General features: G+C 45.3%; 5 protein-coding genes and 1 long non-coding RNA gene across 18 annotated transcripts; 5 read left to right on the forward strand and 1 right to left on the reverse strand.

Moving 5' to 3' along the window:
• The first annotated feature begins 9,302 nt into the window (after positions 1–9,302).
• On the forward strand, positions 9,303–137,207 carry CLIP2 (CAP-Gly domain containing linker protein 2). Of its 2 annotated transcripts, XM_039507617.1 has the most exons (18): positions 9,303–9,364; positions 13,971–14,041; positions 35,635–35,858; positions 69,475–70,013; positions 89,457–89,581; positions 96,597–96,810; positions 97,897–98,094; positions 99,779–99,882; positions 103,511–103,571; positions 116,542–117,486; positions 121,118–121,175; positions 122,701–122,784; positions 123,335–123,491; positions 123,982–124,141; positions 125,979–126,164; positions 126,371–126,477; positions 132,493–132,555; positions 133,873–137,207. In XM_039507617.1, the coding sequence occupies exons 3-18, from the start codon at positions 35,747–35,749 to the stop codon at positions 134,015–134,017; spliced, it is 3,258 nt and encodes a 1,085-aa protein (XP_039363551.1). In that variant the 5' UTR covers positions 9,303–9,364; positions 13,971–14,041; positions 35,635–35,746; the 3' UTR covers positions 134,018–137,207. The 2 variants fall into 2 exon arrangements, with proteins under 2 accessions (XP_039363551.1, XP_039363552.1); XM_039507618.1 differs by lacking the exon at positions 126,371–126,477 and having other exon boundaries at positions 133,873–134,024.
• Positions 137,208–176,164: 38,957 nt separating this feature from the next.
• Positions 176,165–345,018, forward strand: GTF2IRD1 (GTF2I repeat domain containing 1). 8 transcript variants are annotated; one of them, XM_039507606.1, is made up of 28 exons: positions 176,165–176,367; positions 241,391–241,519; positions 249,932–250,073; positions 263,537–263,683; positions 269,552–269,735; positions 271,497–271,807; positions 273,303–273,392; positions 274,421–274,504; positions 275,864–276,047; positions 279,830–279,855; positions 282,819–282,939; positions 290,079–290,116; positions 291,702–291,782; positions 295,622–295,711; positions 297,143–297,196; positions 300,364–300,429; positions 302,964–303,147; positions 305,302–305,360; positions 305,616–305,678; positions 309,051–309,134; positions 310,475–310,658; positions 312,087–312,115; positions 327,399–327,446; positions 332,240–332,317; positions 338,986–339,178; positions 342,486–342,523; positions 343,434–343,570; positions 344,798–345,018. In XM_039507606.1, exons 2-28 carry the CDS (start codon positions 241,397–241,399, stop codon positions 344,864–344,866), a joined length of 2,907 nt encoding a protein of 968 aa, XP_039363540.1. In that variant the 5' UTR covers positions 176,165–176,367; positions 241,391–241,396; the 3' UTR covers positions 344,867–345,018. The 8 variants fall into 8 exon arrangements, with proteins under 8 accessions (XP_039363540.1, XP_039363542.1, XP_039363541.1 ...); XM_039507608.1 differs by lacking the exon at positions 176,165–176,367 and adding an exon at positions 176,515–176,558; XM_039507607.1 differs by lacking the exon at positions 176,165–176,367 and adding an exon at positions 204,657–204,754.
• A 4,121-nt stretch (positions 345,019–349,139) lies between these two features.
• Positions 349,140–365,532, reverse strand: LOC120387302. The gene is made up of 3 exons (XR_005590112.1): positions 365,269–365,532; positions 357,087–357,160; positions 349,140–349,395 (listed from the first exon to the last, which is right to left on the reverse strand). It is a non-coding gene; the product is annotated as an uncharacterized LOC120387302 (long non-coding RNA).
• Positions 365,007–436,691, forward strand: GTF2I (general transcription factor IIi). 5 transcript variants are annotated; one of them, XM_039507797.1, is made up of 36 exons: positions 365,012–365,307; positions 367,909–368,018; positions 380,423–380,526; positions 382,238–382,376; positions 387,314–387,448; positions 388,163–388,346; positions 388,566–388,594; positions 390,493–390,544; positions 391,338–391,381; positions 392,563–392,640; positions 395,304–395,363; positions 396,146–396,202; positions 399,119–399,181; positions 401,034–401,135; positions 405,640–405,705; positions 409,205–409,388; positions 410,639–410,697; positions 412,846–412,917; positions 413,701–413,884; positions 414,227–414,285; positions 417,219–417,290; positions 417,817–418,000; positions 418,487–418,545; positions 419,312–419,395; positions 419,924–420,019; positions 420,861–420,926; positions 421,462–421,645; positions 422,335–422,387; positions 423,699–423,809; positions 424,645–424,728; positions 425,526–425,709; positions 426,826–426,854; positions 430,443–430,544; positions 433,345–433,383; positions 433,962–434,037; positions 435,613–436,691. In XM_039507797.1, the coding sequence occupies exons 3-35, from the start codon at positions 380,428–380,430 to the stop codon at positions 434,018–434,020; spliced, it is 3,072 nt and encodes a 1,023-aa protein (XP_039363731.1). In that variant the 5' UTR covers positions 365,012–365,307; positions 367,909–368,018; positions 380,423–380,427; the 3' UTR covers positions 434,021–434,037; positions 435,613–436,691. The 5 variants fall into 5 exon arrangements, with proteins under 5 accessions (XP_039363734.1, XP_039363732.1, XP_039363733.1 ...); XM_039507798.1 differs by lacking the exon at positions 367,909–368,018 and having other exon boundaries at positions 365,011–365,307; positions 395,307–395,363; XM_039507796.1 differs by lacking the exon at positions 367,909–368,018.
• Positions 436,692–454,497: 17,806 nt separating this feature from the next.
• NCF1 (neutrophil cytosolic factor 1) lies at positions 454,498–476,275 on the forward strand. Its single transcript, XM_039508298.1, has 11 exons — positions 454,498–454,723; positions 456,732–456,812; positions 458,456–458,531; positions 462,902–463,067; positions 464,034–464,089; positions 465,496–465,618; positions 467,738–467,845; positions 468,291–468,408; positions 470,875–470,982; positions 472,912–473,048; positions 475,168–476,275. The coding sequence occupies exons 1-11, from the start codon at positions 454,652–454,654 to the stop codon at positions 475,284–475,286; spliced, it is 1,164 nt and encodes a 387-aa protein (XP_039364232.1). The 5' UTR covers positions 454,498–454,651; the 3' UTR covers positions 475,287–476,275.
• Positions 476,276–478,184: 1,909 nt separating this feature from the next.
• RCC1L (RCC1 like) lies at positions 478,185–525,758 on the forward strand. Its single transcript, XM_039508287.1, is given in 14 exon segments — positions 478,185–478,454; positions 479,176–479,433; positions 481,933–482,062; positions 492,017–492,145; positions 493,042–493,108; positions 495,214–495,265; positions 497,156–497,240; positions 500,650–500,831; positions 504,473–504,557; positions 505,242–505,415; positions 507,055–507,140; positions 525,555–525,579; positions 525,582–525,631; positions 525,633–525,758. Coding segments are annotated over 14 exon segments (1,590 nt in total). The 5' UTR covers positions 478,185–478,313.
• Positions 525,759–538,219: the final 12,461 nt, after the last annotated feature.

Raw genomic sequence — 538,219 nt, forward strand, 5'->3', positions numbered from 1 at the left:
CACGCACTTACGTATTTTGCTGGATTGGGGCTTCAGCTCCCATGGACATCAGAGAGAGCTGAAGGGCCTCAGGACAGGTTAGGACTGGGCACGTGGGAACCATTCTACTGCAGTCTAGTATGTAAACTCCTGCTGCACAAGGGTGACGTGGTAGAAAGTCTGCTGGAGGCAGGGCCGGTTGCCTGGGTGGAAAATGGCTGCAATCTACTTTGGCGCAGTGGCATGGCAAAATTGGGAGATGTTGGCCAGAGACAGGCAGGGCCGGCGCTTCCATTAGGTGACCCTAGGCAGTTGCCTAGGGCACCAGGATTCGGGGGGCTTCCGGTTCCGCTCCCATTGCGCCGCCGAAGAAGGACCTTCTGCCGACGTGCCGCGGAAAACAGCAGCAGGCAGTTGAGCAGCTCAATGACTGCCGCTGTCGCCTGCGGCATTTCGGTGGAGGGTCCTTCTTCGGCGGCGCGACGAGAGCGGAACCGGAAGCTCCCGCGTGCCCCGTGGGGAGCGCACAAAATGCTGCCCCCCGAATTCTGCCTAGGGTGCCAGAAACCCTGGCGCTGCTCCTGGAGACAGGCATAGCCAGGGGATGTGCTGACTCAGCACAGACTCTGGAGGTGAGGTTCCTTTGGAAATTAGGGCTGCCCCATCCAGCAGAAACCCTCAGAGCTGGAGGTGGAAATGCTGCTTCTTTTCCTCTGGAAGTGACCTCCCCCTACAGGAGTGCCGTGGGTGGGAGGCTACTCCATCTCTTTGAGCTAGCCAGGGTGGGCCTAGCCCACCACATGGACGGTCCCTGAGGCAGCATTTCCTCAAGCATTCCATGCCTCCTGGGGTACAAAACCAAAGCAGTGATGCTGGAGGGTGTCATCTCTGACGAAAAGGAGCCTAATTTTTCCTCACCCACCACCCATCCGGACCTGCCTCTGGCTCTGCTGAGGTCATATTCTGTGATGACCATGCAGTTATACTAACAGCCATAAGAGTATCATCATATTTACTGCTATGCAGAGGGGAAGGGAACAGAGTGGTTTTTATTAATCTCCCCTGCAGCCTTGCAGTGCCATTCCCCTAGTTACAGGGATTATCCCCTGCTCAATGTTCACTTTTTGGGAAGTGTTTTTAGAAGATAGCCCTGCATCTACAAGCTCTTTTTTCCCCTCTGGCTCCTCTTCTCTAACTCTATCATTTCAGTCTCCTAAAGCTGCATGAGCTGGGCTTTCTGAATGCATGAGCCATCAGACGTGACCTCCTTCTAGACTATTAAGAGTTGAAGGTCATTGCCATATGTCATTCAAAAGGCAATTTTCACTGGAATTGAAATACAATCTTGGTTTTGTACTATGACCTTGATGTCACAAGCTATTAATGATCTCTTACTACAGCCTCTGGCGGAGAAGGGTTAGAACAAACGAGACATGACAATTTGGTGTTAGATCTTGCTGGCTTTAAAAAAAATATTTACAAGGCATTGTGTGTGGTATAAATGCCTATGTAGGTACAAGGGGTAAATAGATAGATTTCCATAGCAGGACCTAGAGGCAAAGTCCTGGATATCCTGTGAGGACACGTTTCCTTGAGATTTTGAGCCCAATTTTGCAAAACCCAGAAGATTTAGCTAACTTCTCTGCCTCAGTTTCCACATCTGCACAATGAAGCCATTAAATTATATTTATCTGCAGATACATGTGGTAGCATGTGGCTTAATTCATTAATGGTTTTTAAAGTAGTTTGAGATCCTTAAATGAAAAGTAAATGTTACACGTCGTTCATTACATATTTCCTTTCTTCAGTGTATATTTACAGCAATAACCCCTTATTTCTGTTATCTGCATAAAAGCTTCCATATGCACTGCAAAGTCTGTAAGATCCTAGAAACATTAAATTTTTTATATTGGATCAGACCAAACATCCATTTAATCCAATATCCTGACTTTCAGACTGACCAGTACCAGATGCTACACAGGAAAGGACTAGAAACCCTATAAGCAAACAATTACAGAATAATCTGTCCATAGAATTTTCTTTCTGATACCCTCAAGCATGTGGTTTTATATCCCTTTTACAAATTTCTCCTATCTATGTAAATGTCTATTTTTTTTAATTAACTAAGCATTTGCCTTTAATATCTTGTAGCAATGAGTTCCACAGATTATGCGTTGTATATAGATTTCCATTTATCAGTTTTAAATTTCTTTTTTTAAAAAACTCAGTTTTAAACCCTTTCAGTTTTGTTGACCATCTCCTGTTCTCGTATAATGAGAAAGGGTAAACAGGAGCACACAATTTACCTCCTCTGATCCATGCATTATTTTGTATTCATGTGATATGTCCCTTCTAATTCACATTGAGAGAAACTCACCCCAGGCAGAATCCCAGCATGAGGCCCATACACCACTTCCATCCTACTTAAGCCCAGGAGTAACTATGTGTTTGAATGTTTGGGGCCACATTTGCAAAAAGTGATTCAGCTGCAGCAGGCTGCTCTGTCTGGTTCATTCATGCGCGTTGGCACACTTTGCTGCTGATGTCAAGGAAGGGAATACACACATCACCTGCTTTGGTCTTGCTCCAGAAAGTTAAACTGTTTTTAAAACTTCAAGAAGCTAAATGATGGATGGATCTGGTTTTTATTTACTCCCCTTGCAGAATATAACCTACAGTATTTAATGAAATATTAACCATCTGTTTATGTCTGATTTATAGAGCATCCTATTCCAAAGGGATGCTCTTTGCAGTCATACTTCTTGTACCGTACCTAGCAGTAGTAAAAGAGCATGCTGCTCCCGCCAAGCACTGTGTATGTGTAATGTGGAACGGGTGCAGTCTGCTCAGGAGCACAGTACTGGGATCCAGGAACTCCTGGGTTCTAATGCTAGATCTCACTGGCTGTGTGGCTCCATTTCCCCATCTATGACATGAGAACAGTAGTAGATACTTAGAGGTGCTGTGAGGATGAATTGGCTAAAGGGTGCAATAACAATAGCTAGCTCTTACAGCGTTTTTCATCCATAGATCTCACAGCCCTTTAAAACAGAAGTCAGTATCATTAGCCCCATATGGAGAAGTGCCTCACCCCATAGGCCACTCACAGAGCTGGAAATAGAACCCAGGACTCCTGAATACTAGTCTAGTACTCTCTCCATTACGCTACACTGTCTTGCACTGCATGTTGAAGATAAATGCTAAATACTATTAGACTGACACAACTGAAAGGTATCAAGCATGTGCAACACTCAGGGTACATCTATACTACCCGGGTAGCGATCGATCTATCAGGGATCAATTTATTGCGTGTAAAGTAGACGCGATAAATTGATCCCCAATCGCTCTCCTGTCGACTGCTGAACTCCAGCTCGGCGAGAGGCGGAAGCAAAGTCGACGGGGGAGCCGCGGCAATCGACCCCGTGCTGTGAGGACGCGAGGTAAGTCGAACTAAGATACGTCAACTTCAGCTACGCTATTCTCGTAGCTGAAGTTGCATATCTTAGGTCGATTTCCCCCACCCCCCCAGTGTAGACCAGGGCCTGGCGTCAACTGTAGGTACAGTATTCACAATGAGACCTAGCATTATAGTACGTGCCATGAAGCCCCCTAGTGGTGATTCTGTCTAGTATCAGGATATCCATGCAGGCAAGACGTTGTACAGCTAAGCTGGCAGGAGCCTGAAACTGTGAGAGAGTTCCTGGATTTGATATCTGTTATGGCATTTAACTGACAAACTCCACACTACACTGGACTTTCTCCATACTTAACATTCGAAAAGCAAGAAAAACACATGGCAAAATAGTTTGCCTCCTCACCCTGATTGTATCAACATTTTAACCCAAGTGTTTTTTGTCACTGCTTTCCCTTACACATGGTGTTCACGCTCCAGCAATATCCTATGGCAGAATGAGGTCATTCAGGGCCCTTCACTACTCTTCTGTCAAGAGGCATACATCCTTACTCCATAAAGAAATAGTCTCTTTCCTCTGAAAGTATGCACTAATTCTCTAAACCTTTTACTGTTTCTTTAACAAAGGAGAGCAGAGATTAGTGGGTGGTGGAGCCGGCTGATGACAAAAACAGCGTGGTGAGAAAACTGAAATTCCAACAGATGTTGGATATTTCCCCTGTACTAGAAGAGAGCATTGCTGCTGCATATGGCCACTTCTGTTAAAAGAACAAAATACAATTTAATCATTGTCACCAAGAAAAACCCTGAGGCACATTCCTCTTCCCACCATTAGTCTGGAAATAGGATTTGCTCTGGGGTTTCATCTGTCTGTTTATACCCTGCTCATTACTGTGACATCTGAGGGGTTGGGTCAAGGTCTTCGGCTAAAACCAAATACCATATACGTGGTCACCTGTAAACAGGAAAGACAGTGTAGTCTAGTGGTTACAGTTTGGCAAATGGAAATTAAGAGACATCAGGATGTTCTTTGTAGGACTTTGAGCAAGTCTTACCAATTTCTTTGCCAAGTGGGGAATAATGATATGGTCCTACATTTTTAAATGCTTGGCGATACTCTGATGCAAGGTGTTACTCACTAGCCAATTCTTTTTTGGGAGCCCTACTATTTTGGAGTGCTAAGAGGCCAAGAAATCAAGCTGATTGCATGTAATAATTTATAAACAGACACGGTCAAATTTTCTAGGGCATGGCCCCTGCAGTTGTGGCCAGATTTTCAAAAGAGCTGAACACATTGGGTACTGAGCTTTTTTGAAAATATTTGGTCCTTCTTTAGGTGCCTAAATGGGAGCTAAGCTCTTTTGTAAATGCAGTCCCAGCTGTGGATGCTGAGTTCTTCTGAAAATTCTAGCCATGGAAATTGGAGTGAGGGGACATTTTCAGCTTGGCTCTTATCCCCACTCTTTGATTTTCTAAAGCACCCAGTTTATCCAAAGGAAATGGGAGTCTCTTGTCCCCTTGCTCACTATGTCCATAGTTCTAGCGCCAGAAACATCTGGTTCTTCTATTCAGTCTCAGATTAAAAACAGCAGTTGTGTCAAGGCCCATACAACAGGCAAGCAGGCTGCTTTCTTCACACCATATGATAGGGGCCCTGAGCATTACAAACCCCAAACGATAAGGACTGAGAGGTAAGAGACTCTTGTTCCCCGCAACAAAAATAAAACTCCATTGGTGCATAGCTGAGGCAGCAGCAGGAAGGAGTCATCTTATCATGTTCTCTAAAGATAACCCTCCCTATCCATGAGCCTGAACTAATCCTGATTTCCAAAGCAATTCAGAGTTGCCCCATTCATTAATAATACCTTTTTGTAAGGTATAGTGTAGTAGGTAAGAGATTAATCAAAGAATTACCAGGCATAAGGTGAGTGGGGTTGGATGCAGCCTTGTCCAGTGGATAGAGCATAAGACTGGGTATCAGGAGAGCTGGGGCTGGCTTCTCCTGTGTACGTCAGGAATAACTGATTAAATTAAGTGAAATGCACCAGTATGAGGAGGAGACTCGGGCTCTGGTGTTCTAGTCCCCCCTCTGCCACTGACTCATTGTGCAGCCATGGGCAAATCATTTAATTGCTTCCTGCCTCGGTTTCCCCATATGCAAAATGGGGACAATGATACTTTCCCACCTTTGTAATGTGCATTGAGATCTACAATGGGAAAGTCCTCCCCATAAGTGCTCCTTGGTGGTGGTGATTTTTAGCTGAACTGGCACAATCGGCAGCCTCGATTCTCCGAGAAGAGAGTAAGGTCCTGATCTTGCAGTCCTTACTCAGGCAAACCAGCAATATTAGGGCAGCATCAAGAAAAGAAAATGAAAGTGGACATGCTATAAGTTTATGGAGTATTGCTGCTTGGTTACATCCTCCCCTTAATTTTATATTGGGGTTTGTTACCTTCTCTCCCGAGCATAGGAGGTTACATGTATTAGCATCAAGTCTCCATTCAGCCTCTCACTGCTCTGACCCTCCTGAGTCACTTTTCAATTTGGTTCTGCCTTCCCAGGTGTTTGATACTGCTATCTGGATTGCATCTGCACATTCAATGACAGCTGGGAGGAAGGATGGTCTAATAGCTAGAGCACTGGACTGGGACTCAGGAGGCTTGGCTTGTATTCATGGCTCTTCTACTGACCTGGGTTACTTTGGGCTTGGACACGTCACGTCATCTGTCTGTGCCTCAGTTTCTTCATCTGTAAAATGGGGATAATGATACCGACCTCCTTTGTAAAGTGCATTGAGATCCACTGATGAAAAGTGCTAGGTAAGAGCTAGTATTGTTATTATTGGTTCTGCCACGAGCTTTGTGTGTGATCTCGAGCAAGTCACTTAGACTCAGCTCCCAAAATTGGGGTGAGATTTTCTAAAGGGCTCAACATATTGAGTGCTGAGCAGTTTTGAAAATCCGGCCCCAGTGAGAGCTGCTGGGTGCTGAGCACTCTTGCTCCTTTTCAGCGGATAACCACAGTGAACTCTCCAGTTGTTACACTATGGGCAGTTTTATCAGGTTGCTCTTGCATGGAGTCTGTTCAACATTGCCTTACAATCAACAGGGATGTTGCAAGAAGGTTTATTTTAAAAATGTAGAACAACAGGAACCAGGAGTGTTCTAATGAATAAATTATACAGTTGTCTTAAAGTCAAGTAATAGTTAAGATACTCGTTTAACTTGAGCAGGGGTGAACAATAATGGAAAAGCAGCAAGTGAGCTCTTCTCTGTCTTCACAATTCCTCAGAAAATTGCCATGATCCTTCAGCATGTTTCCACCCACTGCCTCTCAGTGATCTTAACGAGTGTGTAGGAATGCACAGCACTGAGCAATGTGGAAAGTTTCCTTCCAGAACCCTGTGCTAATCCTAGTGTAGAGAGCCCCGCAGAAGAGTCTTGGGGCCAGTGGCGGTCCGGGTCTTCGGCAACATTTTGACGACAGGGGGGCCTTTCTGTCGCTCTGCGTCTTCAGCAGCACTGAAGGGCAGGGCCAGCTCTAGTGTTTTTGCCGCCCCAAGCACAGACACACACACACACACACACACACAAAATCCGCGATTGCGGTCAGCAGCAGTTCGGCGGCAGGTCCTTCGCTCCGACAGGGAGTAACGGCCCCACCGCCAAATTACGGCCGGACGGGCCGCCCCCCTCTTCGTTGGCCGCCCCAGGCACCTGCTTGCTAGGCTGGTGCCTGGAGCTGGACCTGCTGAAGGGCCCCCCGCTGCTGAAATGCCACCGAAGACCCAGACCACCACCGGGCCAGGGATCGCGGGACCCCTGCGGGGCCCGGGGCAAATTGCCCCACTGTCCCCCCCTCCTCCCCACCCTGGGCGGCCCTGCCCAATGTGCTGAGCTGTCTTGGAAATGTGGCCATAACTATCGCAGTGGGGGCTGCTGGGTACTAGAGAACTTTTGAAAAGCTGGTTCTTCTTTCGGTGCCAAATGGGAGCTGAACCCTTGAAAATCTGGCCCTACCTGGTCAAAATGCGTTGGAAACTGGTTTAGCTGGAGCTATGTTTAAGTTCTGCTCTTTAACTTTATTCCTGGCCCAGCATGAATCAGGCCTAAAGCAGCTTCCAATCCCAAGAGCAGCAAATCCTTCCAACTCATCTGGAGCCAAAGAATGAAATGCCTCATTTTTTGGAATCATTCTTTTAATTCTACTTTTCCCACCAATGCTGGAATTTGTACTTTGCCTTGCGGTGCAATATACTATTTATAGCTCCAGTGCAATTGTATAGGAAGAGCTTATGCTGTCATTGCTACTGCATCAGTGAGCTGGTGGGAATGAAATAAGTGCACAGAGGAAGCAGACAAAGTTATGCAACATTTCCAAGTATGGTCATTTCATTTTGATATTCTCTAGACAAACAAGTAGTTTTCCACCCCCAACTGCCCAAGTCACAATCACAGGAATATATATTCAGAAACATGAATGTTTAAGATTCACGGGGATCTTTTGGGCTCACTTCAGGAAGAAGAGAAGAGCAACTGGCATTTTTTTCCATACTGATAGCCACGCATGGCTGCTACTTAACATAAATATTCTTTTAAGAGCACTTGTAGTTGCAAACACACAGCCTGTAAGAATTCAAACCTGCCACTCCTCATATTATATCAAATCAGGCCCCTGTGGCCTTCCCTCACTCCAACCAAACATACGTGTGTTCAAGTGGTCTTTAAAAGATCTTGTGCCACATACATCACTCAGAGAGAGAGAGAAAACCAGGGGTAACTCCATTGAAGTCAGGGGAGATGCACCAGTGTAAAAGCTTGGAGGACACCAACAGAGCAGGGAAGAACTTCCAGCATCCCATGTAGCAGGGCAAATCTCCACCCACCAAACTTTTCTCATTTTGGCCTTTGGTAATTGACATCAGCAGAACTAGCCGTCAGAACTAACTTTCGTTCAATGACACTTGGGCTATAGGACCCTAAGGAGAAGAAGAAGGGTAGGACTGTCAGGAGAGAAGTCCCTGGTGGGGAGCAGAGTGCGGCCGAGATGTTGTAGTTACACTGGTGTAAAAGTGAAAGAAAAGAGGAGTGCTTGAAATTGTTTTGGGGTGGGGAAGTCCAATTAGGGTGACCAGATGACAAGAACAAAATATCAGGACACATTGCGGGGGATACCGAAGCAAAAAAAAAAAAAAAGCCAGAGTGCAAAATATCGGGACAAATGGTGTCCCGACCATACATCGGTCAGGACACGGGACAAACAATTAAATATCGGGACAGTCCCGATTTTATCAGGACGTCTGGTCACCCTAAGACCAATAGGGTTAGGGTGGAAATAAGAAAAATAGCAAAGGATTTAAAAACAAAAAGAAAAAAAGAAAATGTTACAATCAAACAAATGCAAAAATAGAAAATAAAAATCAACATAATGGAAAAAGCTGAAAAAGCCCCAGAGACAAGATGATTAGAACGGATTTTGAAGAGTCTTGGGTCGCATCCCTTCCCCCTTTCTTTGTATTCTCCCCAGTTAAGCCCCAGTCCTTCAACTGGATTCATGTGGATGGACCCTGCACAGGGTCCTACTTCAGGCAGTGGGGCTCGGCATGGGCACAGGGGGCTGCTTGCTCAAATCCAATTGCTGGATGAGGGACATGGATTGTGAGCTCTGAGGCTGGGATCCTATGCAGTGTATGTGCTGTACCTAGCCCTGCTTTGGGTGATGTAAAAACAACAATACATATTGAGGAGATTTGAATGAATTAACAAATGTCGGACCTGGTCTAGCAAGAAGTTATTCATAGATCCCCATGTGAAGTGACAGATCCTCCCCTCCCCCCAAGAACACCTTGCACCATCAGGGCCTTAGAAAGAGTAATCCTTTGAAGTAACGACAGATTCATTTTGTTTCAAGACATCTCGTCAGCCCTCCTGGTGATTTGATTGAGGATGCACTGAGCAAAAGAAAAAAAATAGGTAAGAGTTTGCGTCCATTTCATCTCTGCTTCCCCCATTCAGAGATAACATAGATATAGCAATATAGATGTCATGCGTCTGCTCTTTTCTTTTCACTGTGTCTGCGCGCGCGCGCGCTGAATATTCCCTTGGTTTCTATGTTACTTTGTCTGTGTAACATTTCAATCCGTCAGAACCATTAAAAAAAAACCCCAACCCTGAAGATTTGCAGTGATCCCAAAAGCTAATGCAAATCCAGTCACTGGATCAAAATAACGTATCAATCAAGCAGAGAGAGTTTTGACTACCTCTAAAAAGCCACTTTTCAAAACAAAATGTCCATCCCATCACTTAAAGCTCAAGGCAAGTCTATGCTAGGAGGACGGTTAAGGCAAATACAATAGGTTAGAAATGTTCGTTAGAGGCCCTAGTCCTGCCAATATTTATGCATATAATTGCCTCATTGACTCTACTGGCACTTCTCACCTGTGTAAAGTTAAGCAAATGGGTAACTATTTGCAGGACAGGGGTGCTCTGATTCTGATTTGGGGTCTGCTAGTGCAGGCTCCTGTACCTATGCAGAGCCCCACTGAATAGGATTGTCCAGAAAACAACTCTTTTGCAAACAAAAAAAAAAAGTCTGAGGTTTCAAAATTTGTTTTTGTTCCACTATGCAACAAAACTGAGACCTTCCAAAATGTTTTGTGAAAAAGCATGCCTGAGAGACTGGCTCCGCAGCCTGCTGGTTAGGGTGCTCATCTGTCGGAGATGCAGGTGTAAGTCCTGCCTACAAATCAAGCAGAGGAGGGACTTAAACCTAGGTCTCCCAGCTTACCTAACAACTGTGCTATTGGTAAATCTGCATGGGGGGGATTCCAGTCTGTCAGCAGAATTTCCATCCTGGACCTGAGAAACGTAATCAAAACAGATACATTTCTGCAAACCCTCTTGGTTTTGACAAAATGGCATTTTCAATGGAACAAGTGTAGTGGAAAGATTTTTGACCAGCTCTGTGTTGAGGTCAATGGGCCTGATTCTCCTCTCACTTACCCCAGTTTTACACTAATATAGACTATTTATTTTTTATTATTATTGGAGATATACCAATCTCCTAGAACTGGAAGGGACCTTGAAAGTCATCAAGCCCAGCCCCCTGCCTTTGCTAGCAGGACCAATTTTTTCCCCAGATCCCTAAGTGGCCCCCTCAAGGATTGAATTCCCAACCCTGGGTTTAGCAGGTCAATACTCAAACCACTGAGCTATCCCTTCCCCCTAGTGCAAGGGAGAGGAGAATCTTGCCCACTGGGACCCCACAGGTTTTCAGGGATTCCAAGTAGCGGATCCCAATTGTAGGATCAGGGCTCTAAATTGTAAATTCCTTCAAGCAGGGACTGTGTCCTCCTATAAGTGTGTACAGTACCTAACACAACTGGCCTCTCATCCTGCTTGAAGCCACGCTGGTGAAATGCAAATAAGAGTCACTTTTGATAAATGGCTGTTTATGAGAGGAGCTCTCAGGAGTACTGGAAGTTTTGCAGGCGAAAGCAAAGTGCTCTTGTAACTCAAGTCTTCTGCTTGTGAAATGCAAAAACCATTCAGGAACAGACCAGCTCCTGATGCACTTGCCTTTAAAACAGGCTTAGCAGAATTCAGTTTATTTTTAAGCATTTTTTCCTATTTTTATCTACTTAAATGTTCAGAATGGTGGGGGGCAGTGGTCAGACAATAATTATTTAATGACAGTAGATGCTGAGATTCAAAAAGTTAAAGCTTTAAAACGATTAAAAACACAAATTGTCAACATCACTTATCAAAATGCATAAAGTCAGTGGCCTTAAATCAAACTCTAAGTGTTCTCAAGCTGCAGTTTTCGTACTTTGCTTGTCTGCAAATTTTGACTATTCTTGATGGAAAATATTTTTTCTTCAGTTTGTGTGCGCATCATGAAATCAACATTTACTGCTAAAAATCTAATCCTTCCAAGCCTACCTTTAAAGCATTTTAGATTATTACAAGGTCCCAGGACTAATTTAAAATGAAACTGAAGTGAGGAAATGACATTCAACCATTGTGCAGACCACAAACTGTTCTCTGAGAAAATACAACACAAAATTTGCTGACCTTATATGCTGTAATGGAGAGAGGACTGTGAGTGAAATTACATATATGGAAATTTTAGTACCAAGACTGAAATATCACATTAAAATATTTCATAAAATTGTGCAATTGACCTAAAATTTGAATCCAGGGAGGTTACACAGAGATTTATTTAAGCTTCATAATACTAACTAATGCTCATTTTGTAACATCTTATCCGAAAGCACATTAAAAAGAGAGGTGACATTTTCAAAGCTCTTTGTGTGTCTGAATCCCTGAGTAGCTTTGAAAATCTCTTATCTAGCTTGTATAAGGCACTTTTCATCAGTAGATCTCAAAATGTTTTACAAAGTGAGGTTACGTATTATTATCCCTGTTTTATAGATGGGGAAACTGAAGCACAGAGACGACGAGGAGTCCGGTGGCACCTTAAAGACTAACAGATTTATTTGGGCATAAGCTGAAGAAGTTGGTATTTTACCCATGAAAACTTATGCCCAAATAAATCTGTTAGTCTTTAAGGTGCCACCGGACCCCTTGTTGTTTTTGTGGATACAGACTAACACAGCTACCCCTCTGATACTTGAAGCACAGAGAGGTGATGTGACTTGCCTAAGGTCACCCAGCAGGCCAGTGGCAGAGCCAGCAATAGAACCAAGGACTCCAGTTTGTAATCTAGGCCTCTCTCCACCAGGCCACAGTGCCCCCCACTTTGCTGCACCCACCATTGAAATCAGTCATTTGGGGGTGGGGTGGGATATGTAGCAACTTTCTAACATATCATAGGAAAACTGGTCAGACAGAAGTCCCATCTGGCCCAGCCCTGTCTATCATCCAGTGGCCAATGCCCCAGGTGCCTGAGAGGGAGTGAACCTAACAGGCAATGATCAAAATGATCTCTCTGCATCCCATCTCCATCATCCTCAGACAGACAGAGCTAGGGACACATTCTTACCACCTGGCTAATAGCCATTTATGGACTTAGCAGCCACCATGCCACAGTCCATTTTCCTTTTTTTATTTAAACAGTCCTAGCCTCCCTCCCCTCCTCAGGAGAGAGTAAGCCAAGTTGACTGTGCGCCAAGAAGAAAGAACTTCCTTTTATTTGTTTTAAACCTGCTGCCTATTAATTTCATTTGGTGACCCCTAGTTCTTGTATTATGTGAATAAGTAAATAACTTTTCCTTATCCACTTTCTCAACAGAGAAAGAAAGGCCTAGGAGTCAGGGTTCTGAGTTTGAGCAGGTCTTTTCACCTTTTTGTGTTGGTTTCCCCGCCTGTAAAATGGGACATGAGAATAGTTGCCTGCCTCGCAGGGCTTTTTTCAGGCTTAATTCACTGATTTTGGTAAACTCCATTGAGATCCTTGGAGAAAAGGTGCTATGGGAGTGAAGCACCTTGAGATCTCTAATGCTGACTTCTCATCCAAAAGAGCGCACCTCTGGCAGCAAGAGATACCCCACACCTGCAGAAGCACTACTTTCTAGGGACTCGGAGGGCAAAGTGCCATTTCCTGCAGCGCCTACCTCTGCCTTGCAGGTTTTGCCAGCCAAGCAGCAATTCAGCTCAGCTGTGCCTGCTTACAAATCTGAGAGTATCAGCATGGTGATAACATAGCAAAAGGCCCATCTCTTACCAAACTCAATCATCTTTTCCCATCATTCCTGGCTTTTAAACTAAGGACTGAATCATAAGCTGCAGGTGGTACCTTTTTACTGGGCTCCCTAGAAACATTCTAGTTAAGTTCTCCAGAGTCAGATTGTCTTTTTCAAGCCACAAGGTATTTCCTGCTTCCTCCCCCTCCTTTACACAAATAAATAATAATCATCATCATAAGTTAAAAAATACCCAGAACGTTCAATGTAGTTTAGAAAAACCCTCCCTTGAGTTACCTGGAGCAAAACCGAAATGATGAGGAAAGGGGGCTACTTGAAGGTCCTTGAATGATGGGTCTCTTTGAAGAACCAAGCATCTCTGTTGAGTGGGAGGGGAAGTTTCCTCCCCATCCCACCCCTTTTTGGGGGGCAGGGAGGAAAAAGTATTTTAAGATCAGAGCTGGATGAAGCCAGGAGAGTTGGGGGGAATTTGTGGCAGAGGGCTGTGAACTTTTAGGTGAGGCTGGGCGGCCTTCCAAGGGGGTCTGGGACTACTTAGTATTTTTGCGGGGGAGACTGTGAAACTGGATGACTTTGACTGACTTTCAGTTTGATTATTTATTTTTTTTAGGGGAGAAGGGAGGGGGGGTGTTTGAACCTGAAACTCAAGAGGCATAAAGTAGCCCTGAGCAAAGACTTTAAAATGAAACACTGAGGCTTCTGTGGCTCAGTACAGCTGGTTGGCCTACAAGGGAGTTTTAAAAATGACTTCCACTTACTATAGGAGATTTTTTACAGTCTCTCTCTCTCCTGCATGGTAATTAATAAGTGTACAAAGAGCACCTTGCCTTGGGGGATCTCAGAGTGCCTCTTAGGTTCTGATGCATTCAGCCTTGCAACACACCTGTAAGAATTGCCCTTGTCTTTATTGATAGATGGGGAAACGGAGACACTAAGCACCGGAGAAGTGATTTGCCCAAGGCCCCCCAGTGCATCGGTAGCAGAGGTAGGAACAGACTCCTTACCCAAGTCTTCTGATTCCCAGTGTTGTAGCTTGGCCTCCAGCCCTCGTTCCATTAAAAACACGTAGGTTCCTTTAAACAAACCCTCACTGAAACTGACCTGTGGAGATTTCCTCCTTCGCTGCCTGCCAGCATTGTATGGGGATCTACATTTTCCAGCCTCCCGCTTGCTTTTGTTGCTGGGCTCAGGCCTGGGAAACGGGAAGATTAAGGTTTGTGTGCAGCTCTGACAAAAACAGCTGGAATGCCCCTCCCTCCCCTGCTCCTTCCCCTTTTGTTCCAAGCAGGCGGGGAAGGGGGATTCGCAGAGCCCAGCGTTAGAGACACTGACGGAGCCTCTTCAGCAATAGCCATCCCCTTGCTAGGAGCCGAGCCAGCCCCGCGGACTGCAGTGCCTGCTCCCCTCCCCATGGCCTGCTAGGGAGAGGGGGGAGATTCCGCTCTGCAGCCCCTGGGCTTGTCTGGCAGCAGCATCCTCCAGCTCTGGCTGCATCGGTGCCGTCAATTCCCTCCTGCTCCGGCTTCTCTCCCTCGCCTGGATGCAGCCAGCGTTAGCCTGAGGGAGTGGCAGGCTGTATTCCTGAGGGCTGCAGCCTCCGGCTAGGGCTGGGGGGGGGCAAGAGGGGCTTGCAAGCAGCCGGGAGGGCTCCCCCACAGCCCCCCTGCAAGCTGGATGCTAAGGAAGAAGGTAAGAAGGGCCTGGGTTGAGGGAGGGTGAAGAACACAGCAGCAAAGGGGATTTGGGGGGCTCATCATGCAAGCCCATGCTGCTCTAGGAATTATTTGGGGGGCAGTTCTCTGGCCTGTGTTATCCAGGGGCTCCGACTAGATGACCACAATGGTCCCTTCTGGCCTTGGAATCTATGAATCTTGAGCCAGCAACAAAGGAGAGGGGGGAATGGATGAAGCTGGTGCGGTTCCCTGCTGGAAAATGCCAGGGGTGGGGCGCTGAAGTCTGGCATTGCATCTGCTTGCTACAGGATTTGTTCATGGCAAAGCATTGTCCTTGGGCCGGGGAAAGAAAAGGGCACAGTCCTGATGGTAGGCTGGGTTTTGTGCTAGAGATGCTGCTGCCTGCAGCAGTCCCCTTTGGCTTGGCAGTGATTAAATGTGGAAGGCTGCGTGTGGTGGGTAGAGACTGTTAGAGGAGATTTTTGTTTTGAGATGTGCACTCCGTCCCTACCCGCCCCCCCTCCCTGGAACACACCCACCTGAACACAACCAACACTGCAATCCTGGCTTGTAACCCGCACGCCTGGGTGTAGGTTTGACAGTAAGAACATACGCATGCTCACAGAATGGCTCCATCCTCTCCTTTATTCCAAGGAGGGGGAACAAACAGGGACCTGAAACCGGAGAGATGGGAATGACATTGGCCGTCGTCATCTATTGCTTAACTCGGACCAAGTTCTGGTTTCAAACAGGAGCTGGGTTTTTCTTTTGTGTGCCAGCTCTTTGATTGCGTGGCACTCATTGGCTGCCGGGCTGGGCATCGCTGCTGATTTCATGTTGTCTTATCATTTAGAGGTTGGCATTGCTGTGCTCCAGGATCCGTTTTCTTCTTGTCTGTAGCTGGGAAATGCCATTCTAAACAAGGGCAGCCTGGAATGTATTGTTGTATTTCTATAGTGCTGCTGGAGTATGTGGTACTTGGTATAAATAATACGGCATAAAGGTCCCTGCCCCTTGCAGCTTCCGTTCCAAACATGGGAAGGGGCTAATGGTGCATCTGGACAGGCCTCATAAACACGAGTGAGTGAAAGGCAGAGGCGCCCGTTATCTTTAGCTATCTAGGCAGGCTGGTCTGAGCTGTGTTTGGAAATGGCTTGAAGACAAAGCACTATGTCAGTGCTAAGCGCTGTTCGCTGTTCTGCTGATTGTCAGTCTGGTAGGCCTGTGCACCCCAGCTCAGAAATTATTCCTGTTGAGATGAGTGTCAGGTTTCATCAGCCCAGCCTGCATGGTTGGAAAGGAGGGTTTTCTCGGGGGTGACTTGCATTTTAAGGGGGGTTTAGATTTGCGGTGTCTGCCCCTAGCTTTTGCTCTCTTCGCTGCTAGGCGACATTCCTCTTTCCAGCTGCGCTCATGAAGAGCCCCTTCTAATCAGCACGCTTCAGCCTGGCCCTGTCATTGCTGGGGAGGAGCTGCCTGGCCTGTTCGTAAACTTGGGTCTATTATTTGGCAGTTTAAAACAATTGCTGCCTGCTGCTAAGCTGCTTGAATGTAATCCGTTTGTATTAGCCAGGCCTAGCAAGGAGCAGATCTGCAGTCAGACAGCCCTGCTCTCCCCAACCAATGTCACTGGGCCTGGCAGAAACTACTAAGGGTGCAGGACTTCAAATGAGCAGCACGGAGGCAAGCCACAGGTTAAAATGTTAGCAAGAGCCATTATAAAAATGCCAATGACGAGCCGTGTGAGGGGTTTGAGCGATGAGCTTGGAAGGCTGAGGGCTGATGTTTTGGAACTAGTGAAAACCTGTATATTCAAAGGGACACTGTTGTGATAAAAATCATGGCCTGGATTATCTGATGAGGCCAAGATTCAGTTGTCTCCTTATATTCTGCTTGGCTCTATGCTGTCTCCGGGCTGGGGGGCTGTTCTAACCCAGTGGCTCTCAAATTTTCCAGACTACTGTACCCCTGTCAGGAGTCTGATTTTATCTTGCGTACCCCATGTTTCAGCTCACTTAAAAACTACTTGCTTACAAAATCAGACATAAAAATACAGAAGTGTCACAGCACACTAGTACTGAAAATGGCTTATTTTTATGATATAATTATAAAATAAATCAATTGGAATATAAATATTGTGCTTACGTTTCAGCGTATATAGAGCAGTATAAACAACTGATTAGTATGGGATTTTAGTTTGTACTGACTTTGCTAGTGCTTTTTCTGTAGCCTGTTGTAAAACTAGGCAAATATCTAGATGAGTTGATGTACCCCCTGGAAGGCCTCTGCATGCCCCAGGGATACATGTATCCATGATTGAGCACCACTGTTCTAACCTACACCACCTGGCAGTGGTCCTAAATGCGCTGCTTATATATTAAAGCAATGTGTTAGCCCGGGCAGAGAGAGCTAGGCTAGAACGGGGCTTGTTCTTGTTCACCTACTTGTTAGAACTTGGTTTCGCCTCATTCCCAATGGTCAGATAAAAAGTATTTTATGTAAACCCTCTATGCCCTGACTGGTTTCAAAGATGCTGACCACCCAGAGCTCCTGTTGAAGTTTAATGGTGGTTACTGGTAGGGAGAGAGAAATAAATTGGGCTCATGCCCCTTTTTTACTGCTTTGAGTTGGCTTGTGAGTCTGTGGCTTTTATTTCTCCCCCTGGCCCCCACACTTGTTTTTTACATTAGAAATTCAGGTTGTCTTTGTCCTAGAGGACTCTCTGCTTGACAATATTACAGTAGTTCCAAAGACACCAGCCTGGATTGGGGCCCCATTGTACCAGGTAGTACTTCACAAACTCAGAAGAGACCGTCCCTGCTTAGCCAGTGAAATGATGACATTGCATGAATCAGAGAGTGAGCTGTTGGGAGAGGAAGGGAATTGAGTCAGACAAAGCTTTGTGTGTCAGTGCCAACGTAGCTTCATTCATTAACTAATGTTTTGAAGAAAAGATGTCTTGGAAGCTTTCAGCTCCTCTATGGTTTCAGTTGAGGTGTGAGAACTCACAATACACGTGGTCTGAGACAAGTAGTAGTTCTTCCAGCAAAACGAGAGAAGACCAGAGTTGACATTTCTAGTATTTCTGAGGTTAAAAAAACCCAAGCATGGGGGAAAAAACCTCTTTGAGGCCTTATAAACAAAGACTCAAGCTCCCTTTTAAATAGAAAGCATTGTGGGTCACTGTTAGTGTGGGCCTATGATGTAAAAACCTAGCTGTTTCTTCACCAACACATTTGCTCCCTGTTTGTGTTCAGAGCTGTCTCTGCTAACTAGTGACACACACAATTTTTTATTACTGTTTACTCCTCTTAGTCCTGCAGAGCCAACACAGCTCAGAGAGAGTGGTCTGGATTCTATTCTAGATCCCTCCTCATCTCCAGGATTGTTAACTGCTTTATTACTTACAAATTTATTTGGGCATACGCTTTTGTGGGCTAAAACCCACTTCATCGGTTGCATGCAGTGGAAAATACCGTAGGAAGATATCTGTGTGTGTGTGTGTGTGTGTGTGTATATATATACATCTCTCTTCCTACGGTATTTTCCACTGCATGTATCCGATGAAGTGGGTTTTAGCCCACGAAAGCCTATGGCCAAATAAATTTGTTAGTCTCTAAGGTGTCACAAGTACTCGTTCTTTTTGCTGATACAGACTAACACGGCTACCACTCTGAAACCAGCTTTATTACTGTAGTTCCCCAACAACACGTTGTGCTGATCACTGCATAAATTAATAGTGAGAGACACTATCCCAGAGATCTCTCTGGTCCAATTAGACAAGACAGGCAAAGGGTGGGTGAAACAGAAATTAGGTGATTTGCACAAGAAGTCTGCAGCAGATCCAGGAATTGAACCCAGCCCTCCTGAGTCCTATATTAGTGCCTTAGCCACAGAATCATCCTTTCCTTCCTAACATGCATTTTTGTTGCAGAATCTTTATTGCTGACAGTGATGCGTGAGCAGTAAAAAACCCATTTCAGCTCTCAGATCATTGGTTGATTCTCCAGAGCTAGCAGTTGGGGGAAAAAAACATCTTTTTACTTGTAAACTGAATGTGGGTGGTAGGTAGATTGTTAAGAAACAAACACAGAACCCTACCATGTATAGAGTCTGTTTCAACAGTGCACACACACTTTTAACACCGTTATACCTGCTCCTTAGATGGGGGGGCCTTATGCAGTTTCTTTTCATTTTGCTGGGATGATAAAACTACACAGGTCAATTTCATTTGGTTTATAGTCAGTTTCAGCTTCTGGTTTTCATGTTCTAGCACAGTGCTTCCCTCAGTGGAGAGATGACTTCATTCCACATGACTCTTGGAGTCACACCTTATACCAGCACTCATCTCTCGTTTAGTCTTTAAAAAAAAGTTGTTTCTTTTTGTTAAAAAGCCAATAAAAATTACAACATTTTTGCATCAGCCCTATTGCCTTGGAACAAGTCCTAAAGGAACAATATTTTTATTAGCTACTTTCTAAACCGAAAAACAAAATCTGATCCAGCAAATAGCCAGAGTTGGCGCAATTACAGCAGAAGTGAAAGGAACACATTTAAATAAATGTAACCAAGGACTGTCAAATTGCACTCCTGTGGCTTAACATTGTCGACTCCAGCTTGATGACTTCAAATACTATATCAGTTTGGGTGGGTGGGGACTGTCTGGGCTCACAACTCAGAGTGCTTCTCTATGGATGTTTTATTATTTCTATTACAGTAGTAATTAAGTCTCTTGTGCAGTTAGCTGCTGTACAATAGTAAATAAATAATTAATATAATAAAAGAGGCATGACATGCTCAAAGTTATGTAGCAGAGCCAGGAATAAAACTCAGCTCCCCTGAGTCCCACTCAAGTGCCCTATCCCCTGGACCCAGGCTGCCTCTCAGGAAGGAATGACCCATATTAAGGCACAAAAGAGATCTGAGACATTGACATGGCTTAAATTTGTTACTTAATTTTGGGAGAACTAACTCTGACACTGATTCTTGCAGTGGCCTAGAATGAGTCACTTAACCTATGTACCTCAGTTTTCCCATCTGTAAAATGGACTTATTTATCCATTACTCATACAGAGTAAGATTTTTTTTTTTTTCAAAAGCATCAGGGCACCTAACTTCCATTGACTCTCAAAGGGCATTTCAGTAATAATTAACTTATTTATTGTATTAACATTTCACAGTGTTGCAGGGAAGGCTTCATTAAACATTTGTATTGTACTTAGAATACAGGAAGAAGCTATGTACGTGTTACTTGGGGTTTCCCTTTGATTTTTTTTTCCGTCTGTTTTAAATTCTTTTTATCTCATCAGCCCCTTCATACCACTTCCTACCCGTGCCTGGGCTGATGTGCAACTGTAACTTCCCTCCCAACACAGCCCCTGTAAAACCAATTGGCCAAAACGTTGCACCAAGTTTCGGTGCAATTACTGACAATGCCTTTTTCTGGGAGATCCATTTTTTCTGCTGACCCCTGGTTTATTGCATCAGGCTCTGAAGACTTTTGTGTTTGCCAATTAGTGCTGGAAAGTTTTCAATAATTCTTTGAGCCTGGCAGGCGTGAAAAGCAGCTGCCTCTAGAAACAACCCAGACTTTCCCATCACTTGGGAGCTCTCCCATTTCCATTCATGACTTGTTAGCATGTCTCCTGGATGTTGAAGTGCTTCTGAATGTGTAAGTACCCCAGAAAAGGAGGCCTCTATTGGAACAACTTACGAGGCAATTACATCATGGAAAATGTACTTAACGGATTTTTCTTTAGCTTCATTTTGAATATCGAGCATTTTGTATCTGTAAAACACTGGTTTAATGCATGTAGTCACATCTCTCCACACAGGCTTCCCCAAGACTATAATCTGTTTCTTAGTTATATAGCTTCTGTTTAGCTCTACTATAGTAGTTCTATAGAGCTTCCACTTAGCTTAGTTCTATAGCTTCTGGTTAGTTTATAGCTAACAAAGTTACTGCTCTAGCTTGGTGGATAGTGTCAGGCACTGTGTGATCTTGAACAAGTCTCTTAACCTCCTTGGCCTCAGTTTCCACATGGATAAAATAAGGACATCCTTGACTAGAACGAGGATATTTTAGTTAGTGACCAACACAGCAGTCTGTCCTTGAATGGCAGTTTACTGAGGGATAACATGGCATAAATATAATGGTGTCTCAACCTGTGTGTCACAAGGAAAAATTCTGTCCTTTTTTCCTGCTATCCGCTCCTTAGTGGCCAGAGCCTCGCACTATGTGTGGCACCAAATCTAATGATGCTTTTTTGAAGTGCTGCAGAACTTGTCATGTGGTTTGAAGTATCATGGGGAACCAGTGCAAAGGATTCTGGGATGAATCCAAATACAACCACTTAAGAGTGGATGAATGAGGAGGATTGTGAGTTAAAACAGCTATATTTGGGTAGTTTCTTTGCATTTGTGTTTTATTTATTTTAGGAAAAATACTGATCTTTGGCACTGAGAATCTCGGTAACTAGACGAGAAAAGTGGGTGGTTCCATATTTGGAACAGGGCATGGAAATATTACAGATCATACAAATACATGAGGTGCACCAGTTAATACATCAGCTGGTTAAAGTGGCAAAGTCATTAAACTATTGGAACTAGAATGAATATAGATGAATAGCACTATCCTATGTGATCAGAACGGCCTTTCCATAGGACTGCCCGTTAATCAGCTATCTGTCGGCCAATCCTGTACTGAACATACTGCTCAGCCTGGGGAAAGTCTATGCTTAAGTTCAGTAGGACAGCACAGAATGTCATGGAATTTTTTTCCAGCTTTCGTTGAGATCTGCGCGAAAGCTTTCTGAACTTGCTAAAGTCTGTTCTATAGGGGAAGCCCTCTGTAAATGCATCCCAATAAATGGTGCTTGAGATAACAAGGATTCATCTAACCTTCTGCAGATTTTTAGTCTTGAGACCTTTGAGGCATCAGCAAGCACATCTTTCCCCTATGAAAATGAAACTTAATACGTGAGTTCATTGGCTATAAAGCACAGGAGGTGTTAGGGCACTTGAAAAATGCCCTTTTGGGACACCAAATTCTAAAGGGCACTCAGAGGTGATAGGATAGTTCACGTTTATGGAATACTTAGGATCTAATCTCCCTTAGGGTGCCTGAAGTTTATGGCTTGCCTTGGCTAAAAGAAGTCACATCTCCAGTTTAATGCTCTGAGTTTTTCACTGCATAGAACTGTTTACTCTACCAATACAATTGTGTCAGGGGCCCCCCCGTAGCTGTATTTTGTAACCAGGCTATACTGGCACATCTGGACAGCGCCAAGTCTTTGCCTTGGTTACAGAACATGGTTATGATCTTGCCTATAGTACAGGGTGGAACAGTGGGATTTGTAGTGCAGAAAGACCGTTTTTTTTTGGTAAATGACATTTTCCTGCATAATAAACCTGCTATAAGCAGTAAAGCAACTGCCAGGGGTACAGCTATCAAGAGATGACACCCTAATGATCTAAATGAAGCACAGTCCTTTAACGCTCCCATTCTGTCTGGATTCTCAGGTCACTCTGACACTTTCCTGACTCCCTTTACATTTAAATTGTGTTAGATAATGTGAAGTTTTACTTCCACCATGCTCCTTCAAGCAGGATCTGCTCACTGTCTGCCTAGCTCCACAAAACGTTAAGAACCAATATATGGGTGCTTTCCAGTAGCACTGTGGCTTGTAGAAACCGTAAGATTAGAAGTGTGATTAAAAACTGACTGTGCAGCAAAGCTGCTCTTGCAAAAGAGTCCCGTGCTGGTGAAAGATGCCGGATTGATAGCCCCGTCCCAGGAGGTGCACACCCCATGCAGTGCAAGCCCCCCCCAACCCAACCAGCTGGGCCTCAGCCCTGATGCGGAGAGAGCAGAGGGAGGGAGTAGTTCACTTTCCTTGCCTATCTGACTGCTGTGCAGAACAGTGATTTCTGTGCTGTGGATGCCCATCTGCTAGGAACTAGCCCGTGATCTCTGCCTTATATTGCATAAGCCTCTGCGCACCCATCAGATGAGATTCTTGTGGCTCTGTTGCATTAGCACCTAAAGGCCCCACTCTGCTTAAGGCTTCTTTATGGCAGGCACGGCACAAATGCAGAGCAAAGTCAGCCCATGCCCCAAAGATCTTACAGTCTAAAAGTCAAACAGTAAGAGGTGGGTGGAATAAAGAAGCTGGCAGGAGGGTGGGCAGTGTAACAATGATGGTTTGATTTTTAGCGCATGTTAGTTGTAATAAGTCACTTGGTAGCAGTAATTGAAACTTGCCATCTGCTGACTTGGGCAGGATTTGAACTGGTGACTTTTAGGGGGAATGTCCTTCTTCCAGCTCCAAGCCCCTGAGCCATCCAGAGCTTTTCTTCTGAAGAGGCCTTTTGTTCTGGGGCTCTGTAGGCTTAAGTAGGAAACGATATGTGACTAATGTACAATGGGCAAAAAACATTGTTTAAGTTCCTGGCCTTCCTGTCTCCACCATTAGGGGTGGTGGGAATTACATAAATGCGTCCATGTTAACTGTGGTCTGGGGAAATCACGGAGACTCCAGAGAGAGCAGCAGTCAGAGAAGCATGAACCATGGTGGGTGGGTCAGCTCTTTGTGTGGGAAACTTAATGTGCACTGGTGAATCAGCAAAGAGGAGGAGGGGTTCTGGGAACTGGTCTCAGTCACCGCCGAGCTGCCTCACGAATAGTGACAGACAGACAGCAGAATGACTGCAATGGAACAAGAGCAGTGATGAGGCCTCCTCAGTGGCTTAGGGCTTGGTAATAATAGATACTTCACTCTTCCATAGCACCTTCAGTTTGATGATCTCAAACCACATAAGACATCCATGAACATGTATGTATGATAACAGACATCCATGAACTAAGCCTCATGTCGTTCCCCCCCCCGTGAGACTGGTACTCTTATTTTCAGTCTTCATCCGGCACAGCAAGCTGAAATTACTGGCTCAAGTGAAAGTAGAACCCAGTCGTCCTCACTGCCAATACACGCTTCAGTCACAAGACCCATGCTCTAGGGTAGGGGGGCCCAAACGTTTTCCCCCTGTGGCCCACCTGTGCAGCTGTAACAGGCACTGCAGCCCACTGTTAACTCTTCTGGAGGAAAATTATTAATGTTAAGGATTAGAACATATGAACTATAACACTGTAAATAACGTCCCTGCTTTCTTTTCATTGTAACGCTAACAGTCGTAACCAGAGAAATCCCTAGCAACCGGCACTCAAAGAAATGCTTCAAGATCTTTGAAACCCAACAGTTTGACTTGACAGGGGAAGGCCGTTACGCTGGTGGACCACTGGGGACTGTGCCTCGGCCCATCTTAGAGCTACAGCTGTCGGTTTGGGACCCCCTGCTCTAGCGTTTCCTCTCTCTATAGCTCTGGGTTCCACCCTGCATTGGATCAGCTTTTTGCTTTTGGTGGGTCAGGCAGTGAGTCAAGTTAGTTGTTTCCTTACATTGCTTGTGTTAAGGGCACTTGAAGGGCTTGACTATATGGGAGAACGCCCGTGTGTTAACTGATCTGATTTAGCATTCAGTGTTGGGTGACCAGACAGCAAATGTGAAAAATTTGGACGTGTGTGTGTATGTGTGTGTGTCTGTAAAATTGTGTATATAAGACAGACATGCTCAGAATTATGTCTCGGTCGGTCACGGTTCGTCTGATGCAGGGGTTCTCAAATTGGAGTTTGGGACCCCTCAGGGGGTCACGAGGTTATTACATGGGGGGTCTCAAGATTTCAGCCTCCACCCCAAACCCTGCTTTGCATCCAGCATTTATAATGGCATTAAATATATAAAAAAGTGTTTTTAATTTATAAGGGGGAGTTGTACTCAGAGGCTTGCTATGTGAAAGGGGTCACCAGTACAAAAGTCTGAGAACCCCTGGTCTAATGGGATTTCTGTAACAAATGTTACAGCATACACAGTGGTCTGGTGTGAAGATTCACTCTAGGGCTAACCAGGATGGTCCTTGTCTATCATGCTTAGATAACATTGTGTCCGTTATAATGCAATGGCCTTTCCCTGTAGAGACAAGGCAATAGGAGGTTAAAAATACATCAGTAATTGGTTCAAGTGCTTCCAGAAGACTCTGGAATTCAGGGCAGTGAGGGATTCTGAACACAGTAAAGGCACCTGGTTTCTACGCAGTGGCCTGGCAATGTGTCAAGTGAGAACTTGATCCTTTGGGAGCCCCAGGAAATGGAGAAAGTCTGATGCTCCTTTGTGGTGAGGCGAGTTTGAAATGCTGCCATCCCAAACTGTTCTGCTCTGTTAGTATGATACATGGAAACATAGGGGCAAGATTGGCTTGTCTTACTTATGTCAGTAATCCCCTTGACTTCAGTGGAACTACTCTCAGGATTCGACCCTCACGAGGGTGAATTTACCAGACGTATGCAAGGGAGAGCAGGTGAGGCAAGTTACACTTGCTCCCCTTTCTTTCCATACACATACAACTTAATTCCTTAAACTGCTCTTAGAAAGAAGAACCTGTCTGAGCTTTGCTGTCCAATCTCCATCTTGAAGTTGGAGGCATCAAACCTTTCAGCAGTAAGACTTTCAATCTGACCTTTAATATAAACCCACTGGGCTAAATACTTCCTTATCTTGCACCCATCTGTGGGGTCTAAAGTGGGTCAGAATGTAGCCTGCTGTTTTAAAGTGATTCTTTGCTGCCTCTGGGTAAACAGAAGTGTATCCTCCCTCTAAACTTTCTGAATTCCTTATTCTCTTTTGGCCAAATTCTCTGTGGCTTAAACTGCTGCAGCTCTATTGACTTCAAAGGAGCTCTCCTCCTGCCAGGTAAAAGAGGAAAATGAATTCCAGAAAGGAAATGCTCTCATAGAGCCGACGTTTGTTTTAAATGTTCAGAGTCGAGCGAAACTGCAATTCTGTTCATCATCCCCATTGCTGTCATATTTTCCTCTCTTACGTTGCACCTGCCTTTCAATTCCACTCTGCAAAGTGGGACGGGGTTGGGTGCATGGGTGGAAAAAAGACCTTCATTTCATAATCAAAACCCAGGGCAGAGGTTAGACTACCAGCCATGAACAAATCAAGCCACGTGCATGAGCCCAAGATATGACGAATAACTGAGCAAACTTTGATGCTGTGTTAAATGAAACAGTCAAAAGCCAGGAAATTCCCAACGTGAGGTTTTCTACTGGAGGATTTACTCTGCCATGCGGTACACCTTGTGTATGTTATGGCATGTATTTAATTACAGAAAGAGTCAGATCTAAAAGGGTATGCCATGAATGGTAAGTTGCTGAGCTGTATGATGGACTGTATTTATCATACCTCTCTAACTGCCTCCCTGGGACTCTGCCCACTGTTCTGTCTCCTACCGGGCTCTTTCTAAATAGGGCTGGGTGATAAATGGTAAGTATTTTCCATCAAAAATTTGTAAAGAAACAACCCAGCCCCGTTTTATGAAAAACTTGGGCTTGACCATTGATGTCTATGCAAATCTTTCCATTGATTTCAGTAGTCACTGGATCAAGCCTAAGATGTCCTGCACTAATTAAACGAGTAGGACATGCCTTGCCTGCCTGCTGTGGTTGTACCATTGCTCCTCTTGCCCCACAAGGATGCATGGCAGGACCCATGGCATCTTTTGGAGCATTCAGTCCCTTCCTCATGTGGCCTGTTGGTGCCAAATCCCAGCCCCACTCTAGAGACGAGAACCCCACTCCATCCATGGGAGGGTGCCAAGGAGTTGGAGGTCATGCGGTTTCCAGGCCCTTCCCTTGGATTTTCCCCATGGGTGGGGGATGGTTTGGACTTCTACTAGCACTAGGGTGACCAGATAGCACATGTGAAAAATCAGGACAGGGGGTGGGGGATAATAGGAGCCCATATTAAAAAAAAAAAAGCCCCAAATATTGGGACTGTCCCTATAAAATCAGGACATCTGGTCACCCTAACTAGCACAGTCTCATTTGTGTTGTTTACATTACTGCTATCTAAGGGGCTGATCCTTCAGTTTTCAATAAGCATGTTGCCAGCATGGGGAGTACGCATCCCCGTTGACTGCAATGGAGATTTTTGAATCTGTTAACTGCAGGCCCAGGCTCATACTTATTCCCCAGTTAGTTTATGATGAGGAGTCTGAGTCTCCTTAGCCTGTGTTTTTTCTCTTTGGTTTAGTTTCTGTTTTGTGGGTATTTTTAGTACACAGTATTAGGTAATAGTCTCTCATTTTTTCCTTTGATAGTGTTTTCTTTTGTCTCTGTGGATGCCTAGACAGCACAGTGATTAGTGCGGTATAAATGCATAGAAGAACTAAGCAAAAAATGCAAAAAGCCCCTTAAGATACATCTAGGATTTCCTATTGCACTATGCACTAAATATCAGAAAACCTGGATAAAGAAGATGTGGCGAGAGCAGTGTGAAGGCAACAAATCCTTATGACTATATCAAGAAATTTTTGACTCCTAACCAGGGAAAGGGAGAAGCTTGTGTTTGCCAAACGAGTACTGTGTAGTGTAGACAAGCGGTCAGTAACTTTATTAGAGAAGCAAAAAGGTGACTGCATGACCACGTTGGATCAGATGGAACAATTTATGGAATTAAATCTGCAGCAAGATAAAGCTGCTCTCTGTTTTCAGCATCTGCTTTTTCCTTTGATATCAGCAAAGCTGCAATTTGGCTTTATCAAATCATCCTCTTTATTTTGACCGGCTTCATTTCCTGTCCCTCACGAAGGCCTGGACAGTTTGAGCCTCGCCTTCAGAATTACTTCACTCTCAAGGCAAATTCTGCTCTTTGGTACGTATGGTGAGTTCGGATATTCTGAACTGTGCAGGATTCCTGTGGTAACAAAGGCAATTCCCTGCATGTAGGGAGAGTGGGGTTTTTTGTTCTGTTTTGTTAAACTCTGTGCTGTGACGATCTGAGGGCAGAGTTTTCCCCTCTGTTGGCCTATACTCTGTGATTGGGTGGGCAGCAAGATGTGTTTGTGCACCGTAACTGGGAGTCCCATGTTCTTCTGCTTCACGCCACGTTTTCAGCGACTCTCATTCATTGTGTTGCATCAGCAAATAAGACTTTGGGGCAGGGCAAGGATCTCATTCATGCTCCCTTTGGAAATCCATGGGAATTTTGCCATTGACTTAATAGAGTCAGGATATCATGTTCTATTCTATATGCATATACATTGCTCACCCAGGGCCGCCCAGAGGATTCAGGGGGCCTGGGGCAAAGCAATTTCAGAGGCCCCTTCCATTAAAAAAAAAAAAAAGTTGCAATACTATAGAATACTATATTCTCGTGGGAGTCCCTCCGGGGCCCAGGGCAAATTGCCCCACTTCCCTCCTCCCCCAGGTCTTTGCATTTCTCTGAAGCATCTGGCACACTTCTGGGAGCAGTGTAAAGAGTATCAGTGGGAGATTTGCAGTAGGTTATGACTACAGCGTAGGATATGACTTAACTTTTTTATAAAATGAATGATATACCAGTAACCTGTTTAGTTGTTTTATTAGCGAAAAGTAGAGCTGGTTAAAAAAGGGCAGAAAAATTAGCAAAAAAAAAAACCCTTCAAAATTTCAAAAAAATTGGAGTAATTTTCATTCTGCACGGTTGTTAAAAGGAACCATTTTTTCACTTTGAATTTTTGTCATTACCACTTTCATATATGTGATTTTTCAAAAAAAAAAAAATGTTGGTTTCCTTCCCCCCACCCTCCTTTTTCCTCACCCTTTTCCTGGTTACCTAAGGAGGTTGTGGGATTGCCGTCATCGGAGGTTTTTAAGAGCAGGTTGGACAAACACCTGTCAGAGATCTCAGGTGTACTTGGTCCTGCCTTAGTGCAGGGGGCTGGACTAGCTGACATCTTGAGGTCCCTTCCAGCCTTACATTTCTGTGATTCTATGAAAAAATTCCTATTTATAAAGATAAATGTAATTTTTCACCCCAAAATTGTTTAAACCAGCCAACTTAAGTCACATGTTTAAAAAAATTGAGATGCCCCTTCCCACCCCAATAAGATTTTTGGTTTAAAGGGAGCATAGAATAAAAATTACTTAGCTAGTCACTGATGCATTCTTTTTTTTTTTTTAAGTCAAGTTCTATCAGTGCTACATGATAAAGTAATAGCAGAATTAGCAATAAATAACGTCCCTCATGTAAGTCATTCATTCTGCAGAACACACTTAATAAGTGGTGTGACCCAGAGCCTCATAAATCTCTGGATTTCCCTAGCCATGAGAGCTAGGCGTGGTTGGGGCAGCTGCGTGTTGAGCTCTCCTACATCTGGGCAGTCCAAGCCCTAAATATTTACATCCGTTTTTTCCATCCTTTTGAGTAATCCCAAATGCATTCGGTCCACAGGGATTATTCAGTCAGATTTGAAATAAGAAGGAAACCTACCCAAGTCTTCAGGTGCCCTACCAGCATTAACACCATAAAGTCCCAGCAGCATTAAGTTCTCCTCCAGCAGGAACTCAGCCAGCTGCCATCTAAAGAGAGACCTTTTCATCCCTTCTTCATTATAGGACGTATACCCGTAGCCCTCTCCAAAAACTATATCAAACGGGTCTTTTGTAGCATGCCTGGAAGATTACCAACTTCAGCTTACTTCCAACCAAGTGGGGGAACAGCTTTCAGAAATGGCAAAGATGACCGGGAGCAAGGAGCCTGTCCCTCTGTAAACATAAGGGGAGACTTTTCAAAAGCATGTAATTTAGGATCCTAAGTCCCATTAACTTGCACTGAGACTTAGGCTCCTAAGTTATTCCGTCCTCCCAATAGTCCTTGCAGTATTGGATGCCACACTGGAACTTAACATCTGAAAATGGCTTATTTCCATCCTTTTGGGAATAAGTGCTTCAGATCAGATGTTTGCTTTGTGGTTCTTTTCCCCCCTCTCCCTTGGCTGAGAGAGTACGACCCACATGTGCACAAAGAATCTTGCTTCTCTTGGTAGGGTCTCTCCCAAGAACCCATTTGCACATCTATCAGGAAGCAAGGTAGCTTAGCGTGTTATTAATGCCAGGTACACTCCTAGCTGCAGAGGAGAGCACACCGCCAAGTAACGAAACAGGTTCGTTCATGTGACTCTTTCATCCCCTGTAATCCTCTTCAATACAGAGGCAATATTTAGTGGTAAACTTTTCCTTTATTCCTTCTCTTCAAGCTACTCGAAAGCCCATAGAGTTTGTCTGCAGCTGCCGTGACATCTTTGTCCACCTTGTTGCTCTTCTGGGTCTTATGTGCATATTTTAAGTAATGGGATCTTCAATAAATGACTTGATATTAAAGCAGTCCTGGACTACCACTAACCCATGGACCGGAGACACAAGGAGCATAGTGAGCTAGTCCTCGTACCACTGGGACCACCCCACCCAATCACACCTCTCAACTCAGTGCCCTTCCATCTGCAATGGATTAGCAAAACAAAACTTTTTTTTTTTTGCGTCACTTCAAAAAATTACATGGGAAAGGTTTTTTTGTTAACTTTTTCCTCTGTATTGCTGCAGCGGGATTGGGCTAGTGCCTGAGAACTAGAAAGCGAAACAGACGGATTGTTTGCAAAGGCCAAGCTGAACCAAGTGCAAAGGGCAAAAATCAGAGATGGTGTTGATCAGAGCTGATGAATGGGGAGGGGTCATGTGTTCCCCCTCACCCCGATTTCTGCCAGGATTTATATGCTTTGCCCTGAACTCTACTGCAACCCACAAAACCTTTAAATTGTGCTCTCCCTTCCCTCTCCCCTCCCCATCAACAGTTACACGTTGTTTCTGGTGTTGATAACTCTTCATTTCATCTCAGGTCTAGCAATATTTGGTGTTCTACTTAACATGACTCCAGGACCTGGGGTTTTATTAAGTGAGAATCTCAGCTTTCATTTTAAAAACATACATAAGGGGATTTTACACTGGGGAACGTCCTGCAACATGTTTGTTTGCCCAGATGATCTGCCAGCATTTGGAATTTCATTTATCTTTTAGCCATAGTAGATGGGGGGATGCATCTCACAAGCACAAAATGAATTTGCCGTTAGGGTGTCCGGAGTCAAGGTTACTTCATTAGCAAAGCAGCTGTGAATAGAGGAGTGTGTGTGTGTGTTTTGCTTCACAAGCTGCCTCTTTACTGTTAAAAGTGCCAGAGCCTTTGAGCATAATGCAACTGTGTCTCTGCATGGTCACGAGAGCCCTAAAAATGAATGAGAGGCTATTTACTCCCTTGGCTTCCCCCTTAGAGGGTCACATTCTGGTTTCCTGGCATTCCCCGTACATTGTACTTGTGTGTGGAAAGCTGGCGTATTACACATATTTCAACAGCACGAGCTGTTGGGTTTCTAAAGGTTGTTCAGCAGGGAAGAGCTTAAAATGAGAACCAGGATCTGACCCTGTTAATTGTTACTTATACAAGCAGTCCCATTTGAAGTTGTGGTTACTCCCATGAGTCAGTATTTTATAATGTCTGTTTTCTACCACTTCTCAGACAGCACATTGTATTCATAGGCAGCATGTTGCATGGATTGGTCTCTTTTTCCCGTCAGTACTGGTGAGCTGGGACCTTTGGCTACTTTTTCTTTATATATTTTTGCTTTCGGGCCCTGATCCTGCAAACGTGGGCATGCATAGCCATAAGAGGAAAAAATCAGGCTACTTTTGTTTCGTTGCTTAAAGGTGGATTTAGGAATCTAAATTGTAGGCGTCCACACTGATAAATTTTGCCTTTACGTTTTATGGAACGTATGGCCAGTGCTTCGGAGGATATTTTGTTTCCAAATCCCACATGCATCTGTGACGGTTGCTTGCAAACCGAGATCTGTATTCTGTGGCTGACCCGGTCTCTCACTGATGAGCTGAACCGAAGCCTGGGATTGGAATATCCCATTGATTTGAAAGGGGGGTGGGAGGAGAGGTTGGATTCAGGATGTGAATTTTGCACCTCATGCTTACCTTCAATGGGAAGCCAAGCTGGGGCGGGGTCGGATATGGGGGGCAGGGCTTCATGCTTACTGAGGAGAGCAGAGCGGCTCATCAGCAGGGGCTCCTGCAGCAGAACTCGGCCAACAAAGCTGACAAAGGCCATCTAGGCCCTTTTATTTGTTCTCTCACTCCTGCTTTCCCACTCTCGCTTGCTCTCCAATCTTAAACAAACGCTTCCTGTAACAGGGGTGCAAAGTAATAGCAAATCCATCATTGCATCCTCCTTTACTCATGCTGCTTTGATGATTAACTAGGATTCTTCTGAAGCAATTCTGTCCGGGGTTATGTACTCTGGTGCGTTGCTTTTATAGAAAGCTGTTTTCTGTGTCTGCACTTAGCTGGCAGCTATTTCCCTTTTTCCTATGACTGCAAGTGTGCCGAGGTAACGCAGATTCATCTTCTTCTCTTTGGCTGTAAAGAGAGAATATAAAATTTCTGCTGTCAGAAAGGGACTTTCATATCGCGTATTCCGGGGGTGTTTTCTCTTGGCTGTGGGAACACACAGAGCCATTGATTTTAGTCGGAAAGGACCGGGGAAGAATTTAGTTGAGATTTAGAAAATCCCCATGGTCTGCATCATCTCGGAAGAGGAAAAATGAAAGCAAAAGAATCCAAGCTGGCAGGCCTAATGTCTCCCCAGAGGGAGGCGGGGATTTTAAGATGGTTGCACCGGGAGAATGCCAGTCTCCTTCACTTTCATGGGGTTGCGTTGAAAAGCTAAGCGCTGTAACCAGAGCAAATGTGATCGTGTGTGGGAAGGGGGAAAGGAATACGTGAGGCATTTCCAATCTGTTTACATGAGTGGCAGATCTTCAAGGGCTCAGTGCCCATAATTAAAGTCAGATTTTTCAAAAGAGCTCCATTCCCATGTAGGCGCCTCCCTAAAGACCAGATTTTCCAAAGTGCCCGGCACCCAGCAGACTCCCATTGTGACCCTCCTGGCCAGATTCTTAAGAGCTGATCATGCTGATGTCTTTTGAAAACTAGGTGGACTTATTTTGGTATTTTAATGGGAGAGGCGCTCGGTTGAGACTCAGGCCCCAAATGAAACCAGGAATTTCCTTGGTGTTCATTTGCTTGTGAGCATTGATCGAGTGTTTTGAAAGTAAAACCCTCCCAAAATGGGTTTGCACAGAGGTTTCTGCCAGAAGCGCTTGAGCGATCATCTTGAAACCCTTTGGTTTCCCTTCTCCAGTTTTTGTTTTGTTTTTTAAAAACGGTCAATCCCAGCAGGGAGTAGAAACAATATCATGTGACTTATGCGGCCAATTGCACCCCAGGAACACTGAATAGTTAAAGATTTAGTTGACGCAAATAGTTAATGGAAAAACCCATCGGCTGCAATATGCTTGCACGGTATTCTCACCATTGCAAATGATGAATGAATGCATCCAAGTCTGTTCACAGATAATCTGCAAAACAGAAGAGCAGGCTGAACTCAGGGAATAAATTATAAACTTCCTATAATTAGCTTGGCTGTAACTGCAAAACCCTGGATTCTGAGGCTTCCTCTGTTATGAGGCTGATAAAGTGTGAGGCTTCTTTCTTCTGTCTTAAATTATTGTTAAATCTCTCTCTTCCCCCCCTCCTTCACCTACCCACCCTGTGAACCTGGGTCCTGAGGATGGATTTAAACAGCTTTTCTGCTACAATTCATAGCATAAATCCCTCCCAAATGCAACATCAAATCACGTAGATGAAAAATAAGACCAGGGTGATGTGGGTGGAGTGGAGTGCAGTAGAGAATGGGTATAACTAGGAGTAACAGCACTTCATTAATAAAGGAAGCATTTAGGCTGAATATGACAGTGTGAACTATTAGACTGTGGCTTGGTCTCCCAAGAGAAGTGCTGGAAGCTCTGCTTGAAACGAGATTGGATAAAATAATAGGAGGAAAAATACTGTGAGAACAATCGTGCCGTGCCTTTGGAGGAGGAACTAGATGGCCTAATAGGACTCTCCCATCTCTAAATTTCACCTCTGGTGGTTTTCCCCCCATCACTATGAATTCCCCTCTCTCGGTTCCCTAAGCTGATGGCATGTGGACATCTTCCTTGCTGAAACGTACTCCAAGCGTCCTGTGTCGTTATAAGCACTCAGGACTTGGAATTCTCCTTGTTTTTGTGCTTTCCCCTCCCATGTGCCCTTCTTCTCTACACCCACTTGCTGCGGCCTCTGGAGCGTTGCCAGAATTCTCCCTCTTGTTCACCCAGCTTGTGTTCGCGGATTTTGGTGTGGGGGGCTGACACCAGATCAGCTCCTTGACCAGTGCCCTACAGTGACTCGGTGTCAGAACCAGGGCTACACCTTAGAAGATCGTTGTTCCCAGTCTTGTGATAAATCCATGAGCTCTAGCTGCCTCTTTACATTGTGCTTCTCCCCATGTCCTGACAGTGCTGCTATCCTTTTAGTATGGTGCTTCCGGGGCTCTGTGGGAATGCTTAGTACTAAGTGAGAAGAAATGTTCATGCCTTCCATGCCAGCAGCCAGGCTTCTATCCTGTTTCTGATGACGTCCCCAGCAAAACTTCCGTTGTGGAGCAGGATTGGCTCTGGGCAGGTTAATTTTGAATGTTTAGGATTCAGATAAGAGACGGGTAATTTTAGTGAGCTCTTTCGAAACCTGGTTTGGGATATTTGGACCAACGCCCTAGTAGGTTAGAGCAGCATCCAGGGCCCTGCTGTGGTAGGTGCTGTACATATGCAGGGTGAGAGTCAGTGCCTGGCTTGAAGAACTTCCAGGCTAAATAAATGAGGCAGACAAAGGAAGTTTTAGCATCCCCATTTTACAGATGGAGAACTGAGGCACAGAGAGCTTGGCTTGCCTGAGGTCATGCAGGGAGTGTGCTGGAGATGGGACACTGCATGGAGCGGTGCTCTGAGGTGCTACCGAGAACCCCCTTTCTTAGGTGCCTGGCCGGTGTCCCTCACTCGTATGCTTAGGGTTAAACTGGTCATTGGGGTTGGGGAGGAATTCTGCCCCCCCACCTCTGCAGCATGGACCATGGAGCACCTTCTGGGATCATCTGGGCATGTCTCACCTGATCCCTTCCCTGTCCTTCGCATGGGTGGCACCTCATCTCTCCTGTGCTCTGCTTGTGGCATGCAGCAGTTCTGGCTCCCGAGGACTGAAATGCTTCAGTTTAACAAGTCATTGGGTTCAATGTAGGGGCATTGGGGTGACATTTAATGGCCTGTGATATGCAGGAGATCAGACTAGATCAGGGCTTCTCAACCTTTTTCTTACTGAGGTCCCCCTCAGCATGCTATAAAAAGGCCAGGGCCCGGTAGTGGGGACGGGGTGAGGGAGCGCAGGGCTCCGGGCGGGGGGACCCTTGGGCATAGGCATAGTTTTACTTCTATTTTAGGGGGGGGTAAGGGCTGGCAGGGCTTGAGCCAGCTCCGCACAGCAGGGTCCAGGGAGGGAGCACCACCTCCCTCCCGTGACTCACTCAGGAGGCCACCCAGCCTGTCTGGGCTGTGGGAGGATGCAACCAAAAATATAACACAAAGTGGGGGACTCAGTTCAAAAAGTCTGAAAACCGCTCGGGTGCAGGCAGGAGGTGGCTAGGGGCTGCGTGTGGGCTCCCAGCTTCAGTGAGGGGGGTGGAGGGGCTCCCTGTTTCAGCCCTGCACTGCTCCCGGCTGGGGGGGAGCTGCCGGCTTCAGCCCTGCGCTGCTCCTGGCTTCAGCGCTGGGGCTCGGGGCACCGGGTTTCAGCCGCGAAGCTCCGCGGCCCCCCCTGTAAGGGCTCACAGACCCCCAAGGGGCTGCGGAACCCTGGTTGAGAACTACTGGACTAGATGAGCTAATGGTCCCTTCTGGCTTTAAACGCTGTGAATCTGAATGTGTGACAGCGGTGGGAAACGAGCCCAGATCTCCTGGGTCCCAGTCTAGTACCTTATCCGCAAGACCGTCTTTCCTTTCTGAACTGAGTTTGACGTCTGTGTGCTCTTCTTTTCTCCAGGTCTGGGACGATGGAAGAAGGGGTCCGTCATCTAGAAGCCTGACTGGGCGACAGTAGGAAAACCCTCCGAGAGACGGGCAGCTACTAGCTTGAGATACAGAGCGAGACAAACATGCTGAAACCAAGTGGACTTAAAATTCCCGGCAAGGCTGGGAAACACTCCAGCCCCGTGGGACGGGCTTCGGGGACAGCTGCGGCTGCAGCCACTACTGGCTCAAAGGAAGGTGAGACCTGGATTCATCTAGGGCCTGGCCCAAAGCCCTCTGAAGTTACCTGGTGAAAAATGTCTTAAGTCTGGGTTGTCCTGGTTTTAAAACCCTCTGTGCGTGTTGCTTGTGTTGGCATAAATAGGCTCATCATGGCAACTAGGCAAAGCAAGTATATTGGAATGAGAGAGTTGTCACTCTCTAGTGGCTGATCTACAGAGCAGATAGGGACCTGCCATTTCTACTTGCTCTAACGGTTCTCCCTTAGCTTAAGATGCGGGATGTTTGGAGCTGAAGGAACCGGGTTGTAGTCCCAGCTCTGCGTGCATGTGTGACTGATCTAGTAACTGCATCTATCTGCAGCACACAGAATCGTAGAATATTAGGGTTGGAAGAGCCCTCAGGAGGTCATCTAGTCCAACCCCCTGCTCAAAGCAGGATCAACACCAACTAAATCATCCACATGGGTTCATTTAAGTAGACTTTTTTTTCCCCATCTGTACAGGGTGTACAGAACGGAGTCTGAATTTCTTTTTTAATTCAAGTGTTGTACTGTGGTGACAGTCGTGGTGCAATTACAGGGCACTCCAGGGTGTGTGTGTGTGTGTGTGTGTGTGTGTGAGTGAAGAAAAGCTGCCTGGGGAACTGAAAGCATCACTCGTACACATGCACAATAGTCACTGAGGCACAGACTGACAGGAATAATGCGTTGTCATGAGATAATGCAAGAATGATTTTGCAGACTTATGAGAGTGAACCTTTGTGACTGATGGAACTTGGAAGGGGGAGGGAAGTTTTGATTATCCTGAGTCAGTGTAGCAATTTGGGTTAAGTCATTTGCAGGTGACCTTCATGCTATGCATCATCACTCATATCCTGGACTGTGGGCGTGTGATCTTCATACCCTGCATACTGTTTACACATCGGGATGTGTAGGGAATGTGGTTTAGCAATACTAGGGCCAGTGTTCAGTGCAACCCTAAAAATTCGAGGGATTGCAAACTGCCCTTCATTTAGGGCTGCAGTTTCCAGTTTGTGATTTCTCCTGGCTGCTGTGTTTTAATTTTAAGCAACTTTTGGCTAACTTTTTAGGTATAAAAATTGTTTATATGTTTCAAGGGAATTGTTTTAAAATAGAAAGTGGGTCCTTCCCAAATGCTTGTGATCCCGGGAATAAGCCCAGATATGGAGAATCTTTAGGGCCTGCCAGCCCCTCCACTAACTGTTTTCAATACGCAGAGACTTTTTCACTATATATTTCATTAAAAACGTACACTCAAATGTTTGCCCTGGTGGGGACGTTGCTGGTTTTAACCCAAAATCTGCCACCCTCTCATTCCTAACTCAACCTAAGACAGTGTTCGCTAGCTTTGATTAGTTCTGTGTATGGTTCTGTCCCTTTAGAGAACAGCATTTTTTAGGTCCCAATCCCGCAGTGAGTTCAGTATAAGCACAGAAAGGCCCCATGCTCCTATATGACTTTCTTGCAGGATCAGGGCCGCTGTTGACAAAGATCTGCGTTGTCACTGCAAAGCAAGTTAGTCTGGGGTGATGCTTGCACAAAAGAGAGGGAAAGCAGGCAATGATTGCTGCAGTGATAGGACCATAGAAGTGTTGTTTAAAAAAAAAAAAACCCTTGTGGAATTTCAGTGGCAGGGAGGTTGTATCAATGTATATTTGTCTTATCAACTCTTTGCAATGAGAGCAGGGGTTCAGGCCGCTACATCTGCATGCGCTTGCCACACAAAGAGCCCCTCTCTGCTCAGTGACTCTGACTCTGTTGCCATTTCAGTGACACTGATTTGTTCAGGGACCTTTGTAGTGGATATTTCTGTTCCTTCAATGGTGAATAGCACCCCCGTCTGCTCCCGCCAACTGTCCCCTGGGGCAGATTGCAAAAACCTTGGGATTTAACTTGCTTTTCTCTGTGAGTGCAAATCCCAGTCATCTCATCGGACTCTGGACCAAATCAGTAGCTGGCATAAAGTGGCGTTAAAGTCCATGGGGCAACACTGATTTACCCCAGCAGAGGATCTGGCCCTCTGTGTTGTGTTTAAAATTCTACTGAGGGTGATGTAGTGATGAAGACAGATGTGACCATTAGCAGGGCGGTTGTTTAGCTTTAGGACCTGTCTCGCACAGTTCAATGATATTAAAAGCCTCCTGATGTCTAAGTATTAGGGTGAGAACCCAGTTAAAGCAAATGGAGCAAATTCTCCCTGCAATGATTTATTTTCTGCAATATTTTCTCTGCTTTAGGTAGGAGTGATAAATGAATCCAGTTCTGATTCCCTTCTTCTGGTTTAGTCCCATAGACTTCAGCAGGCCTAGCTGTGAAGGTGTCGTTATGCTCAATAGTATCTGAATCTGCCCCTGGAGTACCAGGCAAAATACACCTCCCCTTTGTTCCCCCGGTCTGCGCTGGCATTTGAACAGTGCTGCAGTGACTGAGAGCGAAGTGGGTCAAAGATGCCTCATTAGCTACCAGCACCCGTCTGTCAATGCACTTGATGCTGAGACTATTTTTGAACCTGTAGCAGAGGGCGAATTACAGTTGGTCTGGCTGCAAGAGGAAGGAGGGGAAATATCCATCTTCCATGGACGTGTAGAGAGATCCCTGGCCACTGCTATCCCCTTCAAGATGCCGGTGCAGGGTCTCAACATAGGCAGTCAGCATGTGTGTTGCAGTGCGAAGGGGTTAATAAGCAATGACAACTGGCCTGATGCAGCCATTCAGCTGGCTTTGGTGCTCGTTTACTGCAGCGCTTTTGTGCCTCTGTCTGCCTCAGCCATCCTTCCCCGTGATGAATGTGCCCCCAAAGCAGGCCCAGCACAAGCAGCAGGCAGCCTCATGCTGAGTTTGACCTTTGCCTGCAAAGCTTAAAAAACAAGGTTTGTTGGTCAGAAGACCAAGGTGGAGAGGTGGGGGAATACTCTGACCTGCACTTCTCCCATGGGGTCAGTGGGGCAGTGACTGTCTAGGACTGCACTCGGGGCAGTGGGGCAGAGAGGAAGAAAAGGGTGGCAGGTAGGTGGGGAAGGATCTGGCTGGTGATCTCGGGGATGCAGCAGCCGCAGGCTGTAAACGGCCTCGGGCGTTGTGCTGGTTATCATTTCCCTGCTGCAAGATGGACTGCTGCCTCTTCCCCAGATGTGGGCAGGCAGCATTCAGCTGCGAAGGGCACGCTGTCCTTGGCTTCATGCACCGCATGGTGATCACTAGTGAGCTGATGAAATAGTCGCTTCTCAGAACTGTTCCTCCATGCCTGGTGGGGATGGGACTGAACGGGGCTCTGGAGCCAGCCATGTGCTCACCAGGCAGCTGTAACAGCAGTGATGCAGCTTGTAGCAAGGCTGGGCCTCACACTCCCTATTTCCTCCCCTTGACCCTGTACACAAGCCACCCCTCTGCACTGGCGGTAGGAGCGTGGGACGCTGGGACGCTAGCCATCCCTTTCTCTCACTCCCTGCCTGCCCTGCTCTCCGTTTGCAGGATATTGTGAGACGGCACCCCCACTGCACTCCAGAATCTAGCAGCCAGAACCGCCGCTTGCTGGCAGGGAATGTTGTTTCCTCGGAGGCGCACTCTCCCAGCTCGGGGAGGAGCTGCTGGGATGGACTTGTAGGCACCCACTGACATGGCTGGGGCCCGGGGACAGCAGCTGGGAGAGCTGGTGCTGTGGTACCCACCCCGGTTACTCCAGCAACTAATGGGACTTAAACAAACCTACACCAGGATACAAAATGTTCCCCTCCCTTTCCTGCTGAGATTGGCCTTGCTCTGGTGCCTAGTGGTCAAGTGCCACAAAATCCGCCTCCTCCCCCGTCCATCCAGCTAGCGTTGACTTAAACTTCTGTCAGCCATCTCAGCGGCAGGGCCCGGTCTTGTGTGGGGCATGGCTTGCACTCAACAGCCTGCAGGGGGTCAGGGGCGGAGATGCAGCCTCAGGGAGGCTTGCTGCCTCTGCTCTCTGCGTCTGCCCTGTGTCCTCTGATTTCTGAGCACTTGGCTCTCCAGGGCTCTCAGCTGGTCCCTTTCGCCAGCACTGCCCTCCTTATGCAGTGATAATCCTGTTGGCACATTAATGTGAATGCACAGAAATAACCGTTGCGCCAATGGATAACTAGCAAATAATAGGGCTTGTTTCTTGGTGTCTAATGCCCATAAGTGTAACTGTGCTATTAAATCAAGGCAGGGCTGTTAGTAGGCTCCTCTTGCTGTGGCGTAAGAAGTGAGTGACTGCCAGCCTGGAAGGCCATTAGATATCCTGCTTTGAGCCTAGTGTTTAACACCCTCCAGTGATGTCCCAACCGTTTTCATCTGTCCTCTCCTGTTCGTGGCAGGTCTCAAGACCCTGTAGTGTACAGGATGAAAGAGTGGAGGCAGACAAGTTGTGCGCTGGCAGAAAGTGATGACTTTCCGTTGTCTCTAGAGAGACCCTTCCTCCTTCTCCCCTGTGTCCGCTGTCCACCTGGGGGCTCTCCTTTGGATAGATCTGTCTCCAAGGCCTGGTGTGAGTTGATGGCAGGAGCTGCAGAGAGGAAGCCATTGGTAGTACACACAAGATCCTGTTACGGATCCTGCAAAATACAGGAGCTATGCTGCACATCCTTAAGCACCATCCACCAATACCTTCTCTGTGAATGAGTTATAGACACGGCACGCTCCGAGCATTGTCTTCTGTGCGGTGCTGAGCTCCTGCAACTCCCACTGAAATCAAGGGGAGATGAGGGCTCATGGCTCCCAAAGTCCCATTACTAAGATCTTACCTTAGATCAGTAGGTTTCCAACTGTGGGTCACGACCCAGTACTGAGTCGCAGAATGTAAGGCATTTGGTCGTGGCGGCGCTGCCCGGCTAAGGCAGGCTAGTCCCTACCTGTTCTGACACTGCGCTGCGCCCCGGAAGTGACCAGCAGCAGGTCCGGCTCCTAGGAGGGGGGGAAATGGGATTCTGTGCGCTGCCCTTGCCCCGAACATCGGCTCTGCACTTCCATTGGCTTGTTCCCGACCAATGGGAGCTGGGGAGGGGCGGTGCCTGAGGGCGAGAGCTGCGCAGAGCCCTTGTGCGCCTCTGCCTAGGAGCCAGACCTGCTGCTGGCTGCTTCTGGGGTGCAGCGCGTTCTGTGGTGCCAGGACAGGCAGGAAGCCTGCCTTAGCACCCCTGCTGCGCCGCTGACCAGGAGCTGCCCCAACCCCGCACCCCAGTCCTCTGCCCCAGCCCTGAGCCCCCCCAAACCCAGAGGCCTTTCCTGCACCCCAAACCCCTCATCCATGGCTCCACCCGAGAGCCTGCACCCCCAGCCCAGAACCCTGACCCCCTCCTGCACCCCAGCCCAGAGCCCCCTCCCACACTCTGAACCCCTCATTCCTGGCCCCACCCCGCAGCCCTCACCCCCACACGCCAATCCCCTGCCCAGCCCTGAGCCCCTCCCACACCCCAAACCCCTCATCCCCAGCTCCGTTTGGTCGCAGGCATCAACAATTTTCTTCAACTGGGTTGCCAGAAAAAAAGTTTGAAAACCACTGCCTGAGATGGTTCATACGCGTTACATGCTCTGGCTTTGTGATTCCTGTGGGCATGGAGCATTGGTGTGTCTATAGTCTTGAAGGCTGGGATTTTCAAAGGTTCCTAAGGGATTTAGGTGCCTAAATCTTACTGAAAGCCAATGGAAGGTGGGCACCTAACTCTCTTAGGCTTCTTTGAAACCCACAGCCTTAAAACGTGACCCTCCCTTTGCTACCTTGATAGTCCTCCTCTCCCTCACCAGTCCACCCCAAGCGTTGGAACAATGGGGAGGGTATGAAAAGCCACCACAGAAATGTGGCTGAAAAGCGGTCTGGAAATCCAGCTCTGCATGTTGCTGATACAGCAGGGAGGAGATCACCACTAACATGCTTTCTTGTTTCCCATTGGCTGCCAAAAGGAGAAGGCAAGTGGGCCTGCAGGCAGCTAGGGAGGTCTGTGTGTCTAAAGCTCTAGAGTTAATGTTCAAATTTCTTGTTGCCCATAAAATTTCTGGGTCTTACAAACCTGTCTCTGCCCTAGACAGTCTCCCTTCACTCGAGCGTTCTGGAGCTGCAGGAATGAATGAGCATCCGTGACGAGTGGGGTCCACACAACTTTCACAGCTGGTGGAACAGGTGAAGGCTGCTGCAAATAGAAGTGTTTGCATTTCAGTGTGTTTTTCATTCGCTCAAAAGAGTCTTAAAGGAACTCAGTGAATGAGGAAAGCCTCTCCTTTCATGCAGCAATCTCCTGTCAGCTGGCCCTAGGGTTCATTTACAAGGCGTTTTACGGCCCTTCAATCCTTTTTGGGATTAGAGAACGTTTGGCAAGAAGAAAAAGGGGGAAATGAATATGTTCAGAGCTTTGACAGATGCTGAGAGCTCCAGTGCCTGACAGAGATGGTCCCCAAACCAACCCCTGTGTCCTGAACCGTGGGCATGGTCAGAGTCTGAACCCAGACTAGAGTCACATTTTGCAAATGGGGCCCTGTTTTTTAAGACTATGTAGACACCAAATTCAAGACCCAAACGCCATCATGCTCTGGCATGTCTGCCATCTGGATCCAAATTGTTTGCTTTTGGGGCCCGGCCTTACTGCCAGGAGCCAAGGGGAGGGGTACCTACGCAGCACAGGCAAATTGCCAGAAGCCTGAGAATTGCACCTGATTTGCATACAAACTCACCTACATTATTTTTAAATCAAAAATTAATGCACAGAACCATCATATTTGCTTGTGAGTCTTGATAAGATGTTGCTTGATGGCTCTGCCCACCAGGAATGAAAACAAAATAACCCCAGACCTTCAGGGCCATTAGCGAGGAATAGCCGACTTGGGCTCCAGCCTGCTAGAATAATTAGTCTCTGTGGGCTGTACTGAAAGTTTTATAAAGCAGGGAGACTGTGAGGCTCAAGGATGAGGGTAATGGGATGCAGAGGTGTTTGCTCTGAGCTGAAGGTTCCTAGTGGGCCCAGGACAGTCGTGGCGGAAAGTGGGTCATTACATGGTCAGTGACCTGCATACAATGAGTTGATTGTCACTAAAAGAGTCCCACGGAGACTGTTACCCATCACATCTTGCTAAAAGGGATGCTGGAGGTCAAACAGAAGGTAGGATGGGCTTGATGCAGGAATTGCTAGGTGAGGTTTCTCCAGCCTCCGTTATGCAGTGGGTCAGACCTGATGATCGGGGACGGATAGCTCAGTGGTTTGAGCATTGGCCTGCTAAACCCAGGGTTATGAGTTCAGTCCTTGAGGGGGCCATTAAGGGAACTGGGGTAAAAATCTGTCTGGGGATTGGTCCTGCTTTGAGCAGGGGGTTTGGACTAGGTGACCTCCTGAGGTCCCTTCTACCCCTGATATTCTATGATTCTATCATAACAGTCTCTTCTGGTCTTAACATCTGTGAATCTAGAGAAACTGCCCCCACAGTGGGCACTGCTTGCTCCCTTTATTGGAGCTTTGGGCAGAGAGGCTAAAGACGGACTGAGTCACAGAGACTGAACAACACTGTCCCTCCCTTCAGGTCAGTTTGTGGCTCCTTTGTCCCTGCCCGTGCTGTCTCTCAGACACCTTTGTAAGCAGACTGATCGTGTACTTGTGAGAGGGGAGAGAATAATGTTAGGACTCCCATGGAGAGGGCTGTAGATTAGGACTCTGCAGGCTGCAGTCTGAGCACTTCTGCTATGAACCCTGGCAAAAGTTTCATTTTAAAATTGCATGTCATGAACTTTATAGGATTTGGACAGACCTTAGCCAAGGTCTGAGCTGTCCAAGGGGTGGGGTGGGGGACGAGGTAGCTACGCTGTCTTCTGTTCTCTTTCTACAAGTGCAACTGGCTTCTAATGGATCCTTATAGTTTTATACTCTTATTGATTCCATACTGAGAAGTCTGTAAGTGCATGCATCTGAGTCCCATTAACATTAATGGGTTAGGGCTGCATGCGTGGAGCCAGAAGAGAGTAAACCCATCGCCTGTCTAACTTCTCTGCAGGACTTGTGCTGCACTCCTCTCCGCCTTCATGGGTAATCCTTGTTTCTCTCTATTTATCTGCAGCTGGATTAATAACAAAGTAAAGAACCTGCAAATACTTTGCATGCTCCCTAAAGGTTGTCGGGCATCTGTCAGAGTCCATTCCGGTCATGTAGTAGGGAGAGCGAATTTCTATTGCCTCTAGGTTGATTTTGTGACACGGTGGACAAAGGGAATGCAAGGAATGAAGAATGTGTTCTTGATAGGGAATTATGCTTAAATAATTGGAACCAACAGTATCTGTTCTGGATGTCTCCAAGGTAAGCACTGGCATTTCAACTTGTTTAGCCGCTGGGTCCATTTAGCGTACACTACTTTTTCATTAGACTCTAAGAAATCAGCACAGAGGCTGCCTGATGATGTATCAGTCTAGTAATTCTCTAGGAAGGGGTTCCGAACAAAAACGGAAACTGTTCAACTACTGCCGAATGCAAAACATGGATGCTACGATCCCATTTCTTTTGAAGTTGATTGATTCACACAAGGGGCTAATTCTTGTCCCCACACAGGCTACGTAGCTTCCAGGCCAGTAATGTTAAGTTTGGGTGTTGCACACAGATGAATCTAGAGAAAATAGACCCCCATGCTGAAGCCAGAAGCTGCTATTGTTTCTAGCAAAGGTTTTGTTTTGTTTTTTGTTTTCATTTTGCTTCAGGCCTTCTGGAGCATCCTCTTGTTCTCTGCTAAGGATATTCATTCACACTTGCAGAATGGATTTAGGTTAGAGCTAGTGACCGTTCTTGACAACGTACTGCCAGTGCTTGAGACATTTACTAGATATTTCTTCCTCGGGTCTCTCTTAATGGAAACCACCTCTATGGGCCCGATCCTGCACAGTGCTCAGTATCCTGATGAAATTGGTGGGAGTTGAGGGTGCTATGAAGCATCTCTCAGGCTCAAGCCCCAAATGCTTCTGACACTAATAAGGTATCAACTTGTTTAACGCTGGTTGCACTTAGTCATACACGTCTCCATTCTTTTGTCAAGGAAGGTATTGAATACCGGAATGCCAGGAAGAAAATGTTTCTTACAGTTTGATCCCTGCCTATGCAATTTGATTCGGATGAGTACCACATTACATTAGCTAAACCTAAAGAAAATTGCTTTTAACAGTTACTGCTTCATAAGCCTCTCAATTAAGAGAGAAATATGTAGTGGCCAAATGCATTAAATTATGTTCAAAAGGTATTCCCTAGTAATTCTTCCTTTTTACCTGCTTGTGTCAAACAGTTTAGCAAGTGTGTGTGAACCTACAGAGGAGCAGAAAGAAAACTGCTGAGCAGTATTACACTACAGACAGTGCAGTCCCACCCCGCCAAAAACATAGATCACCCCTAACTATGTACATGATAACCCTGTGCATTCCCATTGGAGCTGGGATGCTCTTCCTCTCAGTCCTCTGTGTCTGGGGATCCGAGTCTCCTGAGCAGCCTTGGGACTGTACTTCGTGGATGGTAAAGGAAGCAATTGTCTGCATGCTTGTAGAGACAGCATAGGCTGGGCATGGATTGATACTGTTCAGATTACATTCCTATTTGGGAGTCCAGTTGTTTGGACGGAGCTACATTTATAATGGCAAAAGGCTTAAAAAGGGGAGCCAGGCAACAAAGGTGGTGGTGGTGGCAGCATCATCACAGGGGGCCGCACAGAGGAGAATAGATCGATTGAAGGTTGTTTTCTTTTAATTGTTATTGTGGATGTGACTAAAATGGTTTGAATGAAGGTCATGTGACCGAGTCTAAATCCAGCCCCTGACTGGGTGTGATGATGCTCTCCAGAGAGTTTTGCATATCTGCCTCTAATCCCGGAAGCCAAATGTTTACTGGCACTATTAAGAACCTTTTTACTACTTGAACAGGACCTTGATTCAGCTCACGCATCCCTGATAAGGGCCTCTCCGTCTATGCTCCTGCTATCTGGAGTGTCTCTTTTTGAAGGGGCAGATAATCCAGGGCTGGATTCCATTTCTAGAAAAGACCTGGTTTGATGCATTCCAAGCAGTACAGAAAGGTATTGAATCAGTCCTGTTTTAGCTAGTTTCACGGGTGATTTCTATAGACAATTGAGAGGCTGATTTAATTGTCTTACTCCTTAGATGCTCATGGAAGGCTCTAATAGAGCTAATCCTTACCATTCAGTGCACTCATTACAGAATTGCACACTCTGAAGGCATATGGAAGTCCTTCTCTCTGTCTGCAGCCTCCTCACAGAACAGCAGGGAAAGAAAATCCTCTTTCCACAGACGTTCAGGTCATGGTGGTTTGGACAGAAAGTGCCAAGTCCTGTTTGCTGGTGTAAGTCTGGAGTAACTGTGTTGCCTTCACTGCCACGCTGGTGTAAATAAGAACAGAATTTAGCCCAGCAGATTCTGTCTCAAACAATTGTGATCCAGTATCAGCCTGAAGTAGGTGAAACTCCTATAACACACCAAGCCAATTATACAAGCTTCTGGTCTACTGCAACCTAGTATTGCCCGACCCAAACACTTGAAAATTATGAGTCAAGCTCCAGAATATCAGATTTTAAAACTCTTCGGGGGGTTTTTTTTGGTCTTCTAATTTCAGATCCTTTAGGTTCACATTTTCAAACTCTTTTCTATAACCAAGAGAGCTAGACACTTAGTGCTTGTCTACATCGGGACACTCAGGAAGATTAATCTGAATTATCTAGAGGTGTTTATTCCAAGTGAATTAAACACATTAAGCCCTTGTGTAGGCACTCTCCTATGGAATTAAAGTGTCCTTAATGTAAATTCAATTAAATAGAATTAGCCAGTCTTATCCCCATTTTACAGATGCAGAAACTGAGAAGATTAATGAAGTTTAAGGCCAGAAAGGATTATCTAGCCTGACCTCCTGCATATCACAGGTCATTAATTTAATCTAGAAACCCTCATTAAATCCAAAGACTTTGGTTAGACCGCAGCATGTAAGTCCTTAGGAGACTAAGCTGTGTGTGACAGAGAGAAAATGGGAGGGACTGTGGTCCAATCAATGCCGGAGACCCCTGCCGGGGCAAGGAATTATCAGGTGAGACATATGGCAACTTGCTTAAGGTCACAAGGTGAGTCAGAGATGCAAACAGAACCCACTAGTCCTGTCTCTCAGTCCCTTGGACCAGGGGCGGCTCTAGGAATTTGGCCGCCCCAAGCACGGCGGCACGCCGCAGGGGGCGCGCTGCCGGTCGCCTGTCCCGCGGCTCCGGGGGACCTCTTGCAGACGTGCCTGTGGAGGGTCCGCTGTCCCGCGGCTCCGGTGGAGCATCCGCAGTCATGCCTGCGGAAGGTCCGCCGGAGCCGCCTGCCGCCCTCCCGGCAAAATGCCGCCCCAAGCGCGCGCTTGGCGTGCTGGGGTCTGGAGCCGGCCCTGCCTTGGACAACCCTTTTTCCACCTTCCTTGTGGTCACAAAACCACCCGCTTCCTTCCTCTGAGGCTGTATCCAAAATGCTTGGTTCCCCTAACCCTAAAATCCTTTGTATCGTTTCAACCAACCCCCCACAGAGACTTTAATCATTTCTTAATGTTTGTAAGATCATTGTGCCATATAGAGATAAAATCTGCCTTTATTATCAGTGTATGTAAATTTGACATCTCTGCATTTAAATAAATACACTCAGCTACAATGAATACTTAATGAAAACTTCAGAAACGGTATATTGCATAATCCTCTATATTCCACAAACCTCTTTACTGCAGTAATGTGCATTTTGGAAGAGCTTTTTGTTTCGCAATCGGAAGGACTAGAAACATGACTTAGACAACATTTTAAAATTTACATTTTGGATTCTGTAGACAATTTCATGACCACAGGAAACTGTGTGACCTCAGAACTGAGAACTGCTGCACAAAACAACAGTGTCTCTCCAAGTCTAGGAACTACTTAAACACAGGTATAAGTATAAAACTAATAGCCTAATTATATTTTGAGGGAGTGGAATGATCGGAGATGAGTTTTGAATACAAACTGCCTACAGTGAGTGAGAGGTTTTTAGAATGGGAGCAAACTGACTGCACAAGGTCAGTCAAGGATAATGAGGTATAAATAAAATATAACCCCCTTCAGGGTCATGCATGCCTGGGAAATTTGCTGTCTCCAGGTTTGGCTTCAATATTCAGTCAGGGGGGATGAGTGGAGGCCCCCAGGAAAATCAGAGTGCCTCTTCTGAAGTCTTTAATTTTGTCTGGAATCTTAGTTTTGTTCTCATTTGCATGTTGGAATGATGCAACATGCTATTTGATGAAGCAGCTGAGACTTAAAGCATTTTGGTGCGGAATACCTGCGGTCGATGTGAATATCTTTGTCCCTGCTGAGGGGGGGTGTGCACGTGTTTTTTAAGGGATTAGGCATCTGTGGCAAATGGGCAATTTGGCATTTTCTGCGAGTCGACTGTGTTTATGCTCAACTCGTTGCCTCTTGAATTGGACACTGAGCCATTTAAACCAGATATTGAGAACAAACTTGATGGCTTAGCAAATTTTAACCCCCACCCCTCCAAATTCCTGTTATTAGATTAACTAAACCAAAACAGAACAACAAAACGGCATTCTAGCCACTGGATCAGTGTGCCGGCAGCTTACTGTGTGTGTTCACTTAAGAAGATGTATAGACCGAGCTAGTTGTACCTAGGTACTTACTTGGAGAAATAAACATCTTACGGCCCAGTGAACTGAAACTACATTTCAGTGCAGTTTGTCCTCAGGGTTGTACGGGAGTTTCTCTGGCTGTTATGGGGCATTGAACTTTTCTTCTCCCATAATTCCACTGGGGTCCCAGAGACATCCCAGCAGGCCTTTTGAAATCTCTTTGTTTCAAGGAATTGGATTGGGAGGTAGGTTACAGCTAGTGTGGCTGTGTGGTGAAGCAGCATGTATGGTATGGAGACCCTGCACTATTGGCATTTATGCTGGTGCTATGCCAGGGGTTCAGTTAACACGGATTCAGCTCTGTGCTGTAGCATAGTGTTGGCTATTTGAAAACAAATCTCTTCGACCGTTCTGATTAGGAGCTGAAAATGCTAATTCCCCCTTTTTAGTTACATTTTGGTCGTCCTACCTTCGATGGGCACGTGTCTCCCCCACTGACATCGGCGAGAATAGAGAGTGTGGAGGGAGGGCTTGAGGTAGCTCCCAGACCATACAGGCCACGTGATTTGCCTTTACTCAGGATGAAAATGACCTTTATTGCCAAGAACAGTAATTTTGAAGGATTCCATGTTACTTAATGGCCTGAAAAGCCCTAGGATTCGTTTCTTGCATTTGCATTCTAAAAGAACCATCCATTTCTCTTTCTAGCTGCAGGAGTTTGCTGTTTTAAAGCCACTTTGGGAAGCCATCGGAGTCTAGTGGTTAGAAGGAGTCAGAATTTGGGGGTTCTGTTCCACTGACTCTCCTTTGTGGGCCCAATACTATTGGGAGCTGGATCAGACCTTTAACATAAATTGAAAGGCTCCCACTGGCTTCAATAGAATCAGACCCTGTTACCGTTTGAGGGAGCTCAGCACCAGACAAGAGACCCTCAGCAGTTTGCAGGATTGGGCCCTGTGTGACAACTGCTCTGTGCCTCGGCTTCCCCTGAAAAGTCTCAGGCATGAGGGTTCATTAATGAGTGTGTAAAGTCCCCCCCACCCCGAATCTTGCATAGTTATTCCTCCTCCCTGTTCGCACATGCGGTGAAATGTCTCTCATCCATTGAGGCTGGGTAAGGAAGGGGTGAGCCGAAGAGGATGGCTCTGTGGTACAGCAAGGGACCTATTGCCGCAATCCTTCGATTGCCGGGCTGTTACAACATATTGTGTCAGTGATGGTGTGATGTGTCGATGCGGAGGCCAGGAGGGGATTCATTTGCGATGCCTTTGGTCAGCCTGTGGGTCTCTGCATTTATTTGCCTGAGGTCGAGTGGTCCAGTCGATAGCACGCTGGACGGGGACTCAGGAGATCTGTACTCTAGCCCTGGCTCTGCTGTTTGACTTCAAGCAAGTTACTCCCCCTCTCTGTGCCTCTGTTTCGCTTCCCACCTTTGTCTGGCTTCTCTCTCTTTAGCTGGGAAGCTTCTGTGGGACAGCACCTGTCTCTTATGTGGCTGTCCAGTGCCTAGCACCTGATCTCAGTTGGGGCCTCTCAACCTTGTTGAATCATGTCCCACCTTAGCATTTTTTTCACTTAGAGCCTCCCCTTACAGCGAGAAACACCCCCTACCACGCGTACATAGGGTGACAACACCATTCATGCAAATTTGGCCCGGCCGTGCCGCCCTGGTGAATTAGAAGGCTTGCCATGCCCCCTGGAAAGCTTGACTTCCCCTCAGCGCCCGAGTTGAGAACCACTGCTCTAGCTGTTACTGTAACACCAGTAATAATCATTCTAACAAACGTAACGGTAGGCTCATTGTTATAAATCGTAACCACACACAAAGGAAAATGTAAAATGTTTGCTCCCTCACAGGATGTCAGAATCCCTCAAACCCCCACATATGTGATCTGCACTAAGAACTCAAATCAGGCGTGTTAGGGGCAGCTGATGTGCACATACTCCCAGGCTTCTGGAGCAAGGTAGGTTACACTAGTCATGCTTAGAGGAATAACACAGCCTCTTCCGTGCTAGAATTCTGTTACCTCGTTTGCAGAGCCACTGCTGTACAAATGACTTGACCTCTCTCTTTAAAACTTAGGTGCAAAAAATGTCAGACAGGCAAGTAAATATCCAATCAGAATAGCCAAATGTGGAATTTCTGAGTCCCCCTAAGGAGCACAAGTTTTTAAAAAAGCCTTGATTGCAGTCAGGGAAAAGTCCCCTGTCCAAGTTCTGCCCTTAATCCCAAACTCCTCCCATAACCCCCTATCAACTGGGTATTTATTCTAAAATGCTCAGTAACAGTGTAATACAGGATTGGCATTTAAATCATATGTTGGCACTTGAACCTTATGATGACACTGGAGATGGCTTAGCAGATTATGCCTCTCAGCTGTTTGTTCCAGCTTGCACCTGCGCGCTCCGGCAGACAGCACTGCTTTGGTGACATTTGGCAGGTTATCATCACAACGGTGAGGGCTAGACATTTAACAGCAGACTGGGTCATTATAACCCTGCCTGCCCTCAGTCTTATCTGTTGACCAACTGCACGTGCTCCTTCCTTTCTGGCAGAGCTTGGAACAAGCCTAGACTTTTCTTCCCAGTCCTGCTGTTGCCTTGCTGTGTTTCCCCCCTGCTGTGTGTGACTTGTTTCTGGCTGGAATGACCACGGTAGAGTCCGCAGGCGGGTTTTTTTAGATCGGTTCATTTTTCACATGGCTTACCCGTAACAAATATCCCTCACGCAAAGCTGGCCTGTTCACATCGATCAGTGAGGCTTCAGCATGGGGGAGGGAGGGTGTGATCATTCAAGCTGTTCTTGTTGAACCAAAACAGCCCGGCTAACATCTGATCCATTCAAAACAGGAGCAGGAGGAGGAAACTTTTGTCTAAGTGGAAAAGGACAAAAATGGATCGAGGAGAAAATCATCTTTTTTTGCTTCCAAGGGGTGAAAGGTTAAGAACGGAGAGTAAAACATAGTTAAATGCTAGCGACTTGTTAGCGTTGGCTATTTTGCTGGTTCAGTATCTTTGGGTAGATCAGTCCAGTGCGTGGGTGGTCAAACACGTGTCCCACTTGTGATATGTCTACACTGCAATAAAAGACCCTGGGCGTGGTCAGGGATGACCATGGAGCGCAGGTTGCAGGGCAGTAAAATTACAGTGTGAATGTTCAGGTTTGGGCTGGAGCTGGGCTCTGAGACTCTACGGGGGTGGGGGTGGGTGTTAGAGTGTGGGCTCTAGCCCAGCCCGAACGGCTACACTGCTATTTTTAGCGCTCTGAGACTTGGTGCAATGGGTTTTTTATTGCAGTGTAGACACATCCTTCGTGCCTGATCCACTTCCCAGTGGGAGCGGGAACAGGCCTTCGTGCAGTATAGCCCCAAACATTTAAAAACCATGAGTCAGGCTCCAAAAAAATCTGGTGATGGGCTCAAAAATTAGGCGATTAAAAAATATCAATACATTTTTAGTTCTTTTTCATTTGCCTTCTGAGCCTTTAGAAGGTACTCGGGGCACATTTTCAAGCTTTTCTTCACACCCATGAGGGCTAGACACTTAATTTATTTATTAAAAAAAAAGAAAAAAAAAGGCAGCAGCAAGCTGAGAGTCTCATGTCATCACATGGTTCCGGGGGCTGGGGCTTTAAAGTGAAACACCAAATATCGTGAAACTGGCAATAAAACTGTAAGACTTGGCAACACTGCTGGTAACCCACCTCGCTTGATAGAGTTACAGCCCAAAGAATCTTTAACTTTCTGAATGTTTCAAAACACATTTTTCTTTACTGCATTTTTTTTCAACATACAAAAACAACAAACAAAAAATGAATGCCACAAGCAGAACATTGAAATGAATACAGAAATCCTGGGGGCAGAGAAATGCAAACATGCAAGTTCCTTGTTTCATAGTTTTACTTTCTCGGTGGGTATTTCTGTTTAAATGTTGACATGGGAAAGGGCCGGTGCGTGGCCGTCAGAACAGTGTTTACAAATGCAATCACGAACCTTAACCTTCCATCCAACGAGTCTTTTTCATTTAAAACCGCCAAGGGATAGAAACGTCACTGAGCCAGCATCAAACCTTGCTCTTACAATTATTTCTTTAAAATATGTGCTCTCCCCCCCATGCGCCTATCTAATACAGCTTTTGAATATGGCGTTTGCTTATTCTTCTCTTCTATGTGCAGGGCAAAATTAGCTTTTTTTAATATTGCAGGCTCTCTTGGGCAGGGATCTTGGGCCAGCTTACAGAGGTATTTAGGTGCCTAGTGGGATTTGCAGCAGCGTCTAAGCAGATTGGGCGCCTATCTCCCAGTTCCTATGACTTCCAAGGGGAGTTAGGCACCTAATCACCTTTTGTGAATCCCATTAAGCTGCTCTCTGCATTGTTAGGTGCCTAAATACCTTTGTAAATCATTTATCCTTGTCTCTAAAGCACTTTGCACACCTTTGGGGCTAATAAACGAGTCAGAATTTTGATTTAAAAGAACATTGGAAGTCTCTTGCCATTTCCTGTCTGTCTTGGTATGTGTCAAGCTGTTTCTTATTGGAATTAGCATCCGTATGGAATTATTCAGGGAGAGCAAAGGGGCCCAGTTCATGTCAGTGGAGACTTTTGCAACATATCGGTGTATTTTTAAATACTGCTTTTGTCCTTGTTTTACAGTAATTGTTTCTGTAGCCATCTCAGTTGGTGAAAAAGCTCACTGAGGTTTCCCTTTATTTAGCCTGTTGATGAGAGCTAACGTGAGTACAAACAGCAGAGTAACCGTGGTAGCCTGGGTGGTGGCAGCAGAGGCACAGCTGAGCACAAATCCCGAAACTTGTGGGTATGTACTTGGCATGGCTCAGCCATGCCCCCATTGCCACTGGCGGTAGCTCGATGAGATCTACTGCCAGTTTAATGTACATGAGCTGGGGAATCACACCCTTAGCTCGTCGTGTAGACACAGCCTTAGTCTCTCTAGGCCTCAGGTCCCCATCTGTAAAATGGGAATAATGGGCACTTGCCTGTCTCAAAGGGGGTTGTGAGGATAAACACGTTAAAGATTATGAGGTGCTCAGATAGTAAGTACAGTGACAGAGACCATATAAGTACCTCAGAACAGATAGAGAAGGAAGCGATTCAACTATGGAGTTGGAATGTGGAGTCTCCAATAACTTTGCATGGTAAATGATGGCCATTTTCTGCCTGTACGTGATCAATGGCTAGGTTGACCAATGACAGTTGTGTTGTGTAAAACTGTTCAGTTTCCTATTTATAAACTTTAATCTTTTAACTTTTAGGGGCCCCCTCCATGCCACTTTCATAGGGAGACCCACAATGACACCTCCTGCACACTTAGGATCCGACCCACAGTTAGAGAAATAGTGATCTAGTGTTCTCCAGCAGGGCTGTGCGCTGGCTGAGTTAACTGAAATGACATACTTCATATTGCACAGCCCTCCCCTTCTGTCCTAGCGTTGTTTGAAGCATGCCATTTGTAGCTCCGGTAAAGAATAGGGGATTCCATCCCCATGGAGCCAATGAGCCGGTATCATTATCATTGCTGTACAAAGCTATTAGCAGCGAACAGATGAGACGTAATGCACTGTGGTATGTCTCGGAAGCTGTTCTGTTTGGTGGTACATTCAGGCAGCTGAACTGCTCACCATGTTTGATGCCTGGATGTATTACGTTTGTTTCCTGGGAGGGCAGTAATGCTAAATGCTGTTTCAGCTGCCTGGCTTTACTGAAACAAAGGACAAAACAGGGCTGTATGGTCTAGTCACCCGGTACGCCCAGCGGGAGGCCTGTAGCCAAATGTCGTCCGAGTCATTTTTTATGTCTTGAATGCCGTGTAATGGGGCTGCAGTGCGCTGTGTGCGTACACACAAAGGGATGGTTTTGATTTGGATGTTGATCTGTAACAATGTCCCAGCCAAGTTCTGGAGATCAGCAGTTTTGGCATCAAATGTAAACACCACTTGGGGCTGAAAATGACCCAATGAGGCCCTACCCTGGATATTGACCCAAATACCGCGGTGCGGGTTTCCAGGCCGCGCGGCTCATTGTGATATTTCATTCTTGGATCTGGCATTGGAGTCACGCCCCTTTTCTAGCGGCTATTTCTGAGCGCACAGGACTTCCCAGTGAAGTGATTTAAAACAGAAGTTCATGCTGGGGATTAGAGTGCAGTGGCCCATCTGAAGTACACCTGGTGCTATTGAGCAGTGTGTAACTCAACCCTGCCTTGTACCAAAGAGAGACAAAACTCAGACTTCCTCGATTTTCTTTGTGTTACAGCAATGACTGTTCTGAACTGTGGAGCGGAGGGATCGTCTTGCAGTCGGCAGCTGGCTGTTTTTTTCAGGAACAGTAACTTGTTTGTCACAACCGTGAAAGTGAATGCAGGAAAGATCACGTTTTGTTTTTTAGAGGGTCTGCTCATGCTGACTTTGTTTATGTTTAAATGACGCTGTAGGAAGACTCAGGAGGGGCACTGGTACCGTATTAATGAAGCAGGACAGATTCTGAGCCCAGCCAGTTCGATAATATAAATACCTATGGTCGTTCTAGTCTGTGGTTCCCTTTTTTCCTTATGGTTGCCTGGGTACCCCTTCTGCCTGTTTGGATTTGGGGTGGACATTGATGCAGCTTCTAGGGCAGATGGTGGTTCTCAAGAAGCACTCAGACTAGAAACAGCACCCTAACCCTCAGCATTCATTGCATATCCCCATGTGTATCGTGAGCCCTTTTTGAGGAGTGGCTTATATTCTGTGCTCACATCAAAGAGTTAGTCCAGCATTTTGCATATTTAATTTTAAAAGATTAGTACAATTTCCATTGTCGTGGGGGGGCTTCAGTGGCAGCGAATGCTGAACCGTGGAACTTCATAGATTTGTGCCAAAACTCTTGTGTGTTTAAATGGATTTCAAGCCATCAGCTTCCCACAGCTGGTAAACGAGTCTGCAGTGACTGGGTGAAAAAATCCACACATGATGCTACTGAATATTGCAGTACTTCCAGGGGTGCACTGGAACACAAAGGTCTAATGAGATATTGCTCACCACTGTTTGCAAGGGCTGGCTCCCTGCTGTTCTGTGATGTAGTTTGGATTCTTGAGAGCTGGATTTAGCTAGCAAACATGCACGTCCATTGACAATACAATTCAGATGTTGGGCTAGGCATCCAAAGGGACGGTGGGCTGGTCTTCACAGTGTTATCTTAAGGTATCATTTGGGTTAGCGCCTCCCATCTAGACACACAATTTCTAACTTGAGTTTAGTGGTGCTTTAAACTTGAGTTAGCTGGTCTGGTGTGGGTTGAAGTCGGAGTGTGGCTGACACTCAAGGTAGTAATGCAGTGTGGATGTGGCTACAGCCATAGGGGCTGGAACTAGGGGTCTCTATTTAAGTGTGTGTGTGAGTGTGTGAGAGAGAGAGACTAAACTGAATGATCTTTTGTGAAGATAAATATGCCACAGTGGTGCTGTTTGATATTCAAGTCTTTCAGTTAACTCTGTCTGTTCAGGAATGACTGCAAAGTTTTCTTCTGTTTGTGTCGGTTTTACACAAGAAAACTAAACTAAACGAGGGCCCAAACGAAAATCACTGATCCAAACCCTTATTGCAAATCCAGATCCAGTTCAGAAGTTTGCAACATGGCTCCTGCTGCGATGCATATAAAACCCAGACGTAATTTGCCTGCTCTGTCTGCTGTAGTGCCCTTATTACTGAACACAAACATTTCCCGTTCAGAAGCTTGTGAGACTGGTGCTCTCGGTGCTCGTATGGCTCAGCTCTCTGGCTGGGAAACCATTTGTAAATGTCTCATTAAAGGCCACTAGTCATCTCTCTTTTGTCAGATCAGCTTAATGAGAGTAGTTGTCTTCATTTCCTTAATACCAGCCATCCTAAACCTTGCTTGCAGTTTATGAAACTCTTGTGGCCTGGAAAATCCCTCAACGTGGACAACTGTGTGTGTGTGTGCGCACTGAGGATTTTTTACTGAACTGATGCAGAAACATGACCTTGTTTGTGTTATGGAACTTTCAGAGCTTTTAAAACTTTAGTGTCATGACAGTTTCAAAAGCAACAAGCACATGGTAGAATTAATCTTTGGATCCTGAGAGTGTGAAATGTATTTTGCACACACAAAAGGGGTCTTTGGTAACTCGATGCACATTTGCTTTACTCAGTTAATGGTTTGGTTTAGTTAAATGGACTTCACAGGATCGGTATCTAACAATTACTGTAAGTGTATCCCCTCCAGTTGTTGTTATGACTCAGATGTCTGTCATGTGGGATCCTGCAGCACTGTGCCCCCTAACTCATTCGTTAACACTGTCCATTATATTCAGAAGTGTTTTCACTGCCATAGCATGGGCTTGGTGTGACCCAGTTTGCATAAATGGAACAAAATCATGAATCTTACCCCAAATTGTAACTCACGGCTTGTCTGTGTGGGGACATTGGCATAGCTATACTGGAATAAACCAGAGGTTCTCAAACTGTGGTCCGCAGACTCCATTCAGGATAGTTCCCCCTAAGGTGTACGCCTGGACGGCCGCACATGAGAAAATGAAGGGCCACCCACCTAATTAGTGGAGCCACACAGGCGTGGCTCCACTAATTAGGTGCCTGGACCCTGGAGAAGACGCACATGTAAGGTGAAGTGGTGGCCTTGGGGTGAAGAGGGGATAGGTGGGAGGGGGCAGTGGGGTGAGGAGAGGGGGTGGGGGGAATTTGGGATGTGCAGGGCTGCGGCGACCAGAGAAAGAGGTGACTTTCCTCAGCTCCAGGGCTGTGGCTGCCAGGGAGAAACGGCCCTCCTTCCCAGTCTCAGCTCTGTGGCGGGGGAGAGACTCCCCTCCTTCCCAGCCCCAGCCCCGGGGGCTGCTGCGGTGGGGGAGAGCGGGCACAACCAATGCATTAGAAAGGTAAGACTAGTGATATTAAAATATGAGTTGGGTGCTTTTATTTAAGTTTTTTTTTACATAGCACTTTTATCCAAAGCGCTTTACAATAGTTAGCTAACGGCACAAGCAACATTTGGAAAGATCGTTAAGTGGTCCGCTGAGACCCTCAGCAATTTTCAAGTGGTCCGCAAAAAAAAAAAAAAAAAAAAAAGTTTGAGAACCACTGGAATAAACTATGCCAGAATAACTTCCCATGTGGACACAATTCTGGAATAAGTTATTTTATTCCTGAATAATTACTCCAAATGCAGTTACTTTTATCCTGCAATTGAGTGTCCACGTGGGAGTTACTCTGGAATAACAATAGTGGAAAATTATTCCACTATAGCTATGCTGGCCAGTTTCTCCTTGTAAACAAGTCCTTAATCTGAGTGTGTCTTGAGGTTTATAAAAATGGAATTAATTTAAATATACTGGCCAAGATTTTCCAAAGTGACCACTGGTGGGTTTTTTAGGGCTTTTTTTTTTTTTTTTTTTTTTTTTTTTTAGCAGGAAAGGATATTTCAGTTTTTAGCTGCTCCACTCGAGACACCCCAAAGGAGCCTAATTTTCAGAAAGCATTGAGCATTGACCCTCGGAAAGTCAATCCCCTTTCCAGCATCTCAAAATCCCTACTTACTCTTGAAAATCATGGGCCTCCCCTAAATGCATTTTAAATCCAAACTAAACCACTGAACCTTTCCATGTGTTCATTATGAAGGGGAAGGCACTTTATAAATGAGTTGGGTTTTTTTGTTTGTTTTTTTTAGTCATCACAGCAAATAATCCTTGTGTAAGAATCAATGAACATGACATCCTGCTGAATAAATCCATTGTGGTGCTGTGAGTTAATAATCCCCAAATGAAAAAGGAGATCTTCCTATGCAGCATCTGCTTGCCACTCACCTTTCTACCTCCCCAGGCTGCCAAAGTCTCTGTATCTGCTTTTGTTCAACAAAATATGCCAAAAATGAAAGCTGCTTGGTATTTAAAAATGTACAGGCCTGAAGCATAAGAAAAATCTGTGCTGTTTCACTATCTATCCACAATCTCTCAATATCTCTTAATCTAATAAGGATGCTGATAAACTAGCCAGCCTAATGTTCTTTAACCACAAATATTAAAGATCTGAAATACTGTGTTAATCTTAGTTTAAAGTAATAGCAAGTACAGTAGCTGGTATTAATTCTTAGATAATCTAATCAGTATTAACGGTGCTCAAAGAAATATTTGGCTAAATCCTTTCTATGGACTAAGGCCACTCAAAACTTCATTTCAGATTCTGTCCCATAGATGGCAATGGCACACATATCCACAGTTTCCGGTTCATTACATGCCTCCCTGGTCAGAAAAACGTATCCCTATGTAACTCCCTGGGGTTCAGATCCCAAAGATACCACATTACTGCTGGTAAAATATGTTTGTCTCTATTGCAGTGGTGTCTGATGTAGCTGGAAGTTGCAGAATAGGCCTAAGGACCATCTAGCATGAGGAAAATGTACATGCTAAGTGTATCCTCATTGGAAGAGATGAAAAAAATGCTGTGATGTATAGCTTCCTGTACATCATGCTTTGTTGAGATCATGCCCACTTTATATTTAAAAGGGCCTGTTTCAGCTGTTGTTTACACACTTTGTTTGCACGTTATCCTGGAGTTATATACAAAGGTGGGTTTATTGTTATTTTTCTTTAGACTGTGATGCTGTTCAGCTTTGCACAGTGCAGAATGGGATTATTGTTATGGAATGAAAGATGGCAGCGATCCAAATCCAAACCATCCCGGCTGTTTGTGAAAGATCAAAACTCCGTCAGATAAATACTTGGTCGGTTTCTGTGCCGTATGCATTTGAGCCTTTGATGAAACGGCTTCTGTCGAGAACATCCTCTGATTGCCGGGCAAACGGACCAAAGGAACAGGCTAATCAAAGCAAACCACGTGGCTTGGCCAAAACTCATTCCATCCCACGCAGCTCCCTCTTCCGCTGGTACCAAGAATGCCCATCTCGCCCGTTGGGTAGTTGGTTTCATATAAGCGAACTTGTGGGTGAGACCTTTCAGAAATGGAGGTCTGTGTTTGCTCTATATGGAGAGCCCATGGTGCTACCCGACTGCCTGTGTAAAGATAGAAATCTGTTTGAGTAGGGAACTAGTAGCATTCAGCTCGTGAGCCAATAGCCAGGGTCAGCACTGGATGAGAATTCTCATTCTTCCTCACTCTCTTTCCTTCACTCCTCCCTCCTATCAGAACACTTGGTAGCCATCCCTCCCTCCCCTGTCCAGAGTAGCTGAAGCCAGTTTGCCTGCTGCATCAAAGCTATAGCCAGAATCTTCTTGACGGTCTCTTCCTCCCAGGATGCGCTTCCAGTCTGTTCAGCCGTACCCTGCAAAGCGCTCCTCCCACTAGCACGTGCATGCCTGACCGACCCCCTTTCCTCCCACCTCATCCGGCAGCTCGAAGGAGACATGCTAAATCTCCATGCAGAAAACAGCTGCTCCATTGCTGCGTTCAAACTGAAATGAATTTGTTCAGGTTCTTTTTTAGTGGCTTGGTTTCATTTGGAGGGAGTTTTTTACCCTTTATTTTTTAGAAACTAAACCTAGCTAAATTTCTAAATGAAATGTTGTTTCAAAACAAAGTCAAAAGTTGTTAGGTCAAAACAAATCATTTTGACTTTTTTGAAAAATTCCTCCCCACCACTGTTTTTTGGTGAAACTGTTCACTGAATTCAACCCAAATTCATTCATAGTTGTGGTTGATCCAAAGCTTCAGTTTTTGGCCAATAAACTATTTCTCCAGACATTTGTACCCAGCTCTGGTAGCATGGATTTTTGAGCAGGGGGTTGGACTAGATGACCTCCTGAGGTCCCTTCCAACCCTGATAGTCTATGATTCTACCTGTGTTGCTGCTATACAGAGGACAAAGATACATCTCTCTCTGTACTGACTGACTCATTGAAGTACAATAGCTGCAGGAATCTCACCAGATAGAAGGCTGCCTCTTCTCTAAAGATCCAGGTAAAGATCCAGGTTCATATCTTGGCTGCTGAGGAGGGACACCCTCAACTCCAGCTTCTTAGATGGGCAACTCCACCTGCAGGTGACATGGGCTGTAGCTGACCATGACGCTGAATGCAGAGTTCACTGCCGTATTGTGGCTGGAGCCATAATTCACCTACAGACCAAAGGGATTCTACGGAGTAATTCTAACACAAGAAATAAGAGCTGACACGCTATAAGACAAACCCCACGTGTATTTGATTCTACGGCTAACGTTACTGTTTGGTATTCCACACACTTAGTGGAGGGAAGGGACCTTCTAAGCATGAAAGCATCTATGTGTTGTCCATCACTAATGAGCAGTGCCAGTTTTTACATGGAACTGGAGCAGAGACAGGGATTTGAAAGGAGGCCAGTGTATGACATCCCAGCTCGTGCCAGCTGACACCAGACAGTAGATCCCATATCATCACTTAGGCATTAACCCAAGCAGAGAGGCAGGCATGCAGAGAGCACTAACGGATGGGAATGTCCCTCAGGCTCTAACATGATGCTTGTGGTAGCTCAGATGTACATTATTCCTCTTCTAAACAGCAGCCCCCTTGGCCAGCATCCGGGCTTTCCAGCTGACACATTCCTCCTTCACTTGGTTTCAGCTGTAACTCATTAGTGCGAAGCTGGAAAAGCACCAATCCATATCCCTGACATTGGGCTGAACAGTGAGAACCGCTGAGCATTGCAGGTGCTCAGCACCCCCAGGATTTACCCCCATGTTTCTAGCCAGGTGAGCGAAGGCTGTGATGGAAGATCATGAGATCTCCTGCATAGGGATGTGAGCTGGAGGAGGAAGGATTTTGGTTTACCCCTCATACAGCGTTGGCTAATTGGCGAGGTTCTTTATAGCAGCCCTGAAGCGATTGTATGTTGGCAACTGCTGGAAGCAGGGCATTGGACTAGATGGACCCTAGCCTAGCCAATCCTAGGCTCTGTTTTGCCATGGGGTGCACGTTGGCAGTTTCCTAGCAGCTGCCCTTCTGCAGCTGTGCAGTATGCTGAGATTTGGATGGAATAACCATGGTACTTAGCCCTCCTACAGAGTCCTCTTCTACTGGAGGACATCCAGTTCCTTTCCAAACACGAATCGAGCCCCACCTGAGGTAGCTGTCGTGACTCCTATTTTATAGTTGGGGATCCTGAGAAATACAAAGGTGATTTGACCGAGGTCACGTGCCGTGAGGAGGAGAATAGATCCTCGTTAAGGTTCCAAGCCCCTGGATGCTAACCATGAGATGCTCTGTTCCTAGTAGATTCCATGGCAATGGAATGGCATCACCACCACAACCTGCCTACCAGGAGCTTTCCCGGAAGGTGGGTGGGTAGCAGGTATGGGAGGAGCTGTGTTGTGTACTGGGTTGAGTCTGAGACATGCTCTTCATCAGGATAAGTTGATATTTTATTTGATAAGCATCTGTCCAATTTACCAAGGGAAAAACAAACAAAACCTCTGGGATTTAAAATAGAGACTGAGGAAAAAAAGCCCTTATTGTGAAGCCTTTCGGTAAATTTAATATGTGCTTTCTCGCGTCACCTCCCTGGGGAGAAAGTGGTATCTATCTCTCTCTATTTTTTTTTAACTAATGAGGTTCCATTTTATCAATTAGCTGGTTTTCTCTAGATCCCCATGGCAACACAGCACTGCTGTTGAATTTCTGCTCCTTCTGGCGACCAGAGTGCCTGGCACATAGCTGGGGAATAATAGGATTAGAGTGGGGTTCTGTAGGGTACAGGAAACGCATGGATAACGTTTACGGTGCACCATTTTCCTGCTCAATTCTTGTTCTATTTTCTCCCCCTGGGAACAAGCTCTCTCTTCCCCCCCTTTGATTTAAATTTTACGATGACAATATCTGGGGAATGTAAAATAGCAGCAGCTCTGATGTGCTGTGAGAAATCAAAGGGCGCCGAGTGAGTAGACATGTGGCTTCCATTTAGTATATGCTACCAAAACCTGCATAATGAGAGGGCCTCAGTCAAGGGTATCCCTGTTAGTCTCCACAATGTGCATCTGTCCTGTACCTGCTGCTCCAACGCTGAGCGCTTTCAGAATGATTCCTTGCTCCTGTAACTACTAGGAAATGTCTTTCGTACCCCTTCCTGCCTGCTGGAATGTCCAAGGGCTGGAAGAGGCACTCTCCCGTATGGAGCAGTATTTGCAATTTAGCAACATGTCTCTCGTTAGCGTTTTAGCGGGAGCCAAACAATTGGGCTAAGGATCTAGTGCATCAAATTAAAACCTTTTAACCTCTTCAATCCTTCCTGGAGTGGAACGTGTTATGCCCTTGAAGTGCTGGCATCTGAAAACAGGGTTGGGGGTACGTGATGTACAGTCCATCACAGGACCCGAATAGGGTGACCAGATAGCAAATGTGAAAAATGGGGACAGGGGGTGGGGGGTAATAGGAGCCTATATAAGAGAGAGACCCCAAAATTGGGACTGTCCCTATAAAATCGGGACATCTGGTCACCCTAGACCCAAATCTTGACTAACATGCCAAGTATGTCAGGCAGCCTCAAAGCAGTTAATTAGCAAGCAAGAATGGCCTAAACGTTTAAGAGGACCCGGACCCCTCAAGAAGAACATCTGGGGCCTGGTGGCTCAGAGCTGGCCATACAATCCACTTGCGTTCCAAACGATACAGGGCAAAAGACCCAGGACACCTTTTTATTTACGGGGAGGGAAATTAGTTAGAGCAGGTCTCCTGGGTTCTGTTCTTGGCTGTGCCACTGACTCTCACAGTGACCCTGGGTCTGTCGCTTAACTTTATAAGTGAACAGTAGTGCAGATGTTGCTGATGGGTTTTCCCCTTGTGAGAGATCTGCCTTCCAAGTGAGCGGAAAGCACCAAATGCTGTCATTTGTTGGCCCCTATCCTTGATTTGGAAAATTCCCCAGTTGTGTTTGGCAGCTGAGAGATCTCTCACATCTCTGCCTCCGACTGCCCTATATTTTATCCCTTTGTTTCTCCCCTCGGTTGCTGGCTTCCTGAGTCTGGTGTTCACTGGCCTCAGTAAAATATAACTAGATGGCAGCAGACAGAGGGGAGGCCCAGCAATGAATGGGCTATTTTAAAGATGCTGCAGGATACTGCAGGTCCCATACCCTGGGAGCTCCATGGGATCTTATCAGAAAGTAGGAGCAGGCAAACCATTATATCTGGTGACTCCAGGCTTAGTGGCAAAGGGCATGGAGCTCCAACGTGATGGTGATCAGTGTCTCAAACTCACCAGACTATCCCATCACAATACCCAGTAGAGGGTAGGGTGACCAGATAGCAAGAGTGAAAAATTGGGGTGGGGGTGGGAGGTAGAAGGTGCCTATATAAGACACAGTCCCAAATATCAGGTTTGCCCCTATAAAATTGGGACATCTAGTCACCCTAGTAGAGGGCAAGCTCAGAGCATGGGAACGATGTTGACTTTCCCTGTGCTCTGAAGACAGGCATCCAGAAGGCTGGCCTTTCGTAGCCAGCCACTTCCCCATACTGCTGGCCCCTTCAGGTCACCTCCACACTGCAGATGGACTGCCAGATATCTCTGGAGTAGTGTCATATAGAACAAGACTATTCAGAGTTACAGTGGAAAATAGTTTTTTTTTAAATGAAATGAGTAGAAACCTTCATGCTTCAAGGGAGTAAGCCAACCTATAACTATTGGGGATCAGGAGGAATCTTTCCTGAGGGCAGTTTATTCTATAATTGCCTACTGCAGGGTTTCCTGCACCTGCCTCTAAAGCATCAATGGCTTGGATACTGGATTAGAGGGACCACTGGGGTCTGGCTGTTCTGATGTTCCTAGAATTGTGCTGATAATTAAGAGTTGAGGCTGTCAAATTTGAAACTGGATGCAGTGTTGTTGTAGCTGTGTTTGGTCCCAGGATGTTAGAGACACGAGGTGGGTGAGGTAATGTCTTTTATTGAGCCAACTTCTGTTGGTGAGAGAGACACGCTTTTGAGCTTACACAGAGCATTTCTTCAGGCCTCAAGAAGTGGTCTGTGTAAGCGTCTCTCTCTCACCAGCAGAAGCTGGTCCAATAAAAGATACGACCTCATCCACCCTGTTTTTTCTAAATTTGAAAGGGCAAAGATTGGGTTTAGCTTGGCTATTGTGAACCTGTGTGCCTCTCCTGTTTAATATTTTACAGAGCCCCAAAGTCTGCTAGGGGCTTTATGGAAATCTTAGAAAGACACAGTCCCTGCTCTGAAGTTTGCCCCTCAAATTGTAGATGACAAACAGTCCGGGGGGAATAGGACGAGGAAGGGCCATCTTTTCATCATGTGATCAGCGTGGTTACTCACTTTATGCTTGCGCTGGTTCAGATAATTATTTTATATACAAATAGTGCAGATGGTGTAATGCGCTCCCTCGGTATAGGCATGGTGGAAAATGAAGATCTGTTTTATGGAACCATTCACCCAGTCCTAACAAATAGTAATAGCCCTAACTGTGAGATTGCTCTGAGTCTGCTTCTTTTCAAACTCTCCTAATTATTTACTGCATTTAGATTATGGTAATTAGATTGTGTGACTGAAATGGCGTAATTACTGTAGTTCTGCTGCCACAATTTTGTTAAGCAGGGATCTAAAACTGAGGCTGAATGAAGTCCTGCTAAGCTCTCCTCTCCTGGTGAGCACAATATCAGCTACAGGAAAGATTCATAGACAAGTCAGTTGGTATGAATGTATGTGGCTGGGAGGAGTTAGTGTGTGCTGGTGTATTAGCAGATGGAATTCCAGAATTTGTTTCCAACTCTGCCATTAATTTGGTGTGTGAGAATTTAGGCAAGTCTGTATTCCATTCAGTGCCTCAGTTTCCCCATCTGTAAAAAGAGGGTAATAATATTTACCTCACAGAGATGCTGTGAGGCTTAATATAAACTGTATTTTGGTCCCTAGTTGAGAAGCCCTGCAGAAGTGTGAAGAGTTCTGTGCTGAAGCTCTTTAAGGATGGACTTGGATGTACCCTGTAATAAAACTGCTTTGATCATCCATGAATCCGGATGCTTCAATAAAGGCTAAGCCAGTGTCTAAGGCCCATGATGCAGCAAAGCACTTAAGAATGTGCTTACTTGCTTTACTGAATCCAGGTCTGAAACAGGAATATAAATTGTGCTTTTAATTTTCACTTTATTACACATCCCTGTCAATATTTCATAAATATAAATAGATACATGTTACTGAGAGCACCCTGGATTACTAAAATTGAAAGAATCTTTATAGCGCAATTTGTTGTTCCTGATTTATACTGTTCGTTTACTTCCACTTGCACTTGTGGACCATAAAACTAAAATAGTTCGTTTTATTTTGGGTTTATAGTCAGTTTTACTTCAAGGTTCTCATGCACAAATCCAGTGCTGATTGTTTGTTTTCCCGCTGGTAAATGTTTGAAGGTAATTAAACAAATAACATCTCCCCCATCCAACCTCCTCTTTGTATTTGAACTATGTAATGAAAAGCCTGAAAATCTTGTTTTGCAAAAAAAAATTAACAGAAAAGCAAGTTCTTGGACATAGGCTACTTGTCTGTATTCCTTTAACATGCTAGCTATTACCAGAATGGGAGAGAGATGGGCTTGAAAGTAGTTTAAGGCATTTATAAAAACTTTTTAAAGAGAAAACTTCTGAGGATGGGCAAATTTCAGAGCAGGGTTGAAAACCAGCATGGAAAACAGCTCAGGAACAGAAGTGTATTCACAGCTTTGAGGCAATGGGCTGAGCTATCATGGTCGTTGTGCTAGACCAGGGGTCGGCAACCTCTGGGACGCAGCTCGCCACGGTAAGCACCCTGGCAGGCCGGGCCAGTTTGTTTACCTGCCGTGTCGGCACAGGTGAGGGATGTGCTGGCTGTGGCTTCCCGCCACCCCCATTGGCCGGGGATGGCAAACTGCGGCCAGTGGGAGCCGCAATCGGCTGAACCTGCTGATGCGGCAGGTAAACAAACTGGCCCGGCCTGCCAGGGTGCTTACCCTGGCGAGCCGCGTGCCAGAGGTTGCTGACCCCTGTGCTAGACATTTATTGCATTCCTTTGTTGGCCCTATCAGGTTCTGGAGAATTTAAGGGCCTAGTTGTCTAAAAACGTAACATGAAGAATAGGGTCCGATTGTATGATACCCCTTCTCATTGGGTAGTTCTGTATTCCATAGACAGTCCCACTGAAATTAATTGGGCTAATCACAGTGTTAAGGGACTGGTTGTCTGAGTAGGGCTATATCTCAGGCTGGCCCAGAGAGTTTACTAAAGTGAGTTGCCTCAATGATCTTGATTGGATTATGTTCAGTAGCAAAATTCTGCAAGATTGGGCTGTAATTTTTTTTTTTTAAGTTTAGATTATCCACGTGTGGCCAGATGCAGTGCTCTCTTCCTGAGTCTGCAGTCAGACTGACACAATAGCTCTCAGAGGCGTGTGAGCTTCATTTACTGCAATGGCTGTCTGGTGGCTCTGAAGCCTGATGATCACTTCAGTATCAGCGCTCAGAACTATTTCCCTGCTGGTTGTTTTAGCAGAAATGTTACATTCTGCAGGGAGTGCATTTAACTCGAGTAGAGCACCTTTGCTGGTTTTGTTTTTACTGCTCAGCTACAGCTCTGGCAAAGCTGGGAGAATCTTGGTTCAGGGGCTTTTTTGTTTTTTGCACTTTCCAGAAGTTGGCACCTGACCTGTCATGCCCATTACTTCTGAAAGAGCTGGGGGGACCGGCAGAGGCTGAGTGCTAGCGAGCAGGGAACCTGAGCAAGGTTTGCAGGTCGCTTCAGGGAAGCGCTCACAAGCCTGAGTGCTTGCTGGAAAGATCTGAGCCTCTTCCGTTAGTGGACGTGGCACAAGGTGAAGAGCAAAGCACTTGTGGGTTCTAATCCTGCCAATGACTCGCTGTGTGATACTGGGCAAGTCGCAGCACAGTGGATTAAATTCAGTATGCATGGTGGGGAGGGATAGCTCAGTGGTTTGAGCATTGGCCTGCTAAACGCAGGGTTGTGAGTTCAATCCTTGAGGGGGCCATTTGGGGAACTGGGGTAAAAATCTGGGGATTGGTCCTGCTTTGAGCAGGGGGTTGGACTAGATACCTCCTGAGGTCCCTTCCAACCCTGATATTCTATGAAGTGGGAACAACTCCTGTTGACTTCAAAGGGAGCCTTACCCATGGATGCCAGGGTGATTTTGTGCTTTGTGCCTCAGATTCCTCTTCAGTAACAATAGGGATGATAACATCTCTCTCTGTCACTGGGTTGATAAGATTTCATTCATATTCCTCAAATGGCAGGCTCTGGGCAGCACTGGGTACAGTCGTGTTATTTGTTGCTGTACAGTTTGCAAACTTGGGCTGGAAACTTCTTGGTAACAGGCTTTCTTGAGCTACTTCTGTTCTCCCGTTCCTAGCTGGGTTGGCAGTGCCGCGAGAGTCTTGTGGAAATCAGTGAGCAGAGAGGCAGCTGCCAAAATGAGGCTTCTTGGAGACTGGAATGAGTTTGCTTTCTTTAGAGTTAACCTTTTTGAAGCCAGAAGCCTAACCGCCAGGTGCTGTATGTGCTGAGTATCTGCTGAGCCTCATTTTGTGGCGCCTGTCATCCTGTCACTTTGCGTTTTGGCTGAAGGTTCAGGCTGGCTTTTATTTCATTGGAAGCACCTTGGCTCATGGCTAACACACGGGTGCACACAGCACGTGGCCAGTGGTAGGTGGCCTGCACTGAAAAGCACAGTCTGAGATCTCAATGTTACTGAGCAGCAAGGTGGTTTGAAAGTCCAATGGGCTAATGGGGGAGGCTGCCTGACTCAGTGTTTCATAGGGCTCGTCTATGTGACGCATTAGTCTGAGCCAGCAGGGTGTAAGTCCTGGTGCGCACTAACGTGTCGTGCACAAAGTGTCCGTGTGGTCCCTGTTGCTACACACGAAAAGGTCCCTAGTGCACGTTAGTATAGTTCCATTTCAAACAGTCCTGCGTTAATGTGCCCTGAGGAACTTTTAGTGTGCACCAGCAGCGTCCTCATGGACACAGTGCTCACTAGAATTTACACCCCTCCCTAGTGCGAGGACTGAGTTAGGCTTTTTGCCTTTTGTTTTCTTATACTGAGACTAGTCCAGTTGGTCCCCTTACTGGCTGCATCTCTTACAAGCTGGATGCAAAGAGCCGCACAAAGGAAGCCATTTGCAGTGCACAACAGCAGCAAGTTTGGCTGGTCCGGCAAAAGCCAGGAGCTATCGAGCGCCATCTGCTAGCGCTTTATCTATTAACTCTTTGCATATAGTGAGCACTGCCCTAACACCACCAGGGAAAACCGATTCCCCATTTTTCATAGAAGCAATTTCCTCCCTGAGGAGAGGTGGAAAATGAGCTACCTTGGGCCTTGTAGGCTCTTTGAGCACCTGCCAAGGTTCCTTCTGCTGCCCTTTATTAACAGGGCCGCCCGGGGGGTGGGGGGGAAGTGGGGCAATTTGCCCCGGGCCCCACAGGGGCCCCCACGAGAGTTTTTCGGGGGGCCCTGGAGCGGGGTCCTTCACTCGCTCTGGGGGCCCCGGAAAACTCTCATGGGGCCTGGGCCCCCGGAGCTTCTTCCACTCCGGGTCTTCGGCAGCAATTCGGCGGCGGGGGGTCTCTGCCGCCGAAGACCCCAGGCCCCCTGAATCCTCTGGGCGGCCCTGTTTATTAATGTTCTTAGTGCTACTTCTGCAAAGCAGCCTACAGGCAGTAACTACCTACCCTAATATCCTTCCAGCACTGCTCTGAGGTTGGTAGTGAGAAGTTTTATTTCTGATTCTCCACCTGTGAATGGGGAAACGGACACAGGTGGGTTCTTAGTAATACGCCCGACGAGGCAGATCCTGGGCTGAAGTTGACTTGTTTATGGACAAGTCCCCTCTTCAGCTGCAGAGGCGGGTCAGTGTTCCAGATGTGTAAGTAACCACTGTGGCTCCGGTCTTTGTCTGTGTCCTGTATAAATAGGTAACCTGAATGATGGTACTGGGTCTTCTAGTTTTAATACACTTTCCTCGTAATCTAGCTTCACATCACACCAAGTCCTGTTTTCCTTCAATTTGCAGGCTCACCTTTGCACAAGCAGGGGCCCACCTCCACTGCCAGCACCGAGAAGCCAGGATCAAAGGTCACTGAGGTGGGCGATGACTTCCTGGGAGACTTCGTGGTGGGCGAACGTGTCTGGGTGAATGGAGTGAAGCCAGGCGTGATCCAGTATCTTGGGGAGACCCAGTTTGCCCCCGGCCAGTGGGCAGGGGTTGTTCTGGATGACCCGGTGGGTAAGAATGACGGCTCCGTTGGTGGCGTACGTTACTTTGAGTGCCAGCCGCTGCAGGGGATTTTTACACGGCCCTCCAAGCTGACCCGCCAGCCCGTGGCGGAGGGCTCGGGCAGCGATGCCCATTCTGTGGAGTCCCTGACAACTCAGAACTTGTCGTTGCACTCAGGGACGGCTACACCGCCTCTCTCCACTCGCATCATCCCCCTGAGGGAGAGCGTCCTGAACAGCACCATGAAAACCGGAAATGAATCTGGATCTAACCTGTCAGACAGCGGGTCGGTGAAAAAGGGCGATAAAGACTTACGGCTTGGAGACCGTGTCCTGGTGAGTCTGTTATCCCTTCAGTGGTCCCACTAGAATGCAGGTCCTGCTGTGAAGTGCTTGCAATCCAGCTAGAGACAAGGGAAGGGAAGGACACAGCAAACAGGTAGTGAGAAACGGAGAACAAGCATTACAAATCCCAGACAATGAGATCACTTGATTTTGCAGGCAGTAGGGGATTTTATAGACATCGCATTATTTTGCACTCCTGGTTTATTCCCACGTGCATGAACAGGGCGAGGGGCAGCCAGCTGCAGGGGGTGGGGTGGAAGATTTGGGAGAGAACAGGATGCTGGCGGGAGGTTGAGGTTGGGTGACGGGAATTGGCGAAAGAAGGAGTGGAGGTGAGGAACAGGAGAGCAAACGAGGGCAGGGCTGCGAAATAGAGAGATGAAGAAGGTTTACTCTTTTCTAATCCAGGTGATACATCGAGAGCTGGTCAGGTTTGTGGTGCCTTGGCTGAATCTGCCCCCAAGGCTACCAGTTGTCTTGTCACATGTGGTCAAAGCTCTCACACAGCATTTGCCAGGAAGCTCTCAGAGCGAACGTTACTCCTTAGTGCCTCATTTTCAGGGTGCTCCACTGGAGAGACCCGGTACCTCTTTTTCAAAGAGGCAGGGGACCCACAGCTCCTGTTGACGTCTGCTTGATTTATGTTGGCTCAGCATGGCTGAAAATAAGGCACCGAGATTTCAGGTTGGACACCTGAAAGCAGTGGCCACTTTTCAAAAGGGTGGCCATCATTTTTGGATGGCCATTCTTGTTTGCTCTCCCCCTGCTCTACAGGTGGTTGTAACAGCCTCATCTGAGCACCTTCCTGCAGCGCGTTAAACAGCGTGACCCAGCATCTGTTACGTGAAGTTTGTCCTTCCCCCATCCTTAGGGTGAGAATTGTGTGTCGACGTAGCGGGTTTACATTTGGGGGATATATATTTTTTTAAGAGTACCGCTGCTCTCTGTTTATGTCTGAGAGGGCAGGTACTCTTGGAGCAAAAGTTGGTGAGGTTTATGACAGTCTTTAGTTCCTGTGGGAATTAATTCCAAAGTCTGGGACCAACCCTGAAGGCAGTACTGACTCCTGCACACACCAGCGTTACTCTGATGGTGGAAAGTTGCCTTTTGCCAGGGCAGTGGAGTTGCTGACCACAGTCCTCGTTCTGGAGCTTTAGGCGTTTTTTTAGGCCCCCTGGTATTGAGCGCCTTGAAGACAAAGTGTTGAGATCCTGAACTTCCAGAATTAGACTCCTCAAACCAAACACAGCTTTAATCACCCTTGCTGAAATTTGACTAGCCCAATGGTAGGTTCCAACAGTCACATAATAAATTGGCAGGATCGCTGGTCACCAGCTACTCCCATAGGCAGGCCAAATGGATTCTCCAGCTAGTTTAGTTTTGTTCTGTATGTCTACAATTGAAAATCCAACATCTTTAAATCTCTTTAAAAAGCTCAGTTGGGCAAAAAGTGGTAGTTGGTCATTCTAGGCTAAACCAGTTGCATCATGGTAATGAGCACTTTGCTTTAATAGATGCCTAAAGGGGGAAAGAATAAAATGAAATCAGCAGTGTTGATTCTAGTGAGTTTGAATGTTATGGTTCATTTTAACTCTGGAGACAGGTCTTACTTGTTTCCTTGGGCAGTGGGGAGGGGAAATAAGCATTTACCATGATGCCAAACATCAGGAAGAATTAGTCAACGGAACACGAAATCTTCTGTGACTGTATCCCCTTGCGACGTGACTAGAATCAAAAGATAAAGGTAATTTTAACAGACAAACATGACAGGTTCCAAAGTGGTTGGGCTGGGTAAGTCCTAGGCAATCTCTGAACCATTTTAAAGTTTCCACTACTGCTTTCGAGCTGTCTGCTTTTTCTACCTTTTGACACCTGGTTGCTATGGTGATGGTTGCACTAGAAAAGCTAGATAGACAGATCTACCTGGGCAATAGTGCAGTAGCAGCCAACGTTTTCAGTGCTCCGCTGAGCTGGTATAGACCATTTCAGGGCGGGTAGGAGGGTGAATCTGGAAAAATTGACATCAGGACTTAGCTAGGAACAATGCTCCCAAGTGCCTAGTGAGTAGGGGCTAAACATCTTTCTAAGCCAGTGTTGATTTCTGACCTGAAAAGGCTTCTCTGCAGAGGAGCTGGGGGAGCGATTCATAGCAAATGATTTATTAGATAAACAGAGCCCTCCTTGCTGTGTGCGAGTTCTCTGCCGGCAGTCATTGTATTTCTTAATTGCTTCGTCATTCACAATGACAAACTGATGCTTTATGCAAACATAGCTCAGCCTATGGGTCGCTTGTGGACCCTCGCCGCAGTATTGGCTGTTCATGTTAAGTGCTCACCTAACTCGTTTGGCATTATTTATGCTTCCCAAGTGGCTGGTTGAAATGTTTATAGATCAGAGAAGAAGCTATGGAGGAAGGAACAGTCCTGCATTGGATTTATACAAAAAGGGGCAGGAGAGACTGGACTGAGTCAATGGGGCTGCCTGAGTCCCCAGTTCAGAACAGCCCTGGTGCACGCGCTTCAGTCCATTCCTATTCCGTACAGCACAGAAGCATGTGCATCTCATTAACTGCATGTGCTTAAGTGCTGTCCTGCATAGGAATGCTTTCCTGAGCAAGGGCCTAAGGCCGGGTCTACTCTAGAAACGTTGCCAGTATTTGTCTGTCGGGGTGTGATTTTGATTTTTTTTTATAAGATGTTTTTACACCAGCAAACACCCTAGTGGGGGTGCAGTTATGCCAGCCTAAAAGTGCTTTTGCCAGCATAGCTTATTTTGCTCTGGGAATCAGTATAAATTCTGTTGACAGAAATACTGGTACAAGCTGCAGTTACGCTAGGTGGGTTTGCTGGCATAGCTATACCAGTATAGCTCCAGCAAACCTTTTCTAGTGTAGTCCTGGCCTAACTCATTTTCAAGCTGGCCATGTGAACACTGGCACAAATACAGTTTTTTGCACAAGTATTCAGAAGACATTAGCTGCCTGATCGTTCTTCTGGGTTGAAAACAATTCCCTTGTAACTGAGTTGCGAATACCACTGAAGTAAATTTGCAGATTTTTATCCAACCAAATCTCTGCCCATACTTCTTGTTTTTTAATACAGCATTCACCTGCCTTTTGTTTCTGCCATTTCTCTTGAAGTTCAGACCTTGCCAGAAAAGCAGGGCCAGTGCAAGGATGTTTTGCGCCCTAGGCGAAACTTCCACCTTGCACCCGTCCCTGAGCCCCCACCCTGAGGCGCCCGCCCCCCCCCGCATCAGCTCCCCCCCCCTCCATCCTGAGGTCTTCCCCCACAGCAGCTCCCCATCCCCCACCCTCCGCCCTGAGGCACCCCCCCCACGCCAGCTCACCCCTGCTCCGCCTATACCCCGAGCACACCGTCGCTGCTTCACTTCTCCTGCCTCCCAGGCTTGTGGCACCAATCAGCTTAGGCGCCGCAAGCCTGGGAGGTGGGAGAAGTGAAGCAGCGATGGCGTGCTTGGGGTGGAGGCGGGGCAGAGGTGAGCTGGTGCTGGGAGTTCCCCTGTGTGCCGCCCCCCTCCCCCCTTACTTGCTGCGGGAGGCCCTCCCCACACTCCCCTGCCGCAGCTCCCTCCGCCTAAATGCTGGCGGCGACCAGGGTGGCCAAAGATCCGGCTGCCGCAGTCGCTGCCAAAGAAAATGCCACCCCCCAAATCCTAGCACCCTAGGCAACCGCCTAGGTCGCCTAAATGGTTGTGCCGGCCCTGCAGAAAAGGCTTCTTTTACCAGTCATCTCAGTTCTCATTCTCTCTCCTGCATCACTATCTTATTTTAACATCATTTGAACATGTTTGAAAAGAATTTCACAATGTCTTTGTATTTGGCTGCTTCAGTATCCCCTTGATTTGCTTTCCCTTGAGTTGATCTCTTTCTGTCTTGTATTTAGTCTCTCAAATACTTGCCATGAAGACCTGGCTGTTGATCCCAAGTGGTTTTGCAATTCATCTTCCCACACTAGTTCTTCTGAGGCCTGCATACTGCCCTGCATCCATATTAACATCAATGGAAGTTCCCTGACACTCATCAAGAGCAAAGTGTGGTCCTTAATCTTATCAATTAGTAACGGAATAGCCTTGGTAAGTCCTAGGCTATGCCCCTGCCCATGTGGGATTGTTGTCTCCCCAGCACCTGCTAGAGAACTGGGAAGTTGCAGAAAGTCCAGGTAAGTGAGTGTATCACAGGCTGTTTGATGAGAGCCTGCCCTTGTAGGAGTTCCCTTCCAGTACTCAGCACGTCCCCCTCATTAGATCAGGACTGACAGTGCAAACTCATCGAGTGTTTTGAGCAGTCCGGAGACGTCCCTGTCTGATGGGTCACTCCGTGTGAAACCACACTGACGTCTTTCCCAGGCTGCAGAAGCGGATGTTCCCCCACCCCCTGAGAGCTTTTGGCAGAATTCTCCCGTACAACTCCGTGTAGTCACAAATCACGATGGCCTGGCCCCTGCTGCCTGGCTTGCCTGCATCAGAGTAGGAGGTGCAATGAGCAGGGTGCATGGCTCTGACTCACTGCTGTCTGCACCCGCTCAATCAACTACTTTGTTTTTTTTTGTTTTGTTTTTTTTAAATACAGGTTGGGGGCTGGCAGTATTTATTTATTTTTGAGAGACTAGAAACTGAATTCCCCAGGACCCTGGTGCTCAGTGCATGTCTGCTCAGACCACCGTGCTGGCAATTTTTTACTCACTGCAGTCAAACTAACACAGCAGTTCCTCCGATGGCAGCATTTGGGAGAGTTCATCCTGACTTGAGAACTACTCTGTTTGTGTTCAGTGGTCCCAGAGAGCAGAAACCTCCCCTAAGCCCCCTCCTAGGGATAACCTCCCGCTTTGGGAAGTCCCCAGCAGGCACGGAGCCAGTGGAGCCAGTTCCTTTGCCTCTCTCCCCGCAGCTCCTGGAGACTGTAGCCTGCTGGTATGTATGAGAGAGCAGCTCCCAGTCCACGCCAAGGCTGGGGTTGGGGCAGAGAATCGAGCTGTAAAAGGCTCCCTGCACATCGAAACGAAAGCCGGGCGCAGCAGAGAATCTGCCCCAAGGATTTTAAAATGTGTTGCAGCCAAATGTTAAGTGACTGTCACTGTAAATATGCTTCCAAAACTAGAAGTAGGCTCAGATACCAGACAACTGCTGGCCTGTCCAGTCACTTTTTTTTTTTCATTTAAAAAGTTCATTATTTAAAATATTTTTAAAAAAAATACTTAACCAGTGAGAAAACAAGATGGTGGGCGCTCGAATCCAAAGCGTGGGAAATGTGACGCTGACGCTGTTGTGGTCCCAGAAGTAAAGTCAAGAGGAAGCTGACTTTTAAAAGCAGCGCAAGAAACGGCATTTAAATCCCGCTAACGTTGTGGCGGAAACCGGCCGCTCAGGAAATTCAGTGTTGCGATTGACTTGCCCTCCTTAATTCACACCACATGTGTCTGCCTCGCCTTTCCTCCCTCCCCCACTTGCGAATGAATGATGCCGTGTGTCTCTGCCTAGTCCTGTGGCAATGGGAGCTGAAGGGAGGGAAACGCTCCCACCTTAGAGGGACACCATGAGGTCGCTGGGTCAGAAAGAAAAGGCTTCTAGACAGTGGCCCATATGGAAAAATTTACCTGCATGAGTTTTATCCTTCTTGATCCTTCCTCCTCTTCCCCCCCCACCCCAAAAACAAACGGTTCCCATTGTGGAACTAAAAAACAAACCAGAGAATTATTTAATTACTTTCAGACCAACAGATCATGTAAGGTGGGTTTAACAAAAACAAACCCTTGATCTACAACAACTGTGGTCTTTCTAAACTCTGGTCCGGACAGACTTTTATTGTTTGGTTACCCTGTCCTCCTCCTTCATGCCAGCCTTGCTTCATTCACCTCTTGTGGCCTACCTGGAAACTCTTTGGCATAGCCTCTGTCATGTACTATACTTGTACAGCACCTAGCACAGTGGGGCCCCTCCTGGTTGAGGCCTTTAGGTGATGATGGAATATAAATGATTAATAACAACTGTATCACCCACCTAGCCCCAAGATCAAGGGAGAAATACTCTGAGATTTTTGGGAAGGGGGTTCAGTGAAGCTATTATCCTAAAAAGCAGAAACTATAGAATAAACATATGCTGTGATTTAGTCTTATGCAGTCTCTGTATTCCAGTGGCTCCTAGAGGTCTGAATGAGGATTGAGCTCCCTGTTGCGCTAGGTGCTGTGTAGACACACAGGCCTAGAAAGAAATGGTTTCTGAAATGCTTGCGGTTTAGGCTGAGATGCAAGAGAGAAATGTCAGGAGGGGAGGGTGAGGATAAACAGAAGTGAGATCGTGGGGTTACATCGTCCAGTGATGTGTCCTTGATTCAGCAGGTATCTCTGCTGTAGCAGAGTGCAAAATGCAACTAATTATGTTTTGTACTGAAATGTGAAAAGGAATCATAATTGGAAGTAAGCATTCTGAATAAACCTGCATGCCTCAACTGCGGTAAGTAAATCTCCGCTCATTCATTCTACAGATTAATGCTACAGAATTTACCTGACTCTATTTCCCGTGTCTGTGCTTTTCTGGAGGATGCTGTGGATCTTGTCATTTGGGAAGTGGCTGGGGGCAGCTGGACTCCATGGAAGGCTTTTCAAGTAGAGGAGAGTGTGTATTTTGTGTAAATGCTCTGTCAACAGAGCCGGGGAAGGTGATATAGGGGCCTCTGTCAGATTGACACCTCGCTGCTGTAAGTTCTAAAACTCTGCATATGCTCCTGGGGTTCTGTTTTTCTCCCTCTGGCTTTTCTTTAACTTCATTGTGAAGCCGTTGTGTCCCAAAGCCATTTTCGCTTTTCAGTGACTTTCTGTTCATCTGTGGCTATATTCGAAAACCCCTTCGGACACACTTCAGCAGCTGGGCAAAGGGCTGGCCTGGAGTTTTACACAAGGAAAATGAGATCATATTTGCCTTTGGCGATTGCAAACCGTGTGTTTCCCGCAGATGTAAGAATGACATTAACGTTCTAAAGCCAACATTGTAGAACTCTCCTGCTGTCGTGCAAATTATTGCTGAGCAGTTAAAACTTACTTTAGCTAGACCAGAGCTTCCCAAATTTATTGTCTGTGGAGCACTCCGGGTTTGCCTACACTGCTGTTAGACACCTGCAGCTGACTTGGGCGAAGGGGCTGTTTAATTGAGGTGTAAATGTTTGGGCTCAGGCTTCAGCCCAAGCTCTGGGACCCCCGCCAGGGTCCTTCAGCTCAAGCTCCAACCCGAGCCCAAATGTCTGCATCACAATTAAACATCCCCTTAGCCTGAGCTCTGTGAGCCTGAGTCAGCTGGTACAGGCCAGCCATGAGTTTTTAATTGCAGTGTAGACATACCGTAACTGGTGGTCATCAGAGAAGAATTGGCTTCTCGCATGGTGCTGGCTCCACCCCATTTTCCAGCTGAGAGAAACAGAACAGACAGGAATGGGGGAGAAGTGAAGAGCTAGTGCAGACAGTGTGATTAACTGGACAAAAACAACTCCTTTAAAAATTGTTAAGAATACATCAAAATACTCTCACTCCCCCATGTATGCAACTGGTGTCGCTGCTGCAGGGAAATGATGTGACTGCAAATGGGAGGGGAGATCTATTAAGATGCAGTCGCTGCTTTGGAAAAGTTTGCCCCCCCCCACCCAGTTTGATGTCCAGGTACAGTGCAATGATGGTGTGGTGATCAAGGCCGTGGACTGGCAGTCAGGAGAATTGCTTCTAGGCCTGGTTCTACCACAAACAACTTTGGTTGCCTTGGGAAAATCACTTAAGCGAACACTTTAAAAAATGGCAGCTGATTTTTGGGTGCCTGACCCAAGACGCCTTGGGCTTGACCCCTTGTAGGAGCTAAGCACTCTCGTCTCTCATTGGCTGCATTTGCAGTTGTGGATGCTCAGTACCCCTGTGTATCAGGTCCACAGTTTCTCAGTTTGGGCCCCCAGAATGAGCAGATCTTTGTCGGATGGGTGAAGCATAACGCATAGTGGATTGTTAGGAGAACATCTCAAGGTCGCCCTTGCTTTTCAAAGAAGTCCTGATTCACCACTGTGTTACATTTGGCTTCAGTGGAGTTACACATGTGTGAAACCAGAGTAATGTAGTGCAGAATTGGGGCCTGTGACATGTGGTCATTAAAGATTTCACAAGAAGTTTTTAGGAGAAAAGAGTTAATTTGGGTGTCTTGGCCACATTTCCACCTTCTTTGTGCCCATGAAGAAAATCTCTTTCAGTGTTTTTCATTTGGAGAAGTTAATTTGGAGGAGTGTGGGGGGATCAAAATGTGTGTTACTTTGCTAACACATGAGGGTGTTCCACCCCAGAAAAGGCTGTTTTTTCAGTCATGGGACAAGTGACTGTTCCCTATGTCTGTCTGTCTAAAAAAAAAAAAGGGGGGGGGGGCGGAAGCGCTCTATAAAGGTATTGTTACCTTTAATCGTAGAATATCAGGGTTGGAAGGGACCTCAGGAGATCATCTAGTCCAACCCCCTGCTCAAAGCAGGACCAATTCCCAACTAAATCATCCCAGCCAGGGCTTTGTCAAGCCTGACCTTAAAAACCTCTAAGGAAGGAGATTCCACCACCCCCCTAAGTAACCCATTCCAGTGCTTCACCACTCTCTGAATGAAAAAGTTTTTCCTAATATCCAACCTAAACCTCCCCCACCCAACCTAAACCTCCCCCACCTAATCTTGCTCTCCAACCCTAACTGGGAGTGTGGTCTTTATTTAGCACTGAAATATGGAACCGTAAATACAGAGCTGGGGTTGTACAAAGCAGCACCTAATGAAAAACTTCTTGACGCTGCAAATAAGCAGATGAGCAACTGATCTTATATATTATATATTATTCTATAGGTCCAAAAATCTCTGCTTTAGCTAGAACTCACTGTAGATGAAAAATGTTAGATAATGTAATCAGCCTTAGTGCCAAGAAGGTGAAAGTATAAAATGAGTGAGAGAGAATAAGCTGAGCTGGATATCTATGCCTGGTGGAAACAGAATCTGGGTGCACCCCTTTCAGAAGGATTTGTAATTAGATTCTTCTCTGCGATGCGCATTGCAAATTATTTCTTTCTGTCTGCTGTATACGCAGCCCCTAGCTCCTGGCCAACTACCGAGGCGTCTCATGAATAAACTAATCAAATTCATTTGATTCATTTTTTTTTTAAGCTATAAACTCAATCTGGCAGCCTGAAGCTGAAATGGGCCGTTTACCACCCAAGTCTAAATAATTTGAATTAATAGCTCACACATAACGAGAACTACAACCTAAACCTCTCCAATTGAGCAGTGAGGTTGCTACTTTCTCTGCAGCCATATGTTGGCCTTGAATTACTTAGCAGCGCCTGAGCCCGTTGGAGTTCAACTTCAGGAAGATGGTAGCAGATATTATTCAATAGCAAATTCCGCCATTCTCTTTCTTAGCCAGTCGGCCAAGTTCATCCAAATGGCCGTGGGCTTACAGGAGGGGAGGTGTTCCAATATAAGGTTTCGCAGGGGGCAGTAAGGAAGTGCCTTTCCTGGGTTTGTGTCAGTCTCGGAAGGGAGACACCTCACGTTCTCTGCTTCCACCGAAGGACTTAGTGCTTTCAGAGAAGACATAAGTAATATTTCATCACCTTCTTGCAAATCAGTCCAGGGGAGAGCTACAATCTGTGTCTTGGCTGGCGAATGTAACAGCGTGGTCGGCTCTAAGACCCTGTATAGAAATGTGGGCAGCTTCTGCTGAGTCACCTTAAAATCCCTGCGGTAAGACTTGAGGTAACGGTTGCATAGCTCCAACCACAGGATAACTGCGTGGGTGCCTCTCGTTGGGACAGAGGAAGTAGGAAAGAAGAGGTGGCCCTGGACTGTAGGGACAGCTGAACTCGGAGAAGTAGCTTAGGTTGAGGTCGGTGTTGATTTTCAGTAGCCAATAAGACCAAACCTCAGGTGGGGGGTGAACTCGGACCCCAACTCAGAGCCTGCGCTCTTGGAGCATGAAGTAGGCACCCAGCCTGCTCAGAGCATGTGATGGTGTGGATGGAAATGCATGTCGGGGAGCCTCTGTAGGAGCCCCCTTGTCTTTAATGGAAACCTATAACCTATAGCCTGCTGTAATGGTTAAAGCGTGGGACATGTAAGGGTTGACAGGACTCGAACCTGGGCCTGCAGGGCTATCAGGCAACGATGCAGATCCCTAACTAGCTGCCAAAACTGCCCTGCTTCGCTGTTCCTGAACTCCCCGTATTGACCTTGGCTCAGACTTAGATTCTGACTCCCAATCAACCCCTGGAACCTTAACATGCACCCAGATACGGTATTGATCCTCAGTCTGATTCCTGACTGTCTCCTTCTCTCACCTTCACCCAGGATCCTGACAGAACAGAGATTCAAGACATCTGCGTTCTGTCCCTGGCTCTGCCACTGATTTATGTGACCTTGGGCAAGTCACTTAGCTGCTCTCTGGCTCAGGCTCCCCATTTTAAAAAGAGGGTGATAATATTGTGAGGCTTAACTCATCCATCTTTGAGGCAAGGAAATCCTGAAGTGGAAGGTACCATGGAAGCACCAAGTGTTATATTATCAATACACTGGCAAAGGGAGTAGGCGCTACGCTGAAGGAGAGAGACCGAGAATATTGCTTCTAATTCTGCATGAATAAAATCCTTTAATCTTTGGTCACCTCAGCCTGACGGATTCACTTGAACCCTGGTGAAAATTATAGTTCCCCGAGGCAGGGTACTCAGCTCAGGGAATGGAGTCGAGTAAACTCCTCTCCATTCCCTCTTCTCTTCCTCCCTCTTTTCTCACACTGTCCAGCCCAAAGCAGACTCCCCCCCCACCCCTCCACACACACGGGGTTTAAAGGAAAACAGCTTGCTAGCCTAGTGTAGACAAGGTGTAACAATTCTGAAAGTCCTTTAGGGTACGTCTACACGGCAGCTGGGAGTGAGCCTCGCAGCCCGGGTTGACAGCCAGGCACTAGCTTCACTCAAGCTAGCATGCTAAAAAGAGCAGTGTGGATGTTATGGCCAGGGGGTCAGGTGGGCTTGTACTCGGGTGGCCAGCCTGTTTAGCATGCTAGCCTGAACAGCGCTCGTGTGTGTGTGTGTCCCTTGTCTGGGCAGTGCACTCCCAGCTGCAGTGTAGACATACCCCTAGAAACAATCTTCTACATGGATGGCCTTGTCTACCCCAGAGCTGTCAAGTTAAGCGTATCCACACCAGCCAACCTGAATCAATATAAGGTTTGGCCTTGTGACCCTATCAGGGTGGCCTGCACTGATTCAAGTGGACTGGTTGTCACCTTGGCCAGCTGTCATCATCTTGAGTTTCCTAGTGGAGATTGTCTCCTTGCTCCCTATGGAAACTTCCTTCCCTCCACCCCAAATGCCCCACAAGTGGTTCCCCTCTTTCTGGCCACGCCCCTGCCCCACTACCATGAAAGATGGTAGAGGGGGCTCTCAGCTGGTGAACTAGTGAGGTTGGTCAGCTGAGGGGACTGTCAGCTCTGACCCCCTGTCAAAGTTGCATAGCTGCCAGAGTTGACTGCACACTAGTTGTGCCAGTCTGTTGTGCCTACGATGGCGTACAAGTGTCTGAATGATAATGAGTTGGATTCAGGGCTTAACCCTATAAATTATCAGATTAACTCCATTGGTGGTTGTCTGGCAGATGATCAGCTGTGGCCGATTTATGTGTGAACAATAGGCATGTTCCACTGAGTGAGAGACACTGACAATTGATGGGCCTTGTCTACACTAGAGACCAAAGTTGCTACAGAACTAGTGGCCTGAAGCCTATATGTTGCATGGCCCAAAACCAAAGCATCTCCAAGCCTTGGCTGGATTATGGAGGTCCCTGCGTAACAGGCAAGGATAGGCAGCTTCTTTGGATGCTGAATGTTGTATGATGGAGAGTTACGGGGTCATGGCTATTGACAGAATCCCAGACAGAAGAGACAGGAAAACCCCAACCCCTTAGGCCTGTTAGTCTAGTGTAGTGGTTCTCAACCAGGAGTCCAGGGCCCCCTGGGGGGCTTTGAGCAGGTTTCAGGGGTCTGCCAAAATAAAGCAGAGAGGAGGGCAGGCGTTAGACTCATCAGGGCCCAGGACAGAAAGCTGAAGTCTGAGCCCTGCCGCCTGGGGCTGAAGCCGAATCCTGGGCAACTTAGCATCGCAGAGCTTCCTGTGGCATGGGACCCTGGGCATGTGCCCTGCTTGCTATGCCCTATGCCGGCCCTGGCTTTTAATCTATTGGATATGCAGAAAAACAGTTGTGGTGGCACAGGTGGGCCATGGAGTTTTTATAGCATGTGAGGTGGCCTCAGAAAGAAAAAAGTTGAGAACTCCTGGTTTAGTGGTCCTTCTGTGGTCCCAAATGGGGCTTTCTTGCTGTTGTCACACAGAAATAAGAGGAAATAACAATCCCAAACCAACCCTCCTGTCCTCATTTCAAATCAACCCTTTGGAGGCCTTCTCTGTGTGCATGCATGCCCTCATAAGCATTCGTTTAGCTGGCATGCTGGCAAATACTAGTGTTCTGCTTGCAATATAGATAATTAAAGAGGAGTTGTGAGTGACCCTCAGCAGATAGGATGGTGTTATTAACATGGACAGCCTTTATAACAGAGGCAGCATCCTTAGGAGAAGCAGTAATTCTAGGGTTTCCTCTTGCATTGGATCCTGAAAAGATTATTTTCTCCTTGTTGCTCGAGAGATGTGTGCAAATGTGTCTTGCATCGGCAGCATTAATGGAACTTGTATCTCTGCAAATCCAGCTGCGCTGGGTAATGGGCGGAGACTCCCAACTGAGGTTTTGGTAAAAACCTTTACAGCTTCATTGGGGACAATCCATTTTCTCTGTCCTGTATTTCTGGTCCTGTCCATTCCTTTGACCCTCACTTCCCTATTGCTTTGGATGGTGACCTGACTTTCAGACGCCACTTGTCTTGATACAAATAACTTTATTTATTTTTTTAAACAAACTGTTCATGGCACCTACATCACCACATAAGAAGAGACCTATATTGCACCTTAAAACCATGCTGCCAGCTACTCTGCAGTGAGTGACTAATTACCGGTACCTTGTGCCAAACTGGGACATAGACAGTCGGGCTCTCGTTTTCCTTTGTGTGTCTGTCTCCCTGTTTTTGAAGATCATGTTTTCTCTCTTTCCCATGGATTCTGTAGCAGCTGGAACAAAACTCCCCAGGCACTGGCCAAAAAAATGCCCTCTGTAATTTAATGCTTGTGTGACACAGTTCCCCACCATGAATGCTTAGCACTGCTGGAGGCTGGGATTTTCAGTACCAAAGTTCAGGCTTCTACCCCTTGAGCTACAGAAGTAACTCTGCTGGCTGTTAATAGTAGTAGAGTCCTTATCCTCTGTGTGGATGAACCGCTAATGGAAGAGGTGTCACACAGTCAGCATGTTACAGTGGTAGTCATGTACTTCATGTACAATGGTAATCATTCCGACTTCAGTCTTCCAAATGACAGCAGTACTCTGCAGCCTTGGAGAGTGCTCAGGATTGGTAGAGTAGATTAAAATGTTTTAATCACGCAGCGCAGTCTCCTTTCGTTGGCTTCCATCAGTGATGGCACTGTCTGTCAGTTTAGAGAGGGGTGCTGAGAGCGGGGCCTGTAGGCATAGGGCGAATGGAGCGGATGCAAGAAGAGAAATGGTGAAGAGGGAAAATCAGAGAAAAGAACAAATGAAGACTAGAGAGGGGAGGCTGGAAACAGGCATGACTCATACTTCTGTAGCTGCCAGGTTGAAACACTGTCTAGTCCTAATCAGCCAAAGTTGTTTAAACAATACGTTAGAAACTCTAATGAGGATGGTGGGATGGTGTCTGAAAGGATAAAGATCATTGACTTTTCAGCCTTTGGATAGTGGTTTGACTCCGTTTTTGTCCTTTACATTATATGTTTTATGCCTTCCTTATTGAAAGTGACACAGTAGGTGTCTTTGGCTTCACACATCTTCCGTTGCTCTGCCATCTCTCGGAATGAGATGCAAGATTGATCTACTCCTCTGGCTTCACTTTGTCACAGGGTTTGAGCTAAATGCTTTCCCCTGAAGTGCTTAGAGAGCGTCAAGGTTGGGGAAAGGGCAGGATTGGGAAGATACTGTTCAGTGAATGACTTTTAAGCAGATCTAGAGGGTGAGTCTGGACTCAAACTTCCCCACAGTTTACAGGTGTTTGGATCAGAGGCAGTTTTGGTTCATCCTGACGATGCCCCTTTCTTGGGTCAGCGTGGGATGGGTTGTGATGGGCGAAACGGTTTGTCCTGGATGTTTTTCCTGAAGCTGAAAGGCCTGGAGAACTAGAACTGGTCTAAAAAAAATTAAAAATCATAGCTGTTTCCATTTTGCAGGGTTCAAATCTGACCCCTCCCTCCCTCTTGTTTGCAAAAAATAATAATTACTAGTGGTTTCTATTGAAACAATAATCCAAGTTTCTCATTTACTAAAAACCCATTTTCTTTTTGGTGATATTTTTGATGATAATTTTTAATGAAAATTTTAAATTGAGATTTTGAAACATGACCGGGTGGGGTGGGGTGGGGTGGTTTTCTTTTTTTGTGGGAAATTTTTCATTTTCTAAAAAGGCCATAATTAATGGTGGTGGTGGTTGTTTTTAAATTTGCAGCAGACTCTATGGGCACAGTTCTTGAGTTGGGGTGGGTGGTAGTGTTTGCTTTGTCTTTGCTTCTTAGAGTAACTTAACTGTGACTTAACTTGGCATACTCTGCTTCTGGCCAGATTGCTACACATCCTCTCATCCTTCTTCTCTAGCCAGTATCCAGTCCATCCAGCTCATCCAGTCTTTCCCATCCATTGTCATGTGTGTGTGTAATGTTTCAATTTCCAATTACAAGTTATTTTACACCTGCAGGAATGAACTATGAACCTTCAGAACAGACACACAGAATGATGGAGATGGAGGGGGAGGGGAAGCTACTTGTTGAATAAATAGATTTACTCTGCAGAGTGATTAGTCCAGCACATTTCACTTAATCTATCTATGGCGCTGGTAGTGCCTGATGCAGGTGCATGCAGCAGCAAGGTGAGGTGAGTGAATAAAAAAATGCTTTGGGAGAGACTGCAACTGCAGGAGTGCATTCTCCAGCTTCTGGTTTCATAAGGAGGAAAATCACAAATGTGGTTTCCTTAGGTTTCATGCCCTTAGTGACCTTGGCAACACCTCCAGCCTCCCTGCGCGTCGTTAGTCTGCTAGTAGTGGGTAGTGGGCAGTGGCGATGCCCAGGCCAGACAGGCTTTTCCCCTTTCCACCTTGTGGGTTACTTTTACTAAATAAAAGCGTGTACTGAGCGAGATGAAGACTTCATGAGCTGAAGTGACTTGCTCATGGATACAGGACAAGCCAGTAGCAGAGGTGGGAAAAGAACTCAGGAATCTTGTATACATCTCTCATGCCCTGTCCATTGGATCTCTCCGGCTGCCTCCATACAATTGCTGCTGCCTTTGGTTTTCCTGGGCAGTGCTACTACTCTCATTCCAAGGTGATAAAGCTGTGAGCTCATTTGAATACTTGATGGAAATGAATGCCTACATTCATGGACTGATGCAACCTGCCAGCTGGCTTTTTAAAAAAAAATACTTATTTTAGCAGCATTAGCAGATTATCAAGGTTGAATAAATCTGCATGTCTGAGTCAGATGAATTTTGTGGGTTCACCACACACACATTCCTGTATGCCTGCCAGGGGATGGGACGTTCAACAATTGGTTCTAATGTTATCATGCAAATATGACAGTCTTGACTACTCATTATTGACTTATAAATGTGTTCCCCAGTCCCTTTGGGGTGGGGGAGTGCTGCTTGTCACAGGACAGTAGGATTGCCAGCCCTCCAGGATTGTCCTGGAGTCTCCAGGAATTAAAGATTAATCTTTAATTAAAGATTGTCATGTGATGAAACCTTCACGACTAGGTCCAACCAAAATTGGCAACCCTATGGGACAGTTGTGTCTACACTTGCTTAGGGGATAAGATAATCCTGAATGATGGTGACATGTTGTATGGAATATATCAGGGTAGCTAAGAGAAGAATTGGAACTTACTTTAGGGGAAAACGTCGTATTGTTGTCACTGTTAAGTGTAGACAAAAATGTTACCGGTTATTGCTCTTCTGGTTAGTGGAGTTGACTTTTTTTTAATAGAAATAGTTATACCAGTAAATGTCCTTATGTGGATACAGTTTTACCGGTATAAGATGTCTTATACCAACAGAGTTATTCCCCTTTCCAAATAGGAATAGCTGTGCTGGTATAAATCACCTTTACACCAATACAACGGTGTCCACACTAGGGGTTGTTCTGCTTTAACCATCTACGTATAGCTAAAGCAGTGTGACTTTCTAGGGTAGACAAGCCAAGAGGAGGAAGAAGACTTTAGTATAGCGCTGTGAGAACCAAGGACTAATCTTTGCCGTTAAGTTGACCAGCTGGTATCCACCCCAGGCCCTCAAAGGTTCTGGGGACCCACATAGCTTGTAGAAAGAAATGTGACTCCGTGTATCTTTATAAACTTAATTAAAACCCATCAACCAAAATAAAAGCAAGGAAACATGTAACCTAAAGTTAAGCTAGTATTAATATTAAACTCCAGTTATGAATACAGCTATTAACTCAAGATCAAATTAACAAATTAGTCTTGACGTTGGATTAGAACAGGGGTAGGCAAGCTATGGCACAGGTGCCGAAGGCGGCATGCGAGCTCATTTTCAGTGGCACTCACGGTGCCTGGGTCCTGGCCACCGGTCCGGGGGGCTCTGCTTTTTATTTAATTTTAAATAAAGCTTCTTAAACATTTTAAAAACCTTATTTACTTTACATACAACAATAGTTTAGTTATATATTATAGACTTATAAAAAGAGATCTTCTAAGGACGTTAAAACGTATTACTGGCACGCAAAACCTTAAATTAGCATGAATGAATGAAGACTCGGCACACTGCTTCTGAAAGGTTGCCAACCCCTGGATTAGAACTAAATCTTTAAATTAATACCCTAAATAATCAATCCTTATAAATTCTAAGATGAAGGTGGATGTCCATTTGATTATAAATACTAACTAAAGAATTCTACTAATGTCAATCAAATATATAGCTTGAATGGTTAAATACATTTAATACTGAAACTGAATTACTATAGTCTGGACCACAAACTCAGAGCCAATTCTAAAGCTTCCTTGTTAGATTTCAGTTCTTGTGTGGTGGCTAACCCTTTCCTCCCCTGTCCCAGCAGAGCTCTAATACAGACTTTAACAGAACCCTCTTGTTAAGAAGTTTGACAACTCTTCTTTACTAGAAATTACAGCATGCAATCTCAAGCTTCTCAAGACGTTTAAACGTAGAATGCACGCTGAATAATTTTATGAGACAATGCTTGGGTCTGTTTAAACCTGGGGAACATGGACCCGGCCACACTTCCACCCCTAAAAATAAAAAGGGTGGGATGTTGTCCAGTGAATAAAAATAGAACATTTGAGATAATAGGGGTGTTGCAAACTTTTCAGCACTTGCAGTCATCTGCTTTCATAGTGTTGCGGCTGAATCTGCAATCAAGTAGCCAGATGATGATGTTCCACTGACGCCGCGCTATGTGTTAGCGGGCCTGCTTCGGGTACAGAGAAAGATTGATCAGAGACCAGAGTGGCCTATTTGCTGATGATGTGACTTTGTCTCTCCAAGGTGATCAGTCTTGGAGATTCTGGAAGGTCAGTCTTCCCTCAGGTGGCTTGTGGACCCAAACGGCGAGGATTCTCGGCCTTCCCCTTGATTTTTTTAGTTTGCAATCTTGACTTTCTCAGCCTTAATGCGCTGCCTTCCAGGATCTTTGGACAAATCAGAGATGAGACCTATCTTGGAGCCTTGTAGCCTCATCCAATCAGATTCAAATTAATTCATCCTTAATTAGTGTCGCTGTGGAAAAATCCTGCTTAAATCAGCAATTCAAAAAATATTCACTATTTTGCCTACCACAGAGCCCATAAGTCTGTAACCTTCCTTCTCCCCCTCAAAAAATCTGCATAATTGAGATCACATTTGAGGAAGCTGGCATTGTCCTTCAGGGGGAAAGGGCTGAGGAGAACTTTATGTCACCAGTTTACAGAAAGTTCAGTATAAAAATAACTAGTTGGAAAAACCCCAGCAACAAAACCAGTCACTTGATGTTCATTTGTCAGCAAAATTTAAAAAATTCTAACTTCTTAGTTTCATCGTGTCCCATTTCTTCTTCTTCTTGGAAACAAGGCAACTGCAGTAACCTTTTTATTTTGGAACTGAGCTATTGGTCAAACAGCTTCCCTGATGAAAAACGCTATCTAAGAGCTAAGTGGTATTATTATTATTTCATTATTACCTTCAGAAAGCTACTTTAAAGCTTTACTCATGAGGAAACCTATTTGCAATATAAAACTTTATCAGGTTTATATGTCCATATCAGCTATTCTCCTCAGAACAGAGATAACTCAGCAAACCTGTTGTAGCTTCTAACGTTAAGAAAGATAGCAGCTGGTGTACTCTTGCTGTTCAATCAAACACACGTTTTTATTAGTAGTATGCAAAACATGGAGAACTTCACACTGTTTCATACGTGGCACGGACTATGCAAGTGGGTAATTGTGCATCCTTTTTTCTTCTGGATTTGGTTTCTTTCTAAGGCCTGATCTAAAGTTTTGCAGGCATAGCTGTGTCAGTTAGGGGTATGATTTATTTTATTTATTTTGCTGAAATACCCAAAGCTCTAGTGTAGATGGTTATACTGGCAAAAAGGTCCTTTTTCTGGGATAGTTTTCATTCAGGGAACTCGTAGAAGCTATACTGGCAGGAGGACTTTTTATGCCAATATAAACTGCACCTCTACTATGAGGGTTTGATGGTACAGTGATCCTGGTACACTTAAAAGTTTTGGGCAAGGCCTAAGAATAAAATATGTGCTGTGATGGACCGGACCAATCGTCCGTCATGCCTGGCATCTTGCCTCTGTTTTGCTCAGTATCTGTCATTTCAGAGGGAGGCTGAAAACCAAAATCAACCACCTGTGATCCAGGCAGCTCGTTGTGTATGAGGGCAGAAAGCCCTTTCATGAAGTCTACTGCAATTAGCTGACCTGCTGAAACATGAGATTTGCTTACCTCTGCCTTAGCATCTTCTTCCCAGCCGACGGGGAGTGAGGAAAATCTTTGTCTGTCCTCAGTTCTCGGAAGAACTCCTTCATTGCTGGAGGATGCCTGGAATGGAGAGTGTCCGAACTGGATCCGTGTGTTCTAACTGTAACACGGCAGGGCTATATTGCAAACCTTTTTTCTTGTGCATCCCATTCCTTATCCTCCCAGTCTCCCCACCCTTTGTGTCCTCGCTCTAGTGCTGGTGCTTCCGCTTCTAACCTCCAGCGTTTTGATAACCAACAGGTTGGCGGGACGAAAACGGGAGTTGTGCGCTATGTGGGCGAGACAGATTTTGCCAAAGGAGAATGGTGTGGAGTGGAACTTGATGAACCTCTAGGGAAGAATGATGGGGCAGTCGCTGGTACAAGGTACTGTATACACGCGCTGTGCCCCAACTTGGGGTCTGAAAGGATGCCCGACACCTACCAATATAATGTGGAGTCCAGAAGCCAGCTGCTTAGGGTGGTCAAAGGAGGCAGAGCTAGAACTTATGCTATGAATGTAAGCAGGGGACATCTAGACTGTGTATTGGGGTTGGGGGGATATTCTGATGGCGAGGTCTTTAGACTGGGAAGTAGTTTCCCCGGGGAAGTGGTGGAAGTCCATCACTGGAATATTTTTAAACTTTTTAAAAGTTTTGAGAGAAAAGTTCGTTTGTTTATTTTAAAGAAGAGATTCGTTGTTGGGGTTTTCCCACGTCTGGTTTCTGTGATTCCGTGACTTTATTAAGACCACTCACCAACAGACATTTCCTTCACAAATCCTTCACTTTCCCTAGTCTATGTATAAGTCACCCTTTCCGCTTTCTACATAGTAAGGACAGAAGATCGTCTCAACATGCTGGGCATCTCTTCTTTCTGGAGGCGAGGCTTTTAATGAGCCCTGAATGAACAGTTAATTAAGTTATTGCTCCAGGCTTGTCGTGATTCTTAAGCATGACATCTGTTTGCAGACTGAACTTACAACCCCTGAATCCATTCAGTGCCTTCTACAGCAGTGTAGCTTTTAGCGGGCATCTGTCTGCTGGTGAAGGGCAAAGCTGTGAAAGTCGAAAAGATCAGTTTGGCATTTGGTAAACATCAGAAAGTTTGGAAGAGCGCACTGCCTATCTCCAACTTCTGGGTCTGCAAAACTGGGCAGGAGAGCTGATGCGACTTCTTGCTGCAAACTGTGACCTCCAACCTCAGATCATGAGTTACCCTGAACTTCAGGGAAGTTTGGTTCTGAGTTCTGGAGCTCATGCTTGACTCGTGTGGAAATACAGTCAGAACAGACTCTCCAGAAGATGCTTCGGAAGGTCCATTAATGGGAATAGTGGTAGGGAACGTTCTCAATCCTTTTAAACCCGATAAAGGTCAGGGCTTGGATCAATGTTTAGGTGGGTTCTCACAGTATCTGAAATGGTTCATTGATCCCTGGTGTTCACTCTCATTTTTCAGGTGTTGTGCAGAGTCCTAGAAATCTTAGCACAGTACTGATCTCTCTATTTACAGCTATAAATAAGTGACCAAAGGCAGTCTGACTCTGGTTAGTAAATAAGGTAAATAGCAACAGTACCATGAAACGTTATTGCTACCTCAGGGCTTCCTCGGGAAACCCAGCTATGGCAGAGGCTAGAGTGTAACTTAAAAAATAGCATGGAACTGCCAATTACTCAGTGGGTCCCAGTTTCTGCAGCACTCATTCATTTCTGCCAGCCTGGGTGCCTGGTGGCCACAAATCTTTCTTTGAAATAGGAATGACTATGTATTGTCCCATGCCAGCATGAAGGCATCACAATAAATCAGCAAATGACTGGAAGCGGAGAGTCCCTGAGGTCCAGTCACGTCCCGAGGCGAAGGAGAGAAAGGAAGGGAGGATGCTGTAGGATGAGCTATGGAATGAATCCATCCAGGTTCCTGCACTCCATCACTCAGTGTTAAAGTAGCTGCAGGTTTTGTCTTCAGAACACCCCAAAGTAACTTGTTTTCTGTGTGGACGTAGAAGGTAAGGGAGGGTGTATTGAGCCTAGGGCTCTGGGATTCTGCTACTGAGATCCAGTACTGCCTCTGCCACCTATCTGTAAGAGAAACTTGGTTCTGCATCCAGCTTCCTGCTCATTGTCAGGTTAGCCTTGCTATCAGCAGGAACTCACCTTTCTGCTTTAAGCCCATCATGCTGGGATCAGGGGTGGTTCAGGTAACGAGGAGGCCCCCGGCAAAGCCAGTCACCGAGGTCTCCTGGCTGCAAGACTTTCTCCTCCGTCGCTTGCCCCAAACCCTGTGCCACGCTGTCAGGTGTGGGGGCAGTCCAGTCCCACAGTGGGGAACAGCTAACAGGAGTGAATTAGGGGGCTGATGGGTGGAGAGTTCAGTTTAAACAGGAGGGAGGGAGGGGGAAATCTGTACTGTGCCATAATATAAGGGCAGGTCTCATGGGACTCACACGAACCACAGAGCTCGTAAGCTCCCCCATACAGCACGGGCACATCAGCAGCAAACCTCCAGCTAACAGTTCAACCGGCACCCATTGGAGTGGGTCTCCCTCCCTCCCTCCCTCCCTCCTGTGTTCTGACTGCAGGCTTGGCAGCGTTATCTCAACTGACCCTTGCAGCCCGAGCCGACCTTCAGCTTTTCTGTATGTCACAGTCCTCGATGGTTGAGCTGTTCAAGCCGCCGGAAGCGGTGAGCTGCTCAGTGAAGCCTTTGGAGGAAAGCCGTCTTGCTAAAACACCCACCTTTCGTTTTGCTGCTGCACCACAAAGGATCCCTTGCACCGGCACTCGGCACCTGCCACGCTCCCTGTCCCCAACGCTGCCCTGGCGTGGCGTCGTTTTTAATGCACCGTGCTTTTCCCAGCAAAATCCCAAAGTCCTGGGGCGGAAGAACGCACGCTTTGGCTTTGCTAACTGTTGCCATCTAGTGACAGAGACTTTCATCCTGGTTTGTTTTTCAGGCCATTGCTGGCTGAATTTCTGTTGGTCTTTGGGTGACATGTTAGCACGGCTGACGCTGCTCATACATGTGACAGCACCATGCTGTTTTCTGGTGGTTTCTGGGCTAGGGTGACCAGATGTCCCGATTTTATAGGGACAGTCCCGATTTTTGGGTCTTTTTCTTATATAGGCTCCTATTACACCCCCCCCCATCCCGATTTTTCACACTTGCTGTCTGGTCACCCTGTTCTGGGCTCGCTCTGGGTCTGTGCATGTCACGAGCGGTCTCCAAAGAAGGCCATTGTCCCTGGGGAGCTGGAGACAGTAGACTGGCAGGGGGTGGAGATGAAGGGGTGGTGCTGCCCTCTTGTGAAATCTGCCACTGCTGGAAGAGCAAAACCTGAGAGAGTGGCACTCTGGGGAGATGGGAAGAGCCAGTGGAAATGCCTGGGGGTGCTGTAGGTGTGCGCAGAGGGTGCTTGGAGCCTAGCGCTTGGCTCTGGCTGCCTCCCCTGAGACACAAACAGTGGTGGCAGCTGTGAAACATTCTGAATGGGGTAATTCTGGCACAGCTCCAAGTGCTGCAGGGTCAGGGATGAAACTCCAGGGCTGTCCCAGGTGGCGTGACGGGCTGGTCCTGGCTAGCCAGGGGGAATGGCAGGGCCGGTGCACCCGGGGGAGCACAGAGTTTAAAGTTGTCATCCCCTGGCGAAGGGCAGTGTCCGTCCCACCCACTGCCCTGCACTGGGGACAAATGCCCACACTGAAAACACCATCCTTGTAGCTGCGCAGGGCTGCTGGGCACGTACCCAGTATTCACAAAGCAATTCCCAGACGGAAGCTGCCGCACGAGGGCCCAGCATGGAGCGTGCAGCACCATGGACGGGCCGAGTATTGCTACGCTGTGCATGCCTCTCTTCTGTCTTGCACCAGTCTTCGCACTGGTGTAACCCCATTGACCTGATGGGAACTGCTTGCGATTTGTACTGGTATATCTGAGAGAAGAATCTGGCCCATTATTTTCCTGCCCGGGAAACAAACTGACAGTCCATTAATTCACCAGCGTTTGTATTTGTCTTTACCTGCTTCTCTTTTCCACCCTCGCTGTTCTGTGACCCTCAGTTACCTTTACTCACACTCTTATTTCAATTAGCAATTTTCATAGTCTCCATTTTCCCCCCTTTTTCCTGGTGCTCTGTCTTTCATTAATGAGGACTAAGAGCCTACTACTGCTGCCAGTGAAGGGAGTTACTCCTTAGGCTCAACTGGCAGAGGTGTTTACTTTGGATGCCGAAGGCCCTAGGTTCAAATCACTTCATCTTTCTGTGCCTTTGTTTCCCCAACTATAAAAGGAGGATTATGTTACTACCTCCTTAGGAAGTTCTCTGATATCTACTGGGGGAAAGTATTATGTAAGAGCTGGGTATTATTTTTACTAATGACCGGTGGAGAAAGACGGTGTTCCAGCTATAACCTCTTACAAGTCAGACATCCTTCAATAGTGACTTGCAGTCACTACCAGTCTGGACCAAAACCAAGCTGGCAGACTAGTGACGGTGGGCTGTGTATTCTGTTACCAGCCCTCCTATGCAAGGCTTATTGTAACAGCGTGACGCTGAGCAGGGCTTTGGCTAGTTTGCAAAAGCCACGTTGCTTTTCCTCCTTGGTTCTCCAATCTGCAACGAGGTCAGCCCCAAGCAGTGATTTTCTCCAAGGCCCAGGGCCTGCATGGCAGCCAGCAGAAGGGACGAGTGGTGGGTTGTTTTTTAAGTTGTTTTTCAAAGATTGGGCTTGAACAGATGCTTGCAAATGAATCATTTTCTCCTCTGGATGGAGACCAGGCTGTTCTGCAGCCTCCCATATGCATGGAATCAGGCTGTGACAGACACACATGCTTCTGCCAACGTTTACAAGCCAGTGCACAAACGGAAGGCGATTTTGGAACGGCTGCTCACATCTGGAGAAAGCCGACAACGTCTGCCAGTAAAGCTAATACTTGGTTAATATTAGTATCCATATTAGTCTTGTGTATTAATTGTTAATCATTATTAATTAGTCACTATTTTATGTACAAGTGGGATAGGTTTTACGCCACCGTTTCCTGCCAGTGGTTCATTTTCAGCATTAGGCGACGTCTCCCAAACCAGACTGTATCGTCTCCCTTGGCTACTACGCTGACACCAGAGGATGTGACACGCAGAGGCTGTCTGGTTTCAATTGCTGAACTGCAGCAGGCCAGTGACAGCTTAACCATGGCTTGAGCAATGTGGGTTTCTGGCACCCGTGTGCAGAATGGGGCCCCCAAGTGAGACGTGCCTTGCAAAAGCCAGCAGCAGGATCAGCCCATGGTCCTGCTTCCAGAGTTGAAGTAACTGCAGAAATGGGATTGCACCTGAACGTGCCCAACCCCTGGTCTCCATTGTGTCTCTTGTTTTGGTATTTTCCTTCTTCATTTATCTGCGTGAAAATCATCTTCTTGTCTTCTTGTTTCCTTTATCTTCTTGCTCTGGCTTCCTTGCCTTCAATCACCCCACGTGGGGAGGCAGTGATGAGACAGACACAGCCCATTCTGCATGGCGTTTTCAATCCTGGTGTTTTGATTGGGAAGTGTACTAGGGTGGTTGCTTCCTGAGCCATCCCTTCTGGCTAGAGTTCCTTAGCAGCAGCCTCCCTCCTGTTCTCCCTCTTCAGGTCCCCCTTACAGAGTCCCCATAGCCCTTCTTGTCAATCCTGCCGTCCTCCACTCGGGGCTGGTTTAATGCCCGCAAACACTCCAACCAGTCAAGCCCATCCTGGGACTCCAAAGGTTGGCACTTCGCTTCCTCCCACCAGATGTACCTCTGCAAAGCTGCCTCACTCGAACCCAGCCAAAGAGCACCTGGAGGGATGCACATGCTCTCCCGGTGTTTATACATGTGGAATCCTGGCACTGCCCTGGCAGACAGAGCTAAGAGTGCGGGAAGCTTTGGATTGTTTTGTGGAGTCATCTCAGTGGATAGAGTTGGGTTCAAAGCAGGGGGCACGGGAAATTATGTTATAGGCCCAGCCCAATATGATCCCATTTGCAGTGAACTGAAAGCAAGTAGTTTTCTGTTCTGGGTTTGGTTCAGTTCTGAATAGGCAGCTGTGAGTCATGTGGAGCAGGGGAAAGGAGAGCCAGTGCCTTTCCCCGAGGACAACGTGGGTAGAGGGGTTTTTTGACACAGACATCTGGGATCCTGCACAAGTCTCTCTGCTCCTGGGTATATACTGGAGGAAAGTCATCTCTATCTCGTTCTTAAAAAAAAAAAAAAAAAGTCATATCTTCTCTCATCTTCTCCTCCTTCTGCCTCCCCATATGGCAAACCTCTGTCATCACCTAACAGTGCTGAACTGGAGTGATGTGCCAGGCAGAAGAGAGAGCTGTGGATGGTGTCACTTAAATCGGCCCACGTTAACCAAGTCCACGTCACTCATCTCTCCTTTCCTCTATTTTTTTTTTAAGGGTACATTGTCTGGTTAAACAGACTAGCAAAACCAAAACGTCTTTACCCGTGTGGCTAATAAAACCCTACATTGCTCAGGGAGGATGATAAAATTCAAAGGCCTCTTTTCATTTGCACTAAAGCTCCTTTTCATGCTCTGGAAGTGCAAAGGGGCTTTAGTGTGGGGTGTGACTTTAATTTACTTTCACCTTACAGCTCCTTTGCACTGTCAAGTTGGTATAAAGGGGCCTCAGTAGAAATGAGAATTTGGCCCCCTCCTGTGGTTTGATGCTTGTTGTTTGTTTTGGGGGTTTTTTCTCACTCACTGAGTGTGCACAGCGAAATCCGACTGGTCAATGTCACTTTCATAGATTTCAAAGCCAGAAGGGTCTGCTATGATTGGCTAGTCTCACCTCCTTCATAAGACAGGCCAGAGACCGTCCCCATAATAATTCCTGTTTGAACTAGAATCATTGCTGCTTAACTTCAAGCTGTGTCAGGGTTACAAACACTCAAGGATGAATGTTGAAAACCAAAACCACAACAACTCTCCACCCTATTTTCACTGACATTAAAAATGTTCTATAGAATATGTAGGTCGCTGCAAATGGGGTTTATGTTTTGCTTTTGGATATATTCACTCCTGTGAAAGCATTTATTTTATTTAAGCAAACCTATATTCTGGGCCTATCCTTCCAGAGAGTGGGCCCTTAACTGCCTCCCCCAAAACACCGGAAAAGGGGAACACTCTAACCTGTTCTAGCATGGAACCACATTAGGCCACAGCGTTGGCGAGGAGACTGTTAAATCCCCTGTAATTCTCGATTCATAGTCTCTGCACTATGATCATCTAATCTGACCTCCTGTATACACAGGCTGTAGAACATTTCCCAGACGTTGGGATCCTTGGTTGGACTCCCAGCTCTGTCTGGGTGTTGCCCAGTGTGGGGGTGGTATAATTGGGGACAATACCCTTTCTGACCTTCTCTCTTTTTCCTGCTCCAGGTATTTTCAATGCCCCCCAAAATTTGGCCTCTTCGCTCCCATTCACAAAGTGATCCGGATTGGGTTCCCGTCCACCAGCCCTGCTAAAGCAAAGAAGAGCAAACGGATGGCCATGGGAGTGTCAGCCTTAACTCACAGCCCCAGTAGCTCGTCCATCAGCTCTGTCAGCTCCGTGGCCTCCTCTGTCGGTGGCAGACCCAGCCGGAGCGGATTGGTGAGAGAACCTTTTCATGCACTGTGCAATTCGGACCTAGATCTCTCCTGCTCTGACTCTGCAAAGTGGTAGGGCTCGTATTGAGCATGTTAGCAGGTGCATTGGTGCAGCTACTATTGCACAGTCAGCCGAGAAATGGGAAGTGCAGGGGAGACGGTGACTAATCTTAGCTTCCCCGCCCCCCCTGGATGGAGCTATAACAGACTCCCTGAGCATTTGTGATCATAAAAGATCCCATGACACTATTTGCAGAGGGAGGAGCACTGACTGTGATGTCATGTCCATGGATAATTATATTCTGCCTTCCTAAAATGCCATCTAGATTGCGATATTTTTCGTTTCCGGTCCTAAATGGTTGCATAGCATTGCCTTGTAGTATTTAACAGCTGCTTCCTTCCAACTTCAGAGGTGGCCACATTTTGTTGTTGTGGGAAAGAATTGCTATGAATCGTGTGCATAATGCTTTGGGGCTCCCTGGAGAAGACAGGCACCATGGGAATGCAAAATATTATTATTCAAAGCTCTAGCTATAGAATATACAGGGCGATCAATGTTGGCCACTATCATCTGGGCTGAAGTAGAGAAGGACAAACAAGTGTCCACCCGGGGGAGTGGATCCAACTTTCCCATACTTGCCGTCCGGCAGAGAACAGCCCTGGCAGCTGAGCTCATTTCGTTTGGGATTTCCTTTGGCGGCTGTCATAAATAAACCGTATTTGGGAAGAGAGAGCAGTTGTTCTTTAAAAGTTCAAATTGTGATTTTCACAGCACCCATCACACCCCTTTAGCCCTTTTCGTGGAGAACTCCCTTCCCATCACTGCCCAGAAGAGCTATCCAGTCTGAGGGAGCTGGTCTGCAATCTCATTCTGACTAGGAACCTCACCCCCACCCCTTCCAACTAGGCCATGAACTCCCAGCTCCAGAGAGCGCAGTGTCTGGGGACTACTGGATCAGTGGATTGAGTTGCACCCTAGCTCCAAAGGGGCACCGTGTGTGTGCAATCGCTCTGTCTGTCTGCTGAACGCTGCCTGCATGGGGGGGAGAGGACAGCGACAGACCCTTCACATCTTAACTCTTCTTTCTAGCTGACGGAAACCTCCTCTCGCTATGCCCGGAAGATCTCCGGCACGACCGCCCTGCAGGAGGCACTGAAGGAAAAGCAGCAGCACATTGAGCAGCTGCTGGCAGAGCGAGATCTGGAGAGAGCGGAGGTTGCCAAGGCCACCAGCCACATCTGTGAGGTGGAAAAGGAAATTGCCATCCTGAAGGCCCAGCATGAGCAGGTAAAGCACGTGGCAAAGGCAGGGCCAAAACCCCTTGCACGATCTCAGATCTTCCTTGCGTCGGGCTCCTCCCTTAGCTTTAAGCTCGTCTGCTGACAGTTGTTCAGGCCAATTGCATATCTGCAGCTCAGCCCACGAAACTGAAGCTCCTACAACTTGCCATTAGACAGAATCTGGATTTGGTGCCGGTGGAAGAGACTGATGTAATCACCTTTCATGCTGATACAACCGTGTCCATTCCAGGAGGTTTCACTGCGTTACCTACATTGGTGTCTAGATTCTTGGTCCCAGCTCTGGCCAGCTTGTGTTGCCTTTGTGCACAAAGCAGCCAGACAGCTGCCTAAGTGGTGCAACCAGGGGTTCTCCCATCACTGATTCTTGCTGCCTGCTCTGCTGTCTCCACATTCAGGGTGGGAAGCGTAGAGAGACGGAGCACATAGTATTCCTGTAAGCGTCTCTCTAATCACTAATGCCTGATCAATAGAGGTGAAGACTGGAGTGGCAGGAGCCCATCTGCTGGTGAAAGGGGAATTCGTTCTCCTTGGGCCATTCGCTCCACGGTCTCGCTGCTGAGGCTGCCAATCAGGGATTGTATTCCAGGGATTCTTGCAGTGCCACTAGGTACTGAACTTAATGAACAGCCCCCGGCTGTGAGTAATGTTTGGTCACTAAGAGCATTGGGGGAAGAGTTAGGAAAATTGTGCAAGGACATTTGCACAAAAGTTAAACATGTTCAGTCCCCTTTTTCACAAACATTTGTGCATATGGTGTTTTGTTCACATTAAATTGGATGTGCTGGAAGTGCATAAACTCTTATTCCCAGGTGGACGGGAGTGTTTACTGTAGTATGGGCACTGGCTATTCAGATTTATAAAACTTCCATTGTCCACTCAGGAAGCAGAAACAATACCATGTGCCATAGCTGTCCAACCACATGCCAGTCAGACAGCCCAGAGAGCTTGAAAACTGTTTGCATAAAGCGTTCATCAAACAATTGCCAGTAACAAATTGAGTCATAAAAATCAGTCTCTTCATAGCGAGCTAAGGAGCAGAAAAAAGAGCTAAAACTGTCAGATAAATCATAGAATCATAGAATATCAGGGTTGGAAGGGACCTCAGGCGGCATCTAGTCCAACCCCCTGCTAAAAGCAGGACCAAACCCAACTAAATCATCCCAGCCAGGGCTTTGTCAAGCCTGACCTTAAAAACCTCTAAGGAAGGAGATTCCATCACCTCCCTAGGTAACCCATTCCAGTGCTTCACCACCCTCCTAGTGAAATAGTGTTTCCTAATATCCAACCTAAACCTCCCCCACTGCAACTTGAGACCATTGCTCCTTGTTCTGTCATCAGGTACCACTGAGAAATTGTTGGCTCAGCTCTCGTTACTGCCAACGTGGGCTCTGTTTAATTTGGTGACCTAGGGCCAGATTTTCAGAAGAGCTATGGGCGGGGTATCACGTGCTCAGAATGGTTAGCTGGAGTCAAGTTTTCAAAAGGGCACAGTACCCGGCAGACTCCTATGTGCTGAGCTCGCTGGAAAATCTGGTCCCTAGAGATGAAAGCCTCCATAGATCATTTACTAACCCCTGAGCTATTTAGTTCCGTCCCCTGTTAAGCTTTTAACAGCTGTGTATTGCAAATGTAACTGGCTGGCGGTGGGGTGGGATTTCCTCTTGTTACAGTATGTCACGGAGGCGGAGGCGAATCTCCAGCGAGCACGGACCCTGGTAGATGGGGTGCAGAAGGAAAAGTTGGAGCTGCTGAACCAACTGGAAGAGGAGAAAAGGTAACGGGGTAAAGGGGGACTGGGGTGGGAATAGGAAATGTGTACAAATAGCAGAGGTAATGTAGCAACATGGTAAGTTGGAGGGAATGGGGAGACAGGCCATGGTATTTCATTGGTGCATTTTCCTTGCCTTAGATGATGATGATGCCTAGCTCTTACATTGTGCTTTTCAGAACGTATCCTGAACTCCGGGAGCTGGTTGGCTCCCTGATTTCAATGCATGTAAAATGCGCTGGGCTTTAGCTCGCATTGGCGTTGGTGTTTGTGTGGGCAGTGAGTCGGTGGTGTGGAGACCTGGGAAACAGATGAACAATGTGAGTGAAGTAGATGGCAATGGAAATCAGTCATGCCCTGCTGTCTGTAGTTAACATATCAAACCTTTCAGGCCTTCTGTCCAAAGAGGATTATCCAATAAGGTGGCTGAAATGCTAAGGTTAATCACAATAGAAAGGTAGTGTTTGGTAGGCTAGAGTTCCCAGCCCCTTTGCCTAGCAATGTTTGGAGGAGGCTTGAAATGGGACCATTACTTGTATCCCCTGTTGCATCCAAAACACCTGTGCTATTTCTCTTCCTGTGTTACGTGTACTCAGCCAAATCAGCTCAACTGCTGCTTTGAATTTAAAGAAATCTGAAGAGGAAAGTAATCTACGAACATCGGCCTGGAAGGGCCCTGCTGGGTCATTGAGTCCAGTCATCCTGTCATACAATCCCATTCATAAATGTATCGAGCTCCATTTTTAAACAGATTGGGTTGTTTCTGCACTACTCCTGTGGGAGGCTGTTCTCGAACCTCACTCCTATGATGGGTACAAACCTCCTCCTAATTCCCAGCCTCCATTTATTCCTGTCCAGATAAAGATATGGGATACTTTGCACTTAGGAGAATGATCGTTCTGGTTCTCGTCCAGAAAGACTAGTGTGATTAGAACCACTTTGTTGCTGTTTAATACAGGTGGTACTTAGGACAAAACACGCTATCAGCCGCCACTCACAGCCATCAGCTCTGAAGTGCCGACATTCCCAAGAATGTTATTCATAATGGTTTGTGCTGGGCACTTCAAAGAACATGTGCTGGGTTCACTGGCTGGACTCCGGGTGCATGGAAAACAGCAGCAAATGGATTATTAACAACACTACACAAAAGGGTGTTGCTCTCCCACCAGCCGGTGAAGTTAGTCAGAGCGTTGCTGCTGCCCGAGCCCTTACGCGGGCAGGGGATGGGTGTCAGAGGTATTAGCCTGAAGGGAAAAAAGCATTTGAGGAGACATTTGGTCCACCAGGTATCTTTGGTGGAAGAGGGACCAATTGAGGGTGAGCTGTCTGAGACCCAGTAAACCTAACAGAACAGTGCACCCCAGCGTAATGAGACTATCCAGTTGAGTGCTGGGTGGACCATGTCTTATGTTCAGTAGGTCAGTACTGGGAACGGGAGTGTCTTCCTCTAGATGGCTGGTGATGAGGCTGTCGGTGGTACTGCACCGAGGTGATGTGCTAAGGAGTGCACAGACAGGCTCCCTTGCAGAGTTAGGTGGAAACGGCAAATCTTCTGGTGCTGCAGGGTTCTGTCAGTGTCTGAGAATTAGCAGCATGTGACTTCTAGTTCCTTAAGCTTCGCAAGAGACAAGGGGTAAGACTCTGCCAATACTTCTAATAGCCACTCGATACTGCAGGGCTTTGAGAGCCGTCTACTGCGGGAAGGGAAGGAGCGACCTGAGCCGGCTGTCCCCTTGGAAGCACAGAGGGATACAGCAGGATGCTGTATTATGTTGCCAGCATCTTTGTCTTCTCCAGTGTGTTTTTGGAGACAAACCATTACAAGATGAAGCCTTTGAGGGCAGTGAGGCTGGATTAGCCTCACAGAGAACAGCCGAAAGGAGAATGAATCACAAATCACTTCTGGATTGTGCCCTGACCATCACCATAGTCATTTATGGCACTGAGTATGCGCCAACTAATGCGTTAAGGTGGTGGGATTGAAGCATTTTAAATAAATCGAGCAGTCAGCAAAGCCTTCCTCTGAAATATCAGGGTTAACATATTTTTTGCAAAAAAAACAGAGAGTCCAGTGTCATCTTAAAGACAAACAGATTTATTTAGGCATAAGCTTTCTGAAGAAGTGAGGTTTTTTTACCCACGAAAGCTTATGCCCAAATAAATCTGTTAGTCTTTAAGGTGCCACCAGACTCCTTGTTGTTTTTTGTGGATACAGACTAACACGGCTGCCCCCTGAGACTTGACATATTTTTTGCATTCTTCTTATTCTGTCATCAGAAAGGAAAGAGAAACACTCCCAGCCTGGGGTCCATCCCAGTGCCATAACTCTAGTTATGGGATCCCAGCTTCCACAAAGACATTTCCTGCCCCACCCTGCTTTGCAAGGTGATAATCTTAAAGGCATCTGTGGGAAGGGAGGGGAAGGCTGAGTTGGAGTTAAACCTTTGTTTACCAAGCACCAGGTACTGTCCCTGTGCCCTGTCACATGTGCCTTCCCCCAAATCTCAGATCCTTCAGACAGCAACTTCCGTGTGCATGTGCTAGCATGTGAGACTTGTGCTGCTGAGAAAGCAGGTCTGCTCTAGTTGGCCAAGTGATCCAAGGGCTCCATTTACAAAAAGTGTTTGCAGATGGAAGTATAAAGACGTTTCCCTGGGCTGTGTGTTTGGTAGTTAAAAGGAAGATAGTGACTCACTCTCCCTTTTTATTTGAAAGATGCCCCGTCTGAAGATGTTCCTTCATGCACAGGACTCCCACTCTTTCCCAGCTCCTTTTCCACACTACAAGAAGCAGGAGATTGTTTAACCCGAGACAGCTGAGTTCTTGCCTAAGCAACAACAGATGCCTCCTCTAATTAGAAGAGGTTTAGACAAGGAAGCTTGTTTTTAAAGTTTGATATATACAGACAGAGCTATTTTTATACAGGATGGAGAATCACTGAGTCCTTACATCTGGTTCCCACGGCAACATCCACTGCACAAGTTTATCAGATTTTTTTAAAACAATAAAAGAACAAAGAAGGTTGAATTTACCAAGAAGATTTAATTGCAATTGTATCATTAGTGGGTTTTATTTTTGGAGTGGAGTTGTGTGTGCATGTGTGAGAGATGCCAGTACAGCATTAGTCTCTTGTGAAGATTTTTTCTGCCAGCCTGGTTCATCATTCCCACCACATGGGGACGTGAAACACTGCCCATAGTCACCCCTGAAGGGAAAAGCCCTGATTGTCTGTGAATATCCAGCCTTGGCACTGCGGTTTCCCAGTGCTTTCCTGCGAAGTGAATAGGTGGCAGAGAAACCTTTCTCAGCCCTATGGTGTCAGTGGATTAAAGTCAAAGCCAGCTCCTCCAGTATCTCCAGTATCCATATGGAGCTGTACAGCAGCCCTGCTCACTGGAGGAGTGTGGTACGGCACATTGCAGAAAGAGGAGTATCTGCTGTGCATGAGTTATGCTAATTAACTGCCTTCCATGGGAAGCGCTTAGATTCTGCTGAGTTGTTTGCGTATATGATTTATCCATATTCCCCTCCTCTTATCCTTTTGTTTTGCAGGGGCCTTTTTTGGCAGCTACTTAGTGATAAAGTTTTAATCCTGGCATTACTGATTTTGGCTTTTCTCCCCCCACCCTCACAGGAAAGTGGAGGACTTGCAGTTCCGAGTGGAGGAAGAATCCATTACCAAGGGAGATCTGGAGGTAATTTGCAGCACGCTCGCTGTAATGTATTGTCTGCAGTTGCTTTTGAAACTTTCCTTTAACAATTTCTGCTGCGTTTTGCCCAGCTCTGTTACCAGGATGTGTTAGTAATTGCTGTGTAGGGCTGATTGATCACTTATTACAGAAAGGCATTGATAGGGAATATTATAGACTGATTTGTGAAAAATTTCCCACAAGGTGTTAGCTGGTGTTAGAGATCCACTTAGGATTAACCACGACCGATTTTTAAACCTGACTTTGTCCTAAGTTATATTAAGCATCCATGTTAATTAAATTGTGTGTGTTAATGCATTCTAACATACCTTTTCCCACTGTTCAACCACTGTCCCTGGCCTATCTCTCATTACTAGCAGCTTCAGTAAGGTATATGATCCATAGCCAGTGGGAGAGCAACTGTATCCTAGCTGTATCTGGGTAGAATGCCACACATTCTGATCTAAGCCTTCATCCTCCAGGACTTCTCAATGGAGTCCTCCTCTCACAAGCACAGACAGTTGTGGTTTGACATTGCAGTGCCCTTTTTTTTGGAAGGCGTAAGGGTCTTTCTGCACAACGGCACTGCAGCCAGCTTTGCACAAAAGCGATCAGCATTGGGGGATGACTCTCTGTCTCAGGTTCCAGTTCAGGCAAGGTTTCCCTTGTAGGAGGAGTAAGGAAGAGTGATCTTTCAGAAAGGCAAGGTTCCTTTCCAAAAAGGCAAAGCAGTGTCCAAAATCTCCCCTTCTCCTTCCCCTTCCCCTTTCCTCTAGAATTAGGCTAGTTAAGTCAGCCAGGCATGTCGAGGGAGCTGCTTCAGCAGTCAGTAGTTCAGCAGTACATTGATACGAGGCCAGAACCTGGCTGAGAAGGCAAATCCTTGAACTAGGAGGCTCCTGGGGTGCGGTGTGTTTTTCTGGACTTTAGAGACACACAATTGCTTTGACCACCCTTAAGAATAAATCTCTGCTTTTTTATTGGGAGGAGAAGGCAGAGCAGCCGAATAGGGGGTTGGAAAGGTGCAAATCAATCCTGTGAGGGGAGCTTTGCTAAAGCTTTTCTAGTGCAGTGAGCTGTGCCTCGGTTCCGGGCTTAAAACCAGCCAGGGGATAATTGCAATGGAACAGGGCTTTTGGAAGGGGTGTTCTTCATTTTCACAAGATGCACAGGGCCAAATGCCTCAGTGATATTTGGTTCCTGGACATTATTACTTGATGTACGGCTGGGTTATTCCGCAGATGAAGCGGTTGTGAGTAAGAAAAATAAAACCGAGCTTGCTGATGGTACAGGATGTGGTTTTTATCTTTTACACACACCTACCCCTGTGTGGAGCTTCCTATCAGTGTCGAGCTTCTCCATCTGTGCCTGGCGGAAATCACCTCTCGCAGCAACAGGGTAATTCATTCGCTACGGTTTACTCAATCTTTGGTCTCTTTCCTGAGAATGACCCCTTGGCATAGGTCTTTACTGTGAAGTTAACTTGGGGTCTTACTCAAGTGTTGCTCCTAACCTTCCACCCCATCGTTTACACATCAGACCCTCTCACCCAGGTTTAGTGCTGTCAGCCAGGCTACCTGGCCCGGCTGGGGCAATAGGCTAAAGCCTGAATGAGGTTTTCTCTCAGGCTGGTAACCCCCCCCCACCCTCTTTGCAGTGAGGATGCAAACTAAACCACTCAAGTGCTGTTCATCCACCACTGCCTTCCCACAGTTTCACCTGAGGGCATGGCTACACTTGCAGATGTAGAGCGCTGTGAGTTAAACACGCCTTCGTACAGCACAGTAGGGAAAGCACTGCAGTCTGTCCACGCTGACAGCTGCAAGCACACTGGCGTGGCCACATTTGCGGCACTTGCAGCGGCATTGGGAGCGGTGCATTATGGGCAGCTATCCCATAGAGCACCTCTTCCTATTCTGACGCTGTGGCTTGTGGGAAGGGGGTGGGGGGTGCGGGGCATTCTGGGTCCTGTCCCAACACCCTGTGATGCATCATTTCGCATCCCAGCAATCCCTGTTCTTCCTCCACATTTGGTGCCATCTTTCAACATTTTTTGGACTGCGCGCTCTGTCTTCCCTTTTGGTCTGTGGGAATGGAGCCTGAAGTGCTGAGGAGTATACTGATGAGTCTCGCCAGCACGTCACATTCGGCAGTTGAAGTTACTCCTTAAGCTACAAACTGACAGTGAGGAGTCTGACGACGTCGACTCGCATAACACATATGACACAAGATTGCTTGTGGCATTTTTCATGGACATGCTCACCACCGTGGAACGCCACTTTTGGGCTCGGGAAACAAGCACTGAGTGGTGGGATCACATCGTCCTGCAAGTCTGGGATGATGAGCAGTGGCTGCAGAACTTTCGAATGACAAAAGCTACTTTTATGGGACTGAGTGTGGAGCTCGCTCCCACCCTGCGGTGCAAGGACACGAGATTGAGAGCTGGAGAAGCAGGTGGCTACTGCAGTCTTGAAGCTGGCAACTCCAGACAGCTACTGATCAGTCGTTAACCAGTTTGGAGTGGGAAAGTCGACCGTTGGAATTGTGTTGATGCAAGTTTGCTGGGCCATTAATCGCATCCTGCTCAGAAGAACCATGACTCTGGGTAATGTGCATGACATTGTGACTGGCTTTGCACAAATGGGTTTCCCTAACTGCGGAGGGGTGATAGATGGGACACACATTCCAATTCTGGCACCGGGCCACCTACCCTCTGAGTACGTTAATCGCAAGAGGCATTTCTCTATGGTTCTCCAGGTGCTTGTGGATAACCGTGGATTAACGCAGACTGGCCCGGAAAGGTGCATGACGCACGCTTCTTTTGGAACACTGGCCTGTTCAGGAAGCTGCAGGCCAGGACTTTCTTCCCAGACCAGAAGATCACTGCAGGGGAAGTTGAAATGCTCATTGTGATCCTTGGAGACCCTGCTTACCCTTTAATGCCGTGGCTCATGAAACCCTACACAGGGAGCCTTGACAGCAGCAAGGAGCGGTTCAACAACAGGCTGAGCCGGTGCAGAATGACTGGAGTGTGCTTTTGGTCATTTAAAGGGCCGCTGGCACTCTCTGTATGGGAAGCTGGACCTGGCTGATGACAACATCCCCGCAGTTATATCTGCGTGCTGTACCCTCCATAACATTTGTGAAGGGAAGGGTGAAAGATTCACTCAGGGATGGAACTCGGAGGTTCAACACCTGGAGGCTGAATTTGCACAGCCAGAGAGCAGGGCTATTAGAGAGGCCCAGCACACGGCTGCAAGGATTAGGCTGCCTTGAGGGAGCAATTTGAGGCTAAAAGCCACCAGTAATGTTTGGTGTCCTGCATGGGAGTGAAGAGCGGTGGTTCCAGTGTTAGTAGGACTCTGTTTGCTACACTGGCTTGCAGTGCCTGTTGCTTTCCTGGGCTAAGGTATCTTACTTAATGCAATAATAAAGAATGTTTTCAAAGCCAAAAAATCCATTTATTTAAAAGAAAATTCATTTATTGAAAAGAAACACAACTGCTTGGGAAACAGAAAGGGCAGGGGGTGGGGTAGGGAACGGTTCAATCACAGGTTTCAGAGTAGCAGCCGTGTTAGTCTGTATCTGCAGAAAGAACAGGAGTACTTGTGGCACCTTAGAGACTAACAAATTTATTTCAGCATGAGCTTTCGTAAGCTACAGCCCACTTCTTCGGATGCATAGACTGGAACACACAGACAGGAGATATTTATACATACAGAGAACATGAAAAGGTGGAAGTATGCATACCAACAGGAAGAGTCTAATCAATTGAGATGAGCTATCATCAGCAGGAGAAAAAAAATTTTTGAAGTGATAATTAAGATGACCCAATCACAGATTTGCATATATCCTGTTCTCATACTCTGCCTCCTGTCTGGAGTGTTGTGCAATGAGTGCTGCACTTCAGGCTAGCTAAAATGCATAGTGATGGGGGTTGAGTGCAGTGGGTAAGGGTCGTAGTTTTCAGGGCTGGGTGGTGAAGCTACAGGTGTTGGAGGCAGCTGGTGGCGATAAGAAACTGGATGTGGGGGAAAGTGGGTTGGAGGTGACATGGGAAAGAGTTTTGGGACAAGGGCTGCAAGAGGGGGCAGGCGCAGAAGTGCTCTGCCTGCATGGCTACAAGCGCCTGGATCGAGTCCGCTTGGCATTCCATGATGCTTAGCAGCCGCTCCTTGCTTTGGTGCTGGCGAGACCCTCCTTTCACTCTCTCGCCACTCCTGCCCTTTTTCATTTTCATTAAGGGACTGCTGCACCATGTTCATTACTTCGTGCACCATGTCGTCTTCTACGTGGCCTCTTCCTAATTCTTTGGTGTCTTTCGGCTGGTGATAACACAGACGGCTGAGATCTCAAAGTTGCATCTGTAAAGGTAAAATGCAACACTTAACAGAGGCAGCATTGTTCACACCAGACAGAGCAATGATTCACCCGTACTTAAAGACAAGCAGCACAGTCTACACAATAGCAGAATTTGCCCCTCCCAGAGTGAGCACGCACAACCCACAGGAGCCCCAAAATGGTGAGTAAGCACAGGGGCCAGGGGGACTGATTGTTTCACAACCGTACTGTCTTCTGGGTTTCTGTGTCTTGGGGAGAGCCAACAGCTGCAGGGGGCCCCTTTACTGAACACTGTCCCCACATTTTCCACAGGAGTTCGTCCTGGAAGATATCTCGCTGCTGAGGGTGACCTGGGAAGCAAAGGAGGGTCTTCTACTACAATGCGGCTTCTGCCCTGGCCCATATGCAGCTTGCTTGTGTGCAGCAATGGTCCCCCTGCCCCTCATGGCACAGTGGCGTGGACATGTTAGCCTGACTGGGACAAGGAGCACAGTAGCTCTCCCAAGGAACCTAAGCAAGCTTATTGGCCAAGTTCTGGCTGAGACCTTTGAAGAGATCACTGAGGCCAATTACTGCAGTGTGAGAGAGCACATCAACGCCCTATTCTGCATCTAGCCATGCATGCAGCCCTAACCCTCCTCGCCGCAAGAGCCTGCACCGAATAACTTTCTTCCCAAAATAACAGCCACTTAACGGGCAACTCCTCTGGTGTTTGTCCTTCCCCAAGCACCGGCCGCTGCGACTGGCTGCCTTCTTCCTGGCTTGAGAACAGCTCCTGGCTGCATGCATCTAGGGATGCCGGGGTGTCTTCCTCCTCAGGACCCTTGCTCCCACTCTCCTCCTCGTCCTCCTGCCTTGTTGAACTGGGCTCTGAAGTGTCCGTGATGGTCTTCGGAGTGGAGGTGGGGTTGCCCCCAAGTATTGCGTGCAGCTCGTTGTAGAAACGGCAGGTCGCGGGGGCAGCACCAGAGCGGCTGTTTGCCTCGCGGGCTCTGCGGTAGGCATTCTGCAGCTCCTTCACTTTAACCCTGCACTGCCATGCGTCCTGGTCTTGGCCCTTTTCCAGCATGTCCCTTGATATGTGCCCAAAGGTATCATAATTCCTATGGCTGGAGTGCAGCTGGGACTGGGCAGCTTCCTCCCCTCAAACACCGATGAGGTGCAGCACTTCGCCATTGCTCCATACTGGGGATCGCCTGGCACGTGGAGCATGGTCACCTGGAAAGATTCGCTGAGAGCACTCCACGCCTTGCTGAGCAAACAGGAAGGGGATTTTCAAAATTCCCAGAGAATGTAAAGGGCGGGTCTGATGGTTGGTCACCTGAGGGCAGGGCAGTAGAGTTCAAAGTGATGACTAGAGTGGCTAGAACAGGCATTGTGGGACATATCTGGAGGCCGATCAGCGCGCATTAACAGACCGGGGCGTGCATACCAGCGCCGCAGCGCTCCAGCCGGGGCATAGCAAGCGTTACGCCTCTCGTGGAGGTGGAATACCAGGAGCGCTCCAGCTGTGGAGTCCGGGCGCTCTACGTGCCTTGCCAGTGTGGACGCATCGTGAGTTAGGGCACCTGAGGGTGCTTTAATGCCCTCTAACTCGCAAGTGTAGCCACGCCCTTAGTTAAGAACTGCAGTGAAGACAGACCCTAAGGGACTGAATGTGATGGTGGCTGAGATTTTCAAAAGCACCTAAATGACTTGACTTTCAATGGGGCTTTTGTTAAATAGGACTTGTGCTCCTTGATCACTGATGGGGCTTTTGAACATTCTAGCCAGAGGGCTTTTTTGTTCTGTGAACATGTGTTCCCTAGTGAAACCCACTAGTTTGTTTCATGTAAAGCTGCCCTAGAGCCATCCAGTGGTTACTACTTTCAGTCACGACCATCCTTGTTCAGCTTTGAACTAGCCAATTGGGGCATATATACACTGCAATTAGACACCCGCGGTTCAGGCTCCTAGGGCTGTTGAATTCCAGTGTAAATGTTCAGGCTGGGGCTGCAGCCCCAGCTCTGGGATCCTCCCACGTTGTAGGGTCCTAGAGTCCTGGCTCCAGCCCAAGTCCGAACGTCTACACTGCAGTTAAACAGCCCCTTAGCTCTGGCCCGGTGAGCCCAGGTCAGCTGGCATGGGCCAGCCTTGGGTTTTTAACGGCAGTGTAAACGCAGCCCTAGAGGCAAAAAAGCCCAGTGACCCATTGTCAGTTGCCCCACCCCAACCTTTCTACATCCTTTCCCCTGCTGACTGTCTTTGGGGAGCTGTGATTGCAACATTTGTCCTTCAGGAAGTTCCAGCTTTCATTCTTCATTAAAAGGCCGTTTCCAGGTCCTTCCACGTTGTACAATTAAGCAACGGGAGGCTACAAGGTTGCAAAATACCATCACCTCCCTGCGGAGCCCAAGAGCATCATCTTAATGGTGTCTTGGTTCTCTGGGCTTGGGGAGGAAGTAACCTGAAATTACTTCTGAACTCAGAGTCTGCGCTGCCCAAGCAGGCTGAAGCACTAGACTCAGTGCCTATGAGGTGCACATAACAGCAGTGTTAGGTTTTTAAATAGAGCCTGACCCACCCCAAATGCTGAGACACTCAGTGATGTAAACGGCGCTGATGGCATCTGCGTAGGCCATTTTATAAAACAGGCTGGTGTGCTCGCAGCCAGCCGCGTTCTAGCTCAGAGGTGACATTTCAGCACATCCCTTTGTGAGAGGATCGCTGCAGCCACATACTGTAGCATCCCTCGCTGCAAACAAGCAAGCACGGCACTTTCCTGAACGTTCATTCAGCTGGACGATCCAGTGACTGGATGTGAGCAAGGTCAGATGCTTTATTTGGGCAGGAAGGGCCTAGCACAAAAAGTGCTTTATCAAGGAGGGTGACAAGACCAAGTGCAGCTCTGTGCAGGTTAGATATGTTTTTTGGCCGCCTGTAGTCTGTGACTGCAATTTTAGCAGCTATAAAAGCTGCAGGGCTGTCTAGCTAGATCTCAGTTATCCTGGGAGGACAGGGACCTCCAGAACAATTTGATTAGATTTTCTCCATTTATATGCTTCTGTAGTGATCCTAGGGATGAGAAGGCTGATGTCATAAGTAACAAACAATAGCAAGAACAGTGTGTGTGGAGTATAGGAGTACTATCAATCAGATTGTCATACGGTGCATGCCAGTTATCCCCACTGAAGAATCGTAGAATAATAGGATTGGAAGGGACCTCGAGAGGTCATCTCGTCCAGTCTCCTGCACTCATGGCAGGACAAAGTGTTATCTAGACCATCCCTTACAGGTGTTTGTCTAACCTGCTCTTAAAAATCTCCAATGATGGAGATTCCACAACCTCCCTGGGCAATTTATTTCAGTGCTTAACCACCCTGACACGTAGGAAGTTTTTCCTAATCTCCAACCTAAGCCACCTTTGCTGCAATTTAAGCCCACTGCCTCTTGTCCTATCCTCAGTGGTTAAGGACCTCTTCCTTGTAACAACCTTTTATGTACTTGAAAACTGTTGTCATGCCCCTCTCAGTCTTCTCTTCTCCAGACTAAACAAACCTAGTTTTTTCAATCTTCCCTCATAGGTCATGTTTTCTAGACTTTTAATCGTTTTTGAAGAGAAGAAAGATGCTCTCAATTGATCATCTTCCCCTTTTGTTCCTCCAGAACTCTTAACCCAGCGTATTTCAGTGGAGTCTAGAGGTCTCTGCCCAAATATTAGTAGGCATAAAGACAGGAGCAAGCCACAAAGCCCATGTTCAGATTTGGAATTCTCTAAAATTTGGAGATATTTGGATCTGTGATTTTAGTTCCCTGATGGATATAGGGAGGAGCTGTGACGTTTCGCTCAAAACATCTCTCAGAATGCAGTGTGACCTAGATCCAGGACCATCTCTAGGCAGTATGATGTTGCTATAGCCTTTAGAAAATGGGAGGCAAATGCAAGAAAGAGCTAAAGCCTATTTATAATAGATGATCTTATAATAGGAAACCTTAAAATCCTTAGGAGACACTGTTGCAATCATCTGCTGGAGTTCATGAGATACCTCATGCATTTTAGTGAGAAATTAGCTATTCATATAGCTCATAATGTGTGGGTAGTAATTAGGGTTAAAATTAGACCTGAGCCATAAAGTTTGGATCTGAATTCCCTCAAATTTTGGGGTTGAGTGGATCTCAGAATTTGGTCTGGTCTAATTAGGGCTGGATGAAAGGGTCTGTATAAAGTAAAAGATGACATGTGAGTTCATCTTAATGTTGGAAAAAAACAAAGACATCGGTCTAGCTGTTACTGTTGTAAATTCATACTAAAGCCATTGAAGTTAATGGAATAATTCAGGATTAACGGCACTTGTAAGTGAAATCAGAACCGGGTCAAGCTCTTAGGAAGAGCATCTGTGAGCTATGTGGAGATTGGGGGAAAAGCCAGTCAACAAGAAGGCAAATTTCCCCCTTTTCCTTTACAAATATCCAGCTCATGTCTGTGCTTCACTAAGGTTCTTTGGCAAGCCTGACAATGCTTGGAGACGTCTTTTAAGAGACATTGTTTGTCTTCTCCACCTGGGGTCAAATAGGTCTGATGAAACTTGAAGTGTCCCAAATATACTCCCCACAGCACACCTTTCAAGATCCATTGGTCCTACACATGCCTATTACAACCTGTGGGGAACCTCATCCAGTGCATTGAATGCCCCAGCAAACTAGACGATTACTACAGTCTCAAATGAACTCACACAGAAAAGTAGTAAGACAAAAACACCCTATCACCTGGGGCGGAACAGTCACTCCATAGCTGACCTCTCAGGCCTCGTCCTTAAGAGAAATGTGCACAACACCTTCAAAAGGTGAGCCTACGAGCTGAAATTCATAACTCTGCTAGACACCAAAAATCATGGACTGAACAGAGACACTGGTTTTGTCTCATTACAACAATCTGTAACCCACCAGCTCTCCTTTGCCCTATGACCGCAGAGGTGCTAATTGCCTGCTTTGTTTTGAACGATTTCTTGCAACGTGTTAACTCCTTATACTTGATAATTGGCTCCACCTTGTATTTAGCTGTGACACTCTGATTACCTTTCCCAGACCTGAAGAAGCGCTCTGTGGAGCTGGAAAGCTTCTCTTTCACCAGCAGAAGTTGGTCCAATAAAAGATATTACCTCACCCACCTTTGTCTTTCTCATATCCCGGGGCTAACATGGCTACGATAATATTGCATGTACCTGGCAGTCTTGATTTTCACCATATTTGATCTGATGTTTAATAATATTTTCCAGACTTTAAAAGAAAATACAGATTGGTGCAAACTTAAACTTTCTCCATTCACAGAAAAGGAGCCAAAGCTCATTCATTCTTTTCCATCTCAGACCAGGTTGTAAAGAAAAAATATGCAAATGAATTCAGGCTTGGGAATGGGGGGGAGGAAATAATGAAGTGGCGCGTGAAGGACAGAAAATTGCCTAGAAAAACTTAAGTAACCGTATAGTCCTTGTCAGGCTGTGATCTTGGTGGATCAACTTTGTATTCAGTAGAAAATAGTTTTGAAAGTTAAAAATGTGGAAGCTGAAGTTTGCATGTTGGTTCCTCCCTCCCCCTTTCTTCACAGGGAATTTACATGATATCGGTGGCCAACCCTGATGTGCTTAAATAATAATTTTGCTACCGATAGAGGAGTGTTCTCTAGTTGTTAGGGCAAGGGACATTGAGTCAAGACTTCTGGGTTATAATCCTGACTCACCCAATGAACTTGGGCAAATAACTTAACCTCTCTGTGCCTCAATTTACCCAAATAAACTGAGGCGGGGGAAGGGGTTGTGAGACTCAAAATTTGAAAATCACTTTGAAATCCTTAGCTATAGATGCTGTACAAATGCAAAGCACTCAGTTATACAATTGTTTTCTACTTAAATTTCCTCCATTGCTTTACATGAGGTATATTTTCTGGTATTGTCACTACACTGCACAGCTTGCAGTCAACTACATCATAGTTCAAATTCTCTCTTTATTGCAAAAGGCGAATGAGAGTCCCAGTAATTTTCAGTGCACTGCAGTGTGCAACTCTGCCAGTAGGCAGCCGCCAACGGGCCGCGTTGCTAAGAGTGAGCACAAGGCCTCTGGTGAATGGTCTTTAATTGGTGCATAGACCTTGTACTGACGCCCGCTGCGCTGGGGTGGATTTCTTCTGTTGTGAAGTGTTCTCACTATCGCCCCCGTTCAAGAAAGCACATAAGCACCTGCTTCAGTCTCCTCGCCTTTAGCGGGACTCAAGCCCCCTTCGTGAATAGGGATGCTTTGCTAAAACGGGCCCGATAAGAGGAGTCCACTGTGTGGCTTAAATAGCCACCATGTAAAATCCCTTAGTAGCCTAGTTCTGTTTGGATGAATTTTCCTGCCCGTTCAGACGTTTATTCTCCTCCCGTTGTGAACTGCCTTTCCTTGTCTTGTACACGGAACATGATGTTGCAGCCTTTTCTCTCTGTTTTCTGCTCTCTCCCCTGTCGTTGTTGTTGTTGTTGTTTTTTCTTCCCTGTGTGTGACCAGACTCAGACGCAGTTGGAGCATGCCCGCATACGGGAGCTCGAGCAGAGCCTGCTGTTTGAGAAGGCACAGGCTGAAAAACTCCTCAGAGAATTAGAGGACACCAGGGTAATCCCAGCCCCACTTGCCCTGCCTGCAGACCCCTGTGCTTGTCAGCTGCATTGATGCCAGCAATGCCTTGTTTTGGATTGTGTTGTTTGGTTTGAGTTTGGGCTTCCATGGTTTTTGTTTCGTTGTTTACTGTATTGGCACTCCCTTTCTGGAAATAGTAGCACCCTATGATTTTGCCTTTGCTTCTTGTGTGGTGGCTCATTTCCTCTGACTTGAGTTTGCTTCTCAACCCCATGACGCCATTCGACATGCGCTCTTCACGACTCACCATTCGATTAACACCGCCAAGTAAATAACAACAATTAAACCTTGCACGGTTCATTTTGCTTCCGGAGGTCCTTTTGAGCTGCAGTAGGAAATAACAGTGTGACAATCAATGTTGCAAACGTCCTTCCTCCTATTGTGGGTGCTGCAATTTGAGATGGAAGATAAGGGTGGAGAGTCTAAATGGAACTGCTCCAAAGTCAGCCTACAGGAGTGGTCACTTGGGTTACTTAGGCTGTCAAGAGGAGCAATACATCAGGGCTTTAAGAGCCTTGTTCGGGGAGGGTGAGGAGAAGGTTTTTCATGAAGGTGTGACGTGGTGGGGAGAGCGGCTGATTTTAAAAAAGACAAGCAGACTGTCAGGACTGCGATGTGGTCAGAGCAGGGCTAGTCGGGCCTAGCGGTCAGAGCCAGAGTCCAAGCCAGGAGTCAGAGCTGGGATCAGGAACCAAGCCAGAGGTCAGAGGAGGAATCAGAAACTGGGGCTCAAGCACGAGTCAGATCCAGTGCAGCTGCCAGTCAGGAGATCTCCCAGTTACTCAGACAACTTCCCTGTGCCACCTTCTGGCTTAAATAGTATGGTCGGGCCAATCGGTGGGGCCAATCATCATCTCCAGTCATGATCCTCGTGGGTGGGGCCTCTGGAAGAGATCAGAGTTCTCCTAGCCCCTCACGTCCAGGAGTTTTGAGTAGGCTGCCTAGTAGCGGCCAGGGTGTGAGGGCTGCGTGGGAGCCTATGGGCCCTTACATTAACTTGTCCGTTGTGAATCTGTAGAGATCACCCAAAAGGCCAGGCTGGAGTCTTCCAAACTGGTGAAAGGGATTTGAGTGCCCAATTTCCATTAAAAATGAGTGGGAGTCAGGCATGCAGATCCCTTAGGCAGCTTTGAAAAATGTCATCCTAAACAAATAAATAGAATGGATCAGTTGTTATGTTTTGGTGCTAAAGGAGTAAATGTTGTAGAATTGTTTTTTACATTTCCTTTTATCAGGTCTGTTGTTCTGTACCCAAAGGTGCCCACGCAACCCAAGACCTCCACCGTGATCAGCAGTCAAATCAGGCCAGAAAGATTAAACTCAGAAAGCTAAGAAGCTACTCAAAACCTGTCATGCAGTGTAACCCATGGCCAGCAGTTTATTATCTTACATCTTCTAGCATTCAACCTTATTTTTACTTTGCTAATAAATTCTAACAAGACTCCATGTGTAAAATTCCTTTTCCTTTTACACCAGGGTAAAGCATAAAGTTGTGAAGGTGCCAGAGGCTCTGAAGAACTGAGCAATAATAGGAAACGTTCATGATGTATACAATCCTGATTTTAATATCTACCATATTCCTGAGTGTACAGTAGTATTTTCTCTGAGTCACCTGGCAAGCAGCCCAGTTCAGAAATATAATGAGATTTCAGGACATTATTTGTAATAAACCCCTGTAACCTTTTAGTAGCTAATACTACAGCAGTTGTTTCAAAGAGACATGTTGTTTCTGATGCAAACCAACGGTTCAAATTGGAAGCATGCATTAAAAATCAGCATAAAGACCTTGATGCAAGAAAGTATTGTTAATTACCCTGGTGCAAAAACTGTAATCGGATTGAGGATGATGTTTTTCTTTTTAAACTTTGGCTAATGTGCTTGGGATTTGATTGTCCCTGGAACACATCTACTAAAGAGAAGCCGACAGCAAGGAAAGGTGAGAACTTACTTTGTGTCTTTCTTTTTTTTTTTTTTTTAATTGTTTTAGTTAACTACGGTAGCAGAGAAGTCTAGAATCCTTCAGCTGGAGGAAGAGCTGAGTGTCCAGCGCAGTGAGGTGGAGGAGCTTAGACAATGCCTAAGAAACTCTCACCAGGCAGAGACCCCTGAGCATAATCTTGGTCTGCAGTCAGAGGCGCTTCGCCTGCGAGACCAGCTGCTGTCTGCCAGCAAGGAGCACCAGAAAGAGAGCAGCCAGCTGAAGGAGAAGTATGAAAAGACCCTGAAGAAGCACCAGCAGGAGATAGAGAAGCTGAAAGCCGTCAATGAAAAATATTCCCAGGAAATCGTTGACCTGAAACACAAAGTTCAACAAGCCACCAATGAGAACATGGGGCTGATGGACAATTGGAAGTCCAAGCTGGACACCTTGGCATCTGACCATCAGAAATCTCTGGAAGACCTCAAAGCCACCCTGAACACAGGCCCTGACACCCAACACAAGGAGATAGTAGAGCTGAAGGCCGTGGTAGAGAGCATAAAGATGGAGCACCAGCTTGAACTGGAGAACCTTAAAGCTAAGCACGATATCGAGACTGCGGTTCACATAAAAGAGAAAGAAAGTCTGAAGCTAAAGTTACAGGAGGCCAGCGACGAAGTGGAAGAAAGCAACAACAACTGGAAAATGCAACTGGAAACCAAAACAAACCAGCACCTTACAGAACTTCAGGACATGAAGGAGAAGTGCCGAGATGCCGAACTGAGAGTGCACGAACTGGAGAAGCTACACAGTGAATATAAAGATCAGGCTCAAGCAATAGCTTTCTTGAAAGAGCAGATTTCTCTGGCTGAGAAGAAGATGTTGGACTATGAGACACTACAGAAAACAGAAGCCCAGAGTAAACAGGAGATCCAAAGATTGCAGGAAAAAGTGCTTGTCTTAGAGAACAAACTGCAGTCCATGGAGGCTCTGCATCCTTCTCAGCATGCCAATGTATGGGTTTGGGCTTTTCTGTTTATGTTGTTTTGTCCCTATTATTCCTCATAGGGCTAACCTGAATTTTGCCCTGTATTATGATTTGCTTGGGCTTCTTGGCTTTAAAGCCATCTGATTATTTTTTTATCCATATCTTTCATTGTTTTTCTGAGCAATCCTATCACATTACTGGGTGGGCCCACGATGGGGGAGGAGGATTAGGCATTGCCTGCTCTGGGTAAAGGAGCCTGTTGTCTCCCTGCTCATGGAAGTGAGGGCACTGGGGAGTTGGACTAGAAGGTGCTTGCTGGCAGCCAGGAGTAGCTAATGCGGAGGCAGTTCATGTGCTTCGCACAGGTGTCGCCATTACAGAAGGGCTGAACAGTCAGGATATAGAGGCAAAGACAGAACCGGTATGAGATTAGGGTATAGCCTGACCTAGGACTTCCCCTGAGGTCATCATTCAGTGGAAGTCAATGGGAGCCATATGGGAGGAAGGCTGCTGTGTGGTTAAGCCAGGAGACTGGTAGCTGGGACATGATGGGTCTATCCTGGCTCTTACACTGACCCGCTGTATGAAGTTGGGAAAGAGCACTTCATTTCTGGTTTTCAGTTTCCTCATCACTGACGGGGGCATCGATAAGTCCCTGTCTGGCAGGATGTTTATAAGGGAAGGTTATAATGGAACAGCTGATGGGGATGGTCTCACAATGGCGGGTGGGGGCGGAGAAGGGAAGTCTGCCAATCAAGGCACTAGTCACACATGACGAAATGCCTGACTTCAAGGTGATTCATCCACATCTTAGTGCTGATGGGAGGACAGGCAGTAACTATCATAACCATGGAGGGATCTGTTTCTTCTGAGCTTATTATATGTTTCTCTAGCCCACCAGCCTTGTTATTCTGATGCTCTGCTGTCTGTCACATGGTAGGTACCCTTCCATCTTTATGAGATGACATAAGGACAAAGGGTCGGTCTGTGACTTATTCACACCACTTGTGCTAGGTGATAGGAAAATCACTGCACAGCCTCTGCGTGTTTGAATCCTCTGCCCGTATTTACACTTTGCACCAGAAGCTAGATAAAAAGAATATTCAAAGCAAGAGAGAGTTCCTGTCACAGTGGGATACAGACAACCAAACACAAGTCTTGGAATATACATTGTTTGCTTGAGAACAGGTATTTGAAAGGTACCCCACTGCTCCAAATTAAGGCCCCAATCCTGCAAACATTTAAGCAAAAACGTGCTTAATATTACTGAGTAGTCCCATCAGTTGCATGGTAGTAAATTTAAGCAGCTGCCTGTGTGTTTGTTAGGTTGAAGCTTAATACTAGTAAAAGAGCATGTGTATTGGGTGTGAAAGAAGGGAAAGGAACAAAAAGAGAAGGCAGAATCTTAAGCATTAATAATGGTATTTGAAGGGTTCTCCAACGTGCATCCTCTCTCCTAGCTAGGCATGGATTCTAAATACAAAGGAGGCAATTCCAAAAGGCATGGCATGGAAAGCTACAGAGCTAGGGCTCCAGCATAGCTCCCCTCAGGGAAAATATACAGGGAGTTCTTTAGTAGAAAACTCCAGTGTCATAGAAAAGAGTTTCTGTCTACATCCAATCCTAACTCCAAAGAAGAGTAAATAAAAAGAAAGAACTGAAGGTCCAATCCAGAACCCATTAAAGTCAATGGAAAGGCACCCATTGACTTTATTAGGCATTCAACTGGGCCTAACATGTCTTGAAGGAACTAACAGTCAGAGAGAAAGCGATCATATTGACTCTCTGATGCAAATTAAGGCCAAGAAAATGCAGCTTGCTCCTGGAATGAACGCATGGACAAAAGCAAGAGACTGTCATTGACGCAGGGTAAATTCTATTTTTTTAAAAATATCTTGGCTAATTTAACAGAACATGAATTATTCAAATATTTAAAATAAACAAATGTATCTTACGACTATACAGACTCTTGCTTTCCCATGCATTCAAACAGGTGCTTCGTGTGTTTTGGTAAGTTGCAGTGAGATGACTTTTGTCACTGAGAATCACCCCAGAGGCAAGTATTGCACCCTCAGACCCTGCTCCTACTTCTGTCAAGTCAGTGACCACAATCCACTAACTGGGCGAAGCCAATGGAACTTAAAAGTGGTTCAAGTTAAGCAGTGCTCAGATGCTTTGCTGTATAGAGGTTTTGGCTATAACTAATCAGTGCAATTGTCCCTTAAGGCCAGGAGTCTAGTGATGGTAGTTAAGTAGTAAGAGGACAGTAGTGTGCATACACTAAAGTGACCCCTAGACAGGGAGAATGTGGAATCCCCTGGGGAAAGAGGAAGAAAGCCAAGTGACTAGATTCCACTCCACGATGGCCAGTGCTTTGGGAGAACAAGCCATAGGTGTGATTGGAGCAAAACCAGTAACAGCGCACCAAGCCGGCCGAGTGCGCACACACCTGTAGCTCATCTCTGAGCCTTTTGACTGTTGTTGTTGCCCTTCATATGGAAGTCGAGCTTTGTTTGTTTTGATGCCACTTACGTTCTCCTAGAGCTGCTGTCGTTTTAAAACAGTCTCCACTCCCTTGCTACGGGTTGCAACAAGATTTGTCATGATGAATGCCTGTGGCGTTAATATCAGAACCATTAGTGCTTCTATGCCACGCTGTTCCTTTAGAAACGTGGCCTCCGCATCCCCCTGTATAAGTGAAAGGTCCTAGGCGGGTCTGCATTGCTCCAAGGTAAGTGAGTTGTTAGTTGGACTAAAATTTCCATGTGGTAAAAATAAGTCTGAAATAAACTGTGAAGAAGGAAAAGCACTGAGACTGCAGTTCAGAAAAGCACTTAAGCATGTGCTGCAGTATTACCTGGAATTGTAGCATGTGTTGAGTCATGGTTGTAAGTCACAGTATTAATTCTGATGCCAGCTTAGAGAGAAACCAAAAGGCAAGTCACACAGAAGGAGTTAGAGACTCCTCAGGCCAGCCTTTACTTCAGGGACTTGCAATTTTGGGGTATCCAACTTGACATCCCTTGAAGGAGCCTGCTTTTCAGAAGGTGCTGAGGACTTGTTCTCTGATAGTCACTGCTCTTTAAGGTGTCTCCAGCTGAGGCCTCAAAAACAGATGTACCCAAAATCCCTAGTACTGATGAAAATAGTGAAAATGACTTCTTATCAGAGATGGTCCAAACCAAAACTCCAGATCGCCCCTCCTATCCCTGAGCTTTGGGGCGTTTGGCACCTGGATCCAGAGTTTGCAAGTTGAGCCCATTCCTAATGATCCCTTTTTGCATACACTGAACTCCAACATTGTTGCATGAAAGTGGAAACTGGGCCCTACTTTGATCAATTGTGGAATTTGGGCCTTCCATTAAGATAATGCCAGCTGTACCCACCTCAGTGCTCAGCTCTCTAAGTGACTTTTATTTTTAAATCATCTCTTTGATTTAAGGATGTAAATCTGATTGGCAAAATATGAAGACCAAAGGACATTGGTGCCAGTGTGTTCCTTATTGTGCCTGCTAGAGTTTTAAATTCACTGACTTTGCTTTGAGTCTACGGGAGAATGATGGTAAAGAGTTAGTGGGCATTTTATGTGTGTGTATATATATATAATATATGTGTGTGTGTGTATATATATGTGTGTATATTTTACATTTATTTCAGATGATTGAAACTAATGATATTTCAGAAGAGAAGATGAAGATGAAGGAGGCTATGGAAGGTAATGAATTTCACTGTCAGAGTGATTGACATGCCGCGTCTTTCACTCTTCTGCTCTAACTGGGAAGAGTTAGGTGAAGTGGGCTTGGGAAGTTCATGTCATCTCTGTGCTTTTGTGTAGGTTGCTCTGGTTGTCTGGCTTTTTCACCTGTGTGGCTGGCATGCCTGTCTGAGCAAATACAGTGGAGGACTCTTATTCCAAAATCTTCCCCCTACACCTACAATATGGGTCAGAACCTTGGCTGGTGAAAATGGGCATTGATCCATTGACTTCAGTAGAATTGCACTGATTTTACAGCAGCTGAATCTGATCCATTGAGTAAAAATCACTCCCATCAGAGGATGGCTAACAGGAATGACGAGGTGCATGTTGCAACTGGCTAGAAGAATTTGGAGTTTTCCCTCTACCTTGCTATAAATCAGATATGAGCCTGAAATGAAACCCCAGATCTAGACACACTTAAACTTTGGATAAGGTTTGATTCAGAGCTGAGTTTCACAGTGGTTTCCATCTCTGTAATGGACCAAACCATAGCTCTGGAGCCAAACAACTCCAGAGGCTGGAAAAATTGTGGCCTGGATCCATGCTTTATGGCTCTGGCCCATCTCTGCTGTGTGGATGTCATCTCTGAACTTGCACGGGTTTGAATTTCACCCTGTATAAATGCCAATTAGTTCATGGAGCGTCTTTCGTGCTCCTTTGGATTCAGGCTAAAATACTTTCATGCCCGGTTCCCTCCTATCCACACACACAAGCTATCATTCTGCCCTCTCTCTCTGTGTCTCTCTCTTCCCCCCTCCCCACACCCTTTCTTTTCTCTGCCCTGCAAATGCCGTGGGGGTGTGTATTTTATAGCAGATCAGATACTTGACTGATAGTTAAGTAACTCGGCTAGGACTCAAGCACTAGGTTTGGGCCCTTTACTGTGTCCAACAGCAAACTGATCTTAAGATGGTCACTGAGTCCATGTATATTTGGCTTCTCTGAATCTAAGCACTGGACAAAACATGGATAAAGTGGTTTAAAAAGCTGTCTCAGACTCAGGATGTTGCAGCACTTCAAATCTAAGGCTTTGATTTGATTGTGTAAATGAGCTGACTCTACGCAACTTCTGTCTTTGCTTTTTCCATCATCCCTGCCTTCCAGGGCAGTAGGTAACAAACGGAATTGCGAGGAAGGCTCCTTTCTGTTTTGCTTTTTCGTAATATTTCGTTCTTCCTTTCTTCACTAGTCATCTGTTGTTTAAGCCCATCCTCTGATGCTGCTTCCTAGCTGCGTGTCTCCACTTCACTTAAGGTCAAATGGGGATGAGATGCTGTGAGACACAAACCAGCTAGTGACTCCCATCTCTGCCTCTCTCTCGAGAGGGTGGACACTTGTATTTGCACCCAGTCATCTGTCTCTAGTCTGGGCCATGGAATCCTAAATGTCTCCATGCCACCGTTGGCCTTTACTGCGTGATCAGGCAAAGCAGTTGCCAAGGATGTAACCCCTTTCTCTCTCTCTCTCTCCCATTCACTTAAAGAACTGCAAGATAAGATGAGTAAAAGAGATAAAGAGGTGTCATCCCTCCTCTCCCAGACTGAAACTCTAAGGGCCCAAGTAAGTGGTAAGTTTCCCTAATCCAGTGCTGGTGGGAACTAGATAGTTTCATTGTGGTCTTTCTGTACCTCCACCATTATAAGAAGAACTTAGGGTTTATACATAAGCAACCTACTAATGTGTGTGCATAAAACATGCAGTTGGCCGTGTATAAGAGGACTGTGCTTAGCAAATGTTTGTCCTTGACGCAACGGGCCCAATTCTACCCCAGAAAGATGCAAGTGCAGCCCGTGGAAGTTATTTGTATCCTGTCGGGAGAGAAGCTGGCCCAATAATCTTAACAAATTGTGAAGCCAAAAGGGATGTAGAAATAAATGCAGCTGAGTTTATAATTTCTGGAATCTCTGCTTATACAGGGCTGCATCCTGAGTGCCGCTGAGCATTTGCAACTCTCATGGACTCCAGTGGCAGCTGCAGATAACTAACTAGGCATAACTAACTAGGGGAAGCCACATGTTGCAAGGAATGGAAATGAAATTGAGAAATGAAGTCATCCAAAAAAGGAATGTAGGTAGGGACTGGTAGACTTTTTTCCTCCCCTCTTATTCTTCCCTTAGCATTGGAAAATAAATGCAAAGCTGGAGAGAAGAAGGGAGATTCTCTGTTGAAGGAAAAGAAGCGGTTGGAAGCTGAACTGGAGACCTTGTCCAGGAAAACGCATGATGCTTCAGGCCAGCTGGTCCTGATTAGCCAGGAGCTACTCAAAAAGGAAAGGTTGGTCTTTTAGAAACTAACTAAAGAGGCTGCAGTGTTATGATCCTTAAGAAGGACCCAGGCATTTGTAAGACACACTCTGAATTTGGCCCTATTCAGAGCATTGCTATTTAACGTACAAAAAAAATATGAGTTGAATGATTGAAACCCAGATTTCAACTTTCCCATCATTAGGATGTTAGGTACTGGTTTAGTGTAACAGTGGCTGAATTATCAAGTGCGCTCAGCTCCTACCACTGTCCCAGGTTTTCAAGACACAGCTCAGTTCCCATTGAGGCACGGAAATAAGTGGCCAAAAAAAAAAAATCAGCATATTGGATGTTGAGCTCTTTTGAAAATCTGTCCTACCGGTGGAGTCCAGCTGCAAAGGCGAGCTGAGTCCTGAGGTGAATTTTTTACACACGCACACGCACACGCACACACACGCTGTGCCCAAAAGACAACCGAATAAATGTTCCCCTTTGTGAGGTTCTCCCCATCCCTCCCTCAGGAGCCTGAATGAGCTGCGAGCTTTGCTGCTGGAAGCAACCCGCCACTCGCCTGGGCCAGAGCGGGACCTGAGCCGAGAGGTGCACAAAGCAGAGTGGAGGCTGAAAGAGCAGAAACTCAAAGACGACATCCAAGGCCTGAGAGAAAAGCTGATAGTGCTGGTGAGAGCAAGGCGCACCCATCCTTGCTGGTTGGCACAGGTGTCTGGGAGGGCTTCACCTAACTCCCGGTCTTCGGGGGGTGACTGTTTGTGGCAGAACAGACAAACATGGGAAGGACTTTTCACAGTCAGGAGATTCTTTTGGTATCATTGAATTTGCCATAATTTTTTGAAATTTGCTGTCATTCAGCAAATTACATTGGGGCTTCCTTTGGTGTCTTGTGTATGTGAACCCAGTCTAAGAAGTGCTGGCTGTCTACAACACCCACTGGGTGTGATTCTGGGAGCTGCGGTGTGCCCTCATCTCCGAGGGCAGGGCGTGTAGAAAAACATTAGAACCTCAGTGTTCCAAAGTGCCTGGTGGTTTTTCATGTGCATTCATGTTTGCATGGCCAATTTAAGACACCCCAAATAGGCCTAAACTTCAGGGGCCGAGCATTCAGAATTCTCTGAAAATCAAGCCTCTGTGAAGTGTCTCAGATTGGGCACCCAACAGTGGAGACATTGGGAATGATTAGTCACTTTTGAACTTTTATCCAGATCGAGGCCTGGTTGCTAATGGAAAGTGCTGTCTGCTGTTAGCAAATCCTTGCAAAATTATCCTGCTGGAAAGCAGGTACTGTCATTTTATTGTGAAACGTCAAAATACAGATTATGACAATACGGAGCCTATGACCTTCCTTCCCAGCCACATTGCTTTGTTCATAGTACGTTGTGTCTTTGACAGAGGAACCGTCTCACACTGTTTATGTCAGCTGGGGCATAGTTTAGCATGCACCTCGTTAGAGTAATCCTAAATGATCTCAGTCCTTCATCAGCATTGGCATTCCCCTTTGTTTTTGAGATGTGCTGTACAGCTGTACTTAGAGAGATCTATACATTTCTATTCAAGGCAGGAGCCTCATTTCATCCGGATTGCCAACCCCAGATGTAAAAATAAAAAAATCATGAATCAAGCCCTGGAAAGTCACGATTTTATTAAAATATATATATATATATTTTATTTGCCCTTTTTTTTGAGCCTTTAGGATGCACCTGGGTCGTCATTTTTTTTTTCCCCATCTTTTTTCTGCAACTGTGATGGCTAGGACTGACTTTTTTTTTTTTTTTTTAATGAAAGTTGAGATTCTCATGTAATCACATGCCTCCGGAAGCTGGGGCTTTAAGAAAAATGCCAACTACCATGAGACTCATAATAAAATTGAGAGAGTTGTCTTATTTGAATGATGTAAAATGGCACGCACACTTATAGTGCTGTAAAAATAATATAATCTGCATAACTGAGGCCTCACATACCTACACTTATTTTCAAGGGATTGTTTAAAAAAAAAATCTTGGCAATACTTCCTTTCCATCTCAACCAATAGCTCAAAAATAGCATTTTTTTGTCTATATTCATTGCGAGGCATCAGATTTCCTAAAATACAATAGTAAGAGAAGACTAGGAAGAAAATACAAAGTTGCTTGTTTCCCCCTGTTGTTTGTTCCTGGATAAGGGGATAGAGGAAGATCCCAGTGGATAAGAAGAGCTAATGAGACTTAATGGTTTTTTTCAGATCTAGTTTTGCCTTTGTGTGATTCCAATAGACGGCAGCGACCTCTAGAGGTAGAGACTTGAGTAATTGACTGATCTCAGCTAGCCACAAATCTGAGTAGCTCATTGTTGCATTTAATACTTGGTTCTCTCCAAACTTGCAGTCTGCTCTGATCTGTTATTGAAATCAGAGTTTGGTACTAGTCACCCTCAAGTGTATTCTACCCCTAGTTTCTATGTTGTTACCAGAGTCTAACCTGCTCCCCTGTTGTTGTTGTTTTTTTTTAAACCTTTAAATGTCAAGGATAAAGAGAAATCGGTAACAGATCAAAGGCGATACTCCCTCATTGACCCTTCGTCAGAGTCTGAGGTTCTCCGGCTGCAGCACCGACTGGTCAGCACGGAGGATGTCCTACGGAATGCACTGGAGCAGGGTCAGCAAATGGAGAAACTCCTGGAGGCCATGAGGAGTTCTTCGGAGAAAACACAGGTAGTGCACTCCCCGCACCGGAGCAGCGAGTTACCTGATCGCTCGCGCCACGGCAGTGACATGCCCAGAGCAATGCTCTGGTGGGGCCCCACACCACCAAAGAAAACAAACTGGCGGTGTAGGTAGTGATTCAGTAGGGAGCCCTCCTCCCTCTGAGGGAACAAAGCATCATGGGTGCAGTGTTTGCTACAGATTCTGTTTTTCAGGTGAGATCTAAAACCAACTGCATGACTGTGTGTGGATCATTAAAGATCCTCTGGCACCCTTCACAAGAACCGGATGTTAGTCCCAGTATCCTGCACCAAATTCCAGTGTGGGTAATTACAGTCGACCTATTTAAATGGTAACTTCACGTGTACAGTATCTCTTCATTTCATATGTGTATAGCATTGATTTCCTTTCTTACCCTGTAAATACGGTGCTGCTGGATGGTTTTTAGACACCTACTAGGCTTCACACCAGAGTTGGATGCATTCATGGGTATAGAAAGGGAATGTGTGTGGGGGGGTGTACCTCTACACTTCAGGCAAGGGGTAATTTCCAGCTCGCCTAGACATATCCGCGCTAGCTCTAATTGAGCTAGTGCACTAAAAATAGCACCGTAGCCATGGCGACGTAAGTTTCAGGAGGGGCTAGCGGCCTGAGTGTGTACCTATGGTCTCAGATGGGATCATACTCAGTTGGCCAGACCTTCCTGCTGCGTGCGCTGATGTGGCTACATTGTTAGCACTCCTCAAGGTAGGGATTACACCTCCAAAGTGGAGCCAGGCCTGTGTGTCTGTATCTAGATGGGAATAACCATTGGGAACAGCCTAATAACAGTTTTCTTTCTAGCAGCGACCCTGGCTGGGTTTTCACTTGGCCTCAAGGAGAGAGCGAGACTGACTTTATCTCTTTGTTTATATTAACGCCCTGTTCCTGACTTATAGGCTAAGACTATTTTTCATTGTTTATCTCCTTTAAAATGATACATGAAAAGTGAAAAAGATGGTTTTATGTCATCCCTCTTCTTCGTTCTCATCAGAATTCACTTTCCCTGTCACCCCTCAACACATACTTCTTCAGTTTCCAAGTGCTTCAATAGAGATCCAGCTGGGAAAGGTTTTTCCGTCTCTCTTGCCAGTTCCCTCAGAACTCTGGCATCTGACCAACCCCCTGAGTCAGGTACAGTCCAAAACGGGTCCGTCTCTCGAACACCTGCTACAGAATCCTTCTGATTTCCTCCAGTACTTCCTTTGCCTCCCCTGGGAAACTTAGAACGGCTTCCAGCATCTCTCCTGCATCCTCTGCTGTGAAAGCGGAGGTTGAGAATAGATTTAAATGATCTTGGCATGCTCAACCTTTTCTGTCATTTGCCCTTAGTGTAGCTGAGATCCAACCGATTGTCCCCGGGAGCTGCTTCTGTGGAAAGGCCCTGTTGTTTACATTAAGCTCTGTCATTCTCTGTCTTTTGCTTTTCGGACCGCGTTTTCTCTGAACTCGAGTCTACAATCAGTTTACATCTCGTAGAGACCTGGTGTGTTTACACCTTACATGTGTTCCTTTGATTGAATGTTTCCTCATCTACCTTGTCCTAAAAATGTTCATCTCTTACAGCAAGTGCATGCTGCTAATAATGCACATTCGGAAGGATATTTAATACTGCATGATATGACCAAACCATTACGCACAGAGGCTAGGGCTGGATCCTCTGCCATGCTGTGCTGTTACAGGTCCAGGTACTTTATGGCAGGCAGTCTGGACCAATGGATATCCTGCTTCTCTCCCCAAGTGCAGAACACCACAAAGCCCACTACAGGCGGGGAAGGGATAGGTCAGGGGTTTGAGCATTGGCTTGCTAAACCCAGGGTTGTGAGTTCAATCCTTGAGGGGGCCATTTAGGGAACTGGGGTTAAAAAAACCCAACAAAACTGGGGATTTGTCCTGCTTTGAGCAGGGGGTTGGAGTAGATGACCTCCTGAGGTCCCTTCTAACCCTGATATTCTATGAGTCTATGAACACTTAGTGATCCAATCAGAGGCCTGGGCTCCATTGTAATAGGTGCTGTACAAACACACAATAGAAGGATGGTGCCTGCCCTGAAGAGAGGACGGTGCCTGCCCTGAAGAGAGGACTAGTCTAAGACAAGAATGCCTGGTTTGGCATAGATGATTCCTCTGCACACAGAAGAGTGGGAAAAGCAGCCACCCATCTTGTGTGAGATAGAGCTGTGTATTTTTCATTCCGTATCTCACACCACAGCTGTAGCTTTGTTGTAGTCCAAGCCATAATGCAATCCTGCCAGTGTCTCCAGAGTTATTTTAGCTTCTCTTGTAATCACCATGTCGTAAACTAAAATGTGTCACGATGGCTGCAATACCCAGTAGTATGGTGGCTATTGTCCCCCTTGGAAGGAATGTTAAACCCTGTCGGTGCTAAGAGATCTTCCTTTCACTTCTCCTTCTCCAGAAATGGTATTTATTTCTATTTTTCCTGAAAGGAGGAAATATCTCTGCAATTCCTGCCTGTTGGCACAGGGAAATCTTTCTCTCTTTTTCATAGAATATTTTTACATGATTTTTTACTTTGTTCCATGTTATTTATTTGTATTACAATAGCACTCGGAGGCCCCCTCAGTGTGCCAGCTACTGTGTACACACAAACGGAAAGAGTCACAGCCAGTGCTGTGTGTGTGCACACACGCACACACACAAAAAGAGTCACAACCAGTGCTGTACGTACACACACACACACACACACACACACACACACACACACACACACACACACACACACACACACACACACACACACACACACACGAGTCCCTTACCCCCGGAACTAACCAGCTAAATATACAGGACAAAGGGTGGCAGAAAGGAAATATCTCCAATATATAGATGATAACTGAGGCACAAAGAGACTAAGGGACAGATTTTTAAAGGTATTTAAAAATACCTGTGCTCAGCATTGCAATGTCTAACTGATTTAGGAGCCTAAATCTCTTTTTCAAGAGGGATGATGGACTTAAGGACAAAATCCCATTGACATAGATGGTAGTTAGATTCCTTAGTGCCTAAATCCCTTTTAAAATGAGATTTAAGCTCCTAAATCTGATGTTGCAACACTGCGTGCAGCAACGCCTAAATACATTTAAAAACCTGGGCCTAAATGGCTCGTTCAGGGTCACACAGCGAGTGTGCGGTGGGGTCACGACTGAACCCCCATCTCCTGAGTGTCAGTGCAGTGCCTGAACCGCAGACCAGCCTTTCTCTCTGACAGGAGAGGGACGTCCAGGGGTTTAAGGATAAGGCCAAGGACTTTGAGCCCTTAAATGGAGGCCAGTGGGCACAATGGGATGGACTGAAACACTCTTGGACTCTAGTTGTGCTTGGCTAGATACCGAGTTTCAGTGTAAGCCCATTCCACTCCGCTCTCTCCCTGACCTACAGAAACAATCATCCCTAAGACGACAGTAGCCATTTCAGGGGGACCCAGCTTGCCCCTTGTCTCTCAGCTGCACGGCCTTCACTTTGCGACACTCTAAAGTAGGAAATTGCTCATTACCACAAGATGCTGCTGCTTTCCCTTTGCAGGCTTATCAGCCGACATGCTCTGGATTCCCTTGACATGCATGGCTGGCTTTGCTATTAGACAAGGAGCTGCGGTGTAATAGCACTGTCTCCATCTCGTTGTCAAGTAACTGGCACTTTACTGTTGCCGTGGCCATGACTACGGCTAGGTATTAGCCTGTAATAAAACAAAAAACTCCACATACTGCATGTCTTTGGAGACCCTGATCTCATAGCTTTACAGGAAATGACAAGGATTTGGCACTCAAGCTTCTTCTCAAAGAATTTGTAATAATTGCTCTGGGAGATTTTATTTAGTTTCTAGCAAATTACATTCCAGCTTATTCATTCCCAGCGACCTTGTACTCGGCGAAGTTCAAGCCTTTAATATGTAGTGTTGGATGCGGCTGCCACTCAAGGCACAGGCTGCGTGTCTTCTGCAGGGACTGGGGAATTTACTGTATTGCAGAAAATTGGAGCGCCCTGTAAATGCTGGGATGAAGTAACCTGGGACATTACTCCAGAGTGATTGATTGTCATGTGAGAAGCAATACCAAGTGCAGTTAGGAATGATCACTGGGCAAACAGGTTCCTTTTAAAGGCTCAACCTGAATTTCTAGGATCTAAGCTTCCAAAACGCAGCCTGGCCTTTCTTCTCTCTAGCTGTGTCTGCCCGTACTAGCTTAGTAGCCCTGAGTCACTACTGGTTGTAGCAAGACGGGAAGCTGTAGTGTAGACAGAGCTCAAGGGTATATGCAATGATAGTACCCGGAAAGATAATGGAGCAAATAATAAAGCAATCAAGTTGCAAACATCTAGAAGATAGTAAGGTGATAAGTAACAGTCAGCATGGATTTGTCAAGAACAAATCGTGTCAAACCAACCTGATAGCTTTCTTTGACAGGGTAACAAGCCTTGTGGATAGGGGGAAGTGGTAGATGTGGTATATCTTGACATTAGTAAAGCTTTTGATATTGGAGCGTCTCATAACAAACTAGGAAAATGTAATCTAGATGGAGCTACTATAAGGTGGGTGCATAACTGGTTGGAAAACCATTCCCAGAGAGTAGTTATCAGTGGTTCACAGTCGTGCTGGAAGAGGATAATGAGTGGGGTCCCGCAGGAATCCGTTCTGGGTCTGGTGCTGTTCAATATCTTCATCAATGATTTAGATAATGGTATAGAGAGTACACTGATAAAGTTTGCGGACAATACCAAGCTGGGAGGGGTGGCAAGTGCTTTGGAGGATAGGATTATAATTCAAAATGATCTGGATAAACTGGAGAAATGCTCTGAAGTAAATAGGATGACATTCAATAAGAACAAATGCAAAGTGCTGCACTTAGGCAGGAACAATCAGTTGCACACATACAAAATGGGAAATGGCTGCCTAGGAAGGAGCACTGTGGAAAGGGATTTGGGGGTTATAGTGGATCACAAGCTAAATATGAGTCAACAGTGTAACACTGTTGCAAAACAAGTGAACATCATTCTGGGATGTATTAGCAGGAGGGTTGTAAGCAAGACGTGAGAAGTCATTCTTCCGCTCTACTCCGCACTGATTAGGCCTCAAGTGGAGTATTGTGTCCAGTTCTGGGCACCACATTTCAGGAAAGATGTGGACAAATTGGAGAAAGTCCAGAGAAGAGTAACAAAAATGATTAAAGGTCTAAAATACATGATGTAGAGGGAAGATTAAAAAAACTAGGTTTGTTTAGTCTGGAGAAGAGAAGACTGAGAGGGAACATAACAGTTTTCGAGTACATAAAAAATTGTTACAAGGAGGAGGGAGAAAAAATGTTGTTCTTAACCTCTGGGAATAGGACAAGAAGCAATGGGCTTAAACTGCAGCAAGGGCAGTGTAGGTTGGACATTAGGAAAAACTTCCTAACTGTCAGAGTGGTTAAGCACTGGAATAAATTGCCTAGGGAGGTTGTGGAATCTCCGCCACTGGAGATTTTTAAGAGCAGGTTAGACAAACACCTGTCAGGGATGGTCTAGATAATACTAGTCCTGCCATGAGTGCAGGGGACTGGACTAGATGCCCTCTCATGGTCCCTTCCAGTCCTATGATAGTTAAAGCTCCAGAGCCCCGTCTCCACTATAACATCCACCCATGCTGCCATCAGCAATGCACTGGTGGTGGATTCACAGCTGTCAATCTTGTCAGTGTAGAAAGGACTCTGAATGAAAGCTGGCATGCCATAGTCATACACTTCAGCCCTCGTCTCATGCTGGTTATATTGTAGTTGCAAAGGATGAGGACACTGTTCTCACTGCTAGAGAGCCACGATCAACATTGAACTCGGTTGTGTTTTTAAAGGTAGAAACAAAAGCCTATTCTGCCTGGCTGACTCATCTCTAGAGATGTTCGGCACTAAGTGGTGACTCCGCACTGTTTCTGTCGTGCCTGGTATCCCGAAGAACTCAAATCACTTTGCAGATTAACAAATCCAACAGCATGAGGCAACGCTACCCAGGAGTTGAGTGCAAGGAATGGGACCTTGCCCAGTTGAAACTACTGGGGAAAATTCCATTGCTAGGAAGAATGTAATTGCCCCCCTCCCCCGCCCCCCCGGGGAATTGGCCAGGATGCAGAGGTTAAGAATTCCTTGCCAAGACCACCATGGGAGCTTTAAATTCTAATTTCCCAGCATACAGCAGTTAATATCAAATCTGTTTGAAGGGGAGTTAGTTTAGTTTTTCAAAGTTTCTGGGGAGTTTGATGCTTTTTATCAGTGCCCATCTTCAACCAAGTCTCATCTGTTCTGTTACAGACTCTTGGAAACTCGGGATCTGCTAATGGGATCCATCAACAGGATAAATCCCACAAGCAGGAGGTGGGTTATACAATACTGAGCTATTTGAATAAAAAAACGCCCATCCAGGACTTCTTCCGTGGGGTCTCGCTGTGCCAGTGGCACGTCTCACGCTGAGCTCATCCCTTGGAGCGTGGCTCTGACCATGACGTTCCACAGCAAGAACAATGGGCTTTGCATAGCTGTCATTCCCGAGTGCACTAAAACCAATTCCCCACAGCTGGGACTGGCCTGAAATTGAAAGTACAGATTTCAGCTGTTGCTGGAGGCTTTGAAAACTCTGGGTCCTAGAGCTTCCAGTTTACAAAAAAGAAAAGAAAAACCATGCAAAGCAATTGGTAATGTGCACACTGTGATGCCTTGGACTATTGACCTGGTGCAGCTGAAAAGTTCCATATGCATCTTCCATATTGGACAGTTCTCCCAGATCAGCACTCGTGTGTCTCTCTTCCCATGTCAGCACAAGTTAGAACCTTCCTTAGTTCAGCAGATCTCTGTGTATTTCACAGTATAGACCATTATGGGAGAGGCTTACTTTTATGCTCTCTCAGGTTCTCAGAGCCTAGGGAGAAGGTCCATGGTCTCAGAATTTTGTCTCCTCACTGGTAGCATGGGTCAGATTGATTAAGTACCTGGTACCTTGCAGTGGCATGGCCATTTCCCCCTGGTTGCAGATTGTCCTTGTCTGCAGAAAAATGACCATCCTCCCCTCTTCGGACTCCTTCTTCTGAAGCATTAGGGATGGCCAGGGCTGGAGATGGGACATTGGACAGGAAGGGCCAGAGCTCTGAGATGGCACCAAGCATTTTCTCTCTCAGATGCTTGACGGGCTGGTTCTTGCTCACACGCTCAGGGTCTAGGCATTCGCGATGTGGTGGGGGTCCAGAAGGAATTTCCCCCTGGTCAGATTGGCCTTGGGGGGGAGGTCAGTTTCGCCATCCTCTGCGGTGTGTGAGTGCAGGTCACTTGCCAGGGTTACCTGGGTTTTTCTTGCTTAAGCATTTCCCTGTCTTTGCAGTGGCCTTGTGCCTTGGTGCACCTCAGTCCCCACTGTTCTCTGCCGGTGACACATAATGGTCAAGTCTCCTGTGGGCTGTAATACTTTGGTCTAATTTCAATGGTTGGGTTTAGTGTGCGGGTGCTGGGTGGTGTTGGTGGCCTGTGATGGTGGACAGGAGGTTAGACTAGATGATCTGGTGGTCCTTTAACTGTATGGCTCTATGAAGTTTGCTGACTTCCTTGGATAAATAGCCAGAGAGTTTGGTAACCTAGATCTACCTTGATCACATATTCATTGCCAAGGCCCCTGTTTTCCTAACACAGTCTCATTTCTTCCAGGAGAAGCACTGATAGAGAAGAAGAGGTGGAGAGAATCATTTCATGCCCGTATCTACTTCTGCGCACCAACGGGAAAAGGATGCACCTCCTAAAGACTAGCGACAGTATTTTAACTTTAAAAACAGGACTGTTTATAATGTACTAACTGACCTAAGTAGGACAATCCCCTGGTTCGTATTTTCCAAGACGAGCATCATTCCAGAAGGAGCGGTATGGAAACCTACCTGTGTAAAGATCCTTTTGTTTTGCTTTCTTATCCGTATCGGTTTTGACTGTGGAATTTGTATCGGCCGAGTGAACAGTCTCCATTCATCCCACCTGAACAATGTGGTCTGGTTGAGAGCTGATGGTGGCTGAAACTTCATCAATGATTCCTAGACCCCTAGAGGAAATGCAAAAAGGTTTGCTTGGGGCATTAGAAAATTCCTAAGTCTGTTCCCAAAGGCTGCACTCTCCACGCCAGGTAATCCCTGTCCCTCTCCCCCCACCCACCCACTCACATAGTATGATGAACTACAGAAATGAGTCAGACCTACTAGGCTGGCTGTGCTCAAGCCAGTAAGAATGGATCGTAGAAGAGCTGTTGGGACAGTCCTCCCCCTTCCCTGCATAGAAGACCTCTCAGCGGTAGACCATGGAAACTCCCCTTAATACTGTATGATAGCACAGGTGGTACCTCATCTGATTTCAGATGATATAATTTATTTCAGCTGTTTGTGAGTCAGTGTTTACTCTGAGTTGATGAAGGGGAGGGAGCCTCTGGTGGGGGTGAGTACAGGTCTCCTTAGCCTCTCTCCTCCGAGAGATCTCTTAGCAGGACTGGCTGTGCCGGGGCCCAGAGCCAGGGCCCAGGGGTATGTTGTGGCATATGGTAGCTCTGCAGGCCCGTACACAGCAAAGCTTTGGAGGCAGCTGGCTAGAACCTTTTGTATACCTGTTTGTGAGGGTCTGGGTAGAAAACCCACACACAGGATGTAGTTGCATCGGACAGAGGCTGCTAGGCTCTGATTCCCTCTCCACTGCTATCCACAGAATTGTAATCACTAGCTGGGAGGGTTGGGCTGCCTTGCATTAGGCTGCTTGGGGGCTGCCCCTACCAGTCTCAGCTGTCTTTGGTTCTTCAGTACAGTATCTGGCGGGAGAGGGCTAACACGTTGCTGTGAGGCAGAGACTGAGGATGATAGTTAAACAAAGGCCCCGTCGAGCAGGAAAGCTCCCGCTGTAACCAGAGCAGATTTCTGTTCTTTTCTCCATTTGCTGGGCACCTCAGACTCCCCCTATTTGCTGTAAGTGAGAGATTGGGGTGCAGGTTTGGGCCCCAAAACAACGCTGAGGGTCACATTTTTAAAGCAGGAGCTCCAAGCCATGTGCACAGAAATCCAAGCACAACGGAGCACCCGGATTTGCACAAAGAACTGTTGCCATTATGAGTGCAGAGAGCCAGTTGGGCACCTCTGTATCCATCTGCAATAACTGTCCATGCAGTAGGGGGAACCCCATTGCCTGTGTGTATTTGCACATGGACCGGTCCCTATTCCAAGGGCTGTATTCTAGTCTCAGTCTTTGCACTAAACTCCCATTGGGCTGAATGGGATGATACTTGGGTGGAGTGAGGGTGGAATATGGTCCTAAGTGCCTGAGACAAACCCCTTGCTCTGAAAAGTAGCATCCACCTTTCGATGCCCTGGGAGCAGAGGGAGCAGCAGCAGATTCTTAGACTCCATTCAAATCCCTGATGGGGATGGGGCAGTTTCCCAAGGGGGGCATTAGTACCTGGAAGGAGGGGCAGGGCTTGGATTGACATATTGCAGCACCAGTGAAATGACTAATATTTAATGGTTCTGGGGGAGAAAAGGTTCATCATGGAAACAAACGACTGTTCTTGATGCTGTTTGATCCTTCCCCCCACCCTCCTCCGAGGGAATTAATTGCAGAATCCCTTTTCGGAGGTACACAAATCAAATTGTTTCCTATTTCTCTGGAAATGCAGCATTTTGGCCATATTTACCGTATCGCAGCCAAAGGATGTTAGGGTGTGAACCATTCAGTCTCTCCTCTGGGTGTCCCTGTGCCTCTCTGAAATGCCTAGGTCAAGTCCACCTCTCTGCTCCACCGTCCAGCTCTCCGCTGCATATCCTGGGCTAGAACTCCCATGGACGTGGACAAGAGCTCCCAGGACATGGCATAGGCGTTGACGTCCTGTGAAGCAGAACCATTGCACCTGAGCTGGGAATCTGGCCCTTCGTTTTCCTGTTTGATTTTTCTTCAGCCACTTTTGGCTACTCTGAAATTCTCCAGCCGCACAGAGTCTGGGGCAGCTTGAGGCAAACTGGGAAAGAGCTTTGCCCCACCCCTCCAAGTCTGCTGCACTAGGGAAGCCGCTAAGCCCTTTTCACCTGGTGGGGATGGTGGAGACCGGATCTGTTTCAATGGTTGAGATAAGGAGGTGGGTTCAGGAAAGTGAGGCATGTTGGGAGAAGAAGCCTAAATTTGGCTAATGAGTTCAGAGGGTTAGCGGGAGTTCAGGTGGGACAGGACCTGCCGTGTGGAGCCAGACCCCTCTACCTGCATAGAAGAATAAAGCACTAATCATTGCCTCAGGCTTGGATTTTCAAAGAGCCTGAGGGACTTAGGAGTCAAAAGCCTATTGATAGACAATGGGACTTGTCACCTGACTCCCCTAGTCTCCTTTGAAAATCTCAGCACAAGTGTGTAAAATGTAATAACCAAGCAAAACTCATGATCAGCAGGAGGTGCCATTTCGATCATTTGGGAGTGGTATTTTCAAAAGTGTCCAGCATTGGCTGCCTGACTCTGCGCCTGCTGAAATTAATGGTCAGATGCCCACTGACATCAATGGGAGCGTTCGGGGCAATGCCACGGGCTTCGGAAAATGCCTTCCAGGGCTTAGGGAAGGCAGCACCCAGGTGAGTGCACAGGAGTTCATGGGACTTACCAAGTGGGAAGGGGGGGGGTTGATTTTGTAATCAATCTATATTTATTTTCTGTCTAGTTTACAAGTGACAAGCCCCCATTATTTAAAGAGGATTAAATAGCAACTTTCTGCGTCGCTTTGCAACCCTCCTGCTTCCCCAGGTTCAAACAGGAGCTGGGAGGTGTGCTCCATGGGCTGGGCTGAATGGGCACCGCCTTGATTGAAACCAGAGGAGAATTTGACCTATCAAGATGTCCCAGGCCAGTGCACCTGAGCCCATTCAGTGACAGGGAGAAGGTAGAAGAGAGCCTGCTTTGTAAGCTGGCTTCGACTGTCTTCTCAGGGCTTGGCTACACTTACAAATTTGCAGCGCTGCAGCAGGGTGTGAAAACACACCCTCTCCAGCGCTGCAAATTGCGGCGCTGCAAAGCGCCAGTGTGGTCAAAGCCCCAGCGCTGGGAGCGCGGCTCCCAGCGCTGTATGTTATTCCCCACAGGGAGGTGGAGTACGGACAGCGCTGGGAGAGCTCTCTCCCAGCCCTGGCGCTTTGACTACACTTAGCGCTTCAAAGCGCTGCCGCGGCAGCGCTACCACGGCAGCGCTTTGAAGTACAAGTGTAGCCAAAGCCTTAGGATCTAATGCTCGCTAGGATGTAACTGAGGGCATAGTCCTTAAGGGGAGAGTAGCCTTCCAAGGAAAGGCCTGGATGGCCTTACCACAGCAATGGGCTGCACTGAATCACATGCTGTCCCGCAGGCTCTGAGTTTGCTGTTTTGGAAAGAGATCTCTGCACCGAGAGCAACAGCGAGGGGCGAACCCGTTCTGGGACACCCCAGTGCAGCCCCAGGCTCTGCCCCTGTGCACCCAGCCATAGAGGCTCAGTGCCCCATTTCCAGCTCGCCCTGCAGGCGGGAGAGTTACAACCGAAACAGATGCCCCTGCTCAGGATAGCCCAGCCACGAGCTGCATGGCTCAGGAATGCAGATCGCACAGGGTGTGTTTGCACCCTGTGCGGCAGGGCCGGCACGAGGCCTGTATTCTGCTGAAGTCCTGCAGAATGGAAACAGGCACCAGAGACAGCGGTGAGGGATTTCCCTAGTGCACACAGCTCATGCTGGCCCTCTGCTCAGGTGCCAGCTGCACCCATAGATTTTAGGAGACCAAATTAGAACGAAACACAGAAAGTGACAAGTCAGAGGGTCCCCTTCCACCACATTTATTTATAAGCTTCTCGTGACTTTTGCCCAGATACAGTGGTACATAAAGTACTCTGCAACATTCTGTGTAACCGGCATCATCAGTATTTTTTTTTTCCCCCAGGGGAGGTGGGGGGGTCATCAAAGGGAAGTTATGCAGCCAACTCCCATTGGCAGGCAGTAGCTCCCATTTGAAAATCTCTCCTGTCAGCGTTAATCCCAGAGATCTTGTTCAGAGCTTCAAATCTGAAGTGAGATAGGGGGCTGCTTTCTCCTCCGTGACCCCCACCGTTGTCTCCGTTGGGTGTTCTGTGCTGGTGTCACACCCAGGGCTGTGTGCAGAATATGCCTCCGGGATCAAGAACTGCAGTGTGGGTGAGAGGGGAGAATTTTTCCTCTCCAGTCAAGGGGTCTTGCGTGAGAGCTAGTTACTTGGAAAAACAGTGCTGAGCTGTCTGGTCCACCCATGCACCCTTCCCATTCAAAGAGCAATTAAGGGCCTGCACAGTGGTTGAATCTGTAGGAATTATGAGTCCATGCTGTGGAAAACTGGACTTTCTATCCATTGTATTAGTTCAGTGGCTGGAAGAGTTTTTTGTTTTGTTTTCCCACTGAAGGCTGAAAAATCATCTGAAGAATAAAGTCTCCATGCCAGCTGGAGAGGCTCTTGAAGGTCCAGATTAGCAACCTTTTCCCCTCATCCTAGCTAAAGAGAAATCCTACAAGCATTTGGAGGGCAGTACTGGCTTTATCCTTTTCAGAGTTCAGAAAAGTGAAGCGGACACACAGTCCTATGCTAACACCCTTACCCAGTCATGGATCCAAAATTTATAGTCCAGACATACCAGCTACTGCCCCATCCCCTCCTCTGATCAGTTCCTTTGACTTTCAGTGGATATGCATGACGGTTTCATGAAAACAAACAAAAAGCTGCAAATGAAACCTTCACAAGATTCCAATACCCCGCTGTTACAGCAGCTTTTAGCGGTTCACCACTATCTTGTAGGGAATTATTAATCCACTAACATCTATAGGCCTCCATGCAAGTTACCAGAATAAAGGCGATAGTAGATGTATAAATGGACAATAACATTTTACCCGTACAGTATGTATTACAATTTTGTAGCTTAGTCATTTTTTTGGCTATCGAATTTTGTGAGTAAGATAAAAAAAAATGGTTTGACTGCTAATGTTTATTTTGTTATTTGATTCTTTTCCCTCCCCTTCCTATGTACAAACGCTGTACAAATCTGAGTCCATTGAGTGTAACTACAACCGATGTCTATTAATGTACCACAGATCCCAGTAGTGGCTTGCTGAAGTGTGGTGAGCTGATACTAAACAATAAAACTTGTGGCTGAAGTCAGGCCCGCCCGCCTCTTCCATCCCAGAGAGCGCAGGCCCGGGTGGTGCACGCCTGCTGGCGAACTGGGGGTCGGAATGTTAAAAGGATTCTTCCCGACTGACCAGACAAACGTCGGGGAAGGGATCACGCACAGGGAAGGGGGGGCTTTGTGATCACAGGGCACCTCGGACCGAATTCAAGCCTGGCATGAGTGATCTGTGTATCCTTCTATGGGGCTGGATATTGCTAGACTTTATCGGATGGGCTGCGTGCCCCCACCTCTGCTCCCATTGACATTAATAGCGAAGCTCCCCCTGGCTTCAATGGGAGCAGAAGTGAGTCCTGTGTCAGACTAACAGACATACTGCAAGAAGGCCAGACTTCAGCTTGGGCATTGCCCAGGCTGGATTGCCCTGGCACATGCCGTCAAGAAGAGGTGTGACTGGTGATCTCAGTCCAGTTTCTGGTGTTGCAGACCCCCAACTGGCCCCAGCCACTAGCTGGCAGTCTCAGCTGAGAAGCTGAAGGCTGAACTCTCCTCTGCCCCTTAGAGGTTGGGGTTCGAACGCAGTGGGATGTGGGGGGTGCTGTCCTGCTCTGTGCACAGAGGCCTTTGGTTACCAGAGCTGTCAATTCAGCACCTTCCCCAAGCACTCAATTCACTTTCAATTCTTCAGGGGTCTTAAAATATGCATGAGGAGGGTGGGGAATGAATTGCAGCCGCCACCTGTCAGCAATCTGGCATCTCTTCTTATGAAAATCAGCCTTAATGGGTGTCAAGGAGCTGATTTGCACCGGTTCTTTGGGGATGCTAATGTTCATGTTAATAGATGTTTAATCAAATGCCTATATGGGAGCTAAGTGTAGGAATAAACACATTGCGATTGCTATGGAGCAGGAGCTGTAATTCAGTCGGGTATGCAAATGTAAAGTTACATTGAAAGGAGCATGGGAAGGCACCTCAGATGGAAAAACTAGGACGAAAATGCTCAGCTCTTCGTTGGAAATGCCCGAAAAGACTGGGTGGATTTGGAGGAGCAGAGCCAGACCTCGTTTTCAGGGGGACAGAGTGTCGAGAGGATTGTTGCTGTTTTCCAGGCAATGGTACCCAATTTGTTCACTTTACTTCTGTGCTTAGCCCAGCTCCTCCAAGGGCGTTAGCTGGCTACATACCTTTGAGGATCTGGGCCGGAGTGACTTTGCTGTGGGGTAGGAAGTTTAATGGGTCACTGAAGCTCTTCTTCGTTATATTCCTGTAGTGCCTAGCGGCCCCAAGCAAGACTGGGATCCCGTTGTGCTAGGAGCTGCACGCGCACCTAGACGAGGCAGACAAAGGTGAGAGGAAACAGGTACACCGAGACAATGTGACTCAGCAGAGCTGGGAGTGGAACCCAGGTACCCTGAGTTCACATCTAATGTCCTGCCACCGGGCCACAAGCCCAGCTCACGTGGCCGGCTGTGAAAGGGGGACACGTGCTACAGAACGGGGAGGTGCCTAGCCGCATTGCTCCCCCGGGTCTGCACTTCTGAACAGGGCCCAGGCAGCACCCACAGCGCAGACTCCCCACAGAGGGTCTGCAGAAGCCCCCAAGCCATCTCCCCAGATGCAGGGCCAGGAAGGCCCACTGCGTCTTTGGGAAAGGCCAAACCAACAGGCCTCAGCACGGGCAGCGACGTAAAGCCACGACTCACCCTGAGGGGTTTGGTGCTAACAGCCCTCCCGAGCCCCAGTGTTGTAACGCTCCCGCCCATCACCCCGTTGATGGCAGCGGGCCAAAGCGCACAGCTAACGCTGGCAGGATTTGCCCTTACGGGAGGGAAGGGGGCTGCACAGCTTGTGGGTTGGTGAGAGTGCCGCCAGCTTCTCAGGTGCGTGCGATGCTGCTCACTAGGAGGGCATCTTCCTGCAAAAGCCTCCAGCTTGTTTTCTTGCGTGACCTCGGAAGGATGATTGGGCTGAGGGATCTGAGCGTCAGTGGGACTTCCCCAGCCCACCAGCTTCAATCAACCAGCCTGATGGAACGCCGGGCAGGGCTGGAACAGCTCCCAGAGGATCAGGCCGGCATTTGCAGAAGGGCTCAGGATGCTGAGCCCTGTGGAGCATCACAATGGAGCTGCTGGAGACCAAGCTCTTCTAACATCTTGGCCCAGTCTGGGCAAAGTCACCCACTGGACCTAGAAGCTGGGACTGGCTGATTGGAGGGATCACTCAAAATCGCTCTGTTCTGTTCATTCCCTCTGAAGCCTCTGGCACTGGCCGCTGTTGGGAGACAGGCTCCAGGGCTAGATGGACCATTGGTCTGACCCAGTATGGCCGTCCTTATGACCGATCTATAGTGTGTCTGAGGATTCAGTGTAACTGGCTGCTCCGGGGCCCGAGGATGCCCAGAATGAGGAAGGTTTTCACTCCTGTGTTGGTGTCAATGGTGGGTTCAGTTTATCTCGCCTCCAGGCTTGAGCGAAGGCTCTCCCAGTGGCCTCAGCGCTGCTCTGGCTCTGCCGCCCATGGGATGTCCTGGAGGGGGTCAGGGAAATGGAGATCAGAGAATGGTGGCCGGCGTGCGGCATGCGTTGGAGCGCTGGTTCAGTAGGTGCCCGTGTGCTGCTCACTCACAACAGCACCTAGTGAAGTCAGCCAGGCTCCCCTGCCACCCACAGCAGAAACGAAGGCTCAGCCGTGGCGGGAGGGAAGACTGAGCCCTGCCTTCAGGAGGCTGTTGCTGCCAGGGCTGAAGTAAACCTGGCCGAGGGGGATTTCAAATCCAGTTCTCTCGCAGGAGCGGACACAGCAATCGACTGATGACATTTCCAGCACCCCCGTTCCTGGAGCAGGTGAGCACCTCCTGAACCTCACCATACCGAGGAATCATATCCTGGGAAACGGAGGCATAAGTGGACGTAGGGAGCAAAGAATTGCACCTGGGTTTGCCAAGTCCGAGGCTTGAGCCCTGAGTGCTGGACCAGCCTTCCTCCCTCAAACAGTACTTGGGTGCTGCCGGCCAGCTCCCCCCTGTTCTAAGAATGGGCTGAAGGCCTCTGCCGTGAGCCCCACGGGCACAGCACTGGGCTCGGGGCTGTGTACGTCAGGACGGCGCTCGCGGGAATGCCAGGGGAGGGGAAACACCCATGAGCTGTGACAGTCTCTTACGCTCGCTGTGAAGAACAAGCTGTCGGCAAAGAACCCCTGGGAGAAAATCTGTTGCGTTCAAACATCAGCAACCCCCTCCCCATCTAACCACCGGCTCGTGGGAGAACCAGGCATCCAGTTGTGACTGAACCATGCAGCCTAATGCTACATTAAACTTCGGTTTGCCAAGGCTCTGAAGAGCCACTGGGGGGCGCTGTAGCCTTTCATAAAATAGAGCCCTTGTTTTCTCAGGGAGAACAGGGCAGGCCCATGTGTGTCTTTCAGAGAGTAAGATCTCAGCCCTAGGTGCTGCTACATGCCGCTGTATCCTTAGAAGGAAGCTGATTAAGCAGAACCTTTCCATACACTTCAGTCTGAAAAGACTTGCTCTTCCGTCATATTAATCTGGGAAGGATCCTGGAGCCTGAACCCTGGAGCATGAAAACTTCTCTTCGTAAAACAGCTACAGCATGAGAAGCACGGGGGTAACTGCCACCTCGTTACCCTGTCTCTCTGCCTCTGCCTTGGAACAAAACTGCCGGGGGCACCACGGGGCTGCTGCATGCTGGGGCAGGGTTCACTGGAGAACACTGATGGAGGTTCTCCATCGTGTGGACAGCTGTCCCCGAGGTAGACGTGACATTACCAATTAATTTCCCTTTCCCCGCCATCAAACCACCATCAGTGCTCCCCAGAGCAGGGTAAGGCCATTATGTAACCTCCCCAACATCTCTGGATAGCTAGGTGTGAACAGGTTTGGCAGACCTGCAGCCAGACTTCAGGGGACACGACTACAGGAGGGCAGAATAGCAAAGGACAAGAATCACTAACTCCCTGCTCCGGGGAAGATGACTTAAAATCTCATCCTTTATTTCACTCCACTTTGCAGTTCATCAAGTGCATATTTACCATCCAGGGCTCCTGCACTGGGCAGTCCTTCCGCATAATACTGTAGCACAAGTCCTTGTTTGCAGACATGCATTTCACTGCTGTTCATCCAATAGTGAAGATTAATAAAACACGAGGTTTAAAGATGCCTAAGTCACAGTGGGGGAGTTGATAAGCTCTTCAAACACAAATATTTCATTTTATTTCCATCCTAGCATCAAGCCAAGGAGCTCGAGCCGTCTGTCTGTTAGGATGAGTACGGCATTAGTGACGCCCAGTTTAATGATGCAGGGCCCAAGTGCATGTGAACAATGGCGCGTTCCCATGGCTAAAGAGGCTGCAAGATCAGATACCACGGTGCTGGGCAGCAATACGAAACCCTACAGCAGACAATAGGATTGGGTAAGTGTACATAGGATGGCTCTTTGCTAGAGAACCATCTTGCTGCAGTGCCTGTCACCATTCCCAAACCACCTCTGCTTGGGCACAAGAATGAGGCACAAGGGTTAGGGTGCAGGGCTGGGCACGAACAGGGCACATTTCATAATCAATGTGCCAAACCTCCATAAAAAGGCACCTTTTTAAATCATCCCAGCGCAAAGGTACAGTCCTGCCCCTGGTTTAGCAGCCTTTGCAGGATCGGGCCCCTCTGCAGCCATGCCTCCCGGATCAATCATGCTGGGGAAGGTCCATGGGCCCTCGGACTCTGCTCGGGAATGAGTTTAGCACCCTACTAGGATCCGGCTGTAAAGCGACTGGATGAGGAGCTCAGTTTGCTGTTGAATAGCAGATACGGCTGCTATAGGGGTAAAGAGAGAGACATATCCTGTACCTTCGCAGGGGCACGGACTCCATAAGCCACTAGGGCTTTTCCAGCACTCCTCTGCGTGGTACCATGAACAAGCAGAGCCTCTAGCCGGTAGTCGGCTAAAACAAGAAGTCCGATCTGTCCCAGCCCTCACTGGCATTCCCCCTGGGCTGGCGGCTCTGTGCAAAGGCCAGCTCCGGGATTCGCAGGGCCATGGATTCCCATTGCCGCCGTTGCAGGGTGAAACGGCCTAGGCCCTGCTCAGCTGCCGCCCACCAGGACCAAACCACCCCAGACTGACCTCTGTAGTGAGACATTGTTCGGCCCAGGGGGGTGTACAGGAGAGTGTAGCTAAGGGCTGAACTATTGTTACACTAAATAAGGAGGATTAGACCAGAGAGCCGCTAGAGTCCATGGGCTTTTTATGTAACCCCTTTGGGGTTTAGAGAGCATGGGGGGCAGTGCTGATTGTTACAGAAGCAGGAAGTGCTGGCAGGAGTTGGGGAAGACAGAGAGAGAGGGGGGAGCCACAGGGTGTGTGGCTGGAGCTGCAGACGGAAGGGCTGCAGCAAACAGGCCCTCACAGAGTGAAGCAGCGAGAACCTGCCCAAAGCCTGGGAGGGTCAGACCGGCTGCCAGGAGGGGCACCGTGCCAGGGAGGATTCACCAGAGTAGGACAGACCGGAGCTGGACCCAGTATCACTGCTGCCCAGAGCTGCATGGGGCTGGGAGTCCTGGCACTTGTGACTTTGCATTGGGAATAAGGAGGGAAGCTGCTAGCTAGTTAAGTGGGGAGGTGGTCGCTCTGTGCGGCTTTGCAGAGAGTTGCAGAAGAGGGCACTGGAGGGGTTTGTTGGGGGAAAGTTCACTGGTGCTGAAGATGACCAGGAGCACCCAAGACTCACCACTGGACTGGAACTCTGCCCAGGACTCCTGAACTCTGTGTGCAGGCACATTGCTCAGTGTCTGCCCTTCCAGCCCATGCTACCACGTGGGGCCTTGGTTTGGATGCAGCCCCGTTTTACTGCTCCCCCTAGATTCCCCCGGCTGTTTTTCCCTCTGTGAATGAATAAATAAATAGAGAGAGAGAGAATGTGTGCGTGCGCGCACTCGTTCGTTCTGAGGGGTTTGGTGGAACAGGTGCCTCTGGAGTGGAAGGGACTTTCACTGCTGCATTCCTGCGCACACCTTTTCTTGGCCAGAGCTGCCTGCTGATCAGACTCCATCTTGGCCACGTGGGCGCTAAAGTTACAGTTAAAATACATAGCTTGAAGCACATGAATTTTACAGCAAAAATACTATTCATAAGGAGGCAGAGTGATCGCAGGACCAGTCACCATGACGTCCTGAGTTCTAATCCCAGCTCTGCTGCTAACTCCCTGGGTGGCATTTAGGAGTTTAAATCCCATTGGCTGCCAATGGGACTTTGGCTCTTAAGCCCTGAAATCCCTTTGGCAAAATGAGATTTAGGCTCCCAAATCAGGTGTTGCAATGCTGAGTGCAGCAACCCCCTAACCACAGATCCAGGCCTTAGCCCCTCTTTGAAATGGGGGTAACGAGCCTGCGTTGGGTTTGTTCTCCTTCCCTAGCGGTGTTGCAGATAGGTGGCACTCGAGAGAAGATAAAAAGGCCGGTGTGATAAGTTGCTACTGTGCCAGTAGTTGGAGCTATAGCTGCCTTACGGCTTGGTGGGCGTAAAGACATGGTCTCACCATGTTGGTTCTTATATCTGTGATGACGCATCAGAACTTGTCTGCTGTGCCTGGGCATTATTGCTGCGCTTTATTATTGGTGTTCTGGTAGCTTCTAGGAGCCCCAACATGGCCCAGGACCCTGTTGCGCTAGGTGCTGTACAAATACAGGACAAAAAGATGGTGCCTGCCTCAAACAGCTTCAACTCTACATAAATTGCGAGGGTAGCTCATGTTTCTGCAGTGGTTTGGGGGTAAGGGGCAAGTATAGTTTAATGGGGCACCCGGAACAAAAAGGGATGATTTGCTGCATCTAAAAGCAATGGGCCTAATTCTGATCTCACCGACGCTGGCTTCCCTAGTGTAACTCTACTGACTGGTGAAGTTACTCTTGATTTATACTGGGGTATGTGGGATCAGAATGAGGCCTAGTGTTTCCAATTAGATTAAACTGGTCCAGTCCCATTCCAGATCCATTAACGGGGGACAGCAGCTGCTGTCCATTCTAACCTGAACTGCCCAGCACCTGCTAGCTGGAAAGCAGTGCCTGTAAAAGGTCAGTGCCTCATAGCTGACAGGGTGAAGTCCTGTTCTGGATGCGAGTTCTATGTAGGGTGATTAGATGTCCTGAGTTTATAGGGATAGTCCTGATTTTTGGGTCTTTTTCTTATATAGGCTCCTATTATCCCCCACCCCTGTCCCGATTTTTCACATTTGCTGTCTGGTCACCCTAGCTCTATCTGCGTGGAGGTGTTGGCATTCCTCTCAGCTGTCAGGCTGGCTTAGCCAAAGTGCCAGGGGCTGCCCTGCCTTCTCTTTCCAGGATACCACTTGGTGACCAAGAGCTGGCTGGCTCATGACATGGCAGCGACTCGGACACTGTCAAACGCACCCCAAGCTATGCTCACCCGGCTGTCAGTCCGCCTGATGGAATTGCATGCGCTCAGAGCACAAGGTTCAGGTCGGGACTAGAGGTGGATGTGGAAGCAGAGGGTGAGGTGAATTGGCTATTTTGGGGTGGCTGCACCTGCCTAGAGAGAGACCTGCTGGGAAGGGGCCGAGAGCATGGACACAGCAGAGTGTGAGGCACCGCCCTGGGGAGGTGGCAGAGTGGTCACTGGCAGCGGTCTCCTGTCAGAGGCACGGCACAAGTGTGTACAAGCAGGAGATGTATCCAGACCAACCCAAGAGGCGTTTCCCGCCTGAAACGCACACGTGACCCATTGGCGGTGCCCTACCTGTGCACTACGGTGCCGGTGCGAGTGGCATCACATTGTGGAAAGCAGGGAATTTAGGGGAGAATATGCCAGGGAGGGGTGGCAATGGCGTACCCCTTTTTCCATGCTGAAAGCGCTGCTTCAGGCTGAGCTGCAGCCGCCTCTCAGAGGTCCCCGATACCCTGGCCAGGTCTGTGCCTCTAGACTTTGAGTCTATATCAGGGGTATCAAACATCAGCCTAACTGACACACTGAGGTGGCCCTCACAAGCCAGCTAGATTCTGCAGAATCTACTTTCAGGGTTGCCAAGAAAACTTTCCAAATGTGACCCAGGCCTAACTGATGCAGTGAGGCCCTGCCTACCCAGGGAATTTTTGCACTGATGTAGCTATGCCAATCTAGCTGCACCAGTGAAACTCCTAGTGTAGAGGCCCTGCACTGTGCAAAAAGTGACTTGCACAAGTGCCATTTATGTGAGCCACACTGATAATGGTGCTGGTCACTTCTTATACCCGCACTAGGGGATGCCTGCACTAGGGGTTTGCACTGGTGTAGCTATGCCAGGGCAAAGAGCCCCCGGATAGGACCAGGCCTGAGTCTGCAAGCAGCCTGAAGCAATGACTTGCTGAGGTGTGAACTCCCCCCACTACTGTTTATCTCACTAGGGTGTTAACTCTAATAACAGATAAAACACAGATGTAGTGACCACAGAAAGGCCATATTCTCCCCTTGAGCAATGCTTTGTTTGCTGTGGATGGAGGGTTGTGTGGAGCTCTAAATATAGGGCCATGGACCAGAATTAAAAGTATAGTTCAGCTCTCTCCACAGACTGAGTTTGACATCCCATGGCTATAGAAAACCCAGGGGCTGAGGAGTTTGGCTTGATTAAGCAGAGCAGAATTTACGGCCTAATACTTAAATCACAGCGCGAAGAGCTGCCCTCACCATTGTGAGTATATTTCTTCCCCCCCTCTCTGCTCTCTAATGAGCATCCGCGCCGAAAGAGCTAATTTCCTTGCAGAACAAAAAAGTCGCCTGAATACATTTGGAAGCTGTGTTGCACTATCAGAGTAATCAGAATTTAATTTGATGCAGTCAGGGCTCCAAAAGATGTTATCAAGGGGAACATCAAAGCTAGATTCCTGTGCTTGGAAATGCTGCTGGAATACTTAGTCCGGATTTCTCATTGTATGGCGGACTTCTAAAATATCACTCTGAATAACCAAAAAAAAATGAATATTAAGTGTATTTGCAAATTAATGCCTTTTGTAGCTGAACAAAAGCCACTGTCAAACTACCTGTTTTACATGTCTGGGACTTTCTCTAATTAAACCGTAATTATGCAGTTTTGTTGTGTCACCTCATTTCTGCACTGGGAAGAATTAAAATTGAGATTTATTTCCATGCGTGTTGCACAACATCAGGCTGGAGGTCTCTGAGCCTGCAATGAGAACCTGAGCCCATTTAAGTCATTGGGGCTCTGGGGGTATGCAGGGATCTGCCCGGGCTGAACTCATTGCAGGAGTGGGGCTGATATTTGTATTTGACATCTAGTTTCTGTGTCATGTCATAGAATCATGGCAACGTAGAGCTGGAAGGGACCTCAAGAGGTCAGCAAGTCTCTCCACCTGTGCTGAGGCTGGATTAAGTATACCTAGACCAGGGGGTCTCAAACTTCCTTGCACCATGACATCCTTCTGACAACAAAAGTTACTACACGATCCCAGGAGGGGGGGACTGAAGCCCGAGCCCCGCTGCCCAAAGCCAAAGCCCGAGTGCCACCGCCCTGGGTGGGGGGTCCAAAGCTGAAACCCAAGGGCTTCAGTCCCAGGCGGGAGGCCTGTAATCTGAGCCTCACCATCCAAGGCTGAAACACTTGGTCTTCAGCCCAGGGTCTTCAGCCCTGCTTCGGCCCCAGCAAGTCTAACACCAGCCCTGGTGACCCCATTCAAATGAGGTCACGACCCACTTTGGAGTCCCAACCCACAGTTTGAGAATCGCTGACCTAGACCGTCCCTGACAGGAGTTTGTCTAATCTGCTGTTCAAAGCCTCCACTGACGGGGATTTCACGACCTCCCTAGGTTACCTCTTTTAGTGTGTAATCTCCTCATAGCTAGAAAGTGTCTCCTAATATCCAGCCTAAATCTGCATTATTGCAAACGGAGCCCATTACCTCCTTGCTACTCTACACCAGTGACAGCTCTCGTGATATTGGCAGTGAAGCCTCAGGTCCCCTGGACAAAAGATTTGATCAGAATCTCAACTTACTTTTTCAAAAAATGAAAGTTTCTAGCCCTGGTGGTTTCAGAGAAAGGCTTGGAAACATGACCCAAGTGCACTCTAATGGCTCAACCTTTTGTTAGATCTAGTCACTGTTTTGTATTATCCTACAGCAATAAAAATATAATTGAAAACAAAAACCAGGAAGAAAATAAAAGGAGCCCTACATTTATTTATTTACTTAGTGTAAATATCAGGCTTTGTAAGCCAATCTTGTGGCTTCTCTGTAGCCCAGCTTCTGACTGTTCAACACTGCAATGCAGTTTATGATCTTTTTTTAAAGTGCAGTTCTGCCCTGAAAAGTGATTAGGTGAAAATGGCATCGGATTAGCTCCCTTTATTTGCAAAAACAAATCTGGTTAGTGCTTTTGTCCCTTTCAGCTCCAGTTAGCCCTGCAAAGCTGACCCAGCTCTGGGCGGCAGAGCTGAGCTACGTGTCTCCTTGTGCCTCATCAGCAGAGCTGTTTTATTAATTCCTATCAGTGACAACTGTGTGACCCCAGCAACGGCAAATGGATTGCATGTGTGTCAATCAGGGCATCACTGGAAGATAATGGAGCCCAGGGGCAACGGGGGGCCTAGTTTGGCACACACAATGTTTAGAAGCAGTGCTGAGGCAGCAAAAGGAAAGCGCCCAGTTTGACTACTAGCACCCAGGCTGAGTTTGTAGGCCAGGCAGGCCCCTTGTAAAACAGCAACGCCCAGGTCCTTTCGCTTGCAAACAGAGAGCACTTGATAAACAGGGAACATTCTAGAACATTTTCTCAGAGCAGAACCGGGCTTGACCCCCCCAGCCTTGGTTGTCCCAAGCAGACAGTTCTCAGCTGTCACGCGAGGCCCCTTCAAACTGCTACTTTCCCCGGGCTGCCTGGCGCTACAGGTGTTGTGTGTCAAGCTGGCAATGGAAGGGGAGGCTCTGTCTGCTGTGAGGGAAGAGCTGAATAGGCGGCAGGCAGCTTCTGCTCTCCTGTGAGCCGGCCGCGGCCGCCCTCTTCCGCGCTCCGTACGGGTGCCGCAGCCCCTTGCTACAAGGGACGACCCTGATTTTTTTACGCCTGTACAAGATTGGGAGTTGCTGCAAAAAGCACCAGGGAACACCCCTGGCACCCATAGGTGAGTACGGCTGCTTGTTATTGATAATGTAATAGCAGGAGGCGGCGGGGGTGCTAAGAAAAGTCCCTTATGTTTGAAATACGGACTTGGCAACTGTACCAGTGCCAGGGCGCAGGCCGTGTGGGGCCCGGCCAGTCAGCTGCCGGTGTAGGTGTGCCACGCTGCTTGGGTCCTGTCCCTTCCCCTCCAACTTCTCGACCCTCCCTCCAGCCTCCCTCTGCCCCTGAACCGTAGCCAGCAGTTAGTGGGTTAGCTGGGCAATCAGCAGCGCTTTGGCTCCCGGGCGCCTATGGATTTAAAGCGTCTCCCCACCGATACGAACTCAGTAAAACTGGGGCGGGGTATTTCCCGCTGTGGCAATAGAGAATGGGGCTGGACAGGCACTGGGGCTTGTGCTTGCTCTCCAGCGGGTCTCAGCTGTGTGGTATTCCACTTAGCAGGCAGAAGTCAGGAAGGGTCGATGTCTAGTGGTGGGGGAAGCTCAGTCTGCTCAGGGGTTGGGTGTCCTCCTCTGTCAGCACACTGGTGGCACTGAGGAGCCTTAATCATGGCCCCCCACGGCCTCCATTTGTCTAGGCCCTGTGCAAACCTAGCACACAAAGATGGCCACCGCCCTAAGGCAATTGTAGCTTGAGCTGCTTATTCAGGGCCTGAGTCACAGCCCCTGGGGGTCAATGTTAACAAGCCTGTTCACGGCCGTGAGCTTTGCCTCAAGCCCCTGGGGAGGCACTTCACTGGCACAGGGACCATCGGGGCTCAGATTTTAAAGGCATTTAGGCACCTAAAGGCGAACAGGTGCCCAGGCGCTTTTGAAAATCCCCTGCGGTGTCTAACTCCTGGTGAAACCCACCTGCTTCCCGCCCCAGCCAGATGCAGTAGGGCAGGCGCAAACACTCTGGAAAACGTTCCCTCAACACTTTTTTTTTAAAAGCAATTTTTTTTTTTTTTTTAAAGTTTGGTTCCAGGTTCAGCTTGAGATCAGATTTGAGTGACAGTTCAGGGTAGGCAAGTAATGCTTTTGAAACAGATCTCCACTTCCCAACTGGGATTTCTATGAGCAGAGCCGGCTCCAGGCAAGCAAGGTCGTGCTTGGGGCGGCAGATTCTAAGGGGCGGCTTCCCTCCAATCCTTTTTTTTTTTTTTTTTTGCTTCGCCACTCCGGCCGCCCTGTAGGAGGTGGCGGTGCGGAGGAGGGGAGCGCCCTGCTGGGAGCAGGCTGCGCACTCCGTCTGCAGGCGGTGCAGCGGGAGGGGCCGTGTGGTGAGCGCCCCGGCTGAAGGAAGCCCTGGCCGCCCCCTCTTCTCTCTCCCCCCCCTGCTCCCTCCCCGTCTTCCTGCTAGCTGGGGCGCGCACCCCCTGCACCCTGGGGGCTGCCTCACAGTTTTTTTGTTTGTTTTTTTTTGCTTAGGGTGGCAAAAAAGCCAGAGCCAGCCCTGTCTATGAGGTAAGGAGTACGTCTAATAGTTTAATTAGGAGAGGCACAGACCAGAGATTCACAGTCTGTTTCTGGCTCTGCCACAAACCTGATGTGTAACCTGGAATAAGTCTTTTACCCACCTTGTGCCTCAGTTTCTCCAATCTGTTAAGGGGGTGACAGTTCCCTGGGTCCACCGGCATGTTTGAGAGGTTTACAGAGTTAATATTTGTAGTGAAGCTTGAAATCTTTTGCTGCGAGTTGCTAGAAAAGTGTGACTCATTGCTAAATGTTATTACCAATGTCTATCATAATTCATACCCCACCTTCTGTGTTAGCCCGAGGGCTGCTGCTTCTCCACTGTAAACTGAGGCGTGAGCATTTTATATTGGGCTAGATATTACTGTCTATTATTTCATTGGGCCCTTCATGGAATTGCTGCCTTGGTCATGAACTACTGAATAAACATAGACTCTGCTCCTTGGAAGGACCTAGTTCCTTTTCCTAAAGCAAAACCTGTAGCAGTAACGAACCCAATGAAACAATTCTTAACAGGAGTTTGGCTCAGTGAAAGTTAGGAGCCTAAATAGTTTTGACCAGCTGGGCCCATCACCCTGCATTCGGGAGTCAGGAGAGCTGGGTTCAGGTTTTGGTTTTGCTATAGAATCACTGTATCATCTTATGTTTGCTGCCTGGTGCCTCAGTTTCCCCACCTCTTAAAACAGGAATATTGATACTAACCGTCTTTTGCAAAGTGCTTAGTGAGCTGTGGATGAAAGCAGTATGCATGTGCCAAGTATTTGGTCAGACGTTAGCCTCTTCTAATAACCCCCTCCCCTCCCCAAGGTGAATAGATAATGAACTGCGCCTAATTCTAGCTCTTATGCAATCTCTGAACATATGTGGGAGTGGGTAATGTTCTAGCTTCTCCATGTCTGAAGACAAGAAACATTCCTGATGATACCATTCTGAGTGCTTATATATATAATGGAGAGAGAGAGAAGGACAACTGAGCTTTGCTAAATATGACAAGCTCTGTTCACACACAGAGCTTTTTCACACCTCTTGCTTTGTATTGTCATGCTATTGACTTGCTGATTGTGAAGAGAAGTGTAAAATCCAGATCACACCGTGTAGAGTGTAGAGTGTGCGTGTGCGGGGAGGGTGTTGCAAGACACTTATGTTGCTCTAGCCCCCAGAACGGTAGAGGGGAAGCTTTGGGGTTAGTGAGGTTCAGTAGAACTTCCTTAGGGAAATAACACAGATCTTGTGTTTAAACCTTTGAAGTGTTAATTAAAAAGAATTATGCAAAGAAGCCAGGATTTGAAACATTCATTTGAATCTCAATAAGGCATCTATTAAAATAGCAATGGGATCCACTAGAGAGACAGCCATTTTATAATAAAATAAAAACATGGGAAGTAGCTTCTCTCTCCATTCGATATAATATACAAAGCTGGTGTAGGTAGACTGCCATGTGCAAGGGAACCCAGGTAGATTGGCCATACTACATTTTGCCCTCTCCTTTGTGAGGCACGCAACATAGTTGAAAGTTTTGAAATGCAGCATATTGAGGGTCTGAAAAAACAACAACACTATTTGCCCTCAATATTTAAAGAACTTGACAGTGGTTCATTTAGAAGTCCCCGGGGGACTGGAGATGGGTCATGAAATTAATAGACAGGTGCAAAGGGCCTGGCTTTCTATTCATCACACCCTCTTAGACTAGTGTGTAGCTCTAGTGACTCCAGTGGAATGACCCTTGATTCACAGGAGTGTGCGTGGGGGGAGATTGGGGCCTGGAGCCTCTCCTCTATAGGTCGAAGGTTCAAATCTAGCAGAGTTAGAGGCCATTGAGTGGCCTATGTGAAGTGAGTTGTTGACCTCTAGGAATCGGGCTGAGATCTGGGCCCCCACTCCTCTGAGCTGCTTCATGTCCGTGGAGTCCGGTTTACCCACAGAACCCTGCTGAGCTCAGTGGGATTCTGCCTACAAAGAGGAGCATGCAGTCAGGGAGCCAGTCTCATCCCTGTTCCTCGAGGACACCAGTTTATTTCACATAGGCTGCTCCATGGCGTCCGTGTCACAGCTGGCCTTCTCCTTGGGACTGCATGGAGAATGAACTACCCGCTGGCCCTTGAGGTGTCCTTCCAAAGCAAGGCTGAGGTTCATTAGCAGGGCATTGTGGGTGAAGTTCATCAGCTTTTCCATTGGCCTGTGCAAATGGCTCCACCGAAAGTTACTGCTCTCAATAACTGTGGGGAGAAGACCCAGTCCGTGACTTCCGTTGTTTCAAAGAAACCTCAGTATCTAGAGAGCTCCTCTTTGTGAAGGCGCCTGCTGGCTGCACATGGACTGGACTGGTTGCTTCCACAGCCGCGTGTGGCCATGCAAAATGGGACACCCACTGCGTCCCCTGATGTGCTTGCACAGGGCTAGCCACAGTCTCGCACCAGATGCTCTTTAAGCACATGTTCTCTGTAGCCCAGTGTATTCCCGTATGCTGATGGGGCTGGCTATTCATTAAAACCCAAGGCCTGCCCTGGTCCCATTTCACACTAATAAAAAGCATCCAGGGTATTAATGACCCGACTGAACTGATATAGACATGATGTTTACTTTTGGTATTGTGAAGATCCGATCGGAATATCAATGTGCCACTTTCGAACCGTGGCCGCTCAGTCCGTATCTCTTTGCAAGGGCGCAAGCAGGGATGGAAATGTCCTTCGGAAGACTTCAAGCAGCTTTTGGTTGGCTGCATAAAGGCTAGTGAAGCCTTTCACCTTGGAGTCACCAGTTCAAGTCCGGCCTAGACCATCACCACCTGACGGGCACTTGATGGTCAGTAAGGTATACAATGAACCTAGGGCACGAGTGTCCACAACTAACGGCCATCCTTGCTGGCAGTCACAATGCAGAGACCAAAAATTAGATGGGCCACAGAGAGTGAGCAGTGGGGGCAGGACAAAATAGTGCTTGAGGCATATTGGTGGAGCAATGTGGGGGAAGCCTGTACTGCATAGCCTGCTCTGTCCCTGCTAGGTGGATAAGAAGGAAACCCTGAGAGCTGATCTTCACTGGTGGTGAGTGTCCACAACTCCAGGAGAAGCCAATGGGAGCTGCCAGGGCTCAGCATCTCTGAAAACTTGGCTATTGTTGTCTAAGACGGTTTCTTTCACCAGCACCTAGGGACAGATTTTTTAAAAGTATTTAGGTGCCTAACTCCCATTGAAATCAATGGGCATTTAGTGTCTAAATATCTTCAAAAGTCTGGCCCAGTCCTGCTGCCTTTGATTTCATTCATGTTGGATTAGACCCTGATAACTCAGTCCTTTATTCCTGCTGTTAACAAGGACCCACAAAATAGAACCTGGCAACTGAAGCTCCAAGAAGGGAATTGTTCTCAGGAAAGCTACTGGGGGAAGGAGTAGGAAAGCAGAAGAAATGTTAGGGGGTGCCCTTCCCATCCTTCTCTGGTACCACAGTATACAGGGTCCTTCTGTATCTTCCCTATCCAATCTCTAGCCCTTTGGGGCAGCTTTAAATAGCACGGAGTCGCAAGGAGGCATGTGAATTCATAAATTGCTCCAGTCAGGGGGAAGGAGGGGAAAGCCCCTGTCTTGTTTACGGTCAATTTTGGCAAATCTCCTGCTTTCCCTCTAGGATGTGGCTGTTAATTACATGGAGATTTTAAAGGAGCGAAGAAAACTTCAGCTGTAACCTTAACCGCAGGCTTTATTAAAAATGTATCAATATCATGCCGACCTTGGGTGCTTTTTTTTTTTTTTTTTTTTTTTAATTCCAGAGCCTCATCATCAAGGCTTTTCCATCTGGAAGTAAAAGCCACCTTCAGCAAAAACTCAGCGTCCTTGCTCAAACCGCCATTTCGAGAAAAATCCCGGCTGCAGCTTCATTCTCTGTTTGTTGTATTTCAAAAGAAGCCTACTTCCAAGCTGGGTTTGTGGAGCTGGAATCTCCCCTGCCCCGTCTCCCTTCCCCCAGCTTGCCTGGGTTTTTTTAAGTGGGGAGATGAGGTAAAGTCTCTGTCTTTAGCCCACATGCTTCCTTCCTCTCCCCCACTTCCTGTTGCAAGACAGCACTGCCCTTGGAATAGCTTCCCGTCCCCACCAGAGCTCAGTGGCCTTCTCTACTCCAAGAGTGCCAAGCTCAATTTCTGCTTCCTCAGGATGGCTAAAGGAGTCCTGAAGGGGAAGGTTCCATTAGCAATCCTGGTCTTAGGTCACCTGGAGAACTCGGTGGCGGCTGTAGAACAGGACAAATCAATGTCGCTAGTGACTGTAAGCCAAGTGACGGACAGGTTTGTCAGACCGTTTAAAACTCTTGTGGTTCCTGGCTAATAACGATAGTATTTAACTCTCCCTCTACCACAAATGTGGGAGAAAAGAGGGTCTTTGTTAAAGAGTCAAGCATCCCCCCCACCCTGTCCTTTCAATGAAGGTGTGAGAGCTCACAAGACGCACGCTCTGAAACGTCCACGAAAATCTTCCAGCAAAAGTAGGACAAAGCAGACATGATGTTCCTGATACTTAAAGGGAAATGACCCCCATGCATTCATATCCTAAAGAAGCAGAAAAAACCATAGCTCCTCTCTCCCATTCCCCAACCCTTGCCCTACGTAGACAAGCCCAGTAAGCTACCTGCAGTTAAGCCCAAGTTTTCAAAATGCCCCCTGAGATGGAGTGTCTCGGTTCTGTGCACGTTCGGTTTGAGATGCTCTGGGGCTGATTGTTCAGAAGAACTGAATCCCTGCAGCAGCTAAGGACTGGAGCTGAAGTCGCGGGGGCTCAGCACTTCTGGAAACAAGGCTCAAGTGTCTCAAGTTGGGCACCCAAAATCTGAAGCATTCAAAATTAGAGGCCACTTGCCTCTGCCTCTCCATGCTTTGCTTTCCCTTGGGAACTGTATCGCTCATGCAAGGGGAGGCGTGACTCCTGATGGCGGAGCCCTTGTAAACTGCGCGGAGAGTCTCAGGCAGAAGGTGCTTTAGGAATGTGCAAAGTATTGTACGTTTGTAAATGCCAAGGCTGCTTCCCCCATTGTCTGGCTTTCAGTTTGCCTCTTTCGTCTCACACTGGTATCCCAGTTACAGAGTTAGCATCAGGCACCTAATCTGCTCTCCTGCCTTATCCCGTGGAATTACTGTTGTATCTGGGGGATTTAAAGATGGGTAATGATCAATTGCCTTGGTTGTAAGCTGATGTTGCAAAGCATCTCAGGATGCGACTCCCGTGACACCCGGGGCTGGCTCATAAGGCAAAGTAGCACATTTTTGGCAGGGCCTCAGCAGCTTTTCCTGCAGGTTTATCTGCTTATGTTGAGAAATGGCTCACTCTGAATTATTCACCAGTCTATTTCAATATGCGGCTAATTCACTGCTGCACCTCACATGGCTCAGGACCATTTTAGATTTTTTTTCTCTCTCTCTCTCTCTCTCTCTCTGAGAGAAACGGGCTGCATACAAATGGGTCCTTTGCAGAAGTCAAAGCAAGAAGAATGGGAGCCAAGTTACCTGGCAGGATAGACAGAGCTCTGCACAGGTAAACTGAAGACGAATACCTTTCTTTAAAATAATTCATAGAATCATAGACTTTAAGGTCAGAAGGGACCATTATGATCGTCTAGTCTGACCTCCTGCACAACGCAGACCACAGATTTGCTCATGATGGGGTGACGGCATGAGTGCTGCCTGCTTTCTAAGTCCCTGGCCAGCAAACAAAGAGAGAATCCTCTTGCTTAGAACAGAAGACACCCTCCCTAGTGCCAGATGATGAGAATCTCACTGCATTCCAAAGGTAATCTCCAAATGATGGCAACTTTAAAAAAAAAACAGAACACCCCGCCCCGAAATCTGACTGCTAATGCATCAGTCTCCATGAATCTATCTTCCTAGGTGTCCTAAAGCTGCCGTGTTGTTTCTGTAGGGACCTCATTAGCATGGAAATAATTCAGCCAAGTTAATGCAGCACAGTGTGGAAGAAAACATTTATCCATAGGACTAAAGCAAACGAACTTTGTGCGGTAGTGTTCAAACAGCTGAGCACTGTGACAGGTGGTGGTGCAGATAGGGATGCCAAGGATCAAATGGAGGCATCCCAGGAAGGCAGCAGGCAGTGGAATTGAGGGGCCTTTTCTTATCTCTTATTTCCCCAAACGCCCAGTGTGTTGAAGAGTGAAGAGCTGTTCTGTTGTTGGGGAGATTATTCTTGCTAATTTTCCTTGATTGCATTAAAAAAAAAATTAGGCCCCAAATTGTTCTCCTTTTGCTGGGGTTATAAATCACAGAAATGAGGAACCCCTATGGGAGGTGTTGACAGCAAACGGAAGGCATTGCACATGCGATGCTAGAAAGAAATATATCCCATCATCTTGACAGATTCCATGCGGTGCATCCAAGCACTCTTTCTTTGTGGACAAGTGCCAAGGAGAAAGCACATGTAACATCAACCCCCGTTCTGACCTCAGCCCGTATCTAAGGCGTAGCATGTATCTGTGTGGCGTTCCACTGTAAGAGAGGGAAGAAATCTTCATGACTTTACTTTGACCCCTTCATTAGGGTGACCGGATGTCCCGATTTTATAGGGACAGTCCTGATTTTGGGGTCTTTTTCTTCTATAGGCTCCTATTACTCCCCAGTGCCCACCCACTGTCCTGATTTTTCCCACTTGCTGTCTGGTCACCCTACCGTTTCATTGACACACTCAGGCCTCTAGAAAAGCAATGGATAAGATGAGCAAGCTGTGAACTGAGATTCTAATGCAGGAAGCTAGAGTCACCTCTTCAAATGCAGATGGTGTTAACCTGTCATTGAACTTTTAAGGGGTTGCCAGCCCAATCATCTCACCTTTCTGCATGTACACCCAGCCCCCTGTCCTGAAATGGGACAGGCACATGGTATGAGCCAGCTGCAGAGGAAAGCCAGTGTCTGGACTCTGGATTAGAACCTGGATCACAAGGAGCTTTGCCATTGAGTTGAATGCAGTAGGGTCAGGGCACGAAATGGGAAGAACCTCCATCCCCTCTCCTGCCGGCTGCCTCTTGGCTTGGGCATGCACCCTTGGGACTTCTAGAGGGGAGGAGCATTCTGCAGTGCATAGGCAGCATAACTATAGCCATCTTGGGCTTAAGCCAACAAGGCAGTTTTGCCATGTTGTTTTCACTCTCCAGCAGCATCCTCTGTGACTGGGGGCCAGAGGGCAGGGAGAGTGAAGAGGAGGGTGAAAGAAGCTGCCCAAGGCTGGCCGAGTCCTGACCTTGCTGTGGTTAAAGTCAGCATCCCTGTCCTAAGCTGCAGGTGTGGAATGGCTGATCCACTCCATTCGGGTGGGAGTAAAAGGTTGCACTGAGCTTCCTTGGTAAGGAGGCGACTGGTGCTGGACTGCTCTTCAGTGGCCTCTCTTAGGAGAGCCTGTCTCCAGCAGTGACTTAAACTGCAGCCAGTGTCCCACCCAGCTTCCCTTTAGCTTGAGCATCTCTGTTCCCAGGAACGGGTCCCGCTCCTCCAGCGAGATGGATTCTCTAGCCTGCCAGCGTGACAGCTGCGATCCGCATTCTGATATAAGCAATGCGACTGGCAGGGATGGCTCGGAGGGCCCTTGCAGGGTTTTTAAGCATCCTAAGTGCATTAAGGAAAAAAAACACAAAAGCATTTCCCTGCATCCACAAACCAAGCTTTGGGAAAGAGACCAAACTCCCTTTTACAAGCGTGCTGTCTGCCAACCTGTGCACCTCACTGGATCTGGCTGAGGGTTCTTCCTGGCTGGTGGTTCAGTTGTAGCCTGGACCAGCAGTGACCCAAGTCGCTTTAGCCACAAAGATCAGTTCTATTTTTTTTTCTTCTTTTTATGCAAAAGCAAATCAGCCAACACCACACCACAAAGCTCTGCTAATCCTGTGTGAAAGTTACAGATTGCTGATCAGATCCCAGTGCCAGCTGGCTGCTTTGTGTAGTGTGTGTTAATGCAGAAAACTCCCTGAGGCAGAAGTGGGCGGGGCAGGGGAGGGCAGGGCAAGTCTCCAGCTTGGTACCTACATACTATTTTGGGAGCTTGGGGCTATGCTCTCTTACCATCACTCTGAACTCCTGAGCATGGACAAGTTGAAACCAGATGTGCAGACTTCTGACCGCAGCTCGCTTGATGACGACAACGGTTGGAGCCGCCGTTGTGGCTTTCCTTGTCTAGCATAAGGATTGCGGGAAGCCGAGTTGCCTGTGGAGTTGAGCGTGGGGCAGGAGCCGTGCCCCAACTAGCCAGCGTTACCAGGCAAGTCAAGGAATGGGATGGTCGGGAGGCAAGCCAGCAACAGTGTCAACACAGTGTGATGCTCAACAGTGAATTTGGCAGGTGCCTTGGTTTTAAACTGCCCTGTGTATTCAAACCCAGCACAGCCAATTGGTTATAGCCAGGCCAACCAGCTGAGACCAATGAGGATCCTCGGCTGTGACTGAGCAGAGAATCGGGCCCCAAGATGCAGCAGAGGAGAGTATGTCAGCCCGAAGTGGGAATTGTTTGGCTATTGGTGATTTGCGTCTTGGCAAGAGAGACTGGAAAAGCCAAACTGGAGCTTCTCCTAAACTCAGCAGGGTTTAGAGCCAAGGTTTATTGCTGGGTCTATCTCTAGGCAAATTTCTGCCTCTGGGCCTCAGGCCGGATGCCTTTTGGTGTGACACCATGCAATAGCCATATGGCAACGGTTAAGAGATCTCTGTTTGTGGGCTAGGGGGAAACTGATTTTCAGAGATACAGAGGAGATGCAGCCATTTTGAAGGAGGACATTTCTTCATGGAATCATCTGAAGAACATGATTCTGCTGAAGGATAAACTTTCAGTTATGGAGAATAACTGAAAAAAGTCCATTAATAAAAACAAAACAAAACAAAACAAAAAATCAAATGTAGCCTGTGCAGAAGATTTCAGTGGGTTTTAACTAGCTGGGGCGTTTGAAGAGACTATTCTTTTATTAAGCTCATTAGAGATAAAAAAGGGTGGACCCAGTTGCTAAATTTCTTAAAGGAGCTAATTTTTAATTTTGACTAATAAACTAGCAGCTGTCCTTGTTCATTTTTCAGACAATTCATTCTGTACTCAGCAACTGCTGTAACTTTGGGCGGGGGGATACATGCATTTTTTCATATGTAACAAGGAGGCTGAATGCAACACTCAAGTAAGCTTCAGCTATGGAACTGCAACTGGTGCCTCTGTAATTAACCTACTAAGGGAGTTATTCCTTTTAGCTCAAGCAATAGCAAGAACACAGCTGTATCACTGCAACAAGGTGGGAGCTATTTTCTACTTGTCCCCTTGCTTCTTAGGAATGAAGGTCCTGGGTTCTAACCTCACTGACAGCCAAAATGGGGTCAGATATGTATAGGTAGGAATGGTACTTGCAGAAGTTCTGTATGTTAAACTGGCTCACCAGGGAGTGGGGTGGCAGGAAGAGATTACATGAAAGGCTCAGCCATTCCCACCCTTGCCTCCAGGAGGGATGTGGTCCCTAGAGAGCACTCTGACCCTTTGCAGATGCACATTCCCAGCTAAAATGCTTTCAATCTTGCAAAAACCACTGGGTGCAGCTTCCTTGAGTAGCTCGAGAGAAGCAGGTAGAAAATAGCACCTGCCTCCTTGCACTGTCACAACAGGGTTTTTGCATCCTTCAATGCCCTGGGCAGAGATTTGTGAAGTAACTGACTTAAAATCACGTCTCCTCCATTTTTCATTCCACTCTGGCATGGTTTGTTCCGTAAAAACACAGGCATTGCTGCCGGGCAACAGGCCATTGGCCAATTCTGCCTAGTGTCTTGAGTCTGAGGGGACTGGCTGCTTCAGAAGATCTTCCAACAGATCTCCTGTTGAGCACTTATCTGTGCTACTGACTAATCCTCACACCCGGGGAGCTAGGTCCTCTCTCCAGTAGAAAGACAGGGAAATGCGGGCAGGGTAACTTGGCTGAGGCCGCAGGGTTGGTTTGTCTCAGAGCCTGGTGGCTCCTGGTTCTAAACTGTGAATCATTTTGCAGTTACTGTTGATGGAGAGTGAATCCTTTCCCTGCTTGAGCTCAGCATGTCCTGAACGAGGAGGATTGATAGCCCTGGGAATGCAATCCCCTTCACCAGGAGTAACTACACACCCTGTTCCTAGTCTCAGAGAGCCTGATATTCAAAGGGGCCAAGCAGCCAGCCGTTCCCACCGTGATGGCTCTGGCTAGACCTTAAAAAGAGCTGAGTGTGCAAAGAGAGAGGCCACGGCAGCGAGTCTCAGTCTGCATCGGTTGACTTGGGCTTGAGCTCTGGAGCTAAACTAGCAGTGTAGATTTTCCCATTTGGGCTGGACCCCGATCTCGGAGACCCTTCCCCCGCGCCCGGGCTCTGCCCCGTGCCTGAATGTCTATGCGGCTAGTTTTAGCCCCATCGCGTGAGCCCCGCAAGCCTGAGTTGCCCCGAGCTCTGAGGCTTGCTGCTGTGGGTCTTTTTTGGAGTGTAGCTGTCCCCTATGCGTTTTATTCTGCTGCCTCTGAGCCTCTTCCCTGTGAAAATGGCAGCAACAGCAAAGTCTGCTGAGCTTTAGTGAAAATGTGGCCTTGATCCTGTCTACTTTGGAAGAGTGAGCCCACACTGCAGATCTTGCCTCCTCCTTTAGAACTATTTGCCTCACTAGTATCCAGTGTGGTGAGGTCCACAGGTCTTTTTAGAAAGGCCTTAATGAGTTCGGTGTATAACTGAGACACCATTTTGTTTCATGCTGATGACATTGGCCAGCAACCTGCTGTAGAAAAAGAACACTGCTCCCTTTTCTAGACGAATAAAAACCTCACTATTTTAATTAAATTCCTCATGAACGTACTAAAACTTTTTTCCCTATTCCCTGTTCTAAAGAAGCAGCTTTCTTATGATCTCAAATTCCGCTGAGAGACAGAATAAATCAGCATATCAGAGAAAACAACTATCCTTGTGATGCCCAGCAGTCACTAATTAACAAATTGTTTAAAAAAAAAAATCTTCATGCAGATATAATTGTTTTCTGGCTATGTTGCCTTTTGTCAGCATTGTGACAAGGAAATTCTTTAATTTTACCGATAGACCAGATTAAGACAGCACTCTCAAGTAGAATTTTTCTAGTTCAATGTTTTTGTACCGCTCATTGTTTCAGACGCTAAATAAAAGCCCCTGCCCACACCCTTTTGTCTCACTGCTTTTGGCAACACTTTGGTACGGCTCTCTGTAGACAGGAGAATTGCAAGAGACTGCCTGAGCCACCTCTCACATCCTCCTGGTGGACTGGTTACAAACATGACATTTAAACAGAGGAAAGATGCTCTTGTGGTTAAGACCGGCCTGGGACTCAGGACCAGAGTGAAGTTTCGGGGGCGATACAGTTTATTAGCTGAAAAATGCAGTTTTGGTTGACCCAAAACTATTTGCAAATAGTTTCAACCAACTAATCAATAAAAACTGGGGGACTCAGGTGCCATTCGCAAAATGGTTGGAAGAAGAGGAAGTAATGGTGCTGTCTGCCCCCAAATGTACTTTTTATGGACTTGTTCAATTCAGTGGCATTTTTGTTGTGGAGGAGGGGATTATTTGGAATCGGCTCAGCCCAAAATGAATTTTTTTTCTTTTACCCAAACTGCCAGCAAACTGAAAAATTAGCCGTTTGCCCAGCTCTGGGTTAAACTCCCAGCTCTGCTGCATAGCTCCTGTCTGATCTTGGCCAAGTCACTTAATTTCACAGGGCCTCAGTTCCAGGGTAATAATACTTCCCATCTAACTTGTCTATTTAAATTGTTCGTTCTGCAGGGCAGGGACAGTTTCTTACTTTGTGTGTATAAAGAGCTTAGCACAACAGGGCCCTGATCTTGGCTGAGACCTCCAGGTTCTATTGTGATATATAAATATAACAAACAATAATAAGGATGTTTTTAATATCTACTTGTTGTATATAGCACCAGAATCATGATAAGGCATTTAATGTAATGAATGATTTCAGCACAGCTCTGGGAACAGCATTGGCATATTAGTGTGTGTGGCAGAGCCACCAATGGGAGCAAAAAAAGCACTGACTTCTTTATTTTATATGGTTTCCACGACTTGTGGTTAGTGGTTCCTCTTCACGTCATAAATGTGAAGAGGTTCGTTATTAAATATTTGTATTAGAGTAGTGCCTAATATCTAGCTCTGCTACTGCACTTTTCATCCACGGAGCTCAAAGCGCTTTACAAAGGAGGTCAAGATCATTATCCCCATTCCGTAGGTGGGGAAACTGAGGCACAGAGCAGCAAGTGACTTGTCCAAGGTCACCCAGTAGGCCAGTGGAAGAGCCTGACAAAAAAGCCCTGTCTCCTGCATGCCAGTCCAGTACTCTATTCACTAGGCCACACCAAGAGGTGTCAGTCCAAGCTCAGGGGCTCCTTTTGAACAATGGTGACAAATACATCAGATGACATGAGCCCTGCCCCAAGGCACTTACAAACTAAGGCCTCAATTCTGCAATGAGTTCATTGGGTCTCTGCAGAATCAGGGCATAAGAGGAGTCCCCATTGCTGAACAGAACAATTTTAAAGGTAGGTCAAATTTTGGTCCAGTGGCTAAAGTACTGGTAATGTGCCTTTCTAAATGCTAGTGTTCTTAAAAGAACCTCAGAAAAGTGTTGATACCGCAGGATATTTACACTGATGATGAATCAAAGACATATGAGAGTTTGTTTAATAACAAGAATATTGATACCTTCTTGTTTGTTTAACTAGTATGTAAATGTTTGCTTAGAAATATTTGTCTCCTATTGCTAAATGTTCTAGCAATGCTGTTATTACTAGTGGAGCTAAACTGCCATTCAGAAGCAAAGGTTGTGCAAACCCATGATGGGACCCAGCAGCACAGTTTAAAATGATGGGTCAGGTTTTTCAAAAGCACCTCTACCACTTTCAATATGACTCGTGCTCTTAACATTACTTCGAGGTGCTTGTGACAATAGCACCTTGTCCGTAACAAAACACCACCCTGTGATGCAGCCCCTTCCAAGATGCCGAAAAGCAGTCAATTAGTACATGGTACATTATACAACTGTGGGTGGTGGGGAATGGGAATTTTGACTAAGAACATGGGGACAAATCCCTACAGTTACCTAAAAATTGACACGAGTTCCCCAATGTCCATGAAAAACAAGTCTGGTTTTCAGAAGTGCTGAGTACCCACCAATCCGACTGATGTCCTTGGATTGTCAACTCTTTGCAGTACGGCCTGGCTCCTTACTGTGTTAGCACCTCACACGACTGGGTCCTAGGCCGTGTCTGGGGCTCCCAGGTGCTGTGATGCAAACAATAAATAAACTAGCTCTGCACTCTGAAAGTCAGGCTCTCCATTTTCACTGTCTCCTCTGAAAGACATGCTCTGGCAAAGTGAAATCGTCCAACTATTGTATTGGCACTGTTGTTCCCTGCAGCAGCCTTCCCTGGCCAACCGCTTTTTGTTTTAGGCAGACAGAGCTAACTAAAATGGGACTATTAAGTCACACCAATATGCTAAGGCGTGTGAATCTCTGAAGCAGTTGAAGAATATTAAAGGAATTAATGGAGGAAGTCCAAGAAAGGAACAGCTTTGAAGCCCTTTGCAGATGTTTCTCTGTGTCGTTAGACTCCCATGTTCAGATGACCTAATTAAATTAAATTTGTTTTTTTGCTCTGGCTTTAAGATAATTAGTCCAAAAGATGCCCTGGTTTCTTCCTTCTGTGTAAGATCTTTCGTTTCATTATGCAGACACTCGCCTTTCCACTTCATATTGTAATTAGAGCTTATGGGTAGCAGCCATCTTTGTCCTGTACTGTGTTAATCTCCCAGCCTTATACGTACAGTCACACTCCCGGCTTCAGATTTCTCGTTCTAGGTTATATACTTCATTATAGTCCATTGGTTTGAACCGCACTACACCCACCATGAATTAGTCCCACTAGATGTGTTCTGTTGTTCCTCTCCCATTCCTGACAATCTAAAGAGCATTCCAAAGTGTGCTAAAAAAACCTACTCAGTGATCTCATGGGGAGGGAGTCCAGGGGGTGCGGAGGGGATGTTGGGGCCAATCCTGCACTGAAGCAGACTCCTGAAGCCTGATGCAGATCTATTCAGGGGTCTGCCTTTGCAGATCCAACCGCAAGAGACTAAGAGGGCACAATTTTCAGAAGTGATTTTTTTTTGGTGGGGGGGGGGAGCGGGGGAAGGACCCAAGTTGAGAAAACTTACGGGACCTTACGTCTAGAAGGAGGGTACTCGGTCCATTCAGAAAACCAGGACCTTAAAGGTGGCTCAAGCTGGGCACCCAAAATCATGAGTCACTTGTGAAAATCTGGGCCTAAATCATTTTGTCCCTTAAGATCCTGCAGAGTTCTAGTGACTTCAGTAGGACTCTGGGCAGACCTAAGAGCCCCTGCAAATTGATTCTGGTTACAAACATTGAATTTTGAATTTCCATCTTCTGAACAGGGCTCCTGGCAATCGTAGTTAAGTAAACCGGCTGGACGCAGCTGGTAAGGGATGACCTGTAGATGAGATATGTATTCAGAAGTAGCCCTAGCGTATGTTAAGGAGTGGGAGCAACAGGATTTCCCTTCCTTCTGGGATCAGTGATCTGTTGGGTCTGAGAGATTTGCATCAGGCTGTTCACAATCATCACAGGTGATCTCAGGAGCCTGACACTTGCTTTTGAATATCTGTCCTTTACTGGATAGAGTACCCCAGTGAAGCATCTACCCGTGACAATGACTGGGGTTCCTCATTGCTTTCTAGCTGACTTGCTATGTCTTTGAAAGACATGATGTGAGCCAGCAGATGGGATGGAAATGTCACCCATGAAAAGGGCTCTAACCTTGTAGTTTCAACCTGTGCACTACCTTTATCTGAGCTGTGAATGAAAATCTACGCTTTTACAACTAATGCTGCTGATCTGAAGAGAGTTGAAGGTTTTGGCTATGACTGTAGGAGAGCTGAAGATGTGTTTTGATCAAGAATTGCTACCCGTCCTCTGTCTCTTTTTCACAGCTCCTTCTGAAGCAGGACTCACGTTAGCTCACCCATGTGTCTAGAGAAAATGAACACAGGATTATAGGTCAGAATCTCCTATAGTATGATCCTGCCTTTGCCACTGACTTGCTGTGTGACCTCAGGCAAGTTCCTTAACCTCTCTGCTCCTTACTTTTCTAATACTGTATGCAAAATAACAATACTGGCTCTGCCAGTGACTTGCTATGTGACCCTGGGAAAATCACCATCAGTAGCACCAGTTGTATGCATGGTGTTCTGCTGACAAATCAATGGGTGAGCTCTCAAAGCCCAGTCTCTTGCAATCTAACCTAGGGAGAGAACTTCCCGAGAAATACAACAGACCAGGAAGGCAGGCAAGATGTCAAGAAAGCAAGGAAAAGTGCTTTTGTGAAGGAAATGAATTCCAGTCTCTTGACTGGCGTCTGTTTCATGCTGTCATTGTGCTTGATTTTTTTTTTTTATTTTTTTTTTTTACATGATGAGGGAGGAAGATGATCCTGAAGCAGAGATTAGTGATGGAAAGCAAGACGAAAGGAGCAAGAGTTCAGGAGGACATGAAAGAGTTGAAAGGAGAAGGTGACAGGTGCGGAAGGTGGTGCGGAAAAGGCCACTCAAGCAGACTAGCCACACGTGGGCACCAACGCTGAAAACTCCTGGTATTTATTTATTATTCTTAACACAGCATATACTTGAGAATCATCCCATTTCCATCTGGACATGTTGCATCTGCTACACACAACCCCTAAAAATGACCAGAATGGACAGAGATGAGAGGAAAGTAGATTTGCTCTTTCCCAATTTCCCCCGAGTAGCAGACAGCACTCTGGGAGCCATCAGTTTTCCTGATGACTGATTGTGGTGTTTGTGGGTTGCCAAGGGCTCCGGTGGAGAACGAGCAGCAGTACCAGCAGCAACAAAGCTGATGCTGAGGAGGCAGCAGGCAGGCATGTGCAGGGAGAGGAAAAGAAGGAGCCTGTTTGGTAGTGGTGATTGAGCGCACAATCAGAAAGTCTGAACAACAGCAGGGGAGCAGCAAATCCCTTACCTTTTTTGTAAGGAATAAAAACCAAGTGGGACATAACGTTTAAAAATGCTGCCCCAGAAGATTGGGTCAGTCAGTATCAGGGCCCTGTTGTGCCTGGGACTGTCCAAACAAAGGTACAGTTGTTGCCTCAGAGCACTTACAGTCTAAGGCCAGGTCTACGCTAGATCAGTATAACTACATGGCTTGGATGTGAAAAATCCACACTTCTAAGCGACATAGTTATGACCAAAGCCCCCGTGCAGACAGCGTCATGTTGATGGGAGAGTGTAGCTCTTGGGGAGGTGGATTAACTACCTCGACGGGAGAAGCTCTCCTATCAGCACAAGAGCGTCTTCACTTAAGCGCCACAGTGGTGAATCGGTGCAGCATTTTCAGTGTAACCTGCCCTAAGAAAAGTGACGTGAAATGCTGTGGAGGGAGGGATATAACAAATGGATACAATTCTCAATTATGTTTATTTTTTTTTTAAAAAGAATTGTAACGCGTAGCACTTTTCACCCACACATCTCAAGTCACTTTACAAACGAGGGCAAGTATCACTATCTTCCCTTTACAGAAGAGGCAGAAGGCGGCAAAGCGACTTGCTGAAGGTAACACAGTAAAGTGTGGCAGAACCGAGGTCTCCTGAGTTATAGTTCATCACCCTCTCTGCTACGCCACACGGCCTCTCATACAGAGATTTTCTCCTATTTTCTTCTCCTATATCCATACTTTCCCTGACAACTCTCTTCAACCTGTCTTGTTTCTCGATGGGCGTAAGTTACCCTTTTAGGTTTACAATCGTTCTTCATTACTAGGTTGTCCTTGTCTCGGGCCTAGTCCTGCCTAGACACCATTGTCCTTTTAAAAATGTTATCGATGCTTTCGTGGCCAAATGGCATAACTTACCCTGACAACAGTAATGGCCACTGTTACCACTGAAGTAGTATGAAATAAGAGCTGGAATGGCAGGATGGAACCTCGTCTTATTTCTGCAGAGATAGAGAGAAGCTCAGTTGTGCCAGGCAGGAGACTTATGCAAGAGCTATTGAGCCAGGGAGAAATTGGCTGTTCGGTCCATCTGACAGTACCTCTTAACGACCCACTTTTGCTGTGCTGCTCACGGTGAATCCAGTTCCATAAGGTAACTACCATTCCCCAGCCACCTACCTTTTGTCTTCATGTCTATCCTTAAGGATCTGAGCTCTTTAGTGCGGGGAAAGCACCACCCCTCCTGAATGCATGGGAAACACTTAGCATGTAGCTGCTAGTACTGTAAATAACTGGCCATCAGATGGAGCATTAATGAAATGGTGCAACTGCGTGCATGATTTTCCTGTTTGAATGGTGATTGTAACTGATTTTTTTTGGTAATAGAGAAGCAATTAGTTAAACCATAAGCAATGGAGAAGAGATCAAGCAGCGTGTTTCAAAAAAATGGAAAAGACTGAATACAATAAAACAGTGGCAAATGATCCGTTCTATCTGATCACCGCTGCCTATGTCTAGAGCACCTTTCATCCTGAAGGATCCCAGTGAGTGTATCTAGTGAGACAGCTTCCCCTGCCACTGAAATGCAGCCATCTCTGGGCAGATTGTCACCAAGTGATCTCTAAAATGGAGCAAACCCAGCGGGAACTCATGGCTGCTTTGTTCCTCAGCTATCATCATGCTTCTGTCATGGGCCAGAGGGATCCTGTACAACCTTTGAAAGGGGGCAGCCCATATTTTCCCTTGTCTGATGCCAAGAAAAAGGGGAGCAATCGCTCCTCCTTATGAGCTTTGGAGAAGTTATTCCCCATGGTGGCCCTTGAGCGCTCGGAATGCAAGGACCATAGTACCTTTATCTGTGGCGGCAGAAATGAGGCTTTCCCTCTTATCAGGTATGCTCTGTGTCTTTATACATGTAGAGTTAGTTAACAGATCAAGCACCATCTACGGGCACCTTATGTGGAGCACGGTCCCTAGCATTTGTAGGACCAGTAGATGGCTTCCTTAATGCAGCTCTTAACACTATGCGCTAGGCCTGGGCACTGTGTGGGAGAGCCGTGTGTGCCTGACCCTTGCTAGCTTGTCCTGCTGTTTCGATCGGCACGTTGGTCACCCTGTGTGAATGGCAGTTTATTGGTGTGTGGTTTTATTCCAGATGACACACAACACCTTTAAAAACCGCCTGTTCCTTAGGCACTTTGGGCAAATGTCTCAATCACGGTCCTTGTGAACAGCTGTGAATCCCGGCGCCTGGATTCCCCCTTGGAGCCACAATGAACCAAGCAGAGAGTTGAAAATAACAAAACCCACCCTCGCCCAAATCCCTTCCTGTCATCACTCTCCCACACTCAGGAACTGCACAGGCATTGCAGCGTGTCCTCAGGTCAATACATAGGGGCTTGTTCAGACTGAGAGGCAGTTGTAGTGGGCAGGTGAATTCAAGGCCGGGGGCCTCGAAAATGCCCTCGCATGAGCCACCTTCCTCTGATCCCAAGGACAGCTGCAACTCAGGAGCTTCTGCCGACCACAGCTCTGGCAGCATGGCATGTGGGGAAGGGTGGTCGTTCTGGTAGGTGTGTCTCAGGTTAGGCAGTGCAAAGCCAATACCAGCACTGCCAACTCTCATGACTTAAAGCCCCCACCCCTTGGAGAGCCGGGAGTAGGTGAGAATCGCAGCTCTCACTTCAAGTGTCTAGACCTCCTGGTTGCAGAGAGAAGTTTGAAATCGTCACCCTCAAGTGTCCTTTATAGGCTCCAAAACCCCATAGGCAAATCAAAAGGACCAAATGTCTATTTTTATTTTAATCTCCTGATTTTCAAACCCTTGGACTGAAAAACCTGCAATCCTATAAACGCCCTCCTGAAACCTGTAGGCTTCTGGGGTGGATAAGGAGCCTGATGCGCCTGGTGTCTCCCCCTGTGCAAAGTGTTGGGGCTTTACGCTCTCGCTGTGCGGCTCGCAATGAGGAGAATGTATTGCAGTAGCTTCATGTCAACTTCCTGGCCAGCTGTAGATGGGGATGGCGAGGGGAAAGCTAGTCTGGCTGCTGCTGTACATCAAACGACTGTAACAGGTAACACACACTCCTCTATTCAAGGGCCAGAGATAATCCTCTCCCTGGCTCTAGGCTGCTCCCCACAAGACAGCAACATCCCGCCCATCTTATCCCACTTTAGATGGACCCTCCACTGGCTCCTCCTGGTAGGAGAGGCTGCTTACTTAATGGCAAAAAACTCTTGAGCATGTTCTGGTAAGTTGCAGAAAGATTGGATTGCACTGTGCCCCTCGACCCTGCAGCTCTTGAGGGTTCCTGGTGAAAAATCTTGTCTCCCTGGGTTTGCACAGCAAAGCTGTTTGTGTATTCTAGTTGGGTTTGCACAGGGCGAGTGGGGTTGGATTGCTGGAGTATTTCTCTGAGCTGATGGAACTGCACTCCAGGCAGTGTTGTTAACAGCGTGGTGGAGACTAGAAATCCTTCCATGCTTCAGAAACTTAAATTCATTTCTCTTAAAATGTTTTTTTCCCTCCCTTTGGCCCTGGAGCAGTAATAAATCATCACGTATTTAAAACAAAATCCAGCTAATGGAGCAGCTGCATAATATATGTTTAGAAGAGAAAAAAAAGTCAGCAGTTTTTAAACTTTAGAGGTTAAAATGCTGTTGAGTTATTTTTTTTAAATAGTTTTTTATTTGTTTTAACTTCCCATCACTTAATACCCAGTGAGAAGCTTGAAAATAGTAATTTTTCCCCAACAGAGAGTCCTTTCCCATTTGGCAAACAATGACTTATTTTTTCTTGTGGGTTTTTTTTTTCTCAAAAGGAACATGGCATTGGATCAAAGAGGAACGCCGAGGCTCTCCCTAGGGCATTACAAAACAAATCACACCTTCCCACTCCTTGCTGATCTGAATAAGCATCGCTTAATAAGAATTAGCAGCTTCCATCCCAAGCCTCTCAATATTTGTACTGCAGTAGCACCCCAAGGCCCCATTGTGCTAGGCTCTGTACACACACACAGTAAGAAGGAGTCCCTGCCTGGAAGACCATGCATCTGAACAGACAAGACAAACAAGAAGTGGGAGGGGAACAGAGGTGCAGAGTGGGGATGAGACTTGTCCAGGGTCACCCAGCAGGTCAGTGGTAGAGGCAGGTACAGATTCCTAGATTTTAAGGTCAGGAGGGACCATTATGTTCCTACAGCCCAGGCCAAAGGACCTCATTCAGTAACTTCTGTAACAGGCCAGTAACTTCCATAGCGTCTCCTTTAGAAATCTACCCAGGCTTGATGTAAAGACTGCAAGTGATGGAGAATTCATCACAGCCCTGAATCAGTTGTTCCCATGGTTGATTTCCCCTCACTGTTAAAAATGTCCAGACTTCCTGTCCTGTGCCATATCCACTCCCTCCCTAATATGCCAAGCTACCCTGACGGCAGTCACTTTTCACTTCAAGGAGTCACTTCTTGTCCGGTCTTAACCTCTTCCAGCTCCTACTTCCCACAAAGAAGTGACTAGTTGGTATTTTGTTTTCACCTCCACCATCCGAGCTCCTCCCCGTCTCCACTGGCTGTGTGTTCCCCTCTGGCACCATAGGATGGCCATGTTTGTGTAATATGACTTCCTATCAGTAGATGGACGCCAGGAACAGACTAACTGATGTTGGCCCCTTACAAAGAGACCTGTAGTGGCTACATGGAGCAATTCGTTCTCTGCCTCCCTGCTGCTGGTCCTACCCATGCTGCTCTTGAGGGTTTCGCTGTGTCATTATTGTCTCTCTCGCCAATGCTAATGATGGGGGTAGTTTCAGGTTAGGGCTCAGTTAAATTTCCTTCCCCTTGGGTTTTCTGGAGCTCGGTGTGCAGCTGCTCCCTGATCTGGTGGTGTCTCCTTTCTAGGTAATGATCCTCTGTCAGCAAACCCCCTAACCTTGGAGGAAGGAACCTGTTTAAGGCACAGGTTTATAGACCCCTCTACAATTTACCTGGGTAAAAGTGAGGGCTGTACCTGAGCAAGATCTCTAGTTACCCACCTTGCTGGAAATGCCTTATTGCTGGTTGGCCAAGGGAAAGATCTGTCATTTGAGACAGAACCCAAGACATCCCAAGGGAGTCAGTGGTTATGCCTATTCTGATCTGGACTTGTGATCCCATGGTCCCTGAGCTGCGAGAAGGCTAATATCATCCAGGGCACATGGAAGCAGAGAAATGTAAGCATGTGGAGCTGGAGAACGGCTGGTTTGACTTGCTGTAAATATACAAATGGAAGTGTTCCAGGGTGCTTACAGCGTTGCATCGGGGAGCTGTAAGGAGCTGGTAGTCTTTCATGATCTGGCATCTTGCCTGCAGGCTTTCAGGCCTTTGCATGCTGGATAATGACACTACAGACTTGGAGTGGACTGTTATGGTCATCCCTTTGAACTACAGCGACTAAGAAATGCTACCTTTCCCGTGACTGGGAAGCACAGAGGCATCTCTGCCCAACAGGGCTGCCTGGGGAGGGGGAGGCGGGGGCAAGTGGGGCAATTTGCCCTGGGCCCTGCAGGGGCCCCGCAAGCTGCTCTGGGTTTTTGGCAGCATTTCGGCGGCGGCTCCTTCAGTGCAGTGGAAGGCTCCGAGCGAGTGAAGGACCCGCCGCTGAAGTGCTGCCGATGCCTCGGAGCGCCGCCCAGTGAATACAAGCCCTGCAAACGGTGGGGGGGGGGAGGGGGAAGCCGCGAGCAGCGGCACTTAGGCTGTTCTATCACCGCTGCTTCATTCTTCGGCGGCAAGTCCTTCCCTCCGAGAGGAACCCGCCGCTGAATTGCCGCCAAAGACCCGGCCAGGCCCCCTGAATCCTCTGGGTGGCCCTGCTGCCCAACCTCAGGAGCTGGTATACAGGTAGTTAATCTTAGGATTAGTTGTGATGTTCTATTCATGAGAAGCTTGTACTAGCTTTGAAACCAGCAAAAGTTTGCTCATGGCCACAGTGTCTGACAAGAATAATTCCCTGTAAGGTGCAGAGTTGTTTCCAAGACATATACCGGCAATCAAATATATTTGCACTAGAGTAAATCTTAGATGGATGCTGGGCCTCCTCTCTGAGTGTGGATCATGCGGGAGTTATTCAAGCCTTTGCTGTAATCTATTCCTAAATAATACCGTACGTGACTATCCTTCAAGACAACTTGGAAGTTAGTACAGAATGTGGCAGCTTGCTTGCTCCCAGGTGTTCCTTGCACCTGTGTGTTTTAGCACGCACTGGCTACTGGGTGTAATAGAAAGTGATATCTTGGATCTCAAACATCAAACAAATTTAAGCCCAGGCTACCTGAAATACCTGCCTATCCTCCTTTTCCAGCTGCGATCAGCTGACTTGTTGCTAATGGTTCCTTTTGATACCCCAGTATTGGAGCTGCAGGGCATTTGGTGAGAGAGCAGGAGCCTCTGGACTTGAAATTGTTTCCTGTGTTAGCCTGGTACAGCCTGATTTCATTTGTCTGCAAGAACTGTTCCAGACTTCCCTGTTGACTTTTTCGCTCCCTGTTGGCTGGAGGAAGCTGTTTGCAGGAGGGATGGAGTACTGAGTGTGTGGGTTTGTGGGGTGATTGCTTCCTGAGGTCTTGGGATGAGTTGCTGTGTCAAGCTAGGTGTCTTATGTGATTTTTAAGGACTGTGTAAATGCACCGAGAGGTGGCGATAGACACACTGTGAAACAATAAATAGATCCGTGCACTCTAGCTATCCTGCTGCCCGTCACTTCACAGACATCTGCTTTCCCTGCACAGGCAGAGCTGGCGCACAGCTGCTTCAACCCAGGGCCGTGCCCGCTGTGGTCGCTGCTTGGATTCCAGTGCAGGCAGAGACGCTCCCCTGGGAAAGGGAGGCAGGATCTGGAGCCACACCCTGTGCCCATACCCTGTGGTCTGGGGAAGGGTTGGTATGGTCCCTAGGCGCTGCCCTGCAATCTCTAAAATGGGGAGGCAGCCCTGCTCCCAGTGGAGGCGCAAGAAGTGCAGGCAGAACAGCTGTGGCCATGACAGTGCCCCTCCAGGCGCTCTCCCGAGTTCCTTTTATACCCGGCTGGCTCCTTTCCCAGAGGTTAAAGCAGACTGACCAAGGAGATGGTGGACACACCCCAGCTGCGGGGGAGCCCTGCTCCCCCAGGCCAGGGAGCGGAGGGGAGCCTGCCATGTAAATCCCTCCCCCCTGCTTTTGCGTCTCCCTATTTTCAGGGCCAGCTTGGGGTCCCTGTTGGAGTTACAAGCCACCACTCCTGCAGAACACCTGACTGCCGGCAGGAAGGGGTGGCCAGCTGGGCTGTTGGCAGTGGCAAGAGGCTGGCTGAGGGCACAGGCACCTCAGGGATCCCTGCCAGCCCCCCCCCCCAAGCACATCCCTGCCCCCTAAAACAGCAGGGTGACCCGATGCCCAGGAAAACTGAGAGTCCCTATAGCTGAGCCTGCTTCAGGCTTATACCCAAAGCACCCCCCATCTCCCTGTTTCTCTTTGCAAGTCGGTGCACCCCTATGCCGCCAGGCTGGGCAAGGGGGAAGAGGCAGGGAGACCAGCAGGCTCCCCTTCAAGGTGCCAATTGCCACCTGCAGCCTTCTGACACCCCACCCCGGGCTCACCGCTCCCACCCCCACCCCATGACCTGTCCTCCTGGCTTTTCTCAACACGTCCCTGCCCCTCCCCTCAGTGCCTCTGCTTCTCTTCTCCCCCCAGGCGTCCCACCCTCGCCCCACTGCCCCCCTTCCAGGGGTCCTCAAACGGGGGGTCACAAGGTTATTAGGTGGGGCTCACGTAGGGTGACCAGGTGTCCCGATTTTATAGGGACAGTCCTGATTTTTGGGTCTTTTTCTTCTATAGGCTCCTATTACCCCCCACCCCCTGTCCCGATTTTTCATCCTTGCAGTCTGGTCCCCCTAAGCTGTCAGCCTCCAAACCTCACCTCCCCTCCAGCATTTATAATCGTCTTCAATATTTTTTTTCTAAAAAATGCGGTTTGAATCTAGCGGGGGGGGGTCGCACTCCGAGGCTCGCTGGGGGAAAGGGGGCACCCGTGCCAAAGTTTGAGACCCACTGACCCGTTCTCTGCCGGGCTCCCCCCGCGCCCCTCCCCGTGGCGCCGGGCCATGCCCAGCCCCCCCCTCCCCCGGCCGGGCTGCGGGCTGGCTAATCCTGTATGTAAATGGCAGCCAATGGATGCTGCTGTTGAGCGGGGCTGGGATTAGCGCCGGGGCGAATGGCTGGCAATCTTACTGGGATTACAGAACAAAGAGCCTCTCTCGGCAGCCCCCGGGAGCAGGGGGCCCCGGCCGGCCCGCCCGCCCCTCCCTGCCCAGCGAGGCCGGGAGGGAATTACCCCTCCCCCGCGGCTCGCAGCTTAATCCCGGAGCCTGGCGGGAGCAGCCGGGCGGCGGGCGAGGCTGAGCCCTGCGGTAAGAGAGAAACTTTCGCCCCTCCCCCTCGTTTCCCGCCCCGCGTGGGTCGCGCGTGGGCGCTGGCTACATTGTGTCGGGGCGCGCGGGGGAGGCGCGGGAGCCGGGGCAGGCGGGATTAGGGGGCGTGCCCCGGGGAGGGGGTCGTGCACCGCCGGGACGGGACGGGACCTGCCGCTGCCGGGAATGAGGTCAGTGACCGGGAGGAAAGCGGGGGGCTGGCTGGTCCCGCTGCAGGCCACTCGCCATCCCGCCCCCGGCCCCTTGCAGCGCCTGCTTCCTCCCCCTTCCTTTCTTCCTCTGCCGGGGGGGGGTCTCGCAGGGACCCCTCCCCTCCCCTCCCCTCCCCTCCCCTCGGATGGCCGGAGTTGGGGACACAGACTCTCCTGGGGGAGCGGTTTTATTTTTGGGTGGGTGGGGAAATGTTGTCTTTGCTCCTGTCTGCTTCGAACTGGTGTTTACACTGGCTGGATGGGCGCCTGTCAGATCTGGGCCTTTGAAGCCGGAGTTCTCCCCCGGTGCGGGGGGGGGCCCTGGGCAGAAAGATGTGCAGCTGCTGATGGGACGGCACCTGCCCCCAGGTAGGTTTGGCCGGCCGGGAGGTGCCTGGGGCTGCTGGGCTTGGCAAGGGAGGAAGCTGTTAAACATGGACTGACCCGCCAGCGGGGGGTGGCGTTTTCCCACCCTCCCTGCTGTGAAAGGCAGCAGCACAGTTTAAAATAGAAATCCCCCACCCCCCCTCCCGGGTTTACCTGGAAGTGCCAGGCTTTGGCAAAACCGGGAACCGAACGCAGATACGCCTATGGAAGAGGCTTTTACCCTTTGCAAGTGAAATGACCAGTGAGCTCCCTTGGGCCTGCTGCATGAAGGCGGGGGGGAGGTTCTCTGTCTGCGTGGGCAGGGGAAAGGTGTGGGATAGAGTGTTTTCTGTTGGGGAGACTGGTGCCCTGTCCCTCCAGTTTGTGGGGACAGTGAGGACTCTACTCCGGATAAGCTATACCTCTGAGTGGTCCTATTGATCCGTCTTGTGCTGGAGCCGGCTGGCTTCGTGTGTGCCTGGAGGTGACTCTTGCTGGTGTTGGAAGTCTCCTGAGCAATTCCCCCTCTGGGTCGAGTTGTTTGGTGGTGGATGGTGGACTTGCCGTCGGGAAGCACGGAGGTGGCATTTCTCTGTGGCCTGAAGGCAGGAGTGACTGGAGGATCCAGGAACTGAATGCAAGGTGGATGCGTTGTGGGATTGAGAATCAGTGTTGGAGAGGCAATGTGGTCTGGGGGAGAGGGCAATGGATCAGGAGACCTGGAGTCTCTTTCTGGCTCTGCTAGTGACCTGCTGCATGACCTCAGATGAGTCCTTTCATCTCTCTGTTCCTTCCTCCTCCAAGCCTTGTCTGTCTTGTCTATTTAGAAAATAAGCTCTATTTCCTCTTAAGATGTCTATATGGTGCCTCATACAACAGGGTTCTTAAGCTTGGTTGGGGCCTCTAGGTGTGACCCTTCTACTACCAATAATAACTGATGAACCACATGTAAGTACTCCAGGGGAAACTGACACGTTCTGGGGGAAACTGACATCTTATTGTATATCAGACCTTTAATCAGGAAGGGTCCCAAAACTTTAAAATGTGACCTGTTGTTGCTGGGCCAGTTCAGACAGCTTTGACTCATCAAGGCTCCATGTACTCCGTAGCCTTGTGAAATCTGCTGCGACGTTTGCCTTTTGCTACAGAACTGTGCTCCAGATTCTTAGTTTCCATTTTAAAAATGATCCAGAGCCTAATCCTTTATGGTTGAGAAGGAGACATTCCAGATGAGATCAGGGTGTCAGATGATGTGTTTTCAGAGACCCTGAAACAATAGCTCTGAGGGTCATGAACTGTCCCATTTATATCAGTAACATGCGGACTCTGAAGCCTAACGATGTCAACACTGTTACTTATTTCACTGATGAATCTTTTAGCAAAAACTCTGTTAATGTGTTTATCCCACAATGTCAAATTACCTCCCATTCCTCTCCAGTTTCTGAAAGCCCTAACCGTCCCTCATCCAGCTGCCAAAACGTCAAGCATCTGCTCCGGATAATGTCTGTGATACAGTTATGCAGGACATTGACAATTGCCTCATTGGGGACAATGCAAAGTAAACTTAAGTTAATATGAAATTTAACACAAGGCATAATGTACGGATTACATTACTGATTCATAGTTCATTCCAAGAGAACCTCAGTTTTAAAAACTTTACATAAACCTGCCACAGTGTTTCCTGCATGCTGCCTCAGTTTACCATGGAATACCACTGAGAAGGGGGAATTTTCCACAGAAAGCTGGCCAAGAGTGCTACACAGTGTGTGGGGCTGTAGCTACTGTACATGTTACCTGTTACTTTTCTTTCCCTTCTTCCCTAAGATACTGGTTGCTTGGGTCTCAATCCTGCAAAGACTGAGTGTGAGTGTTACTGTATGCCTTGACTTCAGTGAGGCTACTCGTGTGTAAAGTGCATCTGACGAAGTGGGAATTCACCCACGAAAGCTCATGCTCCAATACGTCTGTTAGTCTATAAGGTGCCACAGGACTCTTTGTTGCTTTTTACAGATCCAGACTAACACGGCTACCCCTCTGATATGTGTGTAAAGTTGTTTATGGACTTAAGTCTTTGCCAGCTTGGGGGCTTTAGTGAGAAAATAACTTCTTGAGAGAGGCCAAAAGTGTTTGAGACTCGTCACAGGCTCACTTCATATTTATAATTTGGCTAAGTCCTTGCTTATCTGCAGGGTTGAGCCTTTAGTTTTGTTGGTGCAAGGATTCCAGGTGAAATTTAGCTGTGAGGCATTGCTGGGAAGTCTCAGAGGTAGTGAGCACCAAGACTGACTTTTCCTGTGTATTTACACATGACAGGAGCTGCTGGGATGCTCAGCCCACCTGGGTGAAATTTTCCTGGAGACTCCTAGTGGAACCAGGGTATCCATCTCCAGTTTCAGATGTTCTGTTTCTAGAGTATTGTTTGGTTGTTGAGGGGGGGAGTGTGGGTAGCCTACTGCTTCATCTTACTATTGATTAAAGCACGAAAGTCTGCAGTGGGGTGATACTCATCCTTGTGAGCAGCAGAATCAATCCCAGAACATTGTTCAGTGGGGCTATCGCTGAGACCTCAGGGCTGTTGTCTGGGGAGACTGAGGCACGTAAGAATTGTACCTTTCCTTTCTGTGGGACCTGCCATGTCGTGTCAGTCAGTGGTCTAGGTAGTCTCAGTGCCAGCTGCTCTAGAGCAGTGGTTCTTGATCTTTTCCCCAACTCATCTAGCTAGGATCCTCCTCCATTTAGCATTATTGGAAGGACTCTGCGCCTAGAGGACGCTGTAAAACTCTCCTGCTGTGAGCTGGGCATTGGCTTCCTAGGGGCTAGCACTTCTGGGTTCGTTGTGTAAGTAGAAATCCTTACCCCTTGCAGTTAGACTCCCTAGTAGAATCATTTACGGGTCTCCTGCCCTCCTTCAGCTTGGTACAGTTTGCTAATGTTTTTAAATGTATTGTAGCCTATTTAATACAGTTGAAAATCGTGATATTACACAGGTTGCATCCCAAGGTTGGAAGATCTGCAACCCTACTTGAGCCTACTGAGGTTAAAGGAAAAAATGGAATATTTAAATAAAGCACACACCGCTTCCAGACTGCCCTGAACCAGAATGCTTGACCAAGTGTCCCCACAAGATGACAAGGCTAGGTGCATTTGTGGATTCAGTCCTTGTCCCATGGATTCTCATCTTCTCCTCCCCATCCCTCATATTGGCTTTGGGTGCCAGCTTGTCCCTAGGAGTAGAGTCCTATGCTTGTGCCTCCTCTTTCGTCGTCTTTGCTGCAGTCTTCCCTGCTAGGGTTTACCTCCAATTCAGAGGATCTCATGCCCTTCTTCACGTAGATTGGCTTAGACCAGAGTCAGAGTAGGAGGGAGGAAACCTTTTTAACTCATCTCCTGGATTTGGAGAAATAAAGAGCTCTGTATGAGTGGAGCTTGATGAAATCATAGAGGCTCACCCATGTGCAGCTCCTTGCGTGACTGGGGCCTTAGACTGGAACCACCTGCTGGTCTATATGATCATGCAATCGTCGACTAGAAATAGCTCTGTCACCCTGTCTCCCAAGTATCACTGTTGGTTTAATCCGAATTCATGCAAACTCTCGACTGCTCAAGCATGCAGTCCAGCTATGGCTCAAGAAGAGTGACACCACATAGGGCTTCTGCAAAAGTGTTTGTGTTCCTCCACTTGTAAGGAATATGCTTGTTGCCTGGCCCATAGGACAGGCTTGTGTGTTGCCGCACTATTGCGGAAAGTTGCTCTTCCAGTGGCAACTTTTGTCAGATTACACACAGAACTCACGCTTAGAAATTTTTTTGAAGCCAACTGCTTATCCTTGAAAGCATCCTATATATATTCAGCATATGCAATTAAATCTCTTCAAAAGGAGCTGGGGCAAAAATACTATTGTCTTACCCCCTCCTCACTCTGCACCTTCATCTGAGCTCTCTGATGATACTGTTAATTCTGCACTCTTTACTAGTGCCAGACTGACTTGGAAATTTCCATTCGGCTGGGGTAATAGTCCAGTTTAGAGGCTTCCGAACATTTATAGCTACAAAATTGCATTGTCCAGGATGAACTCTGCATCTGAAGGGGAAGAATTCTTTGATGCTGGGCTAAACAATGGTAGCATCAATCCAGATTCAAAGTTTAGTCTAAAACTGTTTGGTTTTCATGTTCCTATTCACGAGGCAAAGTTTTTTATTCCACCTGTTTTGCAGCACTGAAAAGCCACAGGCCTAGGATCGCTCCTGAATCGACCCCCTCAGCCATTAAGTGTCATTGTTAATATAGCTACTGTTCATTTAAATCTAAACGCCACTGCTCCAAAAAAAAAAAAGACTTTTATTGTTGGAGCTAATGGGGATTTTCTCCATATCCCAACATGCTGTTCCCACAGGAAATAGATGAAATTTTTTTAGGCCCTTATCAATACAGTGTACTTCCTTTGGGAATCTTGTCAGTTGAATCAAGAGGGACACATTCTGCTCTGTGACACTGTAGTAAACTCTGGAGTAACTTCATCAAAACCAGTGGATTTACACCAGTGAAACTGAGTACAGAATTTGGCCCAAGGGGTTCACAAAAATCTTAGTGCTTGGAGGTCAGTAGCCAGCGTGGAAAGCAGACACCAAGGTTTTCCATGTCTAAATGAGTTGATTCCCCTTGGTCAGGGAAGACGGTATCCAATCAAATGGTGTATGGAAATATTTTTACATTTCTTTCTGCAAAGCTGATTGATTATGGGTGTGGAGAAATGCTGATTGCTGTTAGCACAGCTAATGGGGCCACTGGCCAAGTGTCCCGTGCTACCTTCTGGGAAAGGTTCAACCGACAGGTCAGTTGGTTACACTCACGCATGCTGCAGTTTAGAAATATGTCATAACAGTTGCTACAAGGCCCTGTGTGTGGGAGGTGGGTGGGGGTGAGATTTCTCAAGCACCTCTATGTATTAGTGTCCTTTTCCAGTGCTAACCCACTTCCTGAAACTTCAAGGAGAATGTTCTCCTTGAGGTGAAAAGCAGTGCAGAGGTTGGGTTTTCAAGCTACCAGAATATCGGTGTGACAGATTCCACCAGGCAGGATTGTAAGGGAGGGACGCAGGGGACATGCTTACGAAGGGCTATCTATGTTGGAAGTCTCTGTGTCGAGAACCTGAGGGATGGGGTTTTCAGAAGCACTCTGTGTTGGCCTCACTGTCCTTGATTGAAATCAGCAGGAGTTTTACCACTCAGTGGGAGCAAAGGGAAGCCCATGCTTGAAAAACCCCAGCTGAAAGCTGTAGAATGGCTGTCGGCTGCTCTTAATGGGCACCAAGCAGATCACGACCCTGAACATCAGGAGCCCATGCCACCCCACAAGGGGGTGTTGGGAAGGGCAGCCTGCCAATAGCACTGTTAGCAGGAAGTGTAAATGCTCTTATAAGCTAGACAACGCATGATGTGAACGCCGCCTTGACTCCAGATACCACAGTGGTGGACACACTATAAATAGCTGGATGAAATTTATAGACTGTGGTTTTTCCCTAGTTTCTTTCTCCATACCACCCAACATATGGGCTCCTTCTGGGTGACTCTGTTTGCTTGCAGCCTCTAAAGAGAATTCGAACATAGTGCACATGCAGTAGCTTGGAACTCTGGGCTGTGTCGTGCAGAATCTGCTGAGGTTCGGATCTTTCCTACATTTTACCGTCTCGTGCCTGCTCCCAAGCCCGCAAAAGCTCCCATTGACTTCGCGAGGCATTGGCTCAGACTCCTCTTCCTCGACCTGAGAGCCAGCATTTTCAGAAGGGCTCATCACCTGCAGTCAGGTCCAGATTTTTCAGAAAATCTCTGCCTATTGGGTGCTGAACTCTTTGATCTGGCGGTAGGAGTAATTCAGAAAATAAAACAGGTCGCCCTGGATCATCTGGCAGTGCCCAAGTACATTGTGGGCACTACTGGAAACAATCCATTAGGCCACAGCTTTTTTGATGACCAATGGAAGAGCAGGTTTAAACGGCTCATGTGCCTTTTAAAGCAAGGGTCACTTGCTTCTATTCCTCCCTCGTGTTTTACAGTAGGGTCCACTCCATCCCATCAACCCTAAGACTTTGCAGCGTGGTGACTGGTTAGGCCATGTGAAACTGGGATAATTCTCATTGGTGTCCAAGTCTCTACAGCTATATATTGTGGTTCTCGTTCAGTGGGATACTTAGGCATGTGCCTAGCTTTGACTGCGAATAGTCCCATTGACTGGCGTTGGGCCAGTCACATGGTTGAAGCAGGGTCATTTGCTTAAGTAGCTTGCTGACACGCAAACACAGAGAGAAATTTGTGGCTTACGGTTTGGAAAGTCTTTGCATCAGGGTTGTTCTAAGGCGGGAGGTCTCCACTCCCTCGCAAGAGTCGTTGCAGCCATATTTCGAAGAGGACATCCAGATGCTGCAGCCATTTCCAAGGGATCTTAAAAACTCCACCAATAAAGATATTTTCCCCTTCAGTAAAAATATCACTAGTGCAGGAAACACCTTTCCAAAAGCTGTCTGCATCATACTGGGATTTACAGTTATTTCTACAAGCAGCCACTGATCAAACTTTCTAATATTCTATTGTTTTGTCTCTGCTTGGAGCTAAAATCCTACTAGGCCCATTTTAAAAAGAAAATTAACTTCAGCCAGATGAATAGGGGACCACAGGGCACTAAGCACCATCTCCTGCCTGTGCTAATTCACAAAGGTAAAGTGGTCATTTACCCAGGACTCGCTTCATCAAGGTAATCTGTGCCCTTCACTTGAATCATGAGGCTACTTTGTCTTTATTTTCTCCAGATCCGCAACATCATAAGGAGAAAATATCTCTTCACTCCCAGGCTTATAAAAACCAGGCAGGGACCGAGCGAGATGTGTCGGTTTTTAGAAATAAATATTTAATGAAGACCCCTCTGCAATTTTCAGTCTCTTCCCAATAGCCTCTTCACGCTTTCCCACAGAAGTTTATGAAGGAAAAAATCAACCTCCCTTTATTTCTCTCTCTCTCTCCTCCCACCCCCTTACCCTCTGGGTCTTTGTCCAGTTGGGTCGGCCAGTGGGATTGGCATCATGGGTCAGATTTGCAGGAGAGCTCAGTTCCCATTTAGGCCAGATTTTTTTAAGACAAGCTCTCTGTGTGCTGGGTGCATGGGCTCTTCTGAAAATCGGGCCCTTGTTTAGGACAGCCAGAGCTACATTAGTAAGGATTAAAACAAAACAAAAAAAACAAACAAACCCCGAACACCCCCCACTCCCCGCCGAAAAAAAAATGTTTAGAAGGGTTACCAAGCCTGATTCTTCAGGGCATAAATCAATCTATAGCAGATGAAGGTTAGGAAGACACTTTACCTATGGGCCAGTTATTCCATAACTACCTTTATACAGTGTTCCTTGTGCCTTTCTCTGCAGCATCTGGTACCAGCTGCTGTCAGAGGCTAGACTGGCCACTGGACTGTTGTGGTCCTATCTTTCTAGGAAAATAATGCTCCCACTCAAATGCTTGGGAGCAGGGACTTTTAAAATTGCAAGATAATTTCTTTTGGGTGGGTACCATCTTTCTGTTCTGTGGTTGTACACTCCCTAATGCAGGGTCTGGGGCTCCTAGGTACTACAGCAGTAGAAATCGCTAGCTGTGTTAATTTTAACAAATGGGTTCATTTTAAAGAGGCTGAGTTCTATCTTTGAAACAGAAAAGAGATTTGGAGACTGTTTATTCAGCTCCGTACGCGAGAAGAATTTTTTTCCCCCTTATCTCGAAGATTCTTCCTCCAACAGAGAAAGGGAGCAGAGTGGATCTGATTGTAACAGCAAACATCTATTGAAAAAACAAAACAGCACCACGCTTCCTCATTCCATCTCCTAAATAACACTGAGACAAAGAATCGCGTCCCGAAATGATAAAACTCCATTGTAAACTATTTCCACTTAAAAAACCCAACCCTACATAAACCCAAACCATTCCGTCTATTAATAATCCTCTGATACCTCACCCACACATGTACTCTAAAAATCTACCCCTGCCTTACACACTTGTTCATGTTGTTTAAAACATCCACTTCTAACCGCTCCACATGGTCAGAGTTAAAGGTTGTATGTTTTGCGTGGAGAGGAAGGGAAGTGTGGCAGGGTGTGTGTGTTTGGGGGTGAGATTATCTGGGGAAGACAATATCCTGGTGGTTGTAGATTACAAGGGATAGGTGAGAACTTTCTGGTTTTGTGGTGGTTGCATTGGGTGTATATGCCAGGGGTGGCCAAATTTACTAATCCTCTGAGCCGCGTACGATAATCTTCAGAAGTTTGGAGCCGGGCGCACCTGCTGGAGCTCAGGGCTTCAGCCCTGCAGGGTGCACCTGCCAGGGCTTTGGCCCCACTGTGGCTGAAGCCCCGAGCCCCAGCAGACACCTCCCACAGGGCTGAAGCCCCAAGACTGGGGAGGAGGGATAGCTCAGTGGTTTGAGCATTGGCCTTCTAAACCAGGCATTGTGAGTTCAATCCTTGAGGGGGCCATATAGGGATCTGTGGCAAAAATCTGTCTGGGGATTGGTCCTGCTTTGAGCAGGGGGTTGGGCTAGATACCTCCTGAGGTTCCTTCCAACCCTGATACTCTCTGACCTCCCTCCCTGCAGGGCAAACCCTAGCCCCGCCACTCTGCCACAGGGCAGAAGTCCTGAGCTTTTGCCCCCCCCCCCCTCTCCAGTCTGGTAGGTGGAGAAAGGAGTGGAGGCATGGGGACCTCCGTGAGCCATACTTTAATTGTAAAAGAGCCGCATGTGGCTCGCAAGCTGTGGTTTGGCCACCCCTGGTATATGCCCTTGAACAATCCCAATAGGGGTGTTGCGTGTGTCATGGAAAAGCTTTCTTTTAATTATAGGTATCTCTGGCCTTACCCAGTGAATTAGCTCTGATGCCACAATCCATTCATGTTTTTACTGTTTAGTGACCAAGTCCTTCCATTACGTGGAAGACTCGCATTGTGATCCTGTACGAGTGAACAATCAGTCACTTGTTTGTGGTATCAAAGCTAGTCCTTGTTGCATTTAAGGAGTGGCCCTTTAAGCCTTCTCTTCACTGGTGAGCGCCAAAGTCCGTAACTCGGGAAAGGCTCTGCGCTGTTCGCTGTGTGAGGGGCCAAAGGTGAGCTGTTTTAGGGCAGTCGAAGGAGTGCTGATCGTGGCTGGGTTTGAATATTGGTGCAAAGTCATGCACAGATGAAAGATGCAAACAAGGTTTTGTTTCTAATTAATTGTAGCCCTGGATGTTGAAATTACGCCCAGCCAGATATTAAAGTCCCGTACAAATATCAGGATATGTAAGGTCCCTGCACCCAGAGACTTCTAAGGTCTTGAGAGCCCGTGACACACAGCACTGATGGCTGCATTTAGGAGCATTGATTCCCATCCACTGGCTCACAACTTTATGTCTTCTCTGTTCCCTCTCCCTGCCTTTTAAAGGCCCTAATACAATGACTCCTGGAGTCCATGGAAAACCTCCAGTTCACTTTAATAGGTTTTGGATCAGGCCCCAAATTAGCTTCTGTGCTGAGGTCTTGCATCATAAATGCCATCTGGAAATTGCATGGTGATGGGAAGAAATGCATATTAAATAGTGTGTGTTACTATTAATACACAGGTCTTATAGTGGAATTTAAAAACTTAAGCACAATTTCAATTTGGTGGTGGCCAACTAAGTTCTAACTTGACCTGGGTAAATGGCATCTATTACTTAATTATCATTTGTATTACAGGAGCAGAGAACCCAACTGAGACCTGGGCCTCGCTGTTCTAGGGGCTTTGCATACAGATAGTAAGAGCCAGTCCTTTCCCTAAAAAGCTTACAATCTATATAATCGAGAGAGAGAGGCTGGGAGGAGAAACAGACACAGAGGAGAATAAATTAGATGCTAGTCCTGCAAAAATGTACACACATGCTTGGTGTGTGAGTAGTCCCACTGAAGCCTATGGGACTACTTGTGAGTGTGAAGTTAAGCATGTGCACAAGGTTGACATGTATTTTGTAACCCCCTGGGGCAGAGCTTTGTCCTTTTTTATGCACAGTTCCCACCAGTGGTGTTACTTGAATAACAGTGCAACCTAATGCCATTTTTAATGCAGGATTCTCCAGCCCAGGCACAGAATCGACCAGCCTGCCCTACTGCTATGATGGAATAAGGAATATTTTACATACTTGTCAAAGAAAATTACTTACCCTGGGCGAGCAGGTGGACAGAATTTTGCGAGGTGGTTATAATATTCTGTGGTAAATAACTGGGCAGGGTGGGGGTGGTCTCAGGGATGGCAGTGAGTATAGAAAATAAAAAATGATGTTTCTCCATCTGATTGCTAAGGGCCTGATCCTCATTTACAGTATACAGTCCCTTTATGCTTTTCTGGCAGTGTAACGTGGCCTTTTAAGGGTGTGGATATTACACACCTTATTGCAGCTCTTCCTGGGATCCCCAGTCAGGAATCAGGACCCCACTGTACAAGCACAGAACAAAAAGGCAGTCCCTGCCTCCAAGATTTTACAGTCTAAATGCACCCACACTAAGGTCTTGGCCGCTGTAATCGAGAAACTGTGTTCATACCATGCTCATTACTATGTTAGCTGACTGTGTTTTAGGGCTTATCAGTGACTGAGGATATATGTAGGCCTTCAGGGATGTATATAATTCACATGATTTTTAAAGTTTAAAAAAAAAATTAGCTGCGTTAACGTGGTCTATACAGGTATAACTTAAAATCATCCCTCTCCTGCTGCATCTCATTTGATTTTTGACTACTGGATTGTTGAAGCACAGGAAGTGGCTACTGTCTTTGGAGTACTGTCTCCTTACTGTGAGTGGGATACTTGCGAGGTACATTATAAATAATGACACTATAATATACCATCTGTTAAGGCGCTCCTGAGTGCAGAGTTAATACAATCAGTGCACTGAGTGATGGTGATTGGCTAGGTGGTGCCATTTCTCAATAACTGCTTTGTTTATGCTAATAGAAAAGTAACCAAACTCACTGGGGTGGTCTGGAGACATGGTGCCTGATCTTGCTTTTACTGGTGTACACTGAGCCTGACTCCGTGGAGGTCAGTGGAGTGAAACCAGCGTACAAATTCTGTAAGAAAAGTACCCAGGCCCGTGGACTTGGGCTCACCCAGCTGGCTGTCCAGGATACCTGTTTGATCACATGTGCTGGGGTAGAACTGGCCTTTTCCTGTGGCCATCGGTGAGAACACAGAGAGTGACAGGAATGTGACTTGTGGCACCTTAGAGACTAACAAATTTATTTGAGCATAAGCTTTCGTGGGCTAAAACCCCCTTCATCAGATGCATGGAGTGGAAAATACCGTAGGAAGATATAGATACACAGAGAACATGAAAAAAATGGGTGTTGCCATACTAACTTTAACGAGACTAATCAATTAATTTTTTCATGTTCTCTGTGTGTATCTGTATCTTCCTACTGTATTTTCCACTGCATGCATCCAATGAAGCAGGTTTTAGCCCACGAAAGCTTATGCCCAAATAAATTTGTTAGTCTCTAAGGTGGCACAAGGGCTTCTCATTCTTTTTGCTGATACAGACTAACACAGCTACCACTCTGAAACCTGTCAGGAATGCTACTGTACTGTGTGCTGTCATAGAATTTCAGGTCAGAAGGGACCTGCAGTTCATCTAGTCTGGCCTTCTGCCCATCACAGGCCATTTAAACCCCACCCAGTTACTCCCTTTCACAGCTGTTATACCACCTGCCGGTGTTGACGATAGGCAGACCTGCAAGTTTATTCCTTTACCTTAGCTACCAATTAAGGGCTTGTCTACACTTAAAACGCTACAGAAGCACAGCTGTAGTGCTTTTGTGTAGACTGGATGGGGAGGTATTCTCTTGTCACTGTTGTAGGTAATCCACCTCCCTGAGAGGCAGGAGCTCTGTGGACATGACACTGTCTACATGGGGGAATTAGGTCAGCTTAACTACATCACGGGGTGTGTGTGTGTGGATTTTTCACACCCCTGACAGATGTTAAACTGACCCAATTTTCTAGTGTGGACCAGGCTTAACCCTGGTGATCACCGGGTAGCAGATGCAGGGGAGAGCTACACCTCATTCGTTTTGTGGGACAGATAAATCCACTGCTTTACTTATTTATGGACATGTCCGGCAGAAATCACAATGCAGCAGTGGCCTGGGGTATGTGCAAGAGGCGCTTATTGATGACAAGTTGAGATGTACTGTTCTGTACACAAAATCCAGTAGTACAGGGTGCACTCTTACAATACTGAGAGCCAAGGATCTCAAAGATCCTTTTGTGCATTAATTAATGAAGCCTTACAAGCTCCCATGGTGCAGAGAAGTGGCATTATCCTCATTATATAGAAGAGGAAACTGAAGCACAGCGGATTTGTCAGAACCTCTGAGCAACTATAACTCCAACAGAAGTCAACGGTGCTCAGTTCCTCTGCAAATCAGGCCCCAAGTGACTTGTCAAAAGTCAGAGTGAGTCAGTGGCAGAGCCTGGAGTAAAATCCAGAGAGGCTGACTCAGCTGTAACCATAAGTCCATACTCCCTCCCCTACAATTTTGGGTTTGTTCCTGTATGTGCTATAATGTAACATTAACCCTTTGTAAACCAGTACTCATGTAGGGCCTGAATCAACTTGCATTGTAGTCTATGGGAGATCTGGGAGCTGGGTTGCACCCATTTGGTAAATTCTTCGAAGACGGTGCATATGGCGGATGGCGTAGCCAAGAGAGGCTCACAGAACGAGAGGGTTGGAAGGGACCCCAAGGGTCCTTCCTTAGAGGTTTTTAAGGTCAGGCTTGACAAAGCCCTGGCTGGAATGATTTAATTGGGTTTGGTCCTGCTTTGAGCAGGGGGTTGGACTAGATACCTCCTGAGGTCCCTTCCAACCCTGAGATTCTATGATTAACCCCCCTGCCAAGATGGAGGGTTTGTTGTGTCTAAACTTTAACTGTCCCAGACAGATGGCTCTCCAGCAGCTTTCTGAACGCCTCCCGTGAAGGAGCTTCCACGACTTCCCCAGGCAGTTTGTTCCATTGTCCTGCTGTTCTTACAGTTAAGAAGTTTTCCCTAAGATTTAATCTAAAACTGCTAGGCTGTAGTTTGAACCCACTGCCTCTTGTCCTATCCACTGTGGTGAGAGACAACAATTTTTCTCCCTCTTATGGCAGCCTTTCAAGTATTTTGAAGACTGCTATCATATTCCTCCCTCTTAATCTCCTCTTTTCCAAACTAAACATACCCAGTTCCTTCAGCCGCTGCTCACATGGCGTGCATTCCATCCCGCTGATCATCTTTGTCACACGCCTCTGGATCCTTTCCAGTTTTTCTGCATCCTTTTTAGACAGCGGTTACCAAAATTGGACACAGTGGTCGCTTCTCCTTCCCCCATCTTTTCCTGGCAGCCCTCACCCCAGAGGGCTGTCAGATGTGTGGATTTCAGTTTCTAGCGATCAAAGTTTCTAGTAAAGCAGGGCAGGGCTGATTTCAAACTCTGCTTTGTCAGCCCTTCTCTTCAGGGTCTGCCTTAGGTTTGGAGATGAGTCTCCCCCCCCCGGTCTCCCGATTGGGCCCTTTGTGGTGCTCTTCCATGGTGTACTGAAAATGGGAGCTCCTCTGAGCAAGAGGACAAGGGACTGCATGCAGGACCAGCTGCATCCCAGCATATGGGAGTAGTTCTGAAGGAATCCATCCCTCTTCCAGATAATTAATTACATCGGGTGATGAGCATGGAAGGAAAGACAGGAGGGGAGCCAATCTGGGGGAAATCAGGAGCTCTGCTTCCCTACCCTGCCTGAGGCAGATGCTGTATCCTGCTGAAAGGGCCCTGTTAGAAGCCCGTGTGCCATCACCGAGAGGGAAAAATGGCCTTTCAGTTTGTAAAATATGGTAGGAACTTTAAGGAGCCTTCTGGCATTGGGCCTTTAAATAAACATCCTTATTGGGGCCTGGGCTTTGCATCCGGCACAACGCAGATTCGGGACGCGACTGTATCGGTGCCCTGAGGAGTGCACACATTGACAAGGTTACAGATTAGCTTCATCAGAGGAGGCTTGCTGAAAATAAATTACTCTGCACCCTTTAGAGGTATCACAAACTGTAATTTCATCTTGAGTTTCTGGGGCTGAACACCTAGAAAACCCCCTGGATGAAATTACGTCCAACATCCAGCCTCCCTGAAGGGGGTGTTTTGTTTTGATGTATGTTTCATTATTACTATCCAGTTTTAGCCTTTATATAAAACAAGTTGGTTACAGCAATTGGTAGGCACTTGCTACGGCAGTGTTAAAACCACTGTGTAAACTGTGATGCTAAAAGCAGGATTAGTTTGGATTTATTGCTTTTTTTTTTTTTTTTTAAGTAAGAATCTGTACGGGCTTATTAACTCTCTAATGCATGCACCAAATAGTCCATCTTTTTTCTTTGTGTCCATGTTAATCTGTATGTTTCCCCTGCCGTTGCGCTAACTGGCTGTTTGCCATTGTTCTCCTTGACAGTTTATTATGTAGTGCATTGTGTGTTTCTTCTTTAAATACATCACTTGGGAGAAGTGTCTGCCAAACATTTGAAATCCTGATGAAACAACACAGTTAAAACCAAGTGGCCCATGTGCTATTAATACAAATCTGCAGTGAGAACAGTAGGCGGGCGACCTTTAACGAGACATTAAACATTTATTAAAACCATTAGAATTAGTGTCAGGTTGTATTTATTTAAAAAAGTCGACTCAGCTAGCACAGAAACATGAGTGTGAAATGACAGTCTTGAAAGATGCTTGAACTGGTTTAGTTTATTTCCCCGCCCGCGTCCTAGGCACACAGCCGGCACGGCGACCTGCCAATCTCCAATGGGTAAATTGGCACAGTGCTCGATGGCGTCTCGTTAATAACAGGCCCAGTCTTAGAAGAAGCTGAGCGCCTCATGAAGACGGCTGAGCGTCTCACTGAAATGAACGGGGGCTCAGCAGCGTTTCACAAGACTGGGCCCTGCAGTTCCATAGGAAAGTGCCATGGCATCGGATTCGGACCCAGACTGGAGGCGATTCTCTTGCGCCCGTCTTTTGACCTTGGAGCATGACTGTCGGAAGCAGAGAACCCAAGCTCCAGCAGCTGTCAGTGGCATTAATAAGCACTCAGCACCCCTGAAAATTAGCTCTGCAGAATCTGATGTTGATATTGGTTTTCCCCCTCTCACCCCACCCCTGATTATATTTGCAGAAGGAACATACTTCTCAGGTGCTGCAGCTTCTCAGTGGAAAGGCATGATGGGAAACACAACTGAGCTCTGTGAGCAGCATCCTCTTCACCCCCTTCCGTTGCACAACATTGTTGGCAGTTAGGAGAACTTCCTTCTGGTCTCGACCTGGGAGGAGAAAATGCATCAGAACACCCGTTGCAGGGAACGGCTTTTCCCTGGCAGGGTGGAGATAGATTTGAAGATGGAAGTAGGCCGTTTCCAGCTCTGGTTTTTGTGTCGGTGCACAGACGTGCTGTAGGAAACACAGGGCGTAACCTGGAATAGCTCAAGGATGCTCAAATCCACTGATCTAGGGCCTGGATTGCTAAAAACCTGCTGCCCGCAGGTCACTGCTGCAGCAACCGAAGCTGCTGTTTGCTTAGTGCAGCGGCTGGCTCTGCAGGCCTCCCTATCTGAGATCACTTGAGTGGGGCTGGGCAATGTTCCTCTGAGCTGGGGGCTGGCCTAGCCTGTTAGATAAGCCCTATACAAATAACACCTGACTTGGTCCCTGCACAGTAATGTTGAATACCAAAAAATAAACACCGCCAGTTTAAAATGGCCACACACATTAAGGGAATAAATAACACCCTGGGGGCGGAGGTGTTTTGAAAAGCATGACTCATTAATCCACTGTGCTTTGATAGATAAGGTAAATTGTATCTCCTGCACTGAATCTGAGCATGTGGGCTCAGTGCATTGGTGCTACAAGATGTGGTGGGGGGGAGGCAGGCAGGCATCATTCCTCCTGGGTACTCCATGGCCTTTGCTGCATCCTCAGCGATGCAGCAGACTCCACTTGTGCCACAGCCCTCCACAGGGAGGAAGAGTTAGTGGATTCACTCACCTGGCCACACCTTGAAGCTCTTCTCTGGGGTGTGGCTGTGGGCTCTTAGGAGGCAGTGTGGCCTAGTGGATAGAGGACTGTGACTCAGGAGACCTGGGTTCTGCTACTGGTCTGCTGGGTGACCTTGGGCAAGTCATTTCACCTCGCTGTGCTTCAGGCTCAGTCTGCACTGAGAAGTTAGGTTGACATAGCTACTCATGTCAGGGGTGTGGGGAAAAAATACACCCCTGACTGTCACACTATGCTGACAGAACCCCAGTGTAGACACAGCTGTGTTGATGGAAGAGGGCTTCCATCGACATAGCTAATCTCGTTCAGGGAGAGGATGTTCCCACACTGACAGAGTAGGCTGCATCTACACTAGGGGGCTCTGCTGGCATAGCTATGCCGGTATAATCTCTGTAGTGTAGACATACTCCGCTATCCCATCTATGAAATAGGGATAATAATGACCTCCTTTGTGAGACCTACTGATGAAAAGTGCTCTATAAGTGCTAGGGAAGGTTGTTATATTAAATGCTGGCCTCCCACCCGTGCTTTCCTCACCCATTCAGGGCCCCTGTTGTGTCTAGGAGGACAGGAGTTCTTCATAAATTAAGCCGTCTTCTCTGTATGGGAAAAGATCTAATCCATAGTGTCCTCAGCCCTACACCAGGGGTCTCTTTGCTCTTTCTAGCAACCATCTCCATGTTGCCATGCCCTTGTGAGTTTGTCACGGTACTTGGAGGTTTCTCATCAAGCCCTAGCTTCAGGAGTCCTGTGAATACGTGACAATCTTGGCTTGCTTTTGTTTTATTAAGTTTTCTAGTTTTGTGGTTGCAGAGAAAAGCTTGATAACGTGATGTGAGTGCCCCCTAAAGGCTCAGAAACCCCTATAAAAAGCAAATAAAAATCCAAAATTTATTGTTTGTTTTTTTTGTAAAATCTCAGGGTTTTTAAGCCTGCTCCTAAGATGTGACTCCAAACTGCATTTCGATCGCTTGGGGTTGGCAATGCTGCACCTGCTGGCCAGGCTGTTGTAACAAACCAGTCCCTTGGCTTGTAGGGTACAGCTAAACTGCAAGCAAAAAAAAAACAAACAAACAAAAAAAAAAAAACCAACCCTGTGGCTGTCTGCGAGTCTCTGAGCCCGGGTCTACAGATGCAGGCTCGTGCTTCCATGCTAAAACTGTCTGTGTAGACGTTCCCGCTTGGGCTCTGAGACCCACCCCCCTCACTGGGTTTCAGAGCCTCAGCGGGAACGTCCATACGGCTGTGTTTAGCACCCCAGCTCAAGCCCTACGTGCCCAAGTCTGTAGGTCCAAGTTATGAGACTTGCTGCCATGTGGGTGTTTTTTTACCTGCAGCTTGTGTAGACGTACTGGGCTAGCTTGAGTCTTCCTGCCTTGGGTACAGCAGCAGTGCACCTGCGGCAGTGCGAGCTACTCGCCCAAGTAATTACCCAGGGTAATTATCCAGCCCACGCTGAAACCCATGAGTCTCTGGCTTCACTGTTCTAGTACCCCAGCCAGCTGGATTAAAGCTCGCTTGGGTCCGTCTCCACTAGCCACAATCCCAGCCTGCGATCGCTGCGTAGGCATACCCATAGTGAGCAGCACCCAGAGGCTGTCTGCATACGCTGCTCCTATGAGGTAAGAGGAAATGAGTCTGGACCAAGCCGTGCTTCTGACGCTCTGTGGTCTCTCGAGAACTTACACACTGCCCATGGAGAAATGGCTGGCCACGTGGTGGCTCCTTGCTCCCTGCGGCACAGTCACATTAAATGCAGCTGAAATGACATGCAGCACCTTTGCCTCACGTAACCAATGGCTGTTGGTGCAACAGGGTTGTTGGTGCCATGGGGCTGTGGTACGATTGGTGCAAACTCACTAAAGGGGAGGGGAAGTGGTTTGCACAAGCCTGAATGGGAGCTGAGTTGTCCAGCAGACAATCTGTCCAGGAGCCTGTCTCCACGCTGTGAGAGAGCATGTGAAGCCCTGCACTGGGGGAGACTGGGCTGCTCTGGTGCTCTCTCCTGTTATTGGTTGGGCCCAGTTAAGCAGGCATGAATTGTATTTGGTTGACCCTGCTGCTGCCCCCTTTGCAGACCCCAGATGGAGCTGAAATCCAGCTCTGAGGGGTGACCACTTCACCCCAGGCATTGGCTAGACTTTGAGTTGGGGTTCCTACCCCTTCACCCTCTCCTCCTGTGCTGGAAACGAAGAGGGAGAAAAGCAAAAGGCAGCACGGGGTAGAGAGATCAGGCACAATGTCTGAGTCTGTTCAGGAAATCCGAATTCTGTGGCTCTGCCATCGAAAGGCAGAGTGAGTCTGCCCTCCTCCTCGGAAAGGCAGCAGACTGGGAAATGGCCCAGGAAAGTCATGTAGAGCAAGAAACAACCGTGACCTGCTGTAAAATAACAAGCAGGGATTGAAACACCTTTCAACTTTATGGGGCTTGTGAGATGCGAAATTCTGAGCCATTTCCCCGGGCCCCTCAAATGCATGTTGTGGCTACCCCAGCAATAGTTTTCCAACCCTAGGATTGTGTACAAGAGAGGGGAGATTTGAGAGCATTCCCTGGTCATAGGCAAACTGCCTGCTACCTTTCGGTGTTCCCTGCCGTCAGCCTCCTCACAGTCAGTGCTGTCCTTGAGGTTCTGATGTGCCAGGCAGCTACCCCAAGGATTAAGCGCTCTCTCGAAAATGTCTTTGTTTTCTGATGTTTGCTATTGTAATGTATGTATGATGCTGCTGCTTGTTTGAAAAACAGGCTCTTTATCTCTGTGGGAATTACACCTGCCTAAATATAGAGGTATCAATGGATACACGCACAAGGCACTTCACGATAAAAGCAGCCTTCGCTGCCATTGTAGTGATACAAAAATTTATTTTGCCTTAGCTGCCAGCTAGACTGGAGATCTCCTCTGCTCCATGCTTTGGAGTGTACAAATACCTGGTCCTCAAGGGCTCTTTGAAAGCAGATGGGGAGGCTCTATTATCTCAGTGCAGTTAAGATGGTTTTTATTTTTTGTTTCCCCCACAAGATTGTTGTTGTTACGACTAGTCAATATTTTGTTACCAGTTGATTTTATGATTATTTTTTTTCCCCATGAGTTTGGTGACCTTCCGGGCACACTGCAGAAGACCTTGTTTGATAGGATTTTTGGCGAGTGCTGAGGATACGCATCCCGTAACAATGAAGGGGAGGAGAGGAGTGTATTTGTACTCAAAGAAATACAATCCCAGCAACATTCATCAGTGATGTGTTAGGGCACCTAGAACCCTGGCTAGGTATCTATTTTAAATCTCAATAAATAAATAGAAAATAAATAACCTGATGATCTTAGATCCTTTGGGTGGTCATTGTTTTGATGTGGTAGCAGGACAGTTTTTCCAAAGAACTCGGACCCAGATCTTCAAAGGTATTTAGGTTCCTAACTGCCACCGAAATCCAATGGGAGTTAGGAGTCTACGTCCCTTTGAGGATCTGGGATTCAGCTCCCATTTAGACATAAGTGTCAGGTTTTCCAAACACCCACCATTCAGCAGCTCCCTCTGGGAACTCAGGGTATGTCTACACTGCCGGACCCACGCTTGTACTCTCTGTGCTTGAGTGTCCACACTGCATCCTGCGTCCATGCGCCACCAGGCAGACCTTCTGACTTGGGTCTGCAGCTTGACCTGCATCCACTCCGCAGAATGACAGGGCTTGCACCCTCTTCACCGTGGGACTTGAACTCTGACCCATCCCCCTAGCAGGGTCATACAAGGCAGGTCCTGAGTGCTTGCTGATCTTAGGCAGGTTTGCGTGTGGACATACGGAAGAGGCTCATACCTGAGTCAGAGCCCATGCTTCATGTGCAGAGTAGACACAATCTTATGGGGCAGATTCTCAAAAGAGCTCTGCACCCAATGTTTTGTATGTTCATCACTGGGAGATCTTTTGAAAATCTAACCCAGTGGTTCTCAACCTGTGGCCCCATCAGCATATTGCTGCGGCCCATGTGACATCCACAGGGCCAAACGGGTAGTGTATCTATTGTGTGGATGCAGCCCATGTAACAGAGAGAGTTGCATATGCGTCCCACAATGGTAAATACTGTATATCCTGTCTTTTGTCAGACGAAAAAAAATTTCCCTGAAGCCTAAGCCTAACTCTCCCACCCCCATTTACATTAGTTCTTATGGGGAAATTGGATTCGCATAACATTGTTTCGCTTCAAGTCGCATTTTTCGGGAACATAGCTACAGCGTTAAGCGAGGAGTTACTGTAGGTTGAAAACCACTAGGGTGACCAGATGTTCTGATTTTTATAGGGACAGTCCTGATTTTTGGGTCTTTCCCATATAGGCTCCTATTACCCACCCACCCCAGTTCCGATTTTTCACACTTGCTCTCTGGTCACCCTAAGAACCGCTGACCCAGCCCCATTTGTAGCCTTTTTTCACAATTCTGGCCATAATGGCTCCAGCCGTCCTCTCCTTTTTAAACTCCATCCCTTTTCCTTTGCCATCAGGGAAACTGCTTTCACTGGTTTACCCTGCTGCAGTTCTGTATTTGCCGCCCTACCGTGGAGCAAAGCCCAGTTATTTTGCTAGGCAGGAAACACTGTGCTTGTGTAGCCAGTTATTCGAGCAGCCATGCGAGTGTCCATCAGCAATTGGAGGGAGTCGTTTAAGGACGTTAAAAGACGCAGCGGGGGGCGGGGGAGATTAGAGGAACAGGAAAGAAAATATCTACCGGATGGCGGGCACAGAGAGCGGGGGTTGGGTGTGGAAAGGGGGTGGGAAGCTCCCCTCCCGAAGATCTTGCTGCTGGGAGGAGTGGGGTGGGGGCGTCTGGTTCATGAGCACAGAAGTGAGCATGAGCGGAAACAAAGAACATGCTTGCCTGGCTCCCTGCTTCCCCTGTAGCTAATCAGTAATGACTGTATCTCATTCAGAAGGGAATGGCAAGACGTATGGAGACTTTGAATGACAAATGTGTGGACTGTCTGAAGTTCCCTGCCTGTTCCTAGGCGGTAAATTTGTAGCTATATCTCTGAAAAGCCAAACAGCAAATGCAGTTCTTCTTGAACTGCAGTGTGTTGTGGGTGGGTCCTCCCCCCCCCCCACGCACTAACCTCCTCTTAGCTAGCGATGTTCCAAAAAGCATTTAAGGCCAGAACGTTCACTCTGGGTATTGATTTTTCTGTCTGGCTTGAATTTGTTGCCCTCGCTCTTCTGCGTGTGTTTGAAAAGGGAATGGGGAGGACTAGACTTTAATGGGTGCTTCTGTATGAGCTGAGTGTTGCTGGCCTGTGTGTGGTGCTGTCCGGAGCTGTGGCTTATTGAGAGTGAGTTGTTGGAGCCAGATGCACAAAAAAGCTCAGGGTTAGATATTCCAAGGCTCAGCACCCATAACGGTGGCTAAACTTTTTTCCAAAATGCTCAGCAGCAGCTACCATTGTGACTCCTATGGCCGGATTTTCAGAAGAACTGGTCACCCAATTTGGTGAGGTTTTTTTTTTTAACCCTGCCACTTACTTTGGTACCTAAATGGGAATGGAGATGGCTTGAAAATCAGGCCCTACATGTGCTTAATTCTTAGTATGGTGTTGTCAGCAACTGATACCTGTAGGGGGCAGAGAGAATGGAGGAGGACTGGTCACTGGGGCAGCTTGTGTTTTAGGTGTTGATACTTGCGATGTGCAATAGTGTCCTGTTGTCTCTGCTGCAGAGGGAAGGGGAAGCCAAAACTCATTTTGTAAGAGCAGAAAAAATAGGACCATGGAGATCTCTATCTCTCATCTCCCCACCCCCCGAGATAGATAAGGGGAATGTAACGGAATGAAATTAAACCAAGGAAAATTTAGTCTGAATATCAGGGAAGAACTACTCACAATGACCTCTCTTGGATTGCAGTGGTCCTCCAAGAAAAGTGATAGAGGTCCTATCACTTGGGTCATTTAAAATTGGGCTGCAGGTAACAATCCTTCACTAGCAGGGGGATCTTATGCATCTATCCCATCAGTCCCTAGAGCACCTGTTGCATTAATAATTAGCAGGGTCCTGCTCTCATATCTGTGAGAATATATTTTTAGTCATAAGTCCTAATCACTGTATTTTGGACTCAATTCAATTCCAGATCTCTGCTTGGGTGCCTGTCCTCTGCCACTATGGAGAGCCTTGGTCTGATCCTTCCCAGGGCAGGGACCCTCCCAACGAAGCACTGACCTGAAAAATACGGAGCTCACACCTGCATGGCTTAGGCTACGTGTTTAAAGGTGCTTTGGTTGTAATTTGGGTTTGGGGCTGCTGCCTTATCTCCCCATCTCCATCTTTCCAAGGTCAGGTTGTTTTACACAAGAACGGCCAGACTGGGTCAGACCAAAGGTCCATCAAGCCCAGTATCCTGTCTGCCGACAATGGCCAATGCCTGGTGCTTCAGAGGAAATTAACAGAACAGGTAACGATCTAGTGAGCCATCATCCGCGATCACCCATTCCCAGCTTCTGGCAAACAGAGGCTAGGGACACCATCCCTGCCCAGCCTGGCGAATAGCCATGGATGGACCAGGTCAGGTTGTTAAAACTTAGACTAACAAATGCCAGAGATGCAAACAATGAAGTGATGATGCACAAATGCCAGCCCCCATGGGCCATGTGGGTTTTCACCGAAGGCAGATAATAGCAGGACAGCTAGTGGGCTGCCTTGCCTGCTCCGGAGGTTTCTAAAGAGGACAAGGTGTTGCAGCTGAGTAGATGAAATAAATGACTCTTTAAATATTTACTTTTACATTATAAAGTAGCTTTGTGTTTACCCACTTTGAGGCTCTGTGTTGTGTGTGAAGAGCTTAGCAAAGAGCTCTCTAGCTTCCTTTAGAATGACTCCCTGAGGCTCCCGCTGCTGTATCTTGGGCTTGAAAGCAGATTGGCAACCTCACTGATGGGTGACTCGCTCAGATTACCTAATTGCTTGCAGCCCATTTAAAGGGAGCTGATTAAGAAATTAATTCACAATCTTAGGCTAGGTAGATCCAGATTTGAATGCTTTGATCACAGTGGAATAGGAAGGGATACAGGCAAACGTCACTTTCCATCCATCTGTCGGAAGCAAAGGGTAATTAAGGTGCTTCTGATGGTCAGATCAAGACTCTAGTGTTCAGTTTTACATAGAGGCAGATATATTTACATTTGGGTTATCCCTTTTGGACTGGATTCCCTCTAGAAGTGGATTGGAGACACCTTCAGTTCTAGTTCAGGTGAGCCCTTACCGAAAGATATAACCTGCCACAGTTAGCCTTGGGGTTAACAACCTAATCTCTGTTCTCCCCTCCATGGCAGCTGTGATTCTTGCCCAAGGTTCAAATCTGATCAGACACCGGTGGTGGAGGACATTCTTGGTTCAGGAATGCCTTCTCTGATGATATTTTCCAGGTCCTCTTCATTGTGTTAGAGCCTTCAGCTCATTGAATCTAACCTAATCTGTCTAATTCCATGCTCCTCGCACAGCGGCTGAGTGCCTAACAAAATTTTCATTGCCACAACATAAAGGCCCAAATGTTTGTGCCCTTATAAGTCCTGTAGAATTTGATAGAAAGAGAGAACCTGACTATAGAGCTTTGTACTATCCTGCAGATTTAACAGAGTTACAGCCATGCTCTAGAATTCTACTAAGGATCTTAAAACCCTATGGAAAGGATCTCTATTTTCTATAAATTCTGTAGGTTTTTGGAATAATTTATATGGAGCCATATCCAGATTTCTCTAGAACGCTACCAGTTTAATCTCTCTCTAAGATTCTGTAGAACTTTCCCATAGGGCTGCTCGTGAATGGCCAGAGCCTTGTTTTCTCTGGGACTATTATTTGTATTAGAAAAATCCCTCTGTGTACAGAGGGACTTACTGAGACTAGACCCCCGTTGTGCTAGATGCTGCACAGATGCATAATAAGAGTGTCAAGGAGCGTACAATCTAAATAGAGGAGACCGAGAACGGGGAAACAGAGGCACTGGGAGGTGAAGTGAGTTGACCGGGATCACCCAGCAGGTTGGTGGCAGAGCCAGGAATAAAACCCTGGTCTCTGGAGTCCCACTCCAGTACCCTGTCAGAGAATGCTGCCGGTGAATGCAGCATGTGTGTGTGCACATGCACACACAGTACAAATTGAGTATCCCCTCGTTCTGTGATTTGTCTTTATTGTTACCTTTGACAAAACTCAGCCTAAGCTTGATCGAAAATATCATTTACAAGTCTGTCATTTATGTCAAATGTTCACTGTCTTGGGTTGTTTTTTTTTTTTAAACCCTGCTGCTTCTGCTGACAAGAATGAGGTAGTTCTGCACAAACAAGCTGTAGACATCCAGCAAATTCAGAATGAAGACTAGTATCAGAGGGGTAGAATGAAGACTAACGCAAGAAGAAACCCAAACATTAGAAAAGATGGAAATGCACAATGCAGGCCACCACAAACAATAAGACAGGTCCGTTGCAAACAGTGTGATCTCAGCAGCGACCATGAACACTCGAATGTCTGCTCTTAATCTCAGCAGTTGAGCAAACACCAGTCTTTGGTGCACTGGGATTCTGTGGGTTGAAAGGCGCTATATGCTCAGCGATCGCATTCTACCCCAATATTGGTTTTGTGCCGTTGTGTTAAAAAGGAAGTAAAATGGGCATACTCCTGGTTTTTGGGGGTGGGGGCAGTAAATGGAAAAAACAATCAGGCTTTCTTTTTCTTTTCTGCTTATGGGTACAAAAATAATAAGGCGAAATGTTTGAAAGGCCTGCCTCCCTTGGCCATGCAATATGTGTCAGGAATGTTTGCACTTGCCTTTTTGCATCTGCAGTCACAAGCGAATTGCGGGTGCAGATCAGGTAGTTAGAGATCCAAGTACTCTGGTTTGCATGTTGCTCATTCAGTGTATCTGTACCACATAGGGTGGGGAGGCCTCAGATTGAAAGGTTACCTGCTGATCTAAGACGCCCATTTCTTTTCCCTTTTTTCGCTTTTTGGAAATAACAAAGTAACAGTAAAACAGTGAAAACAAGAGTCCTGGTAGTGTGACAATACAATGAATGGAGGGTCCAAATCTGAATAGTTTACTAGCAACACAGCTTGGTGATTATTTTAACTGAATTTTGATCAGTCATTGAATGCTCTGTTATTTACATCTCTTAGTAGAGGAGGCAATGTCAGTTTCTTTTGTTTAACATGGCAAGCACATATGTGTAAAATACCCTGTCTAATAGAATTTTTCAGCACTAGGTCTCAAAGCACTTCACAAAGGAGGTTAGTACCATTATCCCTATTTTAGGATGGGGAAATAGGCATAGAGAAGCAAAGCGCCTTACCCAAGGTCACCGAGCAGTCCAGCAACAGAGCTGGGAAGAGAACGCAGGTCTCCTGAGTCCCAGTCCAGTGCTCTGTCCACTCAGCCACACTGCTTCTCTTTAATCGCAGTCTGTTTCTCTGAGATGGTGACATACTGTAATCTTTTCAGGTTAGCAGCAGTCTCATTTCTCAAGCATCCCTGGGAGATGTAGGCAAGAAATAACTGATAAGGAATTGGATCATTACTCTGTTCTTTCTATTTTGCATTTACCAAGAAACTAAGTTACTTGTAGTTCTTCATGCCTGGTTATTCACCATGGGGAGAGCCATTTATGTTATGGTTCGAGGCCCCATGTGTTAGGCATGTGCACGCACGCACACACAGAGTAAGAGACAGTCCCTGCCCCGAAGATCTTACAGTCTAAACACGTGACACAAACGGTGGGAGGAGAAACAGAGGCAAAGTGATGTGCCCAAGGTCACGCAGCAGGACAGCGACAGAGTCAGAAACAGAGCCTAGGACTCCTGCCTCCCAGTTCAGTGCCCTGTCCACTAGACCATGCTGCACCCCTATTTTCAGCATGCGCTGTTTAATATACAGTAGCGGGTACTAGTCTGCAATTGATCTGATCTCACTTTTCCCCCCTTAGGGAGATGCTGAATGTGAGATGCCATTTCTGTTTTCACTTTGTCAGAGCCTAAAACGCCTGATTAAAACTGTGCAGTTGCTGCCTTAAAAAGAAATGTGCCACAAGGCAGGTTTGCTTTGCAGGATTAAAAGCAAATAAATATTTATACAATATGCAAATCAGACTCGATAAGATATGCATATCATTGAGAATTTGAAGTGGTTTAGTTTTGGGTCCAAGATTAGGGTGTGTTTGCATAAGTCCATTATACAGTTTTAAAGTAATGTTTTGCTCCCAAAACAAAACCTAATCAGTTATTTGCTGCTTGAACTGCTCTGGTTTTAGGTTTCATGATTTACATACTCCCCCATATCTTGGAACAGTGACCTAGATGGATTGATTGGATGGAAAAAAGAAGCCACAGAGGGAGTAACACAGGCTGCATTTCTTATGTAAATGAGACATTGGTGCAGCTCCTAATATTCAGCGTGTTTACACTTAAGTGCAGCAGGCCTAGTGCTCAGGCTGCAGCCGAACAGTCTCTCCGAGCCTTGACGTGGCTCTTTCGGGCAGTCTGGGGGCCTGGCAGCCGAACCACTGTGTGTTCCAGCGCCCACCCCGCAGCCCCGAGTCCCCTTGGATCTCTCGGGCAGCAAGGGGGAAGGATAGCAGGACCCAGGCCCTTCCTCTCTCCCCTTGGGCCCTGGGCAGGACCTGGTGGAGAGACGAGTGGCTCAGTCCCTTTTGGCTGCTCCAGGTCAGCCTTCCCTGGGGTGCTTCCTGCCTTGCCTTTGGGGTATGGCCCCAGCCCACTGCTGACAGTCTTGGTAGTTCAGGACTTCAGCTGGGTGTGTGTGGGGGGAACACTTCCCTGCTCATGCTCAGAGTCCAGTTCCCCACTTCTTAATCAAGGGATCCCAGTCGAGTCTGACTCGCATTCCCTGTATTTCACCTGTGCAGTGTTTCTGCCTCCGTGGCTACAGTCCGTCTTTCTTCTTGCACTCCATGCATCCTCTGGCAGACCTCTCTTCTCTACAGGGAGCATGCCCAGCAGCTGCTGAGGGATGGGGCCTTCCTGGCCCAACAGTTTTCCACCACGCCTTGTACCTCAGTGTGGGGTCTGCAAACCCCATCTCACATGCTCAGAGCTAAGCATATGCTGTTGGATTGGAGTGCTCGGCACCATGCAAGACTAAACTCGTACCAAGGTTCCCAGTAGACTGCATGGAAACTTGAGCTCTTCCTCTTCTCCGGGTGCTGTGCTTGGCTTGGCTTCGGGCTTTGGGGCGAGTTGTTGTAGACCTTTATTGTCTGCCTCTGGGGCGTAGCCCTGGCAAAGCATGTTGCTTTTAAATGTGTCCTTTGCGTTACGGTTATGCTGGTGGCCATGCGTGGGAGGCATGGAGCTGTTCGGCTTTGTTTAATTGCTTTGAAAATCTTTTGGATAGAGGACTTCACGTGGGCTCGAAACAGTCACGGTTCAGTTCAATGAATAGCACTTACTATAACGTAGTGATGTCCCAGTATCACATACCTACTGTGCTGAGACCAGACGAATGTTAGAGAGACGATTAAACCATAGTAAAAACATTAAGTCGTGGTTTCTTTTTGTTTAGAGACCTCGTTATACGGCTCTATCTGGAAAGCACTTGATGATGATTGTTTATTTATTTATATTGCAGTAGTGCCCAGGAACTCCTGTCATGGACCAGGACCGTATTATGCTAGGTGCGGTACAAACACAGACCAAAAAGATTATCCCTGCCCTTAAGAGTTTGCGGTAAGTGCTGTCCTGAGTAGGGATGCTCTCCTGAACCGGGGCCTACGCTGCGACACTCATGGTGCTATTCAGAAAAATCCCTAAGAGGGTTGACTAGATGGAAGTGCAATCATGGTGCTGAGTGCAGCATTGCCAGCATTGTATTTCAAATATAAGGGACTCTTTTCTTAGCACCCCTATCCTATCTCACCTCCCTAGTAGTACTCACCTATGTTCCCTGTGATATTTCTTGCTGCTTTTTGCATCATTCAGCAACTCTTGATCTTGTTGTACAGAGAAGTAGTACAGGACAGGCACTTTTCTATTTAAATAAGGGACAGCCCTCGTAATACGGGATTGGTGGCAGCCCTAGCTGAGTGGATATAATTAAGGACCAGACTATACCACCCACACTTGTACCCTATTTTCCTATTGATTTCAGTATGAGAACTGGCCCACGACCAATGAGAATTAGGGGGTAAAAAGTCTGGCCTTAATTTGGGACCCGATTCTGCTATCCATGTTGACTTTGCCTGAATGAAGATTGCAGGATTGAGCCTTAAGAATTAAATGAGACTAGGTGAAGAGAGACGCGCTCATAGAATACTGTACTGCATCACACCCAATGCAGTGCAGTGGCTGGAGAACTGCATTGAGAGGGATATCAGCATGGAAAAGAAAGATGATGAGGCGGAAGGATGCAGGAAGGATGCTCGGGGGGCAGCAGCTGCAGAGAAAAAGGGACTTGTGCCAGTTGTATGAATGAATGGAGCAGGGCCTGGAAGAGGGGTGTAGAGAGAGGGTCTGTGTTACTTTTCTGTATACAGTTGAGAATTGTTTTCAGGGCGTCTCCAAGTCCCCTGACACTTCTCCAGTAACATACAAGCAACTTGCATCCTTTTTTTTTCTTTGTAAATGTAAAGTTTTAAGTCTTTTTAAACTAAACTCTGTCCTGATGAAACTAGAGATGCAATGCAGGTAGGGGCTGGTTGGAGGGATGGCCCCCCGCTTCAGTCTTTGCTTTTGAAGCAGTCTTGATTTTTTTTTATTTTTTTTTTGAAAGGAGGGACAGTTGTACTGGGGTTCCCAGAACATGGAATTAGAGGTGCATGCATAGCAGAGAAGAGGGATGAATGGCTGGGGAACGGACTCAATGATTTGTTTGGGGTTTTTTTCCCCAAAGGGAAGATGTACATATTTGTCTTCACCGGTGAAAGAAATTCTCCTTTTCATGCACTTGCTGCCCTTTATGTCATCCCTAAATCTATCCATTCATACTAGCAGTGTTCAGCTGGAGTAATCGGCAGAGGGGGATCTGGGCATCTTCTCTAGGAAATTTAAAAAAACCCCATGCCATCTGGTGCAATGCAAAGGCATAGGTTTGTGCCTCAGAAAACATCTTTATGAGCTGGGGATGACTCTGGAATCTCCAGAGAGTGGCTGAATTCCTTTAGGGGCAGAGAATTCCCCCCCCCCCCATCCCCTCAATCAGTTTGAACGGGATAAACAGAATTTTCCATCCAGGAGACCGTTGCTTCTCTCCCTGTGTTCCGCACACCCCCGGGGAACGGGGTATGTAGCCTAGCTTCAGTTAGAGCCACTCAGAAAATGAACATTTCATAGAATCCCAGAAATGGAGGGCTGGAAGACTTCCGTGTCCTCTAATCCATCCCCCTCCACGCTGATTAGAGGTTTCATTCTCCCTAGACCATCTCTGACTGGGTTTATCTAACTTGCTCTTAAACCTTCAATGCCAGGGATTCCAGAACCTCCTCAGGTAACCTATTCCAGTGCTTAATTATCCTTATGGTTAGAACGTTTTTCCTAATATCTAACCTGAATCTCCCTTGCTGCAAATGAAGTCGATTATTTCTTGTCCTACCCCTGGTGGTCACGGAGAACAGTTCATCACCGTCCTCTTAACAGTTTTCAAATTTGTAAAAGGTTGTTGTAATGACCCTCCTCGGCCTTCTCTTCTGTAGACTGCACGTGCCCACGTGGGTGGCTAGCCCATACTGAAGCCCGTGCCACCACGTGTGTGCTGCTATTGTTACTCACGCTGGCTAGACGAAAGCTCGCAGGGGTATGCCTACCTGTGCTGCAAACACACCTTCCCTGGCAGCGTAGACCTGGCCTGAGAGACAAGACTCCTGGGTTCTGTTCCCATTTCTGAGTTACTATGGGGCAAGTCAATTACTCTGTGCGTTGGTTTCCCCTTCTTTAAAACGAGGCTAGTCCTACCATACCCGCTGGCACAGGGGTTGGGAGGTTCAACCCATTAGTATCTGTAGGGAGAGGCCTGAGAGATCCTGGGCAGGAAGGTGCTATGCAAGGTAAGTGCTAAGCCATAGCATTATTTCATTATTTTGTTATGAACTGATAAAACCCCACTGCTGAACAACACTGTACAATGTCAGGCAGTGTCAGAGCTAGTGCTTCTTTGAAACACTCTAAGCTCTGACTAGCAACAATGTTTTTTCCCCCCTCTGCTGGTCCCTTAGCTACTGTATTATGATTTCCCAGTAACATTGAGATCTGATACAGCTTCTTCATTCGTAATGCTAGTCACGCTGCAACATGCAAAATACCTTTCCCTTTTTCTCTAATAGCTTTTGATTGAGTTTTGGATGCAGTTTATAAACCAGTTACTGGTGATTATTTTCTGCCAATTCTACCGAGAAACCTATTTTAAACTGTCCAGTGCAGCTGTCTGATGTCATTTCAGGGTGCAAAAGGATGAGGGCGGAACATGCCAGGCTCTGTGGCCTTGGGACACCTGGAAACCAACCTGCTTTGATTTGGATCAGGCACAAAAGCATTTCTACTCACCAGACTTGTTTTTTAGCGAGCCGATATTACAGATGTAGCCATCCCTTGTGTGGCTTTTTTGGGGGGTGGAGGGATGGGGTGGGTGATGGATGTATCTCTTTTCCTTTCATCTGGGTGAAAAAGCTTTGTCTATAATTGTCAGTGAGAGTTCTCCATGCCTGAGGAACAGATTCTTAAATTATGTGATGTAGGAGTAATTATTTACCTGTAGGGCTCCTGAACACGAGAGACATAGACCCCCTTTTAATTTAAAGAAGTGTGTGTGTAATAGAAAAATGCAGTTAGGATCTCCTCCCTAACTGCGCAGAAAACAACAAGCTTTTTATGTTGGCTATTCTGGTACTAGAAAAGCAGGCTAGAATAAAGATTTACAGTGTTTGGGAGATTAAAGGCCCTTGTTACATTGTTCAAATACCACGAGATTAGTTTCCAAGGAGACAGATACCAGTTGTCATAGGCACCAGGGGGCCAGGAATTAGGATTGCGATTTTTTTATCCTGATCACGCAAACAGTAGCTGAACGCTGTTAAAACTCTGGCTTTAAATAACATGAGTATTAGCTTACATACCAAGAAACCAAACTCTGGAAATGGTCTCTTTTTTTCCCCTCCCACCCCCCTGGTTTCTTTTTGAGGAGTCTTGGCTTGAACTGTGCTCCACAAATGTAGTAAATCAACATTTAAAAAATAAAAATAGCCCCCTTTCCCCATGCCACTGAGAGTGTTAATTTCCCGTTTTGGTCCCTGTTGCCGGAAGAGTCACTCACCTTGCTTTCTCGGTGAGGCTTCCTTTTCCCTCCTGCCTTGGTAAATTAAGAAATACAGCTCCATTTCAGAGCTAAAACACTCCTGATCCCCCTGACCTGCTTGCCCTTGCTCTGTGAACATGAAGTTACATAAATAGCAGAGAGGTCACCCCTGGGGCATTTTCATTTTGTTCATCAGTATGGGGGATGTGGGCTGGCAAAGAACTTGAGTTTCAAAACTGCACCCCACCTCTGAGCCATTAGCCAGCATCTGGCTGTAGCGCAGCAGAGTGGAGGCTTTTATTTTTCAAGCCCTGCAAAGCCCTTTGACTGATGCAGACGCTTGATACATTTTAATGTGGGACTTTATCCCAAAGGGGAAATAAACCAGAACAAGAGTTGTCAATCTCGTCTATGACCTCCCATGTAGGCAGGATCTATCTAGGAACTCCTTCCTATTCAGAAATATGAGAAGGGCAGAGGGGTGCTCACCTCCAATTTGAGAACCCCTGAACCAGAAGCATTTGGTCCCAATCCCATAAGGTGCTGGACAACAGCTCAATCCTGACTTGAGTGGGAGTTGAAGGCATTCCATTTTGCAAGCAGTTTCCAGCAGGATCAACCCTGGTTGTACTTACAACCAGTTTTTGTGTAACAGTTGGTGAAAAATAAGCGCTGTTGTTGGCCCTGGTAAAATATGGCGCCTGTGAGTTTTACTTAGGGGAGGAATTGTTATTTCCAAGTACAGTAGAAGGGTCTTTGTACTCCTGTTAAATACATTATATTACAAACTGTACATGAGGGATATGATTTTCTGCATCACGAATACGGATGCACATTTCTCTGTAACGCACAACACAATGGATCAAATTCTGCTTTCATTTACACCAATGTTAATCCGTGACATTTAGCTAAAGCCAGTGGGGGTATTTGGGGATAATGCATGTGCAGAATTTGGCACTATATTTCTCAAAAAAAATCTTTGTTTGAAAATTCCTCTTTTGGGAGCACATGGCTAACCAAAGCTTATCCCAGATGCCATGCAATGAGCTGTTCGATCTGTCTGTGTTTCTGTTGCTGGTCTGTCTAGTTGTGCCTACACAAAACTGAAATACCTACCACTGTTGGTACCCCCGAAAGAGTCCTGTGACTTCTGAAGGTAACTTTTTTTCTTTTTCTTTTTTGTGGTAGGTAATCATCTCTTGAGATAGCTAGTGATAAATGTTCTTGATTTGTGATCAGAATGGTACAGGGAAAGGCAGCAAACCACAGGGAGATCGGATTAGTCACTTAACGCACTCTACTAATTTTAGTCTTCTGGACCCTTGGGTTCTGAGAAGAGCGATTTGAGTCCTTTCATCGCTCCCTACTGCCAGAACTATTTTTTTTTTTTTATTGCTCCCATGGTGGAGGGAACTGTAATACTGGACTTTGGTATTGCTGGCAATCTCTGTTACTAGGAAATGTGAAATGCCGTATTGTTTCCACCCCTCTGGGAATGACCGCAGAAACGTATCCTCATTCGTATGATTAAATCGTATGGTTTATAGATTCATTTTCCCCCTCCCTGGGGTGCATATAGGGTGGGTTAGAAGTGTAGGTGTCGGAAGAGGGAGCTTCACCACTATTGAACTTCAAGGTCTGTGTTTTTATGATCTGAAACCTCCAAGTTGCCAAAGGGAGGCAAAAGTCTGGGGATTTTTTCCTTTGAAATAAAAGGCTTGTGTGAATTCCCCGGGTCTGCCAAAAATAAAACCAGGACTCTCCTGCTGCAGAGCGTCTGCCTGTGGATTTTGATGAGGTGGTGGAGCTGTGGGGTGAGAGTAGCCCCAAAGAACCTCTTGAGCAGCACATATCGCAGGTGAATGAATCACATCACCTCCTTTGGTGAGAGCTGCAGCAGGGAAGGAGGCCAGGCACTTGCGTAAGGAGTGGAGAGCTCTTGGAATGAAAGTTGACTCATGAGAGCCAGCCCTCTGTCTGTCTGTCTGGCGCTTAGCTGAGGCAGAATGATCCATTGTAAGACTGAGTCCTTCTCAGTGCTTCAGGGCTCCAGCTGGTGAGCTGAAGGGGTATTCTCCCCCCCGGCCAGGTGAAACGCCAGCAGGATTTGTGTTTGGTACAAAACCCTTATCTCTGTTAAACCTTATTATGATCCAGATCGTGGGGGAGGCAAGGATTGTGCGTGCAATACTAAGTAGGAGCAATCGTACCACTGGCTCAGAGGTGGCACCCTGTCAATAGGTGGTTTCTGGGCAGGATATTGGTCAAAGCTCACGCCTATGCTGGGATTTGCTTTTATACAGGAATGTACTTACAGCACTTTACAGCAGGATTGTACGTACAGATATAAAATGCCATTCTGCTGTTTATCTCGGCCATGCGGTCCCGTGGATAGTGGCAGGCCTGGGAACTGGAAGACCTGGTTTCTGTTCCTTGCTCTGCCACTGACCTGCTGTGTGTGACACTTTACTTCTTTCTCTTTGCACCTTGTTTATCTAGATTGTAATGTTTCTGGGGCCAGGAAGTGTCACTGACTGTATATATACACAGAACCTAGCTCAGTGGGGTTCCATTAGAGCCTCTTGGCATGGTCACAATGCAAATAATAAGTCTCTTGTTTCCTTCTCAGAAATACTTACCTTTTATATGTCTGAATTGGAGCTACACAGAGCCTCCTGTTCTGGCCACTGGTGTGAGTCAGAAGAATGGCTCTACTTCTCCCTACAGAATCCTATAGTCCAACACCTGGTGACACACAACTTTAAACATTACAGTATCCCTGTGTGTGTTGTGAAGCGGGGTGACGATGACATCAGTATGTATTGATTGAACACACAGAACTGATTGGCCTGTTTCATTTCATTTAATGTTTTAGTCCTTGAGACAGATATTGTAAGTTCAAATGAAAGATTGTAAACGCATTTGATTTTTATCTGTCATGACGGGACTCCCACAGAAGCCAGTCAGCATGGCTACCTCTGCTAGCTGCGGTAGTTAGTATTATTAATAATACTATCACCTAGCAGGGCCTCATTGTGCCAGCTATCTGCAGGCACATAATAACAGTCCCTGCCTCAAGAGGCAACACAGACAAACAGGAATGAGAGAGGCAATGTGACATGCCCAAGGTCACCCAGCCAATCAGTGTCAGAGCCAGGACTAGAACCTAGGTCTCCTAACTCCCAGTCCAGTGCAATATCTTGGGAGCCATGTTGCTTCTCACTGTGGATTGATGGGAAGTGCTCCCTTCTCTCCCGGATTCTACTCCCTGGGGAAGGCAGGGGCGATCAGGACTCCAGGCTGGGTCTCCAGCGTGGTGTTACTCCTCACTGCTGTGAGGCTGCCATAAAGATCCACTCCTGTCATTTTGAAGCAAACTCTTAAAAACAATTGCACCATAATTCAGAATGGTTTTTAAAAAGTAAAAATGTTTGTTTCTTCCTGTGAGCAGTCATTATTTTAATTTTATGTTTTCTACTGGCGGTGTAACATGGAAACAGTGTAGTATTGGGCGAATGCAGCACCTGCTATGTTTTGTGCGATTGTGATAACTCTGGGCAAAGGGTTATAATCTTCTGTGTAACATGCAACCCAAATGGCCTGCAAACATTTATGGTAGTTCATGATAACCATCTTTTTAAACCCTCCCTCACTACATACATAAATAGGGGCCCAATTTTCAAACTAATCCCAGCCAACAAGAAAGCTCAGCTCCCATTTCTAGGCACCAAAATAAATGTCTGGATTTTCAACTTTTATTTTAAAAAAACAAAAACAAAAACAAAAACCTGGCCACAAGGGCCTCGATGGAGCTGCTGGGTGCTGCATATTTTTGAAATCTGCCCCTTATATAGGCGCTTAAATGGAAGCTGAACTGTTTTTGAAAATCTGGCCCCAATTGTGGCTGCTGAGCACTTGAAAATCGGACCGTGAGCTCTTTGGAGCCCTTAGGCCCTGATTACTTGCAATAGAGTCTAGTGACCTGGCTATCATGCTGTTGTGTCCTGACCCGGTTACAACACTGTGAAAGCTGGTAGTGTTGATGGTTATTCTTTCAAGCTGTTTGCAGACTCAAGCAGACAGAACCGCATTGGTATATGGTCACTTGATGTTTTGAAGGTTTTTTTTTTCCTTTAAACCAGAGGGATGAAGTCTCTGCCTTTTTCAAAATGAAGGTTTATAGTCTGGAGTACAAGAGATGGTCACCCAGGAAAAGTGATGACTCGCTGAGCTGCTGTTGGCTGGCTCAATTTGATCCTGAGTCAGCCTCAGTGCTTCATGCTCTGGGAGGGTGTAGCACGTCATGTATATGGATCATCTCACTTTCATTTTGAAACCCTGCTACTTCAAGGCAGAGTGGATCAAAGGTGTTGAGGGATTGAGTGTCAGGTGTCTCTATCTGTTTGAGCTACTAATGTCTTAGCTTTTTTAGATTAATCAGACCTGTAATGTTCCTTTTGATTGTGGGTTTTTTTGTAGTGGATCTTCCGTTGTGCTTTTTGTAATAAATGTGTAACACATGGTTTTTGTGGGTGATTAAACCCGCACATTTGTGCTTCATTAAAAAGCAGCGTTTTCTGTGATTTGGCATTTCCATGTATTCCCCCAGGTCAGTTCTTTCCCCCACCCCGTGCAATTATCTTTCAATTTACCTGAACAGATATGCCTTGTTTTTTTTAGAAGTACAATCTATAAACCAGCAGATTCTTACTCATACACAAATGAAAGATCAGTTTGCAAGTAGCACAGCAAAGCACTTAAGCATGTACTTAACTTGAAGTATGTGAGGATGGGAGGTTAGCCATGTGCTTAAGTGCTTTGATGGGTTGGACAATTATTCCATTGATGACAACAGGGAATCTACGGGGTTCTATCCCCTCCAAACAAAATGAGGCCTCACTCATGCTAGACGATTGAACAAAGGGTCTGGGCGAATGCTGATTGTCAGATTTTACAGTGTGAGGGTTAAGAGGTCTTGCCTTGCTCACACCATGTTGGGCTAGACTTTTCTGTGGGGCAGGGAGAAGGCGTTTTCCTTTGTTATGGTTGCATATATTAATGGGTTAAGACCCCCCCCCCTTTTTTTTTTCAAGATAACTTTTTGGCGGAGAGTGGGGGTATAGAGGTGGGAAGCGGAAGGGAGTTGATTTATATATGAGTCTGTAGGCGATGGCTCCTCTTCTTCTCTCGATCCGGTCTCCCCTCCCCCAGCAGACTGACTCCCACCAGAACAATGGCATCCTCCCTGCCTCTGCACTGACAGGTGTCTCACGGGGACATGTGTGACAGGTTTCAGAGTGGTAGCTGACTACAAAAGTAATTTCCACCCCTTCTTGTCAACTGTTGAGAATAGCCCACTTCCACCTTAATTGAACTGGCTCGTTAGCACTGACGCCCTCCCCCCTCATTGGTAAGGCAACTTCCATCTTTTTATATGCTGTGTATTTGTACCTCCCGACTGTATTTCCCAGTCCATGCATCTGATGAAGTGGCCTGTAGCCCACGAAAGCTTATGCCCAGATAAATGTGTTAGTCTCTAAGGTGCCACAAGGACTCCTTGTTGTTTTTGCAGGTAAATGTGTGTGACTTACTGCAGCATGAAGTGGGTTGAGGTCAGTCTGTTTGCAAGCCAGTTGGTGTCTTCACTCTGCCCTCAGTTCTGCCAAAGAACTTAAACAAGTCGCGTGAAAGTCAATGGGACTCAAGGACATGCTGAAAGTGGAGCTCAATCCAGGCCTCTGTAGTTACGTCTACACTGCAGTTAAACACCCATGGCTGGCCCATGTCAGATGACAAGGGCTTGCAGGGCTCAGGCTGTAGATATTTGGGCTCAGACTGGGACCTTGCAAGGGAGAAAGGTCTCGGAAGCCGAGGCTCCATCCCAAGCTGGAATGCCTACACCACAGTTTTACAGCCCCGCAGCCTGAGCCCTGCGAGCCTGATTCAGCTGACACGGGCTAGCTGTGGGTGTTTAATTGCAATGTAGACACACCCAGTGAGGAAGAAAGGTAGGTTGGCTGGTCTGCAAGGTGTGCACAGGACTCCCTCCCATTGAGCACAGGTGCAGCACATGGCCTCTATCAGGGCCAGCACTAGACCAAATGGCGCCTCAGATGAGCAGCGTCTTTGGTGCCCCCTCTCCATTTGTTAAACTTTCCAATACCTTATTTTTATTGGATTCGGAGCCCATTTCGTGACTTCGAAGCATGATTTGCATGCATGATTTATCCTCGTCATATAAGATGATTAATTTGCCCGCTAGGATCTGTCAAGCTGTATTTACAGAAAATCTCAGTCTGGAAGGTTCCACAAGATTCTACAGAGGTCCAGAACGTTCTAGGAGGTTAGTGAAAAAAATGAATCCACCTACGTGGTTATTTCAAGCATTCTATTTTCCCTTTTGCTGCTAACAACAAAAACAGCACCCCAAGCCCAGCACCCCTGCTGGTCGCCTGGGTCACCTGCCCCTAAATCTGGCACTTGTCTGTAAAAGAAGAAGACAAAGAGTGACGAGGCGTGCCCTGCTGCGTAGTCTACACAGCAAAAACAGAACCCGCAACAAGTCTCAGAGTCCAGGTCTACAGACTTAGGCTTGTGGGGTTCGTGCTACGGTGCTAAAAATATCTGTGTAGATGTTACAGCTCAGGCCGGAGCTTGGGCTCTGAGCACCCTCCCCTGCCCTCAGGCTTCACAAGTGAGCTCCGGCCTGAGCTGGAAAGGCACTACAGTGCTAAAAATTGCTGTGTAGAAAGCCCAAGTCTGCAGGCCTGGGCTCTGAGACTCACTGCTGGGAGTGGTTTGTTTTTTTTAAGCTGTGTAGATGTGCCCAGGTTACTCTGGCCTGACAGTTAGATTGATGCCTAAGTAGAGAGCAGCTAGTTAAGCGCCTGTTTTATATGTCCATTCTCCAGCCCTGCCTGGGCTTCTTTTAAACCCTGAGCATTGGTGAGCAAGGGAGTGGGCTTTACTTTCCTAGGTCTCTCTCTGTGGACCCCCATCACGACCGTATCTGAAGACCATTAGGTTAGGCCTTATGTTTCCAGCTGTGGCTGGGCCTATGTAAAACGGGGCACAATGGATCTAGCCTCCTGCCTATGCATTGCTTAGACATGGCTGTGTATCATAAATCCCAGTGTGTTCTTGGAATATACTACAGGTATGCTAGGAGTGCAGCACTTTTCATGCACCATCCAACGATCCTAGATGCCACCTGCACTCCCCCAAACTCAGGTGTGTGCCCAGAACTGATTAATATACCGCAAAGTTGCCCTTTCTGGACTTATACCCAGGCTGGAGTGCTTGGATTCTGTTGTGATAGGGGTGTTAGAAATACCCGGGCTCAGCGGTGTGCCTAGTTTAAAACAAGTGTTCTTACAAGAAATTGGAGCATTTGGTTACTTTTAGTTTGGGTTCCCCTGGGCAAAGATGTTTGGTGTGGCTGGTCTGTTGGCTGGGGGAGGTCCATTACAACTTTGTTGGATCTGCAGCTCCTAATGGTGAGACGATACGTAAGGACGAGAAATACAGAGGCATGGCTCATAAGTGACTGGTGTCTGCAGCTTTATTGGACAAGAAACTCTTCCTCGGCGACAGCAGTTTCCTGTCTGGGATATTCAGAGTATCCTTTCTCTGTGGTAATGGTACTTGGTTCCCTATTTTCTTAAACAGTTAAAACCTGGTGGTTGTGTTAACTATCCAGACATTGCAGTGTTAGGCCTTGTTTACACTAGAAAGTTGTCCTGCTTTAACTGTCCTCATAGCATTAAAGCAGGTTGTAAGTTCTTTGCGACAGGGCCTGTCCTTTTGTTCTGTGTCTGGTTGGTGCCTAGCATAGTGGGGGCCTGGTCCATGACCTGAGCTCCCAGGTGCTAAGGTAATACAAATAATAAATCATAATAGCTGGACAACTCCCCCAATATGGATGCAGTTATACCAGTACAGCTAGCTGATATAAGGCACCTCGGTACAATTTTACTGGTAAAAAAGCAGATCCCCTAGCTAAAATAGTTGCACCAGTATAACTGTCAAGTGTAGAGCAGGCTTTAGAAAATGTGGGTAACAAAAGAATATAAAGTGCAAATGTCGTCTGAGTTGAAAGGTCCATGGAGTGCTGGGAATTTGTTCATCTTACACAAGTGGGGTAAGGTACGGTGAGATTTTTACCTTTTGCAAGAGCACCTGGTTTGTTCTTTTCTTGTTCTCTAAGTGGGACTAAACTGTGCCGAGTGAGGTTTGAAATGGATTATCTGGAAAAGCAGGACTCTGACTATAGTGCCTACGGATATTTTCGTTTTCTCACCAGCATGTATATGAGGAGCTTTCCAACAGGTGCTTAGGTTTTGTTTGTGCTGCCTGTAAAAGAAAACAAGGATAGGTGCCTTGCAATATGAACCTGTTCCGCTGAATATTACCCAGTGAAAAGAACAAAGAGGGGTTGAGAAAAGACAAACAGACTTCAAGAGCCACAAGTTGTGTGACTCAGCTCGGTTAGCTCGTTCAGTGATGAATACTCTGAAATAGGCATAAGGGATTACGTTTCAGCTGGAACATCCCAGGAAGGTTCAAGGATCTTTTCGAATCACTAGGCCATGCCAGACATTTTGTTATCTAACTTGTTCGCAAGTCAGCCCAGGCGGGACTTTTAATACTTTCATGTTTTAAAGTCCTTTTACCACAGTCACCTTTTAAAACAATTGTTTGGCCCATGTTCTGCCTCCAGAGAAATGCAATGTGCTCAGCAGGAATCCATGCTGCTTCTTCCTTTGCTGGGCAGTGGAGTAATAGCAGCAAGCTGGGGCCAGTTATTCGGTTACCACAATGCTATATCGATGTTGTGCCGTCAACCATCCAGTAACGAATTTCTGTGGCTTGTCTGGGTTGTGGTGTTCCAGCACTTGTTAGTGGAGTCAGGTTCAGTTGCATCCGTCAGCTTTACTGATACCCATGTTTGCTTAAGTGATTAGAAAAGCCACAGCTTGAAATTCAAGTCTGTTCTCCAATACTCAGCTTCTTATTGGTCAATTTTATGTGGTTTCCTCAAGAGACCCCAGTTGGTTTGATGCCTCATTGTTATATTAGCTAGCTCATCGCCGTATGTGGTCTGTGAAGAATGTACGTTGAAACTTACAAAGATTGGTAGGTGATCTAAAATACATTCAGAATTAATTTAACCCTAGGGGCTAAATTCTTCCCTCTGGGCTTGTGTTTACTGCAGTGTTAACTCAGGGTATAACCTTGTGTCCACACAAATCTGTAGCTCAGCACAAGTGATGCTTTAAACTCCAGCTAGCTGGTCCCTGAGTGGGTATGAGTTTGAAGCACCACTGCTCTGAGGACACTTAAGCTAGAACTGCAGTGGGGAAACAGCTAATCTGTGCTGCTAATACAAGTGCGTTGTGCAGCTCCAGTGTTGTTCTCCAGTGTGCATGCTCTCGCTGGAGCTCGGCTAACTCAAGAGGAGTTAACTGAAGTGTAGAGAACTCAAGAGAACTCTGCAGTGAAGACACAGCCCCAGAAGCAAAAAGAACTCAGAATGGGTTGTTTTTTAAAAGTGCCTTGATGATGATGATGATGATTATTTAAGTCAGCCCCAAAGACCTGGCTCAGGACTTTTTTAACACCTGAAGTTGGCAATACTGCAGTTACCCGGTATGGGGCTGACAAGCTGGAAAGCGATAGAGGACCACAAATGATCAGGATCTCCTTTGAAACAAATTGTAAGGCAGGGCCTGATTTAGGGGCAGGTGACTGAGGTGGCCACCTGGGGGCCGCTGGGCTCGGGGTGCTGTTTTTGCCATTACCATGAATAAATCTGTACTGATTTACAGATCCCGGCATGCAAATGTATCGTCTTATGAGATGGGGATAAATCATGCATGCAAATAATTCATTAGAGTTGTGAAATGGGCTACAAATGCAATAAAAAAATAAGGTATTCATGAGTTTAACAAGTGGAGTGAGGGGTGCCGAAGATGCTCCTCTCCTGGGGTGCCTTTTGGTCTAAGGTTGGCCCTGCTGTGAGGGCGTGGGAGTTTGCATTGTCTCTGTTAGATCAGTGGTTCTCAAACTTGGGCCGTCGCTTGTTCAGGGAAAGCCCCTGGCAGGCCGGGCCGGTTTGTTTCCCTGCCGTGTCTGCAGGTTCAGCCGATTGCGGCTCCCACTGGCTGCGGTTCGCCACTCCAGGCCCATGGGGGATGCAGGAAGGGCGGCCAGCATGTCTCTTGGCCCGCGCTGCTTCCAGCAGCCCCCATTGACCTGGAGCAGTGAATTGTGGCCAGTGGGAGCCGCAATCGGCTGAACCTGCGGACGCGGCAGGGAAACAAACCGGCGTGGCCCGCCAGGGGCTTTCCCTGAACAAGCAGCGGCCCAAGTTTGAAAACCACTGTGTTAGATTACTAAGAAAAGGCCTTAAAACTGGAATGTGCAGATGAGGCGTCAGGGCATGGAACCCTTTACTGTAGCCAAAGGAGCGCTTTTACCCACCCCTCTCAAGAACTGATCTCCAAGAACTTGCGAGAGAGGCATGCAGGGCTCCCGGCTGGCAGGTGCGCCTCTCTGCAATGCATAACATGGGTGCCCCTACCAGGGCTCGGAGTGGTGATGGTGGTGGGGGCAAAGCTTGTTTCCAGAAATGGCTTTGAGCTGCACGTTGAGCAACAAAAACAACTGAAAATGGGATTGGATGGGAGCACAAACAGATGCATGTGTGTGTGTGTGTGTGTACACACACACACACACACACACACACACACACACACACACACACACACACACACACACACACACACACGTTTTTGTGCTTTGCTCTGTTTTTTTGTCTGTGGCTTGTGGGTCCCCACCCTTTATACATCAACATGAGCAGTAACTAACCCCATCATTTGGAGAGGAAGGGCGTGGTCCTGTTTTTTCTTTTCAAGCCTCCATCCTGACTCTTCCTTCCTCAGCTGCTCTCACCATTGAAGCAGTTGCTGTGTGGGGCAGGGGGGTAAAACACATCAGAATGGCCATACTGCATCTAGCCTAGTATCCTGTCTTCCAACAGTGGCCAGTGCCAGAGGCTTCAGAGGGAACGAACAGAACAGGTAAGCATCAAGTCATCCATCCCCTGTCATCTAGTCCCAGCTGTTGGCAGTTAGAAGCTTAGGGACATCTGGAGCATCGGGCTGCATCTCTGATGATCTTGGCGAAGAGCCATTGATAAGTCTATCTTCCATGAATTTATCTAATTCTTTTTTTAATCCAATTATAGTTTTTGACCTTGACCATATCCCCTGGCAACGAGTTCCACAGGTTGACTGTGTTGTGTGAAGCAGTACTTCCTTTTGTTTATTTTAAACCTGCTGCTGCCTATTAATTTCATTGGGTGACCCATGGTTCTTGTGTTATGTGAAGGAATAAATAACACTTTCTTGACACTGTGCATGATTTTATGGACCTCCATCATATCCCCCTTACTAGGGTGACCGGATGTCCTATTTTTAAAGGGACAGTCCCATTTTTGGGACTTTTTCTTATATAGGCGCCTATTTACCACCACCACCCCGTCCCATTTTTTTTCACAGTTGCTATCTGGTCACCCTACCCTTAGTCGTCTCTTTTCCAAGCTGAAAACACGAAGGGCCAAGTCGAGGCTGCCTTGGTGTGCAGGTGTATATGGAAAATGAGGTAGCCCAATGGAGCATGTTCCCGAGAACCTCCAGAGCTGGAGCTGCTGGTGTCACATTCAGGGGTGGAGCTCGTGGTTAGGGCTGTGGTTAGCACTTCATAAGCACTCTACCTGAGCCAGTTGTCCCACTCTTCTTGGGGCCTCATGCCAAATCCATTGAAGTCAGTGGAAAGACTCCCATTGACATCAGTGGATTTTGGATCAGGGTTTTTTAGATTGCACCTATGCTTGGTAGGAATAATCTGTGCAGGGCCTACATTAGCATGCTCCTTGGATATATTATTTTTTGCACGTTCTCAGCCCCCTAGGCTCAAGTTCCTCCTGAATATGACCCAAGGCTTCCTTTATGGCTGAAGGCAGCCAGCTTCCTGTTGCACTAAAGGAGGGTTAGAATGTAGTGGGGAAACTGGTAAGAAGTAAATAAATCTGTTAAGTGAAGCCCAATATATTTCATATAACAGGTGCCACTTAAAAGCACAGCTGCAGTGTTCCCAATTCGAATGATATTTGGTGCGTTGCTTAAAGTCCCAGCTCCTGGAGGCATGTGATTAGGTGAGAATCTCAGCTTTCATTTTTTTAAAAAGTTTCTAGCCCTCATTGGGAAGAAAAGCTTAAAAATGTGACTCGAGTGCCTCTTAAAGGCTCAGAAACCAGAGGCAAATAGAAAGAGCCCAGTGTTTATTATATTTTTAAAATCCCATAATTTCTAAGGCAATCTCAATATTTTATGTGGCCTAACTTGTGATTATTATTTTATTATTATTGGCAAGACTACAGTTGTTTACAGGAAGAGACTCGTTTAAAATGTAGTACCAGAAAGTTACCCGTTCAAGAGTTCATCCTGCCTGAGAATATATTAGAGCTGGTGGAAAAAAGTGAGTAATTTTTCACAGTAAAATTGATATTTGGAAAATTTCAAGCAACTCAGCTCTCCAGAGAGAGAGTAATCGGCTTAGAGTCTGCTTTTCAGAAGTGCTGAGCACCCACAGCTCTCCTTAACTGCAAATCAGGCTCTTAAGGTTTAGAGTCCTGGTTAGTTAAACTTCAGAAGATTCCACGTCTTGAATGCATCCCCACGCTTCTGCGCTGTACAGCAAAGGACTGGGATCCGGGACCCCTGGCTGTGGAGCTGACTCGCTTAGTCGCTTCACTTCTCTATGCTGCCTCTGTTTGCCCTCCTGCCGTACTCTGTCTTGCCTGTTCAGATTGCAAGCTCTTTGGGGCAGGGACTGCCTCTCACTATATACCTGCACAGGTACCACATTATAAGTCATTCTTGTCCATTGTCTTTTCCTCTCTCCTCTGTTCGCTGCTCGTCCTTTTACCTTCCCTCCTCCCAGTCCAATCCTATCACACAGCCTCTCCCTCCTTCCTGTCACAAACCCTTTACTTTTGTTAAGCCCAACTCAAGGTCTCTTCCAGCTTGATGGCTGCTCTGGTCAAATCACACTTTCCCTGAGGAGGGCTGGGCTGGGTCAGAGGTGCTCTGGCATGCATTGCCTGCTGCTGAACCAAGGGACGCCTCTGAGCATTGTGGGATTTGAACTTGAAAGTGCAGCTGTGATGCACTGACAGCTATATGAATCAAGTTCCCAAGCTCCCCTGTAATGCTGCTTTTTGTAAGTGTCCTGTCACGAAGACCCCAGTCCAGCAAGCTACCTAAGCACGTCTAACTTTCTAGTGTGTGAGCAGTCTCACTGAATTCAGTACACTCGCATGAATTGTCGAATGTGCCACTCAGAGACCACAGTGATGGGTACAGTGTAGGAACCTGAGTAGATAGATGGTTGTGCCTAAAGCTTTGTAAATCTAAAGGGTTGTAATTAGTGGGCTGTGTAGTAACTGAAACCTTGGCGTGTCAGCCAGTTAATTTGTGAACAATGCAGTGACTATGGAAAAGAGGACAAACAAACAAAAAATGAAATCGAGAATGTCAAGTACCCACATGCACTGCATATCTGTTCCCACTCTGACTCTGAGGTTGTTCTGAAAGGTAATTTGATTGCTGCATGATGTGAATTTGTGTAAGTATATGTACACAGAGCTCAGCATACATCTATATTATACGCTGGTACGAGAGTTAATTGCATGCTAGCCATAAACGTGTGCCATTTTGTGATGGTGATGTGGTGACTGTTCAAAATGGTGGCAACTGCATGTTACTGTTCTCACAGCTCTCAACAGCTATGCGGTGAGGGCCAGTTTCTGGTCTCGTTGAAATGGATAGGAGTTTTGCTACTGACTCCAGCGGGCCCAGGATTTGGCCTTGAACTGCTGCCTTGCTGTACTTCAGAGTTCAAAGGAAGCCTTTGTAATAAGATTTCCATTGTCACTAAATAGAGAATAGACCATTTTTTAAAGCTTGGTTGAAATTGATTTTTTCCCCCTCTTTGATTAACCAGCAACTTGAGCATGATTTTTAAGACGGAGTTAGAACATGTGGTCTTGTTCTGATTCAGTCTGGACTCTCACCTGAGCTGTCTCTCCGGAGCTTTCATAGGCTAATGAGCATGAGGGACCAGTTTACTTCCTGTAGAAATATTTCAAAGGGGTCTGCTTTGTATTAGCATTAGAGAAGATCCTTAAAGCAGTTAACATTCTCCTGGCAAAAAATTTTAAGATGCAGTTGAATTGGCAAATAGATATCAATTAAATTAAAAACGGCATTATTAAAATTTTAGTGACAGCGCAAAAAAAAAAAAGTGAACTGCAAATTCACCCTTTCACAAAGGTTTCAGATCCCTGCCTACACCTTCCTTCTCCTGTGGTACGTAAGTGAGATCTGGACCTTATAGACGCGTGGTGTACATGAATATCTTTATATGTTTTGGAGGGTGTGTATCTTAGGTACCAACATGGCCCCCATCATCGCAGTATCTGAGTGCCTTGAAATCATTACTGGCTTTATTATTGCAACACCCCTCTGTGGTAGGGCAGGGCTATTCTCCCCATTTGACAGATGGGAACTGAGGCCCATGTTGGAGATAGCAACAAGGGATCACTGTTTGGCAGTGTGGTGTTTGGCTTTACAGGGAAAGAAGTTTGGCATTATAGCTGGCTAACAGTTCAGGTTGTTTGACTTTGAATTTCTTGCTTTTCAGATATTTGTTTATATAACTCCAGAGTTCTTCTAACTTTGTTGTAATTTAATGGGTATCTGTTTACAGTCCTAACTGTATCTTCAAGGAAGTTTTGGTGAATTTTCGTTGTTTTCTGTTGTTGGTTCTAAATGATTTAAAATATTGACTGTGTGTGTGAAAACACATAGATGGTTATTTCTGCAAGCAACGCTAGTGTGCTATAATTATACCCATGGTGTAAAGATGATGCATACTGTTCAATGAAATGCCAGACTTAGCACTATTCAAAACATCTGGCAGAATTTGTAACTTTAATAATCTGGAGAAGTTTGGACTTTACAAACTCTGAGTGAAATTAACCAGCACAAGGCCCTCAATATAGGATGTAAGTGGTGACTAATTGGTGCCTAGCTCTTATGTTGGCTCTCTGCTTGGGATGGTTTTCATTCTCTGTGACCACAACAGTTCACTAGTGTAGCTTTGAAGCGCCACCAGGCCATGAGCTAAGTTTATAATCCTTGCCAGACTTGGTCAAGTCAGGTGACAAAAGACTGTCTGTTATAGGTCGAAACATCTGTAAGGGATGGGCTCCTAACATGTGTACCTTGCCTTCAGAAAAGCACTCTGACAGAATTCACTGGATCTGGTTTAGGATGCAGGCAGGGCCGGCTCCAGACCCCAGCGCGCCAAGCGCGCGCTTGGGGCGGCATCCCGCGGGAGGGCAGCAGGTGGCTCCGGCGGACCTCCTGCAGGCATGCCTGCGGAAGGTCCGCTGGTCCCGCGGCGCCGGTGGACTTCCCGCAGACGTGCCTGCGGCGGGGCCGCTGGTCCCGCAGCTCCGGTGGAGCATCCGCAGGCATGCCTGCGGGAGGTCCATCGGAGCCGCGGGACCAGTGGACCCTCCGCAGGTATGTCTGCAAGAGGTCCACCGCAGCCGCGGGACCGGCGACCGGCAGAGCGCCCCCCGCGGCGTGCCGCCTGCTTGGGGCGGCGGAAATCCTAGAGCCGCCCCTGGATGCAGGAATGCAACCAGCCATAGACTTCTAGCCCAAGTCATTTCTGAGGGATTGCTTTGGGGGTGGGGACTGGGACTTTTTTTCCAAAATAAAATTACCACATTTTCAAAGTCCTGTATTTCCAAAATGCCTTGTCTGATCAACCTCAAACTTCCTTTTTTTTAAAAGGGGGAACAGAGAAAATCTGCTCTTGCTACATTAACACTTGACCAACGTAAGGCAGAGAAGACCCCCCCACCTTGGAAAGTTGGGATATGGGAGTGGAGTGGCCACTCTCAGGCTAAGAATGGAAAGCCAAACTGCTGCTATTCATTGTTTGCAGTAGCACCGAGGCGTCTCAGTCAGGGACCAGGCCCTGTTGTGCTAGGTGCTGTACAAACGCAGAGCAAAGAGATGGCTCCTCCCCCAATCTAAGCGCGACACTTTCCACTGCTTCACTAAAGGTGCTGTACAGTTGTAAGCTGCAGCCTTAACAATGGAGGGACAGATTCATTGTTGCTCTGTTACCCGCTTTGACCCATCTAAGTGGGTGGGAGGAGGCCTCTATGCCAGGAGCAGAGCCAGCTCCACATCACCCTTGCAGGAGCCTCCAGCACAGGGGATGTTTTAGGGTGAGGGGTGGGGATGGGAAAAGGCGTGGCCAGGGTGTTCTTATGCCCCTACAGAGGCTTATGGGGCCATGGCAGCAGTGTGAAAGTAGGGTAGCTGTTAGGCTGCCCTAGTCTGTGCTGGGGTCAGATCCACCTCTCAGCATCCCTTGGCGTGAGAATGCACAAACCTCTTGTCACAGCTGTGGTGAGTTATGGTGCCATGATAATATACTACTCACTTGGTATCTATGCAGTGCCAGCTGCTACCGTCTAGAAGATGGGGAATAAAAGAGTAATAGTGTGGATCAAAGTAACAGGGAGAGAGTCTGAATTGCATCCCAGGAAGGACTGGGCTTCTTTGTACATGGCTGCTTTTTGTGACTAACTGATGAGTTTTATGCAAAAGCTGGAGGAAGTGACTTCCTGTGGTTTAGGCCACTGCTGGCCAGAATCTCTCACCTGGCAAGACAAGACCTGCCAGGAATATGGAAGAAATACCCAAGCTCCAACCCATTTCAGTGCTGTGAGGTCTGTGGAGTGATGGTCCCATCACCATCCCTATGCTGGTAGTGGATCATTATGGCAAGCTTCATTTATTGCCTAGAAGTCACAAGGCAAAAAAAAAATCATAGTTGACGAGAGATCTAGGAAAATATTTTTGGCCAGAGTGTGGATGCCACAGAACCTTTCTGGAAAACTCTGTTCTTAGCTGTTTGTGCTTTCAAACACTTGCAAATCCTCAGCTGCTGCTGATCTGGGAGGGAAAAGCTGTCTGCAAGGGAGGGGAGTTTTAAGAGAGTAGTACAGTACCACTCATTATACTCCACACCTGAACATAGCCGTCATATGAACAATATATCCTCATATCTCAGTGTCTGTACTTTGACCCGTTAGCCTTTTGCCCCCAATTGGGGATATTGCAGATTATGTATTCCTTATGCCATTCGATCTTAAACTGAACTTCGCACCCCTTGATAATCTGTACGTTATTCCCTGATAACCAGAAACGTCTACCTTTTAAACTCTGTACCATTCACGTCTTCTTTTTTTTTTTTTTTAAACATCATCTTAATAAAATTTTTAAACTTTGTGTGTGCCTGTTCCTGCTTATCAAGTTTCCGGGGCAGAGCAGCTGGTGATGAACTGTATACAACTACATCCGTAGGTGGAGGCCACCAGGGATTTGGGGAACTCCTCTCAGCTCATAAGCAGGACTCAGGAGAGATGCAAATAATTCTAAATGGACCCAAAGGGGTTTTCTAGGAGGTGGTTGTGTTTGCATAACAGCAGAGGCAGATCATTCAGAATGGCTGAAGCACAACCCATAAAGCAGCACTAGACTGTTTCTGTTCAGGGGGATACAGCATTAGACCATTTCTATGGATGGGGACACTTGTTTTCTAGGGCTGCTGGAATTTTCACAGCGCAGGGGGCAGACATGAAGGAAGGGTGTAGGATGAAGGACCAGTTTGTTGCCTTGGGTTTACAATGAGTGGTTTTTATATAGCTGCTGTCATCCGGAAACAATGTACAGACTAGGCCACCTACAGCCTAATGCGTGGGATGGATACACCCATGGATACCCCCATTGACTTGTCCCTCCTTCAGAGAGCCTAGGCCCAGCCTTTCAGACTGATTGAGACTCCTAAATGAATGGACGTTAGGATCTGAAATAGCTCTGCAGAGCTGCGCCCGACTCTCTCTCTAATATGTGCATGCAGAGCCTAGCCCGGTGTGCCCCGATCCCCAGGCAGGTCTCCTAGCTGCTTCCACAATGGAAATAGTAAAGAACAACCTCTGTAGGAGCAGCACGGGCGCAGCACCTGTGAAAACCAGGATGCTTGTGTAACTGAGATGTATGGAGTGTGCTGAATCCAACAGAAATGCAAACAGAGGGTGGGGCTGGGAAGTCCTAGGGATGCCGGGGAGCGTGTTTTTCACTGCAGAACAGGCCTGGGGGAGGTAACTGGTTAATCAGTGTGGTTTAATTTTGTTTTTATGGCAAACATGCGTCCTATTCTTGCAGGTGCAGCAGGCTTGGCAACACCTGGGGAAAGGGGGCGGAATTAAATGGCCTTGGGGTGTTTGGTTATAAATTCCTGCCTTGCAAATGCTGTTTCTCCTTGGAGCCAGCCCTAACTAGTGTAAGAATGGTTTACCCCAGTTTTTCTACAGATTAGTTTCCCTTTGATTAGACAAACAACTTCAAGCTGTAAGTCTTAATTTGATTTGAATAAGCCTATCGCCTGCCAGAAAGTTTTTATTTTTCTTTCTAAATCTGCTGCCAGCGCTATACGTGACCATTCATGATTAAAAGCTTTACGGAAATAGAACATTTTTCTTCAGTATTGGAAGTCTGGTTGCATTACTTGAGTCAAAGTTATACCCCCATGTCCCATTAGGTGGTCAGGTGAAGGGGATTTGCTTTTGGTACGTATCTCTCGTAGAGCCAGAATAACCATGGTTTGGCTGCTGAGTCCACTGCCCGTCATGCTGCCAAGGTTGTGTCATTGTTTTCTTGTGCTCCTCTCTGCATTTGCTTGTCTGGATCCCCCTTTTGTCTTTCGACCTATACTGAGAGTGGAAGCTATATGGTCCAACAACCATCTTGTTTTGTGTTTGTACAGCACCTAGCACCATGGGGTCCTGGTCCATGACTGGGCCTCCTGGGAGCTAAAGCAATACAAATAAATCCTCCTCCTCATCCTCACCACCTGGCGGGGGTTCTGTGCAATCTGTGTGAGAAAGAAGGTAACAAAATAAGGCCCTGATTCAAGAAAACAATTAAGCATGCGTTTAACTTTGAAGAGGTGCTTAAATCCCTTGGAACAAGTCCATTCCCAAATTGGAGACTTATCTACATGGGGTGGTAGAGCACACCAGAGGGATGTGATTTGTAAGGCGCACTAACGTGTTGCGCCCTAACTGCCCCGCCTAGACCTTGCTAGTGCGCTCTAAAAGGCACCTAGTTTTATGTTAGAGTGCACCAGCAAGGTTCATAAAGGGCAGTTAGACCACAGCACGTGAGCATGCTTTGCATATCACAGCCGTCTGGTGTGCTTTGCCCTGCTGTGTAGACAAGTCCCTTATTTCGAACTTTTGGAGACTTGGTCTTGTTCCCATTTAAGTCAGTGGCAAAACTCCCATTAACTTCAGTGGTGTAGGATCAGTGCACAGCCTGTTATGACCAGGGTTGTAAATCCTCTGGAAAACTAGACCGTCTTGAGCTTTCTTACTATTTTGAAACAGAGGAGGCACATGGTGCAGTGAATACGGCCAAGGACTGAGAGGCAAAGCATTTGGGCTCAATATCTAGTTCTGCCACTGTCTTGCTGTAAAGTAGTAGCATCATTATTGATCTATTATCTAACTTGAGGTACAGTCTGGATTTTTTTTTTCATCAATAGTAAAGAATAAAATTGTCAGACACATAGAAAAACATAAACTCTTGAGCAATAGTCAACATGGTTTCTGTAAAGGGAAATCGTGTCTTACTAATCTATTAGAGTTCTTTGAAGGGGTCAACACACACAACACGGTGGGGATGGGGGGGGGATAGTGTACTTAGATTTTACCTTTCCCTCAGAAAACCCTCCAAAACCATTAAGCTGTCAAAGCTGTCATGGGATAGGGATAAAAGGAAAGGAAAGGGGTTAGGATGAGGAGGAAGAAAGGTTAAAGAGGGTAAAACAAAGGAATTAAATTATAATTCTCAGAAATGGAGAGGAGTGGTGGTGTGGGTCCCCAGGGTCAGTCCTCCTATATTCAATATTCAATTTATTCATAAATGAAATGTAAAGGAAAAAAAAGCAGGCAGATGATACTAAATGATGAGAGATAGTTAAGACAAGCAGATTGAAAGAAAGCAGAAAGAATCTCAAAAGAAAAAAGATCTCAGCAACAAAATGGCAAAAAAAAAAAAAAATGTGGAATATAAATAAGTAATGCAACATTGGAAAAAATAAAAATAAAATACATACATAACATGATGGGGGGGGCTTTTAGCTACACAAGTCAAAAAAAAAAGATCTGGAGTTGGATAGATCTCTCTCTGAAGATGTCCACGTGTGTGCAGAGCGGTCAAAAAAGCAAACAGGATGTTAGGAATCATTAAAGGATAGAGAATAAGAGAGAGAATATATTATATATATTATATATATATATAAATCCATGGTACTCACCACACTGTACTGTGATGTGATGTCTCCTCAAAAAAAAAAAAAAAAGACTAGCTAAAACTAAAAGAAAAGAAAAAAACTAAAATGATTGATTAGGGAGAGAAGGTCATATGAGGAAAGAAGAAAGAGGCTAGGGAGACTCTTCAGTGGAAAAAAAGAGACTAAGGGGGACATGATAGAGGTCGTGGATTAATTTAGTTATATTTTATATATATAAACTAGGAAAGGGTCACCAAAAAAAAAATTTATAGGCAGCAGGGTTAAAAAAAATAAAGGTTCTTCTTCTTCACGCAGCGCACAGTCAACTGGAAACTCCTTACACCTGGAGAGGTTGAAGGCTAGGACTATAACAATGTTTAAAGGGGACTGGATAAATTCATGGTGGCTATCATAAAATGAATATTAGCCAGGATGGGTAAGAATGGTGTCCATGGATGGCAGGAGAGAGATCATTTGATCATTGCCTGTTCTCCCTCAGGGGCACCTGGCATTGGCCACTGTGCCAGACAGAGACAGATACTGGGATGGACCTTTGGTGACCTTGATCACGGCCTTTCTTATGTTCTTATGTTCTTATTAACCAGAACAGGTGCATCTGAACTTTGCCCAAGTGGCCAGGCGCCCAAAGGCTGTGTCTTTAATGGCATTGTGGCTTGTATACAATGTTCCCCCTTAATTCACGGGGGCACAAGATAGATGGAGGTGGGATATTGTCTGCTGGTACCTCTGCAAACCCTGTTAAAGACAGGGGTGCGCAGCAGAGCTGATTTTCCCAGAGATGGAAATGAATCATTTTCAGTTTTCATCCTTAATGCTGCCTGCCCGCATGAAAATGGTTTGACCTTGCAGTTAGGTGCCCTGTGCGGACACGTTCTGGGAAATGACAGACTTCGTTAAGATCACTGGTAACCTGTGGTCCCAGAGTGACAATGGGGAATCCTGAACCAAAAGACTGCCAAGGTGCTTTGCTAGCCTGGGTCACTGAGATCCTCTGCAGCTCCGCAGCAGAGACATCACCAAGGAGATTTTTTTTTTTTTTAAATTCCTGTTTTATTTTACAAAGTCATTGAGCTAATAAGCTCTTTTCCCAGAGCATCCTGGGGAAAAAGAAAACTCAGCCATCGGCTTACGCTGGGCACTCAGCGCTGTTAAGAAATGTCAGATGGTTTTAAGAGGATTTTTCTGGGTCAGGGTTGGCACAGCACAGTAGAGCTGCTGGAGCAGCCATGATGAGAGCTCTGCCTTCCAAAACAAGGGAGGAAGCTCTTTGCCCTTCTGCCTTGTGCCAGAAAGGCACCATCCCTCTGCCATCCTGTTCGCAGGCATTTCTTCTCTCTCTCTGCCAGGAAATCCTTTGTAACCTTTCAAATGGGGTCATCAACATTCTGGTCCAATTTCAAGCTGAGCGCAGCTGTTCTTGTGAAACCCAAAGAAAATCCTTTGCTACAAGAGAAAGCGATTCCAAGGCACAGTGTTTAATGCTTTCTTTTCCAGGCAACCAGAACAAACATCTGGCTCTGGAGAGAAAGGGTACCCTTATATTTAACTGTAGCCCTCTTGAGTAGCGGGGAATAGTGCGAGTTGATTCCCAAGAGAGAGGCAGGGTATAGCAGCATATCACCACCCAGCGAGATCAGCCCATCAGCACTGAAGAATAAAGTGATCGTTAAGAGTTATGTAGAGAGGGAATTAAAAAGATCGAATGCTCCCCTCTGAGCTGTACAGCAGCCGCTTGTGCCATGGTGGACCTGATCTCAGCTAGTCAAGTTGCTGCTTCTGGGTGGAATGGATTCGCCATTGCTCCAGCTAGCTTCAGACAAAGAATCCCAGCCTGGGGGCTTTTATTTTACTGTGACTGCAGTACTGGCAAACAGCCTTGGAGAAGGGGAAAGATTTCCTGTATGGCTCTTTGCAGAGCGTGGTAGAGATATTGTGTGTGCATTAACAATCCACTTATGGGAAGAGCTGGCATGGAGGTCTCTGCAACAGAATGCAGATGTAATTCATGAAATGCAGTCATTATCTTTTATCTAATAAAGAATTGCTTCCACCCTCATTAACTTATTTCATGCACAAGTAACAGCCAGCCTCTGCATGGCTGAGTACGCGGGCATCCTTCCTGCTTAGGTGGGATCTTCGGTGACAGAGTAATCCTCCACCACCACGCAGTATGAATTTGCACTTAATTACCAGAGGACTCGCAGGTGTCAGTAACCTGACCTCCAGTGCCAGATTCTGCTTATGGCTACCTGCTTGCAAATCCAGAACCCACGCCTTGACTGCAGTGAGTTCACTTTTGCATTTATACTAGTGTAAATGAGAGTAGAACCTGGACTTCAGTTTTTATCCTCCCTTTCCTGGCCCTTACTTACACTGTGGATGGCTCCTTTCGTAAACTGCAGCCCCTTCCTTGGAATCTTGTGTTGGCGTCTGCTCTCTGATCCTCTCTGTCCCCAAACTTCTTCTAACTGGCCCTCTCCTTTTGGAGATAGTTGCCTCCCCTATAGCGGGCACCTTCTCACCGGCTTGCACGTGCTCTCTCTTATTCAGACTCTGGATGGATTTGAAATGCAAAGAGCTGGCTGCAGAACTGGGCCAGAGCTCTCTTCAGGGCATGAGATGAAGGCTGGTCTGGTGCCCTCTTGTTTCAGCACCTGAGAATCACACCCAGCCCCTCACAGGCACAAAGGGCCAAATTCATCTCTGTGCCAGTGCGAGAACAGGAAGGAGACACTCTGTTTTAAGGCTATGAGAAGCCAGTGCAGCCCCTGGCCCAGGCTAACTTGCACCCTTGCTTTCATGCCACCTATGGGCCAGGCGGGGGAACGGTGTTGCCTAGGTGTAAGGGTGCCCTGGCTAGAGCATCCTTCCACCCCCTGTTGCACTCCTACCCCTGGTGTGCCTGGAGAGGCAGCATAGAGTTGGTGGAGTGGCCCTCTCGCTGGTGGTGGCCCAAGAGCTCGGGAGTGGCCAGTGCCTGCCCTACCATCATTGGTGGGAAAGGACCCTAGCATGACTCGAATCTGCCCTACAGCTCTTCCTAGCGGAGGAGTCGGGAGCGATTCCGTCACTGCCTGCCAGCCTCCTTTTTCCTTGCACTTCGTTGGAAGGGCCTGGCGCTGGTCAGCAGGCTTTGTAAGGGCTTTCTCGCGCTCTCCAAAACTCCCGTGCTGCCAGTCCCGCCGCGCAGCCACGTTCCATGGTGAAAGGCACCTCTTAGTCTTCCCGCTGGCTCAGACGTGGTCAGTGACTGAGGAGAGGAGCACGGGGAGACAGGATAATGTGGATTGCTGCCCACTAAGGGCCAGTCTGAAGCCGCTACCACACCTTTCTCGTGGGTCCTCTCTCAGGGGGTATCTGAAACACCATTCTAGCAATGAAAGGCTCTTCCTTTACTCACCCCCATCCCAGCACTCCAAACAAGTCTCCTTTTTTTCGCTCTGTCTTTTCGGTTCTCTTTCAGAGTGAGATTGGTCCCAGGGCCTGCAGGGAAACAGTCAGGTTTCTGCTCTTGGCTGCCCCCGAGTTCCTGCCTTCTGCAGTTATTGTCTGGGTAGCAAATCGAGTTAAGTACAGCTAGCTTCATTCTTATTCCTCAGGCGGGCACGCCGAGGCTCAGCTGGTTTTCTAATCTTGCTTCATTAGAAATTCTCGGCCCCCCCCTTTATCTGCTTGCAGCTTCAGCCACATGATTTACAATCTGGTTTGAATGGCTCAGAATCATTAATGTCTAATTTGCCACCCTTTTATTTGCAAAATTAAAGCCCGGAAGCGTCTCTTGCCCCTTCTGAAAGAGGTGGAAGGGCCGTAATTGACCACACACTTCCTCCACAGCCGGTGTTCAGCACTCTCTGCAGTGGTTCTTTACCAGTGGGGAAGGGCCAGCGGAGAGGAGGCTGTTCACAGATATGCCGGCCTCAGAGTCTTGCTGGGTGAGTGAACTGAAGACAAGTTCTCTGACCTTTATCTTTGTTTAGGAGGGATGGGGGTTGACTCCATTTGGACCAGTGAGGGGGTCGGCTGGGACTGGTATGGACACTGGGAAGACAGAACACCTTGCTTTGCGTGTGAGCCTCACTTTACCCTCATGCGATATGGCCATGGTACTATTGAGAGGTTCAGTTGTTTGCAAAGCACTTGGAGACTCTGGCATGAAAGACACTATCGAAATGCACGGTGCTGCGCTTGGTATCGTCTAGCGATTGCTGTGGCCAGCAGCTGGCTCCGGATGCAGCAGGACTCAGTCCAGGGCCTGGCTGGTAGAGATTGGAAGGAGACGATCAGGGCTTTGAGGGGCTGCGTCGGCTCCTGGCTCTGTGCTGGGGAGGTGTGCCTCGAGGGAAAAGGGGAAGGTTTACAGCAAAGAGCTCTACAGTTTCCAGCAAGTCAGGCTGGAGAACAAATACTTCAGAAGCACTGGATGCAGATCCTTTTGCATAGGCAGAAGCGTGGGAGGAGAAGGGGAAAGAAGCACAGAAAGATGGAGCGGAGGACAAGGGAGAGCTGAGGTTGAAAGCAGCGCAGATGCATGCGGTAAATATTCCAGCGAACGGAGGCAGGGCAAGGGGCGGAGCGGAGGAGCGGTGTTTAGTGTCAATTGTAGTTGATCTATTGATGCATTTAAGTAGCGTTTTCATAAATCAGCATGTGTTGTATCCTCTTGACAGGCTAGTCCTCCTGTTTGAGCTACAGCTTTCCAGCCGGGAGGAAAGGAAATCACTTGTGTTTGGCAAAAACGGACACTGGCTGAGACGGGGCCAAAAGTTTGTGTGCTGCGAGGGTGGGACTTCGGCCTAACTCTGCCACGACAGGTGTTTTACCATTGACTCCAGGAGGAGCAGTGAGGCCAGCTGCTGAGCGCTTTTGAAAAACTTCATCTAAATTGGTGTGTTTTGTATTACAGTGGCACCTAAAGACCCCAGCTGAGATCACTTGCCACTGTACTTTGCCCGGCAGAGCTTACAGCATAAATAGACAAGACAGACGAGTGCTGGGAGAAAAGAGGGTTGTTATATATTGCTCTGCTTTTAAAAAAGCACCTTATGACCTATTTTGTCTGCTCTTTCTGTAAATTGTGAATCAGGTATTCTTTATTTGTATCATGTTGGCACCTGGGATTCCCAGTCATGGCCCAGGACCCCAGTGCACTAGGTGCTGTACGAACATAGAGCAAAAAGGGGAGACCTGCCCCAAAGAGCATCCAATCTAAGTGCAAGTCAAGAGACAGCAAGTGGCTAAAGGCAGATGGATAAAGGAGCACAGAGTATGGCATAGATGCTGAAATACAATAAGAGACGATGCAATTTTTATGTATGGGGCCAAATTTTCTGCTGGTATAAATTGGCCCAATTCTATTGACTTCCATGATGCTGGGCCAGTTTACATCAGCAGAGAATAGAGGTCAGATGACTTACTTACAGGTCATTAGTGGCATTTTAAGAGTGAATGAAACACACTCACATGACAGAGGAGGTCTCTAGGCAAATCCTGCCTTCTTCCTGTAATAGCTCCAAATGCTGACCCCCAGAACACTGGTTTCAGTAGCACCACATTTACAGTGTAATAATAGAAGGGAGCTCATAATAGGCTTATAATCACCAGGAGTTTTTTTTTTTTTTTATTCAGAATTGAAAAGGTAACAAGGGGCCAGGATGAAAAGACGAGGCTTAAAAAAGAAAAGGTTCCCGATGCTGCTTTTCTAATGGCTTTTGGGGAGAGTACATGGCTTTGAAATGTTAAACGGCTGGGCCATTGAGAGAATGAGAGGAGGCATGGCAGCCTAGCTGCAATTACAGCATATCCCAGCCACTGTCAGCGCTGAAGGTTTTTGTACTGTTTCCCCTAGAGCTGCACTTAATTTTGAAAACCGTGTGCTGGGACCATGTGGGTTCAGTAACACACACGGGGCTGAACGGGAGTTGAGGAGGATGTGAGATGTAGGAACATGTAAAACCAGGCAATCCAGCAGTACTGTGGGGGGAATATAGATTTATGGTTGTGACTTCATCCTGGGGGCTTGGTGACAGGAGGAAACTGCTCCAGTTTGTTCTCTCCTGATTTTTGTGTTACTGCTTCAGTCTCCCTTCTCCCTCTTAGAGCTTCTAGTGGGAACTGCATCTCGAGTAAGGAGTGGATAAATGTGAGCTGCAGAGCTGAAACTCTGTCTGGGATTTTGCTGTCATGATTTGTTGTTACACGTTGCCCGAAGCCCAAAACAGTATTATTACCCAGCAATTCAAAATGTGGTTTCAGTTTTGTATTCATACATGGCTCAGAGCTCCAAATCCGTCCGCTGCCCAGGCCCCTCCATGACGCCTGCTCTCCTTCTTTTCCTACTGTTACTTTCCTTTTCTTCCTTCCTGTCCCCAGCTCTGCCATCTGCACCTTTTTACCAGTCTATTGAAGGTTCACTGTTCCTTTTCTCTCTCTAACATTGGGGTGCAAAAGATCTGGAAACTGTCATGACACACAGAGGTGAAGCAGCATCTTCATGGTTTTCCCAGCTTGGATGTTCTTGAACTTTAAACTAGTGGTGGGCCAACCGTAGAAGCTTGGGAAGTTTTTGTTTCTGAAAAACGCCCAACGATATCAGCTCTTGGGCTTACGTATATAGGCTAGAAGAGCAGGCCTCTCTTGTGACTTCTGGTACCTCCTGCTTTTGGTTGGGCCAGAATGACCCAAGGACTGTCTGTCTGTGGGCGTGTGTGCATGGTATTTCAGCTCTTCTGACTATAGGCCTATCTATTATCCCAGAAGTGTTTTAGCCACATACCAAATAGGAGACTAATGAAAAGAATTAACTAAACTTTTCCAAACCCCAATGTGGGGGAGGGATAGCTCAGTGGTTTGAGCGTTGGCCTGCTAAACCCAGGGTTGTGAGTTCAGTCCTTGAGGGGGCCACTTAGGGTACGTCTTCACTACCTGCCAGATCGGTGGGTAGCAATCGAATTCTCGGAGTTCGATATATCGCGTCTCATCTAGACGCGATATATCAAACTCCGAACGCGCTCCTGTTGACTCTGGAACTCCACCACTGCGAACGGGGGCGGGGGTCGAACTAAGGTAGTTCGACTTCAGCTACGCTATTCGCGTAGCTGAAGTTGCGTACCTTAGTTCGACCCCCCCCCCAGTGTAGACCAGGCCTTAGGGATCTGGGGCAAAAATCAGTACTTGGTCCTGCTAGTGAAGGCAGGGGGCTGGACTCAATGACCTTTCAAGGTCCCTTCCAGTTCTAGGAGATTGGTATATCTCCTATTATTAAAAAAAAAAATTTGGTTTGGTTGTGGGGTGGGGTGGAAGCTCAGGAGTGATCTTTTGTTCCCCAAACCAGTGAAGCCACCTGTCCTGTACGTATCGGAGACCTTCCTGAGAAATTGCGGTGCAAGTGGTTGACCTGCTTCTTATCTCCAGTTCTACACTGGTGTTGCTCTAGTGACTCCAGCGAAGTCACTACTGATTGATACCTGTGTAAGGGAGAGGAGAATCAGGCCCAATATACTAAATGCTGGTAGTGGAGAAGTACTTCATTTTTATTTCTACTGCTTCTAGAGGAGGGCGAGTTCTCCACTTTTTAGCTTGTTTGTGGTGATGGGGGTAGTTGTTTTTTTTTTTTTTTTTTTAAAGCAGAGCCAGGTGTGTCTGTCTACAGGTTTTGCCTATGTGGGTAAAAATAGACGTGTATTTTCATTTGACTCCTATGCAGACGCAGTTTAACAACTTTTGGATGGATTGAGTTGGTTGTGTGGTAACCCAAGTGGGAGCTTTGATTGCAGAACACATCTGATTTGCTTGTGTAGTCATGGCCATACGGACTATATGGAGAGTGTTGCATCTCTCGGTAATACTGTGCTTATTGCCTCCATGAACTTGTTTGTTTGTATCCTCATGGTGCCTAGAAGCTCTAGTCATAGACCAGAACCGCACTGTGCTAGGTGCTGTACAAACACAGAACAAAAAGCCAGTCCCTGTCCCAAAGAGCTTCCAGTCTAGATCTGACGAGAGACAACGGATGGGTACAGATAGATGGGGGAGTACAAGGAAACAGTGACACAATATTGGTCAGCGTGATAGGCAGCGGTCTCTGCACACCATTGGCCCAACTGCTGGCATGCTTTTGTAGGCATCACGGCACGTTTCCAAGCAGGATAATGAGGTGGCTTTGGGGATGCTGTCAGGGAGCTCCTCCCAATCATGCAGGGCAGCATGGGAGAAAGCATGAAGGTCTTGTTTGAGAATGTTAACAAGTGGGTGATCTGGAGATGAGTGCTGACATATGGATAACAAATGAGAGATGATTGGTAGGGTGGAGCGCATAGGTGCTGGAGCTAGGGGTGTGGTGGGTGCTGCTGCACCCTCTGGTTTCCAGTACTTACAGGGTTTACACTTCGGTTCAATGGCTCTCAGCACCCCCACTTTACAAATTGTTCCAGCCCCCGTGGTGGCGAGAGGCCATGCTGTCGGATCAGCACTCTACAGCCATGTGGATTTGGATCAAGTGACTCTTGGGTTCACAACTGATATAACTTCATATGGATTTTAATCTAAAGTTTGGAATAAAGAAAATGTACGTCCGGATTTGCGTAAGTCGGGTTTGTGTAACCTGGGGAGCGTCTGCATTACAGAGGGGCTTTAAAGTAACTTAAAAACCCCTTCTCTTTCTGTAGCAAAACCTCACTGCAACTCACATCTGCTTAGGTTGAAAGAGGGAGGTTAAAATTAGATGTCTGGTTGCTTCTTTCTCTGGTTTTGCTGAAGTTTACCAAGATGAAGTGGATGTTACATTTGTCTGTGGCTTTATTTGAATAACATCACATGGATATAACCAGAGTTTCTGTGTAGGAGGCGGCATCTAGCAGTTAGTGTGTGACAGACAGGAATTCAGAGTTCTGGACTCCGCTCTACCACTGAATTCTTGGGCAGGTTACTGCACTTCTGCATGTGTTAAATGGAAATACAGTGGTAATGCATTCATCCCACCCAGTGGTGTTGAGGCCAAGCTGATGAATATTGGCAAAGCAGTGAGTCAGAAGGCTGTACAGGACTACAGAGCATTATTATCGCTTGCTAGGTATCATTTATGGAGCAGGATTTTGTTTCTGCTTCGTAAGCTACCTCTGCCTGACTGGAAGGGGGACACTGATGATGAATCTGATAAAGAAAGGACTTTAATTTGTCTTAGCCCCTCTTCGCAGCTCGAGACAGACTGTCAAGAGCTCAGCCTACCATAGTCCGTGCTGAATTTTACCACAAATTTCGCTTCCATTTTAGAGACCCAGATAAAGGCAGGGCCAGATTTTCCGGAGTGCTCAGCTCATTGACGGGCAGGTTGTCAGAAGTTCTAAGCATCAAGCGTGCTGGAAATCCAGCCACTTACTATGGGGCCTAAATAGAAGCTGACCTCTTTTGAAAAATCTGGACCCTCAAGTAATAAACCCCCAATCTCTGTGCCATCACGTTAGCTAATGGAACCGAAAGAACCAGCCTGCACTGCTGCTGAAAAGTCAAGCCTGTGACTCCACTGGTGAGTGTTCCTCTTCCCACTGGGGTGGGTGGAGAGTTCTGGTCTTACACCCCTCAGAGTTTACACCTGCTTTGCATTTTGCTCATGCTGTCATGGAGCTTTCCTGGAGAAAGCAAATTGAATGGAATTCTATTCTAATCAAATATTGTCACAATAAAGCCCTGTTTTAAGGTGGTGACTCTCTTTTTTAAGGTGGCACTTAAAAAAATAAAAAAATTCCCTTTCTTTTTGCATGTTCCAGCTGTACTTCGGAGCATGGTTGTAATTCCCTTTATCCCCTCTCTAATAATGAAAGAACCTTGTTGTATATTGAAATTGGCCCTGGCAGTGTGTAATTATTTCACTGCAAAGTCTCTCTCTCTCTCTCTCTCTCTCTAAGAGCCTCCTTTCTTTGGGAGCAAATGCTGCTAGGACCCTCCTCAGGAAAAGCTTATCACATGATGAAGACAACAGTAGGAAAGAGAAACCAAATGGCAGCCCAGTCCCTACAGGAAGATAGCTCCCAGTGGAAAGCCTAATGCTTTCCTCTTGGTGCTAAAATTCAGATTGCTTCATGGTTATATTTGCCATTATATGTTTATTCCACCCTCTCTTTCCCTTCCTCCCCCGATGAGGTTTTCAGAGCTGTGTATTAACCTAATGATTCACAGAAGGGTTCTCTTAGTTCTATAATTCAGTATGGTAATGGTGAGTCACGTAGTTAGAAGGATATGTGGGAGGCAACTGTTTGTTCCTTAAATCGATGCAAGAATTGCGATGTCTAAAAGCAAAGTCTAGCGAGAAGATCTGTCCCTCTTTCTCTTTCATCTGTTTCCATCATGCAGCTTCATAGCACGGTACATGTTTATCGAGGAATGTTTGGTTAAATGGATCCAAGCCTCGATCATGGGTTCTGTTACGTGTTGTATATGTGAGGCAGGCAAGAAGATAGATGTTCTGCAGCAAATCCTCTGCACCTTCCCCTCGTTTTATGCACCCAAGCCATGCAAAAGAGAGCTGAGAGTTGCTGCATTTTCCTATATGGGGCTCCCACTGAGTGGTGGAGCCCCTGGTAGATACAGAGCTGGTGTAGCTAGCGATGCACCCAAAGCCCAGGTGCAGAAAGTGGAGAGAGAGAGAGAGAGAGAGAGAGGAGTGCCCGGAGCATAATGTCCCCTGACTATGCTCAGGGGGGAGACTTGCCAGCAGGCAAATGTTAGAGCAGCCCCTAGGTTTCTCTAACCTCCACTGTGGGCTGAGCAGAGAATCCAGGAGCTGTAATCTGGCTTCCTGATATCCATCGTGTTCCACTGCAGCAAGGGTGAACTTGATGAAGCAGACAACCTGGCCTTGTGATGCTGCATTGAGCAGACAATGCAGCAAGTGATGGGAGGTTTTCTCAGGAACTGAGCTTGGTAATGCTGTGTGCCTAGAGGGTGCACCATGTGGGGTCAGGGTTGGATTGTGGTTGCAAAGTTCTGTGGTGATTTTGGTTTTCTGTCTCTGATAGAAGTAAAATAATTTGCATATGGGCATTTTGCCCCACTGGTTGAGTTTTCTAATTGCTTCTCTTTTCATGCTTACATGCCGTGGTGGCTGGAGCCGGTTCTCACCATGTGCAGTAGAATAAAATATAGGACAGTACAGTAAGCCTGGCATGCAGGAAAATAAGACACCAAGCGGGTTTTTAGCAGATGAATGAACTTGTGAGGAGTACAGATTTGATTGCCTGACACATTGTACCTCGGCGAGGAGTGAGGTGACCCAGTTTTGCTTGGTTTAACTGACTCATTCAGTTTCATCTGACAGTCTGCATCCCACAATAACAGAACTGCTTGCTAATGCTTTCCACTGGAGGTGATCAGCATTTCTCAATCGAAGTCAGGCTTCTGGATCGCAAATGCTAATCATCTGCTTTTTCTCTGCCCCCCTAGATAACTAGTTCTCATGTGTTCTTGACTCAGGCAGTGCAGTATTTGCTGTCCCCACTTGTGCTTTCTGTCATGTGCACAGAGATTCCTTGTGTCCCTTTAATAATAGTAAAAAAGCTGTTGAGCACAGCACTGTAATATTCAGGGATTTCAGGTAATGAGGTTTACACTGAAAACGAGCACCCAGCTTTGCTAATTTCCTGCTGCCTCGCTGCAAGCCAGAATGGCCCAGTGGAGGGTGCACTGGACTTGACTGGGACTCGGAAGACCTGAGTTCTACTCCTAGGCCTGATACTGACCTGCTGGATGACCTTGGGCAAGTCCCTTCCCTTCTCTGTGTTCCTTTCTACTCTGTTTGCCTGTCTCGTCAGTTTAGACTGTAAACTCTTCAGGCCAGCGATTCTCTTGCTATGGGTCTATTCAGCACGCAGCCCAATTCACAGATTATAAAGCCAGAAGGGACCATTGTGATCATTCAATGGAAACTCCCCCACCCCACCCCCCAGGGGCTGCAGAGACGTGCTAGTAGCCATTCGCTTCCAGGAATGTCGTGGGGCCATGGCATGCAGGCAGCCTGACTGAGCCCTGCTGCGCCGCCAGCCAGGAGCCGCCTGTGGTAAGCGCCTCCCGGTGGAGCCTGCACCTCGCACCCCTGCCCCAGATCAGAATCCCCCTCCTGCACCCAAACTCCCTCCCAGACCCTGCACCCCCTCCCACACCCCAACCTGCTGCCCCAGATCAGAATCCCCCTCCTGCACCCAAACTCCCTCCCAGACCCTGCACCCCCTCCTGCACACCTGCCCCAGCCCTGACCTGCACCAGACTCCCTCCCAGGAAATAGACTTGTATACAGGGGCTCCACAAAATCGAATAGTCCTGGACCCACAGGAGAGTTAATCCAGCCCTGCTGACCAATATGTGTTACATGTCCCCCTCTGTGCCCCATCCACTGAGGAGGTGAGTGTGTGACAGTGCTCCTCTGCTGATCCTGGCTCTTTAGTCACTCATACTCTTAGCTCTGGAGATCCCTGGGTCAACCTTGATGTCAGCCAAGTTGGTGCAACTGCGTCTGCAAAAGTAGTGGGTAAGGTATACATTTGTCTTGTTTTTTATTGTTTCAGGTGAATATGGCACTGACAGGGAAGCCCTCCAATGGGTCCCCCAATAACTCCAGACCTGACCAATGGAATACAGTTTTTCATCAGAAAAATGAAATCGTCACCAGTTTAGTTTCTGCCTTAGATTCAATGGTGAGTGAGGCTGCTTGCAAAGGTGATTTTTTTGGGGGTGGGTGGGTGAGGGGGGGGCTCTGTGTGTATAGTGGCTACACACCCATAAGGAACTGTTCACGGTTCAGGGTAACATTGAAGGATAGGTTCTGAAATCAGCTGATGCACATTAGAGTCATCTCCAAAGGGGCCACAGGGATCAAATATGAAACCCAATACTTTAGCTAAACAAATGGGGCATATTCGTTTCAAGTGATGATTAACAATGATGTTGCAGCAACCTGAGAGGGTTTGACAGCCCCTGAAATCACAGGAGAGGCTCCGGATGTGAAAGCTTCGCGAGACCATTCTGCCACCCAGCAGCTCATTTTACATTAGGTTAATTGGGTTGAATAAGAGCTGGATTTAGATGGGAAGGATATTGAGTTCATCAAATTGTACTCTGCTGCAGTAAAGCCCATCGAGCTGTTTGAGCTGTGAAATGAAAATCACATGCCCATCCTGACAATCAGAGGGGCCAGAAAGTCGGCTCCAGTTAATCTCGCGATGTGTATTGTTTTGCTATTAATATTTATGTTGGTACCAACTGAATTTATTTTTCTTGATGTTTTACCACTGTTGTTGTGAGCTTTTATGCAACAAGGGAATGATAACAATGGCTTTGATCTCCAAGAACAAAGAAAATAACTTTCATGTCTGTTGACGTAAAACTCTCGGGAGAAATCTTGCACAAGTCAGTCTTGCTTACATAAACAAGATAACTCTGGATAAGTTTCTTGGACCAGAGCTAATCTTATTTTTAACTGAAAAGTGTGTGTGTGTGTTTACCCACACACACAGTAAAATGTGATGAATTAAATATCCCTCTCATCTAAATCCAACTATAGTTAATTTTTATATAAGTGTGTGTGTGTGTGTGTGTGTTTCCCTCCGGAAAATGCTAAACATCCACCTGAAGGCCCCATTAAGAAATAGGTACCTGAAAACAAAGGCACTCAAAATCACTAGTCATTTTTGAAGAGCGTAGCTATTTATATCTATTACACAAAAAACTATACCTCCTTGTGCATATGCATTAGGCTATCGTCTTTCTTTACATGATCACATGTGCAAGCATTGCACAAGTAACCTTAATTCTTGCATTTCCTAACTTTTTTGAATGCTTGGCTTTGGAATCTTAATGTTGTTTTTAACGTAGGCTTTTGAGTGCAATTCTATGTATGTTTCATATAAAAATTTAAAAAAGAACTTGGAGTTAATTATTATTTGAATTCTTTGTTCATACATATCCATCCCACTCATTATTGCATTTTATATTTTTTTTTCCTTGACTGTTGTTTAGCTCATTCAATCAACTAAACTAATGTACCTCTTGCTGTTTTCATGGAAGAGATTTGTTTTCCAACTAAGCTTTTTCTAGTTTACTGATGGTAAATCATTATCCTACCCTCCTCATGTCTCCCCCAAAAGGAATTCTTTCCCATTACTTGGGATCCATACACTTTTTGAGAACCAGGTCCAGAGGTGATGAAGAAGGGAATCTATGTTGCACGTTGATAAGTGTCTGTGTGACTAAGCGTACAAGACTCATGTTGGGTCTCAGAGTATCTAACCTCGCATAGTTACATGCTGAGGAGCTGGAAGAAGGTGTTAATTACACTGGGCTTTAGCTTCCTTCTAGTTGCTTTTCCTGCTACATCCATGTCTTCCCGCCACTTAGCATGTCAATTCTCCTGTCTAAAAAATTCCCTAGCCTTGGGCCGAATTCAGAGATGGTGTGAAAGGAGGTTTAAGTGGGTGAGAGTCTCAGGGAGTCTAAATTTGTGTAAATGCTGAGGAGGAAGGAAGAATGGGTAACCCATGCATTATTTGTATTGCTTTAATGTCTATGGATGCCAGTCAAAGATCAAAGCCGTGGTGCTAGGTGCTGTACAGATGCGCAGTAAAAAGACTGTCCCTGGCCCCTATAAGTTTACAGTCTGGATTATGACAAGATGCAGGGTGGGGAGGGAAGGAGTAGGATGAGGCAATGGTAAAGCAATCAAGTTATTGTACTATAAACAGGAGATCTTGTCTCGCCATCTGCCTAGCCATTGTCAGTGTCAGATGTAAGGATCCCAAGACCAAAAGCAAAATCCCTAGTGGAAACTCCTTTGCGTTCAGTGAGTACTTCACTGGATTGTGTTTTATCCCCTTAAACTTCCCTCTGAATTTGGTCCTTAATCTCAAGATGAGGAGGGTCTCTCTTCCCAGTGGTGGGGCCTCTTAGCTTCTCACATTGGGTTTAGGCTTGATTGTAATAATCAAAGATTTCTTCAAGAGTGTGGGCTCACTCGAGGAGACAGTGTGAAGGAGCAGACGTGGGCCATAACTGGCACTAAATAGTCAGAAAAGCAGCAGATGTGTCCCCCATGCACACCTACAGTTTGTGCAGTTCAAAGGGTCATGGACATGTATCTGTTCCACTGGTGCATGGCAACTGCCTTGCAATCTCACGTGCCATTTGAAATCTCTTGTGGCCTGGGTTGTGAGTTTTAAATTTATAATGAATGGCCTTCTGAAGGAAGTGGTGGAAGCCCCTCCATTCGAGTCGCTTCGAAATCCAGTAGAGACAGGCCTCATTGGATATCCTGGGATGTGGGTGGGCCACCCCCCTAGCCTAGTGGGAGGGACCACTGGACTTGGGTTCCAACTGATTATGTGGGACAGCTAATGAGAAAACCGGGTCGGGAGTGATGGTCACAGGTTCAGAGAGGCTGGGGTTGGGGAAAGAACTTGGAAGAGGAGGGCTCAACTTCGGGCCCTACCACAAAATATCCTGCATGGCCTTGAGTGGGTCACTTAGTCTTTCTGTACCCCAATTCCCTTCACTGTCAAATGAGGACAATAAAACTTCGGTTCTTCCGCTCTTTGTCTGTTTAAATTGTAAGCTCTTTGGGGGCAGGGGCCATCTGTTGCTATGGATTTATGCAGCACAGCACAATACGATTCTGCTCTCAAATGGGGTTTCTAGATGCCACAAGAATACAAATAATTAACAACAACATTGGAAACATATAGTCAGGAACAGTGGGTGGATAATAGCCCATCATTTCTGTTTTGGTTGAATACAGAAGGAAAGGGTCTTGACTGATGAAGACTTTGACTTGCTAGCCAGCAAATATTTTGTCATTGAACTAAAAGTTCCCTGCAATTCTTTCTTTTTAATTAGAACCAATTAAAAATGCTAATTATTTTTCACAGGAAATTTTAGCAAATGTTTTTTGTTCTGTTCTTCAAGTGCTTGCTCATGTCCATTCCAGTGGGTGTATGCGCACCGCGTGCACGATCGTGGGAAGGTTTTCCCCAGCGGCACCCGTTGGGTTGGCTGTGGCGCACCCTAGAGTGGCGCCCTCCCTAGCTCCCCTGACCGGGGTAGGCCTCGGTCTCAGGGGTTTAAATCCTGCCAGCGCTGCCGGAAGCCTATGCCCAAAGGCGATCTGCACACATTGAGTGCCTGGGTGAGGGCCAGCAAACAGAGAAGTGCTCCCTTTGCAGGAGCGTAAGACCCAGGACAAAGAGAGCAGGACTGTTGCCTCAAGCTCCTTTCAATGGAAGCAGCTCTTCGCCCTCAGCCGGCACCGGAAGCAGCACCAGCGACATCAGTGCGCAGCGCCCTGGCTTCGGTGCAGGACGCTGCGGCACTGAAAAAAGGCTCCTCCAGGGAGCATCAACACCACTCCCCGGCTCACAAAGTGGGTTCGAGCATGCGGCACTGCTCTCCGTCCCCGGTGCCGCATAAGAAGAAGGTGGACGGGGGCCAGTCCCTCATCAGGAAACAGCACAGAGATCCCAGTGGGATGTATCCTACGTCAGGGCGCCCTCAGATCCCGACACTGTTGACTCCGGCTCTGCCGGGGCTCCATTGGGTCTGGTGTTTGTGGACTCCCCAACTCGGGAGGAGTTGGTGGACGAGATTGATCTCCCCTCCATGCCGGATACCTTTGAGGCCGCGCGGGACCTTATTGCCATGATGACACAGTCCTGGCCCTGCGGGCCTGAGCAGCGGCGCAAGGCCTGGCATTGGCGATGGTGACGGCGCAGTCTGTGGCACCTTTTGCAGCACCAATGGCAGCACTGACACTCATTCAACACCGGGGCAAGCCAACGATGCTACGGCACCGCTCCCCATCACTGCGGTACCGTTCACCGGCACCGCTGGGCTCTGCCCCTCCATGGTCTGGCTCAGACTATTCGTCGGACTCTGATAATGAGTCGTCGATCTCCCAACATAGTTGGTACCGGTCTTGGTTCCGGCATCGCAGATCACGGGACGTGCCGGCGCCAGTAGTATCGTGGCCCCCACAGTGGCAGGGGCCAGTACAGTGGCCCTTTTGTACTCCTTGGGCCTACCATCAGCTCAAGGGCAGGGTTCTAGGGCTGCGTCCATGGTGTGTCTGCACCCTGTGCTCCTCCTTCAGCCACGTCGGTGCCGCGCCATACTCCCACAGCACCTGAAGACCCCCCAGGTGACAAGGACCCTGGGTCTTCGCAAGTGTGTGCAACTCTTGAGCCAGCACCCCATGTGGTACCAGCACCACAGTCTGCCCCGAATAGGGCAGACGTACCCGAGCCAGCCTCCAGAGAGCCTGAGGGTCAGGAGGACCCGGTCCCACGGGTCTCCTCATCCTCTTAGCCAGGTGTGGCGGTGGTTGGCACCTCCATTATCACACTCCCAATAGGGTGCACCAGGACCACCTTAGGAGGGTGGCCCAAAACTTGCATCTCCAGGCTGAGGAGGTGCCAGAAGACTCGGGCCCAATGGTGGACATTGTTGCCTTGGAGGGTCCTTTTAGGGTAGCCTTACCCCTTATAAAGACCATACAAAACACCACAAAGGTGCTATGGCAGACCCTGGCCTCCATACCACCCACGGCCAAAGGGGTGGAAAAGAGATATTTTGTGCCGGAGAAGGGGTACGGACACCTTTTTACCCACCCTCAGCCTGGAACATTAGTGGTGGAGGTGCAAACCACAAAAAGCGGCAAGGTCAATCGGGTCCTGCCCGAAAGTCACGGGAAGCTAAGAAGCTGGACCTTTTTCGGCCATAAAGTTGACTTGCTAGTCAGCAAGCAGTGCTCAGCCCTTCAATTCTTGGAGAGCGCTAGCTTAGTTCCAGGAATTGCTCCCGTCAGACTCATGCCCGGAGTTCGCAGCACTTCTTGAGAAGGGCAAGGTGGTATCAAGGACCTCCCTCCAGGCTGCCTTAGAATCAGCTGACTCTGCGGCTACGACCATGGCCACACCAATCACCATGAGACTGAGCACCTGATTACAGGTTTCGGGCATACCCCCGGAGGTCCAGAACACCATTCAGGACCTGCCCTTTGACTGTGCAGGCTTGTTTGCCGAGAACACGGACACCTGCTTGCACAGTCTGAAAGGCTCGAGGGTGACATTGAAGCCCCTGGGAATCGACACTTCCACACCCCAGAGGAAGCCCTTCAAACACCAGCCCTCTCCCCTCCCTCCTGCTTCTACCCCAGACCCCCGAGGCAGGACTCAGCCAGGAGAAGGGCAGGAATAATAGGAGGTGCCAGTCGCAGTTCTCTACAGGCCAAGGTCAGGGCTCATCTAAACAGCCCCCGAGGCCAACACCTAACTTTTGAAGGTGTGCACGAGGACAGAGCACCAGGACTCAGTCTGGATCCTTACCCTCCCTTTGTAAACCGGCTATCCCACTTCTACTGTGCTTGGTCCCAGATCACAACAGATTGCTGGGTTCTGAGCATGATGGGGTGGGATATTCTATCCAGTTCTGTTCCCACCCACCTTCCCTGTCCCTCTTCAGGGACCCTTCTCACGAGCAACTCCTTCTCCAGGAAGTGCAATCGCTCCTCACTCTGGGGGGTGATAGAGGAGGTTCCTCAGGAGTTCAGGGGCAAGGGATTTTACTCCTGATATTTCCTTATCCCCAAGGCCAAGAATGGACTGTGACCTATGCTGGATCTGTGAGACCTCAATGCATTCATCAATAAAGCCAGGTTTCGCATGGTCTCCCTAGCCTCTATCATTCCTTCCCTGAATCCAGGGGACTGGTACACCGCCCTTGACATGCAGGACGCTTACTTCCGTATCTCCATTATCCCGCCCAACAGATCGTTTCTTTGCTTTGCGGCCAGTGCTACCAGTTCACAGGGCTCCTGTTTGGGCTTTCGACAGCCCCCAGGGTGTTCACAAAGTGCATGGCACTCGTGGCAGCCTTCCTCCATACCTGGACGACTGGCTCATCAAGGCCAAGTCGCAGGCACAAGCAGAGGTGCATCTGGCCTTGGCCCGCACCATGTTCCTCAGGCTGGACGTGCCAGCAGTTCTGCTTCTTTCTGAACCACAGCCCGGGCTCCGTTGTGGACGCTTTTCACCTCACATGCTCCATGCATTCCCACCCTTTCCTCTCATACACAGAGTCCTCCTCAAGGTCCACCAGGACAGGGCTTCATTGATCCTCATAGCACCGGCGTGGTCCCACCGGCACTGGCTCACCACGCTGTTAAACCTATCAGTTGACAGACCAGTAACCTTTCCCCCTTATGCCCGGACCTCATCACAGCAAGCTCCAGCAGCCCAACCTGGAGTCCCTCCACCTCATAGCGTGGAAACTCCATGGTTGAACCCGTTGGAGCGCCAATGTTTGGACTCAGTGAGAGAAGTACTCCTGGGAAGTAGGAAACCTTCCACTCAAGCCACATATCTGGCAAAGTGGAAGTGGTTTTCTATTTGGTCCCTGCAGAAGGGTATCCCACCGCAGCAAGCACCAATTCCCCTCGTTTTGGACTACTTACTGGACCTGAAGCAACAAGGGTTGGCAATATCCTCTATAAAAGTGCTCCTGAGCGCCATCTCAGCCTTCCACCCAGGGGCAACAGGTAGATCAGTCTTCAGAAACCCCATGGTGGGCCGATTCCTCAAGGGCTTGGACAGGCTTTACTCCCACGTGTGGCAGCCCGTTCCCCAGTGGGACCTCAAACTGGTCCTGTCCACACTCCTGGGCCCTCCATTTGAGCCCCCGGCCCTCTGACCTCTCTCTTACCTCTCTTGGAAGGTTGCCTTTCTGGTGGCTATAACACTGGCCAGAAGGGTCTCTGAGCACTTACGTCTGAACCCCCCTGTACTTTTACAAAGACAAGGTTCAGCTGCATCCTCACCATGCGTTTCTAACCCAAGGTGGTCTCCGGGTTTCATGTGAATCAGGACATCTTTTTACTGGTCGTCTTCCCTAATCCTCATGCCACTGGCAGAGAGCAGATGCTCCATTCCTTGGATGTCAGGCATGCCCTCGCCTTCCACATTGAACGCACAAAGCCATTTCATAAGTCACCACAGCTCTCTATTGCAATCGCCAAAAGGAAGAGAGGGCTTCCCGTCTCATCCCAGCGCATTTCGTCGTGGATCACATCCTGCATTAGAACGTGCTATGCCCTGGCCAAGGTTCCATCCCTGCCGTTGACGGCACACTCCACAAGAGCTCAGGCTTCGTCTGCAGCTTTCCTCGCGCACGTCCCTGTTCGAGACGTATGCAAGGCGGCAATGTGGTCTTCCATCCACACCTTCACGTCGCGCTACGCCATCGCCCAACAAGCGAGGGCTGACGCAGCATTCAGCAGGGCAGTCCTACAATCAGCCAAGTGTTACGCCATCCGGTGAACTCCGACCCCTCCTCCAGAGAAACTGCTTCGGAGTCACCTATTGGAATGGAAATGAGCAAGCACTCGAACAAAAACGGTTACTTACCTCTCGTAACTGTTTATTCTTCGAGATGTGTGGCTCATGAACATTCCAAATCCCACCCGCCTCCCCTCTGTCAGAGTGTTCTGGCAAGAAGGAACTGAGCAGGTGGCGGGTCGACAGCGTCCTATTTACACTGCCATGAGGGCACCACTCCAGGGGGCTCCACTGCCAACTCAACGGGTACCGCTAGGGGAAAACCTTCCGATCGTGCATGCAGCGTGCACACACACCTGTTGAAATGGACATGAGCAACACATCTCGAAGAACAACAGTTACGAGAGGTAGGTAACCGTTTTTTGGGGTTTTTTTGTTTTTATTCCCATTGACGTTCTTGGTTTAAAAAAAAAAAAAAAAAGTATGGTTTGGTTAAAGAAAAATTTTTTTTAAGTCCAAACTGAAAATTGTTGCCAAAATATGATGTTTCTGGGGGTTCGCTGAAAAAAAAAAGTTTTTTTTACACTAAAATGAAAATGTTCTGATTGAAAAGTCATTTTGCATCAAAAAAATGTTTCATGGAAGCAGTGACGTCTGGCTCTACTTACAGTGTGTATATGGAATACAAATAACTGTGTAAATACACGTTAAATTGATAGATGACCATGTGAGAACGTGAGATGCTTTTCCATTTTCCCTCTTCTAACCCAGCTGCTTTTCCCACCTCCCCAGTGTTCCGCACTTTCCAAACTAAACGCCGAGGTAGCCTGCATTGCAGTTCACGATGAAAGTACCTATGTGGTTGGGACAGAGAAGGGGAGAATCTTTATGAACACAAGGAAAGAACTGCAAATGGATTTTCACAAGTTCTGCAGTAAGTACCCTCCTGGTGCGGGTTAGAATCCAGGTCCATGCTTAGTAACCAAGAGTGCATTTCACGTGATGCTGAGGTGAATGTAGAATGCTAGTGGCAAATTCAAATGATGATGTGTTTGGTTTCCTTGCTACTTTATTGTATGATGTTCATTTTTCATGTGGCAAGGCCACTGCTGGATAGCTTGGGCCCTTTTCTGTAATCAGCAGAGGCGGACTCTGCTCTTGGTCACGACTTGCCTTCCTCTGTTGGTGGCTGTAGTGCGGGACTGTAACTTGCCTTGGCTCCCTGTGAGCTTGATTCTGTTTTACACAAGTGCTTCTTTGTGCCATGCTGGCCGTGTAAAGAGGCCTTCAAATGGATGCCGATTACATTCACTCTCTTTGAGGCCCATTTACACTGCCACAAAGGGCCCTTCGTGTAAAGGAGAATTAGGCCCAGGGTGTTTATTGGTTAGGGGCACTGGCAAAACACTCACCCTGCATGGCATGAGAAGAAATGTTTGTTCTCTTCCCTTTCGGTCCCCACCATGACCCCGTGCAATTCGGCCTGCGGAGTGGCGAGGTCCCCGGGCGTCGGGTGGAATGACGATGCAGGCGCTCTTGGGCATGCTGTCTTGGTCCCCATCCCAGAGGCTTAGCAAGACACTAGCATTGGCAAGGGGAAACCTGTGGGCAAACGGAGAACCAGGCGAAGAGAGTGGGAGATAAGTGTTAAGCCATCCTCCTCTGTCTGTGTTATCTGTGCCAAGGCCCAGCATGTCCTTTTGAAGAGGTGACATGGACACTGGGAAAGCAGGTGACCCCTCCCAGTCCTGAGCCAGCAGACCCAGCCACAGCCATCTCTCCTCCCGCCATCTCCCCAGAGGTCACTAAAGACTCAATTCTTTCCACAGCCCTCTCTTGCAAGGTGTAGGCAGCGCTCCTGATGTGTTGTGATTCAGCTCCCATGGAACTTGTTTCAGGATCATAAGAAAGACATTTTCCTTTGTTAGTCTCTAAGGTGCCACAAGTACTCCTGTTCATTTTCCTTTCTCTTTCTTTGACACCATGGTAAAATAGAGTAATCTTTGGGTCCAGAGGTTAAAGAAATGGCAGCCCACTCCAGCCTGCTTGGTGTAAGAGTTATACACCGATGTCTCTCCCTAAGTGATCGAGGTCACCATAACACTGAGGCCTGGCTGAGATGGAACTACAGTGTAGGGTGGCCTGAGGTTTCCTGTAAGCCTCTTGCCTTGTCTCCATATGTTTCAAGAGCTGTGCTCACAGGGTGCAAGGACCTTAGGGAAAGGCACTGTCCTAAGGATCAGAAAAAGGTATCCTCCTTTGAATGCTGTAAGGTTTTGGGCTAGACTGTGGCTGTTAATTGCATGTATAGCCCTGGTCTTGCAAAGCCAGCACACGGGCAAAACAGTTGGTGGCACTAGCCCATTTCAAGAATGACTAGGAATAGCTTGCAGTGAGACTGGCAACTTAAATTCATAACTCTGCTAGACACTAGAATCATGGTCTCAACAGAGACGCTGGTTTTATGTCTCGTTACAACAATTTGTAATCTCCTAATCCTCCTTTTGTCCTCTGATTGCAGAGGTGTTAATTGCCCACTTCATTTGAATTGGTTTCTTGCAACATGTTAACCCCTTCTGTGTAACATTCTGTCCCATGTTTTGTTTAGCTGTGACACTCTGGTTACCTTTCCCAGACCTGAAGAATAGCTCTGTGATTCTAAAGCTTTTCTTCCACCAACAGAAGGTAGTCCAGGACTCCAGTAAGAGAGATTCCCTCACCGTCCTTGTCTCTAAGAATAGTTTTGTCCTAAACTACTTGAGCTAGGAGAATTTCTGGACTAGGTACCATACCTATCACAAAGCAATTCTGCGCTTTTCATTCAGACAAAGTAGGACTGAGGACATCCCCTGTGCTCGCACCAAACCTGAGCTCTCTGAATCAGAGAATTGTTCTCCTTTCCTTCTTTCTGCTCCACGCCAACGCAAGTGAAGAGAAAACCTGGACATAAATGACAGCCCTAAAGATCCACCCAAATTGGACCAGAGAATTCAGCAAACCAAACTCCCTATTTGCTATCACAAGTTGGAGGGGGAAAAATATTCAAAGATTTCACAGCTTGATTCTCAGCAGCTGCTTTCTTAGGCCTGGTCTACACTAAGGGGGGGGGGGGTCAAACTAAGGTACGCGACTTCGCTTCGTGTAGCTGAAGTGGAACTACCTTAGCTCGGGCTACTCACCCGTCCAGACGCCACGGGATCGAAGTCCGCGGCTCCCCCGTCGACTCCGCCACCACCGTTCGCGGTGGTGGAGTTCCGGAGTCGACGGGAGCGCGTCCGGAGTTCGAACTATCGCGTCTAGATTAGACGCGATAGTTCGAACTCCGAGAAGTCGAACGCCGCCCGTCGACCCGGCAGGTAAGTGTAGACCTACCCTTAGACTGTTATAAGGCAAAGACATTTGCGGTTGGGAACCTTGAGAGCCACAGTATGGTGGCCACAGTCTGCTGGTGGTAACTTTGATCCGTCAGAGGCAGCCTTCAGGAGGTGTGTGCGACGTGTTCTGGCGCATGAATGGAATCACTCCTGTGGAGACACGAGAACAGAATTACGCTCTATCACTATTATCTTCTTCCTAACAGAATTTTCTTTACCACTAGTCACATCCCATCAGTGCCAGGTCAGTGGGCATGTCTTAAATCCAAGAGGAAAATTTCTCTTGCCAGTCAATTTCTTTTCTCTGAGATTGCAAGTCAACTAATCCAGATCCACCCTCAGTTTCAGATTTTGGGTGTTGGCCTCTCTAATCAGACTAAATTGGACATCATATTTTTAGTTGTGTGCCTGGTTTATTACATTAGAGTTTCACAGTTAATGTTATGCTCAGTACTTTGGCTTTCGGAGGACTCTGGCAAACAGGAAGTGGGCAGGCCAGTAGCAAAGGGCAGCTCATGACTGACGGCTCTGTACGCCTCTGCATGCTGCAGGGAAGGGACCCAACCTAGCTGTGCCAGATCGGTGGATTTACAATCTTTTAGAAAATAAATTGACAGGAAAGAGACATTCTCCTTTTCTCTTGCAATGCCAGAGAGAAGATGAAATTGCAATGCACTGCTGGGCAGTGTCGGTAAAGAGCAAGGTCAATGCTTTCCTTTCTCAAGCCAGTGGAGTGCAAGCATATTGCAGAGGCAGTGCAGTTTATTGCAGTTTGCCAGCTGATCAACTCCCCACACCCTGCCCTCTTTCTCGTGCCATTTCCTGCAGGGGCCTTTTTCAGAACACGGCTGCTCTCCTGCTCTGTCCTTTACCTATAGGTGAAATGCTGCCACAGATGATGCAAAGGGCAAGGATTGTGGAGGGAAGGCAATTTAAAAGAATGTACTGGTGGCCAGCGTCCGCTGCTAGGAGGAAAGGCCTATGAACAGGAAACCTAAATCTCCTGTCTCTGAGCCCATGATCACTGTGGCGGAGGATGTCTTTGGCACACACGCTAGTGCTTTGCTCTCACTTTCTCATCTCCTTGCAAGAACAAGGGAAATGCCTGGCAGGAAGAGTTCATTTTGTTTGTGTCTCCTAGGGAGGCCTTACAGGGTAAATAATTGTAAGAGAACAGGCTGCCATTCTGTATGATGCACACCTTGTTAGTCACTGAGGCAAGCCCTCTGGTTGCTACTAGGGTGCTTGTTAGAAAGTCATTAAGATATGGAGCTATACCTATCTCATAGAACTGGAAGGGACCTTGAAGGTCATCAAGTCCAGTCCCCTGCCTTCTCTAGCAGGACCAAGTAGTGATTTTTGCCCCAGATCCCTAAATAGCCCCCTCAACGATTGAGCTCACAACCCTGGGTTTAGCAGGCCAATGCTCAAACCACTGAGCTATCCCTCCCCCCCTAAAGTCGGTCAGTCACTCACTCACTCTTCCTCTCCCACAGCTGTGAGATGCCACCACCCCCGGTGAACGTTCCAACCCAAGACTGAGACCAGTCTTTCCCTCCTGGCTTTTGGTGGCTCAAGGCACAGCCCCGTCCTGTTGCCCATCTCCCGGTCCCATGACGGTGCTACTCTCAGTTGCGCTACTTCTGATGCACCCAAAGCCTGATGCTGCCGTGTCCTGCCCTGACGTGATGCTCTGCTCCCAGTGCTCCTTGTGCAATCTTGAGTGGTGAGGCAAGGAAGGGGCTTGAAACATGAGGAAATCTGTTCCTACCATCAGCACACAGCTGCTAAACTCAAACCATTTGTCCTGCTGCTGCTGGATTTTTGAAGTAGGACATATCCTGCCTGGGTCTGGAATGAGCGTCTGTGCCGCATCACGACTAATGATGGTTCCAGGGGGAGATAGGAAGTCAGACACAAATGGAGAGCAGATTTTTTTTTTTGCACGTGCTGGCTGCACTAAATACTAAAGTCTCGTGTAATAGAAATTAGGTGACGGAAATAAATTCTCTGTGTGTGTGTGCGCGCCTGGTGTTGATCGAAACAGTATTTGTGCTTAATACTTGGAGAAATTGCTCAAGAACAGTTCATGCTCGGGAAAATATTAGCCTTATAAAGCTGCCGGGGTCAGCGTCTGCTTGGATTATTCCCTGCATCTGTGCCGGCTGTACCAGCAAAGTGTGCCTGGGGTCTAATCTAACTTGTACACTTGGCTTTGTGGAAGATTTCTCCCTTCCTCTATTGGTATTCTCTTTCTGGGGTGGGGAGGCTGAGATCTGTTTCACTCTGGTTTATTGTAATCTGAGAAATCCACCCTTTGATAACTATCAGTCTCAAGCTTTTTAATTTTGCAAGTGAGCCTTCACCTGGCATGAGGCATTTAGAAAGGGTTGCAGGTGTCTACATCCCATTCACTCCACGTATGTGGACCGATTCAGAGGTGAAGCGTAATGTAGAAGGTATAAAAAATAGGATGGTCTGGAGTAGGAAGCTAAATGTTCTATATTAAAAGACCAAATGGGTCATTCTGTAGTTCCCATGGCCTGAAGGCTGCCAATGAATCTGTCTGTCAATCATAGATAATAAACTACTGTTGTATTAGGTCAAACTGAAATCTACCTTATAGAGGCAGCCCAAGGCACCTGAAGTTTTATCTAAGCTCTTTCTCCCTTCAGTTAAATTTCCTATGTTGTAAAAATAGAACCATAACAACTGGTACGAAATACAAAGTTTTGATGATGGGGTTCTGACTGCACAGCAGATGCTTGAGATGGGGTGAAATCTGATAACTGCCTTGAATTTTAAAGGGCCAACCTTTTCTCCACTAGAGAAGGCTCTTCCAGCTGGCATGCATTGTAAAGCATCCCTGAAAATGCCTCTGATTTATAGTCTAGTTGCCCCGTTAGAAAGGATCTAAAATAATCTAAAGCAGACATCACTGAAAGATATAAGAAGCCTCTTATCTACTGAGCAGCGTTTCTGAGCACACAGCATCACTTGAGCACGCTCATTTAGCGCAGCCTTTCCTGAAATACTAAGGGGAATTGGCGATTATAAAGATGAATGTCAATAAAAGAGAATTGATGTCTAGTCGGGAGGGGAGAGCCTTAGAAGGGTCTGATCTTTAAATGACTGCTTAGCAGAAAGAACCGAAAACTTTTCAAGTGAACATCTCTCCCCACATCCTTCCTCGCCTTAATGAGAAACTGTCTAGAATGTATTGTAAACAAAATGTGTTTCTTGTGTCTCGAGGAGAGCTTCAGGCTGCCAACCCCTTCCATCATTGTAGGGTGTGATGTCCAGGGGCACTGGCAGATTCTCTTCCTTATTTCCCATTCTCTCTGCCCTTCAAGATTCTCCGTTGTTTTCTCTCCTGCTGAATGCAGACTAAGGTTGTTCATTCCTCAATGTATGTAAATTGAGTGGGGAAATGTTGCTGTGGCTATCAGAGGTGGCCGGCACTTGCTAGTGGGTGCTCAGCACCGCCCAGCATGGGGCCCATTGTTTGCCATGGTATTGGACGGTTGGATTTGCCCTCCCCACTTTACACCACGCCAGCATCACTTTACTTTAAAGTGCAGAGCAGTTAATGAAAGGCAAATTCCCATTGAAAAATCAGACAAATGCTTCAGAGACCAAAGGAGTTTGTGAGAAATGTTACTGGAAGAAACGCAACAAGCGAGGGGCTAGTTCTCCTCTTGTGTACAGCAGTAGAAGCAGGGAATAATCAGTGGGACTACATGCTGGTGAGATCAGAATCTGTCCCATGGATGAGGCCCTCCCCACTGGGGACTCAGGCATGGCCTTTTGCTCTGGGCTTAGCGCATGGAAGGGGCACTCACTAGCAAGAGGAAGACTTTAGGAGGGCCTTGCTTTGTTCAGTATCCGCTTCTTTGGCCTGATGGTAATTCTGGCCTGACTCTTCTAGAGCAGAGCTGATGGACTTCAGAGAAGCTGCCTCTATCCCCCTGCCCACATCCTGGTTGGAAGGAGAGCTATTGTGATGCAGGATCTTGAGTGTGAAGGTAAAGTTCTGGGGCTCAGAGAGGCCCCTTCCCCATCTATTTTCATGTAGTGCTACTATCCAAGTCTTAGTTTTATGCAGGCCTTGCACCTGCACTATTGAAGTCAGGGGGAGTCTTTCCGCTGACTTCATTGGGCGCAGAAGCAAGGCTGTATTACCACATTCCCCTGGTTAGGGGCTCCATGGGTCACTGCTGAAAACTGCCCAAACTCCACTGCGGTCAAAAGAGAAACATACTGATTTACACCAGCTGAGGATTGGGCCCCAGGTCTTCTGCTTGGCCTGGGATGAGATGGCTGGTCGTGCAAGCTGAATTTCTGGAGCAGTTTTGAGCTGATTGAGCTGAGGACTGCAGGGGAAAAAGAAACAGCAGTGCTTTTGTGGGTGGGGACATTGTCTGCTCAGTCTGTATGGTGAGCGTGTGCCTCTTGGATTTGTACGGCCGCATTTCTCTCTGATGGCTTTCTCGTGTCAGAAGTTCCTCTGGCAGCTAAAAACTGAAGCAGGTGTATTGAGAACAGCAGATAAGACTCCGAAATCTCCTGATCGGTCTGTTTTCAAATCCCAGTGTGGAATGTGGAAGCCCAGCATCCATTCTGTGCTCGCTTTTGATGGTGCAGCTGTTAACCCTGGGACTTCAACACCATTCGAAGTCACTGACGCCAGCCTAACAGAAGAGAAGGGCATAGAAGGAGAGAACCTTTACTCCAGTTTGTGATGAGCAGCTGGGGCATTTCTTAGCAGTTAAGCAGGTGCAGTATTTGCCAGCAAAGAAAGGGCAGCCCAGGCCTCAGAGGGAAAAACCACTCAAGGTTGCAGCAAAATGCTCACTGAGCTCAGGAAGGCGGAAGAGACCCGGGTGGACAATGCAAACACAACTAGCAGGCGCTGACCTGAGGAGCTGGTCTTCCCATGCGCGTCACTGAGGTACTTTCTGTTGGATTACTGTGGAATTGTGCTAGGCTTCTACAGAGTGTGTTGAGGCTTGGCACAGCTTGATCGGAGAGATAGCAGACAACTTGAGAGAGCTGTAAAATGCAGCTGGAAACATTAAAGTCTGTTCTAAGTTAACTTCATGAAAAGCTTCTTTTTTTGAAACAATAAAGGCTTGAACATCAAATACCGAGGAAGACATGAAAAGGTCCTGCTGTCTGTTGGCTTTCTCCCCACATATAGCTTCACGTTTTTCCCCCCTCCTCCACTTCCTATTATTCTAGTATCTTCTAAGAAGATGGAAAATTACATTTCTTTTCCTACTGGCTTCGTCCTTTTCCCACTTGACAAGTATTGAGTGCTTCTAGGGTGTGCGGATGTATATGCATGCACCTCTGGTGTTTTTAGGGGAGCAGAGACACTTAATAGAATAGAATATCAGGGTTGGAAGGGACCTCAAGAGGTCATCTAGTCCAACCCCCTGCTCAAAGCAGGACCAATCCACAACTAAATCATGCCAGCCAGGGCTTTGTCAAGCCTGACCTTAAAAACCTCTAAGGAAGGAGATTCCACCACCTTCCTAGGTAACCCATTCCAGTGCTTCACCACCCTCCCAGTGAAAAAGTTTTTCCTAATATCCAGCCTAAACCTCCCCCAATGTAACTTGAGACTGTTACTCCTGGTTTTGTCATCTGCTACCATCGAGAACAGTCTAGATCCATCCTCTTTGGAACCCCCTTTCAGGTAGTTGAAAGCAGCTATCAAATCCCCCCTCATTCTTCTCTTCTGCAGACTAAATAATCCCAGTTCCCTCAGCCTCTCCTCATAAGTCATGTGCTCCAGCCCCCTAATCATTTTTGTTTCCCTCCGCTGGACTCTTTTTCCAATTTTTCCACATCCTGCTTATAGTGTGGGGCCCAAAACTGGATACAGTACTCCAGATGAGGCCTCACCAAGTGTGCCAGTTGCGCACACACACATAGTAAGAGATGGTCCCAACCCCGAAGAGCTTGCCTAAGACAAAACATAAGGAAAGGGTGGGAGAAAGGAAGTGTGGAACTGAGGGATGGACAAATGAAGTGACTTGCCCAGGCTCGCAGAGGAATGAACCCAAGTGTCTCGAGTCCTAGGGCTTGTCTACATGATCATGTAGTTAGTGGCAAGCTGTGGTGTGAATCTACCCTATGCTAGCCCGGTGTGCGCTAAATGCCCATGCGGACCCTGTTGCTGTGAAACAAGAGTAGATCCGAGTACACTAGGGAACTGGGTGATCGAGTCCACATAGACAGGTAGGGTAGATTTATACCCCGGCTTGCCACAGACTTTTGTGTGGACAAGCCCCTTGTCTAATAATATGAACGTCCTTTCGCCCCACGGAACAGTTCTGCTTTGGCTGAGGAATGGATTGAGTGAGTGTAAAAGGTTTTTTCCCCTCCAGTATCTCTTATTTGTGCTCCTGTGTCTGCAGGAATGTGCTCATCTCTCAGGCTTAGGTTACGCTAATGCCTGCTGCAGAGCCGAATGGTGCTCGGACGTGTGTGTGAACCTCTCATTGGTTTTGGTGCACTAAACAAAATGGCGACCGCCTCTTATCATCGTTTTTGTTATAGTCTCGTTGCCAGAGTGGCACCTTAATTAGTTTGGATTTATTTAGATTCAAATCAGTAAGATCCCCAAACCCACCACTCCAGGCACTCGGCCGCTTTGGCTAGAATCACAGTCCACAGGCAGCAGCACAACGCTTCTTGCACCGGCTCATGTAATGGAGAATAGGTGGTATTGCAAGAGTCCGATGTCCGCTCTGACCTTGGTTACTGAAATGAGGGGGTGGTGAGTCCCTTGTTCTGTCTGGCTTTCTGAGCACGAGCAATCTCCCCCTGTACTGTTGCCACCAGGCCTCCTGGTGATGAGCAATGGGGTGAGTCCTAGCGCAGTCAGTACTTCAGTGTTCAGTGGCCTTTTTCTCCCATACGTTGTCCCGACCTGCCTGCGCCTGGTCTCAGTTACTGCGTCTTCTCTTGTTTCCATCATTGGAGCTGCACTGGGATAGTTAATTAGCAGGCGATTTCCCAAAAGTGCAGACACTGCTGAAGTGTCTCAGTGATTGCCCCCCCCGCCCCGATCCTTCCCAGGGTGTTGCAAGGATTATTTAATGTGTCCAATGTGCTTTGAAATCCTCAAATGAAGAGATGTTGTATCAGGGCCCTTGTCAGCATGTGGAAGTTACGCCGGCTCCGCTTAAATGGGTTTAAAAACCAATTTAGTTAAATCGGTGCAAGCCTTGTGTGGACAGATTTATATTGGGTTGGTATGTCCTTCTACCCGTACTGATGATAGAAAAGCCTGTGTAATCCAGGCTTAAATCAATCGGCGAGTGGTTCTGGACCAATTTAATTGTCAATTTAGAATGTCACTTTTAGTTAAACCGGTGAAACTTTTGTGTGTTGACCGGGCTAAAGTGGAAATGTATTATTATTGTTAATGATCTATAGGAAAGCGGAACCTCAAATGCTGAGAAGAGTTGTAGTGATGTTCGTTGTGTTTACATGGGTCTGCTCTCTCTGTCTGTCCCATACTCCCAGACTGTTTGTGCTTTGTCACTTGCATTGCCTTCCACATGTTACTGAGCATCTGGGACTCTTGGATCGGAAGCAGGTCACTATAACTCGAGCTTCGTTTATCAACATACATTCTGGTTATTGCCCTGCTGCATTATCTGGTTGGTGTTTAACCACAGCTGGCTTTAAAAAGCAATAGCTCAGTTTCCTATTTGCATAGAGGATTGTTTCAGAAACAACAATTGTTTCAAAAGCAGAAGGGATCCATCAGTTCCTCCTTAAGCAATCAAACAGCATCCGGGCAGATCACTGGCAAAAGTCTGCAGAGTATGATGAAAGAATTAGTCCTTTGCCACTGAAAATCCCTTGTGAATAGGTTTAGAACGAATGGCAATAATGTACTTGTGGTGGTTAATTTTCTGTGCATTTAGAGATGCAAGGAAATTGTTGCTGTAGATACGCTTTAGCTGAGGTTTAATGGAGGAAATTAGCAGGGAATCGCTGGTATCACAGAGCTGCGCAACACTGAGGAGTAAGAGAGCCTTCAAGCAAGGGGGATTTGCTTTTCAGAAAAACTGAGGGCTAAGCAGATTGAACCCAGTGAAAAGAAGTACACTGGCCAATTAATCACAATAGTTTCAATGAAGTTGTGTGTGTGTGAAATCAGGAAAAGGGGCTGGCATATCCGGGATTGGTGCTGGGCGGGTGAGTTCTGGCTCTTTCATGATTGGAAGGGGAGAACACTGAAGTTCTGAACCTTGCTCTGTCCTACAGTGGTGGCTGGACTCTTTCTTTCAGGCCTTCTGCCCAGAGTGTGGTGGGGGAGGACGTGGGATAGGGAATGGATGTAGCAGGGGCCTGGGAGCTGTTTAATATTTGTACGGTGTAAGGTATTGTTTAAATCAATGGCACTGAGAGGCTCTCTGTCTTCTATGTATTGGAGTTTCTGTGCCTGGCTTCCCATGCTCTTGTAACTCCTCCGTGGCTTTTTGGAATTTTGCAGGATTTTCTGTCATTTACAAAAACTAAAACCAATCCATTGGGAGAGAAAATCATTTAAACAAAACTTTAATGCAGTAAATGAAAGGGGCTGTATGGAATCTGTGATGTAGAAAGTGACATTGCAGGTGCCTTCTTGTAGTTCTGCTTCCAAAGTGCCATGCGACTGACTGACTGACTGCTGCTGCTTTGGTGGTTGGCAAGGCCTTGTCTACACTCTGATGACGAGGGTCTCTAATTGTCCATTGGTGGATGGTCTAGCGCAGCTAGGACTTAGGTGACCTTACCACTGTGTCCTCTAGACCTGCTCTGAGCAAGGTTATCGAACCCCTGTGTCCTGCTGTGACACTTTCTTGGGGCTCCCAGGAGTGCGGGTCACCTTGTTAAACCCCTGCTTCAGCGAGAGAGAGGTGCTGGTACTAAACTGGGGGATGGCTCCCTGTCTCCCCAGTCTGTGAGCTACCCCTGACAAACTTCTCAGAACTCTGCCAGCCTTTACTTTGCCTTGCGGATAACATTTGGTGCACCCCAGTTCCGCTCTTCCAGGGTGCTCTGGTATCTTGCAGTATCCAGTCCCTGGATACACATTAATTACCAAGTCTGCTGCCTCCAAAGAGACACTGTCCTCACCAGCTTTCTTGCTTCCACTAAGGTTACTACACCACCCGCCGAACGGTAGCGATCGACGATTCGATCGATCGGATATCTATCCGTCTCATCTATATATCCGCGATCGAATGCGCTGAATCTCGCTCATTCCCACCCACCGCCGGGCGGTGGGCGCGCGCGATATGGACAGGGACATCCGATCGATCGCGTGAGTGCGGGTAAGTTATCGATATAAGATACTTGACTTCAGCTCGTATTTTTATTCGCTGAAAGTGTATCTATCTTATATTTTTTTTCCAGTGTAGTAGACCAGCCCTAAGAATTCACACTTTGTGATTAAAACAAAGGGAAGTTTATTTACAAAGATAGAGGTTCAAGTGACAGGAGTCCTTGTGGCACCTTAGAGACTAACCAAGTTATTTGGGCATAAGCTTTTGTGGGCTATAAGGGTTCTAGTCCGTGAAAGCTTATGCCCAAATAAATGTGTTAGTCTCTAAGGTGCCACAAGGACTCCTCCTTGTTTTTGCTGATACAGACTAACACGGCTTCCACTCTGAAACCTGAGTAAGAGTAGTAGAAACAGGTATGATTACAACGAAAGCAAAAGTTATAACATGCTTCTAAGAGACTAAACACCACTTTAGCAGGATGCAATCTTTGTCTAAGTTGCATCTCTCACCTAAAGTGACCTCTCAGCATCTCCAGTCCCCTGGGCCAGGATCCAGCTTTTCAGGATCCAAAATGCATGGTCTGTTTTGTTCCCTCCATCATGGACCACCAAGGGGTTCCCTTTCCTCTTCCTTATAGTCCAGGCAGTCTTTGAAAGGTATCCCTTTGCCGTGTACCCCTAGACAAAGTTCTTTTCTCCTGCTTTGGGGTGCTGATGCCAGATCGTCTTTCTCATTCTCCTTTTAACTTGCTTTCCCTTTTGAGTTAATACACAAATGAAGCTTTCTTTGTGTTGAGTTGCACAGTGTCTGATTTACATTGGAGAACAAGGCAGACAGGTAAATCGACATTCCTTTGTCTGGGAAAAAATGTGTTTATTTGCCCTGCCTGGTCACACAGTTTAAGGGTATTTTTAATAAGTACCTATTTCGTGAATAACATGCATATGCGCATCCCGCAATGCTTATGGTGGCCGGTAGGGGATAAGCTTTTGACCCTCTACATGACGTTGTTTATGGATAAATACTGTGACAGCAATGTGTTAGGTGTAGTGAGTTTGTCAGGGCTGATAGGAGTTGCTGTTACATGACAGTAAACCCTTTGTCACTGGGCATTGAGAGACTCTTATGGTCATACGTGTCCACAGTAGCATTTCCACCATAGCTACCGCCAGCCAGCACTCATAGCGCAAAGGTGGGGAAATTTCCCCAAAGCTGCTGAATGCACGATTCTCGTTAATTTACGATGGGAACTGGGTGTCCAAATCCCCTAGGCAGATGGGAAAATCCCACCCTTCATGGGTAATTTATTGTCCCTGGATAGTTGTGCTCAGACAGGAGTAACGCGGTGCATCTGCATTTTGCTGTCCTTCTGCTCAGCAATGGATTTGAGCACTAATGCTGGGTTTAAGTGGTGTGTAGGGTCTTGAGCAGCCCTTCTGGACTGGGGACACTGTGGGGCTGAATGTCTGGGGAGCTGAGCGGCTGCAGCCATTGCTGATTTTTTGCTGGAATTGCGGGCGCTCTGAGCTTTCAAAAACCATGCCCTTGTTGTTTTAAACCGGAGTCATTTGGGAGCTCGCTCCAGAATGCTTGACAACCAAAACTGCCAGTGACCTTGAATCCAGTGCACGTCATGGTCAATTGAGGGCGATGGGGGGAACCACCGTGACCAAAACCCTCCCCGTCCTCCAGGCACTTCCACTTCCTTTTTCTTTTTTCTTTTCCTGCAGGAGGTCAGCAGAGGAAAGAGCAGGATGCAGACTTCCAGAAGAAGGCAAAGGACTGTGGCCGGAGCATCCCGAGGGTCTCCCCGCATCAAGGCTCAGACGTTTACCTACTCAGGAAGATGGTAGAGGAAGTGTTTGATGTGCTTTATAGTAAGAATCTTCACAGTTCCATTTGGGTTGTTTTTGAAGGGACTGGTCTCACCAACAGCTGAAGGCCCATTATCACCCTGACACGCTGAGAAACTGGGCCTGTATGTACTTGTGGCTACATCTTTCAACCCTGCTCTAATCTAGCCATTGCATCGTGATCCCTCTTGGCCTCGATTCAGCACAGCACTTAGCACATGCTTCGCTTTAACTTTAAGCACATGCTTAAGTCCGTCCTTGTTTAGCAGAGCACTGACTAATCCCTTCAGAAATCTGCCCCTGTAAGCACTTGCGTAAGTCCAATTGACTTAAGTGCTGGGGTGAGTAGGGATAGATTTAAACATGTGCTTGGGTGCTTTACTGAAGCTGGCTCTCAGAGCCCAATCCTGCACCCCACTGAAGTCAGTGGCCCTTTTGTCACTGGGCGAGTGCAGGATCAGGCCCTTAAGAGATTATGAAGGGAACTTTATAGCCTTATAGACACGGAGTGTACATCATGTTGACTCCATTGAAATCAATGGGCCTAACTGTTAACGTTTTCCTCTGCAGAAAGGCCCTAGAAGAGACTGTTCCATGGCTCGTTAACTAAATGTGCCAATGAATAAATTAGTGTGTGTGGGGGGGGGGGGGGGCGACGTCCTTAGAAATGCTGTCCCTGCAGCATTCTCAGACCAATGCTGTGCTCCCAGCAGATTTTGTAAAATGTGGTCTTTATCCCTAATGTGGCTTTTAAGGTGGTTTTAGTGCCAAATTTGACTTTTGAAGGAAAAAGATGATTTTCCTAAGAGCCCTGCAACCTGAGCTCCGAGACGCAAGCTAGTTTCATTCCAGCTCATAAATCTTCCCCGGTAATAAAGACGCCGCAGTTAAAATGTAGCTGACCACAGTGTTGCTGATGTAACCGACCGATGACTGTGTGTGACAGGTCTCTCACTGTGCCTGATCCACAGAGGATAGGAGTTGTTACAGTCCGAGCTAGGGAGCTTTAGCTCGCACTGTAGCTGTATAGGCATTTAGCTCTGGAGGTCTCGGGTTCAAATCCTAGTGTTGGTCAAGATGGCAGCAGTTGCACATGCACAGATGAGACAGGCTTCCAGCTCACCTTTCTATAATCCGGGCTAGGCCAACAGTAGTGAAAACACATTTGTATTAGCAAAATGAGAATGCACCCCAGGATATTCCCGCAGAGTGAAATTTGCCCCTTGCCGAGAGCCAATGCAAGGGCTTACACCACTTTCGTCCCACTTAAATCCTCAGTCAGGTTGAAATATTGCCTAGACAGTGTGGTGGCCTTCTGCACAGTGGCAAATTAGACCCACTGAGAAATAGTTGTCTTCCTGGCTGTAGTCTCAGGTTCGAAAGTTCTGGCCCCAGGGGTGCATAGGCAGCCACGGCCCAAGCAGGGTTAAATGGAAGTTGGTTGCTGCACAGGGGATTACAAATATTGCCCTAGTATATGTTGGAAACTGGTCCCAACTCAGCTGAGAGTTTGCCGGGGAGTCCACGGAGTCTTGGAAGAACAATGATAATCCCTAATCCATTGATTCACTGTGTCACTTCACATGCCGTTGAATGCTTGTTTTACAAAGAAAATGCATTGCTTGCCTGAAGATGAACAGGGGACCGATAGACTGAATCTCAGCCCTTAACAGTGAAGGTCAGATTTGTTATTGTGTTTATAACTTGGCATTTCGATGGCGGTTTTGCCGTCCGTTATCTAGAATCAGTTCAGTCTTGTTATTAGTTACTGTGTAGCACCCAGAGTGCTAAGTGCTTTGTAGCCAAGTAAAGAGACAAGTTACCTGGGTTCTGTTCCCGGTTCTGCCACTGGTCTGCTGGGGTGACCTTGGGCAAGTCATTGTATTGCCCTGTGCCCTATCATTAGACGTCAAGGTTTTAGAAATCACTTAATGGATTTAGATACCATGTCCCATTACAGTGGGTGTTCAGGTCCTCTCCACGGCTTTCAGATCGCAGCCCAAATGGACACTGTAGGGAAAGGCAAGTGAACGAGCAGAGAAAGTCAGCACTCGCCTTGTTAGATCCCCAGGTGAGAGGGGGGAGGGGAAGAGGGAGAATATGAATGTACGTAATAAAATGTACCTGTTTGAGGGTCAGTTTGGAGGAAATGAATTGAAAAAGTAAAACAGCAGCTGTGGTGGTGCATGTACACGTTTTTAAGACTTAATGGGGAACGGAGTATGGCCTAGTGGGAAGGACACTAGACTGGTATTCTAGAGACCTGGGTTCTATTCCTGCCACCAGTCTGCTGGTGTGACCTTGGCCAAGTCATTTCATTGCTCTGTACCTCCGGTTTACTATCTGTAGAAATGGGATAATGATAGTCACCTCCTTGTGTGAAGTGCGTAGAGATCTACTGGTGCAAAGCACTATGTTAAAGCTAGTTGCTATGATTAGTTTTATTTATTAGTGTCTAGGGCAATGGACTAGAAGACTTGGGTTTGATTCCTGGCTCGGTCACTGACCTGCTGTGTCACTTGGGCAAGCCACTTCCCCTCTCTGTGCCTGTTTTTCTCCCCCACCCCCCAACCTTTTGCCTGTCTCGTTTCTTTAGATTGCAAGATCTTTGGGGCAGGGACTGTCCCTTGCCGTGTGGTTGTACAGAGCTTCGCACAATGAGGTGCCAATTTTAATTGGGGTCTCTACGTGCTACCTTAATGCAAATAATGTTTGGCTGACTGTTTAGAAGTGTGATGCATCAGTAATTTACCATGTCTTCAGTGGCAACCAGGGCTGTTCTGAAAATCAAGCCGCAGATTTTTGTGCACATCTCTGGTGCACAGCTATCTTGTCTGCTAATCTTCATGCCCCATGTGAATGTCCCTTTCTTCAGACTATAACCAGGGTGTGTCCAGTTCCATATTGACTACAGCAAACTGTGCTTAAGATGGATGCAGAACCTGGCTCTGTATCCTGTATCTAGAGGTCTGTTTGAAATTAACAATTCTCTTTCTTCCATTTTTATCCTTTAAAGAAAGTTGCCTCCTATCAATGAGGATGAAAAATAACAGAAAACGCTCACTCAAAAGAATCCCAAATCCCCTATGGAGCCCAGTAATCTCTTCACCAACAGAATGACTGATTATCATGGAGTTCTATTAATCAGACGTTAATGATGATTATTGTCTCTCTTTAGTTAAAGCGTGAGCCTCTGCTGGGTTTGCTGAAGGTCACTTTGAAGGTAGCACATTACCCACGAAAACTTGTCTAGGCACCTGCAAGCATCTAGCCGATAATTGGTTGCTATCAACATTATTTGCTTCTTTCTTCCTGTCCTGGGGAAGGAGAAGGGGCGATATGGGGAAGTGAAAATCTGCTGCAGCCAGTGTACTGAGGCAAGGAATCAATTAATACTTTTCAAGCGAGCAGAGAGTGTACTCACAATGTTGTGGTTCAAAGGTTTGTTTTGAAACTTCTGTTATGGAGTTAATTAAAATGTTATCCATCCAAGCTATAAGGAACACTGATTGCTTGAGCAAGTCACACATCATTAGTTGTGTTCTTTGAAGCAATGCTTTGTGTTGAAGAAATTAGTTTTAATAAGGACTCGTTGACAGTGCCATGAGGTTTCCAGGATTTTGTAAAATCAGCTACAGGTTAAAAAATGATTTAAATGGAAATAGTTTACATACAATCCCACGACTAATTACAGACCTCTTAATCAGGGTTTCCCCTGCATCAGTGCAGTGACATGGATCGAAGTACCACAAAGAATGATGAACGAATGTACTGCTGGGCCTTACAGCCAGATGTGCTGCACTTTTACATGCATCTGGATGCTGAGTTACTGAGTAATTCATGGTTTCAGAGTAGCAGCCGTGTTAGTCTGTATCCACAAAAAGAACAGCAGTACTTGTGGCACCTTAGAGACGAACAAATTTATTTGAGCATAAGCTTTCATGGGCTCCAGCCCACTTCATCAGATGCATAGAATGGAACATATAGGAAGAAATATATATACATACAGAGAACATGAAAAGGTGGAAGTAGCCATACCAACTGTAAGAGGCTAATTAATTCAGATGAGGTATTATCAGCAGGACCAAAAAAAACTTTTGTAGTGATAATCAATAAGTGCAGCTCTTCAGTCTCCTGGTCAGATCTTCTCTCTCTTCAGATTTCAGCAGAGCTATGCTCGTTTACACCAGCCCAGCTTCTGGCCCATAGTAACTTCTACTTTGTCAGAAGGAGAGAGAGAAGATCCGACCAGGGGACTGAAGAGCTGCACTTATTGAGTTACACCAGATCATAGAATCAAAGAAATGTAGGGCTAGAAGGGATCTCCGGAGACCCTCAAGTCCCAGCCCCCGGCACTGAGGCAGGACCAGGTAAACCAAGACCATCCCTGTGGGAGGTTTGGAGGTTTTTAAGAACCTGTGGGACAATTACGGGGATTCCACAACCTCCCTTGGAAGCCTATTCCACAATTTAATTTAGGAGAGTTTTTCTGAATATCTAGCCTAAATGTCCCTTGCTGCAGATTAAGCCCAACATTTGATCAGCGTTCTCTTTATAACAGCCCTTAGCATATTAGCAGACTGTTAGCAAGACCCCTTAAGTCCTCTTTTCTCAAGACTAAACAGGACCAGTTTTTTTTTAAGCATTCCTCATACGGTTTCTAAACCTTTTTATCATTTTTTTTGCTCTCCTTTGGATTTTCTCCAATTTATCCACCTCTCTTGTAAAGTGTGGCACCGAAAGTTAGACACAGTTCTCCAACTGAGGCCTCACCCTTGCTGAGTAGAGCAGGAGAAATACCTCCCTATGCCTTACATATGACACTCCAGTTAATATACTCCAGAATGATTTGAGCCTTTTTAGCGACTGCATCACACTGTTGACTCATTCAATCTGTGATGCACTATAATACCCAGATCCTTTTCAGCAGTACTACCGCCTAGCCAGTTAAAGGCATTAAACACCTCAGCCTTCTTGATGTCATCAGTTATTAGCTCTCCTTCCTCACTAAGTAGATGATCTACAGTTTTCTTTATCAGTCTCTTGTTCCCAGTGTATGTAAAGAACCTCTTCTCACTGCTTTTTATGTCCCTTGTTAGGTGTAAGTCATTTTGTGCATTAGCCTTTCTGATTTTGTCCCTACATGCTTGTGCTCTTCTTTTTGTACGCCTCCTTAGCTATTTGTCCGTGTTTCCACTTTTTGTAAGATTCATTTTTGATTTTCAGGTTATTAAAGAGCTCCTGATGGAGTCTTCCTATCTTTCCTTCTCACTGGAGTAGTTGGCACTTGTGCCTTTAATATTGTGTCCTTGACTAACTGCCAGCTCTCCTGAACTCCTCCCTTAGATTTTCTTCCCATGGGACCTTACCTACCAGTTCTCTAAGTCTGTTAGTCTGCTTTTTTTGAAGTGCCTTCTCCTTATTCTGCTGCTCTCACTCGCTTTCCTTACAATCATGAAATCATCATTTCATGATAGCTTTCGCCCAAATTGCCTTCCACCTTCAGATTCACAACCAGTTGCTCGTAATGAAGTTTAAAGTGGGTGTCCCCTTGTTCCTTCGTCCGTTTTCTGAAACAAAAAGTTGTCCTCAATACATTCCAAGAATTTGTGTTTTGCCACATCACAGTTCCTGCTCCTCTTCATTGGGGTTTTGTGTGACTTTATTAATTAATGTTTGTGAAGTGACTGAAGAGCTATAGATAATGGCCATGTTTTGTTATAACAATATTATGGGTGGGAAGAATTATCCTGACCAGTTCGCACTGGTGTCTGCAGTCTCAGTCCTGCTCCTCATCTCTCTGCTAAAGCCCTGACCAGCTGCAATTGTGAGCAAATTCTGCCTGGAAAAGCCAGTGACTTTATCCAATGTGTAATTGTGCCTGTTTCCTAGGTGAAGCCATAGGGAAGAACAGTGTGGTGCCCTTGCCCTACGAGAAGCTGATGAAAGAGCCAGGATTGCTTGCAGTTGCTGGCTTGCCTGAGGGACTTGGCTTCCGGAAGCCCACGGAATATGATGTGAAATCCCTGATGGCGATTTTGGAGCACAGCCACAGTATCCGGTTCAGGCTAAAAAGGTAACTTCATAAATCCTGAGAGGGTGGGAGCAGGGAGTCTTCGTTTCTTGTCCACACTGAGCCAAGTCCAGGGAAGGACCCTCCCCTTTGACTTCAGCGAGCTCTGAACCAGGCCTCTGAAGGGTTTTGTGTGGCAACTGCATCACGTGAGGAGGGAGGCTGCAGAGCATGGTGCCGTTTGTCTCATTACACACGGGCTTGGCTGCTTTATGGGGCTCTCTGAGAGCCACATAAAAAGCTGCCCTGGCTGAGTTAATTAATACCTCGACACCACCGCTAATAATCATGTGCTGCTGTTTTCCACTCGTCTGCGAGGTGCAGATGTTCATTAAATACGGTGTGCTGCTCCCAGCACTGGTTTCTCTTGTGAACCTTGAAATGTAGGTGCAACCATGTTAAATCATGGCGTACAAAGACTTGGTGCGTGTGAGAGAGACTAATTTATCACGGTCTGGGGGGCCGTGGGATCTTTCCTTAATTATTGAAAGTGAAAACAATATCAAAGTGTTCCTAAACATACAAGGTTAATTACATTCGTCTGTGTCATTACATAGGAATTGTATTTATGATGAGCAGGATGCTCTTACCTCACCAAAGGGAGTTCCAGTGTAAACCTCCTAAACCTCTTTTCCAGTCTAGAGAGAGTATTATACTGTGCTAGGTGGTCAGGATTTTTGCCTGAAGGAGTGATATAGGGGCTAGGCACCCTCCATGCTATTATAGCCACATTTCCAAAAGTGACCTCTAATTTTGGTCGTGTTAATTTTTGGCCCTGCCAAACTTGAGGCACGTTGGGCCTGATTTTAACGAGTGACCAGCGCCTCCAGTTTCCAATTTGAAACGAGTTAGACCTGGGGGTGCTAAGCATCTCTGAAATCGCTCAGTATGTCCAGTTGGACATGTAAAATCAGAGGCCACTTTTGGAAATGGGCAGTTCTCTTCTGAAGCATGTGTAATATTCACCACGTTCAGATGGTCAGTACAAGGTATTACACACCACCTGAGTTCGCCTGAAGCCTTATTTTGAGTAGAACTTAAGTGGTGCTTTATCCTTGACTGTGCACGATGGTGAATTCTATCCGTAGTTTCACCCCTAAAGGTTGCACTGAGCTGTCTAATTCCTCTCCCCCGCTTGCGATATGGAACTAGGCCAGTTTTCACCAGCTGTGGATCTGGCTCATAAAACGTATTGTAAAGACTGACGTACCCTTCTGAAGAGAGGAGGGAGAAGATGAGGCAGGTTTACAGCTCCTTTGACAGCTGCTGTAGAGTGGAAATGATAAGCAGAGAAGAAGCTGGGCCAGTCATCAGAGCAGAGTGGAGATTGTACTTTCCACCCTGCTGGACTGTCTTAAAATGATTGATTGTTTGGAAGCTGTCCTCTCCCTTTCCTCCCCATTGCTTTTTAGCTTGTTCTCCCCGATGCACGCCATTAAGACATGTAACGTGGACAGCTTGGGCACAGGCCCATCCATGCAGCTTGAAAGTTGTTGCAAACCGCTTCCCCACCTTGGCTATATGAGCAAAACCCTTTTTTCCTTGCTCCAGGAACCCTCGTGCCCCTGACCTGTAGGGCTGATTCAGCAAACGTTTAATATCAAATGAGATTGAGATTGCATGCAGTGCTGCTGAGCCAAGCGGTGGTTCTTGTTGCTGATGTTAGCTGTACGCAGGCTGTAGTGCGCAGTTCCTATGTCAGATGCCATACGATGGATCTTGAAAGTACCTGTGTTTTCCTCTTCTTTGTTTTTTCCCATTCAGGCCAGCAGATGAGCCCAGCAGAGAGGCAAACCCTAATGTAGAGTTGAATTGTACCTCCCTAGCATCCAAGGGCAGTCGGGATTCTGGTCCAAATAACCAGATCACTAAACCAGCCAGTCAAGACACTCCATCCACTGTAGCCATGACCAATTTCTTATACGGTGTCTCGCTGCCTACGCAGATCGCCACGGACCTAAAGCAGGAGATGTCTGCCAGTCTGCACGGGGTGAATGCAGCCAGCGAGATGCTGATGCCCAGGCCCTCAGGAGAGCTGAAGGTGCCTTCCTCACAGGAGTACAGCGACTGCTGTGGTAATAGCCTTGCGTTTGCTCTCGAAGGAGGGCCTGGCCTAAAGGCCATTGAAGTCGATGGAGAGGCTCTCATTGACTTTGGGTCAGGCCCAAGATCTGTCTCAAAGAGACCAGGAGCAGTGTTGGGGGTTAACGCAGTTATTTCAGGTTCCTCTAGGCCTGCCTCAGGTGGCCCGTAGAATTTCACTGCACTCCCTGTCACCGTTGGGTACGTTTTAGCCTTGGGAGTGGGGGACCATTTGTGTCGTGCCAGCGCCTTTAGTTTAGAGCGTCTGGTGGATCGTCGGAGTATAACTGAGGAAAAGTCGTTCACTGGTGGGAGGAGGTGATTCCATCTTTGCCAATGGAAAGGCCCCAATTGATCTCAGGGGACTTTGGATCGGCTAGCTACTTGGTAGCTGCTCATTCTGAAATCCTCAGCACCACAAAGCGCTTTCAACGGGGGCCATTTTGGCTTTCTAATGAAAGCCCACTGTATTCCTGTGGGTGTCAGGCAGCGGAATCAGAATCTGGATTTGGGCCTCACCCTCGTTCCCTGGGACAACAGACTTGCCATGTCCCACCTCCCCACGCACTCCCCTGTGTGGATCTACAGTTGTACAATCCTATCTGAGATGAGGCTTCTCTTCAACCGCTCCGGTGATGCGCTCTCTACGAAGGTGCAGACCCCAGCCATTTCAGGAAGCAGAGCAGCGCATGTGTGTGTACTATAGACAGAACTAAGGAACAACATGTGGGTTCTTTTCCCCTTTAAAATAACTGGTGCAGAGTCGTACGTACCTGAGATGGGGGAGAGCCTAAGTCTGAGGGGTCAGAGACTCAGCTGAGGATTTTGAAGGGAATTCAAGGGCTCTTTTTCCTTTTGTGTGGCTCTGTATTGAAAATCTCTGAATGTGACTCTGTGGGCTCGCCTTAGAGTAGTAGCAATGTAGTGTGCATGTGCCACCAATGGCTTTTTAATCCCTGTGTTTTCTAGGCCTGCTCTGGTCAGGTGATGTGATGGCTGCAGCACCAGCAGCCAGTCTATACCAGATCACCCCTCCTCTTGCTGCCACAAGCATAAAGGGCCCCCTGCATTTCGGGATTATACAAATCCCTACAACTCACCCCCAGTCTAGGGTGACCAGAAAGCAAATGTGAAAAATAGGGACAGGGTGTGGGGGGTAATAGGAGCCTATATAAGAAAAAGACCCCAAAATTGGGACTGTCCCTATAAAATCAGGACATCTGGTCACCCTACTCCAGTCCCTCGCTGGCTCAGGGATGAATATTGCCCAGAGAAGGGTTCAGTGACTGGCCCAACGCCACGCACCAAGTCAGTGCCCAAGCTGGGAATAGAATGCAGGAGTCCCTGCTTCCCAGTCCTGTGCTCAGTCTGGCAGAGTCAAGGCCGTGGTTACCCTTCTGTGCCCGCTGGGGCGGGCCTCTTGCCCCTGCTTGTATTAGGTGATAGGGCTCTTATAGTTCCTTTCACCTTGTATTTCCTTGTGTCCAGGACAGAAATCGGCAGTCCCTGGTGGTCCGCTCATCCAGAATGTGCATTCGTCAAAGCGTATCCTCTTCTCCATCGTCCATGACAAAACAGGTGTGACGCTCGCTGGGTCTGGGTGCAGGGGGCACTGCCAGAAAGAGGGAAGGGAAGGGAATGGCTTCTGGCAAAGGACCCAGCCCCTGGCCACTTCGGCTGTTTCCCCACTGCTCAGCATGGCTGCCGAAGTAGTCGGCTTGCGGTGGTCGGTGCCATGCTCAATGATCTGTCCGTCCCCAAATGCTTCTGGCTCATCCTCCATGAGGAGCTGCCGGGACGTTTATCCCCTTCTGCCTCCTGAAGCTGGCTCCATAGAGAGCCTAGTTGTAGTGTCAGCATAGCAGCTGGGACCTGTCTCTGTACGTGTCTGTACCCCGCCCTCCCTCCCTGCCTCCTCACCCTAATACCTGAGTGCAGCAGAGTCAGGAATCCCCTGTGAAGCAGGGAGACAGGCTGCCCATGTTATAAATGGGGGAATTGAGGCACAGTGTAGATTAAATAACTTGCCCAAAGACTGTGGCTGACCATCCTTCCTGCCCTGCCTGGCTTTGCAAACAAAAAGGACAGACTGAAATTCCCATGTGGTTTCCAAATAATGAAAATGCAACAGTTCTGTGGCTCTCACAGTGGATGCCCCAAAAGCAGAGGAAGATACCATCCCTGGCTTGGGTAACATGCAGTGTAACAAACAATTAGGCATTCCCTTTCCCCTCCACCTATTGAAAATCTAGGAGAGTGAAGTTAATACAAGATTTTAAAACTTCTTGTAATGATTTTTAAAGGTTGGCTTATGGTTGGGTGCATTCTGTTCGGAAGGTTCTTTCATTTGAATGTTGGAAATGTAGAGTCATTTCCTTAGAGGTCCTTTTCACGCATGCGCAGCTGCAGAGGAGTACCCTGCAGGATGATGGAAGAAGCCTAGACCTTATCAACCAAGCTGGCAGCACTTGCTCAGGAAGGGGAAATAACTGTTTATAAGGCAGCCGAGCCTTGTTCCTGATTCCTAACACCTCGCAAGCGAAAAGTGCATCTGCTGTCTGTGTGCCATATGGAAGTTCCTTATTTCTTATATTTTGTTTTGATAGATAAATGGGACAGTTTTATAAAAGAAACTGAAGATATCAACACCCTTAGGGAGTGCGTGCAAATTCTGTTTAACAGTAGATATGGTGAGTAGGAGTTAAAATTCCATTATGCATCTGCAGTGCTTGTGGTTTGCATAACATTATGTAGCAATCATTTTTGTTCCCTAACACAGCAGCAGAAGCCATATGCTAAACTCCCTTCTCTTTTTAACACTCCTTGCATGGCAGTGCCTAGGCTCATGGCTTCTATTTAAGGTTATGTCAATATTTCCATTCCGAATCCCCCATATCAAAGTATTTGTAGCTTAGCTGCAAAGTGGCCCCAGTCTGAAACTTAATGCACAGGTTCTCAGCTTGAAAGCATGTCTTATGTACCTCCAGCAAAGTTTTAGGAGGAACAACCGAACCAAGACTATTTGAAAATGAACGTAGTGCAGAAATAAAGATACTGGTTATTCCAGCTGCTTTTAACATGCTTGGAGCTCACAAATGGCTTTGTTTTGTGGTGTTAAATTATGAATCCCCCTTTTTATGTACAGTCCCATAGGTTTATTTTCCTTAATCTCCTAGCCAGGCGAGCATCTGTAAGCAAACTAAATCAGTCATGAATGGAATCGATTCGATGGCCTCTGTTCATGAAGAACGAGGGTGCTTTCTGTGGTTCTTTCTAGTGAAGAACAGGGTTGGTATACGCCTCTAACCCTATATAACGCTGTCCTCGGGAGCCAAAAAATCTTACCGCGTTATAGGTGAAACCACGGTATATTGAACTTGCTTTGATCCACCAGAGTGCACAGCCCCCCCCCCCCCCCCGAGCGCTGCTTTACCGCGTTATATCCAAATTCGTGTTAGATCGGGTCATGTTATATCGGGGTAGAGGTGCATTTATACCCTATTGTACCGTGGGCTTGTCAGTTCTCTCAAGCTAAGCCGGCTTGGCCTTGGTCAGTACTGAAGTGGGTGACCTCCAGAGAAAAGCTGGCTGCACTGAAGCTTGCGTGAGGCATCTCTGATTTCTGTATCTTGATCCAAGTTGTCTCAGGGTCCACCCAGCTCTATACATTCCATTATAAGACTGCACAGGTTTCTCCTGGGTGGTGGTTGCTGTTTCAAGGTAACTCTGTACGTCCCCTGATTTGAGTAGTGTGAGATGTACCTCAGCATTTTTAAAGCTTAGTTTAGATTTTGTTTGTCCTTTGCTTTATTTCTCTGTTTAACTTCTCCCTTAGGAGTAACTTTGGGGCAGTGACGAGGGATAAGTTAAACTTGGAGCCCGGGGCTCTGTTGCTGGGGGAAAAGGAGGATAGTAGGACAGCAGACATGTACCTGTTTTGCAGATCGACTGGGATCTGTTGAATTACGTGGTCTTCACCTTCTCTTTGTCGTCTTTTAAAAACAAAAAAAAATCCAGTTGGAAATGAAAGCCATCTGTTAACCTTTCAGCTGAAGCTTTGGGTTTGGACCACATGGTTCCCGTGCCATACCGGAAGATTGCCTGCGACCCAGAGGCAGTAGAAATAATTGGGATCCCTGACAAAATACCATTCAAACGACCCTGTACCTATGGTGTCCCCAAGCTCAAACGAATCCTGGAGGAAAGGCATAACATCCACTTTGTCATTAAAAGGTACACAGCTAATCAGAGATATTTCAAAGAGGTGACATGGATGACATTTTAGTCTACCTATTTTGTGTGAGCATGTAGGTAGCATTCTGTTCTAAATTTAGTTCCTAAATAGTAACCAGAAAATTGTATTCTGTTGGTTTGGTTTTTTTTGTTAAATTACATAATGGCAGCAAATATTGGATCACTTTTTCTATTGAAACAAACTTCCACACAGAAGTACAGCCAAACGTGCAGCTGAGGTACCTTAGGAATGTTTCCACCGGAGGCAGAGAGATGGGTTCCTCTTGAATCAGTTTGGGAATGAAAGAATAGTAAGCACATTGGGCTGATTCAACACCTGGGAAAAGATTTTTCCAGTATGGTTTTACAAAGAGTTTTTTTTTTTTAAACTAACTATGTTTAAAGATTAATAGACCTAAAAATTGACTTACCATGTGCTATATAAATAATTACTTTGTTTTTTGCAAACAGATATGTGGGTTTTGATATCCCCCCCCCCCAATTCACTGTTTTTCCAGCTCTCTCTCAATTTTTTTTGCTTTTAACAAAAACCAAATCAATGCCAGTTGCCCAGTATTTATAATCATCCCTACAATAACAAACCACGAATGTTATGTCACAAATGCTTCAGTGACAATGGCTCTAGATTAGCCTAAACATTTCAAGAGTTTTATCTGCCTGCACATTAAGTAGGCTGTCAAAATGACACATGACAAATTCAAATTGTGCCAGCTGAGTGCATATTGAGATATATATGGTAATGTTCCCCCTACCTATCAGGTCTATCTGCCTGATAACCACAGGTATGTTGTTGTTTTGTTTTTTTTATAGTGGTTTCTACTTTTTGCACTAGAATAGGAATAGGGTGGAAAGCTGCACAATTATTTTGTCATTCTCGGTGTATATAATCCCTCCTCATCTCTCTGGCAGAGACATCAAGGTTTCCTATCTAGCTCGGTCAACTGATCACCATAGTACTCAGCACCTCGGAATCATTATGTGTATCAAGGCTGTAGGGCAGGGCAGTGCTGTTCTCCCCATTGTACATATGGGAAACTGAGGCGCAGCGGGATTTGCCCACGGTTTATGGTGGAGCAAGTTTCATGCTGATGCCCTAACAATCCATCCTCTCCTCACCATTTTGTGAGGTTCCCTCCCCGATGTGCCTTTTTTTGTTTCCCCCTTCTTGGGTTCATCTGAAATCAACAAAATTCTTAACATAATTTTCATTGTTACTTAGAGCTGTTGGTTTGTGTTGTCAACAAAAGCTCCCTTTATTGGGGAGGGAGACAAAAACCACACCTTTAATTACAAGATCTTTGGAGAAAACTCAATAATTCCCTTAGTAAAGTCTTTGCTAGCACCTACAAAATGCAGTGTTATTACGTTAGTGTTCTTTATTGTGTCCAAAGGCACCTGTCAGGGCTGCAATCCCTTGGTGCTAGGGCTATAAAAACATAGAAGAAATAGCACATCAGTGCCAGATCTGAATTTCTAGACACCTACTGCCACTCAATTTCCAGCTGAAAAAATCAGTGATTCCAGTCATGAATTCTCCACTTTCTCTTTAATCAACTGGTACGATGACTCCTGTTTTTTATGTCACGGGAAATTGTTCTTGTGTAGGATGAGAGGGTGTAGATGAGGCAAGATTAGTCCCTTTTAGAGAGAGGCCTCGTGCCAAGCCCTCTAGAAAAATCCACATCTGAATTATGCAGCTTGGACTCCTCCCCAGTTCTTCTGCAGTGCACATAGCAGTAGTTTATTAATCTCGTGGCCCATTGTGATTCCTTTAGAAAATATACACTCCAGTGCACTGGCTCTCCCCCATCAATAGACACAGTGAATAATGACGCGCCAGTTTAAAGCAGTATGTCCATTCGTTTGTCACTAGACCTGTGCTGAGGATAGAGGTTCTGTTTCACTACGGATTTTTAGATTCCAAGATTTGGCTTCATGCTAAAGTGGAATGGAAGCTGAAAATTGTGATATGCTTCCAAAGAAAAATTCAGAAAATATTTTTGTTTCAAGTCAATTGGAACATTTTTGGTTTTTGACAACATTTTAATGTTCAGTTTTGACTTTTTTTTTTTAATTCTGTATTGTGTAATATACCAAATTTCAAAAAAATAAACCAAGTTGGAGTGTTTCATTCTGAAAATATCAGAATGGGACGTTTCAACATACTTGGAACTTTCCCCCTTTTTCTTCCAAAACAAAATCTCAGGGAAAAAGAGCTGATTTTGCACAGTGTTTTGGTGTTGATGGATCTGCATATTCTGATAAAATAAGATTCCATCGAAGTTTCTCCAACCAGCTCTAATCGAAATACTTCGTTATGAACGAAGGCTGGAAGTTTCCAATGCATTGGTAGAAGGATGACAGAAAGTGAAGCCAAGGCTATTAAAAATTGGAGCAAGAAGGAAAAACAAAACAACCCGTCCCTGACTCAACGAAGTACTTAAACACGTGCCTAACTTTAAGTGTGTGTGTGTAATCCCATGGAGCCAAGGGGCTTGGTTCTCCGTTGCCTTGCACCTCGTAGTCATTTACACCAATGCAAAATGCGTGCAAATGGGGTGAGAAACACTGCTAAGTCCGGCCCCAATCCAGCCAGGCTGCTGCTATTATCATTTATTTGTACTGCAATAGTGCCTAGGAGCCCCAATCAGGAACAGGACCCCACTGTGCAAGGTGCTGTACAAACAGAATAAAAAGACAGTTCCTGCCCCAAAGGGTTTCCTATCTAAGACAGGAGGCAGCAGATGGTTACAGATGGATGGGAGAGTGCAAGGAAAAGATGGCACCATATTAGTCAGCATGCTATGTAGTGCTCTCAGCGCACCAGTGGTCTAACCTTTGTTAGGTTTTGTTGCAGGTATCACGACACAGGAGAGTTTTAAAGAGGGATTTGAAGGAGGATTGGGAGGTGGCTTTGCAGATGTTTTTGGGGAGCTGCTCCGAAGTGTGAGCGGGTAGCACGGGATAAAGCGTGAAGGTGCTTATTTGAAAATATACCAGGTGGGCAATGGAGGCTGGCAGTGTTGGCTTAAAGTTAAGCACATGCTTAGGTACTTTGTTGGATCAGAGCCTTAGAACAAAGAATCAGGCCCTCTGCAACTACTCACGTGCTTAAAGTTATTCACGATCTTAACTGATTTGCTAGGTCAGCATCTTAGTGTTCAGAGAGAAACCTAAATTCTTTTAGGTCGTGGGCATAAGATCAATTGCAGATAGTGAGAAACGTTCTTCAGTCCTAAATTTAGCCATTTGGTGCCCTGTTGATAGCTGCTCCTGTGCAAGTCTCTTTCCTTCTGTTCACACAAGAGCTGCTGGACTGAGCAGCTCACTGAACGCTTCCTTAGGATGAGTTTTTATAGGAAATTTAACAATGGTCCCAAAATTGCATATTTACAAAAGATGGACAAGATTGCAAATGTTCCTGCCATAATGGTAAATGGGCTGGACTGAATAGCAGAATTAAAAGCCGTCTTGAACTGTCTTGGCACCATAGCCTTCTGCTAAAGCCAGAAAGTAACAGCTTTATTTAATACAGTTAATGAAATGGAGAGCATGACTTAGAAGCAGCTGTTCAGGTGCTTTAGATGAAAGACACATGTTAGTTGTTGGATTTGCACAAGAAAATACGGGGAGGGGGGAGGGTTGTTCCAGGAAAAGGAATGAATAAACGCAACACAATTCTTACTCAATATATCGTTAATAAACGATATCTGAAATTCATTCACTAGATGCTCCTGTTTCTTTTCTTTTCCCCCTTCTAGGATGTTTGATGAGAGAATTTTTACAGGTACGTTAATAACATTCTTTGATTTATTGTCTGTGAAGTGAAAGAGAACACAGAGAAATAGAGTTAAAATGATGTAATCTATAAATAGCCATAAGTGAAGGGCATATGTAGTTGTGTTCACCAAGGATAAAACCTTATCTACATAATATACACAAGTAGAAGAAAATTCACTCCATGCATAGGACCTATGCACCACTGAAGTCTAAGTTTAGCCCTTCAAATAGGCCTGAAGTGAGACTTAAGTTGTGCATAGGCCATGAGCTGGCTTTGTGCTCAAGGTAAATTTCACCCCTAGAAAGCCATGGAATAGTTGAACTGTACTTACAGGGAAGAAGACACACACTGTAGATTCCCATTTATAAGTTATTCTCTCTCCCTTGCATATAAATACCCAACTACTTCAATTTAACTTTGGCTTTGTCTTTTGCTCCTTTTTACTTGTACTTTGAACAATGTAATATGAAAGACACGCCATTTCAAGCAACTTTGAGCGAATAAAATGAGGCATATATTAGCAAGATCTGAGCACTCCTTTCAAAATACTATGAAAAGACACCCAAAAGATTGCTTTGGTGGCTTTTTCCTATCTTAATCTGATGTATATCTGAAAAGTTACTGTAAAAATGGCACCATCTGGACATGTGTTTGTCTGCCAATGATTTCAGACCCAGTGGGCTCAGTTTACAAGTGAAAGCTTATTTTCTCTAACTAAGTGCTTTGCAAACTTAGGCTGGGGTCTGAGAGTCAAGCTGGGTGCTTTTACTGCCAGTTATATAGGTTCTACGAGCCACATTAACGCTTCAATGGCACTTGTACAACCTTGTTATGTTGCTGGTAAGCCCTCCCTTGCACCCACGAAACCCCTTTGCCTACAGTGGGGTTTGTGCAAGTGTAACTGACTGGAAATTAGGAAACAATTCTGTTGTTGTGGCACAGGATTTGAACACATTCCAGCTTACTCCCTCCTAGCTGTGTGGTCTCTACAGGGCTAACAGAAGCAAAAAGTCAGCAGATCTGAATACACAAAAGAACTGGGTCTGTTGAGTAAGGAGGTGCCATTTTTACTTTACACTTTGTCCGAGTGGAGCTGCACTTTAAGTTGCCATCTACAAAGTATCCCAAGGTTTCCACTGCAGTTTTGCTCAATATTTAATTAAAAACCCACTGCTCCTAGGAAACCTATTTTTGCTGCTCCCTGGGTGGCTTCATTGTTGCAAGAGCAAGATTTTGGTACACGGGAAGGACCCAGTTGAACTGTGGGAAGATAAATAGCATCTTTAATGCTCCATTGCGAAGCCTTGCCCTCCTTTACGTGCCGGAGCCTAAAGGAAAAGGGACTTTACATTGCCATAGACTGTACACGCTTCAAAAGGAGGTAGCTGCAATGTGACTTAGAGTTCAAGTATCACAGATGATGAGACACCTGCCTGGTTTGTGCAGCTTGTCAGAATAATTCTGCTCCCTCCTTCCCCAGATCTAGCTAATCCTTCAGTCTCCATTCACCTGCTCTCTAGCACCTGATTTTCATTTCCTTTGCTGTCTTCGTAGTGCTCTTTTCATCTCTAAGATCATTGCTGGAGCTTGATTACTAAGGAGCAGGGGAAGGGCAAAGAGAAGGTTTTCATGGCAGCTAAATGCTTATTCTTCTCTTGTCTCAATTTGTCACACCCCTCACGCGCAAGGGGCAGATTTTATATGCTCAGGCCATGGTGCTGATCCCCGCTGCCTCTTCCCTCACCACCTACAGATTAGAAAACACTTTTATTCAAAGTAGAATGTGATGCCTTTGGCCAAGTAGCAGCCTACAGGATAGCACTGGCCTGTAGGTCAGTTTGTGTGGAGGGTGGTTGCTCTGTGCCTTGCCTCCCTACAGGGCGCCCGCTTGTATCTGTGCTAAGCTCTGAACTGGCCGTACTGTGTCAGATTGTTCAATGCATCGCGCACTGGGCCCCTCCCAACCTGACTCCTGTGCTCAGGAATTCAGGCCACCTGAGGCTACACAATAATAAGATCAAACAGTTCACCGGGAAGGGAAGAGGGTGGAGCCCAGCATACCGGCACCTGGGAACTGAATTCATCTTCTAGGTACTTGCCCCCGGAGAAGTGAGGAATCACGGTGAATTGAAAGAGGAGACATGGAGGACCAAAAACAATAGGAAGGCCTGGTAAAAGAAGATCCATCGAGAGAGGCATGTGTAAATGACAGTCATCCTCAGTGCAGTCCCCTGCCTCCCCACCACCGGAACCCTCCTGCTCCCGGCCAACACTAGTGAAACTGCCTCCGTAACACATTTCCTGAGGATTTTTTCCCCTTCAGTAGTATTACCCTAACTAGCCATCCCTGTGCAAGGAGGTCTGGCTCAAATGCAAAGGTGCCCATCTCCCAGGAGGTCCTGCATCTCTTCTTGCTGGAAGGACCTGTCTCCTAGAATGGCAGCAAGGCAATTTCCAAGCAGAATTTCCTGTACTAGATCATACAATGCTACAGTGTAACCAAGGGAAGGTGTCCCCATATCTTTGGGTTGTCTGTACTGCAGTCACAGGGCGACTGCTGCTTGAGTAGACCTACCCGAGCTCACTTTAATCGGGCCCGCTTGGGTCCAGGAGCAGGGACGCCCCAGCAGCACTTGCTTTGGTGCAGGCTAGCCCTGTGAGTAATTACCCAGGGTTCCAGACAGGCTTGTTCAGCCCACACTGACGTGCCCTCTGGTCCGGGACCGAAGCTAGCTTAAAGCTAGCTCGTTATGTCTGAGTCACACCCTCTGATTGCTGTATTGACAGACCCTTTTATGTGTAACCCAGACACTCACTCTTTATGCATCACAAGCTGCTGACTAGCTTTGTAAATCCAGGAGAGGAACGACGTGTAGTCTAGTGAGCTGTGCTGCTAGCATTCGAATTCTTCCGTGGTTAATTCTGGTTGTGCTTTTCATTATGAAACCTTGCTGCGGAACTGGGACCAGGAAGTAAATTTACCAAAGATCCTACCAAGCTGGAGCCCTCCAGCCCATCGGGGGAAATCTCTCCAGAACCACACAGACTGGCAGTGCCAGACCTGGCAGGGACTTCTCAGGCTAATAACAGGTATGTGGCTTTCATCTCCACCTAAGCAGTTTCCTCCGTAATGACTAGAGGCTAGATTGTGACCCCCTCAGCCCCCAAGCAGCCCCACTGGAGTCCACTGAACCGCTGGCCGAGTGAGGTTCTGCTCACAAGGAATGTGTGAGTCTTGCTCTGTGGATGCTCTGATCATAGTACCTCTCTGACATATACTGTGTGTGACTTTCATTGGTTTCAAATGCTATGCAGCAAGGAAGCTGGAAACCTTCCCATTTCAAATGCGTAGGATTTTTTATGTTTTTTTAATTTGGCGCAGTAGGGTTGATGTTACTAGTAAAGCTGTAAGCGAGAAAAAGTCTAATCGGCCTTCATTTGTCAGGCTTTTAATGCACGAGGCTAGTGAGGGAGTGCCTGCTAGTCACAGCAATGCTGGGAACTCCAGGGGGGAGGAGAATGTTAAAACAAAAAGTGAAAAGTATGTACTCGGTTAGCCCAAGCTCCTCCGCGTGTGCGTGTCTGTGTAAGAGAGATGGTTGAATATCACTTCCCATATACACTCAGGACCACAGTCAAAGGAAGTGAGCTTTTTGCCTGAGTGAAAACTGAATAAGAACTTCAGGATTTGTTCCAAATTAGGTCCATGTCTGAGCCTTTCAGTGTGGTGTTGTGTCCAGTTTTTGCTGCCTGTCTGTTTAGATTGCAAACTCCTCAGGGCAGGGACTGTATCCTCTTCTGTCACTTGTGCAGTGCTGCACACACTGTTGGCACTGGAAAGATTATTTCCAGAGACGCGATTGCTGCAAGTGGAAGTTATATATATATATTTTGTCCTGCTGTGAGTCTGGAGCATGCTCTGCAATCCTCTGTTGGCAGCCGTCTGAAATCAGGAAAGCACATGAGTAAGGGGAGTGAGGTGGAAGGCACCGAATGCTGTTGCTGATAAACTGCAAGAGCTTTGTTTTAGCACAATAATGAAACCCAAGGGGCTCATTTTTCACCTTTGAGGGTGTGCCCACCCTTGTTGCCGTTGGCAAACCACTAGAGAAATCAGATCATCCCAATATTGTGAGCTGATGCCAAAAAAAAGAGATCAAAACCACTGAGTTTGAACAAAAGGGGTCAGATCACTATTGTGTGCAAACAAGTTAGGAGAAGGTTTCCTTCCTGAATTATCTGAGCTGCCTAAAGTAGGTCTAACAATTCACCATCAGACTGCAGTCTAACAGGTCACACTTTATAAGAAGGGTACATTCATAACTGATTGGTAGGTGTTTTGACAAATGTCTCATCAAATTCATAGAGGCCAACAGGTGATGAGACACTAGATGAGGAGGGGTCTGAGAATTCTTTCCCAGGTGTCTGGCTGGCTGGTGAGTCTTGCCCACATACTCAGGATCCAACTGATTTGCCATATTTGAGGTCGGGAAGGAAGTTCCCCCCCAAGTCAGATTGGCAGAGACCCTGGGGATTTTTTGCCTTCCTCTGCAGCATGGGGCATGGGTCACTTGCAAGTTTAAACTAGTGTAAATGGTGGATTCTCTGTGGCTTGAAGTCTTTAAATCATGATTTGAGGGCTTGTAACTCAGCTAGAGGCCAGGAGTCTATTACAGGAGTGGGTGGGCAAGCGTCTGTGGTCTGCAATGGGCAGGAGGTCAGACTAGATGATCATGGTGGTTCATTGGTTCATGGAGGTTCATTCTGTCCTTAAAGTCTGTGAGGTCAATAGTTTATAACCATCTATCAAGCCTTCAAGTGATGCATGTATAACCACGTGTAACACACATTACGTATGCCTGTGATGTTCTTGTAACGCCTATTGATTATGTATTAACTCTGTATGAACTACGTGTAAATGTAGTGACGTGACTACAGACGGCAAGGGGAGAGATGTTCTGGTGTGTGACCAGCTTAATGTTGCTGAGACCCAAGGTACATGGTGGTATGTGGCTGCAGTCCTGAGTGAAGAGCAGTGCTCTGGGTGCTGGTGTTACCCCAGAGGGGTGTGATTCCTTCCACAGCTCCCAGGGTGTGCCAGGGGAAAGGGGCTATTCTGTGACACCCCGTTTGGGGGCTCCGCCTACTCCCACATGCCCAACCAGCTTTGCCGGGTGAAATCCTGGTCCCAGTGAAGCCCAGGGCAAAACTCCCATGGTGCCCTGGGGCTAACCCCAGGTCTGTGGGAGCTGAGGCAGGTGGACGTGGTGTTTCCAGCTACACTGTAAACCTGGGTTTACAGTTGGTAGACCCAAGTCTCAGAGCCGTGCCAACACGTTCATACTTCACGACACAGACCACCTGACTTGGGTCTGCAGCTTGAGCTGCATCCGCACTGCAAAATAAGGCTTGGACCCCAGTCTCAGGCTCTGCTCTTCCCTGCCCCCCGGCAAGGCTCTAGGGCCAGGCCCTGAGTGCTTTTTGACCTGAGTCAGACTGATTTGTGTGTGGACAGGGGAGGGGTGCTTGGGGGTCAAACCTGAGCTTAGTGTGTGGTGTAGACGTACCCACTGAGGTGAATAACATTCTAGCCCTAAAGGCCTTGGGGCGTTTGGCACTGGTTGCAACATCCTGTTTAATTTTGTGATGGATAGTGAATCCCACAGGAAAAAGGTCTTTACAGGTATCCTGAGATGACTACAGCTGAGGGCAGGGACTGGCTCTGCCTGTGAATTGCTGTGTCACAAGTAACAATGATGATGCCCTGCACAGGACACACACACTTGACTAGTGAGTGCTGCTTGGTGTATTTAGGGCATGCCGAGTTGATCCAGTTTAACTGAAGGTGGGATTTTAAAATCAAATTCACTTAAACTGGCCCCAAAGGCTGTTGTGTCCACATTCTTATTTTCGTTTAAACCAGGCTTATTTAAATACAAGAGCTAGCTGGTATTACGTTTTATTTGCTGAAGCTGATTAGGCGCAGATGAAAGCTAAACCTAATTAAGATGCTCTTAAAACTGAGAGAAGAGACACGGCCTTTTGCATTGTTTTTACTAAACTGTGTGATGTGACCCACCCGCTTGTATGTGTTACAGATTCATAAATAATATGAGTCCGTTACAGCCCCCAGCTACAGACCCTTGGCTTTTTAACTTGGTCAGTTGCAGCTCATGCGTTAGCCTGGCAGGTCCCTGGTTCAGCCCCTGTGGCATAGGTCAAGCTGACAGCCGTCGCATGCGGACGAGGCTGTATTTTCCAAGAATGGATAAACTTGTTGCTTTGGGGAGGGTCTAACGGGGAAATAAGTAAACATGTGGAACACGTGACGGAAAAGGCTGCTGTTGAATCAATTCCTCTTTGTCCAGAGCTTGCTGTCACATGCTGAGCGCTGAACTATCACAGAGTATTTTAGCACAAGGAATGTATTGATCCAAAAGTCTTAACACCCGACAGTCACATTCTCAGTATTCTTTGGCGCCCGAGACCAGGAGTAGATTTGTGTGATGATATTGACTTCAAGGCAGCAAGTGCTGGGAAGCAGACAGAGCTCAGAGTGGAATTTGGCTCATGCTCTGTATCGTGCCATTTCGCATACATTTGTGGGATGGATACTCTTGCACTGGTCTCATCCAAGCAAGAAAACTTGGGGAAAAGTCTCTGGAGCAAGAGGGAGTCTTCAAAAACTGTGAAAATTGTCAGGCCTTAGCTCTTCTTGTTCAAGTGCTAGAACTTGCAAAGGAATCCACTTCTTTGACTGCCGCCCCGGGTTTAAGAAATGCGGCTCAGGCAAAGCAGAATTCAACATCACAGTGTCACAGCGCTTTGGAAAGTATTCATCAAGGTGTATAGACACACCCTGAACTTTAAGCCTGGGAGCAATCATGTTCCTCTTCAGCAAAACACCTAAACATATGCTTCAGAAGCGTTCTGCTGAATCAGGCCTCAGATGAACAATTGCAACTGGGAAGTCTGTAATTTCAGGAGTGGTATTGGATTGCACAATGTATGTATACGGCTAAAGGAAGTGATATAAATACAGGGCTCACTCATTAAAATCAATGAAAGGGTTTTATTGACTTCAGTGGGCACTGGATTGGGCCTTTCCTTATATTGGTATACTAGTATATAGGTATATTGCATAGATGGAAAAGCTCTATTGTCTACTTGACTATGCATAATCTTTGCTAAATGAGAGCATAATGGGGAGTGCAAATTAGGACCTGATCTTGCACCGCTGGTGTTAATCAGGGTTTTGCTGTTTTGTCTAGATGGATACTTACGCAGCCCTCATTACGATAGTACCTGAAATTGTTACTGTTCATTTTCACAACGCCCCAGGGAGGCAAGATATTGCTGCTATCCCCATTTTACAGATGGGGAACTGAGACACAGAGGCACTAAGTGATTTGACAGAGGTCACATAGGGAGTCTGTTACAGAGCAGGAACTGAACCCAGGTTTCTGGAGTCCCGAGCGAGTGCCTTAACTACAAAAATATACTTCAGTTCACACACCCATTGAAGTCAATGGCTGGTCGGCTATCAGGCTTCAGGTGGTTAGGCTAGATCTCCAAAGCTGCTGAGTGCCCACTGCTCCTGTTGACTTCACAAGGGGCTTTAAGTGCTCAACACCCCTGAAAATCAACCTTTGTATGTCAATAGCTGAAAACCTATCCCTCCCTCTTGTTTAATTTTCTCTGCAATTAGTATACTTTATTCCCCCCCCCCCCCCCCCCAATATAAAAATACAGTTAAATCGACCTGAAGACAGACAGGCAGGCAGAACAGTGACAAGATGATAGTGATGTGGAGCTAATTTGCCTCTAAGAAATTTTGCTAAGAAAATCTACCACTAGTATTCTGTCAGACTGTGCAACAGTATCCGAGTCAGTAAAAGGCCTGGAATTTGCCATTCTCAACATGCAAGCGAATCTGGGGGCTTATGGTCCATGTTGAACACCTGCTAATACTGAATTGTCTTCACCTTCATCCCTACTGTACTCTGACTGATTCTAGTAGTGAGTCAGTCAGGGATTTGCACATTTTGGTAAAATAGCTTTAGAAAATCTTGGAGAAAAATAATGTTTTTTCTGGAGCAGAGTTTGGTGGTGGTTCTAAGTTGAATTTAATGATTGTGAGGGATACCAAGCAGAGCAGGGTTTCGAGTTTTGAGTTTGTTTCCATTGCGGCATAATCATTAGGCTATTTGTATTGAGCCTTATTCTGATCTGACTTCCTTTGGTTTTACCCGAATATAAATCCCAGATCTATTGAACCAGATTCAGCACTCAGTTATACTGGTGGAGTCAGGGGGTCATTCTGGATTTACAGGGATCTTACTGACTAGCCCATTGAGTTCAGCTGGGTTACTGCTGACTTACACTGGTCTAAGTCAGAACATAGTCAGGCTATGTGAATTGTAGCCCACTTGGGTTAATTCGGCATATTGTATAGGAAATCCTAAATTACAGTGAAGATGCAAAACTTGCCTTGATCATACATCTCTCCCCCCCCCACATAATGTATATTTCTAAATAAAATACACATTTTTATTTTTTAAGAAAAAATCCGTATCTGTGTGTAGTGTATGTACAGAAACTTCTGCTCTCCTGTTAGGAAATAGACTAGTCATCCAGCTAGTCCAGTACCACATCTCAGACATTTGGTAACCCCAGATGCTGTAGAGGAAGGTGCAAAAAAAAAAAAAACAACCTTCACTGGACAATTATGGGATAATCTGCTCCAGGGAAGGTTTCCTCCTAAGCACCATTAGTTACAAGTTGCCTAATGCCCTGAAGCACGGGGGTTTACATCCCTTCCAAAAACTCTTGCTTTTTCTAATATTTAGCATGTATTCTAATAGCTGTGGGTAGCCCTGCTCTCCATATAAATCCTTACATCCTTAGAGAGGGATTTTCAAAAGCACTCCTGGCTGGCTTAACTCTGTTCCCGTGGAAGTCGATGGTACAACTCTCATTGTCTTTGGTGGGGGCAGATTCAGCCAAACAATGAGTCCTTGGCAGAAGACATAGCACTCTCTCCCATCAGCTTAAAGCAGGGGTCCCCAACACGGTGCCCATGGGCGCATCTAAATGCACGCGTGTCCTGGCTGGTGGTCGAGCATCCACCAAAATTCGGCGGCATTTCGGCGGCGATGCCTCTGGATGACGCCACTTGCCGCTGACAAGCGGCGTTATCGAGAGGCATCGCTGCCGAATTTTGGCAGCATTTCGGCGGATGCTCAACCACCGCCACGGTCCTTCGTCTGGCACCCACCAGACGAAAAGGCTGGGGGCCACTGGCTTAAAGCATCTTCACCAGAAGCACTAACAGGGACAGCTGCATTGATGCAAGTTTGTGGTGTAGACCTGAAGTTTGTTGTTAAAACTCAGTGAGATTCTCCTCTTTCTTTACATAGATGTTACTTAATTGATGTCTATGGATTTACTCCTGGTTTGCGCTGATGTGACTGAGTGGGGACTCAGAACCCAGTGGGCTTGGTTACTAAAAAACCCAAGACAACCCATGATTTAGCCTCTAGTAGGTCACTGGCCAGAAGATTTATCTCATTCATGGAAATGCTTGAAATGTTTGCAGGGTTTCAGATGTGCAGAGTGGTACCTGAATCTTCCCAGAAGTTCAGGTACATAATAGCACTGTTAAGTGGGGGGAACCGAGCTTGATTTGAGACCCCTCTATCTTAAGAACGTTTTCAAACATTTCCTCTGTAGTAGCGGCACCTATGTAATTACCCTAGTAAAAACTTCTCTGCAGAAACGTGTCACTGCTGTAAAGCAAGTTTTACGCTGGTAAGTAAAAAATGGCATTGCCCATCCAAAGCTCATGCAAGAGAAACCCTCTGTGCCAAACCATGCCACCCTGTGGTATCTCTCTCACTTCCTTATGAAAATGTATTATAATGATCTGATTTGCTGACGAGTTGTATAAGCCTTAAAGAAGTGAATTTGCAATGGTTTACTGACACCAGAGCTGTCATGAATTCTTTCAACTGGAGCCCGGGAGTGCTCTGCTGCTAGGATCGTCAGTGTGGGATCTTTATTTTTCCTTATGCAGAGGAAGTATTGAAGTTGGAGCTAGTTTTTTCTCAGTCCCTTGAAAATGCCCCTTTTTTGTCTATTTACTGCACTGTACATAAGCATGTATTTTTTTATTAAGCTATCCATTGATAGTTCCTTTACCATGTCTCATGTCTGCTTCTCCTTGTCAGGTCTGAGAAGAGTAGTGTTTCTGAAGACTGTGAACCAGGTGAGCAAGAAATAATTGCTGCTTTCTACTGAAAAAGTGGTGAGGGACCAAAAAAAAAAAAAGGCCTAGGTACCTTCTAATAAATATCAGATTTCCCCGAGAAGCAGGTAAATTCTCCAGTTGTTTGGCTGAGATGATGACATGCCACGTGAAATGCATTTGCTGAGCGCACACTCTCCCAGCAATGTGCTGCAGTTATGGCTGTTGTAATGAAACCTTTCAATACAAATGACAAAAGTGTAGCAACCCTTGCTGCCTATCACGGCTCCCCGTAGTGTATTATGCTTTCCATGGTGTGGGACTTGGAATCTCTGAATGCTTCCGTTGAATAGCTTATAGGAAGAGAGATGTCATGGGGAGGACAATGCTTTCTATATTGTGTATTTTGATGGGCAATAAACAATTCTGTGAATCTCTGTATGAGGGATGGTGTGTGTGTGTGTGTGTGTGTGTGTGTGTGTGTGTGTACACACACACACAGAGATGGGCGTATGCTTCCTCTTTAAAATGAGCCCATCTGAGTGGAAATGCATCATTATTTAAAAACAAATACAAAAGATAACAGCAAGAATACGTACCTAGGAGAGTAAGCTGAATAATGGTGGGAAAAAGCCTGAGAAAATAGACCAGACTCATTCTGTGCCCTGGCGGCCTACGGACTGTGGCTCTGTCCCATACTAGTGGGAAGAGTGAAATACAGTCAAGGATCCTTTCTAGAGAGCTTCCTTTACGCATCCCTGAAACCTTTTTGACATGAATTGATGCTCACAGTACCCCTCGGAAGCAGAAAAGTGAGTAGGTATTTTTCCCCCTTTCACAGGCAGGGATGCAGAGATACTTGTCCTATGGCCTTTTGGGCAGGCCCTGATGCAACAGAACACTTTGACGATAATGGGACTTAAACATGTGCTTAAATGTGCTGCTGAATTGGAGCCGTATTTACTGAGGCTTCTCTACCAGAAGAAGTTGCCTTAGTTTGTTTCCGACAGAATTTTAAACCAGAATAGTTAAACTGGTGCAACAGGCTATGAGCTCTCTCTTATTGTGGTTTTAAACCAGGCTTACTTCAGTGTGGTTTAAATTGATTAGGAATTGGTTTAAGATGAAATGAAATAAGCCACTCTTAAACTGAAATAAGAACATCTGCATAGGGGTTTGATCATTTAACTAAATGAGTTTAGAAAGTGATTTAAATTAAACCGGTGCAGTTTTCTCATATAGACAAATCCTTAGCCTTTCTCTGCCTCAGTTTTCCTATCTGTACAATGGGGTTAGTGATGGTTACCTACATGTGCAATGTGCTTTGAGACCTATGGGTGAAGTGCTAAACATTGTTATTAGCAATAGGTTACTGTCTAGAATCTAACATGCGGACAATGAGGATTTTTCCTTCCCACACACTGATTTTTCTGGGGCAAAAATCAGTACTTGGTCCTGCTAGTGAAGGCGGGGGCTGGACTCGATAACTTTTCGAGGTCCCTTCCAGTTCTAGGAGATAAGTACCGGTATGTCTCCAATTATTTAAAAATAATTAGTGTCTAGTTATTGTATTTCATGTGCCGATGATTTTTTTTCCTCTTGCTAGGTACCTCAGCAGAACTGAGTGGGATCAGACACATCAAAATTGAGCCAGATGAGCTGGACATCATTCAAATCACCGTTCCAGGTAAAATCTAAAACTTTTGAATTGCTCAGAAATAACTAGGCAAAGAACATTGGCCTTAGATTGCACTGCGTGAAGGTTTTGCTTTGGGAAAGGCAAGTTGCAGGAAATTGGGATATCTCCTCATCTCACTTTCTTTTAGGATGAATTTTGCCCCCAAATCCCTTTCTCTTTTGAAAGTCAAGTTCCAGCTATGCATCAGAAGTTAGCGGATTTCTTGGGAAGGCCTTTGGGATAACACAGGGCTTTGCTTTTTCAAGGGCTTGTTCTGTGTTAGTTCATTTTATGCCTTTCACCCTGTCCCTGTCCCACCTCTGGCCAGGCAGGCTGGGAGCAGACTCTCCTGGAGCGGATGCTAACACTGTTCTTTAGGTGATAAGCAAGAAGCACTGAGGTAGTAGGTGACCATTACCTTCCTCTGTCCCTGTGCTCTCCACCTGAGCCCCAATAAGTAACTCCGTCCCTGTTTACAAAGGTGGGAACTGAGACACAGAAAGTTAAATTATTTGTCCCAGGTCACGTATCAAATCCATGGCAGGTTGGAGAGTAGAATCCAGATTTTCTGACTCCCAGCCCTAAGCAAAGAAAGCCATAGACCTTCTTGCTTTTAGAGGGAGCAAATTGGAAACAGTGGCTGCAGTCTGTTGGGGAAGAATATGGAGTGGGTCTGGAAGGGATTTTAAAGTGACCTCACTTCAAATTGTCTCTGTTGATTTATTCTGGAGATGAACACTTCTGGGGTGGATGCACCAGTGTGAAAAAAATGCTGTGTTAGGCTGATCCCTTTAAATTGTGGCTCCGCGTTACTATAGCACTGTGCATTGGCTCCTGAGGGTGTAATTGGATCATGAGCCTATTAAAAGCTGGTGTTCTATCGTCGCTTCTGTCTCTCATTAGCTGATATGCCCTGTAGGACCACTGGTGACGTCTCTGTAGCGTGCATCTGGCTAGGGCATATCATTGTACAAGTGAATAAATAGTAGCTCCAAGCAACCAGTTCTAAGGCTACCAAGCTGCCAGTGAGCAATCAGTGATGCACATATGCTAGGTAGTCCTGTTTCAATCTCTCTCTCTCACACTCACACCACTAAACGTAGCAGGGGCTAGAATTGTTCTCAGTCACACTGGTAGGTGGACCACACATTTGCTGCCCCTTGTCTTGGCATGACCCACCCTAAGAAGGTGCTCTGCTGGAGGGAAGAGAAAAGACTTCAGATCTCCAGGGATTACCTAGAGTGGGTTCCCCAGGCAGAACCAGTGAGACTTAGTCCTCTGGAATTTAGCGGGGCTGGCAGCAGACTGAGGTCAATGAGGGCCCATCAGGCCAGATAAAAAAGGCTGGCGGCTTTTACAAGGGGCCAGTTCTGGATGAAGCCCGGGACAGGGAAGGCTCACTCTCCTTGTCCTAACCCGAGTAACCTGGCCTGACCAGGCCTCTCACCTTGATAGGATTTGCTTTGGCTCTCTGTGAAGATAGTTTTGGTCTTTAATGACCAAGTGGCTATTTTGAGTTCAGATGTAGCTTGTTTTCTGTTAATGCCGGCAGGGGCTAGATGGAGAGCTGATCTGGCCAGAGGGCTAGGCCACAGATGTGCCAGACCATTGTGGTGCTAGAAGGGAAGAACCTCTGAAAAGCTGTATCCTGACACAAGGGGGCAATCTGGTACACGGATGTAATTCCAGATTAACCCCTTTGGCTTTATGGGGGTTACCATGGATTTATAGCTGTGGAACTGAGAGCAGAACGTGGTCTCCCATCTTTTCTTTAGCCCTGGTGTTTGGCTATCCCAGCCTATTGAGTGTTGTTTTGGGGAACGTGTGCATGAGTGAATCAGATTGATCAATTGGGTCAGGTGAAGGGGACAGATAGACAACGCAAGTTGGGTCAGGTGTCATCCAGCACAATAAGCATGTCATTTGGGAGTAGACAGTGGAGAATGGGCTGAAAAGGAGACATGCTGGATTGGACTCAAAGTGCATTCATGAGCCACTGACCTGTGGGGAGATGATCACCCTGAAAAGCTGCTGGGCTAACAGTCACTGTTGGGATCCTCTAAAGCAAAGTGGGTAAATAGTTTCTGAAGGCAAGACCACAAAAATCACCTAATTTGTTTCCTGTCTGTTGTATAAGGTTGGAAGATCTCAAACCTCAAATATTTATATTCCTGACCAGGGCACCAGTTCAGGAAAGCATCCCTGTTCAGGAGGGGTGGCTAAGCACATGCTTGAATCCCATTGAAATCACTGGGACCTAAGCACTTGCCCAAGGCCCAGATCCTGGCCACCTAATGCAGATGAATTTCAGTGGAAGATAGGCACCTAAATGCCTTTGAGGATCTGGGCCCAAGTGCTTCTTGCATTGGGTCCTAGAGTTGTTGAGGAGCCAGTGGTCACAGGCCATAACGGGGAACAGCAGCGTTGAAAACACTGGGTTCTGGAGAGTAAAGAGGAGCTTCCCTGAGGAAGACTATTCCTTGGGCTGGTATTTATAGAGTGTTACCTTAGCTAGATAGTGCACCAAATGGTAGGACATCTTAAGGGGTGATTAGTAAGGTGGATTTTCAATGTGTTTTACAAGCATTAACTACATAGTAACCTGGAGGGAATTAGAGCAAGAGCATGACTTTGAATGTGTCCAACTGGGAGGTGACACTCTTGGGTAGAAATAATGCCCACGCTAGCTGTAGTTTAGATGGTTCTGAATTACAGCCACATGTGTTAATCTGATGCAATTCCATTGAAGTTAGTGGAGTCACTCTGGATTTTACACCAGTTTAATGAGAGCAGACTCTATCCCATAGTTAATAGAGAGAAAGGAAAAAGGATTTGGGTATATTACTAGATCAAACATTTTCATTTTCAGCTTGCCATGTAACAGGAGAGCATGCAGCTAATGGCTGTCATTAATAGGTGTATTTTATATAAATTTAAGGAAACGGAGTTATCATACTTTCTGCGCCCAGATAGATGACACTTGGAGTTCAGAGACCACATAAGGTAACAAAAATGGAAGGCCAGTATAGTTGAATTAGAGGGAGTAAAGTTTAGGGCAAGGAAGATGATGAATAAAATGGTGGTGCTCACATATGAGGAAACATTGATGAAATTTGGATGATTAAGTAGTGACCCGATTGACGTATTTAAAGTAGCTAAAGGTTTATTTTAAAATTAAATTTGGAGATCTCTTTGAGGACATTGGAGAGGCCAACACTAGAGGAGACAGGCTTAAATTAAGAGGGCATACATTTAAGAAAAATTTAAGGAGGCATTATTTTATGGAGTGAAACAGCGGAATGGTCTTCCTGAGCAGCAGGCGGTGGAGTCAAGCAGCATTAATTTTTAAGCCAGAATTGGATGTCTAGATATTAAGTCATCATGAAGCCATTTTTGGTCTTCACCCTTTGTGAGGCTTATGAGGAAACTTTTGCAGATGATGCTATTTTCCCCAATTTGGGAAGGTGGAGTGGGTTTTATAGATGGGTTTCTGATGTCCTCTTACAAGTGTTAAAGTGTATAGGAGAAAGAGAGCAGAGTTGCCATCAAAATGTTCCAGACACAGTGGCCCTGATCCTCAAAGATATTTAGGTGCTTAACTCCCATTTCAATGGGAATTAGATGGCTAAATACTTTTGAGGATGTGGACCAGTGTGAGTAGTCCTGCTTCTGGTCCTACGTGCCCTTGTGACTGTGTAAGTGCATCCTTTATCAAAGCAACATGCAGAGGCTCGTGTTGGGTAGGTTAGTTTTTCATGAATTCTTGTGGATGGACCATAAAGCTCTGAAGTCTGCTTCCAGGGACAGTGGCTGGACTGTCAGAACTGTCTTTGGTGCTTTGTTCACAGACCGATCCCCCGGTTCCGATGAAATGCATGACCCAGTGACCAGCCGCATGACTTCAGATGATTCCAACTACATGCTAGAAACAGTAACAGGTAATAAAAAAAATAATAAACTGCTTGGAATTAGAAAGCTCGGAAATCCTACAAACACCAAAAAGAAATGGAGTGCTTTACAATAATCAGAGCCTAAAGTGAGGGTCCTAATTCCACAATTTTACTCATCAGGAAGTGTTCTGACCTTTCAAAATTGCCAAGCACCCAGCAGCTCCTATTGACCAGTAAGAACTGCTGAGTGGTCAGCACTACTGAAATTGGATCACTCATTCGAGAGCACAAATACGGAAATAGGAGCCTAAGAGGCTTCTGTCACTAAAAGTCTTGGCCTAAACATGTAGCCCTGTTGCTTTGAAGCTGCCTTAACTGTGTCCACTAGAAAACACGTTTGAGAATCCAGAGGTGAAGTGTGTCAAATATTTGTTTGTTTTTTTTCCCCATGGCACATTTAAATATTGTCATTGTTATTATTGGCATTACAATAATGCCAAGACTGGGATGCCACTGTGCTAGGTGCTGCACAGAGTAAGGAACAGTTCCTGCCCCATGGACTTGTCATCTAAAAATAGATGTTAGCTCTTTGAGGCAGGGAGTGTGTTTTTTGTGGAGTTTCTATACAGCGCCTCGCACCGGGGGGCTCCTATATGCTGCCATAATAACGAAATAGGCAACAGGTTGAGGGGAATCGGAGGGGCAGAGGGGAAGTGACTTTGTTCGAGGACATTCCACAGGGGCGAAATGGATGTAAGATAGCACGCCATAAGTCCCCTTCGGTGGAGAAGACATGCTGCTGGGAGGGAAGGCCCCCTGGTTTTCATGGCACGTGTGGCTGGCAGTTTGCAGAAGCCAGAAGGAATCGTGATGAGCACTGTGTGAAAAGCAAAAATAAAAAGCACAGTCAGCAAGGGCCTTTCCTTCAGGGTTATGTTTGTAACAAGAAAGCAGAATCATTTACTGTTATTGAGAGAGACTAATGAGAAAAGGTTGTTGCCCGGATTCAACCTAGACCTCTTCTGACCTTCCCCAAAGGCAGCTCCCTACAGCCTGTGCAGACCCTCTTACAGCCTTTGCTCTGGGGACCTGTGAAAGGGGATGTGAATCTGAACCGAGATAAACCCCTTGCTCGCTGGGAACCAGACAGTGCTCTAACAGACTGTCAGAAAGATGGACCAGAGGCATGTCCTGTGTCACTCCGCTTTGTGCTCTGTTGGCTGAAGTGGGGGTGGGAGGGCAGTCCCCAGACTTCTCTGCTTAGTGCTGTTCTGTTCTCTGGGAAATGCTGGCTAGACACCGGACTGTTTTTCCCAGCATAGGAGGAATATACTCCGCTTAGCTCGCTAGCGCATCTGGCTGTATCTTCATCCCTCATTCTAGCCTCAAGCAAATTCTCATGCCTGCTCCTTGAAGTGTCTTGGGGAATGTTGACCGATTTATGCAAGAGAAACTGCTAAACCTTTGCTTTCCTTCCAGTTTCAGATAAAGAGCCCAGCCAGGACTTAAGACACGAAGAAAAGCCGATGGAAGGTAAGAGTGAATGTGTAAGAAAAGCAGGCCAGCTTATCCTCTGATAATCTCAGGTTTGTTTTAAAGCCTGATGAAAACAGCTGTATTTTATTTTATTATTGATTTGTGTGATCAAAGGGCCCGGTCAGGGACCAGGGCCCTCTTTTGCTAGTGCTGTACAAACAGAGAACAAAAAGACAGTCCCTGTCCCAGTGAGCTCCCAATCTGAGTATAACACAAGAGAAAACCGATGGCTGTAGACAGACTGCATTGGGTGGACCTTCTAAATTCTTGGCAAGGTAATTAGCTTCCCAGCCACCCTGTTCAGAAGCGCATCTCTGTATTTCAATGACTAGATGGTCAGATCGATCCTGATTGGTTGTATATCAGCGTCACTCCATTGGCGTTAGTGAAATCACTCCAGTTTGTGCCAGCTGAGAATTGATCCCAGCAAATTTACTTGCCACAACACTGGTATCAGCCATAGGTGCCAACTTTCTCCGGCACCGGTGGGTGCCTGCGCCCCCTCCACTCTTTCACCGCCCCTGGCCCTGCCCTGACTTGACCCCATCCCCGCCCCTGGCCCCACCCCCATTCCGACCCCATCCCCAAAGTCCCTGCCCTAACTCCGCCCCCTCCCTGCCCCTATTAGATCCCTTCCCCAAATCCCCACCCCACCCCTGCCTCTTCCCCCAGAGCGCCGCGTTCCCCCTCCCTCCCTGCCCCGCGAATCAGCTGTTTTGCAGCGCAGGCGCTGGGGGGGGGGGAGGAGAAAAGCAGGATGCGGCACCGCACTCACGGAGGAGGCAGAGGTAAGCTGGAGCAAGGGGGCACGGCCGGGCCACGGAGAGCAGCTGGTGGGTGCTGAGCACCCACCAATTTTTTTCCGTGGGTGCTCGAGCCCCAGAGCACCCACAGAGTCGGCGCCTATGGTATTAGCTGCAGGTCTGGGGGTTATTTTTTAAGTATAAATTGCAGTGATGCACTGTCTGATTAAATCCTTTACTGTTGGTAGTCTGTCACAAGTCATGTCACTAAGAGCTTGATTGTATGCTCACTGAGGTTAGTAGCAAAGCTCCCGTTGACTTAACTGATGCAGGAGCAAGCCCTGAATCAGCAGAGGCTGTACAGCTCCCCAGAGTGAGAAATATTGGCCATCCCAGTCCGCTGTTCATCTGGCCACAGAGTAGCGTGGAGGTTAGTAGTGAAGGCGGGGCATGCCTTCCTGAGTGCTGCTGGACCAGAGACTAAATGCAACAAAAATGGAAACAACTCTTCAGGGTTTGGAGCACAACTTCTCCGTGTTGTGTCATAGGCCTGTTTATCTCTAAGTGATCCAAACATGAAGTCTTCTGGCTTGGAAAATGAGTCATGTGTTGTGTTGGTGTGAAGAGAGAGAGATTGAAAACGGAGAGATTACAGAACAATGTGAGAATGGTGTGAACTTTGATTCAGGTCACGTATGCCTTCTATCGAAGGCCACCTCTTTTTATTTTCCTGAATATGGCGGTGTTAATTCTTGAGGACTTGATAATTATCCATACAGTTTATTCTAGTCTATATAATATTATTTGTCAGAGAAGCAGCATGGTCTAGTAGGTACAGCACCGATGAGTGAGTCAAGAGACCTGTGTTCTAGTCCCGGGTCGGCCCAGACCTACTGTGTAACCTTGGGCAAACCACTTCCCCTCCGTACCTCTGCTTCTCCTCCCACCCTTTGTAGGTCTTGTCTATTTAGATTGTAAACATTCTGGGACAGAGATTGTGTTTGCTCTGTGTATGTACGGCACCAGCACAGTGGTGCCCTGATCTCAGTTGGGACCTGTAATACAAACTAGAATAATAAATATATGGCACTGCATCTTTTTGAGTGGGTTCATTTTTATTCTATTGTTCCTTTCTAATTATCTCCAAAACTGATGTTTTCCTGCATAAGAACAGCCATACTGGGTCAGACCAGTGGTCCGTCTAGCCCAGTAGCCTATCTTTTGACAGTGGCCTGTAACAGATGCTTCAGAGGGAATGAACAAAATAGGACAATTTCGAGTGATCCATCCCCTGTCGTCCAGTCACTGCTTCTGGAAGTTGGAGGTTTAGGGGCACCTGGAGCATAGGGTTGTATCCCTGACCATCTTGGCTAATAGCCACTGATGGATCTATCCTCTATAAGCTTATCTAATTCTTTTTTTAACCCAGTTATGCTTTTCATCCCGTGGGAATGAGTGCCATAGGTTGACTGTGTGGACTTTATGGCTAAAAATTAAAGGACAGAGCCCATCTTTTAACCTCTCTTAAATTAGTTAAATTGTTGGTAAATTGACTTTTATCTGAATTTTTAATTTTTAACCTGATACTGTGTGGATGAGACATTTTTAAACAATTACCCGTGTTTGTGCCTGATCTTATGGTACTTTTGTTCTGCTGCCATTAGTCAGCAAGAGGAACTCAGCTGAACCAACAGTATTGGGCTGAGTGAATAATAACAGCAAGAAATCCTGTTGCCATAAATATGACGAGATCGACTAGTAGCATGTCCGGAAAGAAACAAGCCATTTTAAAATAACAACATACTTGTGAAAATAGAGAGCTGATATGAATGAAAATCATGACACTTCCCACTGGGTATGACACTGTCCTACAGTTTAACAGGGAGATGAAAGGATATCAATAGATATTCATCAGTAGATAAATAAAACCGCCCGGGAGAAATAAATTATATAACCATCAAGAAAGAGACAGATGCAAAACAATGTAATTGAGGAATCCTTCCTACCCCTTCGTGATTTCATTCACATCACGCAGTGCACGCTATGATCTGACACAGTACTGCCGCCTCTGAAAAACACCTGGCCCGTCAGCTTATAGCACCGAGTCTCCGATGTTGCCTTAGGCCTGAAGGAGACTGAGAAAACTCATCTTGCCTGGGAGCTGAGATCAGCTTCACTGGTCACAAGAGCCACTTGATCTTTTGTCAGCTGTGGGACTTGCCAGTGACTCTTCATGATGTCGCTTCCCCGTTCCTGGTGTGGATGGAGTTGGGTGGCAGGGAATGGCACTGGCTTTAAAGGAGCAGAGGGTTCAGAGGGCTTCTCCGGGTCAGTGGAGAATAGGGCTGTCCCAACAGCTTTATTGTACGTCCCTGGGGTTAGAGGCGGTTTATTTGTCCGTGTGTTTCTCTCGTTTTCCAGATGGCCTAGGTGACGTTTTAAGTCATTTGAGGAAACAAGTTGAAACTTTGTTCAACACGCGATATGGTAAGATGTTCATTAACCATCGTTCTTAATGCTGAGCGCCTGTGTCTGCCTTAGGGAGCTAAGAATGTAGCTAACTGTTCAGAGCTGTCCAAACCGGTTGTTGACTGAACGTGAAGTCTAATTTGTTCATTTGCTATCTGCTGGGCTTACAAATGCATTGGGATTCTCACTGGACCTTGCTATTACAACTCTTCCTCTTGATTTCCTGAAAAAAACCTCTCTAGCTGGCTACTACCTGCCTATGAGTTGCTTCAGTGACCCACAAACTTTCTACCATAGTGGAAAAGAGCTGGAGTATTTTCCTTTTTCTCTTGTTTGAAAATGTCACGAAGCCTTTTCAATAAGATTGCCCTGGAGTGTGCCAAGGTATTTGGGGGGGGGGTTGGAAAAGGTCATCAGTGGAGTACAGCAGGGTGGTCCAGTGGATAGAGCACTGGACTGGGAGCCAGGAAACCTGGGTTCTGTTCCTACACCGTGTATCCTTGAGAAAGTCATTTGAGTCCAGATTTTCAAAAGTGCTTCCTACTTCTCCTGGGAGAATGCCATTCACTTCCACAGTGTTCTCCACTCAGTAAAATAGGGCTCTGGTCTGCCCATTTTAACAAAGTGTGTGGAGATCTCTGGGTAAAAAGCCCTATGAAAAGCTGGTAAACATTTTTGTGTGTTTTTATTACCGTGCAGGAGTTTGTAGCAGATCTTGATTGAGTTCCAGGTGAACTTGGGGCACACTTTGTGTGTGAGCTGAAATGTACTTAAAACACACACACACACACACACACACACACACACACACACACACACACACACACACTGAACAGAAAACAAGAGACATGGAAAATTACAAGAACTTTTTGAGAATAAACAAAGTTTTCTGGGCCTGTCACAACCAGATTTCAAGGTTCTGTGTTTCTCCCACAAGGGCTGATGTCACAAACACCAGAAGCAGAGCAGGGGAGCTGCATCCCTTAAGCTGCTATGGGCAAGTTTTGCTGGAGAAACACCCTCCATTGAGCTGAGGTCTTGGCAGTTAAAAGAAAGAGGAAATGGGATTTCAAATGTGTTTAAAAGTGTACTTATTTATCATCTTAAAGCTACGTATTTAGAAAGTTCCACGTTAAGTGTGGGCAGCTTTAGATCAGAAGGAATCTTTCAAACAGGAAGAGCTTTCTAGGATGGTTGAAACAAATTGGTTTGCCATTGTTCTGCAAGACTGAAATGATCTGTAGAGAAGTTCTGTTCCTGGTGACGCTAGTTTATTAAAGAGCTTTAGACTTAACAAGAGGTTTTCAGTGGGAACTGGATTACTCTGAGGTTTGGCAATCAGTAGATCCTGTCAACTCCAAATCTTTAGCTCATGTTCAGCCCAAGGGTTTTTTTTTTGTTTTTGTTTTGTTTTTTGTTTTGTTTTTGACCAAAAGCTGTTGCTCTGTGATGTCTGTTCAGCAGCCTATTGGCTGGATTTTCAAAAGAGCTGAGCTCCCAATGAATACAATGGAGAAATCCCCACTTTCTCCGCAGAGAACAATGAAGGGGAGCTGCTGTGAGCCAAGCGCTTTTGAGTCTTGAGCCATGTGTGAAATGAGCTTGTGTCCTCAGTCCGGTTCCGAGTGGATGAGTGTCCTCATCACAAAAGCACTGCAAGCGTTGTCACTAACTACCACTCTTGACACCAGCCTCAGTGGAGTGGCTGGGAGCTGTGCTCTTGACCTTCGAAGTTGTCTCTCCACATCAAAGTTAAGGCTTCTTCGTGGGGCATGTTTAACATACACGGAGGATTCCAGTCACCAGGCCTGTCAGTCCAGTGCCTTTCACCAGCATTAAGTTCTCCCAGACCACCTCTGTAACAGTAGAAAGTTACCTAAGACCACTCTAGAACTTGGTTCTTGGCTGTGTATAGCCATGGCTTGGCCTGTGTAACCCGGTGGTGAGTGCATGTCATATGGTCAGTTCTGTGCTGGTCTGCAGAGGATAGGAGTCTGTGACAGCCCCAGGTGGGCAGCCTGGGCTCTTTAGCTCAAGTTGTAGCAGGTTGTGCATTTAGCTGTGGCGGTCCCCAGTTCAAAAGCTGGTGTGTTGTTCAAGATGGCCCAGGGGGAGGCCTGTAACACACCCCTCCAGGGGGTTAAATTTGCACTACAGAACTGTCACAATATGGTGATTCTGTATGCAGTTCCCCCTTCTGTTCCAGAAATGAGGCAATTGCAGAGAGAGGAAGAGCTATGTGAATACAGACATGGGGGTCCCTGTTGCTTTAAGAGAGTTTCCCAAAGTTTTCAGGAACACATACATTGTTGAGAGGCCAGTTACACATTACGTTTAACAAGCAAATTCAGAAGACAACCCAGGATCATTTAGTAGATTTTTTTTCTTCGTTCCATAGGGTGCTCTACAGTCTGAATGACTCAGGTTCATAAAGGCACTCCCATGAGGGGGGTGTGTGTGTACCTCCCCCCCCAAACATAGTGTGTGATGTCAGTTTTACTTGGGCCCAACTTGAATGCCAAATGAACTAATGAGACTCGATCCTTACTCAGCTAAAGCCATAGGAATTTCGGAGCCTGTCAAAGTCCCCTACGCCAAGTTCCTGATGTACCCAGAAGACCTGTTTGTGGTGGGTTTGCCTGAAGGCATCTTACTGCGGCGTCCTAACTGCTTTGGGATTGCAAAACTGAAAAAGATACTGCAAGCTAGCAACAGCATACAGTTTGTCATTAAGAGGTAAGGCAAGGCTGGTTAACCTCTTATTGGTACAGTATCTGCAAATCTCTCGGGGAGGCTGCACCTTATGCTACTGTTTGTGCTTTTACTTCTAAAGAAGAGTCCTGTGTCCCATAAATTATCTGGAACACATCCGGAGCTTGATCTGCAATGAATGTTCCCTATGAAAGCGATCAGATGGTTACTTTGTTTGAACAATTGCTCAAAGGAAGCGATATCGTTGACCACCTCATGTGCTTTGCTGGGGGAGGCGGGGGTGGCACTGCTTGGCTCAAAGGATTTGTAATAGGATACAAAGCCTATCACCTTCAAGTCTCTGGTTCAAGTGCTACTTAGGTCATTGCTATTGGAGTCCAAAGTCATTGCCTGGAGGGAAGAGCTGACTGCAGAACTTCCCTGGAAGTGTGGATCGATGCATTTGAATTTGCAGGATGTGAGCTATGTGACAGTCTTGTGTTTATATAAGGCCTTTCCTCCAGAGTTACAACAAAGCCATATACAGAATGATCGGATAAAACTATTTGTATATATGTATAACCTGCTGGCTGAGTATGTTAGGTCTCCATCTAGTGGCTGGTGCACAGAGGATAAAGGCCTGCTGTTGCTGCCAGCTGATGGATTGTTTCTTTGGCTCTGACACTAGGCGACTGTGCTTTTAGTGCTGAACGTCCCAGGTTCCATCTCCACTAGTAACAAGGATGTGTTTGAGGGTGGGGGGACTGTGACACACACATGCATCAGTTTTTAGTCGCAACTAAAATAGAGCAACTGTTAAAGCAGCCAACAGCATCACGACACAACAGTGTAGGCCAGGAAGGAGAGAAGAATCCTGTACCCAGTAGAAACTGCAGTTATAATTTTGTCCATAAATGCTGAGGTCAATGCTGAGGAAAGCACCACAGGATAGTCCGTGACCACAAATGGGCAGAGGGTTGGTTTTACATCTCATGACAGGCTACACCTCCAGCAATTGAATGCTCCGTAACACCATGCCAGGACATTATGGCAGTGTGGAATTACATGGAGGAAATCACTTTACTGCATCAGCAGCAAAACTTCCTGCAGCACCTAAGATTTTCAAAACCACCCAGGGGAATTAGATTTTATAACCCCCATTAATTTCAATGGCAGGCTGGCATCTAACTCCCCTAGGTGGAGGTCTCCCATCCAGTTCCTTGGAGGTCTCCCATCTAAGTGCTAATCCAGCCTAGCTCTTCTTATTTTAGATGACCTGATTTAATCACAGCTGTAGGTGGTATAATTGCAGGCCTTTAGCTTTGTAGAAATGCAATTTAAGATTGTGTTTTATTTCCCCAACCAGATAAAATAAATTGATAAGACATCTAAGCTTGACTGGATGAGAGGGGGCACAGAGGAGATGTTGGAACACATTCTCTGGTCCTGCCCAGTTACAGGTTTTTAGGGTCAGAGTTCAAGAGATGTCTGGTATTTATGCCTCAAATACCTTTTACTGTCTTTCTCGGAATGATTCCAAACTCTGGATCCTCTGGCTTGCTAAGGAAGTGGTGTTAGTGCTTATGTTCTGGCTGCTAGACATGTGTTAATCTGCTCTTGGGCACAACCTCTCCCTCGCAGATGAGGGGACTAATGGGGGCAAGGCTGGATGACAGCTGACATGGAAAATGAAAGTTGGGCGCAGAATTTGGTTGGCATCCAACCAATACTTGATCTGCAAACTGACAGTGGGTTTGGGATTTGGGATTTGTCTTATTACCTGTCCCACTCCTTCAAATCTACTTCTCTGTAGTATAACTCTAAACACCTGTATGTGGGGTTTGTAACAGATACCAGTGTCCTATCCTGGTTCATTTTTATCATACATAAAATTTTCTGCACTGCATTGTCTATGGAGAGGAACTCGCATGCAATATAAGATGCTCAGCAGCTCTGAACTTAATCTTATCCCGTAGGGTTTTACGCTGGCTCTCTGAAGACTCTTCTGGCATGAAAATGAGTTTCAAGCTTACCCTGTTGTACTGCAAGAGGTTTAAAATTGCATTAGCCAGATGTGTGTGCTGGGTTCATGGGCACATGAGTGTTATCCTAGGTGACAGATTGTAGTAGTAAGAACTTGAAGGTTTACGGGAATGGCTCTTCACTCACTCTTCATCTTGTTTTTTCAATGTTTTCCAGACCGGAGCTTCTTGCTGAGGGAGTGAAGGAGACAACCTCTGACAGCCCAGGAGCTATGGGTAGGATTCTGAAACTTACAGCTAACCCGGGCATCAATAATGAAGCGTGAAAGGAATCGAAACGGTTTCCAAAGCACTGCATCCCTTTCCCTACCTCTGTCGTCTTTTAGCCTGACTTCTCAGAGTGCTGTGAACACATTCAGTGCACTGGGAGCTGCGGACACCCAGCAGCTCTGAAAATTAGAGCCTGGTTTGTTATTGCTTCAGTTGCACGGGTAGTCCTAACGCTTCCTGCTGTGTCCCTTGTCTTTGCAGCCGGCGAGAGAGACTCCAGTGACTCCCTGGTCGAGGAAGCTGTGAAGAGACAGGGCTTTCAAGGTAAGAGCGGGCAGTGTCTGGAAAGATCTCCGGAGTCTGAAGAGCTTTTCCATGCCAGTCTTCTATAAAACCACAGGGGGGTTGGAACGTACTTGGCTATGGCCACGGGGAGGTGAGAGGGCAGTACTACACCTCTTGTTAATATATCTTTGTATAGTGGCATTTACAGCATGGAGCCACTGCCTGTCTGTCTAGGTACTAGTATGGTTCTCATCAGCACAGTATTGGGGCATGCCACAGTCACTAGTGTATATATCTGCACAGCACTGCTGGGAGGGAGGGAAGTGTTATCACCCCATTTCCCAGATGTGGAAAATGCGGCCCAGACATAACGATTTGTCAGACACGCAGCCTGCAGTGGGGCAGAGAACTGAATCCCAGGGTGGTACCTTCCTCCTGGCTGCCCCGGTGAGCGCTAGCGATCCGTCACGCAGAAGACAGGACACGCGGTTCATGTAATGGCATGGAAGTGTTGGCGTTGAGGAGATGAATGTAGCAAAGGCCCGAGGCAGCAGTGTGGTTTAAAGGCTTGGCAGGCAGGTGGGTGAAGGGTCCACAGCTGAGGCTAGAGGGAGAAGACGAAGGAAGCAGTATGGCGGCAGGACAGGAAGGAGCTAAAGGAGGGAAGCGGCAAAGTCTGGGGAAGCTCTGAGCACAGAGGGTGTGAGAGGTATTCAGGAATATGCCATAATTGGATGACTTAATTCTCTCTCAATCTGACTTTGCAAGGCACAAAATGAAATACTCTGAGCCCCGGGGTTTGCATTTTTATTTTTATTTTTATTTTATTTTTGGCTTTTCAAGCCTGCTGATGTTTATGTACATACCGTTCAACTCTACAGTGCTCGCTGGACCAGCATGACACTTGCTGCCAGGTCTCATGCACACAGGCCTTCTCACAGACCAGAGTCGGCTTTTTCTTCCCAGTATGTCCAGCCTCTGACGCCATTGTCATGGCGTCCCCTACACTAAAGGAGAAACAGCTGTGCTTTTAAAACCACACCATATAGACACAGCCTTCAGAAAGGCAAGCATTGAGAGCTATTCAACTGCCACTCTCTAAGTTATTTCTTGGCAAAGCGCACAGACCTTTGCAGGTGAAGGGCCTTGTAGACGGGCCAGACTCACCCCTCGGCACCTCCTGCTGGTCGTCCTCGGGAATTAGCTCATTCTAGTGTCCGGAGCACCCTCTGCAAGCCGGTGATCCACCTGTCCTCTTGGCCCCCATGTCCCTCCCTGGACCCCGGTGCCCCTTTCACTGGGTCTCCCCCTCCCAGGGGAACCCCCACCCCACTATCCCCACTTCGCCTCAGTATTGGCTACTGCCCAGTCTCCATCTAGCCCCCACACCCTGGGGCAGACTGCAGTAGCCAGCACTCATCATCGGCAAAGAGGAGTTTGGACCTGCTGCCTTTGCCTACCCCTGGGCTGCCCCCTGCAAACCCCAGTACCTCTTGGCGTTATGCTAGGCCACAGCCTGGGGCTTTCCAGGCTGAAGCTTCCCCAGCTCCTCTGCCTTTCCCCAGCCCTGCTCCCTCATGTACCCTGTCTCTAACTCCCTACAGCCAGGCCCTTCTCCCTCTACAGGCAGAGAGAGACTGTCTGGGCTCCTGGCTCACTGCCTCTTATAGGGGCCAGCTGGGCCTGATTGGGACCTGGCCACAGCTGGGCCTGCTTTCTCCCAATCAGCCCAGGCTTCTTGCCCCAGCCACAGCCCTCTCCTGGGCTGTTTTAAGCCCCGAAGGGCAGGAACGGGTAACCACCCCGCTACAGGCCTGACTCAGGGGTTGTCGAAATCAGTGGAAAGACCCCCCCCATTGACTGTGGAGTGGTCCTAGAATGAAGAATGACTTGGAATTAGATACACACGCAGCCAAATTTAGACCCAATGTAAGCCACCGGTAAGCCCATTTGCCTTTCCTGGAAGAAGTGGCAAACATTCGTGCCCTCTAACGTGCTGTCTGAATCATTCGTGCCGATCTGAACTCAGACTTGGTATAAGTAGGCGGCTGCATTAGTGGGATAGTTGGAGTATGAATGGAGCTAATAGCATACCGTACAGTGGTCTGGTTTGTCACTTGGACACCCAAGGACTCATCGAGTTAGCATGAGTATAAATAGCTGCTGCCGTAAGCTGGGTAGTGGCGGTGAAGGCATTGCTTCACTACGTACCCAAGCCATGCCGCAGCAGCTGCTACCTATGTTATCGTGGACACGCTGCTCTTAATAGTTGCGGTAGCTTGCTGAGAGCCACCGCAAGTCTCTGTGTGTGTGTGTGTGTGTGTGTGTGTGTGTGTGTGTGTGTGTGAGCAGGAGAATCACGCCCCTCGCTCATAGTGTGGATGCAGCCTGAGCAGCCCTCACAAAGGAACTGTTTGCGGTGATGCTTGGACTTTGAGTTTTCCCATGGCTAACTTATCATGGCTCTGGTCTAAACAGAGTCAACCCTCCAAGATAAACTCTTCCCCTGTTAGCTAGTGTAGAAGGTGACAACAGGCCTAGGATATTGCTGACAATATTGGTTCATTTCCCTTGACAGTACAAGGGAGTGCTGGTAAATCTGCACAGTGGTCTGCTAGAGGTTTGGGGAGCAGTCCATGGGGACTCTTGCATCAGCAATAGCTGTTATCTACATGGCTGCTTCCCTGGACAATGGATCTCCACCAGTGCCTGTTCAGCTCTAATGAAAGGGTCCCCATCAGTTTGCACATCATCACAACAGATGCATGTGGCCTGAATGGGAGACTCATTTAGCTCTTAATGTAAAGATTTCGATGCATCCTAATTCTCCTATGGACGTGTCAGGCCTTCCCGAATGGCACATAAAGGATGAGTAAGAAGCGGTTCCGAGGGCCAGATCCTCATTTGGAGTAAATTAGTGTAACCCATGATCCAAACTTTCTACAGCTCCGTCCTCTTCATGGGAGACATCTGCCAGAGTTGTCCACGACATCCCTGCCTCTTTGGTTAGCTAATTCCTGAGCACCCATGGCAGACTGCAGTAACCAGGTCCCTGGCTTTTTCAGGATCTCTTCTGCAGAATGCATCCTCTCCGAGCACCAGTTTGGAACAGTCCCTGCCGCTTGAAGAGCATGGCTTGAGGTTTATGTTGTTTTGTGTAATGTCAGTAATTACGATGATTGAATCTCAGATTTAATGCAGCTCTTGCTCAGCATTCTTAGACAACAGGAGAAAAATATCTATTTCTGTTGAAACTGTTTTGGTTTTTAAGGACTGTGAATGGCCTACTCTAGGGACTGGCTAATTGCTGGATGAGGACTTTCCTATAATTAGAAAATTGTATTACTTAAAAGTCACAGAGTGCCTTTTAATTGAACAGCCAAAGTCCATAATTGTTTCTTTACTTTACAGAAAATTATGACGCCAGGCTTTCGAGAATAGATATCGCTAACACTCTAAGGGAGCAAGTCCAAGATCTGTTCAACAAGAAATATGGTGAGAGATCAGGGTGATTTTCTTTTTTCCCTGAATCTTTTTCCTTTCTCTGTGTCTTCTCCCTTTCCTATCTCCCTGTTCCTCTGAATTTCTGTTTTGATAACCTCTTCCTGGTTGGGTTCATACGTCATTTCAAGCAGTTGTTCTGAGGATCACATGTGGGATGTGGCACTTGAAGATGGATTAAAACAGAATGGTGGCTCTGTTCTCTGAGGGGGGAAATACGTGGCTTTTGTTGAAGGCTTTGGTAGTGTGGGTGGCTCTTACTCAGCAGGAAAGATTCTTGTGAAATGGGAGCATGAATCATTTGTTAATGCTGCTTGCAGTTCCTAGACAGATTCAACCCCCCTTCCCTCCACCTTGAAGGACGAAGATGGTACAGAGCGTTGTAGAGCTAGGAAGATGCATGTGAACTCATGGTGCTAGGGGTGGAGGGAAGGAGCGTGTAGGGGAGGAAAGGACTGGAACGAGTATAAACAAGGCGTATTAGCCACTGAGTAGGGCATTTCGGAGGCAGGTCCTTTCTGTCTACCTGTGTGTTTCCTTGGGGATGTCTCTGTGATGCTTCCTTGGCCCCCATCGCTAGACTGACTGAGCACCACTCCCAACATCTCTGTGCTATTATCTGTAGATCGGGATCTGAGACAGAGGAGTAAGTGATTGCCAAGCTCACACAGGAGGTCTGTGGTGGAGCAGAGACCTGAACGGAGGTCCCCCAAGTGGCAAGCTAGTGCCCTAACCATTGAACCTTCCTTCCTCCCTTGGAGCATAGTCCAAGGAGTCTACCCAATGTAGCCGCTCTCTCCCATCCAACATGTGATCGCATTTTCTTGGGAGGAAGCTGCTGGCCTTACTCCAGCAGATGGTCATGGGGGTAGGAAAGTGGAATGGAAATTGCCCCAAATAATGTCCCTGAGTGACTTGCACTTACCTTTCCATCCTTCCTACCGTACTGTCTGATCACCAGCTTAGGATGCCCTTTATCTTTTTTCCTCCTTTCTTTTTTTTTTTAATGTAGCTTTAGCTCCCTAATTGTCTCTCCTTTGCTTCATCAGCTCTTCACTGCGGCTCTGTGCATTCACTACTTGCCTCAGGACCATTCCATTCTGATCGTCCCCATGGTGATGGCCCTGAAAATGTTGGTCCTTGATCTAAAGATTGACGTGCTCCATTAAGCAGCTCGCACATTTGGTTCTGTACTCGATCATGCACTTTGGGTGGGGGGAGGTGGGGAGATTTTGCACGTGTGTGGAATAACAGGAATTGAGGCCGGACCTGATATCTGAAATCCTGCTTGAATCCTAAATATGAGATGCATGTATGGTTTGTTGTTCTTCCAGGCGAGGCCTTGGGAATCAAGTATCCAGTGCAAGTGCCATACAAACGGATTAAAAGCAACCCAGGGTCTGTGATTATAGAGGGGCTCCCCCCTGGAATTCCGTTCAGGAAACCATGCACTTTTGGCTCTCAGAACCTGGAGAGAATATTAGCCGTGGCTGACAAAATCAAGTTCACAGTAACAAGGTATGTTTCCCTAAGGGCTGTTTGCCAGGCAGCCTGGGGGCGGGAAAAACTCACAACATGGTCCCAGTGCCAATGACCGCTGCATGTGCCGGAGCTTGAGTCTCTGAGGCTAAATCCATCACATGTGCTGCCAGTCCCCCTCAAGGGAAAGGCTATAAATACATTCTAATGACACAGGCTTCCATCCTGCTGAGAGACAACAATTAAGCTGGCAGTTAACTATTTGAGGCAAAGAAGTGGGCTATAAAAGATAGGTTTCCCTCCCTTTCCTCGTCTTCCTTTCTGTTCAGTTGCTGCCTGCCGTGGGGGTGGGGGTCAGATCATATTAAAAATAAGTACCTGGGTGTAAATATCACAGGAATGAAAGTCACCCTTTGTCTCCTGTCACCACAGGGTGCCAGGTCTCTAAGGAGAAAGCACTGAGGGGTTCTTCCTGCTAAATGTTGTGGTGTGTTTGTGTGTGTGTGTGGGGGGTTATTACAACAAGCTGTGCTGGGTCAGTTGGGTTGTGTTGCTCCAGCTGTGTGGCTTCCAGGAAATCAGCCAATCAGCAGTGGCTGGGGTTAGTGGCAGCTTCGGGAAGGGTATAACTGAATTTGTTTGTTCCTTTTTTTAAAACAAACCCCTCTCCGATGAGTTGGTACGGTCCGACGCTGTGCAACAAGGGCCTGATTCAAAGTCTGCAGAAAACAATGGAAAGATTAACATTGACTTCTGTGGGCTGTGGCTCAGAACCTCGCTAACTCCTTGAGAGTGCAGGCAGGGTGGCTTAATGACACGGGCACTGGACTGGGACTGGGGATACCCTGGGTTCCTCTCCCAGCTCTGTCACTGGGTGACCCTGCGTAAGTTGGTTCACCTCCCTTTGTCTCAGTTTCCCCATCTGCAAAGTGGAGATAATGATGCTGACCTCCCTTGTGAAGCTCTTCGAGATCTCCGAGTGTAGTGCCCAGGAGCCCAGCTGAGATACCAGGGACGCGTTGTGCTAGGTCCTGCACATACACATAATGAGAGACGGTCCTGGCCCCGATGAGTTCACTGTCTAAAAAGACAAGAGAGATGAAGGAGGGAGTGGAAAGAGAGACGGGAAGCAGCTTGTCCAGTGTGTCACAGTGCATCGGTAACAGAGCTGGGAAGAGCACCCAACCTCCTGAAGCCCAGTCCAGAGCCTTTTTTCCATCGGACCACCCTGCCTCTCTTGCATTGTGTTTCAGATTCAGTATGAAGATATGGTCCCTGCTCTGATGAGCTTATATGTTTGTACAGCATCCATCGCAACGAGGCCCTGATCCTGATTGGGGCCTTGTTACTAACTTTCAAATAATGACTAACAAATAGAATTGCTGTTCACAAGAATGGCCAGTGTGGACGTGCCTGCTTTCTGCCTTGGCTTCATTCTGAGTATTCTTTTCTCCTTATATTTTCCAGGCCTTTTCAAGGACTCATCCCCAAACCTGGTAAGAGGAGATGCCTATTTGCCTAAGCAGTGAGAGTGTATTGTCAGTTCGGGGATTACATGGCTCTATGATGCACTCCCTTCATCAGTGTGGGGAAAGTTGCCGTTGCCCTAATTTCTCATTGACTCTCATTGGTCCGAGCCTTGCTTATTCGGTGAATCTGCTGGCGTTCGTGGCACCTGGGTGAGGACAGCTGGCTCCCAATTCCCACATTTATGCTGGTGGTATTTCCGTGAAACTTCCCGCATTTTTAAAATGCTAATCTAGGACCCTCTTAAATATCTGTTACTATTAGCTAGCAGTAGAGACGTTTCTTGGATGGGAGTGAATGATCATTGCTGCTTGCTAAACATAGGATCTGTCATAAAAACAAAAGAGTCATAGATTCATCTGTGGGTTGCTTGCACGTTCTGAAAGACTGTTATCTACTTGCATGAAGTATTAAGCAGCAAAAAGGAAATGGAGCATCCCCCGTTCATGGACACACACATGGAGTAACTGTGTGTATGGTGGAGGAAGACCACAAAAGACTGGAATTTAATATAATGAGTATTGCCCAGAGTTCCAGATTCTCCCCCTCTAATCATTAAAGGAATGAACTACGCTGCAATTAAACACCTGCGGCTGGGCCGTGCCAGCCAACTTGGGTACGCAGAGCTTGGGCTAAGGAGCTGTTCAGGCTCTGGCTGGAGCCCAGGCTCTAGAACCCTGCAAGGTGGGACGATCCCGGAGCCCAAATGGCTACTTTGCAATTAAACAGCCCCTTAGCCCCATGAGCCTGAATCTGCTGGCCCAGGCCAGCCACAGGTGTCTAATTGCAGGACAGATGTACCCTAGGTACTGGCTAGATGTACCCTAGGTGGTGCAACTCTTCTAGTGTGATAAAATAGTAGCTGGTTTAACGAGTCTAGAGAGGATGTCCTAGCAGCAGAAAGAGCTTACTTCTCACCCACCACTTTGTGTCCGTTATTTCTTTTGTTTGGCATGAAACTTGAAAGGAAAAATAGAAACAAGCAGGCCACAGGAAATCCCATATGAAGGGATCGTTAAACTTGGAAACCAAGCTCATTCCTCTGTGCACACGTTATAAAAATCCCTAGGCACCCCTGATGGAAAGCGTTAGAGGGGCTTTGAACCTCAAAACCAGGGACCATCTGTCGGGAATGGAGCAGGTTCCTATGGCAGATGTACTCCTTGCTCCAGCTGTAAGTCTGAATGAGTGCAGCAGGGGTATTTCACTCTTTATCACCTGACTCCTCAATAGGTCTGTGTACTATCTCTCTTTTTTTTTTTTTTTTTAAATAGCATTTAAAAATACAAGCTCCACCTTCAAGACGGCCCCTCTGTTTGTTTGTTTCTTTTCAGTTGTTCTCCTGGAACAACTGGGTATTGTTCTCTCAAGGGTGGCACTTGTCTAGCCCCCCAGCTGTGACGAGGCCCAGTTGGAGACTATTAACCCCTGCTTGGGATCTAGTTCTGATCCTTTTTTAAGTTTCCTTCAGAGACTTTTTACAAACAGTAGGGCTTTTTCTGTACTTGGCATCCGCTCTGATTCAGCCATTGATGGCCAGCAGCTGGGATAATCTGTACTAGTGAGAAAACCCCAAGTGTACAGAAGGAAAGCTGCAGTTTGTACTAGTTGAGCTTACACTGGCTTCAAGCAGCAGTGAGCCCAGTTGGTGCAAAATAGGACTTTCCAAGCCTGCCCTTGCGGATTGGTGTGACTGCATTGCAGGCCATCGTTTGCTAAATCCTAAGCATAGACAAGACCTTGCCTAAGGACCGATTGGCCCATTACCTCTCCGAAAAGAGAAACATTTGGGGATTCTTGGTTCCAAACTTCTGTCTTTACTGAAGTGAAGCCTTTTACTCTGCCCAAAAAATCCGGGCTGAATCTAGTAACAAACATCCAGCATTCACTGCAGATCTCTTTCATTTTTGGCTACCAACTTACTCCCTCCTTTGCAGTACATAGCACAACTCTTCTTTACAGTGGTGTGGGAAATAGATGAATGCAAAGCAGTGGGTGGGTAGTTCAAACATCCTGGAGTCAGTGTTCGAATTAGAATGACATCCAGCTAGGGGAATTATGTACTGAAGAACGTGTTGGTGTTTTTCCTCCATGACGCTGTTTTTGTAAGTAGCTAGAATGTGTCAAAGGGAAGTATGGACAGACATCAAACTATATATTTGAAGGAGACTAAGAAGAGGTGAGATTTGTTTTGCTGTATGTGCAATTAAAGATCCTCTGGAACTCTACCTGGGAATCAGCTCAGTTGCTTCCTGTAACACAGAGATTATGCTTTATTGATTTTAAGTCATCAGCTGTATTCTGTCTTTCAGAATTTAATCCACCACCCCAAACAAAGTTCGTTGCTTTTCTCTATTTGAACCTGTAATGAATTAATACTCACATGGGCTCGCCTGTGAAGTTCCCATCTCAGCTTTGCCTGATCTTGATTTAGAACAAGTTGATTTCCCACCCTACTGTCTTATCAAGGTCAGCCTTGGATTTCTCCTCAGCCCCTCATCTCTGGTGTCAACACCTGCTAGCAGTGACATAGGAAATATCATAGCTTCTTGGCCATAGGTGGGCCCATTGGGGACCAGCTTTGTTTTAGTTGTGACAAACTTTCAGAAGTCAAAAGCCACATGTAAAAGCACTTGGAAGGTGGTATCACAGAAAATATCTGGCAGGGATTTCTCCCAATCCTTTCCTGTTCACTATTAGAATAGTTCAGTCTCCTGCCCAGTTTTTAAACTACCTGCAGTTCAGAGAAGTAAGAGAAAGACACAGTTTGCAGTTAAACACCCAGCTACTTTATTTTTTAAAAAAGTATTTACAACTGCTGATCGGCCATGCATGGAAATGACAAAATGTTGCCTCCTTTGTTGACTGCTTTCTGTCTGCCTGGCCAGCATTGCTTGCAGATGGCAAATGCAATAGAGATGAAAACATTTAGGAACTCTTGATGGGAGTGGCAAGGAGGTGAGAGACGTGAGTTTAACGATCGATGGAGCTGGGTGAAATACACCCTTGTACAGAGGTCAAGCACAAGGCTTGTGCAATACTTAAGACTCTCTTAATCCTATGGAGCCAAAGCTATGGCCTATTTAAGTCAATGGAAAGGCTACAATTGACTTCCATAGCCTTTCCATCAGGCCTTAAATTAATTGAAAAGTGTGTCACTTATAAAGCACTCCCTCCACCGCAGTAAAAAGCACTGAGTTCCTAGACCGGTCACGTCGCTGGATCTGGTGAAACAGGCCTTAATTTTAATGAAGTTTCATGGACATAATATTGGAGTGACACTGGGGGTGAATCCTGGCCCAATATTTCTTTACACTGTAAATTAATGGAAAACCTATGTATTTACAGTTAGGTGAACAGCTCTGACTCCAATCAAATCAGACCATTAGTGGGGAGCAGATCAGAGCTCAAGTATTAACAGTTCAACCTGCCGGAAGCATTGGAAATGCTACGTACTCCGTAGAGGTTGCGGGAGTGGGGGAAGAAAGTGTTAGTTTCCCTGAACAACACTTGTAATTATTGTCTGACTTTGTAGTAGAAGGTTTTGTGTTTTTGTCAAAGACATGGAGCGGGGAACCTGGTTATTTCAACAACCTGAAAATTTTTGACCAAAATGCAAGTTTTCACACTAAAATAGCTCTTCAATAAAAAAGAGCATTTTTTATAAAGAAAAATGTATTTTTGCACCAACAGTAATAATCTTTATTTTGTTATCCCTTTTATTACACATACATACATATTTGCATATTCATTGCTTTTGCTTTAATCATCTTTCATCTGTCATAATAAAATTGGAAACTTTTTAAAAAAAAAATTGAAAGAAAAAATTAAAATTCAAGGGATGCTGTCATGTTCATTTAACCACAGCTTCTTGTACAAAAAAACCCCACGTTTTATTAAAAGCTAAAAACAGAATGGTTCCTTGACATTTAAAAAAAAAATCAAAATCAGTTTTTCTTTTGCTTTTATTTAAACATCCTTTTTCAGTCTTTGTTCCCCAAACACAACAGCATTGGGGAAGTGCGTGAAAGCTAGGAAGTCCAGTGAAACTGTCTCTAAACAGAAGTGAAACTGAGGGCTTGTCTTCACTACAGGAGGATCAATGCTGCTTCAGTGCAACAGGTGTGGATTTAGCGGGTCTAGTGAAGACCCACTAAATCGACAGCAGAGCACTTTCCAGTCGACCCCAGTACTCCAGCACTCTGAGAAGAGTAAAGGAAGTTGACCGGAGAGGGTCTCCCGTCAATGCAGTGCAGTGAAGACACCGGGATAAGTCGACCTAAACTATATAACTTAGGTCGACTTACCCCAGTAGTGAAGACAACCCCTGAGTAGTCTGTTTTCATCATCCAGCTGAGAGGAAGGGCATAAATTAAACAAAGGCTATAAATGGTTGGCAGAAACCAATATCTAAAATTATTTCTTTATTGAATAGTTTCGGGTGACAGCAGTAACAGGAGATAACATTTCTAGACAACATAAACGACTGCTTCTTGGAGCAGTTAGTTGTGCAGTCCACAAGGAGAGAGGCAATTCTTGATTTAGTCCTAAGTGGGGCACAGGATCTGGTCCTAGATGTGAATATTACTGAATTGCTCAGTAACAGCAAGCATAACGTAATTAAATTTAACATCTTGGTGGTGGGGGGGTATCAAAGAAATACACCACAGTGTAGTTAAATGGAAATTAAAAGGAACAGTCACAAGAGTGAAATGCCTGCGAGCTGCATGGAAACTATTTTAAAACACCATAATGGAGGTGCAAACTAAAGGTATATCCCCAAACTAGAAAAAACAAACAAACAAAAAACAGTAAGAGGACCAAAAATGCCTCTATATCTAAACAACAGAGTAAGCACAGGCAGTTAGAGGCAAAAAGGCATCCTTTACAAATTGGAAGCCAAATCCTACTGAGGAAATAGAAAGGAGCATAAACTCAGACAAGTCAAATGTAAAAGTATAATTAGGCAGGTCAATAAAGAATTTGAAGACAAACTAGCAAAAAGAGAGACAAACTAACAGCAATTTTTTTTTTAAGTAACTCAGAAGCAAGAAGTCTGCCAAACAATCACTGGTGCCACTGTATGATCAAGGTGCTAATGGAGCACTCAGGGAAGACCAGGCTGTTGCAGAGAAGCTAAATTAAATCTTTGCATTCATCTTCACTGCAGAGGATGTGCGGGAGATTCCCACACTTGAGCGATTCTTTTTAGGTGACAGATCTGAGGAACTGTCCCAGATTGAGGCGTGATTAGAAGAGGTTTTTGGCAGAAATTGATACATGAATGGTAATAAGTCATAGGACCAGAAGATATTCTACTAAGAATGCTGAAGAAACTCAAATATGAAGAATGACTATTAGCCAGGGTGGTCAGAGATGCAGCCCCATGCTCTGTGTTCCTAAGCCTCTGACTGCCAAAAGCTGTCTGGACGATATAGGATGGATGACTTGATGATTGCCCTGTTCTGTTCATTCCCTCTATAGCATCTGACACTAGCCGCTGTTAGAAACAGGGTACTGGGCTAGATGGACCATTGGTCTGACCCAGTTAGGCCATTCTTATGTACTGAATGGGACTAAGTCACCTTGGCACTTATGAACAAGTGTTAATTATTGTTCCTGCAGCAACCTTGTGATCAAAGAGTGGGATTTTCAAATGAGCCGAAGGTTGGACAGATGTCCAGTCGTTAGAACACCAGCCTGGGACTTGGGAGACCTGGCTTCAATTCTTTGCTCTGCCCCAGAGTCCTGTGTTACCTTGGCAAGTCGCTTTGCCTCAGTTCCACATCGATACACTGGGGGTACTAGCATTGCCCTGCCTACAGGGTTGTGTAAAGATAAATACATTAAAGATTTGGGGGTGCTCAGCTACTCTGGTAATGGGTCAAATAAGTATTGTAGCTCGACTGGCCTCTCTCCGCTCCCCTGGAGGTCACGGAGAGTTTTACCTGCAGAAGCAAAGTCAGACCAGCTCTTCTGAAATTCTCACCTCCAAAATAGTGAAGTCTTCTACAGCCACTGAGCTAGAAAGACACCGGCTGGGTCTCTGTGTCCTTACTTTTAACTATAGATCTGCACAAATCTTATATATGCTACTTAACTCTCAAGTAAGCCATCAAAATAGGGCTTCAGTATCAGCAGCAGGCTTTGGTACCTCCATAGCTACCCTGGGAAGGAATCCCATCTAGCTGGAGATAGCCCTCAAAATAAGTATTTAATAACAAACTTTACTTTCAGGTTTTTTAATTTTAATTTTCTGATTAATTTTCAATCCACTGATGTTATCTGTTCAGAGAAAAGTCCTTTGGAATCCTTTTTAGACTGGAATGATCTTTCAGTATTAAAATAAAAGGAGATGGAAGAGGTGGGGGTTGAAATTCCAGCACTATAAACACTATAAATTCTTTCTTTTCTTCTTTCCTGAGGCACAGAGATACAAAACAGGCTTAATTTGAGCCTTTGAAAAAAAAATATCAAGCATAAGTAATCTAGCGCAAAAAAAAAAATCTTTCTGTATGGTAATTTTTATGTGCTTTGATTGAAAATGCACACCAGCCCCATCTGTCCTATTCCCCAAACTCTGCACCACACTGACAGATTATTTCCCATATTCCAATTAATAAAGTAGGGCAGGCGGTGTTCTTTAATTAAAAAAAACACACATCTTTTTTTTTTTTTTTGCAATCCTCCACCAGACTTTGATGTGGCACATCTCCCTTTCGAAACTCCTAACAAACAGGGAAAAGCACTTGATCTCACATTGACCCGACCATAACATAGTTCAGGGACATTATTTCTATTTCTCCCCTTGCTTTTTGAAGTTCAGACCCAAGTGCTCTATCTTACCCTCCCAGTCCTGGTACCGAACGGGAAGAGAAGCAGGAGGGGGAGGATTCTTTCTTATCTTAACTTCTCCCCCCCCCCTCCCCCCCCCCCAGATGAAATATATATGTTAAAGCTATTACTGATGTAGTCTGAAGGTGGAAAATCAAACGGATCATGTAAATTTTTGTGCAACTTCAAAGCCTTTTTTAAACACTGAGTCTTCATCCCAGCCAGTTGAACTTGTCTTTTCTTTTGCTTTTGTTGTTTTTCCTTTTCTCTTTCACTTGCATGTGCAGTGGCCTCACAAGTATCGGAAGGTAATAACGTGATTACCAGCTAACTCACTCCGTTAATTTTTTTCTTTTGTCTTGTTTCAATGATCACCTCCCCTTTTCCTTGCCAGAATCTCATATTCTGCCATGTTCTTCAGAGAACACAAATCCTCTAATTATTTCCAGTGTTGACAGCATTATCACTGGTCACCCCACAGCAACTATTCTTTCGCCTAGGTCCCAGTCTTGCAAGCATTTACACACGTGCTTACCTTCAAATAATCAAGGGGGTAAAGAGTGCAAAGGGAGAGGAGCTTGGTAAAGGGCAGTGTTGGCACAAGAATAAATGGGTATGAACTGGTCATGAATAAATTCAGCCTGGAAATTAGAAGAAGGTTTCTAACCATCAGAGGAATGAGGTTCTGAAACTGCCTGCCAGTAGACGTCGTGGGGCCATACAACCTAACTAATTTTAAGAAGGAGTTTGATATATTTATGAATCAGATGTATAATGGGATTGCCTGCAACAAGAGCAGGCTGGATTTGATGAGCCAGGAGATCCCTTTGGGTTGTATGTTCATGTGTTTAAGAGCAGTTGCATTGACTTCAGTGAGCTGACTAAAACGCTTGAAGTTCAGCATATGTGTTTGTTGGACTGGGACCTTAATTATCTTTCTTTTTCTATTTTAATCAAGCTTTCAGATCAAACAAACAAACAAAAAATGAAGGGTTCATCTGAAATGTTGGAAGTGTCTTTGGCTGGTTTTCTTTCCACCAAAACAAATACTTCCTCCTTTTGTGTTTCTTTGTAATCAGTACTCCTAAAAAGCTGGATATTTGCAGAGTCCATGTTACATTCTCTGAATAACATGCATTAAACGTTTCCCCTAAATGCAACTTGCCAGTTTGCATTGCTGTGACATTTAACTTTGGAATATTATGTCTGTCTGCTCATTCAGTGCCAGCTTATTCTGCTGTCTGTTGTAGAACACATGTTCTTCCCTTTCTCAGATAGATGTTGCTACCTAATCAGCAGGGGTGAGAATGTCCTAGTGATACATTCCACCATGGTAAGATTATTGATATTATATTGGTTAAATACTTATGGTGTCCCTGATGCTATGCAAGATAGAGATGAAGTCACGATCCTAAAGGAGCTTACAGTCTGTGCAGATGTACAATGCAGAAAAAGGATCTACTGTGGAGCTTAAGACCTGGTCTTGAAAGGGTCTTCCCTTTTGTGCCTGCAAATAACTGTGAGCACAGAGGAGGGTATGTAGACATCCAGCTACCTGTCTTGTGGGCATAGCCATGTAGCTGGACAGCTGCATACCTGTATGCAGAGTCGAAATTCACTGCCTTTCTGGAGTTTTGATTTGTTAATGGAAGAGTTCAGCAATAAACAAAAGTTGAGCTCAAGGCTTCTCACCGGGGTTGGCTGCTCTTACAGGCTCCTCCCTCAGAAGTGTTCAGTCCACACCCTAGATCCTCTCTCCCTCCAAAAGTCACTCCTAGCTACCTTATATGCAGGTGGACTAGTGAGTCACCTGCCTTGTTCAGTCAGCAGAACCCACATAACACTTTGTCAGCTGGCTGAAGATCCGCTAACAGATTTCAGGCAACACTTCTAGCCTGTTATAGGCCCTCATGTGTGCCCGTAAATTCACAGCAGAGGATGAAACTGTGAGGCTGTCTTTTAGATTATGATGGGTGACTTTTTTGTAGCCCCTGGCACATGAGGATCTTCCTTGAGTTAGTGCAGTGAGGAAAGCTTAATAGGCAGAAAATCACAACCGAGGGGCAAATCAAATTTGTAACTCTTCAGAAACCAAGTGTTGGTGGGCAAGGAATAATTAACATTCTGCACTCACCTTTCAAATGGGCTGGGAGCATTAGCCAGGGAACCATTGCTTAGTTTCCAAGGCTGAACATTAGCTGGTCATGATTAAGTGTCTCAGTCATAACTTTCATGCTTGAATGGTTTACGTGAATTGTTGAATGGGTATTCAGTGCTCAGAGCAGCTAAACCCATTTCCACTTGCATCTATGTAGCGCTTCCCTAGTTTATTGAAAGTGGGGATGTTCTGCTCCCCTGATGAGGGGCCGCTGTGAGGTAGGGTATCCATTCACGTCCAAGGTGGGAAAACACTGTTGTATATTTCTCCATATTAGCTCCTGTCTAAACTACCTGTGATCCAAATGACTGGTAACCTTCAAGTAGGAGGCTAAGCCTGGTCCTTTGGCCAATTATCTTGACTGATTGTCAGTTGCACAAGTAACTTGGCCTGTACCATGTTCATTCCCCTCTTTTATGTTTGCTTTCTTGGTAGAATTTGAAAGCTCTGTCCCCTCTTTTTCTCATTGCCCAGGTTATTTGCACTCTCATTCTCGCAAAGTTTTCTCACTGTCACCTCTCTACACATACTGGGCCAAATGCAGCCCTGGTGTAAGCAGATCAAACTCCCATGGAAACCTCTGGGCCAGACTCAGTGGTGAAGTTAGACAGTGGTATGAGCTGGCTGAAAACCATGTAAATTGGGTGTGCAAACCGAGTGTGATGATTCTGCTGAGCAGGAGGAAAGAGGGTGCAGCAGGAATAGCAGGACGGTTCAAGATAAAGATGTGTAGGAGGGACTGCTTAATCTTTCACCTTTTGTTCTCCTTGTGCCTCAGTTCCCATCTGTAAAATGGGGGTGCAGATCCTCCCTTCCACCCACACTTTGTCTTGTGTCGTTACACAGTACGATCTTCGGAGCAGGGACTTGTCTCTTATTTTCTGCATGCACAGCGCCTGGCACCATAAACACAGTGGTGCACCGATCTCATCTGGGCCCTCGAAGTGTGGTGTGATGCCATTAATAAACAACGACCATTAGTAACACTGAGAAGGCTCGAGGAGGGGGTGATCAGTAGCAAATTATATTGGAGCTCATTAAGTGGTGATGTTGGACTGTATAAATAGGAATCTCACAGGTAAGAACAGGGGGTTAATAATTGCTCTTGATACGACCCCGGGTAAGCCACACTTTGAGCTGTGTCAATTGGGGGCTTGTCAGTATTAGAAAAAGGAGTCCAAATAAGATATTAAGTGTTTAGAGAGAGTATACGTGAAAAGAAGTTTTGTGACATAAACCATGTACAGCCTAGAGAAAATATATAAACAAGAAGTATAGGGTCAGTGACCTGAACTCTGTTCTTGGTTACACCGGTGAAAATGTTGAGTAACTTCAGTGCAGTTACTTCAGATTTACACTGGGGTCACTGAGATCAGAATCTGGCCTTGCCCATACAAATGCAATGAGCCATGTAGGGCACAGGAAGCATCGTTCGTAGGGGAGGAGTGAAAAGGGAGCTTGTTGTCTGGAACCCCATTTAGTTCAAATGAGTGATTCTGCTGAGCAACAAACATGAGTAAAGGTCTAGAAAACATGACCTATGAGGGAAGATTTAAAAAATTGGGTTTATTTAATTTGGAGAAGAGGAGACTGAGAGGGGACATAACAATTTTCAAGTACATAAAAGGTTGTCACAAAGAGGAGGGAGAAAAAATGTTCTCAAACTCTGAGGCTAGGACAAGAAGCAATGGGCTTAAATTGCAGCAAGGGCAGTTTAGGTTGGACATTAGAAAAAACTTCCTAACTGTCAGAGTGGTTAAGCACTGGAATAAATTGCCTAAGGGAGGTTGTGGAATCTCCGCCACTGGGGATTTTTAAGAGCAGGGATGGTCTAGATCAGTGGTTCTCAAACTTTTGTACTGGTCGCCCCTTTCACGTATCAAGTCTCTGAGTGCAATACGCCCCCCCCCCCCCCGCCCCCTTATAAATTAAAACACTTTTAAATATATTTAACACCATTATAAATGCTGGAAGCAAAGCAGAGTTTGGGGTGGAGGCTGAAAGCTCACGACCCCCCATATAATAACCTCGCGACCCCCTCCAGGGTCCCGACCCCCAGTTTGAGAACCCCTGGTCTAGACAATACTTAGTCCTGCCATGAGTGCGGGGGACTGGACTAGATGACCTCTCGAGGTCACTTCCAGCCCTACATTCTATGATGTAATGCCACTGTTTACACATTCATGATAGGGGCAGCAGCAACCAGGAGTCATTTAAACTCGGTAATTGAGCAAAACACTAAGTAATGGTTTAGAATTAAGACGGAGGACAAAATGAAGGGCCAGAGTGTGAACCCATTATTTACACTGAGGAGTAGCAGCTTGCTCCTCAGTGTATAGCACCAGGCAACATAAACACAGATGTTAGTAGGGGATAAATGATCTTAGGCCCCAGCTATGCCACCCTTACTACACACAGAGTAAGAGTTTCACAATTCGGGAGTTTGCCAAAGGAGGAGATGGATGAGGAGGCAACACAAGAGGTGCTGAAGAGCAGACTAGGTTAAACTTTTAGGAGCTTGGTCCATAGAAGCCAGATCCTCAGTTGGTGTAAATCGTCACAGCTCCATTGAGTTCAGCTAAGCGATGACCGTTTACACAAGGTGAGGGTTTGACCCTCAGAGAGTCTGGCTACTGGTCCCTGGTCATGGATGACAGGACCCTAGCGAGCCTTTCCAGCCCCCTTCTCTGTAATTCCAGGGTGGTGGAGTTTATTGCTTTTCAGCTCACTCCCTGCCAACAGGAAGCTTTTTCTGCTGCCTCAGGCATCTTTGGCAGAATTCTGTCTGGTTCCAGGATGGTAAATAACAGGATTGTAGTAACCGATGCAAATCGCAATACCGTAACCTCTGCACACTTACAGACAAAAGCATCTGGTTTCTCCATAATCGGCAAAAGTGAACATGGAGTCCCCTGCTTTACATCAAACTGAGACATTCTGCACAGAAATGTGATTTGCACCGGCTGGTTACGAAGCCCAAGCTGCTGCTTCGAGTGATTGCTTATATCCATTCCAATTAGGCGTGCGTGCGCCGCGTGCAGTCATTGGAAAGTTTTCCCTTAGCAGCACCCGTCAGGTTGGCTGTGGAGCCACCTGGAGTGGCGCCTCCATAGCGCTCTATATATGACCCTGCCGACCCGACGCCTCCTTAGTTCCTTCTTACTGCCCAGCATCACACACCTCCGATACAGGTGCCTATCCCACTCATCCTAGACTACCTCCTGCACCTAAATCAACAAAGCCTGGCAGCAGCATCCATCAAGGTACACCTCGCTGCTATTTCAGCCTTCCACCCAGGAGCATCCGGACACTCCGTAGCTGCCAACCCCATGGTGGGACATTTTCTCAAGGGCCTGGAACATCTCCATCCCCGGATTATACAGCCAAGGACTAATCTAAACTTGGTCCTTTCCAATCTAATGGGGCCCTTGTTTGAACAGCAAGTGACTTGCTCCCTCCTCTATCTATTGTACAAGGTAGCTCTTCTGGTCACCATTACCTCAGCACGCAGGGTGTCTGAGTTGAAGGCCCTCACCTCTGACCCACTTTACACAGTCGTCCACAAGGATAAGCTGCAACTTAGGCCTCACCCGGCCTTTCTTCCTAAGGTTGTGTCACCTCTTCACACAAGTCAAGACAAATACCTGCCCGTTTTTCTTTCCAAAGCCTTATGCCAGTAACCGTGAACAGAGGCTGCATTCCCTGGATGTTCGGTGGGCGCTAGCCTTCTACATCGAGCGCACTAAGCCATTCAGGAAGTCGAACCAGTTGTTCATAGCGGTGGCGGACCGGATGAAAGGCCTCACGGTCTCATCGCGAAGAATTTCTTCCTGGATCACGTCCTGCATCTGCACATGCTGCGAGTTAGCCAAAATCCCAGCTCTGGCACTTATGGCACACTCCACGAGGGCTCAGGCCTCATCAGCGGCCTTCCTGGCCCAGGTCCCGATACAAGAAATCTGCAGGGCCAGCAACTTGGTCCTCGGTGCATATGCTGACCTCTCATTACGCCATCGTCCAGCACACCAGAGATGATGCAGCTTTCGGCAGAGCAGCGCTCTAATCAGCGATTCCATAACTCCGACCCCACCGCGTAGGTAAGGCTTGGGAGTCACCTAGTTGGAATCGATATGAGCAATCACTCGAAGAAGAAAGAACAGTTACTCTCCTTCTTGTAACTGTTGTTTTTTGAGCTGCATTGCTCATATCCATTCCAAACCTGCTCGCCTTCCCCTCTATTGGAGTAGCTGGCAAGAAGGAACTGAGGACGTGCCGGGTCGGCTGGGTCATATATATTGAGCACCATGAAGGTGCCACTCCAGCTGACTCGACGGGTGCTGCTAGGGGGAAAACCTTTCCGATGACTGTGCACGTGGCGCGCACACTCGTAGTTGGAATGGGCATGAGCAACACATCTCGAACAACAGTTACGAGAAGGTGAGTAACCATTCTTTTTTGTTTGATTTGACTCTACTGAGCTAAATAAGAGTCTGTACTGCAAGTGGCTGGGCACGAGATTATAGAGACTTATGCATTCAGTATGAGGAATATAAAAATTGTATTGTTCTCTGTTTTATCTCATTTATGTCAATGCAGGTTCTCTTAAGCTTTTGTTTGAAATGTTTGCTTTTATGTAGAACCTAACAGACTATTTGTATCTCCACTTAGTGAATTCTCTCTCTCTGTCTCTCTCAGTTCTTCAGTGCCCAGAATGCTGCTCTTTCTCTGTAACCGTATTCACGCTGGGTACTTTTCTATCCATCTCCAGTCACCATCACCTGCAGCCTCTGTCATTACCATAGCTTGCTCAGACTTTCCTCCTCATTAGCCTGTTTGCCACGGCACCTCACATTCCTCTCCCCATGGAACTGTCAGCTTTATCATAATGATCTGCTTCATTTTTGTTTGGCCCGTAATGCAAATTCTGGTCCTAGCTCTGTTGCTGTTGGTTTTCCCCAGGAAATTCATTCCTTTTTGATATCACTTGTCATTGCATAGATGGTGACTAGAGCCAGCATCTCCTTAGGGGTCTCGTTTTCTCTGTTTTCCTCCCCATTGCTACAGAACTAACACAATTATCCTGTTTACTTTTTCATCTGCTTTAGCCGTAGAATTTTCCTCGCTGCAACCTCCACTGCCTTGTCAGTAGTCAGCTTCAGGTCTCGCTCTCACCCTGCCACCTAATAAATGCACTGCAGAGTCCCTTTTCTCTAGCAAGGTACAACGTTTGCCCCTTTATCCTGCTCTTTTCTCCCCACTACAGCCTGGAAGCTGAGTTTGGCAGGAAATCAAAGCTCATGCAGGACTCTAATCTCTCTATTATACTCTTCACAGCACTGGCTAAGAAAGGCAGTTCTCAGAATCTTCCTTTCACTCTTCATCCTTTGCCTATATAAGTTCCCCCTATGACATTTATTCTCCTTTTTAAGCTATATTTACATTTAAGGACTTCAGACATTCTGCTCCCCATATGGGGAGATTTTGGTTTCCTCGTGTATATTTCACATGATGTCATATATACTTCAGAGGTGACTATGTGGCATGTTTGCAGGTGATTGAGTGGTTTGCAATATCTCCCCTGAATGCCTGTGGCAGGCTTCCCTGAAATATAAATGAGTCCTTCCATCCCGGCTAAGCTTGGAAAGAGAACGAGCAAATAAGGTGCTGTGCACCCAGTGTGTAATTCCGCCCTGTGCCGTTCTCGGCACCATTTCTCACCCAAGACCAAAAGCTAAGGTTGAAGAGCATAGCCCTTGGGGCGGCCCTCCGCACAGGGTCAGTTTCACTCCATGCGTATTCAGGATAATGAATATATGTTTAATGTTAAAGTTAATTGCATCCCGGGTTAGAGGGCTTCTTCCTTCAGCAGGACCAGCAGTGTATCAAAACAACTGAAACATGTTGAGAAAGGGGTCCTGTAATCAACACAGCCCAAATTCCAACAATGCCTTTTAAGAATGCGCTTAGCTTCATGCAGTTGAGTAGTTCTGTTGAAGTCAATGGGACTATTCACGTGCTTAAATACTGTGCTGAACTGGGGCCTGTTTTATGCCACCTGATCATGTTTATAAAGTTCTCATAGTAATATTTATCTGCTGATGAGATCTTTCCACCAATGAGATTAGAGACCAGAGAAGGTTCTTATTGTCATTATAATGCGGTACTGGGATTTGTGCTGTTTTTTAATATTGTGCAAAGGAACTAATGAGAAACAGCACTCATTGCTCTCTCTCTTTCTCTCCTTTTAACTTGTGCTGTAGCCCCTAGACGGATAACATCACTGGAAAAAGCTTACGCTGCTTTGAATGGTACGTAGCTCAGTTGATGCGCTGTAGATGGTAGCAGACAAGAAATGTATTTGTGTTGTTAATAAGGGATTGAAACTGTGAAAACACCCCAAAGTTGCAGGTGTTTTTTCCCCTCCCTTGCACTGTTTCCTCCATGGCACCAAGAGCTGAATGAATACAAGATGCATTTAACAAATATTTTGTAATTATGATATGCATTTCCAAGCACCAATTGTAGTTTCTAGGTATCAGTGCCAGTTCTGCTCTAGGCAAACTGACCTGGCTTATCTATGCTTAGTTCATTGATGCCATCCAAGTGATTAATTATTGAGAAGTCTTATTGTGCAGTTCATACAAATTATGCTAGTACTTATTTACTTAAATTATTGCATATGCTGGGCCATATCCTCAGCTGGTTTAAATCGGCGTAGCTCCATTGACTTAATATATGTGATAATGGACTAACACAAACAAGAACTTGCATAATTTGTGTGTATTATACAGGAAGGCATTTCTCAATGGGCATCAGTGGAGCTACATTTATTTCTCCAATGGGAATCTGTCCCCATGCTCCTACATATTTATAATTACACTCAGGAAACATATGTTGAGCCTTTTAAGTACCATTGGTTTGTTAATTTGGGCCTAATGAAGTTTGCCAGCAGATTCCATTTACCCTGGTGGTATTGTGTTGATAATGCATAGAATCATAGAATATCAGGGTTGGAAGGGACCTCAGGAGGTATCTAGTCCAACCCCCTGCTCAAAGCAGGACCAATCCCCAGGCAGATTTTTACTCCAGTTCCCTAAATGGCCCCCTCAAGGATTGAACTCACAACCCTGGGTTTAGCAGGCCAGGGCACAAACCAGAATTGACTCAGTTCACATAGGTATTCTTTGTGTTCTAGACTTTCTTCCCTTCCTTTTTTGGGTGCATTTAGTGCAGGATACTCATTGTGGGGGTGTTCATTTGTAAATAACACGGACATTTGCACACCAGGAACTGGACCAGAACCGCTCGACTCACTTTATGTAGGGCACCAAACAGCCATTCGGTGGTACTCACTGCTGACCTGGGTTGAATTCAAGTCAAGTGGAGGTGAAAGGCTCCCTCACATTTTACATTACCCTCCCCTGAACTACTCTATCCAGCCGGCAAAACTAAAACTAAAATTAGACTCTCCATGTCCGCACATGGGCCAAATCAACAAAGCATCATGAAGCTGGATAACCTTTTTATTTCTGTGCCTGCCTGTAGATTTGGAATCCTAACCTTAAGCACCCACTCGAGGAATGAAATATTTTGGCCACCATCTTTCTTTGTTTTATTTTTAAAAAGTCCATTAAAAATGATAGTACAGCGCTGTGCCATGAAGGTTTGTATACTAATGCTTTGCTGTACAGGATCAGTACACCAGAGTGTAATGCTAGTGGTTTTCTTGAGTCAATTATATTACAATATCAAATATGTTAAAAGCCAAATCAGGTTCTCTCCTGCCCAGTTATACCTAGAGAATGAACATTGTGCCCTGAAAAATGTCCGGTTAGAGCCGGCTGCAGACCGGAATGAGAAATAGTGATTGCTTCGAAGCCCAGTACTGGTGACTCTGTGTTGTAAAAAGAAATTTTACAAGAAAGCACAGTTTAGTGAAAGCCCTACATTTTTCTGTACTTCCTCTCTGGCTTCTCTGTTGTGCAAGCTCAGTTTGAATTTCCCCCACTTGTGGTAGTCTAGTTTGAGTCACCTGGTACCAACTTAGGAGCCTCACACCATCACCAAAGCAACCCCAGGATAGACAACAAGTTCAGATCTTTTTCCTTTGATAGTCACTTGGAGGATTAGCGAAAGGGCAAAAGCTTCACCTTTTTAAATCCCAGAGAAATCAAAATGCTGTAAAGTTAGACGACAAAAAACCACTTGATTTTGATATTTCTTTCTTTGTCTGCTACCATCTATACATCCGTATGCCCAGGAAACAGCATAAATAACAGGAAAGTCACAGAGGGAGTAGAAAGGGATGTGCAGGTGTTACAGTTGAAGCGCCTACTACAGCCCTGGCTAAAACACATGCCTACTGTAATTGGAGAGCAAAAGAAAAATTCTTTCTTGAAATCAGTTCCTTGTGGCCAATTTTTGGCATGTTCCTTTCAAGTTTCTTCATTGTGGTCGCTGAATACGAGCTGCTAATTCTCCTCGGGCTTCTTTTAAAACGAACTCCTGCTTTCTGAGTTCAATGTCTGGCATACAGAGCTATTGTCTTCTAATCTCAGCAGCTCAGAGGAGAAGCTTTTATGAGGCTGTGCCCTGAGGCTTCAGGTTACGCACATGAGGTAGTCAGGAATCATAGAACCTTGGGTTTAGCAGGCCAATGCTCAAACCACTGAGCTGTCCCTCCTGCTTGAGGATGCCATATTGCTAACTCTTGAGATTCTGTTGCGAATCTCACGCTACTTGCTGTTTTACTTAAAGCCCCAACTCCTGGAGGCATAGGAATTTCAGCTTTCATTTTAAAAGTACGTTTCTAACCCTCCTGGTTTTAGAGAGAACCTTGGAAATGTGACCTGAGTGAAGTGCATCCTAAAGCTGCAGAAACTGAAGACAAAGAAAAAGACACCCTCCACCCCAAAATAATTTAAAAAACATAATCTCTCGGTTGTTAAGCGAATCTCATGACTTTGGGGGCCTAACTCGGGATTTTTGAATGGTATTGGCAGTATTGAAGACCTCAACTCTGAGGTGGTTGGCAAACAAACCGTGAAAAAGCCAAGCACACTGGACAGTAGTTTTACAAGAACAAAACCCAGCGCTCTGAAGATGATGCTGAAGCAACTCAGGCCCTGATTCAAGAAAGCACTTCAACATGTGCTGACATGCTTTCCTGAATTGAGGCTGCGAGCATATTACTGCTGAAGTTAAACAGCAGTGATCAAATAAACAGTCAATATCTGTGCACCATGTCTGTGTAGTCAGATGAATACGTCCTGTATGAAACCTGCCTATGTACATGTGCAGGACACAATATGCGTTCCTTTCAACACTGTATTTTTTTTCCTACCAGAGTATTTACTCTTTCAGACACTAACTGGAAGCTGACTCTCCTCGCTTAAATATTAAGGCCAATTCCCAATCTTAATTGATAACTAGGAAGAATCTGTCTGTTAAACAAAGATATTATTGGAGGGAGATAACAGGGAACGGGGTCCTCTGATATTGTTCCCTTCCTTGCAGCCCCACATTCAGCTGGATTAGCCAGAAAGGGCTGCTTGAGAGGAGTACTTCAAAGGAGCTTCATTCCCGGACCCTGAAAATGCCATTTCTGTGGGCCAGGGAAATGAAGGGTTGAGCAAACTCTGACCACTCTTTGTAACAGTCGGCCGTTGGGCTGCTCCTATAGCTCGGGTTCATCCCAGAATGTATTCTAGTCCTATTTGCAAGTGTACTGTTTCTCTTTGGGTATCACTGAAAGACCCTGTCCCAACCTGTTATCAACCCTAGACAAACACAGCCTTGTGTAAAGTACCATAACAAAAACCATATTTTACAATCTAATAATGAGCCTAAAATGTGTATTAAATCTTACCACAGACAGAACAACAGGACTCTTGGGGAGAGGGGATATGAAGGTGGCCCTTCCTGTGCTAACACAGTGTCTATATTACTGGTTTTGAAATACGCCCCCCTTCCTACTTCAGCTCCCTGGACCACTTGGATCTATCACATGCCCAGATCACCGTATCCTACCCTGAACTGTTAACTGTGTTAGAAACAGAAAGGATGGTTCATACATCAGCAGGCTTTGTGTGTGTGGAAATGTATGTGCCACTGATCCACGTTCATCTAGCCTTGTGATCCCCAGCCATCCTCCCCTCAAATTCTGCACTTGTCGAGACAGCAAATGTCTTCCAGGAATAATTTAACTGTGGACAGATAGAGAAGTTAATTTCAAGAGGATGACTCTCTATTAGGAATACTGGACTATGCTTTCCACTAGGTAGCCAGCAAGTATGCAGCTGAAGTAAATGACAATGTAATCTTGAAAGATACTCTACCCAGTTCATTGATCATCTGGGTTTTATAGATGCAAGAACTATCTTCTGATTTTGGAGGTGAGGCGAGGAGAGGGGAGTGTGTGTGTGTGTTTGTGTGAAACTATTCACTGTTTGTATGAATTAGAGAGAGGAATGGAAAAGACAGCTGATTTATCACCAGGACCTGTCAGTCTCAGGGCTGGGAAAGCATTGCAGAGATCACATTCTGGATTCAATTGTGTTTCTCTGAACCTCCCTAAGGATGCTGAATAGCAGCAAAAAGTCTAAGTGACTGTGTCAATAAAATGAAAGAATAAAGAAAAATGAAGTTTGGCATGATGAGGATAATTCAAAAAGGCTAGAAAGGCCAGGCTGATCATGTGATGTATTTATAAAACAACCCTGTACTTAGGAGTCTGGTTATCAAAGTGCGCTCACTCTTTGATATCACTTGTGGGAGTACTCAGGACTCTAAGGGCCTGCATCTCTGTTGCTTTGTTTACTGTGTTGTCATTTACAGCCTTGCAAAGTGGATGTAAAATGCTATTGTTCGAGTAAGTGCGTGGCAAATGCAGATTTGACAGCGTTTTATACCCACTCTGCACAGGTATGAAAGAGAACACAAGGTGCAAGGCAAGGAACAGTGCAGTTTGAAATCTATTACGTCTTGGATGTAGCAGCTGTGGGCAGTGAGATTACACGTTCTCTGGACCTTGCTTTGTTGTTGATTATGCTGGCGGGAGGAACTAAGTGGGCTGCTTGATCCCTGTTTGTTCTCTTTGCAGACGAGGACGATGCAAACAGGCTTGGAGAAAAGGTGATTCTCCGAGAGCAAGTGAAAGAGCTTTTCAATGAAAAATACGGTGAGTTGCCTCTTTGCAGTTTCTTACTGAGAGCAGCTAGAGTTAAAGTTAATTAGGCTGAAGTGCTCTATTTATGGACCGAGCACATGGCAGCTTGCTGGGGCACAGGTTTCTTCTCACTGCCCCGTGTTTCAGCTCATCTCTAGAGACATTCCTCATTTCACCAGTGACTGACAGCTGGGACTGGGACCTTCTTGTCTACATCTTGGTCTTTGGGATGGAGAAACATGTCCAGGCAATAGAACCTCTTTAGTATTACATCAGCCGCTGATGCATTTTTAAGATGTGACAAGCTGGAATAAACAATGGTGTGCTCAGCAAACAGGGCCGGCTCTATGAACGGTGGAGCCCGATTCGAATACCCGGCGGCGGTCCGGGGCTTCGGCGGCGCTTCGGCGGCAGGGGGTCTTTCACTCGCTCTGGGTCTTCCGTGGCACCGAAGGACCCCCTACCGCTGCAATGCTGCCGAAGCCCCGGACCAGACACACACGCACCCGCCACCAAAATGTTGCCAAAGCCCCGGACTGGACCACTCCCCCGGCAAGTAAAAAAAAAAATTAAAATAATTAAAGACACCTAAGGTGCAGGGCCCTCTTAGGCACAGGCATGGGGCCTGATTCCGGGGAAGTGGGGGAATCGGCTTAAAGCTGGCCCTGTCAGCAAATGCACTTGCCTCTTAACTCCTGGGAGCATGACATGCACCCCACCTCTGCCTGCTCTTTGCTGCACAGCAAGGCTCAATCACGATGTGCCAAAACTCCAGACACAAGGCACGTTTTGGGAAAACATGCGTGGAACAGTGGCAGAGAAGTAGGCCAGGGAGCTGAAGGAAGGTGGTATTGGAAAATACAGTTTGCAGGCTGTCTCTGTGTCCTATAATCCATGCACTTCCACCTCAATCCCTTGCAAACATGCAGTAGCAATAAAAAACCAAAAAACCCTGCAGCTTTCTGTACAACAGTCAGCAGTGTAATTGTCTCAGAGCTGGGATGTTGTACAGTTACTGGCGCATAACTGTGAATAGCTGTTCCCCCCCTTGTGGTTCTGGGGGTCTGATTAGCATAACCACTCTACAGTTATTTCTCAAACATCATGGAAGTCCCTGTACGCTGTATTGAGTGTCAACTATTAGCCCATCCGAGTGCAGGGATTTACGGAATCGCACTATGGTGATTTCTCAACTCCCATGCTGTGATCAAGCAAACAGATCTACTCTGGCTGTCTGCTATAACCTGCCTGCTCTGAGAGCTTGAAAATGCTCAGTCCAGGAGCCTATTTGCCAGCAACAAAAATGCTGCTTCAACCTCCTGCTCTGGAGCAGAACATCCCTGCCTCCCTACCACCCCACCCCCCTAGAGAGAAACAAAAATAACAGCAGTAATGCCAAGAAAGTGAGAGTGCCAAGCAGTAGAAAGGGCAAGGGCTAATCGCCTGAAACACATTTCCCTCTTTTGATGTTCTCATTCCTGCCCTACAGACCAGGAAAGCCAGAACTATCCAGTGTTTGGGTTTACATGGGGAATACCCCGGCTCCTCCCTTCCCATTTGGTTTTGACATTGTGTAAACAAAAATTCAGTCCAGATGTTCAGAGAAGAAATCTGCAGATCCATACGAGGGGGCCAAAAGGGCCTTCAAGTTTGATAGAACAATGTGTCTCGCAGCAGTCGAACAGCCCATGTAGTTGGATTGTTTCATTTAAAATTTCAGTAGGACGTGTGTCACAGCCGTGATCATGCTCCCCCTGGTGGGCACTTACCAGGCTGCTGTGTTGGGTCAATGTGTATTTGAGCATCCCTTTGTCCCTGGATAAGCTTCAGACACAAGCTCTGGTTCCCGTCTTTCTGGTATGCTCCCTAGGGACAGACTCGGATATCCCTCCTGGAAGAGGGATCCTGTGACCTAGCTGTGACCCCCCCAGGACAAGTACTGACCTCCAGATCTCCACTCCTGTGAGCATTCTGGTGGTTGATTATCCGTCCAGGGACATAAAATAGTTGAAAAAACAATGAGGAGTCCTTGTGGCACCTTAGAGACTAACAAATGTATTTGGGCATAAGCTTTTGTGGGCTAAAACCCACTTCATCAGATGCACTGGATCAGGTTTTAGCCCACGAAAGCTTATGCCCAAATAAATTTTAGTCTCTAAGGTGCCACAAGGACTCCTCATTGTTTTTGCTGATACAGACTAACACAGCTACCACTCTGAAACCTGTCTCAATAGTTGAAGCAAACAGGCACGGGCTTGGCAAAGGGCTTACTAAAAAAACAATCACTGTTCCAAGAGATACACAGATCTAAGACCTGTAATGCCATGCCTGAGTTTCCTCACCACTCTTCAGTGTTCTTTGAGATTTGGTCAGTCCCTTCTCCTGGACTACAGTCCTCTACCCCCTGCTTCTTTTCCTATTCTGGTCAGTGAGAGAAAGGTGCTGCCTCCAACTTAGCAGACCTGCTTCTTTTATAACTTCCTGTCTCCTTTTCCATGTGACCCTCTGGTCAGCCGCAACCCCTCACCCCCCCCCCCCCCCATCTGTTGCTTAATCACCACTCTTCTGGAGCCAAGACTTGAAAAACTGGTTTGCCCTGGGTGGTAGTCAGCTCTTTGTCCAAGAGTGCTTCCATTTGAATAGGACATTATCAAGGTTTAACGACCCTCCATTGTTAGCCCCCTGTCACCACCCCTTGAAGTTAGAGGTGGCACAGAAGGCACACGGCAGCCTTACAGTCCAAATGGAGTTTGTAGTTTGACATAGGTACATACAGAGAGAGTTCATAGTATCACATAGGATCCATAAATTGCACATAGATTCCTTGGTCATCACAATGTGACAAACTGACAGTGCAACCAATTAACACCATAGGAATGGGCTAAGGTCATGCCCCTGTCCTCAACAGAGCACATGTGCTCAGGTCTCAAAGGTATTTAGGCTCCTAAATTCAGAAACCTCTGAGGATCTGGGCCACACATCCTAGTTTCCAAGACTCACCTCCTACCTGGTGATTGCCTTCATGACCAACTTAAATATAACACAACATAAACCTCAGCCTGAGTTTGGCTGGCTCCAAATGTTCCCTCTAGCACCTCTACTGTATGAGATGGCTTGTTTTCTTGGACTTAACAAAATACTCCCCCCACATCCCTTATCCCCCTTTGTAGCCTGGTTAATGCTGATTGGATCCACATGCTGGCATGACTCAGCAGTAATCACCCTGACTATGAAGGCAGGATGTTAGCACCTGTGTCTAGGGTGACTCAGCGGAAGAGCCCTGTATTTCTGTACAGAGCCTTAGAGTTACACTTGGTAATAACCATGGCCTGGGCTACACGTTCCTTGGCTTTCAGACTGTTTATCTTCTGTAAATATGTAGAAGTGACTTGACTTTCAGTGGGGCTCGGGATCCTAAACCTCTTAGACACTTCTGGTAATTGATTCCCCTTTGTCTATTAGCCTCAATATGTATTCAGTCCAGGCCGTGGTTATTAGGAGTAATTATAATACTTTCATCTCGTTATATTTATTCCTTATGCATGAAACAACAAGTATTGCAGGCACTTGTTGCAGGCACAAAGCAGTTTGGAAAAACCACATTGCCTTGTGCCGTGCTCTGGGGTAGCTCTCAATCTGCAGGATCCACAGATGGACTCAGCCGGCAGAGCTAATGACCGCGTCTGCTTTAGGTGTCGGGTTCCTGAATGTAACGGTTACGCACCCAAGTGACCAAGTTGTATAGGTCGTTCGCCGGATGTGGAATTGTAGCTTGGCCAATGGTATCTATAGGGTTTCTGGGAACCGGGCGGGCGGAAGCCCGCCCAATGCTAAAGGATCCCCCCCCCACACACACACACAGCCTAAGGGGAGGATCTACAGGACCTCAGAAACCCACTAATTTCGGGGGACAACTAATAAAAGAACAGGGACAGGAGTGCAGTCAGAGGGTCATAAGAAGGGAGCCTGACAGGGACGCCGCCCAGAGAACCCCGGACAGCGCCCACTGCTCCTCGAAGGCGTCAAGGGAGCCAGTGGACGCCGCCCAGAGGAACTCTGCCTGGATGCGTGAACGGACAGAGGACCGGAAACAAGCCCCACAGTCACGGGAGTCTCCATTGGCCAACCTCCTCTCCCTGGTTGTGTAGATGGCCATTTTAGCCAGGGCAAGGAGGAGGTTGACCAGGAGGTCCCGCGGCTTTGTGGGGCCACGGATAGGTATGAAGGCAGAGTGCTTCATCTGCCACTCTGCAAACTGCTCAACATCAAGCTCAGAAGCTGTTCTAATCCAGGCAAGGAATAAAGAACCTGTGGCAGATGTTCCATGTAGAGGAAAATATTAGGTTACTGAGTCAGTCTGTTGGTTTCCAGCAGGAAGAGCCAGCTATTGAACAACAGCTGCATAGAAGGGGGGGGGGGGGGGGAGTGAACCTTACTGAGTCATGGGAGGGAGAGGGAGCATAGAGGTTCCTGTTACAAATGCTTCAGCCGCCTATGAAAAAGAGAATGCATGGGGGACTCTTCTCTCATTGCAATAGCTGTGGGTGATTCCCCCATTCCACTCCCTCCCTCTCTCTCTCATGCACACACAGTCTGGCTGTTGCTGGATAAGTTCCAGATGTAAAACTAACACCTGTTTGCTAAATGAGTATTGTTCCACTGTATAGCCGGGGTGCTGGAACAGTTTTTATAGTCGGGATGCTGAGAGCCATTGAACCAAACAATCAACCCTGTATATAATGGAAACCACTTCAAGCCAGGGGGTGCAGTAGCATCCCAATTTCCAGGACCTATGCTGTATAGTTATTGCTCCTTGTCCATTTGTGTAATATGCTTATTGCATGAGTTAGACTGAGAGATAGGGGTTTGACTCCGCTCAGCTGTATAAAGTGTTAGATCCAGGAGTAACTCCACAAGAGTCAGTGGGAATATGCTGGTGTACCACTGTTGTATGTGGGATCAGAATCAGGGCCAAAGAGTCCAAAGTCCGGTTTTGGTTTGTATTACCCAGTTCGAGCCACAAAACGGTGCATAGCCCCAACTTACCAGGTTATTCCATAGCTGTCCACTTTGGTGTTCTGCATCTTCCTCTGACGCATCTGGGACAAAACTCTCTACTGGATGGACCTTGGGTCTGAGCTGGTGTAACAGAGTCCCTTCGATACAGGAGCTAGAAAAGGAGCAGTGCATTCCCTGAACAGATCTTACCCAACAGCAAATGTCCGGTGGGACTTGGAACAGTTGGTAAAGATGATCTTCATGAAAAGAAAACAAAACTTTAACCTGCAGCGCTTGCATCGTCAAAGTATAGCTTTTAACACAGAGGTCCCCTCTGACCTCTTTGTGTCTCTGGAAATGGAGAAGGTATAAGAGGGATTATCAGTAAATGCTGATGAAGTGGCATATATTGCAACTGTGGGCTGTCACTTTTCACATAACTTGATCAGGAACAGAACACCTTACCCACGTTCTTTGAGGGTGTGGGCATCCCTGGTGCATCAGGTTATGTTATGACCGTGAGTATTTAGATGATACCTATGGATACAGATATGGGATGTGTATGTAAATGCTTTATTACGTGTATTTCATAATAGCCTCCAACTGTGCCTAAATAGCAAGATTGCTTAACAGGGTCCATGGAAACTGACAATAAATAGGACAGACAGACATGAAGCAATTTCATCATGTCGTAAGAAATTAGTATCCCTTACAAGGGCTGGGCTAGTGCAAAGAAAAGAGGGGTTGTAACTTAATCTGATTGAGCCGATAAATGTTCTTTTTCTCTCCTTGCAAGAAGTTTGAGTGCAGATATTCAGAAGTATGACTTATCCAAGAGCTCATTTAAAGCAATATCCCAGTAATGTTGAAATCTCATAGTGAAGCCAATCTTCTTGACTTCCAAAACTCTAGGCACTACCATTATAATGTGCCTCTGACTCTTAAACCTGCAACTGATTGGCTTGGCCAGTGAGCCCTAAAAAGGCCCTGGGTGTATTTTCCTTGTGTGAATTCCTGACTTCTAGGGAAGAAGCTGAGACATTGGTACGCTCGCAAAGATTTGATTTTTATCAGTAAACGTTGATTTCATTACACACACAAGAAAAAAATATTTCCATCAATAATAATCAAAATGTACAGCTGGGCAAAGTAAGAACAAGGCTGCTTGAGAACTTATTGGAGTTTGATTGAAGGATATTTATTTTGTATATTTTGACATATGATATTGACAATTGGTGTTTTAATGGTTATAAAGCTTTAACCTTTTGAATCTCAGTATTTACTGTCATTAAAGAATTGTTGTCTGATACCCACCGTAATTTCAAACAGCTGAACATCTAAATCAATACAAATCTTTAAAACACTTAAAAACAAACATTTCTATTATCCATCAAATTATGAAAAATAAAAATCGAATTCTGCCAATCCTAGACATTGGAAAGCTTTCAAAATTCCCTCAGAGGATGTCTTTTCCTTCCTTGAATAGCAAATCCATTCTCTTCAGTAAGTGGTTTGGTATTTACACTTTGAAAACAGTTTATTAAGCAAAATATGAAATGTCTAGGAAAATTGCATTGAGTCCAGTGAAAATCCATAATCTTGCTTTTGAAATACTACCTCAGGGTTCAAAGGCCTCCACTTAATGTTCATTTGTCACATTGGCCTCTATTCTGCTGTTGCAGGAGAGGCTTTGGGATTGAACCGGCCAGTCTTGGTGCCATACAAATTGATCAGGGATAGTCCTGATGCTGTTGAAGTGACTGGTCTGCCAGATGATATCCCTTTTAGAAACCCCAACACCTATGACATCCACCGGCTGGAGAAGATCCTGAAAGCACGAGAGCACATCCGGATGGTGATTATAAACCAACTCCAGTAAGTCTCAATAGCTCCTGTACTTCCGGGGTCTTTTCTAAACATGTAAGTCCAGAATCCCCATCTGGTGTAAATTGGCATAGTTCCATGGGTTGCAATGGAGCTGCAACAGTTTACACTGGCTGAGGATCTGGTCCATAGTATCTTCTGGTTTACATTTGTAAGACTGTTCCGGTCTCTCAGCTACGTGAAGAATCCTGCCAGGCTATGGAATGGTTGGGGTCCAATTCATATTCTTAGGAAACAAGATAAGGCAGTGTGTCCTCATCTCTAGCAAACAACTGGCTAAATTTCAGGGGAGCGATGCCGATTAACACGAACTGATGCTCTGGCCCAGTGAACATGCTGCTGATGTTTTCATTAGGCAGTTGATCCCATTGTAATGTATAAAGAACTCTTGGTTAATGAAAAGCTTTGTTAGGGTGATATGGCCCCTCTGCACTGAGCTAGAGGGATGCTTCTGAGGAGTTGTGAGGCCTCTCGCCACCACCTGCCCTTAGTGTGAGGAAGTGTTGTCAGTGCCTGCCTGGGGTCAGCTCCCTGAAACTGGCAGCACAGGCCTTGCCCTCTCTGGTTAGCAATAGGCACCTGCCAACCTCTGAGCATCCCTCTGGAGTGTTCAACCCCATTCCCCTGAACTCTCACAGAACTTTGATTTGCTCCTCCCAAAGGAAGAGCACACACCAGCTTCTCAGGATCACCTTCTACTTAACACACAGTGCTTAGTTATACAGAAAGCGATAACCAGAAAAAGTTGATGAGTAAAGAACAGAGATACAAATGAGAGAGAGTGAGACTGTTGGAAACAAGTGGTTACATATAAAACAAAATCATAACCTGCTTTCTAGAGCCTTGACTTACCTATCAAGGCATTCCACTGTCTCTTAAAAGACAGCTTGCCTCAAGTCTTTTTCCCAGTGTTTTCAACCAGTCTGGCTGAGATCCCGTCTCAGAAGACCAAGCCCGCTGGCAGGTTATCCAGACAGACTGAAGGAATTCCTGGGGTTCAGCTGCACCCCAGATTGTCTTACTCCAGAACAGGATAAATCCTGCTGGTTTTGGTTTTGCCTCCAGTCCCCTCTACCTATTGATTAGCATTTTGCCCAGATAGTAAATGGGCATCCATTATGAACCACACAATATTCAATTTGCATATGACCAGCCATAGTGAGATACACATCTCTTTCCCCCCTGCTTGCCTGGAGTATGTGGACCACCCTTTGGTGACCTACCTTAACTCACAAACCTACAGAACCTAATTTTTACTAAATACTGTATATAACTGCTCACATTTCCCATACATACATCTCACAATGATTATGATGACCAATGTAACACAGGATTTCATGAGAGATGTTATATGACCCCTTTGGGTGAACCCAGGAGATCCCTGTGCCCTGCCAGTTAGCATCAAGAGGTCTTGGGTCACAGAAAAAAGATGGGGGTTATATTTTGTTCGTGTCCTCGTAGCTAAAGATTGTCCGAGGCACTGAAAATGCTTTGGGCTGGTCCATTTAGAATCAGCTGGTGTTGTCTCAGCAAGTCTCAGATTTGCAGCCCTACCATATATCTAAAACTCAAAAGAACAGTGTGCCAAAGTTGCAATTTTACTCAGAGTAGTTAGAGTGGATCCTTATTCTGATCAACCGTTTGACGTACAATCTCTGCTAAATGTACCATAGGTTGAGCACCACTGGTCTATATGAATTACGTATCCTGGAGGAATTTTGGAGCCTGTTTCTAATATGTCTCTATATTTTACCTGCCAATTTCCTTTCTTGAACCCTTCAAGCCCAACGTTCTCACAGTGAATTTTGCTTTGTCTTTGTGGTGCTTGGGAGGCATGCCAAACCTTGGACTGAGACCTCAGACGTTTCTGACTGTCTCTGGTTCTGGAGTGGTTTCAGGTTGGATGCGTAGAGTACTAACTTCTCTCTTCAACACTGTATTGAATAGGTGAGGTGTGTAAACAGACATTTATGTATCTCCTCTTCTGGTTGCCCTGGTTTCACCCGTGAAGGTTCTCCTCCCTTGGGGAGCTGGGTGGGAAAGATGATCTATTCCTCCTCTCTTTCGTTGCTGGATTTGTGGGTGGATGATCCAAAGAGGATTGATCCTGGGTAGTCTGGGTGTCTGAGTTATGGAGTATTTTGGTCTATGTTGGCCTTCTGGGTTTTTTCTGTGGCAACCTGTAGCTCCAGTTGTCTAAGGAGGAATCAGAATGGCTTCCAAATGTTTCCTTTTTGCCTGGTGTTTTTCACAGAGGCTGAGAAGAACTTTCTTAGGGGGATGCTATTGTCAGTGTCAGATGCTCAGGGCACTGTTGGGGAACTCCTGCTCAGAGAGGAGTCCTCTGAGATGCAGCTGTTGGTACCTGTGTGGGATGGGGAAGGACTCTGGGTTGGAGGTTAGAATGTGTTCTGCTTATCTCCCCTGAGAAGCCTAGTGCCACCTTAGAGCTATGTGGGGGGACCTGATGCCTGTGGGGCTGAATACATGAGAGTGGGCGGTGGCTGCATGGAAAGGATGCTGAAGGATCTGGTTTCTGCCAGCTCGTTGTTGGAGGCTCCTGGCCAGCTGAAAGTTGTATCCACACACTGTTAGCAGTGGGTCTGAAGTCCTGCTGGTACCAAGAGAGCCATTCTGTACAGTGCGTTTTGCAGTCTGACTCCTCTCCTACCTGCTACCCTAAAGGGGAAGGGGAGGGATTCAAAGTCTGGGGTCTGCTCAGCCCACTTGGCCAGGAGCTTACCCATATGCCAGGAGGGCGCACGCCCCAGGAATACTGCCTGGGGAGCCAGCCTTCTCTCGTGGACTCTGCTCCTTCATCCCAATCCTGCTTGCAAAAATGGCAGGCATCTGCTCCAGTGCAGGGCTGGAGGGAGCATGACCAGGAAATACAGTCTCTGGCCTTGACATTTGACCTCTTCTCCTTATCCCCTCTGTTGGCCACTGGGAAGATAAGTGCCCAAGGGGCTGCTGTGTGATCCTGGAGCCCAACAAGGAGCAAAGCAAAGAATTGCTTAGATGTCCAGATGAGCAATTTTCAGGTCATTTTCCTAAGGCAAATAACACTCTGTGCAGAGGACTCAGTCTGCTGTGTGCTCCGCCCTAGATGGGGAGCATTCTGGGCAGGCTGCCAGAGGAGACAGTCCCATGCCCTAGTACAGTCTCAAAGGTCTGGTCTGCCTCCAAACACATGAGACAGAGGAAACCCCACTAGGAGATGGTTAGATATGCAAGGGATAAAGAACATCTGTGCCCTAACCGCTAACAATCGCTAATCTCCACCTTGTTTCTTACACAGACCGTTTGCTGAAATATGCACTGAGGCCAAACAAACAGGTAAGCTCCATGCTAAAGCTCTCCTTCCAGTGCAGCAAACTGCAAAGCAAAACATACAGATTGCAGCAAAATACACAGGAGGCCAGACTCCAGGGTTCAAAAGAAAATAGAGCAGGCTAGTTAGGTTGATGTTTGTCTACTTAATCCTCTCCATCTCCTCCTCCAGCTGGGGCCTGAGACAAAGTCTGGGGTTTACCCAGGAAGGAAAACTCACAGGTTTGGCTTCTCTTCAGCAGCTTTCCTGAGGCTGTGTGTGAAAGGGAAACGGGGGCTGTAGTTTTAGACTTAAGATTTTCAGTCGCCCAGGGGATTTGAATGCCCTTCTCATTAATTTTAATGGCTGTTGCTGAATAAATCCCTCAAGATGGCTTTGAAAATCTGAGCCCTAGTACTGTTTTTTACTATGCAAAGATGAAATCGCGTACTGTGCTTGAGAGGAGTCCGTGCTCTGAATCCAAGTCCTACTGGACGTGGCTCCATTTCACTAAAGTCACCAACGCGACTGGCACTCGTTAGCTTCCAGGTTGGCAATCTCTCAGCAGGAAGGCGATGGATCAGAGGGGCACAGTGACCTAAATGACCTCTAATGCCCTAAGAAGTATCCTGTGAATAGAAAACTCAAGTCTGACCATGACAAGGTGAAGCAGCAGCCTGGAAAGGGTTACAGGTCTGTGCCTATCACAGGGCTGAGCAGGATATATAAGAAAGAGGAAGCTAGGCCCAGGGGGCAGAGGGAAAGGGTGTGTTCTCTTTTTCCTGGCTGGTGGAGGCAAGGGAAAAGCCTCTGGAGATGTCTTTTGTGTGAAACCAGTATACCCTACGCCCTGGGCCTTGAAAGGGTCTGGGTGTGGTGTTTGCTTCCATTCCTAGCCATTCAGATAACCCATTTCTTTCCCATCCTCCCCTTCAGAAAAAGACAACAGTGTTCCCAAACGAAAGCGGAAGAGGATCTCTGAAGGGAACTTGATATCATCCTCATCGTCATCTTCGTCTTCTTCCTCTTCCAATATGGAGTCCACATCGTCAACAAATCAGATCTCACTTGTGGTAAAGCCTTCTAAACGTCAACCAAGTTACTGCATCTCTGTCTAGCTCAGGGTTCTTCCCCTACCGCCCTTCATCTCTTTCCTTCGCTGGCCCTAGAAATGCTATAAACCCCTAACTTAGCATGGCGACACCCAGTCTCGTAAAGAAGGGGAACGCTCGCTTTGCCTCTGGGAAGAGCTGGCTCATCAGCAGAGCAGAGAGGCCACTTGACATCTCCCCTCCACCAGTTCAGCATGCTCTGCAGGGCTGCCATGGGCTGGCCTCTGCCAGTGTCATCAGTGAAGCCTTCTCCGTGATACACTGATGCTGCCGAGGGGAAGGTAGTGATGGCCAGGGCAGGAATGACTTAGTGTCCTGCCCTGAGAGGCGAACACACCACAGAGAGTAGCCATTCCAATGCCTGACCCTCCTCACAACCGCATGGAGCTCTTTTTTGGCATTGCCATGTCGGTGACTCAATCCTGCAAAGTGCAGAGCGCTCTCAGCCCTTTCGGCTCCAATAGACTTGATGGCAGCACTTTCCAGGATCTGCCTCTGGGAGAAGCAAGTTATAATGTAGTCCCCTTTCTCCCTTGCACACGCCCCACACCCTTCTGCTCCCGTCAGCACTGTGCAAGGAGCACTATGTGGCAAGGGTTATGTCACGGAGTGCAGGGTTCTCAGCCTGTGAAGATACTTCACAGGTTCCAGACACGCATCTGAAGGATCTGAAAAAGTCCTCAACTCATAACCAGCTGCATTATTTCATAAACCAGCCCTGTCAAACTCAGGGAAGCGCTATTAACGTGCTCCAGCTTTCCATGTGCTTTGGCCATTATGTTGTATGATGGCTCTTGGTTTTGTTTTTTATATGTATGAAAAGGTGAATATTTTGGGAGCGGTGTGAAGCTAAAATTTCCTTGAAGTAGAAACTCAAAGATGTAAAAACAAGAACTGACATCAGTGGAGATTCATGGATCTATTCTAGCTAAGGAACTAGCCTTAGTTATTTATTAGCAATTATTATTTCAAGCATAATTTTTTTTAAAAAAAGGCAAAAATATTAATACATTTAGAAGTTATTTTGAGTAGGTTTTGTGGTGTTTTGTTTTCTTATTTTAAAAGAAAATCTTACTTGGAAATTGGAAGACTTGCCCTGTGTCTGAGCATGACAGAAACTTGATCATTGCACGTTTTTGCAGAATATTTTGTCCTAACAGCATTTTTCTTTCTCTCTCTCTCTTTCAGCAATGGCCCATGTACATGTTAGACTATGGTGGTCTAAATGTCCAGATTCCAGGACCTATTAACTATTAGACCTCAATACTGAATCAGAACCTCAAATGACAGAATAAATAAATAAATGTAATTTATGTACAAAGTGTATATTCTAATATGTATCAATGCCTTTTAGTTTTTCCAATGATTTTTACACTATATTCCTGCCATCAAGGCCTTTTTAAATAAAAATAAAAAGTGTTGCCTTGCTCTTAACAGTATTTATTTTATTATTTGTACTATTGATGAAATCCATGATAGGTAAAAGTAAATACAGAAGAGGAACCGTCTGATGGACAGCCGCATACCTTATCGTGCCTTACCTGCAAAATAAAATGGGTAGTGACTAGAGTTTGAACCCCTGATTTTTGACACACGGCTTTCATGCTTCATTTGCCACTGGTGTCTTCAGACTTCAGTCAACAGTTTTAAAACAAACAAACAAAAAAACCCTTTTCTTGATATTGAAACATCGCCACAAAATTACACCATGAAGTAGGGATGAATAAACACTTAACAGAAACAAAGAACGGGGCCTGGATTCCCATTTATGCTCAGGCCCATTTACACCACTCTAGCAGCAGACAGGGGCTTTAAGGTGAGTAGAAGATCCCATGTAAGCCCAGTTTAAGGAGTCTTTAGCCCACCTGGGCAGGTTAAGGGGGTCTGTCTTTGTATGACCATCGGTTCCTGGATTACTACCTCACCAACACTTCCTCAGTTGACTCGCGTGCCTGTCATTTGCACGTGACTATTGTCCCTTAAATCAGAGAAATTCTTCCGAGAGCTCACAGAATTCCTCAATTTCATCATCCTGGATGAAATGCATCTCTGGGCAGAAAGCCTGTATGTGGCCCAGACATCACTTACATCCTACTTAAACCCAATTTTGGGATTTGAGAGATGCATAGGATTGGTGCTGGCCCTCTGCAACAAGGCTGAATTCCACCCTCAGCTCACAAATAAGATGAAGCCATTTCTGCTGTATAAATTGACCAGTCTTTTAAAACCATTAGAGCGTATTCATTTCCTAAGGATCAATTTCTTAACCAAGGCGATTTTAAAAAATGGATTACAAACTTCGGAGTCTCATGGATTGAAGAAAACTCAGGTAGGTAGCTATAGTTCTGCCTCATGTAGTGACACATGATACTAGACTCTTTCTATAACCTTTGAATAAAAAGTTCTACAATTAGGATATTTCAAGTAACGTGTCAAATTATTACTTTCATTCCCATTCTTTCAGCACACGTCATTGTCCATTTGGCAGTAAACTCCAGCAAATCATTTTAAAAACCTGCGAATGAAATTGCAGCAAATCGTTGTACACTCTAATATAGCTGACCAATGTGTCTCATCAAAGCACTTGCACTCACATGTAGGCAAGAGATTGAAAAGCCCAAGTATGATATGATAGTCAAGGTAGGTCAGGTGCTCAGCTAATACAGCAATGAGGACTGTATAATAACCTGACTAGACCAGAATAATTATTTATGGCTTTGAGACTAGCCAATAGGAAGAGGCAAGCTGTAATACTGAAAGAAGATGGCGTAAGTGCTGTAGTTAAACATGAATGCAGATAACTTGACGCTCTGTGAAATCTCGGCTGTTGATTCTCAAGTTAAAAACCACTTGGCAACAATGATGGCAGGTCCTTCAGATATAAATCCTCCAACAGACACATTCCCATTCCTCCCAATAAAGGAAGCTAACCCCCAGTTTGGTTTAGTATAGTACCAGCCTGAAGAAAGATGGGTTAATTTTGGAAAACCTTTGCTCAATATTGGTGCTTGTACCCAGACATCCTTGCTATACTTCGCTATTGGGTTAGCCAGCATTTTCCACTAGTGCATTTCTAGAGCTTCTAAGTGTATCGAAGAAGGAAGGAAGGTACTAGATCCAACAAGAGAAGCCAGTTGTGAATACCCTTTTACAATATAATATGCTTCTGTATTTGGAAGACCTAAGCCACCTTTTTGTAGTAAGGGCTTCACATCTTTCTACTTTAATACTGGTCTTTTCACTTCTCACAGAAGCATTTTTGAATTGTTTGAAAGCTCTTGGGATTTTATATCGATTTCCTTGCCCTCCAGTCACTGCTGAGTTAGATGCAAATTATAACAAGAAACCACCTCCTCCACCACCAACTCAAGAAAAGGCACAAAGCCAACAACGAAAGGAAGGGCAAAGAGCTGTATCACTGAGCCCAGATAGAAGTTCAGCTTCACATCAGAAGAGCTGACACCTACATTTCAAGTCTTCCATCTGGCTGCCACCAAAACCCAGAATATCGCCAATTAGAAAAAATAATTTCACACGCAAAATTAATTTCCTTTTCTGAAATGTATTGTTGAATCAAAGCAAGCCATCTAGGTGCCTGCTAATAAAGATGGATTCATTACATTGTGACTGTTTCATTTTAAAAATTCAGCTCAGCAAAACTGAAGATTACTGCATCTTTGTAATAAAGTAAGCTTTACTGCATCATTCCAAGTTTCGCACAGATTTTCTTGCTGTTCTTTGCATACGTGGGGTGGTGCTGTTTGCAGAATTTAGGTTTAATGTACTGCATAGTTCATGGGGCCTTAATTACGTGTGTTAAAAGGCAAGGGTTAAATTGAGTCAGTGGAGTTAAATTAGGATAAACAGATGTCAGCGTTACGCTAGGGATGAATTTGGTCCAAAAACTGTAATGGAATCATAAAGGTTTCCCCTTTCAAGCCTTTCTTGATTACCAGGGAGGAGTCACACAGGGAATCAGGAAATGGCCATGTCATGGGCCGATCTCCAGTCAACCTTATGGCCATGCCTTGCCTCCGTGTCTGTTCAGAATTACAGTGCTTCTGCAAAGGGAGCCCTAATAATCCAGGGCCATGATTCAAATACTCCTGTTTGTCCCCAGAGGGCTAACATCCACCAGAATGGATGCACTTCCCATGCATGCACTTACTGTAATTATGTGCCTGAGGTGAAATGGGAAGAAGACGACAATAAAGACCCTGCGTTACCTCTTTTACCCAGGCTACAAGGAAGGAACAAAGTAATTTTACCAGTAATTTCTGCCCAGGACCCAAGGGCCTCATCCTGGGATGTGCTTAGTCATATGCTCAATATACACTTATCCTGTCATAGATTATTCAGAAGCTGAAAAGCTGGTGGTGAAGCTGCTGCCCTCTTTCCGCTTCCAAGCTCTATCCTTTCGGGATTGTTCCCAGTGGAACTGCCTCTCTGAAGGAGTTCTTCATGTTAAATACATTTTAAATGAACGATTCCTACCTTCTTTTTTATCTCCACCAACATTTCTTTTCCCCTGTTACTTTCTTTCATTTGATTAGATAGAAGGAAATACAAGAATAACACAGGTATGCAGCAGTAGGCTAGTGGACCAATAATTTATAACTTGGGTACCAAAAACTGGGTGCCTGAGGTTTAGGAACCTCTAAATAAAAGTGGCTTGCTGGGAGGAAGGATGGTTTTGTGGTTCAGGCACTGGACTGGGACCCAGGAGGTCTGGACTCAGTTCCATGATTTTTCACAATTTCCTTTGTGACCCTGGCCACACCACTTGCTCTTTCTCAGCCTCCGTTCCTGGTCTTTAAAATGAGGATAGTATGAGAATGTCTGTCTTGTCTATTTAGATTGTAGATTCTTTGGAACAAAGACTGTCGTCTTACTATGAGTATGTACAGCTCCCAGTGCAATGAGGTCCTGATCTTGGTTGAGGCTTATTAGCTGCTACTGCGATATACTACTACTAACTTTATTTTTAGAAGTGATGAACACCAATAATTTCCAATGAAGTCTACAGGATCTCAGTCCCACTGAAAATATGCCTCACTTAGAAAACGTCCATCATTATGCTTTGTGTTATTCTGGAACATGGAGGCATTTGAAAAGTGAATTCTAACCTTTCCCCTTTGGAAAAGTGATGATGATTTGCTTTATTGGTGTTTACAGTCGGATATAATTCCAGCAATTTCCATAATCTTGATCTTTTCATTTGTGGTATATTTTTACACACGGCTTTTGTCTATACGTGATGACATACCGAGTGGAATCTCTTCCATTGCAATTAGAACACTGAAGATGCGGATCCTAACACTTCAGCCACGTTTCTCATTCATTACTTTTGAAAGAGTTTGGTGATGATGTGTGTATGTGTGTCTACAAATCCAATAACAATCCTCATTAAGAGTTGCAAAACATGAAACCATTTTGATCTCAGACAGATGGCAGCTAAATGAAGTTTAATTAAAGAATGAGAGCTTTGATTCAAATCATTTTTAAAATATAGCATACTGAGACACTGGAGAAACAGCATAAACAGCATCTGGGCTTTTATTCAGAACCCAGAATCCATTTGTGAGGAAACGCTTTGCAATGAGTTTGTCAACAGCCTCTTGAGAGACTCAAGCTGCTGGCTGGATACAGCATAGAAATCTTGCTTTCTCGCTGAGATAATATGGCAAATACCTAGGAAACTGCTAAGGAACCGATGAGAATTTTCAGTTGGTTGGTTTATTAGAACTGAATGAGTCTTGTTCCTTCAGTTTTCTTGAAGAATGAAACTAAATCAAAAGAGAGTAAGGTTTGATTTAAGTCACAATTGCAGTCAAAATCTATTCTGTTCTGCATAGGTTCTTATGTAAGTAGTATCTGAGCACCTTCCAGTGGCATATTAAGCAAGGTGACGAACATCTCTTGCATGTTACTCAATAGCATGTAGATTCTAACATGGGCTAAGCTGGGCCAAGTTGAAGGCTACGTTTTAATTCAGCCGGGTTAGCGCAGGTTCAAGGCAGTGTGCCTTGTCTGCACTGAGCTGCTGGAAGGTGTTGGTTAGCTCATGTCAGCTAACACATAGTTACATCACCCATTAAACCCTCCTCTGGACCCGGCTTGAAGCACAAACTGCTGCATTGGGGCAGCCTACACACCACTCCTAGCTTAATGCTGTGCTTAAAGTCAGAATCTAGCCAGTTATTTCCACAGCAACCAACAGTGCTATTGTAAAACAGAGGTTTGTGTGTTCAAGTGATCAGGAGCAGGGACCGGTGAATAATTATGAAATATAGGTCCAGAATCCTGAAAGGTATTTAGGTGCCTAACACCGACTGATTGCAATGGGAGTTACGTGCCTAATACCAGTGAGGAGCTGGACCATAGAGCCTGATTCTCCATTTATGCCGGGTTGTGTGGCCATTTAAACCAGCACCAATTGGGTGTAAATTGCTCCCATTCTGAGCTGGTAATATTTTGCCCCATTTTGCACTGGTGTAAATGACTGCACAGTGGCAGAACAATGGAGACTTGGGCCCAGGGATCTTTTGTCATACAAGGGAATCCACTAATAATAACTGAAGGAAGAGAAATACAGAAATTACTACTTGTGTACTGACTTTTCCCCCCCCTTTCTCAGCAGACCAGACTACTTTACTTTTCAAAGGGTTTCCATGTGGTGGCAGCAGCCGATCAGCACGTGTTCAGGTTTTAAGTACTTCACAACTTCTAAAAGCTGTGTGGTCTTCAAACCCATCCATTTCTTTCTTCTCAGCTGGTGAAGATTGGCCCAACTCCTATGACCCCATTGGAGCTACACCAATTTACACTAGCTGAGGATCTGGCCCACGAAGTGGAGTTTAAAATATTCAGGATATTTTGAAGCCGCACATCTTCCTTGAGGCTGATTCTACATTGCTTTGCACCTTGTGTGCAGTCATTGGAGTGTAAAATGCTGCTTCTCTGGTTGGGTGATGACGTTTTCCACCCACGCTGCCCAGATGCAAATGCTGCACACTGTGGAAGACTTTGGGGAGTCAGGCAGCTTGTTTTCCTCTCTCAGGTGAGTTGTCTCAGTGATTAACCTAATGATGAACATGCCCATTAAATATTATCTGTAGCAAGGTACCAATGGAGAACGCCGTGAATTACAAGTGACTGGCATCCCCATGCTGAAACTTTGAGGTATGTTTCCCTGTGTGTGTGTGTGTGTGTGTGTGTGTGTGTGTGTGTGTGTGTGCGCGCGCACACACCTCCATTTTATGTTAACGGGTGTGTATATATATATACACCTCCATTTTATATTAATGGGCTGTATCTATACAGCAAGGAGAGTGGAGAAAGAGCCCTTCTGCAGAGACCAGCATGATGTTAACATATATGTGGTGTTCCTAGTTTTACCCATTTTCTTTGGTTCCTCAGCATTGCATTGTATTAAGGGAGGGCTGGGCTTCGCAGTTCACTTTCTCTAAATCATCTGAGAAAATGGTTTCAGCAGCAAACCTGGTTTGACTGCAGCAGGTGATGAAGTACGTATGTAATCAGATGGAGTTTTCTTTTTCAGTGTCCCATGAGGACACTAGCAGTGGAGCGTCTAAATCGTTTCTTAAGTGAATATATTAAACAGCTGCCTCTGTTCAAATTAACAGATCCATGGGGTACGAAGGCAGATTGATGCAGCTGAATTAAACTGCCACACTTTAATACCAACCTTCTAACACCATTTGCGCGGGTATTTTTTGTGACATTGAACAATGGGATGGAGCTGTGTGACCCATCATTGAAATATTTTGGATGGGGTTTATTAAAACAATGAGACTGGCACGCTTCAAAAAGGCAGGCAACAACCCAGAGGGGGTTATTTGTTACAGTCAGATGATTTCATGATCCTTAGAGGCTAGATTTTAAAGCTGTTGGGGGCTGGGGGGGCTGGATACCCAAGGGTGTCCTGGTTAGAGGTCTGCTCGGGCCTACTTTTTATGCCCGACCCAGATCTGAACTGGACCCAAGCTTGCCCAACCTGAGCCAAGCCCGAGAAAACCAAGTAGTTTTCCAACCCAACCCTCCTTACTGAACTTAAGTCCACACCAGTGCCGCCACCTCCTGCCTGTGGGGTAGGCTGTTCTCCTCCTCGCCCTGGGGTCAGCACAGAAGTGGCTGTGTGTGGCGTTGGATGGGTACTCTGCTCCTGCCAGCCTCCGCCCTGTGCTTTGCTTTGTGTGCACTGCAGAGTGAGAGGCCTTGCGAGTCCTCGGGACGCTCACTCCACAGTGCAATGAGGCAGTGGCCAGCAGGAGCAGGGCACCCAGCCGCTGTAGTGTGGTGGGCCCTATGGGCAGGAGCAGAAGAGCTGACTGAGCCCAATGGGGTCCATTTTTTTCCCCACCCGCCACTTCTAGTTGGGTTGCACGGTTCTAGCCCATGTGTCCCAGGCTGGTTTGGAAAGCCTAGGCCAGATTTTTAAAATGGGCTCCCTCCCCAGGCGGTCAGTTATTGGGCCTGCAATGGATGTTACTTGGATAGCTAGGTACCTAATTAGTTCGAAAGCTTGTCTCTCTCACCAACAGAAGGTGGCCAATGAAAGATTACCTCACCCGGCTTGTCTCTAGGTACCTGAATGGCAGGCAGCACAACCCTTAAGCTAGGCCTGCAGTAATAGAAGAGAATAATTCCCCTTTTGTGCTGGATTTTTGGTAGCACTGATCTATCTGTCTTAGGTATGTATCTAGAAAATCACGGGAACACCACTGTGACCCACATAGATTGAGCAAGGTGCCTAGGCTCCCTATACGATGAATGGGGCGAGAGATGCAAGCTGCCAAAGCCAGCATGCTAGGTGGGGAGCTGCCTAAGCTAGCCAATGGGAGCTGCCGAGAACAGGGGTGTCTGCTAAGCCCTGCCCGTCTCTGAGATAGGTGCGTAAGACCCGGCTGCAGAGAGGCGCCTAGCTCTGCTGGAGATCCACAAACAGGAATGATTTAGGTTTTTATCCACAGTGGGGCAGAGAGAGGAGAGTGAGTGAGTGGGGAATAAGAATGACTGGAGTCAGTGATTAGAGCGCCCACCTGGGAGGTGGAAGACCCAGGGTCCAGTCCCCCGGCTCCAGTCACTCTGTCATTATTTCTCCACAGTGGAACAGCTTCAATAGGAGGGCCTGAGGGAGCCCTCTGCATCAGAGCTCCCATCCGGGGACTGGGGAGAGCATGCTCCTGAGAGGTGGAAGGCCTTTGTTTAAATCCCAGTTCCCTCTCTGGCAGAGAGGGAGGAACTGAAGCCGGGTCTCCTCCATCCCAGGTGAGTGCTCTAACTCTTGGGGTAAAATACTCAACTAATAATACGGTGTTTATACTGGAGTGAAATGAGACGCGTCACAAATACATGAGTTTTTAACTGGCACTCCCTTAATACAATGCAATGCTGAGGAACCAAAGAAAAAGGGTAGAACTAGGAACTGTGGTGTGGTAGTTCTACCACTGGCTCCAGCGGTCAGATTTGGAATGGGATCCAGTCCAGCAGGCCGCCCTTTAGCAAAGCCTACCCCATTGAGCTCCGCACGGGACTTAGGCAGCCTAACATCTGTCTTCCCTGGTTTGTGGATCACTCTGGGGCTTCGGTGAGGGATAAGTGCCCAGACACCTAGAGCGACACAGCGGTGCGCAGGCTCAGTGGCAGAAACTTAGGTGCCAAGGGAACTTTTACCTTGAAAATTTAGGCATGGAGTGAAGTTAGGCACTTACAGTGTTCATCAGGAATTTTGTAGATCACAGTGTAGCCAAAACTGGGTCTTATGCACCTAAATCTGTGGTTTAGGCACCTAATTACCTGAGCCAAAGAAGCTAAAGCCTAGAGTGAAATCAGTGGGAGTTCGGCACCTAAATACGTTGAAGATCTGGGGTAAGTGACTTGTCTGTGTTTATGCAAGAAGTCTGTGGTAGAGCAAGGAATTGAACCTGCATCTCCCAAGTCCCAGCTATCACCTTAACAGGACCGTCTATTAATAGCATGGAAAACGACGACAGGTGAAATTCACCCCTCCTCCCACAAAGCCTGAGTAATTGGGACTCCTCCGGAGGCCGAAGGGGATGGAGTTCACCCTCTGTGGCAGCTATTCTAGCTTATGGGATGGACCATATGCCTCGTTAGGGGCTGAAATAGCAGGGTCAGCCCTTTCACAACTCCTACCCGTAACAGCAACCCTTGCCAGTCTGTTCAGAGCTAACACTGAGCCCCAATCTGCAGAGCAATGGGGTGTCTGAAGGGACTCCACACTGCCCACCTCGTGCCCATCCTTATGGAGGGCGGCAGTGGCAGTACTGCACTGCCTTGTACAGGTTGTCTCTAAGCAGGTGAATTACATCCCACCTCTTGGGTGCAGATTGTAACGGTTTTACTGTGTTGGGGGAAGGCAGTGAGTTTTGGAAATGTATAAAAACACTCAACTAATAATATGGTGTTTATACTGGAGTGAAATGAGATGCATAACAAATACATGAGTTTTTAACTGCCACTCCCAGAGCATTTTCCCTCCAAGAACGTCAGAGCATTTTGAAAAGCCTAACACCCTAAGGCTCTGAACAGTCCTGGGAGCTAAAGTATTATTTATTACTGCCCTTTAAGAGAGGAGGAAACTGAGGCACGGGGCATGTAACTGCCTACCCCACGGCTACAAACTAAGCTCATGGCAGACCTGGGAATACACCCGTCTCTTGACTCCCAGGCCCACTCCCTTTCTCTATATGTCTCCTTGATGTACAGATCCAAAGACCTTCAGGAAATAAGCAAAAGCTTCACATCTCCAACTGCTAGATTTAACGGAAAGATGTGTAAAAGAAATCCTTGAGCTAAACAGTTCCCTAGTGGCTTTACAGCTGAGAAGGCTCAGGAGTACTAATTAGTAGGGCTGTTTTAAAAAAAAAATGATTACAAAAATTGTTTTAAAAAATTAATCGGACAATTAATTGCACATCTATTTAAATATTTGTAGATGTTTTCTACATTTTCAAGTATATTGATTTCAATTATAACACAGAATACAAAGTGTACAGTGCTCACTTTATATTTATTTTTTATTACAAATATTTGCACTGTAAAAATGAGACAAGAAACAGTATTTTTCAAGTCACATCATACAAGTATTCTAGGGCAATCTCTTTACATTTGTAAGTTGCACTTTCACAATAGATATTTTGGTTACATAACTGCACTAAAAAACAAAACAATGCAAAACTACAAGTCCACTGAGTCCTACTTCTTGTTCAGCCAATCGCTCAGACAAACAAGTTTGTTTACATTTGCAGGAGATAATGCTGTGCCTGCCACAGGTGCTGACTTTTCAAAGTGCCGGGGGGGGGGCGCTTAACCCCCGGCTCCACCCGTACCCCGCCTCTTCCTGCCCCCACTCTGCCTCTTCCCACGCAGTTCTGCCCCCTCCCCTGAGTGCACTGAGTCCTCACTCCTCCCTCTTCCCCCCAGTCCAGCCTCCTGCATACCACAAAACGGCTGTTCATGGTGGATGGGAGGCACTGGAGGTTGGCAGGGAGCTGCTAGAGAGGCTGCCAGTGGGTGCTCAGCACCCACCATTTCTTCCCCCATGGGTGCTCCAGCCCCGGAGCACCCACGGAGTCAGCACCTATGGGGTTCACAATGTCACCTGAAAGTGAGAACAGGTGTTCTCATGGCACTGTTGTAGCTGGCATCACAAGACATTTACAGGCCAGATGCACTAAAGATTCATATGTCCCTCCATGCCTCAACTACTATTCCAGAGGACATGTGTCCATGCTGTTGATGGGTTCTGCTCAATAACAATCCAAAGCAGTGCAGACCGACGCATGTTCATTTTCATTGTCCGAGTCAGATGCCACCAGCAGATGGTTGATTTTCTTTTTTAGTGGTTCAGGTTCTGTAGTTTCAGTATCGGAGTGTTGCTATTTTAAGCCTTCTGAAAGCATGCTCCACACCTCATCCCTCTCAGATTTTGGATGGCACTTCAGATTCTTAAACCTTGGGTCGAGTGCTATAGCTATCTTTAGAAATCTCACATTGTTACCTTCTTTGCGTTTTGTCAAATCTGCAGCAAAAATGTTCTTAAAACAAACAACATGTGCTGAGTCATCATCCAGAGACATACAATTCTTCCCCAAGGAGTTCAGTCACAAATTTAATTAATGCACTATTTTTTTAACATGCATCATCAGCATGGAAACATGTCCTATGGAATGGTGGCCAAAGCATGAAGGGGCATACGAATGTTTAGCATATCTGGCACGTAAATACCTTGCAATGTCAGCTGCAAAAGTCCCATGTGAATGCCTGTTGTCACTTTCTGGTGATATTGTAAATAAATGGGCAGCATTATCCCCTGTAAATGTAAACAAACTTATTTGTCTTAGTGATTGGCTGAACAAGAAGTAGGACTGAGTGGACTTGTAGGCACTAAAGTTTTGTATTGTTTTGTTTTTGCAGTTATGTAACCAAAATATCTACATTAGTAAGTTGCACTTTCACGATAAAGAGATTGTCCTACAGTACTTGTATGAAGTGAATTGAAAAATACTGTTTTTCTCATTTTGACAGTGCAAATATTTGCAATCAAAAATAGTAATATAAAGTGAGCACTGCACACTTTATTCTGTTGTAGTTGAAATCAATATATTTGAAAATATAGAAAAACATCCGAAATATTTAATAAATTTCAATTGATATTCTATTTAACAATGCGATTAAAACTGCAATTAATCGTGATTAATTTTTTTATCACAATTTTTTTTAGTTAATTGTCTGAGTTAACTGTGATTGATCAACAGTCCTACTAATTAGTTAAGGAAGTGAAGGGAATAAAACAATACTCATTAAATTTGCTCCTGATACTCCCATTTCAGATTCCATAATAGGAATAATTGTGTGGAGGGCTGAAGGCTCCAACACTGAGGATCACTGAGTATGAACACATCAGCCATGGGTCCGGCTTCACACACTGTTGAGAAGGAAGGCAGAGGCCTGTTGGGGTAACAGTTTTGCCGCAAAGACTGTCTCATTTTTTGGTGATAATGGACACGTGGATCTGAGTATGCAGTGGTACTGTAGCTGGGTCTGTCCCAGGAATCCCATGGATCTGAGGGCAGAATCAAGCTTCCTGTTTGTAGTGAAGCTCTTGGCCTCTCCTTGTTCAAATCTCCCTCCGTGAGGATGATCTGTGAAAACCTCCTACCCTAAAGCACTACAACCCTTTAAAAAACACTGTAGAATAATGAAGAAAACAACCTCCCCCCCAGCCTCCCCTTCCAGCTAAGTCAGTGCTCCACTACATGATCACCTGCATACTTTTTTTTTTAAAGATGTTAAACCCCAGATTTTTAAAAGTAGTTAGGCATTGCTCTGCTCAGAACTGCAACACATAACTGAATTAGAAGGCTAAGGTTTTGTCTACATGAATAATTAGTCTGTGGCAAACTGGGGAATGAATCTATCTGGCACTAACCTGCTGCGATCTAAGTGTCCGTGTGCATTCTGCTGACGCATTTTAACAGTTCTTTTAGGCGCTTTGATCTAGTCCTGTTTCAAAGACAAATAAATGCATTAAAGAGGGTCAAAGCACATTAACACTTAGGAAAGAAAAATTAAATGCACAACTACAAAATGGGGAATAACTGGGTAGGCGGCAGTACCGCTGGAAAGGATCTGGGGTTTATAGTGGATCATAAATGGAATCTGAATCAACAATGTGATGCAGTTGCTAGAAACACAATTATCAGGAGTGTCTTCTGTAAGATTACAATCACCCTGCTCTACTCAGGATTGGTGAGGCCTCATCTCGAGTACTGTGTCCAGTTTTGGGTGCCGTACTTTAGGAAATATGTGGACAAACTGGAGAGTCCAGAGGCAAGCAACAATTATAAAGGGTTTAGAAAAAGTGACCTATGAGGAAAGGTTAAAAAGACTGGACATGTTTAGTCTTGAGAACTGGTGACTGAGTGGAGACCTGATAAGTCTTCAAATATGTTAAGGGCTGATATAAAGAGGATGGTGATCAATTGTTCACCATGTCCACTGAAGGTATCACAAAAAATAATCAGCTTAATATGCAGCAAGGGAGATTTAGGTTAGATATTGGGGAAAACTTTCTAACTGTAAGGGTACTTTAGCTCTGGAACAGGCTTCCAAGGGAGGTTGTGGAATCCCATCATTGAAGGTTTTTAAGCAAAGGTTAGACACATACCTGTCAGGGATGGTCTAGGTTTACTTGGTCCTGCCTCAGTGCAGGTGGTGGACTAGACCTCTCAAGGTCCCTTCCAGCCCTACATTTCAATGACCCTATGAAAGATAAAACACCCTCAGGGCGAGGAGTATCTGAAAATTGTGAATCTGTCCTGAAAAGGGTAGATAGACTTCTCACTAGATGAGTACTTCCAGCCCTCACTTCTTCTAGTTAATCACCTCTGCCAACCTGCATCACCTTTGCCTTTTCTGAGCTGAATTTCTGCCCCAATCTCAACCGGCATTGGTAAGGCAAGGAAACTGCAGTTTTGGGTAGGATTTGATTTAAAAAATGACTTAACACATTTGACTGCTTAGTGACATACAATTGGTTCTTAATCTTAATAGTTAAAACAGTTGTATTTTTCCTCAACCAAATGAAGTAATCCCAGATTAGTAAAAGAGATGAGTAACAATGTTGTTTGCTTTAGAATAAACACATTTTTAGATTTTAATATCTACTAAAACAATCCTCTAATGAATATCATGTAAAATATTTCCCCCTAGAATGTAGAGGGATTTTAATGGAAAGGAAGGAAATAACCATGATAGCTTGGATAAAGTTGTGGGCCAGTGTGGCAGGGGTTTGGAGCTGAACTAAAACAATGAATGATTGGTAGAAATTTGCAGTATGAATAACCTAGTGATAGGTGGAACAATATTTCCTCATAAAGAAATCCGTAGTGACACAGAACTCCCCAGATGGTATTACAAAGAACCATATGGATCTCACTTCTGCATTTCAAGAATGTTTTGCAGCTTGTTGGCAGATGTACGTGTGTACAGGGAAGCAGATGTTGGCAATGACCATAATCTTTGTATTGCTCAACTGATGATCAAGTTAAAGAGGATGAAAAAGGTTAAAAGACCATGCACCAACAGCGTGCAATTAAGAGCCCTAAAACAAACATGCATTCCGCAGGTTCAGTGATCTTCAGTTAACGCCGTTAGAAAACCAAGACATTGATACTCTGTGGGAAAACATCAGAAAGTGCTATCGAAAAAGTGCAAAGACAGTTCTAATAACAAAATCTAAAAGGGAAGAATGGATTAGCGATGCTACTTGTGAGGTAACGAAAAGGAGAAAAAGTGTAAAGCAAAAGCACATGAATGCTGAGACACGAAGAGACAAACAAGTGGCAAGAGGAATACAGAGCTCTAGACAGAGAGGTAAAAGAAAGTGCTAGAAGAGAGAAAAGGAGATATATTGATAAAAATGTTCAGGGGCTGAAAATGCTAGGAGACCTTGCAAGCTTGTATGAGACAATCAAACGGCTAACAGGAGACTTCAGCAGTACAGGAGGCTCAATTAAAGAGGCAATGGAAAAACTCAGTATAGAAGAACAACATAGGAAAAGACTGACCGAATGTTTTCGGGCTGTTCTAAGTAGCCCAAGCCCAAGTGAACTACTAGAACTATGTGATGAAGACGTATCGATTGATATTGATTTAGGAGCTATTACAATGGAAGAAGTTAGAAAATCCATCGGTAAAATAAAAAATGGGAAAGCAGCTGGAGAGGATAACTTTATTGGGGAGCTGCTTGAAGCAAGTAACGAAACAGCCCTCCAGCCTTTCCTTGTGTTTTTGGATAGAATATGGAATGAAGAAGAGAACCCAGCACAGTGCAATAGAGGCATTAGAGTCAACCTGCCAAAGGAGGGTGCCCTTTCCAACTGCAATAATTGGAAAAGAATCACATTACTCTGTCTGGAAAAAGCATGTGCAGCAGCATCCTAGAACACATCAAGAAACAAACAGACCTTCAACTTAGAACTGAGCAGGTTTTAGACCACTGAGATAATGTACAGACAATATTGTTGTTCTCATACATATTAAAGAACAAAGTGTGGCATGGCAAGCATCTCTTGTGATAAATGTTATAGACTTCTAGAAGGGTTCTAACAGTGTACACTGAGACAGTCTTTGGAAAATTATGGCATACCAGCAAAAATAATTAGAATAATCAACAATCTGTATAATGTCCCAGATCTTGAACCCAGGCCAGTGAGTTCCTAGACAGCCTTTACATCCTGGCCTCCACTCACTGTCTGTTGAAACCAGGGCGGGCTGAGAAGCTAGTAGGACTATAGCCTCAGCCAAGGCATTGCCCAGGGGAGCAATGAAAGAAGGCTGCAGCAAGTTGTCTGAGCAACTAGATAATCCCGTTGTGGCTGCATTGGACCCTGCTTCCTGCACCCAACCCTGTTCATGCTCTGCTCCTTGCTACTATGTCACCTCTGCCTTTGCTCCTGTTCCCACTGTGTTCCTGCTCTGCACCTGATTCTTGCCTCTCCTCCAGTTCCTGTACCTCCAACCATCAGTTACCAGTCCTGGCTCCAACCCCAGCCTCTGACTTTTGACTCTGGCTTGATCCCCAATTGCAGTTGACTCTGGTGCTAATCCTCAGCTTCGTTCCCCAACTTGGATGCCTGCTCTGCCCACTAGACCTGACTCCCGTTCTGATCACTAGGCAAGACTGCCTACATTCTGGTCCATAACAGATAATGCTGAATGTGCCATCAGAGATGGTGATGACATCACCCAGTGGTTTGCAGTAACAACTAGAATAAGGCAAGGGTATATTATGTCCCCACTATTGTTTGCGCTGGCTACTGACTATGTCATGAGGAAAGTAATCGCAGAAGGCAACCAAAGCATTTAATGGGCAAATGATAAAGCACAATTGGATGACCTTGTCTGACAACACATCATTTAATGGAAGAAAAGACCCAGCTTTTGGCAGATGAAGCAAAACAAATTGGTTTGTTCACCAACAAGGGGAAGACAAAAATATATATGGCTATCAGTATCCCAAAAGTTATCATTAGAATGGACAAAGAAACTCTAGAAGAAATAAGTCATTTTACCTAACCAGGGAGTCAATGTGCAGTGATGGTGACACCAAGCTAGATGTCAAGCAACACATATCAAAAGCAGCAATCAGCTTTCATAAACTTGAAAAGATTTGGAAAAGTACCATGATTGGCTGTGACACAAATACAAATTCATAACACCAGCATCATGTCTGTCCTCTTTTATGGGGCAGAGATATGGAAATCTACAAAAATTGGTAAGAAAATCAACTCGTTCCAAAGTAAATGCCCGCAGAAGATCTTCAGAGTCCATTGGAAAAAGTTTCTTGCAACATCACAAATTCTAAATAGACCAAACCAATCAAAAGCATCAAATATAGTAAGAAGACGACAATAGACATATTTAGGACGTGCTTTATGGATGCCACCAACATGACTTCCACCGCAAGACATCGCCTGGGAAGAGAAAAAAAGGGCGAATTAGAAAAAAAAACATTATGAAGAACAATAAAGAAGCCGAAGCCTGAACAGACTAACACAAGACTGAAATAAATGGTGGAAACTGGCAGATGTCCTATGCCCTAAAGAGCATGGAAAGATGAGGAAGAAAAACGCTATGTAGTGAGTACTGCAGCCAAACCACCAAGAAAAATAGGAGGCAACATTTAGCAAAACCCTCTGGACCTGACTGAAGACAAAGCCATAACAGGAAGAGACTACTCAACAAGTATTGTTAAGATCTGGTGAAGTCTGGAGCAATGGCCAATGAAGCACAATGTTCTACAGGAAGCGCCTTCTCCAATCACAGTTAAGAAGGAATTAATTGGAACATTGAGAGGAGAGCATTTATATCAATAAGGGGTCTGGTTGCATTCTACCCAGTAATGCAGTCTTCAAGCATAACTCATTTCTTCTCCCATACCCCGTCTGAAATAACCCTCCCCAACAAAACCCTTAAGATCTTGGGGAGTTTAGTCAGCCCTGTGCTAAAGAGATAAGAATCAGAAGTGAAAATTCTACACAGATAGTGTATTTAGATTTACCCAGAGAAAATTTAAGTACAATGTTAATTACACATACCTTAATTATGTTTAGTTTTGTGGTTCTTAAATATGACTCATCACATGTATTGATACAAAGCTTTCTAGTAAAGTCACCCTAACATTTACACAATTCCAAGGCAAATATTACATATTTTTGAGGCGAAGATAATACAATTTTACTGTTCAAAAGTCTGGTGAGTAAGTGAAAAGAGGGAAGTATTTTCAAATATGTTTTAAAAATTGTTTTCAAAGACACATCATCAACTTGAAATCTAGTCAGTTTAAAAAAACGAGTTAAAAGTAGTTTATTATAACAATGTAGGACTGGAAGGGTCCTTGCGAGATCAAGCCCAACCCCTTGCAGTGAGGCAGGGCCAAATAAACCTAGACCATGCCTTACCAGTGTTTGTCTAACATGTTCTTAAAAACCTTCAGTGATTGGAATTCCAAAACCTCCCTTGGAAGCCTCTTCCAGTGCTTAATTATCCTTACAGTTAGCAAGTTTTTCCTAATATCTAACTTAAATCTTCCTTGCTGCAGATTAAGCCCATTACTACTTGTGCTACCTTCAGGGGACATGGTGAACAAGTGGTCCCCGTCTTCTTTAGAACGGACCTTAACATATTAAAAGCAGATGATCATGCCCCCTATGTGTTGATGTGCAAGAAGCTGCCAGGGTTCTCAGCTAGCATCCCCATCCTGCCACCATGCTGTGCAGCAAAAGCATCCCAGTTTTGCTGCCAGGGGCACTTCATATCTGCAGAGGCAAGGTGCAGGATATACCTGGTAATGATTCTGAAACACGATTAGATAATTAATGGGACTGATCTTCCATTTCTTGCTCAGCTGAAAAAAATCCTGTTGACTTCAATAGGCATTTAACGTGAGTAAGGAATGCAGGTTTGTGCCCAGTGCACATGGAACAGATGAAGCCATGTAAAAGTGCCAATATCGATTTATTTTAAAATATTTTCAGTGGTTATTGCATTGACAACTCATTGTTGGTACAAATATCTAACAACATACAGAATTATAGGTAAAGCTACCAAAAAAGGGTAGCAAAAAACTATGACTACTGCTGAGGTTAGAAAGAATTTGTCTTAGCTGTATCTGTACGTTTCGTTCCACATTTTCAGTTTAATTTTATTTAAAAAAAAAAAAAAAGATCATCAGATGAGGTTTTCCGTAAATAAATGCAATGTTTATCAAAATCTAAATGTTTTGAGGGACCACGACTGACAAAATTTTTGACAGGGAAAAATTGAAATTAATTGTTTTGATTTTTTTTATTTTGATGTTGAAACATTAATATAAGGTAAAACATTTAATTTGTACTTTATCATTTCAATTAATTTTGTTTTTACTTTTATATGAAAATATTCATTTTATTATTTAGATCTAATCGTATATAACATGTATTATAGTTAATATTTTCATATAAAAGTCTAAACAACATGTCTTTACTTTATGAAATGTTTTTTCTTTTTTTTTAAAAGAACATTATCAACATGAAATGTCAGAAGGTCCCAAATTATTTAATTTTGCTGGAAATTTTCATTCTGATTCTGTACAAAAACAAATTTTGAAATGTCAGAATTTCCCGTGGAATGGAAATTCCGCTTTCCAAGCAGCTCTAACTGCAGTGTAGTAAGATGATGACTAAAAATTGGCCTTACCATGATCAGCAAAACTGGGCCTAATATATGGCTTCATTATACTGAGCACAAGTGGGGAAATGTAATAGACTATTAGATTAGATTAGTTTAGATTATTACAGCAAGGAAAGGAACTATTTTTATACTAGTTGTTTATTGTGCTTATATAAATCTAGATAAGCAGACTGTAAAGCTGTTAATTTTAACAAAAAACATGATCACTTATTGGCTTGAAACTATTTTCACCTTCCACTGTGGCTTTTACGGAGCACTGACACTGTAGGCTGTTTGCTGAAAATAAACAATGTAAACTACTGTTTGTTGATTTTTCCAGAATAACTTTGCAACCCAACGGTGCCTTGGGCAGCTAAGAGGGTCTGTTGGCATGGATCAGCTAGCAAGATTCTGTTCTGTTCTACAACACATGCATAGCTAAGATAGGTATTAGACAGCAAACAGTAGCAGGTGTGTTTTAGATGTGTACACAGGCCTGTTGAGAGAAATTTGGGGCTCCATCTCATTTCCCCTGCAAGATGTTTTGGGGTTGGCCTGAGCTTGGGATCCCAGTTTAGTTATCCCTCTGTACACATCTCATTTTTTGGGCTGGAAGGTGGTGAAACTAGCTGATAAAAGTAACAATGCGTAATTTGTCTTTTGTCATACAAAATCAAGAGTACACCATTCCAGTGATCCAAAGATACATACTCAAGATAACGTATGGATCATGTAGCAAATAGCACTGCGGGTCTGTGTCTTTCCCTATTACTTTTTGCAGCAGTGGAATTCAGCTGATCCATGCACCAATGTGTAATTTGTCTGTTATGTGAAAGCAGAGGACCCACCCTGTCAGTGATGCAAAAGCACGCGTCTCCATGGATCAGGTACTGGCCAGCTGTGCGTCACCGGGATCTTTCCCTATTACTTTTGCGTGTTTGTTTGAGGGGTGTGTGGGGGTTCTTGAGGGGCGTGTTTGTTTGAGTGGTGTGTGTGTTTGGGGGGGGTGGGAGTGCTTGAGGGGCATGTTTGCTTGAGTGGGGTGTGTGGGGGAGGTTGTTGGGGGTGTGTGTGTGGGTGGGTGGGTGTGTGTGAGTGGTGGGGGGTTTGCTGCAATCCAGCTGAGCACCAGAGCAGCTGGCTTGTTTTTCACCCGCCAAGAGCATGTCCAGTGGGAGGCCTGAGGAAATGGAGGGCAGGCCGGGCCTGCTCTGAGGCCTAGCCCTGCCCAGCCTCCTGCTCCCGAGCTGGTTTCCCCGCAGGGGATCCCAGGCTCCAGGAGGGCGGTGGAGGGAGGGGGCCGTGCAGGGCCGTTTAACGTCTCCCGCGCCTTTCCTGAGGGACACTCCCTCGCGCAGGTGCCCCCCGGGGCCGGCGGCCGCCGCGCCCGCAGCTCCCCCAAGCGCCGAGGCGGGCCGCAGAGCCATGTTCCCCCTCGCCGCCTGCCTGAGAGGCCAGCGTTGCTCTCTCGCTCCCTTCCCTCGCGCCGCCGCACGCCGCGGCAGCGGGTCGCCAGCGCGGGGCACGCCGGGAGTTGTAGTCCGCCCGCCACCCAGCCTGCCGCTGCCCAGCGCGTGAACGGACGGGGCCGCCGAACCGCAACACCCGGCAGGCGCCGCGGCCTCTGCGCCTGCGCAAATGGCTTTCCTCGAACAAAAAACTCCCCCCCTCTCCCCCCCTTACATCGGTCCTGGGTTCAGGGTGAACGACTGTGTGAGGGGACGAGGCCCGGCCGGCGCCCCAGTGGACGCGGTCACCGAGCACCCGCCGGGAGCCCGACGAGTCGCGAAGAGGCCGCGGGGACGGGCCGAGCCGAGCCGGGAAGCGCCTGCTGTGAGCTGGGATTAGCTTGGCCTCCCCTCGCCCCGAGGCGGCGGCGGCTCCTCGCCGAGACTCACCAGGACCCGAGCTGCCCTGATCCCGGCGGCGGCCAGCCAGTGAGTGAGAGCCCGGGCCGAGCGGAGAGCGGGCCTGGGCCGGTCCCTGGGGTGTTCCCCCGCCCTGGTCGCTATTCCCCGTGGGGGTGGGGGTGACTCATATCCCTCTCCCCGTTCCCTCTGTGTGTGTGTGTGACTCATATCCCCCTCACTGTTCCCTGGGGGGGGAACTCTCCCCCCACCTTCGCTATTACCCCCACCCACGGGGAAATCACCCCCCCCCCGGTCGCTATTCCCCGTGTGTGTGTGTGTGACTCACGTCCCCCCCCCCCGTCACTATTCCCTGTCCGTGTGTGTGTAACTCACAATCTTCCTTCCCTGGTCACTATTCCCAGGGTGAAGTCTGTGACTCTCATCCTCCTCCCCAGTTGATATTGCCTGGGGGTGGGATGGAGGGGGCGTCATTAATTTCCTCTACCCCCAGCTTTGCTGCTCTGCAGCCACTATTCCTTGAGGTTTATACCCCATCAATTTCCCCCTTTCCCCCAAGTCACTATTTTTTGGGGATGTCTCACTCTCTCCCACCAGTTGCTATTGAGATTGAAGGGCATCTCATTTCCCTTTCTCCTGGTGGGAGTTTTCACACCTCTTCCAGTATTACCTTGGTGGTTGAGCACAACATCCTCCATCTTTGGGAGTAATGCAGTGATCTTGATCATAGAGAGGAAACTGCTCTTCCCTTGGTTGGGGCTATGGTCCTTACACTGGGGTGCCACTGCTTCTCATTGTCTGGCACATGCCAGGTCCTGGAGCATGCTGGTAGGGAATGAGCATAAGAGAGGAGGCCAGGGCAGGCAGCTGCTTCTTGCGAGGGCATCAGGGTGAGTATGCTAATAAACCTTTAGGAGTTGGCTGGTCGATGGGAGTCTGGTGAGGTCCAGAAGTAGAAGTTTAGGGGTTTAGCATCATGCTGGAAGTGGAAAATGGGAAGCTAGGAGTTTACACCTCTTGGTTGAGCACAAGTGCTCAAGTTCCGTGATTTACACCCCTCTCTCTTTGTGTATGCGGGACGGGTGAGATACAGAAAATGAGGCTCAGCACCTCCTGGGGCAGTCTACTTTGAGGAGGGTTGGGAAGAAAACAGTTGTTGTTTCTTGCCCTTGGTAATGCAGGCCTAAAATAGGTCACAGAGTTGTTTTCTCTGGGATTTGGAATTTTGTAAAAAAAACATAAACTTTCACCAAAAGCTTTCTCTCCTTTTCTGCCTGTGAAATAGCAGCAGTCACTGAGTTTGAATATGCAGCACTGGGGAATATGCAATTCATGGCATTATCAGTAAGAAGAATAATATCATTTCAGATTGAATTTTAAAATATTGTTAGTCCTTTTGACCTGAGTAGTTAGTCAAGGTTTGAGGGTCTGTGGGGAGTTTCCACCAACAGGAGGAACTGATGAAAGAGTCTGGTGGTACCTTTGATGCCATGTTATTTATGTACATAGAATGTGTGAAGTCCTATTTCTCCAAACACAGGAGGAACCAAAAATGAGAGGAGGTAGTTTCTTTGCTCCCAGTCCCAAGCTGCCTCTTTCCAGTTTCTCTAGGGTCTGTGTGTGTCATCTGCTCTCTTCAGTCTTTCTGTCTCTTTTCCTGTCTCTCTCCTTGAGCTGTGTCTGTCCCACACACAGAGAGCCAGGTGTACTCTAGAATCAGGGCGTAGCCGTGTTAGGCTGTATCCACAAAAACGAGGAGGAGTCCAGTGGCACCTTAAAGACTAACAGATTTATTTGGGCAGGAGCTTTCGTGGGTAAAAAACCTCACTTCAGATGCATGGAGTGAAGATTACAGATGCAGGCATTATATAATGACACGTGAAGAGAAGGGAGTTACCTCACAAGTGGCGAACCAGTGTTGACAGGGCCAATTCGATCAGGGTGGATGTGATCCACTCCCAATAATAGATGAGGAGGTGTCAATTTCAGGAGAGGCAAAGCTGCTTTTGTAAGGAGCCAGCCACTCCCAGTCCCTATTCAAGCCCAAATTAATGGTGTTAATTTTGCAAACGAATTTTAGTTCTGCTGTTTCTGAAGGTTTTTTTGTTCAAGTATAGCTACTTCTAAATCTGTTATAGAATGTCCAGGGAGATTGAAGTGTTCTCCTACTGGGTCTATTCTAGAAAGTTTTGCTGGCATAGCTATGTTGGTTAGGCACGTGGGAAAAAACATGCCCCTAAATAACATAGCTATGCCGGCAACCCCACACTCCTTCCTCTCCCTCTCTTCCCCTCCCAGTGCAGATGCAGTTTATACTGGTACAGCGGATGTCCTTTAGGAAGGTTGTTCAGCTAGCTATACAGTGCCAGCAAAATAATTCCTGTTCTTTTTGCGGATACAGACTAACACGGCTGCTACTCTGAAACCTGTCCTTTTGCTGGTACATGCTGCGTCTCCACTAGGGGGCTTTGCCAGCATAAGAAGACTGGTGTGTCTGTATCTGCAAAATCTTCATTAACCCGAAGGAAGGGCAGCAGTTCACACTGATGCGTTTGAGGTTTTTTAACCTAACCTATGAAATTATTATATTTATGCTGTTAACGTAAATGTCTTAGCCATAACTGGCACAATTACTTTGCATAATTTCATATATTGTTTCTCTCTTCTTAGTTTTTGACTGAAATGGTGCAAATGACACTGACGTGGGGGCAGAATGAAGGAAAAAATGATAATATTGGACTTGTGGGTGAAAAATGACTGAGAATCAAACCCTGGTTTATGTGCGTGCTTTTAAATTTCTCTCTTAAATTTTTAATCTTTTTCAACCCTTGATTGCTGGCTCACATCCATCCCAGGTTGCCCATATAATGGTAACCTACATGAAATAAATTTGAGGTTTTGGGCCCCAATCCTCCAGTGTTTCTGCAAGTGACCCCACATTCACTTGACTTAGGCTGTGTAGGTGCAAGAGTCAGTCCATGCAGAATCTGATTGATTTTCAGAGGGTATCTGCCAGCACAGAATTTACTGCAGCATAAAGGCTTCAGTCCATTTCTCAGCGGATGTACGTTCATCTCACTCAAACCATCATCTACAATGGCACTTTTAGCACCATTGGAATGTTGACAGTCAAAGTGGAGCGGCAAAGAACCGTCTAGGCCATGAAGACTGAAATCTTGCCATAGGTTAAGATTGAGGCACATTGGCAGGGCAGTGCCATAGCTCTCCCCCTGTTGCTATTGCCTGGTGGGGAGGGGGAAATGTCTCATTCCCCTGGTGGGAGGGGCTATGTGGGTTTGTTTGGCTAAATATTCATGAAAGTCTTTATCCCGTTGCATCTAAGCGCTGTCACCAAAAATAACATCAGAAACTACATGATGCTACACACAATGGGCAGCAAAAATGCTTTCACTGTTTTTAAAAATCTGAATAGTCAAAATGTCTTTCTCACTCCTGCACAAAGCAATAAACCAAGCAGCAGACTAAATAGAAATAATTTGAAGAACCCTGCAGATCACCAAACCTGTTCCGATAATCTGCCAAAGTGAGGAGGTTCCAAGTAAGGGCATTATGCAAAAAGAGCTCTATTTTCAGCCCTGAAAGATCAATTCTAAGAACTGATCAAAAGTGCTGTTTTAAGCAGCCATGACCTAGTATAAAGAGACAGCTTGTGAGGTAGTCAGTAGGGAGGAAGGGCTCTCAATATAGTATCTTTGAGAGACCATCAACTACATGTTTCTATCTGAATGTGTTAATTTAATCTTACATACAGTGTAGGTGTAGCTGTGTTGGTCCTAGGTTATTAGAAAGACAAGGCGGGTGAGGAAATATCTTTTATTGGACCAGATTCTGTTGGTGAGATAGACAAGCCCAGACCTGAAGAAGAGCTCTGTGTAAGCTCAAAAGTTTCTGTCTCACCAACAGAAGTTTGTCCAATAAAATACATTACCTTACCCACCTTGTCTCTTTAACTTAATATTATTACAAGTGACCCCCTCTTTTTAGGACTCTGTGATGCTCCCCAAGAGTACCCAGGATTGTGAGGCACCTTACCACCACCTGCCCTTAGCATATGAAGCAGTCTTGTCTCTGCTGCAGATCAGCTCCCTCAAACCGACAGCCTCCAACAGCAAAATCCTATCTTCCAGGCCCCCACAGGCCTTGCTCTTTCTGTACAGGCTGTGATAGGCACACACCAACCGCCAAGTCCTTAGAGCATTTCCTAGTCCAGTGTCCTAGACCCTTATTCACTGAATATTCACAGAATTACCAGGCTCAGTGTTCCCGAAGGAACAAAACACATTATTGTGTAAGTTTCAGCAAGGTCCACCACCTTGCATAACACCACAGCACTTGGATATATTTATAGCAAAAACAAGAATAAGTGTATTGTCAAAGATTCAAGATTCTAGTAATAGTGAGTAAGACTATTGGAAACAAATGATTACCTATGAAACAAAATCATAACACACATTTTTATAGACTAAGCTAACAGGTTAACCTGTCAAAAGAAGTTTTCTCTCTCCCAAAGTTCTTTTTGGTGTTATCAACCAAGGCTAGCTTAGACTTTTTTCATGAAACAAGCTCATTGTCTTTTTCTACTTCCTCAGTGAAGGATGCCTGGGTGTCTTCTCTGTGCCCCTTCCCCCATAGTTAAGCAAATCTTTCTCTTCCTGTTACATTTTTTTTTCTGAAGTCCATACAATATTTCATTTGCTTTCAACACAGACTGGTGATAAGAAGCCTATTGTGAATGAGACAATACTCAATATACATGTGAACAGATAGACGAATAAACATCTTTTGTCTGTCAGAAAACATGTTTTTCACCTTATCTGGTGACCAGTAACTACACACTGAAAATATATTCTTAAAGTCTGTACGTATAGCACTTCTTACATAGTATTTGTACGTATATTTTACGCTCTCTGGTGAATTAGAATGTACACACCTCTGCTCCTCTTTGCCAGTTGGCATTGAGAGGTTCTTGGGTCACAGACTCTTCATTAATATGTTCAGTCTTCAACACGTTTTAGACATTTCCTTTTGTTTTTTTTCAGTTTTTTTCAAAGGCTTTGGCTACACTTGTACTTCAAAGCGCTGCCGCGGCAGCGCTTTGAAGCGCTAAGTGTAGTCAAAGCGCCAGCGCTGGGAGAGAGCTCTCCCAGCGCTGTCCGTACTCCACCTCCCTGTGGGGAATAACGTACAGCGCTGGGAGCCGCGCTCCCAGCGCTGGGGCTTTGACCACACTGGCGCTTTGCAGCGCCGCAATTTGCAGCGCTGGAGAGGGTGTGTTTTCACACCCTGCTGCAGCGCTGCAAATTTGCAGGTGTAGCCAAGGCCTTACTATCAAAGCCTCTCGCTGATGAGACGTGTGGCTTTTTTACAAAAAAGGCTACAGACTTTTAAAAAATTCTAAATTCTACACTAGGTGGCTAAATTAAAGTAAGCTATCTATTTTTTTGTGCACTTGTGATTGCGTGCATGTACATGTTATTTTTTAGAGTGTCTTTCGGTTCCTTTCTTCTTAGTCAGGCACCATATTGGGTTACATTGACTTAAAACCTCCAAAGCATAGAATACATAGCAGGAGAAAACATGAATCCATCAATCAAAACAAAAGGATGAAATAAAAGTTTATCCCACTGGCCTTGATGGCTACATATTAATAACGGTAGAAAATTTGTTTTCTTTAGTTTTAAGAAGACTGAGAACTCTCCATTGAGGTAACAACATTTGAACTGATGTAACCAGAGTAACCAGAGTCTTTGGGGAGTTGTTCATTGTGTATTTTTAAAGTATAACAATTTATGTTCAATAGATTGAAATTAATCTTTCGAAGCAGATCAGGTTTGTTAGATTAATACAGTAGGGTTAGTCTGGGTGAAGTCCTATGTGACGCTTTTTCCCTGTACGTGTATGTCAACTGCCTGTCTATGTACTGAAGGGATTGTTTACCCTTTAGTAAAAAATAATTTTAATTATAAATGTATATAGAAGTCTCTTCACATTGGGTAAAATGAATTTTCTTGTTGGGACACTATAGTGCATGAGTGTTAACTGCACCTTGTGGAACTTGCAATAAGGAGCAGTCCTTGGGAAGTTGGGTGGGAAGGAAAGCAGAGACATACTTGGCTGATAATTCATTTTGGGAATTCTGACAGGTACACAATCCACTTAAATTTTTTTCTCACAGTTTGACATCACAGTCTCTCCCAGTATTTCATAGCTACCTGTTGTATAAACTTTGAAGTGAAATTGGTAATTGCTGTCCATTTAAAAATACTCTTCACATCACCCCGCTTTTTCCTGTTGATTTAATTTGTGGTATACTTGCTATGACTCAACCAGATAATCTGAAAGTATTGTACTGAAATATATATTAACATAGCAGGGTGACTGATACTATCATTAACTCAAATTTGACTTAAGCAAAGAGTCCATTTTTTGAGCAAATCAAAATACTTAATTTGCCTTCTCTAGTAGTAATGCAGCATAAGACTTGGGATTTTTTTCTTTCTGTCCTGTGTAAGCATCAAGCTCTGTATCAGGGTAGAAGGGATATCTGCAGGAACAAAACTAATGGGCTCCAGGAAGAGCAGTGTTTTGATTTTCTTGGTTGCAAAAGCAGTCAGTAGTATGCAAAATCCTGAGGCCAGGGAGAATAAGGAAAGAAATAGTGAAGGGTCATCAGGTTCCAAGAAGGAAGAAGTGGGTATTCACCCACGAAAGCTCATGCTGCAAAACATCTGTTAGTCTATAAGGTGCCACAGGATTCTTTGCTGCTTCTACAGGTTCCAAGAGAAAAGCAGTATGGGATAGCTGCCCTGATTTTCCTAGTATGCACTGATACATGTTTAGGCAGTTTGGTGTGGCATGGGCATACAGGCTTGGTTAGCATAGGATAGTGTGGGGGTGGGGAAAAAACTGCTTGGGGGGCTATAGCTCAACCATGTTTGCTGTAAGTGGAACAAATGGTTGTTACAAATGGTTTCAAAAATGTGTTTTGGGTTGTAGTGTGGGTAGGCCTTTATGTGAGCACCTGAAGAACAGCTCTCTGTAGGTGGTTTTTTTTTTTTTGATGGAAACAATAGATTAGGTTCCTGTGACACAGTACAATGTGACACAGAAACCAAGGGTGAGCTGTATTAGCTGAGAAGACAATTTGTCGCTATGGAAAAAATGCCAGAACCAGTTTTGCTATAATGAGATAAACAGGAGTGGAGTTCAAAATAAATTACTTCAGACATTGGGTGTTAGTGTTGACACAGAGAACCAAAGTAATAATTACTTAACGCAAACAATCATGTTTATTAAGTAAATGCGATTACACTAGTAAAGACTGAAATTATCAAATGGTGGGGACTCTGATTAATAATTTACTTAGTTTACTTGATTTAACATTCATTAATATATTTTTACTGCTTTAGATCTGTATGCATACTTAGAAAACTAAGTGAATTTACTCCAAGTCTCAATCTTACTTGACTATTAAGACAGACTTAAATATATGCACAGATAGAGTAATTAAGATGCTATTAAAGCCCAAACATATACTAGTCAGTTATATAAAAAAAGTAGTAAAGTATATGCTAGGGCTGTTGATTAATCTCAGTTATTTTTTGAATGCAGTTATTTTTGTACATAATTCTACATTTGTAAGTTCAACTTTCATGATAAAGAGATTGCACTACAGTACTTGTATGAAGTGAATTGAAATATACTTTTTCTCATTTTTACAGTGCAAATATTTATAATCAAAGTAAATATGAAGTGAGCACTGTACAGTTTTTGTAATTGAAATCAATATATTTGAAAATGTAGAAAACATCCAAAATATTTAAATAAATGTTATTCTGTTGTTTAACAGTGTGATTAATCACGTGATTAATCGCGATTAATTTTTTTAATTGCTTGACAGCCCTAGTATATACATGCCTTTTGGAATTTCATTATATCTGTAACTCATTGGTCTATTTACACCAGCATCTCCTTGTGTTTGAAAACTGTTAAAAGCAAGTTTGAAAAAAGTTTCTGAAAATGTGATTACACTGATTGGTGTGGATGTGTCGTAGCGTAGTTAAAAATGCTTTCCAAAAGACTCTCTTGTTGAAACTAGTTGCTAGTGTTGAATATTTTTAAAGATTATTTTAACAAAGTTATGATTCATCCACCCTGGTTAGAAATCGTTTTTTAGGCACTGCAGTGGTACTGGGAAGAGGACCATTTAAGCACCTAGCTAAAGAGAAACTTTTTTTTTGTTGTTGTTGTTTTTAAATGTTTTCCTGGGCAGGCCATTGTGTATGTGCAACAGACTCCTTATTAATAGTTGGTAGGTTAATGTAATGATTTTTGAGCCATGTTTTCTAAGCTACAAGTCTCTAAACATCAGTGATAGTAACTTAGGTGCTAATCACCTGTAGCTCCTCTAAAGTTAATGGGTATTGTGGTTACTCTGTACTTCTCAATATCTGGCCCTTGATTAGTAAGCTTTTTCTTGCCTCTGCTGTAGGGGGAAAATGGAAGTGTCAACCTATGCACACTAAAATTAAGGAAATAAAAGAGTGCCTTGGATTCTGAAGAGAGAGATCCTATGCTTCTGAGTGGCATAATTATGTGAATTATATTTCATTAGTTTCATTAGGACTTGGTTTTTAAGTAGCAATATTCTCCTGATGGGTTTGGATAAGCCACTTTAAAAATGTAAAAAACAGTGCTGTTCTTGTTGATTCTACTGCTGAGAGTTAAATCCCTGCAGTGGGAGTTGGTTTGAAATGGCGACAGCAAATGTCCCAGCTGCTGTGTTTAGTGGTTCACTGTTACTGAGCATATAATGGTGTCATATTGGAATGGTAAGAGAGCACTTATCAAGAAAGCTACTCTCAGATTAAAGTTGTGAATACCTGTGCCATATGTTTGTGTGTATGTGGAGCAATCCAATGTTCAGTATAGAAATCAGACATGAGAAATGCCAGATGTTAATTTCACTGAGCCTTCTCCTTCCTGTTTTGTGTCTGGTCCTGGTCATTTTAACTGGGAGGTAAAAATTTGGTCTACAGGTCGTACATGGTTTTTGTGAAACAGATTCCTGTAACCTCCACTTTAATTTCTCTTGGGTTATGGCAGGCTAGGTGTAAAATTTATTTGCCTATCTTGCTGTGCTATTCATAAAGGGAAATTTAATTGTCTTCCTTCCTTTTCTCCCCAAACAGCATATGCTCTGTACAAACAAAACTCTTTAAAAAGTGTAGTTCTTCCTACTCATGCCAGAATGTTGTTTCTCTTGCTTTTTTGTGTCCATCAGTAACTGTCGGGGAGGATAGTTAACACCCGTGGGCTGCAGGGATTGGCATGTGCACTCTTCTGTAAGAATAAGTAAGACACACAGTAACTTTCTCTTGTGGTTTGGCTTTCACTTGCCACAAGCATTTCTATTTCTTTGCTCTCAGAAGTGGAAGTAAGCCAGAAACGTGCTGAATGAGCTATATCTAGGTCCCAGTTAACTGATGCATTTTTTTTTCTTATTCCTGTGCTCCCATTTTGGTCATTTGTTTCGTGTCCTGGTGACCCTCTCTCCAGCTGAGGATGGCCAGACCCTACCCCTGGTGCCCCATCACTGTTGCTTTGTGTAATAGCTTATTTAATGTTACAGGTCTTCACTTATTAGATGAAAACGTCTTTTCGGACAGTCAGTTTAAAGGATTTACAGATGATAAATAATACTAAATGCTACTGTCCTCTTTGAAGGCCCTTTCCCAGCAATAGGATTGTCGAAGACTTACAAATAAATATATCATTAGCGGTGTTATGGAAATCTACTTGTGACAGCTACTACCTACCAAATTCATGGTCCATTTTGGTCAATTTCACAGTCATAGGATTTTAAAAATTCTAAATTTTGTGATTTCAGCTATTTAAATTTGAAATTTCACATGTTGTAATTGTAGGGGTTCTGACCCAAAAAGGAGTGTTGTGTGTGTGTGTGTGTGTGTGGGAGTGTCACGTTACTGCTACCTTAACTTCTGCACTGCTGCTGGTGGTGGAGCTGCCTTCAGAGCTGAGCAGCTGGAGATGTAGGTAGGGAGTAGGGCTGTAAATAGCAGTTTAAAAAGTTAACCGGTTAAACGATTAAAATTATATTGTTTAATTGGTGAACTGTTAACTGAGGTTGCTCTGGCTGGCTGCTGTGGGGTGGCTGGGTCTGGGGTTGCTCCAGGCACAGGGCTGCGGGCCTGGGGCTGGTCCGGCCAGGTGTGGGGCTGCGGGTTTAATGGTAGAGGTTGGCCTAATGCTTACCATTTAACCTTTTACATCCCTACTGGAAAGCGACAGCTGCTGGCTGTGTGCATGGTTATGGCATTTCCACCCTTGCTTCTGCGCTGCTGCTGGCAGGGTGCTTTCTCAGAGCTGGGTACCCAGCCGACAGCTGCTGTTCTCCAGCTACCTGGCTCTGAAGTCAGTGCAGAAGGAAGGGTGGCAATACCATGACACCCCCCCCCCGCCCCAAAAAACAAACAAAAAAAATCTTCTGACCCCCCCCAAAAAAAACAAAAAAAATCTTCAGGACCCCCAATTTGAGAAATGCTGGTCTCCCCTGTGAAATCTGTATAGTATAAGGTAAAAGCACACAAGACCAGATTTCACTGTCCTTGATGAGTTTTCATGGCCGTGAATTTGGTAGGGCCATAGTAATAGCTAACGATCTGATTCAGTGTAACTTTTTTGACTAGTACATTGGCACATGTTCAAAGTACCACACAGATTTTGAATAAGCTTGCACTGAGTGTTAATCTCAGGAGATTCTGTTGACCTTCACCATTTAAGGGACTAATCTTGTGGTCAGGTGCAGACCTATTGAGCTCAATGGTGCTATGCCTAATAATGAATACTATGCCCCTATACTATAGACTGGCAGAGATGCAGGGGGGAAACTGCAAAATTTAGAGGAAAATATGAAATGTAAAAGAAATTTTCCAGGTGTGTGGCTGCTTGTGTCAAGGTGGATCGATTCTAAATCACCAAGTGCAAAGCTTTGATTTTTTAAATAATTGATTTTAATCAACTTTTCCATTTATACTTCAGTTATTTTGTAAAGAAAAGTGCATTCTCATAGGTGTATATAACCATTGAAACATGTTGATTTACATCTAAATAGAGACATTACAGTAGATCTGGTACATCTTTTTGCTACCTAATGGGGAACACTTAATTGTATACATATTTTTTAAGCAATTACATAGCTTAATACTTTCAGATTCTTATTAATTGTACAATTTTAATGTTAGAAAGTGGTGAACATATATTAGATAACACAAATCATGAACAAAAAGTTAATTAAGTTGCATTAGGTTGGTAACTAATCTAATTAAACCGAAAACAGCACATAACATTTATTTTTATTAAAACCTTAAATGTTTTGAATACATAAACTTCTCTTATCAAAACATTTCACATTTAGAACTAAATTATTTGTTAAACAAGGGGGTTATCTATAGACAGTGAAATAAGCTGATCATTTAACACTTTGAGTTAGTTTTCTCAACCTGAAGAAGAGCTCTGTATAAGCTCGAAAGCTTGTCTCTCTCACCAACAGAAGATGGTCCAATAAAAGATATTACGACACCCGCCTTGTTTCTCTGATTATTTCTGGTCAGCCTGAGAAATTTTCAAATATGCCTTAGTCAGAGTGACTGGAGTTTAAGTTCTTACTCACCCATGTCTCTTAAAAATGAGAGAGTCTTCTAAATTACTTACTTGTCCTAACTTTTAAAACTAGTAGATCTCATCTTCCCCCTCCTCACTTTTATTCATAGATTGGAAGAGAAGTAAAAGCAGGAAATCTTGTCTAAATCTGCATCAGTTTCTCTTATTTTTGAATGAATTAGTTCAAATGAAGAAAAGATTCTTTCTGTCCGTGCCTGCAGAAGAGGATACTGCTGTCAAAAGCTCATTTAGCAGTTCCATAAACTGTGGTTCCATGTGCATAGCTACTGACTTTCTTTAAATTGAGAACTGAGCCAATCAGAGCTTAGGTAAGGAAAAGTTTTAAAATAAGAGTGATGAGGGGAGGGATAGCTCAGTGGTTTGAGCATTGGCCTGCTAAACCCAGGGTTGTGAGTTCAATCCTTGACAGGGCTATTTAGGGATCTGGGGCAAAACTCTGTCTGGGGATTGGTCTTGCTTTGAGCAGGGGGTTGGACTAGATACCTCCTGAGATCCCTTCCCACTCTGATATTCTATTTAAAAAAAAAAAAAAAAAACCACTCAAGTGGGCTCAGTGGATGATTCTTATGAGATACATGATGGTATCTCCTGGAGTCAGAGGCCATATTTCTGATTTTGCTAGTCTTTCACCCAGTGGCACAACTTGAGTCCCCTACAGGATCAAGCCCTTAATACAGTACAATTGATTGTCATATTTATAAAGCTTGACCTCAAAAGTTAGACATTTTTCCTTTTATTTTTTTCTTTATATAGAAAAGCAGCCTTTAATGCAGAGTTTTTGATAGCGGCTCATTGATTCAGCATATTTTTTATTGAAAATGTTTTAAGAGATTATAACATAAGGCCTTAACATATTTGTTATTAAATTCAGATTTCATTTTAAATGGGTTTATTTTAAAAAATAAAATAAAATTATAAAATCCCTTTTTAAAAAAAAATCATCATTTTTTATCCACCCTTTTTGTAGAGGAAGGGGGGAACAACTGATTTTACATTAATACACTATATTGTGATGTGTGTAATTGAAAATGTTAGGGAAATGAATGTTATTCCATCTGTATACAACTCTAGATAATACATTTAAATAAAACACAAGTTTTACAGGGGTAACTGGGTGAACCTCTGGCCTGTGATATACAGGAGGTTAGATTAGATGATCTAGTGGTTCTTTCTGACCTTAAACTCTATGAATCAGAATGTATTTAATCCAGTTTCCAAACTGGATTAATCGGGTATAAATATCCTGGGCTGGTGCTATGTGACTTTTTAATGAGGAGAGCAGCATAGCTCTTTTACTATCTTTCTGGGGTTAATGTTTACTACTGAACCAAATGGAAGAGTAAACTTACTGAATGACTGACATAATTAGCTTCAGCCCCTGGCAGTGTTGTGGAGGTATCCAGTTCAAGTGTAGACTATACTTCACCTTCACCTTTAGCTTAAGAAATCATTCAGGCTCTGTGTATACAGATGGACTTGCTTAAATTGTGATGTCAGTATTTTTAAAATAGCCTAGGCAAGTACATTCAGGCCAACATTAGCACAGTAAAGCAGGAGCTAGAGGGCACTCTGGCTTTATCAAGGAATAAGTGAGGGACACAGAGATTCCGATTTACAGCGTTTAGGCTGTTTTTAAGATAGCATTAGCTGCAATACATTGTATTTTTAAGCTACCAAACACATTTGTTAAATCACCATATTTGAACCTTGCAAGCATGTGTGTCTGGAGAAGGGACTGTCTCAAACATGACTTAAAAGTGTGGTTGTTAAATGGACAAGACTTAAAACAGTAATTTGCTTGATTTACGTGTACTGTGTTACTATAGAGTTTAAGAAACTTGATGTTGCTAAGGTAACTACTGAATATCTAGGTTTCATTTGCCAGACTTTTGAACCTCCGTAGTAGTCTACTTGCAGGTGATATGTACAGTATAGTGCAACACTTTTTTTTTTTTTTTTAAAGAGAGAGAGTGCTACATTCAGTTGAAATTGAAAGGCACGGCTACTAAGGATGAAGGGACAGAGAGAACCCCCAGTCGCATTTAATCTAGTCAGTGTATTGGGTAAGTCCCTTTGTAGAAGGGACTAACCGCCCAAATTTTCAAAAGTGTATATTTGGTGCACACGAAATGGATATTCATATGCATTCACCATCCTGATTTGTGCTTAATTTGTGCCAGGGCACACCTCTAGGCATGGCAGTTCATAGCCCCTGCACCTCTGGGCTTGCTGTCAGTTATGAAAATAAAGTTGTTTGAGTCCTTGCACCTTATTGCTTGAGCCTCAGCACCTCTCTTGTTACAAATTAAGTACTGCATGAGACCCTTGAAAAACTTGAGCCAAAATGTCTGCCCAAGTTATAGAAAAGGAGCAAGATCATAGAATGCACTTTTCCAGAATGCCTTAATTATCCTGAGCTTTTCTTGATTCTATTGTGCTTAACGGAGACTTGCACAAGATGGTTTACTGTTTAAGAAAGTGCTCTTCTCCCAAGTGTTTGGCAAGAGTTTGAGTTAAATAGGTATAAATAAAACAAGTCGCAACAGTCCAGCAAAAAAAAATCCCTTCTCTTTATCAGTTGCTCAGGTTTCATTCTCATGATGCGATCATACCACGTGTTCTCCCATCATCCAGAGATCTTTCCAGCGAAAACAGAATAGACAAGTCCTAATATTTCTAATGGTTACTTTAAAGAATAAGCTCAAGCTATCTATAAATCATAATGTTTATAAAAGGCATTAAACCTTTTTGGGGGGGGGGGGAGGGGCTGGCCGTTTTTTAAATTTAGTTTCTATTATATTTCAGTTTATAAAATATAAAAGTCTGTTGGTACCCAAATAGGTCCAACTAGGCCTTGAAGTTGACATCCACAGGTAGCTGAATGGTATACAAATAAAAATGTCCAACTCTTTGCTGCTACTATTGGTATGCCTGAAGACACTTTTCTGCTAGACTGAGTTAATGTCTTAGGATATGCAGTTTATTACCGGGAAGATTTTTTTTCAAACAATAAACCCTAGAACTTTAAAGGGTAGGGATGATGTCCATGTTTTAAGTGTATCCTATCTAGTTTATCCATATAAGTATTAATCCAGATACTCAGGTTATCGAGGATGCTTTAGAACAAAATCAAACAAAAAATGCAACACAAAATTCTTTGGGTAACTCACATTGTTATTCTAGATACTTACAGTCTGTGTTCTAGTCAGGATGTCATCTTACTAGTTAATTTAAAAATCTAATTCTTACAAAATGTCTTTGGAATTAGGGGAAATGTAAACAGAGATCATGGAGGTTTTTTTCCTTTTTTTGGGAGGGGTCCAAAATTAATCTCTACCTTTAAAAAAAAAAAACAACAAAAAAAAAAACCTTTAGTTTCCACCATGTAACAAAGGATTTAGTGTTCTTCCATTGTTGTGTAGCACCAAGGTCTGTAACAGTTTTATTTTTTCCTTTACAGGGATAATGGCCCAAGCAGCAACGCCAGCATTGTCAGTCCATGATGAGGACTCCTCTGAAAGCAGAATGGTGGTTACATTCCTCATGTCAGCACTTGAGTCAATGGTTAGTGTGGCTAGTTGCTTCAGTATGTTAGAATTATGCCACTCTAACATACAAAATTACAACATTTTCTTGAAAATTGTTGCATGCCAGTTTCACTTACAGCTTTTATGCTTTACCTTGATGTAGACTGCTCTATAATAGAAGAGTAGAACTGTAGAATACTAAAGAGTGAGTTGATAGCATATTTTTCAAGGAAAAAAAACCTCAGTTCAGTCTCTACTCAAGCAAACCATGCTAATAATAACCATGACTTTTGACTATAGTGGAGATATGATCTGAACGGAGAGATTGCGCTATTAGGCTGGGATTTCAGACGACAGTTGAGGGCAATTTGTAGTTTCCAACTGGGTTAAGCCACTGCAAGGATAATTATGCTATGCTAGACTAGTGCATTCCTTGCCTACTCTAGGGAATTGCACTGGTGTAGTTGTACCAGTAGCTGAAAGCCAAGTATGGACATGACCTTAGGCCTGGTCTACACTAGGGGGTGGGGGGTCGATCTAAGGTACGCAACTTCAGCTACGTGAATAGCGTAGCAGAAGTCGAAGTACCTTAGCTCGAATTACTTACCCGTCCTCACGGCGCGGGATCGACGTCCGCGGCTGCCCCGTCGACTCCGCTACCGCCACTCGCTCCGGTGGAGTTCCGGAGTCGACGGGAGCGCGTTCGGGGTTCGATATATCGCGTCTAGATGAGACGTGATATATCGAACTCTGAGAAATCGATTGCTACCCGCCGATCCGGCGGGTAGTGAAGACGTACCCTTTGTCTTACAGGTTTAACTTAAGACAATAGTAGAAACACCACAGAACTGTTGAGTTTGAAGATATTGAACAGGAATGCTTCTCCTGCTTCCCATCATGAGGATAATCCTGTGGCTAAGGCATGGGACTGGGAATTGGGGGTCCTTCTTGTGACTTTGAGTAAATCTATTCATCTCTCTGATTTGGTTTCCTCATGTTTAAAATGGAATAGATAATATTTATCCTCACAGGAGTGTTCTGAGGGTAAGGCCTTGTCTACATACAGAATTTGTACAGACTTGACTAAATGGGTTTAGAGAGAGAGATTTAGTTAAGTTGGTGTATCCCCTTTGCACGAACACTCTTAACTCAGCTAAATCATTATAAGGCTAAATCAATTTGAATGTTTACACAAACAAGGATGTACTGGTTTAACTCGGGCCTGATCTGTCCCAAAACTTAGGTCAACCTAACTACATTGCTCAGAGTTGTGAAAATTTTACACCCTGTATGATGCGTTTAGATTGACTAAACGCCAACTGTAGACAGAATTCTTCCTTCAACCTAGCCTCTGCCTCTTAAGCGGGGTGGATTTACTACAGTGATGGAAAATCCCCTTCTGTCACTGTAGTGCTTACTCTACAGCAGCATAGCTGCAGTAGTGCTTGTACTGTAGACATACCATCTGTTTCTGAGCAGATTTAGTTCTGTTGGTACAATGTGTGTAGATAAAACACTTAACTTCACTAATACTTCTAAAGTGCTTTTAGATCCTTAGATGAAAGGCACTGTAGAAGTACAAATTAGCTATTGCTAATGGATAGCATTGTGTTATTTGCAGCAGCTTTGAGAGCTATACTATGGCAGCACTGGAAAATAAATTGTTTTCTGCATGATTTCATGTAAAATTGCATAAACTGTACTTTTAACTATTGTAGTTCAAAGCCACTCTGTTTTTTCTTTTATAGTGTAAAGAGCTTGCGAAGTCCAAGGCAGAAGTCGCCTGTATTGCTGTGTACGAAACAGATGTGTTTGTAGTTGGAACTGAGAGGGGGAGAGCTTTTGTCAATACAAGGAAAGATTTTCAGAAGGATTTTGTTAAATACTGTAAGTTTCCAAGTATTTCACAAATACTTAATTATACATTATAGTACACTGAACTCTGTACCTAACAAGTGTTGCAATGCCGTGGTCTTGCCATAATTGACAGAATGATAGTATGTAGATCAGTGTTTAAGAACGTCGTCTTTTTTTTTTTTTTTTACACAAACATGATATTCAACATCCACTGTTTAGTTCACAGTGCTATTTTTACCTCAACCAAAAGGTAATGTTACAAGACTAGCTAATGTTACTTTAAATGTGTTAAACTCTGTCTACACTGAAGGTGCAAAGTGGTGTTTTATATCATGTTTGCTAACAGTTTTTAAAAAGCATCTTTTTTCTTAGTGTAGCAGGCACTCCTAGGCTAGGTCTACACTGGGGGGAGGAGCGGGGGATGTCGACCTAAGATACGCAACGTCAGCTACGCGAATAGTGTAGCTGAAGTCGGCGTATCTTAGGTCGATTTACCTGGCTGTGAGGACAGCGGCGAGTCGACCGCTGCCGCTCCCCCATCGACTCCGCTTCCGCCTCTCGCCACGGTGGAGTTCCGGAGTTGACAACAGAGCGATCAGGGATCGATTTATCATGTCTAAAATCGATCCCTGATAGATCGATCCCTGATAGATCGATCACTATCGGGTGGGTAGTGCAGACGTACCCTCAGGTAGTCAACTACTTCCAGCTATGAAAGACAGTCCTTTAATTCTTCAGATGACTTCATATCTTCTCTAAGGATACATGAAGCTTTTGACAAAGGTAATAAAACTTTAGGATTTGCCTACAGCTTTTTGTAACGCTATAATTATATTGCACAGCATTAAGCTATGCTGATAGAAGCATATTTATACTGGTATGAGACCATCCATGCTTGGGGGTTGTCCTGCTTTAACTACACCTCTACCTCGATATAACGCAAGCCAATATAACAGAAATTCAGATATAATGCAGTAAAGCAGTGCTCTAGGGGGGCGGGGCTGCCACTCTGGCGGATCAAAGCAAGTTCGATATAACGCAGTTTCACCTATAACGCGGTAAAAAAAATTTTGGCTCCCGAGGACAGCGTTCTGTCGGGGTAGAGGTGTATATCTGTTTCTAAACTATACTGGTCTAGCTAAATGGCACAATTTTTGTGTGTAGACAAGGCCTAAGAGATGGGCCTCATAGAATTTGCCAGACTGTCTTTCAAAAAGCTTAATGACCTGTCTTGGAGCCTGTATTTCAACGATCAGTCTGCCCATGAAGAAAAATGGTTTCTGCTTGGCTTTACATATTGGTCATTGAGGAATGTAGTTTTGCCTGGCTAAGTGGAGTTTTTGTTAAAAACTAAAAATCATTCTTCACCCTGTCTCCTTCGATTGTTAAATATTGCTTGATTGATAGACATATTTCCCTCTCCTACCTTGTGTCTCATATCCTGAGACCAACACTGCAAACAGACTGTTTTAGTCCATCACAGAAACAGTGGACATACTTGAACAGTATTTTCGTTGCTGTTTAAAATTCTAAATCAGAGCTCATTCTCAGCGCCCATTCTTTATTCAGGGCAGGACTCTCAATTGTTTAACTGTCATACAGAATTATATACACATTCAGCCACTATAGAAGTAATTATTCTGCTTGATCTGCAGTGAAGTTACTGTTCAAAATACAGCATTATAACTTCATTGAAGAATCAAATGGTAAATGTAGTGTTACTGAACCAAGTCCTTATTTAAACACACATAGCTCTAGTAAATGGCAAACACTAAGAATAAGTATGGTAAACACTTGATGGCAAATGAGTTTGATTATGTATGACTTTTATCATAATGACTATCCTTCTTTAATTATCTCAATTTTCCACTTTTGAGTGATAATGGCTGCTGCAGCTTGTACCTTCCTGTTCTGAAGGTGGAATGAAAGAGTATTATTGCTCCTTGTGTTGGTTAAGTCACGTAATTCTATGAATAAAACTTCCTGCTCAAGTATGGGCACTGTCTGTTGCAGCAAGGCCACAAGGAGGATTAACTCTCCACTGGCTTTCTATTCCTATCCACTTCCTGTGGTAACATGAAGCTACCATTTTTGTGTGTAGTATAGTAGCACTTTAAGGCCCTATTGTGCTGTGATCTGTACATAGTTCTGTGTTTTTCAACCATTTTTTGTTTGCGGACCCCTAAAGAATTTCGAATGGAGGTGCTCTCCCCTTTGGAAATTCAACCTGTGGTCTGTGGACCCCTACCATAGAAGTCTTAGATTAAAACTGACGGACCAGAATTAAACTGTAAATATTGCATGTGCTTGGTGCTAAACTATAGGCTTCTAGAGTAATTACAATACTTCCAGGTTTTGACCTGTAGGTGGGGCTATTCACGTACTTTTGATTGATCAGAAAAACAATGCCTTTTCTGGAATCTAAAACTTTATTTTCATAAATAAAACTCTTTGCTGCTTTTACAGATCCAGACTAACACGGCTACCCCTCTGATACTTTATTTTCATAGTCACCTTTTGTTCTTATACTAGCTCCGAACTCTTCCATTCTAGTATACCCAGTAAAGCAACCTAAAAAATTATAACTGAGGTTCAGTGCCTGCTATCAACTTGGGTACACATTTCTGGCTAATCAGTGCTAGCCCTTCATCTTTTTTTTTTTTTTTTGTCATGAGACAATCCATTGCAATAATTGATTTCTACAATAAGTATAATGCAGACACCTCTCTTCATAGTTGATTGTCTTTTGTTAAGCCTACCATTGCTTGTCTCAAGTAACTGCAAAGTGCTATTAAACACTCTAATGAAATCACACAACAATGATATCTTCATTTGGTTGACAAGGGAAGTTTATATTTGCATTATCCCTATTTAGATTATAAGCTTAATGAGGCACGGACAATGTAATCTTCTGGGGTTTGTTTTGATCTTGATTTTTGTAATAAAGTGCTAAGCACGCTATTGACACTTAACAATTAAGTTACTGTTTCTTTTTCCATAGAATAGTTTTTCATCTGAAAAAAATCAGTGGTGCAGATAACAATACTTTGAACTTCTATAGTACCTTTTGAGCCAATAATCTAGGAGCACACATTAGAAACAGTCATTAATTTAATCCCCACAGAACTTCACTGAGGTAGGCAAGTATTAGCCCCCTTTTGTAGTATTTGTAGTAGCACCTAGAATGTGCTTGGTATTGTCTCTACACAGAAAGAAACTGTCCCAGGTGATATAAGTGTTCAACTCCCATACCTTGAGTGGGAGCTGGACACTCCAGTGCCCTTTGGAGATTTTCAAAGACATGAAGAAGGCAAGTATCAGAGGGGTAGCCGTGTTAGTCTGGATCTGTAAAAGCAGCAAAGAGTCCTGTGGCACCTTATAGACTAACAGACGTATTGGAGCATGAGCTTTCGTGGGTGAATACCCACTTCGTCAGATGTATGTGATTTGAAGGGTAGAGGAGGTATGTATAGTTAAGTATGTAGAATTTTATGTAGATTACTTGTAGATTTTTATTAAATAAACATCACCTATTCCTGATCAATCCATAGCAGTGTTCCCTCTAATTTTTCCCATTCATGTGCAGAATGAATTTTGTTATGTGAGGCACATTCCTTCCCTCCCACACTCAGCTCTCTATCCCCACAGCAGCACCTGAGCTGGGGGGAGATGCGCCTCTTTCCCGGCCACGGCAGTTCTGTGCTGGGGCCGGTACAGGGGCGCCTGTCCCCTGGCTGCAGCATGTCCAGGGCAGGTCCATGCGGGGGCCAGCGGGGAGAGGCGCTGTTCCCCGCCGCAGCAGGTCTGGGTCTTGGAGAGACGCCTCTCTCCCTGCCGCAGCCCTGAGCCCTTGCGCGGGGCTTAATAGGCAGCTGCGCAGCCATGCAGTTTAGAGGGAACTTAGACCCACAGCCTATTCTTGATGCCCAACTTCGTGTAGGCATTGTGGTATTTTGATGATAACTATGCTAGCAACAGTTTCAGTAAAAATTTTAATTTTCAGAGCTCTGTTGCTACTGCTACATCATGACGGGTAAGGACAACTTCAGCAGTTTTTCCCCCTTGCATGTGCACGTGTACATGTGCATTTTTTTCTTTCAAACATTAGAAAGACTAAATTTTAATTTCTTCCTTTTTGCTGAAGGATCTCAGTAAATGTTTGGAATACATGAATGATGTCATTAGAACACAAAGCTGCAATCTGAAATGCAGCTCTCTCCCATCCATCGTATATAGTTGAGGGAGTTGACATCCATCACTCCTCATGTGGGTGGTGGATGGTATTTTTTATTTTGTTTTTGCTCAGAGAATAGGACAATGAATACAGTTTAGAGCTGGTTATTTTCAGTTCCATGCACTAACAGCTTGACAGTACTCCCTCCCATTCAGCAATAGCAGACACATGCTTAATTTAACAAGTCTTTTGAAAAGATGAAAGAGCTGCCCTGCATACAAGCAGTTGTACTGAGAGAGCATATCCCTTCCTTCAGAAAGAATCAGTTAAGCATTATACAACATAAATAGAACAAGGTTTAATGTAACTACTGAATAAGACGTCAGAAGTAAAACCTGACAGCTGACAGGCTCCTCAGATATAGGCATTTTAACTTCCCTCATGACTGCTTCAGAGTCTTTTTACGTGATAGTATTGCACTGCCTTTCTATTAAACTGTTCCTCCGTGTTCTTGACCTCTCTTATTCAAAAAAACAACCAGCTTAGATGTCTCTTAGTTCATCTTTGCAGTTTGCTCTAATATCTATGACCTTTATGAATACAGTATAATAATGCTGGCATAAACACCTATAGCCCACCTGTTATCAACATAGGAACAGATTTGCTTTTAAGGGATGTGTACTGTTCTTGTTCTGTGTAGTATTAACAGCTTACTTCCAGAGGGGCAACAGATGAGTTGTTAAGGGATTTGGGATTGGGATTTGTGTTCTGATTGTTACAAAATAATTTGCAGGTGTGTCTGAAGAGGAAAAGGCAGCTGAACTGCAGAAAACAAAGACTACGTCACTTGTAAACAGGTTGACAGTGGATATTGTAGAAATGGAAGCTCTCCGAAAGTCTGTAGAGGATTTCTTCTGCTTTTGTTATGGTAAGCGCTTAAACTAATTTTAAAAAATCTAAAATAACACTCTTCCTGGGATAGCTAAACCATCATTAAAGTAGGATGGAGAGTGGCTTATAGTTTCTGCCTTCAATCTAGAGTACTGCTGAGGTAAGGAGCTTAACTTTTCAGTAGTTCTAAAGTGTATTTAGACTCCAAAGAGTTTGCTGTCTTATGTGTTTCACTGCACATGAACATTCTGAATGTTCCATGGAGCAGCTTTCTTTTAAGCAAGAATGAAATGTGTAACCTAATGGTAATTCTCTGCACTGTCAACTATGCAACTTGTGCTTAATTCCTGGATTTCTGATCCATGTCTGAATCCTGTCTTACCCTGCCCCCCAAGCAATCAAGGTCTTGGAGTGTTGTGTGGGAAGCATGTTCCTTTCCAGAGGAAGAGGAAGTATTGCAGTTTCCATCTTTTAGCTAAGGAGACATTGCATCATGTTATTCAGTGAAGATCTTCTTTGGTCAATTAGCAAGTGGCTTTGAAGGAAACCTCATGCTGCAATCCCCCTTGAGAAGAATGGTAACAGAAATAGCAGACCATAGGGTGGGAATGTACAACAGGAAAGAACATGGTTCAGAGACATGGGGAGAAACTTACGACTTAGAAGAAGGAAGGAAAAAATATGAAAGCCTAGCTTGTTGTATTTAATCTTACCTATTTTTTATTTCCCAACAATTTATTTTATTTTACAGGTAAAGCTTTAGGGAAGTCAACGGTAGTCCCTGTACCATATGACAAGATTCAAAGGGACCAGTCTGCAGTGGTAGTGCAGGGCCTTCCTGAAGGACTTGCATTTAAACATCCAGCCAATTATGATGTGACAACACTGAAATGGATTTTGGAAAACAAATCGGGGATCTCATTTGTGATCAAAAGGTTACATTCTCTCCCTTTTATTGGTTTGTCCATTTAAATCTGAACAGCTAATTGATATTTTTCTGTGGGTACCTTAAATTGTACAATTTTTAAAAATTATGCACACATACTGTCTGTTATATGAAAAAAATCAGTGCTTGTATTTAAATGTCATACTACCAAATGGGTAATGGTATTACTTTTTAGGTAAGAGATTTTTCTTTCTTTGTGTTAATGCAGGCCTTTCCTAGAGCCAAAGAAACACGTAGGTAAGTATCAAGTTGTTTGCAGTAAACAAAACATGAAAATTTATAATTAGAATATATATTTTTATCTTCAATTCTTTGTGGAGTTAGGGCAACTATAAATACATCTATTATAAATATTCTATTTGGCAGAAATGCCTAGATTGTGGTTTGACTTATTCACTTGGAAAACAGAATGGTTTCATAACCTTTGTGCCTTCTACCGAGAACCACTGACTGGGGAGAGAATTCATTCTAATGTGTTCAATCCTCCTACAGTATTGTCTTACCGTGAATCAAGTATTATCCCCATTATAGAGAAGGGAAAACTGATCCACAGAAAGGCCAAGTGACTTGCCTAAAACTCCATAGAGAGTCACTGTCAGAACAGGGATTAACACTCATGAGTTCCTCTCTCCCAGTGCTTAAGTTAGACCACAACTCTCTGATTGCTTATTGGAGGCCCATGTGTCATCTGTAGAAATGTATTTTATGGACATAGTGGAGTATGCCAGTTCCAAGAATCAATGCAAGTGTGTTCGCATGTGTTGGAGAAGGGACTTCTTTAAGCAACAGCTGACTTGTCAGGAACAAGAATTTCATGCCAGCCTATTTACAGCCAATACAGAGCCCCGTGTTTGCTGCTCCCCACTGTGAAAGGCTACCACAGGGCTTCCATCCTGGAGGTCATTGCTTAGGTTCTCCATTAGGGATAAATTTCACTTTTTGAAAACAATGTCCTCCTACACACAAAGCGAGTCTGATTTGCACGGCAGTATAGACACACCTTTAGATCTTGATGTAATAGAAATGGCAAAGATTCTATTAATGAACAAAATGATGCTAAGGTAAAAAGTAGGTTTCAGTATGCTTAAGAACTATGTAGAAATGTCCATAATTCCTATTCCAATAATATTTATGCACCTAACCGCAATATAGAAACAGGGTAGCAAGATTATTAAACTATCCAGTCTGTTTTGGCAATGTTAAGACACAGCATCAATTTAGCTTTGTTGTTATGACTTCCAGTACCGATGATGATGGGGATAGATAAAATGTTTACATTTAATAAAAGATATTCTGAAGTAATATTGTATTAGTGTTGCTTTTTAGGAGTGGGCAAACTACGGCCCGCGGGCCACATCTGGTCCTCCAGCCAATTTAATCCGGCCCTCGAGCTCCTGCTGGGGAGCGGGGTCTGGGGCCGCTCCACGTGCGTTTACCGTGGCTCCCGGAGTCGGCGGCATGTCCCCTCTCCAGCTCCTACATATAGGGGCAGCCAGGGGGCTCCGTGTGCTGCCCCCACCCCAAGCACCAACCTCGCAGCTCCCAGTGGGGCGGCGCCTGCGGACAGGGCAGTGTGCAGAGCCGCCTAGCTGCGCCTCCACGTAGGAGCCACAGGGGGGACATGCCGCTGCTTCCAGGAGCTGCTTGAGGTAAGCACGACCCAGAGCCTGCACCCCTGAGACCCTGCCCCAGCCCTGATCCCCCTCCTGCCCTCTGAACCCCTCGATTCCAGTCCCTCAGCCCCACTCCAGAGCTCGCACCTCCCACCGAAGCCCTCATTTCTCCTTGTCCTAGCCTGGCGCCTCCCTCCCACACCCTGAATTCCTCATTTCTTCCCCACCCCAGAGCCCGCATCCCCAGCCAGAGCCCGCACCCCCTCCTGCACCCCAACACCAATTTCATTAGCCATACAATTTCCATACCCAGATGTGGCCCTCAGGCCAAAAAGTTTGCCCACCCCTGCTATAAACAGTAACAACAACAAATCTTTCTTATACAACTTTCTGTAGCTATTTGTGAAACTCAAATTAAATCCTGGTTAGCAAAACAGTATTAATTTATCTTTGTGGCATTTTAAACTTGTATATAATGTAAATGACGTATAAGAAAACTGTAGATTGTATCTTCATTTTCAGCTCATGTGACTGTTACAGATTCTACACGCACAGTTACACCACCAAGTGGAAGGTAAAATGTCTTTTTTCCTATTGAAAATATAGATACATATATGTAACTGTTGTGGGCTTTTTTTTCCTGTCTGATGAATACAGCACCTTTAAAAAAGAGAGAGAAAAAATTAGAACACTTTATACACTTTTATGGTTTTCAGTGTCTAGTATGTATTTTTATATGTCATGTAACTTGAAACTTTTTTTTTCTGTCTGAATAAGCTTTGCTTACCTAAGATCAAAAATGGCATGTTGTCAAACTACCTCTTACTCTTGGCTGTGTGTATAAGTTCTTCAGAACTCAATGGATATCAGTTTCACTTCAGCCTACCTGAGTGATATATAATGATAACATAATTCATATGTTATCATTTAGTAATGAGCTTCTTGCATGCAGCAGTATGTCACAAGTATGTGCATCAAGCTTAATCCTTCCCCCTGTCTCTTCTATTAAATGTCATGCAATTTTACCATTTGTCAGTGTGCGGAACAAGTTGGAAATTTATGAATGTAAAATGTATGTTGCAAAATGCAAATTTTTGTGGAATTATATGCTTCTAAATACACATCTTACTAAAAATAGTGCAGTTCTGTAATACTAAATATGTCTTAAAGAAGCTGGTTAGGGAATGAATGATATTGAAAGCCACATAAGATACTCCAGAATAGCTACTACATGGCACTGTGAATTTTTTCTCTTAACTTCTTTATATCACTTCCAAGTTATTATTACATAATACAAGCACTTCAGAAACTTCCATAAGCATGTTGTAGATTCTTCTTTTTTTAATTTTGTGGGTTTTTTCCTTTAGTGGCCCTCCGGTTCAAGTAAAAACAGAACCAAATGAGGATTCTGGTATGTAACTTTGTTTTATACTTTGCAAAACATTCTGAGCAAGCAGCCTTAATTTCAAGTGGTTGCATTTAGATAGCGGTAGACAGTGCAAACAGAAATGCCTAGAATAGCAGCAATTGACTGCAATCAATAAATATATTAACAAACTCCTTTCTTCATTTAACCAAACTATAGCCTACTAATGACTAAGTACTATAGGATTTAATTGGTCCAAAGTATCCATTTTGAGGACTGAGAAATAATGGCCTATACAATTTTATAAAATGTCTAATATAATAGTACTAATGACAGTGTCAGAAGACTGTAAATAGATGGGAGGATTAGACTACAACTTCTTCCCCATTTTTCTATGTTTGCTACATCCTTTGGGTAGAGGGAAGAATTAACTAGGCCTGTCAGCTATAATATTCAGTCCTAACATATGGGCTTAATATCCCTTAATATTTATCCTAGATAAATTCACAGCTGCTGTGCAGATTAATGATTTTTAACTTAATACATACAAAGAGTTAGTGTGCTTTCTTGTTTTTGTAAAGTAACCAGTCACAGAGAGACTGAAAAGAAGAGTAGTCTAATCTTAGCTGCAAATGTTGCTAGAACATTTGCAGCATTATTAATGCTATTCTGCAGACTCTTGGGGTGGTAATCTTCCTCTAGTCAAAATGTTTTGAAAACATTTTGGAACCAATTTGGCTACATGCTGAGAGCATTGCTTAGCAGAATGTACACCAGTTCAAGGCCCTACAGTGCTGCTGCACACAGCAAAATGATTCAGTTCCAGAAATCTCTAGATTTCAACTGAATTTACTTTGTATAAACATAAGTGAGCCAAAATTAGTTTAGAAGTGCCATGTGCGTAGGAGGGGATGCAAAACTTTTATGATTGGTGATTGTGTACAAGAAGGGAAGAACCCTGCTTGACTTTTTTGGATCCAAGGTTGAGTTTGCAGGGCTAGCAAGTTAGAAAAAAGAAATAGGGTAAATTTGCGTCTATTTGATAAGGAAGAGATAAAAGAAATCTAGAACCCCACTATGTCATTTTAAAAACATAATAACTTATCACATTACTTCAAACTGGTTGTTCCTCTTTGTGCAATAAAGACAAGATAGAATTTTGTTTTTGAATCCCTTTATCACGTGTCTGTGTATGTGATTGGGTGACTTTTCGGTTGCTTCTACAGGAATTTCACTAGAGATGGCAACAGTAACAGTAAAAGAGGAATCGGAGGATCCTGACTACTATCAGTATAACATTCCAGGTAATATTAGCTTGCATATATTTTGTCACATAAGATGTTGTATGTAACTGCTATTTTTTTCCTGTCTTTAGACACATTGTAGTTGCATAGCTAAACTAGACTTATTTGTTCTAATACAAAACCTCCATGCTTGTAGCCATTTAAGTAACTCTCAGTGAAGCAAATAGGCATCCAACTACTGCAACAGAATTGGGCGTTCCTCCACCCCCACGTGGGAAAATGACATTATAGATCACTGAAAGTAAGCTAGAATTAAATAACTACATTAAGCTGGTAGAATTGTGGAAGAACTCTACACTGTATTTTGCTTTGGTGATGGACTTGCAAAATGTAACCCCAGTGACAACTTTGTCACCTTTTTACCAGGCATTGTGCTAAAGGCTTTCTGGCTCAACGCTTCATCTACCATAAAAATTAAATTGTTTAAAACTGGTTTAATTTTTTTTCATTGCAAGTGTGTCAGTAAATCTGACAGCATTTTTCATTGATTGCTGTTTGTAGTGATCCAATTTTGGTTTACTTTTTGTTATATACAATAATAAGCAACAGCTGCATTTTGTTTATACATAGGTCATTTTGATATTTTATTTTTATTTAGATGCTAGTCTACATTCCTTATTATTGACACAAGGTTGCAACAACTTTTTACGTAGTTCTTTCCCACTCACCTCATACAATCCTTGCTTTTACAAATCTCGCGTTGTTAGGGTTACAGCTAGCCTGACTCTTGCTCTACTTCCATAATACCCTGTATGGGTTCCGTTGTGGGCCGGAGGGGGTTTTATTTCTGTATTGAAGCTTTTCACAAAATGATCACTCTAAGGGCTTATCTACACTGCCACTTACAGTGCTGCAACTTTCCTCACTCGGGTGTGAAAAAGTTTCAGCGCTGTAAAGTGGCAGTGTAGACAGTGCACCAGCGCTGGGAGCTACTCCCCTCATGGAGGTGGTATTGGTGGTTGTTTTTTTTACAGCGCTGGGAGAGCCATAACTACACTGCAGCACTATATCTGACCCATCAGTACTCATCCTCAAAGGAAACCTGCACAACACTTTAAAAACATGAGTCTGGAAGCCTTAAATTCATAACTCTGCTAAACACAAAAATCATGGGCTGAATAGAGAGACTGGATTTATGGCTTATTACAACAATTTGTAACAATTTGTTGTATGGCTTATTACAACAATCACTAACCCCCTCTTTTTGTGACTGTAGAGGTGTTAACAGGCCACTCTACCTTGAATGGTCCCTTACAATATGCGCTAATTACTTATGCTAAACAGTCCGTTACACCTTGCGTTTAATGGTGACACTCAAAATACCGTTCGCCTGTCTCTCTCACCAACAGAGGTTGATCCAGTAAAAGATATTACTTCACCCACATTGTGTGTCTAATATTTTTCCTGTTACTTATGTGATTTCTCTTGTCCCTTAGGGCAGATCTACACTACAGGGCTTAGTCGACCTAAATTCCGCAACTCCAGCTATGTGAATAATGTAGCTGGAGTTGACGTAGCTTAGATGGATCTTTTGCAATGTCTACACCACGCTGGGTCAATGGGAGAAACTCTCCTGTCCACTTACCTTACACTTTTCATTCCGGTTTAGTACCGGAGTTACTGGATCAGTCACCACACTGTCAATTCCTGATAAGTGTAGACCTGCTCTAAATGTCTCACCTTGTTAGCAGGTGTGGGAATCCAGGAGGGATCTACAGGTCAGTTGCTGAATCTTCAGGGCAGGCATGGGTCATAAGATTTCACCATGAATATAATATAAATGAAGTGGGAGTATCCCTCTGGCACAGGGATCCAGGGCCTGTGACAAGACAGGTCTTGAGGAAAGGAATCCTAGAAAGAGGATTCAGTTTGAGTTCATATAGAGTTATTCTGAAATTATCATTTTGATAATAAACCAGACTCCGGAAGGGGAATGACTTCTGTAATGCGTATGTAGTTCTTATTTGGAGCTGGGTTGGGACCCCGCCAGTTTACATGTAATACCAGAATAGTAATGGTTGACAAATGAGTCACTGATAGCAATTATGTCACATAGCTTTAAGAAACCTGGGACTGGACACTGCCTTTTTTCTGTTTTACTTCTTCATTATTTAATCTCCAAATGAATTCTTATTAATGCTTGAGCACTTTCACTGCCTGTAGCCAAACCTGTTGTAGCCCGTGGTTGTTAGGCATGCAGCAGGATTCTGTCTTTTAGATACCCCATGTAGATTGGTGAAGTCCTCGCCTAGTTCCAGGCTAGAGCTACGTGCTCGTATAATCAGAAGGTGACCTGACACTAAGAGATGATAGAGCATAAAAATCACACACCCACGAATCGCTCACTTTAAGTCGTGGTAATTTCAACCCTTTTTGAAAATATAGTTTGCCCAATCAAGTTAAATGAAACTATCCCGAACTAGTAAAAGATACCAATTAGTAATCATAATTGTTTGAATGTAATTCCAAGAGATTTTATCTTCTGAGTATAGCCTTTCATACACTCATTGAATTGAATGTTAGTTTTTTAAACTATGGAAATCAAATGTACTTCATTGTTATACTTAATAAACGGAGCTGGTTTAACACATTAATTAATGGCTGAAAAAAGTGAATTTTACTATGAAATAGATTTTTAAAGACTTACTTTTGTGTCTCCAAAGCAGGCCCTTCAGAAACTTCAGAAATTGATGAAAAAATTGCTCTTGCAAAGAAGTACACAGGTATTTTTTCAATTCTGTTTCTCTCAGCAACATTTTCTTACAGCAGTATTGGTATTTGGACATCTGAGTGCTGATTCTCGAGTTGCGGCAGATCTGAGTTTGGTATGAGACAAGAGTAAGATCTGGGATCTACATTTTTGAAAGGGACAAGTGTTTTTGTGTGCCTAAATTTTGTGTGCTGAATTTAAGATAAAATAAAAGGGGACCCTGACTTTTTCAGAAGTGCTCTGCCTTCTTAATCTACTCTCTTGACAGGCCCTTTTCAGACAAATTTTGAGGCATCAAAAATTGCTAGCAATTCTTGAAAATGTAGGCCTTGTTTCCATTGCAGTTTTGTCTGTAAAATTATGCTATTAATCGGTTTAATAACCGTCTTTGTGTGCCACATTTCAGACTTGATTCTTTTAAAAAGTATTAGGGGCTGGGGGGTTGAAGTATGGAAGAAAGCATGACGGGAAACAGTTTAATGGGAAAAGTGTTTGTGTGTGTGATGAGGGAAGATGGTTCTTTGCACAAATTGAAAATCTGGTGAAACAATGTGCCTCCCTCCCCTCCAAAAATAAGCGGTGTGTGTGTGTGTGTGTGTGTGTATATATATATATATATATATATATATAATTCAAATGCCCATTTACAAAAATTAGAAAAAGCTAATTTGCACCTCAAGAAAGACACTTCCGTTTTCAACTTGCCTTATTAAAATACTTGTTTTGACTAGTTAATGTTAACACAAGTTACTCTGTATTTTTATTATGGTATATTTTACTTTATATTTATCTAAGGAAGCCACCAGGGTTCCGATTGCAGTGAAGGAACAGATGTGGAAATACCAGTAGAAGGTTAGAGATATGAAACTTTTTTCATGAAAATGAATTAACAGCATTGAAAAGAGAATTTCATTTTTTAAATAAATATTTGAAAACAATGAAACTTCAGTACATTATCTCCGCAACCATTCTCCTTGCATGTGGATGGCTGGTTATTTTTTTCCCCTGACCGTGAATGACTTATTGTGATGGGAGTGATCATTTTTTTAAATCATTAATTGCATTTATGCCCATCACCATAAAATCGAAACACTATTACATGAATTCAGAAATAAAATCCTCCAACCAGTTTTGTTCCACCCTAAATCATAAACTCATGGGTTTTGTGGGCAAGTTATGATGGCAACAGTATTCATTGTTACAATCCTTATTATTTGAATTTCATAAGTGCTTATCACATAGTGTGTAGATGGCATTGCATTAATTTAAAAGTGCATTAGGTCCCTCAAAAAAGGAAAATAAAGTTCTCTGCTCTTCCGATCTGCATTAATAAAACCATGTGCCTGGGAGGAAATAATCTGGGTGCATTGCTTCCCTAAGCAAGTGTCATGACCAGTTTGACACTTAACAATTAAGAGAGAACCAGAAGAAAGAAATGAGTGTTATAGCGCAAATTGAAAGGGATAAGACTGAGGCTCAACCTTATGTTTGGCAGTACTGAATTCCACAACCACAGGCCCTCTACGAAGAATGCCTGATCTGGGCTTTTACTTGTTTAAACCTGAACTCTATTATTCATGTCGTTCTTAAATCTGTTTTCTCTTTTGTTAAATGAGAACTACTGAATTGAAAGTTGCACCTTTTTTTGCTAAGAACTAAAAACCTATCCATACTTCAAGTTTAAGTTAGTACGTTTAAAAAAGATGCTGGGGCAATTCAGAAAATTACAAGCAATTAGGCCTGACTTCACTACTAGGAAAATTGATTTGTAATTTAAAAGGAGTAAAAGAAATGGCTAGATTGACATATGATATGGACAAGCTAGGATGGTTTGTAAATCATGCATCTATAATCTACTAAAATTCTTTGTGCCCACAAATTAGTGCCTAAGGGAGAAGAATCAGTTGATGATTGGATTTTCGAAAAGCCTTTGACCAAGTTCCTCATGAGAAGCTATTAAGGAAACTAAGGACATACAAGATTTAGTGAATGGGCAACACAATAACAAATGCACATCAGAAGGAATAATTTTAACTACATATTACTGCGTTTTAAATTGATTGAAACCATTCAAGAAGATCCTGCCACATCATTATCCTGTTTTAAATGTGCACTGTTGGTAAAACAAACATGTTAGGACATATAAAGAATGATAGGCAAAATAGTAGTGAAAATATTCTAATGTTATATAAATAGATAGTATGCCTGGTATATGAGAGGTAAATTTACCCTTTAAAACAGGGGTTCTCAAACTGGGGGTTGGGACCCCTCAGGGGGTCATGAGGTTATTACTTGGGGGTGTCGCAAGCTGTCAGCCTCCAGCATTTATAAAGGTGTTAAATATGTAAAAAAGTGTTTTTCATTTATAAGGGGGGGGTTGCACTCAGAGGCTTGGTATGTGAAAGGGGTCACCAGTAAAAAAGTTTGAGACCCACTGCTTTAAAACAAGTAGGAGGAGGCAGTGAAACTGAATGGTAAACACATTTAAAATAGAAAAGATGATTTTTTGAAATATATATACAATGTAATATCTGGAACTTATTGCCACAAAGTTATCATTGAGGCCAAGAGGTGCTTAGAGATCAAAAAGGGTCATCTATTTTATATTGATAATATCTACAAGTTGCATTATATAAGACTTGCTTCAGGGAATAAGCCAACCACTAATTGACAAGGTTTAAGAAGAAATTACTCTACTCTTCTGGGTATACTATTTCATAACTGTCCACTATGTGACTTCTTGCATGTTCCTCTGAAGGATGTCAGACACTGAATACTGGGCTAGATGGACTGCTTGTCTGATCTTCTGTGGCTAAAGGACCAGAACATCATAATCCTCTTTGTGCTTTGAGTTTACCAGTTATCTGTGTTACTCGTGAATTAAATGGAACAAGTGTAGTAAAGTTTTTCTGAACCAGGTGATGGGTTTGACATAGGTGATGTGCTCTATTTAATATATTACAGTAGCTGTTGCTGATCACTACATGATATCAAGGGAAAAGCAATGATGAAGGGAGATTGCTCCCTACCGACCACCAAACAAAACACTTTACTATGCTTCTAGCTTAGAGATCTCAAAGACGGTGTTAATCCAGGTGTACAAACACAGTGCCTTCTAATTAGAGAATCTGCATAAATCTTAACAGTTTCAAGCAAGAATCAGGTTCCTTTTTTTAAAATTTATCCAATGTATATGTTGTTCCCCACTCTATACTGTTAAGCCAAATCCTGTTGACTATACTGATGCATGTTGCCCCACTGAGGTCAGTTTGACTCTCCATCATTTTTTCACTGTTAACATTGTAATCTGTAATGAAAATTATTTTAGCCCAACCAGAACAGATCTGCCAGTAGCTTATGAATGATAGCAGAAAATCTATAATCTTAGGGCACAAAGCCTTTGTTTACATTTTTAAGTAATCCTTGATAACAATTGAGGAATTATTTATGATTATATGAATCCTATTAAGCCAGGAATAAGAAATTTCCTATGTCATTAATGCCAGCTCTCTGCACTGCTGCGCATACAATTTAGCATGTATAATTCTCACCTCCTTACCTTTGTCTATAAATGCTTAAAGGCTTGTGGTAAAGTGTCTTTGTTCTAGGGTTTTTTTTAATTCACAGTGTTCAACAAAATATTAATATGCCATTAGGCTTCTGTGACAAGTGGTGGTGTGAACACTAAATTGCTGAACGCTTGGGTAAAAGTACTTCAGAGTGCATGTGCCATTCTGAAATTCTTTTGTGATTTGTTTTTGTTCTCAGATTCTTCTCAGCATGCCCCTTCTGAAACAAGTGAGGACCCTGAAGTTGAGGTCACCATCGAAGGTTAGTTTTTCCAACTCCTGAATTCCAATCTTTTTGGGTTCTCTTGGTAACAAAAGCCTTGCACAATTGTCTGGCTGAGTATGCGTGATGTTATCTTTCACCCACTACCTAGAGTAGAATAAATTTGATCACCAGTCAGCATTGACCAGAGTGTGAAATGAGAACTACCACATAAGCACACTTACTCCAAGAAGTTCAGTAAAAACACAACATACCAAAAACATAGTGATTAAATCTTTTGTCAATTTTTTCAAGCATTTTTTGCATTAATAGTATAAAATATTCATTACTCTAACTGTAAGGTAAAATTTAAGACTCTGAAGGACATATTCATTCTTAAAAAAGAGAGGCATTTTATTAACACATTTTAGTCACGTACAAATTCCTAGTTAAAGACAAGCTTGTGGAACTGAAGCTTTAAACTAATTGTCTGATGCTGATTAAAAATCTTTTGGCAAGATAACAGTTGTTTTAGCCTCTGATTTGTAATAAGCGTGTTCAGTGATTTAGCTGCAATGAAAGTAGTGAAGTGTCACTCAAGCAATTACATGTTGCTTTTGTACTGGTTGGAAGTCCTATGCCATACAAGTAAAGCCGCACTGAAAAGTTGGCTCCTATCACAGAGCCAAAGAGAGACGAATGGCTACAAATTAAAATATACACTGTGCTTTCCAAATGGAATACACTCAAGATATCCTGGGGAAAATGCTATCTCTAGCATGAGACTGGCTTCAGTTTTCTTTTTCTAATTATCAAGTTCTCCTATCTAGGATTGCAAATATTGCAAATGTAAAAGGATTTTTTTTATAAGACTAATAACATGAAGGAAAAAAAGTCAAAGTTCTGGCATAGTTTTGAATTTGTTTGTTGGTTTGCTAAGCCTCTTTCATTAGCGAAGAAAGACCTGAGACCTTCATCAACTGCTTTCCTTAACTGCATTTTCTGTCTGTTAGGTGAATTTGGCCTCAGGAGCATAAGTAGACTCTGGAGAAGGGAGCCTTATAGCGCAGAAATGAGAAAGTTAAAAGGTCTTATTTCCTACTTGCTGCAACTATACCCATGAATCTACTGGAATTTAAAAACTTCAGAACAACCCCTGATTTTTCTGAGCTCTTGTTAAATGAAACTCATTCATGTCTCACAGGGTTGTACTGCTTTGAAGCTCTGTTTCTGTGGAGCTCTGCAGGGACAAATGTACCCTAAATTCGGTAGTGCATTTCAAGACTTAGGCCTGATCTGCATAGCTACATTGGCCAGAATGTAAAAAACACATCCCTGACCAACATAACTGTGCTGACAAACCCCCAGTGTAGATGCAGCTATGTTGACAGAGGAGTTTTTCCATTAACATAGCTAATGTCATTTGGGGAGATGGTGTTCCTACGCTGACAGAAAAAACTTCTTTGGGCAGTGTAAGATGCATCTACCTTATGGGGCTATGCCGGTATAGTCTATGCAGTGTAGGCATACCTTCAGTGGATAGATTTTCTAGTTAAATCAGATAAATGTTTAGTAAATGTTTATTTACTTTTGCTGTCCCATGATGACTTTGTGACAAACCATATGTTCAGAACATTACTTAGTTCTTGCTTCATTTAACATCTTCCCCAGGAAAATGTGAAATAAATTTTGCTACATCCTGGGACCTTTACTCTCCTAAGTAGTTTTAACACAGGCAGATACTCTCTTTAAATCTAGAAGTACTCACATGAGTAAGGTTGCAGATTTGGGCCCTTAATAAGGCACTGATTGATACTTCCATTAGCATTCTGAGACTCCAAAACAGTGCCAACGCTGTAAATTACTTGTCTGGATAAAAGCATCAGTGATGTATCTCATCTTTATTTTTAAGATGATGAGGACTATTTACCACCCAACAAGAGACCAAAGAACACCGAGTCAGCAAATGAGGCTGCCAGTGCTGGGAGAAGAAAAGTGAGAGAATTCAATTTTGGTAAGATTCAAATTCAAGTTTATCTCTTGTCATTTGCTTCCTGAAAAACATTCCTCCTTGATGACTCTAGATAACATCAGGTTGTGGGATTTTTGAAGAGATAGGCTTTCAGTTAACAGTTAACAGCCTATATTTCTTTGTAGATATATTGCTACAGAGCAAACAGTTGTAAACCACCAGTATTTGTTCACCTGTAAAGTGTTCCTCTAGCCAAAATTTGGACTAACCAAAGTTGTAGCTTTTATAAACCATTCGGAAGCCATTGTGGTGGAGAGGAGGAAACCTGAATAATATAAACATTAGAAATAAGATAACATGAAGTAGAAGTCAGTTTAGCCATTTTCTCAACTGACCTCTTGAGAGAAAATCTGAGAAAAGAGTGAGGCCGGTCACTTTCACTTTAGCTTAATGGATAACTGGAGGTCCTAGGTCAGGAGCCAATCCTAGTCAGTTTCTCTCCACACTTCAAGTGACACAACAAAAGTGTGCCAAGGGGAGCCATGCTTGGGGAAAAGATCCTGACTGTCATGAATGTGAAGGAGCTGCTGCACCTCTCTGTTGGTGTTCATGTCTTTGGATGGGTCGCGAGACAGCCACAGTCGCATGGGTAGAGGAGGAGTTTGAAATAAAGCTGTTACTTCTGCAGTGCACTTTCCCGAAGCGGCTTCACTCAAAGGAGCACTGCTTTAGCACTCAGCAAACTTAACGCTTACGGGCAGGACATGATAATAATGCAGAACTGGCATGACCAGCACTGGCAGCAGAACTTCGGAATGACAAAAGCTACTTTTCTAGAAATCTGTGCAAAGCCTCCCTCTGGAGTTGCAGTGGTGGAACACCAACAGGCGGGTTCCCCTTCACATTGAGAAGTGTACAGCCAAAACCCTTTGGAAGTTCACCGGCCCTGATTTCTACCAGTCAGTAGCTAACCAGTTTGGTGTTGGCAGATCAGCTGTCTGGACTGTTCTCATGGAAGTGTGCACTGCTATTGACAAGGTGCTATTGGGTCTCGTCATAAAGTTTGGGAGTGCACAGGAGGTTATTGATGGATTTGCACAAATGGCATTCCCATGTTGTATTGGGACTATTGATGGGACCCATGTATCAATTCTTTGCGCCTCAGACTTCATCAGAAAAGGGTGTTTGTCCGTGGTGTGCTGCAAGGCCTGGTTGATCACTGTGGAAGGTTCACCGATGATAATGTAGGGTAGTCTGGCAAGGTCAAAATTGCCAGGAACTGTAGAAACTCAGCCCTGTTTACTCCAATGAAAAAAGGAACTTTTGCTCCCAGGACCACTATGGACATTAATGGTGTTGCGATTTCTCCTGTCATTCTGGGAAACCCAGCTTATCCTGGGCTTCCAAAGCCTTTTACTGGACATGTGGACAGGAGAAGGATGCAGTTTAACTATACCCTGAGTAGCTACGGTATGACAGTGGAATGTGCTTTTGAAAGATGGAAGGGAAAGTGGAACTATCTTATATCATAACAAGACCGGATGCTCGTGAGCCATATCTGCCCCGTGAGATAAGTGCTTGCTGTGTTTTGTCCAGCATCTGTGAGAGCAAGGGAGAAATCCTCACTGATGGCTGGGTGGTGGTGGTGGAGAGATTTTTCTCAATGTGAGTAGCCAGAGACGGTGCCTCTGTGCCACAACTGGTTGGGGGAACAGTGTCAAGGGAAATATTGTGCTCCTACTTTGAAGCCAGAGTGCAATGGATAGAAAATGAATATACTGTAACCAAATGAATGGTGGGTGGGTGTGCGTGAGAGAGAGAGAGAGAGAACATTTTATTAGGAAGTGATGTTTTTATGGGCGGAAGATTTCTCAACTGAGTTTCTCATGATAAATGCATCTTAGCAGAGAACCTATTCTTCCACATCATCTTTTGCTTCATTTGCTTTGATTAAGGCCCCCTGTCTATCAGGACAGTGGCATTTCATGTGGTGGGGGGACAGAGAAAAGGTGCAAGTAGATAGTGGTCTCCATGACAACAGTAAGTTGATATTTCTCTTTTTTGGAATGCCATTGCCATCTGCTCTTCCCAGTCTGGGGTGCGCTTGGACATTTTCCATCTTCCCCTTCCTGTAGGACCTCTGTATCAGTGCTGGCTGGGAGATTGGTGGGTAATGGAGAATGGGAGGGGGCAGGTTAATAATTGCATGTGCGTCTCTATAGGCAACCGTTACACTGGAGCGTGTTACCCTTAGGTGTGTTCCCAATAGGTAGAGGATGGCTTTCTTCAAAGTCAGTGGGCAAACCAGTGAGCTATGCAGTGCTAAAGTTTCCTAGGATGGTGCCCCCATGCCCTAAGTTGGTCCAGGAGAGGAAGGGAAATGCCATCTATCTTGGCAGCCCCAAAAAAGCAGCATTGGTTTGCAATGGGCATGCCAAACAGAGGACTATCTTTTCTTTACATTCTATTTTTATAACTCATGCAGATCAGGAGCACTACAAAACAAGTAGACTTTTGCAGTAATTGGTTTGAAACCAAGAGGTGGTTAATACTGAAGTTCTGATTAAAATTAGCCATGAATGCTTTATAAACCCTATGCATTTTGAAATGTCTCTAGCCTAATTTTGGCAATTTACGTGATAAAATGTAAAGGTAGCTAAAAGCTTGGGGTACTGATTAAACTGTGAACCAAACTACTTTTTCTGTGACTTTTTCTCCTACTGTATCTACTGTTAAAATAAATGTGCTTTGAAATGTGTTTGGTTTTTCTTTTAACCCCTGCAGTACCAGCATCTTGGAGAATCACACAGGAAGGGGGATGGGACAATGAGTGGTACGTTTGGCCAGTGGTTGTGGAATTTGATACTTCAGGGAAATAAACCTTTTAGGGCTTAAAGGGAAGGTGCCATTTTGAGCACACTAAAGGAAGGTTGGGGAGCGCTCATTAGGCAGAGACTCCACGCAAAATGGCAGCATCCAGCCAACACCTGGAACACAGTTGTTTAAGAAATCTCCTTATATAGTTGTATTGTGTTACAGTACCTAATACTTACTAGTAGTTCTTCCCTATACGGCAGTTTCAGGCTGGCTTTCTGCCTGGATTTCTCTGGTTCCTAGGTCTCTGGCTCAGGGTTTGGCATGCCAAAGAAATCTTGGCTGTCTGGGAGAATCTCCTGGATGAAGTCCAGGGTTGCTTGGGTGCCTTTGATGGTCTCTTGGGTACTTCCAAGGCCACCCTCCCAAAACAGTCCATGTGGGTCCCACCAGGTCTAGTGCTTAAGAGTAGGGAGTCCGCAGGAGAGATTCTCCTGTGAATCGCTAAATCCAAAGCAGATTGATTAGTGCAGGATGAGATATCAGATAATTTGGGGGAGGGGGGGAAAAAAAGTTTGTATGGCCGCAAGGACATTTATCCTGAAAAAATTAGTTCTTCCCAAAAAATTTGCCATGTGGGACAAGGCTTTGTTCTTACCTAAGCTTGAAATACACAGTGTATCTTTGACATCCAAGAAATAGCATATAAAAATCAATTATAACCTCTGAAGCTGTATGTATTTTCCAATAGGAGATTTGATATTTAAAACAGATTTTGGTATAGACTTGAAGCTGAACCCTGTATCTCATCTTACATGAGAGAATGATTTTCAGCAAAAAGAGGTGTAACAGCTAAACGTATCAGTCTGACTTTGAGCTTGTAACTGGAGAGGTCAGAAAAGTCTACTCTACAAATAGGCAACAAAAATGCTTGCTTATTAGTCACTAAAAGCCAGCCAGCAGCTGGCACCATCTTCAAAAAGCCAGTAGTCTCTTCCTCAGGGTATTGAATTTATATGAGAACAAGATGCAATTTGTATCACAGAATTTAAAATGTTTAAAAATACTGCTGTTAAATCCAGTTCACCGTACAACACGCAACTGGATTTGGATAACGTCTGTGTCTTGCAGTCCGCATCTTCTTTCAGAAATAGCAATTGTATGGATGACTTGCAAATCCAGCCAACATCAGGACTTTGGCAAATACTGGATTAATGAAGAGGATGGCATGATGCCTCCTGACCTATGTAGTTTTACAGATTTGCGCCAAAACAGCTTCATGTACTCGGTGTAAGCTTTATCAAGCTTTCCTAATTAAGCTTCTCAGGCTCTGGATTTAAATAACTGTCAATAGCTGCTGAAAATTGACTTTACCCCGATGGTGGTGTGAGCTGCTGACTGAAACGTCGAAGAAAACCCATTTTTGGACTAATTTTAGCCCATTTTTGTCCTTTAATTTTTTTAAACTTGGTTTAACATCTGCACAAGTTTTGGAGGTAATCTTAAACATTTTATTCTATCCTATTTCTTTGATATACATGTATATTGAGATGTAGAGTGTGTACCAGACCCCCTATATATTGAGATGTAGAGTGTGTATCACACCCCCACATGAATCTGTGTGTGTGAGCTCTAAAGACATACTGTTTATTCCAGAATTCAGTAGCAAAATACTCTTTGTAAAGGCTCAATCTCATTTGTAGTCTAACATGTCCTCCTTTTATCCTTACAGAGAAATGGAATGCCCGAATTACAGACTTGAGAAAGCAGGTTGAAGAATTATTTGAAAGAAAATATGGTATGTGTTAACAAACTCCTTTCCAAACAATTGCCTCTAGCCCTTTGACAGCGGAAGTCTCAACTTTTTGGCATGCGTCCTGTTTTTGGCTCTGGAACATGCCAGGACTGACAGCACTGAAGGGTTTAATATCATACAAGACTTAAAGCTGGAGAAAATAGCTCTTTATGAACACGTGGGCCAGGATTTTCAAACTTGGGTGCCTAAAGTTAGGCACCTAACTAAGTAACTTTATTCTTTAATCATGCAGAGCATCCTGGTCTCTAGTAAACTCTAATCTTAGGCATGACCTTTACTCTTACTTTTATTAATCTTACTAGCAATAAATCAAGTCCTTACATAAAGTAATATTTAGATCTGTTACTTGGAAAGCCCTTCCTATGCTAATGATTTGCTTCTTTGCTGTTGTGGATGGCAAATTGTTTTTAAAATGAAGCAACAATCATGTGATCCCTAAAAGGAGAAGAGACCGCATGTGTCCGACTGTGAGGCTGATTGTCATGTGTTGCAGTCAGAATCATTTCTGTCTCTGTACAAGAGAGCCGACCAACTGCATTTGTTGACAGAGGGGCAAAGGTTATTATGTTCTTAGAAATTGATATTTTTTTCTGGTACCCATCTACTGTTAAAAATGGGAGTATCTTTTTGGATGTCATTCAGAACTGGAGTCGTGACCACTTAGTCATTAAATATCCAGGGCCAGATTCTCATCTGGCATAAATCTGCATAGCACCATTGAACTCAAATGATGGCTAACTAAATTGACCTAATTTTAGTGGTGCTACACAGACATAAATCAGCTGAGAATCTGGCTTATAATGTCTGGTTTTGATATGGAGGGGAGTTGTAGTCCCAGTGGCATCACCTAACTTTGAATTTGGTGGTTGCATTTAGCCTCCCTGAAAGTCTCGGATAGTTTCAGTTAGTGAAGGGCAGTCCTGCAGCCATCTGAATTGATACTTGAGGTTATGATGCATACTTCAAAATCTGTCACCTTATGTCCTAGAAGTGGCTGCATATCAGTGAAGGGTAAAGTGATCCCATATTCAGAATCAAATTATGTCATCCTGTATGTATGCATATCTCCTACATTTCAATGAGTTGCGGATGTCCAGAATTGTGCCTATTCTTTGTAATATTACTCAGGATTACTAGGTGAAAGGTACTTTACAAATGTCAGTCATTATTATTTATTACTGACACTGAGTATTATCTTTTTGTATTTGGATGTAAAGTAAATGTACAAATGTATTATAGTGTAAACGCAATTCCTTAGATGGCGAATACAGATTAATTTGAAAAATGAAAATCTAGTTATGGTAGAATTTGAATACCAAACCTTGTAAGGATCCAAATCAAGAAGCTTCACTGCAGACTGTACTGCTGATTATGTCTTTGCTCTGTCTGGAGATAAGAGAATCTGCTAAACATTTTATTGATTTAAGAAAAATAAAGATTTCGACTTGTAAAAACTTACCTGTTGTTAGTTATTTATTTAAATAGCATTCTCGTTTTTATTTTAACACTGGTTTTGGTTGATGCCTTGTAGTGATCTGACCCTTCAGAATTTTGCTGTTGCACCTTTATCTTTGTTTCCCTATGGCCATTTATAGTTTACAAACATTTCTTTCCTTCTGAAGCTGTTCCCTTGGGTTTGTGATGCTTCTCACCACTCACCCACTGATTTACTTGGCAGAGCTCTAGTATTGTAATAAAACTTCCCTAATGAAGGATTATATAATATGTGGCAAGTTTCATGGATTGCCATGTGACTCATTCTGTGGAGATCATCTCTGAATATGCCATTTCCTAAAAATTTCTCCAGATGGATCTTTGTCACTTTAATATAGTGTCCCGTTCCAGTTTGGGCCTATAGGGTTGAAACCATATTAGCAACAACTGTGTTCAAACTAGACTATCTTCATACAGTTTTCTATCATATTTATCACCTTATGCAGAATATAGGACTAATAAACAATATTTTCAAATTCCTCTTTTGTGTAACTTGCACATTGGGCTGCCTGAAATAATAATAATACGTTTCTTTCAAAATAGGACTTCAAATAATGTGTTTTTAAATGCCCTTAAATACTCAATTGGCTCTTCCTCATATATAAAATGTGATTAAGCATTTGGTGTACAGCTAACTTGATTATTTTGAACATAGCCTATGTCTGACTGGCTGCCTCCACATTGAATTATGTCACTTGAGAAAGTGCCCTGACCGCCATATACTTTCAGAAGTCATTAACGCAGCTGAGATTACTCTGATTTGGCCTTAACTCAGATTGCTGCACTTCTAGTTAGTGGATCACTTACTGGACCTCATCCTGATTCTACTGGAATCTCTGACAAAACTCCTATTAACTGTAAAGGGAACAGGTTCAGGCCTACAGCATGAAATCTCACTACTGAGTCTTGTGCAATATCTAGCCAATACAAGGAGTTAGGGAAAGAGTTGCAGCTGGTACGTGGTGCTCTGCCTTCATGAACTTACCTGTTGTTCTAAGATGCTATACTTCAGTATAGACTGTATAAAGCATCGTGTCTTGAAATACTTAACTGGTTTTGTAGCTATGTATGCAATGTCATCGTTAACTCTAAATTTCCTTGAGAAGCCTCATGGTTTGTCTTGGAGTGTAGATTGCATCTTAGAAGGATGGTTTCTTTGCATTACTGACTGCACTTTCAGGGCCAAATTCTGCCCTCAGATACATCATTAAAGTCAGTGAGTTGTATATGCAGTTACCCCAGAGCAGATTTTGGTCCATTAAAACACTTTCTCCCTAGTTAACCTTGCTTCTAATGTTCATAGCTAAACCACAAAATACACCAAACAGCTTGGTTGGTAATAGAGAATACTTGAGATTAATGTTCTTCTTGTTGTAAAGGCATACTGAGGTTATTTTCTGACTATGCTACCAATGAATGAGCTATTGGCTTTTTATTTTTGAAGACTGGTTGTTTTTAAGACCACATTTTTGTTCTTGGCCTTATAAGAAACGTATTGTTAGCTCCATCAGTCAATTCCTTAACTATTGAAATAAAGTAGAACTTCATTAAGTCATTCTAAAGACTGAAAGTCCATTACGAATTACTGAATTTTTGTTACCATGTTGGCAAACTCAGAATTAATGCGTCGAAAAATGTACTTGGTTTGTAGTTTTGATTAGCCGATACTCTACAATGTACTAGAAAATGAAACCTAAGTAAGATGAAACCTTGTTGTAAGAGGTGCAGTCTCTGTTGCTAAATTTTTGCTGAGAAATGGGAAAAGAAGAAAAGAAACTTTGCTTGTGGGGTGCACATGAGAGAGAGAATGGGAGAAGTTCCCACTGTAAATAAATCATAAATAGAATGGTTAGGCGGTTAGAGTGATAATAAGCATTTATTGCCTGCTTCTCTGCTTGTATTTATATTATTCAGATTAGCACCAAGCAAATAGGTTAGATAAGGTGATGAGCTATGCTAATGTTTTTATTTTCCTTTTATCTTAAAGCTCAAGCTATAAAAGCAAAAGGTCCAGTGTCTATCCCGTACCCGCTTTTCCAGTCGCATGTAGAAGACTTGTATGTGGAAGGACTTCCAGAAGGAATTCCCTTCAGGAGGCCATCTACCTATGGGATCCCACGCCTTGAGAGGATACTGCTGGCCAAGGAGCGGATACGGTTTGTGATTAAGAAGTAAGGAGCTCTGCATTTATTTTCACTCTTCCTTTCTTCATACTGTGCACTAACCAAAATTCTTCACTGTCTCTGAGAATTTCCAAATTGATTACTACCAACAGATGGTTTTGTAGTGCTAGCAAGAAGTAATTTTTTCTGTCAAACCACTAAAGCATTATTCAGGCACAGATTTGACACCACAACGCTGACAGTACAAGATCCCAATTGGTGAAGAATTTTCTCTAATATCATGGGCCAGATCCTCAGCTGGTGTAATTTGGCATAACTCCATTGACTTTGGGGCTATGCCAGTTTACACCAGCTGAGGATCTAGGTGTGAATTTCAGGTTTTTATGGGTTCTGTTCTTCTGTTTTTCCTATCAGCATATTGTCTCCAGTTGTCCAGTGACTGGTAGTGTGTGACATTCACCATTAATAGCTTGGTGGTTCACTTCAGTCAGATGTGATAGTGCAAGTAATATAAATGAAGCTAAGATACAGGACAGCTGTCAGTTTTACATGTTTAATGCTGTTAATGGAAGTCTCTCCATTGACTGCCATGAGCTTTGGCTCAAGACCATAATTAGCTGAAGAGGGAAATGTTTTGTTTCCATATGTTGCCTTCCCTTCAGCATTGGTATTAGTTTCCCAGATTTCCAGGGTATATGTTTCAGTGGTATCTGTGCAAAGCCTGTCGTGGGTGTCCACAGGAAAGTAAGATGAGGCTGCAATGAGAGCACAAACTCCGTTCTGCGACTGATTATTATCTTTGAGATCTGCCACCTTTGTCTCATTTGGGGGAAAAAAAAAATCTTTGAACAGAGATTTTGATTTTCATAGACTATCTTCCACTCTTCCTAAATTGGTCACAAGCCAAGGATCCTTAATGAAGTACAGCAATTCTGTTACCTTTCCATTACTTTCGTTGTGTGTAGTAACCAGAGCTGGCTGGAGAACAAGCATTCTTTATCACGGCAACGTTGGAGGCTTGAAAATCTTTTTTCATTCCACATGGGAAGAAAAACAAAAAATTTAAGAATAAACTTGAACATTTTTTGCTAAATGAAATTGTATGGAGTTATATTGTAATCCCCTTGGAGCAGAGACTAGAACCAGTATGCTGGGGATTCTGAATACTGTTCCGGTCCCACAGCGGTAACTAAGAGTAGAATTTGCTACAGGGCTGTATGCTATAACTTCATATTTGGTAAAAACGTGTCAAAAGCTTTGTTAATGCTGAAGAATGTATATTTGTTAAATTTTTTCAGACATGAGCTTTTGAATTCAACACGAGAAGATGCACCGCTGGACAAACCAGCTGCAGGAGGTAGGACTTCTAAATTTTTGGATTGCATAACAGCAATATGATTAAATGTCTTCTATTCATAAAGAGGCATGAGTGGTATTTACTTTGTGTCCTTCCTGTCCTGCTACAACCTATTTTTTAGTATAATGCATGGCAAAGATACCTTTTGGTTTTGGAATAAAAGTTTTTCAGAAATATATTTTCAGCAAGTAAATGAAAAGACTAGTTTCCTGGAAATATGTTGCAATTAGTTAGCAGTACTCCCAATATTTATTCCCCTCTCAACCTGACAACCAAGATGCAGAGATCTTGGTCTGTATGAAATAAAGTTTGCTTACATTGTAACTCTACACTACTGCTGGGCTGGAAATACTGTTGTCAAGCCAGAAAAATTAAAACTTAATACTTTTCAAATTCAGAGTTTGAAAAACTCACTAGTGGGATGGTCTGGTCTGTCAGATGATGATTTTGATATTGAAGGCTTAGATGGGCTTAAAAATCCAAATCCTTGATAACATTCCACACCAAAATTTGCAAAATGGGAATGGGCAAAAAATGCTGGGTATTCATTTATGCCGTATCCATAATTGTAAATGTATTTACAATAAGCACATACGGATTATGTTACTGACCTTGTTTGTAACATACTTTGAGATCTACTGATGAAAAGCACTAAATAGGAGCTAGATATTATTATTGTATTTAGGAAATATAACATGAGGTCCAGAACAATGCATTTATGAACCTGAATTTAAACCAAATGTGTTGCACACAGGTGGTGAAGGTAAAATGAGGTGTGAATGGCTAAACTGGCTGTATCATTTTTTTCACTTTTAAGAGTCTTACTGAGCTAACCTATCAGATGAAATTGGCCATGTAGAGATGCTATGATTTGATTATTAATTTGACAGGGTAGGCTTTCTGTCTCCACAGTTGATGCCATTTTAGTGGCTAGGGAGGTATATTTATCAGAGTATGTTTGGTTAAGTTGATGTATTTAAACTGAAGTGTGAGATTAGGCTATGTGCCAAAAATACGGTATATTAATGGTGATATTGGTTATCTTCATGGCTACTGGCATAAGGCAAGACTTACTAAGAGAATGTGACTATTCTCTTGTTATAATGCAAAAGGTAATTCATATTACTCCTTGATCCTTTTTCCAATGGTAAATAGTCTCAATAGATAAAAACTCCTGCGTTCTTTTGCCTCCACTCAAAGCTAACAATGCAAACATTTATCAACATTATAATCCATATCCATCAGTTTCTTTTCCCCCAAACCTGGAAGACAAAGGATTACATGGGTTTTTTTTGTTTTGTTTTTTTTTAAAGAAAAATACATATAGCATTGTGTGTATGATAATTGGAAAATTACTTTCTTCAACATGTGTTTTGATTAAGTTATTATCCTACCACCTGTCCCCACTTCAGGGTCAGATTTTGCTAATTGTTTGAAGCTGGATGTTAAGAGTCTATATAAATTGTAATGTAGCTTGAAGCAATGGTAGCTCATATAAGCCTCCTAAACCCCAAAAATGCACATTGTCAACCTTGATCTGAGAGGGGGAATTGGGAATATTAGAGAGTTCCTGAGACCATAGTAGAGGCATGAGACCTAGGAGTAAGAGTCTGCATTGGTGAAGCTTGTGTATCATTCTTTGTGCGGGCATGTACTAGTATTTAAAGAAAAACAAATATTAAATACCTGTGTTTAAAAAAATAAGGGTTTAAATTAAGCACAGAAAATAAGATTTAAGGATGTCATTCCATCCTTAACCAATTGCATGAAGGTATTGTATGTCACCCGCAAAGTAAGATCACCCACTGTTGTGAACCTCTTCACCCACCTGCTTTGAGGACCAAATTCAAGTGGTTGTAGGCATAGGCTATGCTAAGGATGGAGTGCAAAGCATAACTATTCTTGCTTTTGTGATTTTTAAATCCAGCCCCCTTTTGCTGTTTTACTGAAGGGTTTAATAGAAGTAGTATGAAGACAAATGAGGTGTACTCACGTCTCTTGATATCCTTATGGTTGGGGAAACTAATAACCCATGGCTTGTTTTATAGTGTTAGTGAATAGCAACTGTGTGTCACTTGTTTTTGCAATCTTGCAGTTAATCAAAATAATTAAGGAAAGTTATCTTTGTTCTGTTACTGTTAATTGTAGTGAAAGAAGAGTGGTATGCCCGAATCACCAAATTAAGGAAGATGGTAGATCAACTTTTCTGTAAAAAATTTGGTGAGTACACTGCTAGTATTCCAACTTCTTGTGTGGCTTTTAACCCACAATAGGTTGATTTCATGTTAGCTATCCTTAAGAAAGCTTTCTTGGATCCTTCTGAGGCATAAGTGGATGAAACTCTTGAATGAAAATTTTTCAGATGCTTGAAATCCTGACTGTTAAGCAAAAATAAATCTTTCATTGCTGTAATGTTTATTCAAAAGGGTAAATTTACAGTGAAGTTCATCTGTAAAGTTACCTTTTATGGTTCTGATTCCTTTTGTATTTGGATTTTTCTCTCTAGTTGTGGTAAAGCAAACAGTCAGCTTATTTTTCAGTGTACAGTATAACATCAGTGGCACTGTTAGGATTAATAGCTGAGCATTTCTGAGCTTTTTGAATTTGAATGCTGTTTCCCCCAGCCTACATAGGAACGTATACAGGTCAAGAATGAAACTACTGAAATGAATGATACTGTGTGAAAATAAGTTCAAATCCTTTTGAGCCCAATCCTGCTTTGACTTTTTCTCCTGTGCAAACCCATTGGCATTAATCTTCAATCCAGCACTGTTAGTGGGCTACGTACTGAACATCAGATGAGACACTATGATAATTAGTCCACTAAACTCTGTGTCTTCAACTTGGAGTCCAGTGGATTTGGATATTCTTTGCTATGCTAGTACCTAATGTTACTGTTTATGTGATGGCCCAGAGACTTTGATAGTTTTTGCTGAATCAAAATGTTTGGCTGGACTGATCTATCATTGGATTTATTTTGTTGAATTTCTGTTATTCTAACAGCTGAGGCCCTAGGGAGCACTGAGCCGAAGGCTGTCCCATACCAGAAATTTGAGGCACACCCCAGTGATCTCTATGTGGAGGGTCTGCCAGAGAACATTCCATTTAGGAGTCCATCCTGGTATGGAATCCCTCGGCTGGAAAAGATTATTCAAGTGGGCAACAGAATAAAATTTGTAATCAAAAGGTAGGTGAACATTTTAGTGCATAAATTGAAAAAGCAAGAGGGAAAAGGCCAAGAGATTGATTGATTGGTTGGTTGATTGAAGCAAAATAAAAGCTTTCAGCTGTATAACACCATAAAACATTCTGAGTTCTGGTACCAGGCAGACAGAAGATATTTCACATTACAAAGAAAATTGGTGTTCGCAATTTAGGCCATAATCTTCCTAAATATCTATATAGCAACTAACCCATTTTGGTGACAATTTGAAATAAATAATATTAAAATCAAAACCTAGATTAATAAAACAAAAACATCATTCAGAGACTGTATAGAACAATTTGATAACCTGCTCTCTAATTACAGGCCAGAACTACTAACTCTCAGTCCAACAGAAGTTACTCAACCAAGATCAAATACGCCAGGTAGGATGCATATTGTATGCAAGTTCCATCTATATATCCATATGCAGAATAAATATATGAAATTAATTTTTCTGACCTCCATGCATGACTAAAGTGGTACCAAATATGTATAAATAAAGAAGAGGAAACTCTCTTTAATATATTTGTACTTGAAGGAATCTTTCATATTTTGCTAAATTAGAAATTAACCACAATCTTTGTAAGAGCAAGTGTGTTTGATATAAATATATCTTGACCGACAATTAACTCTCTTCCTCATTTTACTGAGTAGGAAATTTTTGTGTGTGTAAGAGGGAGGGGGTGTTTGGTGTGGGAAACACATTTTGGAGCACTACATCATTTTTTAAAGAAAATGAAGCACAATAATTTTGCTTCTGGGAATACTGGTATGCTCTTCACAAGGTTTATAAGAAACCAGTATAGCCTTCCTTGAAAATAATGATCTGAAACACATTATGGTTGGTGTCCAGCTAACCTCTGACACTTTAGAAATTGAATGGTTCAGACTTAAAACCTAGAGAAACTTAAGTTCTCAAGAAGTTCTATTGGGGCCTAATCCAAAGCCCATGGAAATCATTGCGCATCTTTCCATAAACTTCAGGCTCTTAAGGTCTTGTGTGATCATAATCATCTTTTAAAAGTGAGAAGTGCCTCTCCTTCTCCAGAATGATTTTTTTAAAGAACCATAAAGTGTAGTGAAGGAAAAGAACCCAGATGACTCTTTCAGGCCTCCTTTTTTTTTAATCTCCTAAAATAAGGGAGCTGCTAGGAAATGATAGATCAGATGTCGTTTTGTAAGTACACTGGTATTTCATCACTATGTACACTATAAAGTTCAGAACTTATTTCATATAAGAGGGTGAGTCCCCTAGTGGTGGTAACACAGGACTAGGAACCTGCTTTACTAGATTTCTCTAGCCCCACTTACCCACCTGGGTGCAATATCTACCAAACAGCAGTGTTATAACACTGAATTTATTTGTAAAACATGTTGAGATCATCAGGTCAGAGGTACCATGTATGTGCAGATTGGTACCTGGTCAGATTGGTACTTTAATCAAAGCACAGTTTGATTTAGTCAAGGGGCTGATTGTATGCACAATTTTCAATCCATAGAACCACAAAAAATGATAGGTTTTACCTAACCAGAGAATGCAGGTCACTTGTTCCGCCAAACGTTTGTGGTTCAATAGTATCCACGTCTTAACAAAGCATATTGGGGATTTTTCTTGGCTTTCAGGGACAAGACTTGTATGTGGAGATAGGGTAGCCTGTTGAAAGCTGCACTGCAGAGTTAGGCAGCATCTAATTTCAGTCTTGCTGCTAAAGCTGTTGCTCATTGTCCTACTGTTCAAGATAACTGCAACAATAAGTATGGGCAATATCAGTGATGAAAGAAACTGCTTTCATAGCATCTTACTTCTGGAAGAAGTGGCATGCAGCAATCACCATTTAAAAAAAAAAAAAGCCTCATAGAGTGATCAGCATGACATGCTGATTTCCCACTGGTTATTATGTCATCAGCTGCTGGGAAAGACTAGTGCTGTAAATACACACAAAACGTTGCCTGTGGACATATCCAGAGCACAAGTTAGACAAATAAACACAGAAAAAATGTTCAGTTTGGCTTGAAACGCTAGTGAAAACCACTGGATGCAACATTCTTTCCTGGCAGTTAGTCATAAGGCAAAACTAGAGAATGTCCTCTGTGCCATTGTTAGTAAAGCAGACTGTCCCCCGAACACACATACCAATTTTTTTGAACAATTCAAAATGTTAGTTTTGCAGAGCAATAAATATATCTAGTTTCTATACCAGATAGTTTAGGGGGATATCATTTTGATTTTGTATTTAAAAAAAAATTCAAGAATTATTTTGGCTAGTAAGAATATTATGGTGCTTTTTGGTTGGATAGAAAACTTCCCCTCATGTGTGTTCAGCCCAGACTGTATTCCTTTATGCTTCTCGTGTGGTGGCACTAGAAATCTAAAAATAAAGCTGTTCAGTATATTTTTTTCACTTGCCAAGTTAAGGCCCCAATCTTGCAAATACTTTCTTCTATGCATAAGATTGTGTGTTAAATGCTTGCAGGACGGGGTCCATGTGAACTCTTTTAAATTAGTAAACAACATAAATGGTGAAAATTATGAACATTCTTTGTTTTTTATAATTGAAGGGGTTAGAAGTAAAATGGACCAGATAATTTGTTCATTTGAAATATGATTTTGAGCCTGTGATCTTGTGCACATATTGCTTGTTTCATACATATGCCTTTTTAAAAAATGCTGGTTTCATTGCTACAGTACAAGTTTTCTCTCCTCAATGGACATGATCAATAATTATAATTGCACTGTTTGTTGAGGAATAAAATGAGTATATTTAAGTATTTTTTATTTCCAATAACATGCTCCCTGCCTCCCTCTCCACCTAATTTAGAAAATTGGCTCCTGGCTTGCTTTCTGTCACCAACTTTCTTTTATAATAAAAGCAAGACTAAATTATTTTTTATAGTAAAAATTTATGACAATGCTCTAAATCTTCATTTTCTGTTCTAAAGATTTTTAATCTCATGAGCTAAAATCATTAATAATTCCGGTTCTGTCAAAGCCACTAAAATAATTCCTTCCCACTGCCCAGCTTCCTGAAGGACAAGTTCATACACTTAGGACAGTGATAGAGATTTATAATCACGCTTAGACATATTTTCCCATTATTATATATATATTCTGTATAGAATTTCAGTTACCATAATAAGCAGTACACATGTAACTCCTTCTATACCAAATTGTGATTGCGCACCTTAGAAAGTAAGACAATTTTTGCATTGATAGTTAGACTCCAGTGGTAAAAGAAATACGTTTAGGACTACCACTTTTCCCCAAATATCCGTTGTTAACTCAGTAACCCAAGATGCATCTATTTTTGATTTTCAGTCAAAGAAGATTGGAATGTCAGAATCACAAAACTAAGGAAGCAAGTGGAAGAGATATTTAATCTGAAATTTGGTGAGTTAAACCTTAAATAAACTTTGTTGTAGTATTACTCTGTTTTAAAACAATTTTCTGTACAAGGAGTATTGTGGTGCATAATAAATTAAAACAAATATTAAAAATGTGGCGTTTTATTCCCCACTCTTGCTAGTGGCTTGCTATGTGACATGGGGCAAATCATATCCATACTCTCTGTGCCTAGGTTTCTCTAAAAAGGGGATTAATTATATTTATGCAAATTCATAAAGGGCTTTCAGATCCTTAGGTGAAAGGAACTCATATAAAACTGTAGCAGATACTGTGGACCTAGATTGATAATTATTGCAAGATCCTATCTAGCAAGATCCGCAAAATCACTACATGCAGTGATTCCAAACTGGAATGATGGTGGGAAAGTTGTTTTAAACCCCTTCTTTCATCCTTTTCTGATTCTGATTAGGGGTGCTACTGCCACTATAACTAATAAAAATGCCAGCCTTACTAAGAACAATTGAAATAAAATGCCTCCCATCTGAGCTCATCACATCATCTTTATTTTCAGCCCAAGCCCTGGGGCTTTCAGAGGCGGTGAAGGTTCCCTACCCTGTGTTTGAATCGAACCCTGAGTACTTGTATGTGGAAGGTTTGCCAGAAGGAATCCCCTTCCGGAGTCCCACATGGTTTGGAATTCCACGCCTTGAAAGAATTGTCCGTGGAAGTGGCAAAATCAAATTTATTGTTAAAAAGTAAGTTTATCATTTGGTTTATTTTTAACTGCTGATTGCTAAAATTATATGAAGCTCTTCCTGGAGGTTTTGGGTTTTTAAATGCTGCCTAATGTTTTTTATAGATAAAACAAAGTGAACGATTTTGGCACATTCACTTTTTCTGATAAAAGGACATGCCTTCCTGATTAAATTTCACAAAATGGGGTGTATGTGCCTAATTGATGTGTCATGCAGTGTGTATCTAGGAAAGATAGTAGTTCTGCATCTTGAAGCATTTTCTCCCCTAGAGTAAATGCAAAAGGCAAAGGTACCTAGCCTTAGATTTTGAAACTCTTTCTTATTACTTTACATTGACTCGCCCATACTTCATGATCTTAAAAGACTGTTGCAATGACTTTATATAAATTTGTTGGAATCCTAATAAATATGTAAATAATTCATTGTGCTACTTTTTCTATCTGTAATTGATTAGACTGCATTCTGTAACATATTTTACATTTTTAGGCCAGAGCTTGTCACTTCTTATTTGCCTGCTGGATTGGCTAGTAAAGTAAACACTAAAGGTAAGTGGTTAAACATTCTATACTGCCCTCACCCAGATTCTGCTTCCGTTACCTGACTAACAGCTTAGTACTTGAAACAGTGCGGGCTACTGATAGAGAGAGGTGCGACCTAACATGAGCAAGAGTGGTAGAATCTGGCCCAAAGGGTTTTCTGAAAAACACAAAACCTATATTCTTTTTTAAAACATTGGGTAATGTAACAAAAGTGACACATTAATATCTGCTTAAGAGCACACCAATTAATTATACCATTCATTTATTTTATGATCTGGAGCAACACAAATCTGGAGGATGTAAAGGACATAAATTACAAAGCTCTTGCGTCGCATTGATTTTACTGTTAACAGCATCATCTAGTATATAAATTGGATTTTTGTATTTAAAAAATAAGACCTATTTCTTAGAGAAACTGTCAAGTCATTTACAAAATAAAGATCTTTATAAATATCAAAATGAATCAACTTTTTGGATTTAGATAATAAAAAGTACCAAAGATGTAAATTCCATTTAAAACCAGTGTGCCAAAGATATTACCTGTAGTGAATATTGAATGAGCGTCTGTCAGACCCACTTATTTCACAAGCAATAAATTCACTTTTTAAAGTATGTGATCTTACTTGCATTGTTTTGCTTTTATAAAGCATACCATTAAACAATACACATTATATGTCAGATTATTTTGTTTGTGGGATGTTTACAACTACTGTCTTTTGGGAGCTATACAGTATGTCCATTACTGAAGAGTAACAGTATTGTTGATTTGTAGCATTGAGTCCAAAGAGTTCAAAGAGAGCAAGAAGTCCTGCAAGCAATTCAAAGGTTCCAGAGATTGAGGTGACTGTTGAAGAAGGTAGGAAATCTTCCTTTAGGGAATATTCTTTTATAAAAGTAACTTGCAATAGTAACTGCAGAAGACCTTTCATTCACAGTACAATTATATTATTTTAAAAAATGGTCTCTAAGTTTTGCCGTATGTCAAAAACTTAATTTAATTTCATGATACCAGTTCTATTTTTCATTTTGGATTAACATTATAAGTTATAGGAAGAACGATGGCTCTGTCAGAGATTATTTCACAACACATTTGGATCCTTCATTCCAAAGAGGGAAATGAGAACTTGTTTTAAGGCAAATAATACAGAAGGGTGGACAGTGACTAAATGATGCTAAAGTATGTTATGTTTTAATTCTACAGTCCTTAAAGCACTTCTAAACAGCATTTTTGTTCCACGGTTGACTCAAAATTTAAGTTTTACTTAGTAATCAATTGCCATATTTCATCATTTTTGTTTCTCTCACAAGATGGTTACTGGTATGCTCTCTCTTGCTCTTAAATATTACACTATATAGATGTAGATATGTTTGTTCGTTTCTGCAGGTCCTAATAAACCACAAACAACAGATGTTCGAACTAATTCTCAAACCAATGGATCCAATATGGGCTTCAAGCCACGAGGAAGAGAGTTTTCTTTTGGTAAATATTGTGGGTTTTAATCTGCCTTGATAGCCTTTGTTAATTCTGATATTTTGTAAGTTTTTGAGATTTCATCATAGTAGTGTTTTTTTTTAACAGATATATCTTAATTCTGCATTTGATGACTGAGTCAAGTGCTTTTTGAGTTTGCATGTGTTGGGATAGGTGATCATAGAAATGAGAAGATTAGGCTATGTGCAGCTCACAATAGTTATCGGAGAGCAGTTCTCTGACCATGGTTCCCTGCTTTTAGAAGACATATTTTGGGCAGAGTCACGTGTAGGAATTTTAACTTTTCCTCCCTATGTGGGTTGGCCCTGTGTAGGGTTATCAACATGATAGTCACAAAATGTAAAACAAAAGAAGGTTCTTTTTGCTCAGTAGAAGTTTAGAATGGAGTTAAAAGGATTAATGTGGATTTGTGATAAAAATCTATCCTTTCATGAAACTAGTATAATTGAGATCACATTTCTCAAGGAAATAGCATGTCTGTCTGGCCTTTTCAAAGCTTTGGGTGCTGGCTCAGATTATTCTGTGCGCCTCTGAGGACTGTCATATATCACTGTTGAATTCATTACAGTTGAGTCTTTGGTTTATTCATTAGCTGAGATTTTTTGAAAAGCTTCAAGGAGAAGAGTCTCAATAGTGGGTATGAGTTAGGATTAGAGGGAATGGTTCAATGCTGTTTAGTGTGTAATAGCCATTTTGTTCATTTTTGTCTTCATATTAATCGGTAAACAATTGTAAATATTTTTTTAATATACATACACAATTCCTAGACAGATTTTTTGCTCAATACAAATATACAAATGCTGATTTAACTCTTCTGATTTCCTGACAGAGGCTTGGAATGCCAAAATTACTGACCTAAAACAAAAAGTTGAAAATCTTTTTAATGAAAAATGTGGTAAGCATGTCAACCTTTTTTAAAACGTATATTTTAGAGCTTGATGAGATTACTTATTTAGGCATGTATGTTGTGTCTGATGGTGCTGTTCATACACAGATTCTGAAAGACTCTAGTAGCCTTTCAAACTCTGGGCCCTGTTATCTCCCCTGAGCTTGATTTTCACATGGCAGATTGAAAATTCCAAACTATCGGATTCCCCCTAAGTTTTCCATGTAAGGCTGGAAATGGAGGAGTAGTGCAGGGGTTTGGCTTCAAAAATCCACAGATGTCCTGTGGTCCACCAGAGACCCATTAGTTCCATATTGCCATGTACCTCCTTGTGGCTCAGCCAGACAACATGGCTGCAAGAGGAGCTGTGCTGTTAGGGACTCAAACAGTCTCTCAGGAAGAGGTGCTTGCTTGATTTACTGCAGACTTGAGATTTTCCCATTGTGCGTATGTGGAAGGTATCAGAGGAGCATGCTGGAAACTTAACTCTCTTCTTCAGGATAAAATATTATTTTTGTAATTTACATGCTCTCTTTCATTTCAGGGGAAGCTCTGGGGCTTAAAGATCCTGTCAAGGTCCCATTTGCGTTATTCGAATCCTACCCAGAGGATTTCTATGTGGAAGGACTACCTGAGGGGGTGCCATTCCGCCGACCATCTACTTTTGGCATTCCAAGATTGGAGAAGATCCTGCGAAACAAATCTAAGATAAAATTTATCATAAAAAAGTAAGAGAACTGTGTGTGTCAATGGAAATGAGCTGCAAAGCTTAAAAAACAAAGTTAAGCCCTGAAAAGTGCTATATTCCTCCACTAACCACACTAGTATATATACGGAAATGTCTAGCAAACCAGGAAATGCCAGAGGATTTTTCAGATCTGGGGAAGGATATGTTAACCTTTTTCTATGCTGAATGCTCCTCAAAGCCTGCTTAATGGGGAGCAGCACACAGTTCTGGGCTTATTTCGATTTTAATGTTGAGTTTGCATTTCCCCTTTAGTGGGAGCTGCAGGCTTTGTAGTTACGTCATTTGTACCTAAAAGGTCACCAACACTACAGCAAGGAGTAAGGATGTTAAATCAGACTTCTGATGAATGACAAAAACTCTGATTTTCAGAATTTTGTCAAGTGTCCGTCGTGCAACGTGGTGGTGCCGACCCCTGATCTTTAGAGTAAAAACATTAAGATATTAGGGATTTGACAGCTGTACTGTGGTGACGGTAGAAAACCAAAATGATCAGTCATCTTGTTAACTTTTTGTGTAACAGCCTGACTAGCATTATTGTATTAACTTTGCTCTCCCTCTCCTCACCACTCAGTTTTGACAGCTAGTATTTCTTTTGCTGTTGGATGGAAATGATGGATTGAGTGTAAATTTACTGTTCTATATGAAATGTTCAAATCTGTTCATCTGCAGGCCTGAGATGTTCGAGGCAGCGATTAAGGAAAGCTCTGCTAAAAGTCCCCAGAGTAAGTTTTATGACAGCTAAGGAGTTTGGATGGGGAATCTGTTTTGGGCTGCTTTTAAAGATAACACTTCAGGAATGTTGCCCAGTGTAAAACAATTCCTGAAAACTTTCCAGTGAATATACCGTGAAGTCTTATCCAAGTAGAAATCAAGACACAGCCTTAACTATGGTGCCACTGATACACCTCTATAATGAAGATATGTCCCTACTCTGAGGAGCTGTAAAGCTGTTACATTTTCTTGACTTCTATCTAGTTCCTCAACTCAGCATTTCAGCTTCAGTAATGGCTTTCTTGTTTATCAGTCAGCTTTGTATAATCTAGCACACATAAGGTCTCAGATCCCTTTGCACTGACTGCTACAGTACCTCCTTTAACGCAGTAGAAGGCTGTGGCTCAGCTAAAGCTTTACAGTGCTGGAGTGCGTGTGTGTGTACACACACACACACACACGCGCGCATACACACACGATGTGAGGAGCCCCTTTGCCCCGACTCCAACTTGTAATGCCGCTTTGACAAGGGAGCAAAGTGGAAGGAGCTGTAAAAGTCCCTGTGTCAATCAGATGAAAAGGATTGAGGTACTGGTTAATGGCTCGTACTGTACTCCCAAACTGTGACATAAAGCAGGTATTCCATAGAAGAAGTCAGGTTTCTGGGGGGCATTCATTGGACCTGATGCTACTCTCAGTGGTTTAAATCCAAGGTTACTTCATTGAAGTTAGTGACGTTACACCAGTGTAAAGGTAGTGTCAGTGAGAGCAGGAAACATATTGGAACAGATCCTCAGTTGTTGTAGGCATAGCTCCATTAAAGACAGCTATGAAAGATTTCTTATGTGGGCGAGAATTTAATATTCCACTATTCGTTCTTTTGATCAATATGTTTTACTACTGTTACTAGAAGTTGAGTGCTCTAGTTTATTGCTTTGACCAAAACATTAAAACATCCACACATTCTTTTTAAAAAATAAAATATCATTGGAAAACCTGCTAGGCAAACAAAAAGAGGCCCTTGTAACATAAATTAACCCTTTCTCTTGATTTTGGTAGTTTGTAAGAAATAGCTGAAGGGTAAACTTTCAGAAGTGAAGTCCCATTTTCAGTAATGACTTAAGCACTTCGGAGCCTAAGTGTCATTGACAGTCAAGGGACTTAGGCATTTAGACTAAGTCCGTTTGGAAATTTCGCTTTTTTTTTTTAAACCACAAATTTATTTCTCCCCCAATGTTTCCCTTTTATATATATATGCTAGAAAGGTATTAGCCCATCTTCAGCCGTTTTGCTCATACTTTAAATTCCTGTTTCTGTTTAAGGAAAAACCAGTTCATCCAATACATCAAATACAACAAGCACCACAACAAAGCCAGTGGTGAACACAGCCGCAGGGGTTGAAGATCTTAACATCATTCAAGTGACTATACCAGGTAGGTGGGTGCTCTGATTTTACTGCTGCTTACTGTTTATAGCTCTCATTCTTCATGGCAGGAGTTCTTTGCTTAATGTTCCCACCTGCCCCCCATCCTGATTTGCCCTTTGACCCATCCTGTCTTATATATAGTACAGCCTACAAAGAGTATCACTTAATAGCCTCTCTTAAGTGGGCTTTGTCTGCACTGTTGTCACACTGATGGTTTTTTAAACTTTTTATGATTGTGTACTACTTGGTGAAATCTGCAGAAAAATGAATCTCCGTTCAGTTCCCATTTGCAGGTGATCACATCTGCACCACCCCCCACCTCATCATATGCTAAATTAAGTGTTAATTTGCAGCCTTGTTGGCAGTCTCAGTAGACACAATTAGGATTAAATGATCATGGAGATTCTCTTCCCCAGAAGTGGTCACTTTAGCTCAGGGATAAATTACACTGGTTAGGCAGTGTGAGGAGGCTTGCATTGTGGCTAAATAGAGGATTTCAGTCCCCAGTCTTACACTGTCACCACATTTACTTAAATCATGATTTGTAAATAATGGGTTTATTCAATAAATTTTCTCCTTTAATAAATCTAACATTGTAAATATTTTGAAATCATTTTCAGGCTTGTTTAAAACTGCTACTTTTTATAGTTCGCATATTTACAAAATCCTCCATTACTGCGATAACCAAAAAACCAGTGAAAAGGCCTATTTTTGTTCTGATTACTAGGTGCTTAATAAAGCAAATATCTATTCTTGTTTTAAATAAGCACTTGTGCAGTCAGTACTGCACTAGTTTAAGAAGAATAACCCCTCTAAATCCTGACACTAACAATTTCTTTCAGATGATGAAAGTGAAAGATTATCAAAAGTAGAAAAGGCTCGACAACTGAGAGAACAAGTAAATGATCTCTTCAGCAGGAAGTTTGGTAATTGCTTTTATTTCTGATTTGAAATAGTTTTCAAAGTAACCACTGATTTACATTTTGGTTTTAAATAAGTATAACCTTTACAGTTGACGTTTTTACACTGTGTATATATAACCAATGTGTAATTTTTTAATCTGTAATTATATGCGCCAGCTTCCACAGAAATCTAGTTTGAGGGCTAAATTGTTTTGCTTTTTTAAACCGAGAAATCCCTGTGATTTTAGATTAATAAATATTTTACGTGTAAACCCAGAATTTGCTTAAAGCTACACAGTCCTGGTCAGTTAACACCTTAAAATGTTAAAGCTTGAAAGTTTTTGAAGTCTTATTTACCCTTTCACTGTTCAGTTTTTCTTTACTTTTTATACTTTGTTCAGCTTGGACGATGAAATCAGCTTCCTTAGTTTCTTTTTGTTGGTCCTTGACTAGCAATGGGTTGTCTTGCTTTAATTGTGAGAGGACACACTTTTTCCTTTCATGAAAATGTTTTGAGTATTCTTTTGTATAATTTATTTTTATAAAACCTACATTTTAGTCCTTTATATATAGAACTGTGATACTTGGATACTAGTGACTCTCACGAACCGTAACCTTCATGAGTGCAGCTTGGAACACAGTTCATTTGAAAATTACCCTGTGTAATGTTTTAAATGGCAAGTGCATTTTAAGGTTATAGCACTTGAGATTATTTTAAATGCTCGTTTTCACATCACTTGATTTTCTTACTGCCCTGAGTATTTGTAAACTGAGATTTGTAGACTTGGGTCACAGTTCAAATCACAACGTCTCTTATTTAGGTGAAGCAATCGGTATGAATTTCCCTGTGAAAGTCCCATACAGAAAAATCACCATAAACCCTGGCTGTGTGGTGGTGGATGGAATGCCTCCTGGAGTGGCATTTAAAGCTCCCAGTTATCTGGAAATCAGCTCCATGAGAAGGATTTTGGAATCAGCAGAGTTTATCAAATTTACTGTCATTCGGTATGTGACTGTTATTTTACTGTCATTGGTTATATAATGTAACCATGATTATCCAGATGTCATGAGAATAGCCAATACTTTTGGAAAAATCAGTGTTTCAAAAAATTGAGGAAATCTTCAACATAATAATGTGGGGAGGTATCGACTCTGTTTTGAATAACAAGCAATTGAGGTTATTTTAAATTCAAATAATTGAGGGTGCACAGCATTGGGAGGAGGTATACATAGGAACATTGATTACATTGACTTGTAAGTGATTTCTAGCACACCAGTTGAAAACTGCTCCTATGGTACAGCATATCACGATACAAACAGTTATGGACGTTGCTGTCAAGGCTGTTAGATCGCGAGTTCTTTCCTTTGCACAACAGAATTTCTAGGTCCACAAGCTTGTTTGCTCTTAACAGTAAATTGTGTATCTGTAGTATTTTAAATTTCCAGATCAGCATGGCTATGTTTTAAAAGTCATGAGTACATGATTGGATTCCTGAAGTTTAAGATTTTCAGTTACTGTTTTGCCTAACATTCTTGAGAATGTATCCCTCTTAAAATCAGTTCAGTTCAGGTACTGTCTTTTGATAAAATATGATTATTATCCTGGAAGTTAGTTTAATCAAGTAATAAATGGTTTTGTTTATACAGTGGAATAAATGAGATTTTGGAATCTATACAGATGATGAATCAAGAAAGTGAAAACATAAACACTTAGATTTTATTCTGGTTTACAAGGGATCAAATCCAGCAGTTCTGTTAGCTAGCAAGGAGTTTCTAAAAAGTCAATTTAGAGCGGTCCAAATTTTGCAGCTCTTAATCAAGATTGATTTTGAGCTTGAGTCTTGATCGGTATAAAAACATGCAGTATTTGGGCCCAAGTGAAGATTTGATTCTCTTAGCAACTGTTTTGAAGGAAGGACTTGCACCTTCGTATCGATGTAAAATTGACACAGTCTACTGGATAAACCACTCTGCTCCAGGTGGAACTATGCTAGAATATTGCAGTCCCTCCTTTTACTTTGTGCTCTGTTATGAATCCTCAGGTGAGGCCCTCCATAAGAGGGAAAGATTTACAATAAAAGTGATCTTAGAAACATTAAGTATTCTTTTTTTTCCATGCAGACCATTTCCAGGACTTGTGATTAACAACCGTAAGTATTCCATTTTTTGTCACTTTCAATTCTACTCATATATTACTCCACAGGGCATGCTAGATGATTGTAGCATTATCCCAGGGTGGCAGAAGGTCCAAATCATTAACTGCTAAATATGGACAACTTATTTCATTAGTACTTAGTCAGGAAATCTAAAGATGCTTGGTTTATTTATAGGAGGGCCTGACTTACAAAATCACATGAGCTCAGTGCTAGCTTAGAACTTGCGCGATTCATCCTGCAGGATCCCAGAGCATGTTAGAAACATGATGAAGTCAGTCAGACTCGTACAAGATTCTCTTCACCTCAGGTGTGGCTGCATTTCAATAGCAGTTGACATGCAGGAGCTTTTCAATAGCCACACAAAGGCATTGGAGTGAAAAATTACGTGTTCAGCTGAGAATTTAGGGAGACAGAATGTAATTATCCAATTAGGACTTTGGCCAGGTCACCCAAATATTGTGAAAAATGCTCAGGTATTTTCAGGTATCTAAAAAAGTCATGACCTTGGTTTTAAGCCTCATTTGAAAAACAGTACCTCTGGTAGACTCATAGATTTTAAGGTCAGAAGGGACAATTATGATCATCTAGTCTGACCTCCTGCACAATGCAGGCCACAGAATCTCACCCATCCACTTCAATAACAAACCCCTAACCTATGTCTGAGTTACTGAAGTCCTCAAATTGTGGTTTGAAGACCTCAAGCTGCAGAGAATCCTCCAGCAAGTGACCCGTGCTCCATGCTGCAGAGGAAGGCGAAAAACCTCCAGGGCCTCTGCCAATCTGCCCTGGAGGAAAATTCCTTCCCGACCCCAAATATGGTGATCAGTTAAACCCTGAGCATGTGGACTAGACTCACCAGCCAGCACCCAGGAAAGAATTCTCTGTAGTAACTCAGATCCCATCCCATCTAACATCCCATCACAGACCACTGGGCATACTTACCTGCTGATAATCAAAGATCAATTGCCAAATTAATTGCCAGAATTAGGCTATCCCAGCATACTATCCCCTCCATAAACTTATCAAGCTTAATCTTAAAGCCAGTTATGTCTTTTGCCCCCACTATTCCCCTTGGAAGGCTGTTCCAGAACTTCACTCCTCTAATGGTTAGAAACCTTTGTCTAATTTCAAGGCTAAACTTCCTAGTGTCCAGTTTATATCCATTTGTTCTTGTGTCCACATTGGTACTAAGATTAAATAATTCCTCTCCCTCCCTAATATTTATCCCTCTGATATATTTATAAAGAGCAATCATATCCCCCCACAACCTTCTTTAGCTTAGGCTAAACAAGCCAAGCTCTTTGAGTTTCCTTTCATAAGACAGGTTTTCCATTCCTCGGATCATGCGTCCCCAATTTATAACTAAAATTCTTGTTATTAATCCCTAAATGCATGACCTTGCACTTTTCACTATTAAATTTCATCCTATTACTATTTCTCCAGTTTACAAGGTCATCCAGATCTTCCTGTAGGATATCCCGGTCCTTCTCTGTGTTAGCAATACCTCCCAGCTTTGTGTCATCTGCAGACTTTATTAGCACATTCCCACTTTTTGTGCCAAGGTCAGTAATAAAAAGATTAAATAAGATTGGTCCCAAAACCGTTCTCTGAGGATCTCCACTAATAACATCTTTCCAGCCTGACAGTTCACCTTTCAGTATGACCCGTTGTAGTCTCTCCTTTAACCAGTTCCTTATCCACCTTTCAGTTTCATATTGATCCCCATCTTTTCCAATTTAACTAATAATTCCCCATGTGGAACCATATCTCATGCCTTACTGAAATCGAGGTAAATTAGATCCACTGCGTATCTTTGTCTAAAAAAAATCCTGTTACCTTCTCAAAGAAGGAGATCAGGTTGGTTTGGCACGATCTACCTTTTGTAAAACCATGTTGTATTTTGTCCCAATTACCATTGACCTCAATGTCCTTAACTACTTTCTCCTTCAGATTTTTTTCCAAGACCTTACATACTACAGATGTCAAACTAACAGGCCTATAGTTACTTGGATCACTTTTTTCCCCTTTCTTAAAAATAGGAACTATGTTACCAATTCTCCAGTCGTACAGTACAACCCCTGAGTTTACTGATTCATTAAAAATTCTTGCTAACGGGCTTGCAATTTCATGTGCCAGTTCCTTTAATATTCTTGGATGAAGCTTATCTGGGTCCTCCGATTTCATCCCATTAAGCTGTTTGAGTTTGGATTCTACCTCGGATGTGGTAATATCTACCTCCATATCCGCATTCCCATTTGTCATCCTACCATTATCCCTAAGCTCCTCATTAAAGACTGAGGCAAAGTATTTGTTTAGATATTGGGCCATGCCTAGATTATCCTTACCCTCCACTCCATCCTCAGTGTTTAGCAGTCTCACTTCTCCTTTTTTTGTTTTCTTCTTATTTATATGGCTATAGAACCTTTTACTGGTAACACAGCATCCCTTAGAATCATAGAATATCAAGGTTGGAAGGGACCTCAGGAGATCATCTAGTCCAACCCCCTGCTCAAAGCAGGACCAAACCCAACTAAATCAACCCAGCCAGGGCTTTGTCAAGCCTGACCTTAAAAACCTCTAAGGAAGGAGATTCCACCACCTCCCCAGGTAACCCATTCCAGTGCTTCACCACCCTCCTAGTGAATTTTTTTTTCCTAATATCCAACCTAAATCTCCCCCACTGCAACTTGAGACCATTGCTCCTTGTTCTGTCATCTGGTACCACTGAGAACAGTCTAGATCCCTTGTCAGGCACTGAGCCATTGGTATACTACAGATTCAGAGGGCAAACCCCTACCAGCATTACTTTACTCTTACCTGGATTGAGCCTCAGCCAGCCAGCTCTCATCCATTGCCCAGTCTCCCCTTTACACTGGGTAAGATGCTCAACTGCATCAGCTGGAAGTGGCGGTGTGCTCTACTGACTACAGTGCCTTCAGGATCTTCTCATTGACTCTCCCATTGGCCCCATATAGCCTGTGTCACCATCTGCAAGAGCCCTCCATTCAGAAGAGCAATTCCTGCCAGGGGTTCCAGAGAAATGTCTGAGGGGCAGAAAGGACCCACTTAAGAGCAACCCTGTCCACTGCTACATATAACTGCAGGAGTCAATAGCATAACACATCATTGGCAATTGAGAACAGCTGAGAGACACTTGATTTTCTTCCACCATTGGAAGGATATTGATAATAGGATCAAGTCCTATTTCGTTCCCATACAAATGTCTGCCATCAGGTCCTCAATGGTCAAGGCAATCTGAGGTGTCTAGATTCAGAGAGAATTGTCTGTTGCTTCAATAATATTAGTGGTCTTGCCATTCGTTTTATACTATCCTTTGTTTAGCATTATAAAGAGTGATGTTAGCGCAGGGGATTATAACGAATCTTTAGGTTCTGAGGGAAGAGAAGTGGAAAACACTTGTATTGAGTAGAAGAGGGTATATTATTCAGTTACTGTGAATATAACCTTGTTTATGGAACAGGTTCACAGGGTTGAACGTACAATAAAATATAAATGCTATTTAACTGTTTGAGGGGCCTTTTCTTTTTAAATCTAAATAATTGACCATATTTATTCTCTCAGAGTTGATGGAGAAAACTGAATCAGAAACACCAGCCAAGGCACCAACACCAGCTCCGGCTCCAGCTCCAGCTCCGGCACCAGCACCAGCACCAGTAGTACAAGGTGAATATAGAGGTGTAATAAATTTCTTTTTGAAGGGTGATAGGAGTCAGATTATAGGGCTTGCTAACTAATGAAATTGTTGCCCGATGATAGGCTGTATTCAAGGCATGCAAAGGCTGATGATGATGATATTCCAGATTTTACTTTGAAAGAGTGTACGCGCTGGTAATTAAGGATTTTAAAATCTGAGTAGGAAGAAACATTGCTCCCTTTTTAAATTTGGGTTTTTTTGTTAGTTCTCTGACTTTGATTTTTTTTTTTTTTAATGTCACCAGTAAGCAGGAAGAATGAGAGGCAGCATAAAAAGCCCTTCCTTCCTTCTGTGTTTGTGTTTAGTTCAAAAGTCTGAGCTTACTTTGGTCAGATCTTAGTTTAACCAAACCAATTAGCCCATCACTTTCAAGGAACAAATGTGGGTGCAATACATTAGGATGAAGGCAGTGAGATCTCTCTTTATCCTGTCCCTATAGTCACCGTTCATATCTTCTGCAGCACAGTAACTGCTTGTGTATCTGCAATGCTGTTCATATATCTAAATCTTCACAAAGAATTTAGCAGAGTTAATTGTATTTACACTACTGAGTGATTAACTAGTTGTAGGTAAGCAATATTCCTTTTGGCTTTAAGTGAATTTGAAGTTTCGAATACATTTTTGATGTCCATTTTGAAAAACTGGTGTCCCAAATTATGTCTTTGAATAGAATAGACTTCTCCACATAGTGGGATTAGACCATAATTGTTGAGAAGTGAGATCCTAGACGAAGAAACAGGGCCAGCTAATAAACTCTCTGACTTCTAAGGGGCAACTCACCACTACTGCAGGAGCTGTAATTACAGAGGAAAATGCTGACTCCTCTATTATATTTGCAAGACAGAGCTACAGCAGGGGTCAGCAGCCTTTCAGAAGTGGGGTGCCAAGTCTTCATTTATTCACTCTGACTTAAGGTTTTGCGTGCTGGTAATACGTGTTAACATTTTTAGAAGGTCTCTTTGTATAAACATAAACTATTGTTGTATGTAAAGTAAATAAGGTTTTTAAAATGTTTAAGAAGCTTCATTTAAAATTAAATTAAAATGCAGAGTCCTCCAGACCGGTGGCCAGGACCCAGGCAGTGTGAGTGCCACTGAAAATCAGCTCGAGTGCTGCCTTCGGCACACGTGCCATAGGTTGCCTACCCCTGAGCTACAGGAATGGCAACTAGTGAGAACTGCTTACAGTCAAGCTTATCTAAGTGCTCATAAACACTTAATTACATTGGTTAAAAAAAATCCTGAAGCTTTGCCAGCACTTGATTATATGGAAAATACAGACAATTTATACACTGGGTAGATAAAAATTGATTTAAAAAATGGATTTTTTAATAATTTGAATTTTAATATTTTTCTTTTTAAAAATAAATCTGTTTAAAATGAAATCTGAATTTAATACATATAAGGCCTGAACTACTTGTAATCTCAGACAATTAAATAAAAATAAATATGCTGAATCCATGAGCCTTTATCAAAAGCTTTGAGTTAAAGGCTGCTTTTCTGTATAAAGAAAGGTGCTTTTCCCCTACTTCTAACTTTTGAGGTCAAGCTTATTGGCACAGTAGGGTGGTCTAAGTAACTTAAGAGTCTGATTTATTTTCAAGAGACTTAGTTAAGTTCCAGTCACTTTCGCTTAGGCATATGTTAAAACTTGCCCAGGCTGACCTGAAATAATTGGTTTAATTCACTGTTTGCAGTTAATCCCTCTGTTTAATCAACATTTAGTTGTAAATTTGAAACATGTTTTGGAAACAAAAGGATCTTTCAGTTTTGTTAAAAAAAAATTTTTTTTATGCTGTTCCGTGTATTGAAATTCCACTTACGGTCCTAATGCAGCTTGATAACAATCATGAATAATCATGAGCAAAACATTAATTATCTAATAAATAAGCAATTTGTCATTCACTTTTTTCTAACATAATAAAACTTTGTCAGAAAAAAGTGAATGACAAATTGCTTATTTATTAGGTAATTAATGTTTTGCTCATGATTATTCATGATTGTTATCAAGCTGCATTAGGACTGTAAGTGGAATTTAACAAGAATCTGAAAATATTATGTTATATAATTGCTTAAATAAAGGTATATAGTTATAGTGTATCCCTGTAGATACACTAGATTTGGTACATGTTTTTGCTAAAAGTTCTATTTAGCTGTAATTAACATGTTTTAATGGTTATATCAACCAGTCAGAATGCACCTTTCTTTAGTACAGATGGAAAAGTTGATTAAAATCAGTGATTAAAATCAAGTCTTTCCACTTGCTGATTTAAATCAATCCACCCTGCTTATACACTTTCTAATAGAAAACCCTGCTTAGAAACTACTTTAAAGAGGTCCCTTCTTCCCGCATGTAAGATGACATAACTATGACCCTGAAGCTGTTGTTCTGTTGATGTTAAGGTATATATTTAGTTAGTTTTAATATTAGACCAAGCTCTGTGTTCTCCATTCATGCACCCTTAGGCACACCATTGCATAATGAGTTTTTTACAATCCATTAAGACTCATGCATATGTACAGAGCAGTGAATCTCACTTAATACTCTGAAGGGAAGTGGTGATGGCTTTTCTCATTTAAAAAGGGACATCAGATTTTACTTTTTAATTATCTTCAGCAGGTCACAGTTGTATCTTGGACACAATATTTGAAACTGATCATAGGAGAGAATATTCACTAGCTTTCCCAAGGGCACCTGCTATAATATTTATCTTATGCACATTGTTTAAACTACGTTTATTAATTTTATTATATATTTTTATCATTTAAGAGCCAGCTGAACCAAGCCAAATAGAAGTATCTGTAGAAGGTAAGTGACAGTTGTCAGCTGTTATAAAAACTATGTATTTTTGGTGATTTTTGAATAAGGTTGCATCACATCTAATAAAATTAAAAAGATAAAGTGGTTTTTAATCAAAACACAAGTCATTCTCTTTTGTTTCCCTTCCTGGTTCTGCATGAAGTGTTGGTTTGCATGATAATCATACAGTCACTATATGATATTTACTCTGCAGTAAAAATTTATTACTCAGACTTTGTTTTACAATGAAGTTTATGAACTGTTGTTCTTAATAAGTCATGACTTTATGTAGCTGTGCATTTGAGTGATGGCTTATGTCCTAAATTATTTCTGTCTTTATTCAAAGGAGTTTTCTCCACAATTCACATGACTGAATGATTGCCATCACTAGAGAAAAAATAATTTCCATAGAAGTGCACCATTTTGAGTGCCTTTTTGCTATTTGATCATTTTCATTATTTGAATTTTAAAAGATACATGGATGTTTTCTTAATATTCAGTCAGCAGTTATCGACTGTTCCAGTGCAATACTGTCATTAATATTAATGAAACCTTGGTCAAAAAGATTCTTGTTTCTTTTTCAACAGATGTAGCAGAAACAGAAGAAAGTTCTCAAATAAAACAGGAGCCAGATCCAACGTGGTAGACCTTATCAATATTAGGGTAAAATAATTTAGGATCTGTCAAAATTAATAGTTATTAGGGAATAGTATTTTTACATCCTTTTGTAGGGAATGCTCATCATATGGCTAAGGCACAAGGCTGGATGTCAGGAGATTAGAGCTTTCTTACTGGCTCTGTCATTGCCTTGGCCTGCGACTTTATGCAAGTCACTTTGTCTGTCTGTGGCTCACCCAGGTAGTATGCAGCTTAATTAATTGAAGCTTGTGAAGCATTCAGATACTAGTTTGATAAGGCTATAGTACTACCTATAAATAAAAATGGATTATGATTACATGCCTAAGAGCTCTAAGACTTAATTCATTAATGTTTGTAAAGAGTTGTAAAGTTGACATGCTTGAGTGCAAAGGATATTATTATTGTTGGTATAGCCTATATACTTGAAAATTGTAATTAAGCATGGTATTTCTTCCTTTTAATATTGCCTGAATTTGAGAAACACATGGTGGAATAATTAGCTTTGATTTAAAAAAAAAAAAAAAAAAAAGAGATTGCTGTTCATTTTAAAAGTTTTGTTTCTTACTTTTTTAACCTCAGAAAAATCTCAGTTCAAGTTTTGGGACAAACATTCAGGGTAAATCTTATTTTATTTAGTTTAACTATTTATCTAGTTTTTCCGTTTCTCATTCTCATAACAAGATTCTGGTGGCAGTTGAAACTGTACTAGTTATAGTGCTATGCCAACAAATAAAAATATGCAGAGTTATAATTTACTCTTTGGGTTTACTTTATTATAAACCATTCAGGAATAAATCTTAAATATTAAGAATTATTACATCTGCACTAGTTTTTTGAAGTTTGAATTTATTAAAGCTCTGAACCAAGTTTTTTTTTTAGTTTTGAGCTTTGATATTTTTGAGACATCTGTCAACTTGATTGACCTAAAGATGGGTTGTATTTGTCTAGTGCATTTGTGCTATGATCTCCCTTTCTACAAGTAAGAAAATGCTGTTGACTATATTCATCACAAAGTTGATAATTTGAAGTTGAATATCAATAAAAAATTTTCCATGTCTGAGATCTGTTAGTCTGTCAAGTAGTATTTCAGTGGTAGAAATTTCATCGTTTAAAATATTTAAGGTAGACCGGACAAAGCATTAGAAAATGTTGGGAATAATCCTTTATTTTCAGGAAGATGAACTTAACCTAACTGATGTAAAAAGGCCTGTTGTAAGTTCTGTTAACCAAATTCTACAGACTTCATTTGGTTTAAATTCCCATTGAAGCTTGTGGGAGTTTTGTCCGAGTAAGGGCTGCAGGATTTGGTCTCTAGTTCTGTGTCACTCTAGCTACATTACAGTTGTACTCACCTAATGGATTCAACAGAGAATTTACATCAAGTGAAATGCCTGGGTAAAGCCCTGATTTAGGAGGGCACTCAAGCACATACTTAAGCCCATTCTTATTCAGGAGTTCATGTGCTTGGGTACTTTCATGAATCATAGCCTAAATGAGGACTTGAGACATTTGTGTACATCTCTTCAAGTAGTAGTATGTATAGTAGGATACCTAGCTGCAATGAAACTAACTTCACCTTTGTACTTTTTTCCTATCTAGTCAGAAGCATGCAGTCCGGAGAAGAGCTTGCTGGGACTGTCCTGAGCTGTGTAATATAATTGTATAAGAGAAGTACCTTCTATACAAACCCTTTTTGTACTTTTAGATAGAAATGTCTACTTTTTCAGCAGTTCTGTGAATTGACTTAAAGCAAAGAGTGACTGTAGATTTGGAAAGGTTGATTATATATTATAAGGATTAAATTTGAGGCAGCAATGCTGAAAAAATGACAAGGATTAATTCAGATTTTAAAAAAATCAACAGGAATTTAGAGGCCGTCTACATTTCCCAGTAAAGTAGAATTGTACTGTGCCTGGATGCATCTCAGCTTTTGCGATGAAGAAAAATACGTACAGTAGTTCATTAATTTTCTGTTTTGGGAAAAAAAAAATTAATGATTTTTGGTTTTTTCTCCTTAATGGCTGATTGGACAATACTATCTGTATATTTGAACTAATTTTTCCTATGATATCTATCTCAATTCATATGTTTTTCATAAATAAATAAAAGATGAACTCGTTCACCTGACCGTTAGTTTGCATTAATAAAATGGACTATAAAATGGTCAGTATCTCAGTGTGTGGATGAGGAACAAATTTAAATTGAGCCCTTTTCTATTTTGTTCCATTATTTCGAAGTAAAGAGTGTATGTTTTATCAGGGCATCATACGGTTTATGTAAGAGAAGGGTCCAGTCTTGCAGTCCTAATGCAGGCAAAACTCCCATTGACTTATGTGAGAGTTTTACATGAGGATTGCTGGATGATGCCCTTTAATTCGTTTAGAACCAGTTATGGACACTTAAGCAACTAAGCTGCTGTAAGATCCTAGTATGTTGAGAGTTAAGTTACCTGTAGTCCTTTCTGATTGCTCCCCACATCTTGTAAAAGACAAATGTAAGCGTTTTAAAATTTAACAAACCATAAGAGATGTAAAATGCTGGCTATGTGATAAGCTCTGTAGAGTAAATATGGAGTATTGTAAAAATTTCTTTTGGGGGATGACTGCATTATGCACAAATGGGTAAATCTTATTTCCAGGTTGCAGAAAGAAATAAATTTCTCATGGTTTTCACGACTACCCATGCAGTATAAATTGATGTATTTTGCAGCAAATTGTTTTAGCTATAATTTAAGGAAAAAAAAAAGGTAAAATATGATTTAGCGTATTTATAAATTCTGATTAAATAAACACAATCTATTCATGCCTTTTTGACACACATCCAACTTTACAGGTCTCTCTTTATTGCATCTTTGAGGAAACTATTTTGAAGGATCTAGTTCAATTTGGTATGTATATGAACTTGGAATATATAGCAGAAGAAATATTTTAGAGTCACTGCCAAGGTCTTTTCAGAACCACATGGTTTCTGCAATTCTAAAGCCACAAGGTATGCTGCAGTCATGCTCCTCCAAGAGCTGTAGAATCATTAACCTGTGAGATTTTTCAGAAGTGCTCAGTGTGGGTCCAGCTGTTCCCAGTGAAATGAATGCAAGTTCTACCATTGACTTCAATGGGAGCAGAGTTAGGTTCATGCTGAGCCCCTTTGAAAAGACCACTCTACGTTACTAATTCTTGTAGTTGCAAAGAGAGCCTTCCAGATGTGAATCCAATTGAAATTGATGTATGTGCTGCCTTCCTGATTCTGTAGATGGACTGTAGTCAGATGCATGTGAACTGCCCCATTCTGCTAGATTTGTGTGTTAACTCTGAACCCTCTGATGTGATGTCATTTCAGAATTTAACCATTAAGTATTTCAGTGCCGATCATTATAATAGAAGTGTTCAGTTAACGTACTTCTACATAATGGTTTGAAGTGCTAGATATTGGGACACCGGCCATTTGTGTGGCAGATGTTGCTAAAGGGTTGCTGGAATGGGGAGCTAGTTTAAGTACCACTCAAAAATTTTGAGTCAACGCTGCCTCTGCCTCTAAGAAGGAGAGAAGTGGTGCATCCCTTGTGCATGCCTCAGCTGCCTCCTGCATGCCAAAAATCTAAACTACCCTCTCCACAGCTACTAAGCCTTCCAGCTTTTCTCAGCAATGCATTTTTATATATTGCTAATGGAATAATCTATATAAGAGTGAATACTCAAAATGTGGGAGTGGCACAAAATCAATAGAACTTAAAAAATCAGATAACACGGAAACTGCAGAATTTATATCCAGCTTGCTGTGGAGACTTGGGAAATTTATGCTCTTCCAACACAAGAACTGAAAAGGAAAACCGATGCAATAGTTGGCATTATGTGCATTGCATCTGTCCGTATGATGGCTTATGGCAGCTCTGTATGAAAGTCTGTACACATCATTCAGTCTTCAACACTGCTCTGTCAAAGGGACAGGATCACTTCGGTTGTTTCAAATAGGTGCGAGTCACATACAAGAGAGAAATCATACTGACAAAGTAATTGCATGAATTTGTACTATCCAGATATTGCATATAAATCCACCATATATAATGTTATAATAGGTCAACATCTGAAAGTGTGATAGCACGTGTGGAAAATCGATCATTTCCAACGAGGTATGTGACTTTTTGGGTCTGAGGGAAGATCATGCTCTAAAATGCTTGTCTGCATCCTGAACATTTTTATAGAAGACAAATACTGAACAGTCTGCCTCGCACTTTAATATTTCCATCTCCTCCTGAGGGGAGTCCTTTTCACCTAAACAAGAGTCTTGTTCCTGATGGTCTAAGGGTTCAAAATTCTAGAAAGAGAAATTAACCTTCAAAACATTGCATGGATTTTATTTGCAATCATGCTTAGCCACTAGGTGTCAGTTAATGCTCAGTGCTAACTGGAGTACAATTCAGCTGCTGGGTTCATGTCTATCCCTGGAGCTTATTCCCAGATACAAAACTGAGCACCAGCCACTCCATTTCATTTTCTCATTGTCTCATCACTTTTGGTTGACAGCAGGAAAGGCACCCACCACATTTTGACAATTTTTCATCAGCCGTTAGAGCCATCTGTGAAATAAGCAAAGCCACTGTGATTCTGGACTGAATTAGGTTTTTACCTTAACTTAAAGAACAGAAACAGAAATTGCCTTTGGACCAGACAAGAGCAGAGTTTCATACTCCTTTAATTTCCAGACGTTTCAGCACTTGTTACAGATGGATCAGTACAGAAGGGAAGCTAAGTCTAATCCTACAAGATTTTAAAGCTCCAGCATTCAGTCTTTAATAACGTCATTAATTGTCCAGAATATTAAATGTCTGTGTCCATGCATAGGCAAAAGCTGATGGTTGTAATTGTAGTAAGGGGCCATACAGTTGGAAGCTGTCAGCCATAGTGCCAGTTGCATAGCCGAGGTAAGTATTTCTGCCTGTGTAGCACTTATGACAGATCCCAGACCCAAGATAACTGAAGGCTGAAAGGGGAAACATAAAGTGAAAATATTCTGCACTATGTCTGAACCCCCCCCTTCTAGATATTGCCAATACCTTCTTAATTAGCGCTGTTAATTTCAAATGAATATGCTTAACATGGACTTCAGAACCTATGAGCAAACAATTCAAACAAAGGCGCCTAAATAAGCCTTCTGATTGGTCAGAGTTGGTGAGCACTGTAGTCTCCACTGAAGTATGTAAAACTCTGAAGTTAATGGGAGTTGTGGGTGCTTGGGAGCTGTAAAAATTAGGTCACTTTAGGTGCCTTTCTGCACCTATGTTTGAAAACTATAGCCTGTCTGCTTACGTACTGTATTACTAGTTCGGTTTATTTTTCAGCCTGAATCGTCACTCCCTTGAAAACTTGCTCTACTCAAATTACATTGCTTCCTATCTTTTTGCAACTTAAAGCAACTACTGCTCATGCGCCAGAGAGGCAAATGAAGAAGTAGTGAGGGTATGTTTCATGTCCCATTATAGAAGCATCTTGCCTCAATTAGAGCCAGAAGTCTAGTTTCATTTCTTGCCTCATGCTAAAAGTGTGGGGAAACAGGAAGGAAGGTACTAAATAATTTCCAGTCACACAGTGACTTTCTGCAATTCAATTTAAATTTGGCATGGACTTAGGCTGCAATTATACAAAAGCAGTTTTCAGTAGAAAAAATGCTTTTAGTTTCTAAGTATGATGAGAATACCCGCTATTAACAGAGTAGAAATCAAATCAAATAATACAGTGAAAATGGTGGATAAAGTTGAATGTTTGAAATATTGCATAGTTGTAAAATTGTGTGTCGCATGCTTTGGAAGAAGGCCCCTTCTTAAAGTAACACTAAGAAACCCAGTTACCTACATCTTTACCACACCAGGTTAGACTGCTGCCGTGCACGCCCTATAGGGATACCCTTGAAATTCAGCAAGAAGCTGCAGCTGTACTCGGGTTTGTGGCAACCAGATAATAAAGGTGCCATCCCAGCTAGCAGTACAGAACGCAGTTATCTGCCTTTCACGGAGGCAGGCTGATGTGTACATACCTCTGCGCCAGTCTCTGGTGGCTCAGTATTGACAACTCCCAGTGCTCAAAAATCACGAGTTAAACTCCCTAAAATCACAAGATTGGCTTAAAGATCTTAAGAATTCCGTTTGGTGTTGGTTTGTGTTGTGGTGTTCAGGGATCATGTTTTCAAGTTTTCCTCTGCAACAATGAGGGCTGGAAACGTTGTAAATTGGAAGCTGAGCTTCTGATCATTTGTGAGTGTAATTCAATGAGGGGGGTCTGATTTCTAAAGCTGAGGGATCTGGCACATTATTACATAAGATGACCTCTCTCACCCTGCTCACCACCCTGGCAGCTAACATCCGGGGGAGTCGCTTGATATTAGAACCTGAGGCCCTGGCTACTAGGAGCGAGCACTTGAGCCAGTGGTGCCAATTTTAGATGAACTGCATCAGTGCGACATACCCAGATTTAGCATTGTGGTTCCATTTCATAAGGTGCCCTCTGTCTGCATTAGGCATTTGCACCCAGGTAATTATAGTGATGATGTGTTTATACCAGTGCATGTTTCTGTAATGCAGACGAGACCAAAGTGTGAACTCCCCATTTACAATGCCAGGACTGTGTCTACTGAAAGTACCTTCTCTTTGGTATTCTCTTCCTTTACCCTTTGCTTCCATCCTCCCCTATTTTTGTTCTGCATCTCAAGATGGGGATTGGTCCTGCTTTGAGCAGGGGGTTGGACTAGATGACCACCTGAGATCCCTTCCAACCCTGATATTCTGTGTATTTGGTAGGCTTGTTCAATACATGATTCTACTGGATCCTATCTGTTCTCATTATCTCAGGCTTCATTTGCACCAGGGGTCTCAAGCTGCTGGCCCGTGGGCCATCTGCATCCTGAGAACCTCCCCAATGTGGTCCGCAGGGCTCCAGCAATTTTGGGGCCAGGTCTCTCCCTTGGCCCCACCTGCCACCCTTGGGTGCTCCCCCCCACCCCCCGGCATGTTGCCAGAGTGATTTTTAAATGGCTTGGGGCCGCGCCCACCACCAGCAGTGCAGTGGAGCTGAGCAGATTCCTGCCTGTTCACTCCACATGTCTGCCGGCCCCTCCCTGTGGCCTGGGGCCGGGGCTGTGCTTCAGCCCACTGCTCCTGCCCCGAGCACCCCTGCAGCCAATAGGACATTGTGGGGGCGGTGCCTGGGGGCAGTAGAGCACAGAGGCCCCCCCGGCCCGCCCTGCCTAGGAGCCCCAGGTAAGCACTGCAACCTTCTACCCCCACCCCTTTCCCACACACCCCCTCCCTGCCCCAAACTCCCTCCCAGAGCCTGCACCCCCTCCCCCTTGACCACACACCCCCACCCAAACTCCCTCCCAGAGCCTTAGGCAAGTGTGGGGCAGAGTTTGGGGGAGCGGGTTCTGGGTGGCATGAGTGACATTATTGGCCCGCTGGGAGGATTTGAGGACGGGCACTGGTTCTAAGGTATATTGAGTTTGAGACCCCTGATTTACACTGTTACATTGCTTTCAACTGGAAAATAATACACAAACATTATGTACCATACATAATGAGACAGCCCTAGCAACTGCTGGCGTGGATGGCTTTATGAACATCCCCCAAGTCCTGAAACTCAGGTCTTCTGGTAGCCTAGGGGGGGCTATATTTACAACCATTGCCTACCTACTTGTGATAAATCAGGCGGCTTATTTATATGTGGATCCCTAAAGTACTGGGCTTGGGGGACATGGGTTATGATGATTCACATTTGATGCAAGGTGATAAATATTCATTGTGTTGTGCAGCAGCGGTACCCTCATTGTCTGAGTTCTACTTGGCTGCTGACTGTCACACCTGAGATTCTAAATTGGCTCCAGCTGGGGCCTGCTGGCAGCAGGTGCCTGGCCTACAGAGCTGGACTCGCTGAGGCAACGGGGAGAGACGCCGTTCTGCTGCCAACATTTCATCAGGTACCACAGACCTTTGAGTGTGTGGGGGGGGAGGATATCAGGGAAGGAAGCAGCTTCTTTCTTTGCTGTGGGGCAACGGGGAGGTGAGAGGCTAGTTAAATGTATTGGTATCACTGTCATATATACATGCGGGCTAGAAGGCAGGAGTGGTTGGTACGTGGGGTGGTTCCCTTGAAGGACAGAAGCGCTCATCCACCTCCTTCCGGAGCTCTAAACAAGCAAGGTCATGGCAGGAAACCCTATTTGGTTGGCCATTTCCTTCAGTTTTCTGTATTACAACCCAGAAATGGGGAAAGAAACACAACTGGCTCCATGCTATGAAGTATCTGCTCAGTACTGATGCTGCTCAGCACACCCACTGTTATAAAATAGGCGTTAATGCAAAGATTTCAATCAAATGTTACCACTGGCCAGTCTTTGGGCTCCAAAACTAGACCCCTTCTTGCCCCCCCACTGTGAATCCCCCGCCTGTTAAAATGCCAGCCTCAATGGACCTGCGTCTTGCAGCCAGTTTTCAAGGCTGGAGCTCTGGCGCAAGCGTTAGGAGTGAATTCCAAAGCCAGGGCCACTCCGCTCAGAATGCTCCTGCCACTTTGCGAAGAGAGAGAGAGAGAGAGAGAGCCCGTCAGCTCTTCTCTGCTGCCCACTACCAGGCCAGGGCCTGCTCAGCCTGGCTTAGAACTTCATTTTAAGAGATCCTGGTCCGGCCTGGAGAGACCCTGTTTAGCTATGGCTGTTGTGTGGGGTGGTTACCTTCAGGTCCTTGCATCATTTCTTCCAGCCCCCTTCATGGCACTCTTGAAGTTAGAGGGTGCTCTAGTATGGGAGAGGGGAGAGAACCCAGCGCGGAAAAGGAGACACATCAGCTGGAGTGCCTGTAAACTCCTCCTCCCGCCCCTCCCTCCCCCCAGGTAGAAGAGCAGTGCTGCTGAGGGCTTTTTGTTGTTTCCCTTCAGGGACTGGAGGCCTGCAAATGGTATAGGGCCAAATGTAGCTAGGGTGTCAGTGGAGTGACACCTCCCCCCCCCCTTCCCACCATAAAGTTGCCTCATAAACTCTACTGCTACCCCAGCAGGCTGTCAGGTAGCAAATGATAAGCAAGACTACCAAAACCACAGGCTTTTGTCACTTTGCAGCTACAATCTATCAGATTTGCAGGCAGCCAGTCCTGATAGTGTCCCCCTTCAGCCGCTGCCAGATATGGGGCAGTTAGCTCACCCATTGCTTGAGGGTGGGTGTAGTGAACTAGAAGTAAATGACTATTGCTACCACCGCTGTCACAAGTTCCTTGGAAACCGGTCCCTCATTGTTTCTTCTCACAAAAGCCGGGGAGGCATGCAGAGCCATCAGCTACGTGCTCCTCGCTTCCTGCCTCAGCTTGTGGTTGGTGAGGGAACAGGATGGACGTGCCTCGTAACCTTCCCCAATGTCTGAGCCCCAAGCAGGCCCTGTGTTGCAATCCTCCTCCACTTTCCAGGCTGCTTTGGACCCAGGTGAATAATCCCAAGGTTTTATTTTTCGTTTGTTGTGCTCAGTGCTGTACAAGAGAGCCATAAAGCCAGTCCCTGCCCCCCAAAGAACTTGTATTAGAAGAGAGGGTGCATGGGGAAATCCAGCAGAGAGAAATGTAGGCCCCGATACTGAAACCCAACCCACACTGTGAGACTCGCTAAAGTCAGGGAGACTGCATGTGGGTGCAGGTGCCTACTCCCCTGCCACGTTCTGTGGGACCAAGGCTTCAGGTGGCAGGAATCGGGCCAGAGAGGAAGAATGGTTGGGGATTAGCTTGGGACCTTGGGAAACCTAGGTTCAGTCCCCTGCCACAGACTCCCTGTGTGACCTTGGGCATGTCACTTAGTCTCTTTGTACCTCAGTTCCCCATCTCTAAAATGGGGATGATAGCACTGCCCTGCCTCATGAAGTAGTGTGAGGATAAACGCATTAAAGTTTGTGAGGCGCTTGGGTACTGCAATAATGGGGGCCATGTAAGTGCACACACCCCCACCCCACCCCAGATAGACAGAATAACTGTCGGGGGTTTTACCCTGATGGTTTTGCGCTCGCTGCTTGAGGGGCAGCAGAGTGCACTTGGGGAAGAGATCTCTGAACGAGAGGCAGGTGGCCAACTGAACTGGCATTGGGAGTTCATCCTGTGTGTAGGGTGCTGCCTGGAAAAGGGCACAGAGGTGGGAGGAGGGAAGAGAACTGGACTGGCTACAAGTCTGGCATTGTGAGCGGAGCACAGGGGATTCCTCTGAAATCCAGGCTGGTCCGGGTGGCATATACAGGTTTTCTTGGCAGGGATGGCCACTGCCACGGGATGTTGGTATTAAACCGCGGCAGTATCTAGTGGGTGGGGATTGGAGCGAGGGTGTGGCAAGGCTGGCTAGATCCATGGCTGACGTTTTTAGGGGCACCTCCCAAGGGTGAGATGGAGATGCCCTTAAAGCGTCAGGCTCGTTTAGCTGGTGTGGGAGGAAAGGTCTGGGCAGGAGCTCCCCCTAAAAACTCTGTGCCCTCGATCACCGCCTGTGTAGCCCGTTCCTGGCACTGGCCCTGTTTCTTGGCACTCCTCTGGGATGCCCTGCCTTAGCCAGGTGGGGCGTTTCTGGGGACACAGCACACACACATCATGTTCTCTCTCTAGCATGTCAGCGCAGGCCTGGTATCGAACCCGTCTGCTCCCAGTTCCCCTTTCTCTGAGGCTGTAAGTTTGCTGAAGCCAAATTAAAATGTAAAACAGAGTCATCCCTCTGGTGGCCCTGTGCTTTGCCACTGGAGTCAGCCCGAGCCCTGTTCCTGTCAGAGGACATATGGGATGGCTCCGAGGTCCCGCATAAATGGGGTGCAGCTTTGAAACCCCCGGGGCAAGGAGGGTTCTTGGTGTTGCTTCTGCTTTTTGCTTGCGCTGCAGCCCGAGGAGGTGGGTAGGTTTCAGCAGGGGGCTTTTTGAGAGCAGCTGAGCCTTTTGGACCTTTCCCCTTTGGTGGGATCCCTCTGGCCTGTGCTCATCCCTAGCCCCAGGGAAAGGAAGCGCAGGAAGAAGTTGTGCACAGACTCGCACTGAAGCACCCTCCCCAGTTCTAGAGCCTGCATAAAATATCACATGGATATGGAGGGGAGCAGGACTGAGGGATGTTATTTATCCTTCACCCAGAACAGTCCCCATTATTCTTTCCCACGTGGTGAAAAAAAATGGCTGCAGGACTGCGGTTGTTTCATCTGTGGACAGCTGGAGAGAAAAGACAGACTGTTACAGACTTTATTGTTACCTCATCCTCCCAACCCACCCCTGCTCATTTACTTATGGCACCCTATTTGAAGTGTAGCTCGTGAGCCATCTGGGGTGGGGATTCTGTGCGGGGCTTAGATCAGTGGGGCCCAGGACTGGTGTTCCTAGGTACTACCGCTGTACACATAGTAATAGATTTGCATGTGGAAAACTGAGAGGAAGGATGGGGACTTGCCTTTAATGCTCTGCTTTGCCACAGGCTCCCTGTGTGACCTTGGGTAAGTCAACGAGCCTGTCTGCACCTCCATTCCCCACCTGTAACAGGGAGAAGAACACTGCCCTGCCTCCAAGGGATGTTGTGAGGCTGAAGACATTGAAGATTGTGAGGTGCTTGGAGGCTACGGAGCTGGGGGCCAGAAAAGTACCATTTCTAGATAGAAAATTCCTAAGGCCCTGCTGACGCCACATGGGAAAGGTTGTGAACCAGAGACTAGAGAGAGGCCTGGGTCAAACTCCCTTGAGCTTTGGGAAAAATATCAGTCTCAGGAGAATCCCAATAAAATCCCTTTTAGCTACCCACTCTAAGGATTTGCTTTCATGGCCTTCTGCTAGCATCCTTCACTGAGAACCTCTGCTCCCTCGTTCCACTCAGCTCCTCACCCCCTCTTACCTTGACATAAAGCCTGCTGTGGTCTTTGATTTCTTCCCCAAACCAGAAATATTTTCCTTCAGCCTGAGTTACGAAACCCCAGCCATTAACTTGTATATCAGGTCAGGGATCTGGCTAAAGCAGGCATCTCGTATTGTGGCTTGTTTGGTGTGCCACCTAAAGCTGGTCTGGACAAAGCACTGCTTTGTAGTTTACATAGGGTTGTTCCCTGTGGGACAAACACACTTCCCCCCCATTGAATTATATGATTCTGGAGTACAAGGTTCACTTGGGCTGTGTTGGGGCCATAAAAAGCCTACTGAGAAGCTATAATTTACCTTGAAGTCAAGAGATTGGCCAACATATTTAAATTAGGTGACAGGAAATGCTTAAAGACAGAAATGTCTTTACAAAACTGAAGAATCTTCTACTGAAGGCCAAGAAAGATCCAGCATCACTGCAGGTGACCTGGTTTCCAGACAGCGGAACCAGGGAAGTGGCTGCCGTTGTTTAGGCCAATTGTGAATGAAATCTCTCAGTCAGAAATGAAACCCTCAGGTGCTTGCAGAGAGAACAGAAAGAAAAGGGGAATTCTCAACTGCAGCCAGAAGAAGGCACAGCCCGTGGCTTGGGCATGTGAATGCTGCGTGTTCAGGGCAGGGTTTCTCATGTGAGTCCAGTGGCCTCGGTCCATGGGAGGATTTTGGAGCTCTTCCCAAGGAAGGGAGGGGATTGTTTTGCTTTGCTGGTTTGGGCTGAGAGAAGGACAACAAGGACAAGTGCAGAGGCCTGCACTTAAGAAGGAAGAATCCCATGCACTGCTACAGGCTGGGGACCGACTGATTAAGCAACAGTTCTGCAGAAAAGGACCTGGGGATTACAGTTCAAGAGAAGCTGCATATGAGTCAGCAGTGTGCCCTTGTAGCCAAGAAGGCTAACAGCATATTGGGTAGTATTAGTAGGAGCATTGTCAGCAAATTGAGGGAAGTGATTATTCCCCTCTATTTGGCACTGGTGAGGCCACATCTGGAGTACAGCATCCAGTTTTGGTCCCCCCACTACAGAAGGGATGTGGACAAATTGGAGAGAGTCCAGCGGAGGGCAACGGAAATGATTAGGGGGCTGGGGCACATGACTTACGCGGAGAGGCTGAGGGAACTGGGGTTATTTAGTCTGCAGAAGAGAGGAGTGAGGGGGGATTTGATAGCAGCCTTCAACTACCTGAAAGGGTGAGGGTTCCAAAGAGGATGGAGCTAGACTGTTCTCAGTGGTGGCAGATGACAGAACAAGAAGCAAGGGTCTCAAGTTGCAGTGGGGAAGGTTTAGGTTGGATATTAGTAAAAACTATTTCACTAGGAGGGTGGTGAAGCACTAGAATGGGCCTAGGGAGGTGGTGGAATCTCCATCCTTAGGGGGTTTTAAGGCCCGTCTTGACAAAGCCCTGGCTGGGATGATTTAGTTGGGGATTGGACCTGCTTTGAGCAGGGGGTGGGACTAGAACCTCCTGAGGTCTCTTCCAACCCTGATATTCTATGATTGACTTAGCCCGATCCAAAGCCCACTGAAATCTAATCCAGGCTAAAGACAGCAAACTCCTGCTTTTCTTCAGAGTAACCTGACCTCCTTTAAACTGCCAGAGGGAAAAGCCTGAACATCTCATTCTTACCTCTAACAGCAGCCGTGGTGTGGTCAGGTGCATTGTTTGGAGTGGCAGTTTTGCTGACCAGTGGCAGTATTTCTAGACGAATGCCTCTGAAATCTTTTTGCTGCATCGTGCCCTCTGTAGGCTGCGTAACTTTCGGAGGCTGTTGCAATGTTAATGGAACTATGTTTTCACATCCCTCCCACCAGGAAAGCCAGGCTGCATTAGGACGGTGACTCAGCCTGTTCTTGGAGGGTGAGAGTGATGATTATTAATACTGAGGAACCTCCAATGCTAGCTGAAAATAGCTTTCTCCCCCCCCTCTGCAAATTGTTTTGAGATCTGATACCTCACAGTCCAGCAGGGCTGGAAACAGCTGCTCTATCCCATGAACCTGCATTGTCCTCTCTCACCCCTTCCCCAAGCCTGAGAACAATAGCCAGGTGTGAGGAGGACCTGCAGGATTATCCCTGTGCTGGGAATCACATGGACCCATTGCGCTCAGATCACATGGAAATCCCCTCAAGCCAGTAGAAATCTCCCACTTTCATTAGTCCTTCCTGGCACTGAGGGTCTCCCATAGCTTAGAGCCCATGGAATTTCAGCTCAGCGCAGCTGTTTGTTGGAGACCCAAATCTGCCCTTCTAGATCAAAATGCTAGCGTTTCCTAAGCTAACGGGCCCCAAACATTACAGCTCCCAGCTGCAGCGTCATGAGCCATTGCGTGTGTGTATGTGTTTTAAGTAATAAAGGTAATTAAAAAGGTAATAATTGGAGATATACCAATCTCCTAGAACTGGAAGGGACCTCGAAAGGTCATTGAGTCCAGCCCCGTGCCTTCACTAGCAGGACCAATTTTTGGCCCAAATCACTAAGTGGCCTCCTCAAGGATTGAATTCACAACCCTGGGTTTAGCAGGCCAATGCTCAAACCACTGAGCTATCCCTCCCCCTTTCTTTATAAAATTACCCTTTCTGGAGGAGGAGGAGAGCAGGTGAAACGAGTAGAATTGAAGAAGGTGATTTTTCAGAAGAGAAGGGATAGGAAGAGAAGACTGGAAAGAACAGAAAAGAGGGTCTTCTCTCCTCCGTTTGTCACCTCTCCATTCTCCTCCTATCCCGTCTCATCCCCTCCACGCTTCACCTCTTTCCTTATCCCTGCTCACCTGCCTACTTCCACATACTCTCACCACCTACCCACACTCATCTCTTCTCTTGCTCTATCTTCTTTCCACTTCAATTTTTGTCCATTAGGTGCTAAACCCAGATTAAAATAAAAAGGACCAACCCTTCGGTGGGAGAACAAAGGAGACTAAACCCCCACACACACACCCGATTTGGGTACGTCATCCAATAATCGCTTAAATTTCGTGAGAAGGTAATTATCATGAATGTTCAAGGCAAGGAATTCATGTCAGTCCTTCAGACACAGGTTCAGCTGTGCTTTGAATGTTGTGACCCACAGGGCTAGTCCCAGGCATTTGAGGAAATGAAAAATCTCAGCTGTGATGGATTTAACATCAGATAATTCTCCCAAGTGATTTGTATGTTCAGACCGGAGAATAGGCTTTAATTTCCAATCTAAGTACGCCTGAGCTTTGAGAAGTGGTTCAAAATCTGAACCCAGAATTTCTGCCCTTGTGGATCCAGCCTCCCTCTCCCCACATGCACTTTGGGGGTGTCAGACAGCCAGATCTAGACCCAGAGTTGAATTTTGCAGACTGAGCCTATTTCTTGATCAAACTCATTGACACTTTCCATCCCTTTCCTGTTTCCTTTTTGACATAGACTCCACCCCTGCCTCTGACTCTGAAGAGCATTGCTCATTCCTACTCCTTAGTTGCGTAGTTCTCATGTTGTTGTAAATAAATATACATCAACATCAATGAGACTGTGTGGGTGGGATGGGATGTGCTATGTGACTGGGCCAGATCAGTGTGTGGGAGATCTGAAGCAGATCCTAGGGAGGCTCCCCTTAGACTGATGGGTGAAGAATTGGTAATAACTGATTTTACTGAGTGACCTTCCCCCTTCAGTTCTGTCCATAAATGGACTGCACTAAGGGTCTGCCTAGCACCTACCACAAGGGGCTCTTTGCCCTTATACAAGATGGGTCAGATTCTAATCTGCATTTTTACACAGATGTAAATCCAGTGTGACTTCAGTGGAGATACCCCTGTTTTACACCTGTGTAACTGAATCTGGATCTACCAGCCTCCTCTGAAATCCTTTACCTTGGAGGCGTTCCGTCTTAACCAACAGGCTGGTCATACAAGATCTGTTAGTGTGTTAAAGACATTTCATATGCAGTTTCCTCGAGCCCTTTAAGGCTATGGGGTACCCTGGAAGCAGAACTTCTCCCCGTCTCTGACAGAACCGTACTGACTCCCTGCCTGTATTCCTGTAAACTCTCTAGTTACTGGGCATGGCTCCTTGCTGTTAGTGTGATGGTCTCCACGGTGAGTGAGACCAGGTTTGTTAGAAAACACCTTTTGGCTTTGTAACGCAGCCATGACTCTTTTTTCTATTGGGGTTAGGCCTTCTGTGGCAGGGAGTAGCAGACTCAGAGGTCCCCTGCTGGAGGCATCAGGTGTATAAAAGGAGCTGCAGTGGAGACCAGCGTCCATTGCTGCCTGGAGCTGGAGGAGTGTGCATGGTGTTCCTCATGAGCTGAGGGGACTGCAGAACCACAGACTGAGCAGTTGCTGGCAGGGACCAGGGGAGCAAGCGGGAGCTCCTGGCTGGCTGTTGGGACTTGCTGTATGCTCCTCGGTAAGGGTGAAGCATATGTGGAGGGGCTGCAGGGAAGTGACACAGGGAAATGTAGCAGCATCGTGAGTAATCAAAGGGATGCAGCGGGTGGCTGCTATTCGTAGGTTCCTTGGGCTGGGACACGGAGTAGTGGGTGGGCCCAGATTCTCCACCATTAGCCACTGGGGAAGCGGCCTGAATGTTGGACTTTGACACAACCCTGGAAGGGGATCTGAATTATTAGTGGCCCAGTCGGAGAGCGGGGGCCATAAAGGCCCAGAGAGGGCAAAACCGTTGCCTCCAGGGAGGGAGCAACATCTCGATACCAGGGCCAGGACTGTGTAAAGACTGTGAGACTGCTTAAAGACAGAGAGGCCTTGCGATAGGTCTCTGTTGGTCTGTCTACCCTGGAAGGGGTTCATTTTGTTTGTGTTACCTACAGACTGTGTGGGGTTCGGCTGAGTCACTGAAACCACTGACAGAGGTCTCCATAAACTGAGAGAGGTGCAGACCACAGGATACTTTGTGGTCCTCATCTGCACAGCGTATTATGTTTACCAGAGCCTCTCTGTTACAGTAAACTTTCAGTCTGTTCCTATGGACAGTTTGGGGTAAGCCCTGGCCATAGGGTTTCTGTACCTGGTACATGAGTTCATGTAGTCTCTCTCCCACCTCGAAGGGACCTTGAGTCCTGTATTTTATGCTTTTTTACAGGGGCTAACGGCAATACCAAATCACCCATATCAAAGGCTCTTTCACATGCCTTTTGCCATGTCATGCTTTTTGTACAGTTTGGCTCTTTTCAAGAGTATGCTGTGCCAGCTCCATTATGGATTATGAATTCAGTCACTGGTTCCCCTTCTGAGTCAATGTTACCTTCCCGTGAATCTCTGACCAGCTCAATTAGAGGCAATGGTTGCAACGGGCTTTGCAGAGATTTCCCGTCTTTTTCCTCTTTTGGCACAGGTCACAGGACTTACAATATTCCTTTCTGTCCAGGATTATAGTGGGCCAATAAAAATTCCTCTGAAGCATTTCAAATGTGTCTCTACTCCTGGATGGCCAGTGAATGGCAGTCATTAGCTACCCATAGTAACGCTGCCCTGTGCTTTTGGGGGATTAGGTGTTGTTTGTAGGGCTCCCCGGGGGCCCTTGTTCTTTTCCCTTGGGGCTTCCTTAAATATCCTACCCTCTTCCCTATTATCCTCTGCAGGGGTGGTGCTATGCACTGCTTCCTTAATGATCTCTAGGGAAGTGTCTGTGTCCTGACCCTTAACAAAAGCTCTTTGCAGGGCTGCTTCACTAAGAGTAGCTGGTGCACCCTGGCTCTGGGAATGTGTCTCTGCCCAGCAAAGGGGTTTTCCTGTCCCCTCTCTCTCTCTCATCCTCCGCTGGGCCAGGCAAAAGGGCTTCTGGGATGCACACTTTCCCCTGGCACAGATACGATGTCGTTTCCAGCCAGAGTCTGCAGGGATACCATCCCACATTCCCACGGTAAGAGCATATGTTGCCCCCTTCCATTCCAACTTTGCCTATGCTGTGACTTCACAAGTTCCCATAAAGAGGAGTCTGACATTTTTCCCCTGGGAGTATGTCAGACTCTCTGCCCATCTCCCTTTTAACCAGTGCAGTCTGCACAGCTGTACCTCTCCAGGAATAGCATATCCTGCCATCAACCTGGGCATCTTCAATGAACGTCTTGTCCACCTCCATAGGTTCAGACCTTACGAAGTTTACAAACACCCCCATTAGGTCCTGAGGTCGCCATAGCTGTGTTAACCTGGATGGGACTTGAGCTTGAGGCAGCTATCTCCTCATATGCTCAGTACAGGCATTTCCTTGGGCCTACGTCCTAGGCCAGAGGTTTGTAACTGGGTTACTTGGGGGGTACCTGTTTGGGGTTTTTTTTGGCTTTGGCTTCCTCCCGTGAACAAATCTGGGCCTCTCTCCTTCCCTTTGGGGGTTTCTTTCAATCCGCAATGCAAATCGGCAGCCTGCGCAGCCACCCTCACTAGGTCAGGATGCTTTTCCCATCGTGCAGCTCTGATTTCATCTGAACAAGCGTTAAAGAAATGTTCCTGGGCAAATAGGTTGATTTATTTCTCATAATCCCCTTCTGCCCCTTTAGTTTTTGCCCATATTTTCCATATAATCACACATTTTATGCATAAACTCCTCGTGATTGATATTGTCATGCTTCTCTAGGTCCCTAAACTTTACACGGTATGATCTGGAGAAATTTGAAACCTTAGCAGCACAGCTTGCTTATATTTATCCTAGTTCATTGCCCAAACCAGTGAAGACCTGGAAATCTTTACTGAAATTTTGGGGATCAGTATAGACGATTATTTGTCCTTAACAATTCCACCGGCCTGGCATGTTCTTACAAAAGCAGTTAAGTATCGATACAGGCTGAGTGTTGGCAGTCTGCCTCAGGTAGGTGAATGCTGGGGGTGGTGATTACCTGCAGGCTGGGGAATACCTTTCTGCTGGCCCAGCACGCTTAGCTGCATTTTCTGTGCCTCCATTGGCCACTGGTATTTTCACTCCTCTGCTTCCATCGCCTCCATTCGTCACCGGTGGGCCCACTCCTCTGCCCCCTCGATAGCTTTCTCCTCTTGCATTCTGAGCTCTGCCATCTGGAGGTCATATGCCACCTCGTCCCTGCAGAGCTGCCATCTGGCCAGCCCTCAGGGAATAAGGTCTGGCTGGTTTCCCAACCCTGGTCCATCTCCCTCATTCTACTCCTCCCTTTCAAGATACTTAGCACCTGATCCTCTGATTTCCCCCGGGGGAGGACCATATTCCAAACATAAGCTGCCACGCTGCTCTTTGTCAACAGTGTCCAAGCATGCTAACTGGCTCACTTCCCCCTTTCTGTGTTCTGTTTCTCTTAACCCAGAATAAACAAAAGAAAATAATAAACCTTGTACTTTGAATCCATTAGGGTCTGTTACTGCAAGTGTTTGGCGTGGTTGCTGATATTGGGGTACAACTCATGTAACGACTACACCCCTGCGATGTTTTGGGGATCACCCCAACCACTAAGGGGTTCTCCCTTGTAACTTCGGGTGCCTTAATGTCGTCCTGTTAATGCTCAGAGCTCTGACCTCAGTAGCCAGCCTATAAGCCTAAGGGTCTCACCCTGGCATCCACCTGCCTGGTGTCCTCAGTAGCCCTCCCGGTCCAGATCTGTCTCCCTGAGTTCTTAACTACCAGACACTGGGACTTTTCCCCTTCTGGTTCATCACCCCTGGGGGAGTAAAACTTGCCTCAACTTATCAGTTCCTGGGAGGCTGTAGATTGCACAACAGGGATGCTTAGGGTAAAAACAAACAAACAGTTTATGTAATAGAAATGTCACCGATTCAGAGATGAAATAGTGCGGAAAAGCAAACCCAAGTTACACAGAAAATAAACACACAGATGCAACCTCAGGCTTTACACCACTGTATTAGCTCAGTTCCCTTTTCTAGTATAAGCTACCTGTTGCCTCTGAGCAGTTTCTCAGCATGCCCTCTGCCCTAGAGGGGAGCCAGAGTTTCCCAGACAGCCCCCTGCTCAGGTGTTTCTGGATTGCCTTCACTTCAAAGAAACCCTTCCCTTGTAACAGAGGTAGCGGGTGTTTTCTTTCTCTCAGCCCACGGCAATTCATGCTTACGCAGACTGGGGGAAGCTCCCTCCTTCCTTAGTTTCCCAAGACAGGTTTCCTCGTCAGTGTCAGTGACTTTCCATGAACTTTCATGCTCCCCCATTGCCTTTCCCTGGGTTGTACAATGCTCGATGCTTGGAGTTAGTTTCATGTCAACCACCAACATGGGAGGGGCCCCTCCCTTCTCCCCCAACTGCTGCACGGTGATGCTGCATTGCACTCTGGTTCCAGTGGCAATGTTCTGCACATAGACACCTGCTTACGTTCATAATCCAAACCTGCACACAGATCTCCTAATGACCATCACGTGCTTTCCCAAAAGACCTTACTTGACATCTCTTTCTACACAATAACATGGTAGACGGCCTGTTCATTCAGTTGCTTATTCTTTGGGGTTCAGGCCCCCTCACTCGCCTCTTGAGGCATCTGGATCCTGATTCTCACAGCATCTCCGCTTTTCCCCACGGTGCCTGCAGACTTTTGGTGATGAGAAGGAAGGAGAGAGCTGAACCTAGAGGGATTTATTTAGTTCCTGGTCCTGAGACTCTCAGCAGGAAACAGCCCACTAATAAAACCAACAATTGGTGAAGCAATTCAGTGCAACTTCCCCTTTTCAGCGTGGATACAAGAAGCTGCCCGATGCACAGGCAGAGAAGGCGGAGAGGGCAGCAGTGAGTGTCCAGACAAACAGCTCTGTCCTACCACCAGCTAAACAGCCAGATTCTAGCATTCAGTACAGGGGCCAGCCTCAGCCATGGAAGAGACATACATCAGACACATTGAGCTGCTGGGCTTCGAGAAAAGGTTTTTTCCCAGCCAACATTATGTAAGTACTTGGAGATTACACTGCAGAACAATAAACTGAAGGGTTTTTTTTTCTTTAGGTATAATTCCCCTTGGCTTTGTTTTACCTTCAATTTTAAATAATACCTTGAAAGAGAGATTCTAAAAGTAACATTTTGGGGGAATGCTGCTGCTCTTCTGAGCTGAGACAGCAGGCTGGATTGTAGTTAGAAATGTCTGTTCCAGACCTGAACCCCAAGTGTTCAGGGGAGTTTGGGTCCAGATCTCACCTGCTTGGCTGATTCCTATCTTTGTAATAGGCCAGGGTTGGCCAACCTGTGGCTCCGGAGCTGCATGCGGCTCTTCAGAGGTTAATATGTGGCTCCTTGTTTAGGCACCGACTCGGGCTGGAGCTACAGGTGCCAACTTTCCAATGTGCTGGGGGGTGCTCACTGTTCTGCCCCAGGCCCTGCCCCCACTCCATCCCTTCCCCCGAGCCTGCCATGCCCTCACTTCCGCCCCCCCCCCCACCCAGGGCCTCCTGCGCATGCAAAACAGATGATTGTGGCAGGTGCTGAATGGTGGGGCTGCCGGCAGGCGGGAGGTGCTGGGAGCTGGAGTAGAGTGACCAGATGTCCTGATTTTTTTTTTTTTAATAGGGACAATCTCGATATATTGGGTTTTGTCTTATATAGGTGCCTATTACCCCCCACCCTGTCCCGATTTTTCACACTTGCTGTCTGGTCACCCTAGGCTGGAGGGCTGCTAATGTATTACTGACAGATGTTTTGCAGCATGAGCTTTTGTGGGTGAATACCCACTTCGTCGGATGCAAGACTATAGTTAGTCTATAAGGTGCCACAGGATTCTTTGCTGCTTTTACAGATCCAGACTAACACAGCTACCCCTCTGATACTTGATGTATTACTGTGGCTCTTTGGTAATGTACTTTGGTAAATTCTGGCTCCTCCTCAGGCTCAGGTTGGCCACCTCTGTAATAGGCTGAAACAAAATGAGGGGTGCTCTGAACCAAGAACTTTGGGGCAAATGGGAACTGAACGCCATGGCTCACATCACCTCTAGCTTTAATATGGAGCGTGTCACGAGGAGTTTGTGATCACTTGCCACTGTTGGAAAAGCAATTCTCCTGGCTCTCTGTTTCTCCCCAGTCTCTCTTGTATTTCTATTCTCTGGCTAACCTTTTCAATCCCTAATCTCTTCTCTGTATACAGCAGAGCTAGGTGAAATTTTTCAATCAACAATTTTTTTGAGGGTTGGAACACAAGTTTTGCTGTAATAAAAATGTTCTGTGAAAACAGTTCCGCGTTGATGAAATTGTCAATTTTTTGATGAACCAAAATGAAAATTTTAAAAAATTAATTCTGAATTATTTGTCATGGGAAAAAAAAAGTTTTAATAGAAATAAAATAGGAGTTTTCAACCAGTTCTACTTTTCTTTTAGGCTTTTGTAATTAAATATTGCCTCTACTCAACTGCCCTGCAGCTGAGCCTCTACAGAGTTGGCTGATTTTCTTCTAAGCATCGCAGCAGAAGGTCTTCTTGAGAAGTGATATGAAAGAGAATGGGACTTTAGTCTCAGGGATCAGTTCTGGGGGGCATTCCATTAGTGGGGGCAGTATAGAAGAAAGCACAGGGGTCTTTTGAGAGGAGCAGACAAGCAGGTAGTCTAGACTGGCACCATGGGTGGTGTGAATGGAGTGGGGGACAGGGGAGTCCTATGTGGTATCTGCTGAATGGCTGTTTATAGAAAATGGGCCCCTTGTACCAGACTGTGCTAGAAACTGTTGTACTGTATATGCTTTCTGTGAATAGAGAAAAATGAGGATTGTCACTGATACAGGTTTGGAGATGGATTGTAGCTAGACATGCTGAGTGTGTGAGTGTGTGTATGCTCCAGCAGACAAGGCTATCTACCTGGTGTCTCTTGGAAAATGGTTTGCAAACAGTGATTGTTTCTACATGGCAGTAAAAATTGGGGTCCCACAGAATAAACTGCAGAATCTGAACTCTGTTTGTTTGTTGTTCAATAGGTTTACATGTTCCTGGTGAAATGGCAGGACCTAACCGAAAAACTAGTTTATCGAAAATTTACCGAGATATATGATTTTCATGTAAGTCAACTCTTGGTTCAGCTAAGTCTGGCTTGTGGGGGCAGCGGGCTGGAGGAGCTTAAAAGGCAAAAACAAAAGCCAAATTCTGTCTGTTTTGGAGAGTGCTCTGCAGGTTGTTCTGGTATGGTTAAAGAATCATAGAATATCAGGGTTGGAAGAGCCCTCAGGAGGTCATCTAGTCCCACCCCCTGCTCAAAGCAGGGCCAATCCCCAACTAAATCATCCCAGCCAAGGCTTTGTCAAGCCAGGCCTTAAAAAAACTCTAAGGAAGGAGAGTCCACCACCTGCCTAGATAACCCATTCCAGTGCTTCACCGCCCTCCTAGTGAAATAGTTTTTCCTAATATCCAACCAAAACCTCCCCAACTGCAACTTGAGACCATTGCTCCTTGTTCTGTCAGCTGCCACCACTGAGAACTCCATCCTCTTTGGAACCCCCCTTCAGGTAGTTGAAGTTACAAAGGCTTGAGGCTATATTCTGTCTAGATGGACCATTATAACAGGCTCATCACTATACTATGGGGATGCCTACGCTTTTTATTTGTGGTGAGGGAAGGTTCACAGTGACTTCAGTGGAAGTTGCACGTATGTTTTCAGAACCGTAATATAAAACTTGTAACATTCAGTCTGGGCCAGGTGATCTCAGAGCATATGTGATCTGATTTCCTCAGGAAAGGGACAGGAATTGAGTGGCCTAGATACCCTATCAGCCACTTAAGTAGCAGCCTTTACTAGGTTGATTTGGAAGAAAGCTCTGGGCCCTTTTTCTAGCACCTTCCAAGCAGGGGTTTGCCATTCACCAGACAGAGGAGTCTGGAACTAATTTTCTTTCTAGCAAGGTTTTACTGCAATGAAGTGAGAAGTTAAGCTGGATACAAACTGCCCTCAGGAGAACTGGGAGAGTGGCTTCTCTATCTCAGTATCTCCAGTGCCACACACCAGAAGAGCCATCTGCCATTGCAGTATGTCGATGGTTTCAGGTTCACTTAATCATGAACGGCGTTTATCCATCTGTAACACCTGGATAACAATTCTTCCCTTACAAGTGTTGTGAAGCTTTATTCCAGTTTGGAAAGTATTCCGGTGCCCAGATGGAGGCAGACTATTATTTGATGATTATTTCTTTGCCTTGATTTACAATTTATATTAAGAACTCAGCGTTAAAGGGTAAAACTTTCTCATTTTCAAAAGAGACGTAGGAGCCAAAATCTCAATGAAAGGCAATGGGACGGAGGCACCTAAGTGCCTAAAAGTCACTTCTGAAAAAATGGAAGCTGGCTCCTAAGTCACTTGGGCACTTTTGAATTTTTTTACCTAAAGTCCTTTGATGGGTGCCCAATCTTGCAAGGTGCTGGGTGCCATCAGCTCTTAGGATCTGACCTTTTAATGCTAACTACCTGACTTGTCAGCACAATCAGTGAGCTAGCTGTCTAGGTGCTATAAAATGGGATGCAAAATTGAGCTCTCCATTGGATGCACAGCCAGAGGCCAAGTTGAGGCCTTTGGAAAACCAGGGCCTGGGTCTCTTCTACCGGTGTCCTTGGTCTGAGCCTGAGTGATGAGCACTCTAGGAGTCTGATGGAATTTGGCCTGGATATGCTGACTGGATTGTGCACCTAATACTGGTTTCTCTTCTCATGCTAGAAATCCTTGAAGGAAATGTTTCCCATTGAATCTGGGGACATCAACATTGAGAATAGGATCATCCCTCACTTACCAGGTAAGCAGATGTATAGTGCAGTCAATGTCTTCAAAACAGGAAGCTGGAATGAAAAGGGATGGCGGCCCCCCTGTAATATGCTTTTGTAGTTGGCTAGCCATTCACAGTCTTGGCAAAAGCAGTTTCTTCTCCCTTGGTGTTCACACCTCAGCTGCTAGAAGAGGACCTCATCCTCCCTGATTGAATTAACCTCGTTATCTCTAGACTGATTCTTGCCTGCATATTTATACCTGCCTCTGGAAATTTCCACCACACGCGTCTGACGAAGTGGGTATTCACCCACGAAAGCTTATGCTCCAATACGTCTGTCTGTTAGTCTATAAGGTGCCACAAGACTCTTTGTCACTTTTGTAAATAAAACAGTCACTTCACCTACTGTTTCAGATCACAAATCAGTAACCGCCTATTGCTCAACTTCTGGCAGATGCAGGGAAAGTGGCCTAACTGCCCCTGAAGTTGTACATGAACGTACACCCATTTTCAATCCCAGCCACGTTTCCCTCTTGCAATCTAGGGATGAGATGAGCGACCGCTGAAAAGACCCATGTCAGCCTGAGCACTATCCTTGGCAGGCAGAAAGCTTTTCAGGTCCTGGGGCTACTTGTTAAGGCAGTGAGAGTCGGGAGATCTGTGTTCCGTTCCCAGTCTTCGGCAAGTCCTTGCACCTCGCTGTGTGCCTCAGTTTCCCCCTCACAGTAAAGCGGGGATAATGCTATCTATCGCCCACAGAGTGATTATGAGGATTAATTCATGAATGCTTCTGAGGGAATGCATGCATAGAAATACCCATTAATAATACTTCCTTGGGGTTACCTGAGTGAATAAGTGGAGCAGGATTTAGAACTCAATCAAGCTTGGACTGAAATAAAGAGGTATTTGCCCATGGACTTTACTGGGAGCTGGATTTGGCATTTGTCCCTATCACTGATCTGAGTAACCTTTGGGTAAATGCAAATCTACTAACTGCCATTGGCTGGGGAATGCCCCCAAAGTCCCCGCTGTACTTTCCCCTGTTCTCATAAGCAGTTTTAAACACAAGTAGTTTCTCAAAGATGATTTCACTTTGCTGACATTAGTTACTGTAATAGCTGTGGTAGGTGGGGTCATATTTCTCTGTCAGCATTTGTTGCTCTATTTTTAATGAAGAAATCTCTTTGAGATGAGGAACACCCAACATCTGGTCTGCTGGATTTAGCAGTGAAAGATGGTGGTCGTAAAGGGAAAGATGAAGTGGTAAGTTCATCTGCCTCCTGTCCTGGGGCATGAAAATTCTTGCCCCCATTGCAGAGTTGTCGCTATAGTCAGACTGTAGCAGCTGTGTCTTGGTTTTGCTGAAAGGCCCCAGAAACAACATCTGTACATTTTGAGGAAGTTGTAAGATCCACCAGCATAGCCAGGAGAGCTGCTTGTAACCCTCGTAGCAGTTCTGGTGAAACACAGGACTCGCTGAAATTCTGAATTAAATCCATTCAGACCTTTCTGAGTCACGCGAGCAGGAAAAATTCGTTGTTCCACTTTTCTCAATAAACTAAAGAAACAGACAAAAAACTCGATTAAGAAATCGTTAATAGTGTGTTGGGGAGCCATGGCTGAAGCTCTGGCCCGCTGTCTTACATACGGCCTGTATGTGTGCAAAATAAACAGCAGGAAACCACTCTCCATTACAAAATACAAAGGACTCACTGGAGAGTTACAATTGCCACAGCAATGTGCAGTCTTTAATGTGCCGTACGGTGCACAAGACACCAAATGAATATAAGCCTGACGCAGATAGCATGACGCCTGTGGTGTGTTGTCTGTGCCAGGATACGCATGAAGTTATTAGTACAGCAGGAACAGCTGAGAACGATGGGAGTGGCTAGATGCTGAGCATGTCTGAAAATCTGCCCCACGTGGGAGCTGAGCTCTTTGGCTGTGTGCCCATAGGGTAGGGGAGAGAAATATAGTCCCTGGCTAGGGGTTAATACATGTTTATGGGGGGGGACCCTATAGGTTAGAAGGGAATTTTCTTGGCTTTCACCTACACAAATAAACCACGGGTTCCCATAACATTTGACAGTGAGGTACCGAGGTGACCTTCAAAAGACCTACATCAAGATAGACCTTTATTTCCCTGGAAAGAATGAATCAAAATGCAAACTGCACCCCTCCATAACAGTGCTGAGATTCATTCCTCTGCCTGCCCCCTGAACGCAGTAACCAGCAGTATATTTATAGTGTTGATTTGCCTAAAGGCACATGGGTGTGCTCCAGAACGAGCACATAGTAGCATTGATTTGAGGAACTGAAAGAATTTCCCTGGTTAATGGGTGAAGTTAGTGGTTGCACTGGATTGTAACTTATGCATGCACCTGTGTTCTTCAGAGTGCTCAAGACAATGTACTGAGCATGTCATTATTTAACGCAAACATGCTGGGTGAGGTGGCCTAGTAAAAATTGCAGAGACATTAATTTCCTTATATTATCTCCACTGTTTGTTTGTTCTCTCTCCAGCTTCTGCCAGGAACTTAGCCCACCCTCCCTGCTGCCGGTCTTCCTACTGCAGATTTAAAGAATTAATGCACATCCTCATATCTCCTTCCTTCCCCATACACACCCCATCTTTTTTCTCTCCTGGTTGAACAATCTGTAAACAATGTAATATGTAACAATGAATTCTAGTTCAGATTGAGTAACTAGCTTCACCTGTCCACTCCTGGTCATCTTCTGGTTTGAGGAGGTTTTTTCCCCCCTCCAGTTTATTAAATTGGATTATTAAATCCAAGAGCTGTAGGCTTCTGTTCAGTAGGTGTAGGGCTTCTCTTAACAGGGCATCTCTTGTCGCTGAGTCTGAGGTGTGATCACTGCTGCTCTCAGAGCCACCTGGCAATTAAATGGCATGTGGAATCGAGAGGAAGGGTGGCCCTACTTAGGGCACTACCTGGGACTCAGTTCAGTTCCCGGCTCTGCTACAGACTTCCTGTGTGAACTTAGAGTAGCCTAGGCCTGGTCTACACTGGGAACTTACATCGGTATAGGTGTGTCTCTTGCGGATGTGAAAAATCCACGCCCCTGAGAGATGTAACTATACTGACCTAACCTCCGGTGCATACAACGCTAGGTAGACAGAAGAACTGTTACACTGATCTGGCGACTGCCTCTCAGGGAGGTGGATTACCTGTGCCAACAGGAGAACCCCTTCCATCAGCGTAGGTGTGTCTAACACTGCAGCTGTAGCGTTCTAAGACTAGAGCTCCCCTTAGCCTCTGTGTGTCTCAGATCTCTGCCTGCCAAAGGGTGGCAATAGCACGGTCCTGCTGCACAGGGAAGTTGTTTGAAATTGAGACGTGGGATGGGCCAGTGGTTAGGGCACTCGACTAGGGCTTCCAGATTCACTTCTCTGTTTGGCTGCATTCCTCCCAGGTGACCTTAGAGCAGGTCATTGCTTAAAATGCAGCGTCGGCACTGGAGTGCTTAAAGAAAGATGCTCCTACACCGACGGGAGAGCTTCTCCCCTGGGCGTGGTTACTACGCCTCCATGTAGCGCAGTCTATGGTGGCAGGGGGGAGGGGAGGTAAGGTTGGTGTAATGATGTCGCTCAGAAGTGGTGGTCGATATTTTTCCTCCTCCAGGACTGTGTTTATGACGCTTCAGCCTGCGTTCTGATAGAGAGAGAGGTGATCTCCCAGCCTCACAGAAGTGAAGCAGAACCATTTAGAACAAAGGCTGGCGGCTTTGTTCTAATCTATTGACCTATAAGAAGCTGAGGCGGGCTTACCCTGGTGATGGCTATGGGGATTACGTTAGAGCGCCACAGCACTAACATGAGGTTATCCTCTCTCCGGCCTGTTCCCTTGCGGGGGCTGAAGGGCTGGAAGCAATCTGCTCAGATTAGTACTCTCTCCACAAAGCTGCTCTGTCTGTCTTCACTGCAGAGCTTCTGCTTAGATCCGGGGTGTGCAACTGGCTGCCACTGGGCTTCTGCTGCTGGCTTGACAAAGGGAGGAACTCTGTGCTCCGGCAGCAGAACTTTTAAAAAAACGTAGGTCCGTATTTACGATGGGCCTTTCAAAATGTTTGCCAAGGACACGTTTTTCCAAAGCACCCTTGGGATGTAGCTGCACCGATGGCACCCGTTTGGTGTCAGCAGTAGCCACCGCTTTCAAAAATGTCCCCTGTGGCATCTAAGGATGCTTGAGATGCTCCCAAACTCCGTTACATTAGAAGGGAGCAAGAAGCCATCTGAGTAACAGTCACTATAGATTAGAACCTTTTGGGTTCTACTCAGCTCTTTTTCAGGTTGATATTCAGTATCAAGGTGACTGCGTGGGCAGCTCTTCCAAAAGTGCTAGTCACAAAAAATAAGTCTCCCTGGTTTTACTGTTTTCTAGCACCCAAATGGTTTGATGGCCACCGGTCTACACAGAACAGACAAGGCACGCTGACTGAATACTGCTACACCTTGCTGAATCTGCCGCACAAGATTTCCCGATGCTCCCATGTTCTGAACTTCTTCAAAGTCAAGCCTGATGACTTGAACCCACCCACAGACAGCCAGTGAGTACGGCCACTTCCACCAGAACTCAGGGTGTCTTAACCACTTAAAAATCCAGTCTAGCTATTTTTCTACGAGATCTGCTCATGTTGAAACAGGAGTTAATGCAGGGAAGTCCTGCAGCCTGTGTTAGGCAGTGGATCAGACTAGACGATCACAATGGTCCCATCTGGCTTTATAACCTATAAATCTAACTCAAACTGATGTTAAATTTGTAACATACACATTTCTATGCAATTTTCTTATGTTTGTCTTTACCCCAGCGAGAAGGGGAAGAATTCTCATCTACTCAATTGCTGATGTTCTGATTAACATGATCAGATTTCTTCTATTACTATAATAGGAGACTAATATCCTAGAACATATAAATAATATGAAAGGATATAATATATTACATAGCCAGAGCACTAATAATAGCTGTAGTTAAGGTTGCCTGCACATTTCCATTCTAAGCCCCTATTTTCAGGTCAAATTTTCAGGAAGATGGAGTGACTCTTGGGCTGAAGTATTTCAGGCCTGGCCTCTGCCCAAAGATGAGGTTATTTTCATTGTTTATTGCATAGGAATTGGGTACTTTCTCTTTAAATAGTTGATGAGCCCTCTAATGGCCTTCCCTGTCTTCTAAGGGTACATCTACACTGGACCTGGAGGTGCAGGGATGATGGCCAAGATGGTCAGGGATGTAACCCCATGCTCGGGGTGACCCTAAACCTCTGACTGCCAGAATCCGGGAGGGGAAAATGGATGGATCTTTCCAAATTGCCTTGTTCTGTACACTCCCCTGATGCTCTGGTACTGGCCACTGTCTGAGACCGGGTACTGGGCTAGATGGACTATGGGTCTGATCCAGTATGGCTGTTCTTATGTTCTTTGTATGGAGGGAAGGGAACCCTGTTGCTGATGGGAACAGGGAGAAAACAAAGGGTCAAGATCCACTGGCGTTAAACTCACTTCTCTTGTTTATCTAGCATCAAGAAACCAGAGACGTATTTAGTGCCAAAGGACTCCAAGAAAAATGTCGCAGGTAAGAAGTAGTTGTGGTTTTTATTCTGATGCTGGTAAGCAACCATTCTAGCCACAGTGAGCACATGGTTCCATCAGCACTGTGGGAAAATATCTACAGTGGAAGAATAATCTCTAGGGTGGGACAGTGTTCAGCACGGGGCACCAGCTTCCCTGCCCCTTGGTACAGTAGGGCTGGCCCTGCTGCAAGGCAAATCTCCTCAGCCATGGAGCAGGAGGTGCCAGCTGCATGCAGAGCAGCACGGCCTTCTCTGCGGAAGTGGCCTGTAGCGTGGGTGTAGTGAGTTGAGAAGCTGCTCCTGGAGTGGCGAATGGAGGGTTCCAAGCCAGCCTGAAGGGATGGCAGCCCCAAAGCGGGTCCAATATAGACCCACTGTGGCACTAAGTGCCAGACTCATGCACCCGGAAGGAGTCAACGGGGCTTCCAGGCCGTACTCTCACCAAACTCGGGCGAACGCATTGTATTGGAGGTTGCCGTCCAACAGCACGGTCGGCCCTGATCCAGCAAAGCGCATATGCCCAGTAAGGATGGACTGAAACACGTGCTTCAATTGTTTGCAGAACTGGGGCCTTATGCTGCAGTAGTGTTATTTCTCGATAGAACTTGACAGAAACCAAGTTCCTCTCTTCGTGCTTGGGGCACCCGATAGAACATGGATACGCTGCCCTCTCTCCTTTCATACAGAATCCGTCTTCATTCCAGACGCTTCCCATGCATGACTGGAGCGGATAGGCTAGGTCTCCTTGAAAGTCAAACCCATTCTCCTTTCCTTGTAAGGTTTCAAACCTTCAGCCAGGGGCCTGCTCGGCTTGTGGGGCTGCCCCTCCCTTCTGCAAATGCCATCTCCCACTCAGCACCCGGCTGATAATGGTGGATCTGTAGGCCAGTGCATATTTTACAGGGTCACCTTACCTGCTGTTCCATTGCTACTGCTGCCTGCAGAGAATTTACTGTCAACGGGAGAACTGAAACCTTACAGCAGAACCAGCCTGCCTGGGGCAGCAAATGTTTAGGTTCATGCATGAGTGATGGCAGCCTGTGATGGGCAAATGTTTTCTGGGACACTTATGCAATATGCTAAATACTACTGCTTGCTTACTTTGTTATGAATATAATCATTTGGGGCCTTTAAGCCGCAGTGGCTGTCTTGTTAGTGCAGTTATAATTCTTGCTGCTGTTTTTCTTGATCCTTATTAGAGGAACTCCAAGACCATTGCTGCTGAGGGTGGTGAGAACACCAGAACTGCTACCTCTTAGGGAGTGAGAAACTTTTGGACTTTCCACTGAAGTTCTGTGGAGTTTCCCCAACCTCTCCCCGGGTGATCAACAGAAATGTGCTGCTTTACTGCTGGATGGAAAACGATTAAAGGAGCTCATGAAATCCTGTCCCCACTTCTTTCTTGCAGACATTACTGGCCCCATTATCCTGCAGACGTACCGAGCTATTGCAGACTACGAGAAGAACTCCAGCACCGAGATGGCTCTGAAAACGGGGGACATGGTGGACGTTGTGGAGAAGAGTGAAAGTGGTAAAGCCCATTGCTCTGGAGGGATGTGCCCTGGCTCCAAAGTTCAGGGCTGATTGGATCCAGCTTGTGGTTTCAGCCCATTGTAGAGACAGGGATTTTTGTTTTGGGCCTATCTCTAGGTCAGTAGAGCTGCTTTCACAGAAGTAGCCAGGCCTAGTGGGTTGGGAACAGGCCTGAGTGCTAAGCACACTTGGGTTCCCTTCCTGGCTCTGCCACGGATTCATTTTGTGACAGTTTTGTGGGTGCCAGTCCTGAGCCCACAGCAGAGACCAAGTGGGGAGGCAATGTGCCTTTCCAACTGCTTTGGGCTGTTGGGGCAGCAGGTGTTGCTGGGATGGGGGAATCTCTGCACCCACCAGGGAGGCCTCTATGCTGGAGGTACCCCCGCAGGGAAGCCGCCTGGCTGCTCTGTGGCCCCCGTGCAGAGGTGATGGAACTAGGGGTGCTTGAAGTGCTTTCCATCATATCCAGGGTTTACAGTGTGGTTCAACGGCTCTCAGCACCCCCACTATACAAATTGTTCCAGCCAGTCTATACAGGTGCAACCACTGCAACATAGCCACAGTGCAGGGAGGAGTTCCTTCCAGTGTGTCCGTAAATCACAGCCCCTGCCTCCCTCCTGAGGGGTGGCTCAGCTAGCGAAAACTTGCACGGTGCTTTAGACCCGCAACATACTCTATGTGTGGAGGGGAAGCTCTTTGGGGCAGGGGCCATCTTTTCGTTCTGTGCACCGAGCACAGGAGGGTCCTGGTCCAGGGCTGGGGCTCCTGGGTGCTACCACAGCACAAAGAGATGATAATAAGGTAGCAATAAAGTGAGCATCTGTATATCAAAATGGGTTTTAAGAAATTCCGTGCCCTAAGTATGGAAGCTGAGAGCATTTCTATATATACACACACATGTAAAGACAGCAAGCACTCTGTGATCACAATCCTGCCCCGAGTGAGGACAACGGGGAGTCACATGACAGGGGACATCTCTTCGTGAGGCTGTGATGCAATCCTAGAAAGCCCTTTGAGCTTCCCTCATGACTCCTGGGATTGGTGCCCAGCGAGGAAATAACATTCTAAATTTACGGTCCGCATGGTTGCAAAACAAAAGTGGACTTCCCCTCTCCTGTTGTCATGGTGATTGACACAAAGAACCAGTTCTAAACGGAGACATACAGGAGCTACTCAGGGAAGCACTGATTGCTTCCCATCCTGCCCAGTCAAGTCACTGTGAAGAGTTCAGAGGCAGATGCACGACTTATTTGTACATACACAGTAGCCTCTTTACCCCAATGATCCTTACAACAGCTCTTCCCAGTGCACCTTCCACTCCTTTGCATCCTATTGCTTTCCACACAGAGGTTCCTTAATGACCAGTCCAACAGTCAATTAAAAGAGCCAGGGTTTGGGTTTTGTTAGGTTGCCGTCAATGTTTTCTAGAATATTCTGGAACAGCTACTTAGATAAACTTCCAAATGTAGACAGGGCCTTAGGGAATCTTATCAGATTTTCTAGGCCCAGAAGCCATAGACAGTTCCAGTTATGCTGCTGATGCTTCATTGGTAGGAAAGGCACAACAGTAACCCCTGAAAATGAATATCAAGATAGGTTGTCCCATGGTTCTCCGGTTTAGTTGTCCCACAGATAAAGAACGGGGCCAGGAGACCTGGATTCTATTCTCTACCCTGCTAGTGACTCTGTGTGACCTCAAAGAAGTCCCTTAACTTCTCTTTTTCTCCTCCCTTGGTTTTCACACCTCAACTGCTAGAACAGGGCCTCATCCTCCCTGATTGATCTAACCTCGTTATCTCTAGCTTGCTTCTTGCTTGCTTATATATACCTGCCCCTGGAAATTTCCACTACTTGCATCCGAAGAAGTGGGTATTCACCCACGAAAGCTCATGCTGCAAAATGTCTGTTAGTCTATAAGGTGCCACAGGATTCTTTGCTGCTTTTACTTAACTTCTCCATTTCTCTCTTTCCCCTCTCTGTCCAGTTGGGTTAATGACGATGCCCCTAGCTCACAGGCCTGGGGTGAGAGTTTATTTGTACAGGTTTTGGAGCTGCAGCCTGCAGAGTACAATGAATGGTATTGACTGCTGTGCTGTTTGCTGCTGGCTTTGTTACAGGCTGGTGGTTCTGTCAGTTAAAGAATAAACGTGGCTGGGTCCCAGCTGCTTACCTGGAGCCTATGGAAGGTCCTGATGAATCTGAAGAGCAGGATCCTAACTATGCAGGTAAACCCCAAACCCACACCAATAGATCCACACTGGACATCTCCATGTTCCTGACCATGATTCTGGAGTAATCCTAGGAGAAACTGCACTTAGATGATTCATCTCCGAATTTACAGTGAGCCAGTATGTTCTAGGGCCGGACTTCAGGAGTATAGCCAGTGCTGTGTGAATTCCCATGCAGTGGCACCATGATCAATGATGCTTATAGTTTAGGTACCTCACTACTGACCTCAGGGCCCAAATCAAACCCCAGCACTGGAACCTCCCCAAACTTTAAGGAAGTCCAGATCTGGAGCCAAACTGGGTCTTGTTTAAAATGGGATAAATTGTTTGTATATTGTCTCTGTCATTCTGGAGCTGTGGCCTGGATCACTGAGGAGCCTTTCTTTGGATATTAACACCTAATGCACCCTTTAAGCCTTTGTTTCTATTATCTTGTGCTCAGGGGAGCTCTATGTTGTCAGAAAAGGCTACACAGCTGCTGAGGATGATGAGCTGACGCTGAAAGAAGGAGACGCCATAGAGGTTATCCATAAACTACTTGATGGCTGGTGGGTTGTCAGGTAAGAGAAATCCAAATCACATGTCAGGGTAAATAGGATTTGGTTCTTTGGGCCACTCGGTGGGAGGGATAGAGAGAGAACCTGGCCATTCAATCTAATTACCAACATAAATTATAGGGTGGTTTTTTATAGATGAAGCTGGTAGCATCACCCATTATAAAGGTTGGCTAACACTTCCCATTATAAGACGCTGTTTTCGGTTGTTTATAACTTTGCCAAACTTTAATCGTTGGGGCTGAAATTTGCCATGCTAGGTGTCAGATTGATTTTTTGGGGGGATGGGGAATTTCACCCCAAACGTTCAGCTGTTCCCAAGAATGAGGCTGGGGAAAAATACATAGATTTCCCTCCCCACTCCATATTAAACTATTTGGGAGACCTTTTCCTTGAAAAGCTTTAGTGCCTTCATGCTTTGGAGCAGGACCTTGAAACGTGTGTCACCTTTGTGTCAGGGATGTGCCTTTTGCCATCCCCGTAACACTTTGGGCCAAGTTATAAGCCTTTCAGAACTAGCAGTTGGCACTTGCTCAGCGGAGGAAACTTGCTATCGCACAGCTAAAAGCCCTGAAGATTCCATTCACAGTGAGCCTATTCCAGCCTCCTCTGAGCAGGACTTCCCCTGAAACTGCAGCTCTGCTGTGGGTCATGCTGGGGCAAGGCATAGGAATGGAAAGCAGGGAGGCTGTCTCTCAAGTATTTTCAGTAACCCTGCGGCTAGCACCAAGTTGCATGGAGGAGGAAGCTGCCTGACTTAACTGCACAGGGGAAAAGAGCCGAGGGGGTGGGGTTGAAGAAGCATGAAGGTTTAGCTGTGGCTACACTTGCATTTCAAAGCGCTGCCGTGGTAGCGCTGCCGCGGCAGCGCTTTGAAGCGCTAAGTGTAGTCAAAGCGTGCAGATAGTGCAAATCACAACTGGGGAAGGTGGCTGGTGAGGGGCTGAGGGAGATGGGGACCTGCTGGGTAAGGAGAATGGGTCTGTGTGGGAGGTGAAGAATAAGAACTGACAAAGAGACACAGTTCAGGGGGAGAACTGAACCTGGCTGGGCAAAGGGGCAGCGTGAGGAGGGAGACTGGGACTAGGAGCCAGTAGGGAGAAAAGCCGAAAGGGAAATGAGTCATTCTGTCTTCAGAGCGGGTTTGAATAGTGTGCAGTAAACAAGGCCTGGCACCACACATTTCAACGACGAGGAGAGAGAACAATACTGAATAGTTGTTCATTCAGTGAGCACCATCCATCTGTGCACTGAATGAGGCAGGGGGCCTGTGGAAAAAATAGGATGTGAGCACCGAATTATAGACTGTATCATACTGCAGTTGGGAGTCAAAATTAAGGTTTCACAGGCCATCCTAATCCTGGCAATTCCTAACCTTTGAGTGCTTGCCTTTGCAACCTTAATAATGCTCTTCTAACATAGTTTGTGTGTATGAAATAATCTATTGTATGCCATAGAATTAATGATACATTGAGATGGATTCTAGCCAGCTGATTGGCTAACGTTTAGGGCATTGAAAGCACCCACTAGGTGCCTTTTGAAACTGTATCACCCAATCCAGAGAGATGTCCTGTGTGCTCAGATCAGAGGCCTGTGAAGCAGGAATGCTGGAGTCTAATGCCGGCTCCTAATACCCACTACCCCTGTGACCAGGGCAAGTCACCTAACTGCTCTGCCTTGGTTCCTCACTCTTAAAATGGGACCGGGAAAAGCCACATCACAGGCATGTTGTGAGGATAATTCATTAGTTGCTGATTACAAACAATGAGGATGTAAAGTGCCATAGAAGTGCCAAGTATTGTAACTGTCTGTGGTGGGTGGGGGGAGGCATCTGTTGGTTTGCTATAGCAATCCTGGCGCAGGGCATTTTCTGCCATAGAGCATCAGCGGCTCCCTGCTGGTCTTTAAGCCTCAGGCGATGCTTTCCGCCTTAATTGTTACTGCTTAAATAAAACAGATGCTTTAAGACACAATGAGCTTTGTTTGAAGGGCTTAATGCAACTCCCTTTCAAGTTAATGGAATTTAGATCAGGCCTTAAAAGATGTGAGCCATTTCTCAGTGTAGTGATTTTACCCGCTCATTCTCTAGAATGGACAGACTCTCTGAGGTATCTGCAGGCAGGTTTTGAGATGGAGGAGAAGAGGAGCATGTTGCTTTGTCAGCTGTCACCACTACTAGAGGTTAAAAATAATCCTCCCAGAACTGCTAAGCTGCCAGGAAGGTAGATTTATAGATTCCGAGGCCAGAAAGGACCATCTAGTCTGACCTCCTGTAGAACCCTGAACACAGAACTTCCCCCAAAATCATTTCTCAAGCAGACCTGTTAGACAAACATCCCATCTCAATTTTAAAATTGTCCGTGATGGAGAATCCTCCAAGACCCTTGGTAAGTTGTTCCCCTGATTTGGATAGACATGCTGTTGTGATGACTAAGGAGCTGTACGTGTAAGTGGTGATGTTTTACACCCCAGGAAGGAAGAAATCACCGGTTACTACCCCTCCATGTATCTGCAGAAATCTGGGGAAGAGAACAACCCTGTGAAGAATGAGCTGAGAAACAGAGGCGCCCCTCCTCGAAGGTAGGGTGGGCAAACAGGGTCTGATTGTCCCGTAGAGAAAGTGTGATGAAGCAAACCAGGCTGTGGGTTGGAATGTCCATCGCTTGCCCTAGAAATGAGGAACTGCTTAAGTGCTATGTGAGGGGTGGGGGAAGAGGGTTGCTAAAAGGCTTCCTTCCTGAAAAGAAAGATAAAAGAACGAATCTTGCAAGGTGCCTGCTGAGTAACTTCAATTCCCATTGACGTTATTGGGATATGAGGATGCTAAACTCTTTTCAGCACAGGCCTATGCAGACTTCACTTGAGCACTGTCTCTACTCGGATTTATTTCTAGGTGTCTGCCTGCAAAGTTTCTTTTCTGGGGATAATCTTGGTTAATTTTCAAATTGGATTCTGTTTTCAAACTGTGTTCACTGAGTCTTTGAAAAGCGAGCAGAGATTTGACTAATCAGAGCTGCCAAACTAGCTAATCTGATGGGAGGATTTGAGCTAATGGAAGGGATTTTATTTTGATTGAAAAGATAAAAGGTAATTAAACTCCCTGGTGCTGATGCAGCAACAACTGCTGGAAAGTGCAGAGTTGAACTGTGGCTCTTCATTTCATCCCAAGCCAGGTTTCATACATAAGCTCCCAAATCCAGCTTGTGGTCTGGTTCTGAGCTGGTGTGGATTGGCATAGCCCCACTGATGTCCATGCAGTAAATATCTAGTCAAGCTAAGATATCTATAGGGCACCAGTCACTGGAATATGCAGTTGTCACTATATAGAAAGAGAGAGAGAGAGACACTCTAAAGATATTATGAGTGAGGGATGAACCACAAAAAGCAGTGACTTTGGGTTCAGTCTGGATAAGCACCCAAAAGCTCTGCTGTTCACTTGCATTAGCCAAACAAAGTAGCCCTTGTAAGGTACATATACTTCCCATTGTGAGGAAAATTGCTTCTACTTAGGGCAGCTCTGAAATGGGTGCATGTAATTTCACAGATGCGTAGTGTGTTGAAATTTTAGGAGTGAGTGGAGGCATGGTAATGGAGTATGAAACCTCTTCCACTTAGGTAAACAGTATGAACCCAGTGTGAAAAAATAGCCGGGATAGATAGTAGTGCCATCTGCTCATAGCTGTTTGATGGACCGGTTATGAAAATGAGTTGGTCTTAATTCAGATCCCAGAAGAGAGACAAACACCTGCTCAGAACTCCCAGGGGCAGCATGCTATCTTATTCCAGCTGGGAATCCGGCCCCATGTCTTCGTGTTCATGTTTATTTTCACTTTGTACAGTACTTTAGTTGCGTGTGATAGGTGTAGCTCGGGAAACAACAGGTTGAAAACATGTTTCCTAAATCATGTAATCTGATCTGTCTATGGGCCAGGTTCTGATCCCATTGAAATTTATGAGAGTTTTGCCATTGATATCAAAGGGACCAGTATTTTAGAGTGTGTGTGACACACTGATAGCCATAAATTCCTACATCGGAATTACACTGGTGATATATCAGAAACAATTGATATAAATAGGCATAGGTGAGCAGTGTGGCCCAATGGATGGGGCACTTTGACACTCACCTGCTATGTGATCTACATCGCCTTCCTCAGCAATGTACTTTGAGATCGATGGAAAAGCTAAGTAAGCTTTGCTGTTGTTTACTGTAATTCTATCCTAGCTTCACACTTATTTATTCATTTTTAAAGCATTCGTTCACAGCAGCTAGATGCTGCCTGACTGATTTTACACAACAAATCACACAAGGTTGCTGACACTAATCCATGGTCCTTTTGCCTGGGATAATCCAAAGCAATCGTAGGTTAAATCCAATGAGAACGCTCTCCTCGGGATGAGACTCTGCCAGGCCTACAAGAGGGGAAGGTTCCCGCGGTGGGGACCTGTAAGTAAGAAAGCATAGATAGTTAAAATGGCAAAAGCTGAAAGATTCATTCTTTCTCTATGCAGGTCGACCATCCGAAATGTCAAGAGCATCCACAACCAAAACCGGAAGCAGATCAGCCAGGAGACATACAGACAGAACAGCATGAAGTATAGGAAGACAAGGACGCAGAGCAATCTCCAGAGCAAGTCCAACGTGATCAGTAAGTTTCAATCTGACATACCCACTAGACTGAGAGCCTGTGTCATGTACAACAGGGGTGAGGATGGTTGTACTCATGGAGACCGTCATGTGCATTAGGCCTCCGGGCCACCACGCTTCCTAGTCTACCCACCACATTGCAAGTCCTCATACCTTGCTGAGGTTGCTCAGGGGTGTTTGTGGCAGTGGGAGAATCCACACACCAGAGCTAGTGACGGCCACTTTTGAGCTGCAGACAGCACTTCTACAGCGGTGCCAGGCAACCAAATCAATGGCAGGTCAATCCAGACCGTAAGGAATGGCCAAGCGTCAGGTTTTCAAGGAGCCGAGCATGTGCACCTCCCATTGCCTTCACTGATGGCTATGGGTGCTCAGCGCTTCCAAGCATCAGGCTACAAAGGAGTTGGGTTTATTCTCTTTAGAACAGTACAGACTGAGGGGTTCTAGAGAAATTGTCTTCATTATGAAATGGCCTGATGAATCTGATGGTGGTTACAGTCTCTCGCAATCCTGACAAAGCAGTTTTCTACAAAAAGTAAATAGGGAAGTGGGTTTCATACAAAGAGTTAGACATATATGGAAAAAGTAAAAGGGAAAGGCCACTGAAGCAAAGACTACAGATGGAATGAGTTCAAGAGATGCTTAAGTTCGTTTCTGGAATAGCAAGGCATTGAGGGTATGAAAAATCATGGAGGTGGAAGTAGGGCGGGCCGGTACTAACCCCCAAAGGGCGGAAACTAATGATTTCCGATTTCTAAAATGTCTTAAATGCCTGCAAATAATGGGAGGCAATATATGGAAAGCCCAGTGATGCATTTGGGACATTCCTAGTGAATGGGAAGCTATACAATGAGCGTGGAGCAACACAGCAAGCTAAATAGCACATCGAGTTAGCCAGAGAGAGGCCCACACCAAACATCTGGATCCAGACTTTACAGGCCTAGAGTTTAAGGCTAGAAGGGATCAGCAGATCGTCTAATCTGACCTAACACAGGCCACCCGCACTCCATACACAACAACCAAAATTAAACCAAAGCGTTTTACAGCCTTTGAGAGACTAGACTATCATGAGCCACAGAGAGAGAACAGGAGGGACCCAGGTGCCAGTGCCTGAGCCCCCTGCAATGGCAGAGAATTGATTGTGATATACCCAGATGAACCTAGCAAATGGTCTGTACCCCCATCCTGCAAAGGAAGGTGAAACCCTCCAAGGTTACTGCCAATCTGACCTGGGGGGAAGATTCCTTCCCGAATCCCGATCCCACATCCAGCAATCAGCTAGATTCTGAGCAAGAGCCAGCCAGCTACCTGAGATACAACTTGAAACTCGATCCAAACTCTGCTGCTGGCTCCTTTGCCTGCAGTTTGGTGAATCAAAAAGTAGTATGGAATCTAAATGTTGTGACATCAGCCCCCTCAACTAATCTAGGGCCTGATCCTACAAGGCGCTGAGCACCTCTTTAGAGCTGCGATTTAGCAAAGAGCTTTAAGCATGTGTCCATCCCTGTTCAGCAAAACATATAAACATGAACCTGACTCCAAGCACCTGCTTAATGGAGGTGCTTAAAGTTAAGGATGTGCTTAGTTCTTGCTTTGAGTAGGGGCTAATTGAGGATGCTCAGCACCTCTCAAGATACACTTCTCACCTCATATAGGATTGGGCCCATATTTAGTAAATTATCATATGATATAAGTGGATGAAATTCTCTGGCCTGTGTTACACAGGAGGTCAGACTAATGGTCCTGTCTGGCCTTGAAATCCAGGAATAAAGCAAACCCCAGAAAAACATAGAGAGGAGGAAGGGAAAAATACTTTCCCCAGATGGAAATGTTTGAATGTTTAGAACAAGAGTGTGATGGCTTTATGGGAGTTGATACTAACAAATCCCTCACAGATTCTAAACCATTTTTTCAGCCCCCATGTTCCTTTTAGAAGGATCCGATTTAGTACTAGATCTTGGACCCACTGACATCAAACACTTATGCTGGGATCAAAATCCATTGGGAGTAGGGTACCTAAGTCACTTGGCCTCCTCTGAAAGTCCCAGACCAATATGCACAGATATTAAAGTGGGCCCGTCATGGAACTTTCACATATTTTTATGTCTTGTCATTTGTAGGAGAGAGAAATGAAATGGTGGAAAACGTGTCCAAGGCCCAACCGGCTGTTCCACCACGACCCAGTAAGGACCTGATCCTGAATCGTTGTACAGAGAGCACGAAGAGCAAGATCAAATGATCCCATTGGGGAAAAAATATAAAGCTGATGCTTATTCTCTGCCAGGACTCCGTAGCCAGACTGGACAGTTCTGGTGAATTTCAGCACCTCTACAAGAGCGGCAGTTCTCATAGCGTTTCTCAGAGCTACAGGTTATGGCACTTTCAATTAAGGTTCCGCATATAATTCACTCTCTCAACAAATCTGAATTGTTCTAAACTTGATGGGCCAAATTTAGTCTTCATTTATACTTGTGCAATCCCAGGGAGTACAATGAGGCTGCACTGGTGCACACAAGGACAGAATTCGGCAAGATATTCTCAGTAACTGATCACATTTTTTTTTAATGTTTACTATGAACTGCTACACAAAATACAGTTGATCAAGTATCAGAGGGATAGCCTGTGTTAGTCTGTATCCACAAAAATAATGAGAAGTCCGGTGGCACCTTAAAGAGAAACAGATTTATTTGGGCATAAGCTTTCGTGGGTAAAAAACCTCACTTCTTCAGACGCATGGAGTGAAAATTACAGATACAGGCATAAATATATATCGGCACATGAAGAGAAGGGAGTTACCTTACAAGCGGAGAACCAATGTTAAAGGCCAGGTTAGCCAGGGGGCATGTAGTCCGCTCCCAATAATTGATGAGGAGGTTCACTCCAAGCATCTGAAGAAGTGAGGATTTTTACTCACGAAAGCTTATGCCTAAATAAATCTGTTAGACTTTAGTCCTCGTTACAGTTGATCAAGGCACTGATCATATGAGCTGTTGAGTGAACTCCTCTCTCAATGACTTTTTTTCATGGTAGATGAAGGTGTTCAGCATTCCATTGCATTGAGCAATAAGAGAGAGTCTTAACTGATTCTTTCCCCACCATTTGTACTTGGGAACCTAGATGATATGGTTTGCACTTATTAGCTTGCTTTGTAATATAGCCATTTTTGGTGACTCTATTATTGTAGGAGACCCCCATGTAAAGTTAATACATAAATCTCTTTTAATCCTGTTCAGAGTTTTACTAGCTAAATATGTCTGTGGTTTGAAAAGGCGTTTTGTGTGTGTAATACATTCGTGTTGGCCAAATGACTGATTAATAAACAAGTCAGAGAAAAGAGCTGCTGAATTGCAGTCGGTCCCCTGCAGCCAAGAGATGCTGCATTTTCAGCAGAAGTTGTGTGACATATTGCAAGAGTTGCTGAAGAAAGGGATTTCCTGACAGACCCTTCCCAACATGCAGTGGCAATTGCACAGTGGGTTTACCACAGGCCTCTTGCAAAAGATGTTGATAACAAAGAGGAAATTCAATCTGGCAATCTACAGTAGCAATCTATGGTTGTAACTGATAACTTTTGGTACGTGTCCAAGGGCTGCTAAGGTCTAACAAAATTTGGCTCCCTCCTGCCTTCTAGTGGGAAAACAGAAAAACCTGTAGAGACTCTTATTTATTGTTTCTATCGTGTTTAAAAACAGTGAGTCAGCCCAGGGGCGGCTCTATAAATTACGGCGCCCCAAGCAGGGCGGCGCGTTTCGCTGCCCTTCCCCGGTCCCGCGGCCGGGGCAGAAGTGTCTGCGGCGGGTGCGCTGGTTCGCGGCTCCGGTGGAGCATCCGCAGTCATGCTTGCGGGTGCTCCGTCCGAGCCGCGGGACCAGCGAGCCCGCCGCAGTCATGCCTGCGGGAGCTCAAGCGGAGCCGCGGGAAGAGGGGTCCGCTCGTCCCGGGCTCCGGTGGACCTCCCGCAAGCATGACTGCGGAAGGTCCGCCGGAGCCAAATGCCGCCCTGCTAGGACAATGCCGCCCCACGCGCCTGCTTGGCGCGCTGGGGTCTGGAGCCGGCCCTGAGTCAGCCCCATGAAAATCACCGGATTGTCTTAAAAATCATGAGATTTTTAAACCACAATGTTGCGATTTCTTTGATTTGCCTTCTGATGTTTGAGGCTTTAGGCTTTGAGTTTTCAAGCTTTTCTCTGCAGCCACGAAGGCTAGAAACTAACTTTGCATAAGAACCTCAGCTTTCATTAAAAAATACCAAACACCAAATATCATGAGACTTGTGATAAATTGGTGAGAGAGTTGGCAGAACTGCATGGTAGCACCTACAGAGCTCAGTTACAGACAGGGTAAGCTAATGTGATAGATGCTGCTTTATGCATATAACAAAAAGACAGTGCCTGCCCAGCTGAGCTTGCAGTGTAAGTAGGGAGGTCCTTTCTTCCCCATGCTATGTGCGTCTGAGAGAGAGGGCCAGTGAGATCTTTCCAAGTATTTTCAGTCTCTATTCAGTGTGTTGTTTTTCTTCCCTATTAAAACATTTTTGAGGTTTTTCCTGCATTGGTTCTTCTCCACTGTACTTTTAGACTCCGATGCCCAGGCTGTTCTTCCGAGCTGCTCTGGCATCAGATGCCAGGAGCGCGATGGGCTGGAATGGGATGAGGGAGCAGCTCAGTGCGTGGAGAGGGTGTGTCCGGGGCGCAGAGCAGCAGCAATGGACGCAGTCACCGTCTATGTGAAACAGAAGCAAAGGGGTTTGGGTTAAATCGGGGAGAAAACGGGGTCTGGGGTGCACGGTGGAATGGGGGCAGCTGGGCCCAGGCCTCCTGCCTTTGCTCATGGACAGAGGGGCTGGCTCCTGCAGTGGCACGTCACAATGCCAGTTCCAGTGCAGCGGGGCCAGCACCACCCCCATAGGGACCCAGGGCTTGCTTGGGGTGGTTACAACAGGGCCCCTGCAGGATGCTTTTGGGCTTCTCTTCTGGGGCCCCAACATTTGGGCATGGCCCCTTTAAATCAGACATCGCGAGATTTGGCAGGTCTCGAACGGGGCTGCTGAAGAGCTCTTGCCTCTGGTGTCATGGCCGCCGCACGTTCTGCCCACGTGACCCACGCGCGGCTGCGCTGAAGTCGCCCTGCGAGTCCGTCCTCTTGTGTTCGGGGGAGGGCACCGGCGGGTCAAAGGTGAAGGGTCGCCAAGATGGCTGCTCCCGCGCAGCGTGTGGCGTTGCCGGCCTAGCGGGCGGGCGGGGGCGTATCGGGCTCTGCTGGGACAATGGCCCCGGCTTCGCCGCTCCTCAGTGGGAGCCGGGCCTGGCCGAGGCTCCTGGGACCCCAGAGGGGGCTGCTGGTGCAGGGACTTCAGGGGCCCCAGAGAGGGTCAGGGGGGTCCCCGGTAGGTCAGAGGGGGCTGCAGGTGCTGGGGCCCCAGACGGGGTCAGGGGGGTCCCCGGTAGGTCAGAGGGGGCTGCAGGTGCTGGGGCCCCAGAGAGGGTCAGGGGGGTCCCAGGTAGGTCAGAGGGGGCTGCAGGTGCTGGGGCCCCAGAGAGGGTCAGGGGGGTCCCAGGTAGGTCAGAGGGGGCTGCAGGTGCTGGGGCCCCAGAGGAGGTCAGGGGGTTCCCAGGTTGGTCAGAGGGTGCTGCATGTTCTGGGGCCCCAGAGAGGTCAGGGGTCCCGGTAGGTCAGAGGGGCTGCAGGTGCTGGGGCCCCAGCGCGGGGCCGGGGGGCCCCAGGGAGGTCAGAGGGAGCTGCCGGTGCTGGGGCCCCAGAGCGGGTCAGGGGGGTCCCAGGTAGGTCAGAGGGGGCTGCAGGTGCTGGGGCCCCAGAGGAGGTCAGGGGGGTCCCCGGTAGGTCAGAGGGGGCTGCAGGTGCTGGGGCCCCAGAGAGGGTCAGGGGGGTCCCCGGTAGGTCAGAGGGAGCTGCAGGTGCTGGGGCCCCAGAGAGGGTCAGGGGGGTCCCAAGTAGGTCAGAGGGAGCTGCAGGTGCTGGGGCCCCAGAGAGGGTCAGGGGGGTCCCAGGTAGGTCAGAGGGGGCTGCAGGTGCTGGGGCCCCAGAGAGGGTCAGGGGGGTCCCAGGTAGGTCAGAGGGGGCTGCAGGTGCTGGGGCCCCAGAGGGGGTTATTGGGGCCCCAGAGGGAGCTGCTGCTGCAAGGTCTCTCCCGAGGCTTTGCCAAGGCAGCCAAGACCAGGAGCAGCAGAGAAGTGAGAGAAGCTGAGGACTCTGCCCCAGTTTTTCAGTACGTGGGGGAGAGGTCCAAGCGGAAGGAGAGGGTGTTTGTCTGGGGTTTCTGTCATGCTGGGGCCCTCGGGATCCCCAGCTTTGTTAAGCCTGATGCAGTCTGGAAAAAGCGCCGGAGGATACAGCCCACACCCTACCGCCTGGACACAGCTGAGAAGGTGAGTGAGAAGAGCTGGGAGGCCCATTAAGTATTATTGGAAGGACACTCTGGGGTGGAGATGTGTCCAAGTTAACATGTTCAGATCCTAACTTCCCCCATGATCACAGGGGTTTTGTCTTGATTGTTTGGCTCAGCTCATTATAGTGGAAGGGACCAGCTGCAAAATTAGCACCTCAGGCTTTGGCCTAATCATTTTATTTATTCCTGCCTCTGATTTTTTTTTTTTTCCTTCTTCAGGGGGATTTATTTTAAAGTAGTAAAACCTTTTCTCTGGTGATGAGGATATTTTCTGTGTTTTAGTGAGACATAATTGCTAAGGTCAAAGGACTGTTAATGCTAACTCAGTGTAACAGGACTCTCAGCCAGTTTGAATGAAAGCGATAAGGTCTGAGGTTTTAAACGCCATGTTGAAAAATGTAGCGCAACATATTCATTATAAGAAAGTGATTTTAAAAACTTCCTTAAAATGGTAAAATCAGTGGATGTATTGTATCTCAGTGAATCAGACTTGGCAGTGTCTGGCCTAAAATATGACGCTTTTGGGGGATAATTTAACAGTTTTACCTTAATTCCATTGTTGTTAATGTAGCTGAGTCAATATGCCTAAGGAGAGTTTGTCTCATACCTATCTATCATTGTTTATTATTTGCACTGGGATAGTACTTAGAGGCTCCCATCAGGAATGGGATTCCATTGTTCTTGGACTTGTGGAAACACACATGATGGTACGTGCCCCATGGAGTTTGTACACTGTCTAGAGAGCTTTAGCATAGTATATATTATATTGCCAGAGCCATAACAGAGACGTGGGAAATGGCAGTGCTAGAGAGCTCAGGGTTTCCTTTAACCCCCCCAGAAGAAAAGTATCCCCATAGTCAGTTACTTTTTTGTACCTTTGCACTGTGAAGAAATTAGAAACCCATCTTAAAGAAGTTGTTTAAATTCATTCATCTCCTTTAGCCTAATGCTTGTTGGCTTGCACTCTGCCCAAGGAGGGCTTAAATTTATGTAAATGGTTTTTTAGTCTTTATTTTTATTTTTAAATCCAACTACTTACTAGTTTAGAAAACAAAATCCTGTTAGTTTCTGCTATTCAAATTGTGCTTAAGTGGAAGAGTTCTGCTTCTCATTCTTTTGTTTGTATGACTGACGCTCCACCAAGTGTTCCAAGACTGGACTGCAGGGGTTGCTGCATTTGTGAATTTAGGTGTATTGATAGAGCTCTAGTCTTATCAAGATGAACAGCTTTTTGGTCTTAAATCTAGCCTGGGCTGTCCAGAATCTGGCACTAGTCATTACTTCCTAGAGTGTTAAACTTGCACCTGAGTACTGTGTCCATACAGTGCTATTACTGAAGCATTAAAAAAAAAAAGTTTAGAATTAATTTTCATCCTCGATTTTATTCAGAAAAGAAGCAAGAAGAATCGGGTCAGCAGTGCATAGTGTCTCTTAGTCTGGACTACTTTGGGGTTGTTTCGTACATTCCACAGACATGACGATGACATAGCAAAACTTATACGTACTGCTTAGGTCATGTCTAGACTACAGCTGCCACAGTGGCAGAGCTATGGTGGTGCAGCTGTGCCACAATAGAACTGTAGTATAGATGCTTCCCATGTTGACGGAATGTTTTTTTACCCATCAAGAGGTAGTAGCAAAGGGCTTGTCTACATTGGCAATTTAGAACGCTGCTCAGGGGTGTTGAATTTCTCGCTCAGGGGTCCCCCCCCCCGAGCGAAGCAAGTTTCAGCGCCGATGTAGACTGGGCATCAGCGCTGGGAGCAACGCCTCTCATGAAGGTGGTTTTTTCCCCAAGTGCTGCTAGTGTAGACTAGCCCTAAGATGATGGAAAAATGATTCTGTTGATCTAGCCGTGTCTACACTGGGAGTTAGGTCACCCTAACTACAGTGATCAGGGTGAGAAATTTTCACAGCCCAATGCCACATAGCTAGGTTGATCTGATTTTTAAGCTTAGATCAGGCTGTGTCTTTAACAACAAACAGTACTATTGGACTAGTCGCTAAAATGAAGAAGTGTTTAGAACAGTGATTCTCAAACTTTTTTACTGGTGACACCTTTCACATACCAACCCTCAGAGTGTGACCCCCTACCCCCTTATAAATTAAAAATTCTTTTTTATATATTTAATACCATTATAAATGCTGGAGGCAAAGCGGGGCTTGGGGTGGAGCCTGACAGCTCACGACCCCCTCCCCCCCGCACGTAATAACCTCGTGACCCCCTGAGGGGTCCCGACCCCCAGTTTGAGAACCCCTGGTTTAGAAGCTTGTCTAGCAGCTGTTTGAGTTTTATTCTTAAACCCCAACAGCATAAGGACTATTGATGACCCTCTGGTAAAGGCTGTACCCAGAAGACTCCTTTGCCATGAATTGGGGGCAGTGGTCTAAATAAACATGATTCTGAGTTTATAAAATCAAATTAGCTTCAATTTTCCAAAGCAGATTTATAACTCAATGTTTTGCTTCTTTCTTAAAGATATCCTCTGCAGCATGTGGCTATGGCTTCACGCTAATATCCTCAAAAACCACTGACATTACCAAAGTTTGGGGCATGGGGCTGAACAAGGATTCTCAGCTTGGCTTTCAGAGAAGCAGGAAGGATCAAAGTAAGCATCTCGGCTCTTGTAGGGATTTGAGGGGTCAGAAATAAGCTATTGGAAAACTTGCAGATGTTTCTAGAAGTCTAAATCGCAAGGGAGTTGGGTGACCTTTAAGAAAGAGTGTCCTAGGCATTTCCTGGGGGGTGGAGAGCCAGTGGGGATGGGGAGGAGACTATGATTGAGTTGCAGTGTTGGTGGCTGAGAGGGTTTTTCAGAATTCTGTCATGTAAAGAATTTAGTTCTGTCCATGGAGTGGTTTTATAAATGTATTTTGTATTTGTAGTGTACCAGCCCAGACCCATTTTGGGCAAACCCATCAGCTAGGAAAATGTCTTTGCTACCACACGGGAGGCACATATTTGGTGGTCATTGCCAGAGTGGTTGTAGATGCTGGAAGTGGTGCCGTTTTTCTGTGTCATGTCATGTTTTAACATTATTGGGCATCCAATCCGAACAAATCATAAAATCACAAAAAGGGCCTTAACTCATGGAAACATAGTTTAATGTTGCCCCAAATTGGCAGATAGCTTCTAAATACAATTGAGACTGCAACTATGTACTCAAAATAGTATTGCTATGGAAGGCTTGGTAAATATTTAGTCCCAGATGATATATTGGTGCACGTTTCCCATACTTTTTTTGGTCTTTCGTTAAAGCAAAAGGCTAGTCATATGACAGTATGAGCTTGTCGTTATTTGGAGAATGGTCTGATTTGACAAAAGCTTTATCTTTCTGCTGTCTTTATTAAATTACGCAGACAAGACCCCCCTGCTCCCTAATTATAAAACATATTTTTGATGTTGTCTGCCTGGCCAGAGATGAAAGTCTAAAGCACACATGGTACAACTGTAATGATCTTCTTACTAGCACTGAATACAATGACAATACGTGTAAACTTCTTATATAACAGTAAAGACTCTCAATAGAAGGGCTGAAGAATGTCTTGTATGAATATATCGCGTGAGTAACAAAGTATAACCGCGTACTCTTATGTAACCCATGCATCTGACTATTGGCTACTGAATGTCTAATGCAACACCCCTTCATGCTATATTTACTCACAAAAATAGTCGCAGTAATTTGCAGATAGTTGAAACATGTTTACTCCCCCTCAGAATCTGTGCGGGGTGTGTTCAGTACTCTGTTGCTACACTCGTCACCGTCACAGCTGCATGCATTGGAGCACATGAAATCTTCCCTGCGGCCTTTGCACCTCCTTGTTGCACAGGTACTCTCACAGCTACACTGCCCAAAAGTAAGGATGGCTTCTGGTGCCGGTGGCAGCACCATCATTTTAGGAACAAGATGTCCTGGGCTAGTTATCAGTCATCCATTGTTGACACGACACATAAAGATATTGTACTGTTGCATGAGCCTGACTGATAATTTGCACATTTCAGGTGCTGCCTGAAGGAACCGTTGTTGGTGGCAGTTTCTCACTGGTTTTGTTCTTAGCAAACAACTCATAATACACATTATGCAGAGATGCTTGCTTCTTACCACTGTAAAATAAAAACACCACTGAGACGTAGGCTGCTGACTGAAAAAGCTGCAGTTACCTACCTTCAAATCTTGCTCGTGCTACTGAGCAAAGGCTACTTGATTCAGCTACTGCTTAGTTAATATATATATGCAGATATACCTATCTCATAGAACTGGAAGGAACCCTGAAAGGTCATCGAGTCCAGTCCCCTGCCTTCACTAGCAGGACCAAGTACTGATTTTTGCCCCAGATCCCTGAGAGGCCCCCTCAAGGATTGAACTCACAATCCTGGGTTTAGCAGGCCAATGCTCAAACCACTGAGCTATCCCTCCACCCTTCATTAACCCTCTGGTTACATCAGGTCTTTCCATGCCCTGAATTCAAAGTAATGGTCCTAATGTATAAATCACCAACAGGCAGAGATTCGGTTCCCTTCTAGACTGTTGTATCATCTTTGAGGAGTGATCGGGTCTGAGTGTTTCTGCCCAGTGTAGGCAATGGGAGCAGGCAGATAAATGACAGCAGGCAGGTAGGTTACTGAAACACTGCAGCTGATATTTCATGCTTGTTCTTGGGATGGAAAGAAATCATTTTTGCACAAAGCTAGGGGAAAATTATCAGTGTGCACAATGAACGTATCTTACTAGCCTTCCCCTGAGCTGGCCAACCCATAGCTCCAACTCCAATAATCCAAACATTAGTAGATTTTCAGTTTGGTTTTACAAAGTGGTGCTCCTGTGAGCAAGACAGGGAACGCCAACGGGTGCCAGAGCCCCACACAGGCTGCAGTAGCATTGCTGTTTAAGGGTAAACTTTCAAAGTGTGCTAAAGTTCATAGAGTCAGATAGGCTTGGAAATTTGTATGCTAGTAGAAGGTCTTGGGTACCATTTGTGGTGCAAATTTAAAGTCATGGTTAAGGGACTTCTGAGATCCAGCTCCCTCCCTCTCCCAGCAAATGAGCTGTGTTTAACGGTAAAGTGCTCCAACATGCAAACGCAGAGCCAGGTTGGCTTGAGAACTGCTCTGCCAGATGAAGACCCAGAGCAGCATCTGGGCTACAGCTCTGGGGTCCCCTGGTGACTAGAGCCTGCACTTCCCCCGATCTGTTTTTGCAATGGGTCAAACTAGCCGGAGAACTCCAGCAGTTGGAGCTACAGATAGCGCTGATGCAGCAGGCCTGCAGTGCTGAGCTGGGGCGTGTGCTCAGCTCTTGCTAGAGGCACTCAGAGTGGAATTCGAGGAGCTAGGAGTGGGTACACTCACTCCACACCATGAGCGCACATAACTAGAGCTATAAAGGGACTTGGGTGCCTAGGCACCACCGCAATTCACAAAAGCCCTGCACAGCTGCTTCCCAACCCTGTCAGTGCCTAAGTTTTTGCTCTAAAAATTCCCTAGCCCCTGCGTTTCTGCCTCTGTGCACGTGAACATAAGAATGGCCTTACTGAGTCAGACCAAAGGTCCATCCAGCCCAGTATCCTGTCCTCTGACAATGGCCAATGCCAGGTGCCCCAGAGGGAATGAACAGAGCAGGTAATCATCAAGTGATCCATCCCGTCACCCATTCCCAGCTTCTGGCAAACAGAGGCTAGGGACACCATCCTGCCCAATAGCCATTGATGGACCTATCCTCCATGAACGTATCTAGTTCTTTTTTGAACCCTTTTATAGATTTGGCTGTCACAACATTCTCTGGCAAAGAATCCCACAGGTTCACTGTGCGTTGTGTGAAGAAATATTTCCCTTTGTTTTTAAACCTGCTGTCTGTTAATTTCATTTGGTGACCCCCTAGTTCTTGTGTTATGTAAAAGGGTAAATAACGCTTCCTTATTTACTTTCTTCACACCAGTCATTATTTTATGGACCTCTATCATATCTCCCTTTAGTGGTCTCTTTTCCAAGCTGAAAAGTCCCAGTCTTTTTACTCTCTCTTCATATGGAAGCTGTTCCATACCCCAAATAATTTTTGTTGCCCTTTTCTGAACCAATTTCAATATCTTTTTTGAGATGAGGTGACCACATCTGCACACAGCATTCAAGATGTGGGTGTACCATGGATTTATATAGTGGCAATATGATATTTTCTGTCTTATTATCTATCCCTTTCTTAATGGTTCCCAACATTCTGTTTGTTTTTTTGACTGTCACTGCACATTGAGTGCATGTTTTCAGGGAACTGTCTGCAATGATACCAACATCTTTCTTGAGCGGTAACAGCTAATTCGGACCCCTTCATTTTATACGTATAGTTGGGATTATGTTTTCCAATGTGTGTACCTTTGCATTTATCAAGATTGAATTTTATCTGTGAGTTTGTTGCCCAGTCACACAGTTTTGTGAGATCTTTGTAGTCTGTTTTGGACTCAACTATCTTGGGTACTTTTTGTATCTGCAAATTTTGCCACCTCAGTTTACCCCCTGTCAGAGTCTACCCTCACTTGAAACTGGGGGGTTTCAAAGTGAGGACCCGCATGTCTTCCCCCACCCCAAAATCCTAGGGTAGGTCTCCCCTTTTGCTGCCACCACCTCGGTCAATTACGTGGGCCGGGACACCCCTGTTTCCCCCCTGTCTCCCTTCAAAGACACTCCCTGGGAACACAGATCAACTCACAGAGGAGGAACCTTCCCCCTCCCCTTTCTTCCCTCTCTCCAGCCTGCTCCGGAGAGAGAGATACCTTGATTCAACTCCTTGAATCTCACACACACAGGGAAGCAGCCCACTTCCCCCCCTCCCTCTCTCCTAGCCACTCTGGAGAGATATACACCGATTCAACTCTGTGAATCACTGAGAGAGAGTGTCTTAGCCCCTTCCCCGATCCACAGTAGAAGGGATTTAATCAAATCTTTATAGAAAGAATTTATTAAAAGAAAAACAAGAAAATACAGAATCTCTATGAGTCCAAGCTGGACACTCATAGGGTATAACCTTGCTAAGTTCTGGAGAGAATCCTCTCTCTTTCTCAGTACAACCAGTACAAGCAGAATTAAGAATAATCAATAACAAACACACAGAATTGCAAACATAGGATTATTAGATAAGGACACAAAGGATCTTTCTAATACTCACTATCTTGACTAGAAGAAATTAGTTCAGAAAGGTGGAAGCTGGTAGACTTGATTAAAACATCTGGACTCTTGTAACTCCAAACGGCCAAAGACAACAAAACACACACACAGAGGGAAAAAATTCCCTCCCAGGAATTTCAAATTCTCTTCCCTGATTGGTCCTCAGGTCAGGTGCCTACCAGGTACTATTTTTAACCCTTTACTAACTATTCATGACACGCCCCCCAAATCGCTACAGTGGGATCCACTGGCGGCGATTTCCTCCTAGAACTGTAAACAAACAGAGTAATAAAACACATGCACAATCACATAGACTACAAAGCATGAAAACATGTTAAGAACAGTTTTTAGCCACTTGATTCTGGGAAACTTTCACGAGAGAGTGCATCAGCAACTTTGTTGGAAGCTCCTGAAATGTGCTGAATGTGAAAGTCAAAGTCTTGGAGAGCTAAGCTCCAGCGGAGAAGTTTCTTGTTGTTTGCCTTGTTGGTGTGAAGCCACTTTAGCGCAGCATGGTCAGTTTGTAGCTGGAACTGCCGGCCCCAAACGTATGGGCGTAGCTTTTGCAGGGCATATACAATGGCGAAACATTCTTTTTCACTGATGGACCAGTGGCTTTCCCTCTCAGACAGTTTCTTGCTGAGAAACACGACAGGATGGAAGTTGTGATCCGGTCCTTCCTGCATTAGTACCGCTCCTACCCCACGTTCAGATGCATCGGTGGTAACTAGGAAGGGTTTGTCAAAGTCCGGGGCCCTTAATACAGGGTCCAACATGAGCATCGCCTTAAGCTGGGTAAAGGCTTTTTGACACTCATCAGTCCACTTAACTGCATTTGGCTGGGTTTTCCTGGTCAGATCAGTTAGTGGGGCAGCGATTTGGCTGTAGTGTGGTACAAATCGCCTGTAATATCCGGCCAAACCTAAGAAGGATTGGACCTGTTTATTTGACCTTGGGACAGGCCACTGTTGGATAGCCTCCACCTTGGCCTGTAGGGGGTTGATGGTTCCTTGACCCACCTGGTGTCCTAGGTAAGTCACTCTGTTTTGGCCTATTTGACACTTTTTGGCCTTAACAGTTAGTCCTGCCTGCCTGATGCGCTCAAAAACCAGTTTCAAATGTTCTAGGTGTTGGGGCCATGAATCAGAAAAAATGGCCACATCATCGAGGTATGCAACTGCACAGTCTCCCAATCCCGCTACCCCCTTTCCCAGCTCATTGATGAAAATATTGACTAGGACTGGTCCCAGTACAGACCCCTAGGGGATGCCACTGTTTACCCCTCTCCATTCTGAGAGCTGACCATTTATTCCTACGCTTTGTTTCCTATCTTTTAGCCAGTTACTGATCTGTGAGACGACCTTTCCTCTTATCCTATGAGCCTCATGCCTAAGCCCCAGCATGATTCTCAAACCATTGTGCTGCTTATCTTCCCTTGGGGGCTCAATTGGGTGGGCGCCTAATACCACACAAGGCAGTTGGGGAGGCCAGGGCCTCTTTTATAATGTTTAGCTTAATGGTTAGTGTATTCACCTGGGATCTGGCAGAGCCTGGGTCAGTTTCCTCTCCTGGCTTCAGGAGGAGCTGGGATTTGAACAGCGATCTGTCACTTCTTCTTAGATCAGTGTCCTCAGCAGAGGTGCCTCTGCCTCCTCACTTTTACCCTTTGGTTAGGGCACTCACCTGGGGTGGGGGTGAGTCTGCTTTGATTCCCCAGTCTACCGACTGAGAAGGGATGTGAACTGGGATCTGCTATCTCGCAAGTGCATGCCCTGAGTGCTGAACTAAGGGATCTTGTGATGTGGGTTGCTCTTCTTCTCTTGTTCAATTCCCCTTCTGCCTGCCTGGTGGGATGTCAACAGCCATCTCAGAAGTTCTGGGCTAGGTGGGGTCCTGGTGTGGGGCTCCCTCAGGCTTTCCTCCTGAAGCTGTTCCACTTTAATTAGCAATTAATTGGTCCAAATAAAGAGTAAATGCTGAGCAGTCCCCTAGAGTGTAGAGGTCTGGTTACTAAGCTGTGCTGCTGAGGATGGAGTGATCCTTAGTGCAGTAATAAGGGCACTCACTTGACAGATGCCTGTTCAAATCCCTTCTTCTTAGGCACGTGGGGGAATTACACCAGCCTTGCCTACAGCCTGGCTGAGTATCCAAACTGCCAAGCTACAGGTTTCACAGGAGGCCTCTGCCTCCTTTCCCCTCTCCCTCAGCTGGTTTGGGGGGCATTAGGCCGGTACCTAAAAGTCTCTTTAAAACAAACACCACAGTCTAGGCACCTACTCACTTAACTCCATCTTCAAATGCTTCCAGGCATGTTTGAGCTTTTTCTAAGATGCGTCTCTTCTCATCTTCTGGGAAAACATCATTGTTCATGGAATCGTCAAGTACCATCCATTTCATTGGTTCATTGCCTCATCCATAAGTTGGGGGATTCTAATGCAGAGTTATATGCTTTCCCGTTTAGAGCATGGCTGCTGACTGAAGCACCCCAGTCTGAGGTCTCGCAGTTAGGAATCTTTCTCTTGATATTCAGCCTAAATTTCCCTTTAACTTCATCCCATTACTTCTAGTTATGCCTCAGTTACCACACTAAATGATTCTTCTCCATCCTGGGTAATTACATCCTTCAATTTTATTAGACTGATATCATCTCCCCCCCCCCCAACCAACTCCAGGGCAAGCTATAAATATTTAGCCCTCGTACTCTTTCCTCTCCAGCTATCTGATCACTTTGGTTGCTCTTCTCTGGGCTTGTGTGCACAATGGAGCCTTTGCTGGTATAGCTTTGCTGACAGAGCCCCCTAGTGGAGGCCAAAAGGTTTTTGTGTGTGTGCGCTGGTCTAGCTACATCTCCCTGAACAATATTCACTAAACCATCAGTAGCACTGTTCTGGCGGCAGGTGTGTCTACCCCACGGGTTTTGCCAGCATGTTTCTCCCTCCCCCCCCCCCCCCCCCCCACGCTTCTAGCTGACATAACTGTAATGCTGCCTGTAGTGGCTCAAGAGTGGCAGCACCAACCTCAGGGCAGACTGTTAGGAACCAGGACACAAGCCCCAGATTGGTTGTGACTTATATACTTAAATCTCACCAATCAGTTGTCAAGTGTAAACTCCTCAGGCTCTATAACAGCCTTAACTTGGAGTCACAGGCAGTCTCCTTGGTACTCTGATCTATCTTGCCACCCACGTGAGCGTGTCTCTGTGACAGATGGTTCCTTACAGCAAGAGTCACAGCAATATTCAGGTTACTCCCAGTCCCAAAGGACCAGTCGCTTACTCCAGGTCACCTGCACCTTAGATCTCACACCAGTGACAACACTTGTAACCAAGCCTATAAAAATTATAAGAAGATTGATTAGATAGGAGAAGGAAATGAGTTATTTACCAAGTGAAACCAGGTGAACATACACACACATGAGAATCAGTCATGTGTTTCAAAAGGTAATAGACGCTTCTACAATAAGCAAGCTCTGTATATCCGTTAGAGCTAACCCAGGCTAAGCAGCTCAGGCTCTCTTATGCCTAGACGATCCTTTCCCTCTTCTCTCTCTCTCCCCCCTGCCCCCCCAGTTGAAGCAGCGTAGAGATGCCTAGTTCCTTTTGTTTGGTGTTTTCATCCCCTGCTGCCATGTGCTCTGAGCTGCAAACTCAGCTGACAGGAGGAATCCACTTGCATGACTCATGGGCAGAGGGATAGCTCAGTGGTTTGAGCATTGGCCTGCTAAACCCAGGGTTGTGAGTTCAATCCTTGAGGGGGCCATTTGGCGATTTAGTTGGGGATTGGTCCTGCTTTGAGCAGGGGGTTGGACTAGATGATCTCCTGAGGTCCCTTCCAGCTCTAATAATCTATGATTCTGTCTGCATGGGAGGAGAGCAGAACAAGTCTTTTTGTCCTCTTTAACATCCCGCAATAGTCTGTCTGGTGTTGATGGGCCTTTCCTGTTGGGAAGGACATAACATCTTGTGTTGCAGATCAGCACTTCATACTAATTAATATCTCTCTCCTGTCTGGTGATTTACATAGAGTCACAGAGGCTTACAAATATTACCTTACTGTATGGGATACAGATGCTGTAAGTTAGATTAATGCATGCAGCAACTCACAACCATTTAATAAAGCCTAAACACTAAACATGTTCTTATAGGTATTAGAATGATTTTAACAATATTAACATACAGGTGAGTCAGCCTCATTCCAGCTATGTTTGCGTCAGTGTTCAATTGAGACATGGGGATTTTGGCATGAGCCGGCACCTGTTCTGCCAGCATCACGATGTTCATTAGGGGATGAGATTTTTTTTTTTTTTTTAAACACACTTCTGGCTGACCTAGCTTTGTAGTGTAGTTTAAGTCTCAGAACTCCCTCCAGCCTGTCTTCTGGAATTTAGATGCTGATGTGGCCGCATTAGAGAGCGATAGAATGGCTATTTCCCGGTGAAACCTGCCTCTGTGTAGGCAGTCTCCTGTATTGCATTTCCTATTTGCATTGCAAGCCCCCTCCAGTCACTAAGATCCAGATTGTTGATACCTACAAAGAGGGTATCTAGCCGTACAAGAGATCCTAGTCAATCAGTGGGATGACTTGTGGCGTAAGGTACTTCTACTCACTGTGAGTAAAGATATCGCAGTCTGATCTTAAGGGAGTCATTTTCCCTCTAGTATAATTTCTTCCTTTGATACATTTGTAAAAGCTCTTCATCTCCCTTTAACCTTTTGCCTAGCACTAATTATATTTTGCATTTTTGCTGCTTTTTTCTTTTCCCTCATGGCCTAAACTAATTGTATATTTTGTTGAGTTACCAACTCTTTCATTTCTAGTACAATATTTAAAAAAACCTTTACATCTTTGATTCCTTGTGAAGCCACATTTGCTGCTGCCTGTTCCTTGTATTCCTTTTTCCTAGAGGAATTTTAATCTGCTATGCTTTAAGTATGGTGTCATGAGGCTCCCTATTCACCTTCCACACTGACTTTGGATGTTTTCTCCCATTGTGTCGGAGTCACAAAGCCCCCAGTTCAGCAAAGTAGTTAAGCACATGCTTAACTTCAAGCTCATCAGTAATCCATCCAACATGCTTTACTGCTTTGCTGAAATGAAAATTTCAAATTCCCTGAATGTGGCTGCCTAAAAATCTAATGCCACCAAACTCCTGCATTCTGTGAATTGCTTACTGAGCAGAATCCAGTGCTTGCTGTTTCCAAGCCTTTCCTATTAGCATTTAGTATGAGATAGATCCAGGTCACCCCTTGACTCTGGTTAGGATCTTTGCTTTCTGGATCATAAATTGTCTTTTACCTATCATAGGAGCCTGTCTGGCAATGTGTGTTTATAAATACAATCCACCAGCAAATACACACCAAATTCAGTTTGTAGAAGCTGTTAATTTCTGATTTGTCTGTTCCTTCTTAAAGCTAAAAGCTATGAGTATGTCTTGGAACCATCTCCCATTCCATTACCACTGGACACTCCCCAGGAGACTCGGATCTTGCAGGTGTCTTGCGGAAGAGCTCATTCCCTGATCCTGACGGACAAGGAAGGAGGTACAGTATCACTTATAATGGTGGCAAGGGACAACAGATTGCTCAAGTCTTTTCTCTTTTCTTTCCTTAAAAGCTGAACCCACACCTGACTGTATAAATATGGCACGTGGAAGTGTGTTTTCAACCCTTAAAGCAGGATTGTTCAGTGGAGGAAAAGCTCTAAGCTTAAATCTTCTTTGCATTCTGCGTTCCATCTGGCATGAGATGTAGATGTTTTTGTACTGCAAGTATTCTAAAATATGGTTGGTTTGTCTAGCCCTGGGGCTTATTAAGTGTAGGGTATTTTGTCTTTTTCAGCTGGATGTATTTTCTAATTCAGGTTTCGAACAGCTGTGGCATTTTCTTTGTGAAACCTCTAAGTGCTACTTGTCTGGGTAGAATGTTGCATTCATAAATGTAATGAATTAATATGCCTCTATATAGAGGAACGCCTGTGTAGACTGGCTCTCAACTGTCCTGAGAATTCTTTAGCACACCAACTTCAGCGCAATATTTAGCATCCCAGTGCAGCCGTTGATCCCTGGGAGAATTGATCACTTGATTTAGTGCTTCTGTGGAAATGCTGATCTTATTTCTAAATCTCCTAGGCAACAGTGGAACGAGCTAGTCAATTATGAAGGAATGGGCACTAGCCTCCAGGTACCAGTACGGTGCATATGACATTACTGCTTAGACATTGTTGCCTGAAATGTCTTGAATCTCTCATATTTAGGTGAACCCTGGTGAGATGGTTCAAAATCATCTTGTGGGTGCTTAAGAGCTAAGCATTTTGGGTATATGTTGGGATTTTGCAGGCCATGTTGCAGTTAGGAGCCAACATCTGTGAGAGAATAAATGCTTGATATTAACTCTCATCGCTAAATGGAAGTCACATAAAGGCAATTGTTATTTTTCAGTCTTCAGCATGGGCAACAATTCCTATGGGCAGTGTGGCCGAAAAGTTATTGAAGGTGAAATTTACAGGTGAGAATACCCCTCCAAATTCATATCCTTTATTTTTGCATAATAGAATATATCCTATAATTAATTTTCAATTAGAGCTAGGTGGGGAAAGGTGACTGTGAAAGGACATTGGTCAAGGTTGCCCGGTCCAAAAACTAACCATTCATGCCTGGGAGGTCTAACCCTCCACTGGGACTGTGGGTAAAGCCTCACAGGGCCCGAGCACTGTGGGGTCACCATGCTCTTGAGATATAAAACAGGCATAAGCAGCTGGCTTCCTTTTCCACAGACGTTAGCAAGAAAATACCAAATTACATAAACAGTTCAAGACCCGTGTGATTTGCAGCCAGTTTTCAATCTTTAGCCTCCCAGATGGTGATAGTGCCCAGGTGTGTCAGTGTGTATATAATCAAAATGGTAGAAACAAGCATTTGACCCTGAACAGCAAGTCCTTTTACAGCACAGTCTGAATCTACAGCTGGGGAAGGAGCAATAGTAATAGGCACTTAGGTAGGGCTTTATGGAATGAAACATCCCATATAGACAGTAATTCTCCAAACCCCCCTGGGAGGAGAGGGCAGTATTGTTATCCCTCCGTATGTGGACAGGGAGACAGAGCCAAAGGGATTCTCTCACTCACAGTCACAGGTGCTGTGGCAGAGCATGGACTGGAACTCAGCAGCTGCTGATGCCTAATTCTGTGCTTAATCCACAAAGTAAGATGCTCTCGGTAAACGTAAGGAAGCCTAATCAGTATTTTAGCTTGTTGTTCTTTGATGCCTTCATGCTGGAAAGTGGTCACTTCCCAGCATTAGATGGTAACCATACTTCACGGGTACTTAAAAATTCTATTCACCAGTTGTGACAGAATCAAAACCGACCTTGCCTTGCTTGGCTCCTCAGTTGAGACTATCATTCTCTACTCTTACAGGTCTATTTTCTTTACTTTATACTCCTTTCCCCAGTGGAGGTTTTTAGTACAGCTTTTCTCCATCCCTACCACTGTAGTGCCAGGTAATGTACTGTGAGAACAGGTAGACTAGTGCTAAATTAATTTGGAGAGGCGGTATAATCTAGGGACTGGAATCAGGAGCTCCTGAGAGAAAAGTACCATCTCTACCAAGTAGAACTCCTGTTGCTTTAGACTAGTCCCTTAAACTAATCTATAAAAAGGGGAAATCATTTCCCTCCCTTCAGAAGATGGAAAGTGCTCTATAGTCTTAAGTGTTCTGAGTACATGGGGAAAGGGAGTCTTCACCAGATGTTTTGCAAAGAGTGTGTCGGGTTCCTTCCCCACTCTGAACTCTGGGGTACAGATGTGGGGACCTGCATGAAAGACCCCCCTAAGCTTATTTTTATCGGCTTAGGTTAAAACTTTCCCAAGGCACAAGTTCCACCTTGTTCTTGAACAGTATGCTGCCACCACCAAGTGATTTAGACAAAAAATCAGGAAAAGGACCACTTGGGGGAATATTTTGGGGGAAATAGGACTCCCTTTCCCGGGGAAGGCTTGAGAATAATCTCCTCACCAATTGGTATAGGTGAACAATAGAACAATGAAACAATCAATCGGGTTCTTAAAAGAAGAATTTTAATTAAAGAAAAGGTAAAAGAATCACCTCTGTAAAATCAGGATGGTAAGTACTTTACAGAATAACAAAAGATTCAGAAACACAGAGGATTTTCCTTCTAGGCAAAAAACAGGGTTTTAGAGTTACAAAAACAGGGATAAACCTCCCTCTAGCACAGGGAAAATTCACAAGCTAAAACAAAAGATAACCTAACGCATTTCTTTGCTATTACTTACTATTTCTGCAATACTAGAGGCTTAGTCCAGATATGCTTAAGGAGATGTATTTTTCCTGCCCTGGTTCCTTACTGACTCGAAGAGAACAAAACAAAGACACAAACAACCCCCCACACCCCCCCGATTTGAAAGTATCTTCTCCCCTTATTGGTCCGTTTGGTCAGGTGCCAACCAGGTTATCTGAGCTTCTTAACCCTTTACATGGTCAAGAGGGATTTTATGCTACCCGTAGCTGTACGTTTATGACAGAGAGCAAGCCTCTGGAAGTTTCAGTTGCAAACCCTTGAAATCTTCCCCTCTTTCTCTGCCGGTGATGTAGTGAGAGCCATCTAATTCACCGACTGCGAAAGTTTGACGGCAGGGTTGTGCAGGTAAGAGCCTTTTCTCAATCTAAAACCTGTCTGAGGATGGGGGTCGGTCAACTGATGTCTTCAAAAATGGGAAAGGGCCCCTACTGCTTGATTCTTTGTGGCTTGAGCAATTCCCCACTGCCCAGCTAGTGTGATTGACCTTGCTGGGTCTGAATACCTGGGAGGACCAGATAGGAGCAGGAAAAATGAGACCTTAGTTGATGGGCACCCTCTGCTGCTGAATTTCTTTGGCTGCATTTAAGAGTATTATCTGTTGTGAGAGGCCTATCCCTGACCACTTCTCAGTCATCTCGGCCTTCTCTTTTGTGACTGCTGCCTCTCCTTTTACCACCATCAGTTTGCAGCATTGGGCACTGAGACCTTTCATTTGTGAAGTCCCAAGTGCTATCCAGCGCCTTAACCATGAGCCCATTCTCCCTGTAAATTGCCAACAGATTCCACATAAGGTCAGATTCTAGATGAGGATTTCTAGGATTGGGTGAAACCTAATTAGCACACATGAGCGCCCTGCTATTTCATGCAACTGCAGTAATTACATGCACAAAGTGGTCAGTTCACCTGCACAGCTGGCCATTTACATGTCCATTTACCTGGATTACATGTGTGCACTTGGGAACATTTGCCCCATAAAATCCACCAAGTGACCGCCTAGACAGCAAGGTAACTAATCCAGGCCAGTGGGGTGGGAGAGGACCCCATTATATTTGGCCAAATTTTTAAAAAAATAAGTCCTTTAATGTTAAAAGCCTAAATCCTCATTTAGACTCTTAATCTAGGTGTGCTGAGCACCTAGCTCCCTGTGATATTGGTGTCAGCTCTTAGGTGCTCATTGTTCTTGAAAATTTACCCAGTGATTTAGGAGTGACTTTAGGCTTCGCCTTTGGAAATTTTGGCCCTAGCTCAGTGATACTCAGACCTCAGTGGTTCAGGAGCCAAATTAGCGATTAGCATTACCCAAGGGAGCCACAGTTGTGTGAATTCATTGTTTAATTTACTATAGTACTAGATATTCAAATTTAAACAGTATGACAGGGAAATAAAATACTTAGTGTGTGTGTATATTTAGTGTGTGTGTGTGTGTGTGTATATATATATATATATATATATATATATAAAATAAAAATAAAATAAATATATTTTCTCACAGCAAACAAATTAATAATTTAGTTTAAATTGATAACTTAATTGGTTAATAATAGTAAAAGCATCCAGATTGGTTGTTAATTAAATCACACAGTGTTTAATGTCATGTGCTGCAAAGAGCGGCAGGGGACACATTAAAGAGCCACTTGCGGTTCGCGAGCCTCAGTCTGAGTATCACTGGAATAGCTCATACCAGTCCCATGACAGGCGTGGGTATTGGGATTGAGTAAAACAGTATCAGTTCCAGAACAGATGTGGAGCGGCAGAGGGACATTCCAGGTTGCCGTAGTTCTTAAGTCAAAGAATCAAATTTCACGGTGTAGCTGACATTACATGAGCCAGAAAATACCATTCTGGGGGAGGTGTCTTAGCAGTTGTGATGGAGTTCTCTTCTATCATTCGCTGAGGCCATTTTATGATGTTGGGGTACTGCATGCTTGGGCCTCTCTGTTCACTGTGTTGTTTAGAATTCCACAACAAATTAGATTTCCACTTCAGGAGCTCACTACAGACAAAAGCCAAAATTCTGCTGTGTTCACCAAGGCCGGTATTGGGGTGGTTTTGACCTTCCCTCTCACACGTGCAGCTGTTGTATTTGCTCTGGACGGAAGGCCAAAAAATTGGCAAGTTCTGGCTAAAGAGAACGGGCATGTTGAGTACAAGAGGTCCACATTCATAGGTCCGCACATGATGTCACAGTGCACTAATTCTCAACATGAACTGACGTAGCTTTTCACTTGCCTGTAGATCGTCTGTGGGCAGGATCACAGTCTGTTCAGGACTGAGAGGGGCGAGGTTTACTCCTGTGGATGGGGAGCTGATGGACAAACAGGTAGGCCTTTCAGAAAAGTGGAAGCTGAGTAAATCCAACAAGTACTAGTAAAAGCTTGGAACAGTGCTTGCTGTGCTCAACTGACTGTAAGACAGAATGCCAGATATTTAATAGTGGTAGCAAGTAGAGATAAGGTACATTGCAACTCACCTGTGTTAAAACCTGTTTGAGAATTTTTCTATCTCCAGTGCATCGGTATGGGATTGCTATATAGTGCTTGAAATAGTCATAGCGATCCCATCTCAACATATTGGTGCGCCTTGACATGAAACGCTTTTCTGTCCACACAGGCAAGATACAAATATGTTATATATACAGTATATAGACAATACCCTACACGCTCGCTGCTTTTGTGAATAAGCCGAGCCTATTCCTTTTATTTTTTGGGGGGATGAGGGCAGTGGAACAGCTAGAAGGGAAATTTGAATGTCCTCTGGCCTTGTTAAGTTTTAGGCCCTGTTTGACGTTAAGACTCCCCCCACACCCATTGTGAGACATGAGAAGTGGCAATGGGGAAGGACTCTAGTTGGGGTGTGGTGGGTGGGTGTCTCCACCAGACCTCGATTTAAGTTGCTTACAGATTCCTTCCCCTGTTCGTGGCACACGAGGGATTCTCCAAGCAAACAAAAAGGTCCTTCTCCCTCTTCCCCTGAGAGGGGGAAAATCTGCTCCTCCTTTTGGTCACCCCCACTTTGTACCTGGTCCCTGCAGTCTCGGGGGCATCAAGGTCTGCAACTGTCGTCTTCTATGCTGATCTGTCCCTGTAGCCAGGACTCTGAGTACAGGAATCTGCCCCCCGGTCACCACCCCTTCCTGTGACAGACTTTCCCAAGCTGCTTCCCTCCAGGCACTGCAAGCCTCACACATGTCTGCTCAGTGCTGGCTGAGCCCAGAATTGCTCATTAGCCTCTTCTCCACTTGAATGAGGCTGTGTCCCCTCACAGGGCGGGGTTACCTATCCAGCTCTGTATTGCCTTTACCTACTGCTGCTGTCCTTGTTCCAGACTCTTCTCTCCCCCGCCCAATCCCTCAACTTGCTGTTCTTGACTGAGACTTCCTTCCTGGCTGCTTTTGCTGTCCTAGGCAGGGAGCTGTGGCCAAGGTCCTTCTCCCGAGAGCTGCTTCTGTCTCTGGGGGCTTCTTCTAAGGCCTTCCTCTGAGTTGCTCCTGCTGCCCTCTAAGCTGGGTGGGTCTTCTATCCCTCCTGTTTGGCTGCATCATGCTGCCAATTGCTTCCTCTTACTGCTCTCCCCAGTTTGTGTCTCCACTCCCAGACTAGCTTTCCATCTGGCCCCAGGCAGCCTGTCAGCATACCAGCCTGCCTCTTCGCCTTGCCCCACCTACACTTGTGAAATATGTTGTGACCTACCTGTGTTTCTGAGGGGACAGGAAACGTAACTGTTTTAGCCTGGGTCTCAGCTGGGTTTGAAACAGCATTCGCTAACACATCTGTCTGCACAGGCAAGATAAAACCATGTTCTAACACAGGGGAGGGGTGATCACAATATATTTCACAGCTGTGTTTAAACATGGTTCTTTAGGTAGGGTGGATTGTGTCTTAGCCACTTCTGCAGAGCAGGACCAGACATCTGTTAAGTGGAAGTTGTCAGTTTGTTTGCATCTTTTCATTAGCGCACGCACACACACACACACACACACACACACAGCATTAATCACAAGTGGTGTGTGAACAAATTGTTCCACAGCAGGGGGACAGGTCCCCCGGGAGCCCTAGATGTGCTGGCATGTGCATTAGCTCAGGAGCCTGCTGAGGTAAATGAGCGCAATGAAGCAGCGTGATGACTGGTCACATCAAGCCCCAGGAGTTGTCATGTTGAGTTATTTTATTTTTGATCCAGGTCCTAGTCTCACTCCTGAATTGTCCAGACCCATGCTATCAAGAAAGCTCATTTACTTTTTTCTAGGCAATTGGTCTGTGAGATGTTGTGAGGAATGGGAGTTCTGTGCAGTTAGTATTGTTTCAATGTGCTCAACCCACAGGACAGGTGAACAGGTCTCTCTTCCACTCAGTTGTGACCTGTTTGGTTGATTCAGGAGTGGAGTTAATTGACTCTGGCAGGAAACCTGATTGTTTGGTGATAGCAATGAAGGACCTTTAGGAGTGTAAAATGGGGAGGGGAAGTGGTGAATTGGTGTATGCATGCTTTACATAATCCATTGTATGGTAGCCTCAGTGTTTTTAAAAGCCACCCCCAAAATACAGGGTGAATTCCAAATGTGAGCAGAAAGATTCCTCTGCCTTATATCAGAGCTGATAGTCACCAGTCAGAGGGTAGGAATTGGTTGGCTTTGTAGCAGATGGAGGAAGAACTGCTGCAACATACTTTGCTCGGGATAGTAGCATTAGCTACAGCTGCTGCTAGTTCCCAATGCATGTTTTTGGATGATAGGCGTTGCCTTGGATCATGGGTACCAAGGTAAGAAACTAACTTGTCTGCTCAACATGAAAGAAGAGTGTGGGGCCGGTAATAGAATGATTCATAACAGCCCAGTCATAAGAAAAAGATCACTGAGAGGCTCACCACTGTTGACTTGAGATGGGTAAAGGGTGGTGGGCCTTTTTTAAAAAATAGTCCTGTTAGCACAAAAGCCTGGGAGATTTTGAGCACTTGCAACTCCCATTGAAAATGCAGGTTCTCAGCAGCTGTTCCATAGATTAAAGCTAGAAGGGACTATTGTGATAATCTAAATCTGACCTCCTGCATAACACAGACCATAGGACTTCCCTGAGCTAATTCCTGTTTAACCATCCTATTAAGATCAAGTATTTTAGTGTAGCATTATCCTGTTCTGAAATACACTGGACTGTAACAAGTATCAGGGGGTAGCCGTGTTAGTCTGTATCCACAAAAACAACAAGGAGTCCGGTGGCACCTTAAAGACTAACATGTATTTGGCATAAACTTTCGTGGGTAAAAAAACCCACTTCTTCAGATGCATTGAGTTTTTAACCACAAAAGCTTATGTCCAAATAAATCTGTTAGTCTTTAAGGTGCCACCGGACTCCTTGTTGTTTTTGTGGCCTGTAACAGCAGAGCATCTCTACAGAGACAGACAGTGGAACCAAACTGTTTGATCTCTGTAATATACACGGTGGGCTCTTGAATAATGCCACCAAACTGCTCGAACACAGGATTTGAGCTGCGGTCTCCACAGGGGGCATGCTCGGGACTCGTCACTCAAATCCTTGCTTTAGCCTTGAGATAACAGATCTCCAGAAGCAGGTGCACTTTTTTTTCTTTTTGATGTTGCTTCCAAAGATCCAGTCTTTGGATGACTTGTGTTGACTGGCGCCATAAGATGCATGGTGTCTGCCTTATTTCTAACATGAACAAGTACAGCATTTCATTACAGCACGTCTCTCTCTCTCTCTCTCTCTCCTTGCCAGGTGTTGGCCATTACAATATCACCAGTGTGCCCACCAAACTGGGCGGAGATATTGCTGGAGTAAATATCGTGCAGGTTGCCACCTATGGGGACAGCTGTCTGGCTGTATCTGATGAAGGAGACCTCTTTGGGTGGGGAAACTCCGAATACATGCAGCTGGCATCCATCACAGAGACGACACAGGTTAGGTCAGATGTTCCAATGTTCACTTTAAATGACTTTTTAAAATGATTTTCTGTCTGCAACTCACCTGCTAGCCATTGGGCACTATGGAGCATCTCCATAGAATCATAGAATATCAGGGTTGGAAGGGACCTCATCTAGCCCAACCCCCTGCTCAGAGCAGGACCAATTCCCAACTAAATCATCCCAGCCAGGGCTTTGTCAAGCCTGACCTGCTTCAATGTAACTGTTCTGTACATGAAGCTATAAAATAAGTAGCTATTCCCTGCTCCAGGGGCCTTTGACAACACAATCACTGTAAAGTGACACAACTAGCAGTGTATCTTCACCCACAATTACTAAGTCCTCCCATCCAGGAATAATTGTATTGCTTGTATTAGTGTTTAGGGCTGTTTCAGGCCAAGCAAGGGAAGTATGCTCTAAAGTTGAGGGCCTGTCCTGGAGAAGGCCCTGCCGGCTTGCAAACCAAGGGTGCTCCAAGTGGAGCGCCTCTTCTGTCTGCAGCTCTGGCAGCAATCAGTCCTTCCAGTAGGCAGGGACGTACCATTTAGGGCTTCATAGGAAAAAAAAGCAACACCTTGAACTCCCCTCAGAAATCTAATAGGTAGCCACCGCAGTTGGGAACTCTGGAATCATGTGCTCAGTGCAGGATCCCTCCCAGAGGAGATAGGGGGCCACATTCTGCTCCAGCTTCAATCTCTAAATGGATTTAAGGTGTAGTTTCACTTGCACTAAGTCAAATCACAAGTGGTCAAAGGCCCCAAAGATAACAGGTGTGAGACCCCCTGGCTTGAAGCAAATGATTTTTAACTTGTCCTGACCATTGCTGCTTCCTGGTCTGGCTGGGGATTCAGCCACACCCCTCCCATTGTGAACCAAATAACAAGTGGCAGAAGGCCCCACTCAAAGGAACCAATTTAATGTTCTTAAAATCTTCTGTTTTTAAATTCCTAAGTCTGTCAAATGAGTTGTGTCTCACTGGCCTTGGGTCTTCTGCAAAGCCCTGCTGTTGCTTTGTCCCAGAGGGCGAGTTGATTGAAGGCTGTATGTTGGGAATTTCAACAAGAGTCCGGCACCTAATTCCCTCAGGCAACTCTGAAACTCCCAGCCATAAAGGGTAGAGACACAGCACAGGTAACTGCATGCTATACCTATAGGACAACATATGAGGGTGGGGCTGTGTGGGCCCAACTTCATTGGATAGATTTTGGATGTACACTGGGGTGATTCAGAGCAGGCTCTGGCCTAATGGAGTTGCCTTGGCAAGAAGCAGAATCCCTGGACTCGTTTTATTTTTGCCACTGAATCACTGTGTGACCTTTTGACAAGTCACTTGTGTGTGTGCTGCAGTCCCCTTCTCTCCATACTTATGACAAGGATGAGACTCAATCGCACAGGGACTGGATCAGTTATTGTAAAACTCTTTGAAATCTGCAGATAGAGAAGTTCTAAGTGTTCAACTTACACATTTTTTTTTCTGTTTTATACTTGTCAGTCTGATGTCAGGGCTGATAGTTTCCTAGATGAGTGTAGACCCATAGCATGCATAGACTCCTTGTGATTAAATATACTTAAACATTTTAAAATATAGCTGCCAAAACCCATTAAGCATAAAATTAAATTAAATTAAAAGCCATGTTTTTATATATAACCCTGAATCCTCTCCAATATCCCATCATTAATTTTAAGGCAGGAAATAATAGTGTCAGTCAACTTCTAATTCAGTACAAAGTCATCTCTTAAAATAGCCACAGCTGATAACGTCATAGCTTAATGTTGACACTGGCTTGCTGAAATCCCCACAGAAGATGAATTGGCACTTACTTCCTGCCATAGAGTGGGGAATTCTCCTCTGTCAGATTATAAACAATCGCTGCAGGGTGACAGAAGCTCACAAACAAAGATTTTTCATTATACCATGACTCAGTGGGCCATAAAGGCTCATGGTGAATGTTTTCTAAATCTCTTTTAAATGGGGTAGGCAATCTGTAGTTTTTGAAAAATATTACTTGTACAAATAATGCATCCCTTTATTAAGGTTTGAGTCTACAGCAGGGACCTGAGGCTGAGTGAATACTGCAAAAAACAAAGTCCAGACATTCAATTGCTTTTTAAAATTTAACTTGCTTCTGTCATCTTTGCTCCTCATGGACATTGGCTTTCTGCTGATGGCTTTTACAGAAAAGAAGGTTTGCAGAAAGCTCAGCCTCAAAGTCATGTGTGAGGTGTGTATTTTTGGCATCCACTCAGGAAACAAATACTAGGTCACTTCTCAGGCAGTGTAGCCTACTGCATAGAGCACTGGACTGGGACTCAGGATACTTGGGTTCTATCCCTGGCTCTGTTACTCGCCTGCTGGATGACTGGGCAAGGCATGTCCTGCCTCAGTTTCCCCATCAGTAAAATGGAATGATACTCACCTCTTTTGAGACCTGTTGATGAAGAGTACTTTATTATACTTAGAACTGTTCAGGTTTTTAAAAAAAATCATCCATTTCAAATTTATTTGTAATCTACTTTCAAATACATGAGCAAAAAGTAATCTGAGAAATTTAGCCTCACTCAAACTTCTGGGATACAAGGTGTGCACTGTAAGTCTGCGAGTACCAGAAGCATATAAATTGCATCCGTTCCTCCCTACTGGCTCTAACACAGACTTCTACAAAAATCCCCCGGGGTCATTTCACAAATGTAAATTTCTTCTTAGAGCAAATGTTTACGGTAAATAGATTTGAAATGCTGACTCAGGCTTGAAAGTGGCACTGTGGTAATTAAGCAGATGTTTGCCTCATTCAGCTCAGTGGAGAGGTCGTATTCTATAGTTCATTAATATTCAGCTATATTTGAAGGAAAATTAAGAGCAGACCATCAGATTAATGCCATTTTAGTAAATGTTTAGTTTAGTTCTCTTTGCTAATCCTGACGTTCCCCCAGTTTATGGTTAATTATCTAGTTTGGAAGGATGTTTGAGATAATTAGGAGGTTAAATAGCCTGGGGTCAGACTGTTCCAATCTGAGGCTTCCTGGAGAGGATACTGAGAGCGACTGGAAACGGGGTTAGAGTGCTTGGTCACCACAGATGTGCTCTTAGAGCCAAGTTTGGGTAATGACTATTCTGGAAAAGGAAATGCTCATCTATCTAACATTCAGCAGTCACACCCACTAAACTATAGGTTTTTCAGTGTCTTATAAACTCTGCCACAAAAGGGCTACAGCCTATGGGCTTCTGGTCTCTCTGGTGAGTGTTTGCAAACACACCTGCTGAGTGGCTAGCTGTCTTGTCATATCCAGTAGTTCAGCTCTGGGATGACTGGATTCCTTTAGGTAGGCCCCTCTTAAAATTCTTCACTTTTGTAGTGCAAGGTGGCTTGTTTCAGCTTTGCCACTTTCCCCAAGCAGTTGTCTTCTCCTTCGGCCTCATTCAACTCAACATAGTTCATTGTCCAGCAGACGGAGGAAGCATCCATAGTTTACGTAGCCGCCTGAAGAAAGGTGACTTGTACAACAACAGACATCCTGTATACATTGTTTACATTCTTTGCCATAAGAGAAACTTCCAAAACCATCAGTGAATGTCCAGGTTCTGATGGCTGGTGTACGCATTCTCTGAGGTCAGAATTGTTTGGTTTTTTTCTCAATAGGTGAATGTTCCAAGGCATTTACCATTCAAGATTGGGAAGATAAAGGATGCTGCATGTGGAGGGACAGGCAATGCTGTTGTAAATGGTGAGTTCATTTTTGCTGTTGCAGGGCTCCAGCTGGATTTAATACGGTGGGAGAGGAGACAGATTTACACTATTGCTACGCCTTTTACAGACTGTTATTTTAAGAGGGCTTGAATTGGGTGTTAGGAATGAAATACTTAGCCCTAGAAGTTCCTGAAGGTCAGAGCTGAGGCATATTGGCACAGGGAGCGTGCACTGCTGTTGCCTTTGCGGTGGCTATATGATTTAATTCTCCCACACTGTCCATCTGGCAGCTTTCACAAGTACTGAACTTGAAGAATTCTTTTTGAAGTCTCACACCAGAAAGAGAGCTGGCTAGTGCAGGGCTTCGTCACAAATTCAAGAGGGTAGGAATGCTGGGACATAAGTGTCTCTGTATGTTATACCTTGGGCACTGCGGGCCTGTGCTATCTCAGGGACAAACTGAAAACACTCAGTTTTAATAATGCGGAGGCAGAACTACATTTGGGAAACATGATCCAAGGCAAATTGGCTTTGATGGCAAAGTCAGAGAGAATTCAAATGCAGGAAGGAGCCAAATGGAAACATATTGTGTGTTTTTTTTAAATAGTCAGAATGACTTGCCAAGCCCAAAGAAAAAGAAAATAGCTATTTGGGTCTAATTAGGTTTGAGGCTGTATTAAGAGTGAACGTACTCACAACATTTGTTTTTATTGTAACGCAGAAGGAGGAAATGTCTTTGTCTGGGGATATGGAATTCTTGGGAAAGGACCAAACCTGATGGAAACAGCAACTCCAGAAATGATCCCACCCACCCTCTTTGGCTTGTCAGACTTCAGTCCGGACACCCGTGTTTCTCGCATTCGCTGCGGACTCAGCCAGTTTGCTGCACTTAACAGTAAGTTTCCAGGCCATGGATCAGTGGTGAAACTGTCTCTTCAATTTGTTCCCCTTTTAAAATCTTATTGAGATGTTTCGGTTTCTAAAACACGCTCCTTAAACGTGAAATGTGAACCTCCAAAATACCATGCTGAAACAATGCAATGGGGTTGATAATGTTTTCAGTCAGACCATCTCAGTGACAGATGGCAGCCTGGCCTCTATAGACACTGCTGCGATAAATTCCTAATCTGTGTTCAGTAAAACAGATCTGTGCCCCTTCCCTTTGCTTTCTAAATTGCAGCCAGCCCAGATTTACTTAAGGTACAGACCACAGCAAATATATGCAAGTTGAAGTAACTGAAGCAGAAAAATCACAGCATTGCTGTGCAAATACTGACATGACAATCTCAGCAGCACTGTTAGAGCAGCTGTAACTATAATAAATCAAGCTTGTATGTGAAGAAAATACTGTAGTCTGAAAATGCCCAGCAGAGGGCAGCACCACGGAAACTGATGTAGCTACTCTACCTCAAGAGTAAAAACTTCCCTCAATGATAGGTAAAATAACTTGATATTAGGCTGAATTTTGGACTTGAGCTGTAGCCAAATGGGAAGGATTAGAGAAAATTGACACCATCTCCTTCAAGTGACTTTCCATAATGCTGGGAGCACGTCGTTGCACTGAGGTGGATAACATTTTCAAAAGCACCTAACCCACTTCTGAAAATGGGACCTAGGACCTTATGTCTTACTGAAAGTTGATGGGATTTAGGCTCCTAAGCACTTGTCTATGCTCACAGGCTGTACTGTTCTTGCTGCTGCTATAGATAAAGTGGTGCAGGGTGCTTTACACAGGTGTTTCCAGTCTCGTATGGGAATAGCCATATACCAGTAGAACTGTGTCCACACAGGGGGTTCTTCCTCTAACTATTTCAGTTTAAAAAAAAAAGATCACACCCTTGCTGAAATAGTTAGGCCTTGTTTACCCAGAGTTCTTTCACTGGTATAAATCATTTTTGAAATGGGGACTCAGGTTTCTCTCTCACTGTAGGTGCTCTTGAAAATGTTACCTAAATGTACTGAATGCAGTTTTGCTCTGCCCTGATTGGAAGCCACCACTCTGAAGGAACAGATTTATCAGACTTGGAGTGGTGGCTTTATGCTGGATTGCACTATCTTCGCTTACGGGGCTCACTGGAGCTCTTGCTCCGATGCGTAAAGTTAAACATCTTGAAGGTCACATCACTGCCCTCTGGCCTTGCAGCTCCTGCTTTGACTCTAAGAGCTGTGCACCCAGACTGAGGATGTTGAACCTGAGTTTTGAAAATGAGCATCTGGAGCTTCCAGAATTCTCTAGTGGACTCTGCCAGGCTCTTCCTTTAAACAAAATCCTGCACTTAGAGCTGTGGGGTGGGTGGTGGAGAAAAGATTCAGACCAAAAACTTGTTTGCCTCTGTGAAGACAATATTGCTCTATCCAGTGTTCTCTTAACTAAACTTACAGGACCTACAGGTTTTTCATCCTGGATTTATAACCCTCTGGTTATTGACTAGAAGGCCATACCTCCAATCCCTTTCTTCATACATAAAATTATTTGCCTTTAAAAAGGTCTTCACGTATGAAGTAATCTGACCCAGGTTTTTTGCTTGTTGCAGACAGAGGAGAGTTGTTCGTGTGGGGCAAGAATATAAGGGGGTGCTTGGGGATTGGAAGAATGGAAGACCAGTATTTCCCATGGAGGGTAAGTACACCGCATTCAAGCACAACCACGCCCTAGAGGTAGTGAGGCCTCACCCACTCTGTACCTAGTTGTGGATTTTGGCACTGAAAGTAACATGAAAACTTCAAATGCAAGATGATCTTATCAATTCCTTCTCAGACTTCCTGACCAGAAGGGATGGAGTCAGGTCAGAGCTATATGTTGTCTCCAGTTGTTCTGACATTTTATAATTAGCCTGTACTGTAGCAGGAGAACTGAGAGATTTGGGCTCTAGTTAAGTGTTCTATATATCAAATGTCAGAGCCCAAGATTATGTCAAACATGGTATGAAAGTTCATTTAAATTAAAGAAAAAAATCCTCATACCTATGTTCATGGAGCATAGAGTTTGAAAGTGTCTGCACATTTCAGACAAGATTTTCAAGCTGTCACCCTCTGAAACTCAGGCTCCTTTAAGGTAACTCGAGTAAAGCTCACCCAGGCACAACTGTCTAACTTAATTGCCTGACCACTAACTTTGCATTTGAATTCTCAACTTACATGTGACATGCATAGAGTTTTTGGCACATAAAATATCCTTTTTAAAAACAGATTAAGGGAGAGAAGGAAAAAACATGAAAGCAGGGACCATTTTGTGCAGAAGTGCAGTTTAAATAAGTGAGGAAGTATTTACAACTTTGATAGTATAATTTTGTAGCAAATCTTAACTATGGTAGTTAAATCTCTACAGTAATTAAATGGCATTTGTGCCTTTTAATTCACTAACTATCCAATTTCTCCCTGGACATAGCTACTAGGAAAGTAGATGGCAGCGATGTGTCCATTAAAAATGGTCAGGAATAGGGTGCAAGGCAGCTTACCCTTCCTTTCAAAGAGGAGCAGCATGAGCTCCACCATATATAGTGTAGAGGATCTGTTAGCTACTATCCCCCCTTAGAAGGAAAAATTATGCTAGTGGGGGAAAAGGCAATCAGCCATTAGCAGCTATTTCATTCCTCATTGAGGACTGCACATTTGAATCTCTTATATTGAAGTCTTTAAGAAGAGCTGAAGACTACTTACATGACTAACCTGCTTGTGCTCCCAGTTCAAAAATCCACCCTTGTCCTTGAACTGAGACCAAACATGAAGAGTCTCCCAGGCTTTAACTGTTCTGTCTGTTCTCAGTGATTAGCTACGCCAACCTGTGTGATGCTTAAACAAATCTTGCTGTGTTCTAGTCTATGCCCCTGCCACTCAAAGTGCTGCTTTCAGAACAGATGGGCTGGGGCTACAATCCCCTGCATTTCCCAACAAACCAGGTCTGATTTAGAGCTTTCGGCTCGCTCCATAAATGCATTATGTGCTTTCATGGAAAACTACTAGAGTCTGCGCTTTATAGCATGTTGATGAATTCCGTGAGGCTGGCTGTTTCTGTGCCTGTGGTTGGAGCTGACGTTGCTTCAATCTAATCTCAATTCCCCAGACTGAACCTTGTCACCAAATTGTTCTGTAGGCTTGCACGTTAAAAGCAACTCAGCCTGGCTGGTATAGGTGCATGCACACAGGTGACAGAAAGAGCCTAAAAGCACATTTTCTTTTCTTCTTGTTCCAGGTGACAATCCCTGGCGAGGTAGTTGATGTGGCTTGTGGAGTTGATCATATGGTAACTCTGGTTAAATCATTTATCTAACAGCTGTGCTGTATCTCAGCTGTGCATGGGGAATGGCTGGTAAAAGATGAACCCTGATCACTCTTTCATTAAGGACAACTCTTTGTGGTCAAGCTCAGTAATATAATACTGCACACACGCAGCATGTGAAGAACCTCTGCTATGCTTGGAACCTTGTTAACTGTTTTTCTTCATGTCCAGAGCCTCCAGTTACTCTTTGGGAGAGAGCCTTGCATTCCTCCCTTAGGGATGGTGAAGAGATGAGCATATCAAACATTTTTAATTGGCTGCTGAGAAGAGTCCAGCCGTCCTGCCGCCAAGCCCCCAGGCAGCAATGCTCTGCTAATGTGTAAGGATTAAGGCAAGAAGGGGAGCTGTTTTATGACCATTTTACTGTGTTTCTCCATGAGGAAATTGCAGTACGTAGTATTATGTGCACTTACTCGTACAGATGGCAGTAGAGCTGTAAACGGGTATACATCACTGCTGTCACTTTCAGGAGGTGATGGCCTTAGCCAACCATGTTTCCTAAAGGAAAAGTTGTATTATGGGATGAAATAAATACGTGCTGACTAATACACTCTGGCAGAACTATTCTTCAGCATCTGGTGCCAGGCATGCACTGTTTGACCCATGTCCTTGTGCGTTACACAGGAAGCAGAGCTGCACTTCTGTTTCACTCACCTGTGAGTAGATGAAGGCAGAGCACAGTCTTGCTCCAGTGTAGGTAGACAAAGGTTTCCTTCCTCCTGAGAGTTAATGCTCCACCATTGGACTTTATGTTCCTTCAGTGCCACAGATAGATTGGAGTGGGAGCCCCTGTGTGTGATTTATACGCTGAGGTGTGGGAAGAAGGGAGCAGTGATTTACATTAATTTATACCTCTAGGTATGTCTATACTACAGCAGCACAGGTACGACGCTTTGGGTTTCAGGATGAGTATAAGGTTCTAACTCCTCCACACACAACTGCTGAGAGTGGTGCCAACTGTGCATGGCCTCTGCCCTCCTTCCCTAGTGGGGGCTGACAGGAGCTAAACACTCTTGGCAATCTCACAATCTAACTTGAGGCTTCTGTTTTTTAAAATCTAGGCCAAGATGGAGAGATTGGCAGGGGAGTCCCAAATGTAGTGGAATAGGGTGCATTTGGGAAACCTGGCAGGAGTATCTTTGCAAAAGTTCAGGCGTGAGGGAATGAACCCAGGGCCAGGACTTGGGGGTAGCAAAGACACAACCTTTGTACGTCTGGCCCTGCTAGAGCCTAGAATACAGTGGGCACACCAGACCCAGAGGGAGGTGGCAGGACATGACATCACCTGACTTCTTCGAGGATGTGCCATGAGCTCAACAGTCCCTTCTGCAGCTGACTGCTCCTGTCTCTACCCTACACACCCTGTATCCCTTCAGGTAATTGCCAAGTAAATAATCATGCATCTGTCCATCCCACTGTTGCCCACATCTAAGCTGCTCTCTTCAGCTCCAGTTTTTATAGGGATGCTGACTGCTCATTTGCCCGTCAGCATGGACTCCATATACTTCCACCTGCCTGCTAGTGTCCAGCATACCCCAACCTTCCCTCTTCGTACAGCACCTCAAAAAGCTGTGAGGGTTCTATGGGACACCCAACTGCAGCTGCACTTGTCTAGCCAACAGCATCAGCCTCTCAGTTCTTTGCAGGTAAACAGAGTCCAGCAGCAAGGCCCCCTCCAATGGGGATACTCACCACATTCCAGTCCTTCAGTGGCAGCCAACCAAAGGTGGCACAGTTAGGAAACATGAACAGCAGATGCTGCAAATCCTAGAGGGGAACAAGATGATATTACAGGAGTAGGTTTGAGAGAGACAAGAACCAGAACACTCTAGTAGTAATAGTAGTAGATAACTCATAGTCTTTAAGTTCAGAAGGGACCAGCAAGACACTATTGTAACATAACAGTAATAGATCATAGTACCTAGGAGCCACAGGCATGAATCAGGATCCCATTGTGCTATGCGTTGTACAAATACAGAGCAAAAAGACACTCCATGCCCAAAGGAGGGAGTTACAATCTGAGTAGGAGACAGACTGACACGGTAACAATGAGACTGTATTGGGCAGCATGATAGGCAAGATCTCAGCGCACAGCTGACATAATGGGGAAAAAAGAGACCAGGCACCACGGAGAGCTTTCAGAAAGAACTGTTGAGTTGCAGAAGTCTACTGCTATATTTAATTAACATTGCCTCTCGCCTTGGTAGGAAAACAGGGCTTTACCATTCTTGAATGGTAGTGAAGCATCAGGCAATCAAGACATTTTCATCTGGGAGTTCAAAGGAGCTTAAATTAATTAGGTGCTCAGCTCCCATTGCAAGTCAATGGGAGTTTTAATGACAAATTCCCGTAGGTCCTTTCATACTAGACTACAGCAGTGTATTCCCCCTGCTGGTGTGCTGGTACAGACACAATCTGGTAGGATCCCACTATCCAGTTTATCATCTTTAACGATCCTTCATAATGATGAGGTTTTGGAAACTTCAGGTAAATGAGTCTATATTTATTCTTTTCGGTTAACTTTTTTAAAAAAATGCTCTAAGCAGTTTAGAGAGGCACAGTTTTTCCATGCAGAAAGCTGTGCTGGCTTGATCCAATGGAGCTGTACAGATCCAGGGACTGTATTAAAGTAGTGTTCATCCATCAGTGCTAGTACATAAAAAAGGAAAAGCAAGATGATGGATTTTTTTTTTTATATATAGGGGAGCTCTGTTAGCTCTTTAGGGCAGGAACAGTGTGTTTATACAGCATCGAGTTGGTCCATGACTGGGACTCCTGAACACTATGATAATAAACATACATTTATAAAACTAATACAGGATGGTTCAAATTTTCAAAAGAAACTAAGCTCTATTGAAAGTCAAGGGGTTTTAGGCTTCTAGGTCACTTAGGTGCTTTTCAAAATTTTACCCATTGTGTCCACACTTCAATTGTCAGTCATGTTTTAACATGTTAATACAAGTGTAGAGACGCATGTTTATTGCTAGTCATAGCTAACCCTGGGCTGTTTGAATTAGGGTAACTAACAAGCCACACTCCTACACTCCCCTGTATTTTCAATAGGATTTGCCACTTACTGTCCTAACCTGTACCTAGCATTAAGCTGCAGTCTGTGGTTAAAAACAACAAGCAACAAATGTTTTCATCCTGGCACTAACCTTGGTGGTTCAGCTACACTAGAATTCACACTTGTGTTAATTAAGCACTACTGAAAATTCAAACGTGGACAAATCCTTACAGCTTCCCCCATCAACAATCCAGTGATCACCCCACCGCACTATCTGAAATACCTCCGTTATTTCCTTTTCTAAATACAGGGAAACAGTGCCATCTCCCAGATACCCCTCCACAGTAACTGGTGGCAGAGGTTGCTTTTGTTCCCTGTACATTCATCGATAGCTCTCTTCAGGCTGAAGAGTGTCACTGCACTTTGCAAATGAATTGATATGCAAACTCTCTGGGAGGGTCACTTCCTTCACTGCTAAAATGCAGCCTGCTCTGGGTTCAAACAGGCACCTCTTGCCAGTGTGCAGCAACTGTACACACCAGGTCAGGACAGGAAGCATGCAGCGTACTAAAGGTTATTGCAGCTACAGGGGAATTTAGGAAGGATGCCAGGATAAGCAAACTTTCCTTTTTGGATCTTTAATGAGCACAAGTGGCCCAGAACTTATCTTAAGCCTTAACAAGATCTTTTCCTTCAGGGTCTCTCTTTAACCTGGATTTTAAAATTTCTCTCTTGCCTACTAGCTGGTTGTAACCTCAACAGGCAAAGAACCCACTCCTCTTCCTTACTCCCCTCCCTTTACTGAATACAAGCAAGCAGTAAAATAGATCAGCAGCACTGACAGAGAGGGAGCATCCAAGCGCCAAGCTAACATTCAGATGCGAGCACACAAAGCAACACTACACAGGCAAGGTAACTGTGTCTAAGCTTGCAGTGCCCTTCCAGCCTCTTACTGTCTACCTAGACCAGTTTCCTACGTACCAGACAGGGAATTACTAGTGGAAGCCGACTACTTCCAGACTGGGATCTGCATTTCCTAGGTCACTTGCTCATCATGCTAGGGTCTTGTACTGATGGGAGCATGCAACAGCAGTGACAGCCGTGCCGGGGAAACACTGAAGCTTTCTAGTCAGCCTGCTGGGGGAATAAATCTAGGAGGTTACCTGAGTGGAAGATAGCTTGGGTCCTCTTTTTGGAATTCCTTCTTTTCTAATTAACGGCATCATGCTGTGACTATTGAAATGCAGGTGAGGAAAGGAAAGTCCTGGTTGGAGGCTGATGTGTGAAGGATCATCCTGCTCCCAGGGCAGCCCAACTACAGGTGGGGGGAGGATGCGATACACTAGTTTATAGCTTTGTGAGACAGGCAGGGAGAGCTGCCAGTGAACCGGAACATCTATGTTTGGAGCCTTCAAGCTCACTATGTAAAATCCAAAGGCATGTTACTAATGGAGCTGGGCTCTGAGGACAACTGCTCGCCTGAACAGTCAAGGCTCGGGGGATATTGCTAGAGCAGTAAGTGGCAGACTGTGAAGTTAGTCAGACAGCAATGGGAGATTGGACATTTTGGCCAAAGACATCTTGACAACCCCCTTTTCTTAGGAGACAAGCTATAGAATCCCCAAGGGCAACACAGTCAATGCGAAATGGGTGCAGACAAGACTTTGGTTTTTAAGGGTTCATCTAATACTCCCCATACAGCAAAACACATGCATCTCTGTTTATGAAGGGTGGAGGGATGCTGCCAGGATTTCAACCCATTGCACTAAGTCCAACATGTGCCGATATCTTAGAACACAGCACCTTAAACCGCCCTCTGACATTCCCCATGCCACTGCACAGCCCCAGCTCTGCTTCTGCTAGTGAGTGCAGAGACTCATTTAAAAAAAGTCATGCAGATACTTACTAGGATGATGGAACAGTTTGCTGTTGGCGAATGCAGTTTTGCTGAAATCAGAGGACTGTGTTGATTTCAATAACATTCGTGATGGGAAATTTTTGAAGCAATGTTGAAACATTTTGTTTGGCAAAAACATTTTGTTTAAATTAGTTTCATTTCTACTTTTATACCATATTAAAATACAGAGTTTAATATTAAATTTCTATCCCTTCTATTCTACATAATATATATTCAGTATTTCATATTGTAATATTTTGATGTTATCGGGAAAAAAAAGATTCAGAATATTCCTTGCATGGGAAATGAAGAAATTCTCGCTTTTCGTTCCAACTCAGAATGATTTTCCACCCCCCTGCCTCTGAATGTTGGACTTTCCCATGGAGACCAGCAGAGATTCTCAGGGTTCCATGTCTCCTTTACTCAAATCACCTAGCTACCTTCCAGTCTGGAGATCTGATCCTGGAAGGCTTCCTGAAAGTAGCAGAACATCCTTAGCACATATTCCCATCAGCGGAAGTTAAAGACACTCGTCACCTTGCAGAGGTGGGGCACTGAAACCAACAACTTGGCAAGAGAGAGAGTTGGAAGACCTGCCTTTCACAACGGGGGGAGCGTTTCCCCTCCCAAGCTGGAGGTCAGTGCAAATATTTGCACACTGGTATTTCTGGCATGACCACACTTCTCAAAGACATCCGTAAAAGGGGAGAGGTGGAAGAGCCGTACAGTTTGCTCTGGGAGTGGTACAGCAAAGCCAGGCCAACTGGAATTCCAGGATCGGGACAATAGGATATTTCACGTTTATCAGGAGCACATTTCAGCAGGTCATCCTCAGTATCACTGACTGTAATAACTACTGGCACTACAAATTTCTGCTCTAGAGTCAAAGTTTCCCAAAGGACAGGGGTGTTTGGATCAAGGACTGTCTCCAATGCTATGTCAGTGTGGCTGTTATTGACCATTGGAGACAGTGGATAATATAGCCTCACTCTTGTGATGGAGGTAAATATCTGCATATTGCAAATAGGGAAACTGAGACTCAGAAAATATGGCTTGCACCATTTCTGGCTCCCTGAATCATGCTCAGGCTCCTCAACCACACAGCACTGAGCAAATTCCAGGCGGCTGTCACACTGGTGGTTTTTAAGAACAGTTTAGACAAACGCCTGTCAGGGATGGGTCTGTTTATTACTTAGTCCTGTCTTCAGTGCTGGAGACTGGGCTACATGACCTACTGAGATCCCTTCCAGTCCTGCACTTTTGTGATTAACATGGGGTTTTGGGGAGTTCCTGGGCACTAGTCCCAGGAATAGGAAAATTTTCCAAAAGCGTGACGATCCCCTTTCACTTCAAAATCCTCTCTCAACACACGCAAGATAGCTTGGGCCTCATCCTATCCCCCACTTGGGTGCATTACAGAACTACCAGCACAAGTGGGAGCCCACTCCTAGGAGGGCAGCATGACTCATGGTTAAAAGCAAATTGTGTGGTGGGAAACTCAACCAGCTCTGCCTTTGCTGTGACTGGCTCAAGCCTCGCTTTCAGGAGCCACCCCTTTTTTTTTAATTGACATAAAGGGCAAAGGAAGAAAGCAAGCAGCAGAGAGGACAAGGGGAGTATTTTCCCCTTCCCAACTCTATGCCCCTCCTCGCTACATCTTCAACCAATCCCCCTCTGCATTACTGCCCTCAGAACCTGTTGGAATTGCTCTTTTCAGAACATTCAGTGAAATGTCACTCAGACAAGAACCGTTCAACACACATTTCACAGACTTAAGTGTCCTCACAGGGCAAGAGAACGAAAGAGCCTCCATCTCTCTCCAAACCACTTCAAAATAGCAGCCTGGAGACTGGCTGCGCTGGAGGGGAGATGTGAGAGAGACCACACCCGCCTATTCACTGAGCTAGGACCAACCTTTGTCCCCACAAAGGGATGTGACTATGGGCTTGTTTCGTCAGAAGAGGCCAGGAAAGAGGAAAGCTGTTTTTCTTGTTCTACTAACTTGGTTGCAAGATCACTTCAGGATCTGGACATCTCTCCTCAGCACGTCTCGCTCATTCCAGCCATTGTCTGTGTTACTCGACGTCTCCTTCCTAGTGCTATTATATTTCATCCCAGAGAAACTCTGCAAAGAACACAAGCATAAATCATCTGAAAAAGGCCCCCATGCCACCAGCAGAGCAGCTCTTGAAGATTAAACAATTATTCCTGCAGTACTATGAGCTTGATTTTGCTGCCAGTTTTCTAAACTACCATCTGTTTTGTGGTACGTAAGATGTTGAGTTTCATTCCTGAGGGAAATGGGTGGGTTTGACTTTGTTACTGTTTTTAAATATTTAGCAAAGTTTAGTTTAAAAGTCTTTTTGTAGGAGAGTTATTTTCTGGAGGGAACACAGTTGCGGGGGTGGGGGAGAGGGGCTGGGAGTCAGGACTCCTGGGTTCTTACTCTGACACTGCTGACTCTACCTTTCCTTTGTAATCTTGTAGGCTGAGCCACTGAGGTTGAAGATGTCTCATTTCTGCATGTTCTGCCTTTTCAGACATCAAGTGCCAAAGGGCTTCAGATTTACCCGAGGCTATTGACTAAAACTGCATTGATGACATCAGAAAGAATTCTCTGTGTACAGACTCTTCAGATCTTTCTGAGTCGGCCTTTATAAAGATGCTTGCAAGTTCCCAGGGGGCAGTGGATCTGTGGGAAGGCAGGCAGGGGTAGAAATCCATAAAGCTAAGGATACCTCCCTCCTTCAACCAAAACATCTAAAAAAAGAAGAAAATCCTTTTCCTTTAGGTGTTGTTCAAATAACTGAAGGCCTGGAATAATTTATCCAGCTCCTACAGCACAATCTGTGGCAACAACCCTGCTGGGGAAGAGTTACAAAAGAGAAGTGAAGTCAGGGAGACTTCATTGTGGGGGCTCAGTGATCTTGTCACTGTCACATCTTCTGTATGCCTGCAAGAATTTCACCCAATGCGTTTACTGGCTATATATCATTCAGTAAGGTCCCCCTAGAGCCGTGCTCTGTACTGCACCTCCAGAAACAGAGCCACAGAACTGCACAGTTGGGTGCATCATGCCATTCTGCTGCTGTTCTGTCTGAATGACGGAAACCAGGCAAAGTGTGAGAGTCATTGCGAGCCAGGAGTTGTTTCCTGTTTGGCAAAACACTTTCAGGGAGAGTTTATTAGAATCCCATAAGCTCCTTTTTGTTGTGTGTTTGCACAGCGCCTGGCACCATGGCACCCTCGCTCAGGACTGGAACTCCCAGGCTGTACAAATAATACTGCTGTAATATGCACTGAGATTGTAAGCTCTCTGCAGCAGAGACTGTCTGTGCGTGTACATGGCCTAGCACAATGGGCCCTCAAGCCTAGTAGCACAGCTGGGAAGAGAACCATCTGCCACAATCTGCTCTAACCACTGCTGCAAGCTGCCTTCATGATATAGGAATTCAAAATGGGGATAAGCCTCTTACCCGGTTCCTCTCTGAGCAGGGTGTGTTTGGCCAGGCACTGCCAGTCCCTTGCTGATGAGTTTTGTTTTCTCCCCAGGCTGTGGTGTCGCGCTGTGCAAGACATCACAACAGGAGAAGTTAAAACAAGAACATGTCGTCTATGGTTATCTGGATACAGACCTGCCAGTCAGATGTGGAAAAGCAGCTATTAGTTTGTATCAGCTGATCACAAGAGCCACAGGCTGGTTAAATCCCAATGTGCCCGTCACATAATTCAGAGGTCTCTAAAAAAACCAAACAGATAGTGATTATGAATGATTAATAGAACAGAGAATACGCTATATATACATTTTGGTGTCAGGTCATTTACAGACCTCTGGTAAATAGCTGAATTGAGTGTTGCACTGACTCGCTTTGCCCGTGGAGAGCAATTTTTCATAATACACTGTCAGGATAAACACGGATACATCTTTGTGAAACACCATTCACAGCTGACCCAGGGTCCCCTACTTGCGTCATGCAGGAGAAGGGAGGACAAAGGATGGGAAACTGATCACCATACTTGGGGTCGGGAAGGAATTTTCCTCCAGGGCAGGTTGGCAGAGGCCCTGGAGGTTTTTCGCCTTCCTCTGCAGCATGGGGCACAGGTCACTTGCTGGAGGATTCTCTGCACCTTGAAGTCTTCAAACCACGATTTGAGGACTTCAATAACTCAGACATAGGTTAGGGGTTTGTTACAGGAGTGGGTGGGTGAGATTCTGTGGCCTGCATTGTGCAGGAGGTCAGACTAGATGATCATAATGGTCCCTTCTGACCTTAAAGTCTATGAAACATCACGGGGGGGGCGGGGAGGGCACAGGACATGGCAGCTAAGATGCAGGGGGACCTGTCTTGGGGTTAACGTGCCTGAAAAAGAGCGATGATGGCTCTAAATATTGGAAGAGCTTCTTTGGTGTTTCTGGCTAACGTGGTCATGGATGTGGAGACAGTGCAAAGAAACCCCAGAGTGAGGGAAGCCTTTCCTTAGGGGGAGAGAGAGCGGGCGTAGCCCTGCCATTTCCTCCTCTCTGCCCCTTGCCTGCAGTTGTGAACTTGGCTCTGAATCAGTGAGATCAGACTTGTACCCACCTGGACGGCTCACAGAGATTATAGCTCATGCTAGCTTCAGGTCGCTACCCGCAGGTCTACGGGAATGAGAGCTGTTACCTTCCGACCCAGGTGTGTTGGCCTGCGTGAAATGGATTGATGGTTTCAGACTGATACCTAGTGGAGAGGTGTCCACCTCACATAAACCATTATTTATCCGAACTGCCATGCTCATCAGCCATTGGGCACTGAATGGCCTTGAGGTAGTGAGGAAGTATGGTCTTGTGGTTAAAGCAGTACAGTGGGACTCAGGAGACCTGGATTCAACTCCTGGCCCTGCCACAGACTTCCTGTGTGACCCCGGGCAAGTCACTTAATCATCCTGTGCCTCCGTTTCCCCATTTGCATAACAGGAAATGTCATACTACTTTTCTCTGAGGCTTTGTCTACCTACAGTCTATGCACTTTGAAGCAGGCACAGTTTCTTACTATGAGCTTTCATTGCACACTGCATGATGGGGCCTTAATCTAGCTGCTACTATAAACATGAAGCCATAAACTAATAACGAGGCAGTACCTCTAAATGAGAGCAGCTCAATGCCACTCTTATTGCTGCTCCGCATACTGTGTGAAATCTTCTGTGGAAGACTAGGGCATCATTTCCCAGTGCTGTTGATTGCGGCACCTTTCCCACTAAATTTACACACACACAAATCAGATCCATTCCATCCCAAAAGCTTTACAGTAAATTCTTTAGTGCAGGTATCTAAAACTCTCAGAAGGATTTCACACAGATGCATCTGTAAAATCTGGCCATTTACTTTTTTAAAAGATGTTTTAAAAACGCTGTTAGAAGCAAGTTTTGCTCATATGCGACGAGAGGGGGCGGGGACTGAAAAAGGTATGCGGAGGAATCTTTTAAAAAGTGTTTCTCCAAGAAAACCCGACTTCAATGAACTGAAGGAGTCTGGTTAAACATTTAAAACTTGTGCTCCTTAAAGTGATGCCTTTAATGGTTCGCGCCGAAGCTGCTACTGACTGAGCTTGAATAGCTGGCAGACCAACTCAAAATAAACTCGTTGGGACACATAAAGGATGCAGATATAGCTTTCTCAAATTTGCAGTGGGATTCTGGCAGGACCTATGAGTTGAAGTCACTGCATGTATCTGTGTTGATTCCAGGCTGAAGTTCAGAGATTTGCTTAATAATAGAACACCACAATTTTGCGTGTCTATAGCTCCTTTCAATGGAGGATCTTAAAGCACTAACAAATAAAGTCTGACAATGCCCTTGTGAAGTATGGAAGCAGCAAACGGAGGCTGAGTGACCAACTCAGGGTGTCTCAGTCTGTAGGTGACAGAACCAGGAAAAGCAAATTCCTGACTCCCCATCCCTTGGTCTAACCTCGAGACAACCTGGCTTCTGCTCTAGTTTTCAGGGGGTGCATTTGTGACAAGCCAGCCTGCGCTTTCCAGACTAGAATGAACGGCTGAGTCATGGCATCTACGGTACCAGTTATGGGTTAAACTTGAACAAGGCAAGTTGTTCTCCCACTACAGCATGTTAACAGGCAAAGGGGTTAAAGGTGCAGAATAAAACAAAACTAACCTGGAAAGAGAAATCCTCTTTCTTGCTGCAGAGCGGCGGGTCCTTTGCAATGGTGCTTTCCCCATTAGGCCTGTTGGCACGGTCTCTGCCAACTCTGGCTAGGGCGGCATTAGTTGATGGCTCAGGTGATGTTTCGTGGATAGAAGGTAAATTCCTTTCCCAGTGTCTTGCTGAGTTGAGACATGCCACATTGATTTGCACACGCACAGTCCCCTCCCCACATTACAGAGCATGCTGTGCAGGTTGCACCTATCTGCAGATCCAGCACTTTCCTCCACAGCACAAGCTCCAGGCCATGATTATATATCGGGCTTTACAGCCTCCAGTAAATCCCATATCCTGTCGGGGTATGTGTTATAAACACATTTACAGAGGATTCCTTTTCTTTCCTTCAGTCGTCCACCCACACAGTAACTAAAATGACTGATTTTCATTTCAGTATTCTTCTATTCTCCTCTACTGTCCCATGCAGGATCAGCCTTTTAAAAATGCTGGATAAGAGGAAAATAGGAAAGATTTTACTTGTCAGAGGCACCCAGGGGTTGCAAAGTTTACATTCGCCCCCCCCCCGCCCCCCATGACTGACGGATTACGTCTGTTTAGGAACACAGCTGTCAGTATAATTAACAATCTAGTCCCAGGGTAGGGAGCTGAGAAGTAGTACAATGGAAGGAATCTCTGCACCGCTTTGTCCTTCAAAGTAGCAAATTAGACAGCCATAAATATACCTGCAGTAAAGGGGGAGGGAGAACAGGGAAGGCACATAGGGAGCATCTTAAATTAGAACAAAAATAACCTACTTGATTTGCATTGATTAGCAAGAGTCATTTGCCTTACAAATTCCACTGTGCTATCAGCTTTGGCTGAAAATAGAGTGAAAACTCTTCAGGGCAGGAAACAATTCCCCCAGTGCATGTACAGCTCCGAGCACAACAGGGCCCCAATCTGGATTATCCAGTGATAGAGTTATTAACCATTAATACTACACGGTAACCAATAACTTGAAGAGCCCAAAAACATCAGTTGGTTTTGAAAATCCAAATCCTGGCTTGTGCTACCCTGGGTCTGCACAGCTGAATGTAATACTTGGGTAAGACAACGGGCTGATAGCCCGATAAGCTCAGGTCCTTCGTCCACATGCTGCGTCTATTGTCGGAATAGCTGATCTCTGAGGGTGAGGGGGAATTCAGTCTCCCTGACTCACGCAGCCTGCGGCGAATCAGCTGAGACACGGAAAGCTCGTAACGTCAACTGCAGGATTTTTATTAAAATGACTAGTGCCTAGGTGGAAAGACTGTTTCATTTGGGCTCCCTTCCAGCTATTCATTTCTGCACTTCCACACCTGCAAATCCTACTTGGGCGGCTCATGCTCCGCCCTTAGCTAGAGTCAGGCGATATCCCTGACCTCGTACTGGGGCTGTCGGAAAGCAAAAATATGGTCCTGGGTGTGTTGTTAAACCATGTGTCTGTAAATAAAATCTATTACAGCCAGGATAATTTTAGGCTCGCTCAACACCGAGACCAACTATCTTTTCCGCCCCCCCAAGGATCCTTTGATACAAATGATTCTGAGAACTAGAACTTGAAGACCTCAAAAATAGTCCTGCTTTGGTTTGACTTCCCGTCCTCTATTCTTATAAATATACTGCAGAGTGGTCGAACTAACCTGCAACAAAACTAGGAGTTTCTACCAGCCATTGACGTCCTAAAATACAGTAGATCAGGCCTGATTTGTTAAGAGTTTGGACTCTTTCCCCAAACCTCCTCTTAGCAAATACATTTCTTATTATTTGTATTGAGGTAGCTCCCAGAGCCTCATTATGTTAGGCGCTCTGCAAACACAGGAGACACTATGGTCCCTGATCGGAAGAGCATTAGAGCTGACAGACAAATCAATTCTTATTTTATTGAGGGATCTGTAATTTTTGTTAAAGTGGATACATTTCAAACCAAATCCTACTCTGTGCATATTTAAACATAACCGGGCATGAGGCTGTGCATCACTGTCTTCTACTAAAGGGACTTAGAACTACTCAAGCATGTTTGATAGGCTCTATACGGCTAAAAGTTAATGGAGATTCTCCATTAGCTCACATAGTGGTGACCTGTGTTTTTAGGACCACGAAGATCTGATTGAAATTCTTGTGTGTCCATCATGTGCAACATAGTGTGAAGCTGCAAGATCCTTAGACATCTCTGAATTTGGTGCAAAATATTTTATGGTCTGCTTTAAAGTTTCACTGTGGATACAATGAGGAACAATTTAGTGGTTAGAAACAAAAAGGTGAGCTGCTTTTAGGACCAGGGTGTTTACATGGGAAAATAATTTTGCTCTTTCCTTAGTCTGATTCCAGGAGCAGCTGAAAGAGCTCTGCAAGGCGACAGCTCATGCTAGCTATCTTGCAAGCAGAGAGGGATGCATCCAGGTCTCTTGCAGCTTTGCAAATAAAACCTTTGGACCTACTTGGATAGTTAGCTGCTAGAGGGCAGTTGGTTGCATGGGTAACCCTTTCAATAGGTCCTATATGATGTAAGAGCTTCCCGGCTTGTCTACACAGGGAAGCTAGTGCACAGATAGCTAGGGTGTGAATTAAAGCACACTAACTCCCCGTGTGAACACTCTTACCCTGCCCCAAGAGTGTCTGTGTGCAGGTTAGGGTGTACTAGCTAAGCTGCACTAACTACTCCAGGCTTTTCCCCACACAGACCAGCCCTCTGGCCTATTGAAAGCCAATGAGATGTAGAGTCACTTTTGAAAAATTTACCCCATGTCTCTTTTTAAGTCGGCTCTACCTTGAATGGAAGGACAAGGTTTCCAGGGGAGATGCCTCTTTCCCACACTTCTGTTTTCGACGTTCCCCTCCACTGAGTGATGCTTTTCAGGAGATGATGATGCTGGGATCCTGGCATTCCACTCCAGTGCGATATGTCAGACAACACTGTTCCCAGTTAACATGGCCCATGCTCATCAGTACCAGTGGGAAAACAGCCACTTCTGTGGCTGAAGGCAGCATGGTATCTTAGCAGAGAGGTGAAAGAAAATGAATACATAAATGCTAAGCATGCACGGAGGGAAAAAAGATCAGGTTTGGTCTAGGTATCAAAACGTGCAGATAGGAACCTCCCCCACTGACAGCCGCGGTGACATGAAAGGCAGTAGCAGATCAAGTAGCTCGCACGACTCTTGCGTTGCACAAATATCTGCAGAAAAGTCACACACACACTATGAGATCTTCCAAAGGGCAAAATCTGGCCTTCAGCTTTAGGCGCAACGACCCACCTGCACCAAGTTGTTAACTGGTGCCAAAGTTTGTGAGTGCGCACAATATGTGCATATACGAATACGTGTATCGTATACTCAACTATAGCCATATGCATGCCTGTATGTGTGTGCATGAGAATATGGGTGTGTGTAAAGGGGGGGAATAGAGCAGAAGGGCCTAAAGTCCCATTTTCAGCAGTGCCACTGGCATGTCGGATAACAAGTCTCATGGAAAAATCAGTGGGACTTGGATTACTTACGTGTCAAGGTCATTTCTGAAAATCAGGTTTTGGCTCCTAAATCACTCAGGCCAGGTGTACACTACAGACTTCTGGCAGCATCGTTACGTCGGTCAGGTGTGAAGAGGGGCGATCCCTGGCCGACACAGCTGTGCCAGCTGAAGCCTCTAGTGTAGAGGCAGCTGTACTGGCAAAGCTGCCAGTAAAGCTTGTTTTGCTCCTGCAGGGTGTTTTACTGTACGAGCACCGAAAGCAGCTTAGCCTGCATAGCTGCATCCACACTGGAGCACTTTGCTGGGATAGTATACAGTATTCCTATACCAGTGAAGCACTGCTAGTATAGGCATCACCCCAGGTACTTTGAAAACGTTTGCCTTAAGGTCCCATCTAATTCCCATTCACTTCAGCGATGCAGGATGAGGCCCTAAGTTAAAAGCTGTCAGGCAGCAGGACTTACCTTACAAGGTAACTCATGCGATGGCGCGTCACTGAACCGTTTTGCTGTCAGTTTTAAATGCACTAAATTACTAAGGCAAAGCGTCTCGTTAAGGATCCATTTACAAATGCTTCGCTGTTTATTCAGTGGGACCAACTGCACCTCTGCTCCGTAACGCCCAACTGTGCAGCATGTTGCAGTAGAGACACGGGTGTTGTGTTTCCTGTGAATTTCAACCAGAACCTCCAGCCTCCTCAAAACTTCACCCTGGCTGAATACAGTAAGTTGTAATGGGGGATTTCCTGGATTGCTTGGCAAGAGAGAGGATACTAAAGCGCAGCACTACATGGTGCATAGCATGACTGTTTTCCTGAACAAAGGCAGTTTCTTACCTGGGAACAGTACTCAACTCCATCTCGCAGTCTTCAAATCTCTGAAGCGATCACCCAGGCCAGGGCGGGAACAGAGCAATGCACTGCCTTCCATTGACCACAGCAAATGCAGCCAGCCGGGGCATGGGGTTGAAGGATGGTGACGTATCCATACTGGATTTCATCCCTGGACGGAGACCTCAGCTGCGTACTTAAAAAGTTGCCTGGAGAACTATTGGCCTGTGCGCTGCTGTGAGGAAAGCTAGCCTAAGGGAGTCTGCAGCACATCGAGCGGGGGGCCTAAGTCAAGGGAACGAGGCAGAAAATCAGTGTAATTTGGATCTTTGGATGGTAAAGCAACTGGCCTCAACTCCCCTTACCCAGACCTCCACGCAGGCCCATCAATATGGGCCTGAGTCCTGTTGGGTGGAGACCTTCCATGGAGCCAGAGTGGCAAGTTGAGGCTCAGATTTGGGTTTGTGTGGTGCCCTTCTTCCTCCCAAAGCACAGACTTCAGCGCAGAGAGGGCAGTGATTGTGTAGGCAAACACACACCCATAGCCTGGGAGATACCTGTCAGAACAAGGGAATGTTTCCGAGCACTTATTAATAAGTGCTGCAGTATTAAATAACAATGGTCCAAAAGGTGCTCATGACACTTGTACAATGCAATAGTTGGAGTCAGTTCTGCAGTCGTCCCCGCCCCCCATAAGGAATGGCGCCAGGCTTACTGGCTCCTCCTTTCAAAGAGTGCAGTGGGATGGATCGCTTACCTTCCGGCTGAGTGAGCCCTGCGTCACCAGTGAATCTGGAGGACGGCACCACTAAGAATGTCGGCATTCCTCCCTGCACACTCGGCGTCCTGATGGAGGGCTTGATTTCAGAGTTGGAACTGCCCTCCAGGTGTTCAGCAGAGTCACATCTACACCCATCAGGACCGGATTTGGCCAGTGGCCTTCCAGTGCCTACCACCACCTAAACCCTGACCCTACAATCGGATCTACATGAACAGGCCCTCGCGACTGTTTAGAGGCCCATATAATTCATTGGCGCTTGGTGTGAGTACCAGGATAAACATGATGTTCAGGATCTTAGCTGCCTAGTCACCATTTGATGCGAGCAGCTGGGTACTGGGATAAGACCTAGTACAAACTTCTCTTTCCCTGGCATTCGTTGCCTTTTAGAAAAGGCTTAACAAAGGAGAGTTACAGCTTATAAAGACAATGCCAAGCTCTGCTTTATTTTAATCAGTTTGATCAGTACAAAAGCAGATAGCGTATGTTTCGCTTTTTTTTTCCCCATTTTAATTAACACTTTACAAAGTACAAAATATACTGTCATTTGTTTTGGAACATTAGGTTTTTTTTGTTTGTTTTTTTTCTTTTCCATACAGTACAATAAATCTCGAGTTTCAGCAAAAGACCAGCAAGTAAAATAAGCATGTGCACTCTCCGTGTAAAGCAAAACCATCCCATCTTCCAGCTCCACGCTTCGTATGAGAACGAGATCCTTCGCTGCTGTTGCAGTGCGACAGGGTGAAACTCACCTCTGTGCAGAGGACTGGCACAAGAGCTACCAACCATTTCAATCTGACTGATGCCTTTCCACCTCAACCTAGCAAAGACTGATACATGGGCGTAATTCTGTGTACTGCAAACAGCCCCACTGGCTTCAGCTGAGTCACTCAGCGTGCGTGCGTGTGTCAGTCTGTGCAGGATTGAAGTCTCAGGGAACACAGGTGTTGTTCCAGTCCCTTACATAGGGGTGAACTGCCCCCTAAGTTAGCTGCTTTCTGTAGCTTTTTTTTTTTTTAAATAAAGAAAAGCCTCCATCACATCATTTATCCCAATTTAAAAAAAAAAAAAAAGATGGTTCCAATTAAGGAACGGCTTTGTAAATTCCTGTATCTGCATGACACTAGCAAAGACAGAACACTAGGGAAATAAACAAGGCCGTGTTACCAAATATTTCTTTTCACACCCCCCAGCCCCTCACACCCCACTGTAAGATAACAGCAACAATTTTGCTTTCAGCACCAGGAGCGTTTGCCAGAAATTCAGATGCCATTTGGGGCCTGAACGTATCATACTTATGATTAAGTTACAGAGGAAAGTTCAGCTCACATGCCATGTGAGGAGTCAAGGAGTCTCTGGGATAAACATCATTGAAATCTCCAGTTTTCCAACTGGGCTGAATGAAGCACAAGGTGGGAAGGGTGATTGGCCGGAGGTTCTAGGGTCGGCAAGGCTTAGGACCAAGCACGGCTCTGATCTGGTTATTTGCCAGAAATTCTGAGCCATACAACAGCCTCCTATGATCTGCGTCAGTCTGCTTACCAGTACTTCAGACCAGGGTTGGATTTTTTAATTCAAGAAAAAGAGTAATCGGTGCCCTGTTCAAGCAAGTCAAAACACTAATAAAATGGCCATTAGCAGCAAAGGGCCCAAGGGAAAGAGCCAGATTCTGATGTGAGTTACAGTAGGGTAAATCTGGAGTAACTCTGCTAACTGCAACAGAGTTTACACTGGCATAAATCTCTGGCTGCAAGGGGGTTCTCTCAAGTTCCACACCAGAGTCTGTCCCAAAATGCTCAGCTAAGAATTGGCCCGGTCAGTCCATTAAAAGAGCCCATCCGAATGAAAGTTCTCAAGGTGCAGTCTAGGGACAAGCTGTTTGAAGCACAGTGACCCTGATGCCAATCAAGCTGCTGGGAAAGTCCGACACACAGCCCGCTCCACAAAGCCTCACTCTCAGGTTTCTTTGCCTCAGACCCAGAAACAGGATTTCAGGGTCCCCACAGTTCAAAATTCCATCCACCAGGCCTGGGCCCACCAAGGAGCTGGGGCCTGGCCCTCTATTCCTACTGGAGCCATCGAAGTTAACCACTCGTGTGAGTAAGGGTTTACAGCATCCGGCACTGAGAGCTGGTGCATTAAATACATGACCTCCAAGGGTAGCGTTCGAGAACACTGGAGAGGTATGGCCCATTCGCTAAACGGGAGCACTGTCATTACAGTCTGACACTGCCATTGTGGGCTCAAGGGCCTAGTTTTGGTTGACCTCCTAAAAAACAACAGAGAAAGGAGTTTGCGCTGGAAGGAAACGCTGCCAAATTAGAGCCTGCACCAGCAAACTATCAGCATCTAAGACTGCCCCTTCACAGACTCTGAATCTAAGGCCAGCACAGTATCCGGCATGTGCTGAAACAAGTCCCCAGTCCTTCCTGAGCACCTCTAATGACCGCAGCGAATTCCAGTTACTACAGGTAATGCACAGGGGGTTATGAATGAAGAGAGACAGTCAATGGGACAGAGGGCTGGGTCCTGGTCCCACTGAAGTCAATGGAAATTTTGCTACTGACTTCAAAAGTGGAGGAGAGGCAGTCAGTATTCTGCTCTTGCACTGCAGCCTAAAGCCACAGATCCTGTAACTGATAGCAGCAGTCACCTACCTACCATCAACTGCAGGATTAAGACCTATGTTGTTATTAATAGCAGCAGCAGGTAGTCCCACACCCTAGAGGAAATCTGCTGACGCCCAAGGATCGCCTTTGCGTTGGGAAATATTTTCAGAATTGCACTCAGAAGAGGCCATCAAAAACACTGGGAAAATGGACATTCTTACCCACCCCCAGAGAAGTTTAAAAAAAAAAAAACCCACCTCAAAACCAACAAATGTATTCTCCCTCCTTCCCCCTACTCTACAGTATACATTTACTAAGTCAGAGCAAATAAAAGCCCAGAGGAAGATAGGAATAGCAAAGGGGTCTCATTTTCATTGATACAAAGGCCCCTTTTTTCATTGCTCTGGCAGGACTAAGAGGCTTTAAAGTGGGCATGAATGTAGTCTGCACCCACTTGAATTTCCCTTGACTCTGCCAGAATGGCGTAAAGTGACTTTGGTGTAAATGAGAATCCGGCCCTTGGAGCGTTGCAGTTCTAACTGTCAGCCCAGCCCAGTCCTGCTCAGACAGAACATTCTCTAGTCACCAAAACCTGCTGATTTGAGAACGAGCGACTGCGGAGGGATGCAGTGGCGGTGGTGATGATGATATTGAGGGAGGAGTTTTTGTTGTTTTTTTTTAATGAAATACACAACAGAAGTAAAGCTTAGGTCTTCACCTCAAAGCAGACATTACCTGTTCCTAACGTACAAAGGAAGAACTGGAAACTTCTCTTGCAGAATTGTCTTTTTTTTGCAAACTTAGCCTACAAGCAAAAATCTGCCAACGAGATGTTCCTGAATACTGACTGACTGGATTTCACCTCAGCCTATGTGAAATGGCACCACACACACACACAAAAACACAAAAGGAAAACATGGAGAACAGCTGGCAGAAAGGAGACATTCAAAATTCAATTATTTCTTCAAGACAAGACTAGCTAAATAGACGATCTATGCATAGTGCTGCAGGTTAACCCAGTAACTGTGTAGAACAGCCCTGGCACACCCGTGTATGCTCAAGGATCTCTCTCTTCTACCACACATCCTAGTCTTACCAAGGATACAGCTCTCTGCTTTCAAGAGGTATACTGGCAGGCCAGCTTTTTACATAAGGATTTTTGCTTTAGCAGTATTGCAAACCTAAAGCATTCAAAAATCATGAATCTGGACTCAAAAAAAAATCAGGATTTTTTAAAAAATGATAAATTTGGGGTTCTTTTTCTTTGCCTTCTGGTTTCAGAGCTTTTAGGGTGGACTCAGGTCACCTTTACTAGCTCTTCTGCTCAACCAAGACTGGTAAATATTTAAAAAAAAATGAAAGCTGAGATTTTCATGTATTCACATGAATCCAGCAGCTAGGGCTTTATGAACCCACCCAGGATCAGGAGAGCTTGGCAACACTGTTTTAGATATTGCAGGTCGAAAGATATCAGCTCTTAAACAGAGGGATCTTGCGGCGACTGCAAAGGGGAACGGTCCTGTCACCAAATCTTGCATTTAATACTATGTTTTGAGTCTCACTGTTGTCAGGGGTGTATAGCCTAAGGTGGTAGATAATTGATGCCCCAAGCTTTGCCTACGCAAGGGCTATACTGACAATTTGCCAAGTGCATCAGCCTACTCTGCCTAAAAAGGAGAAGACAACATCTGACCCTAATCTTTAACGGAGTCACTGCAGCCTGTGGAGATGATCAGACCCAGCTTGGTCTGTGACCTTCTGCTTTGGGATTAAAACCAGAACCCCTGTATTTTGGGAAGCGTGGTCTCCACAAGTTGCCCCTCTTTGGCTCCCCTGTACTGCATCACGGGAAATGAAAAAAACTGAAGATACCAGGCCACATTCCAGTGTAATTACACCAACTTCAGCCTTTTGACAGCTGACTTCCAACACGTGCACCCCCCCAAGTATACAGGCCAGGGGGACCCGCTGAGAGAGTCCCCCCAACTGTTCACAGCTGGGATGAATTTCCACACCATTGTTTTGGCAGTTCAACATATTCCAGCTAGCCTGGCCCAGCACTGACGTGGCTGCAACAACAGGCTGAGAAGCACAGAGGAGAAACAAAGCTACAAGTCCACTGTCAAACCAGTGCCTGAATTAAGAGTTTTCTAGCAGTTAAATGCCCCTAAAAGCTTGGGCCAAGAGAGGGAAATAGCCTCTCTCATGTTCAAGCTCATGTGAAAATAACGTGTATGAGGTTTCGAGACCGGGTTAATTTTAAAGGAGGTACATAGTCACATGTGATGCACTCAATTCAAAGCCCACCCCGCATTTCCCTGCAATCCAGCATCCACTCTTAAGCATGTGCGTAGTTTTAAGCATGCAAATAGGCTAACACACATGCTTTGCTTAAAGAACATTGGTGTTCAGAACAGTTCTCTCTCTATAAAAATCAGACTGGGGGAAATGGCAGAGGTGTTTCTCTTTTTAGCATAGTGGCATCCCCCTTGAAGCCTAAGAGAACTAGGAACTTGGTATTAGTTCATTTTCAGATTAGAAAATAACTGATAAGAATTATTATTATTAAGCAGCTATTATTGTAAATGATGAAGGCTGGTATCAAACCCACAATATCCCACCGGAAGGCTTAAAAAACCCTATTGCATAAACATTGCCTTTCACTGATCAATAAAATGCAGCAACTGGAAACAAAAATACGAATGAAGCCATTTTTGTGATATTGCCCTAGTGGCATATGATGGGGGTTTTGAGTAGCCAGTGAAAGAAGATGGGTGAGTTCTAGCTAGAAATGCTTATGCACAACCATGGCTATGCCCCTGGTCCTGAGCATTTGCAACCATTCATACTCCTTCAGCAGATATTATCGTAACTGTTGTGTCTGAGGTATTACTATGTAAGCAGTGGCAGCCTGCTTGCAGCTGTACAAAACTCAGCCATAGCTTCATTTTACCCCCAGAGCTCAGGGCAGATAAAAAATGTATCAAGTGGACCAAAGACAAACTCAGACCAAAACCAGAGAGACGGAACAAAACCAACCTGCTACAGCCACCAAAGCCCATGTGAAAACTAGCCTCTTATACAGTACAAACTGAGGGTGACATTCGCCCCTTTGTCCAGGGCCAGTCCATCTCCTGTGTGTCACTTAAAGTGGATCAGAAGTGCTATGTAGCCTTGAGATGACCCTGTGCATGGGGTGAATTGCATCTCTAAGTAGAGGGTGGGGGGTGAGATGAGCCAGTTTCACTGCATCTTGGCTTGAGCATTTGCTATGAGATTTATGGCCATGCCTGGCCAATGTAATCTCTACAGAGTCTATGGGCTTTGGTTTTGATGCTTGTTAAAGTAAAAGAGTTATTTTTTCATGTACAAAGAGAAGAGCAAAAGAATGCTCCCTTCCTCCTGCCTTTGCTAAGTGTTTTCTGGCTCCTCTCATACAATTCTCTCCTGTTGCTGGCAAAGCCACTGCTGCCTCCTTTTGGCCCCAACCCTCTCGTCAGCTCCCAACTCTCCTCTCTGTGGTTTCAGCTTGGTTCTCCAGTCACTACCGGCAAGCAGCAACTCAGTTCTAGCTTAGGGAGCCATCATACTCAATGGCAAAATTCCCGTGGACTTCAGCGGCATGGGAACAGAGCCCGTCATCATCTTTCTGGATACAGGGAAATGGCCAGTTCTATTGGCATACAGTCTAGTGGGGCCCATTTAAGGCTATTAGCATACATACTGCACACGTTTATTGGTTTAAACTAAGCTGCACCAAGCGAAGATTAGATTGGGGGGCGGGGGGAAGGTGCATGGGAAAGAGTAAAGCAGAGATCATTTAAAAATACTAGATTTTTAGTTTAGCAGCAGTCCACAGGAATACAGGATTGAAAGAATCTACCACACATATGCATGTGCATATACGTTTACATGCAAAGCTGTCTAAGGGATCTGTATGCTCGATTTCTATTAATATAATGTGTCTGTATAATGGACACATTATAGAGGCAAATGTAAATGGAGAGATGGGAAGTGGGCATCCATCAATCTCAGCCAGTACATATGCGTGCATAGACACACACACACACACACACACACACAATTGTATTTGGCAAAAGAAGTACTAGATTTTACTATCTGGTGGGTAATAAAAGTTTAATCCATTCCAACATTTATAGACTGCACTATAACAGCTAAGTGAGATGCCTTAAGCTGCTTACCGTTAAGAATAAAAAAAAATAGCTCCCCCAGAAAATGGCTTCTTGTCCATCAATGAATTCTTCTAGGAGACATTTTTGCTTGTGAGCCAGCTGCTGACGTTTGGACTCGGCTGGTCTATGATTTCCCCCGCAGTCACTCCAACGGCTAGCAGGGCAACCAACCTCCCCCACATACATTTTCCATCATTCCCATAACATTGCTAAGCTGTTGAATGAGGCGCTCTTGAAACCATGGCCTACAGGGCATGAGATGTTACTTGCCACATCTCTGCCTTCTTCACTCTGTTTTTAAGGTTCTGCTTGTCAGAAAGATACAATGCACAGGCAGGAGGGATGGGGTTGTCCCTCAAAAAAAATACCCCAGATAGAGAGTGGGGGCAACCAGATAGAAAACAAATCAATCTGAGGGAGCTCTCTCTCCTCCCCCTCAAGTCCCATGGCCTAAACTAGTGTGCCAACCCCCCACTCTACTTTGGTCAGAAGACTACTGAGGTAATGCTATTAACTGAGGCCCTGATCCTGCCTCTGCGTAGGCACCAGAGTTTGTGACCCAGATCTTACCTCAGAGATGCTCTGAGGCTTTTCCTGGGAAAGAGGTTGCAGCATTGGAACGATTTACTGAATATTTCCACTTTCGGGTGGGCTAATTCTCTCTCCTCAAGGCTGGCTCTGAGAGACAAAACAACCTGATTCTGACTGGGGTCTCCACTGGGCTGGGGGGGGGGGGGGGAGTTGTCTTAAAAAAATGCAATTCAGCTTCGATTCGTGACTAAAGCAAAGACGTATTTGTTCTTTTCGCAAGATTAATAAAAACCAAAATTATTTCTTGTGTGTTGTTCGGTTTTGCATCTCACCTCACCTCTCCTTGTTGCAAACTCTGAGACACCCTCACTCGCAACAGGGACCAATCTTCCATGTTTGCTCCTCAACAATGCCTCACATCCTGATGCCAGGAGCCCTCACCTGCCCTGCACAGACAGAAGCAAAACCCTGATGCCCAGATCCGTCACCTGCCTTGTAGAGTCAGAAACAAATCCTTGACACCATTTATCACCCACAGGGGGTCCCCCCTCCACATACTGCCTGACCTAAAACCATCCAGTACATGCTTTCATTCTGGTTATTGAGTCAAGGGCCCAGTTCTGATCTCACCGGCAATGGGTTTACACTGGCAGCTGCATTCACTTCTGATTTATCTTGGGGAGAGTGTGGGGCCAGGACCTGCGTGTGAAACTACTGACATTGACGTGAGGATTCCAAAAGGACTAGGAAGATCCCAGGTCAGGACCCCAACCTGGTGCAAGTTGCCAGGTCTACACTGAAGTCAATGGTGCTCTATCAATTAACACCAGATGTCATCTACATCTGCAGGAGCAAAAAATGCCCATGTATTATGGAAGATTTAAGACGACAAAAATGGTACATTTTTCAGGGCCAGATGCTGATCACTCACGCTGATTAGCGCTTTACTCCACAAATAGTTTCCTTGGCTTCAATGGGACTACTCAATTATTAATAGGATTTGTGGAGTAACGATAACGTGACTGTTTTATGGTATCAGAATCTGACCCCAGGTTCGGGGTGACTCTCCAAGTTACTATCTAGCAAAAGCATGCTGCAGAGACAGCGTGCTTAGGGTGCCCTACTTGACACCCTTATGTTCCTTGAAGAGCCAAGAAAATAAAATCTAAGATTCTAGATAAACTGAACCTGATTAATGACTCCAGGACGGTTTCACTGGCTCCAGGGAGCCTCACTTCCAGTAACACTTCTCTTCTACAACATGCCTCGAAGAGCCCGGTGTGTTTTGTATGGCAGGTCCTAAAGAGTAAATTACTGCTAGACTTCACTTGCATCCCCTCGGCAGGGTCTGACATCAGCACGTTCTTTGTTAGGGAGAAGGCCCAGTTCATCTCTGTTCAACAACATTCTCTGGCTGCCCCTGGGAACAGTCAGACTAAACTAGGAGGGAAAATAAAATTAGATACATTGGAAATAGCTGCCTGAGAATCACTCTCTTGAAACCACATTTCCATTAAGATGATCCTAATTCTAACAAGACCTACCACAGATTCCAAAACCTCAAAGTCCCATACAAAATAGGAGACTTGAACTAAACCTCCCCACAGGAAGGAAAAGAGGAGATAATCCCATAACAATCTTGAGTTAGACACCAACAATCCAGAATTATTCAAAAGCCAAACCTGTTTCTTAAAGGATGCAAAAAGACAGACATCCAAACCTCCAAAAGGACGTCCAATTATGCACTTATGGGGCAGACAAATGTTGGTAGCTCAAAGTGGTTTAGTCAGGATCTGCTTACAGAAGCAAGGAAATAAAACTGGTTGATGTTTTTGGTAAAGTACCTTTCCCGTCTGGGTTCTTACAAACACCACTCCATGGAGCCAAGAGATTCTGATGATGAGATGCAAGAACAACAAACTCTCAAATACCACATCAAGATTTTTCATTCTTATTTTTAAAAAACCCTCCTCCTACTTCAACCTGTTATAAAATTATGCATTGATTTAAACCTTCAATCAGGGCAATGAACACTAAGGTTCTAATAAATAGCAACACCTGTATTAACAGCAACTTGTTATGCCATTAAGTCAGCAGCAGCCAGATCTCCCCCAAACTGCCTATTTCTAAAAAAGCTAAAACCCTTTATGATAAAATCTAGTTAGAAAACCCCAAGCACCAGCAAAGAAACACATGTGCGCTAGCACAGAGAGTGCTGTGAGAATTTCACACTGAACTGACTGACTTTTTAGTCAACACAGGCTCAAAAGGCAGCAGGTTTTCACAAGTTTTCATTCACAGCTTTCCAGACTGTGCTCCTCCTACAGGCTGAAGTTAGAAAGCTGCTTGGTTGCTTTAAACAAAAATTGTTTATGAACTCGAAAAGATAAAATAAAATCAAGACCCCAGTCCTGCACTTCTTCACACAATTGGGTGGACGCCCTGTTCTACGCCACGTGGACTCTGGGGTTTGAACAGGCACTTTGAAACACAACTTTCACGTTTTACTTGTTAAAGCAATTCAATGCAGCAATTAAAACAAACCACACAATCTTTTCTAGAAAGCTTCCCACCCAAGGCAGCAAACTGAAAAGGAAAGAAGTGTTTTTGTAACTGACAAAACCAAGATCAGCCTGCGGATACTTTGCCCTGGATATTTTTAAAGGTCTCTGCCTACTGCCAACAAGTGAAAAAAGCCACTGCTTCATTAGCTGCTTCTCTTTTTAAAAAAATGTTTGAGAAATTCAGACAGCATATCTAAATATTCATATTGCCTATATACTTGAATTAAAAATATATGGTGAATATATGTGTATACAGTACTTATTACATATACACATGCTAAGTGTGTATCTAGAATATACACACATGCACACAGTATATATTAACCTATATTGTTCAAGAATATCTGCTATGTATAGTATATATCCATAAAACAGAAAACACAGGTATTTATACATGTGTACAATAGATACATACTAGTATTTCTCTGTAAACACACTACATTTATATGACCGTACACACATGCACTCACACACTTGCACAGCAAAAAGGAATCTGCAGCTGAAATCCAATAGAAAAATGACAAAAATTAGTCATTGCTACATAGAAGTATAAATCTCTGATGTGTGTAGCTAAGAAAACAAAGGCCTCCGAGAAATAAGGAAGGAGACTGAGAACTGCTTCTCCCCGTCTCCTTTTAGAAACAGATGCGCATAAACATTCTGGTGGTGGTTGAATTTTTGTGCAACGGAACCAACATGGGAGCAGGAGAGGAGGAAATGAAGAGGATTCCATGCAGTTAATGTTAGCTTCAAAAACCCAACTGGATCAGCAACCACAGCTGAATAAAACTCCACAGCAAAAGGGTTAGAGAGAGCCTCACACAGTTAGGTTCAGACCTGGCGGGTTAAAGGCAGAGCCATGGTTTTATTTATGCAGAACGCTGGAAGGAATCCAGAATCACTCTTACACGCTTTTCGCCCACTCTTCCCTCATATATGTAATGTTAAAGGAATAGTGCAATTCCACCAATCCTTACACAGAGACACAACTGTTACAAGGCTTTTTTTTAAAAAAAAAACCCAACCCTTAAAAATACATATTTTTTGCACAAAATCAGGTGCTAAAGACTGCAGGGGCGGCAGCAGGGCCAAATGGATGTGGCAATCTAGCTCACACCCAGGAAAGGATTCTTTTCCTTACCCCACTGCTGCGACTCCACTCATCCTGAGCACGTTCAGAGTGTGTTGAATTTCCTTGCTCTGCCTCTTGCAGGAGCGTTGTGCAGTGCAGGAGGGAAAAGGGTTTTGCAGCAGGGCTCCAAAGCGCACAGCACTGCAGTATGCGGTGTAGCTTGGGTCAGCACTGAGAGGAAGGTACATCCACTTGGATTTCCTCAGGTGCTAAAAGAAAGGGTTTTCTGAACGCTTTGGGGTTTTTTTAAACAAAGCTCTGACATGTTGGTTCAGGGGATCCCCCTCTTGTTACCACCCCACCCAGCAAGCGTAGCCTGCAGAGTTAATAGCTGCCGTAACATACAAGCAACGCACAGCCCTTGTACCAGCTAGAGATGGGCCAGAGCAGGATCCCAGTCTGAACTCTCCCCAAATTTGGGTCTGAGGTCCTGGGTCAAGCCAATTAGGTAGATATGCTGAAGCCATGAAGATCCCATTCACATCTTGAACTAGTTCTAGGGTGTTCAAGGCGCCATCCTGGCACCAAACCTGGTTGTTTTAGTAGTTTCTTAGGGTATGTCTATACTGGTGCTGGAGGTGTTGTGTCCAGCTTGGCTAGACACGCCCACTTCAGCGCTAGTCAAGCTAGCATGCTACAAAGAGCAGTGAAGCTGCAGAAGCAACGGACAGGCTAGCTGCCTTGAGTAAGATCCCGGCTGAAATTCTAGATACATACTCTGGTGGCAAGCCCATCCTGCCACTTGCACCACCTTGGCTACATGGCTAATTTTAGCATATTAACTTGATCAGAGTTAGCACAGGTCTGATTCCCCAAGCTGGAAATTACAGCTTAGTTCTCATCATCAGGGTGCAACTTGCCTATTGCACTGGCTCTTCAAAGGCTCCTTAGCTATCACGTCAAATTATCCAGACAGTTGTCCAAAACAATCGAGGTTTTCTGGGGATATGAAGACAAAAAGAGAGGGGAAAAAACAGCTAATCCTATGGCAATTTTAGAGATACTTCACTCAATGTCATACCACACCACGTCGCTTTTCCAGGCTAACGTTTTTACGACAGCATATTGACCTGCCTTGTGAAGAGAGTTTTAAAGCACACCAGAGACATCCGTAAACATCATAAACTTAAGGCCCTCTCCTTCGGGAAAAAATATTGTCATCTAGAATAGCCTGAGTGTACAGTGTAAATAACAATTATAACAAGATCATTATTTTTCTCTTTCTGTTAAGGCTCAGTAAACTTGCTGCTCATTTCAAGTAATCCCTTCATATAAACATCTTCGTCCTTAGGAAGCAGCAATATCACACGGAGAGGGTAACAAATGTAATTGCTCTCCAGTGTGTAAACTAATTAATAATAGTTTTCCAATAGCTAATACCCTTGATGAGCAACATTTTCTAGCCCCACAATACTGGAAAAAAAGTCTGCAGCTCTACTGCTCAAAAACCTTGTATGACAAGTAGCACATGGCCGTTTGGATCTCATTCGAGGAGCCTGTGCATCGCTAAATAAAACCATAGTCCCACAAAGGGACACATCCACTGTCCCAATGGATGAAAACCCTACAGCATCTGTACTGTGAAAAGCAACTAAACAAACCCCCGTAACCTTCCAACAGCTCAGTCAGGCTTCAGTTGGGACTTGTGGTTTGACATAAGGGCTCTTTAGGCATAGAACAGTTTTGTATACCTATTTTAGTCCTTCAGTAGCTGGGATATTTAAAAAAAAAAATCACACTACACAACTTGAGACCATGTCTGTATATATGCTGCAAAAGAGCATGAGGAAAGCAGCTTTTCGAGCAAATATCCAGAGACACAGGGTGTCGTAACTGTAATTAGCACTAACCCCCAAAGGCTAGAGTTACTATAGTTCTCCATGGGGCGGTTGAAAAGCTGCCTAAAGGGAAACCACAATGTTCTTTTTAGGCCCCAGTTCACTGAAGCACTTAAGTACCTGCTTAACCCTGAACATGTGCTTAAGTCAATGGAATATAAGTAGGTGTTTAAAGTGAAGCGCTTAACGAAATAGGGATGGTGGACTGAATTAGGGTCTAAAAAGGAAAGAGATCCATGTTATCGCCTAAAGATGCTCTAGTTCCATTAACTGTTTAACAGATTGATTAAAAAATCCCCAAAGGATCCTCCATTAACTTTGTGGGCCCTGCAACATCAGGTCTAGAGCGAGCATTCTGATAAACCGAACATCAAGCTCTTAATGCCTAGTCCTCCCC

This window comes from Mauremys reevesii, linkage group 20 (genome assembly GCF_016161935.1).
Source record: "Mauremys reevesii isolate NIE-2019 linkage group 20, ASM1616193v1, whole genome shotgun sequence".
NCBI classification, from domain to species: domain Eukaryota; kingdom Metazoa; phylum Chordata; order Testudines; family Geoemydidae; genus Mauremys; species Mauremys reevesii.

Excerpts from the sequence above, each read along its gene's own strand:
- CLIP2 (XM_039507617.1), top strand. The coding sequence starts at position 35,747 with ATGCTGAAACCAAGTGGACTTAAAATTCCCGGCAAGGCTGGGAAACAC. Across the intron at positions 117,487-121,117 it reads ATCCTTCTCAGCATGCCAAT|ATGATTGAAACTAATGATAT; the intron begins GTATGGGTTTGG and ends CATTTATTTCAG. Across the intron at positions 121,176-122,700 it reads GATGAAGGAGGCTATGGAAG|AACTGCAAGATAAGATGAGT; the intron begins GTAATGAATTTC and ends ATTCACTTAAAG.
- NCF1 (XM_039508298.1), top strand. The coding sequence starts at position 454,652 with ATGGAAGAGACATACATCAGACACATTGAGCTGCTGGGCTTCGAGAAA. Across the intron at positions 463,068-464,033 it reads AACCCACCCACAGACAGCCA|CATCAAGAAACCAGAGACGT; the intron begins GTGAGTACGGCC and ends TTGTTTATCTAG. Across the intron at positions 465,619-467,737 it reads TGTGGAGAAGAGTGAAAGTG|GCTGGTGGTTCTGTCAGTTA; the intron begins GTAAAGCCCATT and ends GCTTTGTTACAG.
- GTF2IRD1 (XM_039507603.1), top strand. The coding sequence starts at position 232,748 with ATGCCGGCCTCAGAGTCTTGCTGG. Across the intron at positions 297,197-300,363 it reads CGAAGAAAAGCCGATGGAAG|ATGGCCTAGGTGACGTTTTA; the intron begins GTAAGAGTGAAT and ends CTCGTTTTCCAG. Across the intron at positions 305,679-309,050 it reads GAAGAGACAGGGCTTTCAAG|AAAATTATGACGCCAGGCTT; the intron begins GTAAGAGCGGGC and ends TTTACTTTACAG.
- GTF2I (XM_039507797.1), top strand. The coding sequence starts at position 380,428 with ATGGCCCAAGCAGCAACGCCAGCATTGTCAGTCCATGATGAGGACTCC. Across the intron at positions 414,286-417,218 it reads ACCAAGATCAAATACGCCAG|TCAAAGAAGATTGGAATGTC; the intron begins GTAGGATGCATA and ends TTTGATTTTCAG. Across the intron at positions 423,810-424,644 it reads CATTCAAGTGACTATACCAG|ATGATGAAAGTGAAAGATTA; the intron begins GTAGGTGGGTGC and ends AATTTCTTTCAG.